This window comes from Pleurodeles waltl, chromosome 2_2, assembly GCF_031143425.1.
Source record: "Pleurodeles waltl isolate 20211129_DDA chromosome 2_2, aPleWal1.hap1.20221129, whole genome shotgun sequence".
NCBI classification, from domain to species: Eukaryota; Metazoa; Chordata; class Amphibia; order Caudata; family Salamandridae; genus Pleurodeles; species Pleurodeles waltl.
This window is the reverse complement of record NC_090439.1, coordinates 583,339,569-583,916,284: the sequence shown is the minus strand read 5'-3', so window position 1 is coordinate 583,916,284 and position 576,716 is coordinate 583,339,569. Positions and strand designations below refer to the sequence as shown.

The 576,716-nt window shown below is 45.6% G+C and overlaps 1 protein-coding gene across 1 annotated transcript; it reads right to left on the bottom strand.

Annotated features, from left to right (window-relative positions):
• Window positions 1-99,918: 99,918 nt before the first annotated feature.
• ASXL3 (ASXL transcriptional regulator 3) lies at window positions 99,919-385,532 on the bottom strand. The gene is made up of 13 exons (XM_069220097.1): window positions 385,304-385,532; window positions 323,265-323,347; window positions 279,402-279,510; window positions 264,063-264,122; window positions 262,773-262,884; window positions 246,516-246,637; window positions 185,765-185,882; window positions 168,081-168,200; window positions 160,151-160,314; window positions 143,213-143,309; window positions 140,920-141,025; window positions 129,886-131,815; window positions 99,919-112,303 (listed from the first exon to the last, which is right to left on the bottom strand). The coding sequence occupies exons 1-13, from the start codon at window positions 385,355-385,357 to the stop codon at window positions 108,731-108,733; spliced, it is 6,648 nt and encodes a 2,215-aa protein (XP_069076198.1). The 5' UTR covers window positions 385,358-385,532; the 3' UTR covers window positions 99,919-108,730.
• Window positions 385,533-576,716: the final 191,184 nt, after the last annotated feature.

The window sequence follows — 576,716 nt, the reverse complement described above, 5'->3', positions numbered from 1 at the left end:
CAACATGTCTCAATCAAACACAGGCAATGAAGGAGATGCAGTAAAGTTGTCAATAGATTTTATTAACAAAACTGCAATCTACGATAAGTTGCATGGGCTGCAATGATAAGGATAATGAATAATGCAAGAAACAGAATTGTGAACACGAAAGACATTAATATAAAGACGCCCCCACCATCTTTCAATAACATAAAATGACATGAGATATGAAATATGTCCTAATACCCTAGCATGATGAACCTAATCTCTAACCTAAAGAGAGCTAGGTGTGTTAAACCTAATCTGCCAATGCCATGTCCAGGAGAAGAGTCCCCGTACCCTCGTTACCTTGGAATGAGGTCTCTAGCTCAGACTCCGTAGGGACACGAAGACTGGGTCAGCGTCAAGGCGACGTGCAGCATCGATGGCATCTGGTAAGAATCCCTCTGACTATCTGTCTATGTGAGGTGCATTTATACAGATCTGCTCAGACCCCTGACGTAGGTCTGTTCTCAAACAATAGATAACAAGACATGCTTGGGGCAGCAATTACATAAACAATTCCCTCCAAAGCACAAAGTGGGAAAGTACCTAATGTGAATACCTACATCTTATCTATCTCTGGCACTGATAGTGACGCCTTAGCAGAGGGGCACTTATAGCAGGAAACTAAAACATTGTCCTGACTAAATACAATGCAGCCATCTTGGACCCTGGAAAGATATAATTAAATAATTGTGCTAAAACAGAGCAAGCTAAGTAGGGTAAAAGTCACTGGGTGATGGGGGGGGCACAGGTCTGCAAGGCAGAAGGCTAAGCTAACTCCTGCTTCCTATAAAACAAGATAGAATTCACTACACCCTCCCCATTGCTATAACAAGTATGACGCCACCGAAGACGAATGAACCCAAGCTAAAATGCTCTGGATTAGAAAGCTAAAAGTATGTAAAAATAGCTAAAAACATGTTAAAAAATAGATAAAAACATACAAAGAGATATAGTTGGTCACTACAACCCTGGCGGTCGGTGTTAAAGCGGCAGTAAGACCGCCAACAGGCCGGCGGAAAAAAATTGGGAAACATGAACGTGGCTGAAACCGCCAACAAAGACAGCCACTTTAACACTCCGACCGCCACGGCGGTACAAACAAACAGTGTGGCGGTCACCGCCAACAGACAGGCGGAGGACAAAGTACCGCCCACAGTATCACAACCTACCAATCCGCCACCTTTTCCGGGGCGGATTCACCGCGGATAAAAGCACGGCGGAAACAGGATTCCGAAGGGAAAACGCTCACCTCTACACACCCCACAAGGAACTAGGACACCATGGATCCGGAACTCCAAATTCTCCCTGCGATAGTCTTTCTGCTCCTCTACCAGGAGCACGAACGCCGGAGGCGAAGACCACGACACAGGGGAGTGGGAAGGGAAAAAACAGGGACGTACAACATCCCCACCCTCACCCACTACAACACACACACTAATACATATTGATACATCACAGTTACACCCCCCAACCCCATGGAAGAATGCAAAGACAAAAAAAAAAAGAGTGTAACCATTGTAATATATTAAAATCAAGTAGGCAAAAACATATATATACACCATTAACAAAATATACACCAAGCACAGTAGTCCAGGTAGTGCTCCAATTAAGTCCGTGGAACACTGGGCCCACACGGTATGGGCGAGGCCAACACAAGATCCCCGACCATGACGGAGAGAACACTGCAGGGGCATCAGAGAGCAACAAAACAGGCACCTCAGGGGGAGGGAAAGGGGGGGCACCTCAGCCGGTTGAGTGCACGACGCCAAATCCACGAGAGGGCCACATGCCCACTGTTCAATCCTGGGAGTGCAAAGCCACAGTCTCTCAAGTCTCTACAGTGGGTGGGTTGCCCACTGTTCAATCCTGGGGAGTGCAAAGCCACAGTCTCTCAAGTCTCTACAGTGGGTGGGTTGCCCACTGTTCAATCCTGGGGAGTGCAAAGCCACAGTCTCTCAAGTGGATAACAGTCTCCACTGGTTCTGGAGGGGGCATTGTGCCCAGAGTGCTTCATCCTGCTAAGGACAGAGGTAGTGGATGTATCTCTCCACTGGTTCTGGAGGGGGCTTTGTGCCCAGAGTGCTTCATTCTGCCCGTGACGGACTCAGTAGCGTCAGTGCCCTTGGCACTCATGGGCCAGCGTTGCTTGAGACGGCGGTGCCCTGTTCAGCGGTGATTGAGACGGTGGTGCCCTGTTCAGCGGTGCTTGAGACGGCGGTGCCCTGTTCAGCGGTGCTTGAGACGGCGGTGCCCTGTTCAGCGGTGCTTGAGACGGCGGTGCCCTGTTCAACGGTGCTTGGAGCGGCGGGCTCCTTTGCAGTGACTCAGCTGCTGGCGGTCCTTCATGGCCCAGCGGGGCTTGTGCTGCCGGTCCTCTCTAGCCCAGCAGGGCTTGTGCTGGTGGTCCTCTCTGTCCCAGCGGGGATGACCGCTGTGGCCTCCTGGGCAGCGGGGATGATGGCGGTCGCCTCTGGGGCAGCTGGGCTGGTGCGGACCGTGGCATCCTGGGCAGCAGGGCTGGTGGCGGTGGCCTCCTGGGCAGCAGGGCTGGTGCTGACGGTGGCCTCCTGGGCAGCAGGGCTGGTGGCGGTGGCCTCCATGGCAGCATGGCTGGTGGCGGTGGCCTCCTGGGCAGCAGGGCTGGTGGCCTCCTGGGCAGCAGGGCTGGTGCTGGCGTGGCCTCCTGGGCAGCAGGGCTGGTGGCGGTGGCCTCCTGGGCAGCGGGGATGATGGCGGTCTTCTCCGCCGTGCTGATCTTCCCAGACTTGCTGAGTTTCTTGTGCCCCTTCCCCACCTTGGAAGGTGTCGCAGCTGACTCCACACTCCCACCTGTACCCCTGGAGGTGGCTTTGGTGGCTGGAGTCTTCCCCCTCTCCCGCTGGGCACTGGCCAACTTCTGATGCTTGACAGGTGGGGGACTGTCTGTGCTGTGGCTCCGTGCCACACTGGCTGCCCACTCCAGATTCTGGTGACTATTGGCACCACTGGTCCCGGAGATGTTGTGGCTGAGGTGCTAGTTCGGGACCTAGGAGACTGACGGGGTGGGGGAGGTGTGGGAAAGAGGTCAAGGTTGGACAGGAAAAGTTTTTGGGAGACATTGGGACGGGTAGCTGGAGGGGGTTTGGGAGTGGAGGAAGAGGTTGTGGTTGTAGGAGGTGTTCGTTTGCTGACTTTGGGTAAAGGTGCATGCGCTGGAGGCTGTCGTGAGGTGGATGGCTGTTGGGTGGGTGTGTGCCTGCTTTTGTGTATCTTGGGAGGGGGCGTCACAGACACACTGGGAGAGGACACAGGGGACATGTGAATGGTAGTGGGTTGGTGACTGTACGTGAGCGGGTGTGGTGGTGTGTGTGCTGGTGATGGCAGTAGTGGCTGTAGAGGTAGTGCATGCAGGTGTGAGTGTAGACAAGACTGGGAGGGAGGAGGGAGACGAGGAGGAGGGGGACACAGTGGAGGCAGTGGATGTTGGTGTGTCTGCATGTGTGTGATGCTTGCGTGAGTGCCTGTGGGATGTGTGGTGCTTATGTTTGCCTGAGCTTCCCTTGTGTAATGACTTGTGTGCATGCTGGTCTAGAGGTGTGCTTGGGATAGGCTGGGGTACAGGGGATTGGGTCTGGGTGGAGGAAGTTGGAGGGGGGAGGCTAGAGACCGGGACAATGGCTGCCATCAGTGCTGAGGCCAGAGTCTGAAAAGCTTGTTGAAGGGCCACCTGACCAGAATGAATGCCCTCCAGGAATGCATTTGTTTGTCGCAACTGCCTTTCTACACCCTGGATGGCATTCAAAATGGTAGACTGCCCAACAGTGAGGGACCTGAGGAGGTCAATGGCCTCCTCACTGAGGGCAGCAGGGGTGACAGGGGCAGAGCCTGAGGTGCCTGGGGCGAAGGTGATGCCCACCCTCCCGGGTGAGCAGGCACGGGGCAAAGGCTGAGGGGCTGCTGGGAGGGCGGTGCTGGAAGGGGGGGTGGCGGCTGTACTTGTAGATGGGGGGGGGGCACAGATGTTGCCGCCACCACAAGGGAGCTCCCATCAAAGGACGAGTCCGTGCCACTGGTCTCAGCTCCTGTCCCCGCTGTGGAGCTCCCCTCGCCCTCCGTCCCACTGGTGAAGTCCGATTCCGTAGTGTGGCCCTCCATGGCCATGTGGGATGCAGCCCCCTCGTGCTCCGGTGCCACTGCTCCTCCGCCTGATGATGCTAATGCACACAAGAAGAGGGAGACCACAAAAAGGGGGGGGACGACAGAAGAAAGACATGTTGAGTGCATGCATTACCGCTACCTTTGGCGGACACAACAGACACAGAAGCCCCCTGCACTACGCCGCGTTCTTGGGCTCCTCTGTTCAATTCCTGGGAAATGGCCTACTAGGCTATGGACGACATCTGCAGACATGGATGACACAGGGGCATGACTAGGTGTACTTGGCACTCTACAGAGGTGCGGTGGGGTGCCACATGGCCTGCCTTACAGAGGGACCTTGCCTACGGAACTCGCCCTGGCCTAGGGAAACCCACAGCCCACCTCCCCCACCCAGACCCCTCCACTGCACGCAAAATCAGCAGATTGAGAGTGTACTCACCCCCTTGTGGCTGCTGTGATGCCCTGAAGCGCCCATCCAACTCAGGGTACGCCACCGCCAGGATCCTGAACATCAGGGGGGTCATGGTGCGACGGGCACCCCTCCCACGTTGGGAGGCCATCCCCAGCTGAGCCTCCGCCCTCTTCTTGCTCCAGCAAGGAATGTCCTCCCATCTTTTCCGGCAGTGGGTGCTCCGTCTGTGGTAGACCCCCAGGGTCCGGACGTCCTTGGCGATGGCACGCCAAATATATTTTTTCTGGTGGGCGCTGACCTACATGATTTGTACAGGGGGAAGAGAAACTTATTACCAACTGCACCGTCACAGTCATTGGCCCCCATCCCTACCCTTGCCATGTGGCACATGCACTCCCTGTCGTTTCATACACGTCGCACTCTCCCCCCTTCCTTCTTACATCCACCCCTCTCCACACAGGCATAGCCCATACAGCATGCTCCCAGTGTACATACCTGTTTGTCTGGAGGACTGTAGAGTAGCGTGTACTGGGGGAGGACCCCATCCACGAGTCTCTCCAAATCCTCCGATGTGAAGGCAGGGGCCCTTTCCCCAGACACTCGAGCCATTGTCTCTTCCAGACCGAGGTCACAGCAGCACTTGCAGTGTAGGTCCTCTCCTGTCGAAGATAAGGTATCGAGTGATTGAAGTGATAGAAAATGTCGGTCACGTCCGTGGCGGTGCGTACCATCATTGCCGACGTACATCGTCAGTGGCTCCTGGGACCCATAAGGTCCAATGTTAACCAATGCAGCATTGCGCCGCTGTCTTTGACCGCCTACCGCGACGGTGTACAACGCCAGCGCAGTTACCTCACATCCCATTGTCCCACTTTAGAGGTCAGGCAGCCGCCATTTCAGGGGCCCACATGGCTTCATTTTCAACTGTGTCACACATACCTAGGCCTAGACTCAACAGACATACAGGCTACTTTTTAGATTATGATTGGTGTTCTGTGTAAGCTGTGGGTACGTACCTCTGAGTTGGTTGACTCTGTGCTCGCTGTTGTCCTTCATAGGCACCGTCCGCTGAGACATGTGAGGAGATGGCGGCATCCTCCGGTGTACTGACTGTTGGTGGACCTGTCGACAATGGAGGAAAGACATGTGATCATCACATACAGGCTTGACCGTGCCACAATCCAGGAACTGTGTACCCAGTTGGAGCCAGACCTGATGTCAGCTAGCCGCCATCCACAGGAATCCCACCTCAAGTGCAGGTGCTGTCAGTGCTCCATTTCCTTGCAAGTGGGTCATTTCAAACAACAGTGGCCATAGCATCAGGGATGTCCCAGCCTATGTTTTCCAACGTGTTGTCCAGAGTGTTGTCTGCCCTGCTGAAACACATGAGGAGCTACATCGTGTTCCCTCAGGTGGAGGATTTGCCTACAGTGAAAGGTGATTTCTATGCCCTGGGACATATCCCCAACATCATAGTGCCATTGATGGGTCACATGTGGCTTTGGTACCCCCCCCCCACAGGAGTGAACAGATGTACAGAAACCGGAAGAGTTATCATTCAAGGAATGTACAGATGGTATGTTTGGCCGACCAATACATCTCCCATGTGAATGCCAAGTTCCCTGGCTCAGTGCATGACGCCTACATCCTGCGGAATAGCAGCATCCCTTATGTGATGGGTCAGCTCCAGAGGCACCGTGTGTGGCTATTAGGTGAGCACCTGGAAGCAAGTCAGTGTAAATGGTTGTCTGGGTCTGGGGTTATACCTACAGGTTAGTGTGTGTCTAACAGTTGTCCCTCGCCACTTGCAGGTGACTCTGGTTACCCCAACCTGTCATGGCTACTGACCCCAGTGAGGAATCCCAGGGCAGAGGAACGCTACAATGATGCCCATGGGCGAACTAGGAGGGTGATAGAGCGGACCTTCGGCCTCCTGAAGGCCAGGTTCCTTTGCCTCCATATGACAGGTGGATTCCTATTCTACTCACCAAAGAAGGTGTGCCAGATCATCGTGGCCTGCTGTATGCTTCACAACTTGGCTTTGCGACGACAGGTGCCTTTTCTGAAGGAGGATGGTCCAGATGGCGGTGTTGTTGCAGCTGTGGAGCCTGTGGGCAGTGAAGACGAGGAAGCAGAAGAAGAAGACATGGACAACAGGGACTCAGTGATCCAGCAATATTTCCAGTGAAACACAGGTGAGAATACAAACCTGCCTACTACATGAACTTTAACACTACTACCTCTCTACTGTCTGTCGTTTTCACCCAGTGTATGGTCACTGAGTTGTCACTTTCCCTTACGATTTCACAGATGTGGGTCCTACAGTGTGACATCTGCTTTGTTTCCTCATGGACTAGAGCTGTGTGACATAGGTATGTTGACATTACATTTGAAAAAACATTTTGACACTGTATTTGCTAATACACTATTTTGAAATCACAGACTGACTCCAGATTGTTTTGTGCTTTAAGGGTGTTTATTTTAGTGCTCAAAATTGGAGGAGGTAGCAAAATGGTGAGGGGTGATGGCGGAGGAATGTCGATGGCAGAGTCCAGTCTATTAGTCTCACAGGTGCATTGCCCAAATGGGCATAGGAAGTGGAGCTGGGGCAGTTTAAGGATGGCCAGGGTGACAAAGTGGGACAGTAGGATGACAATCAGGGTGGTCCCATTTCTTGGCGGGGGTCTTGGCATCGTTCTCTGTCTTTGTCCTGGATCTCAGGGACCGTTTGTGAGGTGGTTCTCCGTCTGCAGGGGTGCTGGTGTGGTGGTTCTGTGGCGGTGCCTCCTGTCCACTAGCGCCGGCGGAGGTGGTGGGCAGTTCATCGTCCAGGCTAGTGTCAGGGGCCCCTTGTAGTGCCACAGAGTCCCTCCTGGTGTTGAGTACTTCCTTCAGCACCCCTACGATGGTGCCCAGGGTGGATTTGATGGTTCTGAGTTCCTCCCTGAAGCCCAAATACTGTTCCTCCTGTAGCGCTGGGTCTCCTGAAACTTGGCCAGTACCATTGCCATCATCTCCTGGGAGTGGTGGTATGCTCCCATGATGTTGGAGAGGGCCTCGTGGAGAGTGGGTTCCCTGGGCCTGTCCGCCCCCTGTCGTACAGCAGCCCTCCCAGTTCCCCTGTGTTCCTGGGCCTCCGTCCCCTGGACCGTGTGTCCAATACCACTGCCCCCAGGTCCCTGTTGTTGTTGGGGTGGTGGGTTAGCCTGGGTTCCCTGTAGTGGTGGACACACTGCGGATTGACGTGTCCTGGGGACGGATGTATGGGCCCGCTGGGTGGGTGCTGTGCTGGTGTTTCCAGAGGGGGGATGCTCTGTGGTGGCCTGTGACTGGGTGAGGGGAACCGACTGTCCCGAGGACCACGATGGGCCGGGCTGCTCATCTAGATCCAGTTGGGCAGAGGTGCTGTCATCACTGTGTGCCTCTTCTGTTGGTGGTGTGGACATGTGTGGACCCTCCTGTCCGGTGACGTTGGGTAGGGGTCCTGCAGGGGTATAAAAGGATGTTTATTACATCTGTGTGTGGCATGGTGTGCAATGGGTGGGTGACCGTGTACCCCAGTGCTTGGATTCCTGTGTGGGACCTTGTGTGATGATGGTTTAGGGGGGTCTATGGGTATTTGCAGTGGGCAAGCTTTAGTGATGGGTGTCCATGCTTTGTTGTTGCATGCAGGGCTTGGTGTTAGGATGTGTGGTTTGTGATGTTGGGACTTTTGTGAGGAGTTAGAGTGATGGGGGTGAGGGTGGGGGTATGTGCTGGCATGCAGGTAGGGTGGGGGATGTAATAGTTAAGATTTGACTTACCAGAGTTCATTCCTCCACCTACTCCTGCGAGGCCCTCAGGATGCAGAATCGCCAAGACCTGCTCCTCCCATGTTGTTAGTTGTGGGGGAGGAGGTGGGGGTCGGCTGCCAGTCCGCTGAACCGCAAGGTGGTGTCTTGAGACCACGGAACGCACCTTCCCCCGTAGGTCGTTCCACCTCTTCCTGATGTCCTCCCGATTTCTTGGGTGCTGTCCCACTGCGTTGACCCTGCCCACTATTCTTTGCCATAGCTCCATCTTCCTTGCACTTGAGGTGTGCTGCACCTGTGCTCCGAATAGCTGTGGCTCTACCCCGACGATTTCCTCCACCATGACCCTGAGCTCCTCCTCCGAGAACCTGGGGTGTCTTTGCCGTGCCATGGGGTGGTGTAGGTGATGTGTGGGGTGGTGTGTGGGGTGATAAGTGTGCTGATATGTAGTTGTGTGTAGTGTGAGGTGCGTGGAAGTTCTGTGGGTGATGGTGTTGTGTGCCTGTGGATGCTAGTATTGTTGATGGTGGTGTCTCTCTCTGGCCTTCGTTCGTGATTTTTGGTCATAGGGGTTTGTGGGTGGGTGTTTTATATTGTATTGGGTGTGTGGGAGTGGTGTGTGTATGTGTATCAGGTGTGTGTATTTGGAATTTTCCAATGTGGTAGTGTTTTGTGTGTGTGTGTGTATTTTGAGCGCGGCGGTGTGTACCGCCAATGGAATACCGCGGTTGAAAGACCGCCGCGTGGATTCGTGTGTCGTGATAGTGTGGGCGTATTTCTGTTGGCGTGACGGTGGAGGTTTTGTTTTCACCAGCTTATCACTGACCTTTGGTGTGGCGGACTTGTGTGGGTGTCTGAATTTTGGCAGATTCTGTGCTGTGGGTCATAATAGCTGTGGCGGTTTTCCGCGGCCGCGGTGGTGTGTTGGCGGTCTTCTGCACGGCGGTATGCGGCTTTTACTGCCAATGCTGTAATGACCGCCATAATGTCGACCATGACAAGCACAGCAGGCCAAAGTAAGGGCAATAAACGCAAACTTTGTATTTGGTAGGATAAGCCAGTCATCAAATCTTTTCAACAGTAGTCATGATCTTGAAGAGCATCTTCGAAGCCATTGAATGGAAAGGACCACAGGAAAGAGGTCACATGGTCAGATGTTAGATCGATGACAGGATAGGCAGATGGATCCACAGAGCAGTAGTGCGTGGCAGTCTCTTGTGAAGGTCCACCTGCAGGAGTGGCACACTCCACAGCGCCGAAAAGAGCCAGATCGTTCACCAATGGCGGCTCATAAGTGGTTTTGTGAATCAGCCTTAGTCTCAAGGGGCACAACCGTGAATGTACCCTCATCAGGGACATGAGTAGTTCTTGGTCCACAGGAGGCACTGGCGGAACAGCAAGAAGCACTGTAGGCAAGTGTTCAAAAAGGCACCACACACAGCGAAACCTGGCTGCACACACCACAGGACTGGTCAGAATGACAATGACAAATCACGCTCCAACTCTTCCAGCAACTGAGCATTAAAGACCTGAACCATGCGTTCACGGCACAGTTAAGCTGGTGGCAGTGGCTCCATCACTCTGCTTAGCTGGAAAGGCACAACCACTGCAAATCAGAAGCAGTAGAAGTAGTACTCCGCATATTAATGCCAAAAAGAGGAAAACCGCTAAACACACTTGAAAAGAGTGAATGGATGGCCAAAGGAATGACTCTGAAGACAGTCTGAAAGACGGACACAAATCCAGACCCAACAGCCTTCAAGAAATGGACAATCCCCGTAGTGCTTGAAGTGTTGAAAATTCTGGATACCAGCTCACCAAAGTGCTTGGGGAAGTTGGTATTTAATAGGGATTGTATCTCGGCAGATGATCTTGCTATCTGGAGAGCATATGTCTCTCTAACCGATGTCAACGCAACTTTTTTTTGGAACAATAGCGCCTTTAGTCTGCTCAGCTTGTCAGAATTTACATTAGCAGTATGAATGTGAGGCCACATTTCTGATACTTTTATCTCTCGTGTGGGGGGCAATAAAACATGTCCGCAATATGTAACGACCTTAGAGACTGAAATTGCATAGGCAATTCCTGGTCACATGCCACAACAGCTTTGGTTGCTCAGTACCACATAACTTCCATTTGAAAGTACATGAAATGCTGGTCAAATTAACGGGACGGGACTACCCTTCCGAAAACAGGCCAAGTTTGCGACCCCCGGATTGCAAAGGCCATGAAGGGACACCTGTTTGTAGATCACTGAATGACTAACAGTAGTCTCACATTCGCTTCCGCTGAGAAAGACCTCTGTTTCGCCGTTCAGACACTTGTATTACAATGGGTAACTCCCCCTCTTCTTTAATATAACTATCACCTAACCGCTCATATCTGCCCACGGAAAGATGTTCCAGGCATTTCAAAAAACGAAAAATGGAAATGGGCTGATATATAATGCCAAATAGGAGCCATACTGTTGATGGACTCTGCAACTGTGAAGGGCAACTTCTCTAACTGGATAAAGTAAAAGCAGCAAACAAGTCACTACCGTTAATATACTTCCATGGAACACAGCAGTTTTTCAGAGTCTGTAATGTCCAACCTAACTGCATAATAGAACGCAGCTGATTTGTCTATGGTATAAAAGTGACAGGTCTGTGTGAATAATATCAATTGCAGACGACACTATGTTTGTTAGGGAATAAATCCTGTTGGACAGAGTGTTCATGCCATTGATGACAACAGCGAAAGCCTTTTCCAAATTTTCTCTGTCTATCTGCCTTAAACGCGCAGCAGCTTCTATCGTAGAACGCTTCCAGATCTCATTATATATGGCATAGATTAATCTTTTGGAGCGTGGCTTTCTAGGACCTAATAAGAAGTCCTGCATATCTATATCTTCAGAAAGAGTGTTAGGATGTTCCTTAGCTGCTACTAACATAGTAGTCTGTACCGACTGCTTGCACAGTTTACCCACACTGTAAGTTGTAACTATGCCTGTGTGTTGACCCAAGACAAAGCGAGGGTTTGGCCGGCTAACCTTGAAACCCCCAGAGGAATTCACAAAACGTGCCGGACGCCAATTTGTGTCCATTGGCCATAGTAACCACCCGCCAGGACTGGAACGGAAAGAGTTATAGGTACCAGCCTGAACCTTTGCATCTAGTTCTTCCTCTGTGACATTCAGGAAGGATTGCCAGTTATTAAAATATGTGGGTACTGGGCGAATTTATTTATTTCATTTTCGCTAACCCCAGACAGGATGTCTGTTGAATGGTATCTTTTAAAAAAATCATTTGCACAGGAATAAGGCACGCTCTAAATAAAGTTTCCCTACCCTGTATTTGCCAATCTTGTGTTCCCCATACACTCTTTAAACCAATAGTGTTCTTCCAGTATTCGTAAACTTCAACTGCAAGACAGGAAACAAAGGAATCTGAATAAATCAGTTTTGTGTCAGTCAGAAAATGTTTTGAAGGAGTTAACTTGAAATAATATGACTCTGGATTTTTTGTGTCATGCCCAGTAAAATAAGTGAATTTATCCGAATAATGTTTTGGGCTCCCCACAGGTGGAGGTGAACAGTGTTCCCACTGTGTATAGTTAAATATTGATCTATGTCTAGTTGCAGGGTGCAGGTAGTAATGTCCCCAGTTGTTAAAGCAGAACATTTCCCTATAATTCTTTGTATTGGTGTAAACATCATCACTTTCAAAAACTGGATAGTCCTTCATTTCAGTTAACATTGAAGCAACTATTTGGGTATCCCAATCATCTGATACAACACCAGGTGTAATTACATCAGCAAGTTTGAAGATATATGGAATTTGAATGACCTCAGTAGGCCCGTGTATATCAAATGGAACTTTATCCCTCACAATCCCATCGGGAATTGGTACAGCTGAAATGTTCACTAGGGACAAGTCTCTTCGGACCTTATGAGAGAAAAAGTATGGAGTTAGGACTTTATACACACGCTCAACAGAGAAGCTTTCAGGAAGGTAATGACCATTTTTAAGAAAGAAGAAAACAGTCACAAAACCAATCTATAGGAAAAATACAAATAATGTCAAGGATAACCTTAGATAGTTCCATGGGTGAATTAAATAGTTATTTTTCAGCCATAGATACAGTTTATGTGTTTTTGAAACAATTTCAATAGCAGGTGCAGATGAAGTAGAAGAAAAGTCATCAATCTCGATGAAGTAACCAGAAGCAGTCTCTGCAATCGTACGAGTAGGTGCATTATCAGTGGATAGGTCCACCTATCGCGCCTTACGCGTGGAGGCTCATAATAGACGATGTTGTCAGTTTGTATTGTGTTGAAATAGAAAACAGCCAGATCTTGGAAAGGTGTTGTCATTGACATGGTAACTGGAATCATCAAGAGCTCATTTTCCGCCCTCCCCATTGTCGAGGATGTATTTGTAGCATTCTTAGATATGCTTGTGCGGTTAGAAGTGTTGTTGTTTCTCCTTTGAAGCAGTATGTCCTGTTGGGTAGTGAGAGGGGATCGGGAACTACCGAAGGGACCTCTGTGTCTAATGTGCAGGATTGGCCACATGATGAAGTTTGACGTCGTCAATGGAAATTAATCTGTTAGCTTTGAAGCCATGCAGCTGTGGTAGGATGACAGTTCTGGTACCTTGTATTCTGATGACTGTGACCAGTGCTCTGTAGGATGGACCGGGTTCCCTCTTCACAGCGATCTTCTCAAGAACCAAGTTCAAGTTCATAATGTTACGGAACTCCAGTGGAGATCCACATAAGAATAAAAACATAGATACACAAATGAAGAAGAAATATAAGAAATAACAATTTAATTAAACTTTGATAAGTAGATTGAAATAAATTAATACAAAGTTGAAAAGCACTTAAAATAGTTAAAAACTCTAGCACAAAACATTTCATTAGGCGGAATAAATAAGGCTTGAGATAAATTAGAAGCAGATTTAAGTGAAAGAGATAGACAAATGGAGCGCAACCACTTACGACGATAAGGCAATAAGGTCGAACAAATTAAGACAACATGCTTCTAATCCTGAATGCCGTTATAGCATAGATTACAAATGGCGGAAGAGCCAAACCATTTTGCTTGAAGTGTGTTCAGGGGAGCTGCCCCTGTCGCAGCAGGAGCCAGAATCTTCTCACCCCATGAGGCAAGTTCCAGATAAGGTACGGCTGTGTGCCCCTTGGCCTTAAAGAGTCAGCTATTATATGCAAACTCTGTCTATGTGTACAGGCCTAACTATCATGGCTGAAACTCACTGCCCAAGTTGCTTTCCTGAGAGTGAATTTAAGTTGTGCTGGGGAGAGGGCAAAGATTGCAGATGGATCTAGTTGTAAAAGATCCATGGCGTATAAGAAATTCCTACTGATGGTATATTTTATTTGTGCCCAGCTAATATTTATTTTTTTAGCAGTGACCGCAAAGAGTCATCACAGCTCGACATCAGATTAAACATCCGACAGATTATTGCAGCCAGGCCTTGTATAAAAGAGCAACGCAGGCCCAACTCAAGTCTTAGTAACGGTGCAGAGAAGGCAGAATTTACAGTTAAAATATTTCTTAAAACACGCCCCTCTAGTTTGTCGAGAAAGATCCACTTAGAAACTGTGATATGCTCAATACCATACAGTAACGATGGAGGTATCTTTACCCAATATACCTCTAGGAGATGTTTAAAATGCCTTCTGCCCGTTACTCTAAAGAGGGTATTCAAACCATTGGCTTGAGATTGGGCCTTTTTTTGATCATGCTCAATATGCTCTCTTTCTTTGAGATTCCCACAGACAATTTTCCCCAGATATGTGTAAGAGGTTACTCTTTCAAGTTGTTGAGCTCCCATGGTCCAGATAAAATTGCTGTACTTGAATTTTTTGTTCCTGTGAAAGCATAACATTTTACTTTTTGAGTAATTTATCTTTAAAAAGTGCGCTTCAGTATATTGCTCGAGGGCTTTTAGCCTGTTATTAAGCCTTTTGGGGTACGATCTAAAATAATTATGTTGTCTGCATAAAGTAGACAGCATAATCATCTGCCTCCCAATTTAGGAGCAAAACCCTTACATGAAGTTAAATGTGCTGGTAAGTCTGAAAGAGACAGGGAAAATAACAGTGGAGCCAACATACATCCTTGTTTTAAGCCACTTTTAGTTAAGATAACATGGGATAGACCTAGCTCATCCCCTAACTAAACTCTGCACCAGGTGGAGGAGTAAAGAGCAACCACGAGGTCAAGGAGAATGCTAGGCATGCCTAGTCTTAAAAGCTTCTCCCATAACAGAACACGATCAACCTTATCAAATGCCATGGAGAAGTCTATGAAGGCTGCATAGACCTGCTCCCCTCTCAGAGAGACATATTTTTCATTAATTACTTGCAAAATAGAAATGTTGTCAATTGTGCCATGATTTCTCCTAAAACCTGACTGCTCTAAGGGAATAATTTTGTATTTTTCTGCACAGTCATTAATCTGTGACAGCAGGAATTTAGCAAAAAATGTTCCAACCACATCCAAGAGTGCAATCTGGTGGTAATTCATAGGACAGTTTTGATCCCCTTTTTTATACAAGGGGACAATAACGCTACCCTTCCAAGAATGAGGGACTTCCCTGACTTCATAACAATACTGGAACACCGGGAATAAAATCTTGCCACAGGAGGATAGGTCATGTTTTATTAACAATATTGGGATTTCATCTGGTCCCATTGCTGCAGAACTACGCATTCCTTTTATTGTAGCCTCAATTTCTTTTAGGGTTGGATATGAGTATGGGGAATCTGATCTGGTTTGAGAGATTTTCACAGTAGTCCCATTAGAGGCATAAAGATCGGATAAAAAAGTTGACCAGATTAACTCAATGATAGCTATTGGGAGGGGCCTGGTTCTAGTACCGCACCCTTCGGCAATCAAGGACCAAAACCGCCTGATATGGCCGGAGGAGGCTGCTTCTCTTATTGCAACCCAGGATCTCTCTGTGGTGTCCTTTTTTAGGCACGCTCTTAATCTCCTTCTCCTTCTTTTTAGAATGTCTAACTGAGATTGCCTAATGGATGTATGATCTCTATACGGTTTACGGGTTAGAGCATTTATTTCTCTGTTTACTAATAAGAGGGAGGGGGCTTTGGTATATTTTTATTCAGAGGTTTTTGACTAGGAATTGAAGCAACCAGTTGCATAAAGCTAATGAAACTCTCCATTTCGTTCCCTACCCAGCTACCAAGGTCATTCAGGGTACTTTCCAGAATTCCTTTAAGCCCTTTAAAACTATTCGGGGACCAATATGTTCTACCATTCTTAACGCTTAACTGGGGGTTGCTGCCCTGCTAGACTCCGTGAATCAGTACGTTGAGCCTTCAGATCAAGAGATACTACTAAAACATTATGATCACTAAGGGTAGTCTGTACTACTAATAAATCTTTTAATATAAAGAAAGACTGATAACTTGTTACCACGTAGCCCAGGATTGCAGCACCACCAGGCGATTTATGGGTCGGATGGGCTGGGGAGTCAGATGGAAGTCTACCATTAGCAATAACACAGTCATTCTCTCTCAAATATTCTAGAAAGAGCCTCCCACGTTTATCAGACTTTATTTTGTGGGGAAAAAGGCAAGGTGGTAAGCTAAATGCTTCTTCCTTTTCCTCATCCCAAAAGGATACAAGCCCCGGGTTAGAAATCTTACAATTTAGGTCTCCTACCATAATGATTTGGGTTTCTGGATCCCTGTCACAAAGTTCCGTAATGTAACGAAATACCTTAAGTAGGAGATTATTAAAAGGGACACCGGGCGGAACATAAGAGTTAATCAAAGTGAGGGAGACTACCTTGTCTCCGAATCCAATGCGGTGTAGTGTTACTGCTAAAAACAGATTATTGAATCCCTAAAGCATTCATGCCGCCAATACAATCTATTCAACAGCAAACATGCGACCCCCCCGTTGCGTGACCTCTCATTGCCTTACTGCAAAAGGAATAGTAATTTTTAAGCTGAAGCTCCCCAATAAGCCAGGTTTCTTGAAAACAAATTATATCGGGATTGAGAGAGTTCAGAAAGTCAATTTTTTCCCCTTTAGATTTTATACCTGCCACATTCCAAGATACAAGGGTAAGCTCATTGCTACATTAGTGGAGCTATTGGTCTAGTGGTTGTAGTAGAACTACTCAAAACTGCTAGTAACCAATTCCAAGAGTGAGGATTGATATTTAAATCAGGAGGTGGGCAAACGGGAGGATCCCTAAATAATACTTCCCGACCATAGGCCCCCCAAGTGAATTCTTAGGTTCTGGTAAGTGTGAGAATTTGAGTCCTGCTTAACCAAAGGGGAGCCTAAGGGGAGAGGTTTCTGGACACCATCAGAAAATTGGAGATCCCTCTTGGTTGACCTTAATGCTGTCTCACTGAAAACGGGAACTACATCAATACCTTTACGTTGTGAAAACTCCAAATTGCTTAATATTTTGTTAACTGTCAATTTAGAGAAAAAAGATACACGTGACGACAAACCAGAATCTGCAACCTTCAAGGAAACCAAATGTATGTCCTTGCTTTCAATCATTCTAAGAGGTTCAATGTCAGAAAAACATTTTAACAATTGAGATCTGTTAAAGAAGAGATCATTGTCAAATAAAAGCATGAAATCTAATGTTAAGGTGTCCACAGGGTAGCAACCCTGTCCTATTGTAATAGGTTGCAGCCAGGTCTGGGCGGGTTTAAGGCCTGTGGTGGCTTCAAAGGTTTGAGCAAGGGGATTCAAGGATAACCTAGTTGATTGAGAGGTAGTTGGCTCACAAGTTGAAATTTGGTTGGCCATTTCAAAAATGCCGATAGATGAATGGAGGTCACACGTTGACAAAGAGACAGAAGGAGCGAGGCAAGAAAGTGAAACTGGGGCCTCCTGGATTAAGGAATCTTGCAGGCCAGATTGTTCTTTAGAAAAAGTATCTTTCTCTGACCTTTTTTAGGATGTCTCCGGGTTGATTTTTTAGGCCTTTTTTTCTTTTTATGTGTTGGGGGCTGCTCAGAAATATCCGAGGTACTAGTTAAGATGTTAGCCTTTGAACGAGCTTTAAAGATTGTGAACATAGCCGTCTCGGAATTTTGGCAGACCGATTCTAAGACTCTCTCTGTTTTAAAGTCTCTTAGTACAAATCTAATGGCGTTAACTGGACTTTCAATTGGCATGAGGGTCGTGGGGGGGTTTGTCCCACCTGCGGTGCTCCAGCCTGAGAACAAAAGTCAATAGCAGCCGCTGTTTCACTGTTTACAATAGTGTGATTCTGTGCTAGGAGATCGTTGCAGTGCTGCGTGCAAAAACCAGGATGTATTCTATTGCCAATTGTAAATTCTTTTAAAATGGCCGTTACAGAATCAAGAATACAATCGGACACGCCAACCAATTTTTCTAAAAGGTTCAAAATAGAGGATAGGAGACTCTCTAGACTCGAGAGTGAAGAGGAGGCCAAAGAATTTTGATCAAGATTATTACTTAAGGGATTAATGTTTAGACTCAGATCAGGTGTTGTAGAAAGGTGAGAACAAAGCGAGGAGTGGTTGGAGGGTGTACTGCTAAAAAGCTGTAACCCCTTGGATAGAGGGAGAGACGATGGTGGGGGAGAAGTTACTTCCTAATGAGAACCATATCTTTAGATGAGTTCCAAGTCTAGATCAGGGAGGGTGAAGTCCCCGGGAAGATTCTCCTGGTTGGTACATGGAAGAAGTGCATCAGTGCCAGGATCATGAGAAGAAGTTTCCTTTGCAGGGGGTAAACTGTTCACGTCATAATTTGATGGGGGAATTATAGCTGAAGCGGGTGAAGAGACTTTGCAAAAGGTCAAAGGCTCACGAATAGAGGAAGATGTATGAGACAAAGCTAGGATCTTATTGAAGTCTGCTAAGACATGCGCAGGGGCTGATTCCATGCGACATAGACAAGCGGGAAGGGGTTCCACTGGTACAGAAAACCCTTTTTGATCTAAAGAGTCTGATTTTGAAGAAATACAGGTAGCCTTCCCTTTATTTCATAGGGAAAAAAATTGATTTCGGCACTTTGGGCTTAAAGTATTTGAAACTTTGTTGCACAATGAATTAGATTTTGTTTTTTAACATGATCTCCAAAAAAAACAGATGACCGGATCTCAAATTTTTTTGCCATCATTTTGTCCTCCGAACATTAGATCCCAGCCCTTACAGTGTCGAGCCACCAACACCTCTCTTGTGTCCTCTACGACTCTTTAAACTGAGGGACTAAAAGTCTCCAATTTACTACGCTGTATCGACGATCTATCACCCTCAGCCTTTGTGCAGTCCTATAAGATTTCTTTAAACGTGGTAAGGAGAGGCGGTGTAAGTAAATATGGTGAATTCGCTATGCTCGTGATCGCCAGCTGCAATAAAATATGGTGTAGCTCCAAGACGCCAAAAACTCCGCTCCAAACCACCGATCAGCAGTGGTGCAGCCAGGTAGTATGATGATCGTGGGCGGGCCATCTGCACTCCCCCAACAACCTCCGCAATCTCCTCGGCCCCTTCCGTAGGTACCTGAAATGGGTTCCTTGCCCACAACGGAACATCAAAGGTGCGAGGCGGCGGGGCAAAAAGATGGCCCCCAGTGGGGGAGTGGTAACTCACTGTCGCTGTGGCCCTCTCCACAAGATCTCGATGAGCTCCTTGCCTACTGCAGAACGGCTGAGGTAAAGCTGTCAAGTTAAGGGCTAAACACCCCCCACCAGAAGACTGCGATAGGCCGTAATAGTTTGCCCCTGCTGCCCCCCCGCCCCTCCGCAGGATCCTTATGGGCTCCTTGCCCGCCACGGAGGGCCGAGGTGGCGAGGAAGTGAGGTGGTAAAATGGCAAGGCAGTCAGGTGTACAAAGAACGAAAAAGCAAAAAAAAAAGATTTTCAGTTTTTTTGCAGTTTTTGGGCTCCTTGCCCGCAACAGAGAGACAAAGTGGTGGGGGGTAGGAAGGCAAGGCAAACTAAGGCCCACAGACCAAGAAAACTGTACAGTACGATGATCTCCAACAGGAAGATAGCCCCCTGATGTCAAGCAATAGTTTCCGATGGCTTACCGCACTAATGGAGCTCCCCTACACCTGGAACAATCCCGCTCCACGATCCTGCTCCAAGAGCCTACAGGAACTTGCTGAAGATAAAAGGCTGAAGGACTGGATGGACCGGGTCGCCGAAACTGCCCCTCTGCTCCCGAGATGGTCCGTAATCCTGCAGGACGATCTAGCAAGACCTCAATGGAGGACGACCCTCTGGTGGGGAGCGGTGGCTAGCAGCGGTGGCAGTGGATCAAACCATCACTCTGTTCCCCTGCAATCCAGTGACGTCAGACGTACAAAAAAAAGGAAATACAAGAAACGCAAGAAACAGGGTGAGGTAAATCAGCTGAAAGAACCAGTTACCCAATTTTAGGAATCCAGTCAGTGGAAGTTGTTGGCAAATCCCTTATTCCTAAATTGGCAGCACTGGCAGATGATTTATCATCACAAAATTGCTAAAGATCCTGTAAGACTGTGAGATGTTCATTTATGTCAAAAGGTGTATCTGCTGCCACCAAAACAGGGCCATCAAGATCTGGGACATACATAGGTATCCCAAAGAGAACCTCGTAGGAAGTGCGTCCCACCAAGAACCGTCTTATTATTCAGCCCTCTCTGGACCCCATATAGGTGATGAAGCCAGCTGGGGTCAGAACCTAATACTCTCGCTGTTAAGGACTGTTTAGGTCACCATTCCTCCTCTCCACAACAAATTTCCCTCGGGATGGTATGTTGAGTAGTAATGGAGTTCAACATCCATCATCCCCATGGTGTCCCTGAATGCCTTGGAGGCAAAGGCAGGGCACTGGCCGGGGGGAAGGCTGCAACCGCATATGTACCAATGAATATCAGCAAGTCTTTGATAACAGTTTGAGCGTCAGCCAACCGCTGAGGCCATACCCACAGGAATCTAGAACAAGAATCTACAGCGACTAAGATGTATTTGTATGCACCATCAGATTGAAGGAGACTACAATGGCCCAGGTACACACATTGTAGTAGCCTGTTGGACACTAAGAGGGATATCTGTGATGTTAGTTAGAATTTTGAGCCCTTTATCTGCTAGCAGATGGCACAGCAAAGGACATATTGCTTGGTCTGCTTGTACAGACCTAGCTACCAGAAGCATTTCTGTAAGAGTGTTACTGTGGCCGAAATACTAGCATGAGCAGATAAGACACCCTCATGCGCTGCTTTTATTAGATCTAATATCTGGTCGTGATTGGAGATCACTCAATCTCCGACCCCCGGATGTCTTACCTAGGCAACATTCTGTGCACTGATGTAGTAAGAGTATTTTGTAGGGTATGCTTTTGGGAGAGGCTTGCAGTCAGCTTTCACGACAACCATAATTTCATTATCCAACCTTGTCTGAGAATGAGTCACTGCAGCCACAGAAGCCATAGCTACTACAGATTTGGCTGCTTTATCAGCCAAAGAGTTGCCGATAATGTGTACTCCTACACGTTGGTGGCCCAATGTATTTACTACATGGACACAAAGTAGCTGATCCTTGAGATCCACCACCCTCCCCCACAGAGTTCTGTGTTTTATCCTGTTTCCTTTGGAGTCTCTAAACCTGTTTAATTGCCAATGAATAAGATAATCATTGTAGGACTAGACAAGTCGGTAATCCTGGCTTTGTGTGTTCTAGCATTAAGCTAAGGGCTTTGAGTTCAGCCAGCTGAGCTGTGCAGTCCCCTAAGGTCTGCGTGTAGGTATTGTGAGGGTGGAATACACCATCCTTCATCACTCCGCTCACAGCTGCGCAAGCAGCTGAGTATTGATGTTTGGTAACTACAGCTGGTTGTGCTGAACCATCTGTGTAAATGATAGCATGGTATCTGTCAAGTGCCAAAATATCTAGAGGTGAGGGGTACTCCTGTTCGTACTGGAGAAATTCTTGTGTCTGAAGTTTTGGATCAAAGATGTAATCAACATCTGTGGCAGTCAGGGATGTTGCCCACTGAATCCAGCGTGGATGTATTGCTTTACCGTTAGGAATGCTTGCTTGGTGACAGCCTCTAAGGCTGGCACTGGGGTAACAACAATAATGTGTTTACCTTGGGCAAGTGGCCTCTCCTTAATGACAGCCATCTGAGCTGCAGTTAGAATTTTTTCTGTGGGTGCAAAACATTGTTCTGCATTGGAGTATAAATGTGATTTATATGCTATGGGCACCGTGTCATCCTCATTAAAGGTGACATAAGTGAACGCAATGGCACCAGCAATTACTCTGATGACCAAATTTGTTTTGTTATTGCAGGTGTGCAAGTGTTTTGCTGCTAGCATGTCCTGATGTAGTTCTTTAAGGATGCGTGTGTATTCTACTGTCCAGTGTCTGCTAGAAAAACCAGGGCGTATTAAGTCATAGAGTGGCTTGATACGTTGTGCATAGTCAAGAATGTAAGTTCTGCCAAAGTTAAAGAAACCAAGTAAAGAATGGAGTTTGTTGATTGTATTTGGTGGCTGGAGTTGAGTACATTTTTCAGTAAAATGCGGGGCCAGACTCTTGCCCTCCTTTGATAGTTTGTATCCCAGGAACAATTCGCTGAGAAAGGCTATTTTAGTTTTCCCAAAATGTAATTTGTAGCCAAGAGCTGCGAATCCTAAAATGATCCGATCGACCCTAGCAAGATGAATGGTGAGGTCGTCATCTGTGAGATAGATATCATCCACATAAGACAACGCCTCGGGTCTCAATATCAAGTAATATTGATGTTTCACAGGCCGAGAACAGCCCTGGGATGTTCTTGTAGCCTTGGGGCAAATGGCAGAAATGCTTTTGTCAGCCAAATGAGAATGCATTCAGGTCCCAAAGTTCTGGCAGTAAAAACCGTTGGAAATATCCAAGGTTGTTTTGGATTTTTTACGCACTTTATTGTTAATTAGTGCTGTGCTATGTGAATTTTGTATAGCGTATGTGTGTGTATGACTATTTAAGTGTCTGTAATCTAAGACTATTCTGTAGGAATGGTCTGGTTTTGCAATGGGGAATAACAGTTTATGTATTGCAGAGACACAGCGCTCAATTTTTCCCTGGTACTCGAGCTCCTCACCGGAGCTTTAGATTCATGTTTCACAGGATATTGTAGCTGAGGCTGGGGTGTAGACCTGATAAGTATTACATGACAAGGTGAGTCCTTGGCCCAACCCACATGATTGCAATACAACGCAGGTGCCTGCGCTAAAGCCCAAACTGACAGCGTAGGCTTGTTTTACTGCTTCTGGAACAAAATCAGAGAAAGGCGGCAAAATTATATCTTCCCCATGTGGGAGCTTACAGACGTGCTCAGGTGGCCAGTCCCTCTCAGCCAGCAGGCTATCACAACTAAGTTCATCCGAGAATATCACACCAATGGTGTGTTCTAACTCTCCCTCAATTTGGATTGTTAAATCATAAACCCTGAAGACGCGACCATCCGCAGTCTCGACTGCAATGTAATCGCTAGCTGCTGTCGCATCCAGATGATCTTTCAGACTCTGGCGACATATCGTGACCTGTGCTGCGCTGTCTAACAGTGTCACTGCCCACGCCTTGTTCTTCAACAATGTTCTCAAGTGTACTGGCATTTTTAGTTGACAGTGCTGCCAACTTTTTCTTTTCAAACTGTGGTTTTTGTTGTGGGGACTTGTCTTCTTTTGGGTCTGAAGACTGTGGTGAGTCTTCTGTTTCATGTAGTCAGAACGTCACTGTGACCGGCCTACTCTCTCGCTATGCAGTGCGTCCTGAAAGGAATGAGAGGGACGTGAATCAGAATATCTTTCAGGAGCTTTTATATTTTCTCTATTTCTGACAGTATATCTCCTGCCAGAGTTATCCGGGTGTGGAGAATCTGCTCTCTAATTTTGTCTGTCTTTAAATTGCTTTTGTTTATCACAGCGCGTTTTAGAACCCTCCAGTGCTTGTTTAGTACCTTTTTAGGGGTGGTCCTCTGTATTTCAAGCTTTTTTGGCTTGGCTCCCAAACTATCCGGTCCTATACTGCTATGGGTGTCGAAAATTATTTTCGGTAGCTGTTTCTCTTGTTCCAAGTGTGGAATCTCTTGGAGGCGCTGGCATATAGCCAGTGTTACCGCTTCCCCTTTAATGTTGCTGACTATGATTGAGGGGACTGCGTCAAAGTTACGCATTCATTTCAACCCCAAGTCTAGAGCAGGAGCAGCCCTGTGCTCATTGTGAATTTGTTTTAACACTTTCAGTAAATTGGCAAGTGTTGGGTACCATGTGTGGTAGTATATATTGCAGTATAGACTATACCCCATGTGGTGCAGTCATCCACCGAGGGAACCATCCCGAAGGGCAAGCACATTGTGAGAATGCTGTGTTTCTTCTGTGGTCCCGTATGGGTAAACACAGCTTCCAGCTGATTTTTTTCTGGGCTATTCAGAACGGGATTTTCTCTCATTCTGTGGGCACTTTACCCATGATAGAATACACTGTTTGTGGATTAATCCCAGTAGTAGCCAATTGGTATCCAGCTGGTGCTGGATGCACTGGTGTAGTGTTCAGAGTTCGCGTTAAGAACTGAACAAGTCGTCTATATAGTGTTACTATCTCAATGTATAGATTTTGCAAGTCTGCTGCCTGAATGCTCTGTGTACCTGGGTGACGTGTGTATGTGGCAAACATAGGCCACGTTGGTCCTTCATTACCTAAGGGACCTCAACTCACGGGTTGTATTACATGTGGTAGGGCACCATTAAACCAGTTCTGTTGTTCTTGATAAGTAATCGGGATTTCAAGATACTGGTATGCTTGGTTCCATTGAAGTTCGTTTGCAATTGTGTATGTCTGGAAGGTGAATGATCTTTGGCCTTCCTCAGGAAAGGTGACCCAAGAGTAGAATGTTTCTGTTTGGTAAGCTTCACTAGCTTCTACTATGAATGTGACATCCCCGCCCTCGTCTGTTAAGCTGTGCGCTACTAGGTGTAGAGTTAATGCTTCTCTGGCATTCTCAGGAATGTCTACGGCGTTAGCCATATTGTGAAGTGAGTAAAGAGATGGAAAACCAAGTGGGGAGAGCAGTCCTTTCAATGGTTCGAGCTCGAACAACCTACAACCTAATTAGGTGCTCCCTGCACGGTTGAGGAGCATCTTCCCCAAGACCACAGATGTCTCTGTATGATGGGTACCTGTTGTATGAGAGACAGTGATAGTCAGGGTATCTTTAAATTAGTACCGTTAATAAGCCTCTTAATCTCTTAGCTCATGGGGTCTGCAGAACAAGTCATACTTTGATACAGTTCACTGTATTGTTATATGGGGTAAATCAGTTAAACCCTCCTCTCATCTTTTGTGCACCTGATCCCACAGGCTATTGTACCACATGTGGTGCAACTCATAGCAAAAATCAGTTACTCATAAGGCATGTAACATTCAACATCACACTTAATGGGATGATTCCTTCCAACTAAATGCTGTCAGGAAGGCAATAATACATTTTCATTAACTCTTTATTTATTTAGGACACAATTCTGAGCATTATAAAACATACTTGTGTCGTAGTTTGAGTCTTGTTTTGCTCTAGACAAGACTGCTGGTTTAAGGATGACAGTACTTATGTTTGTAGGCGACTATGCCAGTCCCACAAAAGTCGCAACCGTCGTCCCAACCCTCCCGGCTCACAAGCAGCAGCTCACCAAAAACCCACACAGTAAAAGGTGATTTGTGGCAGCCTTTATGCATGGACTCAAGAGCACGACATCTCAGGGAGTGTTGTGATTAAACGAAGACTACTCCTTTCTCACATTACCAACATGTCTCAATCAAACACAGGCAGTGAAGGAGATGCAGTAAAGTTTTCAATAGGTTTTATTTACAAAACTGCAATCTATGGTAAGTTGCATGGGCTGCAATGATAAGGATAATTAATAATGCAAGAAACAGAATTGCGAATACAAGAGTTATTAATACAAAGACCCCCACCATATTGCAATAACATAAAATGACATGAGATATTAAATATGTCCTAATACCCTAGCATGATGAACCTATTCTCTAACCTAAAGAGAGCTAGGTGTGTTAAACCTAATCTGCCAATGCCATGTCCAGTAGAAGAGCCCCCCACCCTTGTTACTTTGGATTGAGGTCTCTAGCCTACACTCCATAGGAACACAAAAACTGGGTCAGCGTCAAGGTGACATGCAGCATGGATAGTGAGAGAGCGTAGCTTATATAATCTATATTAACATAAACGTTTATGAATTAATGTGTGATAATGCTGCATAGAAACTATAATAGTGAATTTGCTTAAAACGTGCACCTGAATTTTGACCACGGGGAGTGACGCTAATGTATACGTGGATTAATAACGATGACCAAAATATTTATATTACGTTTAAATAAGTTTGTACTAATGATTGCATTATTGAATCTGTGCTAAAATCCTTATAGGCCTTAAGTTAGCATGAGCCGAAGCTTAGCTGCTTGGCTCTCATATTAAATGTATTTTTCTATTCTGCAGTGTGCTGTCTCACAAAAGGACGTGACCCGTAAGTTATTTTTGTTTTTCCTCAAACTAAAAGACGAATGTAACCATGTTGGATCCGTTCTCATAGTTTTTTCCTTGCTTGCAGAATAATGTTAAATTAAAAAGAAACAGTGTAGATTAATGTAACGTACAAGGTCATTCAAACCGGTGAAGACAATGGAGCTACTGACCAAAAGATGTGAAAAGAATTAAAGAAAGATTAAATCATACCGGACGTGCTACCTCGAAAGACGTCAATTATGGAGACCAATCAAAGACTTGTAAAATAATATGGGGTTGTTAGAAATGGGGTTCTTGGTTGGCAGTCAGGTTACCCTCTGTCCAAGCAAGAACCTTCACTCTAGTCAGGGTAAGTCACACACAATCCAAAATTATCCTGATGTCCCGGGGTCTGTGCGTGGATTCTTCGGCTTGTTTTCCAGCTGCGCGTTGTTCCGGGAGGCTGTGCGTGGAATTCTCGGTCTCACGGCAGGCGTCGCGTTGATTTCCCCTCTGGAAGTCGGGTGGCGTTGTCCTTGCGAGGCCGTGCGTCGAAGTTCCGGTCGCCCCGAAGGTGTCGCGTCGATCAGCGTCGGTGTGCGGCGATTTTCTCGCCGCAGAGCAAGCTGTGCGTCGAAATTTTCGGCGCACGAAGAGTCCAAATGAAAAAGAGAAGTCTTTTTGGTCCTGAGACTTCAGGGAACAGGAGGCAAGCTCTATCCAAGCCCTTGGAGAGCACTTTTACAGCCAGACAAGAGTTCAGCAAGGCAGCAGGGGAACAGCAAGGCAGAAGTCCTTTGTAGAAAGCAGTCAGGCCAGTCCTTTAGGCAGCCAGGCAGTTCTTCTTGGCAGGATGCAGGTTCTGGTTCAGGTTTCTTCTCCAGCAAGTGTCTGATGAGGTAGGGCAGAGGCCCTGTTTTATACTAAATTGTGCCTTTGAAGTGGGGTTGACTTCAAAGAGTGTCTAAGAAATGCACCAGGTCCCCTTTCAGTTCAATCCTGTCTGCCAGGGTCCCAGTAGGGGATGTGGCAGTCCTTTGTGTGAGGGCAGGCCCTCCACCCTCCCAGCCCAGGAAGACCCATTCAAAATGCAGATGTATGCAAGTGAGGCTGAGTACTCTGTGTTTGGGGTGTGTCTGAGTGAATGCACAAGGAGCTGTCAACTAAACCTAGCCAGACGTGGATTGAAGGGCACAGAAAGATTTAAGTGCAAAGAAATGCTCACTTTCTAAAAGTTACATTTCTAGAATAGTAATATTAAACCCGACTTCACCAGTCAGCAGGATTTTGTATTACCATTCTGGCCATACTAAATATGACCTTCCTACTCCTTTCAGATCAGCAGCTGCCACTTCAACAATGTATGAGGGGAGCCCCAATGTTAGCCTATGAAGGGAGCAGGTCTCACAGTAGTGTAAAAACGAATTTAGGAGTTTTACACTACCAGGACATACAACTACACAGGTACATGTCCTGCCTTTTACCTACACAGCACCCTGCTCTAGGGGTTACCTAGGGCACACATTATGGGTGACTTATATGTAGAAAAAGGGGAGTTCTAGGCTTGGCAAGCACTTTTAAATGCCAAGTTGAAGTGGCAGTGAAACTGCCCAAACAGGCCTTGCAATGGCAGGCCTGAGACAAGGTTAAGAGGCTACTGAAGTGGGTGGCACAACCAGTGCTGCAGGCCCACTAGTAGCATTTAATCTACAGGCCCTAGGCACATATAGTGCACTCTACTAGGGACCTATAAGTAAATTAAATAGCCAATCATGGATAAAACAATCAATAGTACAATTTACACAGAGAGCATATGCACCTTAGCACTGGTTAGCAGTGGTAAAGTGCCCAGAGGTCAAAAGCCAACAGCAACAGGTCAGAAAAAATAGGAGGAAGGAGGCAAAAAGTTTGGGGATGACCCTGTCAAAAGGCCAGGTCCAACAGGGGTGAAGAGTTAGGTGACCTAATGTATTTTCTGATAGGTTAAAGATAGTGGGGTATAACAAATGTCCAAAAGAATTTTGGGGGAATTTACAACGGAAAAGGGATTAAAACCCATGTCACAAGGAGTCAGAGAGAATTAGGTAGGGAATGCTATTGATTTTATCCAGAAACTTTGTCACTCTGTTTGGTGACTTGTTGCTTTACTTAAAACCATCCTCGCCCTTAGAATGATCCATTTTACACTTTACCTCCCTATGAGGGAAGTGCCCTTTTCGCCCCGGAGCTGAGTTCTGACTGATGGCGATTTGACTGATGTCCTGAAGACGAAGACTGAACCTGTATGCTGACCTAAACTTTGGAGGGTAATTATGACAATGCAATTGTGATTTGTCCGTTTGCTTTTCCTTTCTAGGTACCAACTGCTTACTTTTGACAGATACCCTTAGTTAGATGTTTTCCAAATAAGTGTTCTAAATTGTTTTGCATGAAACCCAACATGCTAATGCTAATCAGTGGTTAGGACAGGTGTTCACCAAACTGACGCAAATAGACAAACGACCGGAACTATGCTTTGTTGAATTGACGCGTTATTGACATTCTGCTAAATTGATCTATGTGCACGCCGTGTTATGTTCTGATGTTTGTGATTCTCGCTTTAATGAAATCTTATCAAAGTTGCCATATTGTGACTATGTTATTATGTTTCCTGGTTTTGAGATTGATGCACCTCCTATTAGATTTGTAAGCAATAGGGAATAAAACTCATAAAAGTCTACTAAACCGGTGTGGTTATTCATGGCTGAAAGGTCATGGTTACGTCTTGAGCTGATTAATGACTTTAACTAAAGTGAAATGTATTGTCGTGATAAATATTGATGACATTATTGACATATTGATTGACATTTAGATTAGCTATCTCGTCCTAAGGTGTCTCTCAACTGGGTCAAAACATTCATTGGCCTAAAACGAGTCCTGATGTATAATAAATTATCATAAAGGGACGCGTTATCAGTTCTGGTAGCAGAGCGACGGTTTGGACCTTTGGGGCCAGAGGACAGAGAATTATTATTTAAATATTTTTTCCTAGATAATGCAAATTGGAGGTATGATGTGTTTCTAAATTCACCATGACTTTCCCGGGATCTCAGAGCCTGCCTAAGTGAGTTGGGGATGTTCTCGGCATCATAGAATGTGTGGTGTAGGATTTGCACTTGCTCAGCTTATGCATTTTGCAGGTGATTTGTGAAGCTTGTGTGTATTTAGGCCAGGTAATGTTGTTTTAGTAGGAGTGGGCGTACTCCGCAGTATGAGAGTAGGGAAGTCGGCATACTTCATATGAGTGTGGCGCTTTGTGCTCAAAATTATCCACGTGGTTGGTTGTTCATGTACGGACCCGTCGTGGTCTAAGACTCCGGAGTATATTGACAAGTGTAGGAGACACTTGGGTTTATGTTGTAATTTGTGCGGTTTAATTAGGTCAATCGGGCGTGGTTGACAAGTCGAGATTGAGTCAAATTGTATGTGTGAAACCTTCAATGGAGATTTGGCAAGTTCTAAAGTGCACTAGGACAAACCATTGACAAGTCGAGAGTAGGATTTGCAGGTCGAATTCTGCTTGCGTATGCGGGTATGAGAAGGAGAGAGTAGCGGCCGAGGCTTCAAGTGAAATCTCTGTAAAGTTCTGAAGCAAATGTGTTACCCTTCCTGTAGTAAACCGGCAAATTTGTGTTGTTGTTGTTAAAGTGCTCGCAGTAATTTTTGCATTACTTTGGTGTGAATCCAGTGAGGGGCGGACAAGCCGCAAGACTTTGTCAGCTGCAGTGTGTGAGTGTGACGTCAGTAGTGCCGCGCTGAGATAGGTCAGTTGTCGAGAGGGGTCGTGCACGGATTGGCTGCCGTCCATGAGAGGCAATAGATTGAGAAAGGTGGGTGAAGAGTGTCCTGGGAATTAAAGTCACTTCTTGATTATATACAAGCAAAAAGAAAAGACGTAAAATTGAACTTTGTCAAAGCTTTTAAGAGTGCTCTGAAAGGAGACACATACATTATGGCAAGTGAAGGGGAGCCTACACCGCCTGAGGGAACTCCAGCTTACATAGTCATGGAGGAAAAAGGTGTTGCGCCTTGTTTATGGATGAAACAGTGGCACAAATTGACAGAAAAAGAGGGATGTTTGGCGTTCCCAGAACACAGGACGTTCAATACGAGAGTTCTAGAGAATTTAAGGTGGATGTTAAGTGTACAGAAGCCACCTCCGAGGCCAGCTCAGTATGAGGCATTAGCAATTTGGGATTTAATGGCTATTAAACAGAGACAAGAAAAATTCCAAAGAAGAATAAAAAAGGGCAGAAAAGACTTTAGCAGAAGCTAGGTGGGATAATGAAAGCAAGATGTGGAGACGGGGAATAGCTGATGGATTAAAATTGTTCCCAGCAATAACACAGGGAGAGGAGGCACAGTGAAAGAAGGCCACATGTAAAACAGACAAAGACTCTAGTAAGCCTGAAGAAACTAAGATCTTGGGAAGAAGAAGATGATTCAGATAACGAAGAATTTCTAAATCAGATATTACATGATCGCCCGCCACCTTATGCGGTAAGCGACAATGTCCCGAGTACTAGTGCGGGTCCTGGGAACCAGAAGCAGGAGAAGGGAGTTACTGATACAGTACAGACTAGTGATACGGGTTCGATACAGAATGGTGTCAGAGTACCCACTGCGCCAGACATGCAGATACAGTTGCAACCTCCACAGCAGATACAGAGAATCTATCCAAACGTCCCAGTACTAGAGACTACTACAAATCTGATAGTGCCGCCAGACCCGATATATACAAAATTGAGGTTAGTGCAGATCGAGCCAACTCCACAATTGCTGCCCCAGCCACAACTGATACCGGGATATAACCCAGCAGCAGGACCTCCATTAATACCTGCCCCAGTTTCAATGGATCAGACCTTTGAAGTCGCTGCTCCACGAGGTTTGGGACCAGGTCAGACACCAGCTGCAATATCATTGCTGATTACTGTTGGTCCACCGGTACCATTGTATGCACAAGGTAAGCCTAGTGTATGTGATCAGGGAGTAATGACCCAAGATGCAATAAGAGGAGGGTCCATAGGAACTCCCCAGTTAATGGCCCCAGGAAAAGCAAGCGGTTGAAAAACCAAGGTCTTTGTTAAACCTTAGCCCAGCTGAAGCACCGTTGGAGGCAATGAGACAGGCAGGGCTAGGAGTGTTAACCCCACAAACGATAAGTACGAATGCTTCACAGTCGCCAATGATGCATGCAGGGAACATTTCACTGCAAGGTTTTACAGTACAACAGTTGAATGAGTGGTTAGAGAAGACCTATGCTTCACAGAAGACTACAATAACTGCAGTAGAACCGGAAAGGTTGGGGAGAGATGAGTACCTGAACTTTGTGAGACTGGGTGTGGAAGCTGCTAAACTAGTGGACGGAACAATGGGTGGTAAACAGATTAGAATCATACACAGAAGCAGAATTGAGATATCTGTGCCCTAAGATTACTAAAGAAGTAGGCAAGGTACATCACAAATTAGCGAACCTGGCAGACAAATACAATATTGATATCGAGAATACTAAACATTTGAAAAGAAGTTACAGGTTAGACTTTGATTCAAAAGACTTCGAGCATATGAGGTCTGCCGGAATGAAAGCACATTTAAAGGAAATACTGCAAAGTGCGCAAATCTGGGGAGCTTTAGAAAAGTGGAAGGCAGATGGGCAAAGAAAAGAGACAAGGAGAAAAGTGACAGTCCGGGATAGAGTAAAGCAGAAACTTCACCAGATACAGAATCAGTAAAGATGTTACCCATGAGAGAAACAGCTGGTGTGGTTCTAATTCATGTACTGTGGTCCAGGGGAGACATCCTATCTTTCACAAATGATTATCCCAGGTTGAGGGAGAAACCGATCGAATGGTATCAGCAAACAGATAGGTTTGTGAAGCTTGCGAAGTGTCTCTGGGAAGACCTGAATACCTTGTTTGAGATCATTGTTCCGCCCGACTTATGGCTTGAGTGCAAAAGAGGGGTAGACTGGCCGACACAGGAGCCGGCAAGGGATAAGGTAACTGGAGCACCCTCTGAGGAGGTGATGAAGTATTATCACAAGGTGATTGAGTTTTTGAAGCAGAAAGTATTGCCGAAAGTGACTGATTGGCAGAAAATCGACCGAACAGGAGGTTAAAGAATAGATCCATGCTTATTATGAGAGGTTGTTGAAGGCATTCAAACATTACAGTGGTACTGAGACCATTGAGCCGAAAGACATGAACCATATCGTGTTCAGATTTGTTGAAGGGCTGAGACCAGAGGTTAGCCAGATGATTAAGAATCATTTGATCTGTTGGCAAGTGAAGCCGATTGATGAGGTGCTGCAGTATGCGAAATACTGTAGTGATGAGATTGAGCTGAAGCAGAAAAAGTTGAAGGAGAAAGTGATGGTGATGCAGATAAGGGCTGCGCAGGCAGGAATTCAGGGAAATGGAATTCAACAGATGATACAGCAGCAACCGCAAGGGAATGGTGTGTTTCAGGCACAACCGAGAGGTTGAGGTCTTGTGAATCACAGTCCAGATTTGAATACTGTTGTGGTTCAAAATGACGCACAAGGGATGAAAAAGATGTCACCATGTCACGCGTGCGGGGGCGTGGGGCATTGGAAGCGGGAATGCCCAAATGTAGTGCAGGACGGTGTCGTTCAACAAAGCACTAATGTCGGTACATTGCAAAATATGAGAGGTCCAAAGTTGAGAAATCAAAACCCGAACTTCCAAAATAACATGGTTCAGATGCAAGGGTTACAGCCCATGCAGCAAATGCAAATGCCGCGTGTTCAACCAGCGCAAATGCAGCAAGTACAACAGCAGGTTCCTATGGTGCCTAGACAGCAAATGCAACTACCAATGGCTCCAATGGGACGGCAGCAGGTGATGCTTCCTCAGCAGGTCACAGGTCAAGTGATGAGCCAAAATAATACAGTACAGCAATTCCCATTGCGTGGTGAAGATGGAATGAATGATGAGTGGTCGGATGACAGTTCAGACAGCAAAGAGTGCAGGCTTGCAGCGTCCCTAGAGGTAGATCAGAGGGGACCCTATGTAGAGGGAAAGGTAATGGGTCACAAAGTTTCATTCTTGGTTGATACTGGAGCTACACACTCCACGGTCAGAAGTGCAGAGGTTCCGAAATTGCCACTTTCGGGGCGTACCATAAGAGTGGTCGGAGTAGCAAACCAGTACTTGACAAATCCAATTACAGATCCAGTGCAAGTTGAGATTGGCAACTTCCAGGGACTGCATAAGTTTGTAGTCTGTGATTCAAGTCTGGTATCCCTACTGGGAAGAGACTTACTGTGCAAAACGAAATGTTCGATTACCTGTTCCAATGATGGAATTGAGGTGCAGACAAACAGTTATGATGAAGGGGATGATGGTCAGTTCTCAGAGTTAGAGACAGAAGCTGCGAATGAAGATTACCCTTTGATAACATTGTTCCCGATGGTTACAGTGACTGACTTACCTGCCGAGTTACAGGGAACGGTGACAGAGAAAGTGTGGGATTTGACAGGAAAAGAAGTGGGACTGATAAAAGGAGTGCAACCAGTTAAAGCACAACTGAAGCCAAATGCAGTGTTTCCCCAGGTGCCACAATATCACATGGCACAAGATGTTCTTATCCAGGTGTCACAAATAATAGCGGACTTTGTAAAACAAGGAGTCCTGAAGGAAGTAATGAGCAGCGCATGTAATTCACCAATAATGGGTCTGAAAAAGCCTTGTGGGAAGGTTCGAATTGTGCAGGATTTGAGAAAAATAAACGAGATTGTGGTGAAGTGTTGCCCCATAGTGCCAAATCCAGCAGTGATCATGTTCCAGGTTCCGTGTGATGCTGAATGGTTCACTGTTGTAGATTTGTCACAAGCCTTCTTTTCGGTGCCTCTTCATGAGGACAGCCAGTTTTTATTCAGTTTCAAATTCATGGACAAGGTATATAGTTGGTGCAGGATTCCTCAAGGGTTTTCTGAGTCACCGTCCATCTTCAATCAGATATTGAAAAAGGACTTAGAATCCTTAGTACTGCCTTTCAATTCGACTCTAGTACAGTACATTGACGACTTGCTGATTGAGTCCAGGACAAAAGATGACTGTAGGTATGACACAATTGCCTTACTGAATCACTTAGGAAAGAACGGACATAAAGTGTCGCCAAAGAAACTGCAGTACTGTCAGAAAGAGGTGAAGTACTTAGGACATTTGATTGAGAAAGGGTCCAGGAGAATATCAAAGGAAAGGGTGACCGCTATTTTGCAAATGAACCCCCAACAACAAAGAGATGTCAGGATGTTTTTGGGAATGGTGGGTTACTGTCGCCAGTGGATACCAAACTTTTCAATTATCTCAAAACCATTGATAAGGCTGACAGGTAAAGAGATTAAGAATGAGCCGTATACCATAGCCTTATCCAAAGAAGAGCTTGAGTCATTCATGGAATTGAGAGAATGCATGTGCAGGGCTCCAGCTTTGGCCATGCCTGATTACACAAAACCTTTTTTACTGTTTTGGCATGAACGTGATGCTTGTTCTTTGTCTGTCTTAACACAGGTCCATGGAGGTGCAAACCGCCCTGTAGCATATTTTTCACCTACCTTGGTCCCTGTCGCAGCAGCCTTACCGGGTTGTTTGCGCGCAGTAGCAGCAGTTGGTCAAAGCCTCACGCAGTGTGAAGGCATAGTGATGGGACATCCCTTGACAGTAATGATTCCGCATTCAGTTGAAATTTTGTTGACTCGAACCAAAACTCAGCACATGACAAATGCCCTACTTACCAGATATGAGACAATTATTTTGGGGTCGCCTAATGTTTCACTGAAGCGATGTACTGCATTAAACCCGGCAACTCTACTTCCTGTTGAAAGTACCGAGATTAATAATGAAGAGGAAGTGGAGCATGATTGTCTTGAGGTAACAGAACTATGTACCAAGCCCCGACCTGATATTCAAGATACACAGTTAAAAGAAAATGACTGCATTATGTTTGTTGATGGATCCTGTTTGAGAGACTCATTCGTAATTCTAAGAGCCGGTTACGCTGTATGTACCATAGCTGGTATCATTGAAGCTTCCTGGCTCGAGAGAGTGTATTCCGCACAAGTGGCAGAATTAATTGCCCTTACCAAGGCATGCCACGCAGCTGAAAATCTGAGAGTCACTATCTATACTGACAGCAGATACGGATTTGGAATTGTACATGATCTTGGCCAATTGTGGTCACAGAGAGGTTTCATGACCTCTTCTGGTTCTCCTGTAAAAAAATGGTGAAGAAATTAAGGATTTGTTACCTCTCGAAATTGCGGTGGTGAAATGCAATGCTCATGTTAAATCACAAGACTTTCTGTCCATGGGAAACGGCTATGCAGATCAAGTCGCAAGGTTTTGCACATTGAACTGTATATCGTTCAAGGATCAGTGGGAATTGCTAACACAAACCTAAAATGACACATGTTTGAACCTTGCATTAATGGTGGTTGATACACTAGATGAGCTAAAAACACTACAGGGTCGTGCTAGCAAAGAGGAAAAACGCTACTGTGAGAGAATGCAATGTGCACAAAGAACTGATGAGTTATGGGTCTCAGAGGAGGGGAAACTGGTTTTGCCAAACAGTCTTCTGTCACAATTTGCGAGGCTTTACCATGGACAGGCACATCTTGGGAGAGATGCAATGATCAGTTCGTTCAAGATTGATTGGTTTAACCCAAAAATGTACCCATGCCGCGGAGGTTACTTGTCACAGGTGCATCATCTGTCAACAGATGAATGCGGGAAAAGGGACTGTGGTAACTCTGAGCCACATAGGGAGAGCTGGCGGTCCATTTAGCAAGATGCAAATGGATTTCATTGAAATGCCTGTTTGTGGAGGATTAAAGTACGTGTTGGTGATTGTGTGTGTTTTCAGCCACTGGATTGAAGCTTACCCCACATGTAGAAATGACAGTCTCACAGTTGCAAAACTGCTGCTTAGGGAATTAATACCCAGGTTCGGGTTTCCAGTCTCTATAGAATCAGATAGGGGCAGACACTTCGACAATGAGGTGATTAAGCTCTTGTGTGCCGCATTAGACATTGAACAGAAGCTGCATTGTAGCTACCGCCCTGAAGCATCAGGACTAGTAGAGCAAATGTATGGTACCTTGAAGTCGAGAATGGCGAAGATGTGCGAAGCTACCAATATGAAATGGCCAGATGCATTGCCCTTAGTGCTGATGTCGATGAGGAACACCCCTGATAAGAAGACAGGACTATCTCTCCACGAGATCCTTATGGGTAGAGCTATGGGGCTGCCCGCAGTACCTGCAAATGCTCTTGTGAATATCACGGATGATATGGTGTTGGACTACTGCAAAGGTTTGGCTGATGTGGTTCGCTCTTTTTCTCACCAGGTGGAAGCTAACACACTGCCACCGATCAGTGATTCAGGTCACACCCTGCAAGCCAGTGACTGGGTGGTTGTCAAGAAGCACGTGAGAAAGTTGTGTCTGGAGCCACGCTGGAAGGGGCCATATCAAGTAATATTGACAACAACCACTGCTGTGAAATGTGCAGGCGTTCCAAACTGGATACATGCCAGTCACACAAAGAAGGTAACGTGTCCAACTGATGAGGAACTTGAAGTTTCCGACTCAATAGTTCCAGAGAGGGAAGTCTCAGGGCCTGAAAATAACCAAGAAGGAACTGAGACTGCAGGAGAGCCCACTGAGAACAGCCTAGTCCCTCAAACAATAAATGAGTTCAAGAGAGGTGACAATGTGCCTATCTCAGTAGAGGCAGCAGGAGAACAAAATCAAGGAGAGGTTCTCCCAGAAGCAGACGGATACGGGTTAGAGCTTGAACCTGTTACAGATCCAGAAGAAGAAGAGGAAATAGTAGAAAGAGATCAAAGTACACCGGCATCCCCTGAGCCAGTTGCAGGTCCATCAAGAGAAAACACCATAGCACAAGAGGAGGGTGCTGTTCAGCGTCCTGAAAGGACAAACAGGAAAAAGACACATAAGGGAGATAGCTGGCCAGAGAAACCGGCTGCGAAAGAAAAGGTCGTACCAGGTGAAACAATAACAGAAGAAACCAACACCACAAGAACAGAAGATCTGAGTGAAGGAGAACTACAAAGTGAACGCAGGCTGAAAAGAAAGAGAACCGCAAATAGAAGGTACGCAGGTCCTGAATGGGCATATGCAACAACATCTGAATGGCAACAAGAATTCTTAGCGTTCTGTTTTGATCGAGAAGTACCAGGCCAATATTACGGTACCTGAAAATCAATCAAAGAAAGAGACTTTGTTAAAACTAAAAATTTGAATTTGAAAACTGAGAAGCTGAGAAAGAGACTTATGAACTACCGGATGCAACACTGATAACCTGATTTGACTTTGAAAACCCGATTATGACAAGCTGCTAACCTGATTTGACAAAAGGGTCCTGGAGTGAGTGAAACGCTGTAAATACGCGCAGAGAGAAAGAGAGTTTTGCATCAAGAAAAAAAATATATATATATTTTTACATCGTCCTCAAGTTGATTATTGTTCTGCTATCTGATTCTTCACAGACATGGCTTATAATAGAGGTAGTAGCAAGAAGGGAAAAGTGTGTGGTTGGTTAAGCCTTATATTGGGTATTGTATGTGCAATAATAATTGTAGGTGTGATTGTGGGAATGCCGTGGTTGGATAAGAAAGTGACTAACAATGCTTCAAAACCTGAGACTACAACACTAACACCATGGGAAAAGTTTGAACAGAATGCAAGACACTTGCATGAGGGAACTAACTCAAAAGGCCAACTTTCCACTAAAGTCTTCTATCGCTTGCTGAATTAATATGTTGAGACCATGGATGCGAAAAACTGTTATGTGTGCACAAAGATTCCTTCATCAGTACAAGAAGGGGTCACCTATCATAGTCTTCCTTTAACTTACGGGATAAGTTGTAGCTTGCTATTAATAAGATTCTATAATCAAGAGCACGTGCAATACTTTTATTCAAATTTGGATGTAGTGTTTTCTTTTGTGCCTGTGATTGAGTTCCTGAATATTTAGCTAAGGAGCATAGTATAAAATTAGTTAGAGGTTTCTTTGAACCGACTCTTTCATTTGGGACAGCTTATGCACACTGCAACAATCTGACTTGCTTACTGACACCTGTAGAGAAAAGCTTCTTAGATCACACTGATGACAGACACAAAGCATTGAAGGAAAGATTAGAAAAGGGGCTAGAAAAACGCACCTATGCAAATGATTATGCTTACACCGCAATAAAGACGCAAGGCAAATTAGCTATAGATGCATTACATGTAGGAAGGCTTTGTATATATAGTCCGAAATCTGAACATGACACTTTATTTGTGGGAACGAGTGAATGCAGGCATGTGTTTTTGTTTCAGAGTAAATGGACATTCATGTTAAATGGACAGGACCCAGCGATCCCTGGGATCTATTATATCTGTGGACTAAATGCTTATTGCCATCTCCCTAAGGGATGGTATGGGACATGTTATTTGGGGATAGTTTTCCCAAAGATTTACCAGATTGATGACTTAAAGCAAATACCTAAAACGTCTGAATTACAACATGCTAGACAAAAACGAGAGACAGCGGCTGCTGTCGTTGGTGACATATTTGGAGCAATAATTCCTTCAGTAGGGGTTATTTTAAACTCCATAAAGATTCGAAAGATGTCTACTATTGTGGATAACATGCTGACAAATTTTACAGGGGCCATACTCCTGATGGATACTGAACTTGCTGCGGAAAGCGATATGACTCTTCAAAATCGGCTTGCTTTAGACATTCTTTTAGCAAAGAGCGGCGGAGTTTGCAAGATGCTCAACGAGCGTCATTGTTGCTCATATATACCTGACAATAGTAAAAAGATTAGAGGTATGCTTACTAACCTAACTAAAGATAGTGCAGATTTGAAGGAACCTGGAGTGTGGGAGAAATTAGGAAAAGGAATTGCCAGAGTAGGGAGCTGGTTTAGCAATATTTGGAATGTGGTACTTGCAAAAATATTGGGGGGTCTATTAATTGTTCTGGCCTGTCTATTAGGTTTATGGGGAGCATGTAAAATAAATTACAAAATTAAAAGAAACTGGACAAAGAGAAATAAGGAAAACTAAGAAAGGGAGAAAATGTTTAATGAAATTTGGGAAAGCTCACATAAAGGACAAGATGTTGAAATGCGCATTATGCGTAAAGTGAAAAATAAAAAATAAAAGGTCAAAGGGAAAGGTTTGTGTGATGACGAACGTCATCAGAGGAGGGACTGAGAGAGCGTAGCTTATATAATCTATATTAACATAAACGTTTATGAAGTAATGTGGGATAATGCTTTATAGAAACTATAATAGTGAATTTGCTTAAAACGTGCACCTGAATTGTGACCACGGGGAGTGGCCGCCAATGTATACTTGGATTAATAACGATGACCAAAATATTTATATTACGTTTAAATAAGTTTGTACTAATGATTGCATTATTGAATCTGTGCTAAAATCCTAATAGGCCTGAAGTTAGCATGAACCGAAGCTTAGCTGCTTGGCTCTCATATTAAATGTATTTTTCTATTCTGCAGTGTGCTGACTCACAAAAGGACGTGACCCCCGTATGTTTTATTTATTTTTTCCTCAAACTAAAAGACGAATGTTACCATGTTGGATCCGTTCTCATAGTTTTTTCCTTGCTTGCAGAATAATGTTAAATTAAAAAGAAACAGTGTAGATTAATGTAACATACAAAGTCATTCAAACCGGTGAAGACAATGGAGCTACTGACTAAAAGATGTGCAAAGAATTACAGAAAGATTAAATCATACCGGACGTGCTACCTCTGAAGACGTCAATTATGGAGACCAATCAAAGACTTGTAAAATAATATGGGGTGAAGAGTTAGGTGACCTAATGTATTTTCTGATAGGTTAAAGATAGTGGGGTATAACAAATGTCCAATAGAATTTTGGGGGAGTGTACAACGGAAAAGGGATTAAAAGCCATGTCACAAGGAGTCAGACAGAATTAGGTAGGGAATGCTATTGATTTTATCCAGAAACTTTGTCACTCTGTTTGGTGACTTGTTGCTTTACTTAAAACCATCCTCGCCCTTAGAATTATCCATTTTACACTTTACCTCCCTATGAGGGAAGTGCCCTTTTCGCCCCGGAGCTGAGTTCTGACTGATGGCGATTTGACTGATGTCCTGAAGATGAAGACTGAACCTGTATGCAGACCTAAACTTTGGAGGGTAATTATGACAATGCAATTGTGATTTGTCTGTTTGCTTTTCCTTTCTAGGTACCAACTGCTTACTTTTGACAGAGACCTTAGTTAGATGTTTTCCAAATTAGTGTTCTAAATTGTTTTGCATGAAACCCAACATGCTAATGCTAATCAGTGGTTAGGACAGGTGTTCACCAAACTGGCACAAATAGACAAACGACCGGAACTATGCTTTGTTGAATTGACACGTTAATGACATTCTGCTAAATTGATCTATGTTCACGCCGTGTTATGTTCTGATGTTTGTGATTCTCGCTTTAATGAAATCTTACCAAAGTTGCCATATTGTGACTATGTTATTATGTTTCCTGGTTTTGAGATTGACGCACCTGCTATTAGATTTGTAAGCAATAGGGAATAAAACTCATACAATTCTACTAAACCGGTGTGGTTATTCATGGCTGAAAGGTCATGGTTACGTCTTGAGCTGATTAATGACTTTGACTAAAGTGAAATGTATTGTTGTGATAAATATTGATGACATTATTGACATATTGATTGACATATTGATTAGCTATCTCGTCCTAAGGTGTCTCTCAACTGGGTCAAAAGATTAATTGGCCTAAAACGAGTCCTGATGTGTAATAAATTATCATAAAGGGACGCGTTATCAATAGCATCTGGTAGGAATCCTTCTGACTATCTATCTATGTGAGGTGAATTTATAGAGATCTCCTCGGACACCTGATATAGGTCTGTTCTCAAACAATAGATAACAAGACGTGCTTGTGGTGGCAATTACATAAACAATTCCCTTGAAAGCACAAAGTGGGAAAGTACCTAATATGAATACTTACATATTATCTATCTCTGGTGCTGATAGTGACGTCTCAGCAGAGTGGCACTGATAGCAGGAAACTAAAACATCGTCCTAATTAAAAACAACGCAGCCATCTTGGAAAGATATAATTAAATAATTGTGCTAAAACAGAGCAAGCTAAGTAGGGTAAATGTCACTGGGTGACGGGTGTACAGGTCTGCAAGCCAGAAGGCTAAGCTAACTCCTGCATCCCAATAAAACAAGATAGGATTCACTAACCTTGCACAATATTGAGAACCTGTAATTTAACGTGTGAGGTTCTACTGGTTTAGGGGCATATGCATTTACATAATTTTTTTAATCAAGTAAACCTAGTCTAGATGTGCAATAGGAGCAGGCTCCCGCCTCTGTTTACAATTGTATCTCTTTGGAAGAACAAGGTATATTGAAACATGACATTCAATTTGTGCCACACATAAAATATAAAACGCTTCCACTTCAGAACATTCTTGTCATTAGCCTTCCCAAAACATTTACAACTCTTACTTCCTCACAAATTCCCTAGGAACTCTTGATACATCTGACATAGCTACCTTAGTTTCATAAGATGAACCCTTTACTAAGAGCCAGACTAGATCTGTAGACTTTTTTTCAGCAATGTAACATGACCAGCACCTAGTGGCGATATCAGGAGGGATGTTGCTTGAATGGAATTGCATTAAGAAGTCCATTGAGGGGAGGAGCCAAGATGGCGGCCGGGAAGGACGCTTGATTAAGCGCTCCTCTCGGGCTCGCCACGAAAAATAATTGCGGGGCGCTCCTGGGGCGCCGCTGCCATATCCCTGCGGCGGGATCCGCTTCTGTGGCCGCTCTCCGCCTACTGACGACTCCAGGTGCGATCGGGCGGCCGGGCTGAGGTGTTGTTGCGGTGCGGACCGGAGCTGAAAGCTGCGGCCGCCATCTTGTCGGCCGCGCCGGGCTGGTCGCGGCTCTGGATTCTGGAGGAGAGGTGGGTGCGCGGAGCCGGGAGCGACCCACCTCGCGAGGGCGTTAAGCCCATATTCTTCTCGGCTCCGCCCCGGGCGGCCCCCCCCTCCTCGCCAGGATATCGGACATAGGGGCTCTCCCCCCCCTTCCACCAGTCAAGGGGAGCTCCGAGGAACTGTGGCGTGCCGCGGCTGGGGGTGAGTGATGAGAGGCGCCTCCCCCCCCGCGGCAGGTCTTGTGGAGTATTACAACTGGACTGGGGCAATTTGCTCCGTGAGTGGGTCGGGATCCGCGCCCTGGACCCCTCCGGATGCTCCACAGGGCTGTGAGTCCTGCCGGGCGGCTGTGAGCTCGGCCACAGCAGTTGTGCCCTCTCCAGGAGGCCGCTGGCGTTGTCTTCCCCTGAGGTGGGGTTTGCCTGATTGGAGGTACTGACAGTGAGACGGGTGCACGGCGAGGGAAACTGGGAGTCGTTGCCTTTGCCTTGCGCCGGCTACCCCCTCCCGCCCACAGGGGGGGATGAAGGTCGGGTGACGAATCCCCGTGTGGGCCACTGGGGGGTGCCGCCTCTATCTCGTGCCTGTTTACGCGCTGCGCCCGCCCCGGGAGTCGACTTCGAGTCTGCAGCTGGATACCGAGACCACCACAGACGTGATCCGTGCAGGGTCAGTCAGGATCAAGCTGAGCCATATCCTTTGTTCAATGGTGCCGACCTACACCGCAGGGTGGAACAGCGCTCAACGAACTGTGCGGGACCGCAACACACTAAGCTTTGGACTGCCACTCACCTACTTCACACCGAAGAGGGTCTAGAGACTGGAGCTGGATACCGACTGGGGGCTTGTGGCGTGCGTGTGGAACTAGCGACGGGAGGCACTGGATCGACCGAATAGGTTTTCGTTAAGAGGACCACCAGCAGGGCCGAAGCCCAAACACTGAAGTTTGCATTGGCGTTGCCCCGCGGAGAATCGTACGCCCTCCTCGCTTGCTGGGCCCAGATAACGCAGGTTAGCGCGTGATTTTTGGAGGAATCAGGCCGCAACAGATAAGTCAAAATGGCCGGTAGGCCCAAATCAGCTAAAAACCAGGACCGGAGCACGCAAGGCCTGGCGCCCGGAGATCAGCAGCATACGCCCTCTCTGCAGTCGCTGGAGTCCACGCTCATGTCCCATTCCTCACAATTCGAGAAAGTTCTGCAAGCAATCATGGACACTAAAACTTCACTGGAAACCAGGATAGACACGGTATCGCAAGATCTGAACATCCTCAGAGTAGACCATGGCAAACTATCTGATAAAATGAAGACAACGGAGGCGGTGCTAAGTGAACTGGCCCCCACGGTAGCGGATAATCAAAAGCAAATTTTCCGCCTAGACGCAGAAGTTAAGTCACTGTTGAGAAGAGCGGAGGAGGCGGAGGGCAGATCCCGCCGCAACAACATACGGTTTCTCGGTTTTCCAGAAAAATCTCTGGATCAAAGCTCAGAGCTCCTGCTGGAACACTGGTTAATTAAAGAGGTCTTGAATGGAACTCCATCCAAATTCTTTTCAGTGGAAAGAGCATACAGAATCCCCGGACGCCCCCCGGCCCCGGGCCAACCTCCGAGGCCACTGATAGCTAGGTTCCTAAACTTCAGAGACCGGGATACTATACTTCAACAGTTCCACAGCAAAGGTCCATACAGGTATGAGGACTCGACTGTTCATGCTTATCCAGACTTCACTCAGGAAGTGCAAAGGCAACGCAATTCCTTCACCCAGGTCAAACAACGCCTCCGGGAGTATGACATAAAATACGCATTAATGTTCCCCGCTAAACTTCGTGTAATAACAGATGATCGCACCCATGTGTTCACCTCTCCGGAAGATGCCTGGACGTGGATGCATGCCAAAGGCTTCGCCCAACCACGCGAGGCATCTGGTGCTGACGAGAACTGGTCAACGACGAAACCCAGGAAACGATCTAAGAGGCACGCCAGGGGTCAACCCACGGAGGAACAGGCTGCAGAGGAGAGAACCAGGGCCCTAAAAGAAACTCCCCTACTAACTCAAAACTCCTTTGAGGCGCTAAGGTCCCATCCAGCGGAGGGCTCGAACTCGGACTCGTTCAGCTCGGACTCTACATTAACAGAGGCATTGAGAGGCCCGGAGCTCATCCCCAGGTCCGCAGACGCACTCTGAACAAAAACCACTGAACTATCCCTTTAGGGGGGTCCAACCGCCACAGCCGGAGTACAGATCTGAACTTGCTATTTTCTCCTGAAATAGGGGATCGCGGCACCTGAACTTCTGTATCCTTATGCGTTTGCTCCTGGAGATAACTCCTTTATTCATATTGTGCGCGGCTGGCGGCGCAGAGCGGAGGGGGGATGGGTGGAGGGCCGTGCCCTGGGAGCGCCCCAAGCTAATTGCGGACCGTGTCTGCAGAAGGATGCGAGCCCCTAAAATGAGCCGCATCTGGATAGTATTATTGCTCCCCGCAGTTATCCATACGGATACGCCTTAGCCTGCACCCACCATGGGTGTGTAGCCTGTTTCAAGTTCATAGTTGGGGTTGGGATCCAGTTGGGGAGGGAAAGAGGGTAATTATTAGTTCGTGCACTACCGGTCTGCTCACAACTCTGGACAAATGCCCGGCGGTGTGGGGCCCGTCCGCGGGGGCGGTGTGGACCCAATGGGGCTTCCCGGGTTCCGGGGAGCAAGACTTACATTCACAAACAGAATATGGCCCAATCCATAACCCATAGCACATACAAATATGACATAATCACCTGGAACGTCAGGGGACTGGGGACACCGGCCAAGAGGGCCAGGGTGCACACACGACTCAAACGCCATGGTACACATATTGCAATCCTACAGGAGACTCACTTGCGGGACCCAGACCTGCAGGATCTACGTAGTAAGTGGGGAGGTCAGATAGTGGGCACATCCTACTCATCCTTCGCGAGGGGGGTACTCATATGGATAGCAGGAAGTGTCCCCTTGGCTCAAACATCGCACAAGATAGACCACGAGGGCAGGTATGTGGTGGTGGAGGGTAAACTGGACGGCAAACAATTGTCAATTATAGGGGTATACGCTCCCAACAGCGCACTGCCTGAGTTCCCGAGTACACTCACTCCAGCGTTATTAACGAACCCCGAAGCACCCGCCATATGGGGAGGAGACTTTAATTGCACGCCAGATCCAGCATTAGACAGGTCAAACCCCCCCACACATTCAATAGTCAATAGACACCTTAGCCGCCCACTATCGACATGGGCTAGTAACATGAGCCTTTATGATATATGGCGAATGAAACACCCACGACACAGGGAGTATTCATTTTACTCAGCACCACATAAGGTACACACTAGGATAGATTTGATGTGGGGCACTCAGGAGATTTGCACAGGGATTAGCGGAACAGAATATCTAGCCAAGACACTATCAGATCACTCACCGCTTAATATAGCCTTGGACTGGGGCAGGAAGCGCCAGGCTATTCCAACATGGAGGCTACAAGCGTAGGCATTATATGACCCTGCATTCACAGACTCACTGAGAACAACGCTAAAACAGTACTGGGAACTAAACACCGGCACCACAAAATCAAGAGCAATGGAGTGGGACGCACACAAAGTAGTGATCCGTGGATATTGTATTTCCGCTACATGGGGGGTGAGGTGCACACTCCACGCAGAGGTTAGCAAGCTGGAGAAGAAATTAAGAGTACTAGAAAACGCGGTCGCACGCAATGAAACGCCATATACGGCTCTGAAGGAAACGCGCGCAGAACATGCAAAGGCTGATGCCACATTGCGTCTCCACGACTACAGACACCACGTGGCTAGGCTACAGTCGGAAGGCGACAGATCTGGTAGGCTGCTCGCGTGGCTGCTGCGGGAGGACCGGCGGTGCCCTCCAATAGGGGCAATAGGAACAGGCGCAGGCGTAATAGCTAACACGCAGGCCAATATAAATGAGGCGTTCAGGGAATATTACACACAATTATACACCAAAAGCACATCAAGCACCATCCAACAGCTTGTGTCCTTTCTAGCAGACTCCCCTCTGCCCCAATTAATGCACGTCGACAGAGAGACACTAGAAGCCCCCATCACATTAGGGGAACTCAATAAGGCCCTCGAACAACTACCTAGGAATAAAGCCCCAGGCACAGGCGGCCTGCCATCAGAATACTACTCTACCTTTGCGACACACCTTAAAACACATCTCCTAAAAACGTTCGAAGAAGCAGAGAACAACGGCATCCTGCCCCCCTCAATGAGAGAGGCAATGATAGTGGTCCTTCCAAAGCAGGGGCGTGACCCCACGGACGTCAGGTCTTACAGACCTCTCTCACTATTGAACCTAGACTGTAAGATACTTGGCAAAATCCTGGCTAATAGACTAGCGCCCTACATGCATATCCTGGTACATGATGACCAGAATGGTTTCATCCCGAAACGTAACGCCTTCCTAAATATCCGGAGGCTGCTCAGTGTGATGGGAGATACCTCCCCGACCGCACTCGAGGAAGTGGTGATATCGCTTGACATAGAAAAAGCGTTTGATACATTAGAATGGGACTTCCTGTTTGCCACCAGGCAGTTATTGGGTATTGGTCCGAAATTCATAAACTGGGTACGTATTCTGTACACTGCCCCACAGGCTAGGGTAAAGACGGGAGGAGTAATATCAGAAACCTTTCCGATTAGCAGGGGAACAAGACAGGGCTGCCCCCTCTCCCCCCTCCTGTTTGCTTTAGCGATGGAACCACTAGCTGTACGCGTCCGGGCCAAAAAAGAAGATTGGGGGGTGTCAAGGAACGGCATTCTCCACTCCATATCACTATACGCAGATGATGCCTTGATATACATACGCAGAGTGGAGGATTCGCTGGCCCCAGTGATGTCGCTACTTTCCGAGTTCGGAAGGGTATCTGGACTAATAGTTAACTGGGGGAAATCCTGAATATTCCCACTAGCCAGCAGGCCCCCTGCGAGGCAGGAGAGCGCCCCATCAGGCCACTTAAAATGGTGCTTTGACACATTTAAATACCTAGGGATCAACGTCTATCACAAGGCGGAAGATCTAAGGGATGGAAATTTGGGGAAAGCGGTGTCTTCGGTTAAGAGCTCAATACACTTCTGGAACAGGTTACCACTCTCACCACTGGGTAAAGTAGCTATAGCAAACATGTTGATATTACCTAGACTGTTGTATTATTTTGCGGCCCTGCCAATCAATATCCCCAAAAGCTTTTTTGTCGGCTTGAACTCCATCTTGTTGCAGTTGGTGTGGGGTGAGGGCAGAAGGCGGGTTGCACTTACCACGCTGCACTATCCGGTAGCAATGGGTGGACTGGGCGCCCCAAATTTTGAGCTCTATTCTGCGGCCGCACAGCTGCAGTGGATCTTAAATTGGCTCCATAGACCCAGCTCGGCAGAAACCATATGGCTGCAATCCCAACTCCAGGGCGCTCCCGTAATAGTGTGGCTGCTGGACAAGCAGTCTAAAAGCACATGCACAAATCCATTGATGATAGTGGCACACACATATTGGAGGAAGTATATCCAAAAGGGAACTAAAAAACGACCCTACTCACCACTCCTCCCACTGGATCGGCTCCCCGGGTGGGTGGAAGCTGGCTCATATTCACCTACCACTTGGTCAGACGCGGGTATAAGCACAGTAGGAGACTGTTTCGAGGAAGGGAAATTAATGACTTTCGAAGCTATACAGGCCCTCACAGACATCAATCCGGGGCAATTCCTGGCATACCACGCGATATGCCATGCAATCAGGAAAACGTGGGCATCTGGCGACGCAGAGCCTGACATCTCAGTCACCCTGCACCACATGCTGAACTGGGATCCCCAAGGAAAAGCAGTCTCAAACCTTTATAAACTTTTGAACAGACCCCCGGAAGTTAACCTGCAGAAAGCTAAGGAGAGGTGGAATACCGTATTGGCCACTCCAATATCAGAGACAGAATGGTCAAGAGCTCTGTCCCATACACGCGAGGTCTCAAGAAACCCCAGATTTAGGTACACACAGTTCAATTATTTACATCAGACATACTTGGCGCCGGCCAGGATTAAGCGCATGTTCCCCGGCTCGGACCCAGCCTGCCCCAGATGCAACATACCAACAGCACAGTTCTATCATATGGTCTGGGAGTGCCCGCAGTTGGGGGGGGGGTGTGGGGGGGGGGTGGTCACAGCCCTAGCGGAAATCACGGGGCTCAACCTGGACGCAAATCCCAAATCCTGTCTACTCGGACTAAGGACCAGGTCGAAAAGAAATAAACACTTGCATAGATTTGTGGATCTAGCGTATGTAATGTACAAAAGATTGATAGCTATGAACTGGAAGGCTCACAACACACCTGACTTAAAAGCCTGGCTTGCCCACACGCTACGCTGGGCTCGCGCTGAGCATCAGGTATTAACAAATTTAGCTCGTAGGGGACTGCGGCGGGCGGGCTGTGAGACCTGGGGCGTATTGGTGTCCAGGCTAGAAGCCAAAAACGACGAAAGACCCCCCTGAATCACTGGTGGCTGGACCCACCTGGAAAGCCGTGGGCTCATCCCCCGGCAGAAAGACATCACCACATTTGGGGAAGCACATATATCCATCATTAAGGCCTCGCCAACATGATTAGCACAGCAGCCCCCCCCCCAATACATATACGCCATAGCACCAAGAAGCCTGCACACTCAACCAATAGTCACCAGCGTTGCGCTCCACTGTGCCATTCCCTTCCCCCTCGTCCCCCGCCCCCCCCGGGTTTCTCTGCCCCCCCGCCCTCGCGGCATTGTGGGCCCCTGCCGACAGTGGCAACAGAATTACAATTGCAATTGAAGCCTCGTCTAATGCGGCAGCAACTCCGGAAGAGTTGGGTGGAAGAAACATACCGGGTAGTGCACACAAGTTTCTAGGGGTTTTGTTATACATATCGTTCTTTATACGGGAAAGCCAGACGGCAAACTGCAACCAATGACAAATTGTTATTAATGTTTGTATATGCAAGTAAATGTATGGCTTTTGTTTTGAAAAATCAATAAAAAATATATTTAAATAAGAAGTCCATTGAAGAAGAAACACATACAGGTAAAGGCTTTCTGTAATTTATTTGATACAATCCACACAAACTGAGAACAGCCCGAGAGAAATCTCTTCTACTTAGCATTCCAGGATGACAGGTTCCCACATGGAATAGTCAACATGTCATCTATTCTAGAGTAACCCAAGTATAACACAACACTTATCCAGAAAAGAAAAGTTTACAATAAAAAAACATTATATTAGAAAAATCAATGCAATCAGAAGAACATAAGTATATACAGTGTAATGTCATAAGTATAATAACAAAATTTGTAAACAACAAATGAAAATCATACTGTGATGATAAACAATATAAATGAGCCAAGCAAAAATGCAGCTTGTGATACTAAGACATTGTAAAGTAGATAAGATAAAACATTTTCTCTCTACCAGATATGTCTGGTAGAATATCTTGTGGTACATCTGGGAAACAATTTGGGAATGTAACCACTAAAGTGATTACCTGGCAGACCACTATTCATGTGAACTCCATGGCTAGCACTTGCCCCAGGATTGGGTTCATTGTTGATACATCATTTGTTCCATACAGTTCCACCAACCTTCACATGCTCCACACATCAACATTATCCAACCTGACCACATTCTTCATGACTGTCTTCATTTTGAATGGACCCATGTCATTTGTCTCACCCTTCCTCACAAAACCCGGGGACAGACCTTGGAGTGGCTGACTTCTTTCCTAACAGAGAGAGAACAATTGGTCTGAACAAAACCTCACTTCTCCTAGGGCAAACCATTCACAAGTGGAGTACCCCAAGGCTCCTCATTAAGCCCAACATTATTTAATGTTTATATGTCTCCTCTTGCCACCCTGGTGGAGTCTTATGGCATCACTATTGTCTCTTATGCCGAAGATACAGAGTTGGTGTTTTCTTATGAGGGCACCAGCAAAGAGTCCTTTTCCAATTACATGAGAGCATTCCTGGGCTGGCTAAAAGGAAAAACAACTACCTGTTGCCAGAAACTGTATGTGCATCCTTGGAGCCTTGAGAAAATTCCTACCTCTTCCTCCCTAGGAGGCAAGCAAAATGGTAGTTTGAACCATGATTCTTTTCCAGCTAGACTATGTGAATGCTTTATACTTGGGTTTGCTGCTTATCTGTTCTGCCATCTTCAAGTGATCCAAAACACTGCAGCCCGTCTAAACTACAATCAGTCAACCTCAATTTTCCTCGCTAAACTGCACTGGCTCAGAGTCTGTCAAAGAATCACTTTCAAAGCAGTTACTCTAGCACACCATGGCCTGTACAATTCAGGTCCCATTTAGCTGAACAAAAAAAATAAAAAAAAATAAAAAGTACAATCCTAGCAGAAATTGTCGGTCCCATAAGGCTCACTTAATATCCACCCCCTGTTTCAAAAGATTTTGGTGTGGCAGTGCCTCTTTCCTAGTATATACAGCCAATTTATGGAATCACTTCCCATTGCAGCTTAGAAGCATAGAAAAATAATATGCCTTCCTTAGGTCCCTGAAGCCCCATCCCTTCAATCAGGAATCCTCCCCCTCCACATTACACTTGTTGCAGCGCTGGGCCACTCTTTCTGAGTAGCTGTCACGCTTTCTAAATAACATCATTACCTTGGCCAGATTCTGGTACAAGTTTACTGATTGTACCTGTTCTTGTACGTCTTGATATGCACTTCTCTACAACTTGCACTCTCGTCTAAGTTCATTTATGCTTACCTTTCCACTCATTTTCCTCATCTCATGAATTCCTCCACTCATCCATGCAGAATTCAACTTTGTATTTCTTACTCTTCCTCTTATCCAAAAGAAAGGTGACTTAAATGTTATCCTACTGGGAGTCTTGCGATGAGCCCACCACATCTCATTCAACATATCTCTTACAAGGAGGAAATAGATGAATAGGATCAGCAAAATCCAGCCTCAACTTCCTCCATGGATCCTCTGGAATTTCTACTAGTGACAATGGAGATCTGGATACAACCTTACTCTTGTCACTCTTGGCCCAAAAAGCACAGTTTTTAACCACACTCTCCACTTGTCTATCCAGCCCTGTCGACCAGTATAACTCTCTCACCCTAGCCTTAGTGAGGTTCCTCCCTAAGTGATCTTCATGTGCCAGATTCATGACTTTTTCCGGCACATCCTGAGTGGAATAAATCTTGAGCCCATAAATAATTCATTTTCATTCCATCTTAACTCTTCCTTCGTATTCCAAAACTTCATCTCATCTGAGAGAGCCCTGGACTCTGGCCATCTCTTACCTATAAATTCTTTGAGTTCTATGATTCCTTTGTCTCGTTCTCTAGCCAACTTCCATTCACCTTCACAAACAAGTTACTTACATTTGGTAAGGCCGTATTCGGTAGAGACAATATCTAGCTGCAGATTCCTTTCCTTTGAATTCTACTGAGGAATCAGGCTGGATCCGGATGATTTTCATAAGCACTACCCCTGCGTGCTATTAGGTGGCGTCGATTGGCTCTGCGTCCATCGTCAACGTTGTCTGTGCCAGATAAGACACCACAGTTCCTATATAGATGCCACCCCAGCGTGCTGACAGCATTTTCTTTTCACAACTTTCCACACCAGAAGTGCAGAACCCATTAAAAAACTGACTAATGGTGTGTCAAAAAAAGGAAGTCCCTGCCCCTAGAAATCAGTGTGCAGAGTGGAGAGGATGGATGGGTCAGTAAGGAATCTGCAGGCAGATATTGACCCTACCAGATAAGGCATTAGCAAAGGTAAAAAAAACAAGTCACTTACCTGTACACTGTGGTTCTCCAGTATTGATATCTTTCATAGATGCACATGCTTGAATCTTCCCCGTCATCATGTTGGGAGCTTCCAGTATTTAGAAATAAGCAGTACTATGCCAGCACATTACAAAACACATTGAAAACAACTGACATTGTTAAACAACATTGTTCAAACAGACCCAAACTTCAGACATTCAGAGACCCTGAAGCACTCTTTCCTGCAGGGCCACCATGCCTCAGATTTAAATCACAATTGTATCAAATATTAAATCGATGAGGTATACGACTGGTGAGCCAAAGCAGGGAGGTGGGTTGGTCACATGTGAATCTATGGAAGATATCAATACTGGAGAATCAGAAATAGTATGTTACTTGTTATGTCTCCAGTACTGAATTTGCCATAGATTCACATGCATGAATCACAACAGCAGCAGTTAATAAGTATTTTTAAAAAAAGGAGGATGGTTAGACGAAAAACCCTCAAAGGAGGACAAAGTATGTAAGACATGAACCACTGGATACTACAGACCCAATAGGTGACATAGTGGTGCAACTAACCATAACTATTTTCCTGCAAATATACAGTAAAGAAAGAAAAAAGGGAAAAAAGAAGTTGTATCCTAATTAAAGAGGGGTCTTAAAATTGCCTAACCAACAGCGGCATCCACTTTCCATGCGGAATCCAGACAATAGCGCTTGGTGAACCTATGTGCATTCGACCACGTCGCTGCTCTGCAAATGTCTGTAAGTGATACTCCTGCAAACAAAACAGTGAATGAAGCCATCCTTCTGGATGAATGTGCAGCGATTTTTGAGGAGAGTGGTCTTCCTGCTTTGCTGTGGCAAAATGCTATTGCCGCCAACACCCAACAGGCTATACTGCTCCTTGAAAGTGCAAAACCTTTTCAGGGAGGTGCAAAAGAGAAGAAAAACTGATCTTATATTTTCAAAGCTTTCATTCTGTGAATATAGAACTTCAAGCAGTGCCTTGCATCCAAAGAATGGAGAGCCGGCTTTGCCTCAGAAGGAGGGTTTCTAAAAAATACATTGACAGAATGACTGGTTCATTCAAGTGAAAAGAGTTTGGAACCTTCGGTATGAACATGGGGTTGGTTCTTAATAATAGTTTATTGTAGGAGGCTGGCTCTGTATATACTATATCAAAATGAGATATAGGCCATTTAGACGCTGGTGGTAAAAACCGCCTACCGCCGCGGCGACGGTCGCCAAAAGACTGTCGCCGCAGCTACCATCTGTCCGCCATAATATGACCACAGCTGAATTTCCACCAGGGAAGAAGGGTGGAAATTCAGCTGTGGCCATACTGGCGGATGGCAGTAAGGTGGCGCTGCTACCACCAGCAGCGCCACGCCAGTAGACCGCCGCCAGCCGTATTATGACAAATAATACAGCCTGGCAGTGTGTTCTGCTGGCGGGCGCTGCTGGAGGTAGCAGCGCTCCGTCCCATCCCCTGCCAGAAGACCCCCTGGATCAAGGTAAGTCGGGTCTGCGACAGGGGTGGGAGGGTGTTGTGTGTGTGTTGGTGTGTTGGTGTGTGTGCATGTATGTTTCAGTGAGTGTGTGTGTGTAGTGTTGTTTGCATGCGTGGATGAACGTGTGCGAGTGCGTGTATGTACGGTAATATGTATGCGTGTCAGCGTGTGTTATGATGTGTGTGTGTGGATATGTGCATCAATGAATGTATGCATGTGTGTATGTATGTGTGGATGAATGTGTGCGTGTTTTGGTGGGCCGTGGATGTCGGGAGGGTGGGGGGCGTCTGGGGAGGTTTGGGGGGAAGTGGGCCTCCTATCAGTGACAGGGAAGTATTCCATGTCACTGATAGGGCCCACCGCCATGATTTTTGTGGTGTTATGAACGCCACGAAAAACCATGGCAGTAGGCAGGCACATAATACCGCCGGTAGCACAATGGCAGCCTCTGGGCTGGAGATTCTCATCTCCAGGCCGGCGGCTGCTACCACCATGGCGGTCGGAGTGGTGCATTGGCGGATTGGTTTCAGCCAACCCACCAATGTCATAATGTGGCGGTAAGTACTGCCAGCCTGTTTGCTGTACTACTGCCACATTAGCACCGACCGCCGGGATCACAATGACCCCCATAGTGTGCACAGAGTCCAGGGGTTCCCAAGAGGCTTGACAGACGCAATAATAGATAGTACTAATGCTCTATTTGTGGTAGTGTGGTCAAGCAGTTACACTTATCAGAGGGTAGTGTTAAGCATTTGTTGTACACACACAAGCAATAAGTGAAAACACACACTCAATGACTTACTCCAGGCCAATAGGTTTTTATATTGAAAAATATTATTTTTTTATAATTTATTTTTAGAACCACAAGATTCATTTAGCAGTTAAGTACATTCAATGAAAGGTACTTTGCATAGTAATAGTTAGGACTTTGAATCAAATCAATACTGTACACAGTTTTCATTAAAATGGCATAAAGCTATTTTAAAAGTGGACACTACAATTTTCAACAATTCCTGGGGGAGGCAAGTACAGTACAGTTTCTGAGGTAAATACCACACTTACGGGTTCAGTCTCCGGGGCATAGGTAGCCCACCGTTGGGGGTTCAAGGCAACCAACCCCAAACACCCAGTAACACATGGCTGGTCAGGTGCAAAGGTCAAACAGGAGCCAAAATAACATGGGCGCCTCTGGAGACAGTGGGTACTCCGGTTCCAGTTTGTTTGCAGGCAAGTACCTGCGTTGTCGGAGGACAGACAAGGGGGTGTTGGAGCAGTACTGGGGAGGCCCCAAGTAGGCACAAAAACCACGCCCTCAGTGGCACAGGGGTGGCCGGGTGCAGTGTGCGAACAGGGCGACAGGTTCTCAATAGAACTCTTTGGAGGGACCCGGGGGTCACTTAGGAGCTGCAGGCACGGCACAGGGGGGCTTCTAGGGCAAGGTGGGGGCTGCCTGCTGGTCATTGCTGCACCGGTGGTCAGTTTCTCTCGGGCCTGGAGGCTGTGGGTGCAGTACTTCTCCAGACGATGGATATCTTTGTCCAGGGCAGTCACGGTCAGGGGATCCTCTGGATTCCCTCTGCAGGCATCGTCGTAGGGGTGCAGAGAGGTCAGGCCAGGGTGGGCACATCGTCGGAATCGCATGGGGATCCTCTCTGGGTCGTTGGTTTCTCTGGAAACGGGCTGGGGGAATCGGGTGCAGAGTGGTGGTGACTCACGCTTCTGGAGTGAGGTGGGTGTCCCTTTAAAAATGGATGTCTTTTCTTCTGGTTGGGCAGAGCCACTGCTCATGGGAATTCATTGTCCTCTGTGTTGCAGGCAGTCCCCTGAAGGCATTTCAGGGGTAGCTGGTCCTGCAGAACGGGTTGCTTTTTAGTTGCAGGGTCTTTGAAGCAGGAGACAGGCTGGAAGGGCTGGGGCCAAGTCAGTTGGTGTCACCTTCTCTTCTCTGCGGGGTTTTCAGCTCAGCAGTCCTTCTTCTTTCTTGAGGTCGTCAGGAATCTGCAGAGCTGGATCAGGGTCACCCCTAAATACTAAATTTACGGGTGTGTTAGGGTCGAAGGAAGTAGCCAATGGCTAATGTCCCTCAGGGTGGCTACACCCTCATTGTGCCCACTCCGTCTGGGGAGGGGGGCACATCCCTATCCCTATTGGTCCTAATCCTCCAAAGCAAGATGGAGAATTTCTCAAGGATGGGGTCACTTCAGTTCTGGACACCTTAGGGGTGGTCATGGCTGAGGGGGTTATTCCCCCTTGTTTTTCTCATTATCTTCTCTGGATTTGCCGTCAAAAGTGGGACTCATCCGGGGGGATGGGGGCGGGCAGGCATCTCCACTAGCTGGAGTGCCCTGGGGCACTGAAACACCAGGCTTGAGCCTTTGAGGCTCACCGTCATGTGTTACAGTTCCTGCAGGGGGAGGTGTGACTCCACCCAGGACAGGCTTTGTTTCTGACCACAGAGTGCACAAAGGCACTCAGCCCATATGGTCAGAAACTCATCTGGAAGTGGCAGGCTGGCACAGACTGGCACAGACCGGTCAGCCTTGCACTAGCAGTTGGGCTAACATACAGGGGGCATCTCTGAGATGCCCTCTGAGTGCATTTTTCAATAACTTCCACACTGGCATCAGAGTGGGTTCATTGTGCTGAGAAGTTTTATACCAAACTTCCCAGTATTCAGTGTAGCCATTATGGTGCTGTGGAGTTCATAATGACAAAACTCCCAGACCATATACTCATCATGGCTACCCTGCACTTACGTCTAAGAATTGACTTAGGCACTGTAGGGGCATAGTGCTCATGCAGCTATGTCCTCACCTGTGGTATAGTGCACCCTCCCTTAGGGATGTAAGGCCTGCTAAGGGGTGACTTACCTATGCCACAGGCAGTGGTTTGTGGGCATGGCACTCTGAGGGGACTGCCATGTTGACTTTGTCTATTGTCCCCACTAGCACACACAAGCTGCAAAGCAGTGAACATGTACTGAGTGAGAGGTCCCTGAGGGTGGCATAATACATGCTGCAGCCCTTAAGGACCTTCCCTGGCCACAGGGGCCTTGGTACCAGGGTTACCTTTTACAAGGAACTTAACTGTGCACCAGGACTGTGCCACTTGTGGTAACAAGGGTACAGTTTTAGGGAAAGAACACTGGTGCTGGGGCCTGGTTAGCAGGATCCCAGCACACTTCCGATCAAAGCTGGCATCAACACTAGACAAAAGTGGGGGGTGACCATGCCAGCAGTGGCATTTTCCTACATGTATCGTCTCTGAATTGCAGAATATGTTCTGTGACTGTAAAAGCCTGTATTTCACATGTCTCTCCTGTCTGTAAGTGTCTTCCAGGATACGTACTTCAAAATGTATTGGCTCAAACAATGCACTCATAAGTTGGGAAAGGACTGTATTAAGCTGCCAGGATATTGCTGGAGGTCTTACCAGCAGGAAATCTCTAAATAAACCCTTCATGAATTCATTGACAAGTCTTGTGGACAGCAGTGAAATTGCTCCTGTTAGCTTTCTGAACCTTCAATTGCTGCTTAATGCACTTTTATTGAATAATGAGCCAAACCTCTCTTAGCTAGCTAAAGAAAATATGGTAGCAACTGTTCTGGCGAAAAGTGAAAAGGATGCTGTTTATTCTTGATACACCAGCAGCAAAATATTTTCCAGTTAGCTGCATAAGATTTATATGCTGAACCAGCTTGTGATTGTTCTACTATAGCTTTGCATTCCAGTGAATTATTCAGAGAACTGAACTCATTGTCATGAGGTGCCATGCCGACAAACAGGGAGGTCAGTTGAGAGTGCATCATTTGTCCGTTGCTCAAAGAAATCAGGTTTTCCATAGGCTGAAACTGGATGGGAGGACACACCAATAGGATTAGTAGTTCTGTGTACGAATACTGTTTCGGCCATGCAGCTGCTATGAGAATGAGGTGGCATGGCTCGGACTTCATCTTGCATATTACCCTGGGTATTTTAGGGAAAGGAGGAGAGACATAAGCAAACATTCCTGTCTAGCGTATGTGAAAATCATTCCCCCATTGTTTCTGCAGTTCCTGTTGAGTTTAGTTGCAAGGAGGTCCAGAGTCAGGGTACCCCAAATTCTGAAGACCTGAGACAATTTATGTTGATTCCCATTTGTGGCACAAACTCGTTCTGTTTAGTGAGTCTGCCCATTCATTCACTATGCCCAGGACGTGCTATATATGTAGAGAAATGCTGTGAACCAATAACCACTTTCAAATCTGCTGATCACGTAAGGAAAGACTCTTAGATTGTGTTCCCCCGTTTGGCGAGAGAGAACATGGTGGTGGTGTCTGCCCTCACCAGAACAGAGAAATTGTGAATCCTGGGCAAGAATGCTTGAAGCCCCAGAAACACTGCCTCCAGTACCAGAAAATTGATGTACATCTGCAATTTCTGGTGCAACCATTTTCCATGAATTTCTAGTTCCTGTAAATGCGCTTCCCAACCTGCGAGGGAGGTGTCTGTTGTCATTATGAAACACGGCCGTTCCGTCTCGAATGTGAGACCTAGCGTGATGTTCTCTTTCTTTCCCCACCATGATAGGGTCTGTTTCTTTGTAGGTGTTAGGTCTATGATGTCCTCCAATGGCCCATGAATCTTTCACCGCTGTGCATCTAGTTGCTCATGTGGAGACGGCAATTTGGTATCAATAGGATGCATGAAGATAGCATCCCTAACATGGACTTGAGTTTTGTTACTGAAATGTTCTTTCCTGTTGAAAGGGAAGCCGTGGTCTCTATTATCTTCTGAATCCTCTGTGCTGTTGGATACGCGCTTTTGCAAATGTGGTGTCCAGAAAGGCCCCTAGAAATATGAGCAATTGGGAAGGAATTAAAGATGATATCTCTGCATTCAACCTCACTCCCAACGACTTAAAAGCTGCTGACAGGCCATGGTGGATTTTTGTGCAGAGTATGGTTGACCTCTTTACCAACCAGTTGTCCAAATAGGGGAACACCTGGTGACCCTTTCATCGTAAGAAGGTGACCACCAGTGCCATATACTTTGTGAAGATTCAGGGAGCTGAACGCAAGCCAAAAGGAAGGACTTTGAACTGACAGTAGCACCCTTCCACTTCGAACCTCAGGAGCAGTCGTCGTTTCTCATCGATGCCAATGTGAAAATATGCATCCAAGAGATGCCATGAAATCTCCTCTGTTGAGAAGCAATAGAATCTCCTGCAGGGACAGCATCTGAAAAGGCTGCTTTTTGATATACTTGTTTAGCTGCCTGAGATCCATCACCTACCTCTATTTCCCAGACTTTTTCTGTATGAGGAAAAAGTTTGAATCAGTGTTGAAAAAGAACTTCATCTATAGCCCTCTTTGAAAGTAGTGGCTTTATCTCCTGCTTCAAGAGAATAAGATGTCCTTGGAGGGGGATGACTGGGAGGCTTGTGAACAAACTCCAGGCTGTGACCATGATGGATTATATCTAACACCCATTGGTCCAAAAAGATGATCTCCCATTGATCGTAAAAGGCAGATAGTGGGACAATGGTTGATGGTGAGTTTGCGAGGCGACTGGTGCCTGTGAAACATCACTGTCTTCTTGCAGAATCCTGGGTCTTTCCCCAGCCATGGAATGTCTTTGTGGTGGTTGCTTTGTGGAGGTATTTCTGTACACTTGTTGGCCAGTGCAGTGTCAATGATAGACCTGCTGGGAATAAGGCTGAAATCTGCAAGACTGGTAAAACGACAGTTGGGAAAATTCCTCCACGAAAGGACTCAAAAAGCTTTTGTTGCATGTTCCCTATGAACATGCTGCATCAGTATCAACCTTCATGGCCCAAAGAGAGTCATCTACATGTTTCTTTCCATCGAAGGGTATGTCAAGTATTTTCACCTGAACCTCAGTTAGTGACAGAAATGGGTGTGAAACCAATACTAGATCCTGGACAGCTAAACATTTCTAAAAAGAAGACAAAATTCTGAATTCAGCAAGGGGTCATCTGAATAGATCCTACAATGTTTTCCTACAGAAAATAACAGCTGAAATAAAATAAAATTAAAGTAAAAAGAACAGCAATTATTCTCCATGTTTTACTCTGTAACTTTTTCCGCTTATGTCAGATTTTCAAAAGAAAATACCATTACGTCTGCTGGACTCTTCTGGTTGCGGGGATATATAGGGCTTGTAGGTTCTCTAGGTACACAGAGCCAATAAAGGAGCTACACCTTGCGATGGGTTTTCATTGTATACTAGGTATACAGCAATTCATTTGGTGAAATATAAAGAGTGAAAAATAGGTATTCCGATATAGTACACTGTGCAGAGAGTCTAGTGGATCCCCAATTGGTATTGCAGAGGCAAAGGTAGATGGGACTAATGCTTTGTTTGTAACAGTATGGTAGAGCAGTTAGGCTTATCAGACGGTAGTGCTAAGCATTTGTTGTACTCACAGAGGTGATAAATGAGACACAAACTCAATAAATAAATCCAAGACCAATTAAAAAAAATACCAATTCTTTTTATATATGTTTCAAACCCAAGAACTTTGTAATCAGGTAAGTAGACATTTAAGCAGAAATACTTTGTAGTTTTAAAAATAGACAGTGCAAATTTCAGAGTTCTCTCAATGTTATCCTATGGAGGAAAAACAATGTTAAGCAAACACAGGGTTAATATGACTTACAAAGCCAATCTCAGGGAGTTAAGGTAAGTACTGGGCACTGATAAGAACCACACCAACAGGTCACATTGGGCGGCACTGGGGTGGCCGGGTGGAGAGGTGCAGTAAGGCGTGGGGTGCCCAGTGGTTTACTATGGGAGGTTTGGTCCTCGCGGAGACAGGCTGCAGGTTCTGGCTAGGAAGCCACTCAGGGACAACAAGCAGGTAGGTGAAAGTCTTGAGATGTCCAGGAAGGTAGGTGCACCGTTGGTCCTTGTCTCCAAAGCCCAGGGGTGGCAGATGCAGGGGTATCCTTTGGCGTCAGGTTTCACCATCCGGGAGTACTCACGGTCAGGGGTCCTGCATGTAGAGGCTGCCAGAATTGTGGGGGAGTTTGGCAGGGGGGACCTAGGGTGGACTTGAACTCTTAGGAGCAGAGGGTGTTGTTGGCACCAATGACCCACCTCAACTGGGGTCAGGGGTCACAGGTGCAACGTTGCAGTAGCTGTCACATTTTCTCTCTCCACCAGCATGTGGAAGAGGGGGCCTGCGTGCAGGGGATGCAGACGACTTAGATGAGTCCAGGAGAGGAGACGCTCGGTGGACTTGGGCTCAGGACAACTGGGGAGCCCTGCTGGCACCATTGGTGGGCTTCTTACTGGGTCAAAGTGGTCAGTTGTAGAGGTCACTCTAGGTGTTCGGTCTCCAGGCTGCGGAGTCCTTGTTGGATACATTGTGGCTGAGCAGGTTCACTGCTCACAGGAGTCTGAGTCTTTAGAAGGCAGGCAGGATTCCTGGGTTTCTTAAAGCTGCAGGACAAGTCTTTTTGTGCAGAGTCCGGTGAGGTCAGCAGGCAGGCCAGAAGGGTTGGTACCAGGTCAGCTGCTTTTTCTTCCTCTTCTTCTGTGTGGGTGACTCTTCTTTGTAGGTAGTCAGGATCTGAGTTTTAGGGTTCAGGGATACCACCTAAGTGCCAAGTCGTAGCCAATGGGCTGACCACCTTTAGGGTCACTACACCCTTTCTATGACCTCTTCTGCTGGGAAGTGGGCATAACTCTAACCCTAGTGACCAAATTCCTTCCAAACAAGATGGAGGAATTGAAAGAGTAGTATCCACTTCAGCGCATGAAGTGGACACACCTCCTAATGTGCCTCATTTTCCCCCACCAAAAGTGAGGTCAGGACAGGGTAGTTGGTCATCTCCACCATTTAGAGAGACCTGGGTTGCATTTCAAAGGCAGCAAGGCCTTTCAAGCTCCCCGCCCTGGAATGTCCATCCTGCTCTGTATGAGGTGTTATCACCTCCACCAAGAGCAGGCCTTTGCTTTGGGCCTGAGAGAGCATTGGCCAACACCTCTGAGGGCCAAAACTCAGTCTAGGGTGGCTTCACTGGTTTGGACCAGTCAGTGAACACGCCAGTAGCTGGGTAGGTTTTCAGGAGGCACCTCTAAGGTATCCTCTGTGTGCATTTTTTAATAAATCCGTCACTGGGATCAGTGAGGTTTTAAAATTCCGGGATGTTTGATACCAAACATCCCAGAATTCAGGAAACCCATCATGTAGCTGCAGCACTCGTAATGACCAGTATCCAGCACATGCATTTAAAATGGCTTCCCTGTATACTTACTATGTCTAGGAATCGACATAGTAGGATCATATCTGCTCATGCATATATGCCCTCACATGTAATATAATTCACCCTGCCTTAGGGCTGTAATGCCTGCTAGAGGGGTGACTTACATATATTGCATTCAGTTTTAGGGGACATGGGACATAGTCTCTGTGTGCCATGTTGTGATTTCAATTTTGGGAGCACCTCGTCACGCAGCCTGCAATGGCAGTCTCCATTAGGATGGTGCTGGAATCCTCAGAGTGGTATAAGTTGTGCTTCAGCTCTGAGAGGGCCCTCTTCAGTACCCATGCCTTAGGTACCAGGGGTACCATTTACTATGGACTTATAGGAGGCAGAAGGGCCTGGTCGCTTGAGAATGAAGTGAACAGGTGTCTTGCTTTAGGGAAGGAACACTGGCATTGGGGACCTGGTTAGCAGGAACCCAGTGCACTTCAGTCGAGGTTGTATCTAAAAAACAGACAAAAAGCAGTGGGTACTGCAACCAGAACCCATCTCCCTACATAAGCCACCCCCAGCCAACAGGCCATGAGACTCAGTCAGACCTGGGAGAGTCTTCCTAGTCTGTCAGACGAGGAAGAGTAAGGGAGCAGGCTGCATAGTTGTAAGGTCTACTCTGCTGCACATCCTACTGTTTAGGTAATTTCCTTTGGGAGGCTGACCTACATCAACAGTGTTAGGACCCCATTTAGAATGCTCTTTGTTTGCTGGTTCCCTTTTCTTGGGATGAGTGTCCACCTCTGCTAACCCTATCTTAGCCAGGGCAACCCGAGGCTACTCAAATAGGTCACCCACAGATACAGGAACCCCACCATGACCAACAGGGTCAGGGAGCCTAGCTTGCTATTTGACATGGGGTTGGACCACCATGCCAAGGATAGTGCAGCTCTAAAGGATAACACCCAGCAGAGGCCACTGACAGTGGTCAGTGCCCAGAACCACACCTTTAGCTCTTCACTGACAGGTGAAGGGGCTAAGTTGCAGGCTTAGTTGGGTTCAGTGTGCCCGTTTAGTGTTTTAGAGTGGGGTGACTACATTCTGTAGCAAATACCCTTCTTCCACTCTCTTTTCTGTTAGCTGACTCAAGCTTAACAGGTGCCTGACTAGTCAGGACTTCTTATGAGTCAGGCTGGGCTTCACCAGTGCCACCTTTGAAGTTGTTCCTTACTGGAGCAGAATCTCCTTGGCTTACTGCAACTTTGGCTAAAAGTTGCCCACCTTTCCTACACTTCTTGCTCTTCTTTTTCTTCTGGGGCCTAATTACACTCACTGCAGAGGCAGAACTCCAGAATCTTTAAAAGAGGGCTGGCACTGGACCAGTCCCTCTTTTGAGCTCTGACCAACCTCTGGGAGGTCATTTCCAAGGAGATAATCAAGGGGGAAGTTGACACGGACTACCACCTTTCCCCAGCTAAGGGACCCAGCTATTTCTAGGGGCACTAAAGCCACAGGCCTGACAGTGACCTCCCGTGGGATAACCATTACCCTGTCAGTCTCCCCTGGGATATACAGTGCGAGTGGCACATGTATCTCTTTGGCAGTAGCTGGGATTCCATTCACCAGTATGTGGTGGAAGTGACTGCTCCCCTTTGGAATCTCCAATTCACCTGATGGCCCTACTTTCCAGTTGAAAGATAAGGGGACCTCCTTATCTGAGTAATCATCCTCTATGGCTACACTGGCAATCCCCGAGGGGTTTACTAATGGGTTTGTTTTCAGGACAGGCAGTGTCCTTTGTTCGGTGTCCTGTCTGCTTACCATCAGAGCACCATGCATCCTAGTTTTTACCCCGGTACCCACTTTTGTTTTGTGAGGTATCTTGAGACCCACCCTCCTAAACAGATTTTTGGGGGCCCACAGAGGACTCCTTTTCTTTATTTTTAGGGTTGTCTACCTTTTTCTCTTTGGGGGCTTCCCTGACTTTCTTGTGGTCACCTCCTCTATGTCTTGTCAAGTTTCAAAGAACTGGACACCCTAGGATCATCCTTACTCCCTAGCTTTTGGGGAGAGACCCCTCCCAGGTCCACTAGGTATTGATGTAACTTCTTGGAAGTAAAGTTACTTAATAGGTTTCCCTTTACAATCAAATTGTAAAGCCCATCATAATCTTGCACCTGACTTCCCTTTAACCAACCACCTAGTGTTTTCACTGTCTACAAAAGTCTACAAAAACAACCCAGGATTGACTCAGGGATTTGTGAGTCTCCCTGAACCTTATTCTATGTTCTTCTGTGACAAGTCCAAAGCCTTCAATCAGGGTCTCCTTCATGAGGTCATAAGACCTAGCATTTGCCTCATTCAGTGTAAGGAGTCTATCCCTGAACTTTCCCCAAAGGAGAGCGCCCCAGTGTTTTTTGTCAGTTTGCCTGGCAAACAAGACCCTCTCATAGGCTGTGAACCATTTGGTGATATCATCAACTTCCTCATATTTGAGGACAATCCCTTTGAGGATGTTTGGGTCAAAGTGCTCTACTCTGTCCCTTGTTATATGATTGCTGCCACCATCCACCGGTGCTAACCCCATTTTTTTCTTTCCTTCTCTATTGCTATGATCCTGTCTTCCTGGGCAATTCTCATAGCTAGCCTCTGTAAGAGAAGCTCCTCTCCAGAGAGTCTTTCTCTGGACCTTTAGGAAATCGAGTCCTCTTCACCATGGGGAGGTGTGCTAGACACTTGCGGTACAGGTTCCACTCTTAAGAATGGGGGGTCCAGTTCCCCCTCACTTGCACTGCCCTGATCTACAGGGTCAGTGGCCTCATCTGTAGGATGGGCCGGCTCATGCTGTGCCAGTAGCTCATGGAGCCTTGCACTGGTTTGAGCCTGTTTTGATTTTGTACCTTTACAGAGGGCTGTTAACTGCTTGTGGGAAAGATGAAAGTAAGGGGTGATGTAGAGTTCCACCACCTGTCCTCTCAAGTACTCATTATTTCATTAAAGCTAGGAACTTTTTGAGTTAGGGGAAAAAATACTAACACAGGTTTTTGCAGTCCTAACTAAAGTAGGTTTTTAAAACTTTTACTGTTAAGCTACAGGGACCTAATCAGGGTCCTAACAGTACTTTTAAGAATTTGAAAAAATATACAATTCAAAAATGCAATTTAACTAAAGGCAAGTTTTTGATTTACTTGTGTAGTCACTTATTGACCAAGTGGTATCAGCAAATGCAAAGTGGCTAGGAAGCCAGTCAGGGACGACAACCAGGTAGGTCGAAGATTTGAGATATCTAGGAAGGTAGGCGCACCATAGGTCCTTGTCTCCACAACCCAGGGGCAACGGAAACAGGGGTGTCCTTTGGTATCGGGTTTCACTGTCCGGAAGTACTCGCGGTCAGGGGGTCCTGCGTGTTGCAGGCTGCAGCCATCATGAGGGAGTCCAGAAGGAGGGGACCCTAGGTGGACTCGAGCTCTTAGGAGCCAGGGACGTCGTTGGCACCCATGACCTACGTCAGTTGTGGTCAGGGTCACAGATGCAGTAGTTGCTGGAGCTGTCTGATTTTCTCTCTCCACTAGGCTGTGGGAGAGGGGGCCCGTAGGCGACTTGGGTGAGTCAAGGAGAGGTGATAATCGGGTGGACTCTAGCTCAGGACAGCTGGGGAGCCCTGCTGGCACCACTGGCGGGCTTCTCACCAGGTTGAGGTCATCAGTTGCAGGAGTGACTTCAAGTGTAAGTTCTCCAAGCTGAAAAGTCCTTGCTGGATATTTTGTTGCTGAGCAGGTCCACAGCTCACCGGAGTCCGTCTTTTTAGCAGGCAGGCAGGCTTCCTGGGTTTCTTGAAGCTGCAGGACGAGTCTTTTTGTACAGAGTCCGGTGAGCTCAGTAGGCAGGCCAAAAGGGTTGGTACCAGGTCACCTGCTTCTTCTTTCTCTTCTTCTGCGGAGTGACTCTGTCCTTTTTCTTCGTAGGTAGTCAGGATCTGAGTTCTAGGGTTCAGGGGTACCACCCAAATACTCAATTTAGGGGCGTTAAAGAGAGTGCCAGGCTGTTGCCAATGGGCTCACCACGTTTAGGGTGACTACAACCTTTCAATCACCACTTCTGATGGATAGTGGGCATAACTCTAACCCTAGTGCCCTAATTCCTTCCAAACAAGATTGAGAAATTTAAAACGTAGTGTCCACTGCACCTTATGGGTGGGACTGACATTAAGTGGGCACATGTCCTAATCTGCATAATTTTCCTGCCTGTGCTGCCACCACAAGTGGGGTCAGTACAGGAGGGTTGGTCATCTTCGCCATTTGGAGACCTGGGTTGCATTTCAGTGGCTTCCCTGTACACTTACTATGTCTAGGAATCAACAAAGACATAGTAGGGGTATATTTGTTCATGCAAATATGCCCTCACATGAAATATAAGGCACCCTGCCTTAGGGCTGTAAGGACTGCTAGAGGGGTGACTTACATATATTGCATGCAATTTGTAGAGGACATGGCACACCGGCTGTGTGCCATGTGTTTTTGGTATTGGGAGCACCTTGTCACGCAGCCTGCAATGGCAGTTTGCATAAGGTTGTTGCTGGGTCCCTCAGAGTGGCACACATTGTGCTGCAGCTCTGAAGACAACCTGGGCACTATTTACTAGGGACTTGTAGGGAGCTGAAGGGCCTGGTCACTTGGGGATGAAGTGACCAGGTGTCTTGCTTTAGGAAAGGAACACTGGCTCTGGGGACCAGGTTAGCAGGAACTCTGTGCACGTCAGTTAATGTTGCATCTAAAAAACAGACAAAAAAGAGTGGGGCTGGGGTACTGCAACCAGAATCCAGCTCTCTACAAGGGCTGAGTGAAATAAAACTTGGTGGTAAATTATGTCAAGAATGTTACATTTCCTGTGTCTGGGATGAAATATTGATTGTTTTAGGTCATGTAATGCACATATATCTTAGTATTGTTGTGGGTGAATTTTCTGTATGTTCCATGAGCTATTAAAGCCTCCTACGAAACATGTTGTTGTTATAGTCTATTTTCAGTAAAGTGATTAATTCTTCAATTTGCTACAAAAGTGTGTGGTTCTGGCCAGGAAGGTGGTATATGTTGTGAAAACAACATTTTGTTTTGCTTTATCATCAACAAAGACCGAGTGCAGTTCAGAGAAAGGCAGTGAGGTCGATCCAACAGTGGAGGATTTCTGGACGTTCTTGTGCATTACTGTGGTGCTACCCTCATTTCTCTCAAATCTGTCTTTGTGGATAAGTGAATAGTTTAACAGTACAAGTATATCAATGAAAAGATTCTTAATTGTCCCACCTGAGAACCAAATGTAGTTATAGTTTCATTCCTCATAGCAGGACACTGCACAATCAGATCTGAAGAATGCAATCTTAAGTGAAACATATATTTCCCACTGTATTAACAGGATGGCAAAATTGCACTGTTGCTAATTTTCTGTGATGCTATCATGTAATAGATTGTTTAATATGCAGAATATTCTATGACCTGAGCTTGCTGTTGCAATTGCATTTGCATTGTACTCTATATATGCACATTCTCTATCGTAAATTGTAATCAAAACCAGTTTTAAAAAAACAAAATAATACAATAAAATTGCATTGAACCGAGTCTCAATTATGAAAAACAGGTCTAAGTAATTGGTGGTTAATAAATCAGAGGGTTCAGAGGCACGTGCTTAGTGCGTCTGCCACTAATAGCAATAAGATTAGAGGGGAACTCACAAAACTATGGGCCTGATGTATCAAACTACTTTGCATTCGCAAACGGTGCGAACTGCAAAATTGCATAGTTTGTGAATGCAAAATAGCCTTTCAAGATTTATGAAAAGCATTCACAGTGCAATTTTAAGGAATCGCTAAAATAGTGATTCCCTAAAATTGCAACTCAATTTTGCGAATTGCAAATTGCGATTCCCTAAATAGGAAATCACATAGGGACTACCTATTTTCGGTTACCTAGGCACATGTATCAGGTATTTCCTAAATGAGATCTGGGCATTTAGGAAATGCAATTACCACCAACTCTAAGTTGGTGGTAACCATGTGCAATTTAAAAAAAGGCATTACAATTGAATTTTTAAAAGTGCCATATTGCGCACACATGCCCATGGGGCATGTGTGTGCTTTACATATGGACATTTCTTTTGAGGGGGGGTGCATCAAAGAGGGCCTTAGGCCCCCAGCTCCCTTGGATTTGCATTGCCTAAACTGCAAATTCCAAATTGAGAAATGCAAGAGCATTCGCACCTATGGACCTTCAGGCCCATAGGGATGAATGGAGTCCCATGCCCTAATAGCAATTGTAATTTTAAGAAATGCAAAACAGTACTTTGATACATCTGGCCCTATATTACTGGTAGTGCTTATCAGTCTTACCCTCTTGTTTACACAGGGATACCCTGATCTACAAGACGAGTTACTGTAACTTAGATTGCACAGCAAGAGGAAATGTTTAAAGTAGACAAATGTACATATTTACTGTTTCTCATAAACTTGTCACGCCTAAACATTATTTGGGGGCTGAAGGACGAGGTATACTAAAACATCTTCCACCATTGCCAGAGGATGACAATGAAGAAGCAGAGGTTGACCATGAAGAAGTAGATGATGATAGCAAGGTAGCATTGCAAAAACTGAATCTGAACTATGGAAAAAAAAGAAACAAAGTAGTGGAATGGTTTTCATTTTTTAAGAGGACTCAACTACCGGGAGAGTCAGTGCATAATTTTATATGAGCACTACATCTGTTGGCTCTAACTACAAAAAAGTACAAAAGCTTTCTAGACAAAATGCTACATGATTCAGTTATTGTAAAAGGTATGCGACAAAAGTACACATGAGAAACTACTGAATACTGAAAAATGTACTTTACAAAAGGCAATAGATATTACAAAAAAACACAGACAACACTGATGAAGGATTGGAGGAAATAGCTACAAGCAACTCAGCAAAGGTGGAAGATGTACACAGAATTTTCCGTAAGGCTTCTGTGGATATAAAAAGGACATTTGTCTCAACTCGTAAAAAAAAGCAATTTTATTAATGAAAAGAATCTCAATTTCTCATGTTACAAGTGTGGTTTGAAGGGACATATTAGTACAAATCCCAACTGTCTACCCATTGGTCAAATGTGAAGAAGGCATAACATGAAAGGGCAGTTTGCCAGAATGTACCAGGGTAATGGTGGAAATTTTCCAAAATCAAGGGGATCTATTAACAATATTGGTGACAATAAAACATTGAATTTAGTAGAATAATTTTTACTACAGGTCAATGAAACAGGAGTCTCCAAAGACAAAGAGCATCCTTATTGTACTATTTTGATAGACTGAGTATAGACAAGAGTGATGGCAGATTCAGGTGCCTGTTATACTTTGGTAGGGGAGACATATCTTGACAGATTTCCAAATGGTATATCGAGTGTCCTTGACATTAAATTAGTAGCCTACGGGAATAAGCCAATTGATTTGGTGGTACATTTTGAGGATTCTCCGGAGTTTCAGGGTGTCAAAACAGATTCCAAAATATATATTGCAAAGGCTGGATTGTATTTACTAGGATGACCCTAACAAATGTATTTACTATTAAAGTTGGAAGTTGGATACTAATCACCTTGACCACCTTTTAGGGACACAGACAAATGTACACATCATTTGTAATGATGCTTGTCAAGAAATGTTTCTTTTCTTTTTGTTTTTAATCAATTAGGCTTGCTTAAAATGTTTGCCCATAAGCTTATACTTAAAGTTGGAGGAATTGCAGAGGGTGTGTGCGGTAGACATCACTGTGGAAGCTGATGCTTCTGAATAGTTGGCCCCTGTGGTTTGGTAAGAAAATGTAACGGGAATTCAAGACTGTGTGTCAATCTTCGTGATCTTAATAAGGCCATTTAAGTGGGAAGGCATCCTCTGCCCAACATTGGGGATATGTTAACAACAATTAACAGGACTAAGCTTTTTTTTCCACTTTGGATTTGTCATAAGCATATCATCAAATTTCACTGCATACTGACTCTAGGTCGCTTACACCGTTTGTCACTTCGAAGGAGCTTAGCAATTTAAGCACATTTCATTTGGCTTACCATCAAATTCATCTGTTTTTCACAAAGTGAAGAATGTGAAGGACTTTCAGGAAGTTATACTGGTATTCAGTGAAGAAGAAAAACAAAATAAGGTTTTGCATTCTGTACTAATTGTTTTGCAGGAAAGTAGGTTGACAATCAAAATGGACAAGTATAAAATAGGTGTGAAAGGTGTAGAGTAGGGGGCATTGGTTAGATGAAAACCCAAGTTAAAGTTAGAAAAGGGTCATTAAAGGTGCCCCTTAACCCCAGAATAAATTTCTACTGCAATCATTTTTGAGGTTAGCAGAATATTATATAGTTTATTCTAATGTTTGTGGGCAAGACTGAACACCGGACACGTGTTATGCTGTCAAGAACCCTCAAACTTGCCATGTAATAACAAATATTTTGATAGTGCAACACCAGTACTAATATATCCCCTTCGCTGCCAGGCCTTTTCCCCCTCCTGTGCCGGGCCTTTTTTTTGGCTATTTGGGGCAGTTCGCGCTTAGGCCCTCATAACTTTTTGTTCACATAAGCTACCCACGCCAAATTTGCGTCCTTTTTTTCAACATCCTAGGGATTCCAGAGGTACCCAGACTTTGTGGGTTCCCCTGAAGGAGACCAAGAAATTAGCCAAAATACAGTGAAAATTTTGTTTTTTTCAAATAAATGGGAAAAAAGGCCTGCAGAAGGCAGCGCATGGTTTTTTCCCTGAAAATGGCACCAACAAAGGGTTTTGGTGGCAAGATCACCATCTTCCCAGCTTTCAGGAACAGGCAGACTTGAATTGGAAAACCCAATTTTCAATACAATTTTGACATTTTACTGGGACATACCCCCTTTTTACTATTTTTTGTGCTTTCAGCCTCCTTCCAGTTAGTGACCAAAATGGGTGAGAAACCAATGCTGGATCCCAGAAGGCTTAACATTTCTGAAAAGTAGACAACATTCTGAATTCAGCAAGGGGTCATTTGTGTAGATTCTACAAGTGTTTCCTACAGAAAATAACAGCTGAAATAAAAAAATATTGAAATTGAGGTGAAAAAAACAGCCATTTTTCTCCACGTTTTACTCTGTAACTTGTTCCTGCGATGTCAGATTTTTGAAAGCAATATACTGTTACATCAGCTGGACTCTTCTGGTTGCGGGCATATATATAGGGCTTGTAGGTTCATCAAGAACTCTAGGTACCCAGAGCCAATAAATGAGCTGCACCTTGCAATGGGTTTTTATTCTATACCGGGTATACAGCAATTCATTTGCTGAAATATAAAAAGTGAAAAATAGGTATCAAGAAAACCTTTGTATTTCCAAAATGGCCACGAGATAAGGTGTTGAGAAGCAGTGGTTATTTGCACATCTCTGAATTCCGGGGTGTCCATACTAGCATGTGAATTACAGGGCATTTCTCAAATAGACGTCTTTTTTACAAACTGCCTTACATTTGTAAGGAAAAAATGTAGAGAAAGACAAGGGGCAATAACACTTGTTTTGCTATTTTGTGTTCCCCCAAGTATCCCGATAAAAATGGTACCTCACTTGTGTGAGTAGGCCTAGCGCCCATGAAAGGAAATGGCTCAAAACACAATGTGGACACATCACATTTTTTCACAGAAAACAGAGGTGTTTTTTTGCAAAGTGCCTACCTGTGGATTTTGGTCTCTAGCTCAGCCGGCACCTGGGAAACCTAGCAAACCAGCGCATTTTTTAAAACTAGACAGCTAGGGGAATCCAAGATGGGGTGACTTGTGGGGCTCTGACCAGGTTCTGTTACCCAGAATCCTTTGCAAACCTCAAAATTTGACCCAAAAAACACTTTTTCCTCTCATTTCGGTGACAGAAAGTTCTGGAATCTGAGAGAAGCCACAAATTTCCTTCCACCCAGCGTTCCCCCAAGTCTCTCGATAAAAATGGTACCTCACTTGTGTGGGTAGGCCTAGTGCCCACGAAAGGATATGGCCCAAAACACAACGTGGACACATCAAGTGTTTTCAAAGAAAACAGAGGTGTGTTTGCAAAGTGCTTACCTGTGGATTTTGGCCTCTAGCTCGGCCAGCCCCAGGGGGGGGAGAAATGGCCTAAAATAAATTTGCCCCTCCAACCCCCCCAGGGAGCGACCCTTGCCTACGGGGTCACCCCTGTGTGACATTGGCGCAAAAAAAAAAAAGATCCCCGGTGCCTAGTTGTTTCTGCCCCCCTTAAGGGCAGATTGACCTAAAATCGGCCGATTTGCCCCCAAGGGGGGCAAAAGTGGTCTAAATACAATTTGCCCCCCCCAGGGGAGCAACCCTTGCCTAAACAAACAAAAAAAAACTCAAAAACAAAATTAGCCCTGGTGCCTAAGAGGTCGCTCCCCACCTCTAAAATAAAAAAGAAAACAAAAACAAAAAAAAAAAAAAAAAATATCCCTGGTGCCTACAGGTTTCTGCCCCCCCTGGGGGCAGATCGGCCTAATAATAGTATGTGTACATATGAATAAAGAGAAGACAAACATCCTATATATACACTAACCATAAAAAAACGAACAATTTATATGCATACATTTAACATCCACATACATAAAAACATTAAACACTGAAATACCCACCCAAAAAACAATAAATTAGCAAATTCGTCAATAATCAAATATGCCATAAAGGCCAATATTAATTTCATACCTAATTTGACCCGCATCCTAATCCTAATTACATAGTATAAATTAATCCAAAACATAATAATTCCAAACCCACCCATATTATATAAACATCATACTTCGTATATATGTGGTATTCAAGCTTGTCATCTCTAGTAAATATCAAGGTAGATGTGATAGCTACGGTGTAAATCAAGAATAGGCCAAACTGTCACAAAAAGTAATTAAGAAAACAAAAACTAGTACCAAGTGGAAACAACAAAAAAGGAATTGCACAAGCTATGTGTGCCAGCATTACACACCGCTAATGTATGTGGTTAACATATTACACACACTCAGAGCAACAAATGCTCATAACCATTCCCTACAGAGCACAACCGGCTGGTAACTGCAGTCAGTGTGCCTGCACACAAAATGCCACAAAGATGCCAAATGGTCATTCTTTTACAAACGGCGACTCTCACTCACCTATACTGTTCCGCTTCCGGAGGGGAGCATGCTGAGTTCCATGCGCCAATACGGCAGGTGAAACCGAGCTTGCCTCCGCACCCTAATTTTACCTTAGTCATTGCTCCCTGATTGGCTTAATGGTACGTGTGTTGCCCTAACAACCAGAATGCCTCTACACACAGGCATACCGGCATACCAAATGTGGCGGCCATTTTGTAGAGTCCAATGTCAACAAAACAAGCCCCCGTCTAATGTGCACTAAGATACGACAGTGGCATTTGTTGGACACACATACGGAGAAGACAGACATTGAACAAGAGTGACGCTACATGATGTCTGGACTTTTTTGATATATTAGTACTGGTGGTGCACTATCAAAATATTTGACATTTGTAATCCCTCATGGGCTGGCACCTTGGCAGCAGGTGCCATGATAAGTGCACATATGGAATGATAATGACATATATATATAAATATACATATTCTGTTTGAAATATTAGGATTCTACTTATAGGATCATAGGTGATAGGGGTAGGTGCATTGTCCATTGTTGACCCGCTGCCAGCATTTTAACAGTTTTGTATTGCCATGTAATAACAGAGAAACGTACAGGAAAAACTATAGGAGTACTGGTAAAGAATTATCCACAGTAGAAAAAGCGATGTCCTTCATGGAGAAAGGTTTATTGAACTGTGCTACTCATGTTGCAAGGAAAATGCGGAAGAAAGGAATCCAAGATGGCCACTGAGACGTTAAAACGTTGTCGTTCTAGTGTTGCACTCAATTTCGTTGCTATGATATGCGTGCGAGGCTAGAGAGCTGCGCACTTCAACTGTGACCTGACAGGAATCCAGAAGTGTTGAGAGAGTGCTCATTGTGAGGTAAACATTTCTTCGCATGCATTTCATGGACTACTCGAGTTAACTACAGATAATATTTAATTGCTTAGAAGCAGAGGCAGTGACAGAATGTTTTCGCAGCCTATGAATGAGTTTCTGGCTGGAAGTATTTCTTGTGAACATCCAGAGTTTGAAAGGTTTACTGGAGAATATAAACACGAAGAGTTAAAAAAAGGTCTGCAGATTATTCTTAACAGAAAAGATAAACATAAAACAGACAACGGGAAATACAATCTTCACGCATTATACTATCATACTTGACTTTCATCTATATATATATATATATATATATATATATATATATATATATATATATATATATATATATATATATATATTTAAAAAAAATATATATATATGGAAAATGTCACTTACCCAGTGTACATCTGTTCGTGGCATGAGTCGCTGCAGATTCACATGCTGTGCACAGTCCGCCGTCTGGTGTTGGGCTCGGAGTGTTACAAGTTGTTTTTCTTCTAAGAAGTCTTTTTGAGTCACGAGACCGAGGGACTCCTCCCACTTCGATTCCATTGCGCATGGGCGTCAACTCCATCTTAGATTGTTTTCCCCGCAGAGGGTGAGGTAGGAGTTGTGTATATTAGTAATAGTGCCCATGCAATGGAATGAATACGTATGTACATAATAAAGGTTAAAGTAATATATTTACAAATGTACAAATGTTTAAGATCTACTTCTACACTGCTACAGGCTCCCGGGGAGGCGGGTGGGCGCATATGAATCTGCAGCGACTCATGCCACGAACAGATGTACACTGGGTAAGTGACATTTTCCGTTCGATGGCATGTGTAGCTGCAGATACACATGCTGTGCACCGACTAGTAAGCAGTTATCTCCCCAAAAGCGGTGGTTCAGCCTGTAGGAGTTGAAGTAGTTTGAAATAATGTTCTTAGTACAGCCTGACCTACTGTGGCTTGTTGTGCAGTTAACACATCTACACAGTAGTGCTTGGTAAATGTATGAGGCGTCGACCATGTTGCTGCCTTACATATTTCGTTCATTGGAATATTTCCTAGAAAGGCCATGGTAGCCCCTTTCTTTCTGGTTGAGTCTGCCTTTGGTGTAATAGGCAGCTCTCTTTTTGCTTTAAGATAGCAGGTTTGAATACACTTAACTATCCACCTAGCAATGCCTTGTTTTGAAATAGGATTTCCTTTATGAGGTTTTTGAAAGGCAATAAATAGTTGTTTTGTTTTTCTAATTAGTTTCGTTCTGTCAATGTAGTGCATTAGTGCTCTTTTGATGTCTAATGTATGTAGTGCTCTTTCAGCTACAGAATCTGGTTGTGGGAAGAACACTGGTAATTCTACTGTTTGATTTAAGTGGAACGGTGAGATAACCTTTGGTAAAAATTTTGGATTAGTTCTTAGAACTACTTTATTTTTATGTATCTGAATAAATGGTTCTTGTATGGTAAATGCTTGAATCTCGCTCACTCTTCTTAGAGATGTGATGGCAATCAAAAATGCAACTTTCCACGTTAAGTATTGCATTTCACAAGAACGCATAGGCTCGTAAGGCGGACCCATGAGTCTTGTTAAGACAATGTTGAGGTTCCATGAAGGAACAGGTGGTGTCCTTGGTGGTATGATTCTCTTTAAGCCTTCCATAAATGCTTTAATGACTGGTATTCTAAATAGTGAAGTTGAATGAGTAATTTGTAGGTAAGCTGATATTGCGGTGAGATGTATTTTTATGGAAGAGAAAGCTAGATTTGATTTTTGCAAATGTAGTAAATATCCAACTATATCTTTTGGAGATGCGGTTAATGGCTGAATTTGATTATTCTGGCAGTAATACACAAATCTTTTCCACTTGTTTGCGTAGCAGTGTCTAGTGGTAGGTTTCCTAGCTTGTTTTATGACCTCCATACATTCTTGTGTGAGGTGCAAGTGTCCGAATTCTAGGATTTCAGGAGCCAAATTGCTAGATTCAAAGATGCTGGATTTGGATGTCTGATCTGTTGTTTGTGTTGTGATAACAGATCTGGTTTGTTGGGTAGTTTGACATGAGGTACTACTGACAGGTCTAGCAGTGTCGTGTACCAAGGTTGCCTTGCCCATGTTGGTGCTATTAGTATGAGTTTGAGTTTGTTTTGACTCAACCTGTTTACTACATATGGAAGGAGAGGGAGAGGGGGGAAAGTGTATGCAAAGATCCCTGACCAGTTCATCCATAGAGCATTGCCTTGGGATTGATCTTGTGGGTACCTGGATGCGAAGTTGTGGCATTTTGAGTTTTCCTTTGTTGCAAATAGATCTATTTGAGGTGTTCCCCAAATTTGAAAGTAATTGTTTAGTATTTGGGGGTGAATTTCCCATTCGTGGGTTTGTTGGTGATCTCGAGAGAGATTGTCTGCCAACTGGTTCTGAATCCCTGGAATAAATTGTGCTATTAGGCGAATGTGGTTGTGAATCGCCCAATGCCATATTTTCAGTGTTAGGAGGCACAACTGTGTCGAGTGTGTCCCTCCTTGTTTGTTTAGATAATACATTGTTGTCTTGTTGTCTGTTTTGACAAGAATGTATTTTTGGGTTATTATGGGTTGAAATGCTTTCAGCGCTAGAAATACTGCTAACATTTCCAAGTGATTTATGTGAAACTGTCTCTGATGTATGTCCCATTGTCCTTGGATGCTGTGTTGATTGAGGTGTGCTCCCCACCCTGTCATGGAAGCATCTGTTGTTATGACGTATTGTGGCACTGGGTCTTGGAAAGGCCGCCCTCGGTTTAAATTTGTACTGTTCCACCATAGAAGCGAGATGTATGTTTGGCTGTCTATCAACACCAGATCTAGAAGTTGACCCTGTGCTTGTGACCATTGTGATGCTAGGCACTGTTGTAAGGGCCGCATGTGCAATCTTGCGTTTGGGACAATGGCTATGCATGAAGACATCATGCCTAGTAGTTTCATTACCATTCTGACTTGTATCTTTTGTGTTGGATACATGGCCTGTATTACTTTGTGAAATGTTTGAACCCGTTGTGGACTTGGAGTGGCAATCCCTTTTGCTGCGTTGATTGTCGCTCCTAAGTATTGCTGAGTTTGACACGGCAGAAGGTGTGACTTCGCGTAGTTGATGGAGAAACCTAGCCTGTGAAGGGTTTGTATGACATATTTTGTGTGCTGTGAACACTGTTTTAGCGTGTTGGTTTTGATTAGCCAGTCGTCTAAGTACGGGAACACATGTATTTGCTGCCTTCTGATATGTGCAGCTACTACTGCCAGGCATTTTGTAAAAACTCTTGGCGCAGTAGTTATTCCGAATGGCAACACTTTGAATTGGTAATGTATTCCTTGGAATACGAACCTTAGGTATTTCCTGTGTGAAGGATGTATTGGTATATGGAAATACGCATCTTTTAGATCTAATGTTGTCATGTAGTCTTGCTGTTTGAGCAGTGGTATTACGTCTTGTAACGTGACCATGTGAAAGTGGTCTGATTTTATGTAGGTATTTAGTGTTCTGAGATCTAGTATTGGTCTCAGAGTTTTGTCCTTTTTTGGTATTAGAAAGTACAGTGAGTAAACTCCTGTGTTTTTTTGTTGAGTTGGTACTAATTCTATTGCGTCCTTTTGTAGCAATGCTTGAACTTCTAGTCCTAGAAGATCTATATGTTGTTTCGACATATTGTGTGTTTTCGGTAGGACGTTTGGAGGGAATTGGCGAAATTCTATGCAATAACCATGCTGGATAATTGCTAAGACCCAAGTGTCTGTTATTTCCTCCCAAAGTTTGTAAAATTGGCTTAGTCTTCCCCCCACAGGTGTTATGTGATGGGGGTGTGTGACTTGTGAGTCACTGCTTATTTTGAGTGGTTTTGGGGCCTTGGAATTTTCCTCGATTTTTTGGGAATTGGCCCCCTCTAAATTGCCCCCGAAAACCTCCCCTCTGATATTGACCCTGGTAGGTAGGCCTAGTTTGTGAGGTTGTGGTTTCTGTGGGTTGACCTCGAAACCCTCCCCTAAAAGGTGTTTTCCGAAATGTGCCTCTGCTCTGCAGGGAGTAGAGTGCGCCCATGGCTTTAGCTGTGTCGGTGTCCTTCTTGAGTTTTTCGATGGCAGTGTCTACCTCCGGCCCAAACAATTGCTGTTCATTAAACGGCATATTGAGCACAGCCTGCTGGATTTCCGGCTTGAACCCAGAAGTGCGCAGCCATGCGTGCCTTCGTATTGTGACTGCAGTGTTTATTGTCCTTGCAGCTGTATCTGCTGCATCCATGGAAGACCGTATCTGATTATTTGAGATACTTTGTCCCTCTTCCACCACCTGTTGCGCTCTTTTTTGGAACTCCTTGGGTAAGTGTTCGATGAAATGTTGCATTTCATCCCAATGAGCCCTGTCGTATCTTGCCAAAAGTGCTTGCGAATTGGCGATACGCCACTGATTTGCTGCTTGTGCTGCAACCCTTTTTCCCGCAGCATCAAATTTGCGGCTCTCCTTGTCTGGAGGTGGTGCGTCGCCTGAGGTATGAGAGTTGGCTCTCTTACGAGCTGCCCCCACAACTACTGAGTCTGGTGTTAGTTGTGTTGTAATATATATTGGATCAGTGGGCGGTGGCTTATATTTTTTCTCCACCCTTGGAGTTACTGCTCTGCCTTTAACTGGATCCTGAAATATTTGTTTAGAATGTCTTAGCATTCCTGGGAGCATGGGAAGGCTTTGATATTGGCTATGGGTGGAGGATAGGGTGTTAAAGAGAAAGTCATCCTCAATTGGTTCCGAATGTAAGGACACATTGTGAAACTCGGCTGCCCTTGCGACCACCTGTGTATAGGATGTACTGTCCTCAGGTGGTGACGGTTTTGTAGGATAAGAGTCTGGGCTATTGTCAGACACTGGAGCATCGTAGAGGTCCCATGCATTGGGATCATCCTGACTCATTGTGGTATGAGCTGGTGAGTGCATCAGTGGTGGAGTTGTTGCCGGTGATGCATGTATTGATGGTGGTGGAGACGGTGGTGGGGTTGTTTTCTTTGCCACCTTTGCCTGTGGTTGCTTGCCCTTTTGTTGAAAGGCAAGTTTCCTTTTTATTTTGATTGGGGGAAGAGTGGTTATCTTCCCTGTGTCCTCATGAATATGAAGCCTTCTTTGTGTGTAGTCAGGCTCTGTAGATTGAAGCTCCTCTCCAAATCGATGTAATTGGGAGGTTAGTCCTTGTTCCTCTGTATAGGAACTAGTTTTCGGCTCTGAGGCTGGCTGTTTCGGAACCAAAACCTTTTCGGAAGTCTTTTTAGGCTCCGAAGAAACCTTCTTTGTTTTCGGCGTGTCTCGGTGCCGAAATTCTTCGGTGCCGCTGTCTCTGTGCCGAAGTTTCTCGGAGCCGCTGTCTCTGTGCCGAAGTTTCTCGGAGCCGCTGTCTCTGTGCCGAAGTTTCTCGGAGCCGCCGTCTCGGCTCGGGGGACAAGCACAAGTTACAGACCAGATGGTGATCCGTATACGGATACTTGTGATGGCATTTTGGGCAGAAACGGAATGGGGTCCGTTCCATGAGCCTTGAAGTCGCACGTGGCCGGGCCGACCAGGCCCCGACGGGGGGATCGAAAAAACCCCGAAGGGCCACCGGAGCTCTTCAAAATTCGGTGTCGATTTGTTCTAACTAACCCGATACCGAACGCAAACAATACCGACGTTTTTTTCTGAGATTCTAACTAACTTTCCGACCCGAAACACGGAGCGAAAAGGAACACGTCCGAACCCGATGGCGGAAAAAAACCAATCTAAGATGGAGTCGACGCCCATGCGCAATGGAATCGAAGTGGGAGGAGTCCCTCGGTCTCGTGACTCGAAAAGACTTCTTCGAAGAAAAACAACTTGTAACACTCCGAGCCCAACACCAGACGGCGGACTGTACACAGCATGTGTATCTGCAGCTACACATGCCATCGAACATATATATATATATATGGCAACTATTCAAAATTATTTAAGAACGTACAGTCAAACGAACTCAAAATATATGGAAAATGTCACTTACGCAGTGTACATCTGTTTGTGGCATGTTCCGCTGCAGATTCACATGCTGTGCGTATACTTCTGCCATCTAGTGTTGGGCTCGGAGTGTTACAAGTTGTTTTTTCTTCGAAGAAGTGTTTTCGAGTCACGGGATCGAGTGACTCCTCCTCTTCGGTTCCATTATGCAAGGGCATCGACTCCATGTTAGATTATTTTCCCGCAGAGGGTAAGGTAGGAGTGATAGAGTATAAAGAAAAGAGATGTCCATGCTAATGGAATGTTAAATATATATATATATATATATATATATATACATACGTACATATGTACAAATGTTGTTAACTTAAACTATTACAGGCAGCCGGGGAGGTGGGAGGGTGCATGTGAATCTGTAGCGGAACATGCCACAAACAGACATACAATGGGTAAGTGACATTTTCCGTTCCATGGCATGTGTAGTTGCAGATACACATGCAGTGCATAGACTACAAAGCAGTTAGTCCTCCCATAAAAGCCGTGGTTAGCCTGTAGGAGTTGAAGTTATTTTAACTAATGTTCTGAGTACAGCTTGCCCTACTGTGGCTTGCTGTGTAGCTAAAACATCTACACAATAGTGTTTAGTGAATGTATGCGGTGCTGACCAAGTAGCTGCTTTACATATTTCAGCCACTGGTATATTTCCTAAAAAAAAAAAGCCATTGTAGCAACTTTCTTCCTTGTGGAATGTGCTTTAGGAGTAACTAAGAGTTTCCTTTTGGCTTTAACATAGCATGTTTGGATGCATCTTACTATCCATCTTGCTAATCCTTGTTTTGAAATGGGGTTATCTGTATGAGGGTTTTGAAAGGCTACAAACAGCTGTTTAGTTTTTCTGAATGGTTTTGTTCTATCTATATAGTACATTAGTGCTCTTTTAATGTCTAATGTATGTAGAGCTCTTTCTGCCACAGAATCTGGCTGTGGGAAGAAGACTGGTAGTTCCGCTGTTTGATATGAAAAGGTGATACTACTTTTGGAAGAAATTTGGGGTTAGTTCATAGTACAACTTTATGTTTGTGTACTTGTATGAACGATTCTTCAATTGTGAAAGCTTGAATCTCACTGACTCTTCGCAACAATGTAATTGCGACTAGGAAAGCAACCTTCCATGTTAAGAATTGCATTTGACATGAGTGCATAGGTTCAAATGGTGGGCCCATAAGTCGCGTAAGCACTATGTTTAAATTCCAAGAAGGAACTGGAGGTGTCCTGGGTGGAATGATGTGTTTTAAGCCTTCCATGGAAGCTTTATTAACAGGAACTCTAAATAAAGAGCTGTGCTGTATATTTTGAAAATATGCTGAAATTGCAGTAAGATGTATTTTTATGGAAGAGAATGCTAAATATGATTTTTTTAAATGAAGTAAATAGCATACAATATCTTGTACTGTTGCTGAAAGAGGGGCAATCTGTTTAGATTGACAGAAATATACAAATATTTTCCATTTGTTAGCATAGCACTGTCTAGTAGTGGGTTTTCTTGCTTGCTTAATCACGTCCATACATTCTGATGGTAGTTGTAAATACCCAAACTCTATGACCTCAGGAGCCAAATCGCCAGATTGAGTGTGTTGGGATTTGGGTGTCTGATCTGCCCTTTGTTTTGTGTCAACAGGTCTGGTCTGTTTGGGAGTTTGGAGTGTGGTACTACTGATAGGTCTAATAATGTTGTGTACAACGGTTGACGGGCCCACGTTGGTGCTATGGGTATCATATTGATTGTGTTTTGACGCAATTTGTTGACTACAAACGGAATGAGTGGGAGAGGGGGAAAAGTGTAAGCAAATATCTCTGACCAGTTGATCCATAGAGCATTGCCCTTGGATAGGGGATGTGGGTTTCTGGATGAAAAGCTTTGGCCTTTTTGCGTTTTCACTTGTGGTGAACAGATCTATTTTTGGTATTCCCCCTTGTTGAAAGTATTTTTGAAGTACTTGAGGGTGAATCTCCCACTCGTGTGTTTGTTGATGATTTCTGCTGAGAACATCTGCAAGTTGGTTGTGTATCCCTGGAATGTATTGTGCTACCAGGTGAATTTGGTTGTGTATTGCCCATTTCCAGATTTTGTGAGCTAGGAGGGAGAGTTGGGACAAATGTGTTCCTCCTTGCTTGTTTAGGTAATACATGGTGAGCATGTTGTCTGTTTTGATCAGGACATTCTTCTGAGTGAGAAGAGGCTGAAAAGCTTTGAGTGCTAGGAAGACCGCTAACAACTCTAAGTGATTTATGTGTAGCTGTTTGTGTTGGCCATCCCATTGTCGTTGAATGTTGTGATTGTTGAGGTGAGCTCCCCATCCAATGATTGATGCATCTGTTGTAATTATGGTCTGAGGCACAGGGTCTTGAAATAGCCGTCCTTTGTTTAGATTTGTGGAGTTCCACCACTAAAGGGACATGTATGTTTGGCGGTCTATCAACACTAGATCTTGAAGTTGACCTTGTGCCTGTGGCCATTGTTGTGCAAGGGACTGTTGTAAGGGCTGCATGTTTAGTCTTGCATGTGGAACAATTGCAATACATGATGCCATCATCCCTAACATTTTCATGACATATCTGACAGTGTAGTGTTGACCTGTCTGTATCTGTGGGAATATATTTTGGAATGCTTGTATTCTTTGCGTATTTGGGCTTGCTAGCGTTTTTCGGGTATTTAGTATTGCACCTAAATACTGTTGTATTTGCGCAGGTTGTAGTTGCGACTTTTGGTAATTTATTGAGAACCCTAGCGTGTGCAGGGTTTGTATTGCGTAATGCACATGGTTTTGACACTGCGTATGACTGTTTGATTTTATTAGCCAATCGTCTAGATATGGAAAGACGTATATGTTGTGTTCTTAGGTAGGCTGCGACTACCGCTAGGCACTTTGTGAATACCCTTGGAACTGTTGTTATTCCGAAGGGTAACACTTTGAACTGATAGTGCTTTCCTTGAATGACAAACCTGAGATATTTTCTGTGCGCCGGATGGATGGGTATATGAAAATACACATCCTTGAGGTCTAATGTTGCCATGAAATCATGTTTTTGAAGTGGTGGGATAACATCCTGGAGAGTTACCATGTGAAAGTGTTCTGACAGGATGTAAAGGTTGAGGGTCCTGAGATCTAATATTGGTCTTAGGGTGCCATCCTTTTTGGGAATGAGGAAGTATAGTGAGTAAACTCCTGTCCCTTTTTGATTTTGTGGCACGGGTTCTATTGCTTGTTTGAGTAATAGAGATTTGACTTCTTCCTGTAATAGACTGAAGTGTTCTGTGGATAATTTGTTTGGTTTTGGTGGAATGATTGGGGGAGTTTGTATCAATTTTAGGCAATAACCATTGCGGATAATTGATAGTACCAAATTGTCTGTGGTAATGTTTTGCCAATTGGTGAGGAACTTATGTAGTCTTCCTCCCACAGGGGAGGTGTGGAGTGGAAGGAAATGCAACAAGTCGCTGCTTAGTGTGCTGTGAGGTTTGTTTAGAGGGTTGATATTTCCCTCTACTCCTGGGATACTGTCCTCTATATGTGCCCTTAAAACCAACTCATTGGTATTGAGGTTGGTAGGCTGGTTTTGCCTGCAATGTGAATGCCTCTGCTGTTTGAGCTCTAACTCCACCTCTAAACTGAGGTTTCTGAAAGGATCCCCTGTATGGTGTGGTGTATAGTGCACCCATAGCTTTTGCTGTGTCCACTTATGGGCCGAAAAGTAGTTTTTTATTGAATGGCATATTCAATAGCGCTTGTTGGAATTCGTGTTTGAAACCCGAGGACCTGAACCATGCATGCCTCTTTATTGTTACAGCTGTGTTGACACTCCTGGCCGCTGTGTCTGCTGCGTCTAGGGCAGACCTAATCTGGTTATTAGTGATGGCTTGCCCTTCCTCTACTATTTGCTGTGTCCTTTTTTGATGTTCCTTGGGGAGATGCTGAATTATGTCTTGCATTTCAGCCCAAAGGGCCCTGTCGTTTCTAGCCAACAATGCCTGTGAGTTGGCTATTCTCCATTGATTGGCTGGCTGGGATGCAACTCTGTTCCCTGCAGCATCAAATTTCCTACTCTGTTTGTCTGGTGGGGGTGCATCAGCGGATGACTGTGAGTTTGCCCTCTTTCCGGCAGCGCTTACTACTACTGAGACTGGAGGGAGTTGTTTAGTTATGTAGACAGGATCAGAGGGAGGTGGCTTGTATTTCTTCTCTATCCTGGGAGTAATTATTCTTGCTTTAACTGGCTCACTAAAAATTTGATCTGCGTGTTTTAACATGCCGGGGAGCATAGGGAGCGACTGGTATGTTGAATGTGTGGCGGAGAGTGTATTAAACCAAAAATCGTCCTCCAGCTGTTCAGTGTGCATGGTGACACTATGGTATGCTGCCGACCTAGCTAAAACTTGATTGTACCCTGCACTATCCTCAGGTAGTGAAGGCTTAGAGTGATAGCAGTCTGGGTCGTTGTCGTGAATGGGATCTGGATCATAAAGATCCAATGGGTCTACATTGTCTTGTTGCGAGTCAAACGAATGTGATGGTGACTGCATTGGTGTAGGCCTGGTAGGAGGCGATATGCATGTGTGGAGAGTGAGGAGGAGAATGAGGAGGAGAAAACTGAGGAGGTGATGCTCTCTCCTTTGGCCTTGGCACTTTAGCTGGAGGCTTTTGCCTTTCGCCCATTACTTCAAGAATTGGCTGTACTTGAGAGTCCTCTTCCGAGGTTTTGTGGCTTTCTTTGAGTGTCTTAGAAAGTCCATGCTCCTCAGTGTAACCTGCTCTTTTCGGCTCCTAAGCCGGATTCTTCCGTATCGAAAAAGATGGTGTAGTGGATGCTCTCGACTCCGAAAGGGATTCCCGAATTTTTGACTCCGAAAAACAGTGTTTGCTCGAGTCAGATATGGAGCCTTTCGTCGACTCCGATGGTTTCGGAGGAGTGGCCTTTTTCGGTGCCGAACTGGCAGTTTGGTAACCCAATGTCTTCTTTCGGGTCGAGCCATGGCCTTCCGGCAGTGGCGTACCCATGGCCTTATGTTTCTGTCTTTGTGATGGTACAGGGGCAGGTGAACTTGCGTGTTGTCCTGCCGTGACCGGTCCGTCTTCCTAGGATTCCTGGTCGGAGTCGGAACCTCGAAAGGAGACTGCTGTCTGCATGATCTCTTCCTCTTTGACGTTGAGATGTTCGGAGCTTTTGAACGCCATCTCGAGCCTTCCTGTCTCAAAGTGTCTCTTTAGATCAGAAGGATCGGCAGGCCTCGCAATTTTATTCCCGATGATCTGGGGAAAGGCAAAGATTACTACTGAGGTGTTGATCTGTATAAGGGAATTTTGCGTGGCACCGAGAACAGAATCAGAATGGAGTCTGATCCATGAGGCTTCCATGCGGTCAGCCCGACCAGGCCCAAGTTGGGCGCGCACACCCCAAAGGGTGGGTAGAGATGTCTTTTACGACTGTACTGATGTGTCGATAGAAGATGTAAACCTGATCAATACGATGCAGACGAAAATCAAGCGTTTTCAAAGTTTTCCGAATCAAACTATCGGAGCAAAAGGAAACCCGTCCAAACCCGATGGCGGAAAGAAAACAATCTAACATGGAGTCGATGCCCATGCGCAATGGAACCGAAGAGGAGGAGTCACTCGATCCCGTGACTCGAAAACACTTCTTTGAAGAAAAGCAACTTGTAACACTCCAAGCCCAACACTAGATGGCAGAAGTATATGCACAGCATGTTATCTGCAGCTACACATGCCATTGAACATATATATACCAGCACGAAGATTGAGAAGTAAGCTAATCTTCACTTAGAAAAAACAGAGAACAACTTCTAAGAAAACTATTTAATAAAAACTTCTATTATTCAACATAGAGAAAGAGAGAGGCAAAATCCTCAGGGAGCTCAGGGTAAGAGACTGAGAAATAATTGTTAAGTGAACCTAATCATTAGCAGATGTAAATGAATGATGTAGTGACAATAGTTGTCCCTAGTCATTGTAATTTTGCAGGTGCTGTTATCCAGTTAAGATAAGAAGTGAATGGCCAACTGAGTATTAGAAGAAACACCATCTCTGAGGCAGTTTCTCTAAATCCCATTCCCCTTTCCCCCTCCAGGGTGCTCAAAGCAGAGATTCTATTTGGTTGCGAGTGGTCTGGGTTGAGACTGAGGATTTATCTTCTGGTCCTGAGATCGAACCAAGGTACTCCGACATATGCTGATGTCAGGGAACGCTAAGTTTGAATGTTGTGTGGAGTGCAAGAAGGAATTTGTACAGCTGAAGAAGTGTGTAGCATCTACTCCAGCACTGAAACCTTTTGATACAAGAGATAAGAACATAATGTGCATTGATGCTAGTGGTGTGGGAGCTGTTCTAATGCAATACAGGAATGGAAAATATGTCACTATAGCCTATGCTTAAAGGCTGTTGAGAAATGCAGAACTGTCATATTCCACATTTGAGAGGGATTAAGTGGCTTGCTGGAGGGGTGTGAATCAACACTTTACTAAGTTTGTATGGGGGAAGGTTGAGCCACAAAAGAAAAGGCGTATGGTGCTTCATCTTTCTGTAATGCGAGTGCAGAGCTGTCAGTAATGAGTAACATAATGCTTAGAGGAGAGTTATTGGTTGTTCCAGGTATGTTGAGGAGCCGGATTCTGAAACTGACACTTGAAGGGGATATTGATATGAGTGCCACCAAGTGTAAAATAAGGGTGGAGTACTGGCAGCCGAGGTTAGACCAGGATGTGGACAGCGGGATAGGAGAGTTTATGTCTTGTGTTTGGAGTGATAAATCGCAGAGGAAAGTGGGTTATCCACAGTTAGAAGAGTGGGGAAACAAATGCCCCTTGTAGGCCAACTGGTTAGGACATTTCAGCTCCTCAGAATGTGTTAAGTTCTTGTCCAAAATATGCCATTGTAGTTGTAGACTATCATCCAAGGTGCCAAGACGTTAAGTTCACCAACTGAGTAACTACTGAAGATGTGATCAAATTTTTTCGAGGAATTGTGGGCGAAGGAACACCCAAGATCATCATAACAAGCAACGGAGTAGTGTTTGTGTCTCGAGAAATGAAGGATTTTTTAAGAGTAAATGGGGTTGAGCAGATACGAATGTCTGTTTATTGGCCCAAAAGCAATCGCCACATCAAGAGGTGGAACAGAACTCTCAAGGAAGGGTTGCATTTGGCACTTTGGGTGGTCAGTGGAGGAAAGCTGAGAGGAGGTTGGCATGGGCTTACTTGCACAACGCCCAACAGCGTGATAGGGAAAAATTCTGTTTGATATCATGAGGGGAAGGAAGCTAAGAGTGTTATTATCAAAGGAGTGGGAAGAAACAGTTTGAGAGGTGTTGAATTTAAGGAGCCTCAGGTTGGCAACATGGGGAAATTTAAGATGGGTGAATGTGAAGAAAGGTCAAAAAGCAAACAAAGGTTTGTTCACATTTTTTTAACTTTTACACATGAGGAAGGCGAATCCATGTTGAGTGATGGGAACATGTGTAATTATAAAAAAATTAAAAAAAATTAAAAGTGGGTACGGTACTAGATTGTCTTTTAAAAGGAGTGAAGAGGAATCCTGTTTTTCAGTCAGAATATGTAAAAATTCCTAAGTGTGTTAAACAGCATTAAGGTAGAACCAGGCGAGATCTCCAGTGGTGCAAAGATTATATTATATAGAGTGAAAGTTGTAGAGGTGTTCATGACAATTTGAATTGCTAAGCAAAGAGATCTAGGGCTGCCACAACCAACGAGGAATCACACATTGCATATCTTGATTCAGAGCAAAAAAAACTCAGCATAGTGACATGCAAAAGTCAATTAAGTGTTGTACCTCTTAAGTAAGAGGTGTACCTCTCTACTCGACCTTCTGATTCCTCATGTTTTAATAAATGTGAATTTAATCCTACGAGGGGACATTAATCTTCATTTAGAACATGTACAAAATAAGATGAATACTTGTTTAATTGAAGACTTATGCATACTCTATTTGATACTTCTAAACTCTGAGCCCACCCATGTAGCAGGGCACCTCTTCTGGACCTTATTTTTTCCAACATAAAGGATTTGATAATCGACCCTCCTCTGCCACTTTGTTGGGCTGACCACCATGCAGTGCCTTTTATGTTTATGGCCTATTCTTCTCCATCTACAATGCGAACAATTCCAAGTTGAAATACAGGGGTTGGTCCAAATTAAACACCTCAAAACTTAGTGAGCAAATACTCAGCAATCAGCTTATTTTACTACATCAGGCCGATCTGGAGCAGGATACGGTTAATTTGTGGCTCAATGTTTCTCTGGCATTCACTGTTAAACATGTTGGCAGAATTCATCCTCCGACTCCTGTTTAAATCTGACAAAGAAACGCTGCAAAGCATTAGAAAGACCTTGGAGGAAATCATATACAGATAAGGCAAAGAGGAAATCTCTGGAGTCTCTGAAAGCTTATCATGCTAAGTGTAAATTTGCTCGCGCCACGTCTTAAACAGAAAAAAATCACTAATGCCCAGAACTGCCCACAGGCTCTTTTCAAAGTGGTGAAAGAATTAGCAGATGTTAGTAATGCCTCTTCTGCACCCCGAATCTCTGAGTCAGTGTGATGAGTTAGCTGCCTTCTTCATTCTAAAAGTTTAAAAGATTCATGCACAGCTAATTAGTGATGCCTCGATACTCGAGGTCGACTTGACCATGAATGTGGGGAACCTGACTACGAAAGGGAATAGCCACGTATCGTCTGGGAATAAACTTGACACCACGTTATGTGAATGGCCTCTCTTCGATTTTACATCTTCTTTAGCTGCTCTTCAATCTATTAAATCTGAATCCCGTAGGACCCTTTACATCCCAGCAAGCTTAGATCCCTGGACACGAACTGCTAAACCTTGATAATGGAACTCCTCAATTCCTACTTACAGGACAGGGTTGTGCCCTTGAGATGGAAACATCCCATTGTTTTGCCTCTGCTGAAAAAACCAAACTTAGATTCCTCTAATTTTGTGATTTGTTTTAACCTATCTCTGTACCTGCCTTTTCCAAAGTCTAAGAAAAGCATGATAATGCTCACCTACAAATTTTTTGGGAACATTTAAGACAACATATGGACGCTGGTGGCACTGCTGTGCTCATTCTTCTGGATTTGAGTGCGGCTTTCAACACTATCCCACTCAATCTTGGAAGAAAGACTACAGGCTCTGGCTTGTTTCCTTCCTGACAGACCCTGTGTTTCAGGTCTTTTGGCTGATGCTAAATCTAAGTCACAAGCCTTCATCTCAGGAATTCCTCAAGGCTCTGTTCTAAACCCTCTTCTATTTAACGTCTATGTTCAGCCCTTAGCAAGTTTAATACAGACCTATGGACTCACCCTTTTCTCTTATGCCGATGACACTCAGATTATTTTTTTATCGGTCATCGAACCAAAAACAAGATCCTTTGGCTTTGAACTTGGGCTTGAGCCAAATCTCTGGCTGGATGAATAAGAACTCCTTCAAGTTCAATGGAGATAAAACGGAGGCCATGGTTCTGGGTAAAAACACCTCTCTCTGGAGTACGAGACATTGGCCAGCACCCCTAGGGGCCTTACCTACTCTATCCACAAAGGTGAAAAATCTGTGCTTCTTGATGGATGACAAGTTGACCAGGAAACAGCAGGGCATTAAATGAACTGCGACCTGCTTTGCTGTTCTCAGATGGCTAAAAAAGATCATCTGGCTAGTTCCTCTAATAGCCCAGAGGACCATAGTTCAAGCCATGATTTTATCAAGACTAGATTATGGAAATGTACTGTATCTAAGTGCTGATAAGACAACAATTCACGCCTATAGTTTAAAATGCAGATGCAAGACTGCTCTTTCATCGAACCCAAATCGGCACTAGTTTTTCACCAGCTCCAAGAACTCCAATGGCTTATGGTTATGAAACACATTGTGTTTAAGGCACTCTGTTATATGTTCAAAATCAAACAAGGTGTGGGACCACGTGACATTCAGGAACTGGTGAGACCATATCAGCCCACACATGCTTTTTGATCCTCCAACCTTTCCTAGTTCACTGTACCAACGTTCCATCTTTCCCGTATAAAGGGACGCTCCTTTTTTTAACTTGGTCCTAAACTGTGGAATGCTCTTCCAGAAACTTTGAAGAATTGTTATTCATTACTGACTTTTCAGAAAGGCCTGAAGACCTGGCTTTTTTAAATTAACTGACCACTACACCCTATCTATTTTCTACTGAGCGCAGGCAAACACTTTCGGGTAGCTGTGCGCATTATAAAACTCAGAAACTAAACTAATCAATGTAAGTCTGCTTTGTACTGGAAGTAGAACAGCCAGACTAATATTTGTTTTAGAGTGGGAAAAGATGCTAAGAGGTATCTATTTTTTATGACAGGTACTAAAGCTATATTTAATAAAAGTTAGATTGGTTCTTGGGACAGAAACACATTATAGTTTCAAAAAGGCAATGAACATTACAAATGTCTAATAAGCAGACACTTGGGTGAAATCTGATTCTCTCAGTCAGGTGGGGCCCCTGGGCTTAGGGGTTCAAAAGACAAAAGTTGTTTTCCTCCACCTCCTGATCTTCGGGCAACTGAGAGCAAAAGATGTTACTGAGATGTCCAAAGGCAATCCACCAAGGAGAAAGGTAGGAGTCACATTGCTAACCAATACACCTTTGGGGCCAGTGGGAAACTGCTCATAACAAGAGACCACTGGTCAGAAGACAATTTGTGGACTGCCAGCATAATGAGTTCCAAGAGGTATAAAGCACTCTGCAGCGGAATAATGAAAGGGTGGGTAACAAAAAGAGGGCATATATTGTGTGCTTGTGTTTTGAAATTTCTAACTTGCTTTTACACAACTTGTAAGAAAGGCAAGATGAACTACCTCAAATGTAAACAAAACAAATGCTCAGAACATTTAAACAGGCTTTTACAAAAACATCTAGCCAGTGTCTTGTGGAATCCTCCTGTGACAGCAGCAAAAAAGAGAATGAATATTATCACCATTTCCAGGAGTTTTCATACCTATAATGATGCGCACCGGGAGCACCAAACATTGACATCCGAACACACTAGGAGACACCACTAAGAGCAGTTTGTGACTGAATTACAAAAATGTGTTTTGGTACAAATATGATTGTTGGACTTTTGGCCATACGCATGGTCATCCCAAAGTCTTTTTGCCTCCTTCCTCCTGGTTTTTCTGACCTTTCGCTGTTGGCTCTAGGACTCTGAGCACTTTATCACTGCTGACCAGTGTTAAAGTGCAGGTGCTCTCCCATCTAAAGTTGGTATGATTGGCTTATACCTGATTGGCATATTTAATTTACCTATAAGTCCCTTGTACAGTGGTATCTCTATACCCAGGGCCTGTAAATTAAATACTACTAGTGGGCCTGCAGCGCTGCTTGCGCCACCCACTGAAGTAGACTTTCAAACCTGTCTCAGGCCTGCTAGCGCAGGGCCTGTGTGCGCAGTTTTCTGCCACAGGGACCTGGCATCTAAATTTACTTGCCAGGCCCAGAACTCCCCTTTTACTACATGTAAGTCACCCCTAAAGTACGCCCTGTGGGCAGGGTGCCATGTATGTAGAAAGGCAGGACATGTGCCATATTGCATGGCCTGTCCTGGTAGTGACAAACAGCCTAACTTGGTGTCTCACTGCTGTGAGTGCTGCCTTCTCATAGGATTGCATTAGAAATGCCCTGCCTTATGTGTAGGGGTATTGTCTGATTTATGAGGGCTAGCGTAGGCGTGTTTGGTATGGTTGTGATGGTGATAATAAATACTGCTTACTGGTGTGGGTGTATTTTTTATTACTATCACAGAAATGGCACTTCTAGAAAGTGCGCATTTATCTGTGCTTATGATTCTGGTGTTTTGCAGCTTGACTCCAATCCACGTCTGGGCAGAGTGACAGTTGGGGCTTTGTGCATACTTTTCAGACAGCCTGTACACAGGGAGGGTGGAGGTGTCACTGAGGTGCATCTACATACTGAATAGTCTTCCTGGGCTGAGAGAAGGGAGAGGCGGGGCACACCTACATTTGTAAAGGCTGTGCCCTGGCCTCACACAATAGGGTTGTTAACCCCCCACTGATGTTTGGAGCCTGTGCTGAAAGGAGAGAGGGGGCACTCCCAGAACCAGTTGTAACTGGCTGGAACCTCCTCTCCCTATCATTGTAAAACACTGTAAAAATGGACTATAAGTACAGGGGAATTTTCCCCACAATTTGAACATTCTTGGAACTTGAAACTGGACACAGGACGCTGATGAATGGACTCACCAGGAAACCGCCATGGACTGCTGCTGCTGTGCTGACCTGTGACCTGCCTGGTCACTAGGAGGAACTGCCACCATCTGCACCCCTTGTGCTGGCCTGTAGCTGGGCCCACCAGCCCTGTGCTCCTTCTTGCCTAGTTGTTCCCAGGGGCAGGGTGCTGTGGCCCCTGACCCCTGCAACGATCTTTAAAATCTGTGCCCAGAATGCTTTCCCAAGAAAAGGGCATTCTTGCAATAGCTGGAAAAGGATCACCGCCGCAACCTGGGCTGTTGATGTGTCTTAGCGCTTTGAAAGCGCTTTTCTTGTGCCCACGGAAATCACCGCCGCAGCCCGGGAGCCTCACTGTGCCCTCGCGCTCTCCACAGCGCCTTTTCGTTAATGGGATCACCGCCGCAGCCCGGGCAGGGCTTTTCGTTTCAAGCGCGAGGATCGCGCTGACTTTAGTGCCCCCGGGGCACTGGAGAGAGCCAAGGAAGGAGCTAGCACGCTCCTAGCGTGCTCCCGGGGGACGCGATCTTTTCAGAGCGCCCCCGGGGCACCAGCAGGCCCCACCTGGGGCCGCAACGTCATCAGAGGGAGAGGAGGACGCCTCTCCCTCCCTTACAGGAGTCCCGGAGGCAGAGGGAGAGGAGGGCGCCTCTCCCTCCCTTGCAGGAGTCCCGGAGGACTCTCCTGCTCTTCTGGGCCGGGCGGCAGCCTCACCGGAGGCTCGCCCTGGCCCCCGGCTCTCTTGTTGGCCCCCTCGCGGGCCAGGAGTATTTGATTGCGGGGTCTCCCATAGTGGCAGGGAGACCCCAGGAGTTAACGGGTCCCCGGAGGGGCCCGTGTTTCAGTAAGGGGGGAGCGCGAGGCGCCCCCCCTCTCCCTAAAGTATTGGGTGACCTTGGCCCCCCACAGGAGGGCCGGTGGAGGCCCGGGGGGCCCCCAGTGATCGCGGACCCCATGAGGGGCCCGCCAGCAGTACAGAGGGGGTGCGTACCGCCCCCCTCTTCCCCAGGACTTTAAGGAGGCCCCCTCATTGCGCAGAGGAGCGCTGGGGGCCCCTTTCTTCTTCGTCTTAGGCACTGGAGGTGCCTCTACCATCTACCAGGTACTTTTAAATGGACCAATAGGATCATAATTGAAGTTCTTGTTACAGACTTTTCTAATTGTGATATATTGCCTACCTGTTACATGATGCTTTTACATATGTGTGCACATGTTCCTTTTATGGACATGACTTGCTAATATGTTTCCCTAACTTGCCATAGATTTTCTAATGTTCCTACTATGGGCGTTTTATGATATTCTAATGACAAGTGTGCTAATGTAATAACGTGTTTCCTGACTACTGCTTATGTTGCAGAATACTGAGTAACCTGTGTGTTATGTGTGACTACTGCTAGTTTGCAGAGTAACTAATGTGTAACGTTCTGACAACTGCTAAGGTAGCAGGATAGTACTGTTATGTGATGTTGGTCTAATAATTACGTTGTGTACAATACAGTGTATTTTTATATAATCTGGTGTTGTGTTTCCTTTGTGGTGGGGATATTGCGTCACATGTATGTGTGTGTTGTGCAAACGCTTTACGCATTGCCTCCGGGTTAAGCCTGACTGCTCGTGCCAAGCTACCAAGGGGGTGAGCAGGGGTTATCTTGGACGTGTAACTCCCTTGCCCTGACTAGAGTGGGTAAGTTCTGCCTGGCTGAGGTGCATACCCTAGCCAACCAGAAACCCCATTTCTAACATTGGAAGTCAGCGGTGAGGATAGGACTTGCGCTTGCACAATACCATTGTGACTCATTATTTCACTACAAGGATTGCGTTTAGACCATCACATGTTTGGCTTCTCTTAACTTTCTCTCTTTGGTCATTTTTCCTGTTTTCAGTTCTCACGCTTGGGTATTGTGGTTGTCACAGTTGAGTTATTTGTACCTTTTCAAGATGGGGCTTACCTTTGATTTAGAGGACCTGCCGTTTTACACGCAGGGGGAATTAGAGGGGTTCTGTAGAGAGAGAGGGCTGCCTGTAGAAGGGGACCTCAGGAGATCTCTGAATTTCTTTGAAAGGTTTGTGACATTTACCCAGGGAGGGAGGGTGCGTAGGGGGTACCCAGAGGATCCTGAGTGTAGCGAGGGTTCCCAATGGGAGGGCTCCCAGACCTCATCCCTAGAGAGTGGTAGAGAGACTGATCAGGAGGGTGAGAATGACCGGTTGGGGACGCCAGTTGACAGGGAAGGCCCCAGTGATAGGGAGTCCCTTGCTGGGTCCAGTGTAAGAAGCAGGGCTACCTCTCATTCCATGACGCCTGATGAGCTAAGAGATAGGCGGGAAGAGAGGGACCTGAAGTTGCAGTTAGCGCGCCTAGCTGTTGAGGAGAGAAGGGCTGAGGTAGAGAAGGCCTTAGTACAGGAGAGAATGGCAGAGGCAGAGAGGGCCTTTGCCAGAGAAAGACTCGCTCTAGAGCGCAGTCTGAAGGTTCTGGACTCACCAGCGTTGCAGGTGGAGTCCAGTGGTGGCAGCAATGTACAGTGCTGTAGCAAAGAGGTTCCTCACATACCCATAGATCTGGTACCTAGGTTCCAAGAGGGGGGTGACATACGTCAGTGGTTAAAGGAATATGAGAAGGCTCTGGTAGAGCGCAGGATCCCTGAGAAGGATTGGGGAACTGGCCTAGGGAGTTTTATTCCTGAGGAGGGGAGGGATGCCCTACTGACTCTAGAAGAGAGTGACAGGGAGGGGTACTCCGCTGTGAAGAACGCACTGATTGTGAAGTATGGTTTTTCCCCTGAGGAATACAGAAAAAGGTTTAGGGGTGGTAAGAAACTGTCCCACCAGTCTTGGGAGGAGTTTGTGGAGGCTTGCTGCATTGCACTAGATGGATGGGTGAAGGGTAGCACAGTAAACAATTTTGAAGGGCTGTTTAATCTGATTCTCAGAGAGCACCTGTTTCGTTGTTGTTTTTCAGAGTTACGCCAACACTTGTCAGTGTGTGAGCTCTCTGACCCCAGAGAGCTTGCAAAGGAGGCAGACTTCTGGTTGCGTACCAGAGGGTCTGGTGTGACATTAGGGGGTGTTCCTAATGAGAGTGGTCTAGGTGTTTCCCAACAAGGTGTGGTGGGAAAGGAATGGAGTGTCCCAGGTAGGTCCCAGTGGACTGGGATGGGTGAGGGACCCCATGTCCCGTCTCTGAGGAGAGGGAATGGGGCTGGGCTGAGGCCCAAGGTGCCCAAAATACCGTCCCAGGCCCCTGAAGGTTCCATGAGTGAACGCCAGGAGGTGAGCCTAACCTGTGCCGTAGGGCTAGCTGTTCAGAAGGATCCCATTTTGTCATTAGGATTTAGGCGGGTGGCTGGTGATAGCGTTCCGCCGGTCCTGGTGTCTGGTAGTCTCGCTCTACAGCGGAGGAGGCGGAAATCCAGGCATAGGGTTGAGAGGGGGCTGCGGGCCCCAGTGGAGAACCTGGAGGGTCAGGGGTCAGCTCTGAGTGCAGAGCCCCCCAGGAATGACCTTGGTGAGACCATTTCTGGGCTGGGGGGAATCCAGACTCTGTCAGATGGGCAGAGGTCAGGAGACCTGCGCCAGCCAGACTCTTGTATGGCCCTTGGGGAAAGTGTTTCCCTTGTGGGGGGTAGGTGTGCCCCCCAGGAAGTCCTGGTGCGCCAGGCAATGATTCAACCGCAGGGTGGTGACTCTGGGTTGGATGATCAGGTTCAGGGGGTAAACTCTGACCTGATGGGGAGTACGTGTGCTCCCAAGGAAGTCCTGGTGCGCCAGGCAGTGGTTCAACCGCAGGGTAGTGACTCTGGGTTGGATTGCCAGATTCAGGGGGTAAGCTCTGATCTGGTAGGGGGTAGGTGTGCTCCCAAGGAAGTCCTGGTTCGCTGGGCAATGGTCCAGTCTAAGGGTGTCGTCCCTGGACTAGATAGACAGGTTCAGGGGGTAAACTCTGACCTGGTTGGGGGGGCGGTTAGTGTGCTCACCCCCCTGTGTGAAACTTCTGGTGGCTTCTCCCGAGGTGGGGAGACGCAGGACTCTGGAAGTGGGGTTCAGGGAGGGGGAAGCCCGCCCCGGACCCCGGTGCAACCCAAGGGTGTCGTCCCTGGGTTGGGTGGTCAGTCGCCAGGTAGTGATCCTGGGCTGGCGAGAAAGTTGTGCAGGGCTGCTGTACCCAGCACCCTGGCAAGTGTGGATTCTGGTGATACCCCTCCTAGGAGAGGAGGGCGGGATCCTAGAAGGAGGGGTAGAGGGAGGAGAGCCTCGCCTCTAGCCCCTGTAGAACCTATGGGTGCGGACCCTAGGTTGGTGGATCAGTGGCAGGGTAGAGCCCCTGAACTGATCAGAAATGGAGTGGAGACAGGTTGCTTTGCACCTGGGGCTACCGCCCCCCACTCATTATGGTTTCAGAGACCAGAGGCTCCTAGATGGCCTGGGGCCTGGTTCTGGCCATTGGCAGCTAGAGAATCCCCGTGGGTTGGTCTAGGCTGCCTGGGACGCATTGACAGAGAGATCCCAGTGGAGTCAGGAAGGCGTAGAACTGGAACATGCCCCTGCTGTTGTGGGCCTGGGTCCTTGTTCTATCGCCCCAATCAGGAAAGTACATCAAGGTATTGATTGTTCTCCCCTGGATTTTGGCTGGTAGGGGGTTGTGTTGGACTTTTGGCCATACGCATGGTCATCCCTAGTCTTTTTGCCTCCTTCCTCCTGGTTTTTCTGACCTTTCGCTGTTGGCTCTAGGACTCTGAGCACTTTATCACTGCTGACCAGTGTTAAAGTGCAGGTGCTCTCCCATCTAAAGTTGGTATGATTGGCTTATACCTGATTGGCATATTTAATTTACCTATAAGTCCCTTGTACAGTGGTATCTCTATACCCAGGGCCTGTAAATTAAATACTACTAGTGGGCCTGCAGCGCTGCTTGCGCCACCCACTGAAGTAGACTTTCAAACCTGTCTCAGGCCTGCTAGCGCAGGGCCTGTGTGCGCAGTTTTCTGCCACAGGGACCTGGCATCTAAATTTACTTGCCAGGCCCAGAACTCCCCTTTTACTACATGTAAGTCACCCCTAAAGTACGCCCTGTGGGCAGGGTGCCATGTATGTAGAAAGGCAGGACATGTGCCATATTGCATGGCCTGTCCTGGTAGTGACAAACAGCCTAACTTGGTGTCTCACTGCTGTGAGTGCTGCCTTCTCATAGGATTGCATTAGAAATGCCCTGCCTTATGTGTAGGGGTATTGTCTGATTTATGAGGGCTAGCGTAGGCGTGTTTGGTATGGTTGTGATGGTGATAATAAATACTGCTTACTGGTGTGGGTGTATTTTTTATTACTATCACAGAAATGGCACTTCTAGAAAGTGCGCATTTATCTGTGCTTATGATTCTGGTGTTTTGCAGCTTGACTCCAATCCACGTCTGGGCAGAGTGACAGTTGGGGCTTTGTGCATACTTTTCAGACAGCCTGTACACAGGGAGGGTGGAGGTGTCACTGAGGTGCATCTACATACTGAATAGTCTTCCTGGGCTGAGAGAAGGGAGAGGCGGGGCACACCTACATTTGTAAAGGCTGTGCCCTGGCCTCACACAATAGGGTCGTTAACCCCCCACTGATGTTTGGAGCCTGTGCTGAAAGGAGAGAGGGGGCACTCCCAGAACCAGTTGTAACTGGCTGGAACCTCCTCTCCCTATCATTGTAAAACACTGTAAAAATGGACTATAAGTACAGGGGAATTTTCCCCACAATTTGAACATTCTTGGAACTTGAAACTGGACACAGGACGCTGATGAATGGACTCACCAGGAAACCGCCATGGACTGCTGCTGCTGTGCTGACCTGTGACCTGCCTGGTCACTAGGAGGAACTGCCACCATCTGCACCCCTTGTGCTGGCCTGTAGCTGGGCCCACCAGCCCTGTGCTCCTTCTTGCCTAGTTGTTCCCAGGGGCAGGGTGCTGTGGCCCCTGACCCCTGCAACGATCTTTAAAATCTGTGCCCAGAATGCTTTCCCAAGAAAAGGGCATTCTTGCAATAGCTGGAAAAGGATCACCGCCGCAACCTGGGCTGTTGATGTGTCTTAGCGCTTTGAAAGCGCTTTTCTTGTGCCCACGGAAATCACCGCCGCAGCCCGGGAGCCTCACTGTGCCCTCGCGCTCTCCACAGCGCCTTTTCGTTAATGGGATCACCGCCGCAGCCCGGGCAGGGCTTTTCGTTTCAAGCGCGAGGATCGCGCTGACTTTAGTGCCCCCGGGGCACTGGAGAGAGCCAAGGAAGGAGCTAGCACGCTCCTAGCGTGCTCCCGGGGGACGCGATCTTTTCAGAGCGCCCCCGGGGCACCAGCAGGCCCCACCTGGGGCCGCAACGTCATCAGAGGGAGAGGAGGACGCCTCTCCCTCCCTTACAGGAGTCCCGGAGGCAGAGGGAGAGGAGGGCGCCTCTCCCTCCCTTGCAGGAGTCCCGGAGGACTCTCCTGCTCTTCTGGGCCGGGCGGCAGCCTCACCGGAGGCTCGCCCTGGCCCCCGGCTCTCTTGTTGGCCCCCTCGCGGGCCAGGAGTATTTGATTGCGGGGTCTCCCATAGTGGCAGGGAGACCCCAGGAGTTAACGGGTCCCCGGAGGGGCCCGTGTTTCAGTAAGGGGGGAGCGCGAGGCGCCCCCCCTCTCCCTAAAGTATTGGGTGACCTTGGCCCCCCACAGGAGGGCCGGTGGAGGCCCGGGGGGCCCCCAGTGATCGCGGACCCCATGAGGGGCCCGCCAGCAGTACAGAGGGGGTGCGTACCGCCCCCCTCTTCCCCAGGACTTTAAGGAGGCCCCCTCATTGCGCAGAGGAGCGCTGGGGGCCCCTTTCTTCTTCGTCTTAGGCACTGGAGGTGCCTCTACCATCTACCAGGTACTTTTAAATGGACCAATAGGATCATAATTGAAGTTCTTGTTACAGACTTTTCTAATTGTGATATATTGCCTACCTGTTACATGATGCTTTTACATATGTGTGCACATGTTCCTTTTATGGACATGACTTGCTAATATGTTTCCCTAACTTGCCATAGATTTTCTAATGTTCCTACTATGGGCGTTTTATGATATTCTAATGACAAGTGTGCTAATGTAATAACGTGTTTCCTGACTACTGCTTATGTTGCAGAATACTGAGTAACCTGTGTGTTATGTGTGACTACTGCTAGTTTGCAGAGTAACTAATGTGTAACGTTCTGACAACTGCTAAGGTAGCAGGATAGTACTGTTATGTGATGTTGGTCTAATAATTACGTTGTGTACAATACAGTGTATTTTTATATAATCTGGTGTTGTGTTTCCTTTGTGGTGGGGATATTGCGTCACATGTATGTGTGTGTTGTGCAAACGCTTTACGCATTGCCTCCGGGTTAAGCCTGACTGCTCGTGCCAAGCTACCAAGGGGGTGAGCAGGGGTTATCTTGGACGTGTAACTCCCTTGCCCTGACTAGAGTGGGTAAGTTCTGCCTGGCTGAGGTGCATACCCTAGCCAACCAGAAACCCCATTTCTAACAATGATAATGAATGGCCAGGTTTAAGTTCTACTGCTGCAAATCTTCCGAAATTCAATTTGGATACATCATCTAAAAGATGCTCCAGGCAAACCCAGGTTTACTCTATGGAATACATTTTAAATATAATAAACTGGTCTTAATGTGAGGTGAACAACAGCAAATCATAACTGGAGCCACTGAAGATATTTGTGAGCCAGGCAGAAAGTTACCATGCCTGCCAGTTCTTGTTAAATAGTTTGGGTGACTGCTTGGTGGTAGGAAATGGACTTAGAATAATTAGTTACTAATAATATTTCAAAAATGTTAACATAAAACACTTAACCATTTTGATATGACTCCAGCTATATAAACATCTAAAGAAAAACAAATGAGTCAAACTAAAAATTAACAATTAGAGAAAATAGACTGCTTCTCTGTGTTGAATAGAGTAGGGATGTGTTGCCCAAAGAAACTAAGGAGAAGGTTCAACTTGTCTTTGCTTCTGAAGTGAATATATTAACTAAGAAACTGTACAATATAAACTACTAAAGCTTGGCATGAATTGTATATTTGCAGAACATTCGATTTCCTTTAAATCATTTGCCTGTTTCTGGAAATAAAATGTGTCACAGACAGAGAAACAAAAGTCAACAAATACTTATATTATTTTTTATTTCTTTTTTCTTTCAAATATTTTAAATGAAGCCCATTTTTGTGTGAGGGAGGAAAAACCAAGAAAACAAAGACAAAACAACTGTATTTAATTTATAGCATCGTGAACCGTCACTTCCACAGTGACACATTTACAAAACAAACAAAATAAAAGCACCATTAAAGAATGCATGATCCCTGAATTCTACATAAAACACTGTCCTCCTTCCTGTTGTTAAAATGCTTGTACATGGTTATTTTAGTTCGGTAGTAATGAAAGCATAAAGCAAACGTTGAATAAGACACTCTTGTCGTAATGAGTTCCTCCTCCTTTACATCATGTACACACACTAGGGAGTTTATAATGTGGCATTTTTTCTTTGGTAGAAAACCGAAGGATTTTTTTTTCTTTTTTGTGTCTTTGCAATTATCAGGCGCTTGGACTCCACTTAATCTCACGCACATTGTCTCCCTTCACACACACGCACATACACACATTCATCATGCATTTTAAGTATGGATTCATGTCAAAACTCTTTCAATTGCAGAAGAACTGTAATACTGCCCCTTAAAAAAGGCATTGCATGGCTAATGACAAACTTATGTAAACATTCTGAATACTGACAAAAAAGTATTAAAAGATCACCCCCCCAGTTCAGAAGGCAATTTTTTGTGAAAGGAAACACTATATTTAGGAGAAGTACATAAAAATTATGGCAACAACGTAAAGCACTTTTTGTAACATTCACGGACAGTACAAATACATCAGAGGTGTCCTCTGGACAACATTTCTCTGTCACTATCAAACACAGCACAACGCCAAATGTGAACTCAAAATTAAGAGATTTCCTTTAAATTATACCAGTTTTAAATAATTTTCTTATTGTGCAGTGACACACCTGATTGCATACATGAAGCTCGCTCTGTTGAGATGCTTTTGAAATTTTCACTTCTTAACGCGCAGTTTGTTTGCAGTAGTGGGAAAGAATGGTGTGTTGGCTTTTCAACTGAGAATATTACAATTAATTTATTAGCAGCTTCGGAAGGGAATTAAGGAGTGGGCTAATCAACCGTTTCCCACGACTCTAAGAAAGCAGTCAGCAGATCTGAGAAATAAGATGCGTGGCAAAATAGACTGCATTACGAACCACAAAAACTAAACTTGGAGCATGAATTTTTTTCCTGGGATTATGATTAATTTATTGTAAGGCTTAAATATGGTAGCTGTTTCTTCAACCAACCTCGACACTGTTGGAAATATAGTGACATACAAAGGAGGTGGAATTGTTGCTTTGCAACTCACAGATCTGGTATATCCTAACCAGCAAGCTTGCCAAAATCATTCCATCAAGTGCCTACAGCCGTTTTAGAGGAAGCCAACTAGATGCACTTAGTTGTCAATCTTTCAAGATGGAAGGGGATACACTGCATATACACAAATAGATAAAGCAATGAAAAACACTGTTATACTTCATGCATTACTGAACTTGTGTGAACATTTGTTTCAGGTATTTGCGAGTCATTAATGGACCAAAATACAAGTGCCTTCAGAGTTAATGCAGCAACATATGTGTGTCTTTCATCATGGTAGACAGGGAAAGGCACATGCAAGAAGAGAAGGTTTCATGAACCTTGCAGGGTGAGACATAGGTAATCGGAAACCTGTTCAGCAAAAGGTTCAGATCTAATAAAGGAAAAACTCAGGTAGGGCAAAGCATATTATGGTGTGCAGTTCTTTTAAAGACCAACATGTCACATGGTGGTAGCTTTTTCTCTCATGGTAGCAAGAGTAGGCACTATGTGAGGATGCATAAGGGGGCTGGAAGGAGGAACAGAACACCAAAGAGTGCTGTTATGGATGTCACTGTTCTGTTTTTACATGACTAAGATACTGAGGTACTGATTTTGACAAGCACTAGGACAAGCAGAGCCAATTTAAACCAAAGGAAAGTGTAAGTAAGGGAATATGACAAGCAGAGGCATTTTAGATTAGAGTATTGTCAAGATACTAGAAACTCAGCACAAACATCAAATTGGGAAATTGTTGCTATTCTTACTGGAGTCTTGAAGGTATGATATATATTTCAGGAGTAGAAAGAAGCATATGACAAAGACATGAACGTGTTAATCAAAGAAGAGGTTGGAAGCACAAACCTCCTATTGGGAGATATCTGGACTAGGCTCTCTCTGACTGTTGTTGCCACTAATGCATGGGGAAAGAACCATGATAGAGAGTAGGACTGAACAATAAACCACATAAAATTCAGATACTGCAGTCAGAATGTTATTCTCAACCAAATATTAAGGGTGTTTCTGGAGCCTGTATGACAGTGGACTGGGTATCCCTATTAGAAGTTAAAGAGACATGAATTTGGGAGCTTAAATTGCCACTTGTGCCTGTAGAGGTGACCGTGGCCTTCACTAATATCCTCATTGTGCCACAAACTGTAGCATGTTTAGGGAAGGTATGGCTTTTCACCATCACTGGAACGAAGTGTTCATGAAGTTTTTTCTATAGCTTGACAACACATTCAACTTACGTCATGGTTGCATTTTTAATAAGCACAGTGTGACCTGAGCTTGGGAAAATGAATGCAATACTTAAAGGATATAGAACGTCAAGCACAAATATGTGGTTTCATTGCAGAGTGAAAAACAGCCTTTTTGACTAGGGCATATAATTTCAATTACTACTGTCAGACAGAGCATTTGACATGTTTTTGTTTTTTATTACTGAGACATTAAAATAACGCAAACTGAGTGTAACAGTTACAATACCTTGTTAGTAATAGAGCTGCACAAACATGAGGAAATGGTTGCAGTTTTTATGCAATGAGACAGTGGAAACTGGGATCTGGGAATGAAATTAGAGTCAATTACACTACCCTTCACCAGAGAGAATCCGCCTCTCAATTACAACACAAGCAAAGATGAGAATGCAAACTTAAGGGTATTATGACCTGGCAATCTGCTGATTTGTGAAATGCTGTTTAACAAAGCCACCCAGCTGTACACAGCATGTAATGTAATATACCGTCAAAGTTACAGAGAATTACTACCACCATGCTTCGTCTGATCCCCTGGGAAAATACAGAAACGGATAAAGCAAGTAGGTCGGAGGGTCAATAGCCATTTTTGCTTTCCTTGCCCGAGTTAGACCTGCAAAGAAACTACACTTTCCTGCAGGAGGCAAAAAGTAAATTGTAAGGGCTGGAAGTCACAAAATCCTAATGATTGTTTGTGAAGAAGGGATCCCTCGCTTCACCCCTCTACTTTTACAGTTTCAATATGGACGCCAGTACTTAATTGTATCCTGGGATAAAATTCAAGAATTAGCTTGGTGCAACACGTTTCTACATGTTCAAATGCTGACGTTGCATCAAAGGTATGCACTGCCTCAAGTATCACTTCAGAGGAGTCATCTTTCATGGAAAACTGCACAATCACCAATTCAACTGAAATTATTTGGACGCTAAATCTGGAAACTTTGGAACTGTAGTGAAAGCTACACTGGTAAATATTCAACCAAAGCTATGACTTTAAATTAGAAGAAGAGTGATATATCAAAGTACAAACAACAGTAAGGCATTTCTTGACACTGTGCCATACTACATTGTATCGCTGGGTACTGCAGCATCAAAGAACAGCATCTTGCTATCGAGATGATGACATACATGTGACTGATATGTAAGCAAAAGGGAATTGGTGGGCCTTCCCTGTAGATACAAAGTGCATTTCTATGATATGATGGCTTTCCCTTCTATTGGAATAGTGCATTCTGCTCAACTGGGGATGGTCACGAATAAAACAGCCTTTTGTTCAGTGTAATCTAAATGGACAGCATCAAAAACTGACATCAACGAGTATACTGAAAGAACAAATATAATGAAAACAAAGAAAATTACTGGTTTGGGTTTCACCTGCTACGAAGTGGCAAAAATGTATTGTGTCATAAAACCGCTTAACATGTTTGGCATATCATGGTGAGAACACATACTCCATCTATTTTCTGGTGTACAATGCTTAGGCATAAGCTGTGACCCAACCATGATACTATCTCTTTGATACCGCTATATTCACTGTGAGATAGCTTTAATTTCACTGACAAGATAAATACAAAGATGAAATGGTGCTTTAACTTTTAAGGCCACACAAGTCTCTTTCGTCCAATGTATTGTCTTGGAAACAAGAAGGAAATTGTGAGCTAAACCAATGTAAGACTGTGCAACCAAAAAACATGCGTTATAACATTCTTTAAGACCTGACCTCAGAGGGCAGTTCTTAAAAACATACAGGTAGTTGGTGCACGTTTCCAACTTTGTGCTTCTTTTCTAGATCAGATGAAAGACAACTATCTAAAACGGCGATTGTTTCTTCTTCGACTGACAAAACATTCGGAACACACTTTCTAAGTGAAATCTGAGCAGTAGACATGCTTTTAGTAAATTCACTGTCAAAGATACGCACAATACATTTTTACCAACCATTAGTGCCTAATAGCACGTGTTTGGCAAGTACTCCAAACTTTCGTGGCAGTTTATTTCACTATATCCAGATAAAAAGTAAATTAAAATGCTCTCTGTGTCAAACCAATTAGAATCAGACGTTATTAAATTAGAAGAATGCCATGCTCTAAATAACCTGTTTAAAGAGAAAACCTGCAGATCTGGTCCAAATTACAGGAGAGTCTCCTATACAGACGAATGTATATATTGGGAATTAAAAGCTGCGCTAAAACGTATGTCAAGAAAAACAGGAGAAAGTAGTTTGCCTTGTATATGATTCTGGAAATACTGTACTATATTCTAACTGGCACTGGATTTAACTTATCCTACGAAATAAACAGAATATTAAAGCAAAACACTATAAATCGGAATTTTTCGGGTATTTTATCTGCAGGGGAAGAAGTACTTAGGAGCATGTTTCCCAGTCAGGCTGGTGTGTTTCCAAGAAGATAGCAGTGCAAGCAGTATTTTAAAGGGGTTTCTTGGTCCTTTCAGTCATATTTATCAGGACTGAACAAAGAAAAGGATACTCTCAATCGCGAGTGATGATTATTGATGAAATGTGTTAGTTAGCATCTTATTGCATTGGCAGCCATTAGCCCGCTCCTCCCCAAAATCAAAACAGGAGTGTTCTTTTTTTTTAATTTTTTTTTTTAAACATTTTGGCATCACATATGAACACCGGTGCATACTGATGTGGCCTGCGAAACTAATGCTATTGAAGGGATATTCATAAAACATAGGCACATTTATGCTCTGGGAATTCTACTGCACCAAGGTTTGCCCTATTACATCGTGGATACCTGAATAACTCCGGCCATTCAGAGTTTTTCAGTCATGCAGCCGAGAAGCTTAATTAGTCAGTGTGAGGTCTGCAGATATTACAAGATCATATCTCTCTCTTCGCAAGAGTAGACAATGAAAGCACATAAAATAAGGAACAAAAAACAGATATCTTTCCTGTAATTTAATTGGGCGATCACATCGCAAAGCTTGCAAATGTATTGTGTGTGCTTGTTGCTGTCATGTACTCGATTTGAGCTTAACAGGTTTAGTAGAAAATACTTTTCAGAGTTCTACCCCAGTGATTGGTTTTTAAAACGTCCTCTTGAAAAAACATGACATGCTACAGCTACGTTTATGTCCAACATGATTGTGATTTTAATATTAAAACTCAAGCGAGCCATTCTCGTGGTAATGCATTCCAATAAATGCCTGTCCTTTTAAGAGAGGGATCTTGCCCAAATGGAAGAGGGAAGATATATAAGTATCTTTCATCTGACTGTGCTAAGATAGCACCAGGTGGCATCTTGATACAAACCCAGATGTAAACGTTGGAAAAGTCAGAAGAAAATATTCCACCGCAGTAACAGCTCTCTCTCATGAAGGTATAGGGTGAATGTCCAACAGCGCCAAGAGGCATTTCACCAGCAATACAAGGAAAAATGCTTTTCTAACAGCACTGTGCTAACAGTTCCTAGGGATAAATGCAGACATGCCTTTTCAGCATGACATGGCACTAGAGCATGGTCATCATGCATACCAAGAATGGTGGAGGTTGGGCACTTTGGTTGTGATTAGTAGAGACATATCTAAGGAGGGATGAAGAGGTTCCAGGCATGATTTGGAGAGGAGAGAACGTGGCCAGCTCCAGGAAAGACCAGCAGTCTACTCTAGGAAACCTGCCCATTCATGTATTTTGAAGAAGACAAACAGTCCTACTTATAGTTGTGGGATGTAGGACTTCTTCCAATAACTGGTGGATAACTGATCCGCCGTGTTAAGCGTGCACTGATGTCAATGGCTCTCTAAATACAATGGATGAAATATTAGCTCCTTTTGGCAGATGCCCTGCTCCGCTAAACTCTGAATAACTCTCATTCTTACTGCGAAGGCTTGTAATTTGGCCAATGTTTGCTGTTTGAGATAGTGGACGGCACTCCTAGAACAGCGCCAACATTCATTTGTAAAATCTGTTCCCCATACTTAAGGTGAAGTTTCATATTAAAACACATCACACAGAACTGTTCTTTCTCGCAAAAAGCAAACTACCTGCCACAGACTTTGTGTAGAAGTTTAAGTTTCAGTGAATTTCCTAGATAACTCAGCAATATGCTGTGGCTTACCTTCAGAATTCCTCCCCTGTGCCGCCCCCAACACACACACGCACGCACATACACATACTTTATGCTGCTGCCAGAGTCTGTATATATATTTGATAGCATCAACTCTCAAGACTGGACCAAGCCTCTGTTTCACTACTCTTTGAAATCCAGCAAAGAAGTTAGCAATACTTGCAGAGTCTTTTAGTTTGAGGTGATGGGTTGTTCCTCAGTTAAAAATATTTAAAATTAAAAATACAGGACTCACAGACGTTATCTTAGGCCTTCACTGGCTACGTGGTCTCTTTCTGGAATCAACCTTCGGCTACCTCGGAAATCTACATACTTTTCATTTATTTTGGACGTAGTTAAAAATGGACTTTGAAAGCTGCTGTAACAATTCTCAATTTCCATTTATCCTGAAACTGCAGCAATCCTTTATTAACTGCATTTCATAGGTTATTGTGTTTATTTTTGCTTTTTGATGGTTTTATTTTGTACTTTTATGTTTTTCTGCACAGCATTTTAATTAACAAGATAGATCATCAAGATTTATGAGAAAAATAAATTACAAATAGATTTGTGTACTGGCATTTTAGGAATAACCACTGTTTGATAAGAGTCACATGGAAACGTTGCTGCACTTGTACATAGTACAAGACCAGGGAGTTCCTCAGAGAGAGGAGTGACAGATGCTCTTCCTTAAAGTGTCTGACATTTCTACAGAAATAATTTCTTAAAACCGAAACTATGATGCATCAGGAAACGCTAAAACTAACTTAAAATGTTCCGCACTTAAGATGCAAGTGTGCAATTGAGAAAAAGGGGGAACAATAAATATAAATTTTAGGATCGATTTAAATGACAACTCCACACTGTACATTGTAAGGCTGGCTAGTAGAAAATGCCTTTAAGGAAACAGAGGTTTGATATCAAATTCCCTAAAAACTACAGGTTTTATATTTATAACATTTGTTGGACTAATCAAAATCTGTATGGTTTGATGGTATACTACAAGAGCTTTCAAAACCTCAAACGCAGAAATTCTTGGGAGTTTGAAAAACTTTGCACCGCAACAAACTCACATGGTCATTTGTGTTGCCCTGACAATATATGTACCAAATCTGGTAATTTTTGGATTAAAAGGGACATAACTCCTCTGCTGTTTTACTGATTTTATCGTCGTTAAAAGTTTTATTTCTAAAGCACTGATTAAGAGTGATTTGATCTAGACCATTGTGCCAAACATTGCCCCAATTAGACTGTAGCCCTGCCAGTGAATCAGCATAAGCCATGAACATATAAAGAATTCCAAGTTAGAGTATGAAAATGTATTTCATATGGCTGAATGTCTGGCAAGGCTCCAGGCAAAAGGGGCCACCGCCCGACACCCCCAGTCTAGAAGCATATTGTAATTCATATGAAAATAATATAATTTAAACAGAAATTTGAGACTCCATATGTGTAATTAAATCATCCATATTTTCACATAATTCTTTAAATCCTCAATCTGGGCAGAGTTCAACCCGTGGAGGTCAGGAAGGAACAACGCACTTCATAATTTTAACCCGCCATCACCTTGAGTGTGGGTCTGCAAACATTTCATTCATCACATATTTAAAAGTCTTTTCCCTTTAAACTCGCCGATCCCATGTACTCGGCCGAAGAGAAGACGAAGTTCATAAAGTTAGTAACAAATAAATACAAACAAAGGCCAATTGCCCACACCTAACAAACAGCGACACTTCAACACTGCCCGGCTTACACTCCACTCTTCAGCCTGTTCCCTTTGTTGATTGTGCGTGGAGTGCAATACACAGATTCACCAAGGAGATCCTGGCGTAAGTGTGCTTTAACCTTTTTTTCTGCGGAAGGAGTTATTTTACATTTCGAAATGGTGTTGAACTTTATGTGCATAGAAACAGACGACATTTCCAAGCCTGGTGTCAACAGCTGCTTTTCCGCCCCAGGTCCAGGGCCCTACAAAACCACGGTCCTCAGTTAAGAACGGTTCCTCTTTTGCAAGGAATGTTTCTGCCCTACCAATCCTGGCAATGTCATACGAGAGATGAACACTGAAACGGAGAAAATTCACAGAAAAAAACAAAGAAAAAGGTTGTTGTTAATAACTAAAAAATATTGTGTTTGTCTTTTCATATTTCTCTTTTGCAGTGCTTGGAAAAAAGACAATGTATCTTTGTTTCAGTTTCTATCGCACAACTAAACAGGCTACACAGAGTTTGGAAGGACCTATGCAGTCGTCGTGACAGAAGGCGCCACAGCCTTTGCACACAATCATAGCTTTCAGCCTGCACGAGCATTTTAGTTCCAACTCATCGGCACTGCTGCTGTCAGCAAATTTCTGAACAGGAAGGGGAGCGTTCTGGGCGGGCAGGCCTGCGCCGGGGTTTAGGCTACTTCCCAACATTCCTATGGACTTTTCAATGGCGGACGCAGCCCGCTTGAAGTTCGTGGTGCCGAGGTGAATGGTGGGATAGCTCCCGCAGTGCTGCTGCGGATGTTGCGTCTGTTTCTGCACGTGCTGGGGGAAATGCTTCTGAGATTCAGGGGGCAAGTAGGAAGAAAAGTCAGAGTTTTTTAAAGCGAAAGCTTTCAAATGTTCTTTTAGCTCGTTCTGTTCGCAAGCAGCATGCTTCAAGGCCATTTCGTCCCCGCTACTGCTGCCGCCTAATCCCTCTTCAAACGAAACGGGCTCAGATTTTATATTGCTACCGATGCTTACAGGCGGAGGCCAGCCAAGTCTCTTAGTGGTTTCCATGGGAACTACAGGATGCTTTTGATCAGAATGGACTTCAGCGTTGGGTGGGGACGGGTGAACTAAAAATGGATGCTGCATATTTTGAGGGGCACTGGGAATGTCGCCGCTTTCTTTCATTTGATGGCTAGGAGAGAAAACATTCCCTAGCCTCAGTGGCTGTGCTGAAGCGTGTGGGTCTGCAAGACCTTTCTGGTCTATATGTCTGTTAAATGCAAATGCATTCGTGCCGGAAGGGGACTTTGCGGAGCCTTGCATCATAGCAGCAGTTGGAACAGGACCTCTCTGAGCCATAGACATTTGGTAAAAATGTTGCCTATGCGTGGCATTAGGGTCAGTGTGAAAGCTCCCGTTTTTATCAACGTGGTACATGCTCTGCTGGAAACTGCATGAAGGGAGGGGTCTTTTCTGCTGTTTAATCTCCGGGCTGTGGGCCATCATGTTCGGAACCGTGTGTTTGTTCAACCACTCCTGTTTAAATGGTTGACCTTGCCCCTGCCCCAGATGATTCATACTTGAAGGAACCAGGCAAGGCGCCCCTTTATCAGTGTCTGTGGGTAGCTTCCTGGACTCACACTTCGCATGCGTTTCGTCACCCATATTCCTGGCCATCCTTTTTTTGGGATGGTTCTCTCGCTTCCGCGCCTGCAGTGGCGCCATGCCTCCCAAAGGGTACACCTTTCCTTCTGGAGTAGGAGACCTGGATGTTGGGTTTTCAAGGCAGCTCCTCTCAGTGGTATTCATTTTACATACAGAGGAAGCCTGAACGGGAAGCCTGTTAATTTCTAGCTTGGCTCCTGACCGCGGGTGGGGTAAGACTTTTTCTAGAGGCAGGTTGCCTTGCAGCAACTGGGTAACCAGGGGATTATTAGCTTCGACCGATGACAAGCGACATCCTGCGCTTCCGGGATTGGCATTCCTTTTAAAGGTTTCCGTTGTCAGCGATAAAGAATCTTCCCCGCAATCCATAGCGGATGTCTTAGAAGCCTGTGCTCCTGCAGCCATTTCACCAACAGCTGAAGGAATTTCAAGTCTTGAAAACCCCTCGGCTTCTAAGTCAAAGTTCTTCTCCGCTTCACAGACTTCAGATTTTAGAGGGTCGGTGATGTCTGTTAGAAGATTCCGAGAATGCACATTTGAGATCTGTGTGTAGCCAGCAGGCTCCATTTTCATGTTTTCGAAAGTGCTTTCATCAGAGTACTCCATCTGCTGGTTTACGTTAGGCTGCCTGGCCGCAGATTTGTCGGAACCCAACTGCTCCTTATCACCCCAGCAAATTCGATTCTTCAGACTGTACGGAGTGCTGCAGCTGCTATCGGCCCCAGATCGGAAGGAAGGAGGGCAATGTAGCGTTTCAGGGAAAACTTGGCTAGGGACAGCAGCGTCATTTAAATTCTCATGCTGCACAGACGGGGATTCTCCAAGATTTCTGTAGGTGGCCTGTGAATTACTCTCGTCTAAGTTGGCCATTCCAGAAGTCAGGATGGGGCTGTGCTCCATTCCGTCAGCAGGAACTACCTCAGGCCTGCTGATCACAGACACTTGAGGACACGATTTATTCATTGGCACAAATTCAGCTTTTGCAGGCCTGAACTGTGGGTCCACACTAGCATCTAAGTTGTCCGTCAGAGGTGATGCTGAAAAATTAGAATTTAGTGTTGTGCTATGATTGCTGTGGTCAACAATCACTTTACAAGGGATGGATCTATTTGTGGCAGTCTGAGAAAAAACTAATGGCTTAGATTTACAAGAGAGGTCAGTCACACTTACAGTAGGTGGGGCAATTTCTAAGGTAACGTTACTTAGTTTGGTAGTGTCTACGAAAGAAGCCATTGTCCCCCTGTTGCCAGGAAGTAGAGGAATGGGTAGCCTTGTGGCAGTGTCTGTAGTGCTTTTGGGGGGAGCACTCTGTTCATCACCCCCAGGTAGGATACCCTTATCAGAAGAAAATCTGTTGGCCGCAGTCAATGGGGGAATAAAAACAGAGCCACTGGGGACAGGACTTGGTGAACTGACTCTGATGGATGGCACTGGCACAGTGGCAAATTGGGTATGGACTGGGGTCGATTTATTTGACAGTTCCAGTCTTTTCTCATCCACAGAAGCAACCACAGGACTGACTGTCAAATCAGAAGCTGTACTGGTGTCATTACCTTTTGGTACAAGGGATGTGCAAGGAGCATCAGCTCCTGGGGAGGGCTTCAGCATGTTTGCAGTACATACTGAAACTGTAGTGCATGCACTGTCAACAGCCATAAGTACAGAGGTTGTGTCCATCACTTCTGCAAAAGGGACATCTTCTTGAACGGCTCCTGGCATAGTGTTACTGCAGACAGACACTGGAACAGGCGTTGAATTAAAAAGCACTGGCACACTGCTGTCTTCGGAAGAGGTAGACAAAGGTGTTCTGTCAGTCGGATGTGGCACAGCTGGACTTTCACTAGAGCTTGGTGAAGACACGTCAGTAGCAGGTTCTGGTAGTGCAGTTGTGTTAAATGACTTTTGCAATGAAATGTTTGTATCGCGACCATGGGCAGACTTGCTATTAGGAGATCTGCAGTTCGGGTTAGCAATGATGACACCAGTAGACACTTCCACCTTTGTGTCCGAGGCAATGGGAGCATCGCAAGCCGGGGTCTCTTCCTTTGAATTCAACAGCGGCTTCCCATCTTTGCTGGGTTGCTGGAGGTGGGCTCTTGCTTGGTGCTTGGCAAACAGCTTAGCCTTGGTTTGCTCCTTGATATGAGCTAGCGTTCTAGTTTTACTACCTTCACAAGGACTTCCGACGCCCCCAGATACAATGCTGGCCGCTGCAGCCACAGCGGCGGCGGCTGCTGCTTCTCTCTGGGCTCTAGCTTGTTGCGCTCTCGCCTTGATGTCTGCAAGGGTCCTAGCTCCAGTGTTTCGACCTCCACTTACTGTCGTGCTCGCCGAGGCCCGTGATTCTGCCTTGGAAACGGGCTGGCTCTTGATGATGAAAGGTGGCCCAATTTTTGAGAGTTGAATCTAAGAGAGAGAAACAAAAATCAATATGACTGTGCATTTGATCAATCTTAATGAAAAAGATACATGAACAAAATCTGTATTTAAGATGCGTACTTGGTAGGGACAGCGGGTCACATACTGGGCAAAAAGCGGCTGGGTAACAGGAAGAGATACAACTGGGCACAAGGTCTCAAAAGATCGTGCACTCAGAGCCTCGTAAAAAAACATAAATTACAAGGGTGTGCAAACTGCTCAATCTCAGGGTAAAATGCGAAGGGATCTAGGGCCAGATGTAGGAAAGGAATTGCAACTCGCAAACGGCAAAAACTGCCGTTTGCGAGTTGCAAATCACATTTTCCTATGCAGAAATGCATTCTGCGAGTCGGACCGACTCGCAAAATGCATTTCAGAATCGCAAATAGGAAGGGGTGTTCCCTTCCTATTTGCGATTCCTAGTGGTATGCAACACCATTTGCGACCGCATATGCGGTCGCAAATGGTGTTGCAGTTACCATCCACTTCAAGTGGATGGTAACCCACTCGCAAATTGGAAGGGGTCCCCATGGGACCCCTTCCAGTTTGTGACTGGACCCAGAAACATTTTTTCAGGGCAGGGAGTGGTCCAAGGGACCACTCCCTGCCCTGAAAAAATACCGAAACTAAAGGTTTCGTTTTTTTTTTTTTAAGTGCAGCTCGTTTTCCTTTAAGGAAAACGGGCTACACTTAAAAAAAAAAAAACTGCTTTATTTAAAGCAGTCACGAACACGGAGGTCTGCTGACTACAGCAGGCCTCCATGTTTGCGAGTGCCCATAGTCGGTATGGGGCCGCAATTTGCGACCCACCTCATGAATATTCATGAGGTGGGTCATTGCGACCCCATACCGACTTGCAGACGGTGTCTGAGACACCGTTCTGCATAACATTTTGCGACTTGCAAACAGCGAGTCGCAATGACTCGCTATTTGCAAGTCGCAAAATGTTATTTTGCTACATCTGGCCCCTAATTACCAACAAGATACCTACGGCTTACATCTTGTTACTTATTCAACAGACAAAGGAACTTACCTGCTCAAATCAATTCTTGTTAATATGGCCTGTGGGAAATATTTGTTACATTTTGCCGAGAGCTACTGTGGAAGAATTCTCACATACTTCTTTTATGAAGTCATTTATCAACAGCATGATCTTTTTAGATTTGGATCAAAGGTAGCTTTAGAAGTTTGCCAGCCTTTTAAATGAAATAAAATCATAAATACAAGTATGTACACTAAGGGGATTCGGATCAGCCCTCTGCATCCACTTGTTTTTAAGCAGTCATTCACATTATGCTTCCATTCATCACTACCCGTGGCTTGAGGCAATGGGTAAGCTACTTTAGCCATCAGATTTCTTAAACGGTGTGTGATGGCATTCGGCCTGAGCATACATCTGCCCAAAAAAGTGGTGCACTTAAGTGTCACGGCTGTTAGGCCAATCCATTATTATTATATTTTTAATTTATCATCTTTTTCTTTTATTATTAAACTTTTAATTTCTACTGCACATGCTTGCAACATAAATAAATTGGTCATGTGCCAAGGCCAAACCTTGTCAACGGCTGTTATAATTATCATAGCTAGGAGACATTTCAGTTGTCAAAATCAATTGCAAATTGAACAGTATACCGCGGTGATATTTATACTGGAGACAATAACTATACATCTAATTATGACTAACCTAACACATGGTTGGCAGAGATACATCAGAAGGACGCTATTTAGAACTCGCTCTTTTTTTTTTTTTTAAATATATTTCCCTCATATCAGAGAGCAAGCACTTACTTCAGGCACAGGCCCGCTTGAGAATCAACCACACTTCTGGTGCCAGTGACTGCCACGACCATAGAAATGGGCTACCAAGACCAGGAACATATTGGTCCCCTGGTGTAATCATATGACTACCCTTGGTGGGGAGGATTTAGCCAATTTTTTTTTTTATACATATTTACCTTCTGGCAAGAAGCAGAAAGTAAAATAGAAGAGATCGCTGGGAGCCCTCCAAAGAGTTGCAAGTTAACATATCGACCCCAAATAAAACCAGCATAGGACTGACCCTATCAAAACTCCGAACACCCTCTCCATGCCCTCGCAACAATTATCCCAAATATTTGAGAGCGGAGTAAAAAAGAAAAACATATGTTCGTCGTCTGCTTTAAGCCAGTCATATCTACAACCAGGGATCTGTATTTTTTGCAAATCTAGCAATCTTTTGGGGAGTTAAAAAAAATCCTATTAAGCGTGAAAAAGTGATTCCTTTTTAAATTGGCCGTCGAACAACTTCATATAAAAGTTTGAAGGATACATGCCACAAAGATGCGAGATCTGCCTCTGGCATCTTATCTCTCCAGATTGAAAAGGGGGGGGGTTGCAGCTTATTTGCCCCAGCATCCCCAAACATCCAGTAATATGTGGAGACTTTTTTTTTTTTAATAAATAGTTTGGGTGTCCCGTAATCTTGTCACCATCTCCCAGGAGCCGCCTACTTCTAATTTTCTACTAGTACGCTACAAAAGTAGTGTATATATATTTATATCTTCAAAGCCACCCCTCAGCCATGCTTGTGAGTGTCTCCCAAGTTAGGAGGCCTTGTGCAGCGAGACGGTCCCCCTAGACTGTTATGCCAGGGTCCCTCATTGGAGAACTCAAGCTATTTATTAGACACTCCGGAGTACTTGGGGAATCCCAAATAGGGGAATAATCTGAAAATATTAGAAACCGAAAGCCCATCTAATTTTAAACCAAAGCCTAGGGGCAGCCTTTAGGACTTTCAATCTAACCCTTTTAAAGAATTTTGGGTCTTTAAATTTATACAGCAGGTCATTAGTTCCTAGATCTGTAGCCACTGCCAACAGTCAGCCCCACAGTGAACTATCAGGAATTCCTAGCAGTATCCTGTAATTTTTTGAACAGTATTTCCTCAGATTGCATAGTGCCAAGCCTCCCTTCTCCAATCTATGCCTCAATTTCTTCCACGCCAATTTAACTGCCCCCACAGCCCATAGAAAAGTTATTTTCCTCTCAATTTTTGCAATAATTGTTTCAGGGAAGGACAGTGGTATACAGTTAAAAAGGTGTGTCAGTTTAGGCAGGGTGTTCATTTTGATTAAATTCTCCTGATTGTAAATGGTGAGTGGGAAGTTCTTCCACTTTGTGAGCAACGTATTGACTTCTCAAGCGACCCTTCGCAAATTATGAGCCAGGATTGCTTCCAAGAGACGGACTATGGATTTGCACAGATAGTTAAACTCTGGCTTCACACTCCTCTTCTGTTCCACTATATTCCAACACATGATGCCAGATTTATCTTTGTTAACAGAATAGCTGGAGAAGGCCCCAAACTCTTCTGCTAACTCCTCTACTCTGTGGATAGTTGTGTCTGGATCTGCCGTAAAAATAACACATCATCCGCATAAAGGGCTATCTTAGTGCTAAACCCCTGTGATTCAAACAGGGCTACTTGCTGATCTCCCCAGAGCATTTGAGCAGATGGCTCTATATAAATATATAATAATAGAAGGGGGGCCGAGGTGGGGGGTAGAGGGCAGCTCTGCCTGGTGTCTCTTAAGATGCAGAAGCTCCTAGTCAATGTCCATTTGAGTAATATTCTAGCAGACGGAGCATCATATAGTTTTTGGAGAGTGGAGATAAAGTTTTAAGTATAATTCATTACCTTCCGGTCATCCCACAGATATTCCCTGCAAACTCTATCAAAAGGTTTGGCCTCATGCAATATGAATACAGCCAGAGGATCCGAGTAGGCAGTAGCAAAATCAATTGTGCCAATGGGCTGTGTGTGGGTTCATGGATCTGCTGCTTGGGGTTACAGCCTTTCTGGTATGAGTGGATTATTTGCATGGCTAAAGATGCAAATCTACCTGCCAGAATGCTGGTCAACACCTTATAATCTGTGTTTAGTAATGAAATAGGCCGATACAAATCTGCCTTCCTGGGGTCCTTAGCTGGTGTCAATATTAGCACAAAAGTATCTTCTTTCCAAGACACAGGGATTTGTGCTCCCTCAAGATAAATTGAGTTTAATAGCTTCTCCCATATGGGTATAACCACCTACCTTAATATTTTAAAAACTCAAAGGGAATGTTGTCCGAACCCGCTGATTTTTGCATTTATTGCTTGCTTCAGGTGTTTTTTGGAGCTTGGGGGAGTGTCTGCCATGTCCTTTATGCCCTGAGTATAAGCAGAGGAGTGCTCTGGCCCCACAGGAGTTCTCTGTTGGGAGGTGGCAGTGTGGGAGCTACAGCAAGGAAGAAAGGCACTGGTTTGGGTGCCATGTCGCACCACTGGTTCTGGCCTGGAGAAGCAAACAGGAAACAAGGGTAGAGGTGGTGGGAAAACTAGACCACATAGCTTGCTCCCACAAGTGATTCAGAAGGTACATCAATCCAAAGAAAAGGGAGGATTGTCGCTGTTACAGGGGCTGAAGAGAGGGGAGACCAGTGATATGGAGGAGAGAGGACCACATTTGCGCTCCAGGTGCTCCCTTCATACTTCCCAGGCCACGCCCCCTCCCAGTGCTGTCTCTGAGGTAAGGTTGGACCCCCATTTCAGCATTGGCCTTGAACAGGTAGGCTCTCAAAGTTTAGCCAAAAAAGGTCTTTGTTTGGGGAGAGATATTGGGAGTTCTTCCCGCAAGCCAAAAATGCTAGAAGGGGGCGATCCGCTGGCCAGCATAACAGACCTCTTGGAACTGTGGGGAGAGGGAAGGAAAAGGCTAGCACCCAACTCATAGTGACTCCGTCTTCAAATTCATTACTTACAGTCATAGCATCACCAGTTATGCCTCTGACTGAAAAAAGGCCCTCTGTGGAGAATACCAGCGTTGGAAGGCCTGAACATACCTGAATTGTTTGAATCTGTTTATTGAGGTTTTAAATATGTTATCATAACAATTATACATATAGAATGTGGAATAAGGTTAGAGCATGGTTACTGTTTGTCGTAATAGGCCTCTTAACTGAACAGTATATACCTGAAATCAATGTGCAACACAATTCTGAAGTGAGGAACTCCTTTCAGATTGAGCCCTCATTACCCTTCAGCAATATATTGAAGGCCTTGGCACCTACAGCAGAGATTGAGAAGAGGGTCGAGTCTTGGTTAGTCCCAGGTGATGAGGGACAGGGAATTTCTGCCACCCCAGCAGACGGTGGGGTAATTGGTGAGAGTGAAGACATAATGCAATCTGAGGGAACAACCTCAATGTTTCTGAGCCTCAAGAACGAGATGAACAGGTTGCAATTTCAGAGGCTAATTAAAAGGCCATCCAAGACTCTTGGCAAGCTTCGAGTTAGAAATTAGATGAAGTGACCAGATTTACCAGAGTTCTGGAGGAGACGGTCAGGCAGGCTAGGCACAATATCCGTAAGAATGCGACAGGTATTGATATCATTACGAAACAAAACCAAGCACTGGGGGAGACTTTGGAGCAAGTGGAAAATCATACCAAAGGAATAACATCCGAACCCTCAACATCCCAGAGGCAGAGAAGGACGATATAAAAAGCTACAAAATATCACTCCTCAGGGATACGGCCCTTTAGGACAGACCTGAAGTGAATTTGGAACAAGAGATCCAGCTAGTACACAGGTACCCATTTAGGAGGATTCCCAATAGACAGAAACCTAGAAAGATCTTGGTAAATTTTCTCTCATACTTGGTGGAAAAGCTCATATTAGGAAATGCTCTCAGAAGTGGACCCTTTACCAACAAAGGCCACGGAACAAAGCCAATATGAGCAGGGCAGAATAACGGAGGGACTCTAAAAGTTCGGAGCAAAGGTTCAGATAAAAATCCCAGCCATGCTCCACTTAATGTAGAAAAATCAAATATATAATTACCTAAGTGTGGAGGAGGTTAATATGCTGATTGAGTCCATTAGGAAAAGTGTGAGCCGCTGAAGGGATGAGGCTTGTGTAATATAGTACAGTAAAGGGTGACCACTGCGTGGAGGAGTCTTGTGGGGGAGGGGGGTGGTAGGTAAAGGGGAGGGCACCAAATAAAACATTTTTTTTCCGCCTTTCGTATAGCGACCATATGGCATCTAATAATGCCAGATAGTAATGTGAGGGCTTTTCAAGGGAGGGGTAGGAGCGGGTCACAGCAGGGGGAGCAATGGAAGAAACCCCCGAAAACTTTTTTAGCCCTCATAATCCCTGATTTGTTAGCTGTAGTATTACAGCCTATAAAACTAGTCACTTACCTTCGGTAATGCCTTATCTGCTAGAGCCAATATCTATCTGCAGATTCCTTACCTTTGAATTCTCCCCATGTGGCAGAATAGACCTGGATGATTTTCATGACCAGTACCCCTTTGCGCAGTTAGGTGGCGTCTATCAACTCCGCGTCAGTCATAGGGTGCAACGGATTGGATGTTGTGGTTCCTATATATGCACCACCCCAGTTCGCTGAAGTCATTTATTTATTTTCACAACTTTCCATGCCACAAGCGCAGAGCCATTAAAAAAAACTGACTACTGGTATATCAAAATTAAAGCCCTGAAAAGGGAATCCCCGCCCCTAGTAATCAGTTCGCAGAGCAGACAGTAAGGAATCTGCAACTAGATATGGTCTCTACCAGATAAGAAGGTTACCGAAGATAAGTAACTTGTTCATCTGATAGAGAATTCTAGTTGCAGATTCCTCACCTTTGAATAGTTACCCAAGAAATACCATCCCTGGAGGTGAGTTTGAGAACCAAGTTTATTCTAGAACGTCTTACAGGACCAAACTGGCAAAGAGCCCGTCTCTATGGACCTGACTGTCCAGTCAGTAGTGTTTGCCAAAAGTGTGCCACCTGGCAGATGTTAAGGACTGGAACTCCGCATGCTAACGCAGTGGTCGCAGCTTTAGCGTGGGTAAAATGAGCATGCAAACCCTCAGGGGGTTGCTTTTTGGCCAGTGTGTAGCAGTTTTTAAAGCAAAGTACAACTCATCTGGAGATGGTCTACTTCTGCACTGCCTGACTTTTCTTCGCACCCACATAACCTACAAAGAGTTGGTCTTCACCTAGAAATCTTGTACGGTCAAGGTAGAGCGCCAATGATTTTTTTGGGTCCAGGCGGTGGAGTCTCTCCTCTTCTTTAGAAGGATGTGGGAGTGCGTAAAAAGTAGGCAAGGCAATAGACTGGCCTACATTAAAGGGTGTAACCACTTTTGGCAGAAAGGAGGCCCTAGTGCGAACCACCACTTTGTCAGGATAGATGGAAAGGTAGGGTGGCTTAGATGACAATGCCTGTAGCTCACTCACCCTGTGGGCAGATGAAATGGCCAGAAGGACGGCTGTTTTCAAAGAGAGAAGCCTGAGAGGACAATTGTGGAGAGGCTCAAAAGGAGAGCACATGAGAAAAGCCCAAACCAAATTCAGATCCCATTGGGGCATAACGAAAGGGGATGGAGGAAAGAGATGTGTAAGACCTTTGAGGAACCTATGTACAATAGGGGTTTAAACAAAGAAGGTTGATTATGCAACCTCAAAACAGAAATAGCAAACAAATAACCTTTAAAAGTGCCCATAGCAGTGCCCTCCTCGGCCAGGGAAAAGATAAACGTCCGAGAGAGGGGCAGAAAAGGAGGTCAACAGACTTGTCTGTGCACCATGCCACAAAGTTCTTCAAACAACAGTTGTGTACCATTCTGATGGAGGGACGCCTGGCTGCCGAGATTATGTTATAGACTTCGGGAGGAAGGTCAGAAGTTTGTCAACTGTCGTTGTCCAATCTCTATGCAAGAAGGTGGAGCAAAGAACCCTCCCCTGCTGCTGTGATAGAAGATCCTCCTGAAGGGGCAGTCTGTTTTGAGGATTGAGAGACATGCTTAGCAGCTCAGGATAATAGACTCGCTGTGCCCCGTATGGAGCCACAAGGATTACTAGGGTCTGGTTGTTCTTGATCTTTTTAAGAACTCTGGGCGAGGTGGAATGGACAGAAAGGGGTACAGGAGGCCTGAGTGTCTGTGAGCCTTTGCTGCCTTGGAAATTCCAACATGCAAAACTGCTGACACTGCACGTTCTCTGAGGAGGCGAACAGATCTAACCAAGGCACTCCCCACAGCTGAAAGATACCTTGCGCCACCTCCAGATAGAGACGTCAATCGTGGTCCACTCGGCAGTTTCAGCGGAGGACATCTTCTCTGGCGTTCAGAGATCCCACCAGATGTTGACCCACCAGGGATACTCCCTACTGTTCAAGCCAAATCTACAGGCGATGAGCCTCTTGACAAAAGGTCCATGACCTCAACCCATATAGCTTATTGCAGTACCACATGGCAGTGGTGTTGTCCATGAACACCTGCACTATCTTTCCCTTGACAGAGGGAAGAAAGGCTTTGAATGCTAGCCGAATCGCGCAGAGTTCCAACAAGTTGAGGTGGAGTCCGGATTCCGCCAGAGACCAGATGCCTCTGGACTCCATCTCTCCCAGATGGCCACCCCATCCCAGAAGTGACATCTGTCACTCCTGTAAGATCTGGTTGAGGAAGAGAGAGGGATCTGCCTCTGACCCAATCACTGTTCGTTAACCACTTCTTCAGATCTTTCACAGTTCCCTCCAAGATCTGGACCTTGTCGGAGAGATTCCCCTGATGCTGCAAAACACTGGAACTTCAGGTTCCACTGGAGAGCAAGCCTGTGCCATCTGGCATGTGTCACCAGCAGGATGCCATGAGGCCTAGCAGCCCCACTCATTCTCAATGAAATCCAAGATACAGGCTGAAATATCGGTACCATACCCTGAATATCCTGGACTTGCCACTCAGGAGGATAAGCCTGAAACTGCACTGTGTCCAGAATAGCCCCAATGAAAGGGAGTGTCTGAAAGGGAATCAGGTGTGACATCGGCATGTTTACAGTGAACTCCTGCGAATGCAGGAGGTCCAACGTAGTCTGGAGGTGGGAGATGATAGCCTGGGGTGAGCCCGCCTTCATCAGCCAGTCACCAAGATAGGGGAAGACAAACTCCTGATCTCCGCAGATGAGCTGCAACCACCATCACCTTCGTGAAAACCTGATGGGCACTGGTAAGGCCAAAGGGGAGCACGGTGAACAGAAAGTGCTTGTGGCCTACCGTGAACCGTAAGTAATGTCTATGGGCAGTCAGGATAGGGATATGGCAATAAACAACTGGCAAGTCCAACGTTGCCATCCAGTCTCCTGGGATCAGGGCAGATAGGAAGAGAGCCAAAAGGAGCATCTTGAACTTCTCCTTTTTGAGGAAGAGATTGGGAGACCAGAGGGCTAGGATAGGGCAGAGGCCCTTGTCCTTTTTGAGGAACAAAAAGTGGCGGGAATAGCAACCACGACCTACTTCTGGCACGGGGACCCTCTCTACGGCTCCCTTTTGCAAGAGCCGTAACTTCCTTGTTGAGAAGGAATAAGTGATCATCCGTCAGTCGATCGTAGGATGGTGGTATGATTGGAGGGGATAGTCTCCAAGGGAAGAGTGTAGCTCTTTCGGACTCTCTACAAAACCCCTGTCTGAGTGGATTGCCAGTGAAGCAGGTGATCGCCCATGGTGAGGGAATGTCAGATTAGGAAGGTTTAGAGGCTGCTGTGTAGCTATGGGGGTAGGCGTGGGGGAGAGGAGGACCTGTCCCTGTCCAGACCACTGGCCACCTGACCCATGAGGTCAGTGGAACCCCGACTCTCAGGCACGCAGAGGGTGGGCGGCATGGTGGGTGGCTGGAAATGGACGCAGTTGGAGACTCATTCCGTAGCCACAAACGGGCGAAAGGCAGACTGGTGGTAACGGAGAGCCACTGCGAGGCACAAGACCTGACCGTAGCCCAAGCACCCTTGAAGAGCTTGAGCGCTGAGTCTGCCTTGCCTCCGAAAAGACGAGTGCCATCAAAGGGCATGTCCATCAATGAAGTTTGGACATCCCCTGAAAAGACAGACTTCCTCAGCCAGGTGTGGCGCCTCTGGGCCACTGCAGATGAAACCGTTCTGCCCAGCAAGTCGGTGGTGTCCAGTCCACAACAGATTGCGAAGTTCGCTGTGTCTCTCCCATCAGCAACAGCCCGAGAGAATACTGCCCGGGTCGCCTCCAGGGCCTGTGGCAGCACGTGTGCAGCTGTGCCCCCCAGTGTGTGGGAAAAATGGCCCAAAAGGCATGCAGTGTTCACAGACCACAATGAAAGGCTAGCGGAAGAATACATCTTTCCAAGTGAATTCAACCTTTTGCATTCCCTTTCTGGGGAAAAGGAAGGGAACGCACCGTGGGAGGTACAGGCTTGGATCACACAGCTGTCAGAAGTGTGGTGTTGTGTCAAGAAACTTAGGTTCCTTGGTGTGGGGCAAAAGCAGCAGGCAATCGTCCTGTTCACAGGAGCCCCTGTGCTGGGTTTGTACCAGGTACCCAATTGGACATCCGTGAGGGTCTCATTAAACGTGAGCAAGGGTTCTGAGGTGAAAGCTTCTGGTTGTAGAACCTCTGTCAAGTGCTCCCTCCTCCACAGCCACGGTAAGGGAAGAAAGCATGGCAGTATCTAAAAAGTATCCAGTCTGCTGGCCTCACCCAAGTCTTCATGTCAGCCCATAGTTCATGGGACTGGTACTCTAAAGGGTCCAGCGACCCTTCCCATTCATCCTGAGGCCTAAGCCATAATAAAAGGGCCCAGGATTCGATCTAGGAGGCAAGGCTCCTGCCGGCATCAGAGTTGGCATCATACAACACCCATCTGGCTCTGTGTCAGTCTCGGGGATCGCAATGGGGTGGTACTGCCCGTGGGCATGGACGGCACCGTGAGTGTTGGTGTAGGGACTGGTGGTACGACTGATGCCAGTCCAGTTCCAGGACTGGATCCTTGGGTGCCCCTTGGCACCGAGGCCCAAGCCACCTGCTGGGTACCCGAAGAAACTCGGGGAGGCGTGGAGTTGGCCCAGGCACAGGTTCCGCAGAACGAGGCCTAGCACATCAACGCTCCCTTGTCTCATCGAAGAACGCTTCAACTTCTTGGACTTCTTATGCCTCAACTTACCCGATCACCCTGAGGACTTAAGAGTGGGACAATGATAAAAGACTCCGCGACCGATCCAGGGACCTTCCTCTCGACCGAGATCTCTACAGGGAGTGCAGAATTATTAAGCAAGTTGTATTTTTGAGGATTAATTTTATTATTGAACAACAACCATGTTCTCAATGAACCCAAAAAACTCATTAATATCAAAGCTGAATATTTTTGGAAGTAGTTTTTAGTTTGTTTTTAGTTTTAGCTATGTTAGGGGGATATCTGTGTGTGCAGGTGACTCTTACTGTGCATAATTATTAGGCAACTTAACAAAAAACAAATATATACCCATTTCAATTATTTATTATTACCAGTGAAACCAATATAACATCTCAACATTCACAAATATACATTTCTGACATTCAAAAACAAAACAAAAACAAATCAGTGACCAATATAGCCACCTTTCTTTGCAAGGACACTCAAAAGCCTGCCATCCATGGATTCTGTCAGTGTTTTGATCTGTTCACCATCAACATTGCGTGCAGCAGCAACCACAGCCTCCCAGACACTGTTCAGAGAGGTGTACTGTTTTCCCTCCTTGTAAATCTCACATTTGATGATGGACCACAGGTTCTCAATGGGGTTCAGATCAGGTGAATAAGGAGGCCATGTCATTAGATTTCCTTCTTTTATACCCTTTCTTGCCAGCCACGCTGTGGAGTACTTGGACGCGTGTGATGGAGCATTGTCCTGCATGAAAATCATGTTTTTCTTGAAGGATGCAGACTTCTTCCTGTACCACTGCTTGAAGAAGGTGTCTTCCAGGAACTGGCAGTAGGACTGGGAGTTGAGCTTGACTCCATCCTCAACCCGAAAAGGCCCCACAAGCTCATCTTTGATGATACCAGCCCAAACCAGTACTCCACCTCCACCTTGCTGGCGTCTGAGTCGGACTGGAGCTCTCTGCCCTTTACCATTCCAGCCACGGGCCCATCCATCTGGCCCATCAAGACTCACTCTCATTTCATCAGTCCATAAAACCTTAGAAAAATCAGTCTTGAGATATTTCTTGGCCCAGTCTTGACGTTTCAGCTTGTGTGTCTTGTTCAGTGGTGGTCGTCTTTCAGCCTTTCTTACCTTGGTCATGTCTCTGAGTATTGCACACCTTGTGCTTTTGGGCACTCCAGTGATGTTGCAGCTCTGAAATATGGCCAAACTGGTGGCAAGTGGCATCGTGGCAGCTGCACGCTTGACTTTTCTCAGTTCATGGGCAGTTATTTTGTGCCTTGGTTTTTCCACACGCTTCTTGCGACCCTGTTGACTATTTTGAATGAAACGCTTGATTGTTCGATGATCACGCTTCAGAAGCTTTGCAATTTTAAGAGTGCTGCATCCCTCTGCAAGATATCTCACTATTTTTTACTTTTCTGAGCCTGTCAAGTCCTTCTTTTGACCCATTTTGCCAAAGGAAAGGAAGTTGCCTAATAATTATGCACACCTGATATAGGGTGTTGATGTCATTAGACCACACCCCTTCTCATTACAGAGATGCACATCACCTAATATGCTTAATTGGTAGTAGGCTTTCGAGCCTATACAGCTTGGAGTAAGACAACATGCATAAAGAGGATGATGTGGTCCAAATACTCATTTGCCTAATAATTCTGCACTCCCTGTACTTGTATGGATTTGAGCGTCGGGCTGCCATCAGCTTCAGGAATCACTCCCACAAGTATTTGGATGCAAGCCTGAGCACAACTTTGTGTTGTGGTCTCGCTGCAGTCACCAAAGACACAGTAGGTGTGGATCTGTCACAGACATCGCCCGATGAAAGGATCCACAGGGCTTGAAGCTGGTTTTTCTGGAGGACATCCTCTATGCACCAGGAGCATAACACTCGAAAAAAGCTTGACAAAAAAATCCAGTCAAAAAGTGATTGAGGGGGAGCTCTGTTCGGATCAGCTCTTGCTGGTGAAGAAAGAGCGAACTGACATTAGTGTCCGTGAATGGGGCATATATAGAAACTATGTCATATCAGGCGCGGGCGATGGCGACACAAACAACGCCATCTAACGGTGCATAGAGGTACTACTCATGAAAACCTTCTGGATCCAGCTCAGCCCATATAATGATTTTGCAAGAGACCAACTTGACTGGCTTCGAAAACACAGCCCTGCTCTCTATTGCAAAGTGGGCGGGGCAGTTCGCTGTGTTAGACCAAGCAGAATACTCCAAGGGGGTTGCTTTCATCGAAAGAAAAGTGGTAGGAATAGAGTTGGTAGGTTCTAGAACTGCCTTCACAGGAAAATGGGTGGTTGGGCAGATGAGGTACTCTAAATATACCTTTCTGTGTGCTGGCTTTCATGGCCTAAATTCAGATGACCCATCTCATATCTGGAGTAGAATCTATTAGAGGCTCCAATGCCAATTATCCTTGGGGGAGATTTCAACACTGTTAAATATCAAGCTAGACAGATCCACCAGGAGATTGCATCAATACGCCCAAGGTCAGGCAGGCCCTGAAAAGTATGTTCCAGGATATGGGACTGGTAGATGTTTGGCGACATCGAATGGGAGAGCAGAGAGGATATACATAACATAGTAAAAAGTATGGCCACTTTTCCAGGCTAGTTTATGTCTTTATCAATACACTATGGTTGAAAGAGTTAGGGAGATCAAACACCTGTAATGGCAGCTTTCCAATCACTCAGCAGTAATGGTGTTAGTATAACTACCCGCCCCACGGGGGAGTCCTAGATGGACAGGTAATCATGTCTCCTCTCAAATATAGCAATTGGGCAGTTCTTGGAGAAGGCCAGTCAGTATTTTGTTCTTGATAATATAGGGTTTGCCTCTCTAGCTAGGATCTGAGATGCCTAAAAGGCCTATATTTTGGGGGTTCTGCTTCACCAGCTATCCCATATAACTCACTAGTCTTGTAGTATACCTCTTGGTGTTTGATTTGTTAACCAGCGCAGAGGAGAATAAACAAGTATGCAGTCTCTGCCTGTATACTTTATGACTAGCTGGATTTTAGTTTTCGGGTTTTATAATTCAAATAAATGTTTGAAAAAAAGTGGTCAGCAAAGTGGATTACTGCAACAGGCTTTTAAATGGCTTCCCAAAATTCTCCTTTACTCCACCAGAAAAGATCATACATTTTCCAACCTGAACACTGTATAAACCACCCAAACATACCCCGATGCAGCCCATCATCACAAAGGCAAATGGCTGCCCAAAACCTTACTTTATGCAAGATCTTGACACTTGTGTTCAAAGCAATAAATTGTCTGGCTTCAAACTTCCTCTTGTGCTATTGTATTCAAAACATCTATTCTATATTTATGATCCACCCCAAAAAACCTATTACACCAAAGCCACTGTGTGATGCCTCCAAGCTCCAATCTTATTGGTCCTCTTTACTTGATCTCACTACTACCTAGACAATCATTGTGCTCCTTCTACAGAAGAATTAAAAAACATCCACAAAACCTGGCATGTTGGCAACTTAAGAGCACAGCGTGAATTATCTCCCTACTGTAATATTACAGAAATAAGTCACAGCTTTGGTGTATGTTTTATTATCACCAAGCTGATCCACACAAACGATGCAATCAACCCATACAACGATTATTTTATCCAAACTATTGTAACCACCCCATTCTTTAGTGATATATGTGATATGTACTTTTGCAGTTGCTACTGTAAAACTTTTCTGATATGAATGTTTACTATGCTCATATCAAATAAATAAATATTGATCTACTCTCTAATCATGCAATTTGACAACTAGCAGCTACTTGAGATCAACTGGAACTAACTGTACCTGTTAAAATACAAATGTTTATTATGCTGAAGTCAAATAAATAAATGTTAACCAACTCTCTAATCGAGCAGTTTGACAGACAACTAGCAGTTACTTGAGTTCAACTGACCACGTTCAACTAGCTGTGCCTGTCAGAATGCAAAATGTTTAGTATTTCTATTCCTATTAGTTAACATTTTATGTTTCATGTTTGGGTAGAACTCCTCAAAAAGTGTAGTGGGTGCAGAGGTTAGAAATGTGTGCCCTCCTGAATTGCTTTCACTTTTTCTCATCATCAAAAACAGGTTACAGTGTAGATATAATATATTATGTAGAGTTTGAGGGTTCTCTTCCTGAATTCTGATGGTGATGGCAGGACTTGGGAAAAATGCAAACATTTCCTTTACTTATTCCCCACTTTGGTTCTTCACAACAATGATGACATGTACTCTATCCATTAACAATAATTTAAGTGTAGAAAGAAACAGTGGGAAAATATTCTCAGTTTCCCAAAAAACCTAAAAGGAGGGTAAAATACGATCCTATTTTGCAGCATAATAATTTCTACTTAAAGCTGCTCCTCACCAATAGTACAAAAATCTAAATTTTAGAAGTGATGCAGCTAAAAGAGTGGATAATGACCCAAAGGGTTCAGGGGAGCATGATTATGTAAAGAATAAAAAGTCAACAACATTTTTTGGTCTGACAAAGAAGTGTACATATAACAATAAAAATGTACGTTTGTTGGACATGGGATTGGAACCTATATTAATAGTAAACAAAGTACACATATATACAACAAAACATATTTAAATCTTTTTTTTGCCCATCAGGGTTGCCTACATGGCTTTTGAGAATAAAGGCTTTACAGCAAAAATCTTTGCTAGCTGCTGTACCACTGCAGAGGAGATCCGTATGTGTACTCAGACTGGATGATAACCTAGCAGGTAATCTCTGAGACCGTCAAGAAATGTCAAATGATTTAACTGACGGAGAAAGACAGATGGAGTCACAAAAAACTATTAATTCAGGGTGCTTACATTAAGAATGACCGGGGGGGGGGTGGGGCGGGGGGCGGGAATAGTCTAGCGGAAACACAGATCGTATGTGCATGCAACCGTCAGGCCAATCCTGAAAATTAGTGCTGTCTCCTGTTTTGGTATATATGTATTGTCATTTTAGCAGACTGCCCAGATGTATTGTTTTTTGTCTATTAAAATCAACAAAAACTGAATTTCAAAATGATGTGCTTTTCCACTTATACTTCCCAACCTTAAAAAGTTGAGAAAAAGAGCACTGTGGGTCATCAAATACGGTAGGCTAATGAGCTGACTGATGGTCATTGAGAAAAAAACGAAAAGGAAAAAAATTAAGAGATCTTTTTCAACAGTCTAAAAATCACAAAAATCATGCCTGAAGAGACACGTTTGTGAGGAGATATACAGCATACAGGACTGTTCAGAGTATAAAAACGCTTGGTAAAAAAAATCATGCTTAATAAAATGCAAAGTGCAGATTCAGAAGCTCAATGGGCCACCAACTTTGTGATGAAATTTCTTCTGGTTACTATACGGCGATTGATGTCAAAAGGCTTTATCTCTTGCTCTACAATACTTTATGAAGAAAGCACTTTTTCAGGTGTTTTAACTCTATGTAGACAGTCGAAACATTCTTATTTCATCAGTAAAAGGGTGGATTGTGCAATTTTAGATCTTAACTGACAAATGTAATGGCTTTTTAAAACTGATCATTTGGTTTGAAATCTGAATTTTAGGATTTAAATTTTTGAGGCCATAGCTTTAAAAAATGGCCCACCTGTACTCTCTTCCACCTCCACCCATGTGTCAGAAGTTAGCACTTAACAGGCTCTTATACATTGTACATTAAGGGCCCGCTTTAGATTTCAGCGGATGGGTTAATCTGTCACAACGATGATAGATATCCCGTCCTCTGAACTATAGATCCCATAGGAAATAATGTGATTTATATTTCTGCAGATGGGATATTCATCACCGGTGTGAGAGTAACCCAACCACCGAAATCAGGCCCTTAAGTTAGTGGTGCAACTCAGCTCTGTGAGAGTCAGAGTAAATACACTTGAAACATAGTGTCAAGCACACCTCTGAAAAGAAGAGCTGCAAAAAGAAAAGATTCGAAATTGTGACAAAAAGTAAACATTGACTATTTGATAGCGAAATGAAGTCAGTTTCTATTAGTGCTTATTCCCTTGTATCTCTTTTGCTGTGCTTCACAAAAACTACAAAAGGAGGTTCATATGTTCAGATAAAGAAGAACTTGACCTCAAACTGCATAAGATATATTTCTCAAAGTTGGGCTGTTAATCTGATGTTGTCAGTTTGGATGAATGTAGTGTCACTAACGCAAGCGAAATGGACTCACAAAAATATTACAAAAAGGAATCAGAACCACAAGACATATTGTAAGAAAATGTACTCAGTACATAAAAACAATCTATGGCAGCAACATAAGCCAGTAGATCAACACAAGTTAAAACACAAACGAATGCCTTGTGTGTGTTGGGATTGCTGCTGGAAGTAATTTTTAGATGATCATATTACTAGCATCATCATTGAACTTTAACAACGTGTATTGCAAATAAAATACGTTTTACCACCACACATAAAACCTATTCTTTCTAGCATCTCAATTTTGAGAACCAGAACGACATATGCGAAGCATCAGATAAAAAAATTATATCACTGGGTAAATATGTGTCGCTTCTGGGCATTTTAAGCTTACTGAACATTGGATTAATAAGATACTCATGGAACTGTACCTTAAGTGGTGGAACCTTTGGCTCTTCTCTTGGTGGCTGCTCCTTTTCTGATGTGGAAGAGGATCGAGAAGGCAGATCATCATCTATTCGGGCTCTTTTTTCTTTGTAGATGCCAAAACTATGCTGTTCTGCTGTCTTTCTCTTTGAGATCTCTGGCTCCCTACTCTCATTTTTTGGCACTTCAGGTGACTTGGCAGGTTCTACAGACTTCGAGTGTGACTTCTCGAAGTGATTTGCTGAACTCCCTTGTTGTTTATGTTGCTTAGTTCTGGGTATTTCAGGGAATGAAGAATTTTCTGCAGATGAGGTATGTAGTTTATCATGTGTTTTAGTCTGCAAAGTTTCGGTGCTTTTGGAGGTTGTCCCTTCAGGCAATGCAGATGCCTCTGATGAAGTACCTATCTGTATTTTCGGTGGTGTAATGTCTTTGCTAGCAGCAGCATGTGGTTTGTGATGTTCTGTGTGTGATGCACAAGACTGGTGATTTGGGGTGCCAGCTTTGGACTCCTCATTTGCCAACGATTCAGGGATAACAGGTAATCGACATGAACTAATAATTTCAGGAGCACTTTGAGGTTCTTTCTCATCTGCGACAATGTTCTCAGCTTCAGACAATTCTGAACTTGTGGAAGTTTCTTCTTTTGATGGGGAAAGAGGGTCCTCAGACAATGAGGGTGATTTTCTCTGTTGCAAATTGAGACACTCGATTGTGGATACACTAGAGATGGGAGACGTTTCTGAAGGCAAAGAAACGCTATTAGCAAGAGATGCTTCAGATACTAAAGCTACAGAGGAGAGGGAAGAGGTTTCTGATACAAAAGGTATGTCAGACATAGGGGATGGTTCGGATGTTAGTGGCAAGTTGGAAACAGGTGATGCTTCTGACGTCAAGGGTAAAGTATACATTGGGGAAGCCTCAGACATCACAGGAGAAGCAGACATAGCTGACGTGTCTGATGCTAAAGGTGTGTTTAGACTTTCTTCAACAGACTTCTGCTGAATTTCAGTCTCAATGTTTTCTGTGCTGGAAACATCGGATGAGGAGGTTGCCTCAACAGATGCAGGTGTATTGGGGTCCTCTGAAGCAGACTGGGTGTCACCACTCGGTGATGCAAAGCTGGCACAAGCATCAGCTGGACTTTCAGAGGAGAAAGAAGTTTCAGAAATACAAGCAGTTTCAGATGAGTGTCCTTCAGTGGATGGTTCCTCTTGATCACTGAGAATTTCCAGTTCAACAGACCTACATTCACTCATTAGCAATGCACATACTGGAGCAGAGGAAAGACTTTCTGCGTCTGGTGCACTCAACTCTTGAACATGAGGTTCTTCCTCTGCCATGTCACCTACAGGATGTACAGATGAAACAGAAGGCATTGTTGATAAACTTTCCTCTAAGTGATGACTGACTAATTGCATTTTCTCTTGAGGGGCTTCGGACTTAACTATTTCTTCCTTTTCCACTTCTTTATTGTGTACCTCTTTTAATTTTGACAGACAATCTACATCATTGCTCATATCAACACAGAGCTCGGAGTAGGGTAGAGGTTGGTCTGCCGTAGTTTCCTCATGTGAAGCAGCCTGGCTCAAAGCCTTGTCAGAAAACTCTTGCTCTGCCTTATGATTCTCCTCTTGGCATTCACAGATACTTGTCTCAACCTCTACAGCAATTTCCTCGTGTACTAGCGATTCTTCGGATATAAGAATGTCTTCCAAACCTGGCTCTTCCACTAGTTCATTAGCTGGAACTGCTTCCATGTTAATAAGCGACAGGTCGTTCTCAGAGACATACATGATTTCAGTAGAGATCACTTCATTCTCATCAAATGTCGAAGGGCCAGGCAGACCTGAGGTACACAAGGACAAGCCCTCATCTTCCCCGCTGTTGTGTACAGAAGTGAGCTTCACAGATTCTTCAAATGACATTCCCAACCTATGTACAAATAACATAATATATACTGTTTAATACAATGGAACTAGGCAACTATTAAAGAACAGCTTCTGAAATACAAAACTAGACAGACATATTGGTTTCATATTCTCACAGTAAGGATATATAAATATATGTCCACTCCAGAGGCTTAAAACCTGTGTTCTGATAGAGAATGCTAATGAGAACCTAGAACCTGTAATCAGTGCACTGGATGCGGTATACTATGGGCCAAATTTACAAAGATATTTATGAGTATGCAAACTAGTACTACTGGAGTACTACGTTAGATGATCATAAATGCATCTCTGAATTTGGCATAGTAAAAGTGCAAAGAGGGTACAGTTCTTTCAATTCGTACTGATTGTGTGTATATATATATTTTATGTCTTTTGAGGCTAATCACAAAGACACTAATTAACATGCTCACAAATACCTTTTTGAATTGGCTGCTTGTCTCTTCGTAAACAAGAAAAATATAAGTCATGATTTAGAGTTTAATGGATGTCCTGTACCTGCCAAAAAAACGACAGATGTCCAGTCCCCCTTATTTAGAGCGTATACGTTTCTTTACACTCTAAATAATGTGGACATGACACTGACAGCTTTTGAGGCAATGTCCCGCATCAACCAAACTCTAATTGAGACCAAGAGACATGAAAAGGTCTGCCTGAGATCTTTAATGTCAAAAAATGAAGAACACACACAATCTTGATAATAAAGAATGAATGTCATTATAGAGTTATGGATTGAAGAATTAATTTAGTGGAAGTGTGGCAGGGAACAATACTTGGAGAACGAAAATGCACAAGGAAATTAGTAATCCCCTCCCCCTACATAATCTGGTATAACACAAAGAAGGGACCATTTGGTCTACGCTCAAGTTAACTATATATTATAAAAAGTTAAACTGTTTAATTCTAATACATTCTATTGATCACTGAAGCACGGTTAACCCAGTTGGTATCAAAAAGGGCTGTAACATTTTAAATTTAGACAGTAGAAAAATATTTTTTCATTGATTGCAGAACTGTCACCTCTTGCTCTTTCACAAGCAGCTGCAACTGTTGTTGCTATTGCAAAGTCATAGATGCACTTTAGAGAAGCTTTCAACATAAGAAATTGAATTTGGAACCTTGCACTTGGACATCTCTGAGCATATCTGCCTTTCACCCTAACCATTGTCCCTGGACCCGAGTGCCTAAATCTCAAAACAAGATCATACGCCAACTGACAATATAGAAGGAGTATTACATTGCTTGATCAAGCAATCATTTAACAATCAATTAAGCTGGAATTGTTCATCAATGGAAGTTTAACCTGCTGCGAAAGTGTATTAAGATTAATCTCTTCAACCTTTGTCTCTCTGTGCTTTGCCTTTGTCACCGTAGTGAGAGGGAAAGGCCAGCTTCATGGTTTATTATATAACAACTTTCAAGACCTTCCACATGGCTAAAGATAATATAATGTATTGTTCAATACTTCATTCTCTGACAGATTTTCACAGCATGCAGGAGATACTACAAGTGAAATTCAAGCAGTATGATCAAAACAGAACACTGTGCTCCACGCTTGCACTACATATCAATATCAAACCACCTTACCATAAGAAATGCATAGGAGGCACTGCTTTGTCACTACACGCTGTCAAACTCAAACGCACTACAAACGAACATCCAAGTCACCCAGAAGCGCACACACACTCCAGAAGACAACTGAAAACAGCAATTTATAAGATAACTGCATCATTCCATATCCCAGGGATAGAACCCCCAAAGACCGTCACAAATGTAATCTTCAGCTTACAACCAACAGACAGGGAACAACCCAAACCGCAAACTACTTTCTATATGCAAGTAAGATAAGCAGGGCTGACCTATGGTTAACCTGGGCATTACAGAGCTATGTTAAGTTATAAATTACATGTCTGGCCCACAATAATACTAATACCATACCACTCTCCGGTAGGCGGCAAACTTTCTTTAACCTAACCCTTTAACATTCTTATAAGACATATCTTCTATGGGTGTGTCCATCACCAGTGCTGTGCATGCCAATAAACAAGCGATCAATAACTGAAGAGATTTGTCACATACTGCTAGCCAATCGGAGGACTTTAATCCATCCCACCACCGCAGGTCCCAAATAATACCATATTATGACTACTTCTTTACACCTCACAACAACTCATATGGGATGATAGTAACAAAGCCCATTCCAGCAGATCTCTGAATTCCTACCTCTCTTCAATCACACCAGCTCAGGACCAAAAATTTAGGCTGGACAACCCAGTACAGTAACCAGCTAATGAGACTATGATCATAACAAATGCCATAAAGTGACCTGCAGAGCTGCACTAAGCTGCGAGCATACACTGGGCGCGTCTATCTCTCGCACCTCATCGTCAACCACACTACTATGCGCTGAACGTGAAAACCACACCTCTGTGGTCATTACACACAACATAAAACAGTTCCCATATAGAATGACAAAAACAAGAAATAACTTTCCAATCACACAACCTACATGGCACAGCTTCTAGTCCATGTAGGCAAGCACTTTAGTGCTCCGCATAGGGGTATTAAGCACCATATAACTGCAGCAATACAATACAGCTCACTGCTCTTTTTCAGGTAGAATGTATCATTAAAAACAAACTTTGTATGTTGTTTTAAAAGAAAATTCTATTGCTGTTATGAGATGTTTGCAATTTTTCAAAGCAGCAGTAGGCACCCTCTGAATCACAAGACCATACATGACTGGCTGAGAGCCATATGGTGGCCAGTCAAACAGATGCTCTTTATGTTTATTTTAAATATTAATTTTTAGATTTATTTTCCAGTCGACAAGAGCTTTGCTTGACAAGGAGGTACTTTACAATCTTTTTGCTTGAACTACGATCGGTGAATGCAGTCTGATTTCTCCACTAGAATTAGCTTTATGTTCTTGCCCAGTTGGAGAGAAGGCAGAAAAGGATGCAAGTACAAAGAAAATTAACTTTCACTGTGGTTCAGGTCTTAGTTCTAGTCGTAGTTAACCCTCCTTTCTGACCCTATAATTAGCTGCTGCATGTTTTCTGCATATACAATACAAAGTGTGGAAAACCTGTTGCAAAATAGTGTAAATGGTTGGATGGGTCATGAGAAAGCACACAGATGTCCATGCATGGCTTTAGATCTTTTGGAGTGCATCTCTGCAATACTTATGTGGCATTCGGAGTTTTGAACCAGCTAAGCAGAAAAGAAAAAGCAGAGAAACAAGAGCACAATGCTACCCGTTTAGAAGCTAATCGCTGACTAGCCTGTGCGAACAGTGGCAATTTAGAAAACCTGTGGTGTATTGCACAAAGTATACTCAATAAAAACTGCAGCGAGAAAAAAATAGTTGCATTTCTCCAGCTCATCAATTCAACTGCAAAGGACATTTGGCTTTAAGAAAACGTCAGAAAAAAATCTAATTAAATTGATTCAAGGTCAGTGAAACACTGTGAAATTAAAAAGCATATTTATTTTAAATGCAAAGCCATTTTAATTCTCTTAACTTCTTAAAGGACTAGTTACTTACTGTCAGTAAAGCTTATCTAGTAGAGACTACGAGCCTGATTTAGCCTGGCAGAGGGATTACTCAGTCATAAATGTGATGGATATCCCGTCTGCCATATTAAGATCTTCATAGCATATTATGGGATCGTAATCCAGCGGACGGGATGTCTGTCACGTTTGTGATGGAGTAATCCTCTCCTCCAGGATCTGAAACAGTCCCTATCTCTAACTGCATATTATTTACCTGTAAACCCTCCCCAGGCGTCAGACTGTATCCAAAAGATTTTTTGTGAGCAGTACCCCTGCGCGCTAGTAGGTGCTGTTGATCGGCTCCGCGTCTGTGAGTCGCCCGCGCCGGAAATGACATTCAGGGCACCCTTATAGGCAACATCCATGTATGCCGTCAGATTCTTTTCATGACTTTCCACACCAGAAGTGCCGAACCATGAGGAACACTGACCACTGGTGTGTCACAACTAGGACCCCGAAAGGGAAGTCTATGCCCTTAGAAATCCGTTTGCAGAGCAAGGAGGATAGGTGGGTTGGTAAGGAATCTGCAACTAAATATAGTCTGTACCTGATAAGGCATTTCCCGAATGTAAGTAACTTGTCCATCTGATAGAGAATTCTAGCTACAAATTCCCTACCTGTGAATAGAGACCCAAGCAATCCCATCCCTGGAGGTGGGTCTGAGAACCAATTTCAAACTAAAAAGTCCTGCAGGACCGAACAGGCAAAGTGCCCATTCCTACGGACCTAACTGTCCAGGCAGTTATGTTTGGTAAATGTGTGCAGAGATGCCCACTTGGCTGCCTGGCAGATGTCCAGGACTAGAACTCCATGTGCTAACCCAGTGGTCACAGCTTTTGCTCTGGTAGAATGATGCTGCAAGCCTTCAAGAGGTTGCTTTTTGGTCAGTGCATGGTAGATCTTAATGCAGAGCAGGACCCAATGAAAGACAGTTTGCTTCTGCACCGCTAGACCTTTCTGCACACCCACATACCCCATGAAGAGTTGGTCGTCCACCTGGAACTCACAGGTACAATGAAGGTAAAACGCCAATGCTCTTTTTTGATCCAGGCGGTGTAGTCTCTCCTCCTCCACTTCCTTAGAAGGATGTGGGAGAGCATAAAAAGTAGGCAAGGTGATGGATTTGCCTACATGAAAAGGCCTGGCCACATTTGGCAGAAAAGAGGTCCTTGTGCAAAGCACCAATTTGTCAGGCTATATAGAGAGGTAGGGCGGCTTAGATGATAAGGCCTGCAGCTCAGTCACAGCGGGTAGATTTAATTTCTACAAGGAAGGCCGTTTTTAATGTGAAACGCCTGATGGGACAATCATGGAGGGGCTTGAAAGGAGCGCACATCAAAAAGGTCAGAACCAAATTAATATCACACAGGAGCATAATGAATAGAGAAGGAGGGACTAGATGAGTAAGACCTTTGAGGAACCTATGTACAATAGGAGACTTAAACAAGGATGGTTGATCATGCAGCATCAAGAAAGCAGAAATGGCAGATAGAGGCCTTAAGAGTGATAAAAACAGAGCCCTGTTGGGTAAAGGAAAGAATGAAAAGTAAAGCCTCAGACAGAGGGGCAAAGAGGAGATCAACAGACTTGTCTGTGTAACACGTCACAAATTTCTTCTAAAAACAGGCGTATACCGTTTTGGTGGAGGACGCCTGGTTCCCAAAGTGATGTCACAGACTTCGGGAGGAAGGTCAAAATCTGTCAACTGCCGCCGCTCAATCGTCATGCGAGAGTGACAGGTTCGGGAGAAGAACCCTCCCATGCTGCTGCAACTGAAGAAATTCCTGACGGGGCAGTCTGATAGGAGGATCGATGGACATGCTCAGCAGCTCGGGATACCAGACCCTCTGGGCCCAGTCCAGAGTCACAAGGATTACTTTGACCCGGTCGTTTCTGATCTTCCTGTTAGCGCTGGGCAGGAGTGGTATTAGGGGAAAGGTATACAGGAGGCCTGATTTCCACTTAAGACGTAAAGCGTCTCCGAGCGACAACTGCCTTGGAAATTCCAGCGCGCAAAACTGCTAAACATTGCATGTTCTTAATGAGGCGAACAGATCCAACCAAGGCTTTCCCCACTGCTGAAAAACACCTTGCATCACCTCTGGGTGGAGACACCATTTGTGATCTGTCAGGCATTTTCAGCTGAGTTTGTCTGCTCTGGAGTTCAGAAAGCCAACCAGGTGTTGAATGACCATGTCTTTGCCCTGCTGTTCCAGTTACGTTGAGATGCATCATGCCTCTTGACAAAGGGTCCATGACACCAACTCGCCCTGTTTGTTGCAGTACCACATAGCAGTGGTGTAGTCTGTGAACACCTGCACTAGCCTTCCCTTGATGGAGGGTAGAAAGGCTTTAAATGTCAGTCGGATCGCTGGAGCTCCAACAGTTTGGAGTCCGGATTCCGCCAGAGTCCTCTGATCTCCACCTCTTCCGGATGGCCGCCCCATCCCGAGAGTGAGGCATCTGTCGCTATTTTTAGATCTTGGTTGGTGAAGGGAGAGGGACCTACCTCTGACCCAGTCGCAACTGGTTAACCACCACAGCAGATATTTTGTAGTTCCCTCCGAGAGTGGGAACATGTCAGAGAGATTCCCCTGATGCTGCGCCTACTGGAACTTCAGGTCTCACTGAAGAACCTACATTTGCCATATGGCATGGGATGCCAGCAAGATGCAGGAGGCCATGAGTCCCAACAGCCCCAGTCAGTCTCACGGAAATCCAGGATGGAGGATGAAACATCAATATCATAACCCAAATCTCCTGGACTCGCTGCTCTGGAGGATAAGCTCAAAACTGCACCATGTTCAGAATAGCTCCAATAAAAGGGAGCATATGAGAGGGAGTCGGGAGTGACCTGGGCACGTTTACAGTGAACCCCAGCAAATGCAGAAGGTTTGCTGTAGTCTAGAGATGGGAGACACCCGCCTGGGGCGAGCCCGCCTTCAACAGTCAGTCATCCAGACAGGGGAAGAATGACACCCCTTATCTCTGCAGACAAGCTGCGACCACCGCCATCACATTGGTGAACACCCGAGGGGCACTGGTAAGGCTGAAGGGAAGCCCAGTGAACTGAAAGTGCTCATGGCCTACAGTGAACCGTAAGTAACGTCTATGGGCAGGCCGGATGGGGATGTGGAATTAAGCATCCAGCAAGTCCAATGCTACTATCCAGTCTCCTAAGTCCAGGGCAGATAAGCCATTGTGAGCATTTTGAATTTCTCCTTCTTGAAGAAGAATTGAGGGGTCATGAGTCAAGAATTGGGTGAAGACCCTTGTCCTTTCTGGGAACCGCAAACTGCCAGTGGGGCAGGTGATGGTCAATCCTGCTGCCAACTAGGGGGTCGTGGTGGTAAACAGACAGACTATGAGGGTTTAGAGGCTGCAGCGAGGGGCTTACTAACTAGACCGCTGGCCACCTGACCCACAGTGGGTAACACACCCTCGTCCACACACAAGCTGGGCATCATGCTCAGCACGGTGGCTTGGCGGGAATAGGTGTGGTTGGAAGCCCCTTCGTAGTTGCAAAAGCCAGATTGTGGGGCACAGGGGGCTGCCACAAGGCCCAAGAACCTGGTCATAGACAAAGAATCCTTGAAGTGCTTGAATGTTGAATTTGCTTTGTCTTCAAAGAGACGGGTGCCATTGAAGGGCTTGTCCATAAGGGTAGCTTGGACATCCCCCAAAAAGCCAGATGTCCTCAGCCAGACATGGCACCTCAGGGCCACTGTTGTTGAAACCGCTCTGCCCAACGAGTTGGTTGTGTCCAGTCTGCAAGAACTTGTGAACTTTGCTGTGTGTCTCCCATCTGCAACGGCCTGAGAGAGTACAGCTGAGCCTCCTCCAGGACCTGTGTCAGCACTTGCGCAACTGTGTCCCACAGAGTGTGGGAATAACAGCCCAAAAAGCATGTAGTGTTCACAAACCACAATGTCAGGCTTTGGAAGAAAACATTTTCTTCCCAAATGAGTCCAACCTCTTGGAATCCCTATCTGGGGAGGGGGGGGGGGGGGCTGGTAGGGAACGAGCCCTGGAAAGCTGAGGTTTGGACCACCATGCTGTCAAGGGTGGGCTGTTGCATCAAGAAGGTTGGATCCCTAGGTGAGGGGCAATGGCGGCAGGCAATCGTCCTATTCGCAGGAGCTCCTGTGCTGGGTTTGGACCAGGGACCCAAAAGGACACCCTCAAGGTCATCATTAAATGGGAGCAGTGGTTTGGATGTGGAAGTTCCCAGTTGGAGCACCTCTGACAAGGGATTAGCCTTAACTGCCACAGAGGGACGCTGAAGGTCCAGGACCTCAACCACCTTCCTGACCACCACTGCCTAAGAGGCTCCCTCCTCCGTAGCCCCGGTAGGGAGGGAAAGCATACCAAATATCTGGAAATGTGCCAGTCCACTGGCTTCACCGAAGTCTTCATGTCAGCCCATTTTCTTGTAAGGCTGGTATTCCAAAGGGTCGAGAGACCCCTTCCGGTCTTCTAGGAGACAAAGCTCCTGCTGATGTCTGGAGCGTCGGCACGAAACCCAATGGGGTCCCCTCCTATCTCACAGTACCCGAAGGCATGCCGACAGGGTCAGAGTGCCCAAAAAATAAGGGGTCTGGCCTCAAAAAATATTTTAGTTGGGCAGTAATCGCTCTGACTTCTGGAAAGTCAAGGAGCGGCAGTGTCAGCCCAGGCACAGGTTCTGACGAACGGGGCCTTTAATGACAACGCTCCTTTGTCATTAACGGCCGACGGACGAGGAGAAGTCGAAGACTGTATTGGCTTCTTGCTCTTTTTCTTGTGCCTTGACTTACCTGATCAACTTCGGGACTTGGAGTGGGATGATGACGACTTCAGACTCAGCAACTGGCTCCAGGACCTTACTCTTGAGCGGGACCGCAAACTGCGTTGAGTGGCCTATCGGTCCACAATCATCTTTAGGGACCGCTCCCTCAAAGCCTTCATATGCATAGCCCAGCACTCGGAGCACGCCTTAGAGTCTTGGTCGCCCTCCAAACACCACAGACAAGGTGCAGATCGGTCACCGACATCACCCGATGACAAGATCCACAGGGCTTAAAACCCATCGTACGGGATGACTTCTCAGCAAACCAGGAGGTAATACCTCCAAAAAGTTCAACAAAATGTTGAAAAAAGCCAGTCAAAAAATGACTGAGGGGGTAACATTTCCCTCAGATCAGCTCTGGATGGTGCAGAAAGATAAGAAGCAACACTGGCGTGCCTGGGTGGTGCCTATAACAGTGCTTCGACATCACCTTCCAGGACGCAAGAGTGCTGCTCACGAAAACTCTTCTGGATCCAGTCTGATGCTTGGGGATAATTCACAGGCAAGGAATCTGCAGCGAGAAGTCAATCAAATAAAAGAACACAAAAGGAAACACATGTACAAGCACAAAGACACTGTGGAAAGCTTATTTTTCATTTAGCGAACCGTAACTTACTGTAGGCTTAGAGAAAATAATATATATTGTCATTTCTTTTGAGAAAAAAGGGGCATGGGATATTTTATTTACAATTCTTAAAAACACTTACTTTTCTCCATAAAATCTTTCAAAGAATTTAGCTTTCCAGGGTTCAGTTTTCTTTTCTCTTTCAATTTCTAGTCTGATTCGCAACTGCATTTCTGGAGTAAATTCCCCTAGAAAACATAGAAAACAAATAGTTGTATTCAACAGCATGCAGACATTCGCACCTCACCTTTCTTCTGAGAAATGTTATTTCTAAGAGAACATAATAGTGAAACAATTTATGAAATATACTTCGATAAAGATAATGTATGCATCTGAGAGTTGTACTTATACTTGTGTATTTAGGTATTAAATGAAGCTGTCCCATCAGTTCTGAAGATCAAAACCCCTTTTTGTGTAAAGACAAAACGCAAACCTGTCCTGAGATACTAAAGAGGGAGTAAGGACTCATTGTTCTTCTTCTATGTTTTGTGCCTTATGAGTAATGGCTAAATCCATGGCATGGTCCTTCCCTCTTTCTGTGCATTGAAATTGAATTGAAATTTAAACTGAAGATAATGAGATGTTTCAGACATGGCAACTCCTAACATCCTTAACTCCTGTTGAAGTAAAATAAGCTAGTGCTTTGGTGGTCCTTGCTTATACACTTTGCAGGATGAAAAGATGTTTTAAAAACAAGGGAAAAGAACTATCTTTTTTAAAGTAAATAACAAACGGCAACAGCAGCTGAATCTACTGAAACACATTTCTTTTCAGTAAAAAAATTGGAACCTGTAATAGCTATGAATACTGGTGAAGGCATTATTCTGCTTTTCAGACTATAGACCACACAATAGACAGAAGCAGTACATTTTGGTGTTATGACAAGGGTGGGTGAAATAACAATTTTTCCCCAAAACACTGCACATAATTCCAACAGATTTTTGCCAAATTGTGCCTTGAAATGTGGTTTGGTGTTATCTCTTGTAACTTTCACAGAGCGCACTTCGAGAAAAATCTGAGCAAAAAACATTTTTGAGATTTTTCAGGAAAGTCGTGTCACACAAGTTTTAGGAATTATACAAATTTTGCTAGCATAATTAAAAATGTCTCCCTAGTTATAACTTTATTCACATTCATACAGTGCACATCACTGAGATGCTCTGATCACTAACTACAATATTGTCTCAAGGCCTTTAATTATAACAAATATTTCAATACAAAATGCTGGATGAGGTTTGTATTTCGGTGTGCGATCTACTGAGTAAATGGATTTTAATAATGAAGAATAGCAAACATGGCTACTGTTTGGTGTTAGACTTGAAGTAGTATAGAAGTATAAAAGTAGGAGGAAATTAGCATTTAAAAAACCTGACATTTTCTAAATCCAGCCAGGAGGTGAGATGATTAATAAATGACCGGTGGGATGAAAACTCAATGCAGTGTACAGGACATAAAGCCCAAAGAAATCAGTGCTGGATGTCAGTGATTTGCAAGGCAAGGACAATGGATGGAGGAGGTAGGTGAATCTCTACCTCTAAATGTTTCAAGGGAGGAAGTGCATTGTTTAACAGACCTGTTGCAGTGAATTGAACTCCGCAAGAAAATGGACAGGAAGAGTGTTATGGTATGATGCAATCAGAAATGTAAACTATCTGAGGTTAGATGAAGAGCCAGAGAGCAGTAGTCAAGCAACTCTGAAGCTATGGTCCGTGGCTTATTCAGGATAGCTGAAATGGTGCAGTCAAATTTTGCACTTCCACAACATGGAAGTCTTCAAAGGTGAATATGAGGCAACAGAAAAGGCCATGACTCTAACAGACCCAGATGAGCAAAGAGACAACCTTTTTTGTAGCTCTCCTGGCTGAGGTATGACATTTGAGGAAAGACATTTTGAAAGAAGATGCAGAATGATGTAGTCAGAGACAAAAGGGTGGAGTGTTTTAACACAGAATTGTTAGGTTAAATGTAATGGCAATATGTAAGAGTCCACCACTTCTAGAAGGTCATATACAAAGAGAATTAGAGAACCATTGAAGAAGCTAAAACACAACTATGACCTTGCTACTCAAGTTATGAGAAACGTGGAAAATTAATATCACTGCTAAATGAATAATAATACATTTAATTCACTTTCAGGGACAATCTAGCAGCAAAGAATAAGTAAAGATGTACAATTTAATATTCAAACCTGTCTGAGGAAACCAATCCTCAAAGATTTTTATGTCACCTCAAAAACAAATTTAAAATAATCAATACATGAGCATGAATCTGGTGCCGATTAATAATTATTTGACAATTCACATTATTAACACCCGTAAAGCCAACATTTAACCCAAAATAAATGTATTTTTTATATAAAACTGAATATAGCTTACCTTCAGACAACCGCTGTTTCCACCCTTGTGCCGCATATGCAAAGAACTCATTATTAAGAGCTGAATTATTGAGTCTCAATACTCCATCACTTCCCATCTAGAAAATAAACCGAAGTCAACGTAAGATAGCGTCAGCATTAATTTGACACACCACACACTGCCTGAACACAGAAGTACAGTTTTAGTTACAGGAACGTGACCTGGGATGTTGATGAAGAGACATGAAGGATGATGATTTTACGTCACAGAAATCAACCACAATACTAGATCTAGTACATGAGCAGCAGCACACTTCAAATTTAAAGCCAAGAACTGTGAAGAAAAACTACAAGCTGTAAATGTAGCAGAAGTCAAGAACATCATGCAGGCTCAGCAATTGTAAGCTTCCCGCTGTCACGCTATCTCAAAATTCATTTTTTTTTTTTTAAGTCAGTCAAAAAGGAAAAAAAAACACCTGGAGGATAAGTGTGCAGATGAAAGCTACTGACTAATGGTAATGGTAGAGCGGGAACTACAAATAGCATTCGTTACTTACTATTCCTTCAGTTTATTCATAATCAAAATTAGTGGGGCGGAATTATTAAGCATAGGACTCAAATGTGAGGAGAACATGGGCCCACCTATGCAACAGCTTATATATATTGTGAAGAACTACTCTAGCAAAGCTCTCATTTATATCCTAAACATTGTAAGAAAACATCTGCAGCACAAATGTGGGCTGTGCACATCACCTTGTGACTTACTGTCGTAAGAGGGCATGTCCTAGATAAGGCAAAAGGGCTGCATTATCTCAGCTGAAATGAGCATGCACTCTCTTAGGTGGGTTTTCCCACCGTAAAATAGAGGACAACAGAGGTGGTGCCCCCTTTAGGAAAATATGTAAGGTGTTCTGGTCCAATCCCACTTTTGTTATCCACAACATAGCACTGATGCCTGCCTTTTGTTTGTAACACTGTGTTTTTTAGAGACAGATTTATACTGTATACCAATTAGCATTGAGTAATTTTTCTAAAGAAGCGTACTAATGAATCACTGTGAACAGAACGCAGCATTCACAGTTGCAAAGTGTGTCTTTGTCCATTGAGCTTTCAAGTTTCTGTCTTCTGATAACGGATCCTTTTAAAAGTCCTTTATTCAGAAACAAAAGGGACCATAAAAATACATAAAAGCCAACTTTAATTATTTTCACAAGAAATAATTTGATATACAATATTATTAGAACAATCATAAGAATCATAAAAAGTTAGATAGAGAGTACTAATAAGACAACTTTCTGAGAGAGTAATTCATATAAAATCACTGAAATACATTCTAAACTAAGGGTTCGTCTTGAAAAACAGCATTCATAAAATCAGCATTTACTACCATATTGGCAAAGACTGGGAGTAGCAAATTTTAAGTGCCCCAATCGGAAACAAAGTAAGTGAACACAGAAAATAGTCTGATACTGTCATTAAAACAATGCTATAGATCATAAAAATAGCTAAAAAGTACATATAAACTTAACTGACCACAAGAATAGTTAATATGAAATCACTCAAAGTACATAGTGCTACGTGAGCGAACAGTGAAATATAAAAAAGGAGCCTACATAAAAGCAGCATTCAGTATTCCCCAGCTGTTGAAGATAATGCAGGGCTGGTCTGCACTACCTTTGATTTTGCATCTTTGTAAGCGGAATTAGATTGTAACCTACCATTGGAGGGTTATTACGTTTTTTCTACTGATATCAGGTGTTTCTGCCTCCAGGGTCGGACTGACTGACACAGACTGGGCACCCAAATAAAAGTGTCTCCCATAAGTCAACCAAAAACGGCACAATGTAAATCTAGGCAGATTTAAACTTGTAAAGGTGTGCCATACAGGTGTTTTGCCAGCTACAAGAGACTGAATGTTTTTATTGTTGTTGCAGGCAACGTCAGTGGTACTATCAGGAAAACTAAAAGCAAAAACAAGTCCACCACAACATAAAACCGATCTACAAGAAGGTACAAAAACGGCTCACACAGTCACCTATCAAACGAGCCCTAAAGCACTCCCAGATTTTGTCCTATAGGCCACTCCTACTCCATTAGCCTGACTGCTCTCCATCAGTGTCCATGAAAGTGTTTGCGTTTATGATCTTTGTTTATTTTCCTAACATTACAAATAAGGTCGAAGGTGGGGGCACTACTACTCAAGTATCAAACTGCTCATGTGAATTCTGTATTCATGGATCCAAAACTTGTCCAAACCTGTCTGAGTAGCTATAATATATAATTGTCTGGTACTATTGTCTCGGATGCGGAGTGCGGGCTTTTGCATTTTAGTGCGATATTCCTAGGACCAGCAGCAAAGAACAGCTTTAAAAAGCAAAGATGTGGGTTGGCTTCTAAGCCTTCACAGAAACACAATGGTGTTCCGAAAGTTGCATGTAATGCAGGGGTATAAAATCCTTATTGCTTGGCCAAGGACACTAAATGTGCATGTTTAATTTGGTCAGTGTGGACAGGTAGGCCCAATCTTTATGTGGTAAGTTACAATGAGTTGTACCTTTAACCTGTTGTTTTACTATGTTGTCATTTATCAAACAGAAGTACCATTCTGGGGAGTGTCCGGAGGGTGTGCATATATTTTATCATTTCAACAGATTGATTTAGCCATGCTTCTGGATTGCTGCAATTTATTCAATTCATTACAAACAGTGGTGACATTAAAAAGACAACGCATTTCAACTCAGAAAGGTCTTGATCACAACCATCTTATCCTTTCACCATGTTCATTTTATTAGTATCACATTCCGTAAACTAAGAAGGGTTTGACATTTGTAGTTTAATTATGTACAAGTCCATTTTGGTGTCGGTACTTTGTAATCCATAAGCTTTTCTTTTAATATAATGTGAAAATTGCCTTGGTAGGTTTCAAAGTTGTTTTTTCAATATCTGCAACTTGTTTACATTTCAATCCTCTTTTCCATGTTGTTTCTGCTTTCGAGATCTATTGGGTTTCATAGTATCTCAAATGTAAGTGAGGGATGGCCATCCACATCTTTCCACAAAACATACTATAGAGACAGGTTCCTTGTAAATAAAGGGGAACAAGAAACATTTGAAAGAGAAAACGAAGGAAGAATCAAGGAATACTCGAATGATTTAAGACAAATGTTTGCACAGCTGGAGAGACATTGAAGAAAGAAATACATTTAGATTAGGAAATAACCCTTGAAATGTACTTTGAAGTTGATAAGACTACCTAGGGCTTTTAAGGATATTTACGATGCCAGACCATCCAGGTACAAGTCCTGAAATTCTTCAAGAACAGCTCAAAGAACATGATAAAAATCTGAATTAAATATGAAAAACAAGATCGTGAGAAACTAATAATAGATATCAAAGAAACAAAAGAAAACATAACAACAGTCACTCAACAAGAAGGAAAAGCCAGATGTATCAAAGGGTTTTACACCCATTCAGTGTGTCTGGGAAAACATGTTTGTACATATGGCCCAAAACGAGAAGCTAAAGAAAGATATGGAAAGATAGATAAATAAATATGATGATAAAATAAAACAATGAAAACACAAGAAATTTATGTGAGAGGAGCAGGATTACATCCATGGTACAATTTAAACTTTTGCAAGACAGTTTGACCACTTAAAGAACACTTCCTCAACAAAACCACCTGATAGTTCCACGATTCCACACTTATTTCTATGAAAACAGTATCCCACTAGTGTGGCTGGGAGTTTCACTTGCGACACAATATGAACCGAAACGCAATGTGGAGACATCAAATTCTCATCATTAAATCGATAGCAGCCGTATTTGGGCCCGAACCTGGCTGCCACCCGCTGAAACGGAAACCTACTAAACCTAGACGTGTAAAAGATAGACACCAAGGGGAGTGCAGAGTGGTGTGACTTATATGGACTTAAGAACGTTTCCTAACCCAGAAAACTGCAAACCTCACGTTTTGGCTAAAATCACATATTTTGCTCACATTTCTGTTAAAGTTCTGGAATCTGTGTGATTTCACATAATTCCTACCACCCAAAGTTCCCACATTTTTTTCAAATTCAACTGGGTACCCAACTGGAACAGATGAAAACTGTGATTGAAGCCAAGGTCGTCTTTGCATGGCCTCTGGTTTGGTTCGTACTTTTCTCAGAAAATCGGATAAGCCACACAAGTGTGCATCAAGACCAGTTCTGCAGACATGCTTGAGGCACACCTTCATTATAACTGCTTTGAAAGCCACTTGAATGATCTGGTGATAGTCTGTTGAAGTTAAACAAAGGAGTGGCCAGAGTTATTAAAATTCTATGTGGAATTTCAAAATTAGCGACTAGGCTATGTTTTGTCTTAGAAGGACTGTAATAATGTAGATTCCATCGTCACTATCAGAAATAAGTTGGTCACCAGCAATAGATGGGAGGCGGACTATCAAATAGATGTGCACAAACCTTACTGCACCAAAATCAAACCCAATCCACTAGCTTAAGCGCAGCTGAAAAAGCAGGTCCTAGACAAGCAACCCAAAATCAAGAAGACAAGAAAAGCCTACGTGCACTTCAGAAACACTTGGGAGTGGTGGTGCACTGGTAAGATACAATAAAAAGCACAAAGAAAAAAATGAAAAGTGTTTCTGCACACCCAAATAGAGACAAACACAATAAATATCTTGCTAGATCAAACTCACTACCCCTTCACACAAGCTCACAAAAACCATTTCAAAGATCAACACTGTACAAACTATTACCACACAACCAAATGACAACATTAAATGGTGGCTACTCTAGTCTAATTACTGGCTTTCCCTGAACACCATGAAAAGGCATCCAGAAAAAGAATGCACTATGATGTCATGACAGTGGTAGCTGGTGACATATAGGCAAATAACATAATATACTTATTCCTCTGCATCATTTTCTCTCTTTGGGCCTAGATATCTATTTTTAAGTAGTTTGACATATATGTATCTGCTTATAGCAATATTGTATTAGGAATTTCACTTGATGCAGAGGTGGGGTTTTACCTCTGAATGTGAATAAGTAAGAGGACGCAGCAGAGTTATTGTGATGTAGGAATTATGAAGGCAAGCTTATTTGGGTTTCATTATTGTTCAGGTAGAGGGGCGGTTACTAATCATATGGTACAAGTGGCTACTGTTCTGGGATTGGAAGGAGGCACAACGCTGGATGGAAAGGCTTTTCTCACAGCATCTACATCTTGTGGTTGTGGTCTTAAATGACACTTCACCTTGTCAGGGTCACAGTCTTCAAAGAACGGATTACGAGATGATGCACCACCTGAGCTGCAATTATTTTATTTCTGATTCACAGCTTTATCTGCTAGACATGGTTATCACTGGGGTGGCCTTCGAAGTCCCTAAAATGTATATACAGATGCAATTGTGTTCGTGGATCACAATGACTTCTGACCTGTGCGGTAAAGTCTGTAAAGTCAGTCTAAGGTTCACTGGCACTAGATGGAAAGTGATGCAATGAGTGGGCTTATTCTCTGTTGCTGCCTCTTTGGTGTCATCCGTGCTGTTGATAGCAGACCACCAGCACCAACTGTAAACAGGCTGTGGGAACAGTAACCATCACAGATGACTCTGTAGGACACACCCATTTGCAGGCACAAGCATTTGTCCAAGTGGAAGTTAAACCTACAGATCATTAGTTTAAAAGGACCCAGAGCCCAAATGGTATCCAGACACTTGGTAAGGATGCTATAAGTACCAGTCTTTACAAGGCACATTTTATGTTTGCAATCAACACTGGATTCCAAACACTAATACAACTGTGGTCAGGCTTATAGTGCTCAAACTTATCAGATACGTAACATACCTTAAGCAAGTGCAAAGAGGGGTCGCCGACATTTTGTATAATTGATTTTATTTTTTATTTGCCAGAGCAGCATTTATTCATATGCGATCTCTTTTAGTCACTTGCCCATCCCTAATGTCAACAATCTGAATATAAAAATTTAAGAGAACGGTTTTAGCAATTTTTAAATTAGACTTGCTATCTTCAACTGAAAAATAACAAGAGTAAGAGACAGCCTCACAATGCACTTAAAGGTTGTCTTCAGTAGTAGTAGTAGTACTAGTAGAGGTCAGCCTCAATATAAACCATACAGTTAAGAGAAAGGTCTGGACAAGAGTGAATAATAACAACCACAAGATATCCGAGAAACAATTTATGCAGTTCCCTCATGTGGTGCTTGGCAAAGACGGGCTGTTGGACAGTATTCAAAGGTAAAGTGAAAAACCCAAGCTTGTCATACACACATTTAAAATGGCGAGGGCAGCATTTTGAATGTTTCTTTGACTACCAACACATGCAATCATGCATTATTATTTGTTATATACGCTTAAAGCACAGATGTTTTAGTTCTAGACAACTTCCAGCAAACAAATAGATTTATTAAAATTAGCCATCGAGGAACCAACTCTAAAGGAACAAATTAACAGACTCACTCCAGCACTATGGGTTCTGTTAATAAAAATGCAGCACGTTGAGCCTAGTTCTCCCAGCATCAGCACAAAGCAAATATATCAGGATTTCACAAAAGGCATATGCTATCAAAATATGCCAGGGAACCTCAACAACATTACTAATTTGTTTGTAGCTCCAAATGGGATCAACAATCTCATAAATGGCACAGTTGCCTTCTTGCATTGCCCAGCTTAACTTTCAGATATAATGAAAGAATGAGGGAGGGGGCCCTTGAATCACTTTCAATTGTTTATGTCAGACAGTTCACTTTCTCCTGGAACTGAGCTTCACTGACAAACAAGCCCATTTCATTTTGTATTAAAAGGCTGGACCTGTTGACTACTTGCATAAGTTGTCTGTCTGTTTGTGTGTTTTTGGGGGTTGAAGGTAGTTGTGTGTGATGATTCACATAATCCTTATATATAGCCTTTGATGAGAAAAGGAATTCAAATGTGTGGCCTAGCTGTATGATCAACAGGATCATAAACTGTCAATTAGAGGCCCGTACTTATGCCGATGTTAGTATTTTCTTTTTTTACACCAGCAGGCATGTGCAATTTTTAAAACATGTTGCCCCAGCCATGTAACTTTTGGGGTATTTAATTTTAGTATTGATATTAAAAGTCTAGGTAAGACTAGAGCGGGGGCTTTTTCAGTGTGTCTTGATCCTGATGCTGGTTGTACTGATATAAAAGAAGTTTTTGGTCACATTGCAAATTCTACTGGTGCAGTATGTAGGTGCCCCAGGACAGGAAGCCAGCCCATAGTAGGGGCTGGTTTAGTAAAGCATGCTCCTCAGCCATTGGTACTCTTCATGCAGCTTTAGCTGTGAATTCAAGGGATAACACCCTGATTAGGTTTGCTAGGGCTAGCTATAGGAAAGCTAGAGAAGAGAGAGCCTCGGAAATAAGGGAAGAGGCTTGGGAAGCCCTTATGGCAGCAAGTCAATGTAAGGATAGTGCAGCCTTCTAGAAGGTGATAAACACCCCTTACTGGAAAGAGCGATCTGATCCTCAGACGGCGGTGCATGTACATGAAAGCGAGTGGGTGACGCACTTCTCCAAAGCGTATGGAGCTAAACACTTAGTGGATGATGTAGGAAGTGACTAGTTCAATCAGCTTCCTTTGGTGGACTTGAAGTTTGAGCTCAACAAGGTCGAGATGGCTCTTTGGGGATGTCCCAGAGATAAAGCCTTCAGCCCGAACGGCGTGCCAGCCGATATATTTTTGGATTGTAAGGACCTCTGGGCACCATTACTAACAAATGTCTTTAATGCGGTCATGAAGGTGGGTCCTCCACCTTCATGGAAAACATTTCTTATCATCCCAATTCACAAAAAAGGGGGACAAGTCCTTACCTGTGAACTATAGGCCAATTTAATTGCTTGATTCTATGGCAAAAATAGTGGGCCGCGTTCTTCTCCACAGACTGGAGGAGTGGTCAGACCGTAATAATGTCTCTGCAGACACCCAATAAGGGTTCAAGAAAGATATGGGCACTATCGATCAAATATTAAATCTGAGTTTGTTGATTGCAAAATATACTGCTGCCAAGCAAGGAACGGTCTAAATGGCATTTATGGATTTGTCAGCTGCTTATGGCTGTGTTACATTCTCCAAACTCTGGGCGATTATGCAGGAGATGGGGACTGAAAATGCCATTACTACTTTCATTAGACAGCTCTATTCTGAGGCGAAACCGTCTATACGCTATGCCAGAGATGGGAAGTGTACTGATTTTCTTGAAATTAAACATATAAGGCAAAGCTGTGTCCTTGCCCCATTTCTTTTTGCTCCGTACACCAATAAGATAGAGTCAGCTCTCACGGCTAGGCCTAGAGATACACCATTTGTGGGCTCTCGTCCTCTCCTTATCCTGGTTTATGCAGATGACGCAGCATTGCTTGCAAGAACTGGCCAAGCCCTTTAGGGCCGGACTGATTATATTGCATTTATGAAGGACCTTGATTTACATGTGAACCCTAAAAAAAACGTTTGCCATGAGATGTGTGATGCGCCCAAAGAGAAATCCCACCTTTTCATTAATAAAGATATGACGGAGGAGACTAGCTCTTTCCCCTATTTAGGAGTTCTCGTTGACCGGAAATCCACCTGGAAGCCTACGGTGGTCAATATAGCGTACCTTATGGAGAAGCCATACGTTTTGTAAAAACCTGAGGGCCAAACCGGCAAAGAACTTCTCATGGTTTATGCTGCCAAATCAGTCCCTATAGGCAGGTATGTGGTGGGCGTATGGGGCTTGGCGGATGCAGGTGGGAATCAGAGGGCAGAAAATGCTTTTTTTCTCCAGAAAACGTATAGCTGTCCCTCAGGGGTGTTGTATTATGGTGAGTCACCTTGAGCTCTCTATGCCGTATATTGAAGACATAATTAAATTGGCTCCCCTCTTGTTATAGAGGGTACTATGGGTGAGGGAGACCGCTCCTTTAAATCTCATGGTTACAAGTGATTGCCTGAATATTTCACGTGCATGTGATATTCCATGGCTTGCATATGTCAAATCCACATTAGAAGAGATAGGTTTAGCTGAGCTGTTTAGATCTCCAAACCTGTGTAGCAGATTTAGCAAAGCATATCTAAAAACTAATTATCTGGGTTTGAGTATGGCAAGAAGGGATAATGTTAATCAATCTAAAATCTCAGTGTGTCTTTTCAAGAAGCTGTCATCACAGGACGTCCTACAACTATATTTATCAATGGTTCAAAATACCCAGCATCGGTTTGTGCTGATCAGGTTCCGTTTTAACTATATTCCACTGATGATGGGTTACCCTGCAAGATGCAATCCCCACACTAATCCTCCACTTTGCCTTTGTGACAAGATATCCCGGCAAACAACCATTCCTATTATGTTCTTTTGTCATTTCTATTTTTTCTCCAGGTGTTCTTTTCTTCTTCCACTCCTTATCTGGCAGGTATTAAAAATTAGAAAGGCTAGGTCAGAAAGGTAGAAGGTGTGGGCTGACATTGTCCTTTGAGATAAAATCAAATGTCATACTTTTTTTTATCTTTTTAGAATTCGGTTTTTAATGTTTTTTTACTTTGTATGAATTGTTGTTTTTATATGTATTTTGATAGATTTCATGAATTACTCTTTTTGTACGTACTTGTATGTGGAAGATTTATCTTGAATAAAGTTACTGACTGACTAGATAAGTATATTTTATTTTTTCCCTGTACATTTTTACTGAAGTTTTACTGTAACATATAATAACAAAACATAGAAGTATAAAAAGAAGCAATATATTAACATCACGAAGGTTTTTCACAGACAAAGGAGAATACATCATTACATAATAACATAATAGTCAGGTCTAACTAATCACAGGGTAATCAAAATTCATACTGCAACAACCATTTGCAATGGAATCGGTCTTGCATTTGTGAAAGTTAGAGCAGTTGGCGCTGAAAATTGCATTTTTTTTTACTTTCGTTTTTTGTATGCAGTAGAGTGATGATATTTGCATAGCGCTATTGCCATTTGTATGACTTTACAGCACTGGAGAACCAGTAAATGGGAAATAGGTTATGAGGGAGGGGAGACACGAGCAATATGCTAGCTGAGAAAAAAAAAAGTAAGTAACAACATCCTGGAAAATGCAAACACTCATAGAGAATGCAAGATTAAGTAAAGCATGTGAAAAGTAAGCAGGAACAACATGTTTATGGTAAAGCTTTTACACTTATAAAATGCTGGCTAAAAACCTGGCACATTTACCGTTCTAATGTGAACAAAAAAGGGAAAGGATGCAGTACCACATGCTGTCCCTAGGTGTCCTTTGGGACCTCTTTTGGCCACATAAGGTACTGCACCCGGCAATGGTGAACTGAACACATCCCCAATGACTTTTGGGCGCTGTGCTGAAAAATTAAGCGAGGCACCAGTTTTGTGAAACGTTTTACACTGTGCATTAAGGTTATAAGGGAGGGGAGACAAAAGTAATATGCTGGCTGAAAAAAACAAAATAAGTAACAACATCCTGGAAAAAGAAAACACGCCACATTAAGTAAAGCATGGAGAAAGCAAGCAGGAACAACGTGGTTAGGTTAACACATTTACACTTATAATATGCTGGCTGAAAAAAGCCCCTGGAACATGTACCGTTCTAATGTGCACGAAGTGGATAGAGGGTGAAGTACCACAGGCTGTCCCTAGGTGTCCCTTGGGTCCTCTTTTGGCCACATAAGGTACTATGTCATAATGATGCCAACACAGTAAAAAGCTTGTTTATTTTCCAATGGAATTTAACAACCAAGTGCTTTACTTTATAAAACGCCCTGTTCCTTAAATTGGAAAATCCTAAAAAATAAATAAAAAAATAACCAGTCGAGTCTATTTGCAAAATGCGAAAAATAAAATAAAAATAGTGACCATGTTAATAAAGCAATTTGGACTAAAACACACTAACAATACAAGCAGGAAGTTCTAAGCACAGCAACATGAGTTTTGAAAAAAATATAGCCTAGTGAGCTGAAATCTCCATGTAAAAATGCATGAAATTAAGCTGTGCAAGAGACTGATAAATTTCTGTCAGTGGATAGGCTGTAAACAATGCGGGCTCTAGGGCGGTGCAACAGGTGCCCCTGCACTGGGTGTTGAATTCGGGTACGGAAGCAGTTTTTGTAAGTGTATTACAATTTTAAAAGCACCTACTGTTGGCGTGGGGAGACGAGTAATATGCTGGCTGAAAAAAGCAAACACTCCTAGAGACATGCGGCATGCATGTGAAATGTAAACAGGAACATGGCTATGTTAGCTGAGAGCAAGAATGCTGTGGAAATGAAAAGGGAAGTTTTGCCGAACACAAAACAAGAAACCAAGAAAAGAAAGTCCCCCAAAGAACAAATCAGCACGACAAAGCACTATTATACAGTAATTAGTCCCTGCTCCTAAGAATAAAAAAAGGAGGGACAAAGAGGCATGACTGACCACTAGCAAGCAAGGATTTTTAAATGACACTGAAACGTACAAATGAAATGACTTTAAGCCACAAATGAAATGGGTTTAAGCCCACAGAAGTATACTAAAAGCATACAAGAGGACGAACGATTGAGCTCGACCTAAAAAAACAGACATTCAGTGGCTAACTGCCTCATCTGTAGGCTCTTATAAGAAAGCAGTGGATTCAGTCAGGAATAGGCAGCTGTGCCATGATTCGTTCCAGTTCCTCTCTAACAACAGTCAGTGCGGTTTGTTATAGGTTGCTGAACAAATTAGTCTGATTCTACAGAACCTCAACTGACATTTGTTTAAAACTCACCAAATATCTGGTAAGAAAATGGCTGATCTCTCAATTTTAATTCTGCAATTCATTTAGATGCGATGTACTCTTAAGCAGAGAGGTATTTATTGCCCACACCTTTGTCTGCAAAATAAAACTTTGGGGCTAACCTGAAGTCAACAGTTCCAATTTTGGTAGAACCGCCTTGGTTGATGCTCTAATTAGAAACTTTCCTTCTATTGCACTCAATTGTGCAGGTTTAGTTTGTGGAACCTTTGGCAGTATCAAATGGAGTGCTCTTGCCAAGGGATTGGAAATGATCCATCTGTGTTTTAATCATTTCCACCCAAGATTCACACATAGGACAGATTAGGGGTACATATTTAGTAAAGAGTGTGAATTTATTTAAAGCAATGGGGATGGGAGCATCCTATGGATGTCTGCTATTCAGCTGCTCTTTTCCACCCTTGCAGTCTTAAAGTAGAGCTGCTATAGCCCGAGTCCTCAGGCCCACCCAAGCCTTGAATTTAAGTATATTGCTGGTTCATGACCTCCTTGTAGGGCCTGCAGGGAGTCTTGAAAGGATGGAAACTGCCTTGAACAGGAACAGTTGTCGTAATATGTATGGGGGGGGAGACGCACAGAACCTGACTTTGTAGTACCTGCAAAGTCAAAGGTGCACAGTCGGGACTGTAAAACAAGGATGTTCAATGTAGTTGCTAGAAGGCTGGACTTAGGGTGGATACATGCCAGATTTTCTGGATAAATGTACATATGATGCTAACTGACTTTCAATTCCATTGTTCTGTTTTATCTTGAAACAACCTCCACGGAATTAATCATTAATTCAATGGTTCATTGAGGCTGGTGCCTGTTAAACAAAGAACAATAGATTGTTCTCTTTCAACTCTGACTTTAAAACTGGACTACTTTGAAAATTGTTTGTTTACATCAATGAGACGTAGATTGAAAATATGAAATAAGAGTATTTCTTGAGTCTTTCAGTGAGACGTTTGTGCTGGTAGCCGAGGATGCGAGCCATTCATATGAGAAAGCTACTTAACAAAACAACAGTTCTTTAAGGACAACTGTTTCAATTTCTGTTAGTGGATTTACATATAGCTATTCTATGGGGGCAGAGGGTGAGATCAGTGGCTAATCCTCCTAGTGTGGTTGTGATTTTAGTGAGCCTGCTTAACTGCTTCAACTTTGAACTACAGGAATTTACCTGTTTACTTTTCATTGTGTTATTGAGTGGATGCGGAGATGCGCATGTACCAATACCCTTACCGGCTGCTGTATTATTAAATTCACTGCACACTGCACCAGTTCTTGAGGATACCACTACCAGTTCACAATTATTTGATCTTTAGGGTGATGCTGCACCACAAGAACCTTGCACGTAAGACTGGACTGGAGCTGCTGACCCAATCAGTAGCTTGATCCTTTATTCAGCCTGACTAAGCAGCCCTCATTGCTTTATTTTTATTAGTTGGTGGTGTAGTCCAATCATAACACTGAAAAAGCCCAATCATAAAACTGAAAAAGCCTTGCACTCCACCCTTTTTCATATGTCAAGCTGGGGGTGTGGTCAGATGTACCCCCCCACCTCTACTCTTTGACAAGATAGGAGGTGAGTGAGTTTAGATGCTACTCATCTGATTCCACAGTAGAAACAGCAAACCTGATGCAACTTATGTCATAATAGAAAGAGGGACATGAAAAGCAAGTTTCTGACGATCGCTCCTTCCTGGTGAGTCAGGGCTGCTAAGGTCTGCCCTCAGAGGGTTTTTTAAAATTATGTGCCTTTGAACTGCTGACCCTGGTGCTTTTCAGTAGGGATTGGAGGGCTTTACAAGATTCAGCTGTAGCTTTCCCTGCAATGTGCAGTGGGTCTGAATGGATTACTATTAAACCTGTGCAGATGCTGAAACTGGCGTGTATGAGAATTAGCACTGAAAAGGATGAGAGTGGCTGCTTCAGTGCTGAAGACAGTCTTTCCTTTTCTGTCAAAACCCTTATTCTTTAGAAAAAGCCCCCCACCTAGAAATAGGATGGGCTGTCTCTCTGGGAGATGTAAGGAAAAACAAGATTACCTCAGATTCACACCTTTAAATCAAGAAAGAGCATGCTAATTACAAACTAAAAGGATTTATCCCCCCCCAAAAATCGAGCAGATGTAAAATTCAATCGTTGCCAGCAAAGATTTGAAAGCATTAGCCAGCCTTATGTTTCAATTAACGTCTGCGACAGTTAAGATATGTACACATCATATCGATTAAAAAAAAAAGTCAACTATCACATCAAAATATATTCACAGGACTAACAATCGAAGTTAAAGCTTAATTATCAAAACTGCAGTTTGCCATTAAAACACCACGTCTCTTCAATTGGTGTACCTCGTGTGGTATTAAAGGAAACGCTGGGCAATCTAAAATCAAATAATTTTATCTTTATTGTCCTATTCAACTATCTCACTGCTGCTAACAATGTTTCACGGATGATTTGTAAAGGCACCAAGTCAGCATAAAAATTCACACTGGAAGAGGCAACTGCAGTCGGCTGGATGCAGTCCTAGATTGTTGTGCGCTAACAGGACAGAGCCAATCCGGAACCAAAGTACTCGGCTTTGTGTGCTCCACTTATATCCTGGTGGTCCTCAAACGGCACTGGAGAACCATGCTGTACGGCTGCAACTCTCATTTGCTGATGAACCGATTGTGAGTGCAAGGCAGTAAAAATCCATGACAGTCTGGGCATGTCTGCAGTGCATACCATTTTTGCAAATTAAAGTGTAACCCACTAAGGTGCATGTCACACCCAGTCTAACTGTTGGCTCGGCTCCCTCAGTGAAGAGCTGCTGACATCACAGGTCCGGCAAAATTCTGCCTGGGACCGACTGCCTGTGTGCTCACTGTGACGTTGTTAATGACTTCTGCTAAAGAAAACCGCACGTGCTCAGCAAAAGGAATATGCGCATAGGTACAACCAAGAACAGGGGTTTTGGTGTTCTCTCCTCAACGTTTGACAAGCCCTAGTTAACCATCACCTACTCGCTCTGCTTGACCCCTAGCACCGGCAACGCAGACAACTGCAACGGGGATATTTAAGTTTTAAAAGTACTGAATGTATTAGTTCAATCCACGCCAGGTGGGTGTGTTGGCTTAAGCTCAACCTTTATGTGAAAACAGCATTTGTGTATTTTTGAGATTGCTGCGCGATGTTCAATCAATTACTACGTGTCCTTGTCACTACCTTTCTTGCGCTCCAATACCCCCAATCGAGTTCGCGCTGTTCGCAACTTCAAAGTGCCATGCCTGCCATGGAGTGGGATGCAAAGGCAGGAGACAGAATACAAAAAATAGTTCACCTACACTAAAGCATATCGCCATTCGTGCAATCAGCCATGTGACAGGGTCAGCCTAAAAGGCCGCCCCAATGCGGGACAAACATAAAGCACTTACCAATCACATCAACAGATTTTTTTAAAGGCAAGCCCACAAACAAATGAAAGTGATGGGCATGAGGTGGGCATGGTTAAAGTCCACAGATAGATAACAACAGGTCGGGAAAGTTGCACCTGTGTGCTGCTATGCTCGACCTAAAAAGTGGAAAGATAATCAATAGATACAACTGTTGGGTAGAAAGAGTGCCCCAAAGTTGTTTTATAAATAGTTCCAAATATAGTTTAGATTTAGAACGTATTCAAAATTATCTCGTGTATCACAGTATATGTACAGAATAGACAGAAGGAAAGGAAACAGGAGAAAGGAGAAACAGTGGGTGTTAACTAAGGATAAGGCTGGTTAGGCAAAATGAGTATGTTATAATTCTCATGACTGTGACAAAACCAGGGGTGATGAATAGTAATGTTTTCCATAAACTTATTTAATGTCTGCCATATTTTCTGTGACTAGATAAGTATATTTTAACTTTCTGACAAACATAAAAAGGATTACAACTCTTATCACCCTTCTGCTGAGTGTACTAATCTAAAAAGGGTTGTAATTCAATTATTACTACTTCATTCAGTGGAGCAGTATAAGAGGACAAATGAGGTCTGCAAATTCAGTGAACTGTCCATGCCTCTTTTCTGAGACCTCCTTTATAAAGACAAAGAGGTCTGATGGTATCTACTTTGTAAAAGGTCACTAACGTATCACAAAGACACTGGGTTGCTGGTCACAACTGAAAAAGCAGTCACTGCCATTATCACGTGTAATTTACTGCAATTGTATAAACGTAGCATACACCGATTCAGTAAATTGAATCCAGCAGTATAACATTTTATAGATGGAATGGGAGGTCGACCTTCATCAATGAGCAAGGCTAATGGAAGAGAGGCCTTAGGATTATAAACTGAAATAACACATTCAAAGCTTGTTTTATACAGTGCACAATACCAGATTAGCCATGACTAAAGACTACAAATAACAGTTTTTAACTGTTACCCAGTTTAATATCACTCGCTGACTAGCAACAAAAGGTTAGATGGCTGAGTTTCCCAAGCAGTAATCAAACTTGGGACCATAGCACGCTAGTTTGCAAAAATTACTAATTGTACTCTGGATCATGCATTTCTCAAATACTAAAGTTCAGCCTTGCAAGCAGAATAGGATTGTTCTTCTGCTGCCAAATTAAGGGGGTGCACTGACAAAACTAACCACATACCTGCAGAATTGGAGGGGGGAAATCAATTACAGACGTCATTTCAAAGGCCTTCCCGAACGTCATGCTTTTTGTTACTTGTTATATAAAATTGAAAGCCCATGCTGAACAGGCTGCGTTTTTTTAGGCCACATCCCACTCAGACAGAAACAGCCTTGGGCAACTATACATCTTTACAGTGAATTCCCTCTAAAATCCCAAGAGCGGTTTTTAATAACAGGCCGATGAAAGGTGCAATGTTTAATTAATTCTACAAGGGGTTTATACTTTGTTATTTATATGGTTGTGAATAAGATTTATTTGAAAAAAGAAACTATGTACTAGGCCTGCACATGGATGATTATATTTCAACAAATTAATATTTGAAAATCTCTTCCGTGTTCGTTGAATCATTTTCATTGGTTTATGTAATAAATAGTCCTCTTTCTCAGTTTCATTGACAAACGTGCCTATCTTATTTTGTTTTAAAAGGCTGGTCCGGTTGACTACTTGTATACCTAAAATGAAAAACATTTCTATTACAAAAAACCTCATATATTCACCCACCTGCCTATCTACTTCTGGGAGCAAAAGCAAAAGGTATTGCTGGAAATGTTGTGGTAAAGAAGCAAAGGTATGCTTGTTTATTAAAGCCCTCAGGTTAGTGTTCACCAAAATGGATCCCGGTGTTTCAATGTCAATATCCTCCGCCTTTGTCCATTTCAAATGCCCTAAAAAAAATAGAAAAATAAAAGCTTAATCAATGCCCCTCATTAAGGATTATACAAATGATTTCTTTAGGATGAACGGATCAGCTGTACATTTATAACAAAGGACTTGCAACAGATCATTTTATTTTGTTGTCACTTCTGGCATATTAGGTCCTGCAACTCAAACAGCATAGCGTCACACTACTAGCAACAGGCTTATTTCATGCTGAACCAGTATAAGCTCGGAAACAGCAATGTGGGCATGCTTGTAAAACTATTATTATTTTTTTTATTTTAAAATAAATACACATAAAAGTAACATTACAAAGTTTATCAACCCCTTGTAAGCCACGGATGTAATGGTTACGTCCGGGGCTGCGCCTCTCAGGCCGGGTACCGGCCCTCAGGGGAAGCGCTAGCGCTCCCGAGGGCCACCCCCAACACCAGGTCAAGGTTGGAAGGGGAATCGCTTCCCCTTCTGCCCCGACCTCCCCCTTCCCCCTCCAATGACGTCAGCGCACAATCGCTTTCGGAGGGGCTGGGGTATTGCTGAAAAAGAGGCATCGGGGGAAAGGAAAGGGTTTTCCTTTCCCTCAATGTTTCTTTCAGCATTCATTCCTGCTAGAGCGTTATAGAGTGGAGTAGTGCTGTGGAGTAGAGTGGCATAGGGTGTAGTAGAGTGCCACAGTGGAATAGAGTTTAATGGAATAGAGCGTTACAGTGGAGTATCACAGAGTGAAGTGTTACAGAGCGGCCTAGAATGAGGTAGCATAAAATACAGTGGTGTAGAGACGCTTGGAGTAGAATGTATTATTTTTGAGTGACGTGGTGTAGAGTGCATTGGTGTAGAGTGCAGTCAATCAATCAATCGGCTTGTCACTAGAGTCGGTATTCAGGTGCTTGCTGTAGGTGTTTAATCAAAGAGCCACGATTTCAGTCCCTTTCTGAAGTAGGTCAGCGAGGGTCAAGTGCAGAGCTGGAAGAGGAGGGAGTTCTAGGCTTTGGCGGCGAGGTGGGAGGAGTGTCCTCCGGCACGACAGAGGCAAATGTGTGGTATCTTTGCAAGGGTTATGTGTGCCAAGTGGAGGTTCATAGTCGGTTGGTGGAATTGAAGGTGGTGGTTCAGGTAGGTGGGTCCTTAGTTATGGAGGGCTTTGAAGGCATGGGTCAGGAGCTGAAGTGGCATCTTTTCTGGATCAGGAGCCAATGGAGGTCCTTCAGGTGCTGGGTGATGCAGCTTCTCTTGGGCAGGATGAGGATGAGTCTGGCAGCTACGTTCTGGATCACATGGAGTCTTTGCATGACTTTGGTGGTGGTGCCTGCTTAGAGTGCGTTAAAGTAGTCCTGTCAGCTAGTGATGAGGGCCTGCGTCACTCTTTCTTGTGCCGAAAGAGAGCTACTTAAAGATCTTTGCGAAGCATGTGGAGCGTGCGGAAGCAGGCTGAGGAAACGCTGTTGACCTGGTGTTTCATGGAGAGTTTGCTGTCGGGAATGATGCTGAGGTTGCATGCGTGATCTTTCAGTGTTGGGGTGGGTCCAAGCTCTGCTGGCCACCAGGAGTCATTCCAGAGGGTAGTTTGTGTGCCAAGGAGCAGAATCTCCGTTTTGTGCGCGCTGAGCTTCAGGCAGTCGTCCTTCATCCAGGCGGATATGCTCGCCATACAGTTGTGGAAATTGGTCTTTGTCTTGGTAGGGTTGGTAGAGAGCAAGAGGACGCGATGCGTGTCATCACTGTAGGACATGGTGTTGTGTTATTTCACAATGTCTGCGAGTGGTGTCATGTAGACACTGAAGAGTGCTGGGCTTAGTGAGGATCCCTGGGGGACCTCGCAGATGGTGTGCTTGACCTGTGAGGTGAAGGGGTGAGGCAGACATTCTGGGTGTGTCCCGTGAGGAACTATGCCATTCATCTGAGTGCATTGTCAGTCAGTTGATCAGTGTGTGGCGGGTGACAGGGTTAAAGGCGACAGAGAGGTCGAGCAGCATCAGGGAGGCTGTTTCTTCTCTGTCGAGCATGGCACAAATGTCATCTGTTGCAGCGATCAGAGTGGTCTTGATGCTGTGACTGGCTCTGAAGCCTGATTCGGGGGGATGGGGGGGGGGGGTGGTCTGGCAGGTTGTTCCTCTCCAGATGTTTGGTGTGTTGGAGTTTGATGGCCTCCTCCAAGACTTTGGCGGGGAAGTAGTCTGACGCAGAGTAGAGTGGCATAGCGTGCAGTGGCATAGAATAGATTGTGGCAGAGTAGAGTGAAGCAGTAGTGTGCAGTGGTGTATAGTAAGAGTGGTGTACAGTGCAGTGGCATGAAGTGCAGTGTTTCAGAAAAGATTAGAGTGGCATGGAGTAATGCAGACTGTCGTAGCATTGAGTTCATTGACGCAGTGTGCAGCAGAGTGGCATAGAGTTGAGCAATGCAGATTAGAGTGCAGCAATGTAGAGAAGAGTGATGCAGAGTAGAATAGAGAGGAGCAGAGTGAAGTGCGATGGTGTATAGTGGCGTAGCGTGCAGTTGCATAGAGAGCAGTGGCGCAGAGCAGAACAGAGTGGCTTAGCGTGCAGTGTTGTTAAATGTCACGGAGTAGAGTATAATGGCACAGAGTGCAGAATAGTTGACAGAGTGCACTAATGTTCAGTAAAGTGGTGTTTAGTGCACTGGAATAAAGTGCAGTAGTTTAGAGTAGAGTGGCGTAGAGGGCAAAGGTATGGTGCAGAGTGGAGTGGCATAGTGGTGCAGTGTAGAGTACACTGATGTAAAGGTCAGTGGCAGAGAGTGCAGTACTGCAGAGTAGACTGATGTAGAGTGCAGTAATGTGCAGTAGAGTGGTGTATAGTGCATTGGTGTGGAGTGCAGTGGTGTAGAGTAGCACAGAGAACAGTGGCATAGAGTACAGTGGTGCAGAGCAGGTTGGCGTAGAGTGCAGGGATGTAGAATACAATGGAGTGGAGTGCAGTGGCGTAAAGTGTTGTAGAGTAATAATGGCATAGAGTGCAAAGGCACAGAGTAGATTGACCTAGATTGCATTGGTTTTGAGTAAAATTGGGGTTGAGTGAAGAGTGCATTGAAGTAAAGTGCATTGGAGTAGAGTGCAGTGCTGCAGAGTAGAGTTGCTCTGAGTGCAATGGTGGTGAGTTCAGTAGCTTAGAGTGGTGGAGGGTAGAGTGGTGTAGAGAGTAATGGTACAGAGAACAGAGTGGCAGAGTGCAGTGACGTAGAGTACAATGGAGTTGAGTGCAGTAGCGTAAAGTGCTGCAAAGTAGATCAGAGTGGCATAGAGTGCAGTGGTGCAGACTAGACTGGTATAGAGTCCACTGTTTTAAGTTAAATGGTGTAGAGTGCTTTGGCATAGAATGCAGTGATGCCAACTGGAGAGGAGCAAAGCAGAGTGGAGCTCAATGGAGCTGAGTGCAGTTGCGAAAATTATTTAATAGCATGATGGAGTGATGCACCGTAGTGTACAGTGGCACAGAATAGAGTGCCATTGAGTGAAGAGTTTATTAGAGACTGAGAGTTGATTGGCATAGAATGCACTGGCGTAGAGTGAGTAGTGCAGAGTAGAGTGCACTGGCATAGAGTGAGGTGACAGACTGCAGTTTTGCAGAGTGGCGCGACAGGGTGGATTGGCGCAGAGTGGAGTAATGTAGCGTGCATTGGTAAGGAGTGCAGTGGTGCACAGGAGAGTGTTGTGGAGTAGAGTGCATTGACAGTGTAGAGAGGGCAAAAGTAGAGAGGAGTGGGGTGGAGCAGAGTAGAGTGCAGTGACGCAATGTGGATTGGTATGAAGTTGAATGGTGTAGAGTGGAGTGGTGCAGAGTAGAGTGGGGTTAAGTGAAGTATCCATGATGTGGCAGCGCACTGCCATTGCAAACAGCACGCCTTCAATTGAAATTTCCATTACATTGGCACAGACATACAGTTTTACTGATAAAAGCATACAGCGCACAAATGACACTGTGTGAATATATTATCACCTAGTGTATTGATTTGTTTTAGTCGTATTCAAATATTATTTTCCACCACACTTCAGAATTACAAGAAATGTGTTTCATTTGTGTTTTTCTAATTCTGATATATTCTGAAATATCTTCACAGGTCATTTACGGACATTTAAATTTTGTTGTGTGCTAGGAAAAAAGTAACACTGTACAGCCTTCCGCAAGCACTCCCCCAGAGCCAGCATGAGTGCCACATTAATCCGCTCACTTTGAAGTCAGAGAAAGAAAAGTAAACACCGAGCTCCCTGGAGGACAGAGCCTGACATTGTTTATGAATGCACAGCAAAACTGACAAGAAAACAGTAAGAATTAAAGGTTTGTTTACAGAAATCTAGTACTGTTGGAAGAATACAGTAAATAGGGTTTTAGCAAGGTAAGGGACAAAGTCAGGCTGGACAGCCTAAAACAAATTAAGCCAGCAAATAGAAAGCAAGCAAATGTGAGTTACAAACCACAAAGTCAATGGTAAACAATGGGCAGCATGCATTCCCCAGAAGCTTTCTGAATGTTTCCAGGATGTTGTTGGTAAACCAGTCACCTGTGCTGTTTTGTAAGTTTCGACCTAAAAAGTATCCAGACAGTAGACAGGAGTCCTACGTGAAGACTACACTTCTGAGGATCCAGTTAGGCTAATTGTAAAGGTCATAACAAGAAATATTAAGCATGCCCCAAGATTAGATTAGATTCACGTCAGGATCTGTCAGTTTAAAAGGTTAAAACTTTTCATATCTCAGAGCAACGTTTACCTCAGTACTGCAGTTGTCCATTTCTTATGATTGACAGGCAACAAAGGCTAATGAGAACTACATGAGGTTTTGGTTTTACTGTGAGAGCAAGCCACAAACCACTGATGCAAATCAATGCAAACATAGTTCATTTTTCAGTCTGTAGAGCACAGATGTTGGGGCACATTAATGCAAACTGTATTCAGATAGAAGTAAGGAGTCCTGAAACACTTACTATTGGCACATTTTTCTGCCCTATCTTTTTCTATCCATGAAGGATTAGAAATGGATTCTATAGAGGATACAATTGGGGATATCTGTTTGGACCAAAAAGTATACCTCCCTGAATCTGGACATTTTTAAAGATGGACTTTTGTTGACATTACCTAATCATCTGACGACTTCTTCAGTGGGACATTTTCTGACAGCAGTGTGAAACCAAGGAATGCAATTCTTGATAACGATTTATTATCTTGCACTTTAATAATTATATTTGAGATTTGTATAAATCCTTAGGGATACTAAGACCTGTTGAATTGAGACACCATATTGAGTGTGTAAATTCTCAGATTTACATAAATGGTACTTCTTACTACTACCTCAATTTATTTATCATGGCATAACAAACATATACTCTAATGAGTTGGTTTCACTTTGGCAGATGTACGGATAATTGATCTTAGGGCAAATATTGTATAGATTTCTTTTTATCAGAACAATAAATAAAATAAAATTAACATGAACATTTGTACCACAACTTTTCTAGTAAATCACCTCCAGGCAAGCCGTAACTTCAGCATGTGCCATTCTGGTGACACTAAGCATGTCCAGGGGCCTTTTGCATGTCAAAGCCCTTACTGGTGTCCCAGTTGAACAAATCTATCACACTTCCATGTTGGAAGACCTCTATTATACAGTTGAAAAAACACTAACTGATTTGTGCTGCATAACTTATTCCTAGGTAAACCCTGCTGATGCGGAATCTCACAGCCTGAAGAAATACCTTCCATCTTTCTTTCATGTGACTTTATTATAATTACCCTATCGCTAGTAAAATTTGCAGAGGTGATACATTTCTAGATTTTCCCCTGCTTCTTCCCTTTCCAGATTTAAACTACTTCTACTCTTTTGCAGTTCTCCCGCACAATTCTGACTGCAGTGAGAAATACACCAAGATAGTCAGTGGTGATGTAAAACTCTCTTTATAGTCTTGCAGCATTTTTAGAGCTCAAATGCCTTGTCCACACTCATGCTTTTGTAAACGACTGTAAAGGCTTTTCAGCATGACTATTCTGCCCCAAAAACGATGGGATTTTTGCAACTATTTTGCTAGGTGCCTCATATCTGTTTTAAAGCACAGAATACAGGTGTAAAAGTGTGCCTGATTTCTTTCTGTTTCCCAGGTTTAGTGGAGTCTACTATTAGTTGTGGTTTTTATACCCATTTTATGACGTAATTAAAGCTCCACCACGAACCATCTCTTGGATTGCATCACATATAGCAAGTTCCTAAATTCCAACTTTTGCCCCAATACTGAGGTACAAACTACGCAGTAGGAAAATCATTCTTGATATTAATGAATGAGAGGTTCAACTTAGACTAATTTGGATATACTTTCTAACAAGAGAGCACCTAGTACAATATATTAACTCCTGAATAGGCTTGCCTGATGGACTTGTAAAGTATACCCAAATGATGCAAAATAGCTAAATCGCAATTGAGTTTGTGCATTTTCTACCATTCCTGCTCACAGATTAAAGCTCCTCACAATTACATTTTTATAACTCTATTCCAAACCATCAAAAATTCACAGAAAATGTTTTTAAGGGCCTGTCTCTCTGTTGCAAGGGTTTTGATTATGACAACCAAGCATAAGGTAGTACCCCGTGTACCAATCAAACTTACAAAGTGCAAAAATGGACAGTAATAAGCTTTTTGATGAAAATAATCATTCCAAAAAACAAACAGAGCAACTGTACTCAACCCTTACCATCCTGAATTGCACTTTGGCTGGGGGTAGTGGACTGCAATTACAATACAGAGGGTTTTAAGGAATCAACACAGTTCTGTCTAAACCTCTATCACCCAGACGTAGATATGTTTTTGCTCTTTGAAAAGAATGGTTAGAGATTCTACACCTAGCTCAGGAAATGTTTTCCAGAAAAAAACTTTATAACACAAAGTGCTAAAAATCAGAAAAGAGGACAAGAGACATAATGGACTTATTAGGAGTTGCCCAGAATAATCAATCTGATTTCCCCACCCAGAGGTTATTATCAGCAGGATCCTGGTAATTATAGCCTCAGGGAACTAATGAGATTGCACATTGGTGGTGGAATAACTTTCGGGAATCAGTGTGCCGTGCCAATTCCTGCTTGTTTTACACCAAAAGTTTACATAGAGATTTTGGCTGCTTGTAACGATGTAATATTTAATTTCTTTAAATTTGTAATCCATAAAGGGCTGATAATTATCATCACTACACTTTGTAAATTATTTTCTTACTCCACAGTCCACAGATTAAAGCCACCCACAATTACATTTTTGCAACAAACTGTTCGGCATGATCACAAAGCCACTGAAAATATTTTTCTCAGTGTCCCTCTCTGTTTTATTGATTATGTGGATGGCCTATTTACCAACCAAGTTTTCAAAGTCCAAACTTGCACAGTAATAAAATAATAATGAAGTTCAAAGACACCTCTGGATGATTGATGAGATCTTAAGTGAACTCAACCAGAGCCAACAGCGCTTTACATACTGTAATGGTGATGTAAAATCAAGATTAGGCTACTAAATAAGCAGAGTACTGTTCATACTGTAAATAATAGTGAACGTTCAATGAAATGACTGTTAAATAATAAGATAAATAGACATTGATGACTTAGATAAAAGGTAAGGGAACAGATCAAATAAAACGTATACTCCTACACCCCAGCTTGAATCAGTAAATAATTAATGATGTGCTGCAACTTAGATACACAGTCAACAAATAAAAGAAATAACATAGAATTTAGTATTAAATATTGAAAAAATACAATGCAAAATTTTTAACAATTCAGTCTACTTGCCTAGTCCTGATTTCTTTAACCGCTTTAAGTGCTGGCTTGTTTGCTTTCCAGTGGGGGATTTTTGCCCAGATTTTGTTTCCTTATCAGAACTGTCACCTTCACCATTCTTCGATTCCGACCCTAAAAAAAGAGGAAAGCCACCAAAAACAATACGTTGGTTCAGGCACAAAGTTGTGGTCACTTGTTTGCCATACTTGTGGAGGGGACTTGACACATGCATAGAGCACAAATAGGAGACATGTGTAGTATGCATTTGTCTACCCTGCCTCATGTCCAAGTCCTGGTGTTCAAAATGGATAGTGCATTACAGGTAAAGATCACAATCACTAAGGAGTGCCATTAAGAGGAATCCTGAAATATAATGTCTGTACTTTAATTCACGTTACACAAACTGAGATATGAGAGATGAAACCGCCACACGTCCTCCAAAAGTCAAAACAGTATACACAAAGGGTGTGGAGAAAATGAGATACATTTTATCAGTAGCAACCACATTGAATGTGATTCTGTCAATATTTTCTTAGGATTCTTCATTAAAAACTGTTGTGTTGGAGCATATGCAAGGAATTCCTCCTTATGAAATAGGTCGTCTCACACACTTAATAGTGTTATGCTTCATCATAGACCACCTATCCTCACCCTAATAAGAAAATGCTACCAGGGTAGACTCAACCTCACGGTGAGATACACCCAGAGGGAGTTCTTAGATAACGTTTTCTGGATAATAATGGAATCAAGTTGAATTAAAAATACTTAGCGGACAACCAGTGTCAATACACCTTTAATAGTGGTGTCCGTTGGTAAGGTTAAAAAATAGATCAGCGGTATATCTAAGGGTTTGTCTTACGTCGGGGCGGGTCATTATACCCACATATACCTTCAAAGTATTTTTTAACCTTACCAACGGACACCACTAACAAAGTTGTATTAACAATTATTGTCCATTATTTTTAATTCAACTGGATCCGATTATTATCCAGAAAACGTTATCTAAACTCCCTCTGGATGTATCTCACTGTGAGGTTGAGTCCGCCCTGGTGGCATTGTCCTACCAGGGTGGGGGATAGGTGGTCTATGATGAAGCTGGACACTCTTAAGTGTGTGAGACCACCTATTCCATAAGGAGGAATTCCCTGCATAGGTTCCAACACAACAGTCTTCAATGAAGAACCCCAAGAAAATATTGGCAGGATCACGATCAATGTGGTGGCTACTGATAGATTGATCTAATTTCTTCCACACCCTTTGTGTATACTGTATTTGAATTCACCCTGGGCTAAGCACTACAATACAGCAGAACAAGAGAACGAATGTTTGTCATTTGGGGTTCAGAAAGCAGCAGGTTTTCTCCTTTCTCTATAGAAGGGATTTCTTAAGTGCTCATATCACCAAAAAGGTGGGGTCTTGGTGCTTGACAGAGCAAACTCACAAACTGCAACCTTTGAAGAAGACTATATACACACAGGTTTTCAAGAAGTACCTCTAAACAAAGATCATCAGTTAACATTGTGCAAATAGGTAAGGAACTCCAGCATTATTATTCATGTTTATATGTGCTCAATCTTCACCACAACTGACCCTCACCATGATGACCAGTTTCAGAAAAGTTATTAAGAACAGTGTTTTAAGCATAGCAACTATCGGGTTGAAAAGGAAAATTCACAACTCTTCACACATCATTCTCGGTGACAAGCTTGACCACTGCAATACCCTAAACACAAGCATCGAGAACAAGAGAAATCACCATTTTCTGTGAGAGTATCCTGCATCGAGCAGGCACAAAAGGAATGAAAGCGGTTTATCACAAATCTAACACAAGAGGAGACATGAAGAGCCCATTCAGAAAGTTGCAAGTAACGAAAGACTGCACAGAAAAACTGAGACAAGCTAATGACTTAAAGCGCAGGTAAGAGATACGGTGTCAATAATGTCAGTGGCCTGGCAGGGATATCCTACATCAATGGCAAGTAACAGCTGAAATAACTGCTCACAACTTAGATTATAATGTTTTACGTTTATTCAAAAAGCACAGTTCAGCACAAAAATGAACCCCTGTATTCTAAGTGCTGCTTCTTCATTGTGAACCATATGTGATTTGCCCAAGATTATTGAAGCACAAAAACACATGGGCAACCTCAAAAGGGAAGTGGGAATAATTATAAATATATACGAGTTTTCATGAGCGATGCAGAATGATGTCCCAATTGAAAGAGACATGTCTACAAGCCTTTAAAAAGTAGGATACTATTATTTACACAAAAGATACCAAGAAGCTTGAAGAACTTGAATCATTGAGTTGCTTTTCGATTGTTTATATGCATACATAATAAAAACCAGGCCACCCAGATACAAATCTTCAGTATTTGACAATATGCATATCATTTCTTGAATCGACTAAATTCCGATACAAACATGACGAACTGGAATACATGCTAAGCATCAGACGTCATAAAGAAACCATCTGTGATTTGTAAGCCCAATGATGAAACCAATTATCTATTAGAATCTACTACCAACATTGATGTTTAAAGGTCTTGGAGGCACTAACGGAACAACTTGGTTTTGACCCTTGAGAGGCTGGTGGAATTCATCCAGAATGATGATGAATTCTGCGTTTTCACAATAAAGGCACACTACATCTTACCAAATCTCACAAATGAGGTAAAACAAGGTGTGTGCTTTTATTCTGACAGGCTGTTTGACACTAAGAAATAGAAGGGCATCCTTCCATAAAATTAATAAACTCAAAAAAGGGCAACAATGGTTGTGCGTGTTGCACATTCCCACTCACTAGAGCAATAGTAATATTAACATGCAGTTATGCTCAAACACTACTACCACACCTGTTGCCAAAGTGTGTTTTAGCCGGATCCGGCATCTAGCACCAAAGAGTCAAATGAGTTGTGTTGCGAAGCAGTATAAATTGTAACCCCATTTACACTAATTGCCCCCAATCACATATAACTTCAAATAATTCAACATTAATTGCTCTGTATAATCCAATCAGAAAAGCCATCCTGGTCTTTATGTGATGTATCATATAGATTTGTACTTTTTCATTAAATATGATTCAAATAAGTAGCAACAAATGTTTACAGAAATCTTGTCATTCTAGATATCTTCGTCCGGATACAGCTGAATGCCCATGAAAATACATGCAGAATGATGTTATTTGCGAAGAAATTATCAGCCGACACATATTTTGTCCCATTCATGGGGCTTCCTCAAGGCCGATAGATATAATAAATGAAGCAAAAAAAAAAAAAAAAAAGAAATAAGATTAAGGAACTTTCAATGCCAATACTTAGAGAACAGTGCTCCTATCCACCAAGTGAAGAGCACCCAAAAAAGGGGTGGACATTGTTGAGAAAAAGAAGGATGTAAAGCTCCACCCTACACCACCAGAAAAAAAAAAAAAAAAAAACACCTGAAGTGTAACAGTATATGAAAACAATGACACCCAAATCGTTGCTGCTAGTTGTAAGATCCAATACATCCCTGGTGTTATTAGATCATCACTGTGTACAGATGAAAACAAGAAAGCGTGAGAAAGATTCATAGGAGGCATCATTCATGTGTAGAAAGAAGACCGAAAGAAACCAGTAAGAACATGCTTATTAGATAGTCACAAATATTTATATGATCAGGGATTACCCAGTTCAGAAAGTTCTCTAAGCCAATAGTCTTCCAAGTTCAACGAGGTCCCTCATGAATACTTAGAGATCGAAAAACTTAGTCCCTAGATCACAAAAGGAAATCAGATGGGAAATAGGGTCAATAAGCACCTAAACTAGCCACGTTGGTTAAAACCTGATAAGACAACCAATGCACTGCACCAAGCTTATGTCAAATGTATTTCCAAATTCTAAACTGATGTGAAGCTAACAGCATGCAATACGCCCAAAAATTCTGGAGTGCAATGGATTTGGTCTCAATAAAAAGTAGTCACCAGTCTTTGGACAATGATATATCCAAAGGACAATCTGTTGAAAAATATTCACATAAATGCTCAAAATATATCCAATAAAATTGTATATTTCATAGTGGAAAGTCTAGTGAAAAATCTTCTATATCTTCAATGGAACTAATAATAAACATTGTAAAATAGTATTAAGAATATTCAATCACACACAGTCAGATACTCATGCACAAACGCCAAAATCAGTTTGCAATAGATGTGAATAAATCCATTCAAAGGAATAATGCTAAGAGTGAAACACATTATGAGCAACCTCAAAAGGGAAGTTGTAATTATTGTAAATAAACAAGTTTTCCTGAGCGCTTCAGAATGAATTCGCAATTGGAAGAGATATGTCTACAAGTCTTTACAAAGTCAGGATACTATTATTTACACAAAAAAGGACTGAGCAGCTTGAGGAACTTGAATTGATTAGTTGCTTTTCAATTGTTTTTATTCATACATAATAAAAACCAGGCCACCCAGATACAAATGTTCAGTATGGGACAACATGCATGTCATTTCTCAAATTAATTGAATTCTGACAAAATCAAGACAAACTAGACTCCAACCCAACCTAAGCATCAGACGCCACAAAGAAACCATCTGTGATTTGTAAGCCCAATGATGAAACCATTTATCTATAAGAAACTAGTACCAACCTGGATGTTTAAACGTCATGGACGTGCTACAGGAACCACTTTGGTTTGATGCTTGAGAGGTTGGTGGAATTCATCCAAAATGGTGATGTGTTTTGTGTTTTCAAAATAAAGGCACACTACACATTACCAAATCTCATAAATGAGGTAAAACGAGGTGCGTGGTTTTATTAGGACAGGCTGTTAGACACTGAGAACTAGAAGGGCCTCCTTCCATAAAATTACACAGACTTTTACTCACGGTTCCCATAAATGACACCAAGTAGCCTGCATGAAGGACACTTTCCACCATAACAAAAAAACACAATAATTCAGTCCATATATGCTTTGGAAGTCCCCTCACAGTGCCAATATACATTTACAAGGATTACACATCGTAACAAGACTCCCTCACCATTGCATTATAAGAGAATTGTTGTGTTCACAAAAAAAAAAAAAAAAACATCTTCACCTAACTCACCTTTATACTAAAATATGAGAACACCCACAGTTGTAGGACATACATAATGACAAGGAGGATGAAGAACTCAAAAACTGGATATATTAAGGCTTCAGCCCAATACACACAATGAGATGAAATTTAACAAACTTTAAGAAGCAGAGCACAAGGTTGGGATTCCACTCTAAAATTATGAAAACTGAAATAAAGTAATCGAATTATGTCTGAGGTGGAACTATAGTATGGGACAAACAGATACTGACTACGCCCGGAGACATTTAACATCATCATGTGGTGTTATAGTTAGGTGTTGAAATAAGATAAAAACGTTTAAAAAAGAAAAGACACTGAAATTCACTAGAAAGTGTTTAATAGGCTAACTAGAATAGATGAGCTATCTATAACATATTTTACAGCCATATTCTGCTTATGACCTCTCATATTATTTCACTCATGACATGTTAAATAGCATCATCTTTGCTTTTCTTCAGCGCATTTTCTTTTATTTAGTAAAAGGGAAGATCTACATCACCATAACCTTTGTTTTTCTAGTGAATGTCTGTTTTTCATCTTATTCAGACAACACTCCCGTTCTGCACAGCCTCTGGCCAAGCCATGAGCCCAACCCATGGCTAAGCATTGCCTTTGGCCCAGCCAGCCAAACTCTGTGGCCAACCCCTGCAGATGCATTTCCCGCCCCTAAAAATGCTTTTAGACCACCTGGCAGACCCCAAGGTCTCATCCAGAGTTAATGTGCTTGAGAATACTTCCAAGTATATAGACTGTTGCCAGAGACCCTGTCTTACGACACTACAATCACATCAGAGATAGCAGCAACTTCTTTTATAAGATAGAGGGAATTACATGGGTGCAGAATATCTTCCGATAATCTTGGATGCAACCTCTCTCTATTTAAGTATCAGACAGTGGTTGGTATAAATGCATACAAATACTTCCTTATAGCAAGACCTATATGCAGTCTTCTCCAATCAGAGATGATATTAACCATGGCTGATTTTTGCTTTATAAATAATATCTTTGAGGCACATAGATGGGTACCTGCTTCTCCCTCAGCAATGGCAATTTTATGAGCTATTGGGAGGAACAGGTGTCCAAGTCATAGGAGTTGATGCAATGAAGGGAATATGTGATAATATTCTTCAGATTTGTAGATGATTTCTTCATTATATGGAAAGGTCCATAAACAAGAGCAAAATAATGTAAACTGCTCAATACCAATGTTGTGGATATAGTGTTTACAGGTACCATCAGTATGGCTAGAGCAGTATATCTTTTAAAAGAAGTGAAGATAAGACTAAAGGTATAGCTATGGAACCTACATTCAAACCACATAGAAAGCTGACAGCAGGGGCAGTAGCCTCTTACATGCCAAAGTAAACATCCAGAACCCCTTAAATGAAGCATCCCATAAGGAGAACTGTTGATGCTTAGACAAAATTGCAGTAATTAAATATTTTTCAAAGAGGAACAAGACATGATGCTCAATGGATTCCAGGAGAGAGGATACCCCAAAATAATGCAAGAGGTAGTAAGCGTAACAAGCATTTGTAATGCAATAGGTCTTGCATATTCTTGAGTTAGAGCTATTGGCAATATAAATTAATAACTGCACTTTTCTTGCCCCATAATTGGTCAACCCGGTCTCATAATTTCATCTTTTCCTGCCATGTTTTGGTGGTCCACTGGCAGCTACTGACATGAGAAATCACAAGCCCTTGAGGAGAGACGATGGAAAATAAGGCTGGGAAAGTATTTTATTTTAACAGAATGAAGTCTTGCAAGCATTCTTGCCTCACATTTCAACAAAGCTCTAATGAAGGTAACAATAGCAGAGCAGACTGAGAAGATTTATGCCCCAATAAAGGAGATAAGCAATGCCCTGAGGGCTGGCATGGTGGTGCCCTGGAAGAGAGAATCCAGATGCAAGGCTAAGCAAATTTCATATAATTGCTTCCAGGTTTATATATATACCAGAAAGGGCATATTGTGGCTTTCGTGAGCAGTGAGCTCAGTGAGTGTTTTTGTAAACTTAAGCTTATTTTAGGAGCCAGAGGTAAGGACAGCACTGGAATAAAGCCAAAACAAATGTCAGCGACATGGGAGGAGGTGGGAGGAACGGAATGCTGCAAAAAGACACAGGCAGCTACCAGCCTAAACACCCACAGTGAAAAGAGAGCACCAAAGAAATGCCAAAGTAGTCCATCACAGCAACAGAAAAAGAATCCAATGTGGAATAATACAGTAGTTGGTCACTATTCTGAATCAGAAAAGGCAGAACTGACCACTAGCGAGCAAGAACTTTCAAAGGACACTGCAACCAACAAATGAAATCGCTTTAAGCCATAAGAAGTATACTAAAAGTATACACAAGGTCGAACGCTTACGCTCAACCTAGAAATGAGAGTTGAAGCCCTGTGCAGGGGTTTTGCTCCAAATAGGAATGAGGAAAGAACAAAAAATCAGTCTAATCACAACCGTTAATTGCCAGTCCCATAGAGTTGCCAGAACATTGAGGAAGCACTGGCGAATCCTACAAAGTGATTTGATAACTGTAATGAAAATGAATAACTTTACAAGGATAACATACTGACACAGCAAGCCACTTTGGACCAAATTAGTGAAAACTCGCTTAGGTGATAGTGAGACCTCGGAGGGACAGATTAAGGGTTTTTACATCTGTGGAAACTGTAAAGTCTTCAAGAAGAAAAAAAGTAGGAGGGAAAAATCAGGGCCCAAATTCAATCCAGTGTCTGGAGAGGTGTCCAACCTACTGGCTTCCAGAAGGTCTAAGAAAATATTTTTATCCTCAAAGTACTGGGGTGTATCTTCCCAGTCATCTCATTCATCTTGTTATTCCAAATATACAACAAAGGAAAGATATAATGTTCTAAGTAAGGGCAGTGTCTCATATGAATCAGAATGAGGCTGAATTAGTTGCACCTATGGCAGAGGGTGGCATGACTTTGGTCGAGTTTAAGTCAGATTCACTTTTGAGTCCGAAAGGACAATATGTTCTTCCTCCAATGTCAGCAGCATCAGTGCTAGTGTCAACATGCAGAGGACTAGATAAGATCTGGGTGCCAGGTTTAAAGTTGGGTGAGGGATAAGCCCTGGAGCCATAGCAGACCCTGCAGCAGGGCTAAGACGTACAGATTCATCGTACAGACTCATCAAGGACAAATCTGCCTACGGTAATCCAAAAGGAAGCTTACTTGGGTCCTTTGGTCCTAGAGGTGTGCAAGAAGGGTGCCAAAGATGTGCAATATGGCCTCCTTGGAGGACAACACCTGTTGCAGCATTGATAATTGGCCTGAGAATCCAGGTTGGAAAGGAATAAGGGATCAGCTCCACGGAAGGAGACCGGGACCGAGAGACTTCTTCAAACGAGACTGGCGGGAAGATGGCTAGTCATGCTTGGAAATCTTGTGTTTTTTCTTTAACTTACCCGACAATTTTAAGTGAGAAGAGGACATTTTCCAAGAACGGCTGTAGGAAGTTGGCTCTGTATGTGCTATTTCAAAGTAAGGAATAGCATGCACAGAGTCCAAGGGTTCTCCTTAGAGGTAAAATAGTGGTAAAAATAGATAATACTAATGCTCTATTTTGTGGTAGTGTGGTCGAGCAGTAGGCTTATCCAAGGAGTAGTGTTAAGCATTTGTTGTACATACACATAGACAATAAATGAGGTACACACACTCAGAGACAAATCCAGCCAATAGGTTTTGTTATAGAAAAATATCTTTTCTTAGTTTATTTTAAGAACCACAGGTTCAAATTTAACATGTAATATCTTATTTGAAAGGTATTGCAGGTAAGTACATTAGGAACTTTGAATCATTTCAATTGCATGTATACTTTTCAAGTTATTCACAAATAGCTACTTTAAAAGTGGACACAGTGCAATTTTCACAGTTCCTGGGGGAGGTAAGTTTTGGTTAGTTTTACCAGGTAAGTAAGACACTTACAGGGTTCAGTTCTTGGTCCAAGGTAGCCCACCGTTGGGGGTTCAGAGCAACCCCAAAGTCACCACACCAGCAGCTCAGGGCCGGTCAGGTGCAGAGTTCAAAGTGGTGCCCAAAACGCATAGGCTAGAATGGAGAGAAGGGGGTGCCCCGGTTCCGGTCTGCTTGCAGGTAAGTACCCACGTCTTCGGAGGGCAGACTAGGGGGGTTTTGTAGGGCACCGGGGAGGACACAAGCCCACACAGAAATTTCACCCTCAGCGGCGCGGGGGCGGCCGGGTGCAGTGATAGAACAAGCGTCGGGTTCGCAATGTTAGTCAATGAGAGATCAAGGGATCTCTTCAGCGCTGCAGGCAGGCAAGGGGGGGGTTCCTCGGGGAAACCTCCACTTGGGCAAGGGAGAGGGACTCCTGGGGGTCACTTCTGCAGTGAAAGTCCGGTCCTTCAGGTCCTGGGGGCTGCGGGTGCAGAGTCTTTTCCAGGCGTCGGGACTTAGGTTTCAAAGAGTCGCGGTCAGGGGAAGCCTCGGGATTCCCTCTGCAGGCGGCGCTGTGGGGGCTCAGGGGGGACAGGTTTTGGTACTCACAGTCGTAGAGTAGTCCGGGGGTCCTCCCTGAGGTGTTGGTTCTCCACCAGCCGAGTCGGGGTCGCCGGGTGCAGTGTTGCAAGTCTCACGCTTCTGGCGGGGAGATTGCAGGGTCTTTAAAGCTGCTCCTTGAAACAAAGTTGCAGTCTTTTTGGAGCAGGTCCGCTGTCCTCGGGAGTTTCTTGTCTTTTTCGAAGCAGGGCAGTCCTCAGAGGATTCAGAGGTCGCTGGTCCCTTGGAAGGCGTCGCTGGAGCAGAGTTCTTTGGAAGGCAGGAGACAGGCCGGTGAGTTTCTGGAGCCAAGGCAGTTGTCGTCTTCTGGTCTTCCTCTGCAGGGGTTTTCAGCTAGGCAGTCCTTCTTCTTGTAGTTTGCAGGAATCTAATTTTCTAGGGTTCAGGGTAGCCCTTAAATACTAAATTTAAGGGCGTGTTTAGGTCTGGGGGGTTAGTAGCCAATGGCTACTAGCCCTGAGGGTGGGTACACCCTCTTTGTGCCTCCTCCCAAGGGGAGGGGGTCACAATCCTAACCCTATTGGGGGAATCCTCCATCTGCAAGATGGAGGATTTCTAAAAGTTAGAGTCACCTCAGCTCAGGACACCTTAGGGGCTGTCCTGACTGGCCAGTGACTCCTCCTTGTTGCTTTCTTTGTTCCCTCCAGCCTTGCCGCCAAAAGTGGGGGCCGTGGCCGGAGGGGGCGGGCAACTCCACTAAGCTGGAGTGCCCTGCTGGGCTGTGACAAAGGGGTGAGCCTTTGAGGCTCACCGCCAGGTGTTACAGCTCCTGCCTGGGGGAGGTGTTAGCATCTCCACCCAGTGCAGGCTTTGTTACTGGCCTCAGAGTGACAAAGGCACTCTCCCCATGGGGCCAGCAACATGTCTCTAGTGTGGCAGGCTGCTGGAACTAGTCAGCCTACACAGACAGTCGGTTAAGTTTCAGGGGGCACCTCTAAGGTGCCCTCTGGGGTGTATTTTGCAATAAAATGTACACTGGCATCAGTGTGCATTTATTGTGCTGAGAAGTTTGATACCAAACTTCCCAGTTTTCAGTGTAGCCATTATGGTGCTGTGGAGTTCGTGTTTGACAGACTCCCAGACCATATACTCTTATGGCTACCCTGCACTTACAATGTCTAAGGTTTTGTTTAGACACTGTAGGGGTACCATGCTCATGCACTGGTACCCTCACCTATGGTATAGTGCACCCTGCCTTAGGGCTGTAAGGCCTGCTAGAGGGGTGTCTTACCTATACTGCATAGGCAGTGAGAGGCTGGCATGGCACCCTGAGGGGAGTGCCATGTCGACTTACTCGTTTTGTTCTCACTAGCACATACAAGCTGGCAAGCAGTGTGTCTGTGCTGAGTGAGAGGTCTCCAGGGTGGCATAAGACATGCTGTAGCCCTTAGAGACCTTCCTTGGCATCAGGGCCCTTGGTACTAGAAGTACCAGTTACAAGGGACTGATCTGGATGCCAGGGTCTGCCAATTGTGCATACAAAAGTACAGGTTAGGGAAAGAACACTGGTGCTGGGGCCTGGTTAGCAGGCCTCAGCACACTTTCAATTGTAAACATAGCATCAGCAAAGGCAAAAAGTCAGGGGGCAACCATGCCAAGGAGGCATTTCCTTACACAGGCCTTGAGAGAAGATTCACATCCTTGACTTCGACTGAGACCTGCCCTTACACACCTTCCAATGATGTTCAGTGACTTAAAGGTTTGGCTGTGAGGCCGTGGATCATCTCTGGCACAGTCCTCCTAAGACTTGGAGTTGAACGGCAAACTCAGACACCAGTGACAAACCTGCTATGGGCCTGTCACAGACTTCTGTTTTTGGCAGTCTCTTAAATCCTGAAGTCTTCGGAGGAGACGTATCCCTGAGAAAAACTGGATGAAAAATCCTGTCAAACAACAGGAAAGTTGAACAAGCTCTGGATTCTCATCCACAGGTGTAGAAAGAAAGGATCTGACGTCAACACACAGGGACAGCAGATATAAGTGTCATTACCCAGGCGCCAGACTGGATCTGGAAAACTTAAACTCAGTGCTTCTGTGTGCCATTAGGTGGCACTGTTCAATTTTTACACCGACAGTGTTCCACTCCGGAAATGACAAGCAGAGCCACATATAAATGCCACCCATGCGTGCTGACATGTTTCCTTCATGAACTCTTCCACCCCTCTCAGGAGTGGAGGTCATGGGTGAATTGGATGAACCAATGTGCAGATTCCTAGACTGTGATCTTTTTAGATGGGACAGACAAAACCACCCAATGGGAAGGTAGGAGAGTAGTGGACACTCTGCGGTTACATAGAGTATCCACCAGAGAGAGTGTTACTGCAGGCAAATAACTTGTTCTAATGATGGATACTTTTAAGAGCATATTCCTCACTTTGTGAATAGATACCAAAGCAGCAACTCCTAGGTGATGGGTTTGCGGAATGGCTCAGACTAAAGTCATGTAAGCCTGAGTGTATAAAATATCCATGTCCACGGACCTCACTGTTGAGGCAGAAGTGCTTTTAAATGTGTGCACCGATGCCCACATAGCTAAATAACAGATATGCAAGACAAGCGCTATGTATGCCAAGGCAGTGGTGGCAGACTTGGCTCTGGTGGAGTGAGCTGAAGGTCTTCTAGAGGCTGCTTCTTATCCAATCTTTGCAGATCTTAATGCCGGAGACTATCCATTGAGAGATGGTCCATTTCTGCACTGCCTTGTCCTTCTCTATCCCAGAGCACCCCATAAAGAGTTGACCATACATCTGATGTTCTTTGGTAGGATCAAAGGGAAAACTGAGTGCTCCCTTGGGATCCAAACGATGGAGTCTCTCTTTCTCTTTCGAGGAATGAGGCAGAACGAAACAAAGTCGATAGGGTGATGTTTTGTCCAACATGACAAGTTTTTCCACCTTCAATAGGAGTCCTTATGGCCAGTTTGTCCAGAAAAAAGGTGGTTAGGAAACCAGACCTAAGGGGCCTCATGTTCAGCAACCCGGCATGTGGATACTATTGCAACCAGAAGACTGTTTTTAAAGTGAGCAAGCAAACTGCGAACTGTGTAATGGTTTAAGTATACTAAACCTTAGAAATATGAGGACTGGAGTTAAGTCCCACTGTGGCATCACAAAGGGCTTAGATGGAAAAATATGCTGTACATCTTTTATGAATCCCATCACAAAGGGTGATTTGAACAAGACAATTGATCCAGCTAATGTAAGAATGAAAGGTCTGACGGGTAAACCTTAACTGTGGTCAGAGAAAGACCTTGTTGGGCTAAAAACAAAGCAAACAATAACAAATCTGACAGTTGTGCCTGCTGGCAATGGGTCAAATGGCGAGTACTATCCCAAGTCAAGATTTCGCTGAAAGGTACTTCATTGCCAAAATGATATCAACAACCTCGGGAGAAGGAGAACAGGGGATTAACTTTTGCTGTTAACTGAGGTGCAAGTTACGCTGTCTTTGTTGCAGGACCGTGCCCTACTACTGTGACAGGTCTTCCCTCTATGGCAGCCTGATCAGAGAATGGATGCTCAAGCCCAGAAGCTCCTTATACTCTTCCTGGTCCAATCCAGAGCCACTAGAATAACTTGGGCCCTATCATTCCTCATCTTCAGACCTCAAGACAGGAGCGGTAGCAGCGGGAAGGCATAGAGGAGCCCCCTGCTCCACTCTAGACAGAACAAGTCTCAGAGAGAGCCTTCTTGAGAACTCTAGTTTGCGAAAGTGTTGATACTGCCTACTCAGCAGTGGAGAAGAGGTTCAGCAGGGGCTCTCCCGATTGTCGGAAGATGCCCTGTACCCCCTTCCAGGTGTTACTGCTATTCATGCTCTGCTAGGCATTACTATCGGAGTTTGTTGACCCTGACATTTAAAAATCACACCAGGAGGTGGAACACCATGGAAATCCCCTGAGGACGCTGCCACTTCCAGAGGCATAGAGCCTCCTCACACAAGACCCAGGAACCCACTCTGCCCTACCTTCCCCGTTGCAGTACCACATTCTGCTGGTTTTGGCAGTGAGAACCTGCACCAGCTGTCCCTTGACAGGGGCAGAAAATCCATGAACACCGAGTGAATCACCCAAAACTCCATCAACCTGAAGTGGAAGGGGGTCTCGGCTGGAGAGCAGAGACCTCTGATCTCTAACTCGTGCAGAAAACCTCCCCAAACCAGGGGGAGTGTACATCAGTCACCACTGACAACTCTGGGTTTGCTAGGGAGAGGGTTCTGCCGCTGGTCCAACTGCAGGTGAAAATCAACCAATGCAGATCTTTTGCAGTCTCCTCCGACACCTGAATGAGATCTAACAGGTTTTCCTTGGTGCTAGCTCCCTGAAACTTCTTACTCCACTGCAAAGCTCACTAGTGCCACCAGTTGGGGAGCAGGAGGCAGGAGACTTGTAGGTCAAGAGGCCTCACAGCCTTCCTCACCGAGATCCAGAACAGAGGCCTAATCATCTGGATCATAGCCCAAATGTCCTGGACTTGTTGGTATGGAGGAAAGGCTCACAAGTACACTGTATTCAGGATGGCTCTGATGAAGGGGAACCTCTGTGAAGGAGTAAGGTGTGTCTTCAAAAGGTTGAGAGAGTACTACAATGACGTGAAGAGGTTCACCGTCATCTGGAGGTGGTCTGGGACTAACTAAGGGGAAGCAATGTTCAACAGTCAGTTGGTAGAGGTAGGGGGAAACTGGTAGCCTGAACCTCCAAAGATAGCAGCTACCACAGCCATAACCTTTGTTAACACCAAAGGAACACTTGTGAAGCCAAAAGGGAGCATGACGAATTGAAAGTGCTTGCAGCCCACATGAAACCACAAATAGAGTGTGTGGTCCTGCTGGTCTAACACCACCATTCAGTCTGCAAGATCCAGGGCAGAGAAAACCTGTGCCAAGGTAACTATTTTGACTTGTCTTAGTGCAGGAAGGTGTTAAGAGACTGAAGACTTGTGATAGCATTGCCACCTTTTGTTCTGCATAGTGAAGAAGGGGGAACTGCATCTAGTCCCTTCATCCAAGGCCGTTAGCCTGTCTAGGACTCCTTTGGACAAAAGGGCCTGCACTTCATGGCTTAAGACTGCCCTATTGACCTTCAAGGAGTGGTCTGATATAGGTTGCAAGTGTAGTGGGTTGAGGAGGAACGATCTGCACGACTCATTTGTCAGAAGTAATGTGTTGTCATGCCTACAGGAAGTGGCTGACCCTGCCTCCTACTGGATGGCTTTTCGCCGATATGAGTGCACTAAAAGACTTGCTGTTTGTGGGCAGAGGTGCTGAAGTCTGAAACGAGAACTGCCTCTAGTGGTCAGGTTGGTGTCTGTTAACACCACAGTCCCAAGCTCCAAAGGGCTATGACATTTTTTGTGCAGGTAGTGGAACCTGACGTTGTTGGTACGCCAATCCCCTGTCATATTCCTGAACACAGTGACGCTGCAGGGGGGAATTGCCTGACTGGAGCTGAAAGGCCCAGAGTGTGCTGTGGCTTGGCTCTCACTCTAGGGCCAAATCCGCCTTCTGACTAAACAGGTGGCAGTCGAAAGGCATGTCCGTCAAGGACATCTTGATGTCTCTGGATAAGCCTGTGGACCTCTTCCAGGCGTGGTGTTGAAGCACCATGCTTTAGCCCTACTCAGACAATCAGTCAGTCCAGGCCCTACTAGATGACAAATGTTGGCAAATCCTCTAGGGTGGTTTCGGCGAAGCATGTATGATTTCTGGGACCACAGGTAAGATCTCACCCACCATGTCCCATAGTGTGAGGGAATAGCGACTTAGTAGATAGATTGTGTTAACCGACCCCAAGGCAAGGTTAGCTGATAAAATATGCCTGTCAAATGTAGCTACCCGTTTTGAGTATGTCAGGCAGAATGGTTCGAAAAGATGCATCTACCACCAGATATTTCAAGGGTTAGATGGTGTGTCGAGATGTTGAGAAGTCTGGATCACCTGTGCAGGTCTATTGCTGCAGGTGACCTGTCAACTGACTGGGTGGCCAGAAAAATGGTTTAGCCTCAGTGCCCAGCAGTGTGTCAGTGAGGGCTTCATTGAAGGGTATAAGAGGATCAGTCGGCGCCTGGCTAGGCTGTAGGATCTCAGTACATTTGTCTTTACCTCCATAGTGGGAAGGTGAAAGTCACAGACCTTAGCAGCCCTCCTGATCACGGTACAAAAAAGGTGCTTTCCGCTGTTGCTGGACCTGGCTTGGAGGGGAGGAGACCAACCCAGTATTGCGTGAGGTGCCCTGCCCACTGGCATCCTCTAGGTCCATGTACCTGTTTACATCATAAGGTGAATCAAACTTCCTCATCCCTACCACATTTTTCTCCATTAGTCTGGATCTGGTCAGAGTTCAAGTCAAAAAGCTTCTTTAATGTCTGAGTGGCAGTGGAATCCTGTCTGTCAGAACAAGATCTGGATGTGGCCTCGATCAAAACAATGCCGGCTCAGACCTGGACACTACGACGGGTTGCAAGTTTTCCTCCAGCAGAAGTGGCACTGGTGCCAGCATCAATGCTTGAGGGACCGGCGTTGATTTCAGCACCAGTCTGGATGCTGGTATGAAACCTTAAGCAGATTTAAGGGGTCCAAGTGGTACCAAGAGGTAACCCGCTGGCAGTAACCCAACAGGGGGTCCCTGTTGATTCTTGGGACCTGAAGGCATGTCAGAGGAAGACAGAAACATGCCAAAGATTTGCAGCAGGGCCTCTCAAGAGGCCTCAACCTGCTTTAACATCGGTGATGGACCTGGGAACTCGGGTGCATCAGGACCAAGGATGGAACTGGCTTCTTAGTGAAACAAGAGTGAGACCTGGAGGCATGGTGGTGCCTTTGTGCCTTCTCTGGCGAACAAGAAGGGCAGAATCCCATTTGGACTTCTTATGTTTTTCTCTGACTTACCCTAAGACCTCAACTGCAAGGAAGATCTGCCTCAGGGACATGTCCTCACTTTCAACTTCCCCCTGGACAGGAACCGAAGGGAGGAATTCCGGTATTCCTCCTCAGAGAGCTTTGCCTCACATTCTTGGATGGCTTTAGGCTTTATATGGGCGCAGGCGTCGGAGGCCTTAGAGTTGTGCGACGAACCTAAGCACCAGAGGCACACCTTGTGAGAATCTGTTGAAAGCATCCTGTTGCAGCAGTCCCTACAAGGATTAAACCCTACTGTTTTAGGAACGGGGCATACCTAGCACACTGAGGAATTTTAGGAAGAAAATCTGTTCAGAGTGAAGAAGAAAGCAGCGGTGCTCTGGATCCACGTCTGAAGGTGCCAACGTTAGGGCTGACGGGTGACAATTATACGTGGCTCAATTTGTCGCTTCTGGAGCAGAATGGCGTCAACGAGGAGTTGCATGGCACTATCTAATGCCACACACTGTCACTGCTTTTCAGTTTTCTAGATCCAGTGTGGCACCTACGGAAATTCACAAGGTGATTTATCTGCAGTTACAAGTAACCACCAGAAACTAACAGTTGTGTGATGTCAATAAATTAGTCTGTACATTAAGTGGTGAATGCATTAAATCTATGGTTACATGGTAAACGCAAAAGCCACAGAATCAAATACATCCTCTGGCACTCAGCACTGCCTGTTGTTTTATTAATGCTTTATTAATGAAAAGCAAACCTAAATATTGTAATTCGAATGAGTGCTCACTGTTATCTACATTGGAAAGAAAACAGCGTTTTTAAGATAGTCACAGCAAAATAAGCATGCAATACAAAAAATACATAACGGGTAACGTGTAATATGGTCCTATATTGCCACCTCGGGGTTCTAGTTACATTTGCAAACTACTCGGACTTGGCCTCGTGGTTTATGAACACAGAACACCCCAAGGGACCATATTATGGGTACCCATTATGTCAACACATACATATACACAAACACTATATATATAAGTTTGTGTGTGCGTATAATTACACAGGGAATTAAACAAGGGTAGAATACGAAATTTAAATGGACCCTAATCATAAATCGCTTCACGACATATAAAATAAAACTGATCACACTTACGTGCAGCCTTGCGAAAAAAGTCAAAGAATTACTCTTCACTACTTACCTGAAGGAGAGTCCGACTGCTCGTCAGACACCTTAAGAGGCGTCAACACTACCCGGGGAACAGTTTTGTTTACCATCATGGAGACCCCATTTCTTCTTTTCTGCTGTTGCCTCAAAGCCTACAGGAAAAACATATAAAGAGCAATCAAAAACATATCCCACCAATTAAAGGCCTGACCTTTACCTTTTAGAAAACGCTACTCCTAAAGTGGGCACTCTTTCACAACCAAGAGCTCACATTAACTATGCCAGACAGATGTTTTTTTTCATTGTGACATTACCAAAATGCACCCGTGGCTAAAAAAAAATCCATACTGTATATATTAGGAGATTTTCACGCCCAAAATGAACTATCTTGGTAGCACTATGTTAGAACACATGAGGTCGGAGATGCAAGGTTTGAAGCCATTGTGAGCGCTGGAATGAAAAAATATATGTCTGCGCATTTCCAGCAGGTGTACCGTCGCCAGCATGATGCTCAGTCAATCACGCTAACACAATGCCATCAGTATGTACAGCATGTGAGGACTCCAGTATTGATGCACTCACTGAGCCGTGGGCAGAGCCGCACAGAACCACTGAACACGGCAGGAATCATTTATTTCTGTGAAGGGAATCAGTCCTTTCTCGGCTCTAACCATTAGCCTTCCGAGCACGAGCGCGGCGCTGTTCTAGCAAAACCAAATAAAGCGATACACGGATAAATCTCCCCAAACAGGAAGCCGTTGTGTTTTGTAAATTAATAAACTACAGAACTGAGAACACATGAGCCCACACGACATTTTTCAAATGCGGACTGCTCAGCGGGTCATTTTCTCCCCAAAGTAGAACCACCTCTGTTATCTACTAAAATGAAAATTAAACTTGGTTTTAAGGCACTTACAGTGCATTGCCTCTTTAATGGCCCAAACATTCCCACATAAGATTCCGCTGCACAAGAGATTACTTTAAATTTGGGCATAAACATGTTTTACATTTATTTATTTATAAACAACCCGAGGTAAATTTCTCCTTCATTAAAACTGGCATAACTTATGACCATAAACCGTGACCACAAAGAGCACCATTTAAGAAGGCCATTTCCTACTTAAGGTAATTTACTCTCGCACAGTTGGTCTTGGATCTCCCATGCTTAACGTCTCTGAGGTACATGTTTGCACGTTTTCATTAAAAATGAGATGTTTATGACAAGGGTGACCCACTGCTTTCACAGACCTCCTCAACAGATGCCAATATCTAAGATTTTCTCAGCAGCCCATAACACAATAGGTAGAAGCCCTTTGTTACGTAGGCCTCCCATCCGGAACCTAGAGTGCCAGGCAACCTCAAAAGCTGCCCCTTCTCGCTTTCAGAGGCCTCAATAGCCTGCTGTTTTCCCTAAACCTCTAACAGAAGCATCTTTTGTGGCAGTTATTTTTAAGACGCCTGGAGACAAATTGATGGAAGGAAATGCTACCCTCACGGGTGAGTAGCTGCGCTTCACAAATACTGATTGATTGAATGAAAGTGACTCTTCTTATATTCCATCTTCTGTGGCCCCCCCCACAATATGCTATTTCCGAGCACCCTCTTCACTACTTTGGGTTGTGACCATTCCGACTGACTAGATTTAGGACTACCCATGTGAGAAGTCCGTACCCAATCGCCTACCTGAAAACTTTGAGATGCATTCATTAACTTGTCATTGTGCCTGTTCACTCTTTGAACCAGTACCACTCTCGTCCTATCTTTGTTCATCCATAAAGGTGTCACTTCAATACCCGCATGCCTGTTCTTCAATAAACATGTTGCTGAATGTGGTGCGTTGGGATAACACCACAATATATCTTTGACTGGCTCCTTAGACTTTGCTCCACTCTCAACACTCAGTTGTACACATTCTTTTATAACACGGTTGAACCTCTCAACAAGGCCATTTTCTCTCAGATGATATACTGCTGTTCTGTGGTGAGAAACTCCCATCCCACCCTTCTCAGGAACTTTTGAAAATCATTAGCAGTGAATTGTGGTCCGTTGTCGGTAACTATACACTCGGGGTAACCCTCTCTCCTGAACACTTCCTCGCAAACACCTATTATGCTGTATGCTGTAATTTCACTAACAAAAGCCACTTCAGGCCATTTAGAGTAATAGTCTATTAAAACTATATCATATTTCCCTTCTATGCCTTTACCACTGAATGGCCTACATATATCCATGGCTAATTTCTGCCATGGTTTCTTTGGCAATTCCGTGTTTGATATAGGAGACTCTTCTGACTTGTGGGATTTGTCACTACACATGCACGTTTCACAATGATGCACAAACCTTTGAATCTCTTTATCCATGCCCAGCCACCAAAAATGAATGTGAGCCCTTCTTTTCATGCTTGACATGCCACAGTAGCCTTTGTGTAGCAATTCCCACAATCTAGACTGTAAACCAGTGGGCAACAGCAGCCTTTCACTTCTCAATATGCCATCTACTTTAGACAATTCCGACCATATCATCCTATAGTCCCCATATTCCCTCCTTACATTTTCTGCATGGCTAGAACTGCAGGACAAACATGTGCTAAGTTGTTTCAAAACATTATCCTGCTCAATAGCCTTGTTTCCACTCTTCTTCCTTTATCGCTCCTACCCAAAATTCAGACACAGTGGCAACCAACCATTCCTCATCCTTGTCCACATCCCCATTTTTTTCCTTGTCTTGCAACGGTAATCTAGATAGACAATCTGCATTCTTGTTTTTATTAAATGGAACATATTTAACTGCAAATTATGCCCTTGGCAATTCTTGGGGTAGCTATTTCTGCCACTTTTGTGGTGAATATTTCGATCAAAGGTTTTTGGTCGGTGCACAACTCAAAAACAGTTCCCCAAATATATGTTCTAAAATGGTTTCCTCCCCACCAACATGCCAACGCCTCTCTTTCAAATACAGAATATGTAGCTTCAACAACCTTTTAATGTTTGTGAAGCGAAAGCTATCACTTGCTCTTGTCCATTTTTCTTTTGCATCAAAATAGCACCCAAAACATATGCACTAGTTACTACTACTATTAATGTTTCATCCTTAGGATTAAAAGGTTTTGAGACCACAGCCTGTACAACTTCTTTCTTGACTCCATCAAATGCTAATTAGCTTTCAGGTGTTCACTCAAATTTCACTCCCCTTTTCATTAATTCCCTTAAAACATGTACCTTGACAGTGAAATTTTATACAAACTTTGAATAGTACTCAGATAGACCAAGTAACAATCGAAGTTGCTCTTCATCCATTGGTGGAGGTGCACGTTCAATTGCTTCCGTAAGTTTATGCTTGGGTTTTACTCCCTCTCTTGATAATGTATGTCCAAGATAATCCACCTGCGGTACCCCAAACTTGCATTTCTCCTCACTGACAGTCAACCCTGCCTTTTCTAGCTTAGCTAGTACATTATTCACTGTGGAAGTATGCCGTCTAGCATCAACACCCCATACTAGCACATGTGGGACACCCTTCAAAATGCTACTCATGACTCTTTGGAACACAGCGGCATCCTTGACACTAAAAATCATTTAATTTATGTGTGGCAGAGGATGTTGGTCGATCCACATGCATTGATTGAGGTCTCCCAAATCCACAAACATCCACAACCTGCCTTTAGTTTTCCGCACCAATACTACGGGTCTTAATCAGTTCAAGGATTCTATGAGTTCTATTGTACCAGATGCACATAAGCGATCCAACTCTTTGAGTTTGGTTCTTAAGACTAAGGGAACATTCCTCACTTTGTGAACTTTAGGTACTCTGTCAGATTTTAGAACTTTATATTTAAAATTTTCTAGACAACCCATTTTATCAACTAATAACTTTAGAAATTTAATTTGCCAGGTTGCTTTCTGTGTTTCCTCAGTAAGTAAAACCTGCTCAGGATGATGGGGATCAAGTATGACACCCAATGCTTTTCGATCTCTACACCCTAATAAAGCTCTGCCGTTTTGCACTACACACACCTTCCCATCCACACATCTATCCTTGTATGCTAATTTACCTTTAAAATACCCCAAAAAAGGTAACTTCACTCCACAATAACCTTCACGCTAAATATCAGGCAAACATAAATCACAGTTACCCAACATTTACCAGTTTTTCTTGTCAGTTATGGTATATGGAGAACAAGAATCAGCCCATACATTAACCTCCTTCTCACTGATTTTTATAGTACACTTTGTAGGGCGATACCCTTCTTTAAATCTGCCCTAGTCAGTCTTCATACACCGCCAACACTCCCACATTGCTGATTTCCTCATCATTAGAGCATTCATCATGGCATCTGTTGACTACATTTACCACACTTTGGCCCTCATTATGACCTTGGCGGGCGGCTTCAGCCGCCTGCCAAGATCTGACCGCCGGGTGTCTGCACTCCAGCCGCAGTTATCATGAGATCCCCGCTGGGCGGAAACCTGGTTTCCGCCCACCAGCCCAGCGGGGATCTCGCCCGCAACACAGGAGCCGGCTCCAAATGGAGCCGGCGGTGTTGCGGCGGTGTGACGGGTGCAGTTGCACCCATCACGCTTTTCACTGTCTGCTTTGCAGACAGTGAAAAGCTGCATGGGGCCCTGTCAGGGGGCCCTGCGACTCCCCGTACCGCCAGCCTTTTCCTGGCGGTTCAAACTGCCAGGAAAAGGCTGGCGGTCGGGGACTCGTAATCCCCTGGGAGCGCTGCCCATGCAAATTATCACCGCCGGGGCAAATGTGGCGGAAAACCGCCGGCGCCGGCAGTGCGACCGCTGAGCTTCCGCCGCGGTCGAAATACCCTGGATTGCACCGCCAGCCTGTTGGCGGTGCAATCGCCACACAGCCCTGGCGGTCTTTGACCGCCAGGGTTGTAATGACCCCCTTTGTTTCCCTTGAGATTGTCAGATTTGCAGACATGAGAGAAATGTCCAATTTTCTTACATTTGAAACATTTCGCCCTAAATGCTGGACATGTCTCTGTGTCTGTATTATGTCTTGTACTACCACATCTGTAACATGTTCTTTTATCACTTGAACCAGCTGTTTTGTTATTCTCCGTAAAATTATTTTTCCCTTTTTTGCAACACATTTAACTTATGTTCACATTTCCCATTATCCTGTTTCTCATTAAGTTCTTTAATGTATCTTGTTGTGTTTTCTATTTTTCGTGCTATGTTTATTGTTTTCTGTACAGAGGGATCCTTCAATTCTAATTTTGGTATTGCTAGTCCTATTTATTAATTGATCTTTTATAATTTCTTAATACAAGTCTTTAAACTTGCATGTAGAAGCCAATGTTCTTAACACTGATACATATTGCTCCACGCTCTCACCTGGTAACTGAGATCTTGAAAAAAAACTTGTGCCTCTCCACTAAAATACAGTTTTTTTCAAAATTATCATCTAAGACTTTCATAGCATTTTCATATTCATCAGCTACACTTTCCTCTGACACAGACACATCACCATCCTGGTTAGATATGGCTGCACATACCATGAGCAATGTTTTTAACACCTTTCTTCCTTCAATACCCAAATTGTGTTTGAGACTGGCTAACTTATGGATGCAACATACACCTCCCCCCATGGCTTCTAGATAGGTCTCAAAAGATTAAGTCGATCGTATTTACTTACTAGCATCCAGACGTCCGTCAGTTTACTTCCTGGTTTGCCGTGTTCCTAAGCAACAGCCAATAAGAACTGATTGGCTGTGATGGCGCCATCAGCCAATCACAGTGCTTCTATAACAGTGTGCGTGTGACGTCTGCTTCCTCTTAGCGACTTTAGTCACACACACCTCGACCTCCTGAATAAATGGATTCACACACGTATCACACCACTTGGTATTGAGGAGAGTTGGCCGTCATTGACATGATTCCTTAATTATGCCTATATTCTCAAACAACGCTGTTCACTGTCAGCGCGTGATGTTCCTTTTCACATGCCCGTTGTGGTGTGTGGGCTCAAGCGCTGCACGCGCTTAGTTTTCAAATGAACAAGGTCGCAGCTCGAGGTTTCACGTGCAGCACACGTTTCGTTTAGTAACGTACACTGTCTCGGTTCGCAGCTTCACGCGCAACCCTCGCAGTAGCTCAATACTTTTGTTAGGTATTAGGTTAACCAGAACTCAGTCACACGTGTACCATGAATCTTGAACTCACCACTATTACTGGGCCTCCTTAAACTTCGGACTAATTTTCAACGAGAATATTTTGAAACGTAAAGCGGGAACTAAGGGTTATCCACCAAATTAAAACTGATGATCCAGTCCAACTCAACAGCGTCCTCAGCATCCCATCCTTGTCGCCACTTTTAAGACATCTGGATACAAATTGATGGAAGGAAAATGATTTAATAAGATTCGCAGTAACAACCCCTGAACACGTCCTCTCTGCACAGCAACTGCCTGCTTCTCTGCTGGAGCTACACTCTAGAATCCTCTTCAGAAGCATCCAGTTGCCTAGATACAACAGTTACCTTTTTGGCATCATGACATCAGGGCTTTAGTCGCCTTTGACCATGCCAGTACTAACGAGGTGCATTAATATTTATGACTACAAAATGTACATTTAGAAAATATTAGACTGTCAATTTCACGTTGCTGTTACTTTTTAGTCTAGTTTTAAGGTTAAAAGCATTCTTCCGACTTTTCAATTGCGTCTGAAAGAGCTCTTCTGCTTGTTTTTTAAATTCACATAAACAGCTAGGCTTATAAAATAATGTACTATACTTTATGGCAAAGAAGTCAAAGAATATTAATCCAGAGGCCGTGCACACGATACACACTGCTCTCTCTTTAATGCTAAGTAAGTCAACTCAAACTGCTACACATCTTCGAACATCCTCTAATCGCCGTTAACACTATCATATCTGTCAAAAAAGAAACTCTATTTCCTTGGTTAGAAACAATAGAACAAATCAGACACACAAGGTCTAAGTTAAGCGGTAAAAGGCCGTGCCATTGATCGTGAAAAATGGAAATCAGCCTCGCAACTGCAAAATCCTCAGTCTCATACATGGCAGGAGGCTGCAAAATGTTCTCCTTACTCAAACAAACATTCGCAAAGCATATAGGCCTCGCCTAAATAAGAGCTACTGGCTTTGGAAACATGTTTTGCCACTTTGTACACCAGTGTGGCTGCTGTCCAGCATGGCTAAAAGTTAATGGCATGGAGTGTCAGAGAGGAGTGGGAGAGAAGAGTGGGGTGGAATAGGGAGTAGAGGATTGAGGTAGGGGGGTTTTGAATTGGGGTAGAGTGAGGAGGCTGGGGTAGAGTGGGATGGACTGGACTGGGGTGAGTTGGTGTTGACTGGACTGGAGTGGGGTGGACTGAAACGGGGTGAGATGGATTGGATTGGGGTGGACTTGAGTGGAGTGAAATGGATAGGTGGTTTGGACTGGAGTGATAGGGTTGGGGTGGATTGGCATTGGGTGCATTGGATTCAGGTTTGATGGACTCGATTGTGGTCAGGCTGACTGGAGTGGGGTGGGGCAGATTAGATTGGACTGGAGTGGATTGGACTGGAGTGGAGTGGAGGGGTAAACTGGACTGGAGTGGGATAGATTAAGGTGGTTTGGAGTGGGGTGGATTGGATGGGAGTAGGGTAGATTAATGTGGACTGAAATGGACAGGAGGGGGTCCATTAAAGTGGACTGTAGTATACTGGGAAGGGGCCAGTAGCAGTGAACTTGATTGGAGTGGGGTGGATTGGAATGGGTGGATTGGAGTATGGTGGGTTGTATTGGAGAAGGGTGGGTTTGATCAGAGTGGGGAGGGAGTGTAGTGGGGTGAGTAAGATTGGAGTGGGTTGGAGTTGACTGGCGTGGATTGAGGTGAATTGGATTGGACTGGGTTTGGTGTACTAATTTGGGGTGGGGTAGACTGGACTGGGCTGCACTGGGGTGGATTGGACTGGTGTGGGGTGTACTGGATTCTACTGGGGTAGATTGTGGAGAATTGGGATGGAGTGGAGTAGATTTGAGTGTGGCGAACTGGAGTTGGGCAAATTGTTTAGTATGTGAGTAAATTGTTTGGGATTGGAGTAGGGCAGATTGATTTTGGATTAGAGTGGGGCAGATTGCAGTGGGGTGGTTTGGAGTGGGGCAGATTGTTTTGTATTGGAGTGGGGCAGATTAGAACAGGGCAGATTGTATTACGGTGGATTGGGGTGGAAAGGAGTGGGGTGGACTGGATGGGAGTGGACTTGATGGGAGTGGGGTGAAATGGGATGAAGTGGGTTGGACTGGATTGGGGTGAGATGGATTGTAGTGGGGCGTATTGTTTGGATTAAAGTCGGACAAATTGTTTTGGATTAGAGTGAAGCAGCTTGGAGTAAATTGGACTCGAGTGTGGCAGATTGTTCTGAATTGGAGTGGGCAGATTTTTATTGAAAAGGGGAAGATTGGAGTGGGGCAGATTGTTTTGGATTGCAGCGGGGCAGACGGTTTTGGATTGCAGCGGGGCAGACGGTTTTGGATTGCAGCGGGGCAGACGGTTTTGGATTGCAGCGGGGCAGACGGTTTTGGATTGCAGCGGGGCAGACGGTTTTGGATTGCAGCGGGGCAGACGGTTTTGGATTGCAGCGGGGCAGACGGTTTTGGATTGCAGCGGGGCAGACGGTTTTGGATTGCAGCGGGGCAGACGGTTTTGGATTGCAGCGGGGCAGACGGTTTTGGATTGCAGCGGGGCAGACGGTTTTGGATTGCAGCGGGGCAGACGGTTTTGGATTGCAGCGGGGCAGACGGTTTTGGATTGCAGCGGGGCAGACGGTTTTGGATTGCAGCGGGGCAGACGGTTTTGGATTGCAGCGGGGCAGACGGTTTTGGATTGCAGCGGGGCAGACGGTTTTGGATTGCAGCGGGGCAGACGGTTTTGGATTGCAGCGGGGCAGACGGTTTTGGATTGCAGCGGGGCAGACGGTTTTGGATTGCAGCGGGGCAGACAGTTTTGGATTGCAGCGGGGCAGACAGTTTTGGATTGCAGCGGGGCAGACAGTTTTGGATTGCAGCGGGGCAGACAGTTTTGGATTGCAGCGGGGCAGACAGTTTTGGATTGCAGCGGGGCAGACAGTTTTGGATTGCAGCGGGGCAGACAGTTTTGGATTGCAGCGGGGCAGACAGTTTTGGATTGCAGCGGGGCAGACAGTTTTGGATTGGAGAATTGGATTGGGGCAGATTAGAATGAGGTGGGTTAGCAGTATTGGAGAGGAGTGGTTTGGAGTGGATTGGATTGGGTGGAATAGACTGGATTGGGATGGGGTGGATTACAGAGGGGTGGGTTGGAGTGGGGTGAACCCACCAGTCCAGTTAAACCATTTCAGAAATTACGAATAATAAACAACGCTGCTTTGCAATCTTTAGAAAAAGATAATCATCAACTTTTGAGAACACCGCACACAAGCAAAAAGAAAAGAAACAGGTGCAACGTGGGAAAATATGACTTGGCAAAATACAAGAAAGTTTGCTATAAAAAATAAAACTTTGCAATTTTGTTTGTCATGCTGAGCACGTTTTTCACTGTCACAGGTTTTCTGTTCGCAGGTATTCCTTTTCAAATCTTCTTTTTCTTTCAGCATATTTCTTATATCGTTTCTAAGATGGACCAGATTCTCGTTAGCTAACTCCTGAATAGTCTTTAAATGTTGTACCAAATCCTTAACTGCAGGAACAGAAATCTCTTTAGTGTTGACTGTGCTTTTTGGATGCTACCGTGATTTAAGAAAAATGGGGTGTAGCCTGTGGAAGTGTTCTTGGCATTGTTATGCACAAACTCGGCTCCCCAAAGGAGATCTGGCCAGTCCCCCTCTGGATCTAAAAGGAATAGCGTCAAGTACTGTTCTAGCTCCTGATTAACCCTCGCAGGTTGCTCATCTGTCTTTGGGTGATAACTAAAGGAGTATCTAGTCTCTATATTTAAACCTAGGCTAAAAGCTCTTCAAAAATAGGACAGGAGTTGGGAGCCCCTCTCTGAGATTATGATTTTACGTACCCCATGGGCTCAGACTATATGGACACTGAATAACTGAGCCAACTTCTTTGCCCTTGGTACGTGCTTTAATGCAACAAAACGGGCCATCTTTTAAAATGCATCTACCATGACCAAGAAAGTGTCTAGAGGTTAAGTCAACAATTAGATCCATGGTAAAGGTATGCCAAGGATGAGGGGGAACTGGTAATGGTTGTAAAAGCCCATGCAGAGCTTGTCTAGTTGATTTTCCCTGTGCACAAATGCCACAGCTGGCCACATATTGCTTTATATCTTCTCTCGTGCCTGGCCACCAAAACTGTCTTAGTCAACACTTGAGAAAACTGAAGTCCTTTGTGACCTGCCAGAGGATTATCATGGCAATCATACAGTGCCTTTTTTCTTAACTCTGGAGTGGGCAGATACAACTCTCCACATGGTATGGCAATTGGCATAAAATTTCTTGTGAAGGATTCTCATCCACCCAATTCCGCATCTCTTTTAAGGTAAGTACCTTTTTAGTTTCTTCGTCCAAGGGCTCTCTAAACACTGTTCCCACTATCTTTGATTCTGGAATGATTTAAAAAAAAAAAATGTAATCTTCGATAAGCACCTTCTATCCTTCAGTGTTTATTCTCGAAAAGGCATCTGCTTTCCCATTTTTGCTTTCAGGATGGTAAGTGATTACAAAGTTGTAATCCGCAAAATAGAGAGACCATTAAAGTTGTCGAAGAGTAAGAGTTCTCGCAGACTTTAGAAATTGTACATTCTTGTGGGTCAGTAAACACTGTTATTATGTGGTTAGCTCCAAACAGGTAGTGTCTCCATTCTTTGAATTCATCTGAAGGCTAACAATTCCTTTTCAGTGATTGTATAATTTACTTTGGCTGGTAACAGCTTGCGCGATCTATAAGCCACTGGATGCAGCTGACCTGTCACTTTGTTTCTCTGTGATAAAATTCCCCCAATTGCCAGATCGGAAGCATCTGTCTCCAGATAAAACAGTTCTGAAGGGTCCGCATGCAGCAGGAAAGGGGCAGAAACAAAACTGAAATAATTCCTTAGTTTCTGCTGACCAGATGAATGGAACTCTTTTTCTCAACAATCACGAGAGTAGAAAAACCTTTTGGGAAAATTCTTTAATGAACCTTCTGTAGAAGTTGGCAAACCCAATGAAACTTTGAATTTCCTTCAATGATGTTGGGATGGCCAGTCGATTACTGCTTTGATCTTTTGTTCATCCATGGTTATATCCTCTGGGGAAAGAATAAACCCCAAGAAATATACCTTTCGAATATCGGAGGCACATTTCTCTAGCTTCACATACAGATAGTTTTCTTAAACATTGTAACATGCCCCTCACATGCTCATGATGCTCTTGCTCTGAGGCTGAGTAAATCAAAATATCATCTTTGTAATCAATGGAGTATTTATCTATGAATTTACTCAATACATCATTGCTAAAGTGCTGAAAGGCAGCTGGAGCGTTGCACAAACCATATGGCATGACTTGATACTCAAAAAGACCATACCTAGTTCTAAAAGCAGTTTTCCATTCACTTCTTTCACTCTTACGAATAGGGTGATAAGCTCCTCTCAATTCTGTATACACCTTAGCCCCTTTTACGTGGTCAAGAAGGAATAAAATTAGCGGTAACGGATATCTGTTTTTAATGGTTTTCTGATTCAAGGCTCTGTAGTCAATACAGTTTCTCAAATCTCCTTCCTTTTTGGGTTCAAAGAATAGGGGAGAAGATACAAGAGACTGTGACGGACGAATAAACCCACTCTTTAAGTACTTTTGAATATACTCCTTCAGATGTTAATTTTCCTTTCCTTTGAAGGCATAGATTCTGCTGGAAGGAAGATTAGCCTTTGGCTCCAATTCAATTTTGCAGTCGTATGGTCGATGGGGAGGTAATTTCTCTGCCTCTACTTCACTGAATACATTTTCGAAATCTTGATACTCCTCAAGAATTTCTCCTTTGCATATTGTACAAATAGCTAAACCAGCTTCACATAAACCAAGGGCTGGACTAGATCCTCTGGATGGAGAAACTTCACTGAAACAATTTCTTGTGCTATCGTCTGAATTTATTTCTACAGATCTCTCTTCCCAATTTATGGTGGTATTGTGCTTAGTAAGCCATGGGAGTCCCAAAATAATTTAGAACTGAGGAGCGTCTATCAACCTGAATCACAAGATTTCTCAATGCCTTTCTTTAGAAATGAGCTCCACCCATTCAGTATGACTTACTATTGGACCAGAGGTAAGGTTTGTTCCATCTACTGCTCTTATAGCTTAACTCTTGCCTTTCATTCTCCTCTTTTCTTTCATTTCCTTAGAAAGAGGTTGCCAGACTGTACCTATCTGCATCGGTTCCACTAAGAACCACTGGCTGAAGTTCTTAAGCTTTTTGTCTCCATTCGATCAAATCTAGGAACACTTGGACAAAAATCTTTCTTCTTCTCTCCTCTTTGGTTGCCTATAGTCTATTCCCTGAACTAAATCTATTAATGCTGAAATCTCTGTGGATCAATTCAGAATCTGGCATAAAACGTCCTTGAGCTCGTCTTTTACAACTCTATAAATTAAGGCTGTCCTCTTGCCAATCGGTCATGACTATCAGATATTGAACTGGGCTCGGTAAGTCACCAGCTCCTTATTACCCTGCCGCAATGCCAACAATTTGTTATCAGTGCCTTTGGAGACTCTTCTTATATCGAAAATCCTCGGGAACTCCTTTTTGAATTCTTCAAAATGATAAAGAATGGGTGCGTCCTTAGACACTAGTGGCATGGACGAGGCAGCGGCATCTCCACAGAGATAAGATAACATAAAGGCCACTCGGAATTGTGCATCAGGGAAAAACGCGGGACAGCACAAGAGATGCAGTGAACACTGGGTTAGGTAAATCTGAGCCTTTAGGGGGTCTCCATTAAAACGTTCTGGGGAAGCCAATGGAATGACTTGGGACAAGTAATGATCTACCGGAGTTGCATTTCTAGGATTTAGCGTGGGTGTGGAACTCTGACCGTCTAGTGAAGGGCTTGTAGCACTAAATCCTGAAAAGTACCCACCCAACTTAGTAGTTAATTCTGTGGTTTATTTTCTGGACTCCGCTAAATCTTGCTTCAAACTTTTATTCTCCTCTCTAACTGTTATTCATTCTTTTTGTATAATTTCTAGAATTCCTCTCAGATTTTTAAAATCTAATCCTTCAGCCATTCTGCTCGGGTGAATAATTTATCTTGGGCACTTCACTCTGTCACGAGCGGTATCTATTGCAAATCTTCACACGATCTTCATGACACCTTGAACCCAATGCCTCTCCAGAGTTCTCAGTCCCCAGTTGTATTCTTATCTGGAGACTAAAAAAAACTCTTAGAGGGGAAAGGGGTTGGGGATGGAAGAAGAGACTGCCTCGTCCTCTACTCTGCGCTCATCTATCATTTTGCCTGTTGTTTTTGAGGACTCAGTGGTTATGTTACTGATGCTGTAAGATAAAGCAAAACATTAAGACTCTCTCTCACTAGGTCCTCACTAGGTCCTACCTTCTCTATTCCTTTTAACTAGGATTAATCTTTTCTTTTATATAACTTTTTCATCTTCTTCAGCACACTGAATTTGATTGAAAACGAGTATTGTAGGAGAAAACCTGTTCTTCAGAACTTTCACGACAGAAAATGAATGTTCATGAAATACCTGCTCTTCCTGCTCTGTACTATTTCTCAGGGTTAAACAAATGCTCTAGGAATAACTGTTCTTCACCATTTTTAATATGACAGAAAACAAATGTTCTTGAAAATACTGTTCTTCCTGCTCTTTACTATTTTCTCATGACTAAAACACGTGTTCTAGGAGGTAAAGGTTTCTATGGCTTAAAAATGGAGCTCTTAAGAATTCATTCTCTCTCGCTCAGAATACTTGTGTGACTGCAACAATTGACTCAGGGATACATATGCACGAATTCTCCAGAAAGGCTTCTGTCTCTCAAAATCTCCTCAGTGAAGTGCGACGCTTTAGAGGCTGCGCACACACTTCACATCACTCAGCTGTCCACAAGAGCTCCTCCAGCTGCAACACTTGAGCGGCAACCTTGAATCTCAGCGGCTGCCATTTTGAGAGCCCTCCTCTTCCAGGAAACTCTCTATAACGAAGTGTGCAGATTGTGCCGGTGTTGCCAACTTCGAAGAACCCCCCCCCCCCCAAAACCTGGAGAGGGGGAGCCGGAGAAACAGAGGGCCTCTGTTTCCTGCCGGAATCTGTCTTCTAATTGGTAGGCGCAGCACTCATACTCCTCGACCTCTCAGAAGCTTTCGATATTGTCTTCCACAGCACTCTGGGCACAAGGCTCCACGACATAGGAATCTGCGGAAGAACACTGGAATGGATCCACCCCTTCCTCTTCGGGAGGACACAGAGGGTCAGACTCCCGCCCTACACCTCCAGACCCACAGGAGTCAACTGTGGAGCCCCCCAAGGATCCTCACTGAGTCCCACACTGTTCAACGTATACATGGCCCCTCTTGCTGCCATCATCAGAAGCCACGGTATGAACATCGCGTCATATGCCGATGACACACAACTCATAATTTCCCTCACCGAAGACCCGGACACAGCCAAAAGGAACTTTCACGCGGGAATGGAAGCCATCGCCACGTGGATGAGAGGAAGCTGCCTCAAGCTCAACTCCAACAAGACGGAGTTCATCATCTTCGGAAACGCCACCTCAGCTTGGGACGATTCATGGTGGCCCACATCCCTCAGCGCCCCCCCTGCGCTGACCGAGCACGCTCGCAATTTAGGAATCATCCTCGACTCCTCCCTATCCATGACCTGCCAGGTAAACTCTGTCACCTCCTCCTGCTGGCACACATTCAGCAAACTCTGGAAAATCTTCAGATGCATCCCAGCAGAACATCGCAGGACAGTCACCCACGCCTTAGTCACGAGCAAGCTCGACTACGGCAAAGCCCTCTACGCCAGCACCTCAACTAGGAACATCAAAAAACTTCAACTCATTCAACTCATTTCAGAACGCCGCTGCCAGACTCATTCTGGACCTCCCTCGTGGAGAACACATCTCCCAACACTTGAGGACGCTCCACTGGCTACCAGTCGAGAAGCAAATCACCTTCAAGCTTCTCCCCCACACGTAAAAGGCCATAAAGAATGCAGAACCAGCCTACCTGAACCAGCCCTTCTCCTTCCACACCCCGATAGATCCCTCCGCTCCGCCCAGATGGCCCTGGCCACCATCGATCGCATCTACAAAACCACCTACAATGCAGCAAAGAGCTGGAACAACCTCCACCTGCGCCTCAGACAAAGCCAATCGCTCACCATCTTCATGAAGAACCTCAAGACGTGGCTCTTCGGATGAGGCCCCTCCCACCTCAGCGCCTTGAGACCCTTGCGGGTGAGTAGCCGCACTTTACAAATACTGATTGATTGATTGGGCGATAAATACCATGTTCAAAGTGTTGCCACATGCGCTTTGATTCATCAATCCATCTGAAAAGAGATCTGAATCTCCTGTCAACTTCCCCAGTGTGTTCTGAGCCAAACCGCCAGCGTCAAGAACACCCTTGACATTGTTGGCTGGAAGCCAGGATCTTGCAACCTCTCTTGGAATCCCATCCCTGTGAGATGACTTTCAGCAACCTTGAACACTGGAACCTGGTCATTTAGCCAGTGCCGTGGTGCGTCTCTCACCTTGACTATGATCATCATTTTCTCACTGACGCTCAACAGTCCAGCTACTTCAGCCGATTACGCAGACTTCAGGTTAGCCAGCTGGGCGCAGCTTGTTTTCTAATTTTTTCTTTCTTCAGACACACTTTTACAGTTTGAATTCAATTTAGAAAATTTTAGCAGAAGAAGAAAGGACAAGTTGAGTGAGTTTTGTTAAGTGACACAATGTAAAAAAAATAAATAAAAAAATAAATAAAAAAGTTAATAGGATTGTCATCAGTGAAGAAAATAAGAATCCACGCTTAGGATTTTAGCGCAGGGGTCAGTATTCAAATAACCCCCCCAAAGGACTTGGATTTTCTATCAGCAATTCTTTTTTTATATTTTCTCAAGGGCTCACATCTAAACAACTTTGTAAATGAACCTTCTTTTTTAAAAAGAGCAATTTTCAATACAAGTCTAATTTTACCTCATGGAGAGTAGAAGGGCAAACTCTGTGGTGGTCTCCTCAAGTGGGCCTAATAATTGTGGAGTTAGGCCACAAATAACTAAAGGGCAGGGGCAAGAAAAGAATGCTTAAGCTAACTGTAAAACATTAATCTATGGCTACCCAATGAGTACCTCCTCTGGCAGAAAGAGTGCACATTACCAACAGAACTAGAAGGGTCCTGCTTAAAAGGATCAAACCACACCTGGCATTTATTTCCACTGGAGCTCCAGGTACACAAGAGCCTTTTGAGCTCTCTCTCTCTCACACTCTCCGAACCCCTGTGGGTACAGATCAGTCTTCTCTTTTGACACAAAGGATTAACCTCAGGAAGAAGTGTTAGAAGATATTCGCTGCCACAGGAGTTCTGGGAATTCAGGTGAGTCGCCCTTGGTGTGAGAAGCATGCAGGCAGGCAGACATTCTCCTAGGCTTTCTAGACAGATTATCAGGTATGTCAGTAGAAAGTGCAGAGTTAAGGTGATCTCCCCTCACCTCTTTGAGACTGGATATTAAGGAGACACCAACCCAGTTTACACAGCTCTCGCAGAATACTCAGTGGAGCACTCACTTCCCTGTTCAAGAAGAATGTGTTACTGGAACAAAGGGGGGTTGTTTGGATCCCACTTTTATATACATTTTTTCAGAAAGACAACGTGGATCTACAGTTTAAGGTTTTAGAAACTGTTTCAGCTGGCTCTCTTTCAGGTATCATTCCCAGGCTATCTCAAGACACAATCTGTAAAGTGATGTATCTCACAGCAGGTTATAATGCCCTGGATCAAGCGGGACTACCAAAAATATGGCACTATAAAATATGAGGTTTTTGTACCATAGCTGACATGCCATGCCTGGAAACATTCATACATTGAACAATAGGACAAACAGCCCCACTGTCACCCCTACTATCCACCAATTGGCAGTACTCAGGATGAATAATGAGCAGTCCTTTGTTAACAAGGACATGGAATTTCCAAAGAGTATCATGGCTCCATCCTCCCCACATCAGTGTCTGGGTCTCCACACTCTAGATACAGAAATGCAAGCAATACACTTTCACTGCATGAGAAAAACATATAGAGCCCTACATGCATATACATGCTATACATGTACTGTGCACTCATGCATACACACACACACTCAACATGCACAAGGGATGTCAACAGCAGACACAGAGTTTCACATTCCAGTACAACTTGATACAGAAATCAATAGTCTACGCTCTCAATGACAAAGAGACACTCTTGGTATGACCTCCAGGACACAGAAGAGGGTCTGGAATTCACTTTGTGAAGGAAAGGTCTAAGCCACTCCACACACGTTCGATTATTATGACAACAGGACCAAAATAAAAGTGAAAGAACCAGTTCCAAAGGCAATAAGGCATTTAGGGCAGGGGTATGTGCTAGTTTACCGTTTAAATGACATTATCGTCCAACACAGACCAACTATGCTGTTACATATTTATTAAGATCAAAGAAATATGTAATCCAACAGTTACTTGGTACTCCTCCTTTTTGCCAAGAACAACCCAAAAAAAACTGAGTAGAACCTTGATGGTTTTGACCCACAACTTACAGTGAATTCCAAGACACTTAGATTCATTCTGAACACCAACTTTACCCTTAAGTAATACACTGTTAAAACAAAGAAGGCCCAATACTAGGTCTCCATTCTAAAGAAATATGATCATGTCATCACCCACATCCAGATGGAACTTGAGTGTCTTCCCTTACCAACACACACATCTTCAAAACCAGCTCCATCATTAAGAAAGTCATCATGACCAGCACCCCCACTAACCTTGCAGACAAGCTCACAAACTCTGGAAACTCTTGTCACACCCACCACCAGGACACCATCAGAATAGATAACAAGAAGTGTAAATAAAAAATGAAAAGAAATACACAACAGGCATTTTTCACCTAAGTATCCAGGATATGTAACAATATCCCTGTATCCAGAAAAATCACCCCAATGTTGCTTCAATTTAAGAAAAGCAATTGAAGACACACCTCTTTACAGAACACTACAATGCAGTAACATTACACTTCTGCTCCCATAATCCAGTTTTCTCTTCTATCATTGACTGTATGATTGCCAGTGACCCTGTACAGCATTCTGCTGCCTTATGGCTAGGTTAATTCTCTACAAATACCACCTATATGCATAAATACATATAGGTACTTTAGAGGTCAGCACCAAGAAGGTCAGGACTAAATTCAGATCCCACTGAATCATTAAAAAGGGTGATAATGGGAACTTATGATCCTGATCCTTCAAAAAAGAAAATAAATAAATAAAACCCCCATAAGTGATTTAAAAAGCGGAGACTGACAGCGTAGACACACAAAAGATGAAAAATTTGCTAAATAGCCCTTTACTGTGCCGATGGCATATTCATGGTCATATGGCAAGCCATCCATAGCAAAATTATCTTCCAACATAACTATTGAGAGCTAAATTAAAATTACAAATTAAAATATCACTTCAAGTGTAGATTTTTGATTACCACAACTAATAGGACAGTATTTTTGTAAACAATATTCAAAACTCAATAAACACAGGCAACGTAATTTTGGTACCATCCCAATTTTATCTTTAGTTAACAAAAGGGTGAATCTCAGTATATCAGAAAGCTTCAACTTCAGGGTGGTTAGTTCGTTAATAGCATGAAGTAAAAGGGCTGCATGGATTCGCATAAATGGATTTTATGGAGCGTTCCCGAGCCACTAAATTGACAGCAATCGCTTCCACAGTTATTGAATAGGGGTCCAGATACATCCAGTCAACATACATGTATGAAAGAGGAGGGATTGTATGTTTCATATGCAGGGCTTTCTCGCCTTCCGGTAAGAGAAGTTTCATTGTCATCGAAGTTTCACTGATTGATATACACAGAGTATCAATCTTGGGCTATAAGTACTGCCTCACTTCTATGATCTTTAACTCCATTGTTTAAATCAAAGGAGTCAGCAGAAAGTTATAATGGAGTTTAAAGGACCTGTTTAACTGAAAAATCATCCCAAGGAGTTTTCATGAGGAAAATGAAGGGAGCAAAAAATACTGTCCTTGATGACTGTGAACAGATCTATCCATCTTTGGCCATGTGCAGTTTCTGAAGCCGGACATAGGGACTATAGAATTTGTCCCCCATTTTAAGTCTGCTGAGAGCATCCTCCTACATGTTTTGAGTGCTCTCTAAATCACTGTCAATAAACACTGACATTTCAAGGCCCAATGTCAAACAAGCAAGTCCTCCTCAATCAAATGTTTGAACATATATGTGGTCATTTGGTGATACAGAATATACCGGTTATGTTTTGTGTCAGAAGCTACATAGTCTTTTCTTGCAAAGATAATAGAAAAGAATACGCTATATGCATAGATTCAAGCTACAGCATATCGATTTGCAGGCATTTGTTTTTATGCATCTAAAATTGACCATTTGACTGATCTGTTTGATGTGTGTTCCATTAATGTAGGGAAGTATCTTTTATAATCACCACCTGGGAAGACTCAAGAAGAACAATGAGCTTGAATACCCCACGCCCACTAACATTTTACCTCTTGGCCAATTCAGAGTCATCATTTATACTGATGGTTCAGCACAGCCAGCTTTGGGTACCAAACACCAATACTCCACTGCCTGCGCAGCGGGGTACTGACGGATGTTATATTCCACCTTCAAAATAAGTACACGCAAGGCTCAACTTGCCGCGCTGAAAGCTCTGGTCCTGGCTCTGGAACATACGGATCCTGAACATCTAACACTGACTGTGTGTGATTCACATTACTGTGTCCAGTTCAGTTTACATCATTGGCACCTGAACGAGTTCAGGGATTCTAAAGGGAACACCATCAAACACAAAAACCTGTGGGGGAAGGTAGCTTATCTTAAAGACAGGCTACCAAAGGCTCAAGTAGTACATACATTGGGCCATGAACTTGTAGGAGTACACGTTGTAGGAAACACCTTGGCTGATGAAGCTGCCAAATCTGCAATAGCTACGGCTTCTGTTACTGCAATTACTCATTCTCATACAAGACTGGATGATAAGACGATGGCTGCTATGAAAGCTTCAGTTGATGGCAAGGCTTTACCAAAAGCATATCCAGTGAAATATTCCTACCATCTCAGTGCCCAAAACATCGCATTTGCAACAATTGCAGTGGCAGGAGATCGAGTGATCCCCAGAGATTAGATCTCAGAGCAGCGCATGAGGGTGTTGCACCTGCCCATACATGTGTGACAGCCACCATTTCCCTGCTACAAAAGAGCCTTTGGTGGCCAGGTCTATAGAGACAGACCACACAGTATGCCTTTTGCTGTCACATTTACCAACAAATTAAAGGTTCCAACATCAAGCGCCCACCACAGACACCTGTCCTAATGCCGAACAAACTACTACAATGTGTGTTCCTGGATCATTGCACTCCCTTACGACCCAGAGATGCATTCAAATATATTATAGTCGCTGTTGACTCATGTTGTAGATCCCTGTGGGTATGGCCCCAAGGGTCGGGTGTTGCCCGAACTCTTATTGAAGATTTGCAAGTCTTCATTTGGGCATATGCGGTTGAGGCATTCCACTCGGACCAGGGCTCTCTTTTGCCTACAGGGCATTCAGGGACACCATGGGAATGATGGGTGTTCAACTGCATTATTCCTCCCTCTACCATCCCGAGGGTAATTTGGTTGTAGAGAGGAAGAACCATGACTTAAAGCAATCCTTAACGGCTAGGGCATTAGGTTCTGGCCGCAGTTGGCTTCATCACCTATATGGGGTCATGAGAGCAATAAATAATCTCCCCCGAAGGTCCTTGGGAGGACGCACCCCTTATGAAGTCCTATTAGGGATACCTATGTATGTCCCAGATCTTGAAGGCTCTTGCACGGTGGTGGCAGAAACACCGTTTGAGATAAATTAAGGTGTTACTGTTTTACAGGAAATACAGCAATTCTGTGATGAAAACTCATCTGCCTTTGCCGCCACCTTGGGAAGGAGGGATTTGCAGACAACATCAATGGGCTGTATTTCTAAAGTCGGGATCTAGTTCGAGAAAATATTGCTGCAAAAAGGAGTTTGGACCATCCTATACAGCACCGTTTCAGTCCTGGGCTTATACGGTACCAGAACTGTAATTCTACCACAGCTGCCTGGTTCTAAATAAAATTGTTTTGTTTCAATAGACAATGTCAAATTGCACCATGTGGCCGATCCTGCACAGCAGACCACGAGGATTCCTTGGTAGTTCCCTTTCCCCTCTCACTATCCCACAAAAAATACCTCTTCAAGCACTCAACAATGCTTCTACAAGTACCAATGCTGCAATTGTCTCCCTGAGCTTGGGGAGGAAGGAGAATCAGCTTTTGTTAATTCCTGTCACCACTTTATCGACAAGACATGTCCAAACTGTGGATCTATACTACTCTAATTCAACACAAACGGATTACATTATTTATTATGAACCACCATCATTGGGCCCATGAACCAGTTCTGCACCGGCTCCTGTTTTCACACAGACTGCTTCTGGTTACTTCGTCCACATAGATGACTTTTCATCAATGTCTTCTGCAACTGAATCAGTAATAAAGCCACAATTTGTATGACTGGCTTAAAGATAACTATCTGATTCGTCCATGGTACTATCTATGCATATTAATGACATGGCTTGCCTTCCTGCTTTGGATTGGTTTTATCACAGTTTTCTTTCTATTGATAAATGATCATTATCTTCCTGAATGTTCTGCTGTTGAACTGGTGGATGAGGTTCTGACACCTTGCCTTTCTGCCCATAGATTCCAAAGATACTTGTCCCTAGTGAACATTTGAACTGTTCCGATTCTAGATGGGATTGTTTGGGATAACGTTCCATTCAATGTATTTGGCCCAACTGAGATCATTCACATTCCTTATGTGTTTAAAATTTCTATGAGTGATGTAATTACACCCAGGGTTGTTTCTGATGATTGGGATGTTAAAACAGTTGATTATATGCTTGCTTTCTGAGCTTGAAAATTACACTGTATTTGAAAGTGAAGATATTTACATGAACAGAGCGAATTATGGGGAAAATGTTCTCTTATCACCATTACGGATATCACTTTCTGCACTTAGCTAGAGCCCCTAGATCAGTTTCTAACTATACACAATGTAAGCATTGCTCAACTCCATCAGTGGAGAGTTCCAAAACATATGTTGATAACTTTGCATAGTTTACTGGGCAAGGTGCTAAAAATGCAGGATCTTACTATTTTAAATTGCCTCCCTCGAAAGTGAGAAAGATCTTGCTAACTGATACAAAATTGTTTTCTTCAGATTCCTTCGTTTCCCGGCTTACTGTTGAAGGCTAGGAGTTTGGGAAAAACATAATTGATTTAAAATGTGTATGAGGAATAGAAGATTGGCAAATACAGGTTAGGGAAGCTTTATTGAGGGCACGCCTTATTCCGGCTCAAATTATGTTTTTGAATGAAACTTTCCAGTAAACAACTTGCCTGGGGTTAGCAAACACAAAAGAACTAAATGCGCACACACGGGCTAAATTTAACAATTGGCAAACATTTTTGAATGTTACTGAAGAACAGCTCACTATTTTGTTTCATAATGGTATGTTTAATTCCTCACTTTGACATCCTGGTGGTTGGTTATTTTGGCCAGGGGACACAAACGGTTATCAGCCACTTTTTAATTCCCCAGGGGGTCTCAGAACAATCTGACTGGACACTCGCTACGTCACTGTTCAGCACTCGGGTATCATAACAACAAAGAGAGTGGGTAAGCTTTGCCAGCAATGGTTAAGTTTCTCAGCAGCTGTCAATGAATAACTTAGTCTTCTTTCAGAGAGCCCACTTACAAGATTTCTTGTGAGGTCCTAGAAAGTCAAGTACCAAACGTTTTCTGTATGCCCTATATAATGAGATCTGGAAAATTTTGCAGATAGAAACTCCTGCACATTTAAAGCAAATTGACAAAGAAAACATGGAAAAGGCTTTAGCTGTGTTGACAATGGTATGAATACCTTGTCCAACTGCATCTACAACCTAAATAACATTGTGTGATCTGCAACAGAATCTATTCAGAATGACATGTCCTTTTTACATCATGGACACAGGTTCTTAAAAGTAATCACGTGCACTGGCAGCACGTTAACTCTACTGAGTTATTTGCCGCATTTAACTTGTGGAGGCAACAACAGCTAATGGCTACGAAAAAAGCGAGTTACATCATGCTTAATATTGAAAAATTGCAAAAGTCGCCTTTCACTGTAGCGGAAATTCCCTCAGCAGTATGGCTTACACATGGAGTGATAAATCTGCCCATTTCAACATTTTAGTTTATGGACTGCTTAAAATATTTTGCAGTTGGCAGATTTGAGCGGTTAGAAGACAGTTATGTCTATGAGGGCTGGGAGTTGCCTTTCGATTACAAATGTCTAAACGGCGAAATGGAGGACTTTCTTATCAGAAGTGAATGTAAGACTACTGTTAGTCATTCTATGATATGTAAGTAGGTGTCCTTGCACAGCACTTGCAATGCGGTCGTATCAAATTTGGCCTGAAACCTGAAGGGTACTACTGTCTCTGATTTACCCAGCGTTTCAGATACTTTCCAAAGGAAGTTAAGTTATGCTGAATGATCAAATCTGCTGCGGAATGAAAACTGGAATTGCCTATGTAATTTCAGTTTCCCAAACTGTAACTTGTTGCGGTCATGTGTTGTTTCCCCGCCACATGAGAGATAAAAGTAGCAGAATTGTGGCCGCACATTTCTACTTCTAATGTACGTTTTGACAAGCTGAGCAGACTAAATGCACTATTGTTTTAAAAACATGTGGCTCTGACATCAGCCAGAGAGAACTATGACCTACATTTAGCAAGGTCATCAGCTGAGATACTGTCCCTATTAAATACCAACTTTCCCAAACACTTTGGAGAATTGGTGAGCAGGATTTTTAAAACATCTAACACTGCCGGGATTGTACAATTTTTTAAGGCTCTTAGGTCAGGATTTGTCAGCATGTTCCGGACAGTATTTGGAATCACTCCTTCAGCCATTCATTCACACTTTTATAGTGTCTTTGGTGGATTTCCAATCACCTTTTGCATTGATTGGCGGTATTCTGTTGCTGCTTCTATTTTTGATATGTGGTGAATGTCCCGTCTTAGCAAAGCGGAGTGATGGAGCTATCAGCAGCCCAGCTGTGTCATGATCGCATCATGCAGTACTTCGGGGCTTCCTTGCTGGGGTAACTGGAGCTGAATCAGTCACTAACGTTTGACCGGTTCTGACTTTCGTGCAACCTATTTTCCATTGCATATGGGGCTTCTTCGAGTGTGCACCAAAAGTATGTCTTGCTGTACAGCCTGTGCCTTCTTTGGATACCAATCTGTTAATGTTCTCGAAGAGGGATCATTCAAGGACATGCCCACTGAGACTGCGGTTGATACGCAAGGCATCTAATGAGTTGCCACGTGTGGATTTGTTGGCTCCATCAACATCAGATGCAATGAGGGATGTTGCTTCCTCTTCCTCATCAGGGACTGAGGCTTCTGCACGCTGTTACTCAGTGGATCCTTCGACTAATGTGCTGGTTAACTAATCACCTGCTGAAGTGGAGTCTTTCCTGTCCTCCATTTCCATTTCTGACAATGAATATTGTCTGCAGGATCACCATTATTGTTCACATTCGACCACCGTCATTTTTCAAAATCCGAAACATGTTTCCAAATTGTCCTTTTAACTTTGTTTTGTCTGTTGGCCTGCGTGGCTTGTCAACTTCGACAATTTCTCTCTTTTATGTATATTTTTAAAGTGCTTTCAGTATTTAATTTATTTTTAGGTTTAGGGCCTTTTTCAGTTAAGTCTTGGACTGGCCCTCTATGGCAATAGGGAGAGTGTTGTGGGTTGATTTTAGTACCTAGTTTGGGCACATAGATTTTCGCTTAGATTAGAGCTGTGGCATGTGTCCCTTTACCTAGATAATATGCTCTATTCTCATTTATTCATTTCAAAATAGCTTTCTTTTCAGTGGGGATGTTTTATTTTTCAGCTGCTATTCTCCGATAACTTTGTTGTACAAGTTACTTACCTTTGGTAACGATATATCTGGTAGAGACGTATTCTAGTTGCAGATTCCTTACCTTTGAATTTCCCCAGGCGTCAGTCTGGATCCAGAGATTTTTCTTCGAGCAGTACCTCTGTGCGCTGTCAGGTGGTGTCAGTCGACTCCGCAGGCGTCGTCGGTGTTGTGTTAGCCGTGATGGCGTCGTGTTCACCGTGATGGCGTTGCAGTCGTATATAGGCACCACCCCGGCGCGCTGACGTCAGTTTCCTTTCACGACTTACCACGCCAGTAGCGCAGAGCCATGAAGAACACAGAATGGTGCGCCAAAACTAGGGCCCTCAAGGGGAAGTTCCTTTCCCTAGAAATCAGTTTGCAGCGAAGGGAGGATGGGCGAATCAGTAAGGAATCTGCAAGTAGAATATGTCTTTACCAGATATATCGTTACCGAAGGTAAGTAACTCGTACATCTGATAGAGACTTCTAGTTGTAGATTCCTTACCTTTGAATAGATACCCGAGCAGTAACATCCCCGGTGGTGGGCTGCGAACCAAGATCACACCAAGAAGTCCTGCAGGACCGAACGTCCAAAGTAGCTGTTCCTTCGGACCCAACTGTCCAGGCAGTAGTGTTTGGTAAATGTGTGCAGAGATACCCACGTCGCTGCCTGACAGATGTCCAGGACTGGAACGCCCATTGCTAGCACTGTGGTAGCAGCAGTAGCTCTGGTAGAGTGAGCATGCAAACCTTCAGGAGGTTGCTTCTTAGCCAGAGTGTAGTACATTTTGATGCATAAGAGCACCCATCGAGAAATGGTCCTCTTCTGCACCGCCTTCCCCTTCTTCGCACCCACATATCCCACAAATAGCTGATCGTCCACTCTGAAGACTTTGGTACGATCAAGGCAGGACGCCAACGCTCTTTTTGGATCCAGATGGTGGAGTCTCTCCTCTTCATGAGAGGGATGTGGGGGTGCATAAAAGGTAGGCAAAGTGATGGACTGTCCGACATGGAAGGGTGTCATTACTTTAGGTAGTAAAGAAGTCCTTGAGCAAAGTACTACTTTGTGAGGATGTATTGCCAGGAAAAGTGGCTTAGATGAAAGAGCCTGAAGCTCACTTACTCTGCAGGCTGAGGTAATGGCAACTAAAAAGACATCCGTGACGGTTAAGAGCTGTAAAGGGCAGTCGTAAAGTGGCTCAAACAGAGCACACACAAGGTATGTTAAAACCAGGTTTAGATCCCATTGGGGCATGATGAATGGGATAGGAGGAAAAAGATGTGTGAAGCCTTTAAGAAACCTCCCAACAATAGGAGATTTCAATAAAGAAGGCTGATCTGGTAACCTCAAGAAAGCTGCACATAGCAGAAAGATATACCTTAAGGGTGCCCAGGGTGGAGCCTTGCTGGGCAAGGGAAAGAATAAAGAGTAGGACCTGAGAAAAAGGAGCAGATAGAGGATCGACAGATTTGTTGATGCAACATGCCATAAATTTCTTCCAACAACAGGCGTATATACGGTTTTGGTTGAGGGACGCCTGGCTGCCAAGATAATGTTACAGACTTCAGATGGCAAGTCAAAAGACATCAACTGTCGCCGCTCAATTTCAACGCAAGGAGGGGGAGCATGGACAGGTTCGAATGGAGGACCCTCACCTGCTGCTCCGACAGAAGATCCTCCCGAAGAGGCAGTCGGATCGAAGGAGCTATGGTCATGCTCAACTACTCAGGATACCAGACTTTTCATGCCCAGTCTGGAGCCACCAGTATGACTTGGGCCCGGTCTTGCCTGATCTTCTTCAGAACTCTGGGCAGAAGTGGAACAGGCGGAAAGGCGTACAGGAGGCCTGAATTCCACTTGCGTCGAAAGGCGGCGCTGAGCGAGTGCCGCCTCGGAAACTCCAACACGCGAAACAGATGACAGTGTGCGTTCTCTAGGGAGGCAAACAATTCTAACCAAGGTTCTCCGCACTGAAGAAAAAGACTTTGCACCACCTCCGGATGGAGACGCCATTCGTGATCGACCACGTATTGTCGGCGGAGTTTGTCTGCTCTGGCATTCAAGGAGCCCGCCAGGTGTTGAACCACCAGGTAAATGCCTTGATGTTCCAGCCAAATCCAAAGGCGAAAAGCCTCTTGATAAAGGGTCCACGACCCCACTCCGCCTTGTTTGTTGCAGTACCACATGGCGGTGGTGTTGTCTATCAACACCTGCACTGCTTTCCCTTTGAGAGAGGGAAGGAATGCTTTTAATCCTAGTCGAATCGCTCAGAGCTCCAGATGATTGATATGGAGCCCGGTTTCCGCCTCTCCCATCTGGTCGCCCCATCCCAGGAGTGACGCATCTGTCACGACTGTAAGATCTGGTTGGGGAAAAGAGAGAGATCTAACTTTGACCCAATCCTGATTCATTAACTGTAAGGAAATGCCTCCTTGGCATGGTTGCCCCCTGACTTTTTGCCTTTGCGGATGCTATGTTTACAATTGAAAGTGTGCTGAGGCCTGCTAACCAGGCCCCAGCACCAGTGTTCTTTCCCTAACCTGTACTTTTGTATCCACAATTGGCAGACCCTGGCATCCAGATAAGTCCCTTGTAACTGGTACTTCTAGTACCAAGGGCCCTGATGCCAAGGAAGGTCTCTAAGGGCTGCAGCATGTCTTATGCCACCCTGGAGACCTCTCACTCAGCACAGACACCCTGCTTGCCAGCTTGTGTGTGCTAGTGAGAACAAAACGAGTAAGTCGACATGGCACTCCCCTCAGGGTGCCATGCCAGCCTCTCACTGCCTATGCAAGTATAGGTCAGTCACCCCTCTAGCAGGCCTTACAGCCCTAAGGCAGGGTGCACTATACCATAGGTGAGGGTACCAGTGCATGAGCATGGTACCCCTACAGTGTCTAAACAAAACCTTAGACATTGTAAGTGCAGGGTAGCCATAAGAGTATATGGTCTGGGAGTTTGTCAAACACGAACTCCACAGCACCATAATGGCTACACTGAAAACTGGGAAGTTTGGTATCAAACTTCTCCGCACAATAAATGCACACTGATGCCAGTGTACATTTTATTGCAAAATACACCCCAGAGGGCACCTTAGAGGTGCCCCCTGAAACTTAACCGACTGTCTGTGTAGGCTGACTAGTTCCAGCAGCCTGCCACACTAGAGACATGTTGCTGGCCCCATGGGGAGAGTGCCTTTGTCACTCTGAGGCCAGTAACAAAGCCTGCACTGGGTGGAGATGCTAACACCTCCCCCAGGCAGGAGCTGTAACACCTGGCGGTGAGCCTCAAAGGCTCACCCCTTTGTCACAGCCCAGCAGGGCACTCCAGCTTAGTGGAGTTGCCCGCCCCCTCCGGCCACGGCCCCCACTTTTGGCGGCAAGGCTGGAGGGAACAAAGAAAGCAACAAGGAGGAGTCACTGGCCAGTCAGGACAGCCCCTAAGGTGTCCTGAGCTGAGGTGACTCTAACTTTTAGAAATCCTCCATCTTGCAGATGGAGGATTCCCCCAATAGGGTTAGGATTGTGACCCCCTCCCCTTGGGAGGAGGCACAAAGAGGGTGTACCCACCCTCAGGGCTAGTAGCCATTGGCTACTAACCCCCCAGACCTAAACACGCCCTTAAAAGTAGTATTTAAGGGCTACCCTGAACCCTAGAAAATTAGATTCCTGCAACAACAAGAAGAAGGACTGCCTAGCTGAAAACCCCCTGCAGAGGAAGACCAGAAGACAACAACTGCCTTGGCTCCAGAAACTCACCGGCCTGTCTCCTGCCTTCCAAAGAACTCTGCTCCAGCGACGCCTTCCAAAGGGACCAGCGACCTCTGCATCCTCTGAGGACTGCCCTGCTTCGACGACGACAAGAAACTCCCGAGGACAGCGGACCTGCTCCAAAAAGACTGCAACTTTATCCAAAGGAGCAGCTTTAAAGAACCCTGCAATCTCCCCGCAAGAAGCGTGAGACTTGCAACACTGCACCCGGCGACCCCGACTCGGCTGGTGGAGAACCAACACCTCAGGGTGGACCCCCGGACTACTCTACGACTGTGAGTACCAAAACCTGTCCCCCCTGAGCCCCCACAGCGCCGCCTGCAGAGGGAATCCCGAGGCTTCCCCTGACCGCGACTCTCTGAAACCTAAGTCCCGACGCCTGGAAAAGACCCTGCACCCGCAGCCCCCAGGACCTGAAGGACCGGACTTTCACTGCAGAAGTGACCCCCAGGAGTCCCTCTCCCTTGCCCAAGTGGAGGTTTCCCCGAGGAAGCCCCCCCTTGCCTGCCTGCAGCGCTGAAGAGATCCCTTGATCTCTCATTGACTTCCATTGCGAACCCAACGCTTGTTCTAACACTGCACCCGGCCGCCCCCGCGCCGCTGAGGGTGAAATTTCTGTGTGGGCTTGTGTCCCCCCCGGTGCCCTACAAAACCCCCCTGGTCTGCCCTCCGAAGACGCGGGTACTTACCTGCTGGCAGACTGGAACCGGGGCACCCCCTTCTCTCCATTGAAGCCTATGCGTTTTGGGCACCACTTTGAACTCTGCACCTGACCGGCCCTGAGCTGCTGGTGTGGTAACTTTGGGGTTGCTCTGAACCCCCAACGGTGGGCTACCTTGGACCAAGAACTGAACCCTGTAAGTGTCTTACTTACCTGGTAAAACTAACAAAAACTTACCTCCCCCAGGAACTGTGAAAATTGCACTAAGTGTCCACTTTTTAAATAGCTATTTGTGAATAACTTGAAAAGTATACATGCAATTGAAATGATTCAAAGTTCCTAATGTACTTACCTGCAATACCTTTCAAACAAGATATTACATGTTAAATTTGAACCTGTGGTTCTTAAAATAAACTAAGAAAAGATATTTTTCTGTAACAAAACCTATTGGCTGGATTTGTCTCTGAGTGTGTGTACCTCATTTATTGTCTATGTGTATGTACAACAAATGCTTAACACTACTCCTTGGATAAGCCTACTGCTCGACCACACTACCACAAAATAGAGCATTAGTATTATCTCTTTTTACCACTATTTTACCTCTAAGGGGAACCCTTGGACTCTGTGCATGCTATTCCTTACTTTGAAATACCACATACAGAGCCAACTTCCTACATTAACCACCAATGCAGGACTCTCGCAGTTCTTTCCGAGATCTGGACCTTGTCGGAGAGATTCCCCTGATGCTGCGCCCACTGGAACTTCAGGTCCCACTGCAGAGCCTGCATATGCCATCTGGCCTTTTGAACTAGCTAGATGCAAGAGGCCATGGGGCTATAGATTCATTCTAACTGAAATCCAGGACAGAGGCTGAAACATCGGTATTATATGCCGAATATCCTGGACTCGCTTTTCGGGAGGATATGCCTGAAACTGCACTGTATCTAGAACAGCTCTGATACAAGGGAGCGTCTGAGAAGGAGTCAGGTGTGACTTTGGCACACTGATAGTGAACCCCAACGAATGCAAAAGGGTCGCCGTAGTCTGGAGGTGGGAAACGACTGTCTGGGGCGACCCATCACAAATAGTAGGTAATGTCTGTGGCCCAGCAAGATGGGAATGTGGAAGTATGCGTCCTGCAAGTCTAACACTACCATCCAGTCTCCGGGATCCAGGGCAGATAGTACCTGAGCCAATGTCAACATTCTGAAATTCTCCTTCTTGAGGAAGAGGTTGAGGGACCGAAGATCTTAAATAGGACGAAGACCTTTGTCCTTTTTTGGGCACCAGAAAGTAGCGGGAATAGCAACAACTACCTACTTCTGGCAACGGAACCCTCTTTATAGTTCCTTTGGCCAAAAGGGCTTGTACTTCCTTGCTGAGAAGCGCCATATGATTCTCCGATATAAGACTGTATGAAGGTGGCATGGCTGGAGGAGGTGTCTCGGAGAGGAGGGAGTAGCCCCTTCGGACAATCTGGAGAACCCACCTGTCCGAGGTAATGGATTGCCATTGGGGCAGGTGATGGCGAATCCTGCCGCCAGCTGGTTCCTGGTGTACCCGCGGACTAGGAAGGTTTGGAGGCTGAAGCGGGGGCTGGGGTGGAATGGGTGACCCGATGGCTCTCTGATTCCCAGGGGTATGGGATCCTGCGGCCACGCAGGGGCTGTACAGCATGCGCAGATCCATGACCGGGGTTGAAAGGACATGGTTAGGTGCCCCTTCTGTAGCCACGTTAGGGGTGAAAGGTGGACTGCTGGGGACTAGGAGCAGGCGTGAAGGCGAGGGACTGGGCTGTGGCTCGAGCGCTGAGTCCGCCTTATCTCCAAAGAGACGTGTGCCATCAAAGGGCATGTCTATCAAGGATATCTGGGCATTCCCTGAGAAGCCAGATGTTCTCAGCCAGGCATCTCAATGCCAGCGTCGATGCAACCGATCTGCCCAGTGAGTCTGTCATATCCAGTCCACAACGAATCATGAACTTCGCTGCGTACCTCCCATCTGTTACGGCTTGGGAAAGGACAGTCCAGGCCTCCTCTGGAACTCTAGGCAGCACTTGCTCAACCGAATCTCAGAGTATGAGAACAGCAGCCCAAAAGGCATGCAGTGTTCAGGGACCGTAGCGTTAGACTGCTGAAAGAAAGCAACTTCTTCCCCAAGTTGTCCAGTCTTTTTGATTTCCTATCCGGGGGTGCGTCAGGGAATGCGCCAGAGGAAGCCTGGATGACAAGGCTCTCAGGCGTGGGGTGTTGGGTGAGGAACTTTAGGTCTCTCTGCGCAGGCTGATGGCAGCGGGCAATCGTCCTATTCAGCCCCTGTGCTGGGTATGGACCAAGTACCTAAAAGGACGTCCGTCAGTGCCTCACTGAAGGGAAGAAGGGGTTCTAATGTGAATCACCCCGGCTGAAGCACGTCAGTTAGGATATTGGGCCTAACCTCCACATAAGGTAGCTCGAGGTCCAAGACCTCAGCCGCCCTTCTCATCACCATGGAGTATGAGGCACCCTCCTCCACAGCCACAGTAGGAGGAGAGAACATACCAGTGTCAGAGGAGGTGTCTAGACCACTGGCATCACCCAAATCCTGAACCCAGTCCATCTGGCGGTCAAGATGGTATTCTAAAGGGTCCAGCGTCCACTCCAAACTCTCCCCATATCCACACTCATAAGCATAAGGGTCTGGATCAACCCTGGGCCCATGAGAGCCCATTGAGAATGGAGTCAGTGTCGAGCGATGTCATTCCGGCTCCGGGGTCGCCAGGTATGTGAATGGGATCGGCGTTGATTGTGAGCCCAACTGAGCGTTGACGTCTGACCTGACGCCCGGAAAGGTCTCTGTTGCACGACCAGCGTCATGACAGATTTGCGACTGGATCTAGAGGAGCCCTCAAGAGCCATGGCCGAAGCCGACTACTTCAAACCCAAGGGGGCCCCCACCAACTCACCTGTCCCCCAAGGGCACCGAAGGTAGGTCGGTCTGCCCAAAAATGAGGCGCATTGCCTCATAAAACTCTTTGAGCTGGGCTGGGGTGGCTCTGGCTACCAGGAAGTTGGGGAAGCAAGGGGCCGACCCAGATGAAGGCTCCGAGAACAGAGGCCTAGAGAATTGACACTCTTCCTGCAACGCATCGTCCAAGCGACGAGGTGAAGTTGAAGTAAGTTTGTTTTTCTTCGACTTCTTTTTCTTATGACCTGAATATCCCGATGACTTCGATGACAAAGAGTGGTGGTGGCTCCATGGCCGGTCTTGAGACCTTCCTTTCGAACAGGACCATGTGAGCTGCAGAGTCGAGTGTCAGGCCACCATGAGCTTTAGGGACCACTCCCTCAAAGCTTTCGAGTTCATTGCCCGACACTTGGAGCACAACTTCGGGTCGTGATCGTGCTCCAGGCACCAAAGACACACAGGGTGTGGATCCGTCACTGACATCATTCGGTGACAGGAGTTGCAGGGCTTAAAACCGGTCTTAGCGGACATGCCTCGACGCATCCATGACCTGATCAAAAAGAATTCGACAAAAGTGTTGTCGTAGTCAAAATGTGACTGAGGTAGCTCTCTCCGGATCAGCACGTAGGCTGGCGCGGAAAGAAAAGAACTGATCTCAATGCGCCAGGGTGGCACCTATATACGACCGCGACATTATCACGGAGAACACAGCGTCAACAACACACGCGGAGTCGACAGATACCACCCGACGGCGCGCAGAGGTACTGCTCAAAGAAAAATCTCCGGATCCAGACTGACGCCTGGGGAAATTCAATGGTAAGAAATCTGCAATTAGAAGTCTCTATCAGATATTATTATTATGCAACACACAAGATGTTTGGCATTGCCGTCACAAGGGCACGCACACAACACTTAGGCACATGCCCACATCAGGCCTATTTGGCAGAACAAAAAAATGTTTTTCTATAAAATACCATTAGGCCAAAAGGGGGTTGAGAGGGGTCCTTCCAACCAGGATTTCCATCTATGCTGCTTGCCATTTTCAGCATGACCTCCGCCTTATCTCTGCAACCCAGCTTAGGAGACGAAGGTCAGACCTTCATTCTAAGGTAATGGGGATGGGTGCTCCTCCTACAGACTGAGTTTGGATTAAATTGGGCTCTCAGCACTGTGCACCTGCTAGAAGCTAGGAGTTAAGCAGGAATTCTGAATTTATGTTCATTGTAATATGTTGGGATGGTTCATCGTTTTCTCTTTAACATCACAATCTTAATTTTCTTATGCCTCATCAGCCTAATAATTGCAGCTCACATATTTTATCAAAGATTGCAGTCTTTTCAATAAATATATTGAAAACCACCCTGCATCTTTTCATTGCCTCTGAGTGTATGAGATATTTTGCTAACGAGAGAAAGGGGTGAGATCTGTTCAAAGCGACTTTCCTGAGAGGTCACTAAAGTGTCATGTGATAGGCAGCCACAAGTCAACTTTCCTTCTTGGGTTGGGTGAGGTGCTGCTAGCAAGCTGATAGGGTTGGCCCGGCAGCCACCAACTGGTGTGGGCAATGACTCAGTCACCCACAAGCGGTGGTGCTTGCACCCCAAATCCATTGCAGTCTCATTTGAACAACAAGAGCCCTTTGAAAGTAGGAACAATATTATTCCTACTTAGTTTCAGGTTTGGAAGTCTGGGAGGGGCAGCCGGTCCAGACTTAAGGGGTTACATGAGAATCTATGCTACTTTGAATGTTAAAGGCCTGAACAGCCCATTTAAGGGAGGGGCAATATGGAAAAGAGTCTCAATAACAGACAGACTGATTTCATGAGCTTGCAGTGCAGGAGACTCATATATTGATCAGGATAGAGCCTATCCAACCGCATTACAATCCTCAGTTGCTACTAAGCAATGAGGAGTGCCCATTCTCCTTAGCTGTAAAATTCATTTCAGAACTGCACAACTACAGAAGATAATAAGGGTTGTTTCTGGATTTTGACTGGTCATGTGTACAGGCACCAGTTTACCTTGGCTACAACATACGTAACAAGCACAGCCCAAGACTCATTCTTATTACACTTTTTGAAGGTTCCAGTGGGAGTGACGAGGGGCAGGATTGTTCCTACAGGAAACTTTAATGAAGTTAAGGACTCCAATAAGGACAGGGAGTTAGGACATACAAGCTTTTTTAAGCAATTAAAATAAACACATGGGACTGAGGGATACATGGAGAGAATTACATACCACAGAAACAGAATACACATATTACACTCACATGTTCACCACAAACTCTCCTGCACAGACAATGTCATAGTTAGCAGTGGCCTTCTAGTTAACGTGTGTACTATAGACATTGGTGCAATTGTGGTGTTGGACCAGGTTGTAGTCACTGCAAATCTGGACCTGGGAACTAAGGAGCAGGTGATGGGACGGCGGCTTCATCCCTCACTGATGAGGTCCAATTGCACAAGAGATAGATGACTGGTTTTGTCTGAATGGTGGTGGGGATGCTACGCTGGGATGAGTGGTGATGCTTTTGTAAGCAGTGATTCAAGGCAGTTATTTAGGGTTCGCAGCCAATCACATCCACAATTTGGAGATATAAAAGTAAGAGATCTGGAGAACAAGGGATCATGATGAACTCCCCTATAGACCACACATAAGCTTACCGAGGCTAGGGGTGAGATATGCATCTTAAAGTTGAACTAGCTCTGCTATACTTAAAAAAGAGAGCCTATGTCACATGTGAAAAGGTGAGCACCCAATTAGCTAGAGTTTTAAGGGGTGAGCAGGAGAAGAAATTTGTAAAAGGAGGCTTAGTAGTAAATGTTGCAAAGAACCTTAACAGATTGACACAGTGCTACTCTACGTTGTATACAAGAGAAGCCTGTCCCAAGTCCGAACAGTAAGATTACCTAAAACGTGTCTGCTTCCCTCATGTGACTTACACCCAGCAATAGGGCTTAGGTTAACCGATACAGGTTGAGAAGCTTACGGCCGTGATCAAAACCCTCAATTTCTGTGCAGGATTTAACACCTAAATTGGCAGACCTTTTTAATTACTGCACAAGCAAAGAAGCCACAATGCCCACAATGAGAGTGGCCATTTTTATAGTCCTTCCTAAACCGGGCAAAGATATTAGACAATGTGACTCTCATCGTCTCATAGTGCTCTTTAAAATGTATGATAAGCTTTACACAAAGATCCTGCCCTCGGGCCTCAACTAAGTATTGCATTTTCTGATCCATCTAAACCAGAGCGGATGGCTACAGAGACAAAAAATAAATAGTAACATTAGGTCAACAATTCACCTGGGTGAAAAGGCCTCACTTGATAACATACCTGTGATCCCCAGGCTTAGCACTGGTTGGCTTGGTCTTTTTGGCATCTCACCCTTCTGGAAATAAGGTTTGGACTGCACTTTTTTAATATGGCTTTTGCACACTACTTTAGCCCTAGAGAAAATGTCACTCCTAATTGCCCCAATATTTAATATGTTTGGACTGCAGAGGGCACCCAGCAGAAGCGTACCCCCTAGACACTTCTGTTCACCCTATTAATAGAACCCCGCATTTGACAAATTCAATAGTCAGAAGGGGTCACAGGGACTAAACTCGGCTCTCAGGAACATTAAATCAATTTTCATGCGGATGATGGACTTCTTACTTTGAGGTCCACATGTTTCTCTCTCTCTGAAGTGACCGATCCTCTTAAAACCTTTGATTTTGTCCCAGACTAGAAAATGATGAGAAATCATAAGCTCAGATTTGAACCCTTTCGGAAGATAGACTAAAGAGTTAGAAAAATCACTGCCATTTCGATTGGCCAAGAAATATTTCAAAAGCCTATTGGTAAAGATTACCCAATCCTCTAAAGACCTCTTCTACACTAATTATTTCCCATCACAGGCTGCAATCAAACGGGATTTAGTCTTGGGGGAAGCTAATGATTTCCTAGACTGGAAGAATCAATACTATTAAAATGAATGTCCTCCCACGGCTTTTATACCTATTCCATGATCTTCAGCTTATGTAGACAGATCTTATTTAAGGCACATTTAAGAGCTTCTGCATCAGTTTTGTGTGTGTGTGTGTGTGTGTGTGTGTGTGTGTGTGGGGGGGGGGGGGGCTAAGAGCCCCAAACACCCCCTTAAGCGCCTCTTACTGGCACAAGGCAAAGGTGTGCTCACTCTTCCTAGTGTTTTCCATTTCTATGCTGCAGCCAGATTGAGGATAGGCTTAGAATGTTCTAAGGCAGAACACAAAATGAATAGAATCCATATGCACCACGCAGTAGTACAGAGGCCTTCATAGGACTTGATATGGGTTGCAAAAGAAGTACAAACTGCTTTGCATCTCTCTGTGTATACCAGTCGATCCCCCCCTTTGGGATAGCTTTGTTGTGACAAGAGGCCATATAACCTATCCCTCACCCTCAACCTCTATCAATTTAAATGAAAAATTTGTCAATGCGTTTCAACCGTGGTGGAACGGCACTAATTAACCTAAAATGGTTGTACAATGTAAGCTGAATTTCATCTTAACAAAAGAGAGTGCCTTCGTTCCTTACAAAAAAGGCAGTGGATCACTCATGCATGCATCCAGCATGCAGTCACTCGAAAAAAGATAACTCAATACACTTTTGCCTAAAATACTAGTTACCACAGCACAACTTCAAATCTATACCGTGTACTGTTTTCACATTAATGACTGCAAGCTCAGGAAAACAAAGAATGCTAGCAGTATCCAGAGGTCTGTTCTTTAAAAGAAGAGGTGTCCAACACGTTTAGGGAAACACTGGGGTATTTCATGCCGAGATCTCCAGAGGTAATGCTCTCTATCCTGAAACCGGACATTCTTAAGGCTATGTCTAACCGTGAGTATGCACATGGTATTTTAAGGTCTGTGGGCACCAAAATTGACTACAGCAAACAACTGGAAGAAAAGGGAAACAGTTCTGCTTTCTTTATACTTCCACAGAATTTGGTCCATCTTAGCGCTTGAACTGCAAACTAATAATATGAATGGATCACACTTCTATTTTGAGGATAAATGGATGCTGCTGTACACTGTAATGTTTTGAGGCCGCCCTAATGCCATGCTTTCACCCCGCAGAACAGCACTTGGACTTTCTGACAGAATATGCTGTTGTGGCACTTTATTGTGTTGAACCTGCTGAAAGTTGGTGGCACTGGGCTATCAGGGAAGAAGAGTTAAAAGATTAAATTAAATATTATGAGCAGGGCTATGTTTACCTCTTAATGTATGAGGCAGGGGAGAGGGACTGTTGTTGCTGGGGAGGATTACTCCATGTCATGGATTATTTTGAAATTATGCTGACATTCAATGTGGTCAATCCTTGATATGCAAGTGACATGTTAATGTGTTTTTGAAAATGGTAATGTAGAAAGGAAATTTATTGTTTCAAAATAACTGCACATTTAATGGACAGAGTACAGCAAAATATAAGAAAATAAATATATAAAGATCCTTTTCAACATGCAATTTCCCAAAGGGATTTTGAACATGACTACAGCACATATACCGCTGAACAGCATTACACCAAATTTGATAGAAAGCTAGATCTTGGTTCAGAATGATTTCTCTGATTTCTCTTTGTGATTTGGTGTAAAACGGTTCAGTAGCTTTGGAGTTATTAAAGGAAAAAGAAAGATTATATTGGAAGTATAATACAAGTACAGCAACCTCACCTTGTGATCAGACTAAATGAAACACAGACATCAAGAAGAAGGTTTTAAACAGCAATCAAGTAATGTGTGAACATAGACTTCTGTTATAGTAAGAACAACACTTCCTATATCCTCTATTGAAACTATTTGTGATGTAGAGAAGCAAGGCATTGATACCAATTAAGACCCTTGTATGAGGCAAAAACATACATTCTGATTAATACTTATCTGTAGGATAGCAGATTAAGGTTTATAGTTTTCTTTTAAATTAAAGATACATTTCAAACTAATGAAATCGTATTTTGTGTCAAAATCTAAGCCTGTTAAATGTGATAGCAATATGCTGATAGGCAATGCCACACATGCTGCCTTTATGTTCACTGAATTCCATACAAATTACATTTTTCCATATGGTTTACGCAGTGGGATTGAAAAGGAAGCTCTCTCAAATAGGTAAGCATGAGCAAGTGGTGCTTACTCCCCAATTCAATGTTTTTTCTCCTCGTTGTACACGTTAAAATAATCTGAAGATACAATGTTTTTTCTGTTATGTACTACCATGGCACCCACGTACAGAAGGCATTTTGGTAATAACTAGAACAATGGCAAAATCATATGTATTTCCTCAAGACATTTTCTTCTACTTGGGGAAGGGAGAAGCAGTAACGGCTATGGTAAATGCTTTATTAACTAAATGTACATTCCACAGGACAACTGTGCTTGAAAAAGTGAATTGCACTATGCATGAAATAAAATCACACCAAAAGACATCAAATACCACAAGAAGACAGTTGGCAGTTTTAAAAGTCCAATAATGTATTAAACAATGTATAAAAGCTAACAGCAAACTCGCAGAGACATGCTAAAACACATAGGATGGAGGCTGCATTTACATGAAAGTGTGGTTCTACAGTAGGCAATGCATGCAAATCATCTTATCCAAACTTGCAACAGCGGATCTTTTAACGTTCCAGTGAACAGATCGAAAAAGGCCTTAAGGCACTACAGGCTGATTTTCCATGGGACTCTTTGGAAAAACAGGTCTACTATGCTCCAGTGCCTTTCCAGGTTTTGCTATGGCAACTAAAGCAGTTGCCATGGTAATTAATGTCTCACTCCTAGCCACCATAACAGTACCAATTAAAATTCTCATTTAAGAAAATTTTACTTGACTGTAACATTGTTTTTGCTAGATATTGCATCTCTTTGACAGACTAAACATCTTAAAAATTACCCCGCCAACATAACAGGGCCTCGTAAATTACAAAGAAAAAATTCATAATGTGCAGAAATCAGTGTAAAGTACATGTCTGCACCATTTGTCAGCAACACAATAAAATCCAACAGTCCACTTCACAGCTCCTTTAAAAGTTTCTAAGCAATCATTAACAATCCTGAAAAGTGAAGGAGAAAACTTTTCAGACTTTAAGGTGCACCTTTTCTTTATTTCCAGTTACATTACAATTTCAACTTAACCCCTTCTGTGCCCAGGACGTAATGGTTACGTCCTGAGGCACAGTGCTCGTGTGCCCAGGACGTAACCATTACGTCCTGGGCACAGAGCCCAGAGGGAGCTATTGCTCCCTCTGTGGGGTTCCCTCCCACCCCCCAAGGCAGGGATGGAAGGGAAAGCCCTTCCCCTCCCACCCCTGACCCCCCACCCCCACCCTGTGACGTCAGCACGCTGACAATCACAGAGGCCTCCTACCATCGCGCTGGAAGCTGAGCGGAAGAGAAATGCAAAGCATTTCTTTTCTGATCACGTGGAGGAGGCCGGAGAGGCTTCAAAGGGAAGGAAATTAATTTCCTTCCCTTTGAAGTCTCTCTGAGCGTTTTAGCAGCCGGATTACAAGCAATCCGAATGCTAAAACGCCCACTAGACAGGGATTTTTTTTCTTTCTTTTTTTTAGGAAACTGGCATGAGGGAGCAACCCCTTGGGCAAAGGTCGCTCCCAGGGGGATAATTTTTTTTAAGGCCTTTTATGCCCCCCACCGGCAAATCAGCCTATTATTAGGCCGATCTGTTCCTGGGGGGAAGGGGGCAGAAACCTCTAGGCACCAAGGATCATTTTTTTTGTTTTAAGAGATGGGGAGTGACCCCTTAGGTAAGGGTTGCTCCCCTAGGGGTCAAATTATATTTAGGCCATTTCTGCCCCCCCCCCCCCCTTGGGGGCAGATCAGCCTATTATTAGGCCGATCTGCTCCCGGGGTGGGGGTGGGGCCTCTAGGCACCAGGGATCTTTTTTTTTTTTTTTTTTTTTTAAAGAGGTGGGGAGCGTCCCCTTAGGCAAGGGTCGCTCCCCTGGGGGGCAAATTGTATTTAGGCCATTTTAGGTCCCCAAGGGGGGCAGAAGCCACTAGGCACCGGGGACCTTTTTTTTGCACCAATGTCACACAAGGGGAGCGACCCCGTAGGCAAGGGTCGCTCCCTGGGGGGGTTGGGGGGCAAATTTATTTTAGGCCATTTCTGCTCCCCCTGGGGGCAGATCGGCCTATTGTTATTATGCCGATCTGCCCCCGGGGGGGCAGAAACCTCTAGGCGCCAGGGCTAAAAAAAAAATTAAAAAAAAGAAAACGTTTTTTTTGTTTGTTTGTTTTTTTAGAGATGGGGAGCAACCCATTAGGCAAGGGTCGCTCACGTGGGGGGCAAATTGTATTTAGACCATTTCTGCCCCTTTTGGGGGCAGATCGGCCAATTTTAGGTCAATCTGCCCCCAAGGGGGCAGAAACAACTAGGCACCGGGGATCTTTTTTTTTTGCGCCAATGTCACGCAAGGGGAGCGACCCCGTAGGCAAGGAGAGCGACCCCGTAGGCAAGGGTCGCTCCTCGGGGGGGCAAATTTATTTTAGGCCATTTCTGCCCCCCTGGGGGCAGATGGGCCTATTGTTATTAGGCCGATCTGCCCCCAGGGGTGGTATGAAATGTGTCCCAGTGCGGTGATCCCACACAGAAATGTGGGAAAAATGTGATTTTTTAGCTAAATTTGAGGTTTGCAGAGGATTATGGGTAGGAAAACATTGGGGGATCCACGCAAGTCACACCTCACTGGACTCCCTCAGGTGTCTAGTTTTCAGAACTGTCTGGGTTTGGTAGGTTTCCCTAGAAGGCTGCTGAGCCCAGGACCAAAAATGCAGGTGCCCCCCTGTAAAAACAGGTAGTTTTGTATTTGATAATTTTGATGTGTCCAGATCGGGTTATGGGCCATTTCCTTTCGTAGGCGCTAGGCCTATCCACACAAGTGAGGTACCATTTTTATCGGGAGACTTGGGGGAACACTGGGTGGAAGGAAATTTGTGGCTCCTCTCAGATTCCAGAACTTTCTATCACCGAAATGAGAGGAAAAAGTGTTTTTTGGTCAAATTTTGAGGTTTGCAAAGGATTCTGGGTAACAGAACCTGGTCAGAGCCCCACAAGTCACCCCATCTTGGATTCCTCTAGGTGTCTAGTTTTCAAAAATGCGCTGGTTTGCTAGGTTTCCCCAGGTGCCGGCTGAGTTGAGGCCAAAATCCACAGGTAGGCACTCTGTGAAAAAATGTGATGTGTCCACGTTGTGTTTTGGGCAATTTCCTTTTGTGGGCGCTAGGCCTACACACACAAGTGAGGTACCATTTTTATCGGGAGACTTGGGGGAACGCTGGGTGGAAGGAAATTTGTGGCTCCTCTCAGATTGCAGAACTTTCGGTCACCGAGATGAGAGGAAAAAGTGTTTTTTGGGTCAAATTTTGAGGTTTGCAAAGGATTCTGGGTAACAGAACCTGGTTAGAGCCCCACAAGTCACCCCATCTTGGATTCCCCTAGGTGTCTAGTGTTCAAAAATGTGCTGGTTTGCTAGGTTTCCCCAGGTGCCGGCTGAGTTAGAGGCCAAAATCCACAGGTAGGTACTTTGTAAAAAACACCTGTGTTTTCTGTGAAAAAATGTGATGTGTCCACGTTGTGTTTTGGGCCATTTCCTTTCCTGGGCCCTAGGCCTACCCACACAAGTGAGGTACCATTTGTATCTGGAGACTTGGGGGAACACAGAATAGCAAAACAAGTGTTATTGCCCCTTGTCTTTCTCTACATTTTTTCCTTCCAAATGTAAGGCAGTGTGTAAAAAAGACGTCTATTTGAGAAATGCCCTGTAATTCACATGCTAGTATGGGCACCCCGGAATTCAGAGATGTGCAAATAACCACTGTTTCTCAACACCTTATCTTGTGGCCATTTTCGAAATACAAAGGTTTTCTTGATACCTTATTTTCATTTTTTATATTTCAGCAAGTGAATTGCTGTATACCCCGGTATAGAATAAAAACCCATTGCAAGGTGCAGCTCATTTATTGGCTCTGGGTACCTAGAGTTCTTGATGAACCTACAAGCCCTATGTATCCCCGCAACCAGAAGAGTCCAGCTGACGTAACAGTATATTGCTTTAAAAAATCGGACATCGCAGGAAAAAGTTACAGAGTAAAACGTGGAGAAAAATTGCTGTTTTTTTCACCTCAATTTCAATATCTTTTTATTTCAGATGTTATGTTCTTTAGGAAACACTTGTAGGATCTACACAAATGACCCCTTGCTGAATTCAGAAGTCTGTCTACTTTTCAGAAATGTTTAGCTTTCTGGGATCCAGCATTGGTTTCTCACCCATTTTGGTCACTAACTGGAAGGAGGCTGAAAGCACAAAAAATAGTAAAAACGGGGTATGACCCAGTAAAATGTCAAAATTGTATTGAAAAATTGGGTTTTCCAATTCAAGTCTGCCTGTTCCTGAAAGCTGGGAAGATGGTGATCTTGCCACCGTAAACCCTTTGTTGATGCCATTTTCAGGGAAAAAACCACGAGCTGCCTTCTGCAGCCCTTTTATCCCATTTTTTTAAACAAACAAAATGTTCACTGTATTTTGGCTAATTTCTTGGTCTCCTTCAGGGGAACCCATAAAAGTCTGTGTACCTCTAGAATCCCTAGGATGTTGGGAAAAAAGGACACAAATTTGGCGTGGGTATCTTATATGAACAAAAAGTTATGAGGGCCTAAGCGCAAACTGCCCCAAATAGCCAAAAAAATGCTCGGCACAGGAGGGGGAAAAGGCCTGGCAGCGAAGGGGTTAAGACTCAACATTTTCATAACTAAAATGGTGGCACTTGCCAAAAGTAAGGGCAGGCCACCGCTGTACTGAAAGCATGACTCACACACCTGACTGTCTCTCATTTCTGCAGCTATTATGCTTCTGGTGCTTCTGGGACACAAAGCTCAGTCATTAACGAGACGCTCTCGGGTGTCGAGCCACACTATGAGCTTCAGGCATGCCTGGAAATCAATGGTTAAGAGCTAATATCATCCTTAAATGAGAAAAGCAAGATTGTATTTTTTCTCGTTGAAGTTGCCGTTTTATTTTCTCAACTAAAACCATAAAAAACACTGAGCTTAAAATGATAGTCCTTGTTATATCTATTAGTTTACCCAGGTCTTTAACATGCTATTCTTTCTTTTACAATGGATAATTGCTAGTAGGATTTTAACAAGACTGACCTTTTTAGTAGCAGAATGCTTCAGGAAAGATGGTGATTCTAACCAATGTTTTCTGTTTCTGATGCATCATCACTGCTTGAAACATCTGTCACTCTTATTTTTAGGATTTAAGACTAAGATGCATTCTTCTCTTTCTACAACTGAGAAACCTAGGAAAAATACAGTGCAAGACCTTCTGTTTTAGTGGATTACAGTCCCTAGATATAACTGCCATGGAAATATTTCTGAAGCAATTAATTAGCCATTCCAATTAGACAGGATCACCTCAGAAACTCTGCAATTTTTCTATTTAGCTCTGGTCATGCTGCAAGTACCCATGTGATGGCTCTGCATCCCTTCCTGGGGATTTAATTCATTTTGCTGCAGCCAATCCTGAAATTAGTTTATTCTGAAGCCACACCACTTTAGGAAAGTCCACTTCATTTTAAAGGAACTCTCTGGCGATAACCTCAGTCCTCGCCGCTGGGCGAGGTACCTCTGGAAGCTCTCTGGATCATGGTCCTTTAAGCTTAGTCAATAAGACTATTAAGGGGCAAAATATGAGAAATCTGTCCGCTGCTGTATTCTTCTAAAGCCTGATTTTTAACCTGTTTATTACTGCAAGCTGAGTTATTAAAAAGTCCAACCTATTACCCCATGATCTTAGTGACTGGGAAGTGTACTAAGTAACACTGTGAGGATGGATCAGCCCCTAGAAAAGTAAACATGACAACCTATCTCACCATGGGTGAACTGTTTGCTGACTGCAATCGTATGATATGCGCATAAGAGAAGATTAGGAAATGATACTGTGCATGGTCTAAGAATTAATGCATAGCAAATACAATGAAGGAACCACTGAAAAAAGACAAACCTCACTTAATTAGGTACTGGAACACTAAATGATGGAATGTTTGAATGGAATATCAGAAACCTTCCCCGTAGAAGGCAGAAGGCATTCATAGGAATACAGGACTGGAAATTCACATCACAACAGTAAAAAAGGGAGAGAGCGACTTCCACATAAAGATGACCAAAAATATACCCAACATTTTTACTTCTTAAATCCTTCTCTAAAAGGGGAAAAAATAAGACACTGATGTGTTGCCAAAAGACGAGGGAGTGCACATTCACAGAACCATGCAGAAGCTGTGTACCTGGCAGGCAAAACAAACAGGTATGGCACTTGTATTGTGTACTGTTCCCTTTACCAATACTTGCTCGCGAACTGAGAAACAAAGATAGAAAAATCCTTTGAAAATAGACATTCTTTTCTACAGTATCTATTTTTTAGATGCCTTCTCGCTGCTCTGGGCCACTAGCACACCAAAACAGTCAATAGATCAACTTAGTGAAAGAAATACCCTGTGGACCTTGTCAAGGTTTGACTGGCCATGTCCAAATCCAGAGGCTGTAGGAGGTTGAGCAAAAAAAAAAAAAAACAATCGCTGAAGGGGGCCTACCCAAAAACCCCTTAAAGTAAGCGTAAAATAAAATGTTTAACCAATCAAATTATTCTTTGTATTAGTGTATACGGAGCCATGGACTCATGTCAGGCAACCACTAGAAGAACTGGGCTTTGTGGGTACAGTAAAACATCAAAAATGAGAAGTGAAGTCCCCAAAATTACTTTAACATGAAGAAGGATCCAATAGTGCTTTAAAACTTCCCAACTCGGTTTCAGATCCATCACGCTTGTCAGATTCTGTTTTCCACCCAAGTTTCCACAAACCAAGGACAATATGTGGATTCTAAGAATGTTCCTCCCTTGTTATCTTAAGCAGCAAGTGGATTTAAAATGAACTTGCAGTTACATTTAATAATAGTTTGACAGACCCAACAAATTCCCGAACATGTGGGTAGAAGTATTCCTTTCTGTGCAGAATGCTTATTGTTTTTTTTAGTCATCTCAACTTATCACCCCACTGTCAGACTACACTCTTTCTTTCTAAGTCACTTGCACCACCATTTTGTGCATTTCTCAAAGCCTTTCTACTACTTAACATTCATGCATTTCTTTGTCTCCTCCTGTCCCTGAAGAATACGTTACTTATCTTCTGTAAAACTCTTTCTGGTAGAGACCCTATCTAACTACAGATCTCTAACATTTGAATATTCTGTCAGGCGGCAGACTGGATCCTGAACTATTATGTTTTCAAGCAGTAGCCCACGAGCCAATAACTCCATAATTATGTCGATCTGCAATGTATGTGACGTGTGCAGGCCTGTATAGGTATATGTTCGGAAAACAACTGCTTTCTTGACACTTCCATGGCTACACACGCTGAGCTACACAGACTGGACGTGACTAGTGCTCAGAATCCTAGATTCTGATCGTTTTTATGTGAGAAGACCAGTTCAGGGAACAGGAAGGTGGGAGGATCAGAGAGGAGCTTACAGTTAGATAGAGTCTCTATCAGAAAGAGCATTACCAAACTAAAGTAAATTATTTTCTGATAAAGATTTCTAACCACTGATTCCTCACATTTTGAATAGATACCCTAGCAATATCTCCTAGGTGGTAGGTTCATGAACTGGCACAAACCAGAAAGTTGGGAAAGGCTGAGCAAGCAAAATATCCTCCTCAGTGGACTTGGCTGAACAGACAATAGTGCCTCTTGAACCTCAGGGGCAAAGCCCACGCAGCAGCTCAATAAACGTCTAGAACAGACATTCCATGGGCCAATGCAGTGGTAGTAGCCTTGGGCTGGTAGAATGAGTCCACAAGCCTTCCAGAGGCTGCTTTTTCAGCAGTGCGGAAAAGATCTTAATGCAGAGCACATTCCTGCGCGAAATGTTTTTTTTCTGCACAGTTTTGCCTTTCTTTGCCCCTGTGAACCGATAAAAGAGTTGATTGTCCACCCAGTGGTCTCTGGTACTACTGATATAAAAGTGGATGGCTCTTTTCGGATCCAACTGATTAAGGCTTTCCTCCTTCTTAGAGGGGTAATATGGAGCAAAAAATGGTTGAAGGGTAATGGTCTGACATTAATTGGCGTCACCACCTTTGAAAGCTTGTGTCCAGAGGACTAGCTTGTCTGGGTAGAAGGTGGGTAAACAGAAAGGGTTTATAACTTGCTGACCAGCCACGTTGATGTTCAAGCGACAATAAATACTGTCTGGAGGCTAAGGAGTCTAAGAGAACAAATCTGGAGGGGCTCAAAAGGCACACATGAGGAATTTGAGGACCAAATTTAAGTCCCATTGGAGCATAATAAAAATAGAAGGAAGAAACATATGTTTTAACCCTTTAAGGAGCCGCAAAACGGCAGGAGACTTAAATATTCTAAGCTCCTCTGGAAACCATAAAAAGACCACAAGAGTTGATAAGTATCCTTTAATAGTGTTCAAAGTAAGGCTTTGCTGTTTTAGAGTCAACACAAACAACAAAACAACTTCAGACAGGTTGGTATGGTGTGGGACAATCTGTCTAGAAGTGCACCAGCCCACAAACTTATCCCACTGGTAGTCATATACAGATTTGGTTGAGGAATGCCGAGCTGCCAAGATGACATCCACCACATCTGGAAGAAGGTCGAAAGCACTCAACTATCATCTCTCAATTTCCAAGCAGGGAAATGGAGGTTGTACAGGACCCTGCTCTGGATCTGTAACAGGGGAGTCTCCCAAAGGGGCGGCCTGATCAGAGGACAGATGCTCATGCCAAGGAGTTTGAGATACCACACTCCCAGTTACCATTCAGGAGCTGTAGGAAGCTGGCTCTTTATATGATATATCAAAATGATATATACTGTGCAAAGAGTCCGAGGGTTCCCTTACTAGTCGACAGGTGCTTGCTCTAGCAATCCCATGATGCTCTTTTTTGTGGGTAGTGTGGTTGAGCAGCCTTTGGCTTAGCAGAGAGGAGTGTTACACATTTGCAAATGCACAGAGTCAATAAATGAGACAACTCTGAGTAGATCATACCAATTTACAAAACTAACAAGAATATGTATGTTTTGGAACCAGAATCAATATGATTAGATATGTTTTGAAAAATCGACTTACTGGACCAATCGCCTGCACGTCAGTTAGGTATGGGGCAACAAAAACAGGTCCCACTAGGCAGCACTGGGGTGGTTGGGTGCAGTAGTGCAGTACAGCGGCGGGTGCCCAGTGTTAACCAATGGGGATAGGTCATGTTGAAAAGAGGGTGCAGGTTAGGACTGGTGATCCGGTCAGGGTCAACCACTAAGTGGGATTAGTTCTTGAGAAGGGATAAAGGGACAGCAGAGGTCCCTTTCTCCTTGATCCAGGATGCCCGGGTGCCCGGGTGCAGAGGGTTCATGGACGGACTGGTGGCAGTCACATGGAGGGGGCCCACAGAAACAGGCCGCAGGCGTGGACTGGGGGACCAGTTCGGCTGAACCAACGAGTGGGCTCAAGACTCACGAGCCTGGGGGATGCGTGGACACAGTGGTCCTCTTCTTCTCAGTCCGAGGCATCTGGGTGCAGGGGACCATCGGGTTGCCGTCACCGAAGCCGGCTGCGGTTGAGGAGGGCCAGCACATAGATGCTGCAGGCACTGGAGTGAAGGTTGCATTGGGGAAGCCCACAATGGGCTTTGTCTTTGGAAAGGCTGGGACCCACACTGGCACCGCTGGTCCACTTCAACTCGGGCTGGAGGCATGGGTGCAGCAGTTATTTCCAGTGTCAGGTTTTCGCAGTCCAGAGTCCTCTTCAGTGTTTCTTGGGTGTATGCAAGGGTGCAGGGAAGAAGCTCTGTTGCTTCACATGAGTTCCTTATGCTGGGGTGCCAGTGGTGCTCCTAAATACTGAATTTAGGGGTTTTAGGGGAGTGTAGGGTAGTAGCCAATAGGATACTTACCTCGGGGACACTATGCTCCCTATATGACCACTTCCAGTGGAAAGTGGGCATAACCCTGTCCCAGTTTCCCAGTTCTGCAATCACCAAGATGAAAATAAGTTACTTACCTGTAACTGTGGTTCTCCAGTATTGGTATCTTTCATAGATTCACATGCTTGAATCATTCCCCGTCGTCGAAGTGGGAGTCCCACGGTACATAGAAAGCAATAAATAGAGATTTTTTTTTTTTTTTTTTCATTGAAGTCAATAGGAAAAAACACATTCAATTGTACAACTATCAGCCTCTTTGGAAAGAGCCCAAACTTCAGCCAATCAGGCGTGACCACCCCTTTAGAATCCTCAGCACAGAGGCTCAGTCTCTCCGATTTCTCCGCACTAATGATTACAGGAAAGCCAAAAAAGGTGAGCCTCTCTGGGGAGGAGGGTGGGTCGCATGTGAATCTATGAAAGATACCAATACTGGGGAACCACAGTTACAGGTAAGTAACTTATTTTCTTCTCCAGTATTGGTGTATCTTTCATAGATTGACATGCTTGAATCAGAATAGCCAGCAGTAGGAAAAAATGTTTGAGTTCTGAAACACCAAAAGCATGCCTGTGCATAATTCATGCTACATGGACTCATATAGGTAATTAACATTTGTCAATCAACCGTTTAAAATATTACATATATAAATATATATACATCTACACATAGATATATAAACATGAAAATATCATTCTGACAATACGTAGAGGATGGAGGGTAAGAGGTTATTGGTTCACCTTATGCAAATAAATTACGTAACACTGCTTGTCCTACCGCGGCATCCATTCTGTCCGTAGCTTCCAGGCAGTAGTGCTGGGTAAAGGTGTGAGCACGTGTCCGTGTTGCTGCTCTGCAGATCTGGCTCAGAGGGACTCCTGCGAATAGAGCTGCCGAAGTGGATACCGCTCTGGTGGAGTGCGCTCTGACACTGGATGATAACGGCTTCCCTGCCAACTGGTGGCATAACTGTATGGCAGAAGAGATCCAGCGCGCTATGGTCTGCTTAGTAACGGCTTTGCCTTTATTGATCCTTCCATAACTGATAAACAGTTGTTCAGATTTACGGAAGTTGCTTGTCCTTTGTGTATAAAATTTTAAACAGCGTTTAATGTCCAGAGAATGTAATGCGCGCTCTGCTGCAGTTTGTGGATTTGGAAAAAAAATTCTCAGAACCACCGGCTCATTTAGATGAAAAGACGATGGAACCTTAGGTATACATTTTGGATTAGTTCTTAAAATGACCACCTCTGGTTTGAATTGGTGGAAAGGTGGAGAGATTGTGAAGGCTTGGATATCGCTAACCCTCTTCGCTGACATCAAGGCCAGAAGGAGGGCTGTTTTAAAAGAAATGAATTTGAGGTCCACCTTATGAATGGGCTCAAACGGATGTTTCATTAACTGGGAGAGCACAATATTCAAATGCCACTGAGGTGAAGGAAGGTGAATCGGCGGAAACATCGTGAACAAACCCTTAAGAAATTATTTTATTATTCTGGACGACCATAAAGAAGGTGACTGAGACGTTTGTCGGAAACGGGATATGGCAGCCAGGTGCACTCTAACAGACAAATGCGAAAGGCCGGATTTAGCTAAATGCAATAGATATGGCAGAATCTGTTTAGGAGAGGACCTTAGAGGATGAACGTTGTAAGTTGAGCACCATAAGCAAAACCTCTTCCACTTGAACTTATATGTCCGGTTTGTAGACTGAGCCCTGGCACAGTACCTCCCTGCAATCTGGAGGGATATCTAGGCTGTCGAATTCATAGAATTCAGGAGCCAGGCTGATAAACGAAGATACGTCGGGTTGGGATGACGTACCTGACCCTGATTCGTTGTTAACAAGTCCGGTAGTGTCTTCAGTCGAACGTGAGGCTGCTCCGAGAGTAATAGAAGTTCTGTGAACCAGAACTGGCGTGGCCATCTGGGAGCAATTAATAGAAGTCTGCATGGTTCCCTCTTCATCTTCTGCAGAAGTCTCGGGATGAGTGGAAGCGGGGGAAAAGCGTATGCATAAATCCCTGACCATCTGATCAAAAACGCATTCCCCTTTGATCCCTTCTGCGGTCGCCAGCTTGCGAAGTGTTGGCATTTCTTGTTGTCTCTGGTCGCGAACAGATCCAGAGTGGGTTTGCCCCAACGACGAAAGAGACGGTCGAGAACTGACTGATTGAGTTCCCACTCGTGGCAGCTGGTTCGAGTCCTGCTTAAGGCATCTGCCCAGGTGTTGGTGATCCCCGGGAGATGTTCTGCTCTGATGGATATTCAATGTTGAATTACCCAATGCCACAGCTTCTGCGTCTCTAGCGATAATGCTTGAGATCTTGTGCCCCCCTGTTTGTTGATGTAATGCATGACTGTGGTATTGTCTGTTCTTATCAAGAGTGAAGAATCCCTGATGTTTGTGAGGAAGGATTTGAGTGCCAAGGCAACCGCCCTTAACTCCAATACGTTTATGTGAAGAGTCGACTCCTGAGTGGACCATTTCCCTCTCACTGAAAGATCCTGCAAATGAGCACCCAATCCCTCTAGGGATGCATCTGTTGTTATAATGTGCATCGTCTTGTCCTTCAGAAATGACAGACCTTCTGAGACGAGGGGAGTATCCTTCCACCATTTGAGAGCTTGTCTTGCTGATGGGGTTATTCGAATTACATCGTCGAAAGAACCTTCTATTTGTTACCATTGACTGTCTAACTGCTGTTGGAGTGTCCTCATGTGCAGACGACAGTTTTCTATCAATGGAATGCAAGACGAAAGCATCCCCAGAAAAGACTTGTAAGTCCGCACAGAAGCGGACTTTCTTTTGCTGAGACGTGCTGCTAAGTCTCGAAGTTTCTTTCGTCTGTCGTGTGAAGCAAAGGCCTTTGCCTGGACTATGTCCAAGGTGGCCCCTAGAAAGGTGATGTTCTGGGTATGATCTAGGGGAGACTTGGGGTAATTGACTGTCAAGCCCAGAGTTCCGAAAAGAGATAGACATGTTTCTGTGTCCCTGGCAGCCTTTGATGTTGTTCGTGCCTTTATTAGCCAGTCGTCTAAATACGGGAACACCTGTATCCCTAGTTGCCTGAGGTGGGCTGCCACCGGTGCCAAAACTTTGGTGAATACTCTTGGGGCCGACCTGAGGCCAAAGGGCAACACTCTGAACTGGTAGTGAGTGCCTGCAACCCTGAATCGTAAGAATTTCCGATGACTGGGGTGAATGGGAATGTGGAAATATGCGTCCTGGATATCTAAAGATGTCATAAAGTCCCCTCTGTTGAGTAGGCGCAGGACGTCTTGAAGGGAGATCATGCGAAAAGACTGCATCTTGAGGTATTTGTTGAGAGAACGAAGATCTAAAATAGGTCTCCAGTCCCCTGTCTTTTTCCGAATAAGGAAGAAGCAGGAGTAAAAACCTATTCCCCTCTGGCTCCTTGGTACGATCTCTATTGCTCCCTTCTTCATTCAGATGGCAATCTGTTCCATAAGCTCGTTGAGATGGGCTGGCGGGGGACCTCTTGGTGGTACATGAGGGGGAGGTTGGTTGAATTCTAGTGTATGTCCTCGGTTGACAATATCGAGTACCCATTTGTCTGAAGTTATTTTGTACCACTGGTGTAGAAACTTGGAAATTCTGCCCCCTATTAGAGTGTTGATATAGGGGCTGGGTGCAGGCATCCGATGACAGTGCTTTCTTGTTGTCTCCTTGGTCTTGTAAGCCGACTTTCCTCTCGCTTGTTGTCTGAAATGAGTGGATGACTGTTGTCGAAAGGAATGTGGTTGTTGCTGGCCAAAGGCAGAGCGAAACTGTCCTTGGTAAGAGGAGTATTGGCGATATTGTTGAGCACCTCCTCTATACGAAAAGGTTCCTCTCCCTCTCGCTTCCCGAAAGGGCTGCCTCTTGTATTGTAGTGTTGCCAGAGATCTGGCTGTCTCAGTGTCTGCTTTAATGGATTGTAACGCATCATCCACATGCTTGCCAAACAAGAGCATCATACGGCATGTCCGGGATCTTTAATTGTACTTCCGGCCTAAAAGAAGTAGCTTTCAGCCACCTCTGGCGCCTGAGTACGGCCGCTCCGGCCAACTGGCAAAAACCTGTAGACGAGACGTCTATGGCGCAGTCTATGATTTCAGCCGAAATCTTTTCACCTTCCTGTAGAATCTTGCGCGCTTCTACTCTACTATCCTCAGGTAACATGTCTATAAACTGCGACATATCAGACCACATCTGGCGGTCATATCTCCCTAGGATTGCTAGGGAATTTACTGCTCTAACTGTAGTGGCCGCCATCATTGAGAACTTCTTCCCTACTGAATCCAATCAACGTCCTTCTTTGTCTGGGGGGGCAGTCAGAGATGCCGATGGATTCCTGGACCTCCTCTGAGCTGCCTGCGATATGACCGAGTCCGGTTTAGGGTGACTAACCAGACATGCTGGAGAATTGTCCGGTGCTTTATATTTCTTTTCAAGTCTCGGTAAGACTGCGGGAATGGAGGATGGAGTCTGCATGACCTTAAGGCCTTCCTACCAAATGAAGTCAACAATGGGTATGGCCCTTACAGACTTCCTAGTGTCTTCTTTGAAGTCATAAAGAAAACAGTCTGACTGCTTTGATGTTATTGGCAGCTGGAATCTTTTCGCATCTCTTTCCATCACACTATGGAAGCCACCAATATCCTGCGGTGGAGAGTCCACTGGTGGTGGCGTAGATGGAGATGGAGTTTGAATCTGATACTCATCCCATTCTGGAATGAGTGAATCCGTGTCCTGAATTTCACCTTCTTCCTGCTCGTCCTCAGATGAAGGTGGAGCAATATCTTGTCCTGATGAAGGTGCTGTGGTAGGATCAGGAAATTCAGACGGTCTAGCAGGGGTGGACACTGGTGTCTGCGGAGGTTGCACCGGGGTAGACAAGCCAGGTGGAGGAAATCTTGAATAATAATCCTGCATCATCTGTTGAAGATTGGCTATCAACAAGACAGGCATCTGAACTGTCTTTTCCTGTTGCCCTTGAAGTTGTAGGTGACTCTGATCTTGCTGGTCCGAATAAGGCTGGACATCTTCTTCTTCATCTTCCTCCTGACACTTAATGCATAGTTCAGATGGACTACGTGCCACCGGAAAGAAACCATCATCAGAATAAACATCATCGTCATCCTCCTCGTCAGCAAAGAGATGCTGCGGAGGTACTGGTGTGACCTTACTGGGTGATGTATACGATGGAATTAAGAGAGAAGACTTGCTCTTTATATGTAGAATTCTCTGTGGCAGGTAAGGAGATGCTCCAAAATGTTTAGGTATCGGATCAGGATATTGAGCCGTCGACGGAGCGCTCGTCGATGGTGTTCTCGTCGACGGTGTAGGCGTCGACGGAGCCGTCGTCAGTGGAGCCGTTATCGGTGCCGTGAGCGTCGACGAAGTTGCCGTCGACGGTGCCAATGTCGACAAGGTTTCCGTCGACGGGGCTGCCACCGACGGGGTTGTCGTCGACGGGTGCGTCGTCGCTATTTTCGCCGGTGAGACCGACAGAGATGTTCTGAATTTACTCGTCGATGAGTGCGTCGACGGTAAAGATTTAACTTTCTTACCCGTCAACGGCTTCTTTGTAATCTTCAGGGTGTGACCCGACGATGGACCATACTTCAAGCTCACCGACGTTATCCTCGTAGATGACAGTGGAGACGAGGTTACGATCATTGGCGACGATGGAGCCGTAAACGTGGCCGTCGCTGTTGTCGTCGATGAAGGTAGGCCTGCCGTCGACGATGCGCTCGTCGACGGTGTCGTCGACGGTGTGGATTTTCTGGACGCAGACGGTGGTAGTGAACTTGAAGGTCTTTTGATCTTCTTTGATGAAGAAGCAGGTGTGGATGGCTCTGAGCGAACCTTACCACACATTACCTTGGATGTTGAAGCTTGCTCCTCCGGCCTGTCCTTAAATGCATGCAGCTTCTTAGCTGACTTACTGCTCTTGGGGGAGAAGCTCTCCACAGACCTCTTCCTTTTCTTTGAGGTCACTTCCTCCTCAGAAAGAGCTTCTCTGGCCTTTCTTTTCTGAAGCCAAAGTAGGAGCGTGGCTTCTCTGTCTCTCAGAGTCTTGTTGGGAAAGGTCCTGCAGATCTTACAGTCCTTGACCTTATGCTCTGGATGTAGACAGTAGATACATTCCTTGTGAGGGTCCTCACAGTGAAGTCTTAACTTTCCACAGGTCCCACAAGGTCTAAATAAACCTTTTCTTGCTGTAGACATGATGGAATAATACTACAGTAAGAACAAAAGTGAAAAATTGAAGATTTTCTCTTGAAGAGATAGAAAAACTGAGCAGAGCTCAGGGAGACTCCCTTACACACAACGTGCGGTAGAAAATCTGAGAGACTGAGCCTCTGTGCAGAGGATTCTAAAGGGGTGGTCACGCCTGATTGGCTGAAGTTTGGGATCTTTCCAAAGAGGCTGATAGTTGTACAATTGAATGTGTTTTTTCCTATTGACTTCAATGAAAAAAAAAAAAGTTCTCTATTTATTGCTTTCTATGTACCGTGGTACTCCCACTTCGACGACGGGAATGATTCAAGCATGTGAATCTATGAAAGATACCCCAATACTGGAGAAGGCAGACTTTCAAAAATTGCGTCCACATCAGGCAGCTCACCTTAGGTGTGGGTCTGAGCTGAGAAGTGGGTACGCCTCTCTGACTACTAATTTTCCAACCTGTCCATGTGCCAAATGGGCCCTGGGGCAAGAGGGTCACCATCTTCTCCTTTGAGGAGAGCCTCATCTACTTATCCAGGTCAGTGGGCTTCCATAAAGCCCCCTGCCTTGGAAAGCAGATTTGCATGTCATCCTGTTGGGAGGAGTGTGCTAACACCCCTGCCAGAGCAGGCTTTGTTTCTGTCTGCCTTAGAGCAAAGGCTTTCACCCTTGGAGGTCAGAAACATGCCTGGTGGTGGTAGGCTAGTTAGAACTAGTCAGCCAGCACATGAGTAGTGGCAGGTTTTCGGGGGGCACCTCCAAGGTGCCCTCTAGGTGCATATATTAATAAATCCATCACTGGCATCAGTGAGGGTTTATTAATATGAGATGTTTGATATCAAACATTCCTATTTTCAGTGAAGCCATCATGTGGCTGGGGAACCAGCACATGTACTTAAAATGACTTAACTGTTCACTTACTATGTCTGTGCATCAACAAGGACATAGCGGGGGCATATCTGCTCTTGCAGATATGTTCTCACATTCATTATAATGCAACATGCCTTAGGGCTGTAAGGCCTACTTGTATGGGTGACTTACATAGATTGCATGCAGTGTTAAGGGACGCAGACTGTGTGCCACGTTGTGTTTTCATTTTTAGCTGCACCAAGACACAAAGCCTGCAACGGAAGTCTGCCTGTGCTAGGTGAGGGGTCCCCGAGGGTGGCACATTACATGCTGCAAAACTTGGGGACCCTCCTTGATACCCATGCCCTAGGTACCAGTTACTGGGACTTACAGGGGTGGTAAAGGTATGGCCAACTGGGGAACAATTGCACAGTTTTATAGAAATAAACTTGGCACTTTCAGTCAAAATTGCACCAAATACCAGGAAAAATTGAGGGTGACCATGTCAAAAAGGTGCACTTTCCTACAGGAGCCACTAGGATGTCTTGAGCCCAACTGGCCCTCTTCTTCTTCAGACCTGGGGGAAAGAGAGTTATTGGCATAAAGGGATACAGGAGTCATGAGTTTCACTTTAAGAGAAGTGAGTCTCAGAGCGAGAGACATCTTTGAAAATCCAACGACCCATAGTGCTGACACTGTGTGTACTTGACAGCGGCGAAAGGATTGAGCCAGGGTTATCCCCATTCACGAAAAAACTCTGAGGCACTTCCGGATGTAACTGCAATTCGTGATCCGCAAGACATCAATGGCTTAATTCTTTTGCTCTAGGGATCAAGGAACCCTCCAGGCAGTGTGACACCTGAAAAACTGCTTGGTGGTCTAGCCACAGCAAAGATGCAAAACCTCTAGGCATAGGGTCCACAACCCCACTTCTCTTTAATTGTTGCAGTACCACATGGCTGTGTTCTCATCAGTGAGCTCCTGCATCAGGCTTCCTCTGATGCAGGCTTTCAACATCAAGTGGATGGCACTCGGCTCAATAAGGTTTAAATGGAGGTGGGACTTCGCCGGAGACGAGACGCCTCTGATATCCACCTCTTCCTGATGGCCTCCCCAACCCAGAAGAGATGCATCAGTCACCACTCTGAGCTCTGGTTGGGGTAAGGAGAGGGGTCTGTTGCTGACCTAATTGAGGTCCCGCAGCCACCACTGCTTATTTTTTGCATTCTACCCAAAATCTGGACCAGATCAGGAAAATCCCTCTGAGGCTGTGCCCACTGGGACTTTAGATCCCACTGCAGATCCTGCATATGCAATCTGGTGTGGTTGACCAGCAGGACATAGGAGTCCATTATCACAGCAGCCTCAGTGTCTTCCTCAATGAGATCCAGGACAGAGGTTGAAACATCAGGATTAAAGCCCAAATATCCAAGCCCAAATTTTCACCATGTCCAGAATGGGAGCATCTGTGAAGGAGTCAGGGGTGACTTCGGCACATTGATAATAACCCTAGCAATGTTAGGAGGTTGGCTATAGTCTGGAGACGACTACTGGGGAGAGCCCAACTTCAACAGATGGGGGAAGAATGGGACCTCTGAAGGTGTGCAGCAACCATCGCCATTACTTTTGTCAACACCAGAGCGGAACTGGTGAAGTCAAAAAGAAGCACAGCTAACTGAAAGTGATTGTGGCCCACCGTAAACCACATGAAAGTTTGTGGGCCTGCAAGATGGGGATGTGAAAATAAGCATCCTGTAGGTCCTGTGCTACCATCCAGTCTCAACGGTTAAGGGCCCACAAGACCTGGGCCAGGGTGAATATCTTCATCTTGTCCTTTTACAGAAAGGCATTAAGAGTGTGAAGGCCTTTTTTGGCAACAGGAAGTAGTGGGAATACAACCACAACCGACTTCTGATGTGGAAACCCTCTCTATGGCTCCCTTGGCCATAACAGTCTGAGCTTCCTTCAGCAAAAGGGACAGATGGTCCTCCATCAGCTGCCCTGAGGGTGATTTAAATGCAGTGGGTTTTCGAGAAATGGTTGAGTTATCCTCTACCAACCTAGAAGAAAGTATCAGATCCTGCCTTTAACAGGACGGCTGTGTTTTGACTAGGACAAGCTATAGAGGCTTGGCAGCTGGAGGTCTGAAATACTGGGCTGTCCGTTCTGCTTACCAATGGGTACCCAGGCTGTGGAAAAGAAAGAGCAGTGTAGGCTGTTGTAACAGCTGGGGATGTCAGTGGTATGGAGAGCCCCTACCAAAGCCCCAGAAGGGGCAAAACTGCTGGTGTGGCTGAAGAGCAGGAATGACCAAGGAGCGTGCTGTGGCCCTGTTTCTTTGAAGCTCCAGCACTGAGTTGGCTTTATCACCCAACAGATGAGAACGATCAACTAGCATATGCACGCTAATTACCTGAATGGCTCTCAAAAAGCCAGAGACTGCATCCATGCACGTCTACAAATAGCCATGCTAATAACTAATTACTCTACCAATGGGGTCAGTAGTATCCAGTCTGCAGCAGATAGTGAACTTGGCTGCTTCACGCTCATCCTGCATGGTCTGAAAAAGAATGGTCCTGGAGATTTTCCTGTACCATGGGCAACACTCGGGTCCCAAAGTCCCACAAGACATGAAAATAATGCTTAGCAGGCAGCTGGTGTTCATGGAACAAAGATGTAAGCTTGAAGGGGAGAAAAACATATTTGCTAAGGGTCTCTATCCTCTTAGATTCCTTGTAAGGGGAAGTAGTGGGAAAAGAGTTTCGATTCACTCTGCTTGTCAAAGCTTGCATCACTAGGCTTTCAGGAGTGGGGTGTTGAGTGAGGAAGTCACGTTCACCTGGAGCAGAGTATGGTGAATGAAGATGCACATGTAGGCCTGAGCAAGGTTTGACCCAGGTACCCAAGAGCATACCTGTGAAAGTTTCATTAAATGGGAGCAGGGATTTAGAACTCAACTGGCCAAGGTGCAACACTTCCATCAGAACACTGGTTTTAACCTTCTGAGTTGGAAAGTGAAAATCAACGTCGTCTGCTACCTTTAGCATAACCATTGAGAAAGGGCCAGGTCCATGGGGATGTGGGAGTATTTCAAGGTGGCAGGTTTTGCGGTTGGGGGGAGGCGGGGGAACTTGGTCTAGGCCAGTGTTTGATGAGGAATTCATTCCACTGGCATCCTGTAGATCCCAATACCAGTTTTCCTCGTAACAGTTGGACAATTATCTCCAGCATGATAGCCCCCAGAGTCCTGATTCTGTGCCAAAAACGTCATTAAGAACATGTGCCCTATCGAGAGGTAGAGGCATTTGTTCAGGTCAGAAGTGTAGTAAAAGGGTTGCAACGCAAGACGCAAGAGGGAGTAAACTCGATCGAGGTGAGAACAGTGGCATCTGAGAGCACTATGGATTAGCTGTTCTCGTTTGGAGTCAACTGCACTGGCATCATTGTTGATGGACTGCATTCCGGAGTGGGTTGTAGTACAGAGGACGGAACCAGTACACAAGATGGTTAGGAGCCCTCAGGGGATCCAGTGGACGTAACTGCTGCGAGTGCGAACCTGCCAATGGAAGTCCAGATGGAAACCCTCTTGGTTCCTTAGGGCTTGTAGATGTACCAAAAGGAATCGGTAATCAGCCAAAAAGACAGAGCAAAGCACTGCAAAATTCCTCAATTTACTGCTCTGTGGCTGACTGGCTTGGAAATTTCAGTTGCAGAAGGATCACGGCCAGAACAGACTTTGAAGTAGACCAAATTTGACACTGATCTGGAGGCACGCTGATGCCCTCCCACCTTCTTTTCAGACGAAGAGTGGCAGAAAAGGGCAAAGTCCTGCTTAGACTTCTTTTTTTTAAATTTCCCCGAGGACTTTAAGCACAAAGACCGGTCACAGGAATGACCTCAAGTGTGGGATTGGGACCTATCCTTAAGCCTAAACCGATCCCGGATTCAGATCTTGTGGTGTATCGCCACAAATAACTTAGATTCCTGATGTTGAATGACCTTGGAGTGCACAAAGGAGCAATCACTGAAGGCCTTATGATTGTGATTTGAGCCTAGGCACAACAGAAATACCATGTCTGAGTTAGTCACAGACATTTGTTTGCAACATTCAAATAAGGGTTTAAACCCTTTAGACTTCGGAGGCACCTTGTCCCTTGTACACTGAAGAATTTATACTATTTAGAATCTCAATGACACAAGAGGTAGCTACGGATTCAAATGTGTTGGCACACAAAGAAAACAACTAATGTCAGTGCGCATGGATAGCGCTCATAGGCCCATACAAATCACATCCAGGGTAGAACAACGCTGATGGAGAGCCGCTGGTGTCACATGCCAATGTTCATGGGAATTGCTAAACAATGCCCTGATCAAGTTTGACAGGAGGAGAGGTGAGGAATCTGCTGTTAGATGTCGCTATCATAATACTTGTTCTCTTTGCTACAAAATACATCTTGCTCTTGTCATATTTATTTTATCTGCCTGCTTTGAGACTGCCTTTTTCATTGTACAGCAACCCATTCTCCTTAAGGCCTAGTCTGCCCCATATAAAACCTCTAATAGATACATAACTACTTGGCTACTTGTTCCACTTTATTATATCCTGGACTTTTCTCCCAATAATAAACACACTTTGAAAGTCAGTCACGTCTTATTCCACTGATCTGTTTAGGATTGTATACAAGGAATCATTTCTTCTGAAGAGGCAACAACCTTGTGGGGCAGACTGAAGTTCACACACCCTGAATCTGATTTTGACACCTGATTTGTCTTGAAAATGAGTTCTCCAAGGTAGAGCCAACTCTCCCTTACCATTCAGTATACCCAATATTACTATTAGACCTCAATGGTTTCCATACCTTGCATTTAGTATTCTGAAAGGCTTAATTCAGGTCTATGTTCCGCACTTAGTTAAGCAATCTCAGAGATGTGAGTTCATGTAAAAACTGAAATAAATGATTTTTCAGTCCATGGTTCAACAATGATTCTCTTCAAGGATTACCAATCAAGACAATATGAAACAAGATAGAGGAGTTTCTTTGAAAAAACATACCTGCTTCAATGCTTTTTTGGTGTGTTGCTGGAAGGAAGACACAAGTTTGCTTTGTACTGCTGAGTTTGAAAGGCTGCAGTCTCGACCGGAAGACACTTCATCAGAAACTTCCTTCAGGCAAACTATGAACAAAGTCAGAAAAAAAAAAAAAGTAAAAAAAAAAAATGGAGCATGTTACAAATGGGGCACAGGTAGTAAGACACATCAAATACAATATTCTGTAATACTATTTTGTCTATTCTCATATATGTTTACAAAAACAAATATAAACGACAAATAGTAAGCATAACAGTTATTTTGCAAGTCACAGAACCATAACTTACTAAGCAAGTAAAACACACCACAGACCTGCAGAAGCAGCACCCACGTATTTCAAAGCAACATATCAGTTTCAAAACTGAAATCCAACACAACTCTTCTGTTCAAGATATAAACCATATCAAGACATAAAAGTATTTCAACTAAAAGCTGGCATGATAAATCACATCTAAAGAACAAAACCACCTAACGAACTGCAAATTCTAGAAGTATTAGAATTCATAATGCAATCCTTCAGTATCATCTTTAGCTACCACCTGCAACTGAGACATAGTTAACAAGAGACAACATGCCGCGGAAAAATACATTTTTAAACTGTCTACAAGCAACAATGATGTGTAGGCAGTCAAGTCTGCAATGTCAATAATGCCATTTATTTCTATCACTGCATCAAATGGGAAGCATGATAACGAAAATGGCTGCTCGCATGATAACGAAAATGGCTGCTCACATGATGTGCGTAACATTGCCTGTTCCCACACAGTTGCTGCAGTTGTGAAATAATGTGCCTGCTTCAATAATGAAGCTCATCAGATCACACTGGATTTGCCCCACTACTTCAGCAACCAACACAAAAATTTGCTCAGAACTAAGTGCTGAAACCTAACATATCAAAATTGCCCAGATCCAACTAAGCATATGAGGGAGGCTCCGCCCATACTCCACTTCAGAACACTAGAGGGGTGTTGGTGACAAACCACCAAGATACCCTGTATACCTTAGGACCACACCTCCGAGATGTGTACCACCGATCGCTGGAAAACTCAAAGGATCTGACCTTAGAAGAGTTGAGGCTGGCACTACAAGAGCTTAATGCTTCGAAGGCCCCCAGTGGGGATGGGTTCCCTGTGGAATTTCATCAGACTCATTCTGCGACACTTGCGGACAGACTCCTAGAGGTCTTTCTGGAGGCAAAACAAGAAAGGATTCCACCCCCACTAGGCGGGAGGGCATTCTCTCCCTCATATTAAATCCAGGAGGGGGAGGCATAGGAACCCACCTCTAACAGACTGCTCACTATGATAAACTCACATCAAGATATTGTGTAAACTGCTGGCAACTAGGCTGGGGGAGGGGGAGGTAACACAGGACTTGTGACAAGGACCAATGGGGTTTCATGCTGGGTCGTGGCACAATCCCTAATCTACAATGACTCATTCATATCCTTCATGAGACCGCAGGGGTGGACCACGATATGGCACTGGTATCAACAAATGTGGAGAAAGCATTTGATACTGTCAATTGGAGTTATTTGATGTCAGTACTCCGAAGGATGAGGTTTCGGGCCGGGCTTTAGAGATTGGGTGAGGCCATTACACACCGATCACTTGGTGCGAGTCAAGGTGGGAGACTCAGTCCAGGGCACCCGAGAGGATTGTCCTCTCTCGCCCCTTCTGTTCCCCTTCACTCTTCAGCCTCTGGCAGTCCTTCTCAGAAGGATTTTAGAGCCATGGGGTATACAAGTGGGAGTCTTTAGCCATATCATCTGCTTGAATGCCAATGATGCGTTGCTTTATTTCCATTACTACAGAGAAGCAGCACAAGCATAGATGAGGCTCACAGTAGTGTTTTGGTGAGGTTTCTGGCCAGCGGGTCAACACTACAAAAAAGCTATTATTCCCCTTGTGGAGGCTAGTGGCGACACACCATGAACAGCTACCAAAGCTTGTGATTAATTGGGCTGAAAAATGTCTTAATATGAAAGCATGCAATAATATTTCTGCTTCAAATTAGTTAAATGATATCAGGATGACATCTATTGTAGCTTAATTTTTGAGTAACAAAATAGAACCCCCCCACCCCTACCTCTCCCCCTATTTGCAGGCATATCTGTTGGTCTGCTCCTCAACCTGCTTCCACTTCGAACGTGCAGGTTAAATGCCTAATTCTTCACAGTATTATAAAAAGATCTAAAGTTAAAGGTACATTAAAGCTAAAATGGGCAGTAACAAAATAATTGTTATTTAATTCTAGCTGTACTGGAACTTGATGATTGTAAGCGGGTTCTGGCGAATGAAGGATGCTAAGATGATAGAGTATAGAAGTGGCTTGAGAAATAAAACATTTTCTGCTGTCTTATTTACAGCTTCGTCAAGTATCAATGTGTGAGAACATACACAAACTAACAAACTGGAAAACGGGGGCGTTTAGAGTAAACCTTAATACACAGAGGTTTTTGAGAAATGTAAGCATAGACTGTTCAAGGGCATGGACAAATTGTGGCATTGAGGCATCCTCTTTCCTAATACTCATAGCACATCTGACTGGCAGTCATAGTGGGGTAGTGCTCAGAAAACTATTCCATTCAGTGCATTTAATTTAAGGGCATACAAAGCGACATCTGGAAAAACAGTGAGGAAAACTGGCAGTGCAATGTGCAGTTTTAAATAAGACTCACTAGAGTGACAGTTCAAGAAAATTCTCATCTTCAAGCTCGCTAATTGGACATTCAGTGTGCAATACAGCCTACTGGACTACCAGACGGTAGTGCAGTTGATACATTGTATAACTTTGAGCTGGGACCCTCGTTGCCTAAGAGACAGCCCTGTCTGGTCCTTTTTGTTTTAACATGTACAATATATATTATTATAGCTGTGTATCTAACATATCACACAAATTAAACTGTTTCTATACATTTAAATAATGGTTGTTCCCATTGCTAAGCAAAATCTTAGGGACCTCAAAAGGAGGACAGGCCAATCAGCCCCACTGAGAACAGAAACTGTGACATGCATCTTTCTGTATGACCAGATCATTTAATCAAATTATCTTCTTCTTGTACTACCAGTGAAATGGAGATTATGGGTGAGTGAAAGCACAACATTGGCTTGCTTGTTCGATATCACAGGAGGTGGGGTGTGTTGAGGACAGGGATGAAGGTTTATCAAAATATACGTTTTCAGGGCTCTTATTTATGGGTAGACATCAAGATGAAGCCTCAATGCTGCAGTTCTGATCTAGCAAGATCAGACTCCTCAAACTCAGAACAGGCATGCAACTTAGTGATGAGCTGTATGAGTCAAGGCCTCTTTTTCAAAATTCCTTATTTTAAACATTCCATAATTCCATCTCAAGGCAGAAGTGGGATTGAAATTTATTTTAGTAGGGTTTCTGCAGCTCATGGACCTGAAACCTGTCAGTGTGAAAGTCGGGGCTTCTAATCCAAGTAATGCACTACGGAAAACACCAGTTTTTTTTTCTACATTTTAAGTCAACATACGATAAAGTAGGTCTACTTTTTTTGGCCTTTATGGTGTGATAGGGCTCCAAAGTTAACAAACAGATAAGGACCACCAAGATTAAAAGACAGGGACTAAGGAAATTGCAGTGTAGTATTTTGTGGTACTGCAAAAAGACTTGAATGTGGAGTGACACACAGGGGGTCATTCTGACCCCGGCGGGCGCCGGCCGCCTGGCGGAAACCGCCCAAAGACCGCACCGCGGTCAAATGACCGCGGGGGTCATTTAAACTTTCCCGCTGATCACCCGCCGGCCCAGCGGGAAAGCCCCTACAAAGAGGAAGCCGGCTCCGAATGGAGCCAGCGGATTTGCAGGGGTGCGACGGGTGCAGTGGCACCTGTCGCGATTTTCACTGTCTGCTAAGCAGACAGTGAAAATCTTTGTGGGGCCCTGTTAGGGGGCCCCTGCACTGCCCATGCCACTGGCATGGGCCCCCACGACACCCATTCCCGCCAGCCTCTTCCTGGCGGTGTAAACCGCCAGGAACAGGCTGGCGGGAAGGGGGTCGGAATCCCCATGGCGGCACTGCTTGAGGATTCCCTGGGCCAGGGGAAAACCGGCGGGAAACCGCTGGTTCCCCTTTTCTGACCGCGGCTTTACCGCCGCGGTCAGAATGGCCTGGGAAGCACCGCCAGCCTGTTGGCGGTGCTTCCTCTGCCCTCCACCCTGGCGGTTTGAAACCGCCAGGGTCGGAATGAGGGCCACAATCTTTTCCTTCGATCCTCTACACTCAGCAGAATAGTCTTAATTACTGATTGTTAATTACTTTTCTTCCTTCTGTCAAAAGGGTTTCCTGACAAGCATTTTTGGGTGCATATATATGGATGCTAAATATTTTAACAGTCTCACAACAATGGCAACTGAGACCAGCTTTGAAGAGAAAACTGAAACTGCCCCTCCTAAAATGGCTGCTAGACAAAAAGCTGACTCTTAAGCATTGACGAGGAGAACCAACAGAAGCTTCTATGGACAAACTAGAACACAATGTCAATTAACATGCGATTTAAGTCAGAGTGGGGACATTTTAAATAGATTTAAATCTGGGAAAGGAGACTAATTTAATATTTTTTTCAACTTTAACATACACAGAATATCTACAACAATGACAAAAGCAGACTAATATATAAGAATGAAAGACAGCTCTCCTGTTCAAACAGAAGTATTTATATTTGTCTTGGCTGATCAACAAGGTGTCATTGAGATGATTATGTGGTTATATGCTTAGAGGTACTTTGGAGCTAATAAGAATATCTGCCAGTCGCTGAGATGTCCAAATATGTTTGGAAATAGGTTTGAAAAGGTTCTGTAGAATACATGACAAAATAATTAACAAAGGTTATTATATGGGATACTATAAAATTCCTTCTACTTGTCCGTGTTTGAGAATGCACATCAGTTCGTCTTCTAAGCTACTGCAACAAATAAATAATTTGTATGATGATGTTTGTACCTTGTTATAATAAACCCAATGTAGACATATTCATATCAACTTGCTTATTACTTGTAACCCTAACTTTGAAAATTATCTTCCAGTATATGTTTTCGTGGGCACTGAAGATATATGGCACACTGCCTTAGTAAGTTTATGAAAAACATTTACGTTATTTATTTCCAGCGAGAATCCAGCTCAAGTACCATAGTAATGAGGTGCTATTACAAGATGAGTTGGCGTGGAGGGGTGTTTAGTTACACATATTTACACCTTGAGACAAGGACTCACAAACATTTTGATCAAGTTACAGCGCCTGGTTAGTACCTTGGGCTGTGGCTTCTAAGAACAGCAATGTAGCCTCTAGACAACACCCTGTAAGGAAGAATAATTAATTTAGCCAAAAGACCTTAGTTGTGTTAGTAACATTATATATTATGTACAGGAACTACGCTATTTGAGATTTGAAAATATTCCGCCAGCACACCACATCAGAGAAACTTTATTTCTTATGTGTGTCAATTGCAGCCTTGTGCTTGAATCAAGCTACAAGCTTTGTCAATGCTTTTTGCCAATTGCAAGCATCCATAAAGAGACATGCATATGTGTGCTATCAATTTGTAAATGGATTTTGTAGGAAACAAAAGCCATTGTAACACAGCCACTTACATTAATACAAGCCTGGTGGCACATGGCCCTTTTTAATTTAACATTCATGCCATGATAATCCATTTTATAATACTGCATTCCTATAAAATACTCCTATTCAAAGTTTTTAATTGTTCCCATCATATAAGGAAATCAGTTTTGTTCCAGTTACCGTCTTGCAAATCAATGGATACAGAATACAGATCCTGTGCTTCTCTTCATGAAATGCTTAATTTTAAGGTTTCATTTACCATGTTCTAATAACAAGAAGGGCTTTAATCTTCATGTGCAGTTCCTAACGCATAAGATATTAAGTTTGTAAGTAAAATAACCAGTTGTAAAACAACAAAAAAGTGAGTGTAGCTTCGATTAAAAGTGCATTCCAAAGACAAGGGGTTTCTTATTGTTTAGATTTCTATGACACCTTTATTGTTGTTAAGACTTTAAGGCATAGTTAACTCTCATCTCGAGGAATAGCCACAAGATGATGTCCTTCTCACACACAGGTAACATAGGACTTTTAAAAAAAATCAGAACTAATTAGACTACGAAATTCTATTTAGGTTTTGCATAAGCCAACATCGTTGGAAAAACAGACATGTAATATACTTACTTTTAGGGGCCAGCCCTCTTCATGCATTGGTCTGCAGTAGTTTCAGTCAAATTTTTCTTCCATCGCCTACTACAGCTTACAGCATGAGCCTACAGGGAAGTCTTATTTGGCTGTTGGGTAGCTTCATTCATGGCATTCAACCATTTCACAAGAAGCACATCCACAAAGCAAGTAGTTCCCTTCTGTGCCAGGGACTATTATAGCAAGCTGTGATATTTAAGACCAAAACAATATTTTTTGCTGTTTTTTTTTTGTAGTTTGCCAGTGTTGGTTTCTATGTTTCTTGGGTTTATGTGCAAGTTAAGAAATATATTTACAAGGTTATTTCGAAAAGGGGATGAATGGAAAAAGTGAGCCAAGTGGATGGGAGTCGGAAAGACAACCGGACATGAAACGCAGAAGGAAATCTGAGTAAAAGAGTGCTATTAATGAGCTAATGTTGATCAACTTCATAGCACAGATTTTTTCAACTTATTTGTGGCACATTCTAACACTAAAACAAACACCGAGTTGATGGAAGGTATACTTCCAACTAATATCAGCCACTGGCAATCTCTTGGGTCTGCATCCCAGTAGATATTTATTTTTGTCCACCATGCTACCTCATGCATGACCCTGCCATTCGCAAATCAGCCTTGGTCCTGCTCCAACAGGGACCAGACCAATGTAAACTGTCAGGCCAGGACCCCCTCAGATGGGGAAACAACCTCAGCCAGGTTTCAGCACACTACGCTCTAATTATTGAGGTACAACCAGAGTCTGGTGGTGCACTGAGCAGAGGACTCACATCTAGGAATTTGCACTAGGAGTTTCTACTGCAACATACCACAAGGTGACACGAGGCATGTTACATTTTTGAAGTCTTTAAAACAGAGTGAGAGACTCCTAAAACTTGTAATTGTAAAATTGGAAACTCTTTTTTCCTCTTGTAGCATCTCCGAGCCTATTGAATTAGAAAGGGGGTACAAGAAGACAACTCAATCCAAATATTGATTCTCGTGGAAGGATTTAAATTCACAAACTGTAGGCAAACAGTGAATGATCATCCTTGAAACAAATAAAAGTATGGATGTTTATCTTACACTCTACAAAGTGCATTAAACTATAAAGCATCCAACACAGATGAGTCAGCTGAATGCAAGCAGCTGGGCACTTTTGAATCAATCAGCCTAATAATGAAGGGGAGAGGCTGATGAGGCTACTAAAAAAGTCCCAGAAAGTTAAGTATTGAGGAGGAGGCATCCCTAACATCATAATACATATCAGATTCCTATCCGAGATGAACAAGAGTAGTACATGGCATTCTGTGTCAGGGCGGGAGGCGAGGATTGTGCTTAACTTACTTGCTTTATTAACGTTCCAGAAGCTTCAACTTGACCATATAAACTTCCTTTCCCATGAGCCTTAGGGAAAGAAACTATACAAACGACAACCAATCAAGGTAGAGTCTCGTAAAATGCATCACTTCCTCAGTACAACTTCCTCTTCTTTTCTGCTGCCCAGCAAGACAAGTAGCGTCTTTCTTTTCTCCACATTCAGTGATTTATTGTCAGTTATTTATTCCGCTGTCATTTTCTTCTTACGAGAACTGAGTGTTGAGCCACAGGAGCGCCTGAGATTGACATAGCTCAAGTGGCAGTGGTATTTTCAACCCCTAGGAGGACGAGCATGCGATTCCAGCAGGCTCTTCTTCTGTGCACGCGCGCGCTTCTGAAATTAGTGACAGAAGCAGTTGAAGTGCATCGTTTTCTTTCACCTCCCCGGTTGTGCCAGTTTTTGGACCCTGAGCTGCCTGCATCCTGACGCCCGTTCACTCAGGTCTAAAGTGTCTAAATTATTGTAAATCGCAACCGGACACTCACCAAGCGCATCAGAAGTCTGCAGTTGTTTGCATTTGTGATCCTCGCAAACTTTATAGGTTGCAGTGGAGCCAGCCCAGTCAAAGTATGTGTTTGGTACCCTGAACTACAGTGCATGGCCCTGGGCTAAGACCCTCAGGCGCACCATGCCTACAAAAGCTACGCTAGGTTATCCAGCTCCAGCTCCATTACTAATGTCTTAGGCACCCTAAAAGCCTCCCTGCCTGCGGAGTCAAGCCAGATCCTGGTGCTTCACCAGCTTGCATATTAGGTCTCTGACTGGCCTATTTGCACGAGGAGGGTCTCCCCCCATCACACTTTAGGAAAGTGCTACTGCCCACGGAATACTGCTCTGCATTGGAGATAAAAGACAGCCCTGACCAAAATGGTAGCAGAATATTTCAAGGAAGAGACCCTTCAGGTTCTTCTTATAGACGACAAATTTTGCAAAGTAGTAGATGCTTCCATACAGCAGGCTGTAGCGGCGGCCATCGAACCCTTAAAACGCAGTCACCTAGAACTAGCCCATCGTTGCCCAGTCCTATTTAATTTCTCAGACAATCCTTGTCCTGAATTTCTCCCTCCACGCCAACCAACTCTGAAACGCAAGTGCAAGGAACCCATAGATCTAGGGGCGTTCAATTGCCTCAAAAAGTCTCTCCTTTCCCGTCTAGAACCCTCAGGGGAAGATGACTCCGCCGGTACTCTCAACAGGGCACTCACTTTTTCCGACCAGGACGAGTGTGATTCTTCAGACGAAGCAGGTCCCTCCCGTCTTCGGCATCTGGCCTCGACAGACTCTAAATCCCAAGAGCCACTTTTGGATATGTTGGAGCAAGAGGATCTGGTCAATTCCTGTTCATAGGAATGGGCCCCCATAGAGAAAGTATCCCAATACGTGGCCAGCTGCCTGAGAAAACCTTTAGATAAGGAAGTGCATGCTTGTCTTAAAGCTGAGTGCCCCCGTCCAGCCATCCCGGGGAAAGTTGTCCTCACTCCAGAATTGGACACCAGAAATATATCCGTGACCCAAAGAAGAGAATTGATAGGTCCTGGAGCTCGTGCCAGGACAAGCTTCTAAATGTCAGTGGCCCACTCAAAAAAATCTCAGGCCTGGCGGAGGAGGCCAAAACCAAAGGGACTCCCGGTTCACCAGAGACCCTCTCGGGTTGGGCACAGCGAGCAGTTATCTTTTTAGGAAACGCAAACTGTGCTCTATCCACAGAGCGAAGATGCTCTTTTCTCCTGAAGGTAGAACCCAAATTGGGGGATTTGTTGCCCACAGAGTCAGGGCCAGTGTTGCTGAGAGTCCTTTTTGGGAGCCTTTCAGTAAGGAGTTAGGTAAATTTGTAAGCACCTTTACCTCTCTGGATAAGGCACAGACCTCCATTAAAAAGATTTTCCATCCACAAATTTGTATCGGGCCAGCTATGGAAGGAGGCACTCGGCTGGCCGTTTCAACATCCAAGGCCCTTCTCCTCGAAGCTCCAAGAAGCCACAGGACCAGCCTCGTCAGGAGGAATTCTTCCAGACCAGACGGTCAATTCCGCGGACGCCATGCCAGAGGTGCCTCTAGGGCTCAGTTCCAAGCCCAAACAGGTAAGAGTCTCCGATCCCTCACAACTGACTGCGAGAGGCAGACTAGCACACTTCAGTCACTATTGGGAAAGGATTACCTTCGATGCTTGGGTGTTGCAGACTATCAGGGTTTTTTTTTATATGGAGTTTTACGGTACCCCAGTGCAACCTTCACCCCACGCTTGCTAAGATTTTCGCTAGAGCAAGTGGGTCTAATAGACTAGTAGGTCGAAGAGAAAGGATGCAATCTCCAAGACCTCTCTTCACCCAAGAGGCTTCATCGGAAATATCGTCCTGGTAGAAAAATGAGATGGCATTCAGAGACCAGACATAAACCTCAGAGAGGTCAGTGGTTGGCTCATCTACCACCACTTCAAGATGGAGGGAATCGATCTTTTGCGTAACCTGCTAAGACCCAAAGACTGGCTGGTCCAATTGAATCTCCAAGATGCTTACCTGATGGTTCCAATTTTCCCACTCCACCGCAGATTCTTGCAGTTCGGATGGAGAGGGCAGGTCTACGAGTTCAAGATGCTGCCTTTCGGTCCATCATCTGCCTCTTGGTGTTTTACCAAGCTCCTCAAACCGGTAGTGGAACATCTCATGGCGCAGGGGTTTCATCTCATCATCTACTTGGACTGCCTCCTTCTCATTGACCAATGTCCCCATTGTCTAATGCACCAACTTCAGACGAAAGTGCAACTGCCGGAGAGTCGGGGGTTATAATTAATGGCGAAAGTCTCTCCTCTCTCCAGCCAGACAAACTACTTTTCTGGGTTTTGTTACAGATTCTGTGGAAAAGACCCAGAGTCTGCCATCCTGCAAGGTCTCAAAGATTCACAGGGAGCTCAAGAGAACCTTAGCCAGAAATTCAACGTCTCTACAGCAGATTGTCCAGATAGTATGATTACTCTCTTCATCCTTCAAGGGTTACTCTTTTCATCCATCCATTTTTCCAGGCCCTCTTCATTACAGGGCCCTTCAATGCCTAAAGGCCACAAATCTCTGCAAACATCTCCAATACTCAGAGCAAGTTCCTCTAACAGAGGATGTAATAGAGTAGATGAAATGGTGGCTCGCACATATGGAGGCCTGGAACGGACGGGCCATCTTCGGCATAAACTTAGTTATCGAGTCAGATGCTAGCAAATCCAGCTGGGGCGCTCATTGCAGGGGCTCCATTTTAGGTGGAAAGTGGTCTGAAGAGAACAACGTCTACATATCAATTGATTGGAATTCATGGCGGGGTCTTTCGTGATAAAGTGTTAGACCAAGGACAAGGCACAATGCAACGTTATCCTAATAATGGAAAATCTCTCTCCAGGGAGATATATCAACCAGCTTTGGGGGGAGCCAAATCGAAGGCTCTGGCAGATTTGGCCAACACCTTCTGGGAATTCTGCCTAGCCAACGCGGTCTCAATTACTGGAGAATATTTACCTGGTGGGTCCAAGAGTATCGCAGATTGGTGCTCAAGACAATGGTCCGACTCGAGCCTATGGCAGTTAAAACTATCAGGCTTCAAAAGATTAGAGGCTCTGTAAGGGCCTTTCTTACTCGACCTATTTGCATCCCAGTTGGACCATCAACTCTAACGGTATTTCAGTTAGAGGCCAGACCCTCTAGCAACAGCGCCCAACGCCTTCCTGCAGAACTAGTCAAAGGAGAAGGGTTATGCGTTCCCTCCTTTCGCGATGATAATGCCGTCAACAGGGGGTCCAGATAGTTCTTATCACTCTTTGTTGGAGATCTCAAGTTTGGTTTCCAGTTTTTCTGGAACTTTGTTGGGATTCTCTAATCCTTCTACCCCACGTTCCGGATCGCCTTCGAGATCACCTGGGCAACAATCACCCATTGATAACACAAGGGCAAATGCCTTTGATGGCCTTGCGGATTTCAGGCAATGTTGGAACGCAGTCACCTCTTCCTGCTGGCACACCCTCCGCCAACTCTGCAAAATCTTCAAATAGATCCCCGTCGACTGCTGCAAAACAATCACCCACGCCCTATTCACTAGCAAGCTCGACTACAGCAACACACTCTACGCTGGCACCACAACAAAAAACATCAGGAAACTACAACTTATCCAAAAGGCTGACGCATGACTGGTCCTGAACCTCCCCTGCCAAGAACACATCTCCCAAAACCTGAGGACCCTCTATTGGCTCCCAGTAGAGAAGTGAATCAGCTTCAAACTACTCACCCACACCTACAAAGCCCTGCACATCGGACCGGCCTACTTGAACCACTGCATCTCCTTCCATAACCCTGCCAGACCCCACTGCTGAGCCGAGCAGCTGCTAGCTACCGTCCCCACACATCCCGAAAACCACCGCCGGAGGAAGATCTTTCGCATACCTCGCAGCCAAAAGCTGGAATAGCCTGACTAAGCACCTCAGACAAAGCCCATCTCTCACCATCTTCAGGAGGAATTTCAAAACATGGCTCTTCAAATGAGGCCCAGACCCACCACCAGCGCCTCAAGACCCTTGTGGGTGAGTAGTTGTGCTTTACAAGAACTGATTCATTCATTCATTGACTGGAGAGTTCCAGGCCTTTCGCTGGAAATGAACGAATGCTGGCAGCAATCTGGCCAGTGGGCACCAACAAGCGCTATAGATCAACATTGTCGAGATGGGTATGTTGGTGTCTTTCAAATGACCAAGATCCCTTGGGGTGCGTGGTGGTCCTCATTTTTAATTTCTTAAGCCTTTTTGGCTTCACAAGGTTTGGCTTACAGAACGATAAATTTGTATAGGTCTGTTATCGCCACGGGCATTTACCGATGGAGGGCTCCCGGGTTGGGGAACATCCACTGGTGTGCAAGCTCATGAGAGGGATCAGGTTGACTCTTCCACCTGAACCATGATACACAGTTCTTTGCGATGTGAATGATGTCCTTAATCTGTTCCGTTCATGGCAAAGGAATGAGTTCCTATCTCGGAAGGAACTATCAGCTAAGTTTGCCACACTCCTGTGTCTTATTTTGTGTCGCTGAGTGTCAGACGTTACGGGTCGGGTTTTTACTCCACAAGGGATGAACTTTCACATCACCATGCACACGAAGACACATGCAAAAGTGATTTCCTGTCCACCGTTCAATATATTTCCAAAATTGTGTGTGGTGCGCTGTCTCAAAGCTTACGAGGATATGACAGACGAGTTCCGTCCCCCAGGAGAGTGGCAACTTCTGGTTTCCATCAGAAAGCCTTATTAATCAGTGTTGTCTCCCAGCATTGCTAGGTCGGTCCGATGGGTAATGCAAAAGGCAGGCGTAAACACCTCACTGTTTGGTGCACATTCTGTGCGAGGAGTGATGGCTTCCAAGGCTTTCGGCCTCTGTGCTCGGTTAGAGGATATCATTAATGCTGCAGATTAGTCCTCAGATTCCATGTTCAAGAGGTTTTAGTTTAAACCTGTTGTGGACATGGCTTCCCTGGGGGTGGATAAGCTTTGGACGAGCATAATCCTCACCTACGGTCCTGACATAGAATGAAAAATGTCCTAGTGGACATGAAGGAAAGTTTCAATTATATCAAGGACACGGAGGCGAGGATATTACCATCCACAGTTCTTACGATAACCTGTCTCCCATCTCACATGCTATTTATTTTTAATTCACGGCTAAACTATGCAACAGACGTAAGGTTTCAGTATCTCCATTAATGTGATGGTTGAAATAAAATGGTCTCTGTTAGAATTGTAGAGTTTGGTTGTTTTGACTTGATAATTTACACTTAAGAACAACTGCTTCTCCTGTGATTTTTCCTTTCTGGTCCGAAAGACGTAAACTGTATTATGAGGGGATCTGATTTATGATTTTTTCTCTCTCATTTAAGGATGTAAAAGGAACTGAGCGAAAGAGAGGCGTTTTCTGGTAGCATTCAAGAAAGAGGAAGTTGTGCAGAGGAAGTATTGCATTATACTGGATTGGTTGTTGTCTGTGGAGTGTTTTTCTCTAAGATTAATGGGAAAGGAAGTTTATATGATCAAGTTGAAGCTGCTGGGACATTAATAAAGAAAGTAAATTGAGCAGAATCCTCACCTTCGTGTCTTTAATAGAATTTAAACTTCCCTTAATGTCCACTAGGACATTTTTTCAATTTCTTGCATATGTCAGGCATATGAACTTAAAAATGAGGGTTACAAAGGCAGGGACTGTCTACAATTATAAATGCCTTAAATCAATCAACACAATTACAAAGGCGAGGCAAAGTAAGAGCCCACTACAAAAGGTTTGAAAAAACATATATAAATCACAAGTCTACTCGTGAATAAGATTTAACAATCCTCACTAACACAGAGGATTGTGCTCCAAGGAAGTGCAATCTAACCCTCGTGCTCTAACACATGAGTGTGAGAACAAAAGGGGCATTAAAGGCAGCAAAGAAAGGGCCAGAGTTAAGACTTCAATTAGCAAGGGGTTAGAAGGGGCAGACCTTTGCAAAGGACAGGAAAAGTAGAGGGTGTGTTGCAGATTACCTGGCACTTGGGGAGCACATGAAAATAAAGTTTGAATGGATTGATTGGGTGGTAACAAAGTTAAGATTAGAAGAGGGCAGTATAAGGGAGAAAGTAACTTTCTGCAGATGGGGCAGGTCCAATTTCAGAGACACGAGATACTGCTTGAAGAGAATATCTTTAGTTACCTCTTGCAGATGGTGAGGGATGGCACATGGCTAATCTGAACTGGAATGGAGTTCCAGGCTCTCAAGGAATAAAAGGAGGAAGCATGGTCTCTCGTCTTGAACTTTTTGCGCATCTTGAATTCCAGCCTCATCTGCTGCTAAGAATCTCGTGTGAGCCTGCAAAAGTCTTGATCTTGCTTTCCAGTCAAGGACCTCTGAGAAAGTGAGCATGAAAATGTAGAACATTTTGCAGGCATTCTAGGTGGCCTCAGGAATGCTAGGCAGTAGAGACTTGCCATTTTAAGGTAGCTTCATTATGAATCTGCAATTCTTTCATGCTTATTGCACCTACCCACCTGGCATCTTTAAACAAAGAGGGACTGAGGATGTCTTAGTATTTGCTCTTTCTTCCTTGCAGTTGCCAAATCAAGGAGGATGCTTCCAACTTTCATTTGCAAACCAATTGGCAGAATAAAAAGAATCTGAAGATGACAACTAATTACTGGAGCATGGTGGACTTATGCCCAAGATCGTAGTCAGTGGTACAGGATCCATCTATTGTTGATGCCTAAACTTTATGAAAACATTATGCATAAGAAAGTTTCATGACACAACCATTAGGTGGCAGAATAATTCACAGAATGTGAATCTAGAATTGGTAAACAATGTAAAATTGCAGAACACACCTATGCCCTTTACTATGAAGGTACCTCACAATATGGCTTCTCATACACATATTGTGCATGCCAAACTAAAGCAGTATACTAACCACCCACTGATATCAGAGCCTAAGGATGATTAATAGTTTATAGCGTGCTATCAAAGTGTTGTAACAATCATAGTATGCATCATACCAACCGGCTTCATAACCATTACACTTACATCTTACTTTATATAAGCAAGGTCATCAGCAAAAAACGCAAAGTTAGGTCTTTTTGTCCATCTATAAAGGAAGTGTCTGACTTTAGTGCATACTTTTTAATCTTAATATAAAGACATAATGAATGTGCATGCACATACAATTAAGTCTCCTTTGTGAAAATGGCCACCATCTTTATGGAAAAAAGCTTTAGTGTTTTGTGTTCTCTAATTCTTCACCAATGAAAGACTGACTGACTCTGGTTGCAACCTAAAGCTACATAGTCAGAAACCTTGGGTTACTTAAATGTAATGTTAAAAATAAAAATAACCGTATGAATAGCAAGTAACTTAAAAGATACTGAGAAATGTGTTGTACTTTAGATCACTGCGTAAAAACAGCTATTTAGAGTACCTCCTAATCAGATAAATAAACAATTAATTCCTACATGCAGCTATGTCTTTTAATGTGAGTATTCACACAAAATGAGGATTAAGCTTGTTGGTAACATGGAAAACTGAACTTTGGGTTAAAGAGTGACATTGAAAAGACAGCATTACAACACTATTACAAATTAAATTATGTGTTCTGTATACTTCTTTCAGATCCCAGTCTTTTAACCTGCAGTAAAAAAATACAGAGCACAAACTGTTTTTTAATAAGCATTGAATTTTCAGAAGTGTATTTGGAGCAAGCTAGTTAATCATTTCATAATGGCTCTTGAGTCAGTCTAAAATCTGTGCTTCAGTAGGGATTACTGTAAAATATATGGAGCAACAAATGTATTCAGACAGAGGATGAGCTGCATATGCTGGAAATCAATTCAATGCTGTTAGTACTGCTTATCAAAGCTAATCACAGTATCACTGCCAACTGTCATTTAGGTTAAAATATTTACAGATTTGGCATCTGATTAGGCCAGATCTAAGAACAAGACTAGCAAGTTGCTGTTCCCTGCAAATATCCATATGCCTCTACTCACAGGAACATAGTGTATTTAAGCATGATTCTCCTACACAGGCAAAAGAAGGAGAATTTAAGACGTTTTCTAGCAGTTGTCTATGTAAAGCTAGCATCATATTTACCTCCGTTTTCTTCACCGTTACTATTGTTAGAGTCTGCCATCTCAGTGCTATCTAACTCGGACTCGCATCCTATCTCCGGTGTTCCTTCATCTGAGCAGGTAGATTCTTCTTTCTGTTAGAGAAAGGCACAAACAAAAAAATCTTAGTACTCAGAAAAGGCAGAGAAAAGTGCACAATGAAACAGATTGTAAAACGTAAAATGCATACTGACATCCCAACTCAAAGCAAACACAAAAGAGTAGAATTAACTATTTTCAGCTAGATTTGCTCCTATTAGCGTTTGTAAAGGAAAGTCCCCAATTCTTAAAGCTATAAATTTATGAAAATCAGAAACACATGCATATGCCAGCGGAAATCTAACTTGTCATGGGAACGTAAGATGCATCTCAATTATTTTTTCTCCATAGAGAAACTATTAATCTTCTGTGGAAATTAATTTCCCCATCCCACAATAACATATAGGGTTGCCTGTGTCGTTTTCACATCCATTTTGTACATTTGCTCTAGCCATCTAACGTGGAAAATGCCAATTGTATTTTCCAACTTGTAGGTGGGAAGGTTTAGCACCACCTACTGAATTATGACTGTGGTCCTTGACCTCCTTCCCACTCTTTCCTCAAAATGTCATTATTCCCACTCCAAATCCAATTTGAATAATGAAGGTTCCATATACAACTGGATTCTTAGAAATTGGATTTTCAGGCATAAATGTCCAAAAATGCACAAAGTGCTTTGTGAGTGCAGTTCTAAATGTTTGCTATCTGGGGCGAACTAGTCCTATAAACATTAAGGCCCTTATAACAAGTGTGGTGGTTCGAGGTCCTTGGTGACAGTCAGAGCGCCCGCCCCATTACAAACTTGGCTGGCGGACGCGCCTTCAGACCGTGTCCTGCCAGGAACATGGTTCCTGAAGTAGTGACAGCAGCCTGAGTTGTACTCAGCCCGATGAACTCAGCGCCACCTGGCTGATTACAACTCCACTTTCCGCCAGCCTTTCCTGGTGGAAAGCCAGTGCCGGGAGGCCCCTGCAGCGGCCCCCTTGCCTGGCACCAGAGAGTTTTTGTTTTTTGGGGTGGGGGCGCTGGGTATGGGTGTCACAGCCATGGTGGTGGCATCCTGCCCGCCAGTTTGGAAGTCCTGTGGTGGGACCACCAAACTCATAATGAGGGTATAAATATATTAATACCGACGTCATCTAGAGTTATCAAAAGTAATGCAACAAAATGAGGAGGCAAATGAAAGAAAATATGTAAATTCAGGCCAATATACAGCCAAGAAAATAGTACCAACCTGTGGCAATGGCTCTTCAGCAGGAGTATCATCAATCGGCTCACATGCCTTGATTAAACCCTGGTAGGGAGTAAAAAAAACACAGAATCTTTTACATTTCACACACCTTTATCTACAAGTGTCAGGAGACAAATCATTCATGGATCCAAGATAGAGTGAAAACTAGCAGCTCCAGTACCACACCCTTTTGGCAGTATTACTGAATCCATTTTCCAGAAAAAGCATGTTATTTCTCCAATTCTAAAAATAGGAACCAAAGAGGATTCAACGAGTTTCTAGAAAACCTTAAGTTGGAGAACAAATATAAAAGGCTGGTATCATTCTTGTGATAATGCTCAGCAAAAGTTTAATTTGTTGTTACTTTGCTAGGCAGATCTCAACTTATGTAAGAAATAATGCTGAGGAATTAACTGTGGATAACCTGTTGCCAAGCTCTGCTTACATTGTTTAGAATAAATTCACAAAAGTATTTAATAAAAGTGTGACTAACCTAAGGTTGCTTTGAAAATAACTGAGGGGGAGGATCACTGCCCTCAGAACTGTAACTGCTGCAATTCAGCCGCAATTTGGAAATAGAAAGGCTAAGATGCCTAAAAATTGGTAACACTTTTGCCGAGTACCTTGTTTTAATCAAGCTGTACCTTTTCCTATTGACAAGAAACGTGATTGGCAGCTTTAATTTCAATTGAAATCTGAGTTTGGTAGAGACAAAACCAAGTGTCTCTCTTGCATCCCTAAAGAACAGAAATACCTCAGAATGCTTCACCACCTGCCAAATATATTTATCTTGATGCAACGGAAATTCATTCTTTTCACCCATACCAACCATCACAGGAAAGATCACAGGGGAAGATTTGGGGGATAAGCAGAACATAGGAAGGGTAAACGTATAAAGGAAAGGGAAGACTGGGCTTATGCTGGGAAGACACCAGACAAGAAGTGGGGTTAATATAAGAGTGTATTCATTAGGTTACCATAAAGGTATGTTTCTGTATGTAGTTATTTGTATAACACACGCAACGTCTAGGGTGAGCGGGAATCCACTACATTTTACTGGTAGCTTCCTTCCAGAAAATGACGTGGAAGAGCGCTAGTGGTCTGCAGTAATACATGGACATTTGTAGTAAGTGAAACCTGCATGAAAACGCTTTGTCAATACCCTATTCAATGAATTATGAAGACCTATCACCGAAAGCAAACTGTGAATTGTGCAAGTCTAAAGACAGTATCTCATATAATGAGCAAATCCAATTGTTGATCTCTTGAAAATGTATATATATTAATGATACCAGCCAAAGGTATGCCCCAAATAGCTATCACCCTGCACACTGTAGCCATGACAGTATGAACTTTCAACATCTGTTCCTACATAGCATGGAGGCCAGAAATGTGAGTTGGGCGCCAGAACCCCCAGCAGCAGCCACACACAATTTAGTTATCTGGTGCATGTAGGTGTTTGCTATATATGGCTGTCAGGCTCCATAAATAGCAGAGTAGGCCAGGTTTTCAGGCAAACATATTGAGTGATGCTAGTTCTTCCATCTTAGGTTTTCCTACAGAGGCCAAGATTTCTCAACTTTCTGATCTGCAAGGAAGATGTGAAGTAATATGCCAGCTGCATGTACATAAAAAAGTCCATTACAGGACATTGGTGTGGCTAGGCTTTGCATTACATCATTTGATGGAAAGTTGTTCCTTCTGCTTGGTTTCTGAAAAGTTCCAAGTATTGCATTATATTTCATGGAACTTTAAAGATAAGAGAATAACATTGCCTTCAAACAAAAACACGTACCCAGCCAGTCTTTTCTGTCCATCCTTGTCTTCTGATTTTTACAATTTCCTCAACTACATTCCCTCAGCTCCAGCTAGCATTTATGTTTTTGCATGACTCAGACGCTGTTCACTGTACTTTCATTCATCTATGCACCATCCAAAATCCTCCTATCATAAGTCGCCTCTTACATTAACGTAGTGGACAGTCCTACCTACTGTTCTGAAAGTGACTTTTACATGTTGGATGCCCGGCCTCATATTGTGGACTTATGGTTGGCAACATACAGGAGCTCCACCTATGTCGACTCTCACCACAACCTCTGAAAAGTTTTTAGAAAAACAAGGACACTCTCAGACCTAACTACTAGATGGTGGAATTTTGCAAAGCATGTGAATCTAGAAGATATTTCATGCTGCAAAGCTACTTGTCTATTAGGGGTCTGGCAAGGTGGCACCGGATTAAGGGAGGCCAGTATTCAACAGAAAGGCAAAAGTCTTAGGTAGCCTCTTTGGACAGAAGAGAATCAGTATTATTCATGACTCTTCTGCATTAATCGAGAACGAAACAGATTCCAAATGAGGCTACATTTACACAAAAGGTGTTGGTTTGCTGTTAAATCTATCTTCTACCTCAATCTGCTCATTCTGTGAGGGGAGGGGCTGGGGACCTGGATAGAACACCTGTTGCCCTAGAGCAAGCACTACTTTCCCTGCGTGTCTTAGAAATCTTGGCTGCATATCCTAATCTCTTAATATCTTAATGGGCTCTGAAAGAAAAAGACAGTGCTGATTTTTTTTCCAATAACACATGCACAGGGTACCCTCATTACACATCTGTAAGGAAATGCCTCCTTGGCATGGTTACCCCCTGACTTTTTGCCTTTGCTGATGCTATGTTTTGAATTGAAAGTGTGCTGAGGCCTGCTAACCAGGCCCCAGCACCAGTGTTCTTTCCCTAACCTGTACTTTTGATTCCCCAATTGGCACACCCTGGCATCCAGATAAGTCCCTTGTAACTGGTACCCCTGGTACCAAGGGCCCTGATGCCAGGGAAGGTCTCTAAGGGCTGCAGCATGTATTATGCCACCCTAGAGACCCCTCACTCAGCACAGACCCACTGCTTACCAGCTTGTGGGTGCTAGTGAGAACAAAATGGGTAAGTCGACATGGCACTCCCCTCAGGGTGCCATGCCAGCCTCTCACTGCCTATGCAGTATAGGTAAGACACCCCTCTAGCAGGCCTTACAGCCCTAAGGCAGGGTGCACTATACCATAGGTGAGGGTACCAGTGCATGAGCACTGTGCCCCTACAGTGTCTAAGCAAAACCTTAGGCATTGTAAGTGCAGGGTAGCCATAAGAGAATATGGTCTGGGATATATATGTAAAATGTCACTCCACTGCGCATGGGCATCGACTCCATGTTAGATTGTTTTCCCGCAGAGGGTAAGGTAGGAGTGATAGAGTATAAAGAAAAGAGATGTCCATGCTAATGGAATGTTAAATATATATATCTATCTATCTACATATGTACAAATGTTGTTAACTTTAATGACTACAGGCTGCCGGGAGGGTGCATATCAATCTGCAGCAGAACATGCCACAAACAGATGTACACTGGGTAAGTGACATTTTCCGTTCAATGGCATGTGTAGCTGCAGATACACATGCTGTGCATAGACTACAAAGCAGTTAGTCCTCCCATAAAAGCCGTGGTTAGCCTGTAGGAGTTGAAGTCGATTGAAATAATGTTCTGAAAACAGCTTGACCTACTGTGGCTTGCTGTGTTGCTAAAACATCTACACAATAGTGTTTAGTAAATGTATGTGGTGTTGACCAAGTAGCTGCTTTACATATTTCAGCCATTGGTATGTTCCCTAAAAGCCATTGTAGACCCTTTTTTCCTTGTGGAATGTGCTTTAGGAGTAACTAAGAGTTGTCTTTTGGCTTTAACGTAGCATATTTGGATGCATCTTACTATCCATTTTGCTAATCCTTGTTTTGAAATGGGGTTACCAGTATGAGGTTTTTGAAAAGCTATAAACAGCTGTTTAGTTTTTCTGAATGGTTTCGTTCTACCTACATAGTACATTAGTGCTCTTTTAATGTCTAATGTATATAGAGCTCTTTCTGCCACAGAATCTGGCTGTGGGAAGAAGACTGGTAGTTCCACTGTTTGATTAATATGAAAAATTGATACCACCTTTGGTAGACATTTAAGGTTAGTTCGTAGTACAACTTTATGTTTGTGTACTTGAATGAACTGTTCTTCAATAGTGAAAGCTTTAATTTAGCTGACTCTTCGCAATGATGTAATTGCGACTAGGAAGGCAACCTTCCATGTTAAGAATTGCATTTGACATGAGTGCATAGGTTCAAATGGTGGGCCCATACGTCTGGTAAGCACGATGTTTAAATTCCAAGAAGGAACTGGAGGCTTTCCGGGTGGAATGATGCGTTTTAAACCTTCTACAAAGGTTTTGATAACAGGAACTCTAAATAAAGAGCTGTGCTGTATATTTTGCAAATATGCTGAAATTGCAGTAAGATGTATTTTTATGGAAGAGAATGCTAAATTTGATTTTTGTAAATTAAGTAAATAGCATACAATATCTTGTATTGATGTTGTAAGAATGGCAATCTGTTTAGATTGACAGTAATATACAAATCTTTTCCATTTGTAAGCATAGCAATGTCTAGTAGTGGGGTTTCCTCCTTGCTTAATCACTTTCATACATTCTGATGGTAGTTGTAAATACCTGAATTCTATGACCTCAGGAGCCAAATCACCAGATTGAGTGTGTTGGGGTTTGACTGTCTGATCTGCCCTTTGTTTTGTGTCAACAGGTCTGGTCTGTTTGGGAGCTTGGAGTGTGGTACTGCTGACAGGTCTAACAATGTTGTGTACCACGGCTGACGGCACCACTTTGGAGCTATGAGTATTATATTGAGTGTTGTTTGACGCAATTTGTTGACTACAAATGGAATGAGGGGAGAGGGGGAAAAGCGTAAGCAATTGTCCCTGACCAATTGATTCACAGAGCATTGCCCTTGGACAGGGGATGTGGGTGTCTAGATGCAAAGTTTTGGCATTTTGTGTTTTCACTTGTGGCGAACAGATCTATGTTTGGTGTTCCCCATTGTTGAAAGTATTTTTGAAGTACTTGAGGGTGAATCTCCCACTCGTGTGTTTGTTGATGATTTCTGCTGAGAACATCTGCCAATTGGTTGTGTATTCCTGGAATGTATTGTGCTACCAGGTGAATCTGGTTGTGTATTGCCCATTTCCAAATTTTTTGAGCTAGTAGGGGGAGTTGGGACGAATGTGTCCCTCCTTGTTTGTTTAGGTAATACATGGTGGTCATGTTGTCTGTTTTGATCAGGACATTCTTCTGAGTGAGAAGAGGGTGAAAAGCTTTGAGTGCTAGGAAGACCGCTAACAACTCTAAGTGATTTATGTGTAGCTGTTTGTGTTTGGCATCCCATTGTCCTTGGATGTTGTGATTGTTGAGATGAGCTCCCCAGCCAATCGTTGATGCATCTGTTGTAATTATGGTCTGAGGCAAAGGGTCTTGAAATGGCCGTCCTTTTGTTTAGATTTGTGGAATTTCACCACTGAAGGGACATGTATGTTTGGCGGTCTATCAACACTAGATCTTGAAGTTGACCCTGTGCCTTTGACCATTGTTGTGCAAGGCACTGTTGTAAGAGCCGCATGTTTAGTCTTGCATGTGGAACAATTGCAATACATGATGCCATCATCCCTAACATTTTCATGACAAATCTGACAGTGAACTGCTGACCTGTCTGAATCTGTGCAATTATATTTTGGAATGCTTGTATTCTCTGCGTATTTGGACTTGCTAGCACTTTTTGAGTATTTAGTATTGCCCCTAAATACTGTTGTATTTGCGCAGGCTGTAGTTGAGACTTTTGGTAATTTATTGAGAACCCTAGCGTGTGCAGGGTTTGTATTACGTAATGCGCATGGTTTTGACAATGTGTATGACTGTTTTATTAGCCAGTCGTCTAGATATGGAAAGACATGTATATGTTGTCTTCTTAGGTAGGCTGCTACTACCGCTAGGCACTTTGTGAATACCCTTGGAGCTGTTGTTATTCCAAAGGGTAACACTTTGAACTGATAGTGCTTTCCTTGAATGACAAACCGGAGATAAATCCTGTGCGCAGGATGGATGGGTATATGAAACTACGCATCCTTGAGATCTAATGTTGCCATGAAATCGTACATTTGGAGTAATGGGATAACATCCTGGAGAGTTACCATGTGAAAGTGTTCTGACAGGATGTAAAGATTGAGGGTCCTGAGATCTAATATTGGCCTTAGGGTGCCATCTTTTTTGGGAATGAGGAAATAGAGTGAGTAAACTCCGGTCCCTACTTGATTTTGTGGCACGGGTTCCATTGCTTGTTTGAGTAATAGAGATTTGACTTCTTCCTGTAAGAGAGTGATGTGTTCTGTGGATAGTTTGTGTGGCTTCGGTGGGATGTTTGGTGGACTTTGTATCAATTCTAGGCAATAGCCATTGCGGATAATTGATAATACCTAATTGTCTGTGGTAATGTTTTGCCAATTGGTGTGGAACTTTTTCAGTCTCCCTCCCACAGGGGAGGTGTGGATTGGGAGAAAATGAAACAAGTCACTGTTTACTGTGTTGTGAAGCTTGTTTAGGTGTCTGATATTTCCCCCTACCTCTGGGGTACTGGCCTCTATATGTGCTCTTAAGGCCACCTCGTTGGTATTGAGGTTGGTAGGCTGCTTTTGGCTGCATTGTGGATGCCTCTGCAGTTTGAGCCCTGAATCCACCTCTAAACTGGGGTTACCAAAATGGTCCCCTGTATTGGGTGGTGTATAGTGCACCCATCGCTTTTGCAGTGTCTGAATCATTCCACATTTGTTTAATTGCAGTGTCCACCTCTGGGCCAAAAAGCTGTTTTTTGTTGAACGGCATATTCAACACCGCTTGTTGGATTTCGGGTTTGAACCCGGAGGACGTAAGCCATGCATGTCTCCTGATTGCGACAGCAGTGTTGATGCTCCTGGCCACTGTGTCTGCTGAGTCCAGGGCAGACCTAATCTGGTTGTTGGTGATGGCTTGCCCTTCCTCCACTATCTGCTGTGCTCTCTTTTGCATTTCCTTGGGGAGATGTTGAATTATCTCTTTCATTTCGTCCCAATGGGCCCTGTTATATCTAGCCAACAAAGCCTGAGAGTTGGCTATTCTCCATTGGTTGGCTGCCTGGGATGCCACTCTTTTCCCTGCAGCATCAAATTTTCTACTCTCTTTGTCTGGTGGGGTGCATCACCTGACGACTGTGAGTTTGCCCTTTTTCTGGCAGCACTTACCACTACAGGGTCTGGAGGGAGTTGCTGAGTTATATAGACAGGATGAGAGGGAGGTGGCTTGTATTTATTTTCTACTCTAGGAGTTATTATTCTTGCTTTGACAGGCTCGCTAAATATTTGATCAGCATGTTTTAGCATGCCTGGAAGCATAGGGAGCCACTGGTATGTTGTATGCATGGAGGAGAGTGTATTAAACAGAAAATCGTCCTCTAACTGTTCAGTGTGCATGGTGACACTATGGTATGCTGGAGCCCTAGCTAACACTTGATTGTAGCCTGTATTATCCTCAGGTGGTGAAGGCTTAGAGGGATAGCAATCAGGGTCACTGTCCAGAATGGGGTCTGGATCATAAAGATCCCATGGGTCCACATTGTCTTGCTGCGAGTCAAATAAATGTGATTGTGACTGCATTGGTGTAGGACTGGTAGTAGATGATATAAGAAGGTGTGGAGAGTGAGGAGGAGAATAAGGAGGAGAAAATTGAGGAGATGGAGGTCTCTCTTTTGTCTTTGGCACTTTAGCTGGAGGCTGTGTAGTGTCCAGTTCCTCCTGAAAGGCTAATTTCCTCTTACGCTTTAGAGAAGGTGATGTTAAAATTCTGCCAGTTTCTTTATGGATATGAATCCTGGCTTGTCTTTCATCCATTACTTCCAGTATTGGTTGTATTTGGGAGTCCTCCTCAGTAGTAGTATGGCTTTCTTTAGGTGTCTTATAAATTCCATGCTCCTCAGTATAACCTGCTCTTTTCGGCTCCGAAGCTGGCTTTTTCGGTATCGAAAAAGATGGCGTTGTGGATGATCTCGGCTCCGAAAGGGATTTCCGAAATTTCAACTCGGAAGAGCGGTGTTTGCTCGAGTCAGAGCTGGAGCTTTGGGTAGACTCCGATGGCTTCGCAGGAGTGGCCTTTTTCGGTGAACTAGGGGTTTGGTCACCAAGTGTCTTCTTTTGGGTCGAGCCATGGCCTTCCGGCAGTGGCGTCCCCAAGGCCTTGTTTCGGTTTGGATGGTAGAGGGGCAGGCGTACTTACGTGCTGTGCTGCCGTGACCAGTCTGTCCTCCTCGGAATCCTGGTCGGAGTCGGATCATCGAACGGAGACTGTGGTCTGCATGATCTCTTCCTCTTCGACGTTGAGATGTTCGGAGCTTTTTGACGCCATCTCGAGTCTTCGTGCTCTTCTGTCCCGAAGTGTCTTTTTTGATCGGAAGGATCAGCAGGCCTCGCAATTTTCTTCCTGATGATCTGGGGAAAGGCAAAGGTTACAGACGAGGTGTTGGTCTGTATAAGGGAATTTAACGTGGCACCGAGGACAGAATCAGAATGGAGTCCGATCCATGATGTTTCCACGCGGTCAGCCGGCAAGGCCAGAGTTGGGTGCGCGTGCCCCAAAGGGCGAGTAGAGATGTTTTGTTCCGATGGTATTGAAGTGTCGATAGAAGATGTAACGCGATCGAAACAATACCGACGATAAATTAAGCGTTTTCAAAGTTTTCTGAATATAACTATTGGCTCGAAAGGAAACCCGTCCGAACCCGATGGCGGAAAGAAAACTATCTAACATGGAGTTGATGCCCATGCACAATGGAGCCGAAGAGGGGGAGTCACACGATCCCGTGACTCGAAAACACTTCTTTGAAGAAAAACAACTTGGAACACTCTGAGCCCAACACTAGATGGCAGAAGTATGCACAGAGTGTGTAACTGCAGCTACACATGCCATCGAAAATATATATATATATATATATATATATATATATATATATATATATATATATATATATATATAAGGGTTCCGAAAAGGGTAGAAGTAAATGGTAACAAGGAATTTTTAGGGTTCATGAACGGAAAGTGGTAAAGAGAGTAAGAAGGAAGGGGTTTCTATGTTTACTAGAAGGGTAGAGGTAATCATCTGTTCGTGGCATGTAGTGCAGCAGATTCACATGCTGTGCATATATCGCCATCTAGTGTTGGGCTCTGAGTGTTACAAGTTGTTTTTCTTCGAAGAAGTCTTTTTTTGAGTCACAGGATCGAGTGACTCCTCCTCTCGGTGATAGTTCTCATGGGCATCGACTCCTTTGTTAGATTGTCTTTCCGCAGGAGCATGAATTAAGGAGTGAAGAATTGTGTAGGTACAAAAATATATAGAAAGTAAAGAAGATGTCCATGCAATTTATTTACATAGTTACATGATTAAGTACTACAACTACTACATGCTCCCGGGAAGGAGGGAGGGCACACGTGAATCTGCAGCACTACATGCCATGAACAGATGTACACTGGGTAAGTGACATTTTCTGTTCGATGGCATGTGTAGCTGCAGATACATATGCTGTGTATTGACTGAGAAGCAGTTCTCCTCCCAAGTAAGCGTGGTTAACCTGTAGGAGTTGAAGTAGTTTAAAATAGTGTTTTTGGCACTGCTTGACCAACATTCGATTGCTGATGAGATAACACATCCACACACAGTAGTGTTTAGTGAATATGTGTGGTGTGGACCATGTGGCTGCTTTGTATATGTCTGCCATTGGTATATTTCCTAAGAATGCCATTGAGGCACCCTTTTTCTAGTGGAATGTGCTTTTGGAAGCACTAATAAATGCCATCTTGCCTTGAGATAGAAGGTCTAAATATATTTTACACTCCATCTAGCTAAACCTTGTTTCGAAATAGGATTACCTTTATGAGGTTGTTGGAAAGCAACAAAAAGTTATTTAGTGTTTTTAAAGTCTTTCGTTCTGTCTACGTAATAGATTAGAGCTCTTTTCAGCTCAAGAGAGTGTGGAGAGCTCTTTCAGCACTAGAATCTGGCTGTGGAAAGAAGATTGGCAATTTGACTTACTGATTAATATGAAAGGGTGAAATCACTTTTGATAAAAAATGTTGGATTTGTTGTAAGTATTACTTTGTGTTTGTGAATTTGGAAGAAAGGTTCTTCTAAAGTAAATGCTTGATTTTCACTTACTCTTAAGGAAGTGATTGCTACCAAGAAAGCAACCTTTCATGTGAAAAATTGAACAGCGTAAGAGTGCATGGGTTTAAATGGGGGACCCATAAGTCTTGAGAGCACACTATTAAGATTCCATGCAGGAGCTGATGGTATTCTAGGTGGAATAGTTCATTTAAGCCCTTCCATAAATACTTTTATAACAGGAACCCTAAACAGAGAGGTATGTTGTCTGTTTTGTAGGTATCCTGGTATTACCGTTAAATTAATTTTAATAGACAAATAGGCAAGATTTACTTTATGCGAATACAGCAAATAACACATTATATCCTGTACTGATGCTTTAAGTGGATCAATATTTTTAGGTTGGCAGTAATATACGAAACGTTTCCATTTATTTGTTTAGCACTGCCTGGTTGTCGGTTTACATGCTTGTTTTAGAATGTCCATACATTCTAATGGAAGATGTAGGTATCCAAATTCTATGACTTCAGGAGCCAAATCACCAAGTTGAGCACACTGGGATTGGGATGCCTAATTTGACCCCTGTTCTGAGTTAACAGGTCTGGTCTGTTTGGAAGCTTGGGATGTGGTACTACTCCAGTGTTGTGTACCAGTGTTGACATGCCCATGTGAGAGCTATGAGTATCAAAGTGAAGGAAGTGTGACACATTTTGTTGACCAGAAATGGAATTAACGGGAGAGGAGGGAAAGCATAAGCAAATATCCATGACCAGTTGATCCATAGAGCATTGCCCTTGGATTGCGGGTGTGGGTATCTGGTTGCAAAGTTTTGGCATTTTGCGTTTTCACTTGTTGTGAAAAGGTCTATGTTTGGTGTTCCCCACATTTGAAAGTAATATTAAATTACTTGTGGGTGAATCTCCCATTCATGTCATTGTTGCTGCGTCCTGCTTTGAAGGTCTGCTAGCTAGTTTTGTATCCCTGGCAGGTGAATGTGATTGTTAATTGACAATTTCATTATTGTTTGTGCTAGAAGGGACAATTAGGATGAGTGTATCTTCCCCTGTTTTTTCAGATAATACATTGTTGTCATGTTGTCTGTCCTTATTAAGACTATTTTGTGTCTTCTCTGTGGTTGGAATGCTTTGAAGGCTAGGAACACTTCAAGTAATTGAAAATGGTTTATGTGGTAAATTTGCTGGATCCAGTTCCATTCCCCTTGTATTGTGAGATTGTTAATATGGGCTCCCCAACCTGTCATTGACGCATCTGTTGTGATTATGGTCTGTGGCACAGGGTCCTGAAATGATCACCCTTTTGCTAAGTTGTTGTGATTTCACCATTGAAGAAATTTGTAAGTTTGGTGGTTTAACAACACTAGATCCTGTAGCTGACCGTGTGCCCGAGACCATTGTCGTGAGAGACACTGTTGCAGTGGTCTCATGTTTAGACGTGCATTTGGTACTATTGCTATGCATGATGCCATCATTCCCAATAGTTTCATGACAAATCTTACTATGTAAGTTTGATTGTCTTGTAATTGGGATATGAGGGAGTGAAACATGTGTATCCATTGTGGATTTAGGTAGGCTAATGCTTACTGAGTATTCAGAATTGCTCCTAGATAAAGTTGAATTTGTGCTGGCTGAAGGTGGGATTTCTGGTAATTGATTGTGAACTCTAATTTGTGTAGGGTATCTATTGTGTATGGTGTGTGTTGTTGGCAGTTTGGAATGGTACTGGATTTTATTAACCAGTTGTCTAGATAAGGGAAGACATGTATGTGTTGCCTTCTAAGGTATGCTGCGACTACAGCTAGACATTTTGTTAACACTCTTGGTGCTGTTGTCATTCCCAAGGGTAGTACCTTGAATTGATAATGCTTGCCTGAAATTACGAACCTTAGGTACTTCCGGTTAGCTGGGTGCATAGGTATGTGGAATTAAGCGTCCTTTAGGTCTAACGCTGTCATGTAGTCGTGTTTATGTAGCAAGTAAATGACATCCTGTAGAGTGAACATGTGAAAATGCTCTGACAAAATATATATATTTAGAAGCCTGAGATCAAGAATGGGTCTGACAGTACCATCCTTTTTTGGTATAAGGAAGAATAGGGAATATACTCCTGTTCCTTGCTGTGAGATGGGAACTACTTCTGTTGCCTCTTTGAATAGTAGAGATTGTACCTCCTGCTGTAGTAGAATAGTGTGTTCTCAAGAGAGTCTGTGAGAACGAGATGGGATATTTAGTGGAATAGAGATGAGCTCTAGGCAATAACCATTGCGGATAACTGAGAGTACCCATTGATCTTTAGTATTTTTTTGCCAGTGAGACTGGAACTGTTGCAGTCTTCCTTCCACAGGAGATGTATGGTGATGTGAAAAGTTTGGGAAGTCATTGTTTTGTGGATGTTGAAGCATCCTTTGAGGCTGGGAATTTACCTCTGGCCCTAAAGTTTTGTCCCCTGTAAAAGCCTCTGAATGACCCCTTGGGTAATACTGCTGGCCTTGCTTTGAAGGGGAGGTGGAAGCCTCTGTAGTTTGTGTTTAAAACCTCCCCTAAATTGTGGTTTTCGAAAAGAACCCTGAAATGGTGTGGTTTAAAGAGCTTTGAGTTTTTCTGTGGTTGTGTCTACCTCTGGTCCAAAAAGCTGCTGTTTGTTAAACAGCATATTAAGGACCGCCTGCTGTATTTCTGGTTTGAAACCTGAGGTCCTCAACCATGCATGTCGTTGAATAGTGATTCTGGTATTAATTCCTCTAGCTGCAGTGTCAGCTGCATCTAGAGCAGACCTAATTTGGTTATGACAACTTGTTGCGCCCTATTTTGGTGTTCTTTGGGGAGGTACTGCAAGAATTCTTGCATTTTGTCCCAATGTGCCCTGTCGTACCTTGCTAACAGAGCCTGGGAATTGGCAATACGGCATTGGTTGGCTGCTTGTGTCACCACCCTTTTCCCCGCTGCATCACATTTATGGCTTTCCTTTTCAGGGGGAGGAGGGTATCCCCAGAAGACTGACTATTGCCGCGCTTCCTGGCTGCACTGACCACAATAGAATCTGGTGGTAATTGTTGTGTGATGTAAATTGGGTCTGTTGGTGCAGGCTTATATTTTCTGTCAATCCTTGGTGTTAGAACCCTAGCTTTAACTGATTCTTTGAATATTTAATCTGCACGCTTAAGCACACCAGGAAGCATTGGTATACACTGGTATTGCTTGTGACTTGAGGACAAGTTATTAAAAAGGAAATCCTCCTCTAAAGGTTCTGCATGCACTTGTACTCCATGGTATGCAGCTGCTCTAGATATAACTAGGTTATATGCTGTACTATCCTCTGGTGGAGATTGTCGGTTAGGATAAAGATCCTGATCATTAGATGGGATAGGATCCGAACCGTACATATACCATGGGTCTATAGTGTAACTGGAATCCTCCCTTTCTTCTTCTTGTGAGGAAGTGTGAGAGTGTGATGGTGGTGGTGGAGTTGGAAGTTGTGGTGAAAAGGGCACATGCCTCATTCTAGTAGAAAGCCCTATTTCCTCTGTACACAATGGTTTTTTCGGCTCCGAAGTTGGGCTAAGATGTTTCGGGTCAGAACGAATCTGTTAGCCGAGGTTTTGGCTCCGAAACAGAGCGTACTTTTTCCGAATCAGATGATGCTGGGCGTTGACTCAGTTTGGAGGTGGAGGTGGAAGCCTGTATTTTTCGTCTCAACCCTGACACCGAAACAGGCGTGGTAACTTGTTGAGGGAGTGGGCTGGCCTTTTTCGGCGCCAAACCCAAGGGTTGGTCGACGATAATTTTTTTCCGGGTGGAACCATGGCTTAACAGCAGTGATGCACCCAAGGCCTTGCCCGATTTTTTAAACGTTGGTGTTGGAGCAGGTGTACTCACTTACTGTGCCGCTGCTATTGGCTGGCTGTCGTCGTCTGAACCCTGCTTGGAGTTGGAGTCTGGGATCGAAACTGCTGTTTGTGCCTGCTCCTCTTCAAGGGCGTCAGTGGTGGACTCTGTGAGCCTGAACGCCATCTCCAGCTTTCTTGCTCTTCGATCGCGTAACGTTTTCTTTGATTGAAAAGACCAACTCGCCTCACAACTTTCTTCTTGATGTTCCAGAGAAAGGCAGAGATTACAGACCAAGTGCTGATCACTGTATGGAAATTTGGCGTGGCACAGAGGACAGAATAAGAATGGAGACCGATCCATTAGCCTACGATGCAGTAGGGCTGACCAGGCCCAAAGAGGGCGCGGGCATCCGAAAGGGCGTTTACTTGATCCCAATGCTACTATCCGATTGAGTGCAGAAAGAAACCGTGTTCGAAACAATACTGACAGACAGTATGAGAAAAGTTTGAAAGAGAGAATTTCCGAACTGAAAATCCCGGAGCGAGAGGTAACACCTCTGAACCAAACAGCGGAAAGAAAACAATCTAACAAAGGAGTCAATGCCCATGCGCACTATCACTGAGAGGAGGAGTCACTAGATCCTGTGACTCAAAAGAAGAATTCTTTGAAGAAAAACAACTTGTAACACTCCAAGCCCAACACTAGATGGCGATATATGCACAGCATGTGAATCTGCTGCTACACAAGCTTTCGAACACATATATCAAAAACAAGGCCCTTTCAGGGTTAGAGTGATGCATAAATTATGCAAAAAACAAGAGAGAATGCTGGGAAGATCCCAAATTTAGGTGGAGAGCAGCTCCAGTAAGGAGCATCCTGCAACACTAACAACAGTCTAGATTTGCTCATCTCAAATATCTGCTTATCTAGCAAAGTTCTTAAGCATAGGATCAGCACAGTGCTATCCATGCCGGGCTAGACAGGGACAAAGTCTTTTGTCATATGTACATCAAAATCTTTAAGGATAGGATTGACACAGTGTCATCCTCGCCGAGCTGTAAAATAACATAATATTCAAATCTATATAAACAAATACACAAACTATGCAAAAGAGGTTTGGGAGTTTTCCCCCAATATAACACTTAAAACAAAAAAAACAGAACTTACCATCCCTTTTGCATTATAAACTACAATGAGGTAAAACAATAGGTTGTAAAGGTACAGTGGGTTGTAAAAACAGCTTTTTAACATGCCATGTTGTAAAGGGCTGTGTGGTAACATTTGATATTTATTAAGGCATCTGAAATTAGTGATGTTTGAAGCAGATCATTTCCTTCCTCCACCTTTTTTCCCTCCCCGACGTGTGTTAAAAGTTGAGAAATGGCAAACATAAAATGCAAATTTAAAAAGCTTTACTTTAAATCCAAGAGGCAGAAATAATCCAACTTACTTTAAGGGCATAGAGTCCCGACTTGCCAGGGACTTTGCAGAAAGTTCCATCACCCACACGAGTGTTAGAATGAAGCATTGCATTCAGACAAGCTAATGGAGAGGTTCCGCTAAAAAAAAGAAAAAAAAGAAAATGAAATATAAATGTGTAAAAAAAGAAAAATGTTGTGCAAGTTGACTGCTTTTTTTTCTTCTTTTTTTTCCAAACTTATGGTCAAACCTTTTCAACAGTTTTTCCAACCTCCACATCCAACATCCACATTACAATAGCCAGTTTCCCCAAACATAACCACAAGCATCTATCCCAAATGCTTCAGACGAAAAGTCTGTGAATTGCAATTATGATTTTGTACACACGCAAATCACAATCTGAACATACTTATGCAATTTACTCTTTAACTATTAGTGAACAGCCTTCCTTTGACATTGTCTGCGAGAATGCAATTGAAACAGATGAAATAAATGCAGAAAAAGGTAGAGTTCAAAGGCTGTACTGCAGCACTTGGCCTTAAAAAGATCAGGGTCTTAAGTAGGATGGTTTTCATTTGTCTGTCAGGGTTACATTCACACAAACATTTTTACACAAGCTTTACACAGAAGAATGTTGTTGTTGGACTGACAAGTCTTACAACGCATAGGGTTGTTCGTCCACACGTGCCAATTAAGTCTCTTCTCAAAACTGTTTGGGCTTATTTTAATGTGCTATCACATTTAAATTGTACGCGTAATGTCCAAAGATGCAGCGATAAACATGCTCCAGGCTAACAAAGACAGTTGCATGGGGAGTAGGTAACTGTTTTGTTTTTTAATTCATGCTATGGCCATGGCCGTGACCAGTGCTGTTTCTGGCTCATGGCATGACCGGAAACCAAACTGTTCCCCTTCCAGCAGATTGTTGGGTTCTAGATAAAGGGACAATGCTTTACTAACAAATTGCTCCAGGATTTTCACAGGGTAAGGCAGCAGAGATATTTGCCTATAATTGCTCAAAATGGACAGGACCAAAGAAGGCTTTTTTAAGAATGGGCGTCACAATGGCTTTTTTCAAAGTGGCAGGTACCAAACCAGACTGTAGCGACTGACAGCAAATTTGCCAAAGCAGTGGAACTAGCTCATCCGCCTGTTCTTTCCAGATAAAATGTGGCAAGTGATCCAGGGGCGAGCCTGAAGAGGTGGTCCTGGCCAGTGAGAGCAAATCTTCCTCAGAGAGTGGCCCAAAATGATTTAACTTGTAGGAGAGGCTCGTACATTCAGTGCCACGAGGCAGGGAAAGATCAGAACATCCCTCCCAACTCTCCAAAGGAGGCATAATGGAATTTGAGGGATTGATATCTTCTAAAATTGAATTCATTTTTTCCTCAAAAAATATAGAGGGCTTGAGAAGGAGTAGTTACCTAATTCATGCAGGTCAGATTGGACAGGTCTCTTGTGATTTGAAATACCCTTTTAATGCTAGGGCAGCCAGGATGGTGTTAGCAAAGGACTCTGCTTTGGCCTTCGAGATACCCATTTTGTATTCACGCAGGGCCTCCTTAGGAGCTATTGTGTCTTCCTCCCTATAGGCAAGACCCCATTTTCTTTCTGCCTTCTTGCAACTTTAGCTTTATAAGTTTAAATGAAGCACCAAGGAGCCTAGGGTTTCTGTTGTTTTGAAAATTTGCTTTTTCAGAGCCCCATAGCTGTCCTGGACTGACCTATTGAGATCAATACCCAGGAGCTACTTAAAGATGGAGTCAACTGTACTAAGTCTTAAGTTTGCTCCAGACCCGGCTACGGCAGGTTCTTACCATGGATGTTTTCAAACTAGCTGTCTTACGGCCCTGAAGTTGAAGAGATCAGGGTGTGATCGGCCTAGCAGACGGGTGAAATGTTGTCCACCGGATCTAGGCCCTCCATGGCAAAGATGAAGTCCAAAATATGGCCTCTCCTATGGGGGCAGTCCTAAAATCCCACAGGACCCTTGTAGGTTCCTGAGTGCAGAGATGAGTCCAAGTCTGATCATAGATTAAAATCGGCAAGCACCACAAAACTGGGGTAACTTGGGGGACGTGGCCACGATGGCGTCCGAGTCAGAGTGAATGTTTTGAGATCTGCCGTCAGACGACAGAATCTGCCAGAGATCGGGTCTCCTCGGCTCTCATTTAGACAGAAGGGGCACCCGGAAGCGTCGCTGAGTGTGGGGAGAGTGAGATGGGCAACAGATTTGGCATCCTGAGCTTGCCTAGCGGGCCGACCGAGGAGGTTCTCCCCATTGTGCCTGACCTAAAGATGGTGGCTGCCTGTCGGTAAGTGCGAGCAGAGGCCAGATATCTCCACAGCAACACCACGCTTTACCCGAGGGACTACCTCTACTTTTCATGCTCACCATGGCCCTAACCTTCAGCGAAGCAGTCCCCATGCAGAGGGCAAGGCGACATCGCTGAGAAAAAGCCCTGGGATATTCATGACGCAAGCCCCAGGTGGCAGTGGGCACGGCATGGTGGAGGTAGGCCTATGCTGGGAAATGCAGAGGGGGGCGCGGCACGACTATCAATGCAGCAGAAAGGAGAACGCAACCATCAATAAATAGCCACATGAATTATTGAGAACAAGCTTGTTTCCTCGAGCTGGGGCTATCCACCAGCAGCTGGTGATGGGATACCTGTGAAGCGCATATATGGAAGAAATATAGATCTGGGGAATGCGGCTGGCGGCACCCGCCGGGGGACCTATGCACAGGGGACGCGCACGTGTGCCCGGGCCCTAAATTAATCAGCCTTCTTTTTTTGGGGGGGGGGGGGGGAGGTATCAGCCTTCTTTTTTTGGGGGGGGGGCATCCAGGAAACCTCCCATACACCTGGAAATAGCAAGGGTAACAACAATATGGTGCTACTGGTGGTGAACTGTAAATCAGCAAATTGGTGAAGTGGTCCTGTGGCGGAGAGAACATGGTGGACCTGCGATCCCACAAGAAAGATGCCTCGATTAGAGACTTGCTAATTGAGACACCAGGAAAAAGAACAGAACAGACCGACGACGACACCCAACCGGGACAATCCAGCACCATGAGTAATACTATCATCTCACCTGACAACACTGAATTGGTTACACGGACTTTCCTGGAATCCCTTTTTGGAGCACTGCGCGCAGATATAGCTACACTTAAACAGGATCTTACAAGAGATATTAAAGGCCTCACAAAGGACATGAACGAATAAGGGAACCGTGTAGACACTCTAGAACGCACTGCTGACACGCAAGGAGAAGAACTGGACGCCCACTGGCCTGAAATAACGGAACTGCAAGATGGGACTGTGGACCTCCAATACCAGGAGAAGACCTGGAAAATCGTTCTAGGAGAGCGAACATAAGGATTAAAGGGGTTCCTGCTGCAAGCAACCAGAGGGAATCTGGAGGAGTACACGCGCAGACTGTTCCACCATATTGCACCGTCTCTTGCTCCATAAGAGATTATTATAGAAAGAGTTCACAGAGCAGGGAGACCGCTACATCTCCAGGGCAACCACAAGACATTTTAACTTGCTTGCATTACTACAGACAAAAGGAAATCATCATGGCAACAGCACAAGATCACAACCACATTGACTTTGAGGGTAATATACTATGGCTGTATCAGGACCTTTCATCCATAACACTACAGAGACGCCACCAACTACAACCAGCTACAGAATTCCTTCAAAAGAGAGGAGTGCGCGAACGCTGGAGCCATCACTTCAGATTCAAATTTGTATGGGAGGCAGAGACTCACAGTGTACGCAACCTGAAAGAAGCACAAATAGTGTTACCCTTAACTAAACCCCAAAATGAGGAAGAACTACATCCATCACAACTAAGTTCAACTGACTCATTGGCACCTTGGAAACACCCAACAAGACGGAAGAAGGGAAAGCCGGTGAGGCGTACTGCAATGGAAAGCCGTAATGAAAGGGCGGCTCTACTCAGCCAGTTGAAGCCTCAGGAGCGCACCTATGATATGGATAATGACTGAGAGATAAATGATTGGCATAGGCATTGAACTGACTCCTCATACGGGCTTTCCCCCTCTCTGATGGTGCTCAACGACGAAGGGCTGGGGAGGCCCATCTCCGGTCGCTGAGAAGACATGATCCGACGGCAGGGTCCTTGACCTCACGGAATTGAACCACGCATGGACTGGGATGCCTAGGCATGGATCCCATCTTATTGGAATGAAGTGGTACTGGGGAAAACCACAATGATTCTTGTTTTGTTATCTCTTTATACCTTTCCATCTACAGCCTACGCACTACGAGTTCTTGGTGGCATGACAATGCTACATATCGGAGATTCACTGGCTACCCTCAAACATAGAGGGACATGATCCACGGATACGTAATCATACTACAAACCCACAATGGTACGCATTATTAGTTACAACTTCTGGGGGCTTAATGCACAAGCAGAGCGGTTGGTATTTCTATCCTCGATCCGGGACCTTGGGTGCAATATATGTTTAATACAAGAAACACTCCAGTTCCAAGCAGATTGGAAATGTCTATGTTCTAAGTGGTTTGACAGGCAATACCTCTCTTCAGGTAAAGGGACATAAGCAGGTGTGGCTATTCTACTGGCTACCCATTTTCCGGGGAGGGTGACACAGATTCAGGCCAACATTCCTGGCAGATTATTATCACTCCGCATTACCCTACACTTGCATACATTCACCCTGGCTACACTATATGCACCTAACGACCATCAGCAGGTTTTCATACTAGAGGCCCTAGATAAAGTGATGGCCACCACGGATAGGGCTGTGCTCATTGTAGGGGACTTTAACTTGGTGCCAGATACTGAACTGGATCGGTTGGTGCAGCAAGCGGGACAGACAGGGGCATTCTCAGTGCAGAGCTTGGAGAAATTAGCAGATTATGGTTTTACATATGTTTGGCGGCATTGTCACCCTACAGAGAGAGATTACACTTTTTAGTCAGCAGCTCTGCAAACATATGCACAAACTGATCTCTATCTAGCTACACCTCATTTTCTACAATGTATCACGCAGGTAGATATTGGCACAGCTGTCCTCTCAGATCATGCCCCACTCTATGTGACAACTTCTTCCCCCAACCAGGCCACACAGCAGCGTACTTGGTGTTCTAACCTCCGACTCCTTACCAGTGAAACACATCTCTGAAACAACAGATGCAATTGAGATTATTTAGAACACAATGACCACCCGGATACACTGGTAGCGGTGCTCTGGGATGCTTTAAAGTCAGTACTTCCAGGCCAACTAATTGCACTGGCGACCCAACTCAACACAGATTGAAGGGATAAGAGGGCAGATCTCGAATGAAAAGTGAGAGGGTTAGAAGTGGAACACAAACGTTCAGGATCACACAAAATGTGCAGAAAGCTGAACACAGCGCATAACCAACTATGGGCACTAGACATGGACAGGGCAACATATGCCCTGCTTCGTACTAAACAAAAGTACTATGTAGGGAGCAACAAAGCAGGCCGTTTATTAGCACATCGTTTGCAGGCCAAACAACCAGACAGAGGGCAGAGGCATTAACAGGCCAAAAGGGGGGACCTATTGAACAAGATGAACAAATAGCTCAAGCTTTTGAACAATTTTATACCCAACTCTACACTGCTGAGCCTTTGCCAGAGAGGAACCATACATCTTACCTGGAATGCATACCAATAGAGGGTCTGCCTAGGGTGGACGCTGGACAGCTGGATTGACACATAGGGTTAGATGAGGTAGTTTCAGCGATCTCCAGGCTCCAACCTTGCAAGGTGCCGGGGAGGGACAGCTATCCCGTTGAATTTTGTAAATTATTCGCTAAGCAACCTGCCCCAATCCTAACATGTATGTACAATTCATTTGGGGATACAACCTCTATGAAATTCACCTCCATTACAGTCCTGCCAAAGCTGGGTAAATAACCATTATATTTCTCATCATACAGACCATTTTCCTTAATCAATGTGGACATCAAGATCTTCACATCTATATTGGTGAATCAATTTGCGCCTTATATGCAAGACATAATAGACCCGGATCAGGCCAGGTTTATTCTTGAACGCAACTGTAGCAACAACACAAGATGCATATGCCACCTATTGGATAAACCCCAGCACTCTCAAATACCGGCATTGATGCCGTCTATAGATGCCAAAAAGGCATTTGACCGGGTACATTGGCCATACTTGTTTGCAGTATTGCAGAGGGTGGGACTAGGCAAGAGATTCATTACCTAGATCCAAGGCATCTACAATGGTTGGCAGACATAGGTTGGGGTAAACAGGTTATTGTCACCCCCGTCCCCATGGCTAGAGGTACTAGACAGGGTTGCCCGCTGTCTCCATTACTTTTTGCACTCTATATGGAACCCATGGTAGAGTGCATTAGACGAAATCCCTTGATAATGGGTATTACAATGGGAGGATCGACTTCATAAACTAGCACTATACGCGGATGATGTTAGGGTGATGCTAAAGCATACCCTCCGTTCATTGCATCCCCTTATGTAAGAGCTGGAGCTCTTTGGGAGAGCTTCTGGATTTAAAGTGAATATACAAAAATCCCAGATTTTAAATTTAACTGTCCCAGCATCAACACAGACTATTTTGCAACAACAATTTCCATTTGGTTGGACTGGGGAGGAGTGGGATACTTGAGACTTAACATTCACTCTACTACTATTCAAACTGTAACTTACAACTATGGTGCTTTATTAGTAAACATGGATGGAGTTACACAAGTGGAGCAACCAAACACTTTCCTGGTTGGTCCGTATCACAGCAGTAAAAATGACTTTATTACCCAAAATTCTATATGTTATGCAGTCACTGCCTCTAGCTCCCCCTACACAGATTTTATTTAAGCTTCAGCGTCACTTTGAGGAGTTCATCTTGGAGGGAAAGAGGGCGCATGTCGCTAAGAAACAGACAGACTTACCACTGAAGATGGGGGGCTTGGGGATCCCTCACCTTACCCACTATTACCAAGCAGCTCAACTGCAATATTTAGTGGAGTGGAGCAGGTCCCACATGGAAAAACATTGGTGCTTCACAGACCAGGCCATTGCAGGCATCCATATATGGAAGATACCGTGGCTTACTAAATCATATAGACCGCCAGGAGGGTATATATCTCTCCTATTTTGACAGCCACAATGGGAGTGTGGAATAGAATAAAGACAAATAAGAAGCTCTCCTCTTGCATTCCCCCCCGCCCCCACGCCCATCATAAATAATCCTGACTCCCCCCCCCCCAGCTCACCAGGGCTCCAGTTATTTAGCATGGCAGCAAGCAAATTGTAAAAGGCTCAGTGATCTCTTTGATGAATCAAGCTTACTAACCTTTCCTCGAATACAGCAACACAATGGTCTTCCCGAAGCTGCCTGGTGGTATTATCTAGCTATTAGTCATTGGGTGACGCAACCCTCAATTAAGCCCCACGTGAACCGTCCTCTGCTCCCATGTGAGAAATGGCTCCTGACTAGAGGCACTGACAAACATTCTCAATAATATGCTTCCCCCCTGTAAATCTTCGGCACAGCGTCGGTGGGAAAAGGATTGTGAACGTTCCTTTACACCTCCGGAGTGGTCAGATATCCTTAAAAGGGCCACCTTCTCAGCCTGTAGCGTAATGGGGAAGTAAATCCTATTAAAAGTTGTGCATTATTGGAATTATACACCGGCCAGAGTAGCTAAGTGGAGAGGAGATGGGGAGGCATGCTGCTGGAGGGGATGCACAAAGGAAGGGACTTTGATTCACCTTCTTTGGAAATGTCCGAAGCTCCATCGGTACTGGTCTGAGGTCCTAGATGCTCTTGATAGGATGTACAATAGACAGATACTGAGATATTCGAGTTATGTCCTTCTGGGCATACCAGATATTCTACATTATCCACTCACACCCTTATGAGGGCTGGCTATTAAGTTAGCCATCTGTGCAGCTAAACAACTGTTGTTGACACGCTGGGGCACAGACACCATACCGACTCATTTAGACTGCCACCATAAACTGTGGGACCTGCTAAGCATGGAGAAATTGACTGCCACAGCTGAACAAAGACTCCTGAATTTGACAAAACTGGGGAACCCTGTCTGACGTATCTTTCACCGAAATTTATCGAACTTACATGCCTGACATACTTACGACTACTCTGTCGTAGATCCTCATCTCCAACCGTTCCGCATGGGACGACTTCTGGTGGGCAGCCACCCAAGGAACCGCACCAACACCCACCACCCATGCACGCAACCTAGGCTTCATCCTAGACTCATCGCTCACCATGACCCAGCAAGTCAACGCCACCTCATCTTCCTGCTTCAACACCCTCCGCATGCTTCGCAAGATCTTCAGATGGACCCCACTAAAACAAGGACGACGGTCACCCACACCCGCGTCAGCAGCAGACTGGACTAGGGCAAGGCGCTCTACGCAGGAACCACATCCAAGCTCCAGAAGAAACTATAACATATACAGAACGCCTCTGCACGCCTCATCCTTAACATCCCTCGCCACGACCACATCTCAGCCCACCTCAGAGACCTTCACTGGCTTCCCGTCACCAGGAGGATCACCTTCAAACTCCTCATCCACGCTCACAAAGCTCTTCACATCACAGGACCGGCCTACCTCAACGAGCGACTCATCTTCCACACTCCCATCCGCCAGCTCCGCCCCGCCAACCTTGCCCTCGCATCCATCGAACTACAGCCGGCGGCAGATCCTTCTCCCACTTCACCGCCAAGACCTGGAACACCCTCCCCGCCCACCTATGACAGACCCAGGACCTCCTGACCTTCAGGAAATGCCTCAAGACCTGGGTATTCACGCAGTAGCAGTCCCCCCCCCTTTCAGCTCCTTGAGACCCTAGCGGGTGAGTAGCGCGCTTTACAAATGTTTGATTGATTGATTGTCTCACAGCCAAAGACCCGATATTAACCTTGTTCTCCAAACTATAGACAAGGATCCTGGAGGACTATACGCTATGAATACCACAATGGTCATACCCCTGTATTCAGCCACTCAATAATATGGGCATTCATTTTCTCTTTTTCTGCCTTCACTTACTGTTCCTTCTTTCTATTGTTTCTCACCGGCCTGTGGTTGTAGGTGAGAGTTTTGTATGACATTGCAAACCGTGATAAAACTTTAAAACAAGATTTGAACCCAAAATTGGAGTATGTTAATGCCATATTGCTAACAAGTTCAATGAGGGGCTGTAAATATGAAGTTGCAAGTCCGGGGAGTGGGCGATATAGAATGTCTAAACATATGCCTCCACCTTCCGTAGTGAGAAACCTAGGAGTTTGGGGCCCGCAGGCTCATCAAAGCAGATCGGGGAAAAATCCCACTTGCCCTTAAAGATAATGCCCACCCCCCACCTTTCCTGTTCAGACAGGGTTTGTAAAAGACCTTATAACCCGGCAGTCAAGCTGTGCCCAGATCCACTGCTGAATCAGCAGCAGTCCAGTTTTCAGTTAGGAAGCGTGTGTCTCAGTTTCCTAACTGGAGCATCATATGAACCTCTGCCACATACTTAACTGGAACCTTACGTAGAAGAGTCCACATCTTCCACATCTTAGGGTGGTAGCCATATTAGTCTTTTTGTTAAAAGGTAAGCATCATACAAGTAACATCTCTCCCACTTGCCGGTTTGGGGCTACTGGGAGCTCTCAAACCAATAACCAAAAACTGTTCCCTTGGAATACCGAACACAGGACTTATGAATTACCATACGGTCTTAAGTCGACAGGCAGCATAACTGGCGCTTTGCATGGTCGATGCGCAGATGGGCTTGCCTTTGATGCAGTTGGGCCAGCATAGGCACATTAATTTCCCCTTGATAATTCACTGCCAACAAAAATACCCGCAAGGAAGTGACTCGCTCTAACAGAGGGTCACTTCCAAATGTAGCACAACCAAACAATCGCCCCCCTCAAATATTAAACATTTTTAAAACCAGAAAAGTGAGCAAAGTTCTACAATTTGAGCAGCAGCAACCCTCTAATAGCTTCCATTAAGGATGCGCAGTTATGCCAACAAGGGTAATTTATAGTTTTGCCTTGACAACAAGACTGCCAACAAAAATGGCTGCCAGGAAGTGAGACTGTTAAAAAAAAATTAAAACAACAAGGAAAGTGTGCAAAGTACCGCAATTAGTGCAGCACAACCCTCTAACAGCTTCCTTTACGAACATGAAGTATAGAAGGATTCTCCTTCTCCCATCTTAGTATCCAGGCTAGCATCCTGCCAGATTTATCCCCCTCCATATGAAGGCACTGTCGGTATGCTTGCATTTATCGAAAGTGTCTCAAATACGCAGTACCCCCCTATGGAGCCGAAGCTTCTCTGCTCGCATCTCGGGTGTAGTCAGGTCGGAGCTCTGAAGCTCCGTCAAGCAGCACTCCCAGCCTACATGGTCCGCCTCCAGCTGTCTCTGAACCCCCATGTGGTTCCAATACAGGTCTCCCTTATGACTGCCTTAAGGGCGTCCCAGTCTAGCACCCTGGAGGTGGCAGTTCCCCAGTTAGCCAATAAGAAGTATATGGGAGAGGTTGCCAGCACCTCGCGGCACACCGCATCCACCATGAGTTCAGAAGGCATACGCCATCTATGCTGACTTCGTAGGCCATCCCCCACCGCAGGCCCAGCGATGATCAGATAGATATCTCCCTAAGTGAGACACCCCATGCAATCTCCCACGGTCCAACCCCAGCAATTAACAGATGGTCCAACTGACTAAGTGTTTTCTATGAGTGAATGGCAGGTGTACTACCAACCGCCCAGGTCTAAGATTCGCCAACTATCATAGAACCTCAGATTAGGCGTGACAATGTCGAGTGACTTGGCCATCGGAGGTCTAGTTCCATATCTGGGGGGATAGCAGGCCCCATCTCCATCCAGGATGCAGTTAAAGTCTCCCATCCATATCACTGGGTTCCCCATACAGTATTCCAGCAGATCCTGAATATGATAAAAAAAAAATGTATTGTCAATGTTGGGTACGTACGTGTTGAAGAGTGTAATGGCCCTCTAGTCCACGTTACAATGTTCGTACAACCAGCCATACCAATGGGGGTCTTCATCCCCTGATGATCCAACCTGTATCCCTCCCTGATCCATTACCATTGTGTAGTATTTGTGCTACAATAACCAAACAATGGCTCTGGTGCACTGCAGTTAAAACTCAACACCCCAAACTCTGAGGGGGAACCAAGGAATAAACCTCTTCCAGTGTCCCTTACCCCGGATAGACAGTGTAACAACATTAACAACCGATACTGCACATCCATTGTTATCTTTTCTGTCAGGACCCACAGCCTAAACCATGAACCCAAAACTGTAGCCTAGCACTAATGTGGAGGTAGTATCCCCCACCTCACACGTAATTTAATACCAAATCACTCGTAAAATACACAGTTGGTCAACCTATGGTGACCACCACTAGAACAGTGCAACCATAATAGGAATTAAAACATCACATATTCAACTCAGCCATTATGCATAACTCTAGGACTAGAGCTTGCACAGCACCCCAAATCCTCCCACAAAATGTGAGGATCAAATGGCCAAAAAGAAAAGGAACAGAAAAAATATTGTGAGTCAGCTGTATCTCCCAAACCCCTCTCCGGGTCCGAGGCTTCCGCCATTCCTCCATCATCTGTCACACTGGCCATGGGTACCAACGACCACCACCACACTGCGAGGGGCTATCCAATCCCGAGGACTCACATGACCTCCAGTTAGGACTGCAGGCTCCCAAGGCATGTCCCATACCTGTGCGTCCATGTCCAGACCCATTCGGGTACCCTGTCCCATATTTCTAGCCAGCACCATACACCTTCGGGGGCAACAAAAAGGTGGGATTTGCCCCCCAATATGGACCTCAATCATGCGGGATAGAGGAGCATGTAGCAGATACCCACTGAACGTAGATTAGCCTTCACCTCCAAGAAGTCCTTCCTGGAGCCCTGGAACTTGTTGGTACTGCCCAGATATATGGGTATCCTATGGCTCTCAAACTTGGCAGTGTTTGTTTCCCAGGCAGCCCTAAGTATGCAATCACAGTCCCTGTAATTTAGGATCTGCACTATGATGGCATGCAGCAGCGCCCCAGGTAGGAGGGGGAGCCACCAGGCCAGGTGTGCAATTTGAACTGTAAACATGGAAGATAATCAGACTGTTTGAACACACCCCCATTCCAGCGTTCCACAAATGCTTTTAGGAATAGTTTATTCATTGATTTGCCCTTTCTATTTTATAAATGTACAACAATACTGACTGATAAGTTTCACTTCAAACATAGCCACAACAGCAACTTCCATAAATCCAAAGTTTATAAATTGCATTGAAGGTGGAGCAGTCGTGAATTCTGCATATTGCTTTGCAGTCACAAAAAATGTTTCTCGTTTAAAAAAACAATAACGGGGCTCATAAAAAAATGTCATGATTATGATATTCAAAAAATATCCAATTAACAATCTTTATTCACATACATTGATTTATGCTATTTAAAACCACTGTTCAGTCCAGAAAGGCAAGGCCTTAAGTGGTTGGTGATGTCCTTCCCCTCCCTCAGGAATGGTAATATTTAGGATATTATACCGCACCTCATTATAAATGGTTTTAATGCCAAGGAATCTCCTTGTGAATTTCTTTTTTTTTTTTTTTTTTTTTAAGCACTGAACCAAAACCAGGGTGTATGGAGTTAGCTATGTGCAGCAGGGATGACAACGAAAAGGCTGCATGGATTATTAAGGGCATTGTTTCACAGTGTAAATTCCTTGTAAAATGCATTTTGTGAAGCAGTTTATTTTGTCGAATTCACTGTACTATGGTAATAATTTCAAGTTTGACCTTTGCGAGTAGTGTTAACTGTGTGAATGTGCATTTATTGGTACAGTTGCTCTAAATAATGTGTTATTGGTCCACCTTTATTTTCAAATCCATGGGGTGAGGGTGTGCATGACAGAATATACACAGAATATATGCAAAAGAGCAGAATGTTGTGGAAAAAATACTTACCTGCTATAACAATCTTTCTGGTGGTTGCTCTTCTACCTGCAGAATCCTCACCACGCGACTAGGGGGCGCTTGATCTATCCGGATGCCAGAAATACAGCTGTGGTGACGTCACTTGGGCCATTTAGCACCCTCCCTGGGACCCTGATGTCAGTTCCCTATCTGTTTCTGTCAACACCGTTAGAAGCAGAGTTGAGGAAAGACACCAAGATTTACAGCAATCTAATTTGGAACTTTATTAATCTGCCTATGACGGCCTACAAAATGGGGAGGTTGGAGGGATTGGTGAGGAACCTTCAGGTATATAGAGTATCCATCACAAAGATCATCACCGAAGGAACGTAACCTTTTCTTCTGATTGACACCTTTGCCTACAGCCTCTGAAGCATTGATCAGCTGAGGAAACCTGGAGGACTGACCATGCAAAATGGCCATAAAGACTCACTTCTCCTTTGGCAAAGGTTTGAAGGGTAAGCTCAAGTTGTTGCCCTGATAGTCTTAGCCACAGGGACTACCCTAAGGTGGCACTGGAAGATTTCACTCTGGAACGGGCACTCAGGCAAGGATTCATAACAAATTCATAGCTCATGATGCACAAAATTATCCCAAAACAGAAAGTCCTCTTCGTGACCATTGTGCCCTTCTTGTGTAATCTATGAAGAGCTGATCATCAGGCCTTACCCATTTTGTGTGGTTGATATAGTAACTAACTGAACAACTGGGGCCTACTCTGTGCAACTGCTTCTTCTCTTTGGTTAGATGAGGTGGGCCATGAAATGCGAAAGATGGGTGGATTGTCTGAGATGAAAGGAAGTCACATCCTCAGGGAGGAAAGCCATTTCATTCTGACGACAAGCTTGTCCAGGAAGAAGGATGTGAACAGTGGGCAGACAGTCAGTGCCTGCAACTCACTGACACTTCGCTTTAGTAATGCCAACCAGAAAAACGATCTTGAGAGGCATTAAATGCAACTGATAAATGAGGCATGAGCATGCATTAAAAAGTCAAAACCAGATTCAGTTCTCATTGGGGGTCGACTAAAGGTATTGGTAGAAACACATTTGTCAGTCCCTTCAAGATTTTGATCCCAACAGGTAACCTAAAGAAGGATGGCTGATCTCAGAGACAGGCAAGGCGGCAATGCAACCCTGACCGGTGCCCACAGCACAGACCAGCTGCGCCAGTGAAAGCACAAACTGGAGAATCTCAGACAGATGAGTCTTTAGGGGGTCCACATATTGTTCGGCACACCAAGATAAAAATCTGTTCCACTTCCCAGAATAGACCAACAGTTAGGATCATGTTGACTGCCGCCTGTGGTGTTTAGACAAAATATTGGATGAAAACTATCGGGAGGCAGAAATATTGGAAAATAAATATCGTGCTACACAAATAACGTGATGCACAAATATTATTGACAAGAACATCATTTTATACGTAGGTAAAATCGTTTTTAATAATACTAATTTTTAAATATTGTTTTCCATAATATAGTTGTAAAAAAAATTCCTTTTTTAAGTACTTGAATGTGTTTCAGCTGATGTATTAATTTTGTGTTACTATCGTTCATATAATGTTTTTTTAAAAATAGGTAGTTATTTTAAGTGATTTAGAGTTTTTTATATAATCTTCTTTAAGTAATTTAGTGTTGTAGCAGGTTATTGGGTTTGTAGGAGGTACAGCTGAAAGTAATTTAAGTAATAATTCAAAATTATTAATTGTTAATGTAATTGTTTTCAAATATGGAATTTATGGAATACGTATTAATTTTACTTATATTTTAGTTGTGTGTTGCTAGGTTTATAGGGTCTAAGTTGGGAAGTCAAGTAATAATGAATTAATAATTCAATAATAATGTTTAGTTACTTAATTTCTAATTATGTGAAACATGGAATACTGAATTATTGTACTAATATTTTAGTTGGGGGATGCTAGTTTTGCAGGGGTATAGACTAGCAAGATATTTAATTAATGTATTAATTATTTAAATGTTAAATATTTAAATTATAGACTATTTATTTGATTTATATTTTAGGTGTGGCCTGCTATGATTGTAGGGGTCTAGGCTGATAAGTTAAGTAGTAATTAATTAACAATTAACTATTAACTGTTAATTATTTAATTGATTTCAAATATGTAAATTATGGAATGCTTATGTTCAAAGTTATACTTAAGGTTCAGGCTGCTAGGTCTGTAGGGGTATATGGTAGGTAATCAAAGAAAGAAAATGATTTTAATGAAGAGTAACTGTATAGTAATTCATATTTTTATTTGTATTATATATATGTTAATTTATATTTTTATATTCAGAGTTTAATATTTTTCCTACATTCAGTACTACTTATATTTGTAATAATGTGTCTGAAGTCAAGTATTTTCCCTACTCTTGCTTAAACTGCAGTAGGAATAGTAACATTGACCTCTTTGCTATTTGACATTTTCCTTACTGCTGCGCTGTTTGGAGTGGGAATTCTGAATTTAAGACCTCCAAAATCCAATGCTTTCCCTACTGTTGCCCAGACTGGAGTGGAAATAATAAATTTTACTGGTTACATAGTTCAACACGTTATCTACTGTTTTGCTGACTGGAGTGCGAACAGTAAATTTCACCCTTCCGAAATCCAAAACTTTCTCTACTGTTGCTTACACATTGGAGTGGGACTAGTACATTTTACCCTTCCAAAGTTCAACACTTTCCTTACTGTTGTGCTGTTTGGAGCGGGAATAGTACACTTCACCCCTACAAAAGTCAACATATTCTCTACTATTGCACAGACAGTAGTGGGAACATTTGCTTAGACTTGAGTGGGAATAGCACATTTACCTTGTCCAAGTCCAACATTTTCCCTAGAATTGTGCTTACTGGAGTGGGAATAGTCAAATTCAACCCTCCGAAATACAATGCTTTCTGTACAGTTGCAAAGATTGGAGTTGGAATAATAAATTGTACCCCTCCAAAGTCTAACACTTTTCCAACAATTGCATAAACTTAAGTGGGAATAATATACTTAGTCTCCAGCAGTTTTAATAATGTTGGTTAAGTACAGTTTATAGCATTAACTATTTCATCTTTTTATATTTCAAAATGTGTGTTTTTATTTTAAAATGCATTTTAATATTTATAGTATTTTTCATACGTTATTTATCAATGTTTAATATTTTATTTATTGTGCACATTCATTGATATAGTTTGTCGTATTAGTTTTAAAAAAAATGTTTTAATACGTTTAGTCTAACATGATTAAGAAAACTATTTTAGATTATATTACAAATGCTAACATTCTAAATTAAGTGAATATATATATTTTCAGTTTAATACATTTCACCTTTAAAACAACTTAATAACTTAATATGCTGCGAAATAAGTATTTTTTTTATTGTTACACTATGTGTGTTTATACATATATAGTATTAAATGTTAGTGGAATATCTTTAATTTACATTATTTTTAAATTATATAATAAAATATTTAAAATGAAACTACTTTGAACTCTATTAATACTAAAATAAATAACTATGCTTGTCCATTTTTTGACGATATTAGTGTCAACAATTTGTTTTTCCAATATGTTTGTACTTACCATTATAACTATAGGATCCCAATATTTTTTTCAGATAATTTTGGGAACAATATTGATTACAACGATATGGTGTCAGTGATCCCCTTTGGTGGCAGCTTGTAAGAGCTCAGGTGCTGTCACTCAATGTCAAGGCATGAAAGTGGAGACTCTGGGGTTGGGGTGCAGAGCTTGACTTCTCTCTTGAGAGAGGAGGTCTGCCCTGAAAGGAAGACAAAGTGACACTGTGAGAGAAGTGCAAAAGGTCTGCGTAATACACCAATCTTAGCAATCTGTAGCAATAAAGATGACTTGGGACCAGTCTTAGCAGGTCTTACTTGGGACCAAAGGAATCAAGGGTATAGCAGGAAAACGAGTAGTGAAGTGAAAAATTAAACTTCAACTGAAACATGTCCCCCAAGGCTCCCCGCAACAGGTACTGGGTGGGGGGGAGGAGGGTCAGGGGGGGAGAAATCGGCTCTCATTTTTGTGGACTGAAACTTATTTTTCCTCATCAGACCTTTAAGGAGAACAAGAAAGGGAAAACCATACAAAGAGGAAAAAAGGAGTAAAAAGAAAGTTGGAAATACCAACACAAAGGGAGAAAGAAGGAACTTGCATTCGCGAGTTAAAATGGAATGGGGTGTCTGGTAGTGTACTAGAGAGCCAAAGGGTGGATTAAAAACTATGCTGCCTTGGTATTTGGCACACTGACATTTATAAGCACCGGCTGTGGGCTTCTGATCACAGCTTTAGCTACCAACACTCATTCTTTTACAAATTAAGCACAAAGAGGGCGCCCCACTACTCCCTTTTTGCTGACATATCACATGACAATCAAAATCTGGACAGCCCAAGAAGGGAAGGGAGAGGGGCACTGAGCCCCAGCTGAGTCACACTCCGCTCTAGAAGATGCCTTTGATCTCCTGTTCCCCCAGAGGTGCACCATATCCAAGGGTGGATGTATCCTTCAGTACAATGGCTACTGCCAATTGGGGGGGGAGGGGGGTGGAAGGGGTGGGTGGAAGAAGAACATTCCCTTGAAATAGGTATTCGTACACCCACCACCAGTCTAAACACACTGTAGGTGTCCCTGAGAATATAACAGTGCCCCACATATCTCCCTCCTGCTCGTATCACTGCCTGCAAAGGCACAACTGGCAGGCCCTCATGTATAAGTATGTGTTTGTGACAAGGAGGATGCAGGAAACCAGCAGACCCACCAGATGTAAAATAGTCAGGACTAGAAGCCAAGCTTCTATCCAAACGACTGGAATCTGTATTAGTCAGTACATTTTGTTTATCTGTGTATAAAGCCATGACATCATAGATAACAGAATGCTACAGTTTGAATATATTAATGGTTGACTGTGGATGAATGCTGATGAAACGCACTTCTTGGCAGCTCGTTCAGATGCAGATTTGATTAATAAAGTGTTATGTTACTCGAACTGTGTCATCTTGTGCATCACTATCTTGCTCTTTTTACAATGACTGTGGAGCTGCCAGCTATTTACAGAATCAACTATGTTTCAGTTAAATGAGACTACACGTCATTCTTTAGCTACAGAAGTGAGATTGCCACCTACGAACATTCTGATAAAGGTACTGTGCCTTAATGAAGTTGTATAAGGCCTGGGAGACAGTGTTTTGATTAAAGGAAGGGCTATGCAAATTTAGGGCAGGTGCCACATTTGTGCATATACTTGTGGCACCAATCTCGCTCTAGCACATTTGAGCATGCACGTCTGATGCTGATCTCATTTGTTGTCAAGGAGATTAACATGCTCCATCTTCAAGGAATTCAGGGTACACTGGAAGAGTCACTGTACATGATGTATTTGCGTTGGTGGCCATCTTGGACTGATGTGTTGTTACTCACGCATTGTCTGAACCCAAGGCAACTTCCACATTGTGGCATTTTAATTGGAAATAAATTAATGTCAACCTGTGACAGAGTTCTATGTGACAACCTAATCTGTCACAGTGATTTTTGTAGTTCAGTTTGAATACCTTTGGATATGTGCACACTAATGTCCTCATCATCAGTGATGTGCACACTTGCTGATGAAGGTACATTTATTACAGTTTATTGATGTCAAAAGGTTCTGCATATCTCCCAGTGACAAGTGGGTTGTGGAGTTTCTTCAACAGTGATTTTATAGATTATATGGAAAATGTCACTTACCCAGTGTACATCTGTTCGTGGTATGAGACGCGGCAGATTCACATGCTGTGCATATCCCGCCATCTAGTTTTGGGATTGGAGTGTTACAAGTTGTTTTTCTTCGAAGAAGTCTTTTCGAGTCACGAGATCGAGGGACTCCTCCCATTTCGGCTCCATTGCGCATGGGCGTCGACTCCATCTTAGATTGTTTTCTCCGCAGAGAGTGAGGTAGGAGTTGTGTATATAGTAATAGTGCCCATGCAATGGAGTAAGTATGTATGTACATAATGAGTCTAAAAGTGATATATATATATATTTACAAATTTACAAGTTTATTTTTATCAACTTATAACGGCTACAGGCTCCCGGGGAGGTGGTAGGGCGCATGTGAATCTGCAGCATCTCATGCCACGAACAGACGTACACTGGGTAAGTGACCTTTTCCGTTCGATGGCATGTGTAGCTGCAGATACACATGCTGTGCATAGACTAATATGCAGTTATCTCCCCAAAAGCGGTGGTCTAGCCTGTAGGAGTTGAAGTTGTTTGAAATAATGTTCGTAATACTGCCTGTCCTACTGTGGCTTGTTGTGTTGTTAACACATCCACACAGTATTGTTTAGTGAATGTATGAGGCGTAGACCATGTGGCTGCCTTACAGATTTCTGTCACTGGTATATTTCCTAGAAAGGCCATGGTGGCGCCTTTCTTTCTAGTGGAGTGTGCCTTTGGTGTAATAGGCAGTTCTCTCTTTGCTTTAACTTAACAGGTTTGAATACACTTAACTATCCATCTGGCAATGCCTTGTTTGGATATTGGATTCCCTGCATGAGGTTTTTGAAAAGCTACAAACAATTGTTTTGTTTTGCTAAATTGTTTGGTTCTATCAATGTAATACATTAGTGCTCTTTTTATGTCTAATGTATGTAATGCTCTTTCAGCTACAGAGTCTGGTTGTGGAAAAAATACTGGGAGTTCTACTGTTTGATTTAAGTGGAACGGTGATATAACTTTTGGTAAAAATTTGGGGTTTGTGGGTATAACCACTTTATGTTTGTGTATTTGTATAAAGGGTTCCTGTATGGTAAAGGCTTGTATTTCACTTACTCTCCTAAGAGATGTGATAGCTATTAGAAAGGCTACTTTCCTTGTTAAGTATTGCATCTCACAAGAGTGCATGGGTTCAAATGGTGGACTCACGAGTCGTGTTAATACAATATTGAGGTTCCACAAAGGAACTGGTGGTGTTCTTGGGGGAATGATCCTTTTTAGACCCTCCATAAATGCTTTTATGACTGGGATTCTAAATAATGAGGTTGAATGTGTAGTTTGCAGATAGGCAGAAATTGCTGTGAGGTGTATTTTAATGGATGAAAAAGCTAACTTAGACTTTTGCAAGTGTAGTAAGTAGCTTACAATGTTTGTTGTGGACGCGTGTAATGGTTGAATTTGATTATTATGACAGTAATAAACAAATTGTTTCCATTTATTTCCGCAGCAATGTCTTGTAGTAGGTTTCCTCGCCTGTTTGATGACCTCCATACATTCTTGTGTAAGGTCTAGATGTCCAAATTCTAAGACTTCAGGAGCCAGATTGCTAGATTAAGCGATGCTGGATTCGGGTGTCTGATCTGTTGTTTGTGTTGAGTTAACAGATCAGGTTTGTTTGGTAGCTTGATATGAGGCACTACTGACAGGTCTAGTAGTGTTGTATACCATGGTTGGCGTGCCCAAGTTGGTGCTACTAGTATTAGTTTGAGTTTGTTTTGACTCAATTTGTTTACTAGATACGGAAGGAGTGGGAGAGGGGGAAAAGCGTAAACAAATATCCCTGACCAACTCATCCATAACGCATTGCCCTTGGAGTGAGGGTGTGGGTACCTGGATGCGAAGTTTTGGCATTTTGCATTTTCTTTTGTTGCGAATAGGTCTATTTGCGGTGTTCCCCAGTTTTGAAAGTAGGTTTGTAGTATCTGGGGAGGAATTTCCCATTCGTGGATCTGTTGGTGATCTCGACTGAGATTGTCGGCTAACTGGTTCTGAATTCCTGGTATGTATTGCGCTATTAGGCGAATGTGATTGTGAATCGCAAATCCTTTGTGCTAAGAGACACAACTGTGATGAGTGTGTCCCTCCCTGTTTGTTTAGGTAATACATTGTTGTCATGTTGTCTGTTTTGACAAGAATGTGTTTGTGGGCTATTAGTGGTTGAAATGCTTTTAGTGCTAGAAACACTGCTTGTAGTTCTAGTTGATTTATATGAAGTTGTTTTTGCTGAGTGTCCCATTGTCCCTGGATGCTGTGTTGGTTGAGGTGTGCTCCCCACCCTACCATGGAAGCATCTGTTGTGATCACGTATTGAGGCACTGGGTCTTGGAAGGGCCACCCTTGGTTTAAATTTATAGGATTCCACCATTGAAGCGAGGTGTGTGTTTGGCGGTCTATCAACACTAGATCCTGAAGTTGACCCTGTGCTTGTGTCCATTGTGTCGCTAGGCACTGTTGTAAGGGCCGCATGTGTAATCTTGCGTTTGGGACAATGGCTATGCATGAAGACATCATGCCTAGAAGTTTCATCACTAATTTTACTTGATACTGTTGGTTTGGGTGCATGCTTTGTATTACGTTTTGGAATGCTCGTACCCTTTGTGGACTTGGAGTGGCAATCCCTTTTTTTGTGTTGATTGTCGCTCCTAAGTATTGTTGTATTTGACACGGTTTTAAGTGTGATTTTAGGTAGTTTATTGAGAACCCTAGTTTGTGAAGGGTTTCTATGACGTATTTTGTGTGTTGAAGACATTGTTTCTGAGTGTTGGTTTTTATTAACCAATCGTCTAGATACGGGAATACGTGTATGTGCTGCCTTCTGATATGTGCTGCTACTACTGCAAGGCATTTTGTAAATACCCTTGGTGCTGTTGTTATCCCGAATGGTAACACTTTGAATTGGTAATGTATTCCTTGGATTACAAACCTTAGGTATTTCCTGTGTGAAGGATGTATGGGTATATGGAAGTACGCATCCTTGAGATCTAATGTTGACATGTAGTCTTGTTGTTTGAGCAAGGGGATTACGTCTTGAAGTGTTACCATGTGAAAGTGATCTGATTTGATGTAAAGATTTAGGGGGTGATTCTAACCCCGGCGGTCTTAGACCGCCGGGGCCAGGGTCGGCGGGAGCACCGCCGACAGACCGGCGGTGCCCCGCAGGGCATTCTGACCGCGGCGCTTTGGCCGCGGTCAGTGCAGGAAAACCGGCGGTCTCCCGCCGGTTTTCCGCTGCCCGTTGGAATCCTCCAAGGCGGCGCAGCTTGCTGCGCCGCCGAGGGGATTCCGACCCCCCCTACCGCCATCCAGTTCCCGGCGGTCCGCCTGCCGGGAACCGGATGGCGGTAGGGGGGGTCGCGGGGCCCCTGGGGGCCCCTGCAGTGCCCATGCCACTGGCATGGGCACTGCAGGGGCCCCCGTAAGAGGGCCCCTAAATGTATTTCACTGTCTGCTGCGCAGACAGTGAAATACGCGACGGGTGCAACTGCACCCGTCGCACAGCTTCCACTCCGCCGGCTCGATTCCGAGCCGGCTTCATCGTGGAAGCCTCTTTCCCGCTGGGCTGGCGGGCGGCCTGAAGGCGGCCGCCCGCCAGCCCAGCGGGAATGTCAGAATTACCGCCGCGGTCTTTCGACCGCGGAACGGTAACCTGACGGCGGGACTTTGGCGGGCGGCCTCCGCCGCCCGCCAAGGTCAGGATGAGGGCCTTAGTGTTCTGAGATCTGAGATGGGTCTTAGAGTTTTGTCCTTTTTGGGTATTAGAAAATACAGGGAATAAACCCCTGTTCCTTTTTGATGGTTGGGTACCAGTTCTATTGCGTCTTTTTGTAACAACGCTTGGACTTCTAGTTGTAATAGGTCCAGGTGCTGTTTGGACATGTTGTGTGTTCTTGGAGGCACATTTGGTGGTAACTGTAGGAATTCTATGCAATAACCATGCTGGATAATGGCTAGGACCCACGAGTCTGTAGTTATTTCCTCCCAATTTTGGTAATAATCTGTGAGTCTCCCCTCCACTGGTGTTATGTGTTGGGGATTTGTGACGTTGAAGTCACTGTTTAGTTTGTGGGGTTTTTGGGCTTTGGAATTTCCTTCTGGTTTCAGGGAACTGTCCACCTCTATATTGTCCCCGGAAGCCTCCTCTTTGATACTGGCCTTGGTATGTGGGTCTGGCTTGTGAGGTTGAGGGTTCTGTGCTTTGGCCTCGAAACCCCCCTCTAAAGTGTGTCTTTCTGAATGTGCCTCTGCTCTGTGGTAAGTAGAGCGCGCCCATGGCTTTGGCCGTATCAGTGTCATTTTTGAGCTTTTCTATAGCTGTATCAACCTCCGGCCCAAACAACTGTTGTCCATTAAAAGGCATATTAAGCACAGCCTGTTGGATCTCTGGCTTAAATCCGGAGGTGCGGAGCCATGCGTTTCTCCGAATAGTCACTGCTGTGTTCACAGTTCTGGCGGCTGTGTCCGCTGCGTCCATTGCCTATCGTATCTGGTTGTTGGAGATACTTTGGCCTTCCTCCACCACTTGCTGTGCATGCTTTTGAAACTCCTTGGGAAGATGTTCAATAAAATGCTGCATTTCATCCCAATGAGCCCTGTCATATCTTGCCAATAAAGCTTGTGAAATGGCAATGCGCCATTGATTGGCTGCTTGTGCTGCAACTCTTTTCCCTGCTGCATCAAACTTTCGACTTTCTTTGTCGGGTGGTAGTGCATCCCCAGAAGTCTGTGAGTTTGCCTTTTTGCATGCTGCGCCTACTACCACTGAGTCAGGTGTTAGTTGCTGCGTGATGTACACGGGGTCCGTAGGTGGAGGCTTGTACTTTTTTTCCACTCTAGGTGTAATTGCTCTGCATTTGACGGGGTCTTGAAACACTTGTTTTGCATGTTTTAACATCCCTGGTAACATCTGCAGACTCTGGTACTGGCTGTGTGTTGACGACAAAGTATTAAATAAAAAGTCATCCTCAATAGGTTCAGCATGCAGTGCTACATTGTGAAAAGTAGCTGCTCTGGACACCACCTGCATGTAAGCAGTACTATCTTCAGGTGTTGACGGTCTTGGCGGGTAGCAGTCTGGACTATTGTCAGATACTGGTGCATCGTAGAGATCCCATGCATCTGGGCATCCTGGGACATCCCTGTGTGCATTGGAGATTGCATCATAGGGGGTGTTGCAATTGGTGACAGTTGCGGCGAGTGCAGTGGCGATGGTTGTGGCAAAAAACGTGGTGGAGTTTTTTCTTTTGTCACCTTTGCCTTTGGCTGTTTCTCTGTTTCTTGGAAAGCAAGTTTCCTTTTCATTTTAATAGGGGAAGAGTTCTTATTTTCCCTGTGTCTTTTTGAATATGGAGCCTTCTTTGTGTATAATCTGGTTCTCCCAGCTCCAATTCTTGTTCAAATCTATGCCCTTGAAGTTGGGATGACAGGCCTTGTTCCTCAGAATAGGAGCTCTGTTTCGGCTCCCATGCTGGATGTTTCGGCACCGAAACTTTTTCCGCAGTCTTTTTCGGCTCCGAAGCCACTTTTTTTGGTTTCGGGGTGCCGATCTCTCGGTGCCGACTTTGTTCGGAGCCGGTATCTCGGTGTCGAGTCTGGACGGAGCCAGTATCTCGGTGCCGAGTATACTCTGTGCCGGTATCCCCACCGGAGTCGGATGTCTTCGACACATGTGTGCCCTTTTTCGGTGCTGATGGTTGGTCACTGTGTTTACGGGTTAAGCCATGGCCTGCAGGCGGTGGCGTCCCCTGGGCTTTTATTATCTTGGTGTGAGTTTTAGCCGGGGCAGTTTTACTCACGGTCTTTGCCGGCTGCTCACTTTCAGCCTCGTCCGAGTCCGAATCCGGAATGGAGTAAGTCTCCTCCTCTTCGACGTCGTGTTGCCTGACGGCGTCAACGCCATTTGAAGCCTTCGAGCTCTCCGGTCCTGTAGCGTCTTTTTCGACCGAAATGCCCGGCAGGCCTCGCAAGTATCCTCTTTGTGTTCGGGGGACAAACACAAATTACAGACCAAATGCTGGTCTGTGTAAGGATACTTATTGTGGCATTCGGGGCAGAAGCGGAATGGGGTCCGTTCCATTAGCCTTGAAGACGCACGCAGTCGGCCGACCAGACCCTGCTGGGGAATGGAAGCCCCGAAGGGTTACCGGAGCTCTTCTTTTATTCGGTGTCGATCTGCTATAACTAACCCGATACCGAACGCAAACAATACCGTTGAGTTTTCCGAGATTTAACTAACTTTCCGAACCGAAACACGGAGCGAAGAGGAACACGTTCGAACCCGATGGCGGAAAGAAAGCAATCTAAGATGGAGTCGACGCCCATGCGCAATGGAGCCGAAATGGGAGGAGTCCCTCGATCTCGTGACTCGAAAAGACTTCTTCGAAGAAAAACAACTTGTAACACTCCGAGCCCAACACTAGATGGCGGGATATGCACAGCATGTGTATCTGCAGCTACACATGCCATCGAACATTATATATATATATATATATATATATATATATATATATATATATATATATATATATATATATATATATATACACACACATACATACACACACACACACACATTTGACATATTTAGGGGCGATAGGTGCTTCCAGATACAGGGCTGGTAAAAAAAAACAAATCTTCTGTTTCACTCTCTCTGGGTTTTGAGGGTAGGTCTTCGCTCAAACATTTACCTGCTTTTGTTCCTGGTAAAGGGGAGCATTTGGGTGAAAACATGGAAGGAGTTTTCAAACTCAAACTGAGACTTGATGTGCAGGTAAGTCTGGTTGCTTTGCATCTCAATTCTTAAAAAGAAAGCAGCTTAATGGGGGAAATGTACAGCCTCATACTTACACACTTAGGCATCTTATTGAGGATTGTCAATTTGAAAAATGTAAAGACCAGTTGGCATGTGATCATCAGTTAATTTTTCAATGTGTGAGCAGACAAATACAACAAAAGCTACAGCCTATGGGTACTCCTTCACAGGAAGAAACAATTGGAACCACTAAAAATATTGACTCGCTCCAGATTTCTGTAAAAGAACTGGATGCCATATGTTTCGATACTGGTAATGCTGTACATTCTAAAGACAACAAAAATTTTAAAGGGGTAAAATATTCCAAAGAGAGTAATAGAGCTAGCAAATTGTTTTTTAATCTACCCAATATGTTTCACGTGTGGAAATCCCACTCATATCATCAGAGGCAAGGGGTGTCCAGCCAAGTTTATAACTTCTAGGAGCTGTAATAAAGTTAGACATATTGTGAAAGTGTGCCAAGGGCATAAGAAGCAATGTGAAAAGTTGATTAACTTTTCCGAAGAAGGTGGTACTAGTTTTGTTAAGATGCAAGACGAACTTCAGGACATGACGCTTGGCATTAAGGATGGTGATGTTTTTCTGGTTATTCTAGTGTGTGTGCCAATCCATTAATCGAGGTTCAAGCTGGAGACAACATTTTAATGTTGTTTGATTCATGAGCTAGAAGAACAATGATGATACTAGTGCAGGAGAGCTGTAAAAAATAACATTCTCATGTCCTATCTTTTAGGAACATTCTTTTCCTATGTAATGTCTCCTCCCCCCACCACAATAAAATACAACAAAAGAAGCATGGCGATTGGTACGATCCATGGGACGGAGCAATATGACTGGTGACTGCAACAAAGAAAAATGGTGCAGTCACCACTGCAGGACAAGAGGACTCAGACTACGAGTCTTGAAAGTATTTCAAAAAACATTTAGAGGGGGGGAAGGGTAGGCCCCAAACCGAAAAATAGAAGTTGCGAAGTCAAAGTGTCGCAGGAGCCAGAACGCTCCCCACTGCCCCTGTGTGATCTCATTGGACAGCAATGGGATCAAAAACAAACATGGGGGTGTTGGCCACCAGAGGGGCTTTGGGTGCAGGGCCTAGACCAGTGAAATTCATCAGTTATAATTAACTGAAATTGGTATAACTTGTAGCTCTGTGACACACTGCTTATGACCGGAAATATTACATCACTGATGTCATCTGAAATCTATGGCAGTGCAAGTAACTTGTGAGTTTCTTATAAATGCTGAATTTCAGTGGTTTTTTTTGGTTTGTTTTGCAACTAGTGATTTTTCGAGAGTTATAGTGACCTTAGGGCACGAGTTATAGTTACTTAAAAGAACTCTAATTATAACTGCTGAATTTCTATGTTTTTGTACGAGTAAATTTAGAACCTAACTAAAGCGTCCCTGTATCTTTGTTGTTTTCAGTGAATATATATATTTTGCATTTTTGCATATACACACACACACTAACGGTGATAGGACAAAAGTGTTCAAATAGTTTAAACCATTGGCAATCCTTCTGGATAGCTTTCCAATCCTTTTTTTTTTCTTCTCCTCACACTGACACTTTACACCAAGGTTGCCTTAAGCAAATCAGCACTGACCGTGCTCCTCATGGGAACAGTTCATTCTAAACTGGCAGGCTAGGTGCCTTCCAGAAGGGAACAAAAACAACACCGACTGTTTACAACCCTATTAGGGGTCATCAGTGAGGTAGTCTTGGATCCCATGGCACAGTGGTTAAGACCATTTGCAAGTGTTCCACATAAAACACCTCTTCTGGCTTAAAATGTTGCACAAATCAAGCAAAAAAGGATGTAGGAAACCTGTGTAGTTTCCAAGTTTCAAGCGGAGAGCAGTTCTTCAACACCACCGACACACTAGAACTGCTCACCTTAAATGTCTGTTTTTCAGTTAGATATTTTAAGTGCAGGATTAACACAGTGCATCCCGTGCAGAGTTGAAAAATGACAAAAGTATTTTACCACTCCATGTACAGTATGTATTACAGCTTTGAACTAGAAATTACTACAAGTTGTGCAGCTTCGTACACAGTGTACTCTATGTAGGTTTTGCCTAACGTGCAGGCTGAAGGTTGGAAATAGCATGGTTTGTGTCATCAAAACTATACTGGATATTAAGTGTTAGCTAGAAATTGTTTTTAATCCGCATATTTACATTGTCTCACACTATGTTAATATAACAAAAATCCATGTGATACAATATTTTCCGATCAACATTTTTATACACAATGAAAACGTTATGTTGCATCTTCCCATATCTTGCACATCAACAAAAACTGAAAGCAATTCTGACAATCGCTATCGCCAAGCTTGACTATGCCAACAGCCCATACATACCTTGGGGCACCCGGAGTCATCATATGCAAAATACAATGTATCCAAATGCTTCCACAAGGCTTCTTCTTCACCTTCACCCAAAAGAAAGCATGACTCAAGGCATGCAATCAGTCCACTGGTTGCCTATAGTTAGAAGGGCAATGTTCAAGGCACTCTGCGTTTTCCACATAGCCTCCCAAGGGAAAGGATCGCTATAACTCAGCCTTCATTTCCTTTTCATCCCTCTTTGCAAAGCCAGGAGTAACGGACTTAAGAGTGATTCTCTATTTTGGGGCACACACTAATGATACAAATAGGAGCGGAAACTCAATTTGCTGCACTCTGTTTTCATAAGAATTGCAAAAGTCTGTTTGGCAGTAATGTGATCTCCAAACAGGGTCTGCTCTCTTGCACCATCATTCTAACCCCCTCACATGAATATATCCATAATTCATCCTCTGAGTTCATCTCGATGTGACTGCACCAACCTTGGGCAGCAAGGGGTTATTTTCAGTTTCTGCTTAAGTATAGGGTTCTAACAAATGCTCATATAAATCAAGAGATGCTTGTTTTTTATGTTTTACCTTTTGGTCATGTACATTTTCTGAACTGAGTTTAAATCTGAAACTTGTTCTTAATCTTGATTTCTCCTGCCTCGGATTTGCTAACGGCTACGCTGGTTAATTCAGGTAACCAAGATGTCAGCCTTAAAGACTGACATTTTGTAGATGTTTTACTCAAAAAGATCAGCTCAGTCAATGAAAAGCTTTCTCAGTCTCCAACAAGAGCATGCCGTTTTATTTTACTATGTTTTTCTGTTAGCTTGGCGACAGGGTGAACATCAAAATTTCAGCTTTCCAAGATAAAAGTTTATTGGTGCACTTCCACCAACAGGAGTAACAATCACCAAGGTGCAAGTTTGTATTTGAGCTTCTATGTTTATTGTTGTTATAGTTCTGTGGTAGTAAAATATGAGCATGCCTTTTCTGTTTTGGATATCACTGTTGATAGCAGCATTTGACATCATCATGTACCCCATCGTTTGGTCAAATGGAGTTTGATAAATCTACCAGTCATGGCACTTGTTTAGGTAAAGTTTATAGAACTTTGGTGTCAGTAAATGTGGGTCTACCGGGCCGTGTAACAAAATCCTGGCATGCCTTTTTGCTGACCACATTTATTTTTATTTTATGCATAAAGCACAACATTTCGTGATCATAGCCACTTCATAAGTTTTGTTTAAGACTGCTACCTACTCTGGCTAAGCCATATGAAGTCATCTTAAATGTTAGCATGGTTGATTTCACCTGTGCCATTAAGACTGCAATATTCTTTTACACTTATCTATTAATTCAAGGCACCATCTCTGCAACCAAACTCAACCCTGCATAGCTCATATACGACCTTCACAGTGCTGAGAAGACTAACGCTATGACTCGTACAGTAATCATGAAAACACTAATTCCATCACCTTATCTAACAACGTTTACAAGACCACTTACAAGGCAACCCAACCTATGCTTTCATTTCCAAGGGCCCTCCACACACCTCCCCTCTCTGCTTTCATTTCATAAGATACTACTCACTACCTGTGGCAGAACATGCAGGCTTGCCCACCATAATGACAGCAAGAAACACCAGGCATTGTACTTTCAGTAGATAGTCCTTTTTACGGGCGAGTGCAAAGCGCTCCGTTCATTCTGTAATCGCTCTTTGGGGTTCAAACCATGCCCATGTCACATCAGTCACTTACATTCATTCATGGGCTTGCTTTTTAAAATCCGCTTGCTTTCATTTGTGAAAGGCATGCATACCTCATGCCTTTTCCGGTGTTTAGCCCACCTACACAGCACCGGTAAACTACTAAAAACATACGAGGCTCGATTTTTTCAGCCTGGGGTCCAGACAACTTTATCTGTTTATTTTCCATGCAGCGTGATCGCGCTGCATTTTACATAGTGCGATCGCGCTGCGTTTTTTTTCTTTACTACGCTTATAGCTCTAACTCGGGCAAATGCGAGACCCTTTACATTGAAAATGCTCGTTAGTCTTACAATCACTTGAATTCCTTCAGATCATTATATTCTTCACTGTTTTCAATAAAGTGGCCTTTTGTTTTCCCCAGTTTGTGATCACTTTATAGATGATAATTCCACAGAATTGGCCATACATGGCAGCAAATCTACAGGAAACCAACTACATCCCTTAGTGTCAAGGTATGGTCCTGGCTCCTCAATGCAAAGGCACCACTTATCTTGCATATTTTTAGGTTTACATCCTGTGAAACGCATCAATTAAAAAAAGAGATTTTTTTTAATGCGGCTTCAAAGACATTCAAATGTTTTGTGGTAGGCAGACACTCTACTCTCAAACTAGCATGGTTGTTGAAACTTGAGTTGTTCCACATAGGACCTAAGCCTCTCAAGTTATTTTTCTATCCCCAAGAATGATTTTTCAGTGATTCTGGTCTCAAAATTGTACATTCTCCCAGCGTTTAAAACTTCATTCTCTGCACCTATCTTGAGTGTGCAGTGTAACGAATCAGCATTTCACTCTATCCTCACATGTAGGCTATGTAAACTGTTAAACATACAGCAAACTGTGGCCTTCTGTAGCTAGGTCTGCAGTTCACCAATATACCCAATGAAATAATACATAAAAAGTGTTTCTCCCGCTCAGTAGTTACTATTGCCCTCAAAGTCTCAAGGTAAGAAGACAGAACTACCTTTTCAGGAGGGTAGGTAATCATTTATTTGCCATAGGGGACATAATTGTGACCATTTAGTGATCCTGCTATTTCAATGATCAGTTGCTGTGATTTGCTTCGTGAGTGAAGTCAACTGCATGAGGTGGGGTGTGCCTTTACCATTTGTTCTTGCTGTTCAGAAAAGATAAGGTATAGAAAACAGGCAACGGTTATGTCTGTAAGCCTGACCTTACAGTCAAGCAGGGAGTTGATGACTGCAGGATTAATCAAGAGCTGTGCTAAAAATGTCATTATCTGAGTGCAATGCAATGATGGAGCAATCACACACTTGACTTAATTCACAGCAGAATATGCCCTTTATGTTCTAGTTTATTACATTAAATGCAAGCCCGCACACCCACAATGAAACAAAATGGCTGAAATAAGTAAAGCTGATAAAGGTCGGCATACTTCATCTGACATATTTCACATCATCATATAGTGATATTTTGTACATTTTGCCATTCAGAAATATTTACATTAATCACTCTATAGAAACATTAAGTTGCAGTTCTGTTATAATTTCAAGCTTCTTCAATCATTACACTGTTATTAGTTTTTGTTTATTTTTCCTATGCAACGTTTATTACTTTTTCAGTGTTTTTTCAAGCACTTTTCCACTGTAGCATGACCCCTGGTGCATCGTGTTCCAAATTGGTACAATTTAGCACTTGTGAGATTGTAAAATGTCATGGCTGTAAACCCTCTGCTCTGTGCAGTGTTTGCACTTTTTGAATCCTACTGGCCTCTTAAGATGTAAATACACACACAGAAATGTTACCTGAGGTGTCTGTCAGTTTCTCAGTGACTCAGTGAATTTAGTTTTTAAAGCCCAGAGTGTACAGTTGACTATTCATGTATTTACTTAACAAAACAAGCATTGGATAGTCAGTAGGTCTGGTGCTGGCCATCAGCCCTTTGACTTTGTCAATGCTTGCTTGGGTTTGTCATGGTTTTTGCAAAACTTCATTGTTTGGGATGCTGCCAAGCCCTTATTAATGTCAAGAAAGGGAAGTAGTTTGTGCATGGATGTGCTCCTTGTAAAAGAGAAGAATGATGACACTAAATATGAAGTTAGCCAATGGCTTAAGTGGGCTGGATCACTATTTCATGATCTATTTTTTAGTGTGCAGAATAAACATCGGAATGACATAGTAACAGACTAACAGACGAAGAGGGCTGGCTGAAAGCTCCTTCAAGTATTTACATTTTAGTAAAATTAAAAGGTCTAATGCCACACCTAACAAGAATGCTTCCAGTTTACCTGTGGGTGTTGAGGGTTAAATGCTTAAATCATCACGTGTCTCGTTTCTCTGCATAGGCATAGCAAGCAAACAGAAAGATAGATACTTCTTACACTTAACATGAACAATCAAAACATTTAAGTCAGAAAAATTAGCGATATATAAAAGAAATGTATTTGATAAACAGATAAAAATATGCTTACTTTCTATATTGCGAGAAAATCCGAATGAGATGTTGAGAATTACAGCATGAAAAAAGATAAAAAAAGATGTTAGTATTACTTTTTTGATAAAAACTTAAAATCATCAACAAAAAAAAACATTTTTTTTTTCCCTTTTTCAATTTCACAGTCAATATAAAACTAACATTCCCTGTCATGGTCACACATTACAATTGAGTTTTATAACCGCTGATCAAGAGTTTTCATTGAAAATGCTAGGTACAGATTGTATAAGTACTCAAATGTTTCAAAGCTTTGAAGCGGAACGAGGCAAAACTGGTTTTACAGGTAAAACGCACAATAAAACAGAATACCTTAATCACTCTTCTCCTGATACAGGAATCTAAAAGGTTACTTCTAGGAGTAGTTTGTCAGCTTGAAGACTTTCTGGATTCACATGCTGTGCATTATTCTGCCATTTTGTGGTTGGGTCTAGAATTGTCTCTATTCTGTTTTTTTCAGTGGGCGAAGCTGTTGACCATTTGATGGTCTGTCCCTCCTCTTATGAAGTTAGACATATGTCCAGAAAGCTCCCTTACGTCCTCACCATCTTTAGATTCTTTTCTCTGGGGTCTTTGCATGTATAACATCCTTTGCATTGTTATAAACTGTCCTGACCTCCCAACTGCAAACATCCTCACTCGTTTATTGGCAGAGTTGGGGAGGTCACATGTGAATCCAGATAGTCTTCAAACTACTAAATTCGTCCTACAGGTAAGTAATCATTTTGTTTCACAGCATGAATCTTTCAGATTCTCATACTGTGCTCTGACAATGTACGTGTTCCCTTGTCCTGTGGGAGGATGGGTAAAGAACATGGTTGTGGTTGCAAACAAGTGTTTATGTACTTTCTGTCCCACCTGAGCTACCTGTTTTGCTTAGATGTCCACACAGTAATGTTTTATGAAGGTGTGCATGGCGAACCACGTTGCTGAATTGTCGCCGACAGACACATTGGCTAAGAAGGTGAGCATTGCCCTTAGTTAATTAGAATATTACACCCACTTTCACTCCAGTGTACACCATTCTTACACCTTTATCACAGTCTTGTAACGGCAAACCATTCAAAAGAACTACAGTAAAGAGTCCCCTTGAGGGACCCACTGGGCACTGCAGTGCCAGCCCAACGAGGAGATGCCCGATGATGAAGCATGCCACAGAGTTCACTCAGTGAGAGCCTTTGTTCTTGAATTACAATATTCCACGGACCTCATTTCCCTGAGGATACACTAGATGTGTTTTACCACTGTGAGGGTCATGTTTGCTTGCTTGAACCTATTACCAATGGAATTAAAGGAATTAGTGGAAAGTGTATGTGAAGAGTTGCATATTGTGATGTTCTTGCTGTTCCATCATTGTATTTCTTTGTGTTCTTTTCTGTTACAACCACAAGATCTTAAAAAGTCGTGGTCGCCTATGAATAATATGTTTGTAGCCACTCTTGGATCAGTCTTCAAGTGGAGTTTGAAGTTCAGTATCAGTGGGATACATAGTGCCATCATTCCTATTATTTTCTCCACCAGCCTTACTGTCAGAGCTAACCTCTTCTGATAGTGGTGAACTATCAGAAGTAGATGTATGGATTAATATTCTAGAGTGACACAGAATCAGAGTTTCTCTAGTATTTGTATAACTGTGTTGGTGATTACCTTGCAGTGGAGGTATAGCCTTGCTTTTATGAGCAAGTTGTCAAAATAGGGGTAGACACGGATCCCCTTTCTTCAAAGGTGTTCTGTGACCATAGCCAGGCATTTTGAAAATACTTGTGGTGCTGACGTTATCCCAAATGGCAGCACAGCATATTGGTAGTGTATCTTGTCTACTACGAATAACAGAAACTAGGAGTCTGCTGCTCATTGGTGGGTGTAGGTATGCATTCTTCAGATCTATTGCTGAGAAGTAGTACGACATCCTGAAGCTTTGTCACTTGGAAATTTTGTGTGTTTTTTGTTTTACCTATTCAAGAGCCTTTGGGTCCGGGATGGTGACAAGTCAGCCTTAGGTAATAGGAAGCACAGGGAGTAGACCTTTTGCCCCCTTTCTGACTGTGGTACTAGTTCTCTCTCCTCCTTTTTCAGAAGGTCTGCCACTTCCTTCTTTGGGTGCAGGATAGCCTAGCAGTTTTGATGCCTCGCCCATGGTTGTACGTTGGATGTATTTTTTAGGAGTCCTTTGCAATATCCATGCACGATGAGGTTGAGTATCCACTTGTCAGAGTGATGTCTTCCCATTCCTTGGGGAATCCTCTGACTTTACCTTCCTACTGGTAGGGGTGGTGTGACACGATGTCACTTGGTGGCATGAGCAGATCAACATGGTGCTACTGTTCTTCTGTGACTATGGAAGGAGTCATCAACTACTGTCCCAAATAGTAATGCCCATGTGAAAAGAATAGTGACAACTGTTACTTGTACTTCGTGCTAAATACAGACACCCTCAGCCACGTGTGCCTCCTGAGCATGTCTCCTGTGCACAGCTGCCTGCTTGTGGTGTCTGCAGCAGCTCGGGCTGACTTTAGACAGGTGTTATTTATGGGCTTGCCCTACGGAATTAGGGTCTTCATGCTTTTTTCTAGTACGGCTAGGGAAGGTGCTGGGCGAAGACTCTCCATTCCCTGCCATTCTTGGTGGGAATACCTGTTAAGAAGGACACTGGAATTTGCTTTTCTCCACTGGACCACGACTGATCGTTCTTTCTTCCTGCCCACCATTTTACCCATTTGCTCTTTAAGTCAGGTGGCGGACCTATTGATGGTGGGGAGTTGGCTCTTGCAAGCTGCGGCCTCCCTTTTTTTGTCCAGAACACTGGGCAGCATCGAAGAAACTGGTTCCTTCATGGAGAAGTTAGCAGAGTTTCCAATAGAAAACATGGTTCCCCTTGCTCCCCATCCAGCTTGACCATGTAGGTGTTCACTGCACTCTTTACCACCGTGTTATGCTTTGAGATGTCATCCAAATGCAAGGGCTTCGAAAAGTACAAGTTGACATCCTCCTCCAGTGAATTCGCATCAATGTCCTGCAAGTCTGCTTAGGGTTCGGCTTCCAAGACTTCATCTTGGTACTGTACATCTGTACATCATCAGCTTTGTCATAGAAACAGATGCTCCAGTCAGATCCAGCAGTCCTGGCAATGGCTCTGGGAGTGTCATACGGGATACTGCAAATGAGTACAGTGTCGGAAATGGTCAATCATCTCTAGTTTCTTTTGACAATGAATCCATGCACAAACCAACTCAGCATCCTTCCTTTCCACAGACTGCTGCACGGAGAAAGGGTTGAGCTTAACTAAATGGAGGAAGCGTAGGCAAGAGCAGTGGGAAAGGTTTGGTCAGATTAGGGCATCCACAAGAATTTTCAGACACTATTCAACAATGGAGTCACTGTATTATAAGGCATTCAGACTCCCTATCCTGTTTCTGGCATGCAGTTTGACCAGGTACTTTTAAGTGTCCTGGGGTTATTCGCACCATATCAATCAATCAATCATAGCATTTCTAAAGCTCAGCACTATCACCCATAAGGTTATCTGGGCATGGAGGGTGCAGTGTCAGTCGAAATCCACGTCTTGAGTCTCCTTCTGAAGTCTGCCAGGGAGGGAGATGTTTGGAGGTGCAGGTGCAGGCTGTTCCAGGACTTGGTTGCTGTGTAGGAGAAGTAGCGGCCTCCGCTGAGATGGATGTAGGGTGTATGTGTGCGAGATTTAGCGTGGCGTAGCATAGTTGTCTTGCTGGGACGTAGAAGCTCTGTAGGTGGTTGACGTAGGATGATTCTAGGTTGTGGAGAGCTTTGTATGAAAGTGTGAGGATTTTGAATTGGCATCTCTTCTGGCCAGTGGAGGTTCCTGAGGTGTGGGTAATGCCTGAGCGCTTAGGGAGGTTGGGGATGAGTCTTGCTGCAGTGTTCTGGACCCTTAAGTAGCTGGGAGAACACGCCGGCGTAGAGAGTGTTGCCATAGTTGATGCGGCTGATGATCAGGGCATGTGTGACTGTCTTTCTGGTGTCTGTAGGGATCCATTTGAAGATTCATCAGAGCATAGGGAGGATGCAGAGCGGGAGGAGGCAGCTGAGTTTACTTGTTGATTTATGGATAGTTGCTAGTCGAGGATGATGATGTAAATTCGAGAATGTAAATTCATGGACCTGGCCCTTGTGGCAATTAAAAATGTATTGCAATGCCATGGAAGGCTACCTCTGCACAGCTAGTCAAACATTGGCTGAGGGATCTGTGGAGCTAGGCATAGGCCGAAGTGGATGCCCTCTCTAATCCCCAGGTGATGGGCTGCTCGGGGTTCGACTACACATGGTGGGACACCTTTCTAGAAAAGCTGGAAGCTAAATCGGATATCCAACTCTGTGAGGCTGAACAGCACTCACATTAGAGGTGAATGATAAGGCGACCCCTTAAAGAAGTGAATGCTCACACATTCCTTGCGTGCTTCAATTCTTTATTTCTGTGTTCTGGACACAGGGCATAAAGCGACTGCAGCACTCATTTGTTGCTAACTGTGGTTGCAACATGTTAATACTAAAGCTCATGTTGTATTTCTTTTAGTTAAAACTCAGGATATAAAGTAATCCTTGGGTATATGGGTGCATGGAATGCTGAAATGTACAGTGAGGCACACTAGTACATTGGGATCACTGTGAATTAAAATTAGGTCTCAGAAATATAAATTATATATGTTGTAAGAAAATCAATAAAGATGTAATGTAATGTAAGGTGGATTTGTAGAGCGCTGCTTGTCACCTGTAAGGGTATCCAGGCTCTGAGTGGGGGAGTGTAGATATGTGGTGAGGCTTGGCTCGAGTATAGGCAGTTTCGATGGTCCTGCAAGAAGACTAACTGAAAGGCCAGGTCTTCAGCTTCTTTCAGAATTGAAGAGGAAGACCTACTTGGTAAAAATGTAGGACTTCATTTAGATTTATCTGTTAAATCAAGCATCACCTATAACAAACCTTCTCCTCAACGGACTGGAGATCAGAACTAGAAATTTGAAAAGATCCTGGTGGAATCAGCACTAAGACTGTGTGAAGCTAGAGAAGGAGCTTCACAACATGAAGCAAAGTGTGAATAGCTTTGGGCATCAATGCAATAAGACAATATTAGTTTTTTAAGACAACAGAAGCATCTGACATGATTTTTCCCCAGTCATCAAACTGAAATCAGAATTTAGGATGTTAATTCTAATCATAGTTCGAAACAAAGGCTTCACTCTCTTGTTGTTTTTTTTTTTTTTACATGTAAAGAGTCCACCATTTTAAGGGACATTAACCATGCTTCTAATTGACCTACTCCAATAATCTCAGTTTGGCAAAGCATCAAGATACAGCTGAATACTAGCATTAGGAATATTTCTTAAGGAGCTCAAACAGCAACAGGACACAATGAGGTTGTGTCACCCGTGCGTCACGGCAGAGACAAAATGCATATCTGCAAAGGCCTTATTCTTCAGCAATCGCAATTTTATGACTACTTCCCCATTGGGAAATTGTCTTCACTTGAAAAGTAATAAATGTGACCAGGGTTGAACGAGCATACAAATTGCCAGCAGTTATACAAATTGCCAAAAACTCAGGAATCACAAAGTCAGAGTCTTTAACCTTGAAAGAACTGCAGTTTGCCTGTCTCCTTCTTAAATCAAATTTGTAGGATATGGATGTAGAAATCATTCATAAAGAAACGTTTATCTTTTTAAAACACTAAGAAATGGATGACCCGACATCCGTGCAAATTGCTTTGTTCATATTTCAAAAATGCACATTTTTGTCAAACCTCAACGTATTTGCATAATAATTTAAACAATGGCTATGGGAATGCAGTGCTCCATGGATCTCAGCATTGGAGACATTGCGTCATAGATTTTAATACAATGGAATAAAGTGAATTAGTTATGTGTGCTACAGTCTTGCCAACAACAATGTTCTCCATCATGAATATCACCCACATATGTAAGACTTCTCTGCCTTCTCACACATAAGCAATGTAGTATGCTACAGTTCTGGTGCAGGCTTTTTACTGCATACTCGTAAAAATCACTTTCGAGTGCTTGAGCAGATGTCACTAAAAAGCATGAACTTTAATCAAAAGTTTGGAAAGACCCCCTACATTCTAGATTTCTGGTCTGTAGACAGCATGGGCAACAAAGAGCATATGTTCATTTAATTCAAGCTGCTTCAGCCAGCTCAATTTAAGTCAATAATAGATATCACTCTCTTATCCATATGCAAACTGCATGGGACTACACCAGGAGCGTGCCTTCCTCTTTTAGGGAGAGTGCAGTGTATGCGAATACCTTGAGCTGTCAAACAAACTAGCCTTTATCTGGTCAGCACCCCGCTTCCATCTATCATGCACCCTGCAATATGTGAGTGACTGACTTGTGTAGTACAGTAGAGTGCTTGCATCCATTCAGTTTGGCAAGACATCATTTTCACCCCTGCCCCATTTAGGGACAGAAGTAGAATCAACTGTGGGGTGGACTGCTGATTTTGGACTGTGTTTAGGAGGGTCCAAATGCTGTACTGAATGGCTGGAGATCTGGATCATAGTGCTTGTCACGTTGGCAGGTAACTTGTCCTTGATGAAACCGAACCTAAACTTGCCATGGGATCACAATACTAAAGTAAGAACAAACCTTTGATTAAGAACACATGGTATTCTGGTTTGCTCATACACTGATTTACTTTTGTGGTCTGTTGATGAGGCGGGTTCTGTATCGAGGCAATAACCTCTACAATTACAGAAAGCAGGGCATTCTTCGATGAAGTCTAGGGACTCCACCAGAAGAGGGTGCCGACTTAGGTGTCAATAGCATTATTTGTCCAAGCAAGATTGAAATATATGATTAACTCATGTTGCAGGCCGTGGTATATGTTGAAGAGAAGCAGTGCTGTCTTGGAGCCTTAAAGTACACCTAAAGAACTCTCAGTAGGATGGGGAAGCAGACTATCTGTACCCTACCAGCGAGGAGGGGCTTGCTTCCAAGTCCTTTTCTTGGATGTCTACAAGACTTGGTTCTTTAATATGGACAATGTAATGTACTGCACATAATGCTTCTGAGAGGCAATAATTAATTTGGTGAATTACAATTTCTCCACTTTTTGAAGAGTCAAAAAAGAAAACTGAACAGGCCTATATTCAGAGCCACTGGAAATATGAGTTTCTGCTGCTGCAGCGTGCATACATAAGGACTTCCCGTATTGTATTTGCCACATAATCCATCTTCTGCTATATAATTTGCAGATTAAAACATTGTTTCTAGATGAAACGGACCAAAGAATATTACAGATACAGCAACACCTGTTACCACACACTGAAATGCCCATTACAAAGGTTTAATGGTACCCTTCCAGTCGTTTACAGGGAGTGCAGAATTATTAGGCAAATGAGTATTTTGACCACATCATCCTCTTTATGCATGTTGTCTTACTCCAAGCTGTATAGGCTCGAAAGCCTACTACCAATTAAGCATATTAGGTGATGTGCATCTCTGTAATGAGAAGGGGTGTGGTCTAATGACATCAACACCCTATATCAGGTGTGCATAATTATTAGGCAACTTCCTTTCCTTTGGCAAAATGGGTCAAAAGAAGGACTTGACAGGCTCAGAAAAGTCAAAAATAGTGAGATATCTTGCAGAGGGATGCAGCACTCTTAAAATTGCAAAGCTTCTGAAGCGTGATCATCGAACAATCAAGCGTTTCATTCAAAATAGTCAACAGGGTCGCAAGAAGCGTGTGGAAAAACCAAGGCGCAAAATAACTGCCCATGAACTGAGAAAAGTCAAGCGTGCAGCTGCCACGATGCCACTTGCCACCAGTTTGGCCATATTTCAGAGCTGCAACATCACTGGAGTGCCCAAAAGCACAAGGTGTGCAATACTCAGAGACATGGCCAAGGTAAGAAAGGCTGAAAGACGACCACCACTGAACAAGACACAAGCTGAAACGTCAAGACTGGGCCAAGAAATATCTCAAGACTGATTTTTCTAAGGTTTTATGGACTGATGAAATGAGAGTGAGTCTTGATGGGCCAGATGGATGGGCCCGTGGCTGGATTTGTAAAGGGCAGAGAGCTCCAGTCCGACTCAGACGCCAGCAAGGTGGAGGTGGAGTGCTGGTTTGGGCTGGTATCATCAAAGATGAGCTTGTGGGGCCTTTTCGGGCTGAGGATGGAGTCAAGCTCAACTCCCAGTCCTACTGCCAGTTCCTGGAAGACACCTTCTTCAAGCAGTGGTACAGGAAGAAGTCTGCATCCTTCAAGAAAAACATGATTTTCATGCAGGACAATGCTCCATCACACGCGTCCAAGTACTCCACAGCGTGGCTGGCAAGAAAGGGTATAAAAGAAGGAAATCTAATGACATGGCCTCCTTGTTCACCTGATCTGAACCCCATTGAGAACCTGTGGTCCATCATCAAATGTGAGATTTACAAGGAGGGAAAACAGTACACCTCTCTGAACAGTGTCTGGGAGGCTGTGGTTGCTGCTGCACGCAATGTTGATGGTGAACAGATCAAAACACTGACAGAATCCATGGATGGCAGGCTTTTGAGTGTCCTTGCAAAGAAAGGTGGCTATATTGGTCACTGATTTGTTTTTGTTTTGTTTTTGAATGTCAGAAATGTATATTTGTGAATGTTGAGATGTTATATTGGTTTCACTGGTAATAATAAATAATTGAAATGGGTATATATTTTTTTTTGTTAAGTTGCCTAATAATTATGCACAGTAATAGTCACCTGCACACACAGATATCCCCCTAACATAGCTAAAACTAAAAACAAACTAAAAACTACTTCCAAAAATATTCAGCTTTGATATTAATGAGTTTTTTGGGTTCATTGAGAACATGGTTGTTGTTCAATAATAAAATTAATCCTCAAAAATACAACTTGCCTAATAATTCTGCACTCCCTGTATTACTGAAGATGGGTGTTCAGCTGGTACCAATGCCAAGAAACCTTTGCCCAGAGAGATTGTCAAAACAATGAAGTAAAGGCATCCGAATCCATAGTTTATTGAGGATTAATATCACAATTTATAGAGAAGACCCATACATATCAAATATAAACCCTTTATTCAACACCCTCCTTTAAAGACCTATACAGGTGGGGAAGTTGGCTATTATATGGTTTGGTAGGATTTTGTGCATTAAAATGTTTTTTTTTACCCAGATTACATTATGTAGCTCACTTAATACCCAATGATATGCTTGCATACTATACAGAATAAATTATTTACTTTCATTTGGAATGGGAAGGCACTTTGAAAGGCTAGGAAAATTCTGGTAAGAGACAGCTTTTATCATAGCCACAGGCAAGAGAAAATCTTTAATATGTCCATGTCCTGGTTCTGCATTGACCTCAAAACTAATTTCTGTGATTAAAAAGGTACAGAACAGCTCTAGTACTTCCCCAAGATCAAAAGATTAATTTCCTAAGTCATAAAATATTAGCATCTCAGAAAAGATTTGAAGTTAGTTTAAGAGTTGGAATGCTCAAATAAAAGGTTAAATGTCCTTATGTAAGAGATGGCTTCCATCCTTTTTAAAATCGAAGAAATAGGGTGGAACCACTGAGCTCTTGACCAAACTAGTCCGTGAAATGGTCCTTGCACAGACATGAGTCCTGTGCTCATTGTGCCACAGAACTCAACTATACCTCATTAATTAAGTCTAAGAAATCTAAAACGGGGGGGGGACTGGACTTGGCAGTTTGGGCCAAACGTCTCCTATAGGAGGAAGGTCAAGCTGATTTGCATATGACTGATCTCGGACTAGAATTGTATCGTAGGTGAAAAACTTGGACTGAAATGCTGCCCCGAGCCACAGGCTGAGATTAATTCAAGCAGTCCTCCCATCACTTTGTTGCGAATGAGTGGCTGTGCTTAGCAGGACATTAACAAACCACGGTGTAGCATACACAGGGGGGGAGTGAGGTACAGGAACCTAGCTCTCAATACAAACAGTCACTGAGAGGGCATACAGATAAGAAGATCTGTAATGAGAGCCGAAACGTGTGGGCCGTCGCAGAGTCTATTTTTAATTAGACTTGTGGGGATTTTCTTGTAATTCTCTCTCTAACTAATGAAAGGGTTTGGATGACAGACCGAAAAAACGAGGAAATCTCAATCATGAAGGAACCTGTACTTTCTTTTAATACAGGGCTCGATAATAACTGCAACCCTAAAGTCATGGCTCTCTATATTTTTTAGGCATTGGAGGAACTGAAAATCCTGCAGTTTCAGCCTCGGGGAGCAGTCAGGAGATCCAGAATGTTCACCCATATTTCCAGTGTTTCCAAGATTAGTTCTGCGTGCAGATGGATGGGTACAGATGATCAAACCGCATGTAACCTTCAGATTCCCTCAGGCACTCTGAGGAAGCAGCAGAGTAGCTGGGTAAGTTACTTATAAATTCTCACGCCTTGAATCCTTGCATACCTTTAATCTCTCCCACGACACCTGGTGCAGTCCCCAGATAACTTTTTTCTTCAGGCAACTATCCCAGTACACATGTTTCCCCTGTGCAAATTAAATGCACTTTTATAGGAGTGTGTTCCAAGCATCGTGGAGGGAGTGCATGCAGAGATTAATTTAGGGATGCAATGGGTCTGGCAAGGGAGGGCAAAGTGTACGTCAAAAGGTGTTGAGCACTACTGAGCATCACCAAGAGTACAAAGGCATTAAGGGAGGGAGTGCAACATAAAGGTTAAGGGTGTGCAATGCACAGGTCACACAATGTAGCATCCTCAGGCTCATTTTTCGCTATCCTGAGAACACAGGCTTTTTACAGGGTGCAAGGCGGCTAGTGGCCTATAAGCAAAAGTCTTAACAATGCTTTTTGCAAATCAAAAGAGGTAAAACAGGTATTGTAAGGGCGTTAATGGCATATTGAACCTTATGTGCAGCACAAATTGTCCCAAATGACGTTCAAGGGATTCATTTTCTCTTTGCCATGCCTACAAAGAAAAGGATAATAAGAAAAATATATCCCGCTGTGTGGTCAAACGTGATGAAGCCATATCATAGGATTTAGCTGAGGTATAATCAACCTCAAAAAGACTTGACCAACACTTCCTAATAGGAAGATCACAGAACTGGGTCTTCGTGCAAAACATTTTTTTATTATCAGAAAATGCATCTTTGATTGGAAAATCGTTGAATGAAGGACAGCTTTGCATATGTAGTTGCAGCAATATACCCAACAAGCAAGAAAAGGGTCCAGCAGAGCGGTCAACCAGCTCTTCTAAGCCCACTACTAAGCCCTTCTCTCTAGATGTGGGATCCAGCAGCTGAAAGTGGGACTAGATAATGGTTCTGATAAAAGTAAATACCTACGTAGGTTGGAATACATTGAAGGCCACTGCAATACTGTTTAGCAAGAAATCCTATTTACAACAGATGGTTTATTACAGATGACATTTTGGTCATAACAAAATACATTACATTTCATATTTTCCACAGTTCCAATACTCTGAAATCTAAATGTAATCCCTTCCAAATATTTTTGCTAAGGGTAGCCCTTAAGATCATTTTTCTGTAACAACGCTGGCACAAAACAAAAGTATTTCGTTTGTATATTTTTACATTCAAGTTTTTAAAAAAGTGTTGAACCAAAGTGCTGCAAGAGGATTCACGCATTTTAACTATTACTTTCGGCATGGTGAGTGAACTGGACATTTACCACGCAATAAGTGAAGTAATATGTTAAGTACTGACCTTGTTTCTTTTAGCCCTTCTTTCTGTATGACCGCCAATATCTGCTTTGCAGTCATAGGCGAGTTCGGATGTTTTTCTAAAGCCTGAACAATTATGGGGGGGGGAAAAAACAAAAAATTACTAACTTGGCAGAATTAAAGCTTCATTCGCTTCCATAAATTGCTTGCATGCAAGTGGTGTGTGGATTGTGGTGGATGCTAACTTTCTACGGTCAGTTCTCTCCGAGATTAAAAAAAAAAAAAAACAGTCACAGTGAAATTAATTTGATAATTAAGAGCAATTGTGTGGATTTCAAAGAAATTCTAGGTAAAGCAGAGAACTACCACCAGGGTTCACATGCATGGCAAATGAGATCGGATTCAATTTCAAAATGTATACACTACGATTTTGCCTGAAAATCGCACCTCAACAGGAGATCTTTAACTCCACTTTACAGCGACGTCCAATCCACACTGACTGTATCAGCTGCTAAAGCAATCCCTAAAATAACTGTCCATGATGCCCTGCCTCGTTGCAGTTCTGAGATGGAGCGACAGCGAAAGGGATAGCATGACCACCAAAAACTGCCTTGCAAAGGAAACGCTCCATGTCAGAGCACTGAGACAAGATGAATTATTTTGCATATAATCTCATTTTAAATGCAACAACTACACACGCTGCACACTAGAGCTGAAGCGTGTTAACTCTTTCTCACCGTGAACTCTCCAACAGACATAGTTCAAACGTTATTTTATTTTACAAGTATAGCAGATTAAAGTAGATAAAACCAAAATGCCTCCTGATCAGTTCTATATGTAATTATTTACACGAATTCTAATGTGTGCACCAGATGTAGCAAAGGAACGTAACTAACATTTTACGTAACGGCATTACTAGAATTCAAATTAAGTTCTGGTTGAGCAAAAACTTCTTGCTCAAAATTTCAATTTGAAAATGAATGAAAATGTATTCGGAGGCAAGGGTTCACGTCACATTTGAGAATTTTTATTTCCAACAAGACTGTATGTCCAATTTAACATTCCTCTAAAACGGTCAACCAAAGTGTAATATATAGAAAGGTTGCCAAGTGGCAGCTCGAACAATTACAAGTCGCTGCTTGATGACAGTGTGTAATGAAAATGGCATATGAACAAAGCTTGTATAAAGTACTTCAACTTCCATTCCTTTATATTTTTAAACCACAATGTAAATGTGCCATTATATACAAGTAGTTCAGGCTGGTCATCTCTGCGCGGGGGGGCTACAGCATTGCAGTGGGGGTGAGAACGAGGCTGTTCAATGAATCTAACCCAGTTTTCTCACAGCTTCACTCAGTAGATGCGTCTGCACCTCTATCCTTGAAAAGTTCTCTTCCACTCTACTAATCGCCCATCATAGGGTAAAGAGACAGTTTTACCCATGGTTTATACCCGGACTCAACATGCAAATTTAGCAATGTATTCTCAAACCGGAGTACAATACAGATTACCAACCTAACCCAGCAGACAGTAAAAGAACCACATGCACAGAGTTTATCTATAGAGGTGTTGCTTGACACGCAGCCGCCAATTGACATTTCTAAGAACATATTTAAATTTAACAAATATTTTAGTCCTGTTAATCACCTTTCAGTGAAGTGTGGTTAGCGATCACATTAACAACGTTATTGTAGGTGCTGCAATCGGTGAAGCTTAAAACACAGTAGCATTTTCTCTAGCCCGGAGACAAGAAAACGCAAGAAAAGATGAGATGCCATGCCTCCTTGCATGCTAACATGGTAAAGGCAAGCCTCAACCATCCAGCTCGAAATATAGAGAAGGCAGCTCTTCAGGTACACCTCTTCCACAAACAGCAAGTACAATCATACCAGATGGTGCGTTAATAATCCCACCGTCCCTTTAATTGCTTTGCCTAGTCTTCTTTACCCTTGTATTGCACTCCGTTCCTTTGTAGCTATGTTTGTTCTCCTATATAAATACATTTCTAAAAGGGGGTTTGTCTTTGCCATGTGGCAGACGAAAAATAGTACATTTGGAGTCAGTATTGTGGGTTAGGAAAGCGGGTTAAGCAATGTGTGGATTTTTTCAATTTATTGAAAACTAGAATTTGCTACATTGTGGGTCATCGTCAGTAGCAGAACTGGAAATACTATCAGCACAAGCCATCATATAGCAGTGTTCACAGTCCTACATAAAAGTGAAGAGTCAGCATACATAAGGCTTGAGGAGCACTTATTACACAGCTCAAGTAGATGAAAAACTTAAACGTTCGCAGAACAATTGGTCTCGCCCTTTTAGCTTTGCCTGCCCTTTTTTTTTTTTTTTTTTTTTTTAATTTACTGTTTCAAGACTGTGGACAGGCTTGGAGTGTTAAATCAAATCAAATTACAAATATAAAATAAAAAGGTGCGTGAAAGCAAGTTTGAACAAGCATTTGCAATGCAATCAGTCTCGCATCTGCTCCAGTTAGAGCTATTGGTGCTGTAAATTCCTAACTGAACTTTTCTTGCCACATAAATTTAAAATGAAAAGTAAAACATTAGTTGGCAAAAACTAGCCAATTCAAAGTGCCATGGCCGCCATGAGTGGAAAGGAGAGACACAAAAGGAAAAAGAAGTTTGCTCTCAGTCAAACATAGTGCAATCATGCAATTACCCATGTAACAGGGTAAGTCTGCGAGGCGGTAACAAAACATCCCCAAAGAGGGACAAACGTAAAGCATTTACCAATGATGACAAAGGTTTTTAGAAAGGCAAGCCCACAAACGAGTGCAAGTGATGAATGTGAGGTAGTCGTGGTTAAAATCCCACAATTCTAACAACAGGTCAAGGCGCTTGTGTGCTAGACCTAAAAAAAGGAGTGGCCCGTTAGCAAAATGCAGCTGCCAGACACTTAGAAAGGTTTTTAAAAAAACTAAATAAACTGGATGGACGGGGATGGGGGAAGCAATGGAAGAGTGGAGGCAGAGAAGCAAGTAAATGCAGACGACAAGAGGTGGCGAGGGATCAACAGAAATTCTATAGTAAAACTGTGAAGCAGCTATGCTCCAGGGGTGGGGCAAACACAACAAGGAAATTCACTGAATAAGAAACAAGCAAATTAGATTGAAAAAAAAGACAACCAATAAATAGTAAGTGTGAACTGGCCCAATTCATACTACATGTATTGGTATAGTCCACAACAGATGTTTCCACAACATACACTTACAGCAAGATATAGGTAAAACCTAAAAACAGAATCTTAGTAAAAGCTCCAAAAATCATAAGGTAAAGAGTTTGAATCCCGGCAAAGTACCTTTGAAATTCAATGCTTCTAAGGTATGTAAGTTTACTACCATAAACTGAGTGATAGCGACATTTGTTATGAACAGTGCTTGGAAACAGAAGACATATTTAACCCCTTCGCTGCCAGGCCTTTTCCCCTCAGGTGCCAGGTCTTTTTTTTGGCTATTTGGGGTAGTTCGTGCTTTGGCCCTCATAACTTGTCCACATAAACAACCATGCCAAATTTGCGTCCTTTTTTTCCTAACATCCTAGGGATTCTAGATGTACCCAGAGTTTCTGGGTTCCCCTGAAGGAGACCAAGAAATTAGCCAAAATACAGCAAAAATGTATTTTTAAAAAAAAAATGGGGAAAAAGGGCTGCAGAAGAAGGCTTGTTTTTTCCCCCCTGAAAATGGCATCAACAGAGGGTGTGCAGTACTAAAATCACTAACTTCCCAGCTTTCAGGAACAGGCAGACTTGAATCAGAAAAGGAAAATGTCACTTACCCAGTGTACATCTGTTCGTGGCATTAGTCGCTGCAGATTCACATGCTGTGCATAGTCCGCCGTCTGGTGTTGGGTCGGAGTGTTACAAGTTGTTTTTCTTCGAAGAAGTCTTTTCGAGTCACGAGACCGAGGGACTCCTCCTACTTTGGTTCCATTGCGCATGGGCGTCGACTCCATGTTAGATTGTTTTCCCCGCAGAGGGTGAGGTAGGAGTTGTGTATGTTAGTAATAGTGCCCATGCAATGGAATGAATAAGTATGTACAAAATGAAGGTTAAAGTAATATATTTACAAATGTTGAAGATTACTTCCAAACGGCTACAGGCTCCCGGGGAGGCGGGTGGGCGCATGTGAATCTGCAGCGACTAATGCCACGAACAGATGTACACTGGGTAAGTGACATTTTCCGTTCAGTGGCATGTGTAGCTGCAGATACACATGCTGTGCATAGACTAGTAAGCAGTTATCTCCCCAAAAGCGGTGGTTCAGCCTGTAGGAGTGGAAGTAGTTTGAAATAAAGTTCTTAGTACAGCTTGACCTACTGTGGCTTGTTGTGCAGATAACACGTCTACACAGTAGTGCTTAGTAAATGTGTGAGGCGTAGACCATGTTGCTGCCTTACATATTTCGTTCATTGGAATATTTCCTAGAAAGGCCATGGTAGCACCTTGCTTTCTGGTTGAGTGTGCCTTTGGTGTAATAGGCAGCTCTCTCTTTGCTTTAAGATAGCAGGTTTGAATACACTTAACTATCCACCTAGCAATGCCTTGTTTTGAAATTGGATTTCCTGTATGAGGTTTTTGAAAGGCAATAAATAGTTGTTTTGTTTTCCTAATTAGTTTTGTTCTGTCAATGTAGTACATTAGTGCTCTTTTGATGTCTAATGTATGTAGTGCTCTTTCAGCTATTGAGTCTGGCTGTGGAAAGAACACTGGCAATTCTACAGTTTGATTTAAGTGGAACGGTGAGATGACCTTTGGTAAGAATTTTGGGTTGGTTCTTAGAACAACCTTATTTTTGTGTATTTGTATAAATGGTTCTTGTATAGTAAATGCCTGAATTTCACTTACTCTTCTTAGAGATGTAATGGCAATGAGAAATGCAACTTTCCACGTTAAGTATTGCATTTCACAAGAATGCATGGGTTCGAAAGGTGGACCCATGAGCCTTGTCAAGACAATGTTGAGGTTCCATGAAGGAACAGGTGGTGTCCTTGGTGGTATTATTCTCTTTAGGCCCTCCATAAACGCTTTAATGACAGGTATTCTAAATAGGGAAGTTGAATGAGTAATCTGCAGGTAAGCAGATATTGCTGCGAGATGTATTTTTATGGAATTAAAAGCTAGATTTGATTTTTGTAGATGTAGTAAATATCCTACTACATCTTTTGGAGATGCATGCAATGGTTGGACTTGATTATTATGGCAGTAACAAACAAATCTTTTCCATTTACTTGCATAGCAGTGTCTAGTTGATGGCCTTCTAGCTTGTTTTATGACCTCCATACATTCTTGTGTGAGGTTCAAGTGTCCAAATTCTAGGATTTCAGGAGCCAAATTGCTAGATTCAGCGATGCTGGGTTTGGATGCCTGATCTGTTGTTTGTGTTGTGTTAACAGATCTGGCCTGTTGGGTAGTTTGACATGAGGTACTACTGACAGGTCTAGTAGTGTGGTATACCAAGGTTGTCTTGCCCATGTTGGTGCTATTAGTATGAGTTTGAGTTTGTTTTGACTCAATCTGTTTACTAGATATGGAAGGAGAGGGAGAGGGGGAAAAGCGTACGCAAATATCCCTGACCAATTCATCCATAGAGCATTGCCTTGAGATTGCCGGTGTGGGTACCTGGATGCGAAGTTTTGGCATTTTGCGTTTTCTTTTGTTGCAAATAGATCTATTTGAGGTGTTCCCCAAATTTGGAAGTAAGTGTTCAGGATTTGGGGGTGAATTTCCCATTCGTGGACCTGTTGGTGATCCCGAGAGAGATTGTCTGCTAGCTGGTTCTGGATCCCTGGAATAAACTGTGCTATTAGGCGAATGTGGTTGTGAATTGCCCAATGCCATATTTGTTGTGTGAGGAGACACAACTGTGTCGAGTGTGTTCCCCCCTGTTTGTTTAAATAATACATTGTCGTCATGTTGTCTGTTTTGACAAGAATGTATTTGTGGGTTATCATTGGTTGGAATGCTTTCAACGCTAGAAATACTGCTAATAATTCTAGGTGATTTATATGAAACTTTCTTTGATGTACGTCCCATTGTCCTTGGATGCTGTGTTGATTGGGGTGTGCTCCCCACCCTGTCATGGAAGCATCTGTTGTTATCACGTATTGTGGCACTGGGTCTTGGAAAGGCCGCCCTTTGTTTAAATTTGTACTGTTCCACCATAGAAGCGAGATGTATGTTTGGCGGTCTATCAACACCAGATCTAGAAGGTGACCCTGTGCATGTGACCATTGTGATGCTAGGCACTGTTGTAAGGGCCGCATGTGCAATCTTGCGTTTGGGACAATGGCTATGCATGAGGACATCATGTCTAGAAGTTTTAAGACCATCTTTGCGTGTATCTTTTGTGTTGGATACATAGCTTGTATCACCTTGTGAAAATTTTGAACCCTTTGTGGACTTGGAGTGGCTATCCCTTTTGTTGTGTTGATTGTCGCTCCTAAGTATTGCTGTGTTTGACACGGCAAAAGGTGTGACTTTGCATAGTTGATGGAGAAACCCAGTTTGTAAAGGGTTTGTATAACATAATCTGTGTGGTGTAAACAGTTTGTTAGCGAGTTGGTTTTGATTAACCAATCGTCTAGGTACGGGAACACGTGTATTTGCTGCCTCCCGATATGTGCAGCTACTACTGCTAGACATTTTGTAAAGACTCTTGGTGCTGTCGTTATTCCGAATGGCAACACTTTGAATTGGTAATGTATTCCTTCGAATACGAACCTTAGGTATTTCCTGTGCGAGGGATGTATCGGTATATGGAAATACGCGTCTTTTAGATCTAACGATGTCATGTAGTCTTGCTGTTTCAGTAGTGGTATTACGTCTTGTAACGTAACCATGTGAAAGTGGTCTGATTTGATGTAGGTGTTTAGTGTTCTGAGATCCAATATTGGTCTCAGACTTTTGTCCTTTTTCGGTATTAGGAAGTACAGTGAGTAAACTCCTGTGTTCTTTTGTGTTTTTGGTACTAATTCTATTGCGTCTTTTTGCAGTAATGCTTGAACTTCTAGTCCTAGAAGGTCTACATGCTGTTTGGACATCTTGTTTGTTTTCGGTGGGACGTTTGGAGGGAGTTGGAGAAATTCTATGCAATAACCATGTTGGATAATTGCTAAGACCCAAGTGTCTGTTGTTATCTCCTCCCAAGATTGGTAGAACTGGCTTAGTCTTCCCCCCACTGGTGTTGTGTGAAGGGGTTGAGTGACTTGTGAGTCACTGCTTGTTTAGAGGGGTTTTTGGCCCTTGAAATTTTCCCCGGTTTCTTGGGAATTGGCCCCCTCTGTTTTGGCCCCGAAAGCCTCCCCTTTGATACTGTCCCTGGTAGGTAGACAGTGTTGTTTGTGAGGTGCTGGCTTGTGTGGCTTGACCTCGAAACCCTCCTCTGAAAGTAGTTTTGCGAAATGTGCCAAATGTGCCTCTGCCCTGCAGGGAATAGAGTGCGCCCATGGCTTTAGCTGTGTCAGTGTCTTTCTTTAATTTTTCAATTGCCGTGTCCACTTCTGGTCCAAACAATTGTTGTTCATTGAACGGCATATTGAGCACTGCCTGTTGTATCTCAGGTTTGAAGCCGGATGTGCGCAGCCATGCGTGCCTCCTTATCGTTACAGCAGTATTTATAGTTCTTGCAGCTGTATCTGCTGCATCCATAGAAGAACGTATTTGGTTGTTGGATATGTTTTGTCCCTCTTCAACCACTTGTTTTGCCCGTTTTTGGAATTCTTTGGGGAGGTGCTCGATGAGATGTTGCATCTCGTCCCAATGGGCTCTGTCATATCTCGCTAGGAGTGCCTGCGAGTTGGCGATGCGCCACTGATTTGCAGCTTGTACTGCAACCCTTTTCCCGGCTGCATCAAACTTTCGGCTCTCCTTGTCTGGAGGTGGTGCGTCGCCTGATGTGTGCGAGTTGGCTCTTTTACGAGCTGCTCCTACGACAACTGAATCTGGTGTCAGTTGTGACGTAATAAAAGCAGGGTCTGTGGGTGGTGCCTTGTATTTCTTCTCCACCCTTGGGGTTATTGCTCTGCTTTTAACTGGCTCCTTAAAGATTTGTTTAGCGTGCCTTAGCATTCCCGGGAGCATAGGAAGGCTTTGATAATTGCTATGGGTGGAGGACAGGGTGTTAAAAAGGAAGTCATCCTCAATAGGCTCTGAATGGAGCGATACGTTATGAAACTCTGCTGCCCTAGGTACCACCTGAGCATACGCTGTACTGTCCTCAGGTGGTGAGGGCTTAGTGGGGTACGACTCAGGGCTATTGTCCGATACTGGGGCGTCATAGAGATCCCATGCGTCCTGGTCATCTTGGCTCATGGTGGTATGAGCTGGTGATTGTGACGGAGTCTGTGCCGGTGATATATGAGTTGCCGGTGGTGGAGAGGGTGGTGGAGTTACCTTCTTCACCACTTTTGCTTGTGGTGTTTTTTCTTGTTGTTGGAAATCTAGTTTCCTTTTTCTTCTGATTGGGGGAAGGGTGCTGATCTTCCCTGTACCACTTTGTATAAAGATCCGCTTTTGCGTGTGATCTACAGCTGTTGTTTGTAATTCCTCCTCAAATCTGTGTTTGTGAAGTTGGGAGGACAGTGATTGTTCCTCTGAGTAGGAACTGGCTTATGGTTCGGTTGCTGGGCGTTTTGGCACCGAAACCGTGTGTTTTGTTGTTTTCGGCTCCGAAGAGATTTTCCTCTTTTTCGGTGTCGTACCTTCTTGGCGTCGACCATCTTCGGTGCCGCTATCTCTGTGCCGAGCAGCTTCGGTGCCGCTGTCTCGGTGTCGACCCTTTTCTGCGGCAGTTTCTCAGTCCCGAGATTGCTGCGTGCCTGTGTCTCGACCTGAGTCGGACGATCTCGGCACCAGCTCGCCCTTTTTCGGTACCGATGGGCGGTCACCTACTTTATGGGTTGAGCCATGGCCTGTCGGCAGTGGCGTACCCTGGGCTTTGTCTGTTTTTCTGTGTGATGCTTGTTTCGACGTCTTACTCACGGTTTCTTCGACGTCGAATTCTTCGGAATCCGATTCGTGGATGGAGAATGTTTCTTCTTCTCCCTCTTCCTCGAACCGTTGTTGTCCTGTCGGCGTGGACGCCATCTGCAACCTTCTGGCTCTTCGGTCTCGGAGCGTTTTTCTCGACCGAAACGCTCGACAGGCCTCACACGTTTCTTCTTTGTGCTCGGGTGACAGGCACAAGTTACAGACCAAATGTTGGTCTGTATAGGGATATTTACTGTGGCATTTAGGACAGAATCGGAACGGGGTCCGTTCCATGAGTCTCGATGTTGCACGCGGTCGGGCCGACCAGGCCCCAACGGGGGATCGAAATTACCCCGAAGGGCTACCGGAGCTCTTCAAGATTCGGTGTCGATTCTAATCTAACCCGATACCGAACGAAACAATACCGGAAAATTTTCCGTTGATTCTGACTAACTTTCCGACCCGAAACACGGAGCGAAAAGGAACACGTCCGAACCCGATGGCGGAAAAAAAAAAAAACTATCTAACATGGAATCGACGCCCATGCGCAATGGAACCAAAGTAGGAGGAGTCCCTCGGTCTCGTGACTCGAAAAGACTTCTTCGAAGAAAAACAACTTGTAACACTCCGACCCAACACCAGACGGCGGACTATGCACAGCATGTGTATCTGCAGCTACACATGCCACCGAACACACATTTTTCAGCACAATTTTGGCATTTTACTGGGACATACCCCATTTATACTATTTTTGTGCTTTTAGCCTCCTTCCAGTTAGTGACAAACGGGTGTGAAACCAATGCTGGATCCAGGAAAGCTAAACATTTCTGAAAAGTTGACACAATTCTGAATTTAGCAAGGGGTCATTTGTGAAGATCATACAAGGTTTTCCTACAGAAAATAACAGCTGAAATGAAACAATATTGAAACTGAGGTGAAAAAAAACAGCAATGTTTCTTCACGTTTTACTCTAACTTTTTACTGCGATGTCAGATTTTAGAAAGCAATATACTGTTACATCTGCTCGACTCTTCTGGTTGTGGGGATATATAGGGCTTGTAGGCTAATCAAGAACCCTAGGTACCCAGAGGCAATAGATGAGCTACTACTTGCAATGGGTTTTCATTCTATACCGGGTATAAAGCCATTCTTTTGGTGAAATATGAAGAGTGAAAAATAGGTATCAAGAAAACCTTTGTATTTCCTATATGGGCACAAGACAAGGTGTTGAAAAGCAGTGGTTATTTGCACATCTCTGAATTCTGGGGTCCCCATACTAGCATGTGAATTACAGGAATACAGGGCACTTCTCAAATAGACATCTTTTTTACACACTGTCTTACATTTGGAAGGAAAAAATGTAGAGAAACACAAGGGGCAATAACACTTGTTCTGCTATTCTGTCCTCCACCAAGTTTCCCAATAACAACGGTACCTCACTTGCGTGGGTGGGCCTAATGCCAACGACAGGAAACGCAACATGGACACATCACATTTTCCCAAAGAAAACTGACGTGTTTTTTGGAAAGTGCCTAGCTGTGGATTTTGACCTCTAGCTCAGCCGGCACCTAGGAAAACATGTGCATTTTTTAAAAACTAGACACCTAGGGAAATCCAAGATGGTGTGCCTTGTGGGGCTCTCACCAGGTTGTTACCCAGAATCCTTTGCAAACCTCAAAAGTTGGCCAAATGAACACTTGTTCCTCACATTTTGGTAACAAAGTTCTGGAATCTGAGAGGAGCCACACCCACCCAGCGTTCCCTCAAGTCTCCCCATAAAAATGGTACCTCACTTGTGTGGGTAGGCCTAGTGTTCGCGACAGGAAATGCCCCAAAACACAACATGTACACATCACATTTTCCCAAAGAAAGCAAAGCTGTTTTTTGCAAAGTGCCAAGCTGTGGATTTTGGCCTCTAGCTCAGCCGGCACCAAGGGAAACCTACCAAAACCTGCGCATTTTTAAAAACTAGACACCTAGGGGAATCCAGGATGGGGTGACTTGTGGGGCTCTCACCAGGTTCTGTTATCCAGAATCCTATGTAAACTTTAAAAAGTGGCCCAAAAATATTTTTCCTCACATTTCGGTGACAGAAAGTTCTGGAATCTGAGAGGAGCCACAAATTTCCTTCCACCCAGCGTTCCCCCAAGTCTCCCAATAAAAATGGTACCTCACTTGTGTGAGTAGGCCTAGTGCTAACAAAAGGAAATGCCCCAAAACACTATGTGGACACATCAAAATGATCAAATACTAAACTACCTGTTTTTGCCAGGTGGGGAGCTGCGTTTTTGGTCCTGGGCTCAGTAGCCATATAGGGAAACCTATCAAACCCAAAAGTTTCTGAAAACTAGACACCAGAGGGAATCCAGGGCGGTGTCACATGTGCGGATCCCCTAATGTTTTCTTACCCAGAATCCTCAGCAAACCTCAATTTTTTCTAAAAAAAAAAACACATTTTCCCCACATTTCTGCGTGGGATCACCGCACCGGGACACATTTCCTACCACCAAATGTTCCCCTCAGTCTCCTGGTAAAAATGATACCTCACTTGTATAGGTGGGACAAGTGCCTGTGACACGGAAGAGCCAAAAACATGTTGAAATTTAGGGGGAACCAAAGCTGGTCCAAAAGGGTAGTTTGAAAAAAAAAAAAAAAAAAAATGTAGGCTGCCAAGTGCAGCAGAATTTTTATCGGTATAGATGAGACTGTCGCGTAGGCTCTCATTATCCTAAGGAGACTACTGGAGTTTGAGCAACAAGATCGTCCACGATGTGGGGGACTGAGTCTAGCCCACGGTAGATGACACTTGTCACTCCAAATCCAGGTTCTTTGTCTGGCTAACTAGCAGTGCCTCATTTCTCCCAAATGGGAGAGACAATTGGGCAGCCAAGCGCATGACATCTCAGTACTTCTCAGGGAAGTCGTGGTCACTCAGGCCACAACTGGTTTTCTCATACACAGTGCGGTCTCATATATAAATGACAAAAGGCAGTATAAGTTTTAAAGATTGGTTTAATAAAACAACTGCATTTTAGATAGCAAAGCGTGAGCTGCAATAACCAGAACTACACAACAAAGTAATATTAAAATAGTAACGATGAGAGTGAAGCACAAGAATAAAGCTATCATAGTGCCGCTAGGTTATTCTCTCTCTAGGTTATATTTTGGAGCACAGCATCTTAAGCTCTAATCCTGCCTTTCAGGTTCCCCCGGGAGGACATAGACCCTCATACCTGAGAAAAGGCCTATAATCTGCATCAGCATCTGCAACAGGGCAATCAGCATACAGAGTAAAAAAGCTCTGTTCTATAGGGTGCGTGGGCGTCCACCACAAACATGACTGGACCTCCCTGGGCCGTAAAGCCATGTGCTAGTAAATGTGCTGTTAGAGGTTGTCTCATGTTAAGAGCTATTTGTACAACCTGGGAATTCGCCATCATAGAAGCACTAAGAGTTCAGAGAAGGCACACCAAGATGTTTTTTTTTTTCCTTTTAAGGTTCAAGCTTGAACAACCACCAGCTGAAAATAGGATTACCTATACGGCTGTGGTGGAAATCCTCAGTACCACGGACGTCTCCGTATACGGAACTGAGGTATCATTATATAAAAATGAGACAGAGATATGCCGGTGGACCCGACAATTAGAGCCTGACCAAACATTGGCGGCGCCATGTCACGTAGGCTCTCATTATCCTAATAAGACTACTGGATTTTGAGCAACAAGATCGTCCACGATGTGGGGGACTGAGTCTAGCACACGGTAGATGACGCTTGTCACTCCAGATCCGGGTTCTTGCTCCGGCTAACTAGCAGTGCCTCATCTCTCCCAAATGGAAGAGACAATTGGGCAGCCGAGCGCATGACATCTCAGTACTTCTCAGGAAAGTCGTGGTCACTCAGGTCACAACCAGTTCTCTCAAACACAGTGTGGTCTCATATATAAATGACAAAAGGCAGTATAAGTTTTAAAGATTGGTTTAATAAAACGACTGCATTTTAGATAGCAAAGAGTGAGCTGCAATAACCAGAACTACACAACACAGTAATATTGAAATAGTAACGATGAGAGTGAAGCACAAGAATAAAGCTATCATAGTGCCGCTAAGTTATTCTCTCTCTAGGTTATATTTTCGAGCACAGCATCTTAAGCTCTAAGCCTGCCTTTCAGTTTCCCCCATGAGGACATCGACCCTCATACCTGAGCAAAGGCCTGTAATCTGCATCAGCATCTACAATGGGGCTTTCAACATACAGTTGTGGGTCCCTGGCTGGAATCTCCCTCTTGACGTGTACTAGGACTAGAAAGTGTTTTTATAACTAACAAGCAAATGTTCTAAGAAAATGTCCATACGTAAGGATGTGTATTTTCTACGAAAGCTATTTGAGAATGCAGTGCTAAACTAAGCTAAACAGTGTGATAGAAGAAATTAAAACAAGACCGTAAAGACTGGTTATTGTAAAATAACAGTGCGAAGCTGAATAAAATATATCTAGGGCAAAGTGCACAGTGGCCTAGTATGTTAAACTAATTTGCATGAAGCTATACTTAAAATGGCTATACTACAAGACAATGCTGGGTGGTAGGAATTTTGTGGATTCCTGCAGATTCCGGAAGGTTCCATCACAAAAATGTGGGAAAAATGTGTGATTTCCAGCAAAGTTGGAGGTTTGCAGGGCATTGTGGGTAAGAAAATGGTGCAGGTGCATGTGGAGCACACCACCCTGGAATCACCCAGACGTTTAGTTTTCAGATGTGTCTAGGACTTGTGAATTTTTCTACATGGCAGTGTCCCAAAGTCCAAAAAAGTGCAGCCCTCACCATTCCAAGTGGGACAATGTTGAGAGTTAGCCAAGCTCTCATGGCCCAAATGTAAAAACAAAACCCAAAATAATCAAATGTCCTCTTGCTTGCTGTGGGATAAGATGTTTTAGTGTGCGGGGGGAGAGCTGAAAGACTTCAGTTGGGGTGGGGGTATAACCAGGCCCATACTGGTTGGTAGCCACCACCCCACTATTTTGTTTATAATTCCCTGGCATCTAGTAAACTTTCTGACCCCCTCCCCCCTTGGGTGTGGATCGGGGGTAACTACCCCATCTGCCCACTGGTGGGCAGAACAACTTTGGCCCCATTTATATGGGGTGGGGGTTTGGCCATACCCCTACCCTCTTATTTTGAAAAGAAAATCTTCCCTGATGGGCTTTGTGCTCCCCTTGGTGGCAGATGGGCCTTCTAAAAATAGGCCGATCTGCCTCCAAGGGGTGCAGATATGGCCAACAGTAATGTGCCCCTATGCGGAGCGACCCTTGCCCAGGGGGCTGCCCCCCCCCAAACAAAACCCATAAATACACACACACCAATCCCTGGTGCCTAAGTGGTTTCTGCCACCCCCCAGGGAAGCGACCCTTGCCTAAGGGGTTCCTCCCCTTGCGTGAAATTGGTGCAAAAAATCCCTGGTGTCTAGTGCCATTTCTGCTGCCTTTCCACATGCAGAGACATCAAAGGAAAGGAAAGGCCTTTTCTTTCCTGCCTCTCTCGGCCCCTCCACGTGATTGGAGAAATGCTTTTGCATTTTTCCTCCGATCCGCGCTGCAAGAGGGTAGGCCTCTGATGAGGTCAGTGTGCAATCATGCGCCTACGTCATCAGACGCACTGGGGTAGTCAGGAGGAGCGGGGGGAAAGGCCCCCAGGGGAGCGCTAGCTTTCCCCCCCCCCCGAGGGCCCCTACTTGGACGTAACGGTTAGGTCCTGGACACCGGAGCAGTGCTGCCCAGGACGTAACTGTTACGTCTGAGACACCCGAGGGGTTAAAGAGCTTTACATATTAGCTTTACATATAAACAAGTTGTATTCAGTGTGGACCCTTCCCCAAAGGCCAAAGCTTTGTTCTTGTGCTTCCTAGATATTTAGGCTTCTGTATTACAAGTAACAATACATTCATGATTCATTCACACAGCAAGCCAGCACCTAAAAAAATAAAAATGCAAACAATGGGAAAGCAATAATGATAAACTAGTTAATAAAAGAAGCCTATTAAATAAAACGTAGGCAAAACAAGCTTGAGAATAACAGCAATTCTAAATACATTTTCTGCTCACGTTATGTAAAGTAATATGAAACAGCAACCCACAATGCAAAACGGAAAGGCAAATCTTACATGAAACACGTGAACATTCAGCAATTTTGAGAAGGGAAGTTGGAGGAACAATTGCCAAATAAAAACAAAGCATTCAGAGTAATACGGAGTAGGTGAAAAAGAAAAATCGGTGATGACTAGTCCAAGAAAGTCATAAAATGAATTTTTAAACTAAAAAGAAAAAAAGTGTAAAATAGGAAATGACGCTTTAAGGGCGTTTTTTAGATGAATGCACACAAGGGAAAAATGAAAGACCCCCAGGCTGCGAAAATAATGTTTGCTGAATTAGCCGAGGAGATAATAAATCTTGAGAGGGATAATTAACTGAGTGATTTACAGATTAAATCTCTAAGCAAATAAAACATTACATGGGGAATGTAAACATGAAACTAAACTATATTTTTTGATAGTGAAACGCTCAAGGCTAGAGATGAATGACTTATAAGATAATTGGCAAATTAATGTGGAAGAGCAAAGGTAAGCTTCCTGTTCTCGAGCTTGTGCAGCAGGAGTAAGAATAGGTGCACTGACAACATTAAGTTATAAAACAGTTATAAAACAGTGCGGGTTGGTTTTAATAAGGAAGCAAAATTGCTAAAGTAGGAAAACGGAGAGGAATCAGTGATGCTTTTAAAAGCATAGCACAATGGAAAGCCAGAAGAAGCCGATTAGCTTTTGAAAAAGATCATACAGACAAACCTCAGTAGGAGGCAAATCAATTTATTTGTGGACGTAGGGGTTTCATATAATGAGAACAGGGGCACCTGGAACAAAAGACACTGAAAAACAGGGACACTCATTTAAGGTGGATCATGACACACTAATCCAAAGATTTGAGGGAGCCAGAAAAAATGGCATGGCTCTCACTTGGATCACACTGCAAAAAAAAGAACAAATATAATACATGTTCCTCTATTTTTTTCTAATCCATACAGCGTTAAAGCAGGAGTCCCCCAAGGCTTAATCAACTCACCCTTATTTTTCAACATCAACACAAAATCATTACCAGATCTGATCAATGGTTTCAACTTCACCTGCTCTACCTCTCTAAATGGCACACTAATACTTCTGAAATTAGAAAAACCAAAGGACACTGAAACATCAAATATCTTCAGTTGCATCCACGCTGTTGACCAATTGATGGCATGGAACCACCTCAAATTGATCTACTAATTATAAAACTCTAATCTTGGGTTCCGGAATGCTGTGCTACTTGCCATAGAGCACTTCAATGCCTCACCAGGGGTATTAAGAGCTACATAAATACAATTTCCAACTAGAATTACAACATGGAGACAGGGAAGGGGTTCGTACCTAGCCACCAGTCAAAACTCTCAGAGAAACAGAAAGGTAGTAGTACCTCAGTTACATTGGCAAAGTTTGCTTTGACAACAATGTTTGAATATTCCATAGTTTGCAACATTAAACCTTTATAAACCACTACTTTTTCTGATGTTGTGCTGAAGGTAGTGCTGTACTGCCAATAACTAAGGGGCAGCACATTGAAGCCCACATTGTCTCTATAAAGTCTCACTGAGAGCCAATAGGTCACAGTGTAACAAGGAACAAACCAACAGAGGGGATATGGGACGGAGGTGCAGTTTTTGTTTTTAAACTATTCTCACAGATGGTGCTGGTATATCATGTTCAACCCAACAAACTCAGGGGTCTGGAATTTAATAAAATATCTACTTGTCCATTGGACAGGTTGCTTTATAAATCTACTTGCCCTGAAAAAAAAATCCACTTGTCCCCTTGTTGCCACAAAATTTGGTGATAAATTAAGGCAGCAATTTCATTAAATAAGAGCTCTGATAATAGCCTCTCTGATTATACCAGAATTGTGATTATGCTAGAATTCAAACACTACAGTACGGTTTGTATTCTAGCAATTCCCCCAGTTTGCCACATTTCCACAGATCCACATACTGGGGCTGGAGTTAGTGTTAAACAATAGTTCCAGGGCTGAAATGCTGTTTGAAGTCTGTGCAAATCTACTAACTTGCATGCTTTAGGAGTTTTCACCAGATCGAGTCAAATCTTTTCCCATACTGAGAAAGGTTGGAAATGTACTCTTGACAAGGGCAGAAATAAAACTTCTTCCACTGTTGGGAAAAAAAGTGGTTGGAGGGAAAGTAAACTTGTAAACACTCAACAGATTTTCGCAGAAGCAAATCTACACATGCATGTTTGCTCGTACTGAAATGCAGTTCACAAATATTTTCTAGGGGTACAATTTCCTGGCCTACTTTTGTAAATTATTGTGAATTCATGAAAGCTGTAAATCTGAACAAATGCAAAGGTTTATATTATGGGTAAACCTTTCTGACTTTATTTAAGATTTGGGCCCCTAATTAGGTCGAGTTAACGAAGGCATTTTGTTTTTATTAAAACTCTGTCTCTGTCTCTCTCTCTCTCTATCTGTAGACTGGCTTCACTGTGAGTGACAGCATTCTGCTCTTTCACAAGGAGCATACTGGCACACAGAGTAGTTTTGTTCAGTGCCAGACTACTGTGGTAATGTGTGTTTTTTGAGACCGAAAATATTTTACATTTTTTGGCCAATGTTTGTTATAATGGTGAGGACCTGAAAGCTCCCACAAAAATAAAGTTTTACAAACACTGTGTCAAAACTAAACACGCACTGAAAAAAACAAAAGGCTGACCAAGGTCAGATCTATTGGTTTTGCCAATGCTTGTTTATTTTCATGATTCTCATAGCTTTGTTAAAACCGGTTGCACTGATTTCCATAATTAATGTTTTTGGGAGCTGCTAGCATGCATCAACGGATTTTAGTGGATGATGCTTCAAAGAAATTGTACCTTAAATTCCACAGTAGTTTAACAAAAAAAAAAATTCTGTATTGCATTTGTTGTGAACATTTAATTTGAAAACGAAAACAAAGAGTAATCCATCTTACTTTTAAGCTTCTGCAAATATCAGAGAGTATTCTGGGAGCGTTATATGTAGCCTCATATTGTTAAACTTTGCAAACGTGTGTAGACATTTTTTTTTACTGGCACCACTGTCAGCAGTGCAGTCCGAGATTACAATATTTCTTTAGAGCGCTCGCCCTAATAATAAAGGCTTTGTGTTAATGAACCATAAATACAAGTTCAAACAGCATTAACATATGGACTCAAATATTAACTCAACTGCGAACAATGCCCTTCAATGATCCATAATCTGGTACTGTAAACTGGCAGCCAACAGCGGTTGTGCTGCAGGTGTTGGGCCTACTTATCCCAAGGACAAAATAACCATGAAAACGTGTTGACCTTGACCCCAAACTAGATGTCCTGGGAGTGGAGCAATAGGAATTCCACACCCCTGCAACTATTTTAATATTCTGGCTTTAAGTCTTCCAAACGTTATTCATAGGCCTAACATGTATATCTACCATGAGAACATTAAAATAGAGAACTTTTTTTATTGTTACGTGCCTTATGTAAATGGAGATGTTAAGCACGTTTCCTCCTGCCACTGACATGCTGACTGCTGTGTGGCACAAGTGTCAACATTTTTGTCACCCATTTCAGAAGACCTTGCTGTCCCACTGGCTCTTACCATCTTCCAGCAGATAGCAAAGCGCAAACAACCTTTTATTATTGACCTGCTATGTCATACAGTGGTGACTTAGATTAGCAGCGTACTCAAGGTAAAGTATTTGCTTTTAACAGTGGCCTTTAAAGGCTATGAATATGGCACAACAACATTCCAAATGTGGATTTTCCAAGAAAAGTGAGTAAGCACACAGACAATCAAGCATTGGCAAAGCCAACAGGTTTCGCCTATGCAGTACCTATTGGTATTGTCCATTTTTTTTTTAAAGATGTTGCACAGCAGCGCAAGCTACTTTGCAACATGACAAAGTAACTAAAAACAAAGCGCTATGGCATGGCCAGCACTGACCGTGTCATAGTGCTTTTTTTGTTTGCTATAAATCATGCTGCACAGCAGCCTGAGCTGCCGTGCAACATCTTTAAAAACGTTAACAAGGCAAATAGTTCTGCGTAAGATATTTGACTTTGTTAGTGTTTTTTAAAGGGGATGTGGTGTTACGGCCAGAACTGTCGCCTGCAGTGGACAGCCAGGTTTGAGTCTCCGCACTGAATCAACATCGAGAGATTCAGAGCAAATCACTTAAACTCCCCATTCCTAAAAATAATAATGAATGTGTCCTTGTGCAGAGTAAATACTGCTTGTGCAAAATGATCCAATCAGCTCCCATCACATGATCCTCCACCCCTACTGCACTGTCAGCTCCCACTAACCACCACCAGGGATAAGGGTCTAATCATCTTAAACATGTGAAGTTTAAAAAACACAAATAGGACCAACCTCAGAAAAGACAGGTCTACTACACTGAAAGAAACCATTGCTCCTAGAATAACAAACCCCTATTTGGGAAGTGAAAAGCTCAGCCACACGAGCACCCAAAGAACTGCACAAATCCCTGCACGTGAACTGTTTTTAACACGATCACCTGTATTAAAAGAAGTGCTCAGGCGCCTCAGCCTGAGGAGGCAAAACATTCTCAGTGACGGAGTGCCAGCGGATGAAGATAGATGTCAGCAGACATCTGGAAGAGCACAGTATTGAGCAGCAAAGAGATGACACAAGTGACTCACTGATACGTATGTGGGCCCGATTCAGGAGGTGTTCCTGAAGTGGGTAAATGCAAAGAGGAAGGTGGGAGCATGTACAGCGGGTGAGAGGACCATACAGACTTTGTTCTCCCAGCTGCTGTGTGAAAATGCACATTTCTGTTGCTCATCACAACTGAAAATCTAATAAATATATAACTATTGCGGTCCGATACAAAATCTGGCACTTACAACACAGTAATGGCTGAAGGATAGAGATACTGCCACATTCTATGTATGCTGTCCAGTAGGCTGATCCAACATATGAATTACATGTCCAGCAAGCAATGACTTCATTGGACTGACCTAAAGCACCTCTTAATGTGCATCACATACTGTCTTTAAAAAACAACAACTAACAAGCACTGGTAAAGCTAAGAGATTTGACATTCGTTTGGAAAGTGATCAGGCTCCGGCATACAAATGTCAAAACTACTGTTTTTTACGAATGCTTATTTGCACAGCAGAGCAGGGAAGCAAGTTTACAGACAAGAGCATATGAAAAATGGAAGCTATAGAAAAAAAAGATATCTTTTCAGTGGCATCCATTTTTCAGATGCTTTTGTCAGTGCTTGCTCTACAGTGCTACCGGAACATTTGTCAAATGATTTCAGATCTAAATTAGTCCCTTCACAACGAACAGAAAACCAGGGAACCTGCAGGCTGACAAAAAAATGTGACTGACCATGTCCAAAGCCAAGGGCTGAAGGCTGTCAGAAAGATGCGGAAAGACTTGCTAATACAGTACCTTTACCCAGGTTTGTTGGGTTTAGACTCTCTTTAGCTCAGAGCATCAGTTGTCATAAAGGGCAAGTGCAGGCACTGAGTCGCTGTCTGGCAACACCCTCTCCCAATTGTTTCGGGCTACTTTGCTTTTGTTAGTTTGTCACTCTGCATCTGAGATCCTTTCCCGTTTGTTATTTTTACCTTTCTCGGTTCCCCACTGCATGCTTGTCCTGTCAATCCCTTGGCCATGACCCTCGGTGCCTACAAGGGTCTTGTGTTCCATTACTTCGGTGTACTATGTATTCAGAAGTGTGCTGCTGCTCTCCATACCTGCAGTACATCTGTTGCATCTGTACCAGCTCCTGTGTTAACCTCTGCAAACATTCTGCTGAAACGGCTCCTGGCCTCACTCCATTCCAGCAGTCAGAGATGCTCTCCGCAGCCTCCAGGCCTTATTCCTGGCAGAACTGGGACTAGTCAGGATGTAAGTCATCGACGAACAAGAGGTAGGCTATAAATGCCATTGGTGTTATATACTCAGTGTTAGTTGATTTCTAAAGTGGCACACTGTTCATGTCTTCCTTTCTCTTTTTCTGGAAGATATCTGAGAAATGGTTCCGAGATGATCTCAGGTTGCTGTTGGTGTCATCCCAAAATAGTATACATGGTGGGTTTTTTTTCCCTTCCCCCATTTTTCCCTGGGTTCCTAACTGACATGTTATAATTCAGAATATGAGTGGGACTGGTGGCTACATTCCTTTTGGGAAATAACTCTTTTATCCTCTAAACCTGACATAAGTCCCAGAGCAAAATGAGCTAATTACTAAAGAAGAGAGACCAAAGTCCCTCAGAGTAAATGTATAGTACAATATGTTGCCCATGATTGGTGCTACTGCCATACACGTCAGACCTAAAAAGGACTGTTAACAAAGTGCTCCTTTTTCCTGCATATTTGGAGTGGACGCTTGTTGGTATGCACACTTGCCAGGACAGTGTATTTTCCACATGTATTGTTTTTAAAATAGAAAGCACAAAACTAGAAGAGTGCAAAATGTATTACAAAGGGAGACCATCTGAACTGGGTACTTACATACAGATTCAGAATAAATTATAAACACCACACTTCTTGGAAGGTTTTCAGGAAGTTTGTTGTACGGATCATAATGCATAGCTCAACAGACAGTAAAGCAAGTACCACTAAAAGCAAGTAGTATCCATGTCTGATACAACATCCTCGGACTATAGTACTTGCCAAATGTAATTGCTCTACGAGTACAAATATATTCAACCTTACATCTTCAGACCCTATGCTGAATATCAAAAGTGATTACAGGAACCACTACTAAGCAGAAGACACAGACCAACTGTAGCATTATTGAAAAAAGCTAACTTTAGAACCGTTTTTCATGTTGTGAAAAAGTATGAGCAGTTTCTGTCCCTTACACCAAAATAGCCACCCCTGGGTGACATTGCATTCTTTCACAATCAACCACATCAAAACTTTAACAAGCATTTGCAATGCAATGGTCTCGCATTTGCTTGAATTAGAGCTATTAGCGTTGTAAAGTCCTAACTAGACTTTTATTGCCACATAAAATGAAAATGAAAAGTAATACAATTTTACATAAGTGACCCAATTTAAAGCCCCACATCATGAACGTAAAGGAGCACACACAATGAAACAGAAGTTCGCTCGCAGTCAAACATGTCAGCATATATGCAGCGAAAGCGCGCAGCATGGGAAATAAAAAGAAAAAGTAGTCCAGAAACTATGTTGAAATATGGAGCCTCTTACGTTTTCAGTAGTTGGCCGGTGCGCTGGAGGATAGCTAAACACCAGAAAAGGCAAGACGTATGCATGCCTTTCACAAATAAAATCAAGCAATTTTTAAAAGGCAAGCTCACGAACCAATGAAACTGCTGGATGTGCGGTGGCCATGGATAAAAGCCCACAGTGAGATTACAGCAGTCTACAGCGCTTGTGTGCTTGACCCTAAAAACTGAAGCACACTCTTTTTGTTAATAAACAAACGTTACAATAATAATAATATTGATCCGATTTCACTAGACACAACTTTATCCACGCAAGGTATGTTCATCAAAATAAAAAAAGCTAATCATTGTTCCTCTTGATTTCATTCATGACTTGGTGAGCCCACAACAATGTCCATGTCGTGGAACAGCAGTGCTAGGCACCAATAATCTTGAAAACAGTAACATGACCCATTCCAGACAGTATTTAGAGATGGATGCATTATAATCTGTTCCCTCATCACACTAATATATTTTCTTGTTGAAACTTTAGTTGTAGCCCTATAGTATATTCAACAGCTCAATTTCATGAAAATCACCTATTGATCTGCTAAAGAGAGAACTGGTGGTCTTTACCTCCAACCAACTTGATAAAAGAGAATCAACGTGTTGGGTTAAGACAACTGCATTTCCATTTAGCATGTGATCAAGGTGGGACGGGCAGATGTGTGCGGTGCAGATTCTTATATTCCTCAGACACATATGCAAAACTCCATGCAAAGATAAAAGCTATGACTGTATTCATATTCTTGCCTAAACAAATGGTTTGCACCGGTACAGCAACTATTAGATCTTACTCTATTATGAGCTTGAAATGGGGCAGAGCACGGACAACCACTAACGATCATCACTCTACAGGCTGAGGTCACCTCCGGAGGCATTTTTTCTTGCTTCCTGCTGAGGGCAGTAAAATGCACTAATATCCAACACAACCACTTCTGATATATCTAATCCTGTTGTGTGGACGATATACAGTGGTGGTTTTCTTCCAAGCCACCAAAAAAAGAATGTTTAAAGCGGTTGCAGCCCACAACCTACATGCAAATGTGGGACAATACATTTTAAAGAGCATCGCTTTTAATGGTAAATTTCAGCTGTAACAAGACCAAGATAAGTATCACAACAGTAAAACGGGCTACAAAAACAGTCAAAGTGATTAACTGTAAAAAAAAATATATACAGGGAGTGCAGAATTATTAGGCAAGTTGTATTTTTGAGGATTAATTTTATTATTGAACAACAACCATGTTCTCAATGAACCCAAAAAACTCATTAATATCAAAGCTGAATATTTTTGGAAGTAGTTTTTTGTTTTTTTTAGTTTTAGCTATGTTAGGGGGATATCTGTGTGTGCAGGTGACTATTACTGTGCATAATTATTAGGCAACTTAACAAAAAAAAATATATACCCATTTCAATTATTTATTATTACCAGTGAAACCAATATAACATCTCAACATTCACAAATATACATTTCTGACATTCAAAAACAAAACAAAAACAAATCAGTGACCAATATAGCCACCTTTCTTTGCAAGGACACTCAAAAGCCTGCCATCCATGGATTCTGTCAGTGTTTTGATCTGTTCACCATCAACATTGCGTGCAGCAGCAACCACAGCCTCCCAGACACTGTTCAGACAGGTGTACTGTTTTCCCTCCTTGTAAATCTCACATTTGATGATGGACCACAGGTTCTCAATGGGGTTCAGATCAGGTGAACAAGGAGGCCATGTCATTAGATTTCCTTCTTTTATACCCTTTCTTGCCAGCCACGCTGTGGAGTACTTGGACGCGTGTGATGGAGCATTGTCCTGCATGAAAATCATGTTTTTCTTGAAGGATGCAGACTTCTTCCTGTACCACTGCTTGAAGAAGGTGTCTACCAGGAACTGGCAGTAGGACTGGGAGTTGAGCTTGACTCCATCCTCAACCCGAAAAGGCCCCACAAGCTCATCTTTGATGATACCAGCCCAAACCAGTACTCCACCTCCACCTTGCTGGCGTCTGAGTCGGACTGGAGCTCTCTGCCCTTTACCAATCCAGCCACGGGCCCATCCATCTGGCCCATCAAGACTCACTCTCATTTCATCAGTCCATAAAACCTTAGAAAAATCAGTCTTGAGATATTTATTGGCCCAGTCTTGACGTTTCAGCTTGTGTGTCTTGTTCAGTGGTGGTCGTCTTTCAGCCTTTCTTACCTTGGCCATGTCTCTGAGTATTGCACACCTTGTGCTTTTGGGCACTCCAGTGATGTTGCAGCTCTGAAATATGGCCAAACTGGTGGCAAGTGGCATCGTGGCAGCTGCACGCTTGACTTTTCTCAGTTCATGGGCAGTTATTTTGCGCCTTGGTTTTTCCACACACTTCTTGCGACCCTGTTGACTATTTTGAATGAAACGCTTGATTGTTCGATGATCACGCTTCAGAAGCTTTGCAATTTTAAGAGTGCTGCTTCCCTCTGCAAGATATCTCACTATTTTTGACTTTTCTGAGCCTGTCAAGTCCTTCTTTTGACCCATTTTGCCAAAGGAAAGGAAGTTGCCTAATAATTATGCACACCTGATATAGGGTGTTGATGTCATTAGACCACACCCCTTCTCATTACAGAGATGCACATCACCTAATATGCTTAATTGGTAGTAGGCTTTCGAGCCTATACAGCTTGGAGTAAGACAACATGCTTAAAGAGGATGATGTGGTCAAAATACTCATTTGCCTAATAATTCTGCACTCCCTGTATATATATATATATATATATATATATATATATGGTAACGTACCCGTTAGACACTGCTCATTTCGATCTCTGAACAAAATACAAAGAGAGAGTACTTTTTAAAGTAAAACAAAAAACAAGCATTTGCAATGCAACCGGTCTCACGTTTGCTTGAGCTAGAGCAATTAGCATTGTAAACTCCTAACCGGACTTTTCTTGCCACATAAATTGAAAATGAAAATAAAACAGTTTCAAATAATTAACTGGACTTTTCTTGCCATATAAACTGAAAAGTAAAAGTTTCACATAAGCTAGCAGATGGCCGCCATCAGCGCAAAGCAGACACACAAAGGGAAATAAAAGTTCACTCGTAGTGAAACCTATCGGCAAAAGTGGAATTATCCAGGTAACCGGCAAAAGTGCAATTATCTACGTAACCGGCAAAAGTGCAATTAACTATGTAACAGGGTCGATGTCGTGCAAAGCGCTCTACTTCTGCCCAGCGAGATCGCGCTGCGAAAAAAGAGAAAAAGTAGTCCAGAAACCGGATGGAAAATGTGGAGCCTCGTATGTTTTCAGTACTTGGTCGTTGCGCTCGAGGAGGGCTAAACACTGGAAAAGGCATGACTTATGCATGCCTTTCACTAATGAAAGCAAGCAGATTTTAAAAGGCAAGCCCAGAAACCAATGAAAGAAACTGACCTAAACATGGGTGTGGTTTGAAGCCCAAAGAGAGATTACAACATGGGACACAGCGCTTTGTGCTTGCCCATAAAAATGAAGTCTGAGGTCAGGACGTTCTGCCCCCTGCGCCGATAAAAAAATAAAAAATAAAAAGTTCTCAGAGAAGAAATGCCCTTTAAGCTACCCCCCCCCCCCCACTTGAAAACTGTCAGGACGGAAGCACACAAAGTGTTGTATTGTGGAGAGGTTTACTCCGGATCTCAACAGATCAACACTTGAATGATGAGTGCCGTGTATGGATTCTTACTTATTTTGGAGAGTGTTTACAGCATAATTAACACTAAACAATGAAAAACACCCCTTCATCGGCCATATCGAAGTTTACTGCCAGCACAAACCTGTTCTGAGGCCTGGAAGATCTGCCGGTAGATATACCCTTTTGTATGGTTTTACTTTTGTTTAATGAAAGCGTATGCATTTGCTTGCGTTAAACTCTGTGGTCACTGAAAACAAACAGTAGTCTAATTAATTTACTCCTTTCTAAAAAGAACAGAAAGAAGTAACAGGTGGTGCGCCCTTGACATGAACAGAGCAGATCAGATGCTGTAGGGCAAACACAAACGCACATCAAAAGCTGCAAACAACCGATCAAAGATCAAGAGGCTAGAAAAGACTTTGGACATCGCAGTCTTGCAGAACTTCAAAGAAGAATTCACAAAAAAGCAAGCACCAATCTAACAAGAGCTATAAATAGAGCCAACAAAAGAGACCATGCAAACAATTAATGAACCCTTCTCAAAGTCCCGCAACAAAGCACCATTTACAGGAGCTTGCAGTATGCTCATAACAAAAGAGTATGGAACATTAGGAAAAAAAATAGAATCACACAATTTACTCAGAATGTTTTTTTCAATACAGAAGAAGCCATAAATCACAAACATAAATAACAGATTGTGTTCCTTTCATGACCCGACTCAAACTTTTACCGAGTCATGCATTTGCTGATTCATCGCAGCTGCATTCAGTAGTTGTCCAAATCTTATCTTAATGTTTTCTGTGGTTTTACATGAGGCACTTCAATACAAAACAAGTATGCTCGATATAAAAGGAAAGCAGACAAAAAAATGCAGTATGCAAACAGCGTAGAGTAAGCAACAAAAGGAGGATTTAGAGTCAGAAAGTTAGAAACGGAGAAAGGCAATGGCAAAAAAGCGAAAATATTTATCAATTTAAGACTATGGAAAATTAAATAAATGCCATACGCCCAGATGTACCACAAACACGGGCTTTACAATGCTCACAACAAACGAAGTGCACGGGGGGAAACGGGATATCCCTTGCCAAAAAAATTACATTTTCTATGGTGCCATAGTTTCGCTTCTTTTAAAAAAATACAAACATGACTCAATGGGTCACGAGTGACCAATCACTGATAGCATAGTTTCTTCAGCAACGTTTTCACAACTGCAGACATGGTTCATTTCAAGGGCTTAAAATAAAAGTGAATACAATAGATTCCAGCGCCAAGTTCGAACATGTTGAGCACTAAGCAGCAGTGGTAATTACGTGATATAGACCCAAAATTTCTTGATAGCATAGTTTCTTCCACCAATGCCATGGCCTTATTTTAATTCCACACTTATCGCCTGTGTTTTCTGAGCTGATAAGTTAGGTTCCAGAGAAGTACACGCAGTTGGTTTTCACCAAAGCACCCAACACTACGTATCTACATCTAGTGACAATATATTGAGGACCGTCCCTTCCAGCATCACCTAAAGATATAATCAGGAGAAAGTTCACTATCAACTCAAGAAACGTCTTCCCAGAATCGCAAGAATTTTTATGTGCCAGACAAGTATGGTATTGCTTGAGCTTACCTGTGTGCAGGTCTACCGTAAGTGAAACACGTGTGCCCATTGAGGAATTAGAATAGAACTTGTGTTTGCTCCAGATGATAACGTATGGCATGGGGCTGGCATTGCCCCCAACATGCATGAGATGGACAGAGTGACATGAATATCATAGGGGCAATGGCATACTAAACATGCACAACATTGGGGCTGGAACATGTCTAACGTGGACGACATGAGATAAGAAGCATTCCAAAAGCGCAAAACGCGGGGACAGAGGAATACCGTACATGCACAACAGGGTGTTGTGATCTGCAACATATGGCGGCAGAAGCATGCCAGGCATGCATGACTTGGGGTTGGGACCTGCCATAAATGCATAACAAAGAATGTTTTGAGTATTAATCCGTGGAGACTGTAAAAGTTTGCTTTCTTGTCACTGAACTCAATCAGAATTTTGAACATTTTCACACTGCGATCCAATTCATTTTATTGAAAATTTGTACGACAGTCAGTCTTCCCTTACCCATCTGAAAAAAGGCTGCAGGGGAGTGTCATGTTCACAGGATTCCAGTGTTTTATTTAATAGGGCAGCAGAAATGGTATCCAGTTCATTTTGAGGGGAAATGTGTTGTGTAAGGTGCCCCTATTAACTGCCAGTCATTGGATTTCTCCTTATTAGACGGCCTGCACTCCTATAATAGTATTCAGTTCCCAAATACATTTCAATATGAAATAAGAACTAGAAAAGTCTATAGGTCTTGCTTTTGGGACCTACTGGCTTTGTGATTGTTTTTAGTGGCCCTGTATAGCGTTGGGACACCTTCCAGAACTGTTAAAAATAAAAAATAAAAGCCGCGGCAGCACTTGTGCCAGAACGCATGGCAGGCCAGCACTATGACACAGGCGCCATTAGCATTAGTATTGTATTTAACTAAGGAAGATACTGGATAACAAAAGACTTTTTAGTGCAAAAGTGAATACTACAAATAATAAGCATTTGCAATGCAACGGGTCTCGCATCACGTCAAGTTAAACCTATTACCGTTGTAAACTCCTAACTGGACTTTTCTTGCCACATAAACTGAAAAGTAAAACAGTTTCACATAAGCGAGCCGACGGCCGCCATGAGCACAAAGCAAACACACAAAAGGAAACAGAAGTTTGTTCGCAGTGAAACATACAGGCGAAAAGAGCAATTATCCATGTAACCAGCAAAAGTGCAATTATCCATATTACTGGCAAAAGTGCAAATACCCATATAACAGGGTCGATGTCATGCAAAGCGCTCTACTACTGCCCGGCGAGATTGCGCTGCCTACTAGATAAAGAGAAAAAATATTGCAGAAAACACAGAGCCCTGTATGTTTTCAGTAGTTGGCCGGTGTGTCGGAGACGGGGTAAACACCAGAAAGGGCATGGCGTACGCATGCCTTTCACTAATGAAATCAAGCAAATTTTAAAAGGCAAGCCCACAAACCAACCAAACTGATGGGCTTGAAATGGGCATGGTTAAAAGCCCAGAGAAAGATTACACCAGGGACAGAGCGCTTTGCGCTCAACTCAAAAAATTAGATGGACTTGTGAAGCCATAGAATAAGAAGCAAGCAAATTAGTTTGACAATAAACCAATAGTAAGCATAGGGTGGGATTTATGACCACTGTAGGATCACAGTAAGTTGACAATAGGTCTTTCGCAACTAGACAGATTGTCCTGTATACTAGACTCGACCTTAAAGTCAGGGCTGCAACGTCAACATCAGCATTTTGACTGATAAAATCATCAGATTCTCTGTGTTTTTTGGTTTTTTTTTTGGGCATCAACGACTTCCACAATTTGGTGCTTGTTCCATCCTCCTGTGACATCAACATCTTCAAACATCCTACTCCCTTTTGGGCACCATCTTCACATTCTTTTTTTTTTGGCTTCCTGTTAATGACTTGTACAAATGTTCTCTGTTTATCTGTTTTGCCTCATTTTCTGGGGAGCCGGGCGGGTCGCCTGTGGATCCCGAAAGTTCTCCAAGCTGCAAAACTACCCCTACAGGTAAGTAACCACTTTGTTTTGCAGAATGAATCTTTTCTGGATTCACATTCTGTGCACTGATTTTGTAGAGGTTTGCTTCACTGTGGTGACTAAGTTGAAGATGAGGTAGAAATTGTAAACAGATGTTTTTGAACCTTTTATACCACCCACCAGTACTTCTCTTTTTATTTGCATTGTGAACGTGTGCATTGATGACCATATGGCTACTGTATGCGAGTGTCTGCATTTCACTAAATCTGCATAGTGAAGTCATGGCAGTAAGAAAGGCTGTTTTTAATATTATGAATTGTAAACTTGTTTTGTAGATTGTTTCGAATAGTTACTAAATTAGTTGTGTGAGTATCACATTGAGATTGCATGTACATGTTGGTGCATTTCTATGTGGTGTTATTGTGTTTGCTCCTTCCAAAAAAATGTTGATCACTGGAGATGTAAATAAACATCTTCCTATGCAGCCCCTTGTGTAGGCTACTACTGCTGCAAGGTGTACTTTTAGAGAAGCATAAGTTAGGCCTTCATCTAACAAATGAGTTAAATATCTAGTTACTGGTGTTTCTCATGTCCTGTTTTGAAGCAGAGTGTGTTTTTGCACCAATATGTGAATCTTTTCCATTTTGCAGTGTAACACTTCCTTGTTGTTGCCTTCCTTGCTTCTCTAAGGACTGCCACTGACTTTTCTGGGAGTTCTAAGAGGCCAAGTTCTATGTTTTCAGGAGTCATGCTGTTAGGCTCAAAGAATTTGGTTCTGGATGTTGGACTTTTCTCTTTTCAACCAAGAGTAGATCTTTCGTTAATGACAGTCTTATGTTTTGCACCATCTCCATCCGATCTCAATTCCAAGTCTGTCTTGTCCTCTTTGGGGCACTTAATATGAGTGTAATCTGTTACTGTTTAAATCTGTGTATCACTCTTAAGATCTGTGTTATCCGGGGAGGAAGCATAAGCAAACTTCACTGACCAATTTATCAACAGTCTATTCCCTTTGGCCTGAAGGTAAGGATGCCTAGATACCAAGAACTAGCATTCTGCAGGGTTGCAAATAGGTCCATTTGTGTTGTTCCCCACTTTTGGAACACTACCTCTAATACCGTCTGTTTCAGTTGCCACTCGTATGATATGGATGATTGCCTGCTCAGTTTGTCTGCCAGCACATTGACCACATCTAGCAGATGTATCACTGTAAATGTTATCTGTCTTTGAATGGCTCATCTCCATATCTGTTGTGCCATCCCTGATAGAGGAAATGTTGTTGTTGTACTGTCTGTTTGCACTTATAATGATTTTTCCACAACTGCTGTTGAAAGGCTTTTAAGGGTAGGAACACTGTTTTAACTCCAGTAGGTGTATATGTTGTACCGCTTCTCTGGGATTCCATACTCTCACATTGAGTTTCCCCATGTGTGCTCACATCCCACATGAGGCATCTATGGTAATGGTCACTGTTAGGGCTGTAGTTTTAAATGGTCTAATTGAACTTACATTTGCTTTTTGTTCCACCAACTAATTTCCTCTTGCATCCTTAGCTCCCTGTTGCTTGTCATCACTGACTCTGTAGCCATTCTTCGATTGGTCTCCTGTGAAGTCTCGCATGTGGTATTAGTGGTATCCATGAGGCTATCATTCCCAATACCGTCGCAACATTCCTCAGTGGCAGAGACTGACCCTTCTGGTAATGGAGAGCTCCTTGCGTTAACGCGTGCACCCTCATGTCACATGGGAAAACTTTCCTCTGAATTGTGTCTATCTTTGCTCCTAAAAAGTGTATCTGTTGCTCTGATTTGGAAGAAGACTTCTCTATATTTATTGCGAATCCCAGTTTGTGTAGAGTTCTCATCATTGTCTTTACGTATTCTTCACACTTTTCTGCTGAGTTTGCTCTTACTATCCCATCCTCAATGTATGCGTAGACATGTATTCCTTTTCTTCTAATAGGTGCATTACTGCAGATAGGCACGTAGAGAAAACCCTTGGCACTGATTTTATGCCAAAAGGTAGTACTCTGAACTGATAGTGTTATCTGTTTATCACAAAAACGCAGATTTTTTTGTGGTTTGGATTCATTGGGATATATAGATAGGCAGCCTTTAGATCTATGGTCACCATGAAATCCCCCTAGTGTATTTGAGGGATAACCAACTGCTTGTAAAGTTGTCATCTTGAATTTTTGAGTCCTCATGAATTAGTTTAAAAATGTAGGTCTAGTTTAGGCTGAAGTGTCTTGTCTGGTTTTGGAACCAGAAAATATGTTGGGTAGACTCCTTGATTTTTCTCTCTGGAGGGTACTCTTTCCACTCCTTGCTTCTGTAACAGCTCTTTCATAAGTATGTTATTTCTGCTTTCTTGTGCGTTTTTTATTTTGGGTAAAGTGTTGGTGGCTGTTTCTCCAACTCTATACAGCATCCATGTTGTATGATATTGAGTACTCACTTGTCTGATGTCACCTCACTGTACTCCTGAAGGAGATTTCCAATTCTTCCACCCAATGGTGTTGTATGTGGGTGGGTGTTCAATTTTAGACAGTCACTTTGATGGAGTTGCTGCCCCTCTTGAAGGCATGTTTCTTTCTCTAGTTTGTCCCCAAAATGATTGTGTTTGTGACATTTGAAACTGCCACTGCTGTGAAGCAGGTTGTGTCTGCCTCATACTTTGGAAGCTTTGATATGGTGTCTGTAGAAAAGTGCCCCTCATAGCATTGTCAGGCACCCCCCACACACTTTTTGCCGGATATTGATGCTGACTTGACTGAGAGTGTGCTGCTAACCAAGCCACAGCACCAGTGTTCTTTCCCAAAACTGTACCATTGTTCCCACAATAGGCACCCCCCATCACACACTGAAAGTGCCTCGTAAAAGGCACCCTGGGTTCCCAAGGACCCTGTGGCCAGGGAAGCTCAGTAAGGGCCTCAGCATGTATTATGCCACCCTGTGGGACCCCTCACCAAGCACATGCACACTGCCATTGCAGCTTGTGTGTGTTGGTGAGGAGAAAAAGAAAGTCGACCTGGCACCCCTCTCAGGGTGCCATGCCCACGAACCACTGCCTGTGGCATAGGTAAGTCACCCCTCTAGCAGGCCTTACAGTCCTAAGTTAGGCTGCATAGCTGCATGAGCAATATGCCCCTACAGTGCCTAAGCCCATTCTTAGACATTGTAAGTGCAGTGTGGCCATATAAAGTACATGGGCTGAGAGTTTGTCAATATGAACTCCACAGCTCCATGATGGCTTCAGTAAGGTCTGGGAAGTTTGGTATCAAACTTCTACGCACAATAAACCAACACCAAGTGCACCCAGAGGGCATCTCAGAGATGCCTCCTGTATTTTAGCCAAACTTCTAGTACAGGACTGACCAGTCTTGTGTCAACCTGCCACTTCCAGACAAGTTTCTGACCACATGGAGTGAGAACCTTTGTGCTCTTTGCGGCCAGAAACAAAGTCTGCACTGGGTAGAGGTGCTTCACACCTTCCCCCCCTGCAGGAACTGTAACACCTGGCAGTGAGCCTCAAAGGCTCAGGCCTCTTGTTACAAAGCCCCAGGGCACTCCAACTAGTGGAGATGCCCACTCCCCCGACAAAATCTCAATTTTGTCAGCAAGTCCGGTAGGAAAGTTAGGAAAAACAAGGAGGAATAGCCATTTCAGCTAGGACCACCCCTAAGGTGTCCAGAGCTAAAATGACCCCCTCCCTGCAGAATCCTCCATCTTGATTTGGAGGACAGGGACCAATAGGGTTAGGTCTGTGTCCCCCTCCCCAAAGGGAGTGGACCCCGGAAGGGTGTAGTCATCTTCATGGACAGTAGCCATTGGCTACTGCCCCTGACCCCTGTAACGCCTCTAAATCCAGGATTTAAAGGCCTCCCTGAACCCAGCTCACCACATTCCTAGAGACATCAAGAAGAAAGAAGAAGAATTGCTAAGCTGACCCCTAACAGAGAAGACTGAAGACACCAACTGATTTGGCCCCAGCCCTACTGACCTGTCTCCAGCTTCTGAAGCACCTGTTACAAAAAGGCAACTCATCCTACAGGACCAGGTGACCTCTTAAAAGTCCCAAGAGGACTGCTTGCACCTGAGAGGACCACGATCTCCCATGGACAGCGGCCCTGTCCTGAAAGAAACTCCAAGAAAGGACTCAAGTCCTGCCCACTCTGCATCCGATGTCCACAGCCCGTGTCCAGGTGGCCCACTGGTCCATAGCAGGTCCCCAATCGATTCTGACCTAGTGTCCACCCTGGGATAACCCCTCCTGCAAACACGATGACGACTGCATCTTAAATCCAAAATGCTTCCCCACCCCACCCCCAAATGTGAGAGAACTGGACGAAGATATCAGAGGCCTAAAGGTACCCCTGCACCCACAGCCCCCCTGGCCTTCGGGAATCCGACCCCCTGCTTGTCCAGTCTTTGGTTTTCCAGAACCGACCCCCTGGACACAGCCTGCAGCCTACTTGTGACCACTGGGTCCCCGTACTGAAAAGCCTTGGGAGCCCGATGCTGGGTTTTCACTCTGCACCCAGCTGTCCCAGTGCAGCTGAGGGGGTGTGTTTGGTGCTGACTTGCGCCCCACTGGTGCTCACCTAAACCCCCAAGGTCTTCCCTCCGAAGACACAGGTACTTACCTGCTGGCAGATCCAATTCAGAGTGCCCCCAGCCTCCACAGGAGCCCATTCTAGATCTTGCATCAACTTTGACCACTGCACCTGGCTGGCCCCATGTTGCTGGTGGTTGGTATTTGGGGCTAACTTGAACCCCAACTTGTGGACATCCTAACCCCGGGAGACTGGAACTGTAAGTCTTGTACTTTCCTCAAAACTGTCCTAGCTTTTCTTCCCCCTAGAACTCTCTTTGGAAATTGCACTGCGTGAACTTTTAGAATAGATACTTGCTATTTATTGGAAAACCGTTTAACTTGACAAATTAAAACCAAGTGGTGTTGAAACATATGCTTGCTACTTACCTGCAAACTGAAACTTGTGGTTCTAGAAATAAAGTAACAAAAATATATTTTTGCTATATAAAAACCATTGGCCTGGAGTTAGTCATTGAGTGTGTGCTTCCTTTATTGTGTGTATAACAAATGCTTTGCACTATCCTCTGGTAAGCCTAACTGCTCGACCACACTACCACCAAAGAGAGCTTTAGTATTATCTACTTTAGCCTCTGTAAGCCTCTGGGGAACCCCTGGACTCTGTGCACAATATTGTGGTCTTTACAAATCTGGTGGTTGCATGACTGCCAGACTAACGGTGGCGGTCCCATCACCAAGAGGCTGACAGTGGGACCACCACATTATGACCGTGGCAGTGCCACCATAGTCGGACCACCGACACCGCCAGTCTGCCGGCGGTCCCGGTGGTTTCACATCCGCCAGGGCAGTGCTGCTTGCAGCGCCGCCCTGGGGATTAGGAGTCCCAATCCGTCAGTCTTTCCATGTCGGTTCACGCCGCTATGGAAAGGCTGGCGGAGTGGGGGACACTGAAATATTTAACTACTTGACGTGAATCTAAAAAAAATATCGTAACTGGCAAATTCCAACTTAACAAAACTCTTCACTGAGGGAACCTCAGTAAGTATTAAGCACCTGACCAAGGATGCCTCTGTGCAAACAAGTTTTAATGCAAGCAAAGCCTCTCTCTAAAAACGGGCCACTATTCTGTCTGAAATTAAATGTCAACGCTTGCCTTCTTAGAAGAGGCAACGCCTAGCATCACTGTTCACTGTGTAGACCCATAATGCAAGCCTTTCAAGAAACACAGTTAAAATTATACATGCTTTCCTACCAGGGATAACATATCTCCATTTTACCTGCCCAAACCACCGACCAGTATTAAAAACATCCAAAGGCTTTGGAACAGGCTTTTCTGACCACATCATGTCCTGTTTCACAGATGACTACGGAAGATCAGTGGGGAATACTACAGCGCTGATTCTGGAGCCCTGGTCTCAGGCCTTGTATGTGCAAACTGTAGAATGTAGTGTGCGACCAATGTCCCCAGTAAATCCGTCCAGCAATGACAAACGTGGCGCACATGATGGAGAAGGAGTACTGCTACTATTCTGTGGCCTTTTATGTACACCTGGCTTGAACTGGGCTCATTGGCCCCAACATTCCTGCACCCTTTCATCCTTTCATTCACTTGGATGAGGAGTAGCACTGCAGACAGGGTGATAGATTTTCAAAACTGAAATCTGGGACATGCCACAGATATAAAATAGGGCTACAGTTTTGCAGTGACCATATAACACAAGGTTCAGCATTCACCAATTCATCACCTTGAAAACTCTGCAGCGCATCTTCCCCACCTCGGATTTCCACACAAGGTTCGGGCTACTATCTCTCTTGTACTATCTAAACTGGATTATGCCAATAGCCTCTACCATGGATCATCTCCATCTATTATGAAAAAACTACAACATATTCAGAACTCTGCCAGTCTACTATTACATGTTAAGCCACAAACCCACATCTCCCCTGCCTTGAGAGCACTACTCTGGTTACTGGTTGCCAGAAGATCCACCTTCAAGCTGCTTTGTATCACCCACAAAGCTATACATGGAAAAGGACTGCTTTTCATCAGAAACAAAATAGCCAAATACACTCAACAAAGAAACCTCCGCTCAATATTGGCACCCACCTTAAAACACCACCATACAAGAAAAAGACCATAGGTGGTACATATTTCTTTGTTCAAGCAGCCAAACTATGGAATTCATTACCCCCAAATATAATAAGATCCACGGGTAACTAACTTGTCTTCAGAAGACTACTCAAGAGCTGTCTCTTTCCTTCATAACTGCCATATCAATCAATCAAGTAATTTATAAAGCGCGTAGTACTCACCCATCAGGGTCTCAAGGCACTGGGGGGGAAAGGAGAGGGGGAAGCTACTGATTGACTACCCATGTTTTGAGGCGTTTCCTGAATGTCAGGAGGTCCTGGGTCTGGCGTAGATGGAGCAGTAGGGAGTTCCAGGTCTTGGCGGCGATGTGAGAGAAGGATCTTCCTCCGGCAGTGGTGCGGCAGATGCGGAGGACGGAGGCGAGGGCGAGGCTGGCGGAGCGGAGATGGCGGGTGGGTTGTGGAAGGTGAGTGTCGTTGAGGTAGGCCCGACCAGTGTTGTGGAGGGCTTTATGTGCGTGGGTGAGGAGTTTAAAGGTGATCCTCTTCGTTACGGGTAGCCAGTGTAGGTCTCTGAGGCGGGATGAGATGTGGTTGCGGCGTGGGACGTAGAAGATGAGGGGGGCGGATGCGTTTTGGATTCGTTGCATTTTCGTTTGGAGTTTGGCCGTGGTTCCCGCATAGAGTGCGTTTCCGTAGTCTAATCAGCTGCTGATAAGAGCGTGGGTGACTGTTTTCCTGGTTTCGACGGGAATCCAAGGTCTTGCGGAGCATGCAGAGGGTGTTGTAGCAGGAAGAGGAGATTGCATTGACCTGCTGAGTCATGCTGAGTGCTGAGTCCAGGATGAATCCTAGGTTGCATGCTTGAGTGGTGGGTGTGGGTGCGGTTCCTAGGGAGGTAGGCCACCAGGAGTTGTTCTAAGCTGAGAGGTCGGTGCCGAAGATGAGGATATCTGTTTTGTCAGGGTTAAACTTGAGGCGGCTTGATTCCATCCAGTTGGCGATGGCATAAAGTCCATTGTGGTGGTTGTTTTTTGAGGTTGCAGTGTCTTTCGTGAGGGAGAGGATCAGCTGGGTGTCGTCTGCATAGGATACTATGTTGATGTGGTGGGTTCATGCAATGTTAGTGAGTGGGGCCATATAGACGTTGAAGAGCGCTGCGCTGAGGGAGGATCCTTGGGGGACGCCACAGATTGTCTTGGAGGCTTCAGACAAAAACAGCGGAAGGCGGAATCTGTGGGATCTGTCGGAGAGGAATGAAGAGATCCAGTCGAGAGCCTTGCCACGGATCCCAGCGTTGTGGAGGCGCCTGCGAAGGGTATGGAGACAAACAGTGTTGAAGGCTGCGGAGAGGTCCAGGAGGATGAGCTCTGCGGTTTCCCTTCGTCGAGCATGGTCCTGATGTCATCTGTAGCAGCGATGAGTGCGGTCTCAGTGCTGTGGTTCTTGCAGAATCCGGATTGGGAGGTGTTGAGCGCCTTGTTGTCTTCCAGGAAGCAAGATAGTTGGTGGTTCACGATTTTCACAATGACCTTTGCTGGGAAGGGGAGGAGGGAGATGGGCTGGTAGTTCTTGGGGTCATCTGGGTCCGCCTTGGGTTTCTTCAACAAGGCGTTGACATCGTCGTGTTTCCAGCTCTCCTGGAAGGTGGCCGTCTCAAAGGAGTGGTTGATGATGGCGCGGAGGTGGGGGGGCGATGATATTGCTGGCTTTATTGAAGATATGGTGTGGGCAGGGGGCCGAGGGGGAGCTGGAGTGGATGGAGGCCATGGTGTTGACGGTGTCTCCATTGTTGACATGGGTCCAGACGCAAAGGAGGTTGGTGTCGCTTGGTGCGTTGGGGTCGTGGGCGTCTGTGGTTGGCTGGTGGGTCTGGGGGTTGAAGCTGTTGTGGATGTTTTAGATCTTTCGATGGAAATAGATGGCGAGGGAGCTGCAGAGCTCCTGTGATGGCGGGGGTTCGTTGAAGCAGCGCCTGGGGTTGGAGAGCTCTTTGATGATGCCGAAGAGCTCTTTGCTGTTGTGAGCGTTGGTGTCTATGCAGCTTTTGTAGTAGGTTATTTTGGTGGTGAGGTTCAGCTGGTGATGTTTGCGGATGGCAGTCTTGAGGGCGATGTGGTTGGATTCGGTAGGTTCATGGTGCCAGGTTTTCTCTATTCTTCTGCATTCTTGTTTGGAGGCCTGTAGTTCGGGGGTGAACCAGCTTGCCTTGGTTCTGTACTGGATGTCTGAGGGTTGTTTGAGTGGTGCGAGGGTGTTGGCGCAGTCGTCTATCCATTGATGCAGGTTGGGGTCCAGGATCCTTGAAGGTGGGGCCTGGACGAGGGTGGAGACCTGCTGTTCTGATGAGATTTTGCTCCAGTAGCAGCGGGGGGTTGTGTAGGGCGGTGGTGAGTGATGGGCTTCTGGAAGGAAAAATGGATGCAGCGATGGTCGGTCTAGTGGAGTTCGGTGGTGTGGCTGAAGGGGACATGGCTGCTGGCTGAGAAGATGGGGTTGAGTGTGTGGCCTGCAGTGTGAATGGGCAAAGTGACGAGTTGCTTAGGGCCGAGGTTGCCGAGCAGGATGGTGGTGTTGATATTGTTGTTGTTTTCTAAGTGAAAATTCAGGTCGCTGAGGAGGATGTAGTCTGTTGAGGCGAGGGCTTGGGCGCTGATGATGTCGGCGATGGCGTCGCAGAAGTGAGGTTGGGGGCCCGGGGGTCTGTAGACCGGTGTTCCTCTGAGGGTGGTGTTGGCGTTGATGTGAATTTTGAAATGGAGGTGCTCGGCTGGGTTGAGGGTGTCGTGGGTGCTGGTTGAGACTCTGATGGTGGTTTTGTGGACTATGGCGATTCCTCCTCCTGGTTTGTTGATGCGGTCTCTTCTTGTGATTTTGTAGCCTTCAGGGATGACTATGGCTATGTCTGGTTCCGAGGCAGAGTTCATCCAGGTTTCGGTGAGGAAAGCAACGTCAGGTGATGATGAGGTCAGTAGGTCCCAAAGTTCGATTGCGTGTTTGTGGACGGAGCGGGTGTTGAGGAGAATGCAGCTGAGGTGGTTGTCGGCGGGTCTGTTGCGGTGCTTGGTAGTTAGGGTGCAGGTGAAGCTGCAGGCTCTGCAGGAGAAGGGTCCCTTGGTGTGCTTCGGAGTGGACTGGAAGCAGACGGAGGAGCGTCCTGGATTGAGGGCATGGAGGTCACTGGCTGTGTAGCAGCGTCTGGTGGTGCGGGGGCCCAGTGGGCCAGGGGGACTAGCGCTGAGCACGGTCCAGGCGCAGACTGGCTTGCCTGTGGCGCACCTCTGGCATGCCAGCGGCGCAGACGCGCAGCGGCCACCATAAAGAAGAGGTGGGAGGGAGGAGCAGCTGGGAGGCGGGCGGGAAGAGCAAATCGGGGCGCAAGGGGGGCGGGCCGCAGGGACGCAGCAGCAGGAGGCAGAAACAGAAAACGGAGCGCATGGGGCACAGGGTACAAAGGGGCAAAAAAATGGCACAGAAGAGGTACAAGCAAGAAAAAAAGGCACAATTAAGTAAAAAGCACTGAAAGTAAGACACAATACTAGGAACGCTTACCAGAGCAGCCCACTAGACACCAGGGATGAGGCACATGCGGGTGCCTGCGGGTGGTGGAGGGCCTCGAACACGCGACAGCAGCGTGGGCGGGATGAAGGACATGGGCACAACTTGGTGGAGCTGCGCGCAAGCTCTAGACCCTAAAAGCAGGTCAGAGGTCACTCAGTGCGACGCGCAGCAGCCGCCACTAAGAAGGGGAGGTGGGAGGGAGGAGCAGAAGGGAGGCAGGTAGGAAGAGCGAGTGGGGGCGCGAAGGGGGCGGGGCCACAGGGACGCAGCGGCGGGAGGCAGAAACGGCTCAGGAGAGCCGAAAACAGAGAGCAAGGGGCGCGGGGCACAAAGGGGCAAAAAAATGGCACAGAAGAGGTACAAGCAAGGAAAAAAGGCACAATAAAGTAAAAAGCACAGAAAATAAGGCACAATACTAGGAACGCTTACCAGAGCAGCCCACTAGACACCGGGGATGAGGCGCAGGTGCCTGTGGGTGCTGGAGGGCCTCGAACACGGGAAAGCAGCATGGGCGGGGTGGAGGACACGGGCAAGACTTGGTGGAGCTGCGCGTGTGGGGAGCGAGCTCTAGACCCTAAAAGCAGGTCAGAGATCACTCCAAACAACAATGGACTGCATATGCCTGTGTTGATAAATATTTATAATCTGATTATGTGTATACTCTCAATATGTACAGTTCTTTAAGAAATATGTATTGTTACTATTTCATAATAAATTATACACATGCTCTTTAAGCCTGTTTAACAAATGTATATTTACTCACAGTAAAATGTATATATGTGTGTGTGTATATGTATATACATATATACGTGTATATTATTCTATGCTAAACATGTTCATATGTCATTGCATGGCTCCTAGATAAGCTGTTATATGAGATACTTTTTAATCCCTGCTTCCTTTAAAATCACAAGGAGCAAATGTTATCCTAACTATCTAACAGCAAGCATTTTGCTATTGAAAAGTTGAGGAAAGATAAATGAATGTTAAAAAAGTGCACGTACTAATTAGCATCAAATATTACAAATCTTGAAAGTCTGTGTTTATAAAATACAACTTTGCTTCTCATATTATACCGATTATTATATTCCTTCACATATATTCCCTTACAATGTATCTACATATCTATTTATTATTATAGTCCTACTCTACTAGAGAAAAAGAAAACAATAAGAAAATAAATACAATAAAATTTACTCTCATAAGCTTTACTGTCTCCCCATTACTCTATGTCTCTATCAATCTAACCTCCATCCCTACTGACTCATCCCAAACCCATTCAACTACTTAGATCTCCAAAATAACCCTGCCTAAGCTCTTCTCTACTGTATCTAGTTCACCCCAAGCCACAGTTTACAACTATGATCTCCCAAACAACCCTACTAAATTCTCCCTCATTTACCTCACCATTGACTCATCCAAAACCCCTTCTGCTATTGTGATCTCCCTAACCCCTTTCCACAGACTCTTCCCTCCTCCATCTCTCCTTTACTCAGGGGTGTGGAATTTAATAAAATATCTACTTGTCCATTGGACAGGTTGCTTCTTAAATCTACTTGTCCTGTAAAAAAAAAAAAGAAAACTTGCCCCTTTGGTGCAATGTAGTGCGGTGACAAATTATGGCAGCAACCTCATTATGCTAGAGCTCTGATAATAGCCTTTCTGATCATGCCATGGCTAATACTATAGTGGGGCTTGAAAACTTGCAATTTCTATCCATACTATAGCAATTTCCTTATTTTGCTACCTTTCCGCAGATCTATGTACCAGGGCTGGAGGAAGCAGTAAGCAATAGTTCCAAGGCTGGAATGCCTTTGAGTCCGCAAACCTACTAACTTGCATGTTTTAAGGATGTGCACTAGCTTGTCCCTCATCTTTTTCCCATACTGAGAAAGGTTGGAAATTTACTCCTGACAATGGTAGAAGTTCTCCCACGATTGCGGAAAAAGTGGTTGGAGTCCACATGAACGTGTGAATGCTCAATAGATTTTCGCATGAGCAAATCTACATATGCGTATTTGCTCGTGCTATAATACAGTTCACCACATTTTTTAGGAGTATCATTTCCTGGTCTACTTCTGTAAGTTCTTGTGAATTCACAAAAGCCACTAATTCAAAGACTATTGTCAATGCTGTCAACAAACTCACACATCCTCCGCTCAAATTAACTCATACTAATACTGTACTCATATTTCCCTATACTAATCCACCACAAATTCCTCTTGGGTTCTGAAGTAGCGTGCTAATCGCCTAAAAGCGTTTTGATGCCTCCTCAGAGGTAGTAAGCGCTATATAAATATAATTACAATATAGGAGACTACAATAAGACATGTCCCATAGACAGTGTTTTTGTGGTAAATCAAAGGAAAAATAAAATGCACATTTTACACACAGATATAAAATCTATGTAGCTCAAAAGTTTAGTAATAAAAAAGCGATCCCAGATTTATGGCACTTTTGTTCATATTTCTATGTATATTCAGCAATGCTTATTTTTCACTTAGCATATCTGCATTTATCCATAGTTACTTTAAGTTTTAAGTTGTGCCTGCGTTATCACCATACGCATTCAACCAATAAACTAATCTATACGTATTATTAAAGATATGGCCTGACAATTACGGCTGCTGGACAGCACAAAGTGTCACTTACATGAACAGATTTTTAAATTAAGCACTGGAATTCGGTTGGTAAAGGCCCACAGTTATGGAATAGGTTTAATTACATAGACTACAAATGATAATTGTTTTAGGAATTGTGTAATCTAAGACTATAAAAGAGAAATGCACACAAATTACTTAGAGTGTAGGGGACCACTATTAACAAATATTGCAAATGAGACAGCTGTGCCCTCCCAAAAATGCTCTAAGTTGATTGGTTCCTAGTTAGTCGGTATTTATTCAAGAGATTCGTAGGTATTACCAAAGACAAGCCTCATTACAGTTTCAACCCTGCACCTTCTTCTCATAACAGCTGCATGTCATGATCAGAGTTCTAATAATAATTAAAATGTTCACCTAGCTCAAAGAATGTGCCTATGCCGAGAGACACTCGGCTGGAGAAGACAGCTTAGAATCACTCACTTTTCTGTGCAGATGTCTGAATATCGACATGAAAATGTTTCGTATCGCTGCTGCTGCAAGTAGTTCCTGGAATAAACTGGTTTCTGAAAACGTTTGTTTCTAGGAGTTTGTATTACATACTTAAAATGTTCAGAGCCTGTAAACATTGTGTAGGTCGGACATCCTTCACTCTTGGAAAATAGGAGCCTGTTCAATGGTACTTATTTTAAAACAAGTTTTAAAAAAACATTGATAGCAGTAATTTATGCAGGGAAACATGTTTATAAACAAAACACATGTGTTTTGATGCAACTTCTGACAAGCAGAAGCGAGAAAAACTATAAAGAAACAAATAGTCTAAACAGCAACTCAACTCATTCAGCGCCCACTGGAGCAATAATCTATTTATTCGAAATAGCATTCTGCACACCTAAAAAAAAAAAATCTAACATTTCAGTTAAAAAAAAAAAGCCTTTGAAGGCTAATAAAATGTTATTATTACAAAACTGAGGCGACAATAAGCAACAGAAAGGTAAGGTAGCTTAAGTAAACCGATGTGGGAGATATCACTCATTAAAAAGTTTATCCCCTTTAAAATATATAATATTGTGATTATTGACTAAAATCCCACAGCCTGCCCACACATTTTTTTTAAAAACAGATGGTGCCATATCTATCTTAACATCCCAATGCTCTCCTACTTCAGCCTGCACCATAGGAAAGCCTATGCTTGGAGCCATTTGGCTTCACCCAGATCAATAACTACCTGGGAGTGCTCCACTCTCCCCTGTTAGATAATTTTACTTAGATAAATGTCTTGCTGGCTAAATATAGTAGTGAGGATTTATGGTGTGAATAGGTCAGGGAAATGAAGAATTAAGACCGGTTTTTTTTAGCAATTGCATTTTCATATGTCCGTTAATGGTGATTTTTTTTAATGTGCTGCAGGAGTCAAGACATATTCCGGTAGCATTTATGGAAATAAATACTGAACGCAGGTCTGTGCCTCAATCGCCCCAAGATACTATATCACATCACATTCTGTCCTGTCATCAAGAGCCATCTTTTGAAGGGAGATACTTGTACTACATCAACAAGGCCCTAGTTCAACCTAGGACCATGTCTTACCAATTACAAACATATGCATCAGTCAGTCAACAACTAACATTTTTTAAGCTAATTAATCAGTCCAAGATAAACTGAAAACTGGCAAAGTCACTAAGTTTGTATTTAATAATTTCGGGCCTTTAACAGGCTTTTTCCATGCTGCTGGCCTAAAAATATTACGAGAGACCGCCTCTCCTTAAAGTGTTTTCCTAGCGCTTGTTGAAAGCTTGTCCTATTTTTAGTTCAGATGGATTATGCATGGCTTGCTAAAGTGTTTTTGGAGTAACGTATATCAGCTGATTTGTTAAAACCACAATTATACTTGATTAGTTTCTATTACCTGTGAGTAACCACTTGCACAATTTAAAGCCAACATTTAAAAAAACGGAGACAGATACATACAGCAAATTCATGTAATGTAGTCTTCACCATAAAGCAAATTCATGTAATGTAGTCTTCACCATAAAGGTATAATACGCAAAAACTACTTACATGGTGAAAGACTAAGAGATAAAGGTAAGGGGTCAGACTGCCCTCGATTTTGGTCTACATGACTTGCAGTTCAAGGAAGTCAGAAATCATGCATGTGTGCCACACAAGCATATCCTAAGGTCAATAACCATAAGAAGTATTTAAATCAATGAATCAATTTGGTTTCTAAAAAAAAAAAAAAAAAAAACTCACAGATTAACATTAATAGCAACATAAACGCACACTAATTTCCTCAGGAGTTAAATACGCTTTCTACAGATAAAACTGTGTCATCTGCTATGCTAAGCTGCTACAAAGCAAACAATATCTTTCATCCTGAGTTAGGGTTGACTGCCAGTCCGGCACTATGATTTTAGTTAGCAACAAAAGCTAGTAAACGTGATGGCAATGAGGATCTTTTCAACCCCTCTATAAAATTTAAATGTCATCTTGACTTCATCATCCAGAAACAGCGGCAGAAAATATGATGCATGGGACACAATGTCAAAGTAGCAGAGAAGGCAGGTGTTATATCACCATCAGTCAACCCAGCTGGATGACATCTGAACACAATTGCCTGCAAATGGAGTTTGCTGTTATCACAATCATCTATGCCTGTAGACCTCATACTTTATTTCTAACATTACCCGAAACCAGGGGTCTTCAAAATGGGGGGGACGGGTCCCCCTCGGGGGGCCTCAAGTGATCCCAGGGGTGGCGCCAGGCTCTGGCCAAAAGAAGCATTACACAGATAACAGTGTTTTGTTTTAAGCAGAAACATGTTACTGCACTAATAAAAAGGTAACATTACTTAACTCCAATGTTTAAATACGTCTAGACATATTTAAACATTGCCATCTTTATAAAATAACTGGGGGGAGGGGGCAATGATTTTTATTTTTCAACTGGGGGGCACAGCATTAAAAAGTTTGGAGACCACTGCCCCAAACCATGGTACACATGGCTTGTGGGAAATTATTTTCAAGATATTAAACTGACAAAAACAGCAAACCTTTAGGCTGCTGTGTCTTCGGAATCTATTTAACTCACATTTTACACACAAAAAAATTGAGACAATGAATCACAGAAGCAAAAACATTCAAAAGCACTTGCACGTCAACAGCAAGGTCACAGTAAAGGGCCCAGGACACAGAAGCATTTGTTGCCCGGAAACAACACAAACTGATGTAAGAAAGGAAATTAGAGCCTCTTCATTAAAAACGAGCAGGGACTAGACTGTAACAATGCTTCTTATTTTTTATTCAAATGCTGCAAGCAGCTATTTCTCCCACATTTACCCAGGCCAAACGGATTGCAAATAAATGTAATAGCCAACATATATCTGTTATATATGAGATTCTGATGACGTATTCACCAGAAATACATTGAAATACCCCCCAAAATTAACAAGGTTCATGGGCTTGAGAGCCAGCACACAACCTTCACAGAATGATCACTTACAATAAAATGCTTTACTGCCACCACTCATATCAGAATTCGTGTCAGTGGCTATTGCCATGGCAACACAACATCATGAAAAAACCGTGGTGCTATTGGTATGCTAACATGCTAGTACCATAAGGTATCCTAAAAGCTAGAATCCAACGAACACTCCATCAAAGAATAACTGCAATGCAATAGGAAATGTGAAAATTACCATAGCAACCATCTGAGGAAAGTATGTAATAAATAGGAATAGGCATCAGGACTGACATGCAAACTGACAGGGAAGAGTCACAATCTTTAGCTATATATTGGCATGCTATTGCTGCTTGCTAATATACGTCCAAGGGATTTAAAAGTAATCTGAAGGTGTCAATCTGCCAGAAGCGAGCGTGTTGTTTTATGATTCACTTTAGACAACAATTTACAAGTCACGCCTGTGAGGGATGCAGTTACTTTTTCTACACTGTCATTTTATGGAACAGTAATTGCTCTGCAAACATTCAAAACAAGCTTCACAGAGAGACGCATGTGTCAGTGCCATTTGCAAGAACTTATTCCTGCATATAGTGATCTTGAGAAAGCAACTAAGGAAGTCCAAGTTGGAATAGAAAATTCACTCAAACCATTCTTCGAAAATAAGAGAGCAATTGCTGAAGATGGATACACACATTGAATTCCACACAAGGGGGACTTTGGCCTCTGTTAACAAGTTTTGGAACTAAACGAGAATTATTGTATCCATTTCTTGCAAGATGATCTCATATCACTCTACTGGTTAAGTCACCACTATAAGCGGGCATATAATTAATTAAGGTTCTTAACCACATTCCTGGCCTCAAAAAATGATTCAACCATCCAATACTTGATTTATTTAGGTTGAATGTAGTGGCAAACCTAACCCCCTTGCACATACACTAGTGTACAGGGAGTGCAGAATTATTAGGCAAATTAGTATTTTGACCCCATCATCCTCTTTATGCATGTTGTCTTACTCCAAGCTGTATAGGCTCGAAAGCCTACTACCAATTAAGCATATTAGGTGATGTGCATCTCTGTAATGAGAAGGGGTGTGGTCTAATGACATCAACACCCTGTATCAGGTGTGCATAATTATTAGGCAACTTCCTTTCCTTTGGCAAAATGGGTCAAAAGAAGGACTTGACAGGCTCAGAAAAGTCAAAAATAGTGAGATATCTTGCAGAGGGATGCAGCACTCTTAAAATTGCAAAGCTTCTGAAGCGTGATCATCGAACAATCAAGCGTTTCATTCAAAATAGTCAACAGGGTCGCAAGAAGCGTGTGGAAAAACCAAGGCGCAAAATAACTGCCCATGAACTGAGAAAAGTCAAGCGTGCAGCTGCCACGATGCCACTTGCCACCAGTTTGGCCATATTTCAGAGCTGCAACATCACTGGAGTGCCCAAAAGCACAAGGTGTGCAATACTCAGAGACATGGCCAAGGTAAGAAAGGCTGAAAGACGACCACCACTGAACAAGACACACAAGCTGAAACGTCAAGACTGGGCCAAGAAATATCTCAAGACTGATTTTTCTAAGGTTTTATGGACTGATGAAATGAGAGTGAGTCTTGATGGGCCAGATGGATGGGCCCGTGGCTGGATTGGTAAAGGGCAGAGAGCTCCAGTCCGACTCAGACGCCAGCAAGGTGGAGGTGGAGTACTGGTTTGGGCTGGTATCATCAAAGATGAGCTTGTGGGGCCTTTTCGGGTTGAGGATGGAGTCAAGCTCAACTCCCAGTCCTACTGCCAGTTCCTGGAAGACACCTTCTTCAAGCAGTGGTACAGGAAGAAGTCTGCATCCTTCAAGAAAAACATGATTTTCATGCAGGACAATGCTCCATCACACGCGTCCAAGTACTCCACAGCGTGGCTGGCAAGAAAGAGTATAAAAGAAGGAAATCTAATGACATGGCCTCCTTGTTCACCTGATCTGAACCCCATTGAGAACCTGTGGTCCATCATCAAATGTGAGATTTACAAGGAGGGAAAACAGTACACCTCTCTGAACAGTGTCTGGGAGGCTGTGGTTGCTGCTGCACGCAATGTTGATGGTGAACAGATCAAAACACTGACAGAATCCATGGATGGCAGGCTTTTGAGTGTCCTTGCAAAGAAAGGTGGCTATATTGGTCACTGATTTGTTTTTGTTTTGTTTTTGAATGTCAGAAATGTATATTTGTGAATGTTGAGATGTTATATTGGTTTCACTGGTAATGATAAATAATTGAAATGGGTATATATTTTTTTTTGTTAAGTTGCCTAATAATTATGCACAGTGATAGTCACCTGCACACACAGATATCCCCCTAACCTAGCTAAAACTAAAAACAAACTAAAAACTACTTCCAAAAATATTCAGTTTTGATATTAATGAGTTTTTTGGGTTCATTGAGAACATGGTTGTTGTTCAATAATAAAATTAATCCTCAAAAATACAACTTGCCTAATAATTCTGCACTCCCTGTAGTTTTTGCAAAGATATAAAATATCACTTACAACAAGGTTATATGTGCTAAGCTCATGCTGCCTAGAGACTACATCTGACAAAATGTGACAGTCCCATACACTAAGTAGAAGGATTGTGAAGGCATCTATGTACAATGTCAACTGAATTTACTAATCCACCCATTTTATAGTCAACTATTTATGAAGTCTTTAAGAATGTTACAATTTAGTAACATCCCCGAATTTCAACTAGGTTATTTAGTTTCTAGGGACTTACAACTGTTCTGTAAACTAGCCATTTGCTTTTCTTCTTCTTCTATCAATAATTTCATTATATTGAACTTGACCTGTACGAGGTGCAACACACCAACAGGGAAAATTACAGGCAAACTCAATCACATTCATCATTCTAATACCTTCAAAAAAATCAAAATATTGAAAGCAGATTTTCTAGCAGTGAGATATATGCCACTGAGTGAAGACATTCTGCTGATCTTGAACCTCTGCCGATTAATGGGACTAAAGATTTGTTTTGGTGCCCGGACAATGGGCTCTATGACGCAGAACATGGGGAGGTGGAGATGGATTGATCTCAGGGTTCTGAGAGGCATATTTTAGTATCCTTTATATGAGCAGAGTAAACGCAAGAGACACAAAGAAATCTGTGGATATTAATGAAACAAGGTATCCTGGGCATGCTTAACAGAAGTGACCTTAACCCCCTCATGGAGGAATGACTGGCTCCCATTCCCCAAAATAACTGCTTGCATTCAGTCTAGTCAGAGTCCCTCTACAGGTGGTAAAGTGGAACCATACCAAGGGTATTGATGCAAGGATGAGTTATTAGATATCCCTGAAATCAGTGACCTGGCAATCACAGCTGGCAATCACAGCTAAGAATGAAGGTTTGCAGATCAACTGTGATAACCTAGCTCAATGGGTGCAGATGGCTAACTGGGCTAGTGGGGACCCCAAAATAATAATCGACCCCACTATTCATTGTATTATTAATCTCTCTTATGGCTGGATATTTTGTTTTGCACCTCGGAGTAGTTTGTGATTTAGGGGCCTTGTTTGAAAAAAAAATTCAGTAGGCCTACCAGTCATTTAGTTATATGCAGGGACCCTGGAATTATGTGTCAAAAAGGACCAAACTATGTGGCAGGGTTGACCAATTAATGTGGCAAAAAAATCTGACTTCAAACATGGATTTTGATTGATATTCAAACACTAATCTGTGAAAGCTATTCAGGGTTTAACCTCTTCGCTGCCAGGCCTATTCCCCTCAGGTGCCATGCCCTTTTTTTGGCTGTTTGGGGCAATTCGCGCTAAGGCCCTCATAACATTTTGTCCACATAAGCTACCCACACAAAATTTGCATCCTTTTATCCCCACATTCTAGGGATTCTAGAGGTACCCAGACTTTGTGGGTTCCCCTGAAGGAGACCAAGAAATTAGCCAAAATACAGCGGAAAATTTGTTTTTTTTCAAATGGGAAAAAAGGGCTACAGAAGAAGGGTTGTGTTTTTTCCCCTGAAAATGGCATCAACAAGAGGTTTGCAGTGCTAAAATCACCATCTTCTCAGCCTTCAGGAACAGGCAGACTTGAATCAGAAAATCAAATTTTTCAACACAATGTTGGCATTTTACTGGGACATACCCCATTTTTAGTATTTGTTGTGCTTTCAGCCTCCTTCCAGTTAAGTGACATAGATGGGTGTGAAACTAATGCTGGATCCCAGAAAGTTAAACATTTCTGAAAAGTGGACAGAATTCTGAATTCAGCAAGGGGTTATTTGTGTAGATCCTACAAGGGTTTCCTACAGAAAATAACAGCTGAAATAAAAAAATATTGAAACTGAGGTGAAAAAACAGCCATTTTTCTCCAAGTTTTACTCTAACTTTTTCCTTCAATGTCATATTTTCTAAATCAATAGTCTGCTGGACTCTTCTGGTTGTGGTGATATATAGGGCTTGTAGGTTCATCAGGAAACCTAGGTACCCAGAGCCAATAAATGAGCTGCACCTTGCAATGGGTTTTCATTCTATACCGGATATATAGCAATTCATTTGCTGAAATATAAAGAGTTAAAAATAGGTATCAAGAAAACCTTTATATTTCCAAAATGGGCACAAGATAAGGTGTTGAGAAGCAGTGATTATTTGCACATCTCTGAATTCCGGGGTGCCCATACTAGCATGTGAATTACAGAGCATTTCTCAAATAGACGTCTTTTTTTACACACTGGCTTACATTTGGAAGGAAAAATGTAGAGAAAGACAAGGGGCAATAACACTTGTTTTGCTAATCTGTGTTCCCCCAAGTCTCCTGATAAAAATGGTACCTCACTTGCGTGGGTGGGCCTAATGCTCGCTACAGGAAATGCAACATGGACACATCACATTATACATTGCAATCTGACGTGTTTTTTGCAAAGTGCATAGCTGTAGATTTTGGCCTCTAGCTCAGCCGGCACCTAGGAAAACCTGTGCATTTTTTTAAACTAGACACCTAGGGGAATCCAAGATGGGGCGACTTGTGGTGCTCTCACCAGGGTATGTTACCCGGAATCCCTTGCAAACCTCCAAATATGGCCAAAACACAAAAAACACATTTTCCTCACATTTAGGAGACAGAAAGTTCTGGAATCTGAGAGGAGCCACAAATTTCCTTCCACCCAGCGTTCCCCCAAGTCTCCTGATAAAAATGGTACCTCACTTGTGTGGGTAGGACTAGCACCCGTGAAAGGAAATGCCCCAAAGCACTAGCTGGACACATCAAAATTATCAAATACAAAACTACCTAAATTTTTGGTCCTGGGCTCAGCAGCCATCTAGGGACACCTACCAAACAGACATTTCTAAAAACTAGACACCCGAGGGAGTCCAGGGAGGTGTGACTTGCGTGGATCCCCCAATGTTGTCTTACCCAGAATCCTCAGCAAACCTCAAATTTAGCTAAAAACAAAAGAAAATCAAATTTTCCCCACATTTCTGTGTGGAATCACCGCACCGGGAAAAATTTCCTACCACCCAACATTCCCATCAGTCTCCTGGTAAAAAAGATGCCTCACTTGTGTAGGTGGGCCAAGTTCCTGTGACAGGGAAGAGACAAAAACATGTCGAAATTGAGGGGGAAACCAAAGCGGGTCCAAAAGGACAGTTTGAAAGAAAAACATTTTTAGGCTGACAAGTGCAGCAGAATTTTTATCGGTATAGATGAGACAATGCTGGGTGGTAGGGATTTTGTGGATTCCTGCAGATTCTGGAAGGTTCCATCAAAAAAAAGGGGGAGAATGTGTGATTTCCAGCAAAGTTGGAGGTTTGCAGTACATTGTGGGTGAGAAAATGGTGCGGGGTGCATGTGAAGCACACCACCTGGATTCACCAAGATGTTTAGTTTTCAGATGTGTCTAGGTCTTGTGGATTTTTCTACATGACAGTGTCCCAAAGTCCAAAAAGTGCAGCACTCACCATTCCAAGTGGGACAATTTTGAGAGTTAGCCAAGCGCTCATGGCCCAAATGTAAAACCAAAACCCAAAATAATCAAATGTCCTCTTGCTTGCCGTGGAATAAGATGTTTAGTGTGCAGGGGGGGGGGAGCTAAAAGACTGTTGCCCCCTTCAGTTATGGTGGGGGCATAACCAGACCCATACTGGTTGGTAGCCACCACCCCACTACTTTTTTTATTTTTTATTCCCTGGCATCTAGTAGACTTTCTGCCCACTCGGGGTGTGGATCGGGGGTAATTGTCCCATCTGCCCACTAGTGGGCAGAACAGCTTTGGCCCCACTTATATGAGGGGGGGGGGGTATGGCCACACCCCAACCCTCTTATTTTGGAAAAAAATCTTCCCTGGTGGGCTTTCTGCCCCCTCAGGGGCAGATGCGCCTTCCAAAAATAGGCCAATCTGCCCCCAAGGGGGGCAGATATGGCCAACAGTAATGTGTCCCCATGGGGAGCGCATATATGGCCAACAGTAATGTGCCCCATGGAGAGTGACCCCTGCCCAAGAGTCTGCCCCCCCCCCCAAACAAAACACACACACCAATCCCTGTGCCTAAGAGGTTTCTGCCCAACCCCTCCCCCCAGGGGCAGATTGACCTAATAGAAATAGGCCGATCTTCCCCCAAGGGGAGCAGAAATGGCCTAAAATAAATTTGTTCCCCCTTCCCCGGGGAGCGACCCTTGCCTAAGGGGTCGCTCCCCTTGCGTGAAACTGGCGTAAAAAAAATCCCTGATGCCTAGTGGTTTCTGCCCCCCCCTCACACCCGGGGCAGATCGCCCTAATTATAATAGGCTGATCTGCCCCCAGAGGGGGCAGAAAAGGCCTAAATATATTTCCACCCCTTGGGGAGCAGCACTGGCCAAAAGGGCCGCTCCCCTCATTCAATAATATATATATTTTTTTTAAATCCCTGGTGTCTAGTGGTTTCTGCCCCCCTTGGAGGCATATTGGCCTAATAAAAATAGGCCGATCTGCCCCCAAGGGGGGAGGTAGAAATGGCCTAAAAGTAATTTGCCCCCCCCCCCCGGGGAGCAGCCCTTGACCAAGGAGCTGCTTCCCTCATGTCAATTACCTGAAAAAAAGAAATCCCTGGTGTCTAGTGGCCATTTCTGCTGCCCGAACACATAGCGATCGGGCAGCAGAAATGCTGAGAAAGACATCAAATGAAAGGAAAGGCCTTTCCTTTCCTTTGATGCCTTTCTCGGCCCCTCCACGTGATCGGAGGAGAAATGAAAAAGCATTTCTCCTCCGATCTGCGCTGGGGGCAGGCCTCAGATGAGGTCAGCGCGCAATCGAGCGCTGACGTCATCAGATACCACAATGGGTGGGGGGTGGAAGGGGAAGCTAATACCCTTGCAGTGGGGGTGCCAAGGTGAGGCTCTTGGGGGGGGAGCGCGAGCCAGTCCAAGGACGTAACAGTTACGTCTTTGGCGCCTCAGCACCGCAGCCAAGGACGTAACCGTTACATCCTTGGCTGCCAAAGGGTTAATGGACTTTGATCAAATGTAGCCAAAGCTACTGATAAATATGAATCTTCTGTTCCCTGCGGAGAGTGATTTATAACCTTTCCGAGCAACAGCAATTATAAATATGTACATACTGAAAGAAAATCATTTTGCTATGATCAAAAAATTAAATCTGTGAAACTAGCCAGTCATGTTTAAAGAGATATTCTAGCCTCACTCTGACCCTATACACTATTTGTGACTTAACACACAACAGTGCTTCATAAAAGGCATACTGCACACCAATTTTAGACTATGCGTTGACTTGCCCAACCACAGTCATGTCGATTTAAAATCCACTACCAATAATTCAAGTCTCACTACCAGCCCTTACAGACAGATCTGCCTTAAAAAGGTTAATAAGCGTGGAAAAATACTGTCTAAAGAATAAGAGACCTTAACGACTACATAGTTGCCAAAAAGAGTGAATAAAATGGCTTGCTTCTGCAATCAAAAACTTCGAGAAATTACTACTGTGTCACAGTTACAACTCATATGTAAAACAAGCTCATAAAAATAGCAAAAATCATATTCCCAAGCACTGAAGAAAGGCTGGAGAAAACTGCAGGTGAAAAAAAATGAAAAATCCAAACTAAATCAGACTGAAATCTCTTTTATGCTGGAAGGAAATGAATTGTGGTGTGTGGAGAACGTGGTTGTAATTTAGTTTTCGGCTACTTGCTACCAGAAGGGTCTAGCAGCAACCTGACATAAGAGCCAACGTTGTCGCGTCAGGCTAACATATTGGAGTGCTCATGTAGCTGTGTAAGAAAAATAAAGGAAGGCCTCAGCCTGTAACACAGCTAGATGGCCACTGTTTTGACTCTGCTGGAACAAGTTTGCAGTGAGGTACAGCTACTCACGTCTGGAGAATGCACACAATGTATACAAGTTGAACCTCATATCAGAGCCAGTTCAGCGAGAGCGACCATCAACACCTGACAGCCATAGTACAAGTTAGATGACTATGCAGAGCAGATGGGACTGGTATAATTCTTCTTTATGACATAATGACAACTCAGAAATTATTTTGACAAGCTGGTTGCATTCACTGTCTGTACCACAATTGAAGTGGTCTGGATTTCAATTATTTTAAATTTCTTACTACGAAAAACATTATATTTTACATCAATAGTTCTCAGTCTGGAAGGAGGCTGTACCTAATAAACTCAGCAGCTTGGTAATGCAGGCAGCTCCCACTAGCCATTGACTGGACAATCTGAACTCGATCTGAGCACAATTTTTGGTTATTAATATTATTGTGGAAAACAGAGAAAAGAAAAATTCTCACTGCCCAATAATAGTTTCACTATGAAGCACAATGCAGTAAATCAACAAGTTTTATTAATTATAGAAATAAAATAGTACATACTGCAATTTTTTTCATCACATACATATGACCTAATTCTCAGGTTTACTGTTACACTCTGGTACACCTTTTCCAGGTCAGCGTTCTAATGACGCTACATTCAGTGCATGATTTTCACAAACCTATAAAAACAAACATTTGCAAAGCCAACAGAGGTCTAGCATCAATGACCTATTGGCTTTGCCAATGGTTTTTGAATATGATGTGAAGTTTTCATCAAGGGGAAAATGTTTTTGGTTTTTTTTTTAAATAGTGCGATGGCGTATGTGCGTGCATGTACATGCATACATCCTGACACTATGACAGTCTAGCAAGGTAACATGCGTGTGAATACAGCATGATACGACTGCCATTTTTATCTTTTATTTTCCATTCCAAGATGAAAGATGCATTTTTTAGTTACCACCCCAAGTTGTATTTCAACACATGTGATGAAAGTAAATTTGACAAATGCAGTTTTCCTCCCCCACTTAGGAAAATTTCGATAGGTCAAGCCTGCCTATATATACAGAGGAAAAGTGCAGGTGATGCAGCATTTGCCTCAAAACTTATGATCCTGATTCCAATGCAAACAGTTTTTTGCAGAGGGACAAGAATTGCCCAGGCCACTCTCAAGGTTGTATCAACTTATGGTAACACATATCTTATCATCCAAACCAATCTACAAAAATATATCACAAAGAGAAAAACAACATTTAAAATTTCCAGATGACTAATTTGCTTTGGTTAAAAATAACCTAACTAGAATTGGGATATACACATATATATTATTTAAATGCAATACCTAAAAAAAATCAATAGTAACATGGTACCTACATGTATCAACCTGTAAAGGACACAAAATACGTGCTATCACATATATGGTCTACTAACGGAGCAACTTGCATCATGACACATTTCCAATCCTGAATAAGCATTGGAAAAGCCAATAGGTCTCGCCTATTCATGAGCTATTGTCTTTGCCAATATGTTTTAGCCAAGTTGCACACCAGCGTGGCTGCTGTTCAGCATGGCTAAACATGATTGGGTTAAAGGAAAGTAAAATGTCAAAGTGGAGTAGAGTGGAGTGTTATGGAGGGGTAAGAAGTGGCGCAGAATGGCGTAGAGTTGAGTCACATGGAGTAGTGTGTGGTGGAGTGGTGAAGAGCAGAGTGGGGTGGCTTAGAGGGTGTTGCATGGAATGGAGCAGAGTGGTGTAAAGCAGACTAGATTGTCGTAGAATGGAGCAGCATAGAGTGGAATAGTGTAGGAGAGTGGAATGGCACAGAACAGAGGTCTTCAAATTAGGGGGTGGGACTCAAGTGATCCTGGTTTGGGAGGGGGGGGCGGTGAGGGGATGAGTGCCAGGCTCTGGCCAAAAAAAGCATTATGCTGATAACGGGGCTTTGTTTTAAGCTGAAAAATGAGCATCAGTAAACTGCTCTGTAATGGGCCAACACTAACATGTTTTGACATTTATATCCAATCTGGGAGTGTGTTAAAAAAGGAAGGGACTCTATTAATACTCTTCCAAACTCCCATCTTCACTTCTAATAATCACACTCTGAATATTTTTACACATTAGTAAGGCCTGTCTGATCAAAATAGTATATTTAGCATCATGTATTTGATTCATTTTTAAAACAGTAACATAACTTAAATGCTATGTTTAAATTAGTCTACACATATTTAAACATTGCCAATGTAACAGAATAATTGTGCCAGATTCACAGGGGAGGCCTGATATTTTTTCCCAAGGGGAGGGGGGCAAGGCTTTAAAAAGTTTGAAGACTAGCATAGAGTGAAGTTGAGTGGTGTACAGTAGTGTAGTGACGAAGGGTGCATTGGTTTTGTGTAAAGCAGTGTAGAGTGCATTGACCTACAATACAGTGGCATAGAGTGGTGCAGAGTAGAATGTAATGGTGTAGAGTATATTGTTTCAGAGTAGTAGTGAAGTGGGGTGGTTCAGTGTAGAGTGGACTGGTGCAGTGTAGGGTGGCACAGAGGTGTAGAGTGGCAGTGTGCTGTGGCATGCAGTAGTGCAGAATAGAGTAGGGTGTTGACTTCAGTGGCGGACAGTGCCGTCTTGCAAGTATAGTGCTGTAGAGTGCTGTGACACTGTAGAGTGGAGCAGTGTACAATGGTGCCGAGTAGAGTAGCACAGAGTAGAGTGGCCAAGAGAGCAGTCTTGCAGAGTAGAGTGGTGCTGAGAGCAATGGCATAGAGTGGTGCAAAGTACACTGCAGTGGCATAGAGTCCAATGGCAAAGAATAGATTGTCTCAGAGGAGACTGAAGTGGCATAGAGTAGAGTGTCTCAGAGTAGAGTGGTGCAGGAAGAAGTGGTGCAGAGAAGAGGAGAATGGAGCAGACTGCATTGGAGTAGAATAGATCAGAGTGGCATCAAGTGATGCAGAGCGTAGTGGCATAGAGTGCAGTAGAGTGGCATAGATTTGAGTGGTGCAGGGAACAGTGGCATCAAGTCAATTGGTATAGTGGCATAGAGTGCAGTAACAGTGCAAGGGTGTACACTGCATTAGTGCAGAGCAGAGTGGTGCAGAGTAAAGTGCATTTTTTAAAAATAAAGTGGTGTTGAGTGCATTGGCACGAAATGCAATGGTTTAGAGTAGAGCGGCTTAGAGGGCAGTGGCGTAGAGTGGTGCAGAGTAGAGTGGTGCAATGTAGAGTGCAGTGGCATAGAGTGCAGTGGTGTGACTGGTGCAGAGTGGTGTAGTGTGGCATAGAGTGCAGTGGCACAGAGTAGATTATTTCAGAGTGGAGTAGGGTAAAGTGGATTACTGCAGGATAGAATACAGTAGCATAGAGTAGTGGCGTAAAGTGGAGTGGCGCAGAATGGAGTTGAGTGGCAGAGTGCAGTGGCATAGAGTAGATTATTTCAGAGTAGAGTGAGGTGGCGTAGAGTGGAGCAGGGTGGAGTGACGTTAAATAGAGTAGTGGTGTAGAGTGCAGTGGCATAGAGCGCAGTGTTGCAGAGTGGCACAGAGTGGATTGGCATAGAGTGGTGTGGCCTAGACTGGAGAATGGTGCAGTGCCAAAACAGTGCAGTGGTGCGTCGTAGAGTGCACTTGCACTGAGTACATTGATGCAGAGTAGATAGGAATAGGGTGAAGTGGCATACAGTGTTGCACTAGATGCCCAGAGTGCCAAAGCAAGCCCTGAAGGTAGGCCATTGTGGTTTCAGTGGAACATGCTCACCTGTTTCATTGCTGGCAACATACGCATTCACCAGAAAGTATAAAAATTAAGTTTTGACATAGGCAGGATGTTTAAGGCTGTAGTGTAAATAATATAGCTGTTACAGGATCCTGATTATAGTTTTCTGGAAAGCAGTCCTTTATGTTGTCTAGGGTTTAATGGCACAATGCTACTGTACGAGTTTCACATACTGATGTTATTGTTCATTATGTGTAGTTGTGGAGGCTGCACCTTTTAGCTTGCCAATGTGTGTTATTACTTAAAGGGTTTGGTACTCTGACTTGCTGACTGTAAAAAGAAAGATGATTAGACATTCACTAGAGGGTCACATTAATCAGAAGCCAGCAGTGCTTTGATTAAAGAACATCAACATGAATATTTGTTGCACAGATAGTAGGTGCACCTCCTCCCTACAGACCTGTTTTAAGGGTTATGTTACAGCCTTGTAAACTGGAGCACAGGAGGGCCATGAGCAGGATCCCTGGAGAGGGTAATCTGCATTCCTCTTGTTTTGTTATAGGCACTCTCACTTTTTCACAGAAACAAAAGTAAGCAACAAGATCCCTCCGAAGAAGGAGTCGGACAGTTGACTATTGTTTTTAAATACACAGTTAATGTGACAAGATTACTGAAAGTCATATGTCTGAAGGTTACAGTGAACAAGGTTTGGGCAAGGGCAGGGATGAATTCAAGCTGGACAGCCTAAAACAAATACAGCAAGCAAACAGAAAGCAAGGAAATGTGAGTTACAAACTACAAAGCCAAAGGTAAGCAACAGGCAGAATGCATGTCCAGGGAAGCTTTTTGAATGTCCCCAAGATGTTGTTGGCAAACCAGACAGTTGAGCTGACTGGTAGGCCTTGACCTAAAAAGTGAAGCTAAGATATATGGTTGCTACAAAGTATTAAGAGGAGTGGAACACAAATTCTAGAGGTAGCAGAAACAAAAAAACTGATGTGATGATAGAGTACACATCGGTTTCGTACACTATACCATACTTTACTTCACTCTGCAGTGAGTGATGCATTCTTAGACTTATTACAATCCAAGTAAGAAACGCTGAGAGATGCCACAATATGTCCCTTGCACACTGTGCCACATGGGCTCAGACTGTACTTCAGTGACTTTTGTAGTTTTTTTTAATTATTTTGTAGAAATGCTGCAAAGCATTTACAATAGTCTTGGAGCAGGGAGGAGGAATACAAGGCTGTCATTGTGGACATGGGTAAATGTGGCAAAAGATGGGCTGCATTTATTAGACACAATGCAACAGGCCGCTAATGAAAGTTGATAGCACTAGTGCCACAGGGATCAGCAAGCGACATGCAGAAGAGCAATGTGCAGCAGGATGTACATTCAGCAGATGTAGAGTGGGAGACAGACGGCTCCAATCAGCAAGGGAGAGGACTGGAGGCAGCAAACATTAGGATGGGCACTGTTAAGTGGGGTGTTAGGGAGGGAGTTAGGGTGTGGCACTCAGCTGGAGGATTAAGGGACGGCACCATGCAAGTGACCCACAGGGTAGCACCCAGCAAGGAAGGCAGAAAATGCAGTATAAAGATGCACCGGGCAATATACATCAAGACCGCACTGCATGAGGACACAGCGATGGACAGCAAGTGGTAGTGCATGAGGCACAGAGTGATACCCAAAAGGAGGAGCAGGGCTTGGCGCAGCAAAGAGGCACAGGGGCGAGGCGCAGCAAAGAGGCACGGGGGCGAGGCGCAGCAAAGAGGCACGGGGGCGAGGCGCAGCAAAGAGGCACAGGGGCGAGGCGCAGCAAAGAAGCACAGGGGCGAGGCGCAGCAAAGAGGCACAGGGGCGAGGCGCAGCAAAGAGGCACAGGGGCGAGGCGCAGCAAAGAGGCACAGGGGCGAGGTGCAGCAAAGAGGCACAGGGGCGAGGTGCAGCAAAGAGGCACAGGGGCGAGGTGCAGCAAAGAGGCACAGGGGCGAGGCGCAGCAAAGAGGCACAGGGGCGCAGCAAAGAGGCACAGGGGCGCAGCAAAGAGGCACAGGGGCGCAGCAAAGAGGCACAGGGGCGCAGCAAAGAGGCACAGGGGCGCAGCAAAGAGGCACAGGGGCGGGGCGCAGCAAAGAGGCACTGGGGCAAGGCGCAGCAAAGAAGCACAGGGGCAAGGCGCAGCAAAGAAGCACAGGGGCAAGGCGCAGCAAAGAAGCACAGGGGCAAGGCGCAGCAAAGAAGCACAGAGGCAAGGCGCAGCAAAGAAGCACAGGGGCAAGGCGCAGCAAAGAAGCACAGGGGCAAGGCGCAGCAAAGAAGCACAGGGGCAAGGCGCAGCAAAGAGGCACAGGGGCAAGGCGCAGCAAAGAGGAAGAGGCGGGCACAGCAGGGGTGAACTGCAGCAAAGAGGCAGGGGCAAAGCGCAGCAAGGGACGATGTGCAGCAAGGGCATGGCACAGCAAAGAGGCAGTAGGTGAAGAGCAGCAAACAGATGGGGTGAATTACAGCAAAGAGGCAAGGGCAGGGCGCGGCAGGGGCGAAGCGCAGCCAGGGGCAATGCGCATCAAAGAGGCAGTGGGTGAAGAGCAGCAAACAGATGGGGTGAACAGCAGCAAAGAGGTAGGGGGTTAGAGCAGCAAACAGGCACATGACAGGCTCTACTACGAGGTAGAGAGGAGACACTCAGCAAAGCGGCCTAGAGCAATGCATAGTAATAGACATTTGGTGAGGCACTAACGGGGGCCAATGCGTAATGCTTAGATCGGAGGCACTGGGTGACGCACAGATAGAGGGCACTGGGTGATACACAGTTAGGGGGCACTGGGTGATACACAGTTAGGGGGCACTGGGTGATACATAGGTAGGGCGCACAGGGAGAAGTATAGAAAGGTGGCACTGGGGGTTGCATAGAGGGAAGGCACTGGGCAATGCACCGTCGGGAGGCACTGGGTGGTGCACAGACGGGAGGCACTAAGTACACTGATGGGAGGCACTGAATGATACACAAACAGGAGGGACTGAATGATGCACAAACGGGAGGGACTGAGTGATGCACAGACGGGAGGCACTGGGTGATGTACAAATGTGAGGCACTGGGTGATGCACAGATAGGGGGCACTGGGTGATGCACAGATAGGGGGCACCGGGAGATGCACAGATAGGGGGCAAAGGGCGATGCACAGACAGGGGGCACTGGAGGATGCACAGACAGGGGGCACTGGGGGATGCACAGACAGGGGGCACTGGGGGATGCACAGACAGGGGGCACTGGGGGATGCACAGACAGGGGGCACTGGGGGATGCACAGACAGGGGGCACTGGGGGATGCACAGACAGGGGGCACTGGGGGATGCACAGACAGGGGGCACTGGGGGATGCACAGACAGGGGGCACTGGGGGATGCACAGACAGGGGGCACTGGGGGATGCACAGACAGGGGGCACTGGGGGATGCACAGACAGGGGGCACTGGGGGATGCACAGACAGGGGGCACTGGGGGATGCACAGACAGGGGGCACTGGGTGATGCACAGACAGGGGGTACAGGGTGATGCACAGACAGGGGGTACTGGGTGATGTATAGTTTGGGACACTGGGTGATACACACATAGGGGGCACTGGGTGATGCACACATAGGGGGCACTGGGTGATGCACACATAGGGGGCACTGGGTGATGCACACATAGGGGGCACTGGGTGATGCACACATAGGGGGCACTGGGTGATGCACACATAGGGGGCACTGGGTGATGCACACATAGGGGGCACTGGGTGATGCACACATAGGGGGCACTGGGTGATGCACACATAGGGGGCACTGGGTGATGCACACATAGGGGGCACTGGGTGATGCACAGATAGAGGGTACTGGGTGATGCACAGATAGAGGATACTGGGTGATGCACAGATAGAGGATACTGGGTGATGCACAGATAGGGGGTACAGGGTGCTGCACAGATAGGGAACTGAATAACGCACAGATCGGAGGCACTATGTGATGCAGATAACGGATGCACTGGGTGATGCACAATCAATGTAGAGGGTCAGGCACAGTGTATAATAAACGCTGTCCCATAACCTGCAATAACGCCTCTTTTCTGCCCATCACTCTGGGCATTCTAGGATTGGGGGAGGGTCTCGCAAGCACTCTGCGCAGCTTACGTCACACGAGGAGGGGCGCGGGTAGAACAATGCCCGGGCTGCGCTGCACGTACCAGGCGGGCAGCCTCGGCCCAGGTGCGGTCCTTCTTCTTCCTCTTGTCTTTCATGTTTGCATCTCATTGATGGAGCTGGTGGCGTGGATGATCCACGGCTCGCGGAAGCTACTGGGGAACCGGAGTGGGCGGATCAGATTGGGGCCGCAACTCGCGCACAGCAGCAGCTGACAGCTCTCGCCGCTGAGGCTTGGTAGCGACTAGTTCCCATCACAGGAAACGGCCGGGCGACGTCGGTAGGTCACGTGACTTGCACGTACTTTGCCGCTGAGGGCGCTTGCGCGAACGTTTTGTTCTGGTCTCCGCCCACCAGAATTAAGACACAATCCTATTGGTCCAGAGCTGCTCGGACAGGTAGCCGCAGTGTCCCATTGATGCGAAGCGTTAGTAGAAGCCAAGCCCGTGCTGCAAAAGAGAAAAGGATAGTAAGAGGAAACAAAAGCTGTGTATTCTTTCGTTAAAAAAAAATCGCAAAAGTGATAACAGCATCGTAATTGAGAGAGCTGGGGGTGAGGGAGTTCACCTTGGCTCAAAAGAGACTTTTTTTTCTTTCTTGTGCATGGACTGGGGTGTTTTAATTGGACAAACCCAATACTATTAGAACATACAACATACTGTGTATTTGACGAAGTTTATAGACTACTTGCACATAACTTTGAAGGAGGGGTTGTAGGAGGCTGGCCTGGCTTGTAGTGGGTACCAAGGGGTACTTACACTCTGTACCAGGTCCAGTTATCCCTTATTAGTGTAGAAGAGGTGTTTCTAGCAGCTTAGGCTGATAGAAGGTAGCTATAGCAGAGCAGCTTAGGCTGAACTAGGAGACATGCAATGCTCCTACTATACCACTGGTGTCATATGCACAATATCATAAGAAAACACAATACACAGATATACTAAAAATAAAGGTACTTTATTTTTATGACAATATGCCAAAAGTATCTCAGTGAGTACCCTCAGTATGAAGATGCCAAATATACACAAGATATATGTACACAATACCAAAAATATGCAGTGTTAGCAAAAGGAAGTAATGCAAGCAATGTAAAGTTACAGCAGATTGCAATAGGAGCACATAGGTATAGGGGCAACACAAACCATATACTCCAAAAGTGGAATGCAAACCACGAATGGACCCCAAACCTATGTGAGCTTGTAGAGGGTCGTTGGGACTGTAAGAAAACAGTGAGGGTTAGAAAAATAGCCCTCCCCAAGACCCTGAAAAGTAGGTGTAAAGTGCACCTATAACCCCCAGAGAGCACAGAAGTCGTGATAGGGGGTTTCTGCAAGGAAGACCAACACCAGCAAAGCAACCAAAATGGATTTCCGGACCTGAGTACCTGTGGAACAAGGGGACAAAGTCCAAGAGTCGCGACAATGTCGAGAGTGGGCACATGCCCAGGAAATGCCAGCTGAGGGTTCAAAGAAGCTGCCACCGGATGGTAGAAGCTGTGGATTCTGCAAGAATGAAGAGAGCTAGAAACTTCCCCTTTGGAGGATGGATGTCCCACGTCGTGAAGAAGCATGCAGAGGTGTTCCCACGCAGAAAGACCGCAAACAAGCCTTGCTAGCTGCAAGGGTCGTGGTTAGAGTTTTTGGATGCTGCTGTGGCCCACGAGGGACCAGGATTTCGCCACTTGGCTGAGGAGACAGAGGGGGCGCCCAGCAAGTCAGGGAGCCCTCACAGAAGCAAGCAGCACCTGCAGAAGTACCGGAACAGGCACTTAGAAGAGGAGTGAACCGGAGTCCACCCAAAGTCAGAAAAGGGAGTCCCACGACGCCGGAGGACAACTCAGAAGGTTGTGCACTGCAGGTTAGAGTGTCGGGAACCCAGGCATGGCTGTGCACGAAGGAAATCCTGGAAGAGTGCACAGGAGCCGGAGCAGCTGCAAATCACACGGTACCCAGCAATGCAGTCTAGCGAGGGGAGGCAAGGACTTACCTCCACCAAACTTGGACTGAAGAGTTGCTGGACTGTGGTAGTCACTTGGACAGAGTTGCTGAGTTCCAGGGACCACGCTAGTCGTGCTGAGAGGGGACCCAGAAGACCGGTGATGCAGCCTTTTGTTGCCTGCGGTTGCAGGGGGAGGATTCCGTCGTCCCACGGGAGATTTCTTCAGCGCTCCTGGTGCAGAAAGGAGGCAGGCTACTCCCAGAGCATGCACCACCAGGAAACAGTCGAGAAGGCGGCAGGATCTGCTATACAAGGTTGCAATAGTCATCTTTGCTACTTTGTTTCGGTTTTGCAGGCGTCCTGAGCAGTCAGCGGTCGATCCTTTGGCAGAAGATGAAGAGAGAGATGCAGAGGAACTCTGGTGAGCTCTTGCATTCGGTATCTGAAGAATTCCCCAAAGCAGAGACCCTAAATAGCCAGAAAAGGAGGTTTGGCTACCTAGGAAGGAGGATAGGCTAGTAACCCAGGTAAGAGCCTAAGAGAAGGAGTCTCTGGCGTCACCTGCTGGCCCTGGCCACTCAGAGCAGTCCAGTGTGCCAGCACACCTCTGAATCCAAGATGGCAGAGGTCTGGGGCATGCTGGAGGAGCTCTGGGCACCTCCCCAGGGAGGTGCAGGTCAGGGGAGTGGTCACTCCCCTTTCCTTTATCCAGTTTCGCGCCAGAGAAGGGCTGGGGGATCCCTGAACCGGTGTAGACTGGCTTATGCAGAGATGGGCACCATCTGTGCCCATCAAAGCATTTCCAGAGGCTGGGGGAGGCTACTCCTTCCCAGCCGTGACACCTTTTTCCAAAGGGAGAGGGTGTAACACCCTCTCTCTGAGGAAGTCCTTTGTTCTGCCTTCCTGGGCCAGGCCTGGCTGGACCCCAGGAGGGCAGAAACCTGTCTGAGGGGTTGGCAGCAGCTGCAGTGAAACCCCGGGAAAGGTAGTTTGGCAGTACCCGGGTCGGTGCTAGAGACTCGGGGGGATCATGGAATTGTGTCCCCAATGCCAGAATGGCATTGGGGTGACAATTCCATGATCTTAGACATGTTACATGGCCATGATCAGAGTTACCATTGTGACGCTATACATAGGTAGTGACCTATGTATAGTGCTTGCGTGTAATGGTGTCCCCGCACTCACAAAGTCCGGGGAATTTGCCCTGAACAATGTGGGGGCACCTTGGCTAGTGCCAGGGTGCCCACACACTAAGTAACTTAGCACCCAACCTTCACCAGGTGAAGGTTAGACATGTAGGTGACTTATAAGTTACTTAAGTGCAGTGGTAAATGGCTGTGAAATAACGTGGACGTTATGTCACTCAGGCTGCAGTGGCAGGCCTGTGTAAGAATTGTCAGAGCTCCCTATGGGTGGCAAAAGAAATGCTGCAGCCCATAGGGATCTCCTGGAACCCCAATACCCTGGGTACCTCAGTACCATATACTAGGGAATTATAAGGGTGTTCCAGTATGCCAATGTGAATTGGTGAAATTGGTCACTAGCCTGTTAGTGACAATTTAGAAAGCAGAGATAGCATAACCACTGAGGTTCTGGTTAGCAGAGCCTCAGTGAGACAGTTAGGCATCACACAGGGAACACATACATATAGGTCACAAACTTATGAGTACTGGGGTCCTGGCTAGCAGGGTCCCAGTGACACATAACAAACACACTGAAAACATAGGGTTTTCACTATGAGTACTGGGCCCTGGCTAGCAGGATCCCAGTGAGACAGTGAAAACACCCTGACATATACTCACAAACAGGCCAAAAGTACGGGTAGCAAGGCTAGAAAGAGGCTACTTTCTCACAGGGGTTGAGAGACATGAAGCAAGAAGTAGGTAGAACAGATTTAAGATGTAGTGGTTTAACACACCTGGTTGGGATTTATGAATGGCAAGTGACAGGTTTGATTTCTGATTCATCGTTCATTCTTCCTCTAATAGACTGAATACCATTCAATTGGAGATATTACATGTTATTTGCTCTGCCAAGAATACAACATTTTCTAGTGTAGCATTAAGAATTTAAAATTCTGTTAAGGACACTGAGGCGAGGATTATGCTTCTCAGTAAAACAGCAGCCAATGAAAACAGTAAACATTAAAGAGGCTTTGAACCCTGCCTCCCATAACCACCAATAGCAGACCAACATAGTCTATAAACAGGGGAGGCACCAACTGACGTCCTCTTTCTTTGAAAAAATCAGAAAACCAAAAAGTACTCAAGTCCAACCAAAGTCTCTGGGATGAAGAACAATTCACCAAAATCCAGATTGCCAAGAACGACCAAACAGGTTCATCCTTGTTTGCCATCCATGTCCGAAAGAAAAATCCATGTTAAGACTCGAGAATAATACAATCAACATTTCTAGGGCGGGAAACAAAGACTATGACACAATCATTGAAGAATTTAATTCCATTAAAAATTATACTGGGTGGGATAATCCTCGCCTCCGTGTCCTTAATGGAATCTAAAATTCTTAATGCTACACTAGAAAGGTTTGTATTATATGTCAGGACCGGAGGCTCCGATTATGCTGGTTCAAAGTTGATCCACGACCAAATTAGATACATGTACTATAGGTTTATAATAAAACATTTTAAACATAGAATCACTAGACCAATCATCTGCTCTAAGAACATATTCTAATCTGGAACCCAAAATAAAAGCTTTTGATGCCATGGCCCCTCTGGTAGAATGGGCCCCATATAAAGACGTATCAATACCTGCTTCGGACATCACCCAATGAACCTAGTGTGCTAAAGTAGCCGCTAAAACAGGTTTGAAGGGTTTCTGGGTGGAAATAAGAAGAGAACCCAAAGTATCTACTCTGTAACTTGCAGTGCGTTCTTCATATACCTTTAAACATTTGACAACACACAGATTGGCATTATGTGGAAAAACTGGATACTCAACAGAAGAAGACATACATTTAGTACTCTTAGAAATGATAAAGGACACCCCAGAAGGAGAAAACAACCTTCCTCCTAAATCAAGGGCTTTCACATCTGAGACCCTGCGACAAGAAATTAAACAAAGTAACATAGTTAACTTAGCGGACAATTGTTTCATAGATAACAAATGATTCTCTGGCCAATTAGACAAACAAGATAAAACAACATTCACATCCCAAAGCTGAGAATAGCACGGTCTAGGTGGTTTGGCCTCTCTGATACCTTTCAGCAATTTACAAACCAAACAGTGTTGTCCTGCTGGTTTATAATTGATCCAAGAATGTCTGGCTGAAATAGCTGACCTAAAATTATTTATTGACCTGTAAGATAAACTAGAGTCTGTACACTGAGACAGGAAATTTATAATGTCCTTCACTTCGGATCCCATGGGATCCACATCTCCTCGAATGCACCAACCCACCCACTTCTTCCATGCCAGGGAGTAACGTTTGGGGGTGGAAGGAGCCCAAGCTTGACGTTTTAACGAGGAAGCTGAAGCCAAAAGGCTCTGCACTTGTGAATGTCTCCCAATATCTTCCAGGCCATGAGACACAGCTGACCTGATAGGAGAAGAGGATGCAAGGAACCCACCGGATCCAGAAGGAGTTGTGGAAACACCGGGAGCTGAAGAGGAAGTGCAATCAAAAGTTCCAGAAGGGATGGAAACCAAAGTTGACTCTTCCAAAAGGGGGTAATGAGGACCGCACATGCTGCTTGCCGTCGAAAGTACGTTGCTACTCGAGGAATCATGGCAAATGGAGGAAACGCATAATTCATTTAAGATGACCAATCCTGCAGAAACGCCAACTGAAGAATTTTGGGATCTGGAAATTGAGACGAGACGCAAACAGATCCACCTGGCAAGGACCCAATAACCCCATGACCCTCTGAAAAACAGAAGGTAGAAGTTTCCAGTCGCTGGCATCCCTCAGGAAACGAGAGTTCCAATCTGCCACTAGATTGTCTCTGCCTGGAAGGAATTCCGCTGTCACCATGATTTTTCAATCCAGACAAAGATGCTAGAATTCCCTGGCAATATTCACCAGGAGGCGAGACCTCGTTCCCCCCAGACGGTTGATATACCGGACTGCGGACACATTGTCCATTTTCAGAAAAATACAACAATTGATCCTGAGGGGGGATAGAGATCTGATGGCAAAAAGAACACGCTAGGAGTTCCAGACAATTGATGTGAAGATGCAATTCCTCCGAGGACCACCTCCCCCTGTCGAGAAAGGACCGCATCTCGCTTCCTAGCCCCAACGACTGGCAACTAATTCTATCACCACCTCGGGGATGTCCCCAAATATGGCCCTGCCATTCCATGCCTCCATGTGAGAGAGCCACCACTGAAACTCTTCCTGGGCTTCTAGAGATATAGAAACCAGGTGTTCGTAAGAGAAACCCTGTTGAAGGAAATGGATCTTCAGTCTCCGCAAGGCTCTGTAATGGAGAGGACCCTGAAAAACCACCTGAATTGAAGAGGCCAAAAGACGCACAATCCGAGCTAGGGACCTCAAAGAAACCATCTGTTTCCATAACGCCAGCTTCAACTCTCTCTTGATCGATTTCATTTTCTGAGGAGGAAGAAGCAACTGGGCTTGTACAGAATCTACCTGGAACCCCAGGATCTCCAACCGTTGGGATGGAATCAGGCAGGATTTTTTGTGATTTATCACAAACCCCAGATCCTGAAGCAGAGAACTCACCCAAAACAGGTGTGTCATTAACAGAGATTGCTCTTGAGCCATGATAATCATGTTGTCTAGATAGATTATCAAGCAAATGCCTAAGCTCGCAAAGGTTTTCCACTACTGGTTTCAAGAGTTTGGTGAACACCCACGGAGCTGAAGAGCGGGAGAGTCGGGTATTCACACCAACTGTCTCTCCACCGAAATTGAAGAAACCGCCAGTGAGAAGGCGCTTTGGGAACTGATAAGTAAGCGTCCTTCAGATCTAGATGAGCCATCCAATCTCCTTGCTGAAGAAGATCTCTTAACAGATGGATGCCCTCCATTTTGAAATGACGATATACCACAAAGGGGTCGAAATGCCTTAAATTGAGCACTAGTCTCAGACTACCTCCCTTCTTTTGCACCAGAAAAACATTGCTGCAGAAACCCTGTGGATGCCGGGAGGTTAAGGAAATGGCTTTCTTTGTTAACAATTCCTGAATTTCACCATCTATAAAGGATTTTTCTAGTTGGGAAAAAAGGATAGGATGAGGTAATGCCTGTTGATGAGGGCCTGAAATCAGCTCTATGGAATACCCTCAAACAGCATCTAGAACACATGTGTCTGAGGAAATGGAAGCCCATTTTTTAAAGAACATTTTTAGTCTGCCTCCTAAGGGGATAGAAGGAAGAGGAAGATTGATTACCTGTGGGAGCGTTATCAATGGCTCTGTCACCTCTGTTCACGCCTCGATTGTTGCGGTTGTGTCAGAATCACCAGATCCTCGGGGTCTGTGCACGTTCCCAACACTTCCACCACAAGACAGCTCCAATACTCTGATTAGAATTGTCACAGAGTCTAAGAGAGTCCAAGTGGGGAAAAGGGGATTAGTAAGGGAACAGCTGGGAAGGAGACCTGTAGGAAGCAAAAGGTTAAAACACACAATATCATGAGTATATCATATTAATCAATACTAGGCTATGACTCTAAGCATTGTCATTCTGAAAACATGGAGAACCTAAACATAGATTTAAAATGACTACGCTTCAAGATGACTGGATACCTGTGAGTAAATCAAGAAAGGTTAAATGCAACTTTCAAATTCAAGTATTATCTTTTGCATGAGGATCAGGAAATAATCTGAATGATTTCTAAACCATCATATGAATCGTGTTTGAGAAACTTATTATGTACACACAACATTACATCTAGAACTCTAGCTTTTTTGTTCTCTCAAAATTGCCGGAACATGAATTGCACACATTGCAGATTTGTACAAAGGTTGTAAATACCATAGAATGATTGTGCACCATGAACAGCATGAATTAGACTCGAGAAACAAATCATGCGTCTTGCCAACTCGAAAGCCACCAAGTAAATGCCTTAAAATGGTAGCGCATAATGAACACTGTGATTTTTAAGCACAGAAAAGGAATTGCACGGCTTGCCGATTCGAATGCCACCATGTAACTGTCAAGAAATGTTAGCGCACAATGAATATCAAGGGTTAAAGCACGAGAAATGAATCGCGCGTCTTGCCGGTCGAATGCCACCATTTAACTGCCAAGGAATGGTAGCACACAATGAATAACATGAATTAAGCACGAGAAATGAATCGCGCATCTTGCCGATTCGAATGCTACCTTGTAAATGCCATAAAATGGTAGCGCACAATGAATATCAAGAGTTACACACAAGCAAAGAATTGCGCGTCTTGCTGGTTCGAGTATCAGCATGTAAATGCCATGAAAACCCAAGCGCACATTCACACACACAAGAGTAAATTGTTTATCTTGCAAAATTAGGCCCAAGAACTCGAAATCCTTTGAGAACGGGATCGGGGGCCCAACCCGACCTCCGTCTTACCGCCCTGATCAAGATTCACCCAGCCAAGTGAAAGGGCGAGGCCTGGAAGATCAAAGTAGGCCTCTGGAACAGGAGCTCAGGAAGCTGCTGCTGCTCTGCACCGGGACCTCTGAATAGTGAGCACGTGGAGGTGGGCTGGCTCCCTTTTATAGAGTCTTAGCCCAGCCCACCAACCACACCCAGGCATGCTGCAGGGAAGGCTTCTAGAAGGCCCTGGAAGGGGACCACACCCTGACACAGTCTGAAAGCCTGCAGCTGTACATTACATGTGAACAGTATTTATATGCATGCTGAACATAAGTCTTCAGGATTAAACTCTGCAATGCAAAAGGTTAAACAACATCATATCAGCATAATGCATAAATTATCTTGAAATTGTTAGGTTTTTGCATTCTAGTCGCCCGTAGAGCACGCACTGCCCCGATGTTGACAGTACTCCCCTCTCCCAGACGTGCTCTAGGGCCTGGTTTGTCTGGATTGAGACGATGAAAACGCCTCACAAGTACTGGAGCATGGATATCAGATGCAGAAACCCATGAGTTACTTTCAGGGCCATAACCTTTCCATGAGATTAAGTACCATAGGTTACCCCCTCTTAGTTTAGAATCCAACACTTTCTTGACTTCGTATTCTACTTCCCCCTTTACTAGAACTGGAGCTGGATGAGGGCGGATCTTCTGGACTGCCTTTTTCAAGAGGGAAGTGTGGAACACTGGATGAATCCGTAATGATCTTGGCAATTGCAGTTTATAGATCACAGGATTGATTTGCTGAAGGACAGTGTAAGGACCTATGAATTTGGGGTTGAACATGTGCTTCTTTTTTAAGTCTATGGGGGTCATTACAACATTGGCGGTAAAAGCCGCTTACCGCCGTGCAGAAGACTGCCAACACACCGCCGTGGTTGCGGAATTCCGCCACTGTCATTATGACACAAAGGCCGGAATCCGCCAAAATCTAGACCGCAACACCAAAGGTAAGTGATAAACTGGCGATAAGAAATCCTCCACCGTCACACCAACAGGAATACGCCCACATTTTCACGACCCACGAATCCACCCGGCGGTCTTTCAACCGCGGTATTCCATTTGCGGTACACACCGCCGCGCTCAAAATACACACACATATACAAAACACATCCACATTGGACAATTCGAAATACACACACCTGATACACATACACACACCACTCCCACACACCCAATACAATATAAAACACACACACACATCACCCACAAACCCTTACGACCACAATTGCGACTGAAGGCAACAGAGAGACACCACCATCTACAAACGAGCATCCACAGGCACTCAACACCATCACCCACATAACATCCATGCACCTCACATAACACACCACTAAATATCACCCCACACATCACAACACACACCACCCCACACATCACCCACACCACCCCAAGGCACGGCAAAGACACCCCAGGTTCTCTGAGGAGGAGCCGAGGGTCACGGTGGACAAAATCATCCGGGTAGAGCCACAGCTATTCGAATCACAGGTGCAGCACACCTCCATAGCTAGGAAGATGGAGCTATGGCGAAGAATCGTGGACAGGGTCAACGCAGTGGGACAGCACCCAAGAAATAGGGATGACATCAGGAAGAGGTGGAACGACCTACGGGGGAAGGTGCGTTCCGTGGTCTCAAGACACCATATCGCGGCACAGAGGACTGGCGGTGGACCCCCACCTCCTCCCCCACAACTAACAACATGGGAGGAGCAGGTCTTGGCTATTCTGCATCCTGAGGGCCTCGCAGGAGTAGCTGGAGTAATGGACTCTGGTAAGTCAAATCTTTACTATTACATCCCCCACCCTACCTGCATTCCATCACATACCCCCACCCTCACCCTCACCCCCATCACTCCTACTCCTCACACATGTCCCAATATCACAAACTACCCATACCAACACCAAGCCCTGCATGTAACACCAAAGCATGGACACCCATCACCAAAGCATGGCCACGGCACATACCCATACACCCCCTAAGCCATCATCACACAAGGTCCTACACAGGAATGCAAGCACTGGGGTACACGGTCACCCAACCATTGCACACCATGGCACACACAGATGCAATAATCATGCTTTTACCCCCCTGCAGGACGCCTACCCAAAGTCACCGGACAGGAGGGTCCAGACATGTCCACTCCACCCACAGAAGAGGCCCACAGTGATGACAGCAGCTCTGTCCAACTGGATCTAGACGACCAGCCCGGCCCATCTGGGACCTCAGGACAGTCGGTTCCCCTCACACAGGCACAGGCCACTACAGAGCTTCCCCCCTCTGGAAACACCAGCACAGCACCCACCCAGCGGGCCCATACCTCTGTCCCCAGGACACGTTAAGCAACAGTGTGTCCACCACTACAGGGAACCCAGGCAAACCCACCACCCCAACAAAACCAGGGACCTGGGTGCAGTGGGGACACCATTCAGGGGACAGAGGCCCAAGAACACAGGGGAATTGTGAGGGCTGCTGTGCGACAGGGGGAGGACAGGCCCAGGGAACCCATTCTCCACAAGGCCCTCTCCAACATCATGGGAGCCTACCACCATTCCCAGGAGACAATGGCAACGGTGCTGGCCAAGTTTCAGGAGACCCAGCAGCTGCAGGAAGAACAGTATTTGGGCTTCAGGGAGGAACTCAAATCCATCAATTCCACCCTGGGCACCATTGTAGGGGTGCTGAAGGAACTCCTCAACACCAGGAGGGACACTGTGGCACAACAAGGGGCCCCTGACACTAGCCTGGACGATGAACTGCCCACCACCTCTGCCGGCGCTAGTGGACAGGAGGCACCGCCACAGGGCCACCACACCAGCACCCACCCCCTGCAGAGGGAGAACCACCCCGCAAACGGTCCCTGAGATCCAGGACAAAGACACAGAACGATGCCAAGACCCCCGCCAAGAAATGAGACCACCCTGATTGTCATCCATTTGTCCCACCTTGTCACCCTGTCCATCCTTAAACTGCCCCAGCTCCACTTCCAATGCCCCTTTGGACAATGCACCAGTGAGACTAATAGACTGGACTCTGCCATGGACATTCCTCCACCATCACCCCTCACCATTTTACAACCCCCTCCAACATTGAGCACTTAAATAAACTCCCTTAAAGCACAGAACAATCTGGAATCTGTCTGTGATTTCGAAATAGTGTATGAGCAATTACAGTGCCAAAATGCTTTTTAAAATGTAATGTCAACATACCTATGTCACACAGCTCTAGTCCATGAGGAAACAAGGGAAAGTGACAACTCAGTGATCATACACTGGGTGAAAATGACAGACAGTAGAGAGGTAGTAGATTTTAATTAGATGTAGCAGGCAGGTTTGTCTTCTTACCTGTGTCTCACTGGAAGTATTGCAGGATCACTGTGTTCCTGTTGTCGATGTCCTCTTCTTCTGCTTCCTCGTCTTCACTGTCCACAGGCTCCACAGCTGCCACAACACCTCCATCTGGACCATCCTCCTGCAGAAAAGGCACCTGTCGTCGCAAAGTCAAGTTGTGAAGCATACAGCAGGCCACGATGATCTGGCACACCTTCTTTGGTGAGTAGAATAGGGAACCACCTGTCATATGGAGGCACCTGAACCTGGCCTTCAGGAGGCCGAAGGTCCGCTCTATAATCCTCCTAGTTCACACATGGGCCTCATTGTAGCGTTCCTCTGCCCTTGTCCTGGGATTCCTCACTGGGGTCAGTAGCCATGACAGGTTGGGCTAACCAGAGTCACCTGCAAATGGCGAGGGACAACTGTTAGACACACACTGACTCATAGGGACATCCACAGACCCACCCAACTATTACCACTGATTTGGGTCCAGGTTCTCACCTAATAGCCACGCCCAGTGCCTCTGTAGTTGCCCAATCACATAAGGGATGCTGCTATTCCGCAGGATGTAAGCGTCATGCACTGAGCCAGGGAATTTGGCATTAACATGGGAGATGTACTGGTCTGCCAAACACACCATCTGCACATTCATCGAATGGTAACTCTTCCGGTTTCTGTACACCTGTTCACTCCTGCGGGGGGTTACCAAGGCCACATGTGTCCCTTCAATGGCACCTACGATGTTGGGGATATGTCCAAGGGCATAGAAGTCACCTTTCACTGTAGGCAAATCCTCCACCTGAGGGAAAACAATGTAGTTCTGCATGTGTTTCAGCAGGGCAGACAACACTCTGGCCAACACGTTGGAAAACATAGGCTGGGACATCCCTGATGCTATGGCCACTGTTGTTTGAAAAGACCCACTTGCTAGGAAATGGAGTACTGACAGCACCTCCACTTGAGGGGGGATTCCTGTGGGATGGCGGATAGCTGACATCAGGTCTGGCTCCAACTGGGCACACAGTTCCTGGATTGTGGCACGATCAAGCCTGTAGGTGATGATCACATGTCTTTCCTCCATTGTCGATAGGTCCACCAGCGGTCTGTACACCGGAGGATGCCGCCATCTCCTCACATGCCCCAGCGGACGGTGCCTATGGAGGAGAACAGCGAGCACAGAGTCAACCAACTCTGAGGTACGTAAACACAGTTTAATCTGAAAATATTCATAAATCGAAATTTGCCTGTATGAGTGGTTAGGCAAGGCCTAGGTATGTGTGACGCAGTAAAAAATAAAGCCAAGTGGGCCCCTGAAATGGCGGCTGCCTGACCTGTAAGGTGGGACAAGTGGATATGAGGTAACTGCGCTGGCGTTGTACACTGTCGCGGTAGGTGGTCGAAGACCGCAGCGCAATTCTGCATTGGTTAACATTGGACCCTATGGTTCCCAGGAGCCAATGACGATGTACGCCGGCGGTGACGGTACGCACCGCCGTGGACGTGACCGCCATTTTCTCTCTGTTCAATCACTCAATATCTGATCTTCGACAGGAGAGGACCTGCACTACAAGTGCTGCTGTGACCTCAGTCTGGAAGAGACAATGGCTCGTGTGTCTGGGGAAAGGGCCCCTGCTTTCAGCACGGAGGAGTTGGAGAAACTTGTGGATGGGGTCCTCCCCCAGTACACGCTACTCTACGGTCCTCCAGACAAACAGGTAAGTACACTGTGAGCATGCTGTATGGGCAATGCCTGTGTGGAGTGGGGTGGATGAAAGATGTGGGGGTGAGAATGAGGCATGCATGAAACGACAGTGAGACAGTGAGTGCATGTACGTCATGGCAAGGGTAGGGATGCGGGCCATTGACTGTGACGGTGCAGTTGGTACTTACTTCTCTTTTCCTCTGTACAATTCCTGTAGATCAGCGCCCACCAGAAGAAGGACATCTGGCGTTCCATCGCCAAGGAAGTCCGGACCCTGGGGGTCTACCACAGACGGAGCACCCACTGCCGGAAAAGATGGGAGGATATACGCCGCTGGAGCAAGATGAAGGCAGAGGCCCAGCTGGGGATGGCCTCCCAACGTGGGAGAGGTGCCCGTCGCACCATGACCCCCCTGATGTTCAGTATCCTGGCGGTGGCATATATCCGGATGGGCGCTTCAGGTCATCACAGAGGCCACAAGGGGGTGAGTACACTCTCATTCTGCTGAATCAGCGCGCATTTCAGGTTTCTGGGTGGGGGAGGTGGGCTGTGGGTTCCCCTAGGCCAGGGCGAGTTTGCTAGTTAAGTTCCCTTCTTCAGGCAGACCCTGTGGCACCCCACCCCACCTGTGTACAGTGCTAACTACACCTAGTCAGGCTCCTGTGACATCCATGTGTGCAAAAATTGGCCATAGCCTTGTAAGCCATGTCCCAGGGATTGAATAGTGGACTCCAAGTGCGCGGTGTAGTGCAGGGGGCTTCTGTATCTGTGGTGTCCGCCAACGGTAGCAGTATTGCATGCACTGAAAATGTCTTTCTTCTGTATTCCCCCCTTCCCCTTTTGTGGTCTCCCTGTACTTGTGTGCATTAGCATCATCAGGCGGAGGAGCAGTGGCACCGGAGCAGGAGGGAGCTGCATCCCACATGGCCCTGGAGGGCGACACTACGGACTCCGAATTCACCAGTGGGACGGAGGGCGAGGGGAGCTCCACGGCGGGGACAGGAGCTGACACCAGCAATACGGACTCCTCCTCTGATGGGAGCTCCTTTGCGGTGGCGGCCCCATCTGTGCCCCCCGCATCTACAGGTACAGCTGCCACCCCCCTTACCAGCACCGCCCTCCCAGCAGCCCCTCAGCCTTTGCCCGTGCCCGCTCACCGAGGAGGGTGGGCATTACCTTCACCCCAAGCACCTCAGCCCCTGCCCCTGTCACCCCTGCTGCCCTCAGTGAGGAGTCCATTGACCTCCTCAGGTCCCTCACTGTTGGGCAGTCTACCATTTTGAATGCCATCCAGGGTGTAGAAAGGCAGTTGCAACAGACGAATATATACCTGGAGGGCATTCACTCTGGTCAGGCAGCCCTTCAGCGAGCTTTTCAGACTCTGGCCTCAGCACTGATGGCAGCGATTCTCCCTGTTGCTAGCCTCCCCCCTCCAACTTTCTCCACCCAGACCCACACCCCTGTACCTCAGCCTATCCCAAGCACACCATCAGACCAGCATGCACACACCTCAACACACAAGGGAAGCTCTGGCAAACATAAACACCACACATCCCACAGGCACTCACGCAAGCATCACACACATGCAGACACACCAACATCCACTGCCTCCACTGTGTCCTCCTCCTCTTCGTCTCCCTCCTGCCTCCCTGTCTCGTCTCCACTCACACCTGCATGCACTACGTCCATCACCAGCACACCCACCACCACACCCCGCACACGTGCAGTCACCACCCCCACTACCATTCTCACATCCCCTGTGTCCTCTCCCAGTGTGTCTGTGAGGCCACCTCCCAAGGTACACAAACGCAGCCACACACCCACCCAACAGCCATTCACCTCACGATAGCCTATAGCCCATGCACCTTCACCCAAAGTCAGCAAACGTACACCTCCTACAACCACAACCTCTTCCTCCACTCCCAAACCCCCTCCAGCTACCCGTCCCAGTGTTCCTAAGAAACTTTTCCTGGCCAGCCTTGACCTCTTTCCCTCACCTCCCCCACCCCGTCAGTCTCCTAGGGCCCGACTCTCCTAGTCCCAACCAAGCACCCCAGCCACAACATCGGCGGGACCAGTGGTGCCAGTAGTCACCGGATTATGGAGTGCACCAGGCAGCAGGGCAGGCAGTGTGGCAAGGAGCCACAGCACGGACAGTCCCCTACCTGTCAAGCATAAAAAGTTGGCCAGTGCCCGGCGGGAGAGGGGAAAGAAACCAGCCACCAAAGCTGCTCCCAGGGGGTACAGTTGAGAGTGTGGAGACAGCTGCGACACCATCCAAGGTGTGAAAGGTGCACAGTAAAATCGGCAAGTCTGGGAAGATCAGCAAGGCGGACAAGACCGCCAGCAGCCACACTGCCCAGGAGAAGACCGCCAGCAGCAGCCCCGCTGCCCAGGAGGCGACCGCCAGCAGCCACACTGCCACAGACAGGACAGCCAGCAGCAGCCCCGCTGCCCAGGAAGCGACCGCCAGCAGCCCCGCTGCCACAGACAGGACTGCCAGCAGCAGCCCCGCTGCCCAGGAGGCGACCGCCAGCAGCCACACTGCCACAGACAGGACCGCCAGCAGCCCCGCTGCCACAGACAGGACCGTCAGCAGCAGCCCCGCTGCCCAGGAGGCGACCGCCAGCAGCCCCGCTGCCACAAACAAGGCCGCCACCAGCTGAACCGCTGCCCAGGACACCGCCGCCAGCAGCCCCACTGCCACAGACAAGGCCGCCACCAGCTGAACTGCTGCCCAGGACACCGCCGCCAGCAGCCCCGCAGGCCAGGACAAGACCGCCACCAGCTGAACTGCTGCCCAGGACACTGCCGCCAGCAGCCCCGGAGGCCAGGACAAGATCGCCACCAGCTGAACCACTGCCCAGGACACCGCCGCCAGCAGCCCCGCAGGCCAGTCAGCACCAATGATTCTGACGCCACTGAGTCCGCCATGGGCAGGATGAAGCACTCTGGGCACAAGGCCCCCTCCAGAACCAGTGGAGAGATACATCCACTACCTCTGTCCTTGGCAGGATGAAGCACTCTGGGCACAAGGCCCCCTCCAGAACCAGTGGAGAGATGCATCCACTACCTCTGTCCTTGGCAGGATGAAGCACTCTGGGCACAAGGCCCCCTCCAGAACCAGTGGAGTCTGTCCTTGGCAGGATGAAGCACTCTGGGCACAAGGCCCCCTCTAGAAACCAGTGGAGACTGTTATCCATTTGAGAGACTGTGGCTTTCCACTCCCCAGGATTGAAGAGTGGGCAAACCACCCACTGTAGAGACTTGAGAGACTGTGGCTTTGCACTCCACAGGATTGAAGAGTGGGCACACCACCTACTGTAGAGACTTGAGAGACTGTGGCTTTGCACTCCCCAGGACTGAAGAGTGGGCAAACCACCCACTGTAGAGACTTGAGAGACTGTGGATTTGCACTCCCCAGGATTGAAGAGTGGGCAACCCACCCACTGTAGAGACTTGAGAGACTGTTGCTTTGTACTCCCCAGGATTGAACAGTGGGCAACCCACCCACTGTAGAGACTTGAGAGACTGTGGCTTTGCACTCCCCAGGATTAAGCAGTGGGCAAACCACCCACTGTAGAGACTTGAGAGACTGTGGCTTTGCACTCCCCAGGATTGAACAGTGGGCATGGAGCCCCCTCGTGGATCTGGCACCGTGCACTCAACCGGCTGAGGTGCCCCCCTTTCCCTTCCCCCTGGGGTGCCTGTTTTATTTCTATCTGATGCCCCTGCAGTGTTCTCTCCGTTTTGATCGGGTATCGAATGTGGGCCTCGCCCATGCCTTTTGGGCCCAGTGATCCACGGACTATGATGGTGGAATCCCTTGGACTTGTGTTCTTGGTGTATATAATTGTATATAGTATAAATGTATGTATTTGTAAATATTTTTGATGTATGTAATTGAATATATCACAATTATTGGACTCATTTCCTTTTGTCCTTGCATTCTTCGGGGGTTTTGAGGGAGGTGTAACTGTTATGTATCAATATGTATCAATATGTGTTAGCGTGTGTGTTTTAGTGGGTGAGGGTGGGGGTGGGGGTGGGGGCGGGGGTGAGAAAGCAGGGCTGATTGCAGAGGCCCCCTAACTTTTTGCCCAGTTTTTCACTTTTTGCTGGTGTTTTCCTGACTCTGATGGTGCCCTGGGTACTGCTAACCAGTCCCAGGGCCTGTGCTCTGTGTAAAATCAATATGCAAATTAGGCTAATTATAATTGGCTAAGTTAACCTACCCTTAAGTCCCTAGTATATGATAGGGCATTTAGGTTTAGTGACCACAGCATAGGTAGTGCACCCATAGGTGCACTGCTGAGGTGCCCAGTGTCATTTTAAAGGCAGGCCTGCCTTGCTGGCTGCTTTTAAATTAAAGTTATATGCAAATTCGACTTTGGAATTAAAAGTAGTTCCAAAGTCTTAAACGACCTTATTTTTACATATAAGCCACCCCTAAGGTGTGCCCTATGTGCCCCTAGGGCTGGGTGCAATGACTTTATAAAAATAGTTTTATAAGCCCTGGTGAGGTAAAAACAGCCAAATTAGTTTTTCCCTCATTGTAGTAAATGGCCTTCATAGGCTAGAATGGGGAGACTTTATTTTTAAAGTCTCCTTAAATGATGCATACCAAGAGTTTGGTATCAAATTAATTGTTGTAATAAATCCCACAACTTCCAGTTGTGGGATTTAATATAACTTGTTCAGGTAAAGAGTTTAAAACTTTACCTGAAAAGTTGCCAATTTCAGCCGTGCATTGTTTTTGCTGCTGTGCTCTGACTGGCCAGCCTCTAGCAGCCTGTCCAGGATGCCTTGATGAGGTGTGAAGTGGCCTGGCTTCACACAAAGGAATGTGCCTGTGGGAGGGAATCTCACCTCAGCAGATGGTGAGGCAGGAAGGGGGAGGGCTGCCAAACTGGTCTTCAAAGGCAGAGAAGGACATTTGGAGCAACCAGCAACACCCCCACATCCTGCAACCCCAGACAACTAGGTGCCCCCTTGATTATATTAGGAGAGGGCAGGAAAGGGGTGTGTTTATGATTTTTAGCCACACCAGTGGGTGGGCTCAGCCAGATGTAACCTCAAAAAATCAGATTCAGCCATGATGGATTTTTGGAGAATGTTGCCTCCTGGGATTGATTTTTGCCACACTTCCCAGGAAGTGGTCATCACATGGGGAAGGACCCTGCACCTGATTGGAGAACCAGGACCCCCCTGCTTTTCACCCAGGAGCAAGGATAAAACTGGCAGACCTGTACCCACACCCCAGTTCCCTACCACATCCAACAAGGAAGAACTACAGAAGAAGAAGGACTGTCCTGCTGGACCCCTGGTGCACCTGCAACCTGCACTCAGAAGGACTGCACCAGCTGCACACCTGGGCTTCACCACAGGAAGGACTCTGCCTGGCTTCAACTGGTTCAAGGATGGACTCCCTGTTTGCTACAGGTGAAAAATTGCTAACCAGAGTCCCCTGCACCAACTCCTGAAGAAAGTGACCAGCTGACCACTGTCCAGTGGCCAAAAAGGAGTTTGCGCCAGGTGCATTCAGGGAGTTGTAGTCCGCACCGCCCAAGGACCATCTCAGAACTTCTGGACCCTTAGGGTGAGCTGTGGACCCTAAAAGAACCTTAAAAGGACATCTGGGAGAAGCCCCAGAAGTTTGGAGAACTTTGGAGAACTTTTGAAAAAAAGCTCCATAGAGGCACCGACCCACCGCAGCAACTCTAGCCGGCTTGCCTCAACCGCGACCCGGCCTGATTTGCTGGTTCGTCCCGGTAAAGAAAATCTCAGAAAAAGAGACTAAGTCAGAAGGTAAAAAGTTGACCGGGACCTCCCAGCCAGCGTATCTGAGGAGGGCTCCAGGAACGTCGGATCAAGATCCAGGTTTACCCCGGTCGAAGGATTTTCACCTCGAAAAAATGACTTAGTCCGAAGGTAAAAATCTCCACTGAGGATTCCCGCATCGCGTATCCGGAGAAGGGCTCCAGGAGGTCAGATTGGACTGGCAGGTTCGTCCCGCTGAAGAAACTCTTCAAAAAAGAGACTAAGTGTGAAGGTAAACTTTTAACCGAGGCCTCCCGCAGCCTCCCGCGGCCTGTAGCCGAGCAGGGCTCCATCGCGGTCGGCCTTAAACTTTGACTTTGCCCCAGTCGAGGTGCAACCAGATGTCCCGATTGGCGCTTTTTGTTTCTAGGCGCTAAAAAAATAATAATTCTTTAAAAATTCATATATCCGGTTCCCCTTATCCGATTTTATTCGTTTTGGTGTCATTTTAAAGATAAAAATATAATCTATTTTTATAAATTGGTTTTGGATTTTTAAACTGTTTCCTGTGTTTTATTTAATTACTGTTTTGTGATATTTGAATGCTTTACACTCTGTCTCCTAAGTTAAGCCTTGACGCTCGTTGCCAAGCTACCAAGGGTTGAGCTGGGGTTAATTTACTGAGACCTAACTGGATCTTAGTGGAGGTTAGTGGCCTATTGCTAAGTGTAGGTACCTACCTGCCCTTACCAATAACCCATTTTCCAACAGTGAGGGTGTTGCGTGTGAGTGTGCGTCACTCTCTTTTCCCTCCCCTGTGTCGTAGGTGCAGTACTCACCGTTGCCTTCGCCGCAGGCATTCGTGCTCCTGGTAGAGGAGCAGGAAGATAAAGGCTGGCAGAATCTGGAGCTCGGGTTCCATGGCGTCCTGATTCCTCGTGAGTTGTGTAGAGGTGAGCGTTTTCCCTTCGAAGTCCTGTTTCCGCCGTGTTTATGTTCACAGGGAATCCACCCCGGAAAAGGTGGCGGATTGGTGGGTTGTAATAGTGTGGGCGGTACATTATCATCCGCCTGTCTGTTGGCGGTTACCGCCGCGGTGTTTGTTTCTACCGCCGTGGCGGTCGGAGTGTTAAAGTGGCTGTCTATGTTGGCGGTTTCCGCCACGGTCGTAATTCCATTTTTTTTACCGGCGGCCTGTCGGCAGTTTTACCACCACTTTAACACCGACCTCCAGGGTTGTAATGACCGCCTATATGTTTTGTGGAAAGCCACACTTTATCACCTGGTTGATACTGCAGTCCCTCACAATGTTTCTTGTCATAATGCTTTTTGTAATTTTGTTTGGCCTTTTCCAAATGCTGTTGAATCAATTTCTGGATTTGATGCAGATGTTGAATGGTTTCTGACACAGCTGGAGTAAGAGAACTTTCTTGAGGGATTGTGATGGGCAAGGTCTCAAGATGATAGCCAAATAAGCCAAGAAAAGGTGTAACACCAGTGTGGAATGAGTTATTGTAGGCTAACTCAGCTAACCAGAGCATTGATGTCCAAGAATGAAGTGCTTTTTCAGCGTAAGCACGTAGGTATTGCTTCAAAGTCTGATTTAGTCTCTCCGTTTGACCATCTGTTTGAGGATGGTGGCTAGTAGATAGTGTAGATGTCACTTGAAGTGTTTTGCACCATGTCTTCCAGAAATTGGAGGCAAATTGCGACCCCCAATCGGAGAGGATCATTTTAGGCAGTCCATGTTAACGAACCACTCTATTCAGTAAAATAGTTGCCAGTTCACTGGAGGTGGGCAATTTCTTACAGGCAATGAAATGTACATACTTCGTGAGACTATCTACTACCACCAAGATTACTGAATGTTGTTGAACCACTGGTAGACCTGTAATAAAATCTAAAGAAATGTGTTCCCAAGGACGACTTGGAGTTGGGAGTGGATGCAACAACCCTTTCGGTTTTGAATGGCTTTTTTTAATGTGAGCACAGACTTCGCAGTTGTTTACCATCGCTTTCGCATCTTTTGTTAGGGTAGGCCACCCAAAAAAGCGTTGGATTAATTTGAGAGTTTTAGGAGTACCTGGTTGACCTGCCGTAGGTATAACATGCAACCAATGAAACACTATCTTGTGAAGTTTGGTAGTGGGCACAAACAAACGAGCGTCATGAAAAGGTAATCCTTGCTTGATTGACCTTTTGGGATCTGCTTGGGTCCATGTCTGTCATTTCTTAACAGTGAAAGAATTGCGGATGTCTTCAAAGAAATCTTCAGTTTTTATGATACATAGGACTTTGTCTGGAGCAATAATAGCTCTGGAGGTTTGAACGGCAGGCAACGTGGTAGACTCTTGGCGGGACAAGGCGTCAGCTTTGCGATTGTCTTTACCAGGCCGGAAAATTACCACAAAATCAAATTCGGCAAAAAACAGCATCCAGCGTAATTGCCGAGGAGTCAAAAGTCTGGCGGGACTCATGAACTGAAGATTGCGATGATCAGTATAATACCGTGACAGTGTATTTGGCACCCAACAAATGATGTCTCCATTCTTTAAAGGCGTCACGAATCGCCAGAAGCTCTTTTTCAGCAATGACATAGTTCTGCTCGGCTTCGTTCAACGTCCGAGACATGTAAGCTTCAGGATGAAGTTGACCAGTGTCTTTGTTTCGTTGTGACAAGACTGCTCCTATTGCCACATCTGAAGCATCAGCTTCCACTATGAAGGGTCGATCCGCATCAGTCAAGACTTGGGCAGTGGAGAAAGCTTCCTTCAAAGTTGAAAAGGCTTGGTCAGCTTCTGGGGACCATACAAATTTTTCTTTCTTTCTTAATAGTTTAGTGATTGGAGCCACTGTCTGGGAGAAATGATGTATGAACCTCCTGCAAAAATTTGCAAACACCAGGAAACATTGTACATCACGAACAGTCTTTGGGGTGGGCCAATCAGATACAACCTTTACTTTCTTTTCTGCCATCACCATACCTTGAGGGGTAAGGATAACCCCTAAAAACTCAAATGTGGTAACATGAAACTCACACTTGGTTAGTTTGCAATATAAATGGTGCTTTCGAAGGGCTGCAAGAATTTTCTTGACATGTTGTACGTGTTCATTTTCATTGTCTGAGTAGATCAAAATGTCATTGATGTAAACTATGGCAAATATGTCGAGGTACTCTCTAAGAACGTCATTCAAGAAAAATTGAAATGCTGCTGGAGCATTACACAGACCAAAAGGGATGACGGTGTATTCAAAGAGGCCATATCTTGTCTTGAACGTTGTTTTCCATTCGTCGCCCTCTCTCAGTCTGACCAAATGATAAGCACCTCAAAGATCAAGCTTCGTGTAGATTTCTGCTTTCTTTACTTGTACCAGCAAGACCGGAATTAGGGGCAAAGGATATTTATTCTTGATGGTGATTTTGTTCAATCCCCTATAGTCGATACAAGTTCAAAGATCTCCATTCGCCTTCGGAACAAAAAACAAAGGAGAAGCTGCAGGAGACTTAGAAGGGCAAATGAAACCATTCTCCAAGAATTGATCTAGATACTTTCGTAAATGTTGATTTTCATGTTCTGACAGGGCATATACACAACAGTTGGTAAGTATCGCACCTGGAACTAGATCAATATGACAGTCATAAGATCTATGAGGAGGTAAGTTCTCTGCTTCTTTCTCATCGAATACATCTTCATAAAATGAATACTGTTTGGGCAATTTAACTTCTTTCTCCGCGGCAGTGGCTATGTAAGAGTTGCAAACATTTGATACTTGAAACTTTTGGAGGCATTGTTCTTTACATAGCGCAGATGAGAACACAACCTTTCGTTCTGCCCAATTAATCTCTGGATTGTGATGAGTTGACCATGGTAAGCCAAGGATAATTCCATACTAGGGAGCACGGATCACTTCAAGGATGAGTTTCTCTTTATGTTTCTTTCTTTGATTCTTATCTTCACAAATCACCGACAAGGGGACAGTCTGAAAAGTTACCGGACCTCCAGTCAAGAGTTTTCCATCGACTGCCCGGATGATTTCTGGGGTCTTTTTTTCAATACATGGGATCCCCCATGCACGGACCAATTGGGCGTCAAGAAAGTTCTCGGCAGCCCCAGAATCGACTAGAGCCTTCTTGAAATAGGTATTTTTCTTTACCTGAACTTTGATACCCAGTTTGAGATGTCTAGATTGTGAAGGGCCCACGGTGACACCCAAAAGCAACCCTTCTCTGCATCTTGGGTGCTTTAGTTTTTCGACTCGACTTGTGCATTGGCTGCAACCCTTTTGAACCGGACCTCGTTTGCTCTTGGTTTGATTGGACATTCTTTGGCAAAATGGCCCTTGCGCCCACAATAGAGACATTGTCCATTCTTTCTATGTAGGTCCTTTTCGTCTTTGGTCAAAGGTCTCCTGATGGTTCCAATTTCCAACGGTTCCGGCGTTCTTTCTTTTTCGGAGTTCTTGAGTCTCTGTTACCGTGAACACGCCAGGAATATTTTTCAGTCTTTTTGCGTGTTCCTTTTCGTTCTGTTAAACGATGATCCAGTCTCAAGACAAGGTTTATCAATTCTTGACAGTCTGTAGGCTGCGGGTCTATTTGAGCTAAGATATCTTTTAGCTCCTCTTTGAGTCCCTCGTAGAACAAGGCAGCTTGTCTTTCCTCAGGCCAGGATGTCTCGGCGACCAGCCGATTAAAGTTGGCTAAATATGACACAGAGGGGGTCATTACAACATTGGCCGTAAAAGCCGCTTACCGCCGTGCAGAAGACCGCCATCACACCGCCGCGGCCGCGGAAATCCGCCACAGCTATTACAACCCACATCTCGAAATCCGACAAAATCCAGACACCCACACAAGTCTTCTACACCAAAGGTCAGTGATAAACTGGCAAAAACAAAACCTCCACCATCACGCCAACAGAAATACGCCCATGCTATCACGACCCACGAATCCACGCGGCAGTCTTTCAACCGTGGTATTCCATTGGCGGTACACACCGCCGCGCTCAAAATACACACACATCTCCAAAACACCACCACATTGGACAATTTGAAATACACACACCTGATACACATACACACACCACTCCCACACACCCAATACAATATAAAACACACACCCACAGCACCCACAAACCCCTACGACCAATATTACAGAGAGAAGGCCAGAGAGAGACACCACCATCCACAAACTACCATCCACAGGCACACAACACCATCACCCACATAACATCCACGCACCTCACACAACACACCACTAAATATCACCCCACACAGCACAACACACACCAACCCACACATCACCCACACCACCCCATGGCACGGCAAAGACACCCCAGGTTCTTGGAGGAGGAGCTTAGGGTCATGGTGGAGGAAATCGTACGGGTAGAGCCACAGCTATTTGGAGCACAGGTGCAGCACACCTCCATAGCTAGGAAGATGGAGCTATGGCACAGAATAGTCGACAGGGTCAACGCAGTGGGACAGCACCCAAGAAATCGGGACGACATCAGGAAGAGGTGGAACGACCTATGGGGGAAGGTGCGTTCCGTGGTCTCCAGACACCACCTGGCAGTACAGCGGACTGGCGGCGGACCCCCACCTCCTCCCCCACAACTAACAACATGGGAGGAGCAGGTCTTGGCGATTCTGCATCCTGAGGGCCTCGCAGGAGTCGGTGGAGGAATGGGCTCTGGTAAGTCAAATCTTAACTATCATATCCCCCACCCTACCTGCATGCTATCACATACCCCCACCCTCACCCCTAGCACCCCAACTCCTCACAAATGTCCCAACATCACAAACCACACATCCCAACACCAAGCCCTGCATGACACAACAAAGCATGGACACCCATCACTAAAGCATACCCACTGCACATACCCATACACCCCCCTCAACCATCATCACACAAGGTCCCACACAATAATGCTAGCACTGGGGGACACGGTCACCCACCCATTGCACACCATGACACACACAGATGCAATAATCATGCTTTTACACCCCTGCAGGACCACTACCCAACGTCACCAGACAGGAGGGTCCAGAAATCTCCACCCCACCCACAGAAGAGGCCCACAGTGATGACAGCACCTCTGTCCAACTGGATCCAGATGACCAGCCCGGACCATCGTGGGCCTCGGGACAGTCGGTTCCCCTCACACAGGCACAGCCCACCACAGACCTTCCACCCTCTTGTAACACCAGCACAGCACCCACCCAGCGGGCCCATATCTCCGTCCCCAGGACACGTCAATCAGCTGTGTGTCCACCACTACAGGGAACACAGGATAACCCACCATCCCAACAACAACAGGGACCTGGGGGCAGTGGCAGTGGGCACAAGGTCCAGGGGATGGAGGCACAGGAACACAGGGGAACTGGGAGGGCTGCCGTGCGACAGGGGGCGGACAGGCCAAGGGAACCCACTCTCCACGAGGCCCTCTCCTCCATCATGGGAGCATACCACCACTTCCAGGAGACGATGGCAACGGTCCTGGCCAAGTTTCAGGAGACCCAGCGCATGCAGGAGGAACAGTATTTGGGCTTCAGGGAGGAACTCAGAACCATCAGCTCCGCCCTGGGCACCATCGTAGGGGTGCTGAAGGAAATACTTAACACCAGGAGGGACACTGTGGCACTCCAAGGGGCCCCTGACACTAGCCTGGATGATGAACTGCCCACCACCACTGCCGGCGCTAGTGGACAGGAGGCACCGCCACAGGACCACCACACCAGCACCCCACCCCCTGCAGAAGGAGAACCACCCTGCAAGCGGTCCCTGAGATCCAGGAACAAGACAGAGCATGATGCCAAGACCACCGCCAAGAAATGAGACCACCCTGATTGTCATCCTACTGTCCCACTTTGTAACCCTGTCCATATTGGAACTGCCCCAGCTCCACTTCCTATGCCCATATGGGCAATGCACCTGTGAGACTAATAGACTGGACTCTGCCATGGATATTCCTCCACCATCACCCTTCACCATTTTACAACCCCCCTCCAATATTGAGCACTTCAATAAACACCCTTGAAGCACAAAACAATCTGGAGTCAGTCTGTGCTTTCGGAAATGTGTATTAGCAATGACAGTGACAAAATGCGTTTTCAAATGTAATGTCAACATACCTATGTCACACATCTCAAGTCCATGAGGAATCTAAGCAGATGACACACGTTGGAAACCACACCTGTGAAACCGTAAGGGAAATGTACAACTCAGTGACCATATACTGGTTGAAATCGACAGACAGGATAGAGGTAGAAGTGTTACAGTACTTGTAGTAGGCAGGAATGTATTCTCACCTGTGTGTCACTGGAAATATTGCTGGATAACTGAGTCCCTGTTGTCAATGTCTTCTTCCTCTGCTTCCTCCTCATCACTGTCCACAGCTGCCACAACACCGTCATCTGGACCATCCTCCTGCAGAAAAGGCACCTGTCGTCGCAAAGCCAAGATGTGAAGCATACAGCAGGCCATGATGATCTGGCACACCTTCTTTGGTGAGTAGAATAGGGATCCACCTGTCATATGGAGACACCTGAACCTGGCCTTCAGGAGGCCGAAGGTGCGTTCAATCACCCTCCTAGTCGCCCATGGGCCTCATTGTAGCTCTCCTCTGCCCTGGTCCTGGGATCCCTCACTAGGGTCAGTAGCCATGACAGGTTGGGGTAACCAGAGTCCCCTAATAGCCACACACAGTGCCTCTGGAGTTGACCCATAACATAAGGGATGCTGCTATTCCGCAGGATGTAGGCGTCATGCACAGAGCTAGGGAACATAGCATTTACCTGGGAGATGTACTGGTCTGCCAAACATACCATACAGTATGTACATTCATCGAATGATAATTATTCCGGATCCTGTAAACCTGTTCACTCCTGTGGGGGGGGGGGGCAGAGCTACATGGGTCCCATCAATGGCACCTATGATGTTGGGGATATGTCCAAGGGCATAGAAGTCACCTTTCACTGTAGGCAAATCCTCCACCTGAGGGAAAACAATGTACCTCCGCATGTGTTTCAGCAGGGCAGACAACACTCTGGACAACACATTAGAAAACATAGGCTGGGACATCCCTGAAGCCATGGCCACTGTTGTTTGAAATGACCCACTTGCCAGGAAATGGAGCACTGATAGCACCTGCACTTGAGGGGGGATTCCTGTGGGATGGCGGATTGCTGACATCAGGTCTGGCTCCAACTGGGCTCACAGTTCCTGGATTGTGGCACGGTCAAACCTGTAGTTGATGATCAAACTTCTTTCCTCCATTGTCGACAGGTCCACCAGCGGTCGGTACACCGGAGGATTCCGCCATCTCCTCACATGTCCCAGCGGACGGTGCCTAGAAAGGACAACAGCGACCACAGAGTGAAACAACTCAGAGGTATGTACCCACAGTCTACACAGAACACCATGTGTTTGTGTTGTGAGACAAGGCCTAGGTATGTGTGACGCAGTTGTTAATTAGGGCATGTGGGCCCCTGAAATGGCGGCTGCCTGACCTCTAAAGTGGGACAATGGGATGTGAGGTAACTGCGCTGGCGTTGTACAACGTCGCGGTAGGCGGTCGAAGACCGCGGCGCAATGCTGCATTGGCTAACATTGGACCCTATGGGTCCCAGGAGCCAATGACGATGTACGCCGGCGGTGATGGTACGCACCGCCGCGGACGTGACTGCCGCGGACGTGACCGCCATTTTCTATCTGTTGAATCACTCGATACCTGATCTTCGACAGGAGAGGACCTACACTGCAAGTGCTGCTGTGACCTCGGTCTGGAAGAGACAATGGCTCGTGCGTCTGGGGAAAGGGCACCTGCCTTCACTGCAGAGGAGTTGGAGAAGCTTGTCGACGGGGTCCTCCCCCAGTACACGCTACTCTACGGTCCTCCAGACCAACAGGTAAGTACACAGGGAGCACGTTGTATGGGCTATGCCTGTGTGGTGAGGGCTGGTTTTAAGAATGAAGGGGGCACAGTTCTGCGTGCGTGAAGGACTGTGAATGCATGTGCCACATGGCAAGGGTAGGGATGTGGGCCACTCACTTAGACGGTGCAGTTGGTAATGACTTCTCTTCTTCCTCTGTACATGTCATGTAGGTCAGCGCCCACCAGAAGAAAGATATTTGGCGTGCCATCGCCAAGGACGTCCGGACCCTGGGGGTCCACCACAGACGGAGCACCCACTGCCGGAAAAGATGGGAGGACATTTGCTGCTGGAGCAAGAAGACAGCAGAGGCTCAGCTGGGGATGGCCTCCCAACGTGGGAGGGGTGTCCGTCGAACCATGACCCCCCTGATGTTCCGGGTTCCTGGCGGTGGCCTACCCGCAGTTGGATGGGTGCTTGAGGGCATCACAGCAGACACAAGGGGGTGAGTACACTCTCATTCAGCGGACTTTGCGTGCAGTGAAGGTGTCTGGGTGGGGGAGGAGGGCTGTGGGTTTCCCTAGGCCAGGGCGAGTTCCATAGACTAGGCCCCTCCGTAATGCAGGCCATGTGGTACCCCACCCCAACTCTGTAGAGTGCCAAGTACAGGTATTCATGCCTCTGTGTCATCTATGTGTGCAGATGTCGTCCATAGCCATGTAGGCCATACCCCAGGAATTGCATCTGTAGAGGCCAACAGCGCGACGTAGTGCAGGGGGCTGCTGTGTCTGTATTGTCCGCCAACGGTAGCGGTAAGCCATGCACTCAACCTGTCTTTCTTCTGTCGTCCCCCCCCTTTTCGTGGTCTCCCTGTTCTTGTGTGCATCAGCATCATCAGGCGGGGGTACAGTGGCACCGGAGCACGAGGGAGCTGCATCCCACATGGCCATGGAGGGCCACATCACGGACTCAGAATACACCAGTGGGACGGAGGGCGAGGGGAGCACCACGGCGGTCACAGGATCTGAAACCAGCGACGCAGACTCGTCCTCCGATGGGAGCTCCCTTGTGGTGGCGGCAAAATCTGAGCCCCCACTTCCACAGGTACAGCCGCCACCCCCCCTACCAGCACCGCCCTCCCACCAGCCCCTCAGCGTGTGCCCCGTGCCCGCTCACCCAGGAGGGTGGGCATCACCTTCGCCCCAGGCACCTCAGCCCCTGCCCCTGTCACCTCTGCTGCCCTCAGTGAGGAGGCCATTGACCTCCTCAGGTCACTCACTGTTGGGCAGTCTACCATTTTGAATGCCATCCAGGGTGTAGAAAGGGAATTGCAACACACAAATGCATTCCTGGAGGGCATTCATTCTGGTCAGGCTGCCCTTCATCGAAACCTGCAAACTCTGGCCTCAGCACTGATGGCAGCCATTGTCCCTGTATCTAGCCTCCCCCTTCCAACTTCCTCCACCCAGACCCAATCCCCTGTACCCCAGCCTATCCCAAGCACAACATCAGACCAGCCTGCACACACCTCACCACACAAGGGAAGCTCAGGCAAACATAAGCACCACACATCCCACAGGCACTCATGCAAGCATCACACACATACAGACACACCAACATCCACTGCCTCCACTGTGTCCACCTCGTCGTCGTCTCCCTCCTCCCTCCCAGTCTCGTCTACACTCACACCTGCATGCACTACCACTACAGCCACTATGTCCCGCACCAGCACACCCACCACCACACCCCGTTCACGTGCACTCACCACCCAACTACCATTTACACGTCCCCTGTGTCCTCTCCCAGTGTGTCTGTGACGCCCCCTCCCAAGCTACACAAACGCAGGCACACACCCACCCAACAGCCATCCACCTCACAACAGCTTCCAGCGCATGCACCTGCACCCAAATCCACAAAAGTTACACCTCCTACAACCACCACCTCTTCCTCCACTCCCAAACCCCCTCCAGCTACCCGTCCCAGTGAGTCCAACAACTTGCATGTAGGTATGTGGAGTGCACTGGCCACCAGAACAGCCAGTGTGACACGGAGCCACAGCACAGCCAGTTCCCCCCCCTGTGAAGCACCAGAAGTTGGACAGTGCCCGGCGGGAGAGGGGGAAGACTCCAGCCAGCAAAGCTGCTCACAAGGGTCCCGGGGGGAGTGTCGACTCAGCTGTGACTCCTCCCAAGGTGGGGAAGGGGCAGAAGAAATCTCCAAAGTCTGGGAGGATCAGCACGGCGGAGAAGACCGCCATTATCCCCGCTGCCCAGGAGCCCACCGCCAGCCCTATCGTCACTGGCCAGGAGGCCACCACCAGAGTCACTGCCCAGGAGGCCAGCCCCATCGTCACTGGCCAGGAGGCCACCGCCAGAGTCACTGCCCAGGAGGCCAGCCCCATCGTCACTGGCCAGGAGGCCACCGCCAGCCACAGCCCAGCTGGCCAAGAGGGCCCCGCAAGCCACAGCCCAACTTACCCATGAAGGACCGCCAGCCACAGCCCTGCTGGGCAATGAAGGACCGCCTTGGCAAGGACCGCTGAACAGGGCAGGGACCGCTGAACAGGGCAAAGACCGCCATGGAATGCACTGCTGAACAGGTCTGACACTGGCAACTCAAGCACCGCTGAACAGGGCAAAGACCGCCATGGAATGCACCGCTGAACAGGTCTGACACTGGCAACTCAAGTACCGCTGAACTGGCCAGGGACCGCTGAACAGGGCAAAGACCGCTGAACAGGGCAGGGACTGCTAAACAGGGCAAAGACCGCCATGGAATGCACCGCTAGCCCGTTTGCGGCAGGGGCAGTGATGCTACTGGGACCGTCACTGGGTATGTGCTGCACTCTGGGCACCAGTCCCCCTCCAGAACCAGTGGAGTATCTCATCCACTACCTCAGTCCTTGGCAGGATGAAGCACTCTGGGCACAAAGCCCCCTCCAGAACCAGTGGAGAGATACATCCACTACCTCAGTCCTTGGCAGGATGAAGCACTCTGGGCACAACTCCCCCTCCAGAACCAGTGGAGACTGTTATCCACTTGAGAGACTGTGGCTTTGCACTCCCCAGGATGGTACAGTGGGCAAACCACCCACTTGTGAGACTGTGGCTTTGCACTCCCCAGGATGGTACAGTGGGCAAACCACCCACTTGTGAGACTTGAGAGACTGTGGCTTTGCACTCCCCAGGATGGTACAGTGGGCCAACCAGCCACTGCAGACACTTGAGAGACTGTGGCTTTGCACTCCCCAGGATGGTACAGTGGGAAAACCACCCACTTGTGAGACTTGAGAGACTGTGGGCCTGATTCTAACTTTGGAGGACGGTGTTAAACCGTCCCAAAAGTGGCGGATATACCACCTACCGTATTACGAGTCCATTATATCCTATGGAACTCGTAATACGGTAGGTGGTATATCCGCCACTTTTGGGACGGTTTAACACCGTCCTCCAAAGTTAGAATCAGGCCCTGTATCTTTGCACTCCTTCCCTTCCCCCTGAGGTGCCTGTTGTAATTCTATCTGTTGCCCCAGCAGTGTTCTCTCCGTTTTGATCGGGTATCTTGTGTGGGCCTCGCCCATGCATTTTGGGCCCAGTGGTCCACGGACTATGAATGGTGCAATACCTGCACTACTAATCGTGGTGTATATTTTGTTTATGGTGTATATATATATTTTTGCATACTTGATTTTAATATATTACAATGGTTCCACTATTTTCCTTTTGTCATTGCATTCTTCCGGGGGGGTTGGGGGTGTTACTGTAATGTATAGAAATGCATTGGTGTGTGTGTTGTTGTGGGTGAGGGTCAGGGTGGGGGTTGGGATGTTGGTTGTGTGTGTCCCTGTGTTTTTGCCTCCCCCCTCCCCTATGTCGTAGGTGCAGTACTCACTGTGGTCTTTGCCGCTGGCGTTGATGATCCTCGTATAGGAGCAGAAAGACTATCGCAGGGAGAATATGGAGTTCTGGCTCCATTGTGCCTTCCTTCCTCGTGGATTGTGTAGAGGTGAGCGTTTTCCCTTCGAAATTCCTGTTTCCGCCGTGTTTTTATCCACGGTGAATCCGCCCCGGAAAAGGTGGCGGATTGGTAGGTTGTGATACTGTGGGCGGTACATTGTCCTCCGCCTGTCTGTTGGCGGTAACCACCGCGCTGTTTGTTTGTACCGCCGTGGCGGTCGGAGTGTTAAAGAGGCTGTCTTTGTTGACGATTTCCGCCACGGTCATAATTCCAATTTTTTTACCGCCAGCCTGTTGGCGGTCTTACCGCCGCTTTAACACCGTCCGCCAGGTTTGTAATGACCACCAGAGTCCTGATTCCCTTGTCGTAAGTCTAATAATTCACAATCTGCTGACAATGATACAGTTCTACGATCACAAACTCGTTCAAACTCGCGAACAAAATTTCTCCAATTGTACAGCAGGGGACTGTCTTTACGCACAAGAAGGATAGCCCAGATAGCTGCCTCTCCAGTCAGATATGATAACAAGAAAGCTACATTAGACTGGGCATCGGGGAAAGTATGTGGTCTGCAGGTGAAGTGTAATTCCACTTGAACCAGGAAAGATTGCGCTTTCAAGGGGTCACCTGAGAAACGTTCTGGGTGAGCTAAAGGAATGGCTGAAGGAACATTGAGGGAAATGTTTGTCGGATTACCTCCAGATGTCTGAGAAGAAGGACCTGGCCAAGACACACCTGTTCTTTCTTCTCTGCCTTATCCTGTAAATGACTCATTCTCTCAGCTAGGCTAGTTGCCAAATCTTTTGATAATACCACCTCTGCTTGGAGCTGAGTGATAGCCTTGACTAGCTCCTCCAGTGTGGCCATGTTGAGAACATACACAAACCAGGAGGATAATAATTTGTGGGCTCACTATTCTGTCAGAGTCACCAGATCCTCGGGGTCTGTGTACGTTCCCAACACTTCCACCACAAGACAGCTCCAATACACTGATTAGAATTGTCACAGAGTCTAAGAGAGTCCAAGTGGGAATAAAGGGATTAGGAAGGGAACAGCTGGGAAGGAGACCTGTAGGAAGCAAAAGTTTAAACACACAATATCAAGATTATATCATATTAATCAATACTAGGCTATGACTCTAAGCATTGTCATTCTGAAAACATGGACAACCTAAGCATAGACTAAAAATGACTAGGTTTCAAGATGACTGGATACCTGTGAGGAAATCAAGAAAGGTTAAATGCAACTTTCAAATTCAAGTATTATCTTTTGCATGAGGATCAGGAAATAATTTAGATGATTTCTAAACCATCATATGAATCGTGTTTGAGAAACTTATTATGTACACACAACATTACATCTAGAACTCTAGCTTTTTTGTTCTCTCAAAATTGCCGGAGCATGAATTGCGCACATTGCAGATTTGTACAAAGGTTGTAAATACCATAGAATGATTGTGCACCATGAATAACATGAATTAGACTCGAGAACTAATCATGCGCCTTGCCAACTCGAAAGCCACCAAGTAAATGCCTTAAAATGGTAGCGCAAAATGAACACTGTGATTTTTAACCACAGAAAAGGAATTGCACGGTTTGCCGATTCGAATGTCATCATCTGAATGTCAGAAAATTGTAGCGTACAATAAATAATATGAATTACAAACAAGAAATGAATCGCGTGTCTTGCCGATTCGAATGCCACCATGTAACTGTCAAGAAATGTTAGCGCACAACGAATATCAAGTGTTAAAGCACGAGAAATGAATGCTGCATCTTTCCGATTCGAATGCCACCATGTAACTGCCAAGGAATGGTAGCGCACAATGAATATCAAGGGTTAAAGCACGAGAAATGAATCGCGCGTATTGCCGATTCGAATGCCACCATGTAACTGCCAAGGAATGGTAGCGCACAATGAATATCAAGGGTTAAAGCACGAGAAATGAATTGTGCGTCTTGTCGATTCAAATGCCACCATGTAACTGCCAAGGAATGGTAGCGCACAATGAATATCAAGGGTTAAAGCACGAGAAATGAATTGCGCGTCTTGCCGATTCGAATGCCACCATGTAACTGCCAAGGAATGGTAGCGCACAATGAATAACATGGATTAAGCATGAGAAATTAATCGCGCGTCTTGCCGATTCGAATGCTACCTTGTAAATGCCATGAAAACCCAAGCGCACATTCACACGGACAAGAGTAAATTGTTTATCTTGCGAAATTAGGCCCAAGAACTCAAAATCCTTCGAGAACGGGATCGGGGGCCCAACCCGAACTCCATCTTACCGCCCTGATCAAGATTCACCCAGCCAAGTGAAAGGGCGAGGTCTAGAAGATCAAAGTAGGCCTCCGGAACAGGAGCTCAGGAAGTTGCTGCTGCTCTGCACCGGGACCTCTGAATAGTGAGCACGTGGAGCTGGGCTGGCTCCCTTTTATAGAGTCTTAGCCCAGACCACCAACCACACCCAGGCATGCTGCAGGGAAGGCTTCTAGAAGGCCCTGGAAAGGGACCACACCCTGACACAGTCTGAAAGCCTGCAGTAGTACATTACATGTGAACAGTATTTATATGCATGCTGAACATAAGTCTTCAGGATTAAACTCTGCAATGCAAAAGGTTAAACAACATCATATCAGCACAATGCATAAATTATGTTAGCTTGAAATTGTTAGGTTTTTGCATTCTAGTCACCCGTAGAGCGCGCACTGCTCTGATGTTGACAGGTTGCGTGCTCCTCTATATCTGGAGGGATAGAAACCTGCTTGGGAAGGGTCTTGGGTGTAACCCCTGCGTCTTGGATAAGTACCTCTGGCAGTACCTTGTTGGAAGCCCCGGCCGGTCGAGGGTCCTAGAAATCGACCAGCCCATCCAAAAAGTGGGTTGAACATTCTTTTAAGGGAAGACTGTGATTTATCCAACGAGGTAAAAGTGTTAACAAATTTTGCAATGTCTTTAACAAACTTGTCCCCAAAAAGTTGTCCCTCGGCTAGAGGGCCTGCTTCCACCGAAGCCAAATCTGCTAATAGAGGGTCAATATGTAGGAAGACAGATTTTCTTCGTTCTGACTCTAAAGCACAATTTGCATTGCCCAGGAAACATATTGCACGTTGCATCCACCCCGCCAGCACCTCCGGATGGATGGCCGCCCGGTCTCCTGAGCCTGAAGAGCCAATTTGAGATGTTTTGCCGGGGGGCCAGATACTTCCAGCAATTTGTCTTGACAAGCCTTGAGGGCCCTGTCAATTCCCTTCTTTGGATCCTTGTTACACTTTTTAAGGAATGTCACCATAGTGTTATTCTCAGGAGTGAGCGCAGTTTTATGAGGTAGATCTGGGCACTGACAATCCGATCTCAGTCTGGATCTGACTTCCTTCACAAACCCTTTACGAATATGCAGATGCATATAATCTGCTACAGCCGGGGCAGGAGCCCAATCTGATGACTTGGGATGAATAATATCAGATGGTTCGAAGGAAAAAGGAGAGGGGGAGAGAGAAGAGGAAAGTTTACGCTTCTTCGTGCGTTTCTTAGGCGGAGGGGAATGCTTGGAGGAAGCAGAATCAGAGTCAGAGGCATTAGTAGGCATAGTAAGAGGTGTGGAAGGATCTGAGCGTAAGTGTGTTCAGAGGTAGACGGAAGGGGAATATTGGCCAATTTACTCTTATGAGGCCACAGTTGTTCAGAAGAAGAAACAGACGGAGATGAGATATCTCCAGAAGGAAGAGAAGGGCCAGCAAGATCATCAATCTTTTTGGATAAGGGTACAAGGGCCATTGAAATTGCTTTATCTAGAGATTTCTGAATGGAAGAGTCAATAACCTGTTCAAAACAGGGGTCAAAATAGTAATCTTTGTCTTCATAAGGGCCATACATCTCCAGGCCCTGTCAGTAATATTCTTCATCAGACATGGTTATGTCCCAGCCAAACCTCAAAGATTGAAGTGTTCAAAATTGCTGAAAAAGCAAGTTTTAAAAGTTGTACAACCCCAGCCAGCACAGGTCAAGGGCGTCATGGTCCCACAATCAAATGAGAAAAATAATAATCATTATTATTATTATTATGGTGCACCAGGAGACGAGTGCCTGTACAAGCAAACAATAGCAGATGCTATTGCACAAAACAAAATTAAAAAATGAGGCACAGTAGAGAAATCGATATATGAAAGCCTGTTAAAATCAGCCCGGGCTGGCACCCGTGATCCAACGAGAGAGGGAAGTTGACACAAGTCACTTCCCTTCCTCGTGGGGTGTATGCATGCGTAAATAGCCCACTTAGGCTATAAACACGTGCATCTCCTGGTAGGGAAAAAAAGAAGCGCCGCAACCTGGAAGTCAGGCAAGCCATGCCTGACCTTCCGGTCGTTGTAAGAGTATTGGCGCGCTCGCGCGCCAGGAACACAAAGCTGCGACGCGGAGAAGAAAGAAAAAATCAATAATCCGAGCCCCGGGGTACTGCCCGTCTAAACCCTGTTGTAGAGGCGCAACTGAAAAAGTAACAGGATAAGCCGCTAATACAGACGCGTGTGTAACAGGCGCGCAAAGCTAAATCCAATAAAAGAAATTACGAGTGCAACACGCACCCTAGTGCACTAGATAAAGCAAAACGCGAGAAAGACAGATTGACTCCTAAAAACCATTACAATTAATAAGATGCAAGTAAGCATAAATGGGAAGGCACTTATCTGACTGCGAAACAGCAAAGAAAGAGGATGTCAGTTGGTGCCTCCCCTGTTTATGACTATGTTGGTCTGCTATTGGTGGTTATGGGAGGCGGGGTTCAAAGCCTCTTTAATGTTAACTGTTTTCATTGGCTGCTGTTTTGAAGTAGTACAAAACAGAGAAGCTTAATTGGAGCCTCCAGTCCTGACATAGAATCTGCTCTATCTTAAGCATAAAGTAGTTGCTGGTAGTACCCCACATTCAGCAGTTTTTATATCTAATGCATGATTGAGCTGCATCCATGCAGTAAGCCACAAAGCTGGAGCTAAGACCAACAGCACATACAGTATCAAAACAACTAAAATATATTAGTGTTAAATGTTGGCTAGGCAATGTGCTTGATAAAATGTGCAATTTGTAGCTTATTTCTTCATAACACATGGGAGAATGACTACAGTCTATGTAAAGGTGGTTCTTAATGTCTGTAGCAGTTACAGGAAAAAATGTGATGTGCACATTGAACATTGGAACGTGTTATGCACAAAAAAGTGTGCTTTGAGTAATGTTTTTGTATTGGTAACCTAATATGCTCAGAGGTAGTGGGTATTTGACAGCCCTTGGTTTACTCTGATACCATAGTTAGTGTTCACAAGTATTTTGCTGCCAGATTACATTAGTTAGAAATTCACAACACAGTAAGGCAATGCTCATATAAGGGAAGTGCTGCTGTTATGCTGTACTGTCTCTCAATAGGCACACTTCCTTCAATTTCGGCATCTGTGTGCACTGTGAGAACCTGATCATAATAGTTCTTTCTTTAGGCAGCAAAGGTGTGCATCATATTATATTAATATATTTTATATACAGAATTCACATAGCCAAACTGTTGCTCAGTATACCCAGTATACCCAGAGGTCCTGCTCCAAACACCTGAGCTATTCTGTCCGGGACAATGCTTCTTCACCAAAAGACAAGAGCCACAACCCACTATTACTGTTTGATTTATTCCATAATTGCCACCAGCTCTGTATTTAGCGCCTGTAGGCATCCACTGAACCCAATGAAACCCCATGCCATGTATCACCACAAAGGACCACAGCACAGAAAAAACACTCATCACCTCCACATATTACATATGCATTATCCTGGACAGAGGAGACATGGCAGACCTCATTCTCTTGGGCCTCTGTAGCATTTGCCATGGTTTGCTGTCCTTATCTAATGCCTGTAGTAGATTGGCATACAAGGGCCTTCTGTCCAGTAAACTTGCCCCTTTCTGAGAGGCAGAACATAAGCTGTCAGCCTGGCTACATACTCATGGGAAACTCACAAACTGGTCTGTGGAGTGCCACAAGACTTGTCCCCTGGCCCGCTGCCTTCAATGCTTACATGATCCCTCTGGATAGGGTCATCCATGCCGACAGCATCAACATTCTCTTATACACTGATAAAACACAACTCAAAATCTCCCTCTTGGACAAGACCCACAAAGCATGTAAAAAGTTCACAGCCTGCATGACCTTAGTCACCAATTAGATGAAGTTAGTTGTCTCAAGCTAAACACTAACAAGACAGAAATAGTGATTTTTGGCAAGAACATCTCATCATGGGACTTCACATGGCAGCCGGCCAACCTTAGACCCACACCTATGCCAGAGACCTCAGGATCATCATTCACATCAAATGGAACATGACTGCTCAAGCAACTCCATCACTTCATCCTGCTTCCATGCTCTCAACATACGGAGGAAAATCTTCTATTAGCTCCCAAAAATACCCAATAGACATTCACACACACCATAGTTGCCGTCAAACTGGACAACAAGAACACCCTCTAAGCAGGAATCAACAAGCAACTCACCATAGGGCTTCAAAATATCCAGAACTTGGTAGCCAAACTGAACCTAAACCTCCCACGTAGTACACACATCACACCACACTTCATGGAGCTCCATTGGCTCCTCATACCCAAAGTCCTTACTCGCTCTTTCAAGGCACTACACGACATCAGCCGTACCTACCTAAACAGTTGCATCTCCTTCCACAACCCTCCCAGACACCTCCGCTCAACTGGACTATTACTCGCACACATCCCACTCATACACTGAAACAGATCCAGAGAACCGATAATTCTCCTAGAGTCTCTTCATTTTCTTGAGTTCCACAAGAAGCTGAAAATCTAACTCTTCGAATAGCTCTGCTAAAGCAGGTGTTTTAATAAAAATATTAATGTATTTTCATGTATTCTGAGTAATGGATTTGCGTAGAAAATATATTAATATAGAGAGAAATAATGTACGCAGTTGAAAACGTGTACACATGGGTGGCCGCCACTGTTTACCAAGTGTACTAATTAATGGCTTATTAATATGAAACATGGAGCTTATGTTTGATTAATGTAGTAATATGTCATATTAAGGGTTATGCGTTATGTATTAGCTTTATTATTGTAGGCCTTAACTTACTGGATTTCTTGGCCTAGTTGCCCGGCCTCATGTCAAGCTGTATTTCTGAAATGATTAATAAAATGTCTGCTTAGAGAATTAAAATTGTAATTTTTCTCCGTGCTGACCAAATGTGCTCATAGCTAAAAGTTATTCTCATGAGCACCGCTTGCTAGAAGATGCTGTTCTTGTAAAATGTAACATTATAAGTGTAATGTGTGTAAGACTGACTTTCTCAGGAGGAGAACAACAGAGACACTGACTGGAGTATAAGCTGCAACAATATTGTTACCTGACGAGCCGGATGATGTGGACGTTACAAGAGAAGCCAATCAGGGACATGTGAACTGTGTACTAATAGAAATTATAGATTTGATATTTTAGTTTCATTGGACGAAGTGTGAACATGCGATCCCTTGACCAATAGGGACTTGGGAAGTAGTTTTAGGAAATCTAATTTAGCCGGACTGCACTGAGAAGAAGTTGCCATTGCGATTTTGCCTTTTGCCACCGTTATAATTTCTTGAGCGTCTTGACAAGAGACGTGATTTATTTGAATGCTTAAAGACTTTGGGGGTCATTACAACCCTGGTGGACGGTGTTAAAGCAGCGGTAAAACCGCCAACAGGCCGGCGGTAAAAAAATTGGAATTATGACTGTGGCGGAAACCGCCAACAAAGACAGCCACTTTAACACTCCGACCGCCACGGCGATACAGACAAACAGCTTGGCGGTCACCGCCAACAGACAGGCGGAGGACAATGTACCACCCACAGTATCACAACCCACCAATCCGCCACCTTGTCCAGAGCGGATTCACCGTGGATAAAAACACGGCGGAAACAGGAATTTCAAAGGGAAAACGCTCACCTCTACACACCCCACGAGGAACGACGACACCATGGAACCGGAACTCCAAATTCTCCCTGCGATAGTCTTCCTGCTCCTATAGGATCACCATCAACGCCAGAGGCGAAGACAACGGTGAGTACTGCACCTACGACATAGGGGAGGGGGAGGCAAAAGTCAGGGACACACACACGCAACACCCCCACCCCCACCCCGACCCTCACCCACTACAGCACACACACCAATGCATATCCAAATATTACAGTAACAACCCCCAACCCCCCCGGAAGAATGCAAAGACAAAAGGAAATGAGTTCAACCATTGTAATATATCAAAATACAGTAACCAAATATATACAGATAGATATACACATTCAACAAAATATATATCACGATTAGTAGTGCAGGTAATGCACCATTCATTGTCCGTGGACCACTGGGCCCAAAATGCATGGGCGAGGCCCACATCAGATACCTGATCACAATGAAGAGAACACTGCCGGGGCATCAGATAGAAATACAACAGGCACCTCAGGGGGAACCGAAGGGGGGGCACCTCAGCCAGATCCACGAGGGGCCTCCATGCCCACTGTTACATCCTGGGGAGTGCAAAGCCACAGTCTCTCAAGTCTCTCCAGTGGGTGGGTTGCCCACTGTTACATCCTGGGGAGTGCAAAGCCACAGTCTCTCAAGTCTCTCCAGTGGGTGGGTTGCCCACTGTTACATCCTGGGGAGTGCAAAGCCACAGTCTCTCAAGTCTCTCCTGTGGGTGGGTTGCCCACTGTTACATGCTGGGGAGTGCAAAGCCACAGTCTCTCAAGTCTCTACAGTGCGTGGGTTGCCCACTGTTACATCCTGGGGAGTGCAAAGCCACAGTCTCTCAAGTGGATAACAGTCTCCACTGGTTCTGGAGGGGGACTGGTGCCCAGAGTGCTTCATCCTGCCAAGGACTGAGGTAGTGGATGCATGTCTCCACTGGTTCTGGAGGGGGACTGGTGCCCAGAGTGCTTCATCCTGCCAAGGACTGAGGTAGTGGATGCATGTCTCCACTGGTTCTGGAGGGGGCTTTGTGCCCAGAATGCTTCATCCTGCCAAGGACTGAGGTAGTGGATGCATGTCTCCACTGGTTCTGGAGGGGGACTGGTGCCCAGAGTGCTTCATCCTGCCAAGGACTGAGGTAGTGGATGCATGTCTCTACTGGTTATGGAGGGGGACTGGTGCCCAGAGTGCTTCATCCTGCCAAGGACTGAGGTAGTGGATGCATGTCTCCACTGGTTCTGGAGGGGGACTGGTGCCCAGAGTGCTTCATCCTGCCAAGGACTGAGGTAGTGGATGCATGTCTCCACTGGTTCTGGAGGGGGCTTTGTACCCAGAGTGCTTCATCCTGCCAAGGACTGAGGTAGTGGATGCATGTCTCCACTGGTTCTGGAGGGGGACTGGTGCCCAGAGTGCTTCATCCTGCCAAGGACTGAGGTAGTGGATGCATGTCTACACTGGTTCTGGAGGGGGACTGGTGCCCAGAGTGCATCACTCATCCCGTGATGGTCCCAGTTGCGTCACTGCCCCTGCCGCTCATGGGCTAGCGGTGCTTGAGTTGGCGGTCCTTGCCCTGTTCAGCGGTGCTTGCCCTGTTCAGCAGTGCTTGCCCTGTTCAGCGGTGCTTGCCATGGGGGTCTTTGCCCTGTTCAGCGGTGCTTGCCCTGTTCAGCGGTGCTTGCCATGGCGGTCTTTGCCCTGTTCAGCGGTGCTTGAGTTTGCAGTTTCTGACCTGTTCAGCGGTGCTTGCCATGGCGGTCTCTGCCCTGTTCAGCGGTGCTTGCCCTGTTCAGCGGTGCTTGCCATGGCGGTCTTTGCCCTGTTCAGCGGTGCTTGAGTTTGCAGTTTCTGACCTGTTCAGCGGTGCTTGCCCTGTTCAGCGGTGCTTGAGTTTGCAGTTTCTGACCTGTTCAGCAGTGCTTGCCCTGTTCAGCGGTGCTTGCCATGGCGGTCCTTCATTGCCCAGCTGGGCTGGGGCTGGCGGTCCTTCATTGGGCAGCTGGGCTGTGGCTGGCGGTGGCCTCCTGGCCACTGACGATGGGGCTGGCCTCCTGGGCACTGACTCTGGCGGTGGCCTCCTGGCCACTGACGATGGGGCTGCCCTCCTGGGCACTGACTCTGGTGGTGGCCTCCTGGCCACTGACGATGGGGCTGGCCTCCTGGGCACTGATTCTGGCGGTGGCCTCCTGGCCAGTGACGATGGGGCTGGCAGTGGCCTCCTAGGCAGCGGGGATGATGGCGGTCTTCCCCGCCGTGCTGCTCCTCCCAGACTTTGGCGATTTCTTCTGCCCCTTCCCCACCTTGGGAGGAGTCACAGCTGAGTGGACACTCCCCCCGGGACCCTTGTGAGTGGCTTTGCTGGCTGGAATCTTCCCCCACTCCCGCCGGGCACTGTCCAACTTCTGGTGCTTCACAGGGGGGGGACTGGCTGTGCTGTGGCTCCGTGTCACACTGGCTTCCCTGGTGCCCGGTGCACTCCACATACCTCTAAAAACAGGCACCATTGGTCCCGGAGATTTTTTGGCTGAGGTGCTAGTACGGGACCTATGAATTGGAGGGGGGGTGGGAAAGAGGTCAAGCTTGGTCAGGAAAAGTTTCTTAGGAACACTGGGACGGGTAGCTGGAGGGGGTCTGGGAGTGGAGGAAGAGGAGGTGGTTGTAGGAGGTGTAACTTTTGTGGCTTTGGGTGCAGGTGCATGCGCTGTAGGCTGTCGTGAGGTGGATGTATCTTGGGTGGGTGTGTGCCTGCGTTTGTGTACTTTGGGAGGGGGCGTCACAGACACACTGGGAGAGGACACAGGGGATGTGTAAATGGTAGTGGGGGTGGTGAGTGCAGGTGAGCGGGGTGTGCTGGTGGGTGTGCTGGTGCGGGACCTAGTGGCTGTAGTGGTAGTGCATGCAGGTGAGAGTGTAGACGAGACTGGGAGGGAGGAGGGAGACGAGGAGGAGGGGGACACAGTGGAGGCAGTGGATGTTGGTGTGTCTGTATGTGTGTGATGCTTGCGTGAGTGCCTGTGGGATGTGTGGTGCTTATGTTTGCCTGAGCTTCCCTTGGGTGTTGACGTGTGCGCATGCTGGTCTGATCGTGTGCTAGGGATAGGCTGGGGTACAGGGGATTGGGTCTGGGTGGAGGAAGTTGGAGGGGGGAGGCTAGACACAGGGACAATGGCTGCCATCAGTGCTGAGGCCAGAGTCTGCAGGGTTCGATGAAGGGCAGCCTGACCAGAATGAATGCCCTCCAGGAATGTATTTGTGTGTTGCAATTCCCTTTCTACACCCTGGATGGCATTCAAAATGGTAGACTGCCCAACAGTGAGTGACCTAAGGAGGTCAATGGCCTCCTCACTGAGGGCAGCAGAGGTGACAGGGGCAGGGGCTGAGGTGCCTGGGGCGAAGGTGATGCCCACCCTCCTGGGTGAGCGGGCACGGGGCACACGCTGAGGGGCTGGTGGGAGGGCGGTGCTGGTAGGGGGGGTGGCGGCTGTACCTGTAGAAGTGGGGGGCTCAGATTTTGCTGCCACCACAAGGGATCTCCCATCGGAGGACGAGTCCGCGTCGCTGGTTTCAGATCCTGTGACCGCCGTGGTGCTCCCCTCGCCCTCCGTCCCACTTGTGTATTCTGAGTCCGTGGTGTGGCCCTCCATGGCCATGTGGGATGCAGCTCCCTCGTGCTCCGGGGCCACTGTACCCCCGCCTGATGATGCTGATGCACACAAGAACAGGGAGAGCACAAAAAGGGGGGGGGGACGACAGAAGACAGGTTGAGTACATGGCTTACCACTACCGTTGGCGGACAATACAGACACAGCTACCCCCTGCACTACGCCACGCTGTTGGCCTCTACAGATGCAGTTCCTGGGATATGGCCTACATGGCTGTGGTGGACATCTGCACACATAGATGGCACGGGGGCATGTTTACCTGTACTTGCCACATGGCCTGCATTACGGAGGGGCCTAGCCTACGGAACTCGCCCTGGCCTAGGGAAACCCAGAGCCCTCCTCCCCCACCCAGAAACCTTCACTGCACGCAAAGTCCGCAGAATGATGTTGAACTCACCCCCTTGTGTCTGCTGTGATGCCCTCAAGCGCCCATCCAACTCAGGGTAGGCCACCGTCAGGATCCGGAACATCAGGGGGGTCATGGTTCGACGGGCACCCCTCCCACGTTGGGAGGCCATCCCCAGCTGAGCCTCCACCATCTTCTTGCTCCAGCGGCGAATGTCCTCCCATCTCTTCCGGCAGTGGGTGCTCCGTCTGTGGTGGACCCCCAGGGTCCGGACGTCCTTGGCGATGGCACGCCAAATATCCTTCTTCTGGTGGGCGCTGACCTAGATGAAATGTACAGGGGAAGAAGAGAAGTCATTAGCAACTGCACCGTCGAAGTGAGTAGCCCACATCCCTAGCCTTGCGATGTGGCACATGCATTCACAGTCCTTCATGCACGCAGTACTGTGGCCCCTTCCTTATTACAACCAGCCCTCTACACTCAGGCATAGCCCATACAACGTGCTCCCTGTGTACTTTACTGTTGGTCTGGAGGACTGTAGAGTAGCGTGTACTGGGGGAGGACCCTGTCCACGAGCTTCTCCAACTCCTGTGCAGTGAAGGCAGGGGCCCTTTCCCCAGACGCACGAGCCATTGTCTCTTCCAGACCGAGGTCACAGCAGCACTTGCAGTGTAGGTCCTCTCCTGTCGAAGATCAGGTATCGAGTGATTGAACAGATAGAAAATGGCGGTCACGTCTGCAGCGGTGACGTCTGCAGCGGTGCGTATCATCACCGCTGGCGCACTTCGTCATTGGCACCTGGGACCCATAGGGTCCAATGTTAACCAATGCAGCATTGCGCTGTGGTCTTCGACCGCCTACCACGACGGTGTACAACGCCAGTGCAGTTACCTCACATCCCATTGTCCCAGTTTAGAGGTCAGGCAGCCGCCATTTCAGGGGCCCACATGGCTTCAATTTCAACTGCGTCACACATACCTAGGCCTAGACTCAACACACATACAGGCAACTTTTTGGATTATGTTTTGTGTTCTGTGTAGACTGTGGGTACATACCTCTGAGTTGTTTGACTCTGTGGTCGCTGTTGTCCTTCTTAGGCACCGTCCGCTGGGACATGTGAGGAGATGGTGGAATCCTCCGGTGTACCGACCGCTGGTAGACCTGTTGACAATGGAGGAGCGACATTTAATCATCACCTAAAGGTTTGACCGTGCCACAATCCAGGAACTGTGTACCCAGTTGGAGCCTGACCTGATGTCAGCAATCCGCCATCCCACAGGGATCCCCCCTCAAGTGCAGGTGCTATCAGTGCTCCATTTCCTTGCAAGTGGGTCATTTCAAACAATAGTGGCCATAGCATCAGGGATGTCCCAGCCTATGTTTTCCAACGTGTTGTCCAGAGTGTGGTCTGCCCTGCTGAAACACATGCGGAGCTACATCGTTTTCCCTCAGGTGGAGGATTTGGTTACAGTTAAAGGTGACTTCTATGCCCTTGGACATATCCCTAACATCATAGGTGCCATTGATGGGACCCATGCAGCTCTGCCCCCCCCCCACAGGAGTGAACAGGTGTACAGGAACCGGAAGAGTTATCATTAGATGAATGTACAGATGGTATGTTTGGCAGACCAGTACATCTCCCAGGTAAATGTTATGTTCCCTGGCTCTGTGCATGACGCCTACATCCTGCGGAATAGCAGCATCCCTTATGTGATGGGTCAACTCCAGAGGCACCGGGTGTGGCTATTAGGGGACTCTGGTTACCCCAACCCGTCATGGCTACTGACCCCAGGAGGAATCCCAGGACTAGGGCAGAGGAACGCTACAATGAGGCCCATGGGCGGACTAGGAGGGTGATCGAACGCACCTTCGGCCTCCTGAAGGCCAGGTTCAGGTGCCTCCATATGACAGGTGGTTCCCTATTCTACTCACCAAGGAAGGTGTGCCAGATCATCATGGCCTGCTGTATGCTTCACAATCTGGCTTTGCGATGACAGGTGCCTTTTCTGCAGGAGGATTGTCCAGATGACGGTGTTGTGGCAGCTGTGGAGGCTGTGGACAGTGATGAGGAGGAAGCAGAGGAAGAAGACATTGACAAAAGGGACTCAGTCATCCAGCAATATTTCCAGTGACACACAGGTGAGTACACATTCCTGCCTACTACAAGTAGTTTCACACTTCTACCTCTATCCTCTCTGTCGATTTCAACCAGTATATGGTAACTAAGTTGTACATTTCCATTACGGTTTTACAGGTGTGGTTACCAACATGTGTCATCTGCTTAGATTCCTCATGGACTTGAGATGTGTGACATAGGTATGTTGACATTACATTTGAGAACGGATTTTGTCACTGTCATTGCTAATACACATTTTCAAAATCACAGACTGACTCCAGATTGTTTTTTGCTTCAAGGGTGTTTATTGAAGTGCTAAATATTGGAGCGGGGTGGTAAAATGGTCAGGGGTGATGGTGGAGGAATGTCCATGGCAGAGTCCAGTCTATTAGTCTCACAGGTGCACTGCCCATATGGGCATAGGAAGTGGAGCTGGGGCAGTTCCAATATGGACAGGGTTACAAAGTGGGACAGTGGGATGACAATCAGGGTGGTCTCATTTCTTGGCGGGGGTCTTGGCATCGTGCTCTGTCCTGTTCCTCGATCTCAGGGACCGCTTGCGGGGTGGTTCTCCGTCTGCAGGGGGTGGGGTGCTGGTGTGGTGGTCCTGTGGCGGTGCCTCCTGTCCACTAGCGCCGGCGGAGCTGGTGGGCAGTTCTTCATCCATGCTAGTGTCAGGGGCCCCTTGGAGTGCCACGGTGTCCCTCCTGGTGTTAAGTATCTCCTTCAGCACCCCTACGAAGGTGCCCAGGGCGGAGCTGATGGTTCTGAGTTCCTCCCTGAACCCCAAATACTGTTCCTCCTGCAGGTGCTGGGTCTCCTGAAACTTGGCCAGTACCGTTGCCATCGTCTCCTGGGAGTAGTGGTAGGCTCCCATGATGGAGGAGAGGGCCTTGTGGAGAGTGGGTTCCCTAGGCCTGTCCGCCCCCTGTCGCACAGCAGCCCTCCCAGTTCCCCTGTGTTCCTGTCCCTCTGTCCCCTGGACCGTGTGCCCACTACCACTGCCCCCAGGTCCCTGTTGTTGTTGGGGTGGTGGGTTATCCTGGTTTCCCTGTAGTGGTGGACACACAGCTGATTGACGTGTCCTGGGTACGGAGGTATGGGCCCGCTGGGTGGGTGCTGTGCTGGTGTTACCAGAGGGTGGAAGGTCTGTGGTGGCCTGTGACTGGGTGTGGGGAACCTACTGTCCCGAGGCCCACGATGGTCCGGGCTGGTCATCTGGATCCAGTAGGAGAGAGCTGCTGTCATCACTGTGGGCCTCTTCTGTGGGTGGGGTAGAGATGTCTGGACCCTCCTGTCTAGTGACGTTGGGTAGTGGTCCTACAGGGGAATAAAAGCATGATTATTGCATCTGTGTGTGTCACGGTGTGCAATGGGTGGGTGTCCCTGTACCCCAGTGCTAGCACTCCTGTGTGGGGGCTTGTGTGATGATGGTATAGGGGGGGTGTTATGGGTATGTGCAGTGGGCATGCTTTAGTGATGGGTGTCCATGCTTTGTTGTGTCATGCAGGGCTTGGGGTTGGGATGTGTGGTTTGTGTTAGTAGTACATTAGTGAGGAGTTGGAGTGATAGGGGAGGGGGTGAGGGTGGGGGTCTATGATAGCATGCAGGTAGGTTGGGGGATATGATAGATAAGATTTGACTTACCAGAGTCCATTCCTCCACCGACTCCTGCAAGGCCCTCAGGATGCATAATAGTCAAGACCTGCTCCTCCCATGTTGTTAGTTGTGGGGGAGGAGGTGGGGGTCCGCCGCCAGTCCGCTGTACCATGATGTTATGCCTGGAGACCACGGAACGCACCTTCCCCCGTAGGTCGTTCCACCTCTTCCTGATGTCCTCCCGATTTCTTGGGTGCTGTCCCACTGCGTTGACCCTGTCGACTATTCTTCGCCATAGCTCCGTCTTCCTAGCTATGGAGGTGTGCTGCACCTGTGATCCAAATAGCTGTGGCTCTACCCGTATGATTTCCTCCACCATGACCCTGAGCTCCTCCTCCGAGAACCTGGGGTGTCTTTGCCGTGCCATGGTGTGGTGTAGGTGATGTGTGGGGTGGTGTATGTGGTGATGAGTGTGGTGATATGTATTGGTGTGTTGTGTTTTGTGCGTGGAAGTAGTGTGGGTGATGGTGTTGTGTGCCTCTGTATGGTGGGGTTGTGTATGCTGTGCGGTCTCTCTGGCCTTCTTTCTCGATTTTTTTCGTAGGGGTTTGTGGGTGATGTGGCTGTGTGTTTTATATTGTATTGATTGTGTGGGAGTGGTGTGTGTATCAGGTGTGTGTATTTTGAATTGTCCAATGTGGCGGTGTTTTGTATGTGTGTGTGTATTTTGAGTGCAGCGGTGTGTACCGACAATGGAATACCGCGGTTTAAAGACCGCTGCGTGGATTCGTGGGTCGTGATAGCATAGGCGTGTTTCTGTTGGCGTGACGGTGGAGGTTTTGTTTTTGCCAGTTTATCACTGACCTTTGGTGTGGCGGACTTGTGTGGGTGTCTGAATTTTGTCGGATTTCGAGATGTGGGTCATAATAGCTGTGGCGGAATTCCGCGGCCGCAGCATTGTGTTGGCGGTCTTCTGCATGGCGGTAAGCGGCTTTTACCACCAATGTTGTAATTACCCCCTTTATGTTTCCTGAACTTTGATGCTGAATCCTGATGCCTTGCTGACCAAACTGATGTCCTCTTGACGAAGTCAATCTTAGCTTGTCGATCCACTTGAGGAGAGGTATACTGTTACGCCTGCATTTTGTTATGCCTATTTGCTTTTTCTTTCTAGGTACCAACCACACTATTTTGATAGAGCCGTAGTTAGATGTTTTATAAATTTGGTTGACTAAAATGTTTTGCATGAAGCCCAACATGCTAATGCTAATCTGGTGCTAGATAAGGATCCTCACAAATGAAAATTCACTATAGGGAGTTACAGTAGATGTCTTTCCTTTGCTGAATCTAAATTTATGTGATAATGTTTGCGTAATTGTTCTTGTTATTACTTTGCACCGTAACCTTAGAATGTGCCAGCCAGTGATGTTTCTGTATGTTTATCATTTGATTTTGAGATTTTCTTATGTGACATTAGCATTGTTAATATAGGGAAATAAATATTCTAACTTTTACTGAAAGGTCATGGTGTGTGAAAATTACTGACTCCAATTGATTACTAATGTTATTGATTATCATTGATTATTGATGTTACTGATTGGTTATTGATTATTGATCTGCCTGTACTGGATCTATGGTGGGAACATCTAAAATGCGAGTCAAAACATTAATTGACCTATTTGCATCCCCTTGTAAGTTTACTTATAAAGGTCTGACGCGCTAACAGATGTGGTAGCAGACTGATGGTTTGTCTCCTTAAGAGCCCATTCTAGATACCCGGTAGAGGTTTTGGATTTATTTTTTCCATGAGTCAAATTGGAGAGAAAACGTCCTGAAATTACTTTCCCAGAATCTCTGATTTTGCCAATGGTTGTTTGAGGATGTTCTTGGCGTTTTAGTGACAGTGTGAACGAAGTAGGTTTTGCGCTTGCACAGCTTATGCAAATCGCAGGTGAATTATGATGTTTGTGAGGGTTTAGGGAGTGTGCGTACTCCAAATGAAATTGTAGAAGGATTGTGTGTACTCTGCAGTGTGAGAGTAGGGAAGTGGTCGAACGTCACATGTGTGTGGTGCTTTGTGCTAAAAAATTGTCCATGTGGTTGTTGATGTACGACCCTGCGTCGTCTAAGACTTCGCAGTATATTGGTTGAGAAGGTGGGTGAATTCTGGGATTAAAAGTCACTTCCTGATTTGATTTTGAAGAAAAAAGGTAAAAAAGATGACATTTTTCAACACTTTAAAAAGTGCTTTAAGGGGAGATACGTACATTACAACGAGTATAGGTGAGGCTATACCGCTAGAAGGTACACCAGTTTATATTGTGATGGAAGAAAAGGGTGTCACTCCATGTCTTCGGCTAAAGCAATGGTGCAAAGTGACAGAGAAAGATGGAAACTTAGCATTTCCTACAAATGGATAGTTCAATTTGAGGGTTTTATAGCATTTAACGATGATGCTATATGAATCGAAGCCCCTTCTGAGACCAGCACAGTTTGAGGCATTAGCGATCTGGGAGCTAGTAGCCAGAGAGCAACAGCAACAGAAATTCAAGAGGAAAATGAGAAAGGCAGAAAAAACATTAACAGAGGCTAGGTCAGACAGCGCTCAGAGAATTTGGAGAAACAAGACTTTGCATGGAATTAAGCTGTCTTCAGCAATTACACAAGAGCTGAGAAAGAAGGAAGGAAAGCTACTAGAAAGACTAACAGAAGCCCTTCAGAGAAGAGAGAGGCTAGAAAGTCTTCAACAATGGAGGAAGTGGAGGAAGATTCGTCTGATGATTAATTTATTTTACAGTTATTGAGAAATCGTCCTCAACCATGTGCAGCACATGAGATTGGTCCGAGCATCAGTGCTGATCCTTCAGCTCCAACACAGGTTAATGGGACAGTGAGTCGGGTGCAAGTTAATACTAGCCTGACACAGAGTCCGATGCAGGGTAGTCTTAACGCGCCTACTACTCCAATGGCGCAAAATCACGTGCAACCGCCACAGGTTCAGAGAATTTACCCTGATGTACCCATTATGGAAGCGACTACAAACTTAGTGGTCCCTACGGAACAGACCAATGTTAGTTCAGACAGAACCGACTCCACTTTTACTGCCTCAAGTGCAGCCGCAAGTTATGCCGAAATTCACTCCAGTAACACAGATACAGTCAGATATGTCTTCAATGCTGAACTAGAACGTCGCAGTCACTCTCCCACAGAACTTAAGTACCAGACCAACCCCATATGCTATATCTGTGCCTGTTTCTGTTGGTCCAGCTGTACCCTTATTTGCACAAAAGAAAAGTAGTAAAGGTGAACAGGGTGTCATGACACTCAATGCAATGAGGGAAGGACATAACGAGAACACTCGAGTAGTTTCTCCTGTGGGACAGACTTTTGGCAAATCGAGATCGCTGTTAGACCTTAGTCCATTCGGAGTACTTCCAGATACTACAATAGGGTCAAACATTAGCCAGAGCTTGAAATTACTGACACCGCAGACCCCAAATGCAGTTGCGCAGCAGGTGCCACCAGTACAGGCTAGCAATGTCTCACTGCAAGGTTTGACTGCTCAGCAGTTGATTGGATGGTTAGACAAACTGAATACCCCGCAGAGTGCTCCTAAGGGAGAGGATTATTTGAATTACAATAGACTAAGCATGGAAGCAGGTGAGCTCATTGAGGGAACTATGGGTCTGAACAGGTTAGAATCGTACACAGAGGCAGAATTGAGATATCTGTACCCGAAGATTACGAGGGAAGTGAGCAATGTGCATCAGAAGCTAGCAGACCTGGCAGAGAAGTACGGCATAGAAATAGAGAAAACAAAGCATTTGAAAAGGAGTTACAGATTACATTTTGAGACTAAAGATTTTGAACGCATGAGATCTGCCGGAATGAAGGCACACCTTAGGGAATTGCTTCAAAGTGCCCAGAATTGGGGAGCATTAAATAAATGGGAAGGCAGATGGGTAAAGAAAAGAGACAAAAGGAAAAGGGATTCTGTGGAGCTGACTGCAAATGTGCAGCAAGGCCAGGCTCCAGTGAAGATTTTACCAATGAGAGAGATTTCTGAATGGAATTTATTTCCTGTCCCTTTGAGCAGAAGTGATATTCTTTCATTTACAAATGGTTGTGCAAAGTTAAGAGAGAAGCCAGTAGAGTGGTACCAGCAAACAGATAGGTTTGTAAAACTTGCAAAGTGCCTGTGGGAGGATTTGAACACTTTATTAGAGATAGTGGTCCCAGCTGATCTGTGGATAGAGTCTAAGAGGAGTAATGACTGGCCAACAAGATAACCAGAGAGAGATAAAATTACAGGTGCACCGTCTCCCGAGGTAAGGAGATATTTCTATAAGGTGATTGAATGTTTGAAAATGAGAATTTCACCCAAAAACATTAATTGGCAGAGAATTGACAGGACAGCATAGGAACCAAATGAGTCAATACATGCGTTTTATGAGAGATTGTTACAGGCGTTCAAGCATTACAGTAGCACAGAGACAATTGAGGCGAAGGACATGATTAATTTTGTGTTTCAGATCTGTGGAAGGATTGAAACCTGAAATTAGCCAAATGATTAAGAATCATTTGATTTATTGGCAAACAAAGCCGATTGATGAGGTGTTGCAGTATGCAAAGTACTGTACTGATGAAATTGAATTGAAGCATAAAAAGCTGAAAGAAAAGGCGATGGTGATGCAGATTAAAGCTGCTCAGACAGGCATGCAAGGAACATTTTCCACAACAGCTACCACAGCAGCAGCAGGGAAACATGGTATTTCGGCCCCAGATGAAAGGTAGAGGTCGTGGAGGTAATATGAATCGTGGTCCAGACTTGGGTACTGTAGTAGTTCAGAATGATGTGCAGGGAATGAAGAAATTGTTGACTTGTCACACTTGCAAGAGTTATAAATGGGGTCTTTGGTTAGGAGTCAGGTAAACCCCTGTCCAAGCAAGGACCCTCTCTCTAGTCAGGGTAAGTTACACACAATCCGAATTATCCTGTGCCCACCCTCTGGTAGCTTTGCACTGAGCAGTCAGGCTTAACTAAGAAGGCAATGTGTAAAGCATTTGTGCAATAAATAATGCACTAGCACAGTATAACCACCACAAAAATACACCACACAGATTTAGAAAAATATAGAATATTTATCTGATTAAATGCAGGTCAAAAGTACATGTTGAAATATAATTTTAGAAAATGATAAAAAGAGTCTTAATTTCTTAAAAGCAATGTGTCTCTTGCAAGCACAAAGTGCCTGGTTTGCATCAAAATTATCCTCAAGGGACTGCAGAGGAGGAGATGCTTGGAAAACTGGGTGGTGTGCGTCGGATTCTCTGGGCGCACACAGATGATGCATCGATATTTTTCACGCAGCATGGGCCTTGCGTCGATTTGCAGTGCGCGTGCTTGGATCCTCTTCAGGTTGTGAGGTATTTGAATGCCCTGGGGACGATGTAGAGAAACCCTAGGTGTGCGGGACAAAGTCACAGGAGCTGCGTCGATCTGGTGGGCGATGCTGGGAAATTTCAGTCGCACGGCAGGCGCTGCATCGATTTGTCTTCGCAGGAAGTCGGGCTGCGTCATTCCGGCTCAGCAATGCATCGATCCAGTGGCCCGTGCGTCAAAGTTACGGTCGCAACGCTGGCGCTGAGTCGATCTCTACTCAGAGAGCCAGGCTCCGTTGTTCCAGTTTGACATGCAATGAATTTCTCACTGCGGTGCAGGCTGTGCATCAGTTCCAGCAGGCTGTGTGTCTATTTTTCACCACACAAGCAGGCATTAAGGGGGTCATTCCAATCCTGGTGGTCGGTGTTAAAGCGGCGGCTAACCCGCCAACAGGCTGGCGGTTAAAAAAATGGAATTCTGACCCTGGCGGAAACCGCCAACAGAGACCACCACTTTAACACTCCGACCGCCACGGCGGGACAAACAAACAGCGCAGCGGTCACCGCCAACAGACAGGCGGGAGTCAATGTACCGCCCACCCTATCACAACCCACCAATCTGCCACCTTTTCCGGGGCGGTAGCCCCGCCGATAAAAACACGGCGGAAACAGCCATTTCAAAAGGAAAACGCTCACCTCCATACACCCCACGAGGAATCTGGATAGCATGGAACCCGAACTACACATCCTACCAGCTATTGTATTCCTGCTCCTCTACCAGGAGCACGAACGCCGGCGCAGAAGACAACGGTGAGTACTGCACCTACGACACAGGGGAGGAGAAAATATTACGGGCACACATACGCGACACACCGACCACCACCCTCACCCACTACAACACACACATCAATGCATAGCAATACATCACTGTTACAACCCCCAAACCCCCCGGAAGAATGCAAAGACAAAAGGAAATGATCATAAACAGTCAAATATATTGTATTATTGGCTTATAAAAATATCACACATTTAAAACTAATATATACATAAATATTAAAAGTCTGATAATTTTAGCAGTCATTGTCCGTGGACCACTGGGCCCAAATCACATGGGCAAGGCCCACACAGGATACCTGACACCAACGGAGAGAAGACTGCAGGGGCATCAGATAGAAAAACTACAGGCACCTCAGGGGGAAGTGAAGGGGGGGCACCTCAGCCACATGAGTACACAACGCCAGATCCACGAGGGGCCTCCATGGCCACTGTCCCATCCTGGGGAGTGCAAAGCCACAGTCTCTCAAGTCCATACAGTGGGTGGTTTGCCCACTGTACCATCCTGGGGAGTGCAAAGCCACAGTCTCTCAAGTCTATACAGTGGGTGGGTTGCCCACTGTACCATCCTGGGGAGTGCAAAGCCACAGTCTCTCAAGGCCATACAGTGGGTGGGTTGCCCACTGCTACATCCTGGGGAGTGCAAAGCCACAGTCTCTCAAGTCCATACAGTGGGTGGGTTGCCCACTGCTGCATCTTGGGGAGTGCAAAGCCACAGTCTCTCAAGGCCATACAGTGGGTGGGTTGCCCACTGCTGCATCCTGGGGAGTGCAAAGCCACAGTCTCTCAAGTCCATACAGTGGGTGGGTTGCCCACTGCTGCATCTTGGGGAGTGCAAAGCCACAGTCTCTCAAGTGGATGACAGTGTCCACTGGTTCTGGAGGGGGACTGGTGCCCAGAGTGCTTCGTGCAGCCCTGCCCGACACAGATGCGGCACTGCCCCTTCCGCCAATGGGCCAGCGGTTCTTGAGATGAAGGGCCCAGTGCAGCGGTGCTTGAGACGGCGGTGCCCTGTTCAGCGGTGCTTCAGACGGCGGTGCCCTGTTCAGCGGTGCTTGAGATGAAGGGCCCATCTCAGCGGTGCTTGAGATGAAGGGCCCAGTTCAGCGGTGCTTGAGACGGCGGTGCCCTGTTCAGCGGTGCTTGAGATGAAGGGCCCAGTTCAGCGGTGCTTGAGATGAAGGGCCCAGTTCAGCGGTGCTTGAGACGGCGGTGCCCTGTTCAGCGGTGCTTGAGACGACGGTGCCCTGTTCAGCGGTGCTTGAGATGGCGGTGCCCTGTCCAGCGGTGCTTGAGATGAAGGGCCCAGTTCAGCGGTGCTTGAGATGAAGGGCCCAGTTCAGCGGTGCTTGAGATGAAGGGCCCAGTCCAGCGGTGCTTGAGACGGCGGTGCCCTGTTCAGCGGTGCTTGAGATGAAGGGCCCAGTTCAGCGGTGCTTGAGATGAAGGGCCCATCTCAGCGGTGCTTGAGACGGAGGTGCCCTGTTCAGCGGTGCTTGAGATGAAGGGCCCAGTTCAGCGGTGCTTGAGATGAAGGGCCCAGTTCAGCGGTGCTTGAGATGAAGGGCCCAGTTCAGCGGTGCTTGAGACGGCGGTGCCCTGTTCAGCGGTGCTTGAGACGACGGTGCCCTGTTCAGCGGTGCTAGAGATGGCGGTGCCCTGTTCAGCAGTGCTTGAGATGAAGGGCCCAGTTCAGCGGTGCTTGAGATGAAGGGCCCAGTTCAGCGGTGCTTGAGATGAAGGGCCCAGTTCAGCGGTGCTTGAGGCGGCGGTGCCCTGTTCAGCGGTGCTTGAGATGAAGGGCCCAGTTCAGCGGTGCTTGAGACGGCGGTGCCCTGTTCAGCGGTGCTTGAGACGGCAGTGCCCTATTCAGCGGTGCTTGAGACGGCGGTGCCCTGTTCAGCGGTGCTTGAGATGAAGGGCCCAGTTCAGCGGTGCTTGAGATGAAGGGCCCAGTTCAGCGGTGCTTGAGACGGCGGTGCCCTGTTCAGCGGTGCTTGAGACGGCGGTGCCCTGTTCAGCGGTGCTTGAGACGGCGGTGCCCTGTTCAGCGGTACTTGAGACGGTGGTGCCCTGTTCAGCGGTGCTTGAGACGGCGGTGCCCTGTTCAGCGGTGCTTGAGATGAAGGGCCCAGTTCAGCGGTGCTTGAGATGAAGGGCCCAGTTCAGCGGTGCTTGAGATGAAGGGCCCAGTTCAGCGGTGCTTGAGACGGCGGTGCCCTGTTCAGCGGTGCTTGAGATGAAGGGCCCAGTTCAGCGGTGCTTGAGACGGCGGTGCCCTGTTCAGCGGTGCTTGAGATGAAGGACACATCTCAGCGGTGCTTGAGATGAAGGGCCCAGTTCAGCGGTGCTTGAGACGGCGGTGCCCTGTTCAGCGGTGCTTGAGATGAAGGGCCCAGTTCAGCGGTGCTTGAGATGAAGGGCCCAGTTCAGCGGTGCTGGAGACGGCGGTGCCCTGTTCAGCGGTGCTTGAGACGACGGTGCCCTGTTCAGCGGTGCTTGAGATGGCGGTGCCCTGTTCAGCGGTGCTTGAGATGAAGGGCCCAGTTCAGCGGTGCTTGAGATGAAGGGCCCAGTTCAGCGGTGCTTGAAATGAAGGGCCCAGTTCAGCGGTGCATGAGACGGCGGTGCCCTGTGTAGCGTTGCTTGAGATGAAGGGCCCAGTTCAGCGGTGCTTGAGACGGCGGTGCCCTGTTCATCGGTGCTTGAGACGGCAGTGCCCTATTCAGCGGTGCTTGAGACGGCGGTGCCCTGTTCAGCAGTGCTTGAGATGAAGGGCCCAGTTCAGCGGTGCTTGAGATGAAGGGCCCAGTTCAGCGGTGCTTGAGACGGCGGTGCCCTGTTCAGCGGTGCTTGAGACGGCGGTGCCCTGTTTAGCGGTGCTTGAGACGGCGGTGCCCTGTTCAGCGGTACTTGAGACGGTGGTGCCCTGATCAGCGGTGCTTGAGACGCCGGTGCCCTGTTCAGCGGTGCTTGAGATGAAGGGCCCAGTTCAGCGGTGCTTGAGAAGAAGAGCCCAGTTCAGCGGTGCTTGAGACGGCGGTGCCCTGTTCAGCGGTGCTTGAGATGAAGGGCTCAGTTCAGCGGTGCTTGAGACGGCGGTGCCCTGTTCAGCGGTGCTTGAGACGGCGGTGCCCTGTTCAGCGGTGCTTGAGACGGCAGTGCCCTGTTCAGCGGTGCTTGAGATGAAGGGCCCAGTTCAGCAGTGCTTGAGATGAAGGGACCGAGTTCAGCGGTGCTTGAGATGAAGGGCCCAGTGCAGCGGTGCTTGAGACGGCAGTGCCCTGTTCAGCGGTGCTTGAGATGAAGGGCCCAGTTCAGCGGTGCTTGAGACGGCGGTGCCCTGTTCAGCGGTGCTTGAGACGGCGGTGCCCTGTTCAGCGGTGCTTGAGATGAAGGGCCCAGTTCAGTGGTGCTTGAGATGGCGGTGCCCTGTTCAGCGGTGCTTGAGATGAAGGGCCCAGTTCAGCGGTGCTTGAGACGGCGGTGCCCTGTTCATCGGTGCTTGAGACGGCAGTGCCCTATTCAGCGGTGCTTGAGACGGCGGTGCCCTGTTCAGCGGTGCTTGAGATGAAGGGCCCAGTTCAGCGGTGCTTGAGATGAAGGGCCCAGTTCAGCGGTGCTTGAGACGGCGGTGCCCTGTTCAGCGGTGCTTGAGACGGCGGTGCCCTGTTTAGCGGTGCTTGAGACGGCGGTGCCCTGTTCAGCGGTACTTGAGACGGTGGTGCCCTGATCAGCGGTGCTTGAGACGCCGGTGCCCTGTTCAGCGGTGCTTGAGATGAAGGGCCCAGTTCAGCGGTGCTTGAGATGAAGAGCCCAGTTCAGCGGTGCTTGAGACGGCGGTGCCCTGTTCAGCGGTGCTTGAGATGAAGGGCCCAGTTCAGCGGTGCTTGAGACGGCGGTGCCCTGTTCAGCGGTGCTTGAGACGGCGGTGCCCTGTTCAGCGGTGCTTGAGACGGCAGTGCCCTGTTCAGCGGTGCTTGAGATGAAGGGCCCAGTTCAGCAGTGCTTGAGATGAAGGGACCGAGTTCAGCGGTGCTTGAGATGAAGGGCCCAGTGCAGCGGTGCTTGAGACGGCAGTGCCCTGTTCAGCGGTGCTTGAGATGAAGGGCCCAGTTCATCGGTGCTTGAGACGGCGGTGCCCTGTTCAGCGGTGCTTGAGACGGCGGTGCCCTGTTCAGCAGTGCTTGAGACGGCGGTGCCCTGTTCAGCGGTGCTTGAGATGAAGGGCCCAGTTCAGTGGTGCTTGAGATGGCGGTGCCCTGTTCAGCGGTGCTTGAGATGAAGGGCCCAGTTCAGTGGTGCTTGAGACGGTGGTGCCCTGTTCAGCGGTGCTTGAGACGGCGGTGCCCTGTTCAGCGGTGCTTGAGACGGCGGTGCCCTGTTCAGCGGTGCTTGAGATGAAGGGCCCAGTTCAGCGGTGCTTGAGATGAAGGGCCCAGTTCAGCGGTGCTTGAGACGGCGGTGCCCTGTTCAGCGGTGCTTGAGATGAGTGTCGAGTGCAGCGGTTCCGGCCCAGGCATGGATGTCACTCGCCACCTGACATGTGGCTGGCGGGGCCTTCCTGCCCATCTGTCTGTTGGCTTGCGGGGCCCTCCTGGGCTGCAGTACTGGGCCTCTGGGTGTCCTCCTGCACACCTGGGATGGGGCTGGTGGGGCCCTCCTGGGCAGCTGGCCTGCTGCCGGACTTGTCGGGCGTGCTGCCCTTCCCACCCTTCCCTGGTTGTCTATGGCCCTTTCCCACCTTTGGCGGTGTGCAAGGTGGCACCCCACTTCCAGCCGGAGCCAGGATAGGGATTTTGGTCCCTGGTGTCTTTGGCCTCTCGCGCCGGGCACTGGTAATCTTTGGGTGCTTTTCTGGGGGTGGGCTGGCTGTGCCTTGGCTCCTAGCAGAACTAGTTGCCCTTGAGGGTGGGGGACTCCACAGTCCTTGGACAACAGTCTTGATAGGTCCTGGTTTTGTGGTGGCTGAGGTGCTGATTGCAGTCTTAGGAGATGGACGGGGTGGGGGAGTTGTTGGAAAGAGGTCAAGTTTGGAAAGGAAAAGCAATTTGGAAAGAGAGGGACGGGTAGGTGTAGTGGGTATGGGAGTGGAGGAAGAGGATGTGGTTGTAGGAGTGTGAAGTCTGGTGTCTTTGGGTGCAGGTGCTTGGGCTGGAGGCTGTCGTGAGGTGGATGGCTGTTGGGTGGGTGGCTGCCTGCGTTTGTGTGGTTTGGAAGAGGGGGTGACAGACACACTGGGAGAGGACACAGGGGACGTGTAAATGGTAGTGGGGGTGGTGACTGCACGTGTGCGGAGTGTTCTGGTGGGTGTGCTGGTGATGGACGTAGTGGCTGAAGATGTTGTGCATGCAAGTGTGAGTGGAGACGTCACAGGGAGGGAGGAGGGAGACGAGGAGGAGGGGGACACAGTTGAGGCAGTGGGTGTTGGTGTGTCTGCATGTGGATGTTGCTTGTGTGAATGCTTGTGTGATGTGTGGTGCTTATGTCTGGATGAGCTTCCCTTGGGTGTTGAGGTGTGTGCAGGCTGGTCTGATGGTGTGTCTTGGATAGGCAGAGGTACTGGGTCTGGATCTGGGTGGAGGAAGTTGGAGGGGGGAGGCTAGAGACAGGGACAATTGCTGCCGTCAGTGCTGAGGCCAGAGCGTTGAACGATCGCTGATGGGCAGCCTGACCCGAATGAATGCCCTCCAGGTATGCATTACTCCGGTGCACCTCCCTTTCTACACCCTGCATGGCATTCAAAAGGGTAGACTGCCCAACAATGATGGTCCTCAGGAGGTCAATGACCTCCTCACTGAGGGCAGCAGGGGTGACAGGGGCAGGGCCTGAGGTGCCTGGGGCGAAGGAGATGCCACCTTCCTGGGTGAGCTGGCACGGGGCAAACGCTGAGGGGCTGCTGGGAGGGCGGTGCTGGTGCGCTGGGTGGCGGCTGTACCTGTTGTTGCGGGGGGCACGGATGTTGCCGCCACCACAAGGGAGCTCCCTTCAGAGGACGAGTCGCTGCCACTGACATCAGCACGAGTCCCCGCCGTGGAGCTCCCCTCGCCCTCCGTCCCACTGGTGTACTCAGAGTCCGTTGCATGGCCCTCCAGGGCCATGTGGGATGCAGCTCCCTCGTGCTCCGAAGCCACTTCTCCTCTGCCTGATGATGCTAATGCACACATGAACAGGAAGACCACAAAAAAGGGGGGGGGGAGAAAGAAAGACATGTTGAGTGTATGCATAGGCGACACCGTTGGCGGAGAGGACAGACACAGAAGCCCCCTGCACTACGCCGCGCACTTGGGGTCCACTACTCAATCAGTGGGACATGGCCTACAAGCCTATGGACGACAACTGCACACATAGATGACAAAGGGCCATGGATACCTGAACTTGGCACCCTACAGAGGTGGGGGGCGGGAGCACAGGGCCATGCCTTAGGAGGGGCCTAGCCTACAGAAATCACCCTGGCCTAGGGATACCCACAGCCCTCCTCCCCCACCCAGACACCTCCACTGCGCGCAAAGTCACCAGAATGAGAGTGTACTCACCCCCTTGTGTCTGCTGTGATGTCCTCACGCGCCCATCCAAATCGGGGTAGGCCACCGCCAGGATCCGGGACATCAGGGGGGTCAAAGTACGACTGGCACCCCTCCTACGTTGGGAGGCCATCCCCAGCTGAGCCTCCGCCGTCTTCCTGCTCCAGCGTCGGAGGTCCTCCCACCTCTTCCGGCAGTGGGTGCCCGTCTGTTGTGGACCCCAAGGGTCCGGACGTCCTTGGCGATGGCACGCCAAATAGCGACTTTCTGGTGGGCGCTGACCTATGTGACATGTACAGGGGGAGAATAAAAATCATCACCTTCTGCATGCTCGATGTGAGTGGCCCCCCATCCCCACCCTTGCCATGTGGCACATGCTCTCATCTGTCGTCTGATGCATGCCTCAATCGCTCTCCTCCCCACCATCTTTCATCCACTCGACTCAACCCAGGCATTGGCCACAAATCATGGTCCCAGTGTACTTACCTGTTGGTCTGGAGTACCGTAGAGTAGCGCATACTGGGGGAGGACCCCATCCACGAGTTTCTCAAATTCTTCAGAAGTGAAGGCAGGGGCCCTTTCCCCAGTTGCAGCAGCCATTGTCTCTTCCAGACCGAGGTCACAGCAGCACTTGCAGTGTAGGTCCTCTCCTGTGGAAGATCAGGTATCGAGTGATTAAGTAGATAGAAAATAGCGGTCAAGCCCGCGGCGGTGCGTACCGCGGCGGTGCGTACCGCGACCGCTGGCGCACATCGTCATTGGCTCGTGAAACCCATAGGGTTCAATGTTAACCAATGCGGCTCTGCGCCGCGGTCTTCGACCGCCTACCGCCACGGTGTGCCACGCCAGCGCATTGACCTCACATCCCATTGTCACACTTCACAGGTCAGGCAGCCGCCATTTCAAGGGCCCACATGGCTTAATTTCTACTGCGTCACACATACCTAGGCCTTGCATCAACACTCATACAAACCATTCAATGCATAGTGAATCTTGTTGTGTGCAAGCTGTGGGAACGTACCTGTGGGTTGATTGACTCTGTGCTCGCTGTTGTCCTTCCTAGGCACCGTCCGCTGGGACATGCGAGGAGATGGAGGAATCTTCCCGTGTACAGACCGCTGGTGGACCTGTCGACAATGGAGGAACGACATGTCATTCTGACATACAGGCTTGACCGAGCCACTATACATGAACTGTGTGCCCAGCTGGAGGCAGACCTGATGTCACCCATCCGCCAACCCACAGGGATCCCCCCTCTAGTGCAGGTGCTGTCAGTACTCCATTTCTTAGCAAGTGGGTCATTTCAAACAACAGTGGCCATATCATCAGGGATGTCCCAGCCCATGTTTTCCAAGGTGTTGTCCAGAGTGTTGTCTGCCCTGCTCAAGCACATGCGGAGCTACATCGTCTTCCCTGAGGTTGGGGATTTGCCTACAGTGAAGGATGATTTCTATGCCCTTGGACATATCCCCAACATCATAGGTGCCATTGATGGGACACATGTGGCTTTGGTACCCCCCAGCAGGAGTGAACAGGTGTACAGGAACAGGAAAAGTTATCATTCCATGAATGTACAGATGGTGTGTTTGGCTGACCAGTACATCTCCCATGTTAATGCCAAGTTCCCTGGGTCAGTGCATGACGCCTACATCCTGCGGAATAGCAGCATCCCGTATGTGATGGGTCAACTCCAGGGGCACCGGGTGTGGCTATTAGGGGACTCTGGTTACCCCAACCTGTCCTGGCTACTGACCCCAGTGAGGAATCCCAGGACAAGGGCAGAGGAACGGTACAATGAGGCCCATGGGCGGACTAGGAGGGTGATCGAGCGAACCTTTGGCCTCCTGAAGGCCAGGTTCAGGTGCCTCCATATGACAGGTGGATCCCTAATGTACTCACCAAATAAGGTGTGCCAGATCATCGTGGCCTGCTGTATGCTTCACAACCTGGCTTTGCGCCGCCAGGTGCCTTTTTTTTTTGCAGGAGGATGGTCCAGATGGTGGTGTTGTAGCAGCTGTGGAGCCTGTGGAGAGTGAAGAGGAGGAAGCCGAAGAGGACGACATAGAGAACAGGAACACAGTAATACAGCAGTATTTTCAGTGACACACAGGTAAGAGTAGACACCGGCATATTACATTTACTTAAAGACTCCTACCTCTCTACTGTCTGACTTTTTCCCCCAGTGTATGGTAACTGTGTTGTGACTTTCCCTTCCGTTTTCAGAGCTGTGGGCCCCACTGCGTGACATCTGCTTTGTTTCCCCATGGACTACAGCTGTTTGACAGCGGTTTGTTAGCATCACAATGTGAATGAACATTTTGGCACGGTCATGTCTAATACATTTGTTCTAAATCACAGCCAGACTCCAGATTGTTTTGTGCAATAAGTGTTTTTATTCAAGTGCTCTAAATTGGATGGGTGGTTGCAAATCGGTGAGGGGTGATGGTGGAGGATTGTCCATGGCAGAGTCCAGACTATCAGTTTCACAGGTGCATTGTCCAAATGCCTGTGGGAAGTGGAGCAGGGGCAGTTTAAGGTTGGACAGGGTGACAATGTGGGACAGTGGGTTGACAATCAGGGCGGTATCCTTTGCTGGCGGGGGTCTTGACATCTTACTCTGTCTTCTTCCTGGATATCAGGGCCCGCTTGCGGGGTGGTTCTTCTTCTGCAGGGGGTGGGGTTCTGGTGGCCTGTTGGTCTTGTGTCGGGGCCTCCTGTCCACTAGCGCCGGCGGAGGTGGTAGGCAGTTCTTGGTGCATGCTAGTGTCAGGGGCCCTTTGAGGTGCCACAGTGTCCCGCAATGTCGTGACTACCTCATTCAGGGCCACTACGATGGTACCCATGGCGGAACTGATGTTTCTTAGTTCCTCCCTGAACCCCATATACTGTTCCTTCTGCAGAAGCTGGATCTCCTGAAACCTGGCCAGGACCGTCGCCATCGTCTCCTGGGAGCGGTGGTATGCTCCCATGATGGAGGAGAGGGCCTCGTGGAGAGTGGGTTCCCTGGGCCTGTCCCCCCTCTGTCGCACAGCAGCCCTCCCAGTTCCCCTGTTTCCCTGGGCCTCTGTCCCCTGGACCGTGTGCCCACTACCACTGCCCCCAGGTCCCTGTTGTTGTTGGGGTGGTGGGTTAGCCTGGGTTCCCTGTAGTGGTGGACACACCGCTGATTGACATGTCCTGGGGACAGAGGTATGGGCCCGCTGGGTGGGTGCTGTGCTGGTGTTCCCAGAGGGGGGAATGTCTACTGTGGCCTGTGGCTGTGTGAGGGGAACCGACTGTCCTGAGGTCCCCGATGGACCGGGCTGGTCAACTAGATCCAGGGAGACAGAGCTGCTGTCCTCACTGTGGGCCTCTTCTGGGGGTGGAGGGGACATTTGTGGACCCTCCTGCGCTGTGACGTGGCGTTCGGGTCCTGCAGGGGTATAAAAGCATGGTTATTGCTTCTGTGTGTGTCATAGCGTGCAATGGGTGGGTGCCCGTGTATCCCAGTGCTGGCATTCCTTTGTGGGGGCTGTTGTGACGGTGGTTGGGGGGGGGTTTGTATGTGTATGTGCAGTGGGCATGCTTAGGTGATGGGTGTCCATGCTTTGTGGACGCATGCAGGGCTAGGTGTTGGGATGGGTGGGTTGTGATGGTGAGACAGTTGCAAGGAGTAGGATGTGATGGGGGTGAGGGTGAGTGTGGGGGTATGAGTTGGCATGCAGGTGGGTTGGGGGGGAGAAGTAGTTAAGATTTGCCTTACCAGAGTCCATGCCTCCGCCTACTCCTGCGAGGCCCTCAGGATGCAGGATGTTCAAGACTTGCTCCTCCCATGTTGTAAATTCTGGGGGAGGAGGTGGGGGTCCGCCGCCAGTCTTCTGCACCGCGATGTTGTGCCTGGATACCATGGAACGCACCTTCCCCCGTAGGTCGTTCCACCTCTTCCTGATGTCGTCCCGATTTCTTGGGTGCTGTCCCACAGCGTTGACCCTGTTGACTATTCTGCTCCATAGCTCCATCTTCCTGGCAATGGTGGTGTGCTGCACCTGTGCCCCGAACAGCTGTGGCTCTACTCGTACAATTTCCTCCACCATGACCCTGAGTTCATCATCAGAGAACCTGGGGTGTCTTTGCGGTGCCATGGGGTGGTGTGGGTGATGTGTAGGGTGGATTGTGTGGTGCTAAGTGTGGTGATGTGTATTGTTGTGTTGTGTGAAGTGCGTGCAAATATTGCTGGGTGACAGTGAATTGGGCGTCTGGGTGCTCGGATGTCTTTTCTCGGTGCGTGTTTACGAATCTCTAGGAGTGGAGGTTTGTGGGTGATGTGGGTGTGTGTTTTATATTTAATTGGGTGTGTGGGAGTGGTGTGTGTATGTGTCTCAGGTGTGTATATTTTGAATTGTCCAATGTGGTTGTATTTTGTAAGTGTGTGTGTATTTTGAGCGCGGCGGTGTGTACCGCCAATGGAATACCGCGGTTGAAAGACCGCCGCGTGGATTCGTGTGTCGTGATAGTGTGGGCGTATTTCTGTTGGCGTGACGGTGGAGGTTTGGTCATTGCCAGTTTCTCGCTGCCCTTTGGTGTGGCGGACTTTTGTGGGTGTCTGTATTTTGGCGGTTTGCCTGTTGTGGGTCAGAATTACCGTGGCGGTTTACCGCGGCCGCAACGGTGTTATGGCGGTCTTCTGAACGGCGGTAAGCGCCTTTTACCGCCGAGGTTGGAATGACCCCCTAAGTCTTTTTGGCCCTGAGACTTCAGAAAACAAGAGTCAAGCTCAATCCAAGCCCTTGGAGAGCACTTCTCAGCAGAGCCAGAGGGCAGCAAGGCAGCCGGGCAACAGCAAAGCAGCAGTCCTCAGAAAAGCAGTCCAGGTGAGTCATTTGGGCAGCCAGGCAGTTCCTCTTGGCAGATTGCAGGTACTGGGGCAGAGTGCCTTTTCCCAGTAGGTATCTTGTCAAGAAGTGTCTGACTTCACAAGTGTCTGTAGAAGTGTCCTTTGACATGTAAGTGTTAGGCTGTCCACCCTCCCAGCCCAGGAAGACCCATTCAGTATGCAAATGTGTCCAGGTGTGACTGAGCATCCTGTGTTTGGGGTTGTCTGAGTGAAATGCACAAGGGAGCTGTTAACTTAACCCAGCCAGACGTGGATTGTACGGCACAGAAGGATTTAAGTGCAGAGAAATGCTCACTTTCTCAAAGTGGCTTTTCTAAAATAGTAACATTAAATCCAACTTCACCAGTCAGCAGGATTTTGTATTACCATTCTGTCCATACTAAATATGACCCTGTTACTCCTTTCAGATCAGAATCTACCACTCAAACAGTATATGAGAGTAGTCCTAATGTTAGCCTATGAAAGGAGCAAGCCTCACAGCAGTGGAAAACAAAGTTAGGAGTTTTACACTACCAGGACATATAGAACACACATATTCCTGTCCTGCCTTTTATCTCCATAGCATCTATGGGCTACATAGGGCCTACCTTAGGGATGATTTATATGTAGAAAAAGGGAAGTTCAAGGCTTGGCAATTACGTTTAAATGCCAAGTCAAAGTGGCAGTGAAACTGCACACACAGGCCCTGCAGTGGCAGACCTGAGACGTGGTTAGAGGCTACTTATGTGGGTGGCACAACCAGTGCTGCAGGCTCACTAGTAGTATTTAATTTACAGGTCCTGGGCACATGTAGTGCACTTTTCTACGGACTTACAAGTAAATTAAGTATGCCAATTGGGTATGAGCCAATGTCGCCATGTTTTAGGGAGAGAGCATATGCACTTTAGCACTGGTTAGCAGTGGTAAAGTGTGCAGAGTCCTAAAGCCAGCAAAAATTAGGTCAGAAAAAGAGAAGGAGGAAGGCAAAAAGTTTGGGGGTGACCCTGAAGAAAGGCCATTTCCAACATATCCCCCTTCCAGCCTAAAGCCAGGGTAGGCTAATCAATACTCTGATGGACTTCCCTGCTTAAGGCGATAGAGCTTGGACAATGGCCCACTATTGCAGGGGCACTTACCAGTGCTATGCCTTTCTGAACCCAGTGAGGCTTCTCTATCTATACTCTCTGGTCCCACTGAACTGACCCATGGGGAACCCTTCTCCTCATCTGTGATCCCTATCTGTGAAGCTCCTAACCTTAATTTGCTCACAGATGCATCCCAGTAGGTAGACAGTGCCACCATGGCCAACAAAGTGGTGTGGCCAGTGCCACTCTTTGGGTCTGACTTCTGTCCCCAACCCAGGGAAAGTTCTGTCCACAAGGACAGCAACCAAAAGAGGCCACTGACAGCTGTCAGGGTCAGGAGCCATGCCCCAGACCATCCACTGCTAAATAGAGGCCATAAGCAGGGCCACTGGGCAAGCTTCTCCTCCAGCCTTGAAGCTGGAAGGAAGTTCCCTAGGGGCTCCTGAGGTTTTTCTGACCTCTGAGGTATCTCAGAATGGGGGGCAGTAGCCCCAGGGGTGTTGTATCCCGTCTCCACTCCACCTCTCACCAGTTATGGGGTAGTACCCTGACACTGGTCAATCAACCCAGGGTCTGTACCCTGAGGCTGAACAAGGGTGAGTCCTTCCTCACCTCGCCCCTACATCTGGGCTCACGCACCCTCCTTTGGGGAGTGGTACTGCCAGATAACTGAACTGTCAGGGCACCCTTAGGGGTTACCACTCTCAGTTCTCCTGCCACTAGGGGTAACTCATTCCCCAGAATGCAGTCAATGGGCATCTGGGGACTAACTATGACCCACCTGTGGGTCACCTCCCCACCCCACTCCAGGGATGCCAGGGACATGTGGCGGAAGAAATCCTCCCCATGGGTTGGAGTCACTCTACACACCTGGACAGTGTACTGTTCTGGGAAAATAGTCTCTCCACCATTATGGTATAACTAGCCGCTGTGTCCCTCAAAGGGGTGACTGGGACCCCGTTCACTCCCACTTGGTGGAAGTGACGACTCCCAGTCTATCTCCCAATTGAAGGAGATGAAGGCATGGTCTACGACCTGCCCCTGGGGACTACTTTCCTCTAAGGCACACAGGCCACCCTTGTAGACGTCCGACCAGTAGGTGATTTCTTTGGACAGAGTCCCCCTTCCTGTGCCCTTGCTGGAAGCACTCAAAGCAGCGGGGTTGGGAATGTGATGCTTTGGGCCACTGTTCACCATAACCACCACCCTGTTTCTCAGATGGGGCATCAGAACCCTTTCCTCCCCTCTTACTCAGGGAATTGTCTGGGTCATCTTTAACCTCCCCCTCACTCTGTTTGGGGGAACTGGAACCACCTTTTTTAGGGTCACTCCCAGGTACCTTTTTGGACACTCTGGTGCCAACCCAGAAGTCTGCCTCCTCAGCAAGCTTCCTAGAATAAGTCAGCTTACTGTCAACCAGGTGCTGCCACAACCCTGTAGAACAAGTACTGAGCATATACTCTCTCAGAATTAAATTATACAACCCCAATAGTCATCTACTTTACTGCCCTGCACCCATCCATTCAGTGCCTTACCGGAGAGTTTGGTGCTGTCCCTGAACCTCTGGTGGTATTTTTCAGGGGTCAGCCCAAACTTGGCAAATAAAGCGGTTTTCATGGGTGCATATGTGTTTTGATCCCTTGGATCCAATGCAAGGAGCGTATCCCTCTCCACCATTGGTACATACCACCACAAGGCTTTCCCCCATTGCTCTTCAGAAACCCCATGAGCCCTTAGTGCAACTTCATAAGCAGCCAACCACTTATCAGTGTCATCTTCCACCACATAACTTGGTACCACATTTTTGGGTATACAAACCTTCCTTTCCCCAGCAGGTCCTAAATGTATGCTGCCACCATCACTGCTGGACTCAGACTGCCTCCCCTTGATATCCAGCTCTTTGAGACTCAGTTCATGAGCCAACAAAGGTTTCCTTTCAGCCCTCTTCTCCTCCTGTTGAGCTTCAAGTTTTAACTTTGCCATTTGCAGTTGAAATTCTCTCTCTTCCCTCCTTTCCTCTGCTGTCAGCCCATGGCTAGAGATACTGCTCCCTGGTTTAGCAGGGGGCACAATTCCAGGGATAACACCCCCTACTGCTGGTGTTAAAGCAGATATGCTAATTAAGAGAATTATTAATGATGTATATGTGTTTACTAATGAGAAATGTGTAGAGAAATTAATCATAGAGAAAAATAATGTGCATGTTTGAAAATGTACCCTCGGGGTGTGATCACCATGTGTACTAATAGGACCAAAACTGTAAGAAATAATGAAAATATATGGGAAAAATGTAATAATATGTCATAATGAGATGTTTAACCTATGTTTTGCATTAATCTGTAGTGCTAAGTTAGCTGAACTAAAGGCCTAGTCTCCCTAGGCCTAGCACACTGGGAGCAGAAAACGATAACCGCATTTGCAAAGAAGCTGCTACGAAATAGCCTTGACCGACTCGATTTTAAAGTTGCTTAGCTAGAATTTTCTGCAATGTACCGGCAGACAGGAGATGATGAAGACAATTTGATACAATTATGTATAGAGTAGGCTAAATGTACTTTCCCAGGACTTGAACAATGAAGGCACTGACTGAAGAGGAACATGCAACAATTTCGATACCTGAAGAGCTGGATAATGAGAACATCGTAAAGTGGACCAATCCACATCTTGAGAATGAACTGATATGGAAATTAGTAGATTCGGTAAACAAATACTATAGGTTAAAGTTATATTTGCTAACTGACTGACCAATTAGGAATTAGGGGGATGGACTGGGAGACCCTAATAAAAAGTCATGACTAAGGGTTGAAATTTCAGATGTGAGGGGAGAATTGATGATGTCAGGAGACGCTGTCTGAGGTGCTGACATTGGGCTCATATTCTGTAAGCCCGATCCGTGGCTGACTAATTGATAACCTGAAGACGAAGACTGACTTGTTGCTGAGCCATCCTGGATAGGTAGCTATGAAATGTGACTGATGATTTTTTAATGCCTTTCCTTCTAGGTACCAACTGCGCTGATTATAGAATTTTCTTTAGCTAGATTTTTCCAAATTAATGTTTTCTCTAAAAGGTTATTTTCGCATGAAGACCCACATGCTGATGCTAATCTTGGTTAGGTAGGCTGTTAAAGGTGACGTTGACAGTGACAAATAACTGACAAACTTATTTGCTGAACTTCGCTATTAATGCTGGTAATCTTAGTTTGTGAAATTTGCATTGTTGCATATGTCCCCTTCAAGTGATGATGTTTACTATTAATGAATTAATAAATTGATTGGTCTGAATAAAGATTGAACTAACAGATGATTTAGAATTGTAATCAATAGGGAAATAAAATTGTTTAACTCCTTACTGAGTTGTGGTTATTCATGAGTAGATGGTTTTAAACTGTTTTCCATAGAATGTTTTCTTGAATATTGATGTTAGCTGTTGATTCATAAGTCACTGCATGACTAGGATACTTCATGCGATTCAAAAGGTTCATCAACCTACACACGTCCCCTTGTAAGTTTACTTACTAAGGACAAGTCGCGCTTGGTGGTTAGTTTCCTTGGAGAACTGGTTATGTGGTGATTATTGGTTATGGTAGTAGTTTACATTAGGGTTACTTGTTCGTATTTCATAAAGTTTGAATTTTGTTTTTCTGAAATGGCAATTGTAGCAAAGATGATGTCCCCTTAAACCCAGAAACAACTTTCCCAGATCCTGGATCCCTTTAGTAAAGTTGGGTATGTTCTCAGCGTTTATTGTGATAGTGTGAAAGTGGTAGGTTGTGCTTGCAAAGGCTTAAACAAATCGCAGGTGAATTGTGATGTATGTGAGGTAAAGTAGGGAGTCTGCGTACTCCAGTTAAGGTTTAGTAGGAGTGTGCGTACTCCGCAGTATGAGAGTAGGGAAGTTGTCGAACTTCACGTGTGTGGCGCTTTGTGCTCAAATATTATCCATGTGGTTGTTGGTGATATAAGGACCCTGCGTGGTCCAAGAGTCCGGAGTATATCGACAAGTGTAGGAGACACTTGGTTATATGTTGTAATCTGCCTTGTTTAGTAGGTTGATCGGGCGTGGTCAACAAGTCAGTGTGTGAGATAGATGAGTAAAATACATTTTTTGACTGAGATTTGGCGAGTCCTTTGTGCACCAGGACAGACCCACTGATCCGTTGAGAGTTAAATTCACGGGTCAAATTTTGCTTGCAAATGTGGGAGACTGAGAAAGAGGAATAGCTGCATGAGTGAAAGGGGCATTAATGAAAATCCGTAAGGTCTCTGAAGCGATTGTGTCCCTTCCTGTAGTAAGCCAGCAGGTTTGTTTTAGTTATTGGTACTTTGTTAAAGTGCTCGCAATAATCTGCATTAGTTGTGTGAATTGAAGTTTAGGAGGACAAGCCGCAGGACTTTGTAAGCCGCAGTGTGTGAGTGTGACATCAGAGTGTGCCGCGCTGGGATAGGTTGGTTAGTGAGAAGAGTGGCGAGTGGATTGGCAGCCATCCGTAAAAGGCAATTGGTTGAGTAAGCGGGTGAAGGGAATCTTGGGAGTAAAAGTAATTTCATTATTGAATCCAAATAAATAAAACAGATAAAATGAAGTTTTTCAAGGCGCTCACAAGTGCTATGAAAGGTGATTCTTACATTAAGGCATCAGTGGGGGAGCCGACCCCACCGGATAATTCTCCGGCTTATATTGTGATGGAGGAGTGAGGTGTAGCACTGTGTCTTTGGTTAAAGCAGTGGTGCATGCTAACAAAGAAGCTAGGGGCTTTAGCATTTCCAGAGCATGGAACATTTAATTTGAGAATTTTGGATGAAGTGCGAATGGCATTATATGTGAGGAAGCCGTTACTGAGACCAGCACAGCTTGAGGCTTTAGCGGTTTGGGAGCTGGTGGCCAGAGAGCAACAAGAGATGAAATTTAAGAGGAGTATGATAAGTGTAGAAAAATCCTTAGCTGAAGCTAGGTGGGATTGGGAACAGAAAAGGTGGAGAATAGAGACATTACAGGGAATTAAATTGTTTCCTGCAATTACAGAGGAAGACGAGACAGAGAAGGAAGATAATGCTAAAGAGAGTGAAAGTGCAGGGACAAAGAAAAAGAAGAAGCTTTATGTAGACGCTGAGGACTCTGATGTTGAGGACATTATTACACAGCCTTTTGAGGGACCGACCTCCACCCTATGGAACTTATTCAGGGGGTCCAGGTACTAGTGCCGTTACAACTGCTCCAACACAAGCATCAGGTACAGAAGGACCAGTGCAGACAGACAGTGGACAGATACCAGGGGTAGTACAGAGTACACCTAAAGCGGGGACTACTACTGTTGTCCAAGCACAGATGCATCCACCATTGATACAGAGAATTTATCCAAATGTGCCAGTCCTTGAGATGATTTCGAACTTAGTGGTGCCATCGGAGCAGGTGCTCCCGAGGCCAGTGCTAGTTCAGACCAAGCCAACTCCAATGTAATTGGCTCTGGCACAGCCACAGGGTTTTCTGAAGTTTACACCGATAACAGGAACACAGTCAGATATTACACCAGTCACGAATCAAGCAATGGGAGTAACTTTTCCACAAGGTGCGAGTGTCAGGGCAGCTCCAGATGCAATATCTCTACCGATTACTGTTGGTCCAGCGGTACCCTTATTCGCGCAAAAGAAAGTGAGTGCAGGAGATCAGAGTGAAATATCAGAGTATTGTGAGAAGGGGAGTGAGTGATCCTGGGCAGATGATGTCGTCTGTGGGTCCGATTTTCAATGGATCTATACCGCTAATGGATCTTAGTCCACTTGTAGCACTTCCAGATGCAGTAAATGGCCGAATGCGAGTCCAAGTCTGAAACTTTTGACACCGCAAACTCCAGGTACAGTGAAGTAACAGGTGCCAGTGCCAAATGCAAGTAACATCTCATTACAGGGATTGTCAGCGCAGCAATTGAGTGAATGGTTAGACAGTCTAAATACACCTCAAAATGCATCTAAGGGTGAAGAGCAGATAAATTGTGTGAGGTTAAATATAGAAACAACTGAGTTAGTTGAGGGAACAATGGGTGTGAAAAGGTTAGAGTCCTACACAGAAGAAGAGTTGAGGTATTTGTGCCCAAAGATTCCAAAAGAAGTAAGTAAAATACATCAGAAATTGGCAGAGCTAGCAGAGAAACATGACATCGACATTGAGAAAACAAAGCATCTGAAACACAGTTACAGGTTAGATTTTGAGGCAAAGGATTTTGAACACATGAGATCAGCAGGGATGAAGGCTCACTTTAAAGGATTACTGCAGAGTGCTCAGATCTGGGGAGCATTAGAGAAGTGGAGAGGAAGATGGGCAAAGAAGGACAAGCAGAAGCGAGATTCGCAAGAGGGGTCTGAAGATGTTCAGAAAGAAAGCAAATCAGTAAAGATGCTTCCGATGAGAGAGATTCCAGGGGGGCAGTTGTTCATGTTCCATGGCACAGGAGTGATATATTGTCATTCACAAATGATTACCCAAAACTGAGAGAGAAACCGGTTGAGTGGTATCAGCAGACAGATAGGTTTGTGAAACTTTTCAAATGTCTGTGGGAAGACTTAAACAAATTGTTGGAGATAGTGGTTCCAGCCGACTTATGGGTTGAATGTAAGAGAGCAGTGGATTGGCCAACAAGTGAACCGGAAAGGGATAGAGTAACAGGTGCACCTTCACCTGAGGGGATGAAACATTACTATAAGGTGACTGAGTTCCTGAAGACAAGAATTTCTCCCCAAAATATTGACTGGCAGAGAACTGACACAATGGTTCAAGAGTCTAAAGAGTCAATACATACCTATTATGAAAGATTGCTAAAAGCGTTCAAAGAGTACAGTGGTAAGGAAGCAATTGAGCCGAAAGACATGATGCATTTTGTGTTCAGTTTTGTCGAAGGTTTGAGACCAGAAGTGGGACAGATGATTAAGAGTAATTTGATTTGCTGGCAGGCAAAGCCGATTGATGAAGTATTGCAGTATGCAAAATACTGTAGTGACGAGATTGAATTGAAGCAGAAAAAGCTGAAGGAAAAAGCAGTGGTGATGCAAATAAAGGCAGCTCAGACAGGAATGCAAGGAGCTTTAGTACCGCCTATGCCACCCCAGCAGAGAACTGTTATGTTCCAGCCTCAAATGAGAGGTAGGGGTCGTGGAATTGACATGATGCGTGGTCCCGCGTTGGGTACTGTAGTGGTTCAGAATGACATGCAGGGGATGAAAAAGATGTTACTGTGTCATGTGTGTGGAAACGTGGGACACTGGAAACAGGAGTGTCCGTTAATGGCACAGGATGGTTTCATTCAGCAAGGTGGTGAGGTCAGCACATTTAAAACTATGAAAGTCCCAAGAATTAAAGGATTTATTCCTAATGTTCAGAATCAAGTGCAGAATTTCCAACCCGTGTAACAGATGCAAGTGCCGCGTGCACAATTAACACAGTTGCAACCAATGCAGCAGCAGATTCCCATGGTACCTAGACAGCAAATGCTGATACCTCAAGCCCCGATAGAGCAGCAACAAGTGTTGCTTACTCAGCAGGTCACAAGTCAGAGACAAGACAGAAGTAATGACACAGTACACCAATTTTTTTTATTCTAAAGAACTTCATTGGCTTTTAGCAAAAACGAGTGAATACATAGTACAACATACAAAATAGGTCACCTTCTGCTCCCCCAAGCAAGCTACCATGCAATACTGGTTACCGAAGCTGGATGGCACAGACACACTTCGAACAGAAGTTAGCACCTGTTGTGCCAGGTCACCAACAGCAAGTCGTCGTCAGTCGAGGCTCGGATTTGGCCCCCCAGGTGGCCTCCCACTTCCCCCATATTCTCCTGTACTTGGACGGGCATCCTCTTGCTTTGTATATGAGTTTCTCCCGCTGGGCACACCAGTCCACCCCAAGGCGCCATTTGGCCAACGTTGGTGCCGCCTCCGCTTTCCAATCTGCCACCATGTCTCTTTTGGCCACCAGACAAGCCACTCCCAGGAAGATTTGATCAGCTCTATTAGACCCTGCTCCCTCCATGACCCCCAAGAGGAGCAGTAATGGGGCCGCGGTCACCTCTTTCTGCAAGACCCCAGAAATCTCAGACACTACCGCTCTCCAGTATGAGGCAATGTTCGGGCAGGTCCATAACATATGATAGAAATCGTCATCAGGGCCAGAGCATCAGGGACAGTTCGCGTGGGATCTGAGACCTGCGTTATGTAGCCTAATGGGTGTGAGGTAAGCTATGTGCAAGTAGTATGTCTGTAATACGTGAAAGCAGGTGGCCATGGTCAGGGCCCTGCGGGCCATCAGTGCCTCCCTCCAGTCCTCCTCATCGATAAGGTCCAGCCACTCATCCCACCTCTGACGGAGCTTGTCCAGCGACTGAGCAGTGTTGGTAACTAGAGAGCGATAGATCTGCTACACCCCCCCCTACCCAGACCCCCCATAAACACAGTCACCTCCATGGGACTGAACTCAGGAAGGACCTCCCCCGCTGGGACGTATACGTGTAGCGCATGCCGGAGTTGCAGGTTCCTGTGGAACTGGGTCTTATTAAGCAGAGGGTGCTGTTGAAGCTCTTCGAAAGATCGCATATGCGACCCCTCCCAGACTTCTCCAAGTAAAGAGATTCCTATGAGGTCCCATCTCTGAAATCCCTCCAAGGCTGAGACTTCCGCCAACCAGCCTCGTGCCATAGTGGGGTCTGCTGAGTGAGACGGCCCCACCAACCCGATACCCTCTGGGCCTCAAGCCAGCCCGTCAAAACCACTCTTGTGACATCCGGAATTGCGCGGGGGAGGGGACAGCCATACAGCGCTCCAATCACCTTGGGGAAATGTAGGAGGCTGGCCTGGCTTATAGTGGGTACCTTGTGGTACTTACACCTTGTGCCATGGCCAGTTATCCCTTATTAGTAGAATGGAGGTGTTTCTAGCAGCTTAGGCTGACAGAGGTAGCTATGGCAAAGCTGCTTAGGTTGAACTAGGAGACATGCAAAGCTCCTACTATACCACTTATATCATATAGCACTATATCATAAGAAAACACAATACTCAGAGTTACTAAAAATAAAGGTACTTTTTTTAGTGACAATATGCCAAAAGTATCTCAGAGGATACCCTCACTTAGGAGGTAAGTAATATACACAAATGATATGTACACAAACCAAAATCAGGTAAGTAACAGTAAGAAAAGTAGTGCAAACAATGTAGAATCACAATAGAATGCAATAGGTAGAAATAGGCCTAGGGGCAACACAAACCATATACTCCAAAAGTGGAATGCGAATCACGAATGGACCCCATGCCTATGGTAGGTTGTAGAGGGTTGCTGGGACTGTTAGAAAACACTAAGGGTGTCCAAGATACCCAGCTCCAAGACCCTGAAAAGTAGGAGTAAAGTTATCCTACTACCCTAGAAAGACAGTAAAGTCGAGATAGGGGATTCTGCAAGAACCACAGCTGCCAGCAAAACGCTGAAGATGGATTCCTGGACCTGAGGACCTGTAAAGGAAGGCGACCAAGTCCAAGAGTCATGCAAGTGTCCAGGGAGGGCAGGAGCCCACTAAACCCCGGATGAAGGTGTAAAAGGGCTGCCTCCAGGTGGAAGAAGCTGAAGATTCTGCAACAACGGAAGGTGCCAGGAACTTCTCCTTTGGTCAGAAGATGTCCCATGGTGTGCTGGAGGATGCAGGACTGTGTCCACGCAGAAATACCGCAAACAAGCCTTGCTAGCTGCAAGAGTAGTGGTTGAGGATTTTGGGTGCTGCTGGGGCCCAGGAAGGACCAGTGCCCCCCTTGGAGGAGGAGACAGAGGGGGCGCTCAGCAACTCAGAGAGCCCCCGCAGAAGCAGGCGACACCCGCAGAAGTACTGGAACAGGCACTTGGAAGATCTGAGGACAGTGGTTGACTCAGAGTCAAAAAGGAGGGTCCCACAACATCGGAGTCCAACTCAGGGAGTTGGGCACTGCAGGACGGAGTGCTGAGGACCCAGGCTAGGCTGTGCACAAAGGAATCCTTGGAAAAGTGCACAGAAGCCGGAGCAGCTGCAGATCACGCAGTACACAGGATTACTGTCTGGCGTGGGGAGGCAAGGACTTACCTCCACCAAATTTGGACAGAAGGGCCACTGGACTGTGGGAGACACTTGGACCCAGCTCCTGTGTTCCAGGGACCATGCTCGTCCGGATTAGAGGGGACCCAGAGGACTGGTGATGCAGAAGTTTGGTGCCTATGTTGGCATGGGGAAGATTCAGTCGACCCACAGGAGATTTCTTCTTGGCTTCCAGTACAGGGTGAAGGCAGACAGCCCTCAGAGCATGCACCACCAGGAAACAGTAGAGAAAGCCGGCAGGATGAGGCGCTACAATGTTGCTGGTAGTTGTCTTGCTACTTTGTTGCGGTTTTGCAGGCGTCCTGGAGCAGTCAGCGGTCGATCCTTGGCAGAAGTTGAAGAGGGAATTGCAGTGGAACTCTGGTGAGCTCTTGCATTCGTTATCTGAGGAATAGCCCAGAGGAGAGAACCTAAATAGCCCAGAAAGGAGGATTGGCTACAGAGAAAGGTAAGCACCTATCAGGGGGGGTCTCTGACATCACCTGCTGGCACTGGCCACTCAGAGCTGTCCATTGTGCCCCAACACCTCTGAATCCAAGATGGCAGAGGTCTGGGACACACTGGAGGAGCTCTGGGCACCTCCCCTGGGAGGTGCTGGTCAGGGGAGTGGTCACTCCCCTTTCCTTTGTTCAGTTTCACGCCAGAGCAGGGCTGGGGGATCCCTGAACTGGTGTAAAATGGCTTATGCAGAGATGGGCACCATCTGTGCTCATCAAAGCATTTCCAGAGGCTGGGGGAGGCTACTCCTCCCCAGCCCTTCACACCTATTTCCAAAGGGAGAGGGTGTAACACCCTCTCTCAGAGGAAATGCTTTGTTCTGCCTTCCTGGGACCAGGCTGCCCAGGCCCCAGGGGGGCAGAAACCTGTCTGAGGAGTTGGCAGCAGCAGCTGCTGCAGTGGAGACCCCACAGAGCAAGTTTGGCAGTACCCGGGTTCTGTGCTAGAGACCCGGGGATGCATGGAATTGCCCCCCCAACACCAGAATGGTATTGGGGTGACAACTCCATGATCCTAGACATGTTACATGGCCATGTTCGGAGTTACCATGGTGATGCTACATATAGGTATTGACCTATATGTAGTGCACGTGTGTAATGGTGTCCCCGCACTCACAAAGTCTGGGGAATTTGCCCTGAACAATGTGGGGGCACCTTGGCTAGTGCCAGGGTGCCCACACACACTAAGTAACTTGGCACCTAACCTTCACCAAGTGAGGGTTAGACATATAGGTGACTTGTAAGTTACTTATGTGCAGTGAAAATGGCTGTGAAATAACGTGGACGTTATTCCACTCAGGCTGCAGTGGCAGTCCTGTGTAAGAATTGTCTGAGCTCCCTATGGGTGGCAAAAGAAATGCTGCAGCCTATAGGGAAGTCCTGGAACCCAAATACCCTGGGTACCTAGGTACCATATACTAGGGAATTATAAGGGTGTTCCAGTGTGCCAATGGGAATTGGTAAAATTAGTCACTAGCCTGCAGTGACAATTTTAAAAGCAGAGCGAGCATAAACACTGAGGTTCTGGTTAGCAGAGCCTCAGTGATACAGTTAGGCACCACACAGGGAACACATATAGGCCACAAACTTATGAGCACTGAGGTTCTGGCTAGCAGGATCCCAGTGACACATATCAAACACACTGACAACATAGGGTTTCCACTAGGAGCACTGGGGCCCTGGCTAGCAGGATCCCAGTGAGACAGTAAAAACACCCTGACATATACTCACAAACAGGCTAAAAGTGGGGGTAACAAGACTAGAAAGAGGCTACATTCCTACAGGAAACCCATCAACTGAAGCTCCAGTTGGTACGCCGTGTCAGACCAGCCCCCCCAATCCAGTCATTTATCACCAGCAGGTGCATTGCAAGATAATAATAATAGATGTTCGATATCCCCAGCCTGCCCTCGTAAACATCTCTCTGGCAAGTGCCAAGGACTAGCCTGGGTCGAGTGCCGCACCACAGAAACTGTTGCGCTACTGAGTCCATTTCCCTAAACCATTTCCTTGGTACTGGGTAGGGGAAATTCTGCAACATATAAAGGAACCGGGGGAGGATCATAATTTTATAGAGTGCTATTCTGCCTAGCAGGTTAAGGGGCAGGGTCTTCCAGCGCTGAAGATCCTCCCTGACCCGTCGGTGAGTGGGGAGACGTTAAGCACCCAGGCCAGCTCTGGCAACAAGGCCACCTGCACACCCTTGTACCAGCTGTTGCGCCTAATAGGGATGCCCTGCTGCCAGTCCACACAGTCTCTGGAAGGGTGTAGCGGCACCAGCAGGGACTTACAAGGACTTTGAGTCAAACTGGAAGCCTCTGAAACAGGCCCAGGATCTGTAGTGCCTGGGGTCTGCTGCGGGTGGGGTTGGCCAGAAAAAGAAGCACGTTGTCCGCATAAAGTATCACGCGGTCTTCTTGCCCGGGAGGCCAAGACCATCCATCTTTCAGGGGGTCCTCCCTCAGTAACTTCACCAAGGGCTCAATCGCCAGTGCGAAGAGAAACAGGGACAGGGGACATCCCTGGCGGGTGCCTCATTGAATGGGGAACGGGTCTGAGGTCACTCCGTTCACCTGCACTCGCGCAGTCGGATTGGAACACAAGAGTTTCACTAGGCCGCGAAACCTGGGACAGAGCCCATTACTCAATAACACCTGGTCCAGGTAAGTCCAGTCCACGGTGTCGAAGGCCTTTTCAAAATCCAGCAGGAGGAGCACCAATGGAGGGGTCAGGATGCCCCGGTGAGCCAATGCCACATGCAGGCGCCTGATGCAGTGTCCAGTGCTTTGCGTGGGCATGAAGCCACATTGATCTGGGTGAATCAGCGAGGGCAGCACCAATTTCCATTTTATAGTGAGGATGGAATTAACGAAGAATGGATGAGTGACAGTTCGGTTGAAGGACCGTGTGTGCTTGCAGCTTCTTTAGAGGTCGATCAGAGAGGACCTTCCTTGAAGGGAAAGGTGATGAGTGACAAGGTCTCTTTTTTAGTGGACACAGGAGCTACACGCTCTACAGTGAGAAGTGTGGAAGTTCCAAATTTACCTCTTTCAGTCAGAACAGTTCAAGTTGAGGGCATGGAGAATAGACAGTTGACAAACCCAATCACAGAACCAATGCAGGTTGAGATTGGCAAATACCAGGGATTACATAGATTTGTAGTATGTGATTCGAGTCCAGTATCCTTACTGGGAAGATATTTACTGTGTAAGACAAAATGCTCCATTAATTGTTCAGACACTGGAATAGAGGTACAAACTAATAGCAATGATGAAGAAGGTGCCTGAAATGGTGATTAACAATGCTAGTGAGGAATACCCATTGATTTAATTTTTCCCAATGTTTACTGTGAGAGAATTGCATGCAGATTTACAGGGAACTGTGAAAGAAGAAGTCTGGGACCTGACAGGTAAAGAAGTGGGTCTGATTAAAGGAGTGGACCCGATTAAGATTACTTTGAAGCCAAATGTAGCATTCCCACAACTTCCACAGTATAACATGCTGCAAGATTTTCTGATGAAAGTGGTACAAATAATTGGAGATTTTCTAAAACAAGGAGTTTTAAAAGAAGTGTTAAGCAGTCCATGTAATTCACTAATAATGTGCTTAAAGAAGCCATGTGTGAAAGTGCGTGTTGTACAGGACGTGTGAAAAGTGAACGATTTGGTGGTCAAGTGTTGTCCAGTAGTGCCAAATCCAGCAGTGATACTGCTTCAGATTCCTTGCGATGCAGAGTGGTTCACAGTGGTTGACTTGTCACAAGCTTTCTTTTCCGTGCCTCTTCATGAGGATAGTCAGTTTCTTTTTAGTTTCAAATTCCTAGACAGAGTCTACAGCTGGTGCAGGCTTCCACAAGGGCATATGGAGTCACCATCACTGTTTAAGCAGATTTTGAAAAAGGATCTGGAGTCATTAGAATTACCATACCAATCGACTCTAGTGCAATACATTGATGATTTGCTGATTTCATCCAGAACAAGGGATGAGTGTAAATACGACTCGATTGCCCTGTTGAATCATTTGGGAAATTTTTGACATAATGGCGGCCATTATGAACTTGGTGGTGTGGGCCACATAATGAACCCGTGGAGGGCTGCCTATGGCTCACCGCTAGGCTGCCTCCGTCAGGCAACCTGGTGGTGGTCGGCATCGTTATCCAACAGGGCAGCTGTGCTGCCCCTGTGATAATGATCCCTTAGCCTCCATCGTTTCCCTGGCGGGTTTCCCCACCAGTGAAACGCTGGTGGAAGGGATGCACTGGGGCACCCCTGGGGGCCCCTGCACTGCCCATGCACTTGGCATGGGCAGTTCAGGGGCCCTTGTGCAGTGCCCCATCACGCAGGTCACTGCCCGATTTACAGTGATGATCGGTGAGTGATCTGCGTGACGGGTGCAGCTGCACCCGTCTCACAGAGGCATTGACGGCCGTCAATATCCCGGCCAGGCATTCCGCTGTGCCGGCGGGTGGAAACAATGTTTCCGCCCGCCGACCCAGAGGAATGTTCATAATACAGCCGGCGGGGTTCCAGGGCAGCTGGCGGTCACTAGAAAGACCGCCAGCATGAACACAGCGGTTTCGACCGCTGTGTTTATAATAAGGGCCAAATTCTCACCTGTAAATTTGCAGTATTGTAAAAAATCTGTGAAACACTTGGGACATCAGATTGAAATGGGATTAAGGAGAATCTCCAGAGAAAGAATTACCATGATACTGCAGTGAAGTCCTCCGAATTCGCAGAGAGATGTCAGAATGTTTTAGGGAATGGTGTGGTACTGTAGACAGTGGATCCCAAACTTTGCTGAGATTGCGAAACCCCTACAGCAGTTGACACACAAGGAAGTTACAGATCCCATTACCCTAGATGACGACCAGATGAAAGCGTTCACTGAATTAAGAGAGATTTTGTGCAGAGCTCCAGCGTTGGGAATGCCTGATTACACAAAGCCATTCACATTGTTTTGTCATGAACGTGATGCTTGTTCTTTGTCTGTCTTGACACAGGATGATGGAGATGTAAACCACCAAGTAACATATTTTTCAGCTACTTTGGACCCAGTTTCAGGAGCCTTACCAGGTTCTTTGCGCGCAGTTGCAGCGGTTGGACAAAACTTACAAAGTGTGAGGGTCTTGTGATGGAATATCCCTTGACTATAATGGTCCCTCACTCTACTGAGATCCTACTCACAAAGACGAAAACCCAATTTGTGACTGGTGCACGATTGACCAGATATGAAACAAGTATTCTAGGGTCACCCAATGTGTCATTGAAAAGATGTACAGTGCTGAACCCGGCAACCTTACTCTGAAATGAAAATGTTGAAATTGAAAAATTTGAAGACGTTGAGCATGATTGTAACTGACTTGTGCACAAAACCAAGGCCTGAAATTAAAGATACTCGATTGGAAGAGAATGACCAAATTATCTTTGTTGATGGTTCTTGTCTAAGAGACAATACAGGGACACTGAGAGCAGGATGTGCCTTTTGTACAATTACTGATATCCTGGAAGCTTCTTGGCTTCAAGGACTGTATTCTGCCCAAGTAGTGGAACTGGTAGCCCTCACTAGAGCATGCCATGTTTCTGCTCAGCTGAAAGTTACCATCTATACAGATAGCCAGTATGGATTTGGAATAGTCCATGATTTTGGCCAGGTGTGGTCACATAGAGGTTTCATGACCTCTTCTGGTTCACCAGTGAGAAATGGTGAGAGAATTAAAGAGTTGTTGCATGCAATGCCTGAAAAGATTGCCGTAGCTAAATGCAGTGCCCATCTGAAGTCTCAGGACTTCGTGTCAATGGGAAATGGATATGCGGATCAAGTCACAAGGTTTTGCGCATTGAACTGTATATCGTTCAAAGATAAGTGGGAACTGTTACCTGAAGAAGCTGAAACATTTCCAAGATTTGAATTGAAAGTAATTGACACGTTGTAAGAATTGAAAACGTTGCAGAATAATGTTGACAGGGAGAAGAAACGATCATGTAGCGAAATGAAATGTGTACAGCAACAAGATGAATTGTGGGTTTCAGAAGAGGGTCAATTAGTTTTGCTTAATAGTCTGTTATCTCAAATGGCTAGGTATTATCATGGTCAAGCACATGTTGTGAGGCATGCCATGATTCGTTTGTTCAAGCACGATTGGTTCAACCCAAGGTTTAGACAGGTTGCTGAAGCAGTTTGCTATAGTTGCATTATTTGCCAGCAAATGAACGCAGGGAAAGGGACAGTGGTTAATTTGAGCCACATTGGAAGAGCAGGAGGTACATTCAGCAGAATGCAGATGGATTTTATTGAGATGCCTGTGTGTGGAGGTTTGAGATATGTGTTGGTGATTGTCTGCATCTTCAGTCACTGAAATGAAGCTTACGCTGCATGAAGAAATGACAGTCTCACAGTAGCAAAATTACTGCTTAGGGAACTGATACCACGTTTCAGGTTTCCGATCTCTTTAGAATTAGATAGGCGAAGTCACTTCAACAATGAAGTAATTAAATTACTATATGCAGCATTGAGAAGAATTTGCATTGTAGTTACCGCCCTAAAGCATCAGGACTACTGGAACAAATAAATGGTACCTTGAAGTCAAGAGTTGCAAAAATGTGTGCGTCCACAAATCTGAAATGGCCCGACGCACTGCCTTTAGTTCTGATGACCATGAGAAACACACCCAACAGGAAGACAGGATTGTCGCCACATGAGATCCTTATGGGCCGAGCCGTGAGTTTGCCAGGGGTGTCTGCGAATGCACTTGTCAACATTACAGATGATATTGGGTTGGACTACTGCAAAGGTCTGGCTGATGTGGTTTGTTCTCTCTCTCAGCAGGTGGAAGCCACCACACTGCCACCGATCCATGACCCAGGGCAAAATCTGAAGGCCGGTCACTGGGTTGTGGTATGGAAACACGTGAGGAAAACATGTTTGGAGCCTCGTTGGAAGGGTCCTTTCCAGGTAGTTCTGACAACTACCATAGCTGTAAAGTGTGCTGGAGTTCCAAACTGGATCCATGCCAGTCACACGAAGAAAGTGATATGCCCGAACGATGATGAAGCAGAGTTGTTGAAAGTACCAACAACAGCAAAACGTCTTAGGGCCGGGAGGATAACAAAGGGCAATTGAGACCGGATCCGAGCCCGTTGAGGACGGTTCAGTCACTCCTGTGAGAGACAAAGGAGAAGACCTCCAGGAGGGTGATGGTGAGCCTATCTCAATTGAGGCAGCAGGAGAGTCTAATCAAGGGAGGGCTTTCCCAGAAACAGACGATTTTGAGAGACAAACAGAGCAATTGTCTAAGAAGAAGTAGATACAACAAGGAGAGAAGATCTAAGTTAAGGAGAATTGAATAGTGATCAAAAGTTGAAAGAAAGAGAATAGCAGGTCAAAGATACACAGGCCCTAAATGGGCATATTGAACTACAAGTGAATGGCAGAAATAATTTTTGTCTTATTGTTTTGATAGAGACATTTCAGGTCAATATTTTGGCACTTGAAGGAAGCTGATGAACTGAACTGTTGAAACAATCTGAGAAAATGTTTGAGAAAAAGACTATTGACAGTAACCGGAAAATACTTTGATAACCTGATTTGACTTTTTGAAGCCTGATATTGACAAGCTGCTTACCGATTTGTGACCATGGATCCTGGAAGAAAGACTGAGAGCTGTAAATAACCACTGAAAGGAGAGTTTTGTTTTGTTTTTGATTTTTGTTGCCCTTTTTCTAAATCTCTCTTCTGCTTTCTGATTCTTTACAGATCATGAGTAACATTAGCCAGAAGGGTAGGAAAAATCGGTGCTGTAAATATATATATGTATTGGTTTGGAGCTTGTATGTGGGATATTGTTTGTGGTATTGATTGTGGGAATGGCTGTTCTTGATAAGAGCAAAGCCAACCATACTTCTGCTTTTGAAACAACTACTGCACTGACAACAATAGAGAAGTTTAGGTTAGATGAGAAGTATATCCGTTCACCATATTATGACACACACATACCAATCTGACAGAATACCGCCACATATACAAATCCGCCAGACCGAAGGTCAGTGATAAAGTGGCAGTCCCAAAACCCACACCGTTACGGCAACAGAACAACGCCCATCACATTATGACCCACGAATCACCACGGTGGACTTTCAACAGCGGTAAACTATTGGCAGTACATACCGCCGTACTCACAATGGACACCCATATACAAAACAACACCACATTGGCCAATACGAAAAACACACACCTGGCACTCAGAAACACACACCACACGCACACCACTATAAAACACACACTCAAATTACCCACAACCCTTTACCAACAACTATTGCCACCACAAGACTGAGAAGAAGAGCACAGAGACAACTAGACACACACACCACTGACACCAATACACCCCTCACACACTCCACATCACATACCCACCACATTACCCAACACACCCTCACCAACACACATCACACAACAACGATGGCACCACACAGGCACCCCCGTTTCACTGAGGAGGAGTTAAGGGTCATGGTGGAGGAAATCATCAGGGTTGAGCCACAGCTCTTTGGAGCAGAGGTGCAGCAGATATCAATAGCAAGAAAGATGGAGCTATGGCGGAGGATCGTGGACAGGGTCAATGCAACGTGGGACTGCACCCAAGAACAAGGGACAACATCAAGAAGAGGTGGAACGACCTACACGGGAAGGTACGTTCCATAGCAGCAAGACACCAGCTCGCCATACGGAGGACTGGCAGTGGACTCCCACCTCCTCACCGACAACTCACTGCATGGGAGGAGCAGGTACTGGTAATGCTGCATCCTGAGGGACTCGCTGGAGTTGGCAGAGGACTGGACACTGGTAAGTCAACTTTTAACAATTATCACCCCCACACCTGCATGCCATCACACACCCTCACCCTCACTCCCATCACTCCACCACATCCCACACACTCCACCATCACATCTCACTAATCCCAATGCCAGTCCCTGCATGCTGTACCAATGCATGGACACTCCTCCCAGCCCTGCATGGACACTCATCACTAAAGCATGCATAGCATAGGAAAACTAACATAACCACAATACACCAACATACACAAGCAAAAGCTAGCAAGGGAACAACAACCATAGATGGGAAGCTACAGAAGTACAAATGTCAGACACTTGAAGCATAATACATCATTTACATCCCCACAGGTACCCCAGCCAATGTCAGTGGAGAGGAGGTGCCACCCCTATCCAGTCCCCCAACAGAAGAGGCCCACAGTGATGAGAGTAACTCTGGACTTCAGGATCTGGACGACCTACATGGCCCATCAGGGACCACTGGACAGTCGGTCACCCAACCCCACTCACAGACCACCACAGAGCCTCCCCCATCAGGAACCAACACCACAGCACCCACCCAGCGTACCCACGCCTCTGTCCCCAGGACCCGTCAATCAGCAGTGTGCCCACCTGTACAGGGACCCCAGGCCACACCTCATACCCAAGACAATCAGGGACCTGGGGTCTGTGGCAGTGGGCACACCATTCAGGGGACAGAGGCACAGGCCAACAGGGACACTGGGAGGACTGCTGTGCGCCAGTGGGAGGACAGGACCAGGGAACCGACTCTCCAGGAGGCACTCTCCGAGATCCTGGGAGCCTACCAACATTCCCAGGACACGATGGGCCAGATCCTAGACAACGTGCAGAAGAACAGGTGGCTTCAGGTGGGACAATATCAGGGGATCAGAGAGGACTTGCAGGCCATCAACAACACCCTGATCTCCATAGCAGGGGTGTTGGCAGACATGGCCAACATCATGAGGGAGGCAACAGCACACCAGCCGACCCCTGCCAGCGGGCCAATCATCTAAAAAGCCCTCCACTTCTGCTGCCGCTAGTGGACAGGAGGCCCTGCCACAGGACCAACAGGCCACCAGCACCCCTCCCCTGCAGAAGGTGAACCACCCCGCAAACCTTCCTTGCTAACCAGACAGAAGCCAGAGACACTTGCCAAGACCACCACCAGGAAATGAGACTCTCCTGATTGTCCCCCTTGTGTCCCACTCAGTCACCTTGTCCACCTTGAACTGCATTGCTCCCCTTCCCATGTCTCCATAGACAATGCACCTGTGCTCCAAACAGACTGGAACAATTCCCTGGACTTTCCTCCATCATCACCCCATTCTATTGCACTTTCCCCTCTATTTCTGAGCACTACAATAAACACCCTTGGAAAAAACTCGACTACTAGTATTTTATGTGTTGCAAATTTGTATTGATTGAAACAGCTACAACCATTGCAAATTAACTATAAATAGTATGAGCATAGAATTAATGACCTGTAGCTGGCTGTTGTGATCACATCAGGAGAATGTTGTCATATCACCAACATCTGTAAAATAAATATCCATAGGTAACAGTAAGTAGGGGAAAGAAGTGGGTCATGCCAGCATGCCAATGCCACACAGAATACACCAATGGTTATAGAAATGTGAAGTAGCACTGTCTCACCTGTATGTCATTGAAAGTACTGATATATCACCAATGTTCTGTTGTCCATATCCTCATCCTCTGCCTCCTCATCCTCACTGTCCTCAGGGTCCACTGCTGCCACAGGGGCATCTCCAGTCCCCTCCTCCTGCAGAAAAGGTACATGGTGTTTGAGGGCCAGGTTGTGCAACACTACCACTACTATTTAGCAGACCTTCTTCGGTGAGTAGTACAGGGATCCACCTGTCAGACACAGGCACCTGAACCTGGCCTTCAGGAGGCCAAAGGTCATTTCAATTATCCTTCTGGTTCGCCCATGTGCCTCATTATAACGTTCTTCTGCCCTTGTCCTGGCATTCCTCACAGGGGTCAGTAGCCATGATAGGTTTGGGTAACCAGAGTCATCGGCGAATATTGAGGGACAACATTTAGCCACACACTATCCTATATGGCCAACACCATATGCATACACCAACATATACTGGGTGGGAATCAGGGCTCACCTACTAGCCACACCCTATGCCTCTGTAGTTGGGACATCACATTTGGGATGCTGCTATTCCTTAGGACAAAGGCATCATGCACCGACCCAGGATACTTAGCATTGACGTGGGAGATGTACTGGTCTGCCAGGCACATCATCTGCACATTTATCGAGGGGAAACTCTTATGATTCCTGTACACCTTTTCAATTTGCCGGGGGCGGTGCAAATGCAATATGTGTTCCATCAGTTGCCCCAATTATATTGGGGATATGTCCCATTGCATAAAACCTGGCCTTCACAGTGGCCAAATCCTCCACCTGGGGAAAAGCAATGTAGCTGCTCATGTGTTTTATCAGGGCAGACACGACTCTTGCTAGCACAATTGAGAACATTGGCTGTGACATTCCTGCTGCCAAGCCCACTGTCCCTTGGAAAGAACAAGTTGCCAGGAAATGGACCACTGATAGAACCTGCACAAAAGGGGGGGTCCCAGTCGGATGACGGATAGATGAGATCAGGTCTGGCTCCAATTGGGCACAGAACTCTGTGATTGTGGCCCTGACCAGTCTACAGGTGAAGATAATGTGCCTGACCTCCAATGTAGCCAAGTCCACAAGGGATCTGTACACTGGGTTATGTCTCGACCTCCTATTCATCCACAACGGTAGGTATCTAAGGGACACAAGAGTGAGTAGGCTGCACCAATTAGAACAATGAAACCACAACTTCAGTATACTTGGTGCACTTATGTAATGGGACAGTGTTAATGGCGAGGTATGTGACAAACCAATCTGTGACGCAGTTAATGTCGATATGACCGCTGTCCCCACCTGAAATGGCGATCGCCTGTCCTGTATGTAGGGATAGGTGGAAGTGAGGTACTTCCGCCGACATTGGGTGTCGTAGCAGAAGGCGGTCTTGTACCGCTGTGGATTTCCTCATTGGATAATAGGGGGCTCTATGGACGACAGTGGCCAATGGGGATCCCAGTGGGCTGCAGCTTCTTTAGAGGTCGATCAGAGAGGACCTTCCTTGAAGGGAAAGGTGATGAGTGACAAGGTCTCTTTTTTAGTGGACACAGGAGCTACACGCTCTACAGTGAGAAGTGTGGAAGTTCCAAATTTACCTCTTTCAGTCAGAACAGTTCAAGTTGAGGGCATGGAGAATAGACAGTTGACAAACCCAATCACAGAACCAATGCAGGTTGAGATTGGCAAATACCAGGGATTACATAGATTTGTAGTATGTGATTCGAGTCCAGTATCCTTACTGGGAAGATATTTATTGTGTAAGACAAAATGCTCCATTAATTGTTCAGACACTGGAATAGAGGTACAAACTAATAGCAATGATGAAGAAGGTGCCTGAAATGGTGATTAACAATGCTAGTGAGGAATACCCATTGATTTAATTTTTCCCAATGTTTACTGTGAGAGAATTGCATGCAGATTTACAGGGAACTGTGAAAGAAGAAGTCTGGGACCTGACAGGTAAAGAAGTGGGTCTGATTAAAGGAGTGGACCCGATTAAGATTACTTTGAAGCCAAATGTAGCATTCCCACAACTTCCACAGTATAACATGCTGCAAGATTTTCTGATGAAAGTGGTACAAATAATTGGAGATTTTCTAAAACAAGGAGTTTTAAAAGAAGTGTTAAGCAGTCCATGTAATTCACTAATAATGTGCTTAAAGAAGCCATGTGTGAAAGTGCGTGTTGTACAGGACTTGCGAAAAGTGAACGATTTGGTGGTCAAGTGTTGTCCAGTAGTGCCAAATCCAGCAGTGATACTGCTTCAGATTCCTTGCGATGCAGAGTGGTTCACAGTGGTTGACTTGTCACAAGCTTTCTTTTCCGTGCCTCTTCATGAGGATAGTCAGTTTCTTTTTAGTTTCAAATTCCTAGACAGAGTCTACAGCTGGTGCAGGCTTCCACAAGGGCATATGGAGTCACCATCACTGTTTAAGCAGATTTTGAAAAAGGATCTGGAGTCATTAGAATTACCATACCAATCGACTCTAGTGCAATACATTGATGATTTGCTGATTTCATCCAGAACAAGGGATGAGTGTAAATACGACTCGATTGCCCTGTTGAATCATTTGGGAAATTTTTGACATAATGGCGGCCATTATGAACTTGGTGGTGTGGGCCACATAATGAACCCGTGGAGGGCTGCCTATGGCTCACCGCTAGGCTGCCTCCGTCAGGCAACCTGGCGGTGGTCGGCATCGTTATCCAACAGGGCAGCTGTGCTGCCCCTGTGATAATGATCCCTTAGCCTCCATCGTTTCCCTGGCGGGTTTCCCCACCAGTGAAACGCTGGTGGAAGGGATGCACTGGGGCACCCCTGGGGGCCCCTGCACTGCCCATGCACTTGGCATGGGCAGTTCAGGGGCCCTTGTGCAGTGCCCCATCACGCAGGTCACTGCCCGATTTACAGTGATGATCGGTGAGTGATCTGCGTGACGGGTGCAGCTGCACCCGTCTCACAGAGGCATTGACGGCCGTCAATATCCCGGCCAGGCATTCCGCTGTGCCGGCGGGTGGAAACAATGTTTCCGCCCGCCGACCCAGAGGAATGTTCATAATACAGCCGGCGGGGTTCCAGGGCAGCTGGCGGTCACTAGAAAGACCGCCAGCATGAACACAGCGGTTTCGACCGCTGTGTTTATAATAAGGGCCAAATTCTCACCTGTAAATTTGCAGTATTGTAAAAAATCTGTGAAACACTTGGGACATCAGATTGAAATGGGATTAAGGAGAATCTCCAGAGAAAGAATTACCATGATACTGCAGTGAAGTCCTCCGAATTCGCAGAGAGATGTCAGAATGTTTTAGGGAATGGTGTGGTACTGTAGACAGTGGATCCCAAACTTTGCTGAGATTGCGAAACCCCTACAGCAGTTGACACACAAGGAAGTTACAGATCCCATTACCCTAGATGACGACCAGATGAAAGCGTTCACTGAATTAAGAGAGATTTTGTGCAGAGCTCCAGCGTTGGGAATGCCTGATTACACAAAGCCATTCACATTGTTTTGTCATGAACGTGATGCTTGTTCTTTGTCTGTCTTGACACAGGACGATGGAGATGTAAACCACCAAGTAACATATTTTTCAGCTACTTTGGACCCAGTTTCAGGAGCCTTACCAGGTTCTTTGCGCGCAGTTGCAGCGGTTGGACAAAACTTACAAAGTGTGAGGGTCTTGTGATGGAATATCCCTTGACTATAATGGTCCCTCACTCTACTGAGATCCTACTCACAAAGACGAAAACCCAATTTGTGACTGGTGCACGATTGACCAGATATGAAACAAGTATTCTAGGGTCACCCAATGTGTCATTGAAAAGATGTACAGTGCTGAACCCGGCAACCTTACTCTGAAATGAAAATGTTGAAATTGAAAAATTTGAAGACGTTGAGCATGATTGTAACTGACTTGTGCACAAAACCAAGGCCTGAAATTAAAGATACTCGATTGGAAGAGAATGACCAAATTATCTTTGTTGATGGTTCTTGTCTAAGAGACAATACAGGGACACTGAGAGCAGGATGTGCCTTTTGTACAATTACTGATATCCTGGAAGCTTCTTGGCTTCAAGGACTGTATTCTGCCCAAGTAGTGGAACTGGTAGCCCTCACTAGAGCATGCCATGTTTCTGCTCAGCTGAAAGTTACCATCTATACAGATAGCCAGTATGGATTTGGAATAGTCCATGATTTTGGCCAGGTGTGGTCACATAGAGGTTTCATGACCTCTTCTGGTTCACCAGTGAGAAATGGTGAGAGAATTAAAGAGTTGTTGCATGCAATGCCTGAAAAGATTGCCGTAGCTAAATGCAGTGCCCATCTGAAGTCTCAGGACTTCGTGTCAATGGGAAATGGATATGCGGATCAAGTCACAAGGTTTTGCGCATTGAACTGTATATCGTTCAAAGATAAGTGGGAACTGTTACCTGAAGAAGCTGAAACATTTCCAAGATTTGAATTGAAAGTAATTGACACGTTGTAAGAATTGAAAACGTTGCAGAATAATGTTGACAGGGAGAAGAAACGATCATGTAGCGAAATGAAATGTGTACAGCAACAAGATGAATTGTGGGTTTCAGAAGAGGGTCAATTAGTTTTGCTTAATAGTCTGTTATCTCAAATGGCTAGGTATTATCATGGTCAAGCACATGTTGTGAGGCATGCCATGATTCGTTTGTTCAAGCACGATTGGTTCAACCCAAGGTTTAGACAGGTTGCTGAAGCAGTTTGCTATAGTTGCATTATTTGCCAGCAAATGAACGCAGGGAAAGGGACAGTGGTTAATTTGAGCCACATTGGAAGAGCAGGAGGTACATTCAGCAGAATGCAGATGGATTTTATTGAGATGCCTGTGTGTGGAGGTTTGAGATATGTGTTGGTGATTGTCTGCATCTTCAGTCACTGAAATGAAGCTTACGCTGCATGAAGAAATGACAGTCTCACAGTAGCAAAATTACTGCTTAGGGAACTGATACCACGTTTCAGGTTTCCGATCTCTTTAGAATCAGATAGGCGAAGTCACTTCAACAATGAAGTAATTAAATTACTATATGCAGCATTGAGAAGAATTTGCATTGTAGTTACCGCCCTAAAGCATCAGGACTACTGGAACAAATAAATGGTACCTTGAAGTCAAGAGTTGCAAAAATGTGTGCGTCCACAAATCTGAAATGGCCCGACGCACTGCCTTTAGTTCTGATGACCATGAGAAACACACCCAACAGGAAGACAGCATTGTCGCCACATGAGATCCTTATGGGCCGAGCCGTGAGTTTGCCAGGGGTGTCTGCGAATGCACTTGTCAACATTACAGATGATATTGGGTTGGACTACTGCAAAGGTCTGGCTGATGTGGTTTGTTCTCTCTCTCAGCAGGTGGAAGCCACCACACTGCCACCGATCCATGACCCAGGGCAAAATCTGAAGGCCGGTCACTGGGTTGTGGTATGGAAACACGTGAGGAAAACATGTTTGGAGCCTCGTTGGAAGGGTCCTTTCCAGGTAGTTCTGACAACTACCATAGCTGTAAAGTGTGCTGGAGTTCCAAACTGGATCCATGCCAGTCACACGAAGAAAGTGATATGCCCGAACGATGATGAAGCAGAGTTGTTGAAAGTACCAACAACAGCAAAACGTCTTAGGGCCGGGAGGATAACAAAGGGGAATTGAGACCGGATCCGAGCCCGTTGAGGACGGTTCAGTCACTCCTGTGAGAGACAAAGGAGAAGACCTCCAGGAGGGTGATGGTGAGCCTATCTCAATTGAGGCAGCAGGAGAGTCTAATCAAGGGAGGGCTTTCCCAGAAACAGACGATTTTGAGAGACAAACAGAGCAATTGTCTAAGAAGAAGTAGATACAACAAGGAGAGAAGATCTAAGTGAAGGAGAATTGAATAGTGATCAAAAGTTGAAAGAAAGAGAATAGCAGGTCAAAGATACACAGGCCCTAAATGGGCATATTGAACTACAAGTGAATGGCAGAAATAATTTTTGTCTTATTGTTTTGATAGAGACATTTCAGGTCAATATTTTGGCACTTGAAGGAAGCTGATGAACTGAACTGTTGAAACAATCTGAGAAAATGTTTGAGAAAAAGACTATTGACAGTAACCGGAAAATACTTTGATAACCTGATTTGACTTTTTGAAGCCTGATATTGACAAGCTGCTTACCGATTTGTGACCATGGATCCTGGAAGAAAGACTGAGAGCTGTAAATAACCACTGAAAGGAGAGTTTTGTTTTGTTTTTGATTTTTGTTGCCCTTTTTCTAAATCTCTCTTCTGCTTTCTGATTCTTTACAGATCATGAGTAACATTAGCCAGAAGGGTAGGAAAAATCGGTGCTGTAAATATATATATGTATTGGTTTGGAGATTGTATGTGGGATATTGTTTGTGGTATTGATTGTGGGAATGGCTGTTCTTGATAAGAGCAAAGCCAACCATACTTCTGCTTTTGAAACAACTACTGCACTGACAACAATAGAGAAGTTTAGGTTAGATGAGAAGTATATCCGTTCACCATATTATGACACACACATACCAATCTGACAGAATACCGCCACATACACAAATCCGCCAGACCGAAGGTCAGTGATAAAGTGGCAGTCCCAAAACCCACACCGTTACGGCAACAGAACAACGCCCATCACATTATGACCCACGAATCACCACGGCGGACTTTCAACAGCGGTAAACCATTGGCAGTACATACCGCCGTACTCACAATGGACACCCATATACAAAACAACACCACATTGGCCAATACGAAAAACACACACCTGGCACTCAGAAACACACACCACACGCACACCACTATAAAACACACACTCAAATTACCCACAACCCTTTACCAACAACTATTGCCACCACAAGACTGAGAAGAAGAGCACAGAGACAACTAGACACACACACCACTGACACCAATACACCCCTCACACACTCCACATCACATACCCCACCACATTACCCAACACACCCTCACCAACACACATCACACAACAACGATGGCACCACACAGGCACCCCCGTTTCACTGAGGAGGAGTTAAGGGTCATGGTGGAGGAAATCATCAGGGTTGAGCCACAGCTCTTTGGAGCAGAGGTGCAGCAGATATCAATAGCAAGAAAGATGGAGCTATGGCGGAGGATCGTGGACAGGGTCAATGCAACGTGGGACTGCACCCAAGAACAAGGGACAACATCAAGAAGAGGTGGAACGACCTACACGGGAAGGTACGTTCCATAGCAGCAAGACACCAGCTCGCCATACGGAGGACTGGCAGTGGACTCCCACCTCCTCACCGACAACTCACTGCATGGGAGGAGCAGGTACTGGTAATGCTGCATCCTGAGGGACTCGCTGGAGTTGGCAGAGGACTGGACACTGGTAAGTCAACTTTTAACAATTATCACCCCCACACCTGCATGCCATCACACACCCTCACCCTCACTCCCATCACTCCACCACATCCCACACACTCCACCATCACATCTCACTAATCCCAATGCCAGTCCCTGCATGCTGTACCAATGCATGGACACTCCTCCCAGCCCTGCATGGACACTCATCACTAAAGCACGCATAGCATAGGAAAACTAACATAACCACAATACACCAACATACACAAGCAAAAGCTAGCAAGGGAACAACAACCATAGATGGGAAGCTACAGAAGTACAAATGTCAGACACTTGAAGCATAATACATCATTTACATCCCCACAGGTACCCCAGCCAATGTCAGTGGAGAGGAGGTGCCACCCCTATCCAGTCCCCCAACAGAAGAGGCCCACAGTGATGAGAGTAACTCTGGACTTCAGGATCTGGACGACCTACATGGCCCATCAGGGACCACTGGACAGTCGGTCACCCAACCCCACTCACAGACCACCACAGAGCCTCCCCCATCAGGAACCAACACCACAGCACCCACCCAGCGTACCCACGCCTCTGTCCCCAGGACCCGTCAATCAGCAGTGTGCCCACCTGTACAGGGACCCCAGGCCACACCTCATACCCAAGACAATCAGGGACCTGGGGTCTGTGGCAGTGGGCACACCATTCAGGGGACAGAGGCACAGGCCAACAGGGACACTGGGAGGACTGCTGTGCGCCAGTGGGAGGACAGGACCAGGGAACCGACTCTCCAGGAGGCACTCTCCGAGATCCTGGGAGCCTACCAACATTCCCAGGACACGATGGGCCAGATCCTAGACAACGTGCAGAAGAACAGGTGGCTTCAGGTGGGACAATATCAGGGGATCAGAGAGGACTTGCAGGCCATCAACAACACCCTGATCTCCATAGCAGGGGTGTTGGCAGACATGGCCAACATCATGAGGGAGGCAACAGCACACCAGCCGACCCCTGCCAGCGGGCCAATCATCTAAAAAGCCCTCCACTTCTGCTGCCGCTAGTGGACAGGAGGCCCTGCCACAGGACCAACAGGCCACCAGCACCCCTCCCCTGCAGAAGGTGAACCACCCCGCAAACCTTCCTTGCTAACCAGACAGAAGCCAGAGACACTTGCCAAGACCACCACCAGGAAATGAGACTCTCCTGATTGTCCCCCTTGTGTCCCACTCAGTCACCTTGTCCACCTTGAACTGCATTGCTCCCCTTCCCATGTCTCCATAGACAATGCACCTGTGCTCCAAACAGACTGGAACAATTCCCTGGACTTTCCTCCATCATCACCCCATTCTATTGCACTTTCCCCTCTATTTCTGAGCACTACAATAAACACCCTTGGAAAAAACTCGACTACTAGTATTTTATGTGTTGCAAATTTGTATTGATTGAAACAGCTACAACCATTGCAAATTAACTATAAATAGTATGAGCATAGAATTAATGACCTGTAGCTGGCTGTTGTGATCACATCAGGAGAATGTTGTCATATCACCAACATCTGTAAAATAAATATCCATAGGTAACAGTAAGTAGGGGAAAGAAGTGGGTCATGCCAGCATGCCAATGCCACACAGAATACACCAATGGTTATAGAAATGTGAAGTAGCACTGTCTCACCTGTATGTCATTGAAAGTACTGATATATCACCAATGTTCTGTTGTCCATATCCTCATCCTCTGCCTCCTCATCCTCACTGTCCTCAGGGTCCACTGCTGCCACAGGGGCATCTCCAGTCCCCTCCTCCTGCAGAAAAGGTACATGGTGTTTGAGGGCCAGGTTGTGCAACACTACCACTACTATTTAGCAGACCTTCTTCGGTGAGTAGTACAGGGATCCACCTGTCAGACACAGGCACCTGAACCTGGCCTTCGGAGGCCAAAGGTCATTTCAATTATCCTTCTGGTTCGCCCATGTGCCTCATTATAACGTTCTTCTGCCCTTGTCCTGGCATTCCTCACAGGGGTCAGTAGCCATGATAGGTTTGGGTAACCAGAGTCATCGGCGAATATTGAGGGACAACATTTAGCCACACACTATCCTATATGGCCAACACCATAGGCATACACCAACATATACTGGGTGGGAATCAGGGCTCACCTACTAGCCACACCCTATGCCTCTGTAGTTGGGACATCACATTTGGGATGCTGCTATTCCTTAGGACAAAGGCATCATGCACCGACCCAGGATACTTAGCATTGACGTGGGAGATGTACTGGTCTGCCAGGCACATCATCTGCACATTTATCGAGGGGAAACTCTTATGATTCCTGTACACCTTTTCATTTTGCCGGGGGGCGGTGCAAATGCAATATGTGTTCCATCAGTTGCCCCAATTATATTGGGGATATGTCCCATTGCATAAAACCTGGCCTTCACAGTGGCCAAATCCTCCACCTGGGGAAAAGCAATGTAGCTGCTCATGTGTTTTATCAGGGCAGACACGACTCTTGCTAGCACAATTGAGAACATTGGCTGTGACATTCCTGCTGCCAAGCCCACTGTCCCTTGGAAAGAACAAGTTGCCAGGAAATGGACCACTGATAGAACCTGCACAAAAGGGGGGTCCCAGTCGGATGACGGATAGATGAGATCAGGTCTGGCTCCAATTGGGCACAGAACTCTGTGATTGTGGCCCTGACCAGTCTACAGGTGAAGATAATGTGCCTGACCTCCAATGTAGCCAAGTCCACAAGGGATCTGTACACTGGGTTATGTCTCGACCTCCTATTCATCCACAACGGTAGGTATCTAAGGGACACAAGAGTGAGTAGGCTGCACCAATTAGAACAATGAAACCACAACTTCAGTATACTTGGTGCACTTATGTAATGGGACAGTGTTAATGGCGAGGTATGTGACAAACCAATCTGTGACGCAGTTAATGTCGATATGACCGCTGTCCCCACCTGAAATGGCGATCGCCTGTCCTGTATGTAGGGATAGGTGGAAGTGAGGTACTTCCGCCGACATTGGGTGTCGTAGCAGAAGGTGGTCTTGTACCGCTGTGGATTTCCTCATTGGATAATAGGGGGCTCTATGGACGACAGTGGCCAATGGGGATCCCAGTGGGCTGCAGCTTCTTTAGAGGTCGATCAGAGAGGACCTTCCTTGAAGGGAAAGGTGATGAGTGACAAGGTCTCTTTTTTAGTGGACACAGGAGCTACACGCTCTACAGTGAGAAGTGTGGAAGTTCCAAATTTACCTCTTTCAGTCAGAACAGTTCAAGTTGAGGGCATGGAGAATAGACAGTTGACAAACCCAATCACAGAACCAATGCAGGTTGAGATTGGCAAATACCAGGGATTACATAGATTTGTAGTATGTGATTCGAGTCCAGTATCCTTACTGGGAAGATATTTACTGTGTAAGACAAAATGCTCCATTAATTGTTCAGACACTGGAATAGAGGTACAAACTAATAGCAATGATGAAGAAGGTGCCTGAAATGGTGATTAACAATGCTAGTGAGGAATACCCATTGATTTAATTTTTCCCAATGTTTACTGTGAGAGAATTGCATGCAGATTTACAGGGAACTGTGAAAGAAGAAGTCTGGGACCTGACAGGTAAAGAAGTGGGTCTGATTAAAGGAGTGGACCCGATTAAGATTACTTTGAAGCCAAATGTAGCATTCCCACAACTTCCACAGTATAACATGCTGCAAGATTTTCTGATGAAAGTGGTACAAATAATTGGAGATTTTCTAAAACAAGGAGTTTTAAAAGAAGTGTTAAGCAGTCCATGTAATTCACTAATAATGTGCTTAAAGAAGCCATGTGTGAAAGTGCGTGTTGTACAGGACTTGCGAAAAGTGAACGATTTGGTGGTCAAGTGTTGTCCAGTAGTGCCAAATCCAGCAGTGATACTGCTTCAGATTCCTTGCGATGCAGAGTGGTTCACAGTGGTTGACTTGTCACAAGCTTTCTTTTCCGTGCCTCTTCATGAGGATAGTCAGTTTCTTTTTAGTTTCAAATTCCTAGACAGAGTCTACAGCTGGTGCAGGCTTCCACAAGGGCATATGGAGTCACCATCACTGTTTAAGCAGATTTTGAAAAAGGATCTGGAGTCATTAGAATTACCATACCAATCGACTCTAGTGCAATACATTGATGATTTGCTGATTTCATCCAGAACAAGGGATGAGTGTAAATACGACTCGATTGCCCTGTTGAATCATTTGGGAAATTTTTGACATAATGGCGGCCATTATGAACTTGGTGGTGTGGGCCACATAATGAACCCGTGGAGGGCTGCCTATGGCTCACCGCTAGGCTGCCTCCGTCAGGCAACCTGGCGGTGGTCGGCATCGTTATCCAACAGGGCAGCTGTGCTGCCCCTGTGATAATGATCCCTTAGCCTCCATCGTTTCCCTGGCGGGTTTCCCCACCAGTGAAACGCTGGTGGAAGGGATGCACTGGGGCACCCCTGGGGGCCCCTGCACTGCCCATGCACTTGGCATGGGCAGTTCAGGGGCCCTTGTGCAGTGCCCCATCACGCAGGTCACTGCCCGATTTACAGTGATGATCGGTGAGTGATCTGCGTGACGGGTGCAGCTGCACCCGTCTCACAGAGGCATTGACGGCCGTCAATATCCCGGCCAGGCATTCCGCTGTGCCGGCGGGTGGAAACAATGTTTCCGCCCGCCGACCCAGAGGAATGTTCATAATACAGCCGGCGGGGTTCCAGGGCAGCTGGCGGTCACTAGAAAGACCGCCAGCATGAACACAGCGGTTTCGACCGCTGTGTTTATAATAAGGGCCAAATTCTCACCTGTAAATTTGCAGTATTGTAAAAAATCTGTGAAACACTTGGGACATCAGATTGAAATGGGACTAAGGAGAATCTCCAGAGAAAGAATTACCATGATACTGCAGTGAAGTCCTCCAAATACGCAGAGAGATGTCAGAATGTTTTAGGGAATGGTGTGGTACTGTAGACAGTGGATCCCAAACTTTGCTGAGATTGCGAAACCCCTACAGCAGTTGACACACAAGGAAGTTACAGATCCCATTACCCTAGATGACGACCAGATGAAAGCGTTCACTGAATTAAGAGAGATTTTGTGCAGAGCTCCAGCGTTGGGAATGCCTGATTACACAAAGCCATTCACATTGTTTTGTCATGAACGTGATGCTTGTTCTTTGTCTGTCTTGACACAGGACGATGGAGATGTAAACCACCAAGTAACATATTTTTCAGCTACTTTGGACCCAGTTTCAGGAGCCTTACCAGGTTCTTTGCGCGCAGTTGCAGCGGTTGGACAAAACTTACAAAGTGTGAGGGTCTTGTGATGGAATATCCCTTGACTATAATGGTCCCTCACTCTACTGAGATCCTACTCACAAAGACGAAAACCCAATTTGTGACTGGTGCACGATTGACCAGATATGAAACAAGTATTCTAGGGTCACCCAATGTGTCATTGAAAAGATGTACAGTGCTGAACCCGGCAACCTTACTCTGAAATGAAAATGTTGAAATTGAAAAATTTGAAGACGTTGAGCATGATTGTAACTGACTTGTGCACAAAACCAAGGCCTGAAATTAAAGATACTCGATTGGAAGAGAATGACCAAATTATCTTTGTTGATGGTTCTTGTCTAAGAGACAATACAGGGACACTGAGAGCAGGATGTGCCTTTTGTACAATTACTGATATCCTGGAAGCTTCTTGGCTTCAAGGACTGTATTCTGCCCAAGTAGTGGAACTGGTAGCCCTCACTAGAGCATGCCATGTTTCTGCTCAGCTGAAAGTTACCATCTATACAGATAGCCAGTATGGATTTGGAATAGTCCATGATTTTGGCCAGGTGTGGTCACATAGAGGTTTCATGACCTCTTCTGGTTCACCAGTGAGAAATGGTGAGAGAATTAAAGAGTTGTTGCATGCAATGCCTGAAAAGATTGCCGTAGCTAAATGCAGTGCCCATCTGAAGTCTCAGGACTTCGTGTCAATGGGAAATGGATATGCGGATCAAGTCACAAGGTTTTGCGCATTGAACTGTATATCGTTCAAAGATAAGTGGGAACTGTTACCTGAAGAAGCTGAAACATTTCCAAGATTTGAATTGAAAGTAATTGACACGTTGTAAGAATTGAAAACGTTGCAGAATAATGTTGACAGGGAGAAGAAACGATCATGTAGCGAAATGAAATGTGTACAGCAACAAGATGAATTGTGGGTTTCAGAAGAGGGTCAATTAGTTTTGCTTAATAGTCTGTTATCTCAAATGGCTAGGTATTATCATGGTCAAGCACATGTTGTGAGGCATGCCATGATTCGTTTGTTCAAGCACGATTGGTTCAACCCAAGGTTTAGACAGGTTGCTGAAGCAGTTTGCTATAGTTGCATTATTTGCCAGAAAATGAATGCAGGGAAAGGGACAGTGGTTAATTTGAGCCACATTGGAAGAGCAGGAGGTACATTCAGCAGAATGCAGATGGATTTTATTGAGATGCCTGTGTGTGGAGGTTTGAGATATGTGTTGGTGATTGTCTGCATCTTCAGTCACTGAAATGAAGCTTACGCTGCATGAAGAAATGACAGTCTCACAGTAGCAAAATTACTGCTTAGGGAACTGATACCACGTTTCAGGTTTCCGATCTCTTTAGAATCAGATAGGCGAAGTCACTTCAACAATGAAGTAATTAAATTACTATATGCAGCATTGAGAAGAATTTGCATTGTATTTACCGCCCTAAAGCATCAGGACTACTGGAACAAAAAAATGGTACCTTGAAGTCAAGAGTTGCAAAAATGTGTGCGTCCACAAATCTGAAATGGCCCGACGCACTGCCTTTAGTTCTGATGACCATGAGAAACACACCCAACAGGAAGACAGGATTGTCGCCACATGAGATCCTTATGGGCCGAGCCGTGAGTTTGCCAGGGGTGTCTGCGAATGCACTTGTCAACATTACAGATGATATTGGGTTGGACTACTGCAAAGGTCTGGCTGATGTGGTTTGTTCTCTCTCTCAGCAGGTGGAAGCCACCACACTGCCACCGATCCATGACCCAGGGCAAAATCTGAAGGCCGGTCACTGGGTTGTGGTATGGAAACACGTGAGGAAAACATGTTTGGAGCCTCGTTGGAAGGGTCCTTTCCAGGTAGTTCTGACAACTACCATAGCTGTAAAGTGTGCTGGAGTTCCAAACTGGATCCATGCCAGTCACACGAAGAAAGTGATATGCCCGAACGATGATGAAGCAGAGTTGTTGAAAGTACCAACAACAGCAAAACGTCTTAGGGCCGGGAGGATAACAAAGGGGAATTGAGACCGGATCCGAGCCCGTTGAGGACGGTTCAGTCACTCCTGTGAGAGACAAAGGAGAAGACCTCCAGGAGGGTGATGGTGAGCCTATCTCAATTGAGGCAGCAGGAGAGTCTAATCAAGGGAGGGCTTTCCCAGAAACAGACGATTTTGAGAGACAAACAGAGCAATTGTCTAAGAAGAAGTAGATACAACAAGGAGAGAAGATCTAAGTGAAGGAGAATTGAATAGTGATCAAAAGTTGAAAGAAAGAGAATAGCAGGTCAAAGATACACAGGCCCTAAATGGGCATATTAAACTACAAGTGAATGGCAGAAATAATTTTTGTCTTATTGTTTTGATAGAGACATTTCAGGTCAATATTTTGGCACTTGAAGGAAGCTGATGAACTGAACTGTTGAAACAATCTGAGAAAATGTTTGAGAAAAAGACTATTGACAGTAACCGGAAAATACTTTGATAACCTGATTTGACTTTTTGAAGCCTGATATTGACAAGCTGCTTACCGATTTGTGACCATGGATCCTGGAAGAAAGACTGAGAGCTGTAAATAACCACTGAAAGGAGAGTTTTGTTTTGTTTTTGATTTTTGTTGCCCTTTTTCTAAATCTCTCTTCTGCTTTCTGATTCTTTACAGATCATGAGTAACATTAGCCAGAAGGGTAGGAAAAATCGGTGCTGTAAATATATATATGTATTGGTTTGGAGATTGTATGTGGGATATTGTTTGTGGTATTGATTGTGGGAATGGCTGTTCTTGATAAGAGCAAAGCCAACCATACTTCTGCTTTTGAAACAACTACTGCACTGACAACAATAGAGAAGTTTAGGTTAGATGAGAAGTATATCCGTTCACCATATTATGACACACACATACCAATCTGACAGAATACCGCCACATACACAAATCCGCCAGACCGAAGGTCAGTGATAAAGTGGCAGTCCCAAAACCCACACCGTTACGGCAACAGAACAACGCCCATCACATTATGACCCACGAATCACCACGGCGGACTTTCAACAGCGGTAAACCATTGGCAGTACATACCGCCGTACTCACAATGGACACCCATATACAAAACAACACCACATTGGCCAATACGAAAAACACACACCTGGCACTCAGAAACACACACCACACGCACACCACTATAAAACACACACTCAAATTACCCACAACCCTTTACCAACAACTATTGCCACCACAAGACTGAGAAGAAGAGCACAGAGACAACTAGACACACACACCACTGACACCAATACACCCCTCACACACTCCACATCACATACCCCACCACATTACCCAACACACCCTCACCAACACACATCACACAACAACGATGGCACCACACAGGCACCCCCGTTTCACTGAGGAGGAGTTAAGGGTCATGGTGGAGGAAATCATCAGGGTTGAGCCACAGCTCTTTGGAGCAGAGGTGCAGCAGATATCAATAGCAAGAAAGATGGAGCTATGGCGGAGGATCGTGGACAGGGTCAATGCAACGTGGGACTGCACCCAAGAACAAGGGACAACATCAAGAAGAGGTGGAACGACCTACACGGGAAGGTACGTTCCATAGCAGCAAGACACCAGCTCGCCATACGGAGGACTGGCAGTGGACTCCCACCTCCTCACCGACAACTCACTGCATGGGAGGAGCAGGTACTGGTAATGCTGCATCCTGAGGGACTCGCTGGAGTTGGCAGAGGACTGGACACTGGTAAGTCAACTTTTAACAATTATCACCCCCACACCTGCATGCCATCACACACCCTCACCCTCACTCCCATCACTCCACCACATCCCACACACTCCACCATCACATCTCACTAATCCCAATGCCAGTCCCTGCATGCTGTACCAATGCATGGACACTCCTCCCAGCCCTGCATGGACACTCATCACTAAAGCACGCATAGCATAGGAAAACTAACATAACCACAATACACCAACATACACAAGCAAAAGCTAGCAAGGGAACAACAACCATAGATGGGAAGCTACAGAAGTACAAATGTCAGACACTTGAAGCATAATACATCATTTACATCCCCACAGGTACCCCAGCCAATGTCAGTGGAGAGGAGGTGCCACCCCTATCCAGTCCCCCAACAGAAGAGGCCCACAGTGATGAGAGTAACTCTGGACTTCAGGATCTGGACGACCTACATGGCCCATCAGGGACCACTGGACAGTCGGTCACCCAACCCCACTCACAGACCACCACAGAGCCTCCCCCATCAGGAACCAACACCACAGCACCCACCCAGCGTACCCACGCCTCTGTCCCCAGGACCCGTCAATCAGCAGTGTGCCCACCTGTACAGGGACCCCAGGCCACACCTCATACCCAAGACAATCAGGGACCTGGGGTCTGTGGCAGTGGGCACACCATTCAGGGGACAGAGGCACAGGCCAACAGGGACACTGGGAGGACTGCTGTGCGCCAGTGGGAGGACAGGACCAGGGAACCGACTCTCCAGGAGGCACTCTCCGAGATCCTGGGAGCCTACCAACATTCCCAGGACACGATGGGCCAGATCCTAGACAACGTGCAGAAGAACAGGTGGCTTCAGGTGGGACAATATCAGGGGATCAGAGAGGACTTGCAGGCCATCAACAACACCCTGATCTCCATAGCAGGGGTGTTGGCAGACATGGCCAACATCATGAGGGAGGCAACAGCACACCAGCCGACCCCTGCCAGCGGGCCAATCATCTAAAAAGCCCTCCACTTCCGCTGCCGCTAGTGGACAGGAGGCCCTGCCACAGGACCAACAGGCCACCAGCACCCCTCCCCTGCAGAAGGTGAACCACCCCGCAAACCTTCCTTGCTAACCAGACAGAAGCCAGAGACACTTGCCAAGACCACCACCAGGAAATGAGACTCTCCTGATTGTCCCCCTTGTGTCCCACTCAGTCACCTTGTCCACCTTGAACTGCATTGCTCCCCTTCCCATGTCTCCATAGACAATGCACCTGTGCTCCAAACAGACTGGAACAATTCCCTGGACTTTCCTCCATCATCACCCCATTCTATTGCACTTTCCCCTCTATTTCTGAGCACTACAATAAACACCCTTGGAAAAAACTCGACTACTAGTATTTTATGTGTTGCAAATTTGTATTGATTGAAACAGCTACAACCATTGCAAATTAACTATAAATAGTATGAGCATAGAATTAATGACCTGTAGCTGGCTGTTGTGATCACATCAGGAGAATGTTGTCATATCACCAACATCTGTAAAATAAATATCCATAGGTAACAGTAAGTAGGGGAAAGAAGTGGGTCATGCCAGCATGCCAATGCCACACAGAATACACCAATGGTTATAGAAATGTGAAGTAGCACTGTCTCACCTGTATGTCATTGAAAGTACTGATATATCACCAATGTTCTGTTGTCCATATCCTCATCCTCTGCCTCCTCATCCTCACTGTCCTCAGGGTCCACTGCTGCCACAGGGGCATCTCCAGTCCCCTCCTCCTGCAGAAAAGGTACATGGTGTTTGAGGGCCAGGTTGTGCAACACTACCACTACTATTTAGCAGACCTTCTTCGGTGAGTAGTACAGGGATCCACCTGTCAGACACAGGCACCTGAACCTGGCCTTCAGGAGGCCAAAGGTCATTTCAATTATCCTTCTGGTTCGCCCATGTGCCTCATTATAACGTTCTTCTGCCCTTGTCCTGGCATTCCTCACAGGGGTCAGTAGCCATGATAGGTTTGGGTAACCAGAGTCATCGGCGAATATTGAGGGACAACATTTAGCCACACACTATCCTATATGGCCAACACCATAGGCATACACCAACATATACTGGGTGGGAATCAGGGCTCACCTACTAGCCACACCCTATGCCTCTGTAGTTGGGACATCACATTTGGGATGCTGCTATTCCTTAGGACAAAGGCATCATGCACCGACCCAGGATACTTAGCATTGACGTGGGAGATGTACTGGTCTGCCAGGCACATCATCTGCACATTTATCGAGGGGAAACTCTTATGATTCCTGTACACCTTTTCATTTTGCCGGGGGCGGTGCAAATGCAATATGTGTTCCATCAGTTGCCCCAATTATATTGGGGATATGTCCCATTGCATAAAACCTGGCCTTCACAGTGGCCAAATCCTCCACCTGGGGAAAAGCAATGTAGCTGCTCATGTGTTTTATCAGGGCAGACACGACTCTTGCTAGCACAATTGAGAACATTGGCTGTGACATTCCTGCTGCCAAGCCCACTGTCCCTTGGAAAGAACAAGTTGCCAGGAAATGGACCACTGATAGAACCTGCACAAAAGGGGGGGTCCCAGTCGGATGACGGATAGATGAGATCAGGTCTGGCTCCAATTGGGCACAGAACTCTGTGATTGTGGCCCTGACCAGTCTACAGGTGAAGATAATGTGCCTGACCTCCAATGTAGCCAAGTCCACAAGGGATCTGTACACTGGGTTATGTTTCGACCTCCTATTCATCCACAACGGTAGGTATCTAAGGGACACAAGAGTGAGTAGGCTGCACCAATTAGAACAATGAAACCACAACTTCAGTATAATTGGTGCACTTATGTAATGGGACAGTGTTAATGGCGAGGTATGTGACAAACCAATCTGTGACGCAGTTAATGTCGATATGACCGCTGTCCCCACCTGAAATGGCGATCGCCTGTCCTGTATGTAGGGATAGGTGGAAGTGAGGTACTTCCGCCGACATTGGGTGTCGTAGCAGAAGGCGGTCTTGTACCGCTGTGGATTTCCTCATTGGATAATATGGGGCTCTATGGACGACAGTGGCCAATGGGGATCCCAGTGGGCTGACGGATAGCTGATATCAGGCCCGGTTCCAACTGGGCACACAGCTGTGTGATTGTGGCCCTGTCCCGTCTATAGGTGAGTATTATGTGCGTGTCCTCCAGTGTAGCCAAGTCCACCAGGGGTCAGTACACGGGGGTATGTCTCCATCTCCTATTCATCCACAGCAGTAGGTATCTAAGGGACACACGAGTGAGTAGGCTGTCACAATTTGAAGAACTATACCACAACAGCAGTCCACATTGTGCAAACATGTTTTGGGGCAGTGTAATTTAAAAAGTATGTGCCTATTTATCCTGTGACACAGCAATTATCGATAGGCCTGGTCACCCCCCCTGAAATGGCGACTGCCTGTCCTGTGTGGAGGGACAGATGGAAGTGAGGTAATGCTGCTGACGTTGTGCGCCGTGACGGTAGGCGGCCGTGAACCCCGTGCAATTCCTCATTGGTTCATATTAGGCTCTATGGGGTACAGTGGGCAATGAGGATCTGTCCGCGGCAGGGACGGTATGCACGCCGCGGACGTGACCACCATTTTAATTCACATTCCTCACTTGTTTCCTCACCTTCCATAGGAGAGGACCTACGCTGCATGTGCTGCTGTGACCTGTGTCTGGAACCTACCATGGCCTGTATGACCTGGGAAAGGGACCCAACCTTCACTTCGGAAGAGTTGGAGTGACTGGTGGATGGGGTCCTACCCCAGTACGGACTGCTGTATGGGCCTCCAGACCAACACGTGAGTACACTGTGGGCATGATGCATGTGGCATGAATGCATGGAGTTGTGTGTAAAGGCATCATGTAAGGGGGTGGGTGGATGTCCTCTTGGCGGTGTACATGTTGTGTGCTGGGCCATGTGTGTGTGCCAATGGTGATGCAAACGAGTAAGGTGGGCTATTTGTGTGACAGGCTGGACTGTTTGTCTAATGGTGTTCTCCTGTCTGTATTGCCTCTGCAGGTGAGCACCCATCAAAAGAAGGGACTATGGCATGCCATCGCCAAGGAGGTGCGGATCCTGGGGGTCTATGGCAGGCAGAGCACCCACTGTCGCAATCGGTGGGAGGACCTGAGATGTTGGGCACAAAAGACCGTGGAGGCCCAGCTGGGGATGGCCTCCCAACGAGGAAGGGGTGCCTGTCAGACCCTGACCCCCCTGATGGCCCGCATACTGGCAGTGGCCTACCCTGAGCTGGATGGGCGCTTGAGCGCATCACAGCAGCCACAAGGAGGTGAGTACAGTGGGTATCATTACAACTTACAGCTGGTGGGGTGGTATTCGGGTGGTGGCTGTGTGTTAGTGGATGCCCCTAGGCCAGGCCAGATATAGCAGCGTAGGTCCTCTGGAGGTTAAGGGTTGAATGGAAAATACTTCTTACCTAGCTTGTTAGTATTCACTTCTGGGCAGGGCATCATGGGCCCCAGGTGTGCTGCAGTTGGCGGTGTGTGCCCCTCCTCATGCCTTGGTGACTAGCCATTTCACTAGTAGTGCAATGAATAGTGTGTAGGCCTGATCCCTGTGTGTGAGGGTGCTGTGTACGCTAACGGTTGTGTTGGTGCAGTTATTCACCCTGTGTTTTCTTTGTCTCTCTCTCCCCTTTCTTCTTTTGTCATCCTGTCCTTATGTGCATTAACATCCTTTGGGAGAGGAGCAGAGGCACTGGCGACAGAGGGAGCTGCATCCCACAGGATCCTGGAGGCAGAGTCCACCGACGCCGAGGGAACCAGTGGGACGGAGGGTGAGGGGAGCACCATGGCGGAGACTGGAGGGGACAACACAGACTCTGAACCCTCCTCCAGTGGGAGCTCCCTCGTGGTGGTGGCCACCTCTGTGACCACACCAGCTGCAGGTACAGCTGCCACCCCCGTACCAGCACCTCCCTCCCAGTAGCCCCTCAGGGAGTTGCCCGCTCACCCAGGAGTGTGGGCATCTCCTTCATCCCAGGCACCTCAGGCCCCGCCCCAGTGAGCCCTGCTGCCCTGAATGAGGAGGCTATTGACCTCCTGAGATCCATCTCTGCAGGGCAGTCAACCATTGTGAATGCCATCCAGGGGCTGGCATCCCAGATGTAGCAATTCAGTGCATTCCTGGAGGTCATTCACAGTGTATTGGCAGCCCAACAGAGATCAATTCAGGTTCTGGCCTCCTCTCTGATGGCAGCCATTGTCCCTGTTTCTATCATCCCCCCTCCAACTTCCACTGTCCAGTCCCATTCTCCTCAACCCCAACCCATCCCAAGCACAGACGAGCATGCACACAAGACAACACACAGGAGTGGCACAGGCAAACACAACCACCACACTTCATCCCACAGGCACTCTCACAAACACCATTCCGTTGCAGACACAACAACATCCACTGTCTCCACTGTCTCCCACTCCTCCTCCTCCTCCACCTCCCACCCAGTTAAGTCCACACTCACACAGCATGAACTACATCAATATCCATTACCAGCATCATCACCACACCAAGCAGGACACACACCTCACTGGCAGACACCTCCACAACATCCATGCACGCGTTTCCTGTGTTCTCTCCCACCATGTCTGATCCCCCTCAAAGGACACAAATGCAAGCACTCAGACACCCAACAGCCATCCACCTCAAAACAGCATACAGCCCATGCACCTGCACCCAAATCCAGCAGACATACACCTCCAACGACCATTCCCTCATCCTCCACTCCCATTACTCCTCCCTCATCCCGCCCCAACATCCCTAAAAAGCTTTTTCTTTCCCAGATTGACCTCTTCCCTCCCCCCGTCCTGCACGTATGGGCAGGGTAGCAAGGACACAGTCCAGTACCTCAGCCAACCGGTCCATGGGGCCAGTGGTAGCACCACCTACTCTTGGTGGTAGGGATCCCAGAACAACAGCACTGAAGGGGAAGGAGCCTGCACCAGCTGGGACGAAGGGGAAGGAGCCTGCACCAACTGGGAAGAAGGGGAAGGAACCTGCAGCAGCAGGCAGAGAGGGGGAGGAGCCTGCACCAGCAGGCAGAGAGGGGAAAGAGCCTGCACCAGCAGGCAGAGAGGGGAGCAGCCCATCCACCCCTGCCAGGAAGGTTAAAGGATCCCCAAACCAAGACCGGGAGGAGAAAAGGGACTCTACGCCAGTTGAAGCTGTCAGGCAAACACCGCCACCACCAGCAGCTGTCACAGGGCCACCACCGCCAGCCGTGGATGTGCTGCCATCACAGAGTGCAGGGGCTGACCAGGAGCCTTTCCCAACCACCACCACCATGCAGCCATCACAGGATGCAGGAGCTGACCAGGAGCCTCCCCAACCACCATCAGCATGCAGCCATTACAGAGTGCAGGAGCTGACCTTGAGCCTCCCACAACCACCACCAGCATGCAGCCATCACAGAGTGCAGGAGCTGACCAGAAGCCTCCCACAACCACCACCACCAGCATGCAGCCATCACCACCGGCGGACGCCCTGTAGTCCACCGTCCTGGGGCTACTGTGCATGTTGCCCCCTCCAGAACCAGTGGGAAAGACACCCACTTGAGAGACTGTGGACTTGCACTCCCCAGGACAAAGCACAGGCCATGTTGCCCCATCCAGAACCAGTGTGATGTTCAACCACTTGAGAGACTGTGGCCTTGCACTCCCTAGGACAAAGTATAGGGCATGTTCACCCCTCCAGAACCAGTGGGAAAGACATCCACTTGAGAGACTGTGGCCTTGCGTTCCCCAGGACAAAGCACAGGGTATGTTGCCCCCTCCAGAACAGTGAGAAAGACACCCACTTGAGAGCCTGTGGCCTTGCATTCCCCAAGACAAAGAGCACAGGGCATGTTGCCCCCTCCAGAACCAGTGGGCAAGACACCCACTCAAAAGACTGTGGCCTTGCACTCCCCAGGACAAAGAGCACAGGGCATGTTGCCCCCTCCAGAAGCAGTGGGCTTCCGGCTGAGGTACCTCCCATCTCCCACCCCCCTGAGGTGCCTGCCTATTTGCAAACTGATGCACCTGCAGTGTTCTATCCGGATGTGGTCAGGTTTTGAGTTGGCCCTTGGACTGTGCCCTGTGTCCATGTGGGCCCTTTGAACTATGGACTGGACAGTGTGCCTTTTCTATACAAGTGTACACATCTGTTTCATGGCCAAATCCGATTATTAATTTTGATGTTGAACTAATTACAATCACTTTCGTCAATTCCTATTGTCCTTGCATTATTCTGAAGATTTTCGTGGTCAAAATGTTTTTGTACTGCAGCTGGTTGTGTGTGTGGTGTGTGTGCGTGAATGGTGTGTGTTGTGTGTTTGTGTGTGTCACTCTCTTTTCCTCCCACCCTCCTTTGTGTGCTAGGTGGCTGCACTCACCGTCATCGTCTTTGTTGGCGTCGGTGTTCTTGGTGGAGCATAAAATTGAAGATAATCGGGAATACTTGCAGTTCGGGTTCCATGGCGGCGTGGTTCTTCCCTGTGTCTCCAATGGTGAGTCTTTTGACTTTTGTGCTCTGTTTCTGCCAGGCTTTTGATGGCGTTGATTCCGCCCCAGAAAAGGTGGCAGTTTGCTGGGTCTTAATATGGTGGGCGGAACTTTGACTTCCTCTTGGCTGGAGGCGGCTACCGCCATGGTGGCTGTTGTTTCCGCCCTGGCGGTTGGTGTGGTACATTGTCTGTCTATCAGAGATATCACAGCTATGGTCATAATTTGGCGGTACTTACTGCCACTTTATCACCCACCGCCAGGGTCGTAATGAGGGACTTAGGGCCAGATGTAGCAAAGTGTTTGCACGTCGCAAACAGCGAATTTCGCTGCTTGCGACGTGCAAAAACCACATCGCGATGCCCAATCCCCGTTTTGTGAGTCGTTAACCTGGTCACCGACTTGCAAAACGGGACTGCGAGTCGCAATTAGGAAGGGGTGTTCCCCTTCCTAATTGAGAGTCGCATCGCGATGCTGCATTGCTTTGTGACCGCGAACACGGTCGCAAAGCAATCGCAGTTACCACCAGTGTCACACTGGTGGTAACCCATTCGCAAAAGGGAAGGGGTCCCCATGTGACCCCTTCCCCTTTGTGAATGTCATGGAAAACATTTTTTCAGAGCAGGCAGTGGTCCTATGAAACTAAAACATTTCATGTTTTCATTTTGTAATGCATCTCATTTTCCTTTAGGGAAAACGGGCTGCATTACAAAAATAAAACTGCTTTCTTTAAAAGCATTCACAGACATGGTGGTCTGCTGTCTCCAGCAGGCCCCCATCCCTGTGAGTGCTGCGAGTAGCAAGGGGGTCGGAAATTGTGACCCACCTCATTAATATTAATAAGGTGGGCCTTTGCGACTCCCTTGCGAGTCGCAGATGGTGTCAGGTACACCATCCTGCATACTGAATTGCGACTCGCAAATTGCGAGTCTCTCTGACTCGCAATTTGCAAGTCGCAATTCAGGAATTTCGTACATCTGGCCCTAAGCCACCAGAGGAGGGATTGCTAAAGCAGGTGTTTTAATACAAATATTAATGGATATTCATGACTTCTGAGTAATGGATTTGCGTAGAAAATATATTAATATAGAGAAAAATAATGTACGCATTTGAAAATGTGTCCACGTGAGTGGCCGCCAATGTTCATCAAGTGTACTTATTAATGGCTTATTAATATGAAACATGGAGCTTATGCTTGATTAATGTAGTAATATGTCATATTAAGGTTTATGCATTACATATTAACTTTATTATTGTCGGCCTTAGCTTAGCAGATTTCTTGGCCCAGTTGCTCGGCCTCATGTCAAGCTGTATTTCTGAACTGATTAATAAAATGTCTGCTTAGAGAATTAAAATTGTAATTTTCCACTGTGCTGACCAAATGTGCTCATAGCTAAACGTTTTTCTCATGAGAACCGCTTGCTAGAAGATGCTGTTCTTGTAAAATGTAACATTATAAGTGTAATGTGTGTAAGACTGACTTTCTCAGGAGGAGAACAATAGAGACACTGAATAGAGTATAAGCTGCAACAATATTGTTACCTGACAAGCCAGATGATGAGGACGTTACAAGAGAAGCCAATCAGCGACATGTGAACTGTGTACTAATAGAAATTATAGATTTATTTCATTGAACGAAGTGTGAACATGCGATCTCTTGACCAATAGGGACTTGGGAAGTAGTTTTAGGAAATCTAAGTTAGCCGGACTGCACTGAGAAGAAGTTGCCATTGCCCTTTTGCCTTTTGCCACTGTTATAATTTCTTGAGCGTCTTGACAAGAGACGTGATTTATTTTAATGCTTAAAGACTACGTTTCCTGAACTTTGATGCTGAATCCTGATGCCTTGCTGACCAAACTGATGTCCTGATAACAAAGACTTCTTAGCTTTCCGATCCACTTAAGGAGAGGTATACTGTTACGCCTGTGTTTTGTTATGCCTATTTGCTTTTTCTTTCTAGGTACCAATCGCACTATTTTGATAGAGCCATAGTTAGATGTTTTCAAAATTTGTGTTGACTAAAATGTTTTGCATGAAGCCCAACATGCTAATGCTAATCTGGTGTTAGATAAGGATCCTCACTAATGAAAATTAGATATAGGGAGTAACAGTAGATGCCTTTCATTTGCTGAATCTAAATGTATGTGATAATGTTGGCTCAATTGTTCTTGTTATTTCTTTGCACCGTAACTTTAGAATGTGTAATCATTCAAGCTTTGATTAGATTACGTTTCTTTCGCAGATTTGGACAGCCAGTGATGTTTCTGTATGTTCATCATTTGATTTTGAGATTAATTTATGTGACATTAGCATTGTTAACCCCTTCGCTGCCAGGCCTTTTCCCCCTCCTGTGCCAGGCCTTTTTTTGGCTATTTGGGGCAGTCCGCGCTTAGGCCCTCATAACTTTTTGTCCACATAAGCTAGCCAAACCAAATTTGCGTCCTTTTTTACCAACATCCTAGGGATTCTAGAGGTACCCAGACTTTGTGGGTTTCCCTGAAGGCGGCCAAGAAATTAGCCAAAATACAGTGAAAATTTAGTTTTTTTCAAAAAAATGGGAAAAAGGGGCTGCAGAAGAAGGCTTGTGTTTTTTCCCCTGAAAATGGCATCAACAAAGGGTTTGTGGTGCTAGAATCACCAGCTTCCCGGCTTTCAGGAACAGGCACACTTGAATCAGAAAAACCAATTTTTCAACACAATTTTGCCATTTTACTGGGACATACCCCATTTTTACGATTTCTTTTGCTTTCAGCCTCCTTCCAGTCAGTGACAGAAATGGGCATGAAACCAATGCTGGATCCCATAAACCTAAACATTTCTGAAAAGTAGACAAAATTCTGAATTCAGTAAGGGGTAATTTGTGTAGATCCTACAAGGGTTTCCTACAGAAAATAACAACTGAAATTTTTTTTTTTAAATTGAGGTGAAAAAAACAGAAATTTTTCTCCACATTTTACTCTGTAACTTTTTCCTGCAATGTCAGATTTTTTAAAGCAATATACCGTTACATCTGCTGGACTCTTCTGGTTGCGGGGATATATAGAACTTGTAGGTTCATCAAGAACCCTAGGTACCCAGAGCCAATAAATGAGCTGCACCCTGCAGTGGGTTTTCATTCTATACCGGGTATACAGCAATTAATTTGCTGAAATATAAAGACTGAAAAATAGCTATCAAGAAAACCTTTGTATTTCCAAAATGGGCACAAGATAAGGTGTTGAGGAGCAGTGGTTATTTGAACATCTCTGAATTCCGGGGTGCCCATACTAGCATGTGAATTAAAGGGCATTTCTCAAATAGACGTCTTATTTACACACTCTCTTATCTTGGAAGGAAAAAATGTAGAGAAAGACAAGGGGCAATAACACTTGTTTTGCTATTCTATGTTCCCCCAAGTCTCCTGATAAGAATGATACCTCACTTGTGTGGGTAGGCCTAGCGCCCACGACAGGAAATGCCCCAAAACACAACATGGACACATCAAATTTTTTGACCGAAAACAGAGGTGTTTTTTGCAAAGTGCCTACCTGTGGATTTTGGCCTCTAGCTCAGCCGGAACCTAGGGAAACCTACCAAACCTGTGCATTTTTGAAAACTAGAGACCTAGGGGAATCCAAGATGGGGTGAGTGTGGGGCTCTGACCAGGTTCTGTTATCCAGAATCCTTTGCAAACCTCAAACTTTGGCTAAAAAAACACGTTTCCCTCACATTTCGGTAACAGAAAGTTCTGGAATCTGAGAGGAGCCACATATTTCCTTCCACCCAGCGTTCCCCCAAGTCTCCCGATAAAAATGATACCTCACTTGTGTGGGTAGGCCTAGCGCCCGCGACAGGAAATGCCCCAAAACACAACATGGACACATCACATTTTTTGACAGAAAACAGAGGTGTTTTTTGCAAAGTGACTACCTGTGGATTTTGGCCTCTAGCTCAGCCTGCCCCAGGGGGGGCAGAAATGGCCTAAAATAAATCTGCAGTCCCACACCCCCCGGGGGAGCGACCCTTGCCTACGGGGTCGCTCCCCCTGCGTAACATTGGTGCAAAAAAAAAAGATCCCCGTTGCCTAGTTGTTTCTGCCCCCCTTGGGGTCAGATTGACCTAAAATTTGCCCCCACTGGGGCAGAAATGGTCTAAATACAATTTGCCCCCCAGGGGAGCGACCCTTGCCTAATGGGTCGCTCCCTTCTGCCAATTTCCAAATAAAAAAAAAAACTCCCTGGTGTCTAGTGGTTTCTGTCCCCCTTGGGGGCAGATTGGCCTCATAAAAATAGGCCAGTCTGCCCCCAAGGGGGGCAGAAATGGCCTAAATGTAATTTGCCCCCGCCTAAATGTAATTTGCCCCCTAGGGGAGCGACCCTTCCCTAAGGGGTCGCTCCCCACCTCTAAAAAAAACAAAAGAAAACAAAAACGAATGACCCCAGGGGGGGCAGAAAAGGCCTTCCAAAAAAATGCCTCCCCTGGGGGCGACCCTTGCCCAAGGGGTCGCTCCTTAATGCCAGTTTCATAAATATAATAGAATTCCCTGGTGTCTAGTGGGCGTTTCAAAAACCGGATTGCTTTACAATCCAAACGCTGAGAGAGATTTCAGAGGGAAGTAAATACATTTCCTTCCCTTTGAAGCCTCTCCAATTTAACAATTCTCAAAATGTCAATTTCTGCACAGTCTTCAAGGCATTAGATCAGGGACAGGGGCGTCTGTTACTTTCCATTCAGATTCTCACAGTTTGCTAAATATAGATATTTATGGTTTGATGGCATTTCTTCAGAGTCCAGGGACTCTAGTACTCTGCAGCCGACTTATATTAGTGTAAAGCCAGCAATATCATCAGCAAGAGATATAAACTGCAAGACCTCACTTCTGCTCAGCATTCTTCTGAAATGATATACCTGTGCTGCAGACCAGAGAAAAACATTAAATGTCAATTATTCGCACAATTAGGAAGTGTAAGAAAATCAGTGACCTCCTCTGACTTGTTTTCTTGTGAGAGACATAGAACACACATGCCACCTTTTTCTAAATCAACATTTTAAAGAGTTTGAATATGACAATTACATAAACTGATGCACTAAATTCCTCCAGCCACACTATTTATTAGGTAATCGTTGCAATGCAGAGTCTGATCTAATACAGACCTGGATTACCATCCCTACCCCCATTTTCTTAAACCCCCATGCACACTCACAGTATGACCTTTTTATATCATACATGAAGTAACAGTTTTTTCCTCTCCAACACTCAATGTTCAGTGCAGTAATAACCAATGCCCTTTGTTCAATCAATAAATGCAGTGCTCTGTGTAATGCCCATGTTCTCCATCCTAGATAGGTAATGAATCAAAGGATTCCAAATCTTACAAAATTACCTATTTGTCTATGCCAACGTGTGTGTAATTTTCTCTAGAACAGGTTTCTTGCATAATTTGCTAAACTAGTACATACTTTTTACATATTTGCTTGTGTTAAACAACAGGATGCAAGGGGTTACATTTCTCCTGTAAGGTAAAATCACAGTGAAGATGTCACTTGATAAGAGAAAGTTGTTTCCAAAAGTAAAGCATTTGTAATATGACATCTGCTCCAGCTCCCATGCATTTTTAATTTTAAAAAGAAAAACCTCTATCCATTGCGGTTTGGCATGGCAAGTTTAGTGCATGCCCATCAACTGAGGACAAAACAAATGGGGATTGGGGGTCTTAAAAAAGCAAAAATAGTGATGTTTCTCATTTTAATTCTTACAAGAAGCTTTTGACAGGGGGTGAAAACACAATTGAGCAGAATTACACCAAAGTTGGCATGAAAGCAAAACTTTTCTCAAGGAAGTACCTTTGTTTAGTGTGCTGTAAATCAGTTTAGTAGTTTATGAGAAATTAGCATTAGAGAAGTGATTTTGTAAGCCTCAGATTGAGCCAGCCTGTCAATCAGGCTTTGAAGCATAGGCATATCTAGACCATTGGTTCATGGATGGTTTATGAACCTAGGTTCGCAAAACATCTGAAAGATCTAAATTAAACAATAATAATAATCAAACTCAACTGGACAAGCAGCTTTTCCATCCATTGTCCATTTGTGGTCTGCAGTTCTAAAGGTGGGTTCACTGACCCAACACTCTCTGAATTTCTCCCTGCAACTTGTTCAACAATATTACACCTGTCTTAACAGGACATGTGGACTCAGTCCTGGCATCCTGGAAAAATGAAGGAGGGGAAGGGACAGGATTCCCAGAGCCCCATGCTCAGGTGAATGGCCGCAAATGGAACCCCAAAGTTATTTATTTAAATTGCAATTTTGCCACAAGGTTTGCAGACTATGAGGCCAGGTTTGCGGTCTTCCTCAGAACAGCCCCGTGGTCCATAAACCCTCACCAAGAGCTCATGAACCCTTGTTGAACATTTGGTGTGCAAATTATGGTTTGCATGGTTGTTGTGTAAGTTATGGATTATAGTCCTAGCCAAAACTTATGAAATTCAGAAGGTTTCATTTTAAAATGTGATCTATCTATCTATCTATCTATCTATCTATCTATCTATCTATCTATCTATCTATCTATCTATCTATTCCCAACCTCCTCGTTTTCTCCCAGTAGTTCCCCTGACACCACTTGTGACAGTGGCACGCAGTCGGCCGGGGACATCCATAACCTTAAACTAAAACCGCTTCAATAGCCATGCAGACAAAAAACGGAGTACACCAGCGATTCTGCACTAAAGTAATTTAGGGCCAGATGTAGCAAAGGGTTTTTCCCATTCTGTGTCAATGAGAAAATGTGTTCGTACATATGGCCCTTACTGTGATATTGGCTGAGTGTTAGTGTACCTTAAAGATATCTTGATAATAAAAACATATAGACAGAGTTGTAGATTTAAGCCCTGATTCTTAGTTGGGGAGATTTTGGGTGCCAATTCCAGCACCCAGTAACTACTGCTACCTTGGTGTGTCTTATTTACTGGGTGATGTTATTATCTTGTTTTCTAAGTACCTCACTTCAGAATGAGTCCTAATCTGTGTAATTAGCATTTACTGCGCAGAGTATTGAATATTTAGAACACACATGCCACCTTTTTCTAAATCAACATTTTATAGAGTTTAGTGTTTATTTATAAGTATTTTCTCCTGATACATGTCACCTCTTTTTCTATGGAGAAATGTTTCAATGGAAAATTGTGCAGTATAGTTATAGATACACAATTCAGATTCCGATTGATGCACAGACTGCTATTTGCTTTTTGATGAAAATTCCAAACACAACTTGGAATCGGGGTCTGAATACAGTCTGTAAAGTAATATAAGGTAGGGATCGTTCTTGTCTGTGTTTCTATTATTATGGCCCAGTAATGCTGCAGGGTACAAGTAGATTGTTCCGAATTTCAATTGTATTTCTATATGTCTTAATACTCCATATGAGACTCTGAAACTTGCTGCTCTGTTAGTGTTATGAATGGAGTGTGTTTGTCTTGCAACCTATAAAGGTTGTGTATATGTTGTGCATGATGTTCAAAGTTATGCTTTTGCCATGTGTTGTGGCTAAAGGTGGACAATCCAAGCAAAGCTAAGTGCCTGGCTCAGAGTTTAAAGCCGGTGCAAGAGCAGAGCCCTAAAAATGTTTGCTATGTAAATCACACAACAAATATCACATAAAATATGATAAAGTTGTTTAAAAGTGTTTCTTGAACATGTGAAGCTTTGGCATTATTACAGCACATTAAAACATTGTACTGAGAAGTACTTACTAAAATATATGCAAAAAAAGTATTTTGGTGAAATAGAATACTTGCGTAAGATCACACATTTATGCAGTGAAACTGCCATTTAACTCAGTGTTTTAGTTTCACTTTGTACAGATAATCCAGGAAATTGTATCTCTTTATCTTTCCTTATTTTACAGCTTTGGTTTGTCCTCTTTCTGTCCTCTTAAATTGTTTCGAATGTAATAGCGCCTCACAAGTATTGGGAAAATGTTATAAACATAACAATATAAAACAATATATATTTTCTTAAAAAATGTTTATTGGGTTTTACAATGCAGTTAACAATTGCAATCAACAGTATCCATCAATATGTTAAATAAATAGGTCATGTGATATAAACTATTCACATGTGGAAGAGCACAAATCAACATGTGGGTAGTGCATATGAAGCAGCAATAGTTCTAAGACCCAAATGGTATGCACTGGGAATGGTTGGCAGCACCCTTACAAAATGTTGCAAACTGAGGACAGAACTGGGACGGTGGAGCGATGGGTGGGGTAGATGGTGGCAGGCCACAGTGGTCAAAAAAGAAATGTGTGCGTACAGGTGGACAGATGTATGGGATCATGTACACTTAGTGAGTGAGGGCAGAAACAATGGGTGATCACAAGTGTGAGGACCCCAGCACACGGTGATATGTGGTGCACATGTAGGCTGCACTCTCATATCATAGGGGGGAGACCATAATTCCCCAACTCCTGTAAAAAGTGTGTGAGGAGGGTAGCCCACTGGGGAGAGATAGGTCACTTGCATAAATTACAAACCTCTTCATAGCGAAGAGCGTCTTCTTCAGCTGTGCCCCATTTGTGTACCGCTCTGTGCTATGGAGCTATCTGTGGAGCCATGGGGGATCACCATTAGAGACTGGGAGCACATCTGGGAAGAAGGAGCACCAGGGCAGCCAAGCGAGTGTGCATCATTTTTGTTCCCCACAAAAGGATGATGGACGGAATGTTGAACAATACAAACACTCACTCCCAATTACAGATCTGGGTTTAATCCATCATTCTTTTGCTCTCCATGTCACCCAGTTTGGAACCAACCATATGCAAAACAGTCTTGAACATGTTCCCAATGGGAACCGTCCAGCCCAAACTGCCAGGCCAGGTCCTCCCTGAACCAGAAACAAGCATCTTGGAACAGTTCAGCATATCACCCTTCATCAGCCAGGCTAGCTTGAATCCAGTGGTGCAGCAAGCAAGGGACCCACGTCTGGTCATACCCTAGCCACTTAGGGCAACTTTAGCAACACAAAAGGATGATGGACAGCGTGCTGAACAATGCAAACACTCACCCCCAGTCACAGACCTGGGTTTAATCCATCGTTCTTTTGCTCAAGTGTTAAGGTGATGGTCGTCACCCAGGGTAAGTATGTCCCAAAGAGTAAGACACGTGTGGCTAACTTGTCTGTGTAAAAGCAACTGCCCCGGTGGGAGGCCATGTTCCGTGGTCACTGTTAGAACGGGAGAGGGTGGCCAACAGAGAAGAGGTACAATAGCATGAGCAACGAGTGTTCTGTTCAATGCCTCATGTCTCTGGGGGAGTAAAAACCCAGAAAGCGAAGACGGCAGACTAGGGGTAACGCCAAAACATACATTGGGATCCCACGTGAGAGGCAATGTATTCGAAATGTGCGCATCCGAGCCACCGATATCTGCAAAGGCCAGGAGTAGGAGAGTAAAACCTTCAGAAGGAGTACGCCTCACAACTTAAAAATCCGGTATAAGCCCCCATTTAGTACAGGTCTCACCCATTTAACGCTCAGCAGTCAAACAATATATCTATTAGAACTGTGCTTCTAGAAAGTACGCCTAGAAGGAGGGGGCGCCCAGTCATCCCCGGTCTACCGGCAGTTGTAATTTTGCAAGGGCAGTGCAATAGCGGTTGGTGCCCCAGTTGAGTGTGCATGGCAAAATAAAACAATATAACTGTCTTGCTAAATTATATTTTGAAGCAAAATTAGGTATGTTATTTTCCCTTTTTAGAAGTTAAGCTATTACAGTGTACCGCTGCAGTGTATTTGTCAATAGGAAGCGGGGAGACAGGTGTTTGGTGGCATGCAAAGTACAAAAGCCCCAGCGTGCACGTCTGTTGAAAGAATCCTATGTGTGGAAGCTACAGCAGTCACGGCTACAGAGCACAATGGGGTGGGTGCTAAAGCCCTTTTAGCCCAATAGGATTTGCTTGCCTGAATCATAGTACTGCCTTTAATACTATATACAAGTCAGGGGGTTGTTTTTGTATAGCTACCAATGAATTACCTCTATTTGCTCCTATATTAGGACTCCCAATATCCCTCATTTTGGTTCCCCAACACTTTCTACCCTCTTAAAGGGCAAACAGCACTCTATCTTTCCAGCTTGGGTGCCTGGGAGAGTAAAGCTGAATCACAGGCATGTCCTGCATAATACAGTTGCAGGAGCGCATTCACCTATTCAGCTGTAAATCCAGCCCTCCATAAATAAACATACCTGAATGTGTGAATGAAAACCATGTTGGGAATCTGTCCTGGGGATATGCCTCAGAGTTTATTTCTTCTGTTAATTTTGTTTCAAAGTAATGATGTATTGTCAAGTCTGTAGACAGGGACACTACAATAGTAAAATGTGCCCAAGATCAAACAGTTTGTTAAAATAGTAGACCCAAGACTGCAGGACAAAGTCACTTGCTGCCAAGACTATACATTTACCACTGTTTTGTATTTTGATGAACATACAATGAGACTTAGTGCTTCTCTCCTCCCTTCCCCAAAGTAAAAACGAGTCCATTTGTTAACCACACACTTATTCCCAGCTTTTACATTGATTCTAAATACTCCAAATCTTGCCAAAAAGTGAGCAGAGGAATATGTTCAAAAAGTGACTACATAGGAGCACACCAAATAGGAGGCTGGCATTAAAACTGAGTCTTCTTGTTCCACTTTTCCTTCTAGTCCACTAAGCTACGACTGTGTTGGCAGTGATTCTGATGGCAAGACCAAGGGGGTGCCATTCCCATTGATATGCCACTATGTTTGGGCCCGGTCAACCTTTTGAATACAATGGCTATTGGCAGCATATTTAGGTAAATTGGTAAAGCTGAGATGAAATGTCAAGTATCCTAGTTGTCTGACTAAAGCATACCTATTGAACAGGTCCTGTAAAAGGTGGCAACTAGGCTTCATGCATAGTAGATAATGGTAGATTAATGTTGGTGTTTCAGAGCTCAAGAGATTTAATTCTATTACCAGAGTTTTCCATTTTGTAAATTGGGACAAATTTAAATGTACAGTTTGGGAATTTACAATATGTTCAGTGTTAAATGAACTAATATATTTAGGTTGACTCTTAGAAACATTCTTCAGATGTAACCAGACTTTTCATCCATTGTATATTTCTATACAGGAATACCTTTTCTATCTGCCTTTTACCTTATTGCTAGCCTTGCCCATTTGTAACACTTCTTTTACTGACTTCTTAAATTCTTTAAGTTTATTCAAATGGTCTCATATTTTGGGCATTGATGCCGATGAGTGTAAATCCAACAGTACTATTCTGGGCTGATACACATACTTATAAAAGTAGGTAGACATTGCTGTGGCAGAATGTTCAATGTTACGTTATTTCTTTTAACTACAATGTCTTACTCCAATCCTCTTATTGTGCAAGTGCTTATTTCCTCAAACACTTTTCAGAACATTGATTCATTCATTCAGTCTACCTTTCTGCCTGGGGATGATAGCTAGTAGACAGACAAACTTCCAAATCTAGTTCTTTATAAAATGCAGATCTGAATTTCAAATAACTCAAGAACACCTGGTAAATAACAAAACCTGTGGTTTTCCATGCAAATGAATCTTTTGATGTTTAAAGATTTGCCTTTATAGAAGTAGGTGTGGGCCATAAGATTGCAATTTATAGATCGAACCTAGGCAGCATGCAGCGCTGTCTGCAAGACATGTTGTATTCAATCTATGGACTTTTAACCACACCCACTCTTGTCATCCCTTCTTTGTTGTGCTTGTCTTAAATGCGTCCTTTTTATTGGAGCATTTTTATAAATGTCCCTGCCTTTTGTGCTTAGTTCCCTCCCAGGCCAGTTCACTAAGAGAACATTTTTGTTGGCCATCACAGTACGTTCATGCTTCCTCCTGTTACAGCGTGTGATGGCCCCTTCTCCCTCCATTGATCCTTTTTATCGGCCATCTCTGGCCATCAGTTGCCTCCTCGCTCGTACCCGAACCCTCCCGTCATTCCTGCACCGCTACTTGTTCTGTTTGTGTCTTTTTAGAGCAAACATTCTGCAATAAAGGCTTGCTTACAGAAAGTCTAGATCAGTAATATCAATACTATAGTTAAGGTACACGGTATCTGTGACAGAGTTGAATGAATGTCATTACTCACACTGTTCATCTTTCGTACTTCTCAAAACTCAGGGCCTCTTAATCATAGACTATCTGGTTTTATTATTACGTACATTTAAGTTCACAAAGGAAAGCACTGGTTGTAATTACTTCCTTGTGTTTTCTATGTTTTCTGCTTGCTGCTCTTGTTGTAGCATCCCCAGTAAAGAGAGTGAGCGCAAGCAAAACATCCCCAGTAAAGAGAGTGAGCGCAGGCGAATAGCCTTTGTTTTTTTTGTTTTTGTCGTGTTTTGGCTAAAGTGCTTCCCCGGGTCTCGTGACAATTGCAGCAGCCAGCTCCAGTCTCTGGTTGGTGATATGTGCTAGAAAAGCTGGCTGTAAGGCGGGCATACGTTTCCTTTTCTTGCAGCGCGTGAAGCTCAACCTGCTGCCTTTTCTTTGGATTCCTCGCCCCCTGCTTAGTGCACAGATAGTCTTGCACCGCAGTTTGCCCACACAGGAGCCCATCAGTGCTCTCATCTTGTTCTGCAACCTCGGGATGACCACTCAAGAGCCGCAGAGGGAGCCCTATGTGCCCATGGACACCAGAACACCGCAAGTTGCAGAGAATCCGCCGGCACAGACATGCCGAAGGAAAGCACACATGTGAGTGACAGTAATCCAAGGCTATGTGGGTGCACTTATCTCTCAAAGCTTCTAATGCTGTCAGCTTGACCACTGAACTAAACTGCACGCTGAATGCACCTCTTCTTGTCTTCCTTCTATGTCCTGCCCTGAGCCCGTCAGGCTGTCACCTGTATCTTAGCACCCACCAATGGCCAGGGAAGAAGAATCTCCCTCTCCTTCTCCCCACCCCCCACTTTAGTGGTAATTGTCAGTCTGGGCCACTGCTCCCCTTAACCCCATGGCTCTCCTGGCTCCGCCCCTTTCTTTCATTCTTATTTTGGTCTCTATTCTCAGTGTGGTGCTTCGTACAGTGGCTTGACACATAAAGGGCTCTCACTGCAAATGTCACACTTTCCCTTTGGGGTGTTGCAGAAAATACTCCATCAGGAGGCTTTATTCTCACCCTTGGCTTAAGTGTTACAATCGGGACACCAGGGAAACAAAGTCACAATCTCTTCACGATTAAGTAACAATAGAGGGCCTTTCTACATCTTCCCCTTTCTATGGCATCATTCTCTGCAACAAGAACAGACACCGAGGTCAGTTCAGCTTTCAGGGGGGAATCGCTTTATAATTAAGGAATAGCCAGAGTCTGGATGCTAGCATTTTAAACTCTTAGCTCAAGCTCTTTTAAAATGTTCCGTTTTAGCTTCCCTCCGGGGTAATGGCTTAAATATCAATCCGACGTTTTCCAGCCTTTGCTGTTAGAATGCTGCATTTCATACTACTTATTAATTGATTAGAGTTTTAGCAAAGGCATATTACTTGCACAGCACATTTTACCTCCAAGAAAAGGTCTCTAATTTATATGGTTTTATATACTTTAATGATTGTGAAAAACGATGTGGTCTTAATTAACTGAAATAAACTTACAAATCAGACTGTTAGAATTGCTCTTGTGAATTAATAACTTTCTCATAATTTCAGCCCTAGTGTCAGTATGTAATTCTCCCAGCACTGGGGATCCTATATTATTAACATGGCAGTGTGAAGACAAAAAAATCACTGTACCTGCAATGTTAAATACCCACCAAACCCTGACCTAACAATGATGAGATTGAAGTAGTTTAGGAACTGGTATGTGTGCAGAAGGTTTTCTTCTAGCCTCACTGTACTACTTTTTAGGCCGAGTATAGTCAGCAGTAAAGTGCAGTCTCTCTACATGTTCTAATCTACATCTGTGGGCTTGCAACATGCCCATGACTTTCATTCATTCCTTGGCCTGCCTTTCAAAATTCCCTTGATTTCATAGGTAAATACTTTACATTTGTCCCACCCTGAGGCTGCTTTGTTACTTCCTTGGAGACTGACCCTTTTAAATGGATTATTGCATTATTGGCCATATAGCTTACTGTGGTGCACTACTTTTCTGTTTTGCCTCGCCGCTTCGCTCTGCGTGGCCATATGTTGTTTCTTCCTTGTTTGGACATGCTGCTGTTTCTTGGTGGTGTCTGCGAACAAAGGATGCAAGCTGGAGGGGGGTTCTTTTTTATTTGTTTAATAATTTGTTTAAAAAGGAAAAGGTTCATATAGCGCAAACTCGATCAGAGGAGCGCTTTACATGTCATATCATGTGAGCAACTGGGGACCACATGGTATTCAATGCCCTGTTCAGAACTGGCTTAATATTTTAATGAAGACGGCAGATCCCTTAATTGTCCAGGAATTCACTTTCTAGCAGCTGCACCTTTCTTAATTGCAATGTTTTCTGAGTTGCCTCTTAGGAACCGTACTTTACTTTGGCAGTCTTTTACAAAGTATCCAGATTTACCGTAATACTTGCATACTTTTTCTTTCCCTTTCTTCTATAGATAGAGGACCTAACTGCATAGGCTCTGGAACTTAACAATGTATATTCTATTTTATTCTTCGGACCTACTATAAACCGTTTATAATCATTCTTGTTTTTCTCTGAATGACGAGAAGCCAGCCAATGATTTAATTATACCACTATACCACTATAGCAGCAAATCTGAGTTCCGTGTACTTAGAACGTGAATTGACTACCTGTGTCAGCATATCTTTTAATTCACTCTGTAAACCTTGATAGAACAAGGTAGGAATTTTCAGGCTAACCATTCATAACTATTAGACTTACTGTTAGAAATGGGGTCTTTGGTTGGCAGTCATGTTACCCCCTGTCCAAGCAAGAACACTCACTCTAGTCAGGGTAAGTCACACACAATCCAAATTAACCTGTGCCCACCCTCTGGTAGCTTGGCACTTAGCAGCCAGACTTATCTTAGAAGGCAATGTATAAAGTATTTGTGCAATAAATCATGCAATAGCACAGTGCAAACACCACAAAAATACACCACAAAGGTTTAGAAAAATATAGAATATTTATCTGAGTAAAATAAGGTCAAAACGATCAGAATTCGATAAATACGAGTTGAAATATCACTTTTGTAATGATAAATAGAGTCTTTTAGTTCTCAAAAACCACAAGGGTCTCTTGCGAGCCCAAAGTACCTGATTTCCGTCTAAATTATCCACACGGTACCACAGAGAAGGAGATGTGTGGAAAACAGGGAGGTGTGCGCCATTTTCTCCGGGCGCACACAGGCGAGCATCAGTGCTTTTCAATGCAGCAAGGGCTTTGTGTCGATTTCCAGCATGCAGGGTTAGATCCTCTTTGGGTTGCGGGGTATTTGGGCGTCCCGGAGACAATGCGGAGAAATCCTGGGCGTGCAGGACAAAGTCACATGAGCTGCGTCAATCCGGTGGGCGCTGCAGCGATTCTTCTCATATGAAGTCGGGCTGCATTATTCCGGCTCGGCGATGCGTCAATCCGGTGGGCTGTGCGTCGAAGTTCTGGTTGCAATGCTGGCACTGCGTCGATCTCCACTCGGGGAGCTGGGCTGTGTTATTCCGGTTTGGCGATGCAGTGATTTTCTCACCGCAGGGCAGGCTGTGTGACGATTTCTGGCATGCTGTGCGTCGATTTTCACACAAGGAGTTCTTTGCAGAGATTAAGGCCCTCACTATCACATTGGGGGTAAGTCCCGCTTTCCGCCATGCTGGCTGCCACCAACATACCGCCGCCACAGCGGATTACCACCACCCATATTATGACCCACACATAGCAATCCATCACTATACAGCTACAAACACAAGTCCGCCAGCCCAAAGGTCAATGATAAACTGACGGTATCAAAACCCACACCGTTACGCCAATAGAACTACGCCCATCACATTATGACCCACGAATCACTGTGGCGGACATTCAATGTGGCTAAACCATTGGCGGTACCTACCGCCCTGCTCAAAATACAGACACTCAAACAAAACAGCACCCCATTGGACAATTTGAATATTATACATCTGACACACATACACACACCACACCCACACCACTATAAACCACACCCACATTACCCACAACCCCTTACCAATACAAACAAGTGCCACAAGAGAGATAACAAGACCACAGACAAGACCACAGACACACATCATCATCACCTATACACCATTCCACGCACCCTACATCACACACCCCAACACAGCACCCCACACACCCCCACCCACACCATTTACACTACACCCATGGCACCGCAACAACACTCCAGGTTCTCTGAGGAGGAGCTAAGGGTCATGGTGGAGGAAATCATCCGGGTAGAGCCACAGCTATTCGGATCACAGGTGTAGCAAACGTCCATTGCTAGGAAGATGGAGCTATGGCGGACAATCGTGGACTGGGTCAACGCCGTGGGACAGCACCCCAGAACAAGGGATGACATCAGGAAGAGGTGGAACGACCTACGGAGGAAGGTGCTTTGCACAGCAGCAAGACACCAAATAGCTGTACAGAGGACTGGCGGTGGACCCCCACCTCTTCCCCCACAACTCACAACATGGGAGGAGCAAGTCTTGGCAATCATGCATCCTGAGGGCTGGCAGGAGTAGGAGGAGGACTGGACTCTGGTAAGTCAACTCTTTACTACTATGACACCCCACCTGCATGCATCACATACCCTCACTCCCATCACTTCACCACCTCCCACGTACCCCACCATCACAACTGACTCATCCCAATACCAAGCCCTGCATGTAACACCAATGCACGGACCCCCATCACAAACCTGCATTGACACCCATCACTAAAGCATGCACATTAGAGAGAATCACCTAGCTCACAAAATCACTACTCATACAAGGCAAAGCTGCCAGGGCAATAACAACCACAGAGGGCAACACACCCAGGCACAAGATGACACACACAGAAACAATAACATTGCATTTACATTCCCACAGTTCCCCCACCCGTCACCGGAGAGGAGGTGCTAGAAACATCCAGTCCATCCCCAGAAGATGCCCACAGTGATGACAGCAGCTCTGGGCGCCTGGATCTGGATGACCAACCTGGTCCATCAGGGATCTCCGGACAGTCAGTAACCCAGGCACAGTCCCATACCACCACAGAGCCTCCCCCCTCAGGAAACACCAGCACAGTACCCACCCAGCGGGCCATACCTCTGTCCCCAGGACGATCAGGGACCTGGGGTCAGTGGCAGTGGGTACACAATTCAGGGGACAGAGGCACAGGACAACAGGGAAGCTGGGAGGACTGCTGTGCGACAGGGGGAGGACAGGCCCAGGGAACCAACTCTCCAGGAGGCACTCACCAACTTCCTGGGAGCATACCACTATTCCCAGGAGACGATGGGCCAGCTACTGGACAAGTTGCAGGAGACCCAGCAGCTGCAGGAGGGACGGTACCTGGGGATCAGGGAGGACGTGAAGGGCATCAACACCACCCTGGTCACCATTGCAGGGGTGCTGGAGGACATGGCCAACACCATGAGGGAGGCAGTGGCACACCACCGGGCCCCTGACACTAGCCAAGCTGATGAACAGCCTTCCACCTTCGCTGCCACTAGTGGACAGGAGGCCCTGCTACAGGAACAACAGGCCACCAGCACCCCAACCCCTGCAGAAGGAGAAACACCCCACAAACTGTCCCTTCGATCCAGGCAGAGGCCAAAGACTATTGCCAAGATCCCTGCCAGGAAATAAGACTCTCCTGATGGTCACCCTTGTGTCCCACTCTGTCACCCTGTCCACCTTGAACTGCCATTGCTCCACTTCCTATGCCCCCTTGGACAATGCACTTGTGATACAAATAGACTGGTTTCTATCCTGGACATTCCTCCATCATCACCCCAGCCCATTCAACACCCCCCTCTAATGATTAGCACTTAAATAAACACCATTTGAATATATACAAGTATGGAGTCTGTCAAATCATTTAACCATGTATTTGTTTAACAAGCTTTAAACACTGCAATATAACTGTACAGAAATGTATACACAGGAATGACCTGTAGTTGGCTGCAGTCAACACCCCAGGAGCAACAGTGCAGCACAAATATCTGCGAATAGAGATGCCAAAGGGTACAGTGAGTGGGTATAGGAGTGGGAAAATCAGCCTGCCAGTGACAAAGTCAAACACAAAACTGTCAATGTAAAGTGAAATTACAGTTACCTGTGTGTCATTGGAAGTACTGTCGTATTATTGCACTTCTGTTGTTTTCATCCTCATCCTCTGCCTCCTCATCTTCACTGTCCACAGGGTCCACTGCTGCCACACGCCCATCTCTACCCTCATCCTCCTGCAGAAAAGGCACCCTGCGACGTAAGGTAAGGGTGTGCAACATACAGCATGCCACAATGATCTGGCACACCTTCTTGGGTGAGTAGTACAGGGATCCACTTGTTAGATGGAGGCAATGAAACCTGTTTTTCAGGAGGCCGAATGTCCTTTCTATTATTCTTCTTGCTTGCCCATGTGCCTCATTGTAACGGTCCTCTGTCCTTGTCCTGGGATTCCTCACATGGGTCAGTAGCCAAGAGAGGTTGGGGTAACCAGAGTCACCTGCAAATATCGAGGGACAACTGTTAGACACATACCAACCCTTAGGGCCCACACCATACCCATACACCAATACCCACTGGGTGGGAACCAGGGCTCACCAATTAGCCACACCGGGTGCCTCTGGATTTGAGCCATCACATATGGGGTGCTGCTATTCCTCAGGATAAAGGCATCATGCACAGACCCAGGATACTCTGCATTGACATGGTAGATGTACTGGTCCACCAGCCACACTATCTGCACATTCATGGAGTAAAAGCTCTTTCGATTTCTGAGCACCTGTTCATTTCTTGGGGGGGGGGAACAAATGCAATATGTGTACCATCAATAGCCCCAATATTGTTGGGGATATGTTCCATTTCATAGAAATAAGCTTTCACTGTCGCCAAACACTCCACCTGGGAGTAAACGATGTAGCTGCGCATGTGTTTAATCATGGCAGACAACACTCTGGTCAGCACTATTGAGAACATTGGCTGAGACATTCCTGCTGCCAAGCGCACTGTCACTTGGAAGGAGCCACTTGCCAGGAAATGGAGCAGAGATAGGACTTGCACAAGAGGTGGGATCCCGGTGGGCTGACGGATAGCAGATATCAGATGAGGTTCCAATTGGGCACACATTTCTGTGATTGTGGCCCTATCCAGTCTGTAGGTGAGGATAATGTGCCTGTCCTCCTTTGTTGCCAAGTCCACCAGGTGCCTGTACACGGGGGGATGTCTCCATCTCCTATTCATCCGCAATGGTTACATTCTAGGGGGCAAACGGTGAGCAGCTGGTCAGTGTTCCATATTTCCAAACACTACACTGCATTGCATGTCGTGAATGTAACAGTATATAGTTGGATAGGCCCAAATGGTGCCTATGATACTATGACACAGTTAGGTGCCATGGCCTGCCCCCCCCTGAAATGGATTGCCCCTGTCCTGTATGGAGGGACAGGTGGAAATGAAGTAATTCCGCTGACGTTGTGCGACGTTGCAGGAGGCAGTCGAGAACCGCTGTGCAACTCCTCATTGGATACCATTGGGTCCTATGGGTTACAGTGGCCAATGGTGATGTACGCTGGTGGTGACGGTACACACTGCCATGGACGTGACTGCCATTTTCTATCTGTTCACTCACTTGCTATCTGACCTTCAACAGGAGAGGACCTGCACTGCAAGTGCTGCTGTGAACTGTGTCTGAAACCGACCATGACTCATGTCACTGAGGAAAGGGCCCCTGCCTTCACCGTTGCGGAGTTGGAGAGACTGGTGGATGGGGTCCTACCCCAGTACAGAATGCTGTATGAGCCTTCAGACCAACAGGTGAGTACACTGTGAGCATGATAAATGGGGCATGAATGCATGGAGTGCTGTGTGTTAGGGCCTCGTGTGGGGGCAGTTGGTGGAAGGGCCCTGGGCAGCGTGCTGCATGTATGGTGGGCAATGTCTGTGCGTAAGGGGATGTGAGGGCTATGGTGGGCCATGAGTGTAACAGGTAGGACGGTCTGACTGATACCTTTTCCTATGTGTATTTCTCTGCAGGTCAGTGCCCATCAAAAAAAGGGTACATGGCGTGCCATCAGCAAGGAATTGTGGACCCTGGGGGTCTACAGCAGGCGGAGCACCCAGCTGGAGATGGCCTCCCAATGAGGAAGGGGTGCCTGTCGAACCCTGACCCCCAGCATACAGGCGGTGGCCTATCCGGAGCTGGATGGGCGCTTGGGGGCATCACAGCAGCCACGAGGGGGTGAGTACAGTGGCCCAATATACTACTTGTGCGTGGTGGCGTGGCATCCGGTTGGGGGAGGTGGGCCTTTTGGTGCCCCTAGGCCAGGCCGGACAATGCAGGGTAGGGCCCATGTTGGGCAGGGTCTGATGTCAACCTCCTCCAACCAAGCTAGTAGGCCTCCACTACTGGACAAGTGTCTGTGGGTCTCAGGTATGCTGCATTTGGGGTTAGGTATTTCTGTCCATGGGCTGGTGACTAGCATTGTGACTGTTAGTGCATTGCCTAGTGCGTAGGTCTGTTCCCTGTGTGTGTGTGTCGTGTACTCCAACGGTGGTGGTGTTGCTACCCTTGACCAAGGGTATCCTCTGTCTCCCCCCCTTTTTGTTTTGTCACCCTGTCCTTATGTGCATTAGCATAATCTGGTAGAGAAGCAGAGGCACCGGCGATGGGAAGAGCTGCATCCCACAGGGCACAGGAGGCTGAATCCACTGACGGTGAGGGCATCAGTGGGACGGAGGGCGAGGGTAGCACCACGGCAGAGACTGGTGGGGACAGTTCTGACAGTAATACCTCCTCCGATGGAAGCTCCCTGGTGGTGGTGGACACCTCTGTGCCCACCCCAACCACAGGTACAGCTGCCACCCCCTATACCAGCACCGCCCTCCCAGCAGCCCCTTAGCGTGTTCCCCGTGCCCACTCACCCAGGAGGGTGGGCATCTCCTTCGCCTCAGGCACCTCAGGCCCTGTTCCAGTTAGCCCCGCTGCCCTGAGTGAGGAGGCTAATGATCTCCTGCGATCCAACTCTGTTGGGCAGTCAACCATTGTGAATGCCATCCAGGGGCTGGTAGCCCATTTGCAACAAACAAATGCATTTCTGGAGGGCATTCACTCTGGGATGGCGGCCCAACAGAGATCAATCCAGGCTCTGGCCTCCTCCCTGGTGGCAGCCATTGTTCCTGTTTCTAGCCTCCCCCTTCCAATCTCCTCTGCCCAATCCCATTCCCCTGAACCCCAACCCATCCCAAGCACACAGGCAGACCGGCATGCATCCAGGACAACACACAGGAGTGGTTCAGGCAAACACAAGCACCACATCATCGTACAGGCACTCACACAAACACCAGCCAGATGCAGACATAACAACATCCACTGCCTCCACTATGTCCCCTCCTCCTCATTGTCCACCTTCCTCCCAGTAGCGTCTACACTCACACCTGCATGCACTACATCCTCATCCACTACCACCATCACGCCCATCACTACACGCCCCTCACTGGCAGTCACCACCCACACATCAATGCACACGTCCCCTGAGTCCTCTCCCACTGTGTCTGTGCCCCCTCCTCCCAAAGTACACAAACGCAAGCACTCAGACACCCAACCGCCATCCACCTCACAACAGCATCCAGCCCATGCACCTACACCCAAACACAGCAGACAGACACCTCCTACAACCACTTTCTTTTCCTCCACTCCCAAACCTTCACCCTCTTCTTGCCCCAATGTCCCTTAGAAGCTTTTCCTCTCCACCGTTGACCTCTTCCCTACCACTCCCCCCGTCATTCACATCGGGCCAGGGTGGTCAGAATGCAGCCGGGCCCCTCAGCCACCCAATCCACGGCCACAGTAGTGTCGACAGCTACTGCAGGTGGGAGAGGATCCCGGGTACCAGGCAGCAACACTGACAGGGGGCCTGCACCAGGTGCATCAAGGAAGGGCAAGGAGGCACCACCAGCTGTGACTAGGAAGGGCAAGGAGGCACCATCAGCTGCGACTAGGAAGGGCAAGTAGGCACCACCAGCTGCAGGAGTGAAGGGTAAGGGGCAATCCCTGGCTGCTGACAGGAAGGGCAAGTGGCCTGCACCAGCAGGCAGGAAGGACAAGAGGCTTGGTGCTGGGACTCATTCGTAGCCCCCACCACCAACCATGGTGGTTCAGCCACCCGAGGCTGTAGGGGATGGGCTGGAGCCTCCCCCCACCACTGCTAGCACAGCCACCAGCACCACCAACAACAGCAGCAGCAGCCCCAGTGTGCAGCCGTCCGAGGCTGCAGGAGAAGGGCTGGAGCCTCCTCCCACCACTGCCAGTACCGCCACAAGCACCACTGCCAGCAACACCACCAGGACCGCCACCAGCACCGCCACCAGCACCGCCACCAGCACCACTGCCAGCAGTAGTAGCCCCAGTGGGCAGCCGTCTGAGGCTGCAGGGGAAGGGCTGGAGCCTCCCTCCACCACTGCCAGCCCCAACACCAGCCCCGCCACTGCCACCACTGAGCAGCCGTCACCGCCGGCGGACAGTGTGTAGTCCTGCCTCCATGGGCTATTGTGCATCCTGGCACCTGCAAATCCTGTGGGTCTGACACCGAGGTGAGAGACTGTGACCTTGTACTCCCCAAGATCTGCATCACAGGGCATAATGCCCCCTCCAAAACCAGTGGAGAAGCCATCCACTCACCCCATCCTTCCCAGGATGAAGCACACTGGGCACAATGCCCCCTCCAGAACCAGTGGAGAAGCCATCCACTCACCCCATCCTTCCCAGGACGAAGCACACTGGGCACAAGGCCCCCTCCAGAGCCAATGGAGAAGCCATCCAATCACCCCATCCTTCCCAGGATGAAACACACTGGGCACAAGGCCCCCTCCAGAACCAGGGGAAGAAGCCATCCACTCACTCCATCCTTCCCAGGATGAAGCACATTGGGCACAAGGCCCCCTCCAGAACCAGGGGAAGAAGCCATCCACTCACCCCATCCTTCCCAGGATGAAGCACACTGGGCACAAGGCCCCCTCCAGAACCAGTGGAGAAGCCATCCACTTGAGTGACTGTGGCCTTTCACACCCCAGGACCAAGCAGTGGGCAAACCACCCAATTGAGAGACTGTGGCCTTGCACTCCCCAGGACCAAGCAGTGGGCAAACCACCCACTTGAGAGACTGTGGCCTTGCACTCCATAGGACAGAGTGATGGGCATGTTGGCCCCTCCAGGACCAGTGGTGTTGTACCATCTTCCGGCTGAGGTGCCCCTCCATTCCCCATCCCCCTGAGGTGCCTGTGTATTTTCAACCTGATGCCCCTGCAGTGTTCTCTCCCTGTTGTTGCAGGAGTGAGGTAGGGTCTTGGCCTGTATGTTGTGGCCGTCTGGCCAACGGACATTGAGGACTGGGCAGTGCCCCTCCATTCGTAAATATGTGTATACATTTGTATTTTGATGCACTTATTCATGTTATTTAATCGTATTACACTCACTTTCTTCAAATAATTTTGTCCTTGCATTATTCCTGAGGGATACGGGGGCGATATGTAATGTTTGTGCATCTGGTTGTGTGTATGGTGTTGGGGTTGGGGGTGCTGCGTTTTGCGTGTGTGTGTGTCACTCTCTTTTTCCTCCCCCCTCCCTTGTGTGCAAGGTGGCAGTACTCACTGTGGTCGTCTTCGCCGGCGTTGGTGTTCGTAATGCAGTAAAAGGTAGACGAGCATTAGAAATATGTGCAACTCGGGCTCCATGGGATCGTGGTTGTTCCCTGAGTCGCCACAGGTGAGCCCTTTGACTCCTGTGTTCTGTTTCCACTGTGCTTTTAATATCGTTGGTACCGCCCTGGGAAAGATGGTGGATAGGTGTGTCATAATAGTGTGGGTGGTACATTGTCTTCCTCCTGCTGTTGGCGGTTACTGCTATGGTGCTTGTTGCTACCGCCATGGCTGTCAGTGTGTTAAAGTGGCTGCCATTTCTTCCGTGGTCATAATTCCATTTTTGTTACCGCCGGCCTGTTGGCGATATTACCGCCGCTTTATTACCGACCGCCAGGGTTGTAATGAGGGCCTAAGTCTTTTTGGCCCTGAAACGTCAGGAAACAGGAGGCAAGCTCAATCCAAGCCATTGGAGAGAACTTCTCAGCAGAGCCAGAGGCCAGCAAGGCAGCAGGGCAACAGCAAGGCAGCAGTTCTTTACAGCTAAGCAGTCAGGCGAGTACTTTGGGCGGACAGGCAGCTTCTCTTAGCAGGTTGCAGGTTCTGGTTCAGAGTTCCTTTCCCAGGAGGTATCTTGTCAAGGAGTGTCTGAGTTTGTAGGGTCAGGGACCCAGTTTATATACCCAAATGTGCCTTTGAAGTGAAGGAGACTTCAAAGAGTGAATTATAAGTGCACAAGGTCCCTTTTCAGTTCCATCCTGTCTGCCAGGGTCCCAATAGGGGGTTTGGCAGTCCATTGTGTGAGGGCAGGCCACTGTCCTTTGACATGTACGTGTCAGGCCCTGACCCTCCCAGCCCAGGAAGACCCATTCAGTATGCAGATGTGTGCATGTGTGACTGAGCATCCTGTGTTTAGGGTTGCCTGAGTGAAATGCACAATGGAGCTGTCAACTAACCCAGCCAGACGTGGATTGTAAGGCACAGAAGGATTTAAGTGCAGAGAAATGCTTACTTTCTAAAAGTGGCATTTCTAAAATAGTAATATTAATTCCAACTTCACCAGTCAGCAGGATTTTGTATTACCATTCTGGCCATACCAAATATGACCCTGTTACTCCTTTCAGATCAGAATCAACTACTCAAACAGTATATGAGGTTAGCCCTAATGTTAGCCTATGAAAGGAGCAGACCTCACAGCAGTGAAAAATGAATTTAGGGGTTTTACACTACCAGGACATATAAACTAAACAGGTATATTTCCTGCCTTTTATCTACATAGCACCCTGCCCTATGGGCTACCTAGGGCCTACCTTAGGGGTGTGTTATATGTAGCAAAAGGGGAGTTTAAGGCTTGGCAATTACTTTTAAATGCCAAGTCGAAGTGGCAGTGAAACTGCACACACAAGCCCTGAAATGGCAGGCCTGAGACATGGTTAGAGGCTACTTATGTGCGTGGCACAACCAGTGCTGCAGACCCACTTGTAGTATTTAATTTACAGGCCTTGGGCACACGTAGTGGACTTTGCTAGGGAGTTACAAGTAAATTAAATATGCCAGTTGGGTATGAGCCAATGTCACCATGTTTTAGGGAGAGAGCATATGCACTTTAGCAATGGTTAGCAGTGGTAAAGTGCGCAGAGTCATGAAGCCAACAAAAATTAGGTCAGAAAAAGAGAAGGAGGAATGCAAAAAGTTGAGGGTGACCAGCCTAAGGCTGTCAGGTCTAACGTTTACTAAGTCTTGAGGACACTTTTTCAAATTGAGCAACTGATTATCTAATGAAAAAATATGTGATTTGCTGTCAAACAACTTCTGCATTTGATCAAAGGAAGAAAAATTCTATAACATGGGATCATTATTTATTTTCTACAAATGTTATAGTGCAGTTGGCAGCATTCCCTGTGAAGTAAAATAAGACAGAGTTATTCACTTGCCTGAACCATGTTGGCGGGTCAAGCAGGACACACACCTTGCTTATATAGTCAGAGAACAGACAGATGTGCACTAACTACCAGCATTAGAACCCAGACAGGACAAATAGTGCATACTCTGGTTGATATACAATAGGACTTTTTACATCATTATGTAGAATTGTATGCACCATGTTGGCATGGAAAACTCCATCGTAGGGTATGGGCGTGCACCCCTGCCCTGAGTGCCTCAACAGTATGATGTCTGGATCCCTGATGCTGATTTTATTGTCATGGAAGAACACAAATTAGGTGTGTGCTCCATTGCACAGGCATATTTCAAAGATTGTGTTTTTTTTTAGACTGGAGGGCACCCACAGTTCTACCTTCAAAGAGGTGAAAGGTTACTGCCTTTGCCAGAAGTTAAGCAGCACAAGCATGGCAGTGGCAGTATATTGTGTAGTGAACAGTAAGAGTGAATGGGTCCTTTTTACCTGTGTCTCTGGGGTGAGACCTACTGGCCCACTTTTTTAAAGTTCAGCTGCTGTGTGTTTAACTTGCCCTCGTCCTACATCGGTTTGGTGTGCAGTGCTGCACAGTGAACATGTGGTATACATGGCCTGGGTGTATGTGTGACAGTGAGTGATACAGTACAGGGATAACGCAGTGCAGTGCACTGTATTAATGTTATATACATGTGCTGGGCATATGTGTGCTCTGAGTGGTACAATGCATGGAAGAATCTGGGTTCCACTTTGGGAGACCAGGGGTGACTGGTGAAACATGAAGAGAGGACTTAGAGGAACCCCCTCCCACAGACAGATATGTAGATTGTTGCATTCTTGTAAGCTGGGTGGGACACATTGAAGGAAAGAAGAGCCAGGCTCTTCAGTACACTTCAAAGAGTGCTCTTTGTTTCAGAAAGAGGTCATGGGGAAGGGGCCTTAACACATCTCAGGAAGGAGATGGGGTGACAATAGAATCATAAAGAGTAGAGCTGAGGCCCTGAGGTAAACTTTTGCTACACATATTACTGTGGCTGATATCCTGGTGTGAACCTCTAGTCACTTACATGGCCTGTATTGTGGGGCTATCAGATTGGAAGTTATTCTTGCAGTGACAGACTGCTTTTTGGAGGTATGGCAGGGCAGCGGAGAGGGCACTTCAAAAGGAGGCATACCCCCAACATGGACTTCAAAGACTCAGAGTCTAAATCACATTTGGTGTCTGGAAATGGACTTAAAGAAGAGCTTGAGACCCCCAAAATTGTCAACTGTCAAGCAGCCTATTGGGTTGTGTGAGGAGAAGCTATACAAGACTTCTGCCCATGACTAGAACTGGGGGCCAAGGCTTGTTAGTGTCCCAGCACCCAGGGAATCAAAGACTACCTACCCATGGAGCCTGGAGCACCAGACCCTGCCTGATTGCCAAGACCAGTGTGCCTTGTGAGGGAGAGTAAAGCTTTGTAGGGAGCAAGGTCAAGTGGGAGATCCTGGAGAGTGAATCCCTGCAGCAAGGTGTAAGAGACGGCTGCTGCACCTATTGGGTTGCTGCCTATTTGCAGGGGAAATTCTGCGACTCCCCGGTATGCCATAGGAGGTTCGCCATGAAGGTTGCTGCACTGAACGGGTCATCCCCGCATGAAATTTCTATGTCGTTGACCCAATATGCCAGGTGGGGACGCTGTGAATGTTGCTTCTGTGCCGATTGGGCCATAGCCCATGTGCAGAGCTAAGTTTATGGCTCTATATGCCAGGTGGGTCTTTCATGAAGATTTCTGCTGTGTCGAGTTGGCAATAGCTTGTGTACAGAAGGAGAACAGTGACCTCGTATGTCAGGGGGGACACTGGGATAAGGCAAGGAGTAAGGTCTGGTCCAGACATTCATCAGGAAGGAGGCCGCCATGTTGACCCAAGCAAGCCTAAGTCAGTACTTAGGACCAGCACCAGGAGTGTCAGGGCCCTCACCTGAAAGGAGGATCCCAAGAAACATACCAGCATCAAGAACTCAATCCCCAGGCTGCTTGAAGACCTCATGTGAGGAAGTCGAAGAAACCCGACCGCAGCCTCTCACAGTACGTGTGGAAATAGGTCACTGGAGGCAGCCACTGCAGCTTCAGTTGGTCACTCCGTTCCTGCTCGTGCAGGTAAGACTGATTTACAGACCAGACGGCACCAGGGGAGCTTGCCTGCCTGATAGCTTAACACTCGGAATGGGACTCCAGAGACACTGACTACTAGTGGTGCTTTACCAGAATGTTGGCTATAGTAAATGGGGAATAACCACTACCGCTAATGAGAGGGGAGTGGGTCTCAGGGATCCTCCTGTGAAACACTAAAGTCCTGTCCTCAGGGGACAGTTTGTATTGTTGTGAATGTCATATTTTACTTTGTATTTGTTTATAAATGCTCCTTTTTTCATAAAACAAGTGTTTGACTTGCTGTCGTTTCATTTATTGTTACTACTGAGCGTATTTTGAGTTGTGAGCCTATGCTCACCTCCCAGTGTCTACCCCCGGTGCTCAATCCACACTGTCACTGAGAGTCAAGTGATATAGAGGTACTTGGCACAGTTGCTCAGGATCCATAATAAATCAACCCTGGGCTCCCAAAACCCCAGTATGGCCCAGTAGCTTCTGCTTGCACGTGGCCCTCTACACATAGGCAGCCCACAGAACGTGAAATTGAAACCTTTCTGGATAGGTCAAACTTTCTAGAAAGGTCGATTTGATCTCCTTGAAGGATGCCACGGAGATCATTTTTTGTGAGCATGTTTCCATACTAATTATTGCCCCTTCTTTGAATACTTCCCTTTTTGATGCACACATTCCACCGGCTGTCTGTTTGCGTACCAATTAGAAAGATTGACTGTTGTAATAAAATCGTTATACCTATTCATCTTCATTTCATGCCTAATACCTTCAGAATTATTTCTCTGTTTCGCTGTGTACATTTTTCTATTTTTCATGTGTTCCACATGTGCTGTTCATGTTTCCCTCTGCATGAGCAATGTGTTCGCTCTTTGAATTTTTGCACAATTCACTAAGATTGTGATTTTGTCTTTTATTTATGTACAAATTGGTAATATACATTATTAATAGCCTATTGTCCTTCTTTCAAATTGTTTTCTCTTTTTGAAGAAGTACAGTAACACCCATTCAGATATTGTTGTATGTCATTAAGTGAAAACCGGAGGCACTGCTCAAGGTCTGGACTTGTATCCTGGTACCAGGGTCATTTCCATGCTCAGCATGTGCTCCTCTGTCCCCTCCGCTTTGCCTGTGCCCTCAAACACACTCCTCAGTTGTCACCCTCTTCCCCTTTCTTTGATCAGGGTTGCCCCAGTGTCACCTACATTTGCTTCCTTGCGCCTGTGCTGAGACAGTGAGCACCATCGATGCATGCTTGTTTAGAATTCATTCTGTAAGTTAGCAAATTGGTACCATAGTCTAGGCCTGAATCAGTGTGCCATTTATTACAGTACTGACAACCGATAAGCACTTTAGCCCTCATTACAACATTGGCGGTAAAAGCCGCTTACCGCTGTGCAGAAGACCGGCAACACACCGCCGCGGCCGCGGAAAACCGCCACAGCTATTATGACCCACATTTCGGAATCCCCCAAAATACAGACACCCACACAAGTCCGCCACACCAAAGGTCAGTTATAAACTGGCGAAAACAAAACCTCCACCGTCACGCCAACTGAAATACGCCCACATTATCACGACACACTAATCCAAAATAAACACACCTTTACAAAACACAACCACATTGGACAATTACAAATACACACACCTATTACACATACCCACACCACTCCCACACACCCATTACAATATAAAACACACACCCACATCACCCACAAACCCCTACGACAAAAAATCTTGAAAGAAGGCCAGAGAGGGACACCACCAGCAAGAACAACAGCATCCACAGGCACACAATACCATCACCCACAGAACTTCCACACACCTCACACAACACACCACTACATAGCAGCACACTTATCACCACACAATCCACCCCACACATCACCTACACCACCCCATGGCACGGCAAAGACACCCCAGGTTCTCGGAGGAGGAGCTCCGGGTCATGGTGGAGGAAATCATCCGGGTAGAGCCACAGCTATTCGGATCACAGGTGCAGCACACCTCCATTGCAAGGAAGATGGAGCTATGGCGCAGAATAGTGGACAGGGTCAACAAAGTGGGACAGCACCCAAGAAATCGGGAGGACATCAGGAAGAGGTGGAACGACCTACGGAGGAGCATTCCGTGGTCTCAAGACACCACCAGGGGGTTCAGCGGACTGGCGGCGGACCCCCACCTCCTCACCCACAACTAACAACATGGGAGGAGCAGGTCTTGCCGATTCTGTATCTTGAGGGCCTCGCAGGAGTAGGCGGAGGAATGGACTCTGGTAAGTCAAATCTTAACTATTACATCCCCCACCCTACCTGCATGCTATCACATACCCCCACCCTCACCTCCAGCACCTCAACTCCTCACATATGTCCCAACATCACAAACCACCCATCCCAACACCAAGCCCTGCATGCAACAACAGAGCATGGACACCCATCACTAAAGCATGCACCCTGCACATACACATACCCATACATACCCATACAACCCCCTAAACCACCATCACACAAGCTCCCACACAGGAATGCAAGCACTGGGGTACACGCTCACCCACCCATTGCACACCATGACACATACAGATGTAATAACCATCCTTTTATACCCATGCAGGACCCCTACGCAACGTCACCGGACAGGAGGGTTCACACATGCCCACACTTCCAACAGAAGAGGCCCACAGTGATGACAGCACCTCTGTCCAACTGGATCTAGATGACCAGCCCCGCCCCTCTGGGACCTTTGGACACAGGTTCCCCTCACACTGGCACAGGCCATCACAGACCTTCCCCCCTCTGGAAACACCAGCACAGCACCCACCCAGCGGGCCCATACCTCCATCCCCAGGACACGTCAATCAGCTGTGTGTCCAACACTACAGGGAACCCAGGCTAACCCACCACCCCAACAACAACAGAGACCTGGGGGCAGTGGTAGTGAGCACACGGTCCAGGGGACGGAGGCCCAGGAACACATGGGAACTGGGAGGGCTGCTGTGCGGCAGGGGGCGGACAGGCCAAGGGAACCCACTCTCCACGAAGCCCTCTCCTCCATTATGGGAGCCTACCACCACTCCCAGGAGACGATGGCAACGGTACTGGCCAAGTTTCAGGAGACCCAGCGCCTGCAGGAGGAACAGTATGTGGGCTTCAGGGAGGAACTCAGAACCATCAGCTCCACCCTGGGCACCATTGTAGGGGTGCTGAAGGAACTCGTGAACACCAGGAGGGACACTGTGGCACTACAAGGGGCCCCTGACACTAGCATGGACGATGGACTGCCCACCACCTCCGCCGGCGCTAGTGGACAGGATGCCCCGCCACAGGACCACCACACCAGCACCCCACCCCCTGCAGAGGGAGAACCACCCGCAAACGGTCCCTGAGATCCAGGACAAAGACAGAGCACGATGCCAAGACCCCGCCAAGAAATGAGACCACCCTGATTGTCATATGACTGTCCCACTTTGCCACCCTGTCCATACTTAAACTGCCCAACCTCCACTTCCTATGCCCATTTGGGCATTGCACCTGTGAGAATAGACTGGACTCTGCCATGGACATTCCTCCGCCATCACCCCTCACCATTTCACTACCCCCTCCAATATTGAGCACTTAAATAAATACACTTAAAACACAAAACAATCTGCAGTCTGTCTGTTATTTTGAAATAGTGTATTAGCAATTACAGTGACAAAATGCTCTTTCAATTGTAATGTCAACATACCTATGTCACACAGCTCAAGTCCATGAGGAATCAAAGCAGATGTCACACAGTGGGACCCACATCTGTGAAATCTTAAGGGAAAGTGACAACTCAGTGACCATACACTGGGTGAAAACGACAGACAGTAGAGAGGTAGTCGTGTTTAAGTACATGTAGTAGGCAGGTCTGTACTCTTACCTGTGTCTCACTGGAAATATTGCTGGATCACTGAGTCCCTGTTGTTCATGTCTTGTTCCTCTGCTTCCTCGTCTTCACTATCCACAGGCTCCACAGCTGCAACAACACTGCCATCTGGACTATCCTCCTGCAGAAAAGGCACCTGTTGTCGCAATGCCAAGTTATGAAGCATACAACAGGCCACGATGATCTGGCACACCTTCTTTGGTGAGTAGAATAGGGATCCACCTGTCATATGGAGGCACTGGAACCTGGCCTTCAGCAGGCCGAAGGTCCGCTCGATCACCCTCCTAGTTCGCCCATGGGCCTCATTGTAGCGTTCCTCTGCCCTTGTCCTGGGATTCCTCACTGGAGTCAGTAGCCATGACAGGTTGGGGTAACCAGAGTCACCTGCAAATGGCGAGGGACAAGTATTAGACACACACTAACCTGTATGGTAACCCCAGACCCAGACAACCATTCCCACTGTCTTGCTTCCAGGTGCTCACCTAATAGCCACACACGGCGCCTCTGGAGTTGCCCCATCACATAAGGGATGCTTCTATTCCGCAGGATGTAGGCGTCATGCACTGAGCCAGGGAACTTGGCATTCACATGGGAGATGTACTGGTCTGCCAAACATACTATCTGTACATTCAGAGAATGATAACTCTTCCGGTTTCTGTACACCTGTTCACTCCTGTGGGGGGGGACCAAAGCCACATATGTCCCATCAATGGCACTTATAATGTTGGGGATATGTCCCAGGGCATAGAAATCACCTTTCACTGTACACAAATCCTCCACCTGAGGGAACACGATGTAGCTCTGCATGTGTTTCAGAAGGGCAGACAACACTCTGGACAATACGTTGGAAAACATAGACTGGGACATCCCTGATGCTATGGCCACTGTTGTTTGAAATGACCCACTTGCTAGGAAATGGAGCACTGACAGCACCTGCACTTGAATGGGGATTCCTGTGGGATGGCGGATTGCTGACATCAGGTCTGGCTCCAACTGGGTACACAGTTCCTGGATTGTGGCACGGTCACGCCTGTATGTGATTATGACATGTCCCTCCTCCATTGTCGACAGGTCCACCAACGGTCGGTACACCGGAGGATGCCGCCATCTCCTCACATGTCCCAGCGGACGGTGCCTATGAAGGACAACAGCAAGCACAGAGTCAATCAACTCAGAGGTACGTACCCACAGTTTACACAGAATATCAATCATACACAAAAGGTGGCCTGTATGTGTGTTGAGTCTAGGCCTAGGTATGTGTTACGCAGTTGGAAATGAAGCCATGTGGGCCCCTGAAATAGCGTCTGCCTGACCTCTAAAGTGGGACAATGGGATGTGAGGTAACTGCGCTGGCGTTGTACACCGTCGCGGTAGGCGGTCGAAGACCGCAGCGCAATGCTGCATTGGTTAACATTGGACCCTATGGGTCCCAGGAGCCAATGACGATGTGCGCTGGTGGTGACGGTATGCACAGCCACGATTGTGACCGCCATTTTCTATCTGTTCAATCACTCGATACCTGATCTTCGACAGGAGAGGACCTACACTGCAAGTGCTGCTGTGACCTTGGTCTGGAAGAGACAATGGCTCGAGTATCTGGGGAAAGGGCCCCTGCCTTCACATTGGAGGAGTTGGAGAAGCTGGTGGATGGGGTCCTCCCCCATTACACACTACTCTACGGTCCTCCAGACAAACAGGTAAATACACTGTAAGCATGCTGTATGGGCTATGACTGTGTGGGGTGGATGAAAGATGTGGGGGTGAGATTGAGGCGTGCATGAAGTGACGGTGAGTGCATGTGCATCATGGCAAGGGTAGGGATGGGGGCCAATCACTTTGACGGTGCAGTTGGTAATAACTACTTTTTTTCCCCTGTACATTTCATGTAGGTCAGCGCCCACCAGAAAAAAGATATTTGGCTTGCCATCGCCAAGGATGTACGGACCCTGGGGGTCTACCACAGAGGGAGCACCCACTGCTGTAAAAGATGGGAGGACATTCGCCACTGGAGCAAGAAGACGGCGGAGGCTCAGCTGGGGATGGCCTCCCAACGTGGGAGGGGTGCCCGTCGCACCATGACCCCCCTGATGTTCCGGATCCTGGCGGTGGCGTACCTGGAGTTGGATGGGCGCTTGAGGGCATCACAGCAGAGACAAGGGGGTGAGTACACTCTCATTCTGCTGACTTTGCGTGCATTGGAGTTGTCTGGGTGGGGGAGGTGGGCTGTGGGATTCCCTAGTCCAGGGCGAGTTCCGTAGACAAGGCCCCTCCGTAAGGCAGGCCATGTGGCACCCCAGCCCACCTCTGTAGAGTGCCAAGTACACCTAGTCATGCCCCTGTGTCATCTATGTGTGCAGATGTCGTCCATAGCCTTGTAGGCCATTTCCCAGGAATTGAACAGTGGAGCCCAAGAGCGCGGCGTAGTAAGTGGGCTTCTGTGTCTGTTGTGTCCGCCAACAGTAGCGGTAATGCATGCACTCAACATGTCTCTCTTCTGTCTTCCCCCCTTTTTGTGGTCTCTCTGTTCTTGTGTGCATTAGCATCATCAGGCGGAGGAGAAGTGGCACCGGAGCACGAGGGAGCTGCATCCCACATGGCCCTGGAGGGCAACACTACGGAGTCTGAATTCACCAGTGGGACGGAGGGCGAGGGGAGCTCCACGGCGGGGACAGGAGCTGACACCAGCGACACGGACTCGTCCTCTGATGGGAGCTCCCTTGTGGTGGCGGCAACATCTGTGCCCCCTGCATCTACAGGTACAGCCGCCACCCCCCCTACCAGCACCGACCTCCCAGCAGCCCCTCAGGCTTTGCCTCGTTCCCGCTCACACAGGAGGGTGGGCATCACCTTCGCCCCAGGCACCTCAGGCCCTGCCCCAGTCACCCCTGCTGCCCTCAGTGAGGAGGCCATTGACCTCCTCAGGTCCCTCACTGTTGGGCAGTCTACCATTTTGAATGCCATCCAGGGTGTAGAGAGGCATTTGCAACAAACTAATGCATTCCTGGAGGGCATTCATTCTGGTCAGGCGGCCCTTCACCGAGCTTTTCAAAATCTGGCCTCAGCACTGATGGCAGCCATTGTCCCCGTCTCTAGCCTCCCCCCTCCAACTTCCTCCACCCTGACCCAATCCCCTCTACCTCACCCCATCCCAAGCACACCTACAGACCAACATGCACACACGTCAACACCCAAGGGTAGTTCAGGTAAACATAAGCACCACACATCCCACAGGCATTCACGCAAGCATCACACACATGCAGACTCACCAACATTCACTGCCTCCACTGTGTCCCCCTCCTGCTCGTCTCCCTCCTCCCTCCCAGTGACGTCTACACTCACACCTGCATGCACTACCTCTACAGCCACTACGTCCCTCTCCAGCACACCCACCACCACACCCCGCTCATGTGCAGTCACCACCCTCACTACCATTCACACGTCCCCTGTGTCCTCTCCCAGTGTGTCTGTGATGTCCCCTCCCAAGATACACAAACGCAGGCACACACCCACCCAACAGCCATCCACCTCACGACAGCCTCCAGCGCATGCACCTTCACCCAAAGTCACCAAATGTACACCTCCTACAACCACCACCTCTTCCTCCACTCCCAAACCCCCTCCCGCTACCCGTCCCAGTGTGTCCCAAAAACTTTTCGTGTCCACCCTTGACCTCTTTCCCACACCTCCCCCACCCCGTTCATTTCATAGGTCCAGAACTAGCATCTCAGCCACAACATCTCCGGGACCAGTGGTGCCTGTAGTCACCGGAATCTGGAGTGCACCGGCCACCAGGGCAGCCAGTGTGGCACGGAGCCACAGCACAGACAGTCCCCCACCTGTGAAGCATCAGAAGTTGGCCAGTGCCCGGCAGGAGAGGGGGAAGACTCCAGCCACCAAAGCCGCTCCCAGGGGTCCCGGTGGGAGTGTGGAGTCATCTGTGATACCTTCCAAGGTGGGGAAGGGCCACAAGAAACCTGGCAAGACTGAGAAGAGCAGCACGGCGGAGAAGACCGACATCATCCCCGCTGCCCAGGAGGCCAGCACCAGCCCCACTGCCCAGGAGGCCACCGCCAGCACCAGCCCCGCTGCCCAGGAGGCCACCACCAGCACCAGCCCTGCTGCCCAGGAGGCCACCGCCAGCACCAGCCCCGCTGCCCAGGAGGCCACCGCCAGCACCAGCCCAGCTGCCCAGGAGATCACCGCCAGCACCAGCCCTGCTGCCCAGGAGGCCACCGCCAGCACCAGCCCTGCTGCCCAGGAGGCCACCGCCAGCACCAGCCCAGCTGCCCCGCAGGCCACCGCCAGCAAAAGCCCCGTTGGGCCATGAAGGACCGCAAGCAAAAGCCCCGTTGGGCCATGAAGGACCGCCAGCAAAAGCCCTGTTGGACCATGAAGGACCGCCAGCAAAAGCCCTGTTGGGCCATGAAGGACCGCAAGCAAAAGCCCCGTTGGGCCATGAAGGACCGCCAGCAAAAGCCCCGTTGGGCCATGAAGGACCGCCAGCAGCTGAGACCCTGCAATGGAGACCGCCATCTCAAGCACCGCTGCCAGGGCACCGCCATCTCAAGCACCGCTGAACAGGGCACCGCCGTCTCAAGCACCGCTGCACAGGGCACCGCCGTCTCAAGCACCGCTGCACAGGGCACCGCCGTCTCAAGCACCGCTGAACAGGGCACCGCCGTCTCAAGCACCGCTGCACAGGCCACCGCCGTCTCAAGCACCGCTGCACAGGCCACCGCCATCTCAAGCACCGCTGAAAAAGGGCACCGCCGTCTCAAGCACCGCTGCACAGGGCACCGCCGTCTCAAGCACCGCTGAACAGTGCACCGCCGTCTCAAGCACCGCTGGCCCATGAGCGGCAAGGGCACTGACGCAACTGAGTCCGTCATTGGGTGAATGATGCACTCGGGGCACCATGCACCCTCCAGAACCAGTGGAGAGATACATCCACTCCCTCTGTCCTTAGCAGGATGAAGCACTCTGGGCACATGCCCCCTCCAGAACCAGTGGAGAGATACATCCACTCCCTCTGTCCTTAGCAGGATGAAGCACTCTGGGCACCATGCCCCTCCAGAACCAGTGGAGAAGGCGTCCACTTGAGAGACTGTGGCTTTGCACTCCCCAGGATTGAACAGTGGGCAGCCCACCCACTGTAGAGACTTGAGAGACTGTGGCTTTGCACTCCCCAGGATTGAATAGTGGGCAACCCTCCCACTGTAGAGACTTGAGAGACTGTGGATTTGCACTCCCCCAGATTGAACAGTGGGCAACCCACCCACTGTAGAGACTTGAGAGACTGTGGCTTTGCACTCCCCAGGATTGAACAGTGGGCAAACCACCCACTGTGGAGACTTGAGAGACTGTGGCTTTGCACTCCCCAGGATTGAACAGTGGGCAGGCTACCCACTGTAGAGACTTGAGAGACTGTGGCTTTGCACTCCCCAGTATTGAACAGTGGGCAACCCACCCACTGTAGAGACTTGAGAGACTGTGGCTTTGCACTCCCCAGGACTGAACAGTGGGCATGTGGCCCCCTCGTGGATTTGTCGTCATGCACTGAAGCGGCTGAGGTGCCCCCCTTTCCCTCCCCCTGAGGTGCCTGTTTAGTTGCTGTCTGATGCCCCTGCAGTGTTGTCTCCGTCATGGTCGGGGATCTTGTGCGGGTCTCGCCCATACCGTGTGGTCCCGGTGTTCCACAGACTTTCTTAGAACACTACCTGGACTACTATGCTTGGTATATATTATGTACATGGTGTATATATCTATTTCTGCCTACTTGCTTTTAATATATTACAATGGTTACACTCATTTTCTATTGTCTTTGCATTCTTCCGGGGGGGGTTTAGGGGTGTAACTGTAATGTGTCATGCTGTATTAGTGTGTGTGTTGTAGTGGGTGAGGGTGTGGGTGGGGTTGTTGCGTGTGTTTGTCCCTGTTTTTTCCCTCCCCTGTGTCGTAGGTGCAGTGCTCACCATGGTCTTCGCCGCCGGCGTTCATGCTCCTGGTATAGGAGCAAGAAGATGAAGGTTGGGAAAATGTGAAGCTCTGGCGTCCTCATTCCTCGTGGAGTGTGTAGAGGTGAGCGTTTTTCTTTCGGGATTCCTGTTTCCGCCGTGTTTTTATCCGCGGTGAATCCGCCCCGGAAAAGGTGGCGGATTGGCCTGTCATAATAGTGTGGGCGGTACATTGTCTCCCGCCTGTCTGTTGGCGGTGACCGCCGCACTGTTTGTTTGTACCGCCGTGGCGGTCGGAGTGTTAAAGTGGCTGTCTTTGTTGGCGGTTTCCGCCACAGTCGTGATTCCAAATTTTTTACCGCCGGCCTGTTGCCGGTCTTACCGCCGCTTTAACACCGACCGCCAGGGTTGTAATGACCACCTTTGTCTTCAGGAGAACCAGCTACACTGTATTTCAAAAAGGGGAGACTGGTTGAGTGAATCTTGAGCAGCAAAAATATCACTTTGAGGACAAAAGCCTATCAGCCAGGTATCCTATAAAAAGCACACTGGAGCCCCTCAGCTGCCAGAGACAAGCAATATACACACGGAGTGCGACTTGGAGATACCACCAAGAGTACAACATGAAGATCGTTACCCAGGAGTAATCATGGCATGAGACCAAAGAGAGTGCCGAAGACTAAACACAGTAAATTGTCAGCTGCCTGAACCCAGCAACATTCACACAAGTTGCTCCCTGAGGATCGCCAACAGTACATGACACAGCAGATCATTTTGGAGGACTCAGAGCACACAGTCAAAGATAGAGCTGGAGATTGAATGGAGCCCGAGGCCAGCTGTCATAGTCTACAATCAGCCACACAAATTGAAGATTGGGATGTCACACAAGGAGTAAGTAGGACATACAAACAAGACATAAGTCCCACGATATCTTTTCCATTTGAAAACCAGTCCGCCGCCATGATGGTCCTCCCGCTCTATTTAGATGTTAGTGGGAGCATAGATGAAAGACTGCTGATGACCCACTGTCACCGTCAAGAATCTTATCGATGGTGCGATAGGAAAAAGCAGCTGGTGGTGGGACTTCAGCCCCTATTGCTGCCAATGTGCTCACGATGTGCATTCCCACTGATGCAACTGTGGTAGCTAAAATTCCACACCTGAGGTGGCAGTTTGGGAGGGATAAAAGGACAAAACTCACCTTTTTCCACTTTTCCCATTTGCTGCCACCATGAATCTTGAAAGTACAAGTCCTGCCTTTGCTGCTGCTCCTGGACCAAGACGAAAATTAACCCCATTGTCGCCGGAACAAAAGGTAAGTCAATATTTACCTATCATCCTTGGAATTGTCGCTGTACAGATTCAAGCCTGTTTTAACACAATTTTGAAAGCAACACTATAATGTTGTGCAATGCATATGTGTGTAATGCCATACTTAGAAGATGGTATTATAACACACCTCAAGATATTAATAGCACCGCCCAATCTGGTACTAACCTCCTTCATTGCAATGCACACCTACACAAAAAAAAGTCACATCAGTCCCAAATAGAAATGTGTCTATATAGGTGTGTGCAATAATTTCCCAATAAATTCCATATCATAAACATAAACAGCATACCCACTAGGTGCTACTAAATCCCATGATAATGTAGCAATGTCACTACAACAAGCTACAAGTGGGTTTACACAGAATGTACCACCAAGTTTACCACTAAACTGCAAACATGACAGAGATGTATGAAGGTCACTGTCCCCTTGGTATGTGCAATATATTACAAACCTTAGATGTCATTTACCTGTAAATTGCTAGGTTCCCTGTGTAATGCATATGTGCATATATATATATATGTGCATATTATTGACACATCAATATTATTGACACATCATGTCAGAATAAACACACATGCATTCCCCAGTCACAATAAAAGTCACAATAAAAGAATCACATATAATCACATATCATTTTGGTGTAAGTGTCCAGTAACATGATGAAAGCTTGCACCAAAATGTCCATCGCAAATGTACAACACTAATGTATGCATTTAAAATAATATCTAATATATACAACCTGTGCTTGTCACTTTCACAAATGAAAGTAAGTGCATTGCACACACATTAGTTGAAAATTACATTATCAGCAAACAATTAGTAACAATAAAAAAATAGGGCCGGACAAAGGTATACTCAAAGTAAATTTTCTTTATATTAATGAGATAACTCTCTGAAAATATGTTCAAGATATCTGGCAACAAAAACAGCTAAGGCTTTTTCCCATTAAGTCCAGAGACTGTGTTGCATGCCCATTACTTGCCTCCTAATGTCACTTCCAAAATTAACTTCCTCTGGAAGGGCATCTATGGGGCAGTGAGGAGGCACCTCAATGATGTTACCGGGGGAGGGGGGTCTTTGGATGTGGGTGGGGTGGGTTTGGGTTTCAAAAGGTGGTTTTGGATTTGGGAGGGGTGGGTTTGGATTTGGGAAGGTTGGGCTTGACTTTTAAAGCGGTGAGTTGGAGTGTGGAAGGGGTGCCAAGAAATTTGGGTGGGGTGGACGTACATTTGGGGGGGTGGTATGGGATGAGGAAGGGGTCAGGGCCAGGGAAAACATTAGGTCCTCCTTGGGGAAACAGGTAGGGTGTTCGGGATGGATTTGGGCTTGGGAGGTAGAGGGAGTGGCAATGTCTGTTGTGCATGTGTCTGTTGATGGTGGGGAGGCCTGAGGGTCTGGGGTATGTGGTGTATGTTTTACTTTGTGTTTTTTACTGGGTGTCTGTTGTTCGGGTTAGTGTGGGTGTTTGTGTACAGATGTGTGTGTGTGGATTTGTCTGCTGTGAAGCTGCTATGTGTTGTTGTGTTGCCTGTGGATGAGCAGGAGCATGTTTGTGTTTTGGTGGGTGTGATCTCTGCAGGTCTGCTGGTGGTGCGTGTGGGTGCATGTATTGTGGTGGGTGTGGTATCTGCGGGTGTGCTAGCGGTGAGTGTGGGTGCATGTGTTGTGGGTGTGGTGTCTGCGGGTGTGCTGGTGGTGAGTGCTGGTGTTTGTGTCGTGGTGGGTGTGGTGTTTGTCGGTATGCTTGTGGTTGTGGTGAGATGTCTGGTGTCTGCATGTGTGTGTGTGTCTGTGTTTCTTGACGTGTTTGTGTTAGGGTGTGCTGTTTGTGTGTATTGGAGTGGATGCATATAAAGGTACGCATGTGCTCTGGATAGAGCTGGGAAGAGGGATTTTGGATGGGGAAGGGGTGGGAGTTTAGGCATGTGGTTGTGGAGTCTGGGAGGCTGCGGTCAACGAAGAGACCAGATCCTGGAATGACAGCTGTAGGCCAGACAGGGCACAATAAATGCCATCCAGGTAAGCTAGCATCAGGGTATTCTGACCAGCAAGTCCCTGGATGGCATTCTATAGTGTAGTCTGGCTGACAGCAATAGTCTGCAAAAGATCAACAGCCTCCTGATTGAGCGCAGCCTGGGAGACTGGGGCAGGGGGGAGGTGCCTTCAGTGAAGGTGAGGCCACTCCTTTTAGGGGAGCGGCTAAAGCCAACTGGGGGGGAGAAAGAGGGAGGGTGGAGATTGAAATGTCAGTGGTGGATGATGATGATGCAGAAATAGTCACCCTAGGGTCTGCCACCTCTAGGGACTGGTCATCTGTGGAGGCCTCCGAAGATGATGACGAGTAGCTAGTGGCCTCCACCCAAGTCCCCTCACCCTCCATGGCACTCAATCCCCTGGTGTCAGTGGTGTCTACACCAGGACCACAGTGCCCAGCTTCTTTCCCTCCAACGTGTCCACCATCATCTTCGCCTTGCCCAGATGATGCTGTAAAGACAGATACAACAGTTTGAGGATAACTGGGTAAATATATTTGAACATGAACTTTACTCACAAATTATTTGCCAAGTCTACATATTAAACTAGCTTCAGGGTACTCAAAGTTGGCTTTTTATTCATCGGTACCTCATGCTTGTAGGGAAGAAATCCACAAACCATTTGCTCACAGTCTAGAAATTCCCCATGCTAGCTCCCATTCCATGTATGCCCTTTGTCTCTTATCCACTCTTATTTTTCTGTATGACAAATAGCCTTGTCAGCACTAGCAAATACATAGGCCTGGATACATTACTAAACCACTACAGCACAAATAAAGAACTTTTCAACATATCAAAAAGATACATGTTTTGGGACAAATATTGACTCATCAGCATGTGATACTCCAACATCTATTTGATGGACCCTTCCATCTGCAACTATCATTTCAAGTATCACTTTGCTCACCATCATTGCTTTCCCATCTGGACATAACTAAGGATACTTAAATGTTATTTGGGGTACATATAACTCTGTCACCAATATCTGCTCATTCTTGTCTGTTTCAATCAATACATTCTGGCATGAAAATTCATGTTTGTTGACAGAGACTGGCTGACATGCACATTTGAGAAGGATCAAGGCTTCATGACAACCTGCAACTGTCTACATTAAATTAACTGTTTTTTTCTATTGAAACATTTCTCAAACATATTTCAGATAAGTAATGATGCCATTATAGACATGTTTCCAGTCCTTTTGCTGTGGATGCTCCTGATCATATTATCATTGTACCAACTTACCAGTGTAAAGTCTGAAACAGCAACTGTCTCGCAAGTGATTACTATGCCATGTCACCAGTAATAGGACCTACATTACCTGCTCACATCTGTGATGGAAAATCACATCTCACCCAATCCACAAATGGGGCATTTTTGGTATAAATGTCCCTCATAACATGGAGAAAATGCAGGTACCCCTTTTATTGCATGCTGCCATGTGTCTACTCTAAAAAGTATTTGGCTTGTACTGACAAACTTTAACACAAAAATAAATTCCAAACACAGCATCAAACACGTCTGAAAAACGTACACCTCCAGAAATCCTCGTCAGAGTTGCATGTGTGTCAACTGTCATGTTGATGCTAAACAACATTGATGTAAATTAAAAAGGTTAAACAGAAAGATTAGCTACATACAGTAATTCACCCCCTTGATTAAGCTGTTGGACCCTCAACTGCCCGTCATGCTCCGTCCGGTTAGGCCACTGCAAGGATACGTGTCATTAGGAGAGTCAGGCTATGGCGCACACACTTGCCTCGTTGGGAGGCCTGGCCAAGCTGGACTTCAAAGATTTCTTAGTCCAGCGTCAAGCATTCCCAGAACAGTCAGTACAGATTATCTACAAACATGTCCCATTTTCTACGAAACGCTAATTTGCAGTGATCTGTGAAGAGGCCTCAACACTTTCTTTGCTCATGTTTCCAAAACACATTCCAAGCAAGAGATATGAAACTTGTCATGTAGCAAGACCCACTCCAGATTAGTCCAACTCATTGTGAGCTACTAAAGGATAAACAACCTGCACAGCTACATTTTCTTCATGCCGAACCTTCTAAGAGTAAGATACTATGATTTGCACCATGTACAGTGACTAAGAGCAGTATGGGAGGACCGCAATGTGTCAGTGAGAGCATGGTTTGGGTGATGTATGAACAAGTGTGTATAGTAATGGGATATAGTTGTATGGATGATTGAGAGTCTGTGTCATCTAGACTGGCAGCACAGGAAATACATTTCCCCATGTGTTGTATAGTGACATGTTTAAAACAAAAGGATACTCCAAATCCCAAATATGGCCTGTACATTCACGTGACAGAACAGCATCAGATAACTCAATTTCTTTGAAGATTCTACTTTGGATTTAGATTTCTACCATTTCAACCTGGGCTGCATGTTTACAGTTTAACTAGTAGTACGGGAGTGAGTGGTCAAACAAGGTGGCCAAATAGACGTGCCTCAGAAATGCTCCAGCCAAGAGGAGCAAAATCCTGTGACATGCTGCGGTTCATAAGCAATTGAAACCCAGAACTGCATAGCCGTGTGCCCCAGTGTCCCATCCCCATCAATATATTTAAAGACCGCCCCATGCTTGCAGACTTGTGAAGCCGGAACATTAGAACAGAGACACGGCTAGGGGAGCAGCCTTTGCAAGAGGGAGCGAGTCACGCTCTGAGGTGGCTTGGCGAGTGGGGATGAGAGCGACCCTGTAGGAAGAGCGTCTACGGTTTCCCTCCCTGGGGTTGCCTATTTGTGCCATGACTGCCTGTGGGCCCGGGGGCTATGACCGCTGGCCGCCGATGAACGGTGGCTCCCGAAACAGCCAACTACAACATGGCGGTGCCCTGCATGAAAGCTGATCGCAGATAGAGATGACCTGGAGCAGCGCCTGCCAGCACCGGATGATGGATTAGCAGTACTACGGCACAAATCGAAACAGGAAATGCACCGCACCATCTAGGAACTTCCCATTCACAGTAAGTGCCATACCTTGACTGCCGTGTCACTGAGGGGTGGGGCCCTGTGGCTGCTGGGCACTGGTTAGGACACCGACACCAGAGGGACCGCCCCATATGAGACTGAGGGGCTTAAGAGACCACTGTGCCCTGAGACCCATGCCAGAAGAGTCTGCAGAGAGCACAGCCGAATGCTAGTGGGCCACAAATATGCTGTTGCACTGCTAAATGCTAGTACAGGTGAAGAGAATGAGCAGGAGCTGCCATCTTGATTGCAGGAAGGGGCTTGGCATCTGAACTTCATGTGATGCAAAACGACCTGCCTGACACAGTGAGGATGTGCTATGGCAGAGCAGATATGAGCCTGTGCAGGCCCACGTAAAGAGCGGAGGTGTGATTGATCCTCAGCAAGAGAGGTCTGTAGTGAGATGACATGGCTGAGCTAGGCACTGATCATTAAGTACAAGGAAGTGAAGGGTGCCTGAGGGAGAAACTGTGCTTGTCTTTGTTTCATGTCTAGTGGGGGCATGTCAAATATGGTCCCATTGATTCAATCTCATAGACTCTCACTGACGACCACATCATGATGAGAGACAAATGGACAAAGGTGGTGCAGTCTAGGACAATAGTGCAATACACAGTCCCTTGACCGAGCATCCTGGAAAAGGGGTTGCCGGCTAGTACGGTGCAGGAGGCTGCAGACCATCCACAGGGAACAGCTGAAATTCTAGCAGCAATCCAAGGCTCCAGGCAGGATGTTAACCATCTTCACCTGGGCCTGTGTAAGGTGGCTGAAAGGGTGACCACTACTGAGGAGGACGTAGTGGCTCTTAAGATGGAAATTAAGGACCTCAAAGCCATGGTGGCTAGCCTCAAATGTAATACAGGTCGAAGAGCGTGTGGAAGAGCCTGAGGGGTGCTCTAGGTGCAATAGCCTATGCTTTGTTGGTTTCACAGAAAGGGCAGAGGGCCCCTCTGCAGAACGTTTTCTTGAAGATTGGATCTCTAACACACTCAAACCTAGGTGCTTTTCAAAATTCTTAATTGAATATAACATAAAATATATCCTGATGTATTCGGCTAGACTACATATACAGTACGACGGGAAAGCCCACATTTATGATACTTCACATGTTGTCCAATGTTTTGTACTGTGCTATGGGATAAGAGGGTAGAGGATCCTAATATATATCAATATACTGAGTGTTACACCATGCAGATGGGCCTAACTATTAAATGGTGAGTTGGAACGTGAGGTGACTCCATAATCTGGTGAAACGAAACAGAGTGTATGCTTATCCATGGAGGTACAGTATAGCGTTGGCATTCCTACAGTAGACCCACTTATTGGAGGAACGCATCAAAAGCTTGCCACGTCTTACTCCGGGTATGCCTGAGGGGTTTTAATATGAATCGCTCTGGGGATCCAGTTCAGACACACATGCATACAGATTGACAGGAATGGGAGGTATATTATACTAGATGGCGTGTTAGATGCACATGAGTTCTGCCTTCTTAATGTTTAAGCACCTAACATTGATGATGGCATGTTTTTCAGGGAGGTCGGGGTGGCGGCTCAGGGTTCACTAACAGCAGAGGTACTTAACTTAACAAATACTTTATTTTGGCTAAAAAGCCATAAAAGTGAGCAATTTACACCATAACACATTGATTTGTGGAAAGAAAAAATAAACAAAATACCATATTATACATATTAAAATCCTAAATGAATTTTAAAATCACATGACTTTAAAACAGTACAATACAAACATTATTATTCTTTAAATCTTAAAATCCTATCATTTTAAATATAAAAATTAATAACTCGTTATCTTGTTCCAATCAAATCGAATAATAAATTATTATAATAAATAACTAAGACCAATTTTTAAAATAGACAATTATAACAACTCTCTAGTTCTTATAGCCCATGCACTTTGCAGATATCTTGCAACTGAAAATACTATTTTATCATTTGTATCAGTTATCATCAATCGCAATGCTATTTTCCATTCCCTTATCCCCAATAGTCTGCATAACGGGGCCATCCACTTCTTCCTCGGGCCACATATCTAGGGCAAAAGAACATAAAGTGCGCGAGTGACTCTGTAGTTTTTTTACAAAAATGACAAGATATTAAATTCCGGTCGTCCGCTCTCCATCTCACAGTAAATGTCTTGAGCGGGAGGATCTGAACTTAATATAAAGCGCTTTAACATAGGGGGGATTTACATTGTCCATATATACCTCAAATTTAGGACTACATTTATGGTCTAAAAACTGCAAGGTCCGACTTCCTTTACAATTATACCATGTTTGGAACAAAATATTCTCCCAGTAACACCTATTTATTCGGTCTTTTACTTCCTTGGTCAGATTCTGAGGAGCACTCCAGACCTCTTCCATATTAAGAAATTTACACATATCTCTAATGTGTCTCAGCCAAGGAATCTTTACTAAACAATCATCTACTAAGAACTCTTCTAATGCTATCTGGAGAGTAGACAGATGCTCAGAGGTCCAAAGGCGAACCCAATACTTAAGTGGTCTTAATGCAATTACGTTGTGTATCTCATTTAGAGCTAAATCAAATCTGAGGGGGATAAGAGGGGTACTCATTGGCAATCGTAAGAAATTTCTTAAAAAGCGATTTTCTACTATAGTCAAACACGTAGAATTAGTGTGTCCCCAACGCTCAGCACCATAGATTGAAGCTGCAACTGCCGCTGCTTTGTAAACAGTAATAGCAGGTGATATCTTCCCTTCTGAAATATTGGCAATTTTCCTCCCTATCACTGTTGACCTCTGCCTAAGGGCCATCAAACTCTTTTCAATCTGCTCCGACCATCCTTGGTCATCACTTAATCTAATCCCCAGATAATCAAATTGACTGACTTTCTCCACTAGTTTGCCTGCTATAGTCATTTTCCCCCTAAAAGATTTGTGCGGATTAAAAACCATAAACTTTGATTTGATTGGGTTTATTTCAAGACCTCTTTTAAGACAGAATTGATAAAAAGCATCCAATTCGTTTTGCAAGCCCATAGGTGTTCTCAAAATTAGTAAAGTGTCATCAGCGAACATTAAAATGGGAACAGAGGATCCAGCTAGCTTTGGGGCATCATGTTTACAATTTTGTAGTTGGTCCGCCGCACCGTTAATGTAGAGGTTAAACAATGTTGGGGCTAAAATGCACCCTTGTCTCACCCCCCTATTAACAGGTATAGCTTGTGTTGGATCACCACTTTGGGACCAGCGAACTTTGGCATACGTCCCCTCATGTAAGTACCTTATCAGACTTAATAGTTCTCCATCGAGTTGATAGCTCTCCAACACACTCCACAATTGGTCCCTTGGGACCATATGAAAGGCAGCTTTTAAGTCAATGAAGGCTACATACAGGTGACATTTCTTTAGTAACAAATATTTCCAACAAAGGAGATTAAATCTGAATACCTGATCTATTGTACTCATTCCTTTTCTAAAGCCTGCCTGGAAATCAGAAAGAATATGGGATTACTCTATCCATGCCTGTAATCTATTCAGTACCTGCTTGCTAAATATTTTTTGACTAACATCAAGCAGGCTGATAGGCCTATAATTAGTAGGTTCTTCCCTTGACCCTTTTTTATAGATGGGAACTATTATTGCTCCTTGCCACGAGGGAGGAAGTCCACCCCCCCTCAATATCTCGTTGCTAAGCGCATTTAGATACAGGGACCAAGTTGTAGGTCTAGACAGAAATAGATCACCAGGTATACCATCAAGCCCAGGGGCCTTCCCTTTACGGACCGATTGGAGAGCCAGAGTAGTTTCTTTCAGGGTGAAAAGATCCAGGGCAAATTTAGGTGACAGAAATCCCCCAGAAAGTGATGAGTTTATTGAGTTAGGGCAAGAATCATTAGATTTTGCTAACGAAATAGTTGCACTACTGGTATAAGGTTTCCTGTATACATTTTTAAAATGTGTCACCCAAATATCGGGCTGGATTCCAGGGTGATTCTCCATACCTTGGGAGTGACCTTTATCTGCCACTAATTTCCAGAATAATTTGGAATCCTTCCCATGGAGTGCCTCTACCAACCTATTCCAGTAATTAGTTTCCCACTCTTTTTTTGCATTTTTTAGTGCAATTTTATACGCAGTCCTAGATTCTCTAATCTCTCTGGACATCCCTGCCTTCAGCGCTCCCAATAGATGTAATTTGGCCTGACGGCAGGAGTTGGAAAACCAGCTTATCGATCTTCTCCCATTCTGTGTCCGCCTCCTTACTACCTGAAACTGCAATTTTAACTGGTTAATCAGAGAGTCGTGCAAGTTGATCAGGTCCACCATTATAATGTTTGCATACTTCAGTGGGGACAGAGTTTTTACAACTATTTGGTAAATTAGTAGTTGGAAATTAACATCACCCTCCACCCATTCCCATTTCACATTTTTAAAATAATTTGTCTTTTCTAAGGCGTACCCTTCGGCCCATGCTGTCATAGTTTTACAAGTGAATAGAGTAGAGAAAAAGGTGGTACTCAGAGCATAATGGTCAATGTCATTGCGAGGGAGAGCGACCATATCTATAAGCGAATTCCAAAGAATATCATCTACCAGTACATAATCAAGGTGACTAGAATATATTCCTCTCCTATATGTGGGCGATGCCGGGTATCTGACCTGGTGTTCCCATTTATTTTTCTTAGCCCCTTTATTGCTATTAGATCTTCTAATAAGTCTTAACGCACCCCCTTCTTTCTTGTTTGTAACCTTGACCGGACCAGATTTATCCATGTTTCTGCACACTGGATTCCTTTTTGTTGGGTATCATCAATGCCATTCAAATGCATATTAAAATCTCCTGCAACAATGAGGCCCTGCCCTCCCGGTAGGGTGTTAAGAAAGTCTGGTAATATATTAATCAGTACTGTCTTAGTCCTATGAATGCCAGGCCTAACATATATGTTAACAATTACTATACTAAAGGACCCTCTAGGAGTGCTAAGTTCAACCTCAACAGCTAGTACATCCCTGGAAGGGGTTACTAGCTCCCTAACTTTGGGAAATAAATCATGTTTTAACCAAATTATCAAACCCCCTGCTGCCCTACCAGATAATGAAGGACGCGCGGTCTTTTGGAAGGTCCAATAACCTTCTCTGCTGGTCACGGATGAAGCCCATGTTTCCTGGAGTAGAATAATATGGTGTTTATCTATAAAACTACACCAGTCAGGGATACTTGTTTTCTGGAGCAACCCTGCCACATTCCACGATAAGAGCCTAATCGGCGGGTCGAGTTTGTCCCCCTTATCTATTTGTTTCTCACCGTTATTATTTAAGCGAGGCGTGGGGCCATATGCGATCCCCTCTACTAGGGCACTACAATATACTTTTGGCTCCTCTCTAAAATTGTACAATATCTGATTATTTGCTGTGATAGAATCTGGACTGGATCTACCCTCTCCCCCACCCTTTATCCTAAGGGCTTCATGTCAATCTATATCTGAGGTTGAACTACACTTTGCATTCCTTTGGGTCTTTCTGGAAGTGTCTGTATGCAGAGTTGATGGAATATTGTGTCTCTCTAGAGGGAACTGATTTTCCACTATTTGAGAGATTTTTTGGGTAAGTGACACTTGTGATGAAGCGTCCGGTCTCATTCTTAAATCTAATGGCAAAAGGCCCTGCACTAAGGTCTGGCTCCTCAATTTAAACCCGATGAGATCTGTTGATGATCCTTCTCTTGAGTATCTTTGTGCAGTGACTATGTCATCCCTTATAATTGATCTACATTTCTTTGTCACCCTTATCCAATGGATTACTTTGTTTATAAGGGAATCCCCTGGCTCTCTCTGACCGTTGCTTAGCTTAGGAACATTTGTCATGTACATATCGTGTCCACTATATCTAGTCTGAGTTGGGGGAGCACCACTCCAAGGGTCTGGTGACCTTTTATCCACGGGTCGCAGTCTGCGAGTCTCATGATTAGGACCTCTTTTACTGTTTATATCCCGATTATTGGAAAAATCCGCACTAGATGAAGTGCTTGGGCCCCCTTGAAGATTCTGAGTTGCCACTTCGATCCTTTCCCCCCTTCGCATTTCTGTCATTGATGGTTCGGCTAGGTGATTTTTCTTTGCCGTGAGGTTAGAGGCAGGTTTGGGTGTTGTTTTCCTTATATCCCCAACTATTGCAGAGATGCCATCCAACTTCTCATATATCATATGGCTAAAAGATGTAAGATATTCTCTGAGACTCAATATTTCAGTTCTTATTTCTACTAGTTGTTGCTCCGCTAAATGTCCCCTCTGCGTGGGTACAGATGCTGGCGTCTCCTCAGCAGAGGTACTTATAGCAGGGGCCTTTAATTGTGTTTTAGATGGACTGGTAGCTAAACCCCCCCGTCAGAGCACTAAACCGTGTATGACAGCACCATTGGCACAGGCACAGACAAGTTTGGGGCTCACTGACATTTAGCAAACTTGCCATCAATGTGCCCTGGAACGTTCTTGTTACACCCTGGCGGCAAACAAATACAACAGACTGGATTACTTTTTGATCCACACGGAAGCTACACACAGAGTATTGGAAGCACACTACTTAGCTCGCTACATATCCGATCATTCCTCGCTCATGATCACCTATGCTTTGGAGCGACATCTACTGAGGGTGCCACTGTGGAGGCTTAATGCTAACGCCCTGTCGGATCATGTTTTTTGAGAGTCGGTGTCAGAGGCCATAACGCAATATTTTGAGCTTAACTGGAATAGCAGAGGGCATAGGACGACTGAATGGGATGCCATGAGGGTGGTGCTGCTGGGATAATGCATGGCAACCACAGTTTGACTATGTCGTACATTGGAGGGAGACTTCACATGCCAGGAGGCTGAATTTGAAAGACCTGGAGAGGCTGCTTTCCAATGACTCAACCATACTAAGCATTTGGGATAAACAGCGTAGTACGGTGTGTGAATTATGTTATCTGATTTGGTTAGCGATGACTATAAACCTGGTTACGGCACTTAGGGATCAGGGGAGTATGGTGAATACCAGAAAATTTAGAAAGCCCGGCGACAAGAACCACCAGCGAGCAACTTCTCCGCCCTCAAATCAACCATGCGCAAACACCACCAGCTCATCCGGACCACCAAACGTTCCTTCTACAAAGAATGCGTAGACGACAACGCACACAACAGCAAGGAACCTTTAACCATCATTAAAGAACTCACCAAACCCAAAACCTGCACCATCGACCCTCCGCACTCTCAAGACCTCTGCGACTCCCTCTCCAGCTACTTCCACCGCAAGATCGCAGACTTACACAAAAGCTTCATACCGTCGCCACCCACCACCACCGACGCAGCCACCCCCACAGCACCCTGCCGCACCATCTTGCTGAACACCTGCACCCCCACCAACGATGAAGAAACCAGGAAAACCATGAGCTCCATCCACTCAGGCTCCCCAACAGACCCCTGACCCACCACGTCTTTAACAAGGCTAGCCAAATCATCGCTCCCCAGCTCCAGGCCATCATCAACAGTTCCTTTGAGACCGCAACCTTCCCAGATATTTGGAAACAAGCCGAAGTCAACGCCCTGCTCAAAAAACCCAAAGCAGACCCCGAAGACCTTACAAACTACCGGCCTATCTCCCTACTCCCCTTCCCTGTGAACGTCATAGAGAAAATAGTAAACAAACAATTGTCTTGCTTCCTGGAGGACAACAACATACTCAATATCTCCCAGTCTGGTTTCTGCACAAACCACAGCACCGAGACCGCCCTCATCGCCTGCACAGACGACATCAGGACCAGACTGGACAAGGGTGAAACCGTCGCCCTCATCCTTGTAGACCTCTCCACAGCATTCAACACCGTATGCCACCAAACCCTTCATACACGCCTTTTCAATGCCGGAATTCGCCACAAAGCCCTGGACTGGCTCACCTCCTTCCTCTCTGAAAGAACCCAAAGAGTTTGCCTCCCCCATTCTGGTCTAAAGCCACCAAGACCATTTGTGGGGTCCCCAAGGATCCTCACTCAGCCCCACCCTCTTCAATATCTACATGGCTCAGTTCGCCAGCATCGCCGCCCCCACGGCCTAAACATCATTTCATACGCCGATGACACCCAGCTCATCCTCTCCCTCACGAGAAACCCATCTACCGCCAAGAACAACCTACACGGCGGACTCCTCGCTATCGCTATCGCTAGCTGGTTGACAGCAAGCCACCTCAAATTGAACTCAGGAAAAAACAAGATCATAATCTTCAGACTCAACAAGACAGCATGGAATGACTCTTGGTGGCCTACTACCCTAGGACCACCCCCGACACCCACCACCCACGCATGCAATCTCGGCATCATACTTGACTCGTATCTCTCCATGACTCAGCAAATCATTGCCATATCATCCTCCTGCTTCAACACCCTCTGCATGCTACGCAAAACCTTCAAGTGGATTCCAATAGAAACCAGAAGAACGGTCACCCACGCCCTAATCAGCAGCAGACTGGCTACAGCAATGCCCTCTACAGGGACCACAGCTAAGCTTCAGAGAAAACTCCAGCACTTCCAGAATGCCGCCGCACACCTCATCCTCAACCTCCCTCGCCACGAGCACATCTCCGCCCACCTCAGATCCCTACACTGGCTGCCCATCAACAAAAGGATCATCTTCAAAATCCTAATCCATGCGCACAAATCCCTCCACGACTTCGGACCCACCTACCTCAACGAACGAATCAACTTCCACATCCCAAACCGCCAGCTCTGCTTCGCCACCCCTGCCCTCGTTACAGTCCCCCGCATCCAACGCACCACCTCTGGCAGCAGATCCTTCTCCGACCTCGCCGCCAAAACCTGGAACTCCCTCTCCACCAACCTACGCAAGACCCAGGACCTCCTAACTTTCAGAAAGCACCTCAAAACATGGCTGTTCGAGCAGTAACACCCCCTGCCACCCCAGCGCCTTGAGACCCTACCAGGTGAGTAGCACGCTTAAGAAATTTGATTGATTGATTGATTGATATATACACAGAAAGCAAATGATGACGTCACATTTAAGTGAAGTTTATACTGCAACACCCTGTGAGGAAGGTTTTCACAACATCTGGAGTATTTTGGAGAATATGCAGCTGCTGCGTCTTTCTCGAGAGGACCAGGACTCAATCGGGGCCCTACTGTCGAGGTAGAAACTGATGACTGCCATCGGTACACTCAAAAATGCGAAAGCGCAGGGTGGGGATGGGTTTTCGGCAGCCTTATATAAAGCGTTTGCCAGGACACTGGTGGACCACCTGTTTGTCTGTGTACAATAAGGCACGGGATGGGGGGTTCTCCCAGATTCCATGACAGAAGCACTCATCATCCTAATACTGAAGCAAGGGAAGGACTCTCTAGAGGCAGGTTCATATCAGCTTCTTTCCATGCTAAATGTGGACCTGAAAATACTTAGCCATGCCCTAGCAGCTAGGCTGCTTTACATCTCCCCGTGACCAATCGAGCTTTATACCACACAGTAACACACTGCTAAATATTCACTGCCTGACTCACGTCATGCATGTCCCGTGCTAGCAGAGGACCAGTACAATCCGGTCTTTTTGGACATAGAGCAAGCTTTTGACTCGGTGAGATGGGAATATGTCTAGCAGGTACTGCATAGGGTGGGGCTCGGACACAACTATGGGGGTCATTACAACATTGGCGGTAAAAGCCACTTAATGTCATGCAGAAGACTGCCAACACACCGCCGCAGCTGTGGAATTCCGCCACGGTCATTATGACCCACAACTCGGAATCTGCCAAATTTTAGACACCCACACAAGTCTGCCACACCAAAGGTCAGTGATAAACTAGCGAAAACAAAACCTCCACCGTCACGCCAACAGGAATACGACCCACGAATCCACGCGGCGGTCTATCAACCGCGGTATTCCATTGGCGGTACACACCGCCGCGCTCAAAATACACACACATTTACGAAACACTACCACAGTGGACAATTTGAAATACACACACCTGATACACATACACACACCACTCCCACACACCCAAAACAATATAAAACACACACCCACATCACCCACAAACCCCTACTACCAAAAATTCCGAAAGAAGGCCAGGGAGAGACACCACAATCTACAAACAAGCATCCACAGACACTCAACACCATCACCCACATAACATCCACGCACCTCACACAACACACCACTAAGGGGGTCATTCTGACCCTGGCGGTAAAATCCGCCAGGGCCAACGACCGCGGGAGCACCGCCAACAGGCTGGCGGTGCTCCCATGGGCCGTCAGAAACGGAAAAACCGGCGGTGGGGAATCCTCCATGTTTTGGCCGCCAGGAACAGAATGGCGGTATGGGGTGTTGTGGGGCCCCTGCAGTGCCCATGCCAATGCCAATGGCATGGGCACTGCAGGGGCCCCCGTAACAGGGCCCCACAAAGATTTTCAGTGTCTGCCATGCCAACTGCACCCGTCGCACCCCTTCCACTCCGCCGGCTCCATTCAGAGCCGGCATCCTCATGGAAGGGTGTTTCCCGCTGGGCTGGCGGACGGCCTTCTGGCGGTTGCCCGCCAGCCCAGCGGGAAACCCAGAATACCCGCGGCGGTCTTTTGACCGCGCAGCGGTATTCTGGCGGTCCCAGCCAGGCCGGCGGCTTCTGCCGCCGGGCGGGGTCAGAATGACCCCCTAAATATCACCCCACACATCACAACACACACCAACCCACACATCACCCACACCACCCCATGGCACGGCAAAGACACCCCAGGTTTTCTGAGGAGGAGCTCAGGGTCATGGTGGAGGAAATCATCCTTGTAGAGCCACAGTTATTCGGAGCACAGGCGCAGCACACCTCCATAGCTAGGAAGATGGATCTATGGCGAAGAATAGTGGACAGGGTCAACACAGTGGGACAGCACCCAAGAAATAGGGATGACATCAGGAAGAGGTGGAACGACCTACGGGATAAGGTGCGTTCCGTGGTCTCAAGACACCACCTTGCGGTTCAGAGGACTGGCGGGGGACCCCTACCTCCTCCCCCACAACTAACAACATGGGAGGAGCAAGTCTTGGCTATTCTGCATCCTGAGGGCCTCGCAGGAGTAGCTGCAGGAATGGACTCTGGTAAGTCAAATCTTTAATACTATATCCCCCACCCTACCTGCATGCCATCACATACCCCCACCCTTGCCCTCACCCCATCACTCCAACTCCTCACAAATGTCCCAATATCACAAACCACCCATCCCAACACCAAGCCCTGCATGCAACAACAAAGCATGGAAACCCATCACCAAAGCATGGCCACTGCACATACCCATACACCCCCCTAAACCACCATCAGACAAGGTCCCACACAGGAATGCAAGCACTGGGGTACATGGTCACCCACCCATTGCACACCATGCCACATATAGATGCAATAATCATGCTTTTACCCCCCTGCAGGATCCCTACCCAAAGTCACCGGACAGGAGGGTCCAGACATGTCCACACCACCAACAGAAGAGGTCCACAGTGATGACAGCAGCTCTGTCCAACTGGATCTAGACGACCAGCCCGGCCCATCTGGGACCTCGGGACAGTCGGTTCCCCTGACACAGTCACAGGCCACCACAGAGCTTCCCTCCTCTGGAAACACCAGCACAGCACCCACCCAGCAGGCCCATACCTCTGTCCCCAGGACACGTCAATCAGCAGTGTGTCCACCACTACAGGGAACCCAGGCTAACCCACCACCCCACCAACAACAGGGACCTGGGGGCAGTGGCAGTGGGCACACGGTTCAGGGGACAAAGGCCCAGGGAAACAGGGGAACTGGGAGGGCTGCTGTGCGACAGGGAGAGGATAGGCCCACGGAACCCACTCTCCATGAGGCCCTCTCCAACATCATGGGAGCCTACCATCATTCCCAGGAGACAATGGCAACGGTACTGGCCAAGTTTCAGGAGACCCAGCGGCTGCAGGAGGAACAGTATTTGGGCTTCAGGGAGGAACTCAAATCCATCAATTCCACCCTGGGCACCATCGTAAGGGTGCTGAAGGAAGTCCTCAACACCAGGAGGGACACTGTGGCACAACAAGGGGCCGCTGACATTAGCCTGGACGATGAACTGCCCACCACCTCCGCCGGCGCTAGAGGACAGGAGGCACCGCCACAGGACCACCACACCAGCACCCCACCCCCTGCAGATGGAGAACCACCCCACAAATGGTCCCTGAGATCCAGGACAAAGACAGAGAACGATGCCAAGACCCCCACCAAGAAATGAGACCACGCTGATTGTCATCCTTTTGTCCCACCTTGTCACTCTATCCATCCTCAAACTGCCCCAGCTCCACTTCCTATGCCCCTTTGGACAATGCACCTGTGAGACTAATAGCTTGGACTCTGCCATGAACATTCCTCCACCATCACCCCTCACCATTTTACAACCCCCTCCAATATTGAGCACTTAAATAAACACCCTTAAAGCACAAAACAATCTGGACTCTGTCTGTGATTTCACATTAGTGTATTAGCAATTACAGTGACAAAATGCTCTTTCAAATGTAATGTCAACATACCTATGCCACACAGCTCTAGTCCATGAGGAAACAAAGCAGATGTCACACAGTGGGACCCACATCTGTGAAATCGTAAGGGAAAGTGAAAACTCAGTGACCATACACTGGGTAAAAAGAACAGACAGTAGAGAGGTAGTAGTGCTAAAGTACATGTAAGCGGCAGGTTTGTCTTCTTACCTGTGTCTCACTGGAAGTATTGCAGGATCACCGAGTTCCTGTTGTCGATGTCTTCTTCTTCTGCTTCCTTGTCTTCGCTGTCCACAGGCTCCACAGCTGCCACAACACCTCCATCTGGACCATCCTCCTGCAGAAAAGGCACCTGTCGTTGCAAAGCCAAGTTGTGAAGCATACAGCAGGCCACGATGATCTGGCACACCTTCTTTGGTGAGTAGAATAGGGAACCACCTGTCATATGTAGGCACCGGAACCTGACCTTCAGGAGGCCAAAGGTCCGCTCTATAATCCTCCTAGTTCACCCATGGGCCTCATTGTAGCGTTCCGCTGCCCTTGTCCTGGGATTCCTCACTAGGGTCAGTAGCCATGACAGGTTGGGGTAACCAGAGTCACCTGCAAATGGTGAGGGACAACTGTTAGACACACACTAACTCTTAGGGATATCCCCAGACCCAGACAACTATTTCCACTGATTTGGTTCCAGGTGCTCACCTAATAGCCACACACAGTGCCTCTGGAGTTGCCCCATCACATAAGGGATGCTGCTATTCTGCATGATGTAAGCGTCATGCACGGAGCCATGGAATTTGGCATTAACATGGGGGATGTACTGGTCTGCCAAACACACCATCTGCACATTCATCGAATGGTAACTCTTCCGGTTTCTGTACACCTATTCACTCCTGCAGGGGGGACCAAGGCCATATGTGTCCCATCAATGGCACCTATGATGTTGGGGATATGTCCCAGGGCATAGAAGTCACCTTTCACTGTAGGCAAATCCTCCACCTAAGGGAAAACAATGTAGCTCCACATGTGTTTCAGTAGGGCAGACAACACTGTGGACAACACGTTGGAAAACATAGGCTGGGACATCCCTGATGCTATGGCCACTGTTGTTTGAAATGACCCACTTGCAAGGAAATTGAGTACTGACAGCACCTGCTCTTGAGGGGGGATTCCTGTGGGATGGCCGATGGCTGACATAAGGTCTGGCTCCAACTGGGCACCCAGTTCCAGGATTGTGGCACGATCAAGCCTGTAGGTGATGATCACATGTCTTTCCTCCATTGTCGACAGGTCCACTAGCGGTCTGTACACCGGAGGATGCCGCCATCTCCTCACATGCCCCAGCGGACGGTGCCTATGGAGGAGAACAGCAAGCACAGAGTCAACCAACTCTGAGGTACGTAAACACAGCTTACTCAAAAACCTATCCATAAACCGAAATTTGCCTGTATGAGTGTTGAGCCAAGGCCTAGGTATGTGTGACGCAGTTAAAAATAAAGCCATGTGGGCCCCTGAAATGGCGGCTGCCTGACCTGTAAAGTGGGACAATGGGATATGAGGTAACTGCGCTGGTGTTGTACACCGTCGCGGTAGGCGGTCAAAGTCCGCGGCGCAATTCTGCATTGGTTAACATTGGACCCTATGGGTCCCAGGAGCCAATGACGATGTACGCCAGCAGTGATGGTATGCACCGCCGCTGACGTGACCGCCATTTTCTATCTGTTCAATCACTCGATACCTGATCTTCGACAGGAGAGGACCTACACTGCAAGTGCTGCTGTGACCTCAGTCTGGAAGAGACAATGGCTCGTGCGTCTGGGGAAAGGGCCCCTGCCTTCAGCATGGAGGAGTTGGAGAAACTCGTGGATGGGGCCCTCTCCCAGTACACGCTACTCTACGGTCCTCCAGACAAACAGGTAAGTACACTGGGAGCATGCTGTATGGGCAATGCCTGTGTGGAGTGATGTGGATGAAAGATGGGGGAGGAGAGAATGAGGCGTGCATGAAACAACAGTGAGTGCATGTGCCACATGGCAAGGGTAGGGATGCGGGCCAATGACTGTGATGGTGCAGTTGGTAATAACTTCTCTTTTTCCCCTGTACAATTCCTGTAGGTCAGTGCCCACCAGAAGAAGGATATTTGGTGTGCCATCGCCAAGGACGTCCGGACCCTGGGGGTCTACCACAGACGGAGCACCCACTGCCGTAAAAGATGGGAGGACATTCGCCGCTGGAGCAAGAAGATGGCGGAGACCCAGCTGGGGATGGCCTCCCAACATGGGAGGGGTGACTGTCGCACCATGACCCCCCCTGATGTTCAGGATCCTGGCGGTGGTGTACCCAGAGTTGGATGGGCACGTGAGGGCATAACAGCAGCAACAAGGGGGTGAGTACACTCTCATTCAGCTGATTCAGCGCACATTGTAGGTGTCTGGGTGGGGCAGGTGGGCTTTGGGTTCCCCTATGCCAGGGCGAGTTTGCTAATCAAGTCCCCTTTTTCAGGCAGACCCTGTGGCCCATGAGGCGACCGCCAGCAGCCTCACTGCCCCAGACAGGACCGCCAGCAGCAGCCCCGCTGCCCAGGAGGCGACCGTCAGCTGCCACACTCCCCCAGACAGGACCGCCAGCAGCAGCCCCGTTGCCCAGGAGGCGACCTCCAGCAGCCCCACTTCCCCAGACAGGACCGCCAGCAGCAGCCCCGTTGCCCAGGAGGCGACCGCCAGCAGCCCCACTGCCACAGACAGGACCGCCAGCAGCTGAACCGCTGCCAAGGACACGGCCGCCACAAGCACCGCATGCCCATGAGCGCCAAAAGCTCTGACGCTACTGAGGCCGCCATGAGCAGGATGAAGCACTCTGGGCACAAGGCCCCCTCCAGAACCAGTGGAGACTGTTATCCACTACCTCAGTCCTTGGCAGGATGAAGCACTCTGGGCACAAAGCCCCCTCCAGAACCAGTGGAGATTGACATCCACTACCTCAGTCCTTGGCAGGATGAAGCACTCTGGGCACAAACCCCCTCCAGAACCAGTGGAGACTGTTATCCACTACCTCAGTCCTTGGCAGGATGAAGCACTCTGGGCATAAGGCCCCCTCCAGAACGAGTGGAAATTGACATCCACTACCTCAGTCCTTAGCAGGATGAAGCTGTTATCCACTACCTCAGTCCTTGGCAGGATGAAGCACTCTGGGCATAAGGCCCCCTCCAGAACCAGTGGAGATTGACATCCACTACCTCAGTCCTTGGCAGGATAAAGCACTCTGGGCACAAAGACCCCTCCAGAACCAGTGGAGACTGTTATCCACTACCTCAGTCCTTGTCAGGATGAAGCACTCTGGGCACAAGCCCCCCTCCAGAACCAGTAGAGATTGACATCCACTTGAGAGACTGTGGCTTTGCACTTCCCAGGATAAAGCAGTGGGCAAACCACCCACTGTAGAGACTTGAGAGACTGTGGCTCTGCACTCCCCAGGACCCTGTACCTAGCTAAATCATTCAGTTCAATACCCTCAAATAAAAAAACATCAGTCATGAACAAAAAGAGACCAAATAGCCTGTGGACAAAGAGTGAACAAGTTACTTTGGGAAATATTTCCCACACAAACATGTACTTATTCCTCTTGAGTCCTGTACAGCTGGTTGTACAGTGACAGGACCATCTTGGTGAGGAGCACGAGCTCCTCAGGGGAGAAGGCAGGGGCCCTGTTACTTGCTTTGCCCTGCATCCTGGCTCTCAGAGGTCGGTAACGGCAACACAAAATTAAGAGGTCCTGTTTGCTGCACTGTTAGGAGGCAAATGAGCTTTTTTTCAATACGCCACGTGCTAGTACACGGCAGACTTGATCCGTTAGGGAGACAGACACAGCTATTGGCTTTCGGGTGTAGCCGTCATACAAGTTAGCCTATGGCAGGGTCCGTTACGGATTGTTCCACCTGCTACGCTGTCACCTTCTGCTGACAGCTGTCGGGTAGCCAATGTGCTGACAGCTGGGTCAGGCAGCCGACATTTTAGGGTGTGAAGCTGTGTATTTTTTAATTGTTAGTGCATCACCAGCACTCAAAATGCAGGCTACTGCCCATATAAATGTCAGATATGAATGACACTGTTTTTGGCATGAAATGATACAATAAAAAGTGAACCATAACTGTGTTTTACATCGATAGTGCTGCAGGGGAAGTAAAACCTCCATTGACAGTATTTTGAAAAACAATTAAAAACAAATTTATGTGCAAACAATATATTTCAAATGTATTATATGCACATAATAAAGAAACTGACAGGTAAAAAGCAAATAATTTGGTAATATTGTGTGTTCATATCTGACACAATGAGATTCCCAATGTTACCAAGACATAAGATCGATGTTGATTATAAAGTATGGTCTGACCATTTAAGCTGATATTTTCTTTTCCATACGTGCAGACATTTGAACCCAGGCATGGGTAGGAGATAATGGCCTCAGGTCTTCAGGCCATTTCAAGACCTTGCCACCATGGAGGAAAGGGATGTTAAATAGGCATACTATCCTAGATTTGTGTCACCAGCTGGAGCCTGATCTCCTCTCTCACAATAGGAATACAATAGCAATAACACCAGTAGTGAAACTCATGTCAGTACTTCATTTTGTGGCCACTGGCTTTTTCAATACACTGTGGAAGTATCAGTAGGCATGTCCCAACCAACTTTCAGCGGTGTGCTACAAGAAGTCCTTTCTTCAATGCTGAGACACATCAACAGCTATATCCAGTTCCCATGACAACAGGATTTGGCCACTGTGAAGGGAGTATTTATGCTTTGGGTGGCCTACCACATGTGGTTGGAGCGACAGATGGCATGCATATTGCCTTGGTGCCACCAGATCAAGGGAACAACAGGTCTACCACAATTAGAAGAACTTCTTTTTCATCAATGTGCAAGTTGTCTGTTTGGTGGATTTGTGCATCTCAAGTGTGTGTGCACACTTTCCTGGGTCAACAAATGATCCCTTTGTACTACAGAACAGCACCATGCCCCTGCAAACGTTACAACTTGGACCCGAAAGGACTTGGCTTGTTGGTAAGTACAATAAGACCTGAGGATCATTTGCGTGAATCCTAGTTTAAGAAGGTACAGTGGCTTGATATGATATTCATCTACAGATATATAGCTTCCATGTAGGAGACTCAGCTTATCCTACCACACCGTGGCTATTAGCATCGCTGAGGAACCCAACAATGCAGAGGAAATCTCCATCAATAGGCCAATGGAAGAACACAGAGTCCAGTGGAGCTGGCTTTTGGACTCCTCAAGGCCTGGTTTAGGTGCCTGGACAAGACCGCTGAAGCCTTTCTCTACCCACCCAATAAGGTATGCTAAATCACAGCTGCATTCTGCTTTTAGCACAACATTGCCCTGCGACAGAACATCCCAATCGTCGCAGAAGATGGAGGCCCTGAAGAGCCACTGGGTGAGGATGTTCAAATGCCCAATGAAAATGACAGTGGTGAAGAAGAAGGAATCGACCGACGTCAAGATGTCAAGAAGTCAAGATGCTATTGACCACTTCTTCACCTGAGTGCAAGTGTACCTTTGCATATTGTAATCTCCAGTGTCAGAACAACTTGTAAAATAGTATACATATCTGTCTGCAATGGTGATTTGGTAGGAATGGCCAGTTCATGAAAAGTCCAAGGCAAAGACGTTTGTGGATCAGAGGTCCCTAAATTGACTACTGTGGTTATTGACATAGATTAACTTTACTTGTGTAAAGTATTTGTGTCCCCCTAACTTATCATTTGAGTCAAATTGGCTAAATCTTCAAATTGTGTTCAGTGTAGGTAGCTGTTGATGTGTCTTCTCATACTTGATAGAACTTTTAGCACACCACTGAATGGTGGTTATGACATTGCACCAGACACTGCCACAGTGTCCTGTAATGGTCATTTGACCTCAAATTGTGTTACTGCCATGAAGTACACAATTGGTGTTACTGATGTAGGATTCCTACTTTGAGGGCGGGATATCTGGCTCCAGCTGAGGTAATGCATAAATGGTAGTTTGCCTAGTTAATTTGATACCATGTAATATTCCCTTTGTTCTATGCTGTCAAGGTTATGGAGTGGCGACCTCTAAATGGCACAGACTATTGGGGTTATGCCTGGTTTGTGAAATTCAACTCTGATTTCATCTAAGACTTGCTTCCTACATACGTAAGATACAAATACAATAGGATTTTGATTTGTCTTGCTTGAATGAAATGGGTAGCACATTACTATTCATTTTCCTTTGCAACTAATTGTTCAATAGATTTGACAAAATGATGGTGGAAGACAGACATAAAAAATGAAATGCTACAATAGGTGCAACAACATTCTTGGAATTTGTGTCTTTATCATTTATTTACATGACACAAAGGAACTGGAAAGTGTTTCAAACAGTAAAACAATGAACAAAACAAAAAATAGTCTATTGTGGTGGGTGAACGTATAGTGGTAGAGGCAAAAAGGTTTGCAGTCTAATATGCAAAATACAGCTCTCTTCAAAAAAGGTACATGTGTCCTAGAAATAGTCCACATAGTGAATGCGAGACACACACTGGAGGAAATTAGGATCTGCTTCTCCTGGAAGTGGTGGTGGAGGTCTTGCCATATTCTTGAGGTGGTCTGTATGACTGTCCTTCTGGGGAGCAGGGAGAGGCACGGGTGCAGTGATTAGGGTGGGAGGAACAGGCTCCTCATGTGGAAGGCCTCCCTGTCTGTGGTATTGGTGTACTTGGTCCAGATGTAGAAGGATCACAGACAGTGGCAGATGGTATGGGAAAATCCCTGCACATGTGGTGATAGATATCGAAAAAAGCTCCTCAGTCAGGGAGCTCATTTTGTCATAATGGTTGTGTATTTCCAACATGAGCTCCCTCTGTTCCTTAATCTACCGGAGCTCAGTTACGACCTGGTCCATCACGTCTTGGGACTCTTGTAGTGCTCCCAAGACTCTGTCAAAGGTAGTCTGGCTACCAATTATGCCAGTGGCCTCACTTTACTGGCCCATATATTCCCTCACATGGCCCCTACCTCAACTACCCTGGAGGCAGTGTGCCCCATCCCTCTAGGTCCTGGCACAACTGGAGGCAGTTTTGCTGTTTTCACCAGCAGCCAAGACTGGTGAGCACAAGATTGTTGTGAAGTTCCTCCGTACACAGGAAGTGCAGGAAGTGGAGGTATCCATAGGCTGAGATGTGGTTGCAGCTGGGGTGGGATGTGTAGGTGTGGTCCGAGTGCGACTCACTGGAGCTGTCTGCCCAAAAAGACAAGATGGACCAGGCTGCATCCGATCATCCGGACTTGCAGATATGGAGTCTTCACTGAAGGCTTGCTCCTGGTCTGGAGTGGAGGTATCTTGAGTAGCAGACGGTGGTCCACTAGCCCGGAGGGTTGGACCTGAGAGGAATGCAGACAATGTGAAATTAAAATCTGGTTGTACCTCACATGTGTCTTTAACTACAAATGGGGCAACCTAAAAAAGTAAAATGAGACTGATAGAATGATTTGGCCTTTGTGTGACTGTCATTGTTGTACACATGCAGACTGATTTACATAGATGTAAACTCCAGTGATGATGTTGTAGAGATGCCCTGAAATGCAAAATGTTATTTCTGAAGTGCACATTACATGTACCAGACATACAACCCAACACAGTGGTGAGCAGATTAGAGTACTAGACAATTCCAAGTTCTAGCAGGCTAATAAACATTAGACAACTTAATAGAAAAACTGGTCTAAATGTACCTGTATCTTCCAATAAAACACCCACATGTGCCACTGTGCTCAATGATAACCAGGGATACGCTTCCATAACTGAGATCTAAATTTAGATTCAACACACAGTGCAAGGCATCTGCCTTCTACGTGTTTCTCCATAGTGTACAATTTTGAATGTTACAAACTTCATGATTACTTCTTGAAGAAATAAATGAAATTTACCTGTTGCCAATAATTACAATTCACACTGTCCTGTTTGGATTGGAATTGTTCTATTTTATAGTCAGGTGAACTATATGCACATAAACTAGTACTTGTGTTGAGATTATACTCAATATCATACAGCAGTGAATTCTCTTAACATGGATATCCTTTCATTTGGTATTCTTGGCATAGATTGATGACAATTAAAGCATAAACATAACTGTCAATTACTGATGGCTATACAAGGGGTTTAGAAATGTTTTTTTTAGACATCTTTTTATTTCAACAGCTGCTCAGCATACACATTTTAACACAATCATTGATCAAGTAGAAACTCACAGGTGAGATATACAACAGCATCATTGGACTAAACAGCATTAATTGACCATTTTACCAGCTTAATCACATGGTTCTATCACCCCAAACCAGCATTTGTTACCCGTCCCTGACCCCCTGGAGCCCTTTCCCCATTGCCCCGTGTTATCCTCCAGTGCCTCTGTAGGTAGTCCACTGTGACCATATTTCTCATACTCCCCCAATATCCCTGAATTACAGGGCATTCCCAAAGAATGTGAAAGAAGGATCCCAGCTCACCATATCCCCAAGCACACAGATTGCATCTGCAATCTCCCAGTCTATGAAGCAGTGACCTAGAGTAATATGCTCTATGTAAAACCCTTAGTTGTATTAACTGGAAGCGTGCCCTTATTGCCACCTCTCAGGGCTCCGGACTGCCTCCGCCCAGTCATCACCCTCTATAAACCCAAAGTCACCCTCCTAGGCAGCCCTCAATGACTGCATTGGGTCAGGAGGGTTATTCATTCATTTCCTGCATGTCAGGGAGATGGCCTTATCCATCATGGGTCCCAACAATAATCTGTTTGCCAGTGAAGATGACTTCAGGAGCTGTTCCCTCTCCAGTGTGTGTCTGCGTAACGCATACTCCAGTTGCAGAAATCGAAAGCATTTGGACTTTTCCATCTCGTATTCCCTCTTTAGGTCCTCAAAAGGCATCAGTGACCCCCTCCAAATGTCCCCCAAATGTTCTATACCAGTCAGCTCCCATTTCCTGAAGCCCTGCAATCCCCCCACTTCATGAAGCAGTTTACTGTCCCATAGTTGGATTCTGCTTGCAAGCTTACCTTCCCATCCCAAGTACCTGTTAGCCTCCCTCTATGGCTGCACTGCCATCTGAGTATGAAATGTCAACTGGTCCCCCGCCGTCCACCATACAATATTGACAGATAGCCTTCAGCACCCATGGTTTCTCTGTCCACCTGGAATGCCGGGTCGTCTCTCTCCGTAAACACCCATTCATTTATTGTGCACAGTTGCGTTGCCCAATAGTAGGTGCGTATATCGGGAACTGCCAGCCTCGTTCAAAACCCCTCTTTGGAGCTTAATTAGGGAGACGCATGAACTATCTCCATCTCATAAAAGACTCTGCAGCTCACTGTTTATTCTTTGGAACAACATGGGCGGCATATGTGGTGTTCTGGAGGCTATACAGCAATTGTGGGAGAGCCATCATCTTGAAGAGCATGGCTTGTCCCATTGTAGTGAATCCTAGTTTGTTTTAATGGGATAACAGGAGTTAGCTTAGCCTTTGGCTTTCAGACTCGTGCCCCCGTCACCTAGTGACTTTTAACCTACTTAGCTTGCTCTCTCTTAGTCCATTTAATTATTTAATTCTTCTAAAATTTTCTGCCTTGTTTATAGTTCGGCCACTTGTTATGATGTGCATTATCAGTGCCACCGCGTTAAGGCGTCAAGATCAAGTGACAAAGACAAACAAACAGAAGGTGTTCACACTTAGGGACTTTCCCTCTCTATGCTTTCGAGGGAATTGTTTATATTAATTGACGCCACAAGCATGCCTGTTATCTATTGTTTGGGAACACACCTACGTCAGGGGTCCAAGTAGATCTGTATAAATACATCACACTTTAGACAGATAATCAGAGGGATTCCGACCAGAGAGCATCGCCACCGTCGCTGATATCAATGCTTCACGTCGTCTTGACGCTGACCCAGTCTTCGTGCCCCTACGGAGTCTGAGATAGAGACCTCATTCCAAGGTAACGAGGGTTGGTGGCTCCTCTCATGGGCATGGCATTGGCAGATTAGGTTTAACATACCCAGCTCTCCTTTAGGTAGGTGGTTCGGCCTATCATGATAGGGTATTAGGACATATTGTACACTTCATGTCTTTTCACGCTATTGCAAGATGGTGGGGGTCTTTGTAATAATTACTCATGTCTTTACAATTCTGTTTCTTGCACTTTTCATTATCCTAATCATTGCAGCCCATGCAACTTATCGCAAATTGCAGTTGTGTTAAATAAATACCATTTCAACTTTGCTGCATCTTTGTTATTGCCTGTGTTTGTATGAGACATGATATATCTGTGAGAAAGGGGTAATTTCCATTTAACCATGACACTCCCTGAGAAGTCATACTCTCGAGTCCATGCGTAAAGGCTGCCACAAATCACCTTTTACTATTTTGGTTTCTCAAGAGGTTCTGCTAGTGAGCCGGTAAAGTTGGGACGACAGTTGCGATTTGTTGTAGGATAGTTATAGTTGTCTACAAACATAAGTACTGTCATCCTTAACCCAGCAGTCTTGCCTAGAGCAAGAGTCCAAACTACGGCATGGCGCCACCAACGATGGTGTTTAAGCACTAATTTACGGATACCCTGACTATCACTGTCTCACAATCAACATGCACCCTAATTACCGTTATACAGAGACGTCCGTGGGCTTTGGGAAGATCCTCCTCAGCTGAACTGGTGACACCTAAGTAGGCTGTAGGTTGTTCGAGCTCAAACTCATAAAAGGACTTTACTTCCCATTTGGTGTTCCGTTTCTCTAAACAAATATGGCTAACGCCATTGAAATTCCTTAGAATGCTAGACAAGCACTAACACAACACCTACTAGCACATGGCCTTACAGAAGATGGCGGGGATGTTACACTCATAATAGAAGCTAATTAAGCATACCAAACAGAAACATTTTATTGTTGGGTCACCTTTCCTGAGGTGGACCAAAGAACACATACATTCCACACATACGAAATTGCAAACGTACCTCAATGGTACCGAGCATACCAGTATCATGAAATATCGCTCACATACCAAGAGCATCAGAACTGGTTTGAAGGTGCCCTACCACATGTATTACAAAGGGTGAGGCTAGGTCCTTTAAGTAACGATGGACCAGTGTGGCCTATGTTTGCCACATACACACCTCACACAGACATACCGAATATACCAATAGCAGATCTGCAAAATTTATATAATGAATTAGTAACATTATATAGACGTCTAGTTCAGTTTGTAATACGAACTTTGAACACAACACCAGCGCGTCCAGCTACACCAGTACCTGGTGGGTACCAATTGGCTACTGGGATTAATCCACAAACAGTGCATACTATCATGGGTAAAATACCCACAGAATGAGAGAAAATACCGTTCTGGATAGCCTAGAAAACAAACCAGCTGGAAGCTGTGTTTCCCCATATGGAACCACAGGAAAACATAGACTTCTCACAATGTACTTGCCCTTCGGGATGGTTCCCTCGGTGGATGAATGCGCCACATGGGGTACAGTCTTCGCTGCTATATATACTACCACACATGGTACCCCAACACTTGCCAATCTACCGGAAGTGTTGAAACAAATACAGAATGAGCATGGGGCTGTACCAGCCTTAGATTTGGGGATGAAATTAATGCGTAACTTTGACGCAGGTTCCTCAGTAATACTCAGTAATATTAAAGGGGAAGCGGTAGCACTGGCTATATGCCAGCGTCTCCGGGAAACTCCACAATTGGAACAGGAAAGACAGCTACCAAAAATAATTTCCGACACCTATACTAGTATAGGGTGGGATAGTATGGGAGCCAAGCCAAAGAAATTGGAATTACAAAGTACCACCCTAAAGGAAGGTACAAATCAGGCACAAGAGGGCTCTAAAAAGCGCTGGGGAAAACAAAAATAATTTAAGGGGTAGACAAAATTAGAGAGATGATTCTCCACACCTGGAGAACTCCGAAAGGAGATACAATCTCAGAAATAGGGTAAATATAAAAACTCCTGACAGATACACTGATTCACGTCCCTCTCGTTCCTTTCAGGACGCACAGGATAGACGTAGCGAGAGAGGGGGCCGTCCTGATCGACATTCTGAATACATCAAACAAAAGAAAGACTCACCGCAGTCTACAATTAAAAAAGAAGAAAAGACTCTTCAGCAAAAGCCACAGTTTAAAAAGAAAAAGGTGGCAGCACTGTCAGCTAAAAATGCCAGTACACTTGAGGAACACTGTTGAGGAACAAGACGTGGGCAGTGACACTGTTAGACAGCGCAGCAGAGGTCACGATATGTCGTCGGAGTCTGAAAGATCATCTGGATGCAACAGCAACTAGCGATTTCATTGCAGTTGAGACTGCGGACGACCGCGTTCTCCCACCCGGCAGGGTTTATGATTTAAGAATTCAAATAGAGGGAGACGTGGAGCGCACCATTGGTGTGATATTTTGGGATGAACTCACTAGTGACATCCTATTGGCCGAAAGAGACTGGCCATCTGAGCACGTCCGTAAGCTCCCGCATGGGGAAGATGTCATTTTGCCTTCTTTCTCTGATCTTGTTCCAGAAGTGGTTAAACAAGCCTATGCTGTTGAATGGGCTTTAGCGCAGGCACCCGCGTTATACCGCAGTCATGTAGGTTGGGACAAGTATTCTCCTTGTCATGTAATTCCCATTAGGTCTACATCCCAACCTCAGCCACAATATCCTGTTAAACATGAAGCAAAAGCTCCAGTGAGGGAGATCCTCATTCAGCTCGAGTATCAGGGAGTAATCGAGCCCTGTACATCTGCAATGAATAACCTGTTATTCCCCGTTGCAAAGCCAGACCATTCCTACAGAATAGTAATTGATTACAGACATTTAAATAGTCATACACGTACATATGCTATACAAAACTCACATAGGGCTGCACTAATAAACAACATAGTGCATAAAAAATATAAAACAACATTAGATATTTCTAATGGATTTTTCTGCCAGAATTTAGCACATGAAAGTTGGGACCTGAGTGCATTTTCATTTGGCTCACAGAAACACTTTTGTCGTTTACCCCAAGGCTATAAAAACAGCCCTGGGCTATTTTCAGCCCTTGTAACATCAATATTACATGATATTGATCCTGAGGTGTTATCCTACGTAGATGACATATATCTCACGGACGACAATCTCGACATTCATCTTGTTAGGGTCGATCGGATCATTTTGGTTTTTGTAGTCCTCTGTTACAAATTCAACTTCAAGAAAAGTAGGATTGCCTTTCTCAGTGTATTGTTCCTGGGATACGAGCTATCGAACAAGGGGAAGAGCCTGGCCCGCACTTTCTAGAGAAATGTGCTCAACTGCACCCCCTAACACTGTCAAGAAACTTCAGTCTTTACTAGGTTTCTTCAACTTTGGCAGAACATACATTCCAGACTATGCACAGTTTATCAATCCACTTTATGACTTGGTACAGCCAAATCTTTCTAGCAGACACTGGTAGTTGAACACACACACGCATTGATAGGGAATTGCAACAGGACATGCTAGAAGCTAAACACTTGCACACATGTGACAATAAAACAAATTTGGTCATTAGAATAATTGCTGGTGCCATTGGATTTACTTATGTCACCTTCAATTAAGGCGACACAGTACCCATAGCATATAAATCACATTTATATTCAAATGCAGAACAATGTTTTGCACCTACAGAAAAGATTCTGACTGCAGTTCAAATGGCTGTCATAAAGGAGAGGCCACTTGCCCAAGGGAAACGCATCATTGTCGTTTCTCTGGTGCCGGCCTTAGAGGCTGTCACCAAAGCAAGCGTTCCCAACGCTAAAGCATTACATCCACGTTGGATTCAATTGGCATCGTCTCTGACCGCCACTGATGTTGAGTACATCTTTGATCCAAAACTTCAGACACAAGAGTTTCTCCAGTACAAATAGGAGTACCCCGCTTCTCTAAATATCCTGCCACTTGACAGATATCACACTGTCATCTATACTGATGGTTCAGCACAACCATCTGTACGTACTAAACATCAATACTCAGCCGCTTGCGCAGCCGTGAGCAGAGTGATGGAGGATGGAGTTTTCCACCCTCACAATACTTACACGCAGACGCTAGGGGACTGCACAGCTCAGTTGGCTGAACTTAAAGCTCTTATATTAGCACCAGAACACACAGAGCCAGAAAGCCTGACTTTAATAGTCTGTGACTCATACCACGGTGTTCAGTCATACAATGATTATCTTAATCATTGGAAGCTGAACGGGTTTAGAGATTCTTCAGGGAGCACCATTAAACATAAGACATTGTGGGGGAGGGTGGATGATCTTAAGGATAAGCTACTGTGTGTCCATGTAGTGCATACATTGGGCCACCAACGTGTAGGAGTACACGTTACCGGCAATGTTTTGGCTGATGAAGCAGCCAAAGCAGCAGTAGCTACGGCTTCTGTGACTGCAGTGACTCGTTTACAAACGAGATTGGATAGTGAAATACTAACTGCTGTGAAAGCTTCGGCTGCAGGCAAATCTCTTCCAAAAGGATACCCTAAAATTATTCATACCATATCAGTGCACAGAATGTTGCCTACGATCTAGTAAAAGCAGCGCATGAGGGTGTCGCTTCTGCACATGCTGGTATCTCGGCCACGATAACCCTCTTACAGAAACGCTTCTGATGGGCTGGTCTATGGAGACGGACAAAGAAATATGTCCTTTGTTGTGACATTTGCCAGCAAATAAAGGGCCCCAATATCAAACGCCCACCGCAGACATACCTCTTAGTGTCCAGCAGGCCACTACAATGTGTGTACCTGGATCATTGCGGTCCTCTCCAACCTGATGGTGCATACAAATACATCTTAGTCGCTGTTGATTCTTGTTCTAGATTCCTGTGGGTATGGCTGCAGCGGTCGGCTGACACTCAAACTGTTATGAAAGACTTGCTGATCTTTATCAGTATTTATGTGGTTGCAGCATTCCATTCGGACCAGGGCCCTGCATTTGCCTCTAAGGCATTCAGGGACACCATGGGGACGATGGGTGTTGAACTCCATTACTCCATTACTCCACACCATATCATCCCGAGGGAAATTCGGTTGTGGAGAGGCGGAATCGTGATCTAAAGCAGTCCTTAACAGCTCAAGTATTAGGTTCAGGCCGCAGTTGGCTTCATGACCTATATGGGGTCCAGAGAGCACTGAATAATCTGCCAAGACGGTCCCTGGGGGGACGCACTTCTTATGAGGTTCTCTTTGGGATACCTATGTATGTCCCAGATCTTGATGCCTCTGGTTTGGTGGCAGCAGAAACACCATTTGACATAAATTAACATCTCACTGTCTAACAGGAGCTTCAGCAATTTCGTGATGATAAATCATCTACCAGTGCTGCCACTTTAGGAATAAGGGATTTAGCGAAAACTTCGACTGGCTGGATTCCTAAAGTTGGGGATCTGGTTCATGAGAAGATCTCTGTGAAGAAGGAATTCGGTCCATCATACAGAGCACCTGTCCCGGTCTTGGGCATTCAAGGTACCAGAACTGTCATCTTACCACCACTGCCTGGTTCCAGAACGAACAGATTGATTTTCATTGATGACATCAAACTACACCATGTGGCTGATCCTCCACAGTAGACCAAGAGGTCCCTTCGGTAATTCCCGATTCCCTCTCACTACCCAACAGGACATACCTCTACATAGTAGAATAAACAACACTTCTACAGGCTATGCAACTATGCCCAGCGCTGTTACAGATACCTCCTCGACCTTGGGGAGGGCGGAAAACAAACTCTTGCTAGTTCCAGCTACCACTTCAATGACAAAACCTGTCCAAGATTTGGCTGTTTTTTACACGAACACTACACAGACTGATGATACCGTCTACCATGAGCCTCCACACAAAGGGCAGCGTTCCCTTTGATATATACCGGCCTACTGAGGTTATTCAAATTCCATATGTATTCAAAATATCTATGACAGATGTGATTACACCTGATGTTGTTTCTGATGATTGGGATGTCCAAACAGTTGATTCCATGCTAACTGGAATGAAGGACTTGTGATCGGGCCGTCCCGACCACGTCCATTCCGGCGTCATCCGAATCCGTGTCGGGCACACCCGACACGCCAGTTCCGCGTTCCCATGTTGCCATGGGAACGCTCTCCGCGCCGATGACGCGTTTCCCTGTTTCCAGGGAAACGATCGACGACTTCCGGGCCATCGGGACTAAAAAGGAACAGGTACACGGAACAAGGGAGAGCGGAGTGGAAGGAGGAAACGAGTGGCGTTTGGAACAAGAAGGAAAAGAGCAGCGTGAGACGATAAACGAGAGAGCGGCCATAGCAGGAGACGAGGAGAAGGAGACCACCTACGGAGGAGAACCGGAGCAGGAAAACCAAGGAGCCAGCCACGACCCAGGAGGGTCGTGGCTTGCAAAGGTACGGTCCCTCTTGGGAACACGAGAACTTAAAAATAAAAGGGCACTGGGGAAGGGAATTGGGGAGTTGGGAGAGGAGAAAAGGGGAGGGGCACAGGCTCAATAATAAAAGGGGAGACTGGCTACCTTGCCAACTCGGGAGCACGATGTGTTAACCAAACACCCGTCATTATTATCTATTGTACCTTGCACTGGGGTGTCAGCACTCTATCCCTATCTCCCTACATCCTTTTCCCCTTTACTCTATAGTTAGGGAAACCCCAGAATCACCCAGTCACTTACCTTGGCGTTCTTCTGTTTCTCTTGCCGGTAATCCGCTGGAGCCGCCCAAGTTGCCCAGAATCCATCGACCTAGGAAGCAAGAAGAAGAAAGACAGAGTTACAAGGAGAGAAGAACCCCAACCAAAAACCCTATAGTAGACTTTAAGCTCTTGGGAACAAAAGACAATTATAAAAAGGAAAAAAAACTCAATAAAACCCCTTTCTTACCCTATTACCCGGTCTCCGTCTTGTTTATACCGTTTAGCCTGCCACAGTGGTGTCAGAAGTTGGATATTTAACCCTAAGGCTAAGGAACGGTATAGACAATGAGTGAGAGCCCTACTCTGGAGGACATGATTAAACAGCTGGCTGAAGGCCAGGGCCATTTACAGTTGGTGTGGGAAGCCCATCAGCGAGAGGCCAAGGAAGATAGGGAGGCCCTACAGTCCGCCCTAAAAAGCCAAGCTACCATCCTGGCGAACAATCAACTTGTACATGAGACGGCCCTGCAGAAGTTAACCGATACAATAGCCGCCAGTAAAGTTCATCCTAATGTCCCCAGTTCGGTTCTACAAAAATTCCAGGAGGGGGAAGACCTGGACTCTTTCTTTACCAACTTCGAACAGGTGGCTTCCTCCGCTCAATGGCCGGAGGAAAGATGGGGACAATACATCGCCCCGTTACTCACAGGACTTATGCAGGCGGCTTATCAAGCGGCTAATCCAGATGGTACCACGTCATATAAGGAAATAAAGAGGAGCATTTTAGAAAGGGTTGGCCACGACGCGGAGTACTATAGAGTAAAGTTCTGAAAAGTAAAGTGGGGACAGAATGAGGACCCCCGAACCTTTTACTTCCGGGTTAAGGATTTAGCACTTAAATGGTTAGGCCCGATAGGAACTAGCAGAGAAGATGTCATAAAGACAATTATCCTCGAACAATACTTGGATTCCCTACCCACTAGCACTAAAAATTGGATAAGACAACATCCAAAGGTGGATACAGAGCTTGCCATAGATTTGGCCTGTGCTTACCACAGGTCCACCGACGTGAGACCAATACAACCCAGACTCAACATAAAACCCCTCGCACCACCACCAAAACCCGTCCCTAGATATCCTTTGGAAGACCCGATTCCCCGTAAGCCAGGGGAGGGCCATCCCATGGAGGGACCACAATGTTTTAACTGTGGCGACTGGGGTCATATAGCCCGAGTATGCCCCAGGAAAATAGAAGGAGTTGAACCTATGGAGATAGGGGTAACCCGACGCCGAGTCCTATGTACTGGAGGAGGGAACGCCAAATTTAAACAAATTATAAAAATAAATGGACGCTTCCTCTCTGCCCTCGTAGACTCGGGTTGTAGTCAATCCGTCATCCGACAAAATTTAATAGGCCATGTTGATAAGACCTCCAGTCAATGGGTTACTATCTGCTGTATCCATGGCGATAAGGAGCAATACCCCCTTATGGTAGTGGAGCTCGAGTGGGGTGAATATAGAGACTTCCTTCCCATGGGAGTTATGGACCAACTGATTGAAGATTGTATTATCGGCACAGACTATATACATTTCCAACATCTCTTAAATCACACCCAAACCCCGAAGGAGAACCCCGAATGGTGGAATGAGGCTCCTTTTTCCAGTAGCCCCATTGAATGTCCCCCACACCGCAGGAAACTTTCCCGAAGGGAAAAAAGATACGAGAGACTGAAATTTCGGGAGAACCAAGAGAACAACCACCCCATAAGAGTTGTAGCAGAGAATTGTAGCGCACCCATAAGCTTCCGCCACCATCAGAGAGAAGACCCTACCCTCACTCATGCTTGGAGAACAGCGAAAACCGAAGAAACAGATGAGGTGGGTCCCTATTTCTTAGTGCAAAGAAACCTTCTTTATAGGGTTACCACGACCAAAACAGGGGAACGAAAACACCAATTAGTAGTCCCAGAAACCTACAGGAACCAAATACTCTTCCTAGCACACAATCAACCGGGAGGGGGCCATTTCGGCAGAGAAAAAAACGAGGAATATCTCCTCCGAAAATTCTACTGGCTAGGGGTCTTTGCCCACATTAGGAAATATTGCTCACAATGCCCTAGGTGTCAGCTTACAGAACCAGGCATGCCCAGGAAAGCACCCCTACTACCTCTCCCCATCATTGACATTCCGTTTAGCAGGGTGGGTATGGATTTAATTGGACCCCTACTTCCCTCATCTAGAGGACACACCTATATTTTGGTTATCGTAGACTATGCTACAAGGTACCCCGAAGCCCTTCCACTAGCAAGCATGATGACTAAAACAGTAGCACAAGCTATGATAACGGTATTTACTCGGACAGGGTTTCCCCAAGAGATCCTCACTGACCAAGGTACACCATTCATGTCGAACCTCATGAAACGGATATGTAGGGTGCTAGGAATTACCCAAATAAAAACTTCAGTTTATCATCCCCAGACAGACGGACTAGTGGAACGATATAACAGGACCATCAAAACATTACTGAGGAAGGTAGTAGATGACTCTGGGAGGGATTGGGACCAAAAATTACCCCTAGTTCTCTATGCCATTAGAACCCATGAACAGGCCTCAACGGGACATAGCCCGTTCAAACTGGTTTTCGGAAGACAACCACGTTCTCTTTTGGATATGGCCGTCGAAACCTGGGAAGAAGAAGAGGAAGAGGAAGGGAGACCATTGTTAGAGTATGTCCAAAAACTTAAACTACACTTACGAGAACTATGGGAGGATGTACGGCAACATCTAGAAAGGGCCCAAGAGACCCAAAAACACTATTATGATAAGGGAAGTAAATTACGTACATTTCTTCCGAATGATCAAGTCTTGATAATGCGACCCACGTCCGAACAAAAATTATTGGCTAGATGGCAGGGACCCTATAGGGTTATTAGAGCAGTCTCCCCCGTCACCTATCTCATAGAATTGAATGTGAATCCCAAAAAAAAACAAATTTATCATGTGAATCTCCTCAAGAAATGGGAAGCCGTAGAAGAGGTCGACGGCCAAGTGGAGATGGGCCGTTTTGTCTCTCCCAGTAAAGAGTTAGACATAGAACTGTTCCCCTTGGCAAACCAACAAAAGGAAAATATCCCCTGTATCAACGCCTCCCTGACAATGTCACAGAGGGGGCAGCTGTTCTCCCTCTTAAACCAGTATCCACAATTCTTTTCGGAAATACCCGGAAGAACTTCCCTGATCTATCATAAAATAAAAACACCACCAGGACAAACTATCCGATTACGACCTTATCGTATTCCTGAAGCTAGGAAACATGTTATAGAAGAGGAAATAGAGAAAATGATAACCCTAGGAGTAATTGAACCCTCTAATAGTCCTTGGAGCTCTCCAGTAGTCTTGGTTCAAAAACCTGACGGATCGGTCCGATTTTGTATTGACTTCCGTAAACTCAGTGCAATATCCCTGTTCGACACGTATCCTATTCCCCGAGTGGATGATGTCCTCGAGAAGCTAGGGAGAGCCAAATATTTGTCTACATTGGACCTCACTAAAGGTTATTGGCAGATTCCCCTTTTCCCTGAAGACAAAGAGAAAACAGCCTTCTCTACACAGTCCGGTCTTTATCAATTCACAGTTCTACCCTTTGGCCTTCATGGAGCCCCGGCTACCTTTCAGAGATTAATGGATAGACTTCTAAAACCCTTTCACGCATTCTCTGCAGCCTATTTAGATGATGTCGTCACTTTTAGCGACACTTGGACAGACCATCTGTACCATCTCAACCAAATCTTTACCACCCTAGCAGGAGCCGGATTGACAGCTAACCCTAAGAAGTGCATATTAGGGAATACTGACATTTCATATCTAGGCTATAAGATTGGCAATGGGACCCTACAACCACAGACAACAAAAGTTGAAGCCATTAACCAAGCCCCAACTCCAAAAACGAAGAAAGACCTCCGTTCTTTCCTAGGTTTAGTGGGCTATTACCGTAGATTCATACCGGGATATTCCACTATTGCGGCACCCCTTACTGACCTATTATCCAAAAATCACCCTAACAGATTAATACCCTTTACGGAATGTCAAAAGGCTAGTTTTGAGCGTTTAAAATCCTCCCTTACATCGGATCCGGTCTTACAATGTCCTGATTTCTCTAGACCTTTCCATCTGTACACGGATGCTTCTAACGTGGGTCTTGGGGCAGTGCTCGCTCAGCCGGATAAGGAGGGTAAGGACCACCCGGTAGTATTTATCAGCAGGAAACTTCTTCCCCGAGAATGTCATTACCCTATCATTGAGAAGGAGTGTTTGGCCATTAAATGGGCAGTGGAGAACTTGCAATATTATCTTCTGGGCAGGCCTTTTATACTGTATACTGATCACGCTCCTCTTACCTGGCTTGCCTCCCATAAAGATTCCAACTCTAGAATCCTAAGATGGTTCCTTGAGCTACAGCCTTTTGCCTTCCAGGTTTGCCATGTCCCTGGGTCGCAACAGGGCCCTGCGGATTATTTGTCCTGGTTCCCCTGCTCTTCTCCGGTCCTCGATCAGGACCGCTCTTGGGATGGGGTGTGTGATCGGGCCATCCCGACCACGTCCATTCCGGCGTCATCCGAATCCGTATCGGGCACACTCGACACGCCAGTTCCGCGTTCCCATGTTGCCATGGGAACGCTCTCCGCGCCGATGCCGCGTTTCCCTGTTTCCAGGGAAACGATCAACGACTTCCGGGCCATCGGGACTAAAAAGGAACAGGTACACGGAACAAGGGAGAGCGGAGTGGAAGGAGGAAACGAGTGGCGTTTGGAACAAGAAGGAAAAGAGCAGCGTGAGACGATAAACGAGAGAGCGGTCATAGCAGGAGACGAGGAGAAGGAGACCACCCACGGAGGAGAACCGGAGCAGGAAAACCAAGGAGCCAGCCACGACCCAGGAGGGTCGTGGCTTGCAAAGGTACGGTCCCTCTTGGGAACACGAGAACTTAAAAATAAAAGGGCACTGGGGAAGGGAATTGGGGAGTTGGGAGAGGAGAAAAGGGGAGGGGCACAGGCTCAATAATAAAAGGGGAGACTGGCTACCTTGCCAACTCGGGAGCACGATGTGTTAACCAAACACCCGTCATTATTATCTATTGTACCTTGCACTGGGGTGTCGGCACTCTATCCCTATCTCCCTACATTCTTTTCCCCTTTTCTCTATAGTTAGGGAAACCCCAGAATCACCCAGTCACTTACCTTGGCGTTCTTCTGTTTCTCTTGCCGGTAATCCGCTGGAGCCGCCCAAGTTGCCCAGAATCCATCGACCTAGGAAGCAAGAAGAAGAAAGACAGAGTTACAAGGAGAGAAGAACCACAACCAAAAACCCTATAGTAGACTTTAAGCTCTTGGGAACAAAAGACAATTATAAAAAGGAAACAAACCTCAATAAAACCCCTTTCTTACCCTATTACCCGGTCTCCGGCTTGTTTATACCGTTTAGCCTGCCACAGGACTTTTCCGTATTTGAAAGTGTTGATGTATATGGACATACAATGAATTATGGGAAAATGTTCTGTTATAACAATTGGGGACATTACTACCTACACCGTGCCACTAGACACAGGCCAGTATTGAACTATACACAGTGGGAACACTGTTCAACACCACCAGTGGGGAGCCCAAAACACTATACAGATAAATTTACATATTTCACTGGGCATGACACGAAGAATGCAGAGTTATATTACTTCAAACTGCCTCCTTCACAAATTAGGAAAATTTTGCTAACTAACACAAACCTGATTTATTCAGATCCCTTTGTTTCCCGGCTCGCAGTAGAAGGTTGCGAATACTGGAAGAGCACTATTGACTTAAAAAGTGTATGGAGAACACAAGATTGGCACATACATGTTAAAGCAGCTTTATTTAGAGCATGCCTGATTCCTGTGCAAATGATCTTTTTAAATGACACAATTCAACAGACATCCTGTGTGGGGTTAGCAAAAATTAAAGATGTGCACACCCCCAGTATCCCCACACCGGCGAAGTTTAATGATTTGCAATATTTCCTTAATGTCACTGAGGAAACGCTAGATGCAATGGTTAAGGCTGGTACCTATAATTCTTCACTTTCCAGTCCCGGCGGGTGGTTAATATGGCCAACTGACACCAAAAGGTGTCAAGTATGTTTTTTGCACTCTTCAGGGGGTTTTACAATTAACAGGCCAGACTCTTGCTTTGTATCAGGTCAACATACAGGCATATTTACAACACACAGTGTGGGTAAACTGTGCAACAATGGGTACAGACTAACACGTTAGCCGCAGTTAAAAAGCATCTTAACACTCTTTCTGAAGATGTAGACTTGCAGGATTTCCTGCTAGGTCCTGGGAAACAGTGCTCTAAAAGGTTCCTGTATGCTATGTATAATGAAATTTGGAAACTTTCACAGATAAAAGCTGCTGCACGTTTAAGGCAATTAGATAAGGAAAACTTGGAAAAAGCTTTAGCAGTTGTCGACAACGGCATGACCACTCTGTCCAACAGGATTTATTCACTATCAAACATTGTGTCCTCTGCTATTGATATCATTCAGACAGACTTGTCCCGGTTATATCATTGACAAACACAACTGTGTTCCATCATGCAGCTAGGTTGGACATTACAGACACTGAAAAATGGCCGCATTCCATGGAAGTATATTAACGGTAGTGAATTGTTCACTGCTTTTAATCTTTTCACGGAACAGCAGACGATGGCTAAAGGGAAGCTACTTTCATCATGCTTCACATTGAAAAGTTAGATAAGTTGCCCCTCACAGTAGCAGAGAGTCCTTCAACAATTTGGCTCTTACATGGCATAATTAAATTGCCCATCTCGACCTTTCATTTCTTGAATTGCTTGAAACATCTTGCAGTGGGCAGGTTCGAGCAGCTAGGCAGTAGCTAGTTTGAACGACGAAACCGAGGTTTATCTAAGCGGAAGCAAATGTGAGACTTCTGTTAGCCATTCAATGATATGCAAGCAGGTGTCGCTTCACGGCCTTTGCAATGCGGGGGTCACAAACTTGGCCTGTTTTCTGAAGGGTACTCCCGTCCCTTTGATTCAACCGCTGTTTCATGTACTTTCAAATGGAAGTTATGTGGTACTGAGCAATCAAAGTTGTCACGGCGTGC

Coding starts and splice junctions, on each gene's coding strand:
- ASXL3 (XM_069220097.1), bottom strand. CDS start 385,357: ATGAAAGACAAGAGGAAGAAGAAGGACCGCACCTGGGCCGAGGCTGCC. Junction 264,123..279,401: donor CGGGACTCTATGCCCTTAAA/GTAAGTTGGATT, acceptor ACTCCCTACCAG/GGTTTAATCAAGGCATGTGA. Junction 141,026..143,212: donor GAAACAGCGGTTGTCTGAAG/GTAAGCTATATT, acceptor TATGTTTTCTAG/GGGAATTTACTCCAGAAATG.